Below are 514,512 nucleotides of genomic sequence, written 5' to 3' on the forward strand. Positions count from 1 at the left end.
CTGACCTGCACGTCTTTGGACTGTGGGAGGAAACCGGAGCACCTGGAGAAAACCCACACAGACACGGGGAGAATGTGCAAACTCCACACAGACAGTCACCTGAGGCTGGGATCGAACCTGGGACCCTGGTGCTGTGAGGCTGCAGTGCTAACCACTGAGCCACCGTGGTGAGAAATTTGTTAAGTGTGAACAAGAAAATTTTCTGATTTAATATGTGGATGTACCTACTAGAGAAAGTGGAATATCTGACCTACTCTTGGGAAATAAGGCAGGGCAGGTAACTGGGGTGTCAGTGGGGGAGCACTTTGGGGCCAGCTTTAAAATAGTGATGGAAAAGGATAGACCGAACCTAAAAGTTGGCGCTCTAAATTGGAGGAAGGCTAATTTTGATGGTATAAGGCAAGAACTTTCAAAAGCAGATGTTCACAGGTAAAGGGACCCCTGGAAAATGGGAAGCCTTCAGAAATGAGATAACAAGAGCCCAGAGACTGTATATTCCTGTTAGGGTGGAAGGAAAGGCTGGTAGGTGTAGGAAATGCTGGATGACTAGAGACATTGAGAGTTAGGTTAAGAAAAAGAAGGAAGCATATGTCAAGCATAGACAAGATAGATTGAATGAATCCTTAGAAGAGTATAAAGGCAGTAGGAGTATACTTAAGAGGGAAATCAGGAGGGCAAAAAGGGGACATGAGCTAGCTTTGGCAAATAGGGTGAAGGAGAATCCAAGGGTTTTTGCAAATACATTAAGAACAAAAGAGTAACTACGGGGGGAATAGGGCCCTTCAAAGATCATATACTGGATTAGTGGTGCTGGAAAAGCACAGCAGTTCAGGCAGCATCCAAGGAGCAGCGAAATCGACGTTTCGGGCAAAAGCCCTTCATCAGGAATGACCTGGGAGTTGCAGTGGGAGAGGGACTCCCTGAGATTCTTGTAGAGAGAGGAGGAAAACTTCTTCAAGGCAGGCATCCTTGCAAGAGGATTCGCAGTAGGGTTAAAATCAACGAGGTAAAAACAATAACTGCAGATACTGAAAACCAAATACTGGATTAGTGGTGCTGGAAGAGCACAGCAGTTCAGGCAGCATCCAAGGAGCAGCGAAATCGACGTTTCGGGCAAAAGCCCTTCATCAGGAATCCTGATGAAGGGCTTTGCCCGAAACATCGATTTCGCTGCTCCTTGGATGCTGTCTGAACTGCTGTGCTCTTCCAGCACCACTAATCCAGTATTTGGTTTTCAGTATCTGCAGTTATTGTTTTTACCCCTTCAAAGATCAGCAAGGAAGCCTTTGTGTGGAGCTGCAGAAGATGGGGGAGATGCTAAATGAGTATTTTGCATCAGTGTTTACTGTGGAAAAGGACATGGAAGATATAGAATGTAGGGAAGTAGATGGTGACATCTTCAAAAATGTCTATATTATAAAGGATGAAGTATTGGATGGCTTAAAATGCATAAAAGTGGATAAATCCCCAGGACCTGATCAGGTGTACCCTGGAACTCTGTGGGAAGCTAGAGAAGTGATTGTTGGGCCTCTTACTGAGGTAGGTAAAAACAATGACTGCAGATGCTGGAAACAAGATTCTGGATTAGTGGTGCTGAAAAAGCACAGCAGTTCAGGCAGCATCCGAGGAGCAGATGCTGCCTGAACTGCTGTGCTCTTACTGAGATATTTGTATCATCGATAGTCACAGGTGAGGTGCCAGAAGATTGGAGGTTGGCTAATGTAGTGCCACTATTTAGAAAGGTGGTAAGGAAAGCCAGGGAACTACAGACCGGTGAGCCTGACGTCAGTGGTGGGCAAGTTGTTGGAGGGAATCCTGAGAGACAGAAAAGGCAAGGCAAGGCAAGGACTGATTGGGGATAGTCAACATAGCTTTGTGCGTGGGAAATCATGTCTCACAAACTTGATTGAGTTTTTTGAAGATGTAACAAAGAGGATTGATTTGAGCAGAGCAGTAGACATGATCTATATGGACTTCAGCAAGACGTTCGACAAGATTCCCCATGGGAGGCTGGTTTGCAAGGTTAGATCCCATGGAATACAGGGAGAATTAGCCATTTGGATACAGAACTGGCTCAAAGGTAGAAGACAGAGAATGGGGGTGGAGGGTTGTTTTTCAGACTGGAGGCCTGTGACCAGTGGAGTGCCACAAGAATCAGTGCTGGGCCCTCTACTTTTCGTCATTTATATAAATGATTTGGATGTGAACATGAGAGGTATAGTTAGTAAGTTTGCAGGTGACACCAAAATTGGAGGTGTAGTGGACAGCGAAGAAGGTTACCTCAGATTACAAATGGATCTTGATCAGATGGGCCAATGGGCTGAGGAGTGGCAGATGGAGTTTAATTTAGATAAATGAGAGATGCTACATTTTGGGAAAGCAAATCTTCGCAGGACTTATACACTTAATGGTAAGGTCCGAGGGAGTGATGCTGAACAAAGAGACCTTGGAGTGCAGGTTCATAGCTCCTTGAAAGTAGAGTTGCAGGTAGATAGGATAGTGAAAAAGGCATTTGGTATACTTTCCTTTACTGGTCAGTGCATTGCTTACATGAGTTGGGAGGTCATGTTACAGGACATTGGTTAAACATTGGAATATTGCATGCAATTCTGGTCTCCTTCCTATCGGAAGGAAGTAGTTAAACTTGAAAAGGTTCAGAAAAGATTTATAAGGATGTTGCCAGGGTTGGAAGATTTGAGCTATCCTGTGAGGTTGAATAGTCTGGGGCTGTTTTCCTTGGAGTGTCGGAGGCTGAGGGGTGACCTTATGGAAGTTTCTAAAATCATGAGGTGCATGGATAGGATAAATAGACAAAGTCTCTACCCTGGGGTGGGGGAGTCCAGAACTAGAGGGCATAGGTTTAGGGTGAGAGGGGAAAGATATAAATGAGACCTTAGTGGCAACTTTTTCATGCAGAGGGTGGTACATGTATGGAATGAGCTGCCAGAGGAAGTGGTGGAGGCTGGTACAATTGCAACATTTGGGTGGGTATATGAATAGGAAGGGTTTGGAGGGATATGGGCTGGGTGCTGGCAGGTGGGACTAGATTTGTTTGGGTTATCTGGTCGGCATGGATGAGTTGGATTAAAGTGTCTGTTTCCGTGTTGTACTTCTCTATGATTCTATGACTCTATGTGAAGTTAATTCTGAAAAATAGCTGGATATTCAATATACTTATCCAAATTGGAGAAATTGGGCCTGACAGAAAATTGGCCAAACTAAATTAAACAGCAGCTATTGGCTTGAGAGAACAGTGCACACCAGGGCTGATCAAAGTGTCACAAAGTTTCAATGAGAAGTAGTTACAACCAGCCTGTGGGTTGTGTATTGAAGAAGTATCAATCAGATTTTCTGGCATCTTGGTTGCCTGAGTATGTGCACTTTACTCTTCTTGGCATGACAACACTGAAGGGTGTTGGCATGACCCCATTGGATGATTTGAACCCAGCTCATGACCCATTGGACAAAGACCAAAGGACATTCTGGAAGTGTGGGGCAAGGGGAGATAAGAACACAGCCCAAGATGCCACCCACCACACTTTCCCCCCCCTCCCCACCTGAATGGAGACTAAAAGGGAATGTGACAAAGACTTAACCTGGTCCAGCTGAGGAGTTCCAACCACCTGGAGAGAGAAAGAGAGAGAGAGAGAGAGAGACAGTGCTATGATCTTCCCTGTCATTTGAGACTGTGGAAGAGAGCCAACCCATATGTCAGAGAGTAGCCTATTCCAATGCCCCAGCTCAAACACATGGATCATTATGGTAAAGCCCTTTTCAGATGGATAGAGTGAGATAAAGAGTTAATATTGTAGGCATTTGGAATATTTTATCAATAAAATTGAGGTGAACTGCAAACTGAACTACGTTCCTTTGAACACCTCACCCACAAAATTGCTTGGGATAAAGTGATTTGAATACATAAATTGATTGAATTGTCCAAAATAAAAACACAAGTGTCTCTCTCAATACATACCACATGCAAATACTCCAGCCACCTGCTTTGTAAATTTGTTTGTGAACAAATGGAGGTTTTCTGTATTGAAGCAAATCAAACGTGTGTATTATCCACAGTGATGTTGCAGCACCTCTCATGATGAGTCATTAGCAAGCCTTTATCTTTAACATAACAAACTCTTTTGTTTGTAATGATTGCACCTTGCCTTCCCTGTCTATCCTCCATCAACACTTTCCAGCTGCCAAGTGAGTGTTCTGTAATTTCAAAGATCCTGCAAAGAACCTGTCTCTTTGATGAAGAATTCTAATATTTCCTTCTCTGTCTCAGTCTCAATTTTGCTTTTCTTTTGGGATGGTTTCCGATGTTTAAAAGCACTGTGTATAATTTGAACTTGTCCAGAATGGGAGGTATTAGATAACTTTTAATCTTATGTATTTACATTTTTGGAAAGTATCCACTTAGTTGTCCACAAACTCAAACATTTCTTTTAACTATAGGATTAGAATAGATATTCAGCATGCATGTGTAAACTGAGCACCTTCGCCATTAGACTAATGGGCGTCTGCTTGTGTTACAGAATAGCAAGTGCAGTGCACTTAAGCCTGTGATATGCAGTGTAATGGAAAAAATCATGCTATATCTCTCTATTGTTAACAAGAAAACAAACTACATAAACTTTCTTCCTTTGTAATAACAGGTGAAAAATACTTCAAACACGTGTTGATATCAGCATATCTAAATTAAGTACAACTAATTAAGTATTTGAAACGTCATTGTCACAATGCAAGAAACCTGATTGTTAGAGCAGAAGACATGACACATTATATATTGAACCCTTGAGGTGTTTAATAAAATATAAATTAACATTGTGTTGGTCATCAGTTGTTTCATTGATTTACGGCATTGACTCATCACTAGAAGGTGATGAGTCGTATTTTCTTTTATATAACCTATTTTTTCTAATCAATCTTCTCAGAGATGTTATTACACACCTCTGGAGAAGGTGGAACTTGAGCCCAGGCCTTCCAGTCCAGTCCAGGGTGGGGACACTACCACAGTTCCACATGAGGACCCCGTAAATAGTATTTAATGATATGATCAGTTGCAGAACCAGACAGCATGGGTTTCCTCCAGGTGCTCCGGTTTCCTCCCACAATCCAAAGATGTGCAGGTCATGTGAATTGGCCATGCTAAATTGCCCATAGTGTCAGATGTGTTTGTCAGGAATAAATATAGGGTATGGAAATGGGTCCGGGTGGGACTTGTTGGACCAAAGGGCCTGTTTCCATACTGTAGGGAATCTAATCTAATCTAACCTAATCTAATCAGACAGAATACTTTGGGACGTTTCCAACTGAGCCCCCAAGGATGCGTGTTTGGATTGCAATATATGATTAGCAGGTTAATGTAATGTAATTCAAGCAAACAGATATCCTTTATACCATTGGCATCAAGTTTTTTGAAGCATTCATGGAAAGGTTTAACTTGTGAACAAATCGACTGTGGACGTTCATGATGAACACTACAAGTGAACCAGGAGACTGGTGAGAACTTAACTTCTGACCTCTAATCAATTGGTTAGATAAGTTAGTGGAGCTCCAATTGTCAATCCTTCATGACATATGAAGCAGATTACTTTGTCTAGCATATACGAAAAGAGCATTCATCTTCTCATAGCTTCTCTGGCTCAGGGGTATTGACCCAAGATGCTCGCTAGCAGTTGTATGCAAGCCTCCAGTCCACGACCCAGGTCTTTGACCACAGTCGAAGAAGTCAGGCTACTCTATTCATGACCTTGATCACAACACTGGAACTTTCTGGTCCTGAGCTGCTGCTGCTGCTGCTGTTCTCTCTCCCTCTCTCCTTGTAGTTACAAATTTCCAGTTTCTTCAGCTGGTGCTTCAGCTTCCACTCCAGGATATGGTCCCAAGTGATCCCCTGCTGCATATTGCTTTCAAGTTTCAGCAATTACATTGAGACAGTGTTTACTAAGCAATTGCATAATTGATATATTTAACTGGGCTATGATCACTCTCCTGATGGAATACACTGTGATTGCTGCATTTACCTAGTCTATCACTGCTGTGGATAGATTGATGTTCAACAGTTACTCAAGATTACCTTCTTAGTTCATCATCTATATGGATGCTTTCAATGGGTCCCAGACTTTGTAATGGGTCAGGGTTTAGATCACAGTGGTGCTGGAAAAGATCAGCAGCTCAGGCAGCATCCGAGAAGCAGGAAAATCGACATTTCAGGCAAATGTCCTTCATCAGGAATAGAGGCAGGAAGTCTCCATGGCGGAGAGATAAATGTGGGGGGGGGGAGCTGGGGAGAAGGTGGCAAAGAGTACAATAGGTGAATGGGGGTGGGGATGGTGGTGATAGGTCAGAGGGGAGGGTAGAATGGATAGGTGGGAAGGGAGATTGGCAGGTAGGAAAGTGCCGAGCTGGAAGGTTGTAACTGGGGTAAGGTAGGAAGAGGGGAAATGAGGAAACTGGTGAAGTCCACATTAATGCCCTGGGGTTGAAGTGTTCCGAGGCTGGTTTCCAGTATCTGCAGTCTTCACTTTTGCCCCTTTGTAATGGGTCAGACATGTAGATCTCTAGTTCCTTTTCCTTCTTGCTCTGTTTAACTTCCCAAGGAATGTTTACCCATGCATGACATGAAAGCAACTGAAACACCCCAGAGAAAAGTGCACCCCCTATCTTTTTGTGACCACTCAGAAAATTTGAAAAGCAAAATACAGACATGGGACATCTGAAATAAAAAAAGATGGAAGTGACGAGCAGAGCAGGATGAATCTGAGGAGGGGAAACAGAGTTAACAGGCTCAACTTTTAGCCCCTGATGGCCTCAGAATAGGAGGCAATGGGGGTTAAATTGAGCCTCATGATCAGCATACCAATTCCCATTTTCATCCTGAACTCAGCTGTTTCTATGGAGATGGAATCCAGGACAGTTGAGCTACCCACCTGCATACACTGAATAGCAAATGGTCTTATTAAAGATCTGATTACACCTCCCCAAGGCAGAGGCTGATTTATCTATAATCACTCTTTTGTCTACAAGTTTAGTGGTGACATTAGTGTTGGAATTAAAAGTATAGGAAGTTGAAAGTAGACTGAGTGAGGGAAGTGGAGAAATTGAGATGGCTGGTGTGTTACAAACAGATCAAATTAAAAGGTTTAGATGAGGCAAGAGAGTTGGGTCCAGGTGGAGGGAGAATTTGACAGACCAGAGCAGGCATATCGAATCATAGAGATGGATATGAAGGGAAAGGTGATGATAGACATGCCTATTAAGCTGAGGGTACTGATTTGGTGCCTTTGCTGAGAACGTGCAGTCAGGGGAAGAGCAGAGGGATAACTGAGAACTCAGCGAGACTGGCATTGAATGAGATGTGTGGTCTTTTTTACCCAAGATTTGTTGATGTTGTTGTGGTTCTGTTCGCCGAGCTGGGAATTTGTGTTGCAGACATTTTGTCCCCTGTCTAGGTGACATCCTCAGTGCCTGGGAGCTTCCTGTGAAGCACTTCTGTGATCTTTCCTCTGGCATTTATAGTGGTTTGTCTCTGCTGCTTCCGGTTGTCAGTTCCAGCTGTCCGTTGCAGTGGCCGGTATATTGGGTCTAGGTCGATGTGTTTGTTGATAGAATCTGTGGATGAGTGCCATGCCTCTAGAAATTCCCTGACTGTTCTCTGTTTGGCTTGTCCTATAATAGTAGTGTTGTCCCAGTCGAATTCATGTTGCTTGTCATCTGCTTGTTTGGCTACTAAGGATAACTGGTCGTGTCGTTTCTTGGCTAGTTGGTGTTCATGGATGCGGATCGTTAGCTGTCTTCCTGTTTGTCCTATGTAGTGTTTTGTGCAGTCCTTACATGCGATTTTGTACACTACGTTGGTTTTGCTCATGCTGGTTATCGGGTCCTTTGTCCTGGTGAGTTGTTTTCTGAGAGTGGCTGTTGGTTTGTGTGCTGTTATGAGTCCTAATGGTTGGAGTAGTCTGGCTGTCAGTTCAGAAATGTTCTTGATGTATGGTAACGTGGCTAGTCCTTTGGGTTGTGGCACGTCCTCATTCCGTTGTCTTCCCCTTAGGCATCTGTTGATGAAATTGCAGGGGTATCCGTTTTTGGTGAATACATTGTAGAGGTGTTCTTCTTCCTCTTTTTGCAGTTCTGGTGAACTGCAGTGTGTTGTGGCCCTTTTGAACAGTGTCTTGATGCAACTTCTTTTGTGTGTGTTGGGGTGGTTGCTTTCATAGTTCAGGACTTGGTCTCTGTGTGTGGCTTTCCTGTATACCTTTGTGGTGAATTCTCCATTCTGTGTTCTCTGTACCATCACGTCTAGGAATGGGAGTTGGTTGTCCTCAGACCATCACTCTCAGACAACAACTCATCAGGACAAAGGACCCAATACCCAGCATGAGCAAAACCAATGTAGTGTACAAAATCCCATGCAAGGACTGCACAAAACACTACATAGGACAAACAAGAAGACAGCTAACGATTCGTATCCATGAACACCAACTGGCCACAAAATGACACGACCAGCTAGCCTTAGTAGCCACACAAGCGGATGACAAGCAACATGAGTTGACTGGGACAACACTACTATTATAGGGCAAGCCAAACAGAGAACAGCCAGGAATTCCTAGAGGCATGGCACTCATCCGCAGATTCTATCAACAAACACATCGACCTGGACCCAATATACCGGCCACTGCAGCGGACAGCTGGAACTGACAACCGGAAGTGGCAGAAACAAACCACTATAAATGCCAGAGGAAATATCATAGAAGCACTTCATAGGAGGCTCCCAAGCACTGAGGATGCCACCTAGACAGGGGACGAAACGTCTGCAACACAAATTCCCAGCTCGGCGACACAACCACGACAACAAGCACCCGAGCTACAAATCTTCTCACAAACTTTGAATTTGTTGATGTGTTAAAATGTCTTTTAATTAAAGGACCAGTGGGGGTGAGAGATGAAATGGAAATGTCGAACAGAATGTCTTTTGGATTACTGCTCAAAAGATAAGAGTGTGCAGGCAGCAATGCGAGTTAGCATTGATCTGGAATACATTGGGGACCAGTAACTGAAGGAACACTGATCTATAATCATGAATTGTTCCAAAAGAAAAAAATGTGTTTTTGCAGCATTTTTGTTTTACTCATTCCTGTGGATACATCTTTTAAAAAAAAATCAAGGCAGGAATGTTTTGGGAGATTAACCTCAAGAGTTGGGGTGCCTCATACCCTTGCTTCCAATTTTCCTCTTCAATTTCTCCACGTCCTCCTTCCCCTCTGAGGGAAGAGACAGGAAACAAAAGCAGCTGAATGTGAAAAATTCCTACAAGGAAAATCTTTAGTTCACCTCAATCATTGAATTGAGGTATAACCATCACAGAACAAACCACGTCTCACCATTGCAGAAATCAACACATCATGAAGAATCAAGGACCTTCCATCGCACAGTATGACATTCTGATCTTTGGCATTTTGCCCTGTCTATATTCTTTTCCACCCATAGTACATGTGTTAAACCTCTTATGTATTTGGTTGTCTCAATAATTATTCAGTGAGCGTTTGTAGGTTTTAAAAGGGTATAGTTTAAACTTCATTAATTTTGCATTCATTTTTAATGTTCTTAACTTTAAGTGACTTACAATAAACAGAATCATTTTTCCTGTTACGAACCGAGTGCGGTTAAATTTCACTTATAGTAGCAGTCAATCAGGCAAACTGAGTTTTGGTGGTTTAATTGGGATTTTTAAATTCATTTTGTGCTGACTAGTAGAACTGTAGACCATGATTATTGGTGTTTTTCCTCAATAGTAATTATAATATATGTAATTATACAATTAATTAGTTACATTGCAATGTAATTAACTCACATTAAGTCTGAAGGAAGCAAAAAGATTCTTAGTTTGAATAACATAGAACTTAGACACAGAAATGGACCATTCCTCCTAACTTGCCTATATCATGATTTATCTTCCACATTGATCTCCTTCAACTCTATTGCATTTCAGCCGATTAACATCATTTCTCTTCTTTCCTTCTTCATGTACTTAACTAGTTTTTGTTTCTTTGCTAGTCGTCTCAAGTACTGCATGTTTTAAAAAAAAGTTTCTCAATGCAACCACACTCTGGGTAAAACCACTTTGAGTGTTTTCCTTATCGGTAAGTACCCTTTTTTATACTGATGACTCCGAGGACTGGATTTTCAGAATATCTGGTGCCAGGATCAGCGGTGAGCAGGGTCAGATGTGAGCCAAGTTGCTTGTTCACCGATAGTATACTCCTTCCAGGACTCCTTGTTGGAGGTAGGATCAGGGCTCCTGCAACCTAGCCACATGCAACAGGTGGCCTATTATGCTTGTTAAAGGCCTAACATCAAGTGATTTTTTAAAAAATTACATTGAGGGTTTTCAGATGGATTCTCATGGAGGCCAAATGGGTTTCTTGACCTATCTCACCAAATGCACCTCATTGCCTACCTACCCTGCCCACATGATGCTCCTTACCTCTCATTCTATCCCTTCTTACTTCCCAGGACAACCCAGTGCTTTTGCCCGAAACGTCGACTCTCCTGCTCCTTGGATGCTCCCTGATGGGCCATGGTTTTCCAGCGCCATACTTTGTGATTCTGACTCTCCAGCATCTGCAGCCTTCACTTTCCCCTAGTCTCTGAAAGACCAGTGTTCTTTACATTCGCTCTTCTCGAGGCCACTGAACACTCAGAATCATAAAATCCCTACAGTGTGGAAAGAGCCTGCACTGCCCCTGCTCGCAACATTCCATCCAGACCCACCTTATCCTCATAACTCCACATTAACCCTCCACCTAACCTGCACATCCCTGGACATCATGAGGCATTTCAGCATGGCCAATCCATCTAACCTTCAGATCTTTGGACTGTGGAAGGAAACTGAAGCATGCTGAAGAAACCCACACAGACATGGGGACAATATGCAAACTCCACACAATCACCTGAGGCTGGAATCAAACCAGTGTCCCTGGCACAGTGAGGCAGCAGTGCTAACTACTGAACTGCTGTGCTGTCTCAGTATGATGGTTTGGAACTTGGTCTCTCTGCATGCTCATGTATTGCATTCCAAAGTGAGGGTTTTACTGGAGGTCATGCAGATTGAATGGTTTCCTGCTCAGCCTGTACAGAAGCTCCATCACAACAGAACGCTTCATGGGTATGAGGTAAGGTGTTACAGCAGGGAAGATGAAGGATTTGTGATAGATCCATTGGTATGGATCATAGCTTGCACATTGTTGTTTTGCAGCAGGCAATGGATATTGATGATTTTCTGCAAACAACCTTGTTTTAGGAGGATACTTCAACATCTTTCATGATGACAGAGTCAAACCTTTTTTGAGGTTGAAGAAGGCTGTGTAAGGAAGTTGCTGCTGCTGCTGCTGAGTGTACTTTTGCTGAACTTGTCTTGCTGAAATGTATGTGTCCACTGTGCCTCTTGAGGAAGGGAATGTACACTATGACTCAGATGGGAAATCCTCAGTCACTAGGTGGACATGATTGAGGAGGGTTTTTGCAATGACCTTCCCTGTGACTGTCTGCAGGGAGATACCTCTGTTCCTACTGCTATCTGTATTATCTCCTTACTTGAAGATTATTTGTTATGACATGGCCATGCCCTAGTCATCTCATGAGGAGGAGAAGGACTCTGTTAGTGTTCCCTTTCCCTGCACCTTCTTTGCCAATAACTCCTTTCCCAGTCTTGGTGTCCTTTCCAACTTCAGCAATGAAATCACGAGGGAAAATCGACCTGTCTTCCTTTGAGACAATGGACAGCAACTGACTAAGGATGGAATAGATGTCCTCTATGGCTTCATCCATTGCTTTTAAGGTTTGGGCATTTGTACTGATGACTGTGGTATGCTATGTCTGGATTAGGGAGAGCCGAAGGTTAGGACATGTTTGTTTATCCCATGGGGAAGCTTACTGACACAGTCAACACGGGGTGAAAGGTTATTGGCAGTAGCAGAGAATGTGGAGTTAAGGTTACAATCCAACCAACCATGGAGGGGTTGGCACGAGGGCCTGAGTCCCAATCCTATTCCGAACACCTATGTTCATGTGGATGTATCCTTGACGGATTAGAGTATTAATTAAAACATATTGTTTGGATTGGTGCTTTTCAAAACAGTATGTTGGAAAGGCATCACATTCATCAAATTAATACACTATTTTCAATCTGCTAGATTACACTGCCCGGTTAATTACGAGCACAAGAGATGTACAGAAATCAGCAATTGATTAATGACTTCACATGGACCCAAGATTTAATTCTACCCTACGATTAGGATCCTACAGGGACTGGCCAGGTCAAGGCTGCCTGTGTTGGTGATATATACATCAACTAATTGTAGCATAAACAAGTATGCTACCCATAGCCAGATGATAATGTTCAGAGCTCTAACGAATTAGTGTCTTATTGTTTTCACAGGAACTCTTTTTTTTTAATGTGTTAGCCAGAACCTCAACTGACAAGACAAATGAAAAGCAGTAACAGATTCATATTTATCAATGTGTTAAATGGCAAAAGAGATTGATGAATGAGCTGTGAAGGATGGATAACTAACTCTCTGCAGAGATTTATTGGTGCAGATAAAGGTCCAGAGACTATATTTCCTTGGAGTTTTAAATTGAACACGAGAGTCAGTAAAAATGGGATAATGCAGCTTTGAATTTCAGTCTATTGTTGAATTGAGTCTCACTCTCGTTTTAAAATATATTAATAATGACTAAAATAACAGAATGCAGGGGCAGGGACAAAACTTCTCTAGATTTCTTGTGTATTGAAGATGGAAACTAAAGTTGAATTATGAATTTATATTGAAACCCAAGGTTAGGAATGTGTATAATAGGCATGTCTAATTAGCAGTGCAATTGAATGTATTGGGATAGATCTTCACTTTGTGCAATAATGTGAAACATCTGTTAATAAGGCAGGAGTTCATTACATATCAATTTTTATATTTTGAAATTAAGTGGTTCACTTCGAGATTCAGGCTTTTATTTACAAAATGCAGCCAGCCGCAATGTAAGAAAGGTAAAGCTCCCTCTTAGCAGATTTAATTCCACTCAGCTGGGAGACAGGTCATTGCTGTTGGCTTTAGCTGGTGTTTTGATCTTTCATCACATGGCCACCTTCCTCTAACTATCCTTCCCTAAATTTCCTGTCATTACCTTCTAAACATGTTCATCTTTGCAAACATCTTCTTTTAACTCGGTTTTCCTAATGAACCTGTTCAGGAATGTTATTACACAGCCCTGGAGCAGGTGGGACTTGAGTCAAGATCAGAGTCGTGCTGGAAAAGCACAGCAGGTCAGGCAGCATCCGAGGAGTGGGATGCTGCTCCTCGGATGCTGCCTGACCTGCTGTGCTTTTCCAGCACCACTCTAATCTTGACTCTGATCTCCAGCATCTGCAGTCCTCACTTTCGCCCAGGTGGGACCTGAACCCAGCCCTCCTGATCCAGGGATAGGAACACTATTCTTGAACCACAAGAGGGCCCACACTTGCTTTTAACTTGGTAACTGATCAGACACATCCTAAACTGATCAGACACATACTTCCTAAACACATTTTAAAAAAAGCGGGCCATACCACCAGTACTTCACCAGAAGCTCACTGATGATGTTACCTAGTATGCTGATGAAAAGTCTGAAATTGAACCATCCAGCTCAGCGAGCAAACCTACATCCAGAACCTCAACCTGAGCTACAAATCTTCTCAAAACTCAGTAACTTAACTACTGTATGGGATTCGATAATCTTGATTATTCACAAGTCAACTATTTTCCTACCTCCAACAACTTTATATTTGTGTTCAAATAAAATGGGGGGGGGGGGGGTTAATGAAAAATGTAAAGTATTTTTTAATGTACCTACACATTTTCTCTGTGCAATGATCCACAAGTAACTAACCTTGAATTCTTGGAAACTCCAAGACTGTCCCAATCCTATTCAGGCTGACCTTTTAATTGTGATCAAACAACTATTTTTGCACATCACTCAGACAACCACTGTATTGTAATGCTATCTTTGGATGTTACAGACTCCAGTATTGCACTTGAATTGCAATACTTGTATTAGTGTGTTTCTCAGGGGAGTAATATGACTTAAGTCAGTGCTGAGCCAAAGAAGGAGACGTTAGAATAACTGATCAGAAGATTATTTAAAGAAGGATGCACAGCAGTTGTGTCCCTACCTCTGATCCAGGAGGCCAGTGTTCCAGTGTCATCTGCTCCAGAAGTGAGTCATAACTACTCTGAACTGGTTAATTCAAGATATCTAGAGAAGGATTGCAATAGAAATGGGGAGGGAGACAGAGTCTTTTCTGGAAGGAGCTCTTTAATGAAGAGTCTTAATGATGTAAGGAATGGTCACAGGAGGAGAGGGATGGGTGGTACACAAAATTATAGATTTCAAAAATGACAGAGTTCTTTAAACATTAGGAGGTTACAAAGAGGTTCCCGCCTCAGGTGACTAACTGTGTGGAGTTTGCACATTCTCCCCATGTCTGCGTGGGTTTCCTCCGGGTGCTCCGGTTTCCTCCCACAGTCCAAAGATGTGCAGGCCAGGTGAATTGGCCATGCTAAATTGCCCGTAGTGTTAGGTAAGGGGTAAATGTAGGGGTATGGGTGGGTTGCGCTTCGGCGGGGCAGTGTGGACTTGTTGGGCCGAAGGGCCTGTTTCCACACTGTAAGTAATCTAATCTAATCTAATCTAATATCAAGGGGCAAGGCCATGAAGATGACAATTTTAAAGTTGCGGCATTGGCAGATCAGTAACAGGAGTGCATGAAGTATGAACACTTAATGAGATTTAAAGTCAGGAATAAGAGTTTTCGATAAGTCCATGTAAATGCACAGACATAATTTCATGCCAGCCAGGAGAACATTGACCTTTTCAAATCTGGAGCTAACAAAAGCATAGATTAAAGTTCAGTAGCAGATAATTACAATAGCCAGGTGATATTGTAAAAGTCAAACTGGGTGATGTTAGGGATGAAAAGCTTTTGATAACAGAGCTCCTAGTCAAAGAAAAACACAAATTGACAATTTTACTGCATGAGGAACAACAGAATCTGATATTCTGTTTTGACTTCAATTTTTAAACAATTTCCAATTACATAGCAAACAGGAAGCGAAGACCAAATATAGTCTTCAAGTGAGCTGCATTTAGAAGGAGTTGGATAGTTGAACCAAAAAAATTTTATATAATGCTTTGCCCAGATTATAGACGAAGACTGTGGTGCTGGTAAAGCACAGCTGGTCAGGCAGCATCTGAGGAGCAGGAGAATCGACGTTTTGAGCATAAGCTCTTCATCAGGAATGTTCCTGCTCCTTGGATATGCCTGACTAGCTGTGCTTTTCCAGCTCTACACTCTTCGACTCTGATCTCCAGCGTCTGCAGTCCACATTTTCTCCTTTGACTAGCTTATGCTTTGCAGCTTAATGGCAAAAGGTACCGCAAGCTGGGAAATGAAGAGGTGGAAATGTTGGCAACAGAGGGATTTATCTGCAATGCTAGCTGAGGAAATGGAACTTATAAAATTCAAGTGCTATCCTGCCATAACTGGGAGGAGGTATCAGAACTGAATTTATTTTGGCAATTTACACAATAAATACAGTTTATAAGAATGTCTACTGGAAAAGTTGACTGAACATGCTTATACATGCAACATTTTTAACGTATCTTGTAGAGTTTGTTTAAGTTTTGGAAACTAATCATTTATAATACGAATGATGTTCAAGATTAAAGTGGGAGTTGACTAAACCAATCATACTTGCATTTCAAAACTCTTCTTACACACCAATACATTTTTAGCTGGTCGAAAAGATGTTGGACCTGAATCTTTAGAGAATCAGTCAATTAATACACTTTCATTCCCTGGAATAAATTAAGCACCTGGGAATCCCTTCTACAACAGTTCTAAAGGTTGTGATTACATCCTGGAACAGACTTAACTATACGTAATCAAATCAAAGAAAGAACAAAGAAGAAAGAAAATTTGCAGCCCAGGAACAGGCCTTTCAGCCCTCCAAGCCAGAGCCGATCCAAATGTACTGTCTAAACCTGCCAGTCAATTCCTAAGCATCTGTACCCCTCTACACCCCACCTACACATGCATTTATCCAGACGCGTCTTAAATGAATCTACCGTGCCTGCCTCTACCACCTCTGCTGGCAACGCATTCCAAATGCTCACCACCCTCTATGTGAAGGACTTGCTGCGTGTATCCCTCTTAAACTTTCCACCTCTCACCTTGAAAACGTGACCTCTCGTTGTTGAATCATTCACCCTGGGAAAAAGCTTATCTCTATCTACACTGTCTATACCCTTCACGATTTATAAACCTCAGTCAGGTCCCCCCTCAATCTCCTTTTTTCTAATGAAAATAAACCTAACCTACTCAACCTCTCTTCATAGCTAGCACCTTCCATACCAAGCAACATCCTCGTAAACCTTCCCTGCACCCTCTCCAAAGTGTCCACATCCTTTTGGTAATGTGACAACCAGAACTGTACACAGTATTCTAAATGCAGTCGAACCAATGTCTTGTACAATGATAACATGACTTGCCAGCTCTTATACTCAATACCCCGTCCGATGAAGGCAAGCATGCTATATGCCTTCTTGACCACTCTCTCCACCTGTGCAGCAACCTTCAGGGTACAATAGACATGCACTCCCAGATCTCTCTGCCCATCAACTTTTCCCAAGGCTCTTCCATTCATTGTATAATTCGCTTTAGAATTAGTCTTGCCTAAGTGCATCACCTAAATCATTTAGCTATTTTTCATTTTGTTTTCCATAAACATAATGATTCCTGATTGAGAGCCTGGGACATATTATTAAATGCGCCGTAATAAAACTGTTCCGAATCAGGGTCGATGCTGAGTGTGAAGATTGTGACTTGAAGCTATTGCAATTTTTCATCTATATCTTCCAATCCCAGTTCAAGCATTAAGGAGTCAATGTAGCCTCTCCACAAGAAGACTATTGGCCAGCAGAAACAGAAGCAGAAAGATGCAAAAGCGTTTTTACAAAAACAGCTACTGAATTCAGGCAGATTTTCAAGACCCATATCATTCAGTGAGTGAGTGATTGGGTGAGTAGGTGTGGCAGGTGCATTGGTGATAGGGAGGTGGATGTTGTGGAGATATCAGTGATGGGTGAGGCTGTGAAGTAGGTCAGGTGATTTTGAGTTGCAATGTCTAGGACAATAGTTGTATCTGGTTGAGGAATGATCTGGGGCGGTTGAATCAGATGGGAGTTCGGTCGATGATGTTGGAGAAGTTAGGTGCTCAGAATAAGGAAGTGTAAATAATAAGATGGCATGTAATAGAGTCAGAGGCTTGGGGAATAAGTATTATCAATATTAATGCATGTATGAAAATAAGACAGTTTATATGAACATTAGGAAGTAATAAAAGATCACACAATTAGAAGATTGTTTTTTTCTAGAAGCCTCAAGGCAGAGGTGAAGCCTCAATGGCTTCTTGATGATTGAATAGAAATTAATCCTTATCAGGAGCCTGAACCCAGTCAGAAGTGAAAAAACTCATATCTCGGTATTTGCAGAATTTACCAGCATGATAGGTTTCACACATTGGAGACGAAATGTACACCTGAAAGATGTTTAAAAATGTGAAAATAGAAAAGAAGGCACAGATAATTTGTAGACATTTTAACTGCTACTGATTACTTCAAACTGTGAACTAATAAAGCTCTTGAAAAAGCAAGATTTAGCAGAAATGTTCTGCATCCATTGGAATATGCGGATAAATTTGTGATTGACATCCACAAATCAGCAGAGAACTGTGAAGCAAGAGTTCCCAAGTGACAAGAATTGTTCTTGGAATAATTGTTGAGTTTTGTCAGTACGAATTACTCTTTTCCAGTGCCCCAGGCATAATGAGAGCAACCATGCAAAAGGTTTGCTAGCCATCTGCAGCTCCCCTTACACCCACCCCAGTCCCTGAAGAGGAGTTTCACCTCTCCACCTCATGACGCTGCCTGGCTTGTTGTGTTCTTCCAGCCCACTGTGGAATTAATATCAATGCGGTTTTAAGTAAAGGAAAGGGCCAACCATGACAAGCCTTCCTACCATGGACTTAATGTGGTGGGGTTGGGAGGAAGGCAGTTAAACACCTGACACCAAAGCTGCCTTGAGGGAAGGGCATTTAACCACCCTCCCCCAGGTCATCAACTTCGTCAATGCCCCCCCTAAAAAAGCACACATTTTAACCACATAGAACCCAAATAGAATCCCTTCTGCGCATCAAGTCAGGCAGCATCCGAGGACCAGGAAAATCAACATTCCGGGCTGGAGCCCTTCATCAACCTGCTGAGCTTTTCCAGCAAAACACTCTCAACTCTGACCTCCAGCATCTGTAGACCTCACTGTCTCTATTCAGCACATCCAGTCTACGCTAACCCTCTGACGAGTATCCCTCCCAGGCCCACCCTATCCCTGTCAACCTGCATTTCCCATGGCTAATCCACTTAGCTGGCACACTCTGGGCAACTTAGCATTGCCAATCCACCCTAACCTGGATATCTTTGGACTGTAGAAGGAAACCAGAGCACCTGCATGAAACCCATGCAGCCAGAGGGAAAACATGCAGACAACACTGGAACTGAGGCTGGATCCGAAGCTGTGAGGCAGCAGTGCTGACCACCGAGCCACCGTGCCGCCCACTAAAGACTTGTGTGCCTGAGTCTCTGGAGTGAGACTTCAATCCATAAACTTTGGTTTTGAAGCTTTGGAAGCTGCCAGAGGAAATTAGATTAGATTATTTACAGTGTGGAAACAGGCCCTTCGGCCCAACAAGTCCACACCGCCCCGCCGAAGCGCAACCCACCATACCCCTACATTTACCCCTTACCTAACACTACGGGCAATTTAGCATGGCCAATTCACCTGACCTGCACATCTTTGGACTGTGGGAGGAAACCGGAGCACCCGGAGGAAACCCACGCAGACACGGGGAGAACGTGCAAACTCCACACAGTTAGTCGCCTGAGGCGGGAATTGAACCCGGATCTCTGGCGCTGTGAGGCAACAGTGCTCTGTAACACAGCCACCTGAACAACCATCTTTGCAATTCATGGGTCAGGCTATTTCACTGAGAAGGGAGGCTGAACACTGGGGGATGACAAACACCATGATTTCTCGAATTATCGTGGCTTGATGGGGAGGGAGGAATTCACTTCTATCATTTCAATGTGATTTTTAGCCATGGTAAAGATTTAATTACCTTCTAAGAATGCAGCTATACCTTAGTCCAAGTAGAATGCGGTTAACTATTTCACCAGAAATGTTAAGATGTCAAGCACAAAGTTTTCTTGAGTGAAAGAACAAAGAATTTTATTACTTTCTAACTTTGATAAAAATAATAACGATGCTACATCAAATGTACACAACCTCAAGAACAAAGTTAAAATGTAACAGGAAAGATAAAGAAGTTTTATAATCCTCAGGATGTCCGATAGTTGTCAAGTACTAACTGAGCCCATGGTTAGTTAGGAGTGTCCTGGAACAGCAACAGCTGTAAAGCTTACAGATATTTTTGAGGTCTCATCGTTCACAAGTTAACTTAATTTGTGTTGCCAATGGTTGCTTTGTCCACCACAGCGAAAGCAAAGAAAAACTTCCTCAATTTCTGGCATTACAAATCTATCTTCACTGCTCTGACAAAGCAGTTGCTTGAAATACAGTCCATTTGTATATTTCCATCTTTCGAGTCATTGTTTTCAATTTGGATAATTGCAGGTGTATACTTCACCGCCAATGTGTGAAATCTATCATGCTGGTATATACTGCAAATAGAACATGGAACGTAGTACAGCACAGGAACAGGACCTTTGGCCCTCGATGTTGTGCCAAACATGATGCCAAATGAAACTTATCCCTTCTGCTTGCCTTTGGTCCATATCCCTCCATTCCTTGCATATTTATGTGCTTATCTAAAAGTCTCTTAAATGCCCCTAACATATCTATCATCACCATGACCCCTTGGGGGGAGCATGTTCCAGGCTCCTACCACTCTCTATGTAAAAATCTTGTACCTTAAATGCATGCCCACTAGATTAGATTCCCTATAGTATGGAAACAGGTCATTTGACCCAACAAGTCCACACCAACCCTCCGAAGAATGACCCACTCAGACCCATTCCTCTACCCCATATCTACCCCTGACTAATACACCTAATGCTATGGGCAATTTAGTATGGGCAATTCACTTGACTTGCATATCTTTGGATTGTGGGAGGAAACCAGAGCACCCGGAGGAAACCCACGCACACATGGGGAGATGTGTAAACTCCACACAGACAGTTACCCGAGGCGGGAATTGAACCCAGTCCCTGGCGCTGTGAGCTACCGTGCCACATTAGTATTTGACATTTCAATTCTGGGAAAAGGATTCTGACTGTCAATCCTATCTCTGCATCTCATAATTTTATAGACTTTATCAAGTTTCCCCTCAGCCTCCACCGCTCCAGAGGAAAAACCCAAGTTTTTCTAGCCTCTCCTTATAGCTCAAACCTTCTAATTCAGGCAGCATCCTGGTAAGCCTCTTCTGTACCCTCTCCAAAGCCTCCACATCCTTTTTGTAATGTGGCAACCAGAACTGAATGCAAGAAGATGTGAGTTTCTTCACTTCTGACTCATTCCTGGCTCTTGGCAAGCATTCATTTCCTTTCAAACAAATTCATTTTTTAAGATGTTCACTGAATTTCGGCATCGCTGACTTATCAACATTTGTTGTTCAGCCCTGAGAGACAACTATATTGTTGTAGCTCTGAGGTTGCACATGGGCCAGACCAGGTAAGGCTGGTGCATTTCCTTCCCTAAGGGACATCAGATGGGTTTTCCCGACAATCAGTTGATGTTATTTGGTCGTCATTAGGCTAAATTTTAATTTTCAATGTCTTTGTATTGAATTAATTTTTTTTTCACTATCTGCCAGGATTGAAAGGTGGATCCAAATTTATTTTCCAAAATGGTTCCGGTAGTTTTGGTCAGTCTGTGGTCAGGTGATCTTTTCAGACATTTTTAACTTTCTCCCAGAAGAAAAAGGGAGTTAAGCTGTGAAAGGCACATCGTGGTCCGACTACTCTCATATACTTCAAAATGGGGCTCCAATTTGACCAACATGTTCATTTCCAAGTATAACTTCCTGCTTTCACTATTTTGGTTTGTTCATTGAATTCCCACAGTGTGGAAGAAGGCTATTTAGCCCCACAAGTCCACACCAAATCACAAAGAGTATCCCAACCAGACTGACCCCTTTACCCTATCCCTGTAACCCTGCATTTCCCATGTCCAATCCACACATCTCTGGACACTATGGCCAATTCACCTAACCTGCACATCTTTGAACTGTTGGAGGAAACTGGAGCACCCAGAGGGAACCCACACAGACACAAGGAGAATGTACAAACTCCATGCAGACAGTTGCCTAAGACTGGAATCAAACTCAGGTCCCTAGCGATATGAGGCAGTAATGCTAACCACTGAGCCACCGCGCTGCTTTTGTGTCATTCCTTTTAAAAAAATTGTCCAGTCCATAAAAAAACCCAGTATTAAAATCAGGTGATAGAAGTCAAACCTTGGTAGCCCATATTTCATTACTATCCTGATACCTGCCCTTTTGTTTATGGTGAGCAAATCGTTACAAGGTCAGAGTGAAATATCAACACAAAAACTGGGATGACAACACATACATTCACTTTCTTCATCCTAACCGGGAGTCAAAACCTGCTTTCGGAAAGATGCCCAGCCGAGCAATTTTTAACACGTTGTCAAGTAGATGTCAGCATGTCCACCATCTACAAGGCACAAGTCAGGAGTGTGATGGAATACTTCCTACTTGCCTGGATGAGTGCAGCTCCAAAAATATTCAAGAAGTTTGACACCATCCAGGATAAGGCAGCCCGCTTGATTGGCACCACATCCATAAGCATCCAGTCCCTCCACCACAGTCACTCAGTAGCAGCAGTGTGTACTATCCACAAGATGCACTGCAGACATTCACAAAGATCCTCGGACAGCACTTTCCAAACTCATGACCACTTCCATCCAGAAGGACAAGATCAGCAGATACATGGGATCACCGCCACATGTAAGGTCTCCTCCAGGCCACTCACTGTCCAGACTTGGAAATATATCATTATTCCTTTACTGTGGCTGGGACAAAATCCTGGAATTCTCTTCCTTAATGATTTTGTGGGTCAACCCATAGCGCATGGAATATAGCAGCTCAGGAAGGTAGCTCATCACTACCTTCTAAAGGACAACTCGGGGCCAGGCAATAAATTCTGGCCCAGCCAGTGATGTCCATGTCCCAGATGAGAATCAAGAAAGATCTTTCTGCATTCAGAAATGGTCTAGTTCATTGGATTTAAATTTACAGCACTCCTGGAGTGGGCTACCTGACAGGGGCATAAAATCAGGTGTTGTGGTGGTGCTGGTGTCACGATTGCTTCCTACATGCCTCAGCTTTATCAGGATCAGAAACTGTCCACAGCGTGTGCTGAGGCTGCCAACTGCAATCTGACAGCTATATTGCTGGTTGAGGTGGGAAGGTCCGTCCAATCAACCTCTCCAACACCCTCACCTGTCCAAGCATCCAGCACAATCAGCCTCCAATTCTGTTTCCAACTACAGACTGCCAGACTGGGCCTGACACAAGTACCCAATTTAGTTTCAGAACAGATTCCACTGGTGCCTATCACCAAAGAGTGCCTGCATTGGCCATTGCTCCTCATGGCACGGAGACAGCTCCTGGCCATCTGTTTGGATGGCAGCTCCTGAAGACTGGATTTCCCATATCACCCCGAGCCCAGCCAAAGTTCATACTACACTCTTCAACCAATTAAAATTCTAGTCATTGGTGGAGAAACCAGGAATGGGCTGAAAGCTGTACAGTCATCGGATGAACATTCCCAGTTCTGACACGTTAATGGATGGAAGATCATTGCAGAAGCTGCTTGAACCTTGAACACTACAATGAAGAGGTCCTGCTCAAATAGTCACAGCCATCATTTTTCCATATGCCTGGTTTTGCTCTTGGCATACAATTTTACAATCCTCATTGCTTGCCTAGATTGATAACAGTGATCGACTGAAGGATATGTTGGCTCATGGAGTCACAGGTTTTCACTGACTACAGTTTTTACACATGATGCTCACATCCTACTGTGGTAGAAACAAAATATTGTGGATGCTGGAAATCTGAAATAAGAACAAAGCATTGGAAATACTCCATGGGTCAGGCAGCATCTGTGGAGAGAGATAAATAGAATTACCATTTTCAGTCAAATATGATTCTTCAGAATTTTTGGCTCTTACATCAGAAGATTTGCATCAGAAGGTGGCACAGTGGTTTAGTGGTCAGCACTGCAGTCTCACAGAACCAGGAACCTGGGTTTGATTCCAGCTTCGGGCGACTGTCTATGTGGAGTTTGCACATTCTCCCAGTGTCTGCATGGGTTTCCTCCGGGTGCTCTGGTTTCCTCCCACAATCCAAAGATGTGCAGGTCAGGTGAATTGGCCATGCTAAATTGCCCATAGTGTTAGGTGTATTAGCCAGAGGGGAATGGGTCTGGGTGGGTTACTCTACTTGTTGGGTCAAATGGCCTGTTTCCACACTATAGGGAATCTAAAAAAATTGCTACGTTATTTTCTAAGCCCAATGCCAAAAGTTTATTTTATCATGCATATCTAAATTTCTTCTGAATTATCCTACCTGGAGTTAGCTATTCAATTTCTCTCTTCGTTTTTTCTGAAGAAAGTGTTGCGTTTGTTGATCTACAGTGATGTGAGATTATTTGTATATCTGGGAGGGACTGAGGGACATGATCAATCCTTCTACTTCAACTGTTTAAGATCTGTGTCTTTTCTCATTCTTCAGAATTAGTTCTTTATTGCACGACTTAGCTTTCTTTTTACCCCAATATGATCAGTGGCATTACCATTTCCAACTTCTGTCCTGAGAATATGATTATAATGACCTTCATTTTGTTCCTTTTCATTATCTGTGGGTTTTTAATTTGATTCCATTTATTACAGGTACAGTGAGAAGTTTTGTTTGTCATGCAGTACAGGCAGATCATACCATACAAAGTGCATCAGGGTAGCAGTCAACAAGTGTGGCACTGGAAAATTACAGCTGGTCAGGCGATATCCGTAGAACAGGAGAGTCAACATTTTGAACATAAGCTCTTCATCTCTTCCTGATGGAGAGCCTATGCTCGAAATGTCAACTCTTCTGCTCCTCGGATGCTTCCTGACCTGCTGTGCTTTTCCAGTGCCACACCTTTGACTCTGATCTCCAGCATCTACAGTCCTCACTGTCTCCGTATTAGAGTTGCAGAACAGAGTGAAGGATACAATGTTACAGCTGCAGAGAAGGTACACAAAGAGTGAGATCAACATTAAATTTAAAATTTGAGAGGTCCATTCAGAATAACAGAGGGGAAAAAGCTGTCCATGAATCTGTTAGTAAGTGTGTTTAAGCTTTTGTTTCTTCTGCCGAATGGAAGACATTGAAAGAGAATATAACCGGCATGGGAAGGGTCTTTGATTATGTCGACTGCCTTCCAGAGGCAGAGAGAAGTGTAGGTGGAGTCAATGGTTGGAAGATTGGCTTGCATGATGGACTCGGCTATGTTCACAACTCTCTATAGTTTCTTATGGTACCAAGCGTGGTGCATCTGGATAGAATACTTTCTATTCTTGATTTTTTTTTTAATGCATGTGCTTTATTTTGCCCTATTGTATTATGTAGTATTCTTTTTAAAAATTAACATAATTTATTTGACAATTTGCTATCACTTATTACTTTAATAGACATCATAAGCTTGTAATTATTTGTTTTCAGCAGAGTTGATTTTTTTCAATGAGCAATGCACACTCATCTTCCAATTGCTGAAAAAGCTCAACAGCTCTGGCAGCATTAGATTAGATTACTTACAATGTGGAAACAGGCCCTTCGGCCCAACAAGTCCACACAGACCCGCCGAAGCGTATACCACCCAGACCCATACTCCTACATTTACCCCTTCACCAAACACTACGGACAATTTAGCATGGTCAATTCACCTAACCTGCACATTTTTGGATTGTGGGAGGAAACCGGAGCACCTGGAGGAAACCCACGCAGACACGGGGAGAATGTGCAAACTCCACACAGAGAGTCGCCTGAGGCAGGAATTGAACCTGGGTCTCTGGCGCTGTGAGGCAGCAGTGCTAACCACTGTGCCACCGTGCCGCCCACCAAGCCCATCTGTGGAGAGAAATCAGAGTTAATGTACCTGAAATGTTAACTCCGATTTCTCTCCACAGATATTGCCAGATGTGCTGAGCTTTTCCAGCGATTTCTATTTCTGTCCCTGATTTACAACATCTGCAGTTCTTTCCATTTTCATCTTGCGGTCCCTAGTTGTTGACCATCTGCAAGTTCATTTCCATAAACATGAATTGCTGGTAGTAGTGTTTCAGATGAAGCAATTGCAGGTTGTTTCTTGCTGAAGTACTGACTAAGTATAACAAGAAAATCTAGCAAAGGTGCAGATTATCTACAGTACACAACACACCTTATAACTGACTCTTGTGACAGTTTACAAAATCCTGCAGGGAAAGATTTAAAATTCTAAAGGACACTCTAGTAAGATAATTTAATGATGTTCCACCATAATATCATAGCTGGAAAAGTTTATTCATCAAATTAATTAATTTTAAGTACTTGTTCCTGATTCTCTTAATAATAATTTGTAATTGTACTACTGCAACAGATACTTCTCTAAATGATCCTTTACAAACATACTATTCTTTGTGTCGTGTAACACACTGAAATAAGAATTGATAAAACAAATGTTTTGGGAGCAAAATTCCTTTCTTTCATTTAAGAATAAGGAAGGAATTTGTTTCATACATTCTAATTACCAATTTTGATTTAGATCATCTTCAGCATATTAAACTGAGAAAAACACTAATGTCCAAACAATCAGTCATTCAAACAAATAACTCATGAAAGAAGTGTATTATACAAACATATACATCTATAGACCTGAATAGACAAAGGGCATTATATTCTAATTGATGTAGTTCTGTTTTTCTCATGACGAGATGGTCAAAGGTGGCTGCGACTAATGTTGTTTATACAAATAGCAAAGCTATGCCTGCAGCTATACACCTGCATTTGTGATGACATGTCCTAATCTCTGGCTAGCAATTACGCTTTTACCATCCGGCACAATCATTTAACTATTGCGCATTGTTGATTTTCTTTAACGAAGCATACCGATCGTATAACCGACTCAACAAAGATGAAATTTGCTCTTTATTTTTGTCAATGATTTGGATCTCCCTTGCCTTGTTTTATAAATGTCATTACATTTACCCCTTAAACATCCCAAAATTCCTCTCAGTCATTCACCCAACACAACCTGCTCTTTCATTTTACAAGCACTCCCAGCGATTGATGCAGTTGTTTACTAGAATGTAAGAGTCTAGACGATTCAGAAGCAACAGTCAAAGATTTGCTTTAAATGGGCTCATTGTGCATTCACCCAGTCAATTCAAAATCTTTACATCAGCTTAATTCTTATGAACATTTCTCCAGAGATTTACTGATTAAGCCCATAAATTTATATCATTCTGACCAACGTATTATTTTCACTAAGGTGAACTATTGGTCCTTATAGATGACTTCAAGCTGATAAGAGGCAGCAATAGACAAAATAAAAGATTTTACACTTCACATCATTAATGCCGAAAAATATCAGCACAAGGCAAGAACCATGGTCAAGAAAATCCAACAATTGACTTGACTTGCATTAAAATACTCACAATCCCAAGTTTTACTGGCCCAACATAAATTGGGAATTTGGTTGTGTTTTATGCTCTCACAATTGGTACGTTGAAAGATTTAGAGAACCAAGTCTATAAAGTCATGAGAGACATAGATAAGGTAGATAGCCAACAGCTTTTCCCCAGGGCAGGGGAGTTTAAAATGAGAGGGCAGAGATTTAAGGTGAGAGGGGAGACATACGAAAGAGTCAGGAGGGGCAACTTCTTCCACACACAGGTTGATGAGTGTTTGGAATGGACTGCCAGAAGTAGCTCATTCCTGATTAGATTAGATTAGATTACTTACAGTGTAGAAAGAGGCCCTTCAGCCCAACAAGTCCACACCAACCCTCCGAAGAGCAACCCACCCAGACCTTTTCCTCTACATTTACCCCTTCACCTAACACTACGGGCAATTTAGCATGGCCAATTCACCTAACCTACACATTTTTGGACTGTAGGAGGAAATCGGAGCACCCAGAGGAAACCCACGCAGACACAGGGAGAATGTGCAAACTCCACACAGACATTTGCCTGAGGTCGGAATCGAACCCGGGTCTCTGGCGCTGTGAGGCAGTAGTGATAATCACTGTGCCACTGTGCCGAGAAGGGCTCATGCTCCAAATGTTGACTCTCCTGCTCCTTGGATGCTGCCTGACCAGCTGTACTTTTCCAGCACCACAGTCTTTGACTTGTGCCAGAAGTAGTGGTGGAAGCAAGTACAATTTTGTTATGTAAGAAACATTTAGACTGGTACATAGGTGGAATAGGTATAAAGTGACATGGACTGAATGCCAGAAAATGGGACTAGATTAATTGTGAAAACTGGACGACATGGAAAAGTTGGGCTGTAGGGCCTGTGCCCATGCTGTAAACCTCTATGACTCCATAACTCTAAGAAGTCATCTTTTGTACTCAAAGACTGTAGAAAACAAGCTATTTAACAGTATTTTTATACTTAAAAGTAAAACCACATTTTCATATGTATGCCCTCAGTTAACAATCACTCGGGCGCCATTAATCATGCAGCCGCTGCAGCGCCCGCAGCAGCAACTGCCGCTGAATCTTCCATCGGCCACTGAAATCACTCAGGCACCATTAACCACGCGGCCGCTGCAGCGCCTGCGGCAGCAACTGCCACCGCAAACCATGACGCCACATCCACCCCCACCAACCTTGCAGCCTCCGCGATTGCCACGCAGACAACCGCCTCCATGATCGCCAGGAAGACCATCACCGACAGATTCGTGGCCTCCGCAGGGTCCATGGCTATCAGGAATAACACCGTTTCTGTCGTCGCCCCCTGGGTTGCCGTCGCCGCAGCCACTTCTGCCCCCAGTGACATCACTAACCTGCACAACGACCACGCCGCATGCGTCTCTGCCCCCACGCCGATCTCCGTCATCACGCCTAACCCCGCCCCCACGCCGATATCTGTCACCATGCCTAACCCCGCCCCCACACCGATCTCCGCCATCCTGCCTAACCCCGTCCCCACGCCGATCTCCGTCACCATACCTAACCCCGCCCCCACGCCGATCTCCATCCGCACGCCTAACCCCGCCCCCACGCCGATCTCCATTCGCATGCCTAACCCCGCCCCACGCTGATCTCCGTCCCGGCCCCAATTCCTGCCCCCATGCCTAAACCCGCCCTACTCCCAGCTCCAGCCCCACACCAGGTCCTAGCTCCCAGCCCTGCCATGTTTTCACCATCCCTCCAGAACTACCCCTCTCTGAGGATGAAAGATCAGTCCTCAGCAGAGGCCTCACCTTCATCCCCCTGCGCTCTCGGATTAACGAGTTCAACACGCAGCGACACATCGAACAATTCTTCCGCCACCTTCGCCTCCGCGCCTACTTCTTCAACCAGGATTCTCGCCCACCCTTTGATGACCCATTCTCCCCCCTCCAACACACCCCATCCACCTGGACACCCTGTGCTGGCCTCTTATCTGCCCTCGGTCTCTTCATAGCCAACTGCCGCTGCGACATTAACTGTCTCAACCTCTCCACCCCTCTCACCCACTCCAAACTCTCACCCTCGCAACGTGCAGCCCGCCATTCCCTCATTTCTAACCCAACCTCACTATCAAACCGGCAGACAAGGGAGGCGTGGTAGTAGTTTGGCGCACTGACCTTTACACCGCTGAGGCTAAACGCCAGCTCGTGGACACCTCCTCCTACTGCCCCCTTGACCGTGACCCCACCTCCCACCACCAAACCATCATCTCCCAGACCATCCATAACCTCATCACCTCAGGGGATCTCCCATCCACCGCCTCCAATCTCATAGTCCTACAACCCCGCACTGCCCGTTTCTACCTCCTGCCCAAAATCCACAAACCTGACTGCCCCGGCCGACCCATTGTCTCAGCCTGCTCCTGCCCCATCAAACTCATCTCTGCATACTTCGACACTGTCCTGTCCCCCTTTGTCCAAGAACTCCCCACCTACATTCGGGACACCACCCACGCTCTCCACCTCCTCCATGATTTTCGCTTCCCCGGTTCCCAACGCCTTATCTTCACCATGGACATCCATTCCCTATACACCTCCATTCTCCATCACGAAGGACTCAAAGCCCTCCGCTTCTTCCTTTCCCACCGACCCAACCAGTACCCTTCCACTGACACCCTCCCTCAACTGACTAAACTGGTCCTCATCCTGAACAACTTCTCTTTCCAATCCTCCCACTTCCTCCAAACCAAAGGAGTAGCCATGGGCACCTGCATGGGCCCCAGCTACGCCTGCCTCTTCGTAGGATATGTGGAACAGTCCATCTTCTGCAGCTACACTGGCACCACCCCCCACCTTTTCCTCCGTTACATCGATGACTGTATCGGCACTGCCTCATGCTCCCACAAGGAGGTTGAACAATTCATCCAGTTTACCAATACCTTCCATCCTGACCTCAAATTTACCTGGACCGTCTCAGACTCCTCCCTCCCCTTCTTAGACCTCTCCATTTCTATCTCAGGCGACCGAATCAACACGGAATTTACCATAAACCGACCGACTCCCAGAGCTACCTAGACTACACCTCCTCCCACCCTGCCCCCTGTAAAAACGCCATCCCATATTCCCAATTCCTTCGTCTCCACCGCATCTGCTCCCAGGAGGACCAGTTCCAATACCAAACAACCCAGATGGCCTCCTTCTTCAAAGACTGCAATTTACCCCCAGACGTGATCGACGATGCTCTCCACCGCATCTCCTCCACTTCCCGCTCCTCTGCCCTTGAGCCCCGCCCCTCCAATCGCCACCAGGACAGAACCTCACTAGTCCTCACCTACCACCCCACAAACCTCCATATACATCGTATCATCCATCGTCATTTCCGCCACCTCCAAACGGACCCCACCACCAGGGATATATTTCCCTCCCCTCCCCTATCAGCGTTCCAAAAAGACTACTCCCTCTGTGACTCCCTCGTCAGGTCCACACCCCCCACCAACCCAACCTCCACTCCCGGCACCTTCCCCTGCAACTGCAAGAAATGTAAAACTTGCGCCCACACCTCCCCCCTTACTTCCCTCCAAGGCCCCAAGGGATACTTCCATATCCGCCACAAATTCACCTGCACCTCCACACACATCATTTACTGCATCCGCTGCATCCGATGTGGCCTCCTCTATATTGGGGAGACAGGCCGCCTACTTGCGGAACGTTTCAGAGAATACCTCTGGGACACCCAGACCAACCAACCCAACCACCCCGTGGCTCAACACTTCAACTCCCCCTCCCACTCCACCAAGGACATGCAGGTCCTTGGACTCCTCCATCGCCAGACCATAGCAACACCACGGCTAGAGGAAGAGTGCCTCATCTTCCACCTTGGAACCCTCCAACCACAGGGGATGAACTCAGATTTCTCCAGTTTCCTCATTTCCCCTCCCCCCACCTTGTCTCAGTCCCAACCCTCGAACTCAGCACCACCTTCCTAACCTGCAATCTTCTTCCTGAGCTCTCCGCCCCCACGCCCACTCCGACCTATCATCCTCACCTTAACCTCCTTCCACCTATCGCATTTCCAACCCCCCTCCCTCAAGTCCCTCCTCCCTACCTTTTATCTTAGCCTGCTTGGCACACTTTCCTCATTCCTGAAGAAGGGCTCATGCCCGAAACGTCTCTTCTCCTGCTCCTTGGATGCTGCCTGACCTGCTGCGCTTTTCCAGCAACACATTTTCAGCTCAGTTAACAATAGAAGAGATTTTGTTACCCCAAATATGTTAAAGTGAGACAGCCTTTTTTGCATAATGAAATTTAAGTTCATTCATTTGATATGAGGGTTCTATGCAATTTTGACGCAGTAGTAATATTCTCTGGTTCTATTCATGTAATGTTTTTGTGAATATACACATAATATTTTTACATTATTCTTTATTTTCAGTTTGTGAGCTACAAACAGAATTTTTTTTGCTACTTTTGTTGGACATTAATTTGGACAGCAAAAATAAATCTAAACACTTATTGGAAAGCTGATTGCAAGTTATTGCAAATTCTAAATAGATCAAATTCTTCTACTCAAGCAATAGGATTTAATTTAAGAACGTTGAAGTCAGTGACATCTTCCAGGATGATAAAGTGCTGAGGTAGTAGTTCTTTTCTAATCAATCTCTTCAGTGATGGCATTACACACTCTGGAGCAGGTCAGACTTGAAATATTAAGCAGAATGGCAGTGACACCTGACATAATGGAAGATATCATCAATGTGAAGACCAGACTCCATCTCCACAAAGACTGTGCAATGTTGACTCTTACTGATACGATTGAACTCATACATTTGCAATAGGTAGTTTGATAAGGACAAGGTCAAATAAGTGCTTCTTCCTTGTTGGTTTTTTCAACACGTACTGCATGCCCAGTCTAGCAGCAATGTCCTTCCTTCCTTGTATGGGATATTGGCGAGGTCTCTTCTGGAGTACTGTGTCCAGCTCCGGTCGCCTTGTTGTAGGAAGGACATTCTTCAGCTGGAGAGGGTTCAGAAGAAATTTATCAGGATACTGCTGGGAATGGAAGCGCTGAGTTATAAGGAGATGCTGGATAGGCTGGGCCTTTTTTTCACCAGAGCGTAGGAAGTTGAGGGGTGACCTTCTAGAGATTTATAAAGCCATGAGAGGCATAGCAAAGATGAATAGCCACTGCTTTGTCCACAGGGTGGGAGTTTTCATGATTAGGGAGTATGTTTTTAAGGTGAGAAGAGAAAGGTTTAAAAAAAGGCACGAGGGGCTTTTTTTTACACAGAGAGTGGGTTATGTGTAGAATGAACTTGCAGAGGAAGTGGTGCATGAGGCTACAGTTGCAATGTTCAAAATCATTTGGATTACTACATGAATAAGAAATGTTTGGAGGGATATGGGCCAAGTGCAGGCAAGCGAGACTAGCTTAGTTTGAGATTACAGTTGGCATGGACTGGTTGGACCGAAGGGTCTGTTTCCGCGCTGCATGACTCAGCCAGTTGAGTCAATGGTGCTACAACTACTTTTGGAGCGTTTGACTTGACTATGATTTGAAAAGCTGCTGGATCAGTCCCATCCATGCCTGTAAATTTATATATTAATTGATGACAGAGCATGAATGGAAAAATCTTGAAACAGATACGAGGCTGAATTATGTTGGAGATGTTAGTTATATGGTAGATTATATTTTTCACGTGATACAAAATACTTCACCCTAAGTGAATCCACATAATGCAAAACACAGCATTATGAAATGAAAGTAGATAACACAGAGTCTAACTGCATCTGAGGGATAGATATTTGAAATGTTAATGTTTCATTAGATGTGAACTCCCCAGAGGCTTACTGTTTTGCTCTTTCAGATGTTAATTTGCCCGCTGTTTGCAGCATTTCCTGATTGAATTTCTGATTTCTACCATTTGTGCTTTGCTTTTCATTATAGCAGAAGATCAGGTATAGTTGATAACATACAGTATATTTAGAATTGAAATTTTTAGAGAAAAAAAGCTCTTCAAATAAACACAAAAGCAAAATCCTCGGGACAAAGAGTATGAGAAACATAAGTTCTGGAAAATCTTTGTGAGTCAGGCAGCATTTGTGGAGACAGAAACAAAGTAATGTTTTGAAGTGAATATACCTTATCCAGATCAAAACCTGAAGATCAGATTCCATCTACACAAAGACTGTGCAATGTTGACTCTTCCTGATAAACTGGGGTCTGTCCAATTAAAGGCACAGAGGAGGTACAAAATAAAATAGAAAGTGTAGGATAGGAGCAAATTACTGCAGATGCTGGAATCTGTACTGAAAACAACAACTGCTGAGACCACAGCAGGGCAGGCAACATCCATGGAGAGAGAGCCAGCTAACATTTCAAGTTGAGATGACTCTTCATCACAGCTGACTTGATGTGTGGAGAAGGCAGCATTTATGCTATAGTTGTGGGGTGGAGTTTGGAGTGCTTGGGGAGAAAGGATGTTGATAGTTCAGGTTAAGTGATAGGAATGTGAGAATGGTAGAACAATGGCGTGTTTAACTGCTAGAGCGTGGTGCTGAAACAGCACAGCAGGTCAGGCAGCATCTGAGGAGCAGGAGAATCAACATTTCATGCATAAGCCCTTCAAGAGGATGAAGTCAATTCTCCTGCTCCTCGGATGCTGCCTGACCCGCTGTGCTTTTCCAGCACCACACTCTCGATTCTGATCTCCAGCAGCTGCAGTCCTCACTTTCACCCTGTGTCTAACTGCCAGACTGGATAGAACAGATAGTCCCATTGGGATGGGGGAGAGGACATGATGACAGAGAATGTAACTAGTAAAGCTAAAAGAAGGGGAAGGAATGGGTTCAAAATCTGAAGGTGTTGAACTCAATATTGAGTGCAGAAAGGTGTAAAGTGCCCAGTTTGAGGAGGAGATGTGAATCACAGTGAAAACTGAAGGAGCAACACCTCATCTTCAATCTGGGCACTTTATAGCCTTCTGGGCTCAATATTGAGTTCAACACTTTCAGGTTGTGAACTTATTTCTTCTCTTTCCTTTAGATTTACTTGTTCCATTCTCTGTCACCACGTCCTCTCACCCCCACCCCCATCCCACTCCAGTGACGCTGTCTGTTCTTTCCTGTCTGGCAATTAGGCATATCCTTGTTCTGTCATTCTCACATTCTGATCACTTAATCTGAACTATCAAAATTTTTTTCTCTTCAAGCCCTCCAACCCCACTGCCCTGCCCAACTATTGCATAAATGCTGCCTCCTCCACACTTCACTTCAATTCTGACAAAGAGTCATCTCGACTCAAAACATTAGCTCACTCTTTCTCTGTGGATGCTGCCTGACCTGTTATGAGACTCCCCTTACAACCACCCCCAGTCCTGAAGGAGGGTTACACCTGAAACGATGACTTCTCCTGATGCAGCCTGGCTTGCTATGTTCTTCCAGCCTCCTGCGTATCTACCGTTATGCTCGCCAGCATTTTTTGGTATCAGTGGATGTAGGATAGGGTGGAAGGTGGTAAAGTTTAAATACAAATATCATGGAACCTTAGGGAATAATTTGTTTTTCCTTTTTCCATGTGATTTGGGCAATGCTGGCATCATTTGCACCTTCCACCAACCTTAACCACCCTTGAAACTGATTGGCTTGTTTGGTCAGTTCAGAGTTTAGATGCACCTAAGATGTTTCCCCTCATGGGGAGTCTAGAACCAAAGGGCACAAATTAAAAATGAGGGTGATGTCAATTATCTCTAGTATGAGGAGATTTTCAAAAATAAAATTACTCAAGTTTGTGAAATCTCTGTTAAAGAGGATAGTGGATGCTAAGTCTTTGAATGTATTTAAGGTAGAGATTAATATATTTTGGATTATCAGTGGTGTACAGGATTGTTGGGATTGGGTGATTAAAAAGCATAAATGGATTTGATCAGCCTGTGAATAGTGAGACAGGCTCAACAGCTTTAATAGTGTACTTTTGTTTCTATGTTCACCCACATTACTGGATGGCTGAAGGTCCGTGTAGGTCAGACTGGGTAAGGATGGCAGATTGCTTTTTCTAAAGGATCTAGTGGCTAGATGGGATGTTAATACAATCAACGAGAGTTCCATCACACCATTACTTCAGTTAATTTATATTGTACATTGATTAACTTAAATTCCAGCAGATACTATGTTCAGGTTTGAACCCATGCACCAGAGTATCAGTTTGGGGCTCAGTATTACAACCCAGTAACATTACTACTAGACCACTACCTCTACTTAGTAAATTATAATTGAATAATTTCTTTCCAAATTGTAGGCATGTGGCAACTGGGCAGAATCAAAATGAGGGAAATGGTTTATAGCCTGAACTTGTTAAATTCTCGTTCAGCACAACAAAGAGTAGCAGAACTGCTATTGCTGCAAAAATATATACTCACATTAGGATAACATGGCACCAGAAATAATCATACCTGAAGACATAATTTCAAACATAGGCAAAAGAAACCAGAATTGGACAGCTTGCAGAACACAATACTCAAGATACAGAATAGCTTCCGAATGAAATGCTAAAGCAGAAGCTGAACAAGTAACTGTACTTTTATATGCAATTGGGATATAGCTTAGGACCTTGTAGTTTGCCAATGGGGTAAAAGAAGTAAGCACTTTGAAGAGGTCCTGAAAGCCTTTGACAACTACTTAAATCTTTGAATAGGCAGCACGGTGGCTCAGTGGTTAGTACCTCTACCTCAGAGTACCAGGGTCCCAGGGTCAATTTCAGCCTTGGGCAACTGTCAGTGTGGAGTTTGCACATTCTCCCTGTGTCTGTGGGTTTCCTCCGGGTTTCCTCCCACAGTCCAAAGAGGTGCAGGTCAGGTGAATTGGCCATGCTAAATTGTCCATACTGCTAGGTGCACTATGGGTGGGTTACTCTTCAGAGGGTTGGTGTGGACTGGTTGGGCCAAAGGGCCTGTTTCCACACTATAGGGAATCTTTAATCTTAAAAGATAAAATCATTGAAAGGGTAATCACTAATAAGAGTTCAGCAGCCATATAAAACTACAGATGCTTTCATTTGTGATCTCAACACATTAATACAGACAAGTGGCTATCATAAGAGACAACATTATTGTAAGAATTGCTGATAAGCCCTTGTCACATTTACTACAATCCAAGAAAAGACCCAACTCTAGATAAAGCCAATAAGCTAGTGTGTGAAGCAGAAATCCAGAAAAAAAACACAATCAGTCCAAATGAGGAGACAATCAAATTTAGCATAGAAGATCAATGAGTCCAGTCAAACTTTAAGGGATGAAACCATAATAGGCACATGTAAGAAGAAAAAAACAATATAATGAGTAGAACAAAGATCTGACACTCAATGTCCTGTCCAGTGCTGGACAGCAAAGAAACCTCAAGCAGAGACAGTACCCAACTATTTAAAAATGTATGTTTTATCTGACACAAAGTGGGAGTAGGATCACTGAGTGAGGCATAGTTAAGAAAACACTGCCTACAGCTGGCAACAGTGCCTGGTCCAGCAAGTATAGCACTTAAGAGTAAAGGCATGACATAAGTAATTATCAAATTGTAGAATACCCACACATGCTCACACTATCAAGAATCCTTGCCTTTGAGCAGATCTTGACCTCAATGTTCTTCAAATGGCAGAAGGAATAAAATTAAGGAACAGCTGGCCAAGGAATAACCACAGGCCTCTGCTTGATAACTTTGCAGGGTTTTGCCTAAAAGTTATTGAATTCTAAATGCAAAACACAATTCATTGAGATTAATTATGTTGGCAGAAGAAATGTGTTTCATATAGTTAATGAGAATAGGAACATATGACCATATTGGATTGGCACAATTATTTTCCATTGCTGTCAAAACTGGTGAGCACTCAGGGTGTTAGATCCAGGAAGGCTTGCATGAAAATAAACAAGCAATGGGTAAGCTAATGTACAGTGTAAGCCACTTGAACCAATTGATGGATCTCTAATTGATGCAAAACAAAGTGTAAATCAATAACTCAGTAGATTCAAGTTTGACATTAGATACTTAGACAACTTAGAAGAGGCAAGTTCAAAGAGAACACTCAAATTCTTTATCTTCCCGGGAAGAATCCTCAGTAACTAAGAGTGATGCATTCAAGAAGGCATTGGATGAAATGGCGTGCAGGGATATGGGGAAAAGGCAGGAGGTTGAAACTAGGTGATAGAACCAGTGCAGGCACAAGTGGGTGCATGGTGGCTCAGTGGTTAGCCCTCCTGCCTCACAGTGCCAAGGATCCATGTTTGATTCCAACCTTGGGTGACTGTCTGTGGAGTTAGCACATTCTTCCCATGTCTACGTGGGTTCCTAGATTGGGACATTTTTCACTGGAGGGCAAGAGGTTCTATCACCTAATTCCAATCTCCTGCCTTTTCCCCATATCCCTGCACACCATTTCATCTGATGCCTTCTTGAATGCATCACTCTTAGTTCCTGAAGATTCTTCCTGGGAAGATAAAGAATTTGAGTATTCTCTTTGAACTTGCCTCTTCCAAGTCGTCTCAATATCTAACATCAGACTCGAATATAGAAGTATCTAAAATAAAACGGGGTATAGATAGAGTTAATGGTAGTTGTCTTTTATCTAGGATAGGGGATTTCAAGACTAGGGGGCACAATTTTTAGATGAGAGGAGAGAGGTTTACAAAAGACATGGGGGGGCAACTTTTTATTACACGGGGGTGTTTCATGTGAAGAATAAACCTCCAGAGGAAGTGGTGAATGTGGGCACAATTACAATATTTAAAAGACGTTTGGATAAGTACATAAATAGGAAACGTTTGGAGTCTTATAGGCCAGAAGCAGACAGGTGGGGCTAGTTTAGTTTGGGATAATGTTTGGCACAGACTGGTTGAACTGAAGGGTCTCTTTCCATGCTATGTGACTCGATAACTTTGTGCATGTAGGTGGATTAGCCATGGGAGAAAGTTAAAAATCACACAACACCAGGTTATAGTCCTGGGCGGCATGGTGGCACAGTGCCAGAGACCCGGGTTCAATTCCCGCTTCAGGCGACTCTCTGTGTGGAGTTTGCACATTCTCCCCGTGTCTGCGTGGGTTTCCTCCAGGTGCTCTGGTTTCCTCCCACAATCCAAAAATGTGCAGGTTAGGTGAATTGGCCATGTTAAATTGCCCGTTGTGTTAGGTGAAGGGGTAAATGCGGGGGAGTGGGTCTGGGTGAGTTGCGCTTCGGCGGGTCGGTGTGGACTTGTTGGGCCGATGGGCCTGTTTCCACACTGTAAGTAATCTAATCTATAACCTGGTGTTGTGTAATATTCAGCTTTGTCCACCCCTGTCTAACACCAGCACCGCTACACCATAGCAACAGGAGCTGCAGGGTTACAGGGATAGGTGGGACGCTCTGTGGACAGTTGGTGTGGACTCAATGGGTTGAATGCCTAGCTTCCAACACAGTTATGATTCTATGAATGCCCTCCTTTTGCACAGGAATGGTTTTGTGGAGTCAGACTTTATGTTAAGCAAGAAGCAATGCTCAAATAGCAGAACTGAGGAAGTGGATACAAAACCAGAAATTGCTGAAGAAAATCAACAAGTCTGGCAGCATCTGATGATAGAAGAACAGAGTTAATGTTTCAAATCCAGTGACCGTTCAGATTTCCAGCATCCATAGTTCTTTGTGTTTATTTCATTTCAGGCTATGGTTATTTCACCAATAATACAATTGTTGAAGGAGAATGAGAGATTACAGAGCAAACAACATGTTTAGGGTAAAACATTTAAATTCTTTAATACAAATCTGCTTGATCATCGGACTGAAAATAAATATCGACTGACATAGATCGAACACGTTGTTACATATGGATTGAAACAGAACAAAAAACTGTGGACGCTGAAAATCTGAAATAAAAATAACTTAAATCAGCGATAATTTTAGTGCCTGAACATTTACTTTAATGTTCTTTTACCCACCCTGCTGTGAAATTTGCTGCTTTCAGTCCAGCCAATCCATTTCCACCTACCCATGGTCCTTATCATCAACTCTTCTTCTTCCTTGGCTTACTGTCAACCATCTCTTTGTCTAAATTTCTCTCTTTCTCTCTCTCTCTCTCTCTCTGTGCTCCGTCTCCACTTATTTGTTCACTCCTTTTCCCATCACCCTCTGTCATTGGCAAACAAATTGTCCTTTCCTAACTACTATCAGCTCTGGAGGAGGGTCACTGGGCCTTTGAAATATTAATTCAGCTATTTCTCCACAGATGCTGCCAGACTCACTAAGTTTCTCCAGCAATTTGCTTTTGTAAAAGTTATTGCATGTCCGTCTATGTACATAGTCACAGTGTTTAAAAAAAAAGAGGCTGCTATGATCATTTATTGGACTTTAAACGAATAATTTATGGAATGTGGATATTCTAGGCTAGGCCAGTATTTATTGCCCAGGAGGGCAGTTAAGAGTCAACCACATTGCTGTGGGTCTAGAGTCACATTGAGGCCAGACTGAGTAAGGATGGCAGTTTCCTTCCCTAAAGGACATTAGACCATCAGATAGATTTGTTCTCAACAATGGATACATAGACATCCATAGACAGATTTTTATATTGGATCTAAACTCCACTATCACCACAGTGGGATTTGAACCAGGGCCCCAGAACACTACCTGGGTTTCTGGATTAACGGCCCAGCACTAATACCACTAGGGCATCACATTCCCTGTATTTATAACACCCTTTCACAAACTAACGTCAATTCAATATTAGCCGTACAAGCAACGCCATACACTTCGGCGGGGCGGTGTGGACTTGTTGGGCCGAAGGGCCTGTTTCCACACTGTAAGTAATCTAATCTAATCTAATCAACAGCTAATGCCAGCTGGTGAGGATGAAATACTAAATATTATGCTGTAAACTGTTATAGAGATTACTGTCATCAATAAAACCCTTTTGCACATTAGAATTGCAAGTTATATAAAGTTGACTTTTCACTTAAGTTCCAGAATGGACCATTAAAATTATCTGTCTGCAGTGTATGCCTTTGTCTCTAATAAACCATTCCCCTTCACATGGGGATTTGGTCACATGACTCCCACCCAATTGCCTTTTGAGTGATAGAGTTTTGAAACAGCAGCAAGCAGTTAAGGTGTTAGAGCTGTTTCATGACCACACCTGAGAAAACCAATACCCCCATTCTGGGTTGCATATATAAAAAAACAGCTACCAACCAATATTTGTGCACTCTGCTTTCAAAAAAAGTTCTTTCATCAAAACAGTGAAGTCACATTTAAGTAAAACTTTGTTAGAATGTCTTATTTCTCTAGTTTCTGATTTATTCCTATAATTTGTAATGCTGGACTTCTTAGTTCTTCATTTTCTGTTTAATTTTCCTAGGAACTTGATACCTTTGTACCTTAGATGGCATTGTAAGTGGCATCACGTACTCATCTGAGGACATGTGACAGTAAAGCTAATTTAATTCAATTCAATTGAATACTTTTGGAGGGTTCTATCTTGTTAACTACAAAAGACTCTTCCAATGAGACCAGGGGATGGATGGCTTACCCTCAACCACATTAGACCAAGCAAACCCTGGGTTTCCTACACTTGAAAAAAATGGTGGCAAGTACTGATACAACATAATGAACTGGCATGCCCATAAAACAAACAACAAACAACAATTTAAACCATGTGCCTATTCCTGAAAAAAAATAAAGTTCTCATTTATCAGAATTAGATGTGAAATAAAATAAAACTTACCAAGTAAACACATTCAGAAAGTTCATCCATATGAAAGAGCCAGTACGTTTTTAACAGGAGTATGGGCTGGCACTAAGTGATTAAATTAACATAGGTTTCTTTTATCTCTGTATGTGAGCATATTCTTTGAAAGCTTCCTCTTTTTCTGGCTTTAAGGCTCCACATAAAAATTAACTTCAGCTCTTCTCAAGAGGTTGCCAGGGTTGGAGGATTTGAGCTATTGGGAGAGGCTGAATAGGCTGAGGCTGTTTTCCTCAGAGGCTGAGGGGTGACCTTATAGAGGTTTATAAAAGCATGAAGGGCATGGATAGGGTAAATCAACAAAGTCTTTTCCTCAGGATGAGGGAGTGCAGAAATAGAGGGCAAAGGTTTAGGGTGAGAGGGGAAATGTTTAAAAGGGACCTTTTTCATGCAGATTGTGGTGCATGTATGGAATGAGCTGCCAGAGGAAGTGGTAGAGGATAGTACAATTACAACATTTAAAAGGCATCTGGATGGGTATATGAATATGAAGCGTTTAGAGGGATATGGGCCAAGTGCTGGCAAATGGGACTAGATTAGGTTAGGATATCTGGTTGGCTTAGATAGGTTAGACCGAAGGGTCTGTTTTCCTGCTGGACATCGCTATGACTCTAATAGTTTATTGTAACCTGAGAGAAAGTTGCAATGCAATGGAGTAGTGCTATTTTTCATCTAACTTATATATTCTTGACCGCCTGAGCTTTAAGCTTTGTCATGCATTTGATTGATTGGTAGATTATACATTTTTAAATGTCATGAAAACCTAGAAACTCTGGTGTCATGTAAATGGAAATTTTCCAATACAGCACTAAGAACAAGCTAGTACAGTTTCTATTTTCTGATTATATCTGAAATAGTTGACATTTTTCTTCAGTGGTAAATCTCTTCCATGACATTAACTATTCTAACTGAAACAAAAAGGAAAGACAAGAATTACTCTTCCCATCACCCTGAATGTTCAGAAACATTGCATGAGAATTTTCTTTTATTTTCTCCTGTGAAAAAAGTGTCGTGATCACTTGTTGGCTGTATTGTCTTGAAAGCAGCATTTGGCACAAATTCCTTTTTTCTAGTTGGGTGGTTTCCCAGTCCTGTACGGAAGTATCAAGTTAAAAAAATTCTATCGGGAATTTAATGAGAATTTCTAGGTATTTCAGTTGCTTGGCAAGTGAAGCTGTTCTATCATGAATAAGCAATAGGAGGAGACATTGACCCAATTAGATCTCCACATAATGTTGGCAGGTTATTTGATTTTCTAGGGCACCAGGGTTAAATCACACAGATTACTGGCTGGCATTGGATATAGTAACAGCATTGGGTATCAATGATTCAACAGGACTGAATTTGATATAAGCATGAATCAACCAATATTCAGACATGTAACATCAAAGGATTTTGTTTCCAATAGCGAGGTAAAAGCATAAACCAATCAGCAAAGAGACAGTAATCAAGTTAATTCTTTCTTGAATAATATTCTGTATGGACATGAAATGATGAGAAACCAATAAACAGTGTTGAAACTGTTGAATGACTCTGGATTCTGAATAAGACAAAAGCTGGATAAAGTGATAGTAAAGTGTGGTTATCGCAGAGTAGAAACTGGCAAAGCAGAGAGTTAAAGTACATTGCCATATCTATGGAGTATGAGCCTAATATTGCTGAAAAAAAATCAGCCAGGCCACATTTTGAATATTTGGCTCATTTCTGGTTACAGCCATAAAGAAACTAGGATGATGACGTCAGCATGTACGAGGGGCATAACTACAAACTGAGGGGTGATAGATTTAAGACAGATGTCAGAGGCAGATTCTTTACGCAGAGAGTGTTAAGGGCATGGAATGCCCCACCTGCTAATGTAGTCAACTCAGCCACATTAGGGAGATTTAAACAATCCTTAGAGAAGCACATGGATGATTTTGGGATAGTGTAGGGGGACGAGCTGAGAATAGTACACAGGTCGGTGCAACATCGAGGGCCGAAGGGCCTGTTCTGCGCTGTATCGTTCTATGTTCTATGTTGTAAATGAGCAGTTCAAAGCCATTCATAAAGAACCGAATTATGAAGGAAAATTTGAAACTGGAATATGACAGGAAACATAACAGAGAGTAATCTTGAGTTTTAATTCAAGTTAAACTGAGAATAAGGGGCATAAGCATGAAAGGTAAATTTAAGACGAAATGAACCAAATGGGTCAAATGCAGGCAGGGTGGGATTTGTTTAGCTTTGGAACATGGTTGGTGTGGATTAGTTGGACCGAAGGGTCTGCTTCCGTGCTGTATGACTCCATGACTCTATCTGATCAAGATGATTTATTTTATAACTTTATTAACATAAATCATAAACATTATACTGTGTGGATAAGTATATGGCTATACTAAAAAAACTATCATAATCTGTAATAGAAGTCAGTTTGATCTTATGTACAATTGTTCAAGAATATCTAAGAACATCTAGGAATAGCTAAGAAGAACATACCGAACAAGACCTAAGAATTGAATATCTGTCAACATTTAAAGTTGAGTTTACCCTTCCACCCCCAGGCGAGTAAGGAGCCTTCTTTTGGAATATCATCTGAGGGTTTTTCATATCTCTGAAATATCAGTGAAATAATCTTATTTTTATCTTATTCCTGTATTGCAATTGTTGTTCCATCCCTCTGTATAGACTCCTCTCACTTTCATATAATGCTGTACTGTTTCTTAATTCTTCAGTGAAGATTCCTTTATGAAAGCTGAGATTTTATCTGGTCAATTGTTTTCTTAAATGTCATAGAGTCATAGAGTCATTGAGATGTACAGCATGGAAACAGATCCTTCAGTCCAACCCGTCCATGCTGACCAGATATCCCAACCCAATCTAGTCCCACCTGCCAGCGCCCGGCCCATAACCCTCCAAACCCTTCCTATTCATATACCCATCCAAATGCTTCTTAAATGTTGCAATTGTACCAGCCTGCTCCATCTCCTCTGGCAGCTCATTCCATACACGTACCACCCTCTGCGTGAAAAAGTTGCCCCTTAGGTCTCTTTTATATCTTTGCCTTCTCACCCTAAACCTATGCCCTCTAGATCTGGACTCCCCAACCCAGGGAAAAGACTTTGTCTACTTACCCTATCCATGCCCCTCATAGTTTTGTAAACCTCTATAAGGTCATCCCTCAGCCTCCGACAGTCCAACGAAAACAGCCCCAGCCTGTTCAGCCTCTCCCTGTAGCTCAGATCCTCCAACCTTGGCAACACTCTTGTAATCTTTTCTGAACCCTTTCAAGTTTCACAACATCTTTCCGATAGGAAGGAGACCAGAATTGCACACAGTACTCCAAGAGTGGCCTAACCAATGTCCTGTACAACCGCAACATGACCTCCCAACTCCTGTACTTAATACGCTGACCAATAAAGGAAAGCATACCAAACGCCTTCAATCACAAAATCATACTTATTTATGAAGATAAATAGTTTCTTCATGAAGATGTTTCATTGCTGTCTCTTTGAGCGTTGTTTCATTTTGGTTTCATATGGTGTTCAGGCGATAATGCTCTTTCCTATTCTGGTGGTGGCTTAGTGGCTAACACTACTATCTCACAGCACCTGGGACCTGGATTCATTCCTAACCTCAGGCAACTGTCTGTGTGGAATTTGCACATTCTTCCCCCGTGTCTGTGGGTTTCATCTCACAGTCTAAAAAATGTGCAGGTGGATTGACCATGGGAAATGCAGGTTTTGAGGGATTGGATGGGAATGTCAGTCTGGGCTGAATGGCCTACTTCCATACTACGGGGATTCTATGATCGTTCTGGTTTCAGTAACTGACATTTTACTTTCACACCCAGATGGAATTTTGCCATTTGTCATTTCAGGCTTCCATTTTAATGTTGAAGTAGATTATCCTCTCTCATTGTTAATGCCGAACACTAATTTAGTTAATGGCATATATGTCTTTTTCTTGTCTCCTCTTTAGGTATATTCTTTTCCTCTTAGCTGCAATTGAATTTTTCATGGTTAACTCCTACATGAATCTTTATTTTCAAATACTTTGAATATCTATGTGTGTTTTACCTAATTGTTTACACTTATTTCTCAATCAAACCTCATATTTCTAACCAGGTACCTTACAATCAGAGTCATTCAAAGGAGACATCAGAGCAGAAGGAAGTTTGTAGATGCAGTACTGGAAGGTTCAGTGGTAGAAATGGACAGGAGGAGAGATTCCATGTTTCTGCAGAAAATCTGGAAGCATTTGAGAAAACCTTTCTGAAGGGTGTTGGCAGCTGGCCAGTGGGATTGATTTTAAGAGTCTGACCGAAGAACTCAGAATAGTAGGGCCATAAAGTTAATGCTTTAACACAGAAAGTCAAGGTCAAGGATTGCATGTTAATGTGAAATCTCCAGGAGCACAACATAACTTGTGCAGAAACGCTCACCAGAGAATCTAGTATTTTTGCGACAGCAGAAGGAATTCTGAATTACCCTATGTAGCTCCTATGGGTTTATTGATAGAAATATAAAGCAGTGTAGTAAATCACCAATATAGCTGCTTGACATAATGACAGCACCAGTTGAAAGAGTTCTACCACATATAGACAGGTCCATGTGAATGTAGCCCTTCATAACTGCTCTGCTGACTTATGATTATTTACTCATCCCATGGCCTGTAATAGCTCCTCGGTCAACTCATGCTGCCACCTTAACACTTATAGTTCTTCTTTCTCCATGCTAACTTACCAAATACTCACCAACATCAAACATCAGTCGGCATGCTGACACTGTGTTTGATGATGTGCCTATTCAAAAATATACTCTGATAACAAAAAAAATCAATACATTAGAATTCCTTCAACAGATCCTTAATGAAAACAAATATTTTGTTTAAGTGCTCAATCACTTGTACAAGCAACTATTTCTATTCAATGAACAGGTTGGAGCTGTCCATCAATGCTAACTTCAGCTGGCAGCCCATTGTGCAAGTGGTAGAGTTGGTTCGGATGTAATGTGATAGTTCTATTCTCGTGCAATTTAGCTTTATAAGGAAAGGGTGTAATAGCCACGCCATTTAGACCAATGGGACCGAAATGGCATTATAGCCATAAAGGTAAGGAAGGTTCGCATTCTATAAAAAACGGTTTAAATTTTTCAATCGTGTTAAAACCAAATTGCATTGAAGAAACCTCGTTATAGCAGAACTGACTGTAGTTTGGAAATCAGTCATTCATTATTAATCACATGATTGCTCATGTGAATAGGCACTCTGAAATGTCAAGCATTTTTTTTTGCACAGCTGGACAGCTTTGAACTCCCAATGAATTTATGTCGTTTTTTTTACAGGCCTTTTCACAACCCAAATGGGCCTTTAATCTCCAGTAAACTGTGCCCTAACTGTGCCCTAAAGAGAGCCACACTTCCACAAAGGATTCCCAGGATTACATCCGAATGTTACATTGCCCCTCAAAAAGGGAAGAAATATAAAATATTATTCCAGCTACAAATCTCATAACGGCTTCAGTCTCCATCACACTCTCAAACTCTGCATATCCTACCGTCACACTCTCACACTCAGTATGTCATAACGTCACATTCTCACACTCTGTATATCCTACCATCACACTCTCACATTCTGTATATCCTACTGTCATACTCTCGCACACTGTATATCATACAGTCACACTCTCATACTTTGCATATCCTACCGTCACACTGTCACACACTGTATATCGTATCCTCACACTCCCACACTCTGCAAATCCTACCGTCACACTCTCACACTCTGTATATCCCACCGGCACACACTCACACTCTGTATATCCTACCGTCATACTCTCACACTCTGTATATTCTACCGTCACACTCACACACTCTGTATATCCCAGCGTCATACTCTCACACTCTGATTATTCTACTGTCACACTCTCACACTCTGCATATCTTACCGTCACACACTCACACCCTGCACATTCTACCGTCAACACTCACACACTGTATATCCTACCATCACACTCAAACACTCTGTATATCCCACTGTCACACTCTCACACTCTGTTTCCTACCGTAAAACTCTCACACTCTGTATATCCTCCCGTCAAACACTCACTCTCTGCATATCTTACTGTCACACTCTCATACACTGCAGATCCTACTGTCACACTCTCACACTCTGTATATCCTACCATCACACTCTCACACTCTGTATATCCAACCGTCACATTCTCACACTCTGTTTATCTTACCATCATACTCTCACATTCTGTATATCCCACCATCACACTCACATGCTCTTTATCTCCCACCGTAACACTCTCACACTCTGTATATCCCACTGTCACATTCACACTCGGTATATCCTACCGTCACACTCTCACACTCTACATATCCCAGTGTCACACACTCACACTCTGCATATCCCACCATCATACTCTCACACTCTGTATATCCTACCGTCACACTCTCACACTCTACATATCCCAGTGTCACACTCTCACACTCTGCATATCCCACCATCACACTCTCACACTCTGTATATCCTACCATCACACTCTCACACTCTACATATCCCAGTGTCACACTCTCACACTCTGCATATCCTACCATCACACTCTCACACTCTGTATACCCCACCATCACACTCTCACACTCTGTATATCCCACTGTCACACTCTCACACTCTGCATATTCTTCCATCACACTCTCAAACTCCTCATATCCTACTGTCACACACTCACACTCAGTATATCATAACGTCACACTCTCACACTCTGTATATCCTACCATCAAACTCTCACACTCTGTATGTCCTATCGTCATACTCTCACACTCTGCATATCCTACCGTCACACTCTCACGCTCTGTATATCCGTCACATTCTCACACTCTGTTTATCCTACCATCACACTCTCACATTCTGTATATCCCACCATCACACTCACACACTCTGTATATCCTACCATCACACTCTCACACACTGTATATCCTATCGTCATACTCACACACTCTGTATATCCTACCGTAACACTCTCACACACTGTATACCCAACCATCACACTCTCACACACTATATATCCTATCGTCACACTCTCACACTCTGCATATCATTCCGTCACACTCTCACACTCTGCATATCCTACCATCAGTCTCTCATACTCTGCATATTCTACCGTCATACTCTCACACTCTGCATATCCTATCGTGATACTCTCACGCTCTGTATATCCAACCGTCACATTCTCACACTCTGTTTATCCTACCATCATACTCTCACATTCTGTATATCCCACCATCACACTCACACACTCTGTATATCCTACCGTAACACTCTCACACTCTGTACATCCTACCGTCATACTCTCACACTCTGTATATCCTATCGTCATACTCACACACTCTGTATTCCCTACCGTCACACTCTCACACTCTGCTTATCCTACCGTCATACATTCACACTATGTCTATCCCACCATCATACTTCCACACTCTATATATCCTACCATCGCACTATCACACTCTGCAAATCCTACCGTCACACTCTCACACTCTGTATATCCTAACATCACACTCTCACACTCTGCATACCATACCGTCTTAATCTCACACTCTGTACATCCTACTGTCACACTCTCGCACTCTGTATATCCTATCATCATACTCTCACAGTCTGTATATCCTATCGTCACACTCTCACACACTGCTTATCCTACCGTCATACTCTCACCCTCTATATATCCTTCTGTCACACTCTCACACTCTGTATATCCTACTGTCAAACTCAAACAGTCTGTATATCCTACCATCCCACTCTCACACTCTGCATATCCTACCATCAGTCTCTCACACTCTGCATATCCACCGTCACACTCTCACACTCTGTATATCCTACCATCACACTCTCACACACTGTATATCCAACCGTCACACTCTCACACTCTATATATCCTTCCATTCTAATCCATGGAACCTAACGCCATCTAATCATCTCCCTCATAGATCCTCATATTCTACAATATCATAAGAAATATGAATAACAGTAGGCCATTCAGCCCTTTAAGCCTGATCTGCCATTCAATAGCCTTGTGGTTGATCTGACGTTCCTCACTTCCACTTTCCTGCCATTTCCCCATAACCCTTGATTCTCCTATTGATCAAGAATCTATTTATCTCAGCCTTAAATATACACAAGGACTCTAACCCCACATCCTTTTGTGAAGGAGTCCAAAGATTCTCTGCCCTCTGCAAGAAGAAATTCCTCCTCATCTCAGTCTTAAATTGGTGCCCCTTTATTCTGAGACTATGCCCTCTGGTCGTAGCCTCTCCCATGAGGGGAAACATCCTCTCAGCGTTGACCCTGACATGCCATTTAGGAATCCTGTTTGCTCCAATGAGATCCCCTCTCAATTTTCTACATTCCACTGAACAGAGTCCTAACCCATTTAACAGTTGCTCATAAGACAGTTCCTCCACACTGGGGATCTTACAGAAACATATAAAATTATGAAACAAATGATAAGGTAGAAGTAGAGAGGATGTTTCCATTGATGGGTGGGCATAGCCTCAAAATTGAGCGGCGGGGGGGGTGGGGGGGGGGCAGATTTAGGACTAAATTAAGAAGGAAATTCTTCACCCAGAGAGTTGTGAATCCATGGAATTCCCTGCCCAGTGAAGTAGTTGATGCTGCTTTAGTAAACATTTTTAAATCTAAGACACATTATTTTCGAACAGTAAGGGAATTAACAGTTATGGTGAGAGGGTGGGGAATTGGAGCTGAGGCCATGAAAACATCAGCCAATGATCTTATTGAATGGCTCGAAGGGCCAGACGGCCTACTCCTGCTCCTAGTTCTTACATCATCCTAACGAACCTTCTCTGAACTGTCTCCAATGAAATAATATTCCCTTAAATAAGAGGACCGAAACTGCTTACAGTACTCCAGATATGGTTTCACCAGCACTGCACTTCCCTACTTTGTACTCCAATCTGCTTGAAATAAAGGCCAACATTCCATGAGCCTTCCTGATTACCTGCTGCATGTGTGTGCTAGCTTCCTGTGTTTCGTGAACAAGTACTCTGAAGTACCTTTGTGTTGCAGCATCCTGCCATTTTCCACCATTTAAACTATATTCTGTTATTTTGTTCTTCCTTTCTGAATGAAGAGCTTCACATTCTTCCAGATTATACATCATTTCTCAGCTTTTTGCCCACTTACTTAAACCATCGATATCTCTCTGTAAACTGCTTGTTACTCTTACACATCCTGCCTTTCCACCTGTACACAATCAGACAGTACAGAAAGAGGGCTTTTGGCCCATCAAACCCGCACCACCAAAAATATACCATTACCTACATGAGTCCCACTTTTCCACACTCAGTCTATAGTTTTGAATGCTACCATCCCAGACATTTTTAAAGGTTGTGTGGTGTCCTACCTCCCCGGCAGTGCATTCCAGACCCCCACCATCCTCCAGGTGAAAAAGATCTTCTCAAATTCCCTCTAAACCTTTTGCCTTTCACTTTATAACTATACCCCCATGTTATTGACCTTTCAACTGAAGAGAACAACTATTTTCTATTCGCGGTCTCCATGCTACTCCCAAACTTGTACATTTCCATTCGGCTTCCCCTCAAGCTTCTCTGCTCCATAGAAAAACAACCTGAACTTATCCAGCCTTTCTTCAAAGTTAAATTGTTCCATCCCAGGGAATATCCCGCTGAATTTCCTTTGCAGTCTCTCCAGTAAAACTGCATCCTTCCTATGGTGTAAGGACTAGAACCATCCACATCACTGTGGACCAACCAAAACTTTATGCAGTTCTCTGCTTTTATTATCTATGCTACAACTAATAAAGGCAAGCATCCCACATGCCTTCATAACTATATTAAACTGTTTTGCCACCTTCAGGGATCTGTGCACAAGCACCTAAGATCTCTCTCTCCCTATTTTTGTGCCCCCAGCAAATCTGGTTGCATATCCCCATTGTCGAAAAGTGTGGTGCTGCAAAAGCTACTTGGATGCTGCCTGAACTGCTGTGCTCTTCCAGCACCACTAATCCAGAATCTGGTTTCCAGCATCTGCAGTCATTGTTTTTACCTTGCTGCAAAGGCACAGCAGGTCAGGCAGCATCGAGGAGTAGGACAACTGATGTTTCGGGCATAAGCCCTTCATCAGGAACGTATAGCTCCAAGTAAACTAAGTGACTAATTGCACCCACCCCCTTTGTCCACCTCACCGATCAGGGCAACTCACTGAGTTTCATAAGCAACTACTCACACACAATGAGAAAAATGGCTCTTTACTTAAAGTTCTGTATTGCACACCACAACCCTTTGCAAAAAGCACTCTCTTTCAGTTAAAAAAATATACTTTGACAGTTCATGCAGAAATTGGAAAATGACATTATTTTACACACCATTTCACAGTTAACAATCCAAAGGGGCACCTGACCCACCCCCAAAGGATCCCTGACTCACACCACAATGGGCCCGGGTGTTATATCCGCAGGGGGTGCCTCAAGTCCCCAAAGTGTATCCTGGCTGTTCAAAACAAATACACTGAGAACCAACCTCCTGTTGGCTTCTTACCCTCCGCACTCAGGGTTTCAGACACTCCAAAATCTAATTTTAGTGGAGGCAACCAAACTCTTAAATTGCCAGCTACCTCCAGGACCTGGTCATTCATGTTCTGTGGACCAGACCCACAAAAGCGAGAGGAAAAAAGAAGGAGCAGTTCAACCACAGCGAGAACTATTCTGAGCAACTGACTTTAGAAAAGTCTTAAAGGCTTTGGTGAAGGCACACGAGAGATTTTCCAGAATAGTTTCAGGGAAAAGGAGAAGTGGAATGGCAGAGTAGGCTAAGCAGAGAATGATAGAAGTGTTTTACATCATGAGAAGTTGGGAGCGTAAGTAAATAAACAATGGTCAGATTTGGAGGAGCTTGCAGAGGATTAAAAGCAACTCAGAGCAACTTTTTTCATGCATAAAAATAGCACAAGTATGCAACACAGCTGAATAAAGTTTCTAAATATATTCTGGTTTGTTGAACTTTCTGATCAGGCTTCGCATTTCTGCACTGCTGAAGAGTCATCGAGACCCAAAGTGTTAGCTTGTTCTCTCTCCATAGATGCTGTCTGACCCTCTGTGATCGCCAGCATTTGTTGTCTTCAGTTCAAATTCCAGCATCTATGGTAATTTGTTCCTTCACATTTCTAATCTTATTGTAATATATTAGACTCTTGTAATGTATTATCCTTATTGTAATATATTAGACATTACAGTCCTTTTTTTAGAATGAGGCACAGAGAGTCATGCAAATCACTGACTGCAATAACTACAATGATTTATAGTATTTCCTTCTTTTGATGCCAGCTTTTGGTTGGGACTGGGAAACAAAGATCCAAATTTGGAATTGGGAATGCCAATTTTTACAGCATAAGAAGAGATTGATGAATGGACCAGGGATATTGACACAGTTGTATGAAATTCTCAAGTCACTAATTTAACAAACCCTAATGCATTCAACATAAATTATCATCCGTTAAACATTGCAGTTTGAAACCACTGGAGCATTTTTGTAATTACAAAGATAAAAGAATGAGAAATACACTTAGCTTTGATTCTTCCCTGTCAATTGAGTAACGGATATCAAGCGGTGAGGGGGAAAAGAGTCTTGCTCCGCCAAAACTAAATTTATTCAGCATTTCACATCTTCACAAAACTAATTATTCTCTTATTTTGCCCCCAGAGCTGGTTTGCTTCATGTTATGACATGGTTGCTGGACAGAGATGATGGGGGCAGTTTCTTGGATAAATTGCCAAGACCTCACCTGCAATGGAAGGGCCATTGTAACACTATTATATAATTCATGATTTTGACCTAGTGGGCTTCATAGAAACACAGAAAATGGTATCAGCAGTTGGCTATTCAGCCTTTGGAGACTGTTTCACCATTCATTATGATCTTAGCTGATCATCTATCTTAGAATGCTGCTTCCAACTTTTCCCCCTAACTTTTGATCCCTTTAGTCTGAAAAACTATACCTAACTCTTTCTTGAAAACCTTTGGCTTTAATTGCCATCTGTGGCAGAGAATTCCACAGGTTTCACTTCATATAGACTTGGGAAATACTTGCGTTACTTGGAAAACTAAGTGGTGAATAAACTTCAAACAGACATTAAATATACAACTGCATATGCAAGAACTGCATACAAATCTGTCAAACTGAATTTGATCTCCTGAAAACCTAGAATATAATAAACAATTTCATTTAGGATAAGATTAAAATTCCATCCATCTTTACAAGTTACAGTTTGTAAAGATGACATCCATGAACCATTAAAAAGGAGAGAAGGAAAGTGAAAGACTCACGTTTATTTGACACAGTTCATGACTTGTCGAAACACATTTCCCAGGATTCCCCAAAGCATTTCACTGACAATGAAGTCCACTTGTATTGGAGATAATGCTCTAATAAAATGTGTCAACCTATACGCATGTAGCAAGATCTCGCAAATAGCAAGGGGATAACTAACTATTCATTTGGGTTACGTTTTGTAGGAGGGATAACTTTTTTGTCATGAAAGGAGAACTTGCTTATTTTCTTTAAACTACAGTAGTGGGATCTTTTACATGCATCTAAGAAGACAGATTAAGCTTTGGTATGCTGTCTCATCCCATAGATAGTACTTCCAATAGATTTTTATTGCCATATTTTGGGTCAGATTTGAACATAAATCCGGGCAATGATGGGTCAACTTCTAACACATCAGAATTCTAAAACTCCAAAACTTTTTCTTTAACCATACATCTAACAACTGAAGCCCATGACTCTGACAACTTCTTTGGCATTTTAAAAGTTATAACTGCACCACGTAATAACTGATGTGTGCCAGTACTGAAAAAAAAGATGTGCAGCCATGAAAAAAAAATCTTCTATAAGAGCCCAGAAACTCAAAGATCTATCCATTTAATTTATTTGAACTGAAAATAAGAATACACTGAAATATATTCTTTTTATTGAAAATGTAATTCATCGGAGATATGACACTGATAGAAATTTTAGACCAGGATTTGATCAATCATATTACACTGGAAATTACAAAAGCAAAGTGTTACTAAAATAAGCAAAGACTCAATATCAGTTTATTGGACTGCATAAACCACATCACCCGGAGAAATGCAGCTTCCTGAAAGAGAGATCCAGTTTGAAATGAAAAAGCACCAAAAACAACATGCAAGAGAGGCAATTGTGCCCCAACATGTTACCATCAAACACAATTAGATTGTAAACATAATTTATGATACAACATAAATACTTTTAAACATTTGTAAAGTACACATTACATTTTATTCATGGTTCTTTTTTTGCACTGGAAGGGGTGAGGGGAGGAGGAGGATAATGCAGTCAGATCATTTTGGAGTGCAGTGTTCTTTCTGAAGGTCTGTACGATCAGCTGTTTAGATGCATCAACAACGACCTGCTTAATTGCCTTCTTAGGCATTAATCAGAGAATTAATATATTTGATTATTAACTATCTTTACCATAATACTACATTTTGAATTCTGTAAAAGTCATATGAACAGTAAAATCTACCGTCGTAAAGTAATGGACACTAGACAGAAAAAAAGACCTTCTATTTTGCTTCTAGGATAATTTTCCTTTGTCCCATCTCCAAATCACTTCAGGAGTTAGGCCAGATTTAATTCAGATTCCAATACTGCTTATGATCCTGCAGTTTACAAGTGAAGTGAAAACTAAAATACCCCTTTATCTTAGAAGAGAGCATTTTCGCCTCCACTTGGCATGTAGCTCAGGATTTCACCAACAGCAAGGCTACATTGAATAACTGGCAGTGACTAGAGACGTCAGCACAATAAGCCAAATGGGTTTCCAGTGGCCTGGATAGGATCAAGAACCACCTTAATTTCATGAACCTAATTGAAAAGATCCACAGATACAAATATTCGCGTCATGTTTTAACTGGCCTTGACACCTGTTGGAAGAAGACAAACTGAAGGGGGCAAACGTTGATATTCAAACTGGATGTTGTATCGTGCAGGAGCATTTTCAAAGTTATGAAGTATTTTTTTGAACAACTTTTAATGGTCTCTTTTTTTTAGGCTTTTTGGATAGGCTGTTAGGCATGAATATTATTATTCAAAGTTTTCAGAGACCAAGGGCCAACTAGAGTAAGAAAATAAAAGCAAAATACTCCCGGTGTTGGAAAACCAGAAAGTGCTGCAGAAATTCAGCAAGTCTGGCAGCATCTGTGGAGAGAGGAACAGAGTTAACATTTTGAGTCTGATGTAACTCTTCTTCAGAATTGCCACAAGACAGAGGAAGCAAATTTCAGAGTCCAGTTGATTATATGGACAAGAGCTCATTTCAATGTAGAACTTAGGGCAGCATTCAGTTCAAACAGATGACCTTATAGAGGTTTACAAAATCATGAGGGTCATGGATAAGATAAATAGACAAGTCTTTTTCCCAGGGTAGAGGAATCCAAAACTAGAGGCATAGGTTTAGGGTGAAAGGGGAAAGGTTTCAAAGGGACCTAAGAAGCAACGTTTTCATGCAGAGTGCGGTGCGTGTGTGGAATGAGCTGCCAGAGGAAGTGATGCAGGTTGATACAACATTTAAAAGGTGTCTGGATGGATATATGAATAGGAAGGGTTCAGAGGGATATGGACCAAATGCTGGCAAATGGGACGAGATCAGTTTAGGGTATTCGGTCAGTGTGAACGAGTTGGACTTAAGGGTCTGTTTCCGGGCTGTACATCTCAATGACTCTACATTCAAAGATGACTGATGATGTTCCCAACCAATTTAGCAGTGGTCCATGCCCAAGTGTAGACTGAACATGGGCTTCTGTCCTGCTAGATTGGTTATTGTTGTCTTCACTTTATATCTCTTACACAGGTGTCAAATATCAGGCCCAGAAAGTGAAAAATGCTCCAGCAGGCTGGATCCTTATGAGAAAAATATCTATATATGGAATGAACTCAGCATAATCTTCAAAATGACTATCATTCTATTTTAACTATTCAGTTTTATTTGGACTCATTTAGGTCAGCAGTGTCAGACATAATTTGGGAGGTACGGTTTTCCACAACATGATGTTTTATGGAAATGAAAGATAAACAAAATATGTGACGTTAGCACGAGATCAGTCAGCAAGCCCTTCTGAAGTTCCTGTGTCTGTGATTTAAGCACAGGAGTTAATCCTTTAACAACTCTGCTCATAAAGAGGATGCCATTTTCAGAAAACTTCCTGGCGTGGTCTTGTTCAAACAGAGCACAGAAAATCAGCAAAGGTACTGAGCAGCATGAATCCTGAGTGTTGGCCTCAGTGTCCGATTCTCCAGTCCATGTTGCTGTCAAGTGAGACTCCATGCTGGGAATTCAATCGTAATTCCTGAAAATTTACTCCACGGAGAGAGGGATCTGAGACAAATGCCATTGTACATTATTACCTCATTGTATAAGTGCTAAGCTTAATTTTTTTTTACTTTTGTCCCTCCAAAACGATGTCACAAAGCTTGCAAAATTTACATGTTCTCAGTCTGCTGTTACATGGGATTGGTGTGAGCTTCTGAACATGTGGCATAACTTATTTGCCCCATTGAAGCTTAAACAAGCTGATTTTCATGTTTCTTTTGTACTTCTCCTATTTCAGTTGTATGCAATGGAATTACAGGCCAATTCCTATATGAAATCCAGTGTAGGATTCAACATTTTTGAAAAAAACGTTTAAATGAATTGAAATAAGTGAATCAATAAGAATCAACTAGACAAAATCCAAGTCCTGGAAAAGCTTTTTCCAGCACCACACTCTTGACTCTAACCCTCAGCATCTGCAGTCCTCACTTTCACCTACAATCCAAGTCCTCCTCACTATTGGTATGAATACACTATACAGTAAACACGTCTTTTGTTCTATAATTCAATAAATAAAACATCCACATATAGGGAATGTAATAGACTTTAGCTTTCCAATTCTGAGTAATTCAGATTTTCATTCCTGGAAACTTTGCAAACTTTGAAACAAAATCAGATTTTCTAATCATCTTAAATAAGCAAACAGTACGTGCCAGTAAGTTTTACAGCATAGTACTGGTCATTTTGCTATTGCCTATTTGTCATTTGTAGGAATTCCAAACATCCAGGAATTAATGCGAGTCCTGAGTTCCCATCACTCAAGAATGTCTATAATACGTGTATGGCTGCTTGCAGACTCTAGGATTTTACATAGTAAGAGTACTTGCGGAGATATCAGATCTCAAGGAGGGACAGAATATTTTTTTCAGGATAGTGTTTTCACTTGTGAATATTCACTGCATGCACAGCTGTAACAGCTCACTGTTAAGTGAAATACAAATTACCATTCAAAAGTTGATTTCCATTCTCCACTGCTGGAACTGCAGATACCTCAGGAGGCAAAGTGGTCAAAGGGTTATTAGCGTTTCTATCCTGTGTCTCTGATACGTTTTCTGTTTCACAGTTCTCTTCTCTGTTAGACAGACCCAAACTCCTTTCACTATTTGTGCCTGTTAAAGACAAAAATAAATGAAAGGCAACTGACAACATATTTTTTATAAAAATCTCGATTTGCTAAGCACTTAAGAAAGACTGCAATGATTGAACTTTCAGCTTTATTTCTTTACTTTCTACTTAAAATTAAGAAGGTTTGCAATGTGTAACTTTTAACCTTATTTTGTTTGTTTTATGCTATACTATAATTACTGCATGTTTAACTTGTTCTTTCCTTCTACCCTGTTCTTATGTTTCTGTACCTAGGTACTCGATCATGAAGGTGGTGCCTTGTGTGGTGACATTATACACTTTTCTTACTGTACTCCAGTACCTGAGTACATGTGACAATAAAATTAAAAACAAAATTTAAATCAAAATCATTTCTTCCAAGTACTTTGCCTCTGAAAAGTCAGAAAATGCAAAACAAAATGCCAACTCATATGGGTACGGTGAATTGTAATGTGGTGCTCATTAATTGCAGAACAATTATATTTCTCCTGAGTGGAAAGTAATGTCATTGTGTTGTAGGAATAGCTGTGGAGAATTTACATTACAAACAAAAAGATAGGTGACTCATTTTTAGGTGCTAATCTTGGAGTAAATTTATGAATCATCTCTATTAAACAAAAACAAAACATAATGGTAATGTTCAAAACTTAAAGAATTTAGGGGTGACCTTATCGAGGTTTATAAAATCATGAGGGGCATGTATAGGTAAATAGACAAGGTCTTTTCCCGGTCATGGGGGAAGTCCAGAACTAGAGGTCATAGGTTTAGGGTGAGAGGGGACAGATTTAAAAGGAACCTAAGGGGCAACGTTTTTCATGCAAAGGGTGGTGCATGCATGGAATGAGCTGCAAGAAGAAGTGGTGAAGGTTGGTACAATTACAACAGTTAAAAGGCATCTGAATGGATACAGTATATGAATAAGAAGAGTTTAGAGGGATTTGGGCCAATTGCTGGCAAATGAGACTAGATTAGAATATCTGGTCAGTATGGACGAGTTAGACTAAAGAGTCTGTTTCCATGCTGTACATCTCTATGACTCTTAACTGCAAATTCTGTATATCAGAAACAAAAAGTAGAAATTGCTGGAAAAGCTCAGCAGGTCTGGCAGCATCTGAGGAGTGAAATCAGAGTTAATGCTTTGGGTCAAGTAACCCTTCCTCAGGACACAATGACAATGCTATTTAAAGAAAGATTTTATAATTGAGCAACATGATCTAACACTTTTACCTTTCATGGGAGAACTGACGTTTAGTTATCTTCAGTGTTTTTGGCAGAGGAAACAAAAATATTCAAGTAATTGCTGTAAATCAGGAACAGGCAGATCGAGGGAATCTCACTGACATGCTCAGGCTGTGGCTGGAGAGGAACACTCACTGTCAGCTTCCATTGTTCTGGAACTGAAGCTATGCAATGAGAAGAAAATGCTTGCTACCTCATTTCGGGAGGGCAGAGTAAGCAATTGGAGCTTTGAGAGAGAGGATTGTATCAAAAAAATCAAATATGGCTTTTAATAGAGAACAACATAGGCCATAGAAAGGTTGCACAAAGGCATGCAGGTTGCTCACCCCTTGGCCATTGTAAAAGCATTGACTCTGTCTGTCTGTAAGGGGCATTTCTTTGATACAGCCACTGCTGGACAAATCTCTCACAGTTACACTCAGGGAACCAAATGTTTGGGATGTTTAATGAGGCGGGCCAAAGGTCTCAACATGACCCAATGCCATCTATATGCCTTGCTCCCTCTGTTTGCGGATGGCTCAGTTGTCTGTCTGTGTAGGCTTCCATCATTGTGACCATGAACTGCAGTCAGCTGCTGTGGAAATGTGTTGAGCACCTCCACAGAGACTCAAAAGCAGATCCATGAAAGTTAAAGTCATCAGCATTTAAGTACACTGTCCGTGTTGCAAAACAGCCACCTTCACCCATGCCAGTGGGCTCAGTATGTTTGCTTCTTTCTCTCCGTCTCGCCATGTCTCAGTGCGCTTCCCGGTTATGTAGCTGAGGTGGAAGGAGCCAGCTCTGATATGGAGCCCATTGGCCCTAGAGATTTGGCGGGGCGATCCCAGGGTGCAAGTGTCTAGATGGGGTAGACATCCCCAGCTTGATCCTCCAAGGAGCAGGGGGTGGGAGGCACGGTGATCGTGGAGAGCTCTCAGTTAGACGGGAATGTGTTTTCTTCCTCCACTGGCATTGTACCTCCTGGCATCACCCTGTCTGCTTGTCAGGAGAGCACACCTGGACTAGGTTCACTGTTACCCATCCCCATGTTGATCTCATCTTGCGTCCATCCTGAGCAGTGTAACACAATTCCTAAAGAGCAGCTGAAATTTTCTCACAACTCTCCAACTGGTAGACCTGGGCAGTGGGTTAATGGTGCATTTTGAGAATTGTCATTCAGTAGGTGAACAGTGAACACTGTGGCACATAATTCTTCATTCCCCAAACAGCAAGCTGACAATTCCCAGTGTCCGAGGAACAGGCAGACTCATTTCTCTGCCCAGATCGATGGTCAAGCTAAGGCATTAAAATGGACTCTAAACATTTCTAACGTGATTTCAGCAATTCTATAGCTGAATTTCCAATTTTTTCTGTCAAAACTGTGTAATTGTTTTTGTGTGTGTTAGAAATTTCACTTTTTTTTTTACACAGTGACCCGAATGCAGATAACCAACTGCTTGAACCATCAAAAAGAAATTATTGAAGAAATGCGACCTGTTTTTTTGTGTGACACTTGGTGGTTCCAGATGGCCAGATTAAAATAAACAGCTGAGTAATAATCAAGTGTTCAATTGCTCTGGTGCAGAGTCTTGCTTGAGATGGTCAAACTGGAGAAAAATAACTGGTACAAATGTTGTCCTCTAAAACAAGACTGCTCACCACTGTGATGCTTTCTCCAATTTGTGCTTGTGACTTGAACGTATCAAACCAGAAAGGGATACAGTGTTGAAAGTTTAAATTCAATGCAAATAAATATAAAGTCATGCACTTTTAGTACAAAAAATAAGCAACATGCTACTCCTTGTATGGTGCTGAAATAGATAAAGCTAAGCAAGTCTCTAAACTTAGAAGCATGCACCTGCATCTCCTCAAGTTAGCATCACTGATACACCAAGGCAAGTTTAACACAGGAAGGTCATGAGGATTGGTACTCACATTGCCAGGAACAGAACTGCAACAAACCTTGTTTGAAGAGCAATGGCCCCTTTAAGTATTAATCTTTGCAAACCTCAAATGTAATCAAATTATTTGGTATGATTTGATTTATTATTGTTACATGTACCTAGGTAGAGTGAAAAGTTTTGTTCTGCATGCAGTTCATGAAGATCACTGAAGAAATAGAACAGAGTGAAGAATACAATGTTAGGGTTGCAGAGAAAGTGCAGAGATAGCAAGGTCAACATTAAATTTCCAATTGGAGAACTCTGTTCAGAAGTCTAATAACAGTGGGGAAGAAGCTGTTCTTGAATCTATTTGTATGTGTTTGCAAACTTTTACATCTTCTACCCGACAGAAAAGGGTGGGAATGTTAAATGAAGTGGAAGTGTGTGCTACTCGTGATTGGGCTGCTGGGGAGAATAAACCATTAATTTTAGCAATATTGCCTTGGAGCACCTGCCTGTAATGCTATTAGTGACAGCAACACTTTTCAGGCTTTCCAGCTTTATTATCCAGCATTTCCCAGTTTGACTAGGCAAAAGTAAGTATTGCAGATGCTGGAAATTAGAGCCAAGAGTGTGGTGCTGGAAAAGCACAGCTGGTCAGGCAGCATCTGAGGAGCAGGAAAATCGACGTTTCAGGCAAAAGCCCTCCATCAGGAAAGCCCTTCCACTCTGTTCTATTTGTAAGGTATGATCTTCCTGATGAAGGGCTTTTCCGGTAATGTCGATTTTCCTGCTGCTTGGTAAGATTAGGACTATCAATCCTAATCTTAATCCATTTTCTACAAGAGTGAGACTCAGATGTTCGGACCAGTTAGTTTAACTTGATAGTTTGACTCAAGGGGCAAGAAGTGCAGCAGATGTCTTTTTGAATATTATGAGAGTTGTCCTTTATTGCTAATTTTTGTCAACGTTGTGATATGATGTCTTTATTCCTTTGTTAAGGAAGCATATGTGTAGTCAATCACTAGCACCTCCTCAGACTGTGATGTGTTTGTTTCATAACTTGTCGGTAGTTTGTAAGCAGCTGCAGTAGGAGATACCAATACAATTGCCCTTTATATCGTGAATTGTCCTTCATTACTGTGCCTTTCATAACGCCAGGTCAGTTTAAAATACTTTAAAACCAATAAAACTTAGTCTCTGTTAGACTATAAGAAATAGAATTAGACCATTCAACCCATTGACACTACTCTGCCATTTGATCATGATGACCTTTTCTCCTCGCCACTCACCGGTTTAATTCCTCCCACTGACCAACCAATGGTGATCGACCTGTGTTCACCTAAACTCACCTGTGCTCCATCCCCAGTGCTGAAGAAGGATTACATATGAAACATTGATTTGGAGATGCCAGTGTTGGACTGGCATGTCCAAAGTTAAAAATCACACAACACCAGGTTATAGTCCAACAGGTTTAATTGGAAGCACACTAGCTTTTGGAGCGACTCTCCTTCATCAGGTGATATCAATGATATCAGGTGATATCACCCGATGAAGGAGCGTCGCTCTGAAAGCAAATGTGCTTCCAATTAAACCTGTTGGACTATAACCTGGTGTTGTGTGATTTTTCACTTTGTAAATCCGAAACACTGACTTCTTCACCTCCTGATGCTGCCTGGCTTGCTGTGTTCTTTCAGCCTCCTGCTTGTCTACCCTGACATTTGATCATGGCTTGATATGTCCTTTTTACCACATTCTCCTGCCTTCTTCCTTGATCCCTTTACCTATCTATGTCATAGATACACTCAGTGAAGGAGCCTCCACAGACCTCTGCAGCAATACGTTCCACAGATTAACCATCCTCTGGCTGAAGAAATTCCTCCTCATCTCAGTTCTAAAGTATTGTCACTTCACTCTGAGGCTGTGCCCTGGGGTCCTAGTTTCCCCCATTGGTGGAAACATCCTCTCCACATCCACTCTAACCAGGCCTCTCAGTATTCTGTAAGCTTCAATCAGATCCTCTCCTCATGCTCTCAAACTCCACTGAGTACAGACCCAGAGTCCTCAACAGCTCCTCATTTGACAATCCTTTCACCCTCAAGATCATTCTTGGAAACCTTCCCTGTTTTATAAAACATAGTTAAAAATCAGACAACACCATGTTATATCCAACTGGTTTATTTGGAAGCACAAGCTATCGGAGCTCCTTCATCAGGTAAACCAAATAAACCTGTTGGACTATAACCTGGTGTTGTGTGATTTTTAACTTTGTCCACCTCAGTCCAACACCAGCATCTCCACATCATACAAATATGGCAGCCTGTACAGGCATAACAAGGTCCCACAAGAAAATGATAAACTATTGACGTGATCATCTGAATTTGTTGCTGGTAAAAGGACAAATATTGCCTAGAACGTCCTGAAAAGCTCAACTACTCATCAACAGAATAGTTCCTGGCAACTTTTATATCCATCCATGGACTCAGATATCCATTTTATAAAAAAAAAGATTGCACAACTAAATATGCAGCACTCCCTCATCACTGTAGTGTTAACCTAGATCATGCTTTTAAAATCTCTGAATTGGCACTTAAATCTGCAATCTCCTAATTCAGAGATAAAAATGTTATCACCTTTGAGCCAAGGTTGCACCTATGGTTTGTACTGGGGCTGCTGAGACATCACTTTCTGGGCAATAAATTTAGCTTCCAGTTAGTATCATCAGCGTTTTTCAAAGTTTAGTTATAACTGCCAGCCCCTTTCAAATAAAACAGCCTAATGCAACAGAGACAAAGTATTTCAAGGTAATTGCTGTCTGTTTGTGTTAACCACCTCTCTCTGGAAAACAAGGTCTCGTGAAGTCCACCTGATGAAGGAGTGACGCTCCGAAAGCTAGTGTGCTTCCAATTAAACCTGTTGGACTATAACCTGGTGTTGTGTGATTTTTAACTTTGTACACCCCAGTCCAACACCGGCATCTCCAAATCGTGAAGTCTGTGCAAGTCAAGAACTGAAACTGCTGAATGTTGGAAATTGTCTGTCATAATGGAATGTATCCTTTATCAATACTGTTAATGGAGAACAATGCTAAGCCTTTCTTGATTCCCAACATTAGATGCCAAATATAAAGCATCATTTCAGTAACAAGTCTGGTTTGGGATGTTTCTATTTCTCACTAAAATCATGTATTTGGCCAATCTGAGAGAGATGTCAAATTTGTATCAAACAAAACATCGTTTAGGATTAAAGTCTGCACTTTGTTGATGAAAAGATGTCCATCCTCTTATAATAAGATAATTTAAACATAGGTCTCTCTTATTATACTGATATTTGTTATTGATTGTATTCTTCAATAATTTTATATGTTTGCAAAGTTAAAAAAAATTTTGCTAATAAATATATTTACAAAAAAAACATAGGTCTCTCTGATAAATGGGAATATATTAACTAATTATTGAGTGCAACTTAGCTCTTTTTGCTTACTCTTCAACCAAGCTAAAAATTTGAATGCATTCTAATTAATTAAGGTTAATTTCTGAAACAAATTAATATTTTTCTCAATTATTCCATGAAGCAGAAGCAAAACATGTGGAACAAACTTTTATTTCTATTTTGAGTTCTGACGAAGGGTCAGTCAACCTGAAACTTTGATTTCTCTTCACAGATGATGCCAGACTTGCAGAGTTTTTCCAGCAATTTCTGTTTTTATTTCTGATTTCAGTATCTGCAATCCTTTTGGTTTATATTTTTAAAATTTCTATTCTATTCCTAACAACCTGAAACATCATACTGTCGACACAGAGAAGAATTCACTAGCATTGGTATCTAACTGTGCAGTTCCAACATTAGCATTGAGTGTCACATTAAAAAAATAGTTACTGTGCAATTGAAATAGTTCTTGATGTGCCATCATTAGCTACTAAGGATTCTGCCATTGACAGTATATGAATTGAAATGAAATTTCACCAGTGATTGCCTGCTTTTCTGGATTATTAACCCAATGCCATTACCACAAAATTATCATCTAGTCATGCTGTAGGTTGAATTGAAATATTCTGACTGGCTGCTCAAAAATAACCATATATACACTATGCTACCATAAGAACATAAGAACTAGACAAGGAGGAGACAATTCAGCTTCTGGGGGCTGCTCCACAATTTGATATGATCATGACTGATCTCAACTCTACTTTCCAGACCACTCTCTATAACCCTTCAACACCTTACTAATTAAAATCTGTTTATCTCTTCCATGTCCCAGCATTCTGGGGTTGTAAATTCCATAAAATTAATGACACTTTGAGAGAAGTAATGTCTCCTGATCTCTATTTTAAGTTTGTCACTTCTTATCCTAAAACTATGACATCTCAGTCTAGATTGGCCCACATAAGGAAACATGCTTTTGAAAGTCTCTTTTGTCAAATCCTCTTTGGCATCTTATATCCCTCGATTAGATCTCCTCTTGTTCTTCTATACTCTGGAGAGTATAGCACTAAACCGCTCAATCTCCTTTCATAAGACAAGTCCCTCATCTCTGGAATCAATCTAGTGAACTTCTGCTGAATTGCCTCCAATGCAACTCCTTCCCTCCTCAAAATTGTATGTAATATTGCAGATGCAGGCTCATAAATGCAACACTTCCTTACTTTTATAGTTGATCCAAGCGGAAAAAACAATTCTAGGGAGTGATCATGGCTTTTAGAGTTAATACACTGCATTTGACACCAGACCTTCTAAATTAATGGGTGCCATTTTCTATTGAACTGCTCCCAGTGTAAGCTGGTGTGGCAAGAATTCTGTTTACAAGCGTAGAGTTTCCAACAAAGTAACTGTAATGGAGTGAAAGTGGCCCCAAGGAAATCTCCAGTTAATTTAAGAATTGGATATTTGTTCTTACCATCTCTTTTATGTGCACTGATAGCAATGGGACTTGTAGCTTGAGTGTGAAGTAAGGAACGATGTGGTAAGCTTCTGTATGGCTTATAAACATCAAGGGAAGCTAACAGTACTTTTCCCAGTTGCATTTCTCCCAGCAATTTTGAGCTTTTTCCTCTTCATTTTGCTTATCTCGTCTTTTAAAATTCATTTATTATTCCAACTGTAACCTCCTGTAAATCCACAGCAGTCACCACAAGACACTTGAGCACACCATCAACGCTGCCCGCGCAAGAAGCTGCGAATCCGCTGGGAAGACAGACACACCAACACCAGCGCCCCCGACCAGACCAACATCCCCAGCATCGAGGCACTGACCCCTGGGCTGGACACATCGTCCCCACGACCAACATGAGACTCCCTGAGCAGGTGTTCTACTCTTAACTCCGAAATAGCAGGCGAGCCCCAGGTAGACCGAGGAAGTGCTTCAGGGACACCCTCAAGGCCTCACTGGTGAAGTGCAGCCTTCCCACAGACACCTGGGAATCACTGGCCCAAGTGGAGGAGTATCCAGGAAGGTGTCGAGTACCTGGAGACCTGCCGTCAGGAAAATGTAGAATCCAAGCGAAAACAGGGAAAGGAGCGTGATGCCACACAAAACCCCATCCAGCCGTTCCCATCACCACCAGCAGCCTCAAGTGTAACAGAGCCTGTGGTAGCCATTTCAGTCTGTAGCAGTCACCTACAAACTCACTCTGAAAGGAGAGAGGGATCGGCGATGAATGGATGATTTACAAAATTGGATTGGAATCTCATTCCCCTTTAAGGAGAGAAAAAGGGAAGTGACTTGACCATACTTAAGGAACCAGCAACACACAATAGACACTCTTTTATCAATTATTTTTGTGGGGTCTAACTCTGTGTAGATTGGTGTAATCAATCAGAGAAGACAACTTTGAAAAGTCTTAAAGGTGGGATAAACTGTTTTATAAATGCAACTTCTCACTCCAACTGGTTATTTATTCAATTATTCATTAATTTATACATTTACATACTTTATATGCAAAATGGAAAAAATACTTCCAGCTTCCCTTGATGTTTAATAACCAAACAAATGCAATAAACAAATAAAAACCAAAAGAACTGTGGATGCTATAAATAGGAACCGAAAACAGAAATTACTGGAAAAGCTCAGAAGGTATGGCAGCATCTGTGGAGAGAAATCAGAGTTAATATTTCAGATCGTGTGACCCTTCCTCAAATGCTGTAACCATTGGCTTTTTCATGTTGATCAATGAATACATGAGTCCATTAAAGAAAGAAACGTTCCATTCATAATCTGGGGATATTGCAAAGTGGTTTACGGTCACTACTGTACTCTTGGAAAATTTGGCCAGTCACTCTCTCACAATGTGGTCCCATAAATCAGCAATGAGATAAATGAACAAAAAAATCTGTTTTACAAATGTTCTTTGAGGGATCAATATTGGTGAGGCTAGCAGAGAGAACATCCCTGCTTTTTTTTTTGTTGAATGATGCTTTGGGAATTTTTGCATCCACTTGAAAAATATTTCATCTGACATTTCTAGCCTTGGGTATTGTACCATGAAAACACCATTTCACAGATAACGCAGTGTAAAATCTCAGAATTATCGGTACAGATGTCAAAGTACTCACTTGCTTGCTCCCGTATCTTCATCCCTACTGCTGATTTTCGAAGAAGACTTCGACCTGAGCTGAAAAGACTGTTCAGCTCATCAAGTGGGCTGGTAATTGGCCTATTAATAGCGGAAGAGTATGGAAATAGTGACGCACCCCCTGCTGAGGAGGGTTGGCTCTTTCCAGGTTCTGTCCTGCAACTTTTTACTGGTGAGCAAGGCAATCTTGCAGAGATAGTAGAGGTCCCTCCTTGTAGGGGAGCAGGTTTCTGAGGTACTTTGGGAGCATCTGTGCTCATAACTAGTTTTCCTGCGTTGGCAAAACAAGAGGTGGGAGTGTCTGGTGGGAAAATAAAATGTGAACTTTGCCTGTAGGGTGGTGTAGGAATTGAAGGAAGAGGAGGTGATGCCGAGGGTGGAGTTATCTTTCCTGATATACTGAACACACCCAGTCCCGGAGATGGTGGTGTATCACTTTCTCCTTTTTGATGGCTTGTGTATGGTTGAGAGGCGGGTGATATGCCATCTGATTGCACAGGGTAATTCAAATTAGTTTCCAGAACTGGCAGCCTCTTCACCTCAAGGGGTGTAAGTGGTGATTCATCAGAAGCAGGCGAACATTGCACTGGTGTTGGAGGAAATACAAGCAGAGGGGGCCGATGGGGGAGGAGGTTTGGAAATGGTGGCGGAATGTCACATACTAATTCCTGACAGCTCGCCACGGGAGGGGTACTGGTTCTGAAATCCTCAGGCAACACAGGGGTTTGCATTTCTGTGCGAAGGGGAGGACAAGCTGTCTGCTTTGGAAAGAAGGAAGTGCCAGGGTTGCTGTCAAGCAAACAATATTTCATCTCTTCGTAAACAGATTCTCCTTGATCGGGACTCTCCACCTCTGCCAGAGAGTTTCCACTTGTTCCACCGGTCCCTCCCATTTCTATATAAACAGGCTCCACATCCTCATCTTGGGACAAGTGGAGAGTCAAAGTGCTATAGTGGGGCCCATCAACAGATGCAGCGCGTTGAATAGTCCCCGTGCTATGTGCTCCTTTAGTCATTGTGCTTGTGAATTTTGATACAGATGGTTTTCTTACGTAGATCTCTTCATATGAACCCGTCAGTCTGGTGTTGGGACTTCTTTTGGGCTTTGGTGGGGGAATCTTTTTCATTGTGCTGTAATCATCACTGTGAGGTCTTGGTTTAGTCAAAACTGTGGATTTAAGAAAAGAAGTTTAGGTCTGAGGAAAAATCAATTATTTAACTTCCTATGCTCCTGATTGACTTGAATGTTTGTCAGTACAATGCATTCCACAAATAAGTTTGATGTTTCTGGAATTTTTTGTGATGATTGGATATGCACCCCTCCATTCAGCCTCTTTTTCTTAGAATTGAATTAGAATCCCTACAATGTGGAAACAGGCCCTTTGGCCCAACATGTCCACACTGACCCTCCAAATAGTAACCCACCCAGACATTTACCCCTGACTAATAACTTACACTATGGGCAATTTAGCACGGCCAATTCACCCAAGGTGCACACCTTTTGAATTGTGGGAGGAAACCGGAACACCTGGAGGAAACCTACACTGACACATGTAGAATGTGCAAACTCCACACAGACAGTCACTGAGGCTGGAATCGAACCCGGGCCCCTGGTGCTGTGAGGCAGCAATGCTAACTACTGAACTACCATGCCATTGCTCAACTCCCTGTTGAAGTACAGGATTTCAGGGACTAGTCCATCATCAATACTGCACCTTCTCGCCATTATTTTGAAATGAGTATTAGGTAGTAATCTTCACATTCAACATCAGGACAGCAGATGATTGGGCATGGGCTTAGGGAATGAGATGGGTGTCATGGAGTGGTCTTTTATAACGATGTGTATTCCTAATTACGTCAAAGGTTCAAAGCCATGCTATATATAAGATGTAGAATTGCTGGCTGATCTTTCTTTGCCCTGGCTACGGTCATCAAATTTCTTGTGAACTGGAGTCACCAAAAATTACAGCGTAATCTCTTTTATTACAAGCACTACTAGCAAAGAGACAAGTTGGTGCATTTCAAAGCCTGAAAGTCTGGTTGGAAGGCATTGTGTTAGATTAAGAGCAGGAGATTTTGAGTGATTGACACGATACAGCAAAAGCATATGGAGGGAAGTCAAGATCAAGACTTTTGATCAGAAGATTTGGTAAAAGACAGAGCTTCATCCTGTCAGATGCAGGTGTTTTGTAAAAGAGTAAAAATAATGGCAGAAAATGTTAAGGTGAAGAGATGTTTAAAGGCAGATTTCAAAATAAAGCAACAAAAGCCTCATCCTGGCTATGGGTCCAGAATGGCCATTGACACTATAAATTGAACCTATTGCTTGTGCTGGGATTGATGTCTACATTAGTGTGTAGATACAGGGATGGGTTTTCGTGGAGTCTATATCCATTTAAAAATAGTGGCTGAGGCAATATTGCAAGATTTAATGTGGACCACACATAGGATAAAGGTTCACATAATGAGTCTACACAATGCATTCTTGACCTGACCAGCTCCCAGATGGAGATAGGAATCTCCTAGACCCATTTCCACAATTTTTGTGGAGTCCAGATTCTCCATGACTTGTGGTTCATGTCCCCTCAGAGAACGTCATGACCATTATCTGGAATGGACAACTGCCTGAGGTTAAATCAGTTTTTTTGTAACAAAAGATTCTGAGATGAGCTTCCAACCTCATATTCATGATGGCACAAAGATTGCCTACTTCCACCACGGTAACATCATCCAACTTTGCTCCATCTTATCTGCTGCTGAAAACCTCATCCTGCTTCCTCTTGGCTGGACTAACCTGGAACACTCCTGGTCTCCCACATTCTACCTTCCATAAATGTGACAACGTCTAAAATCCTACTGCTCTTATCTAACTCACATCCAGTCATATTCCCCAATCACCCCTCTGTTTGCAGACTTGCATTGCCTTCTAATCAGATATATCTTGATTTAAAGATTCTAATCCTTGCTTTTGAATCCCTCTATGGCCCTTCCCCTCCAAAACACCTCCAAAGATGTATAAATCTCCAAGTTGTGTATGCTCTTCTGATTTTGGCTTCTTGTGCATTCCTAATTATAAAAGTTGTAGAATTTCTCTACCTTACTTTCATCCTTTTAATTATTTAAGCTAATTTGAAGTTAGCAAATCTACTATTGTTCAAAGAAAGGAAGGAACAGAAAGCAGAAAACTGCAGGCCAATTAGTCCAATATCAGAAAATTGCTGGAATATATTATCATGAGGTTTTAATTTAGGATAGAGTGATTCAAATAAGTCAACATGATTGACATACTATTCTGACTTAGATTAGATTAGATTCCCTACAGTGTGGAAACAGGCCCTTCAGCCCAACAAGTCCACACTGACCCTTGAAGAATAACCCACCTAGACCCATTTCCCTCTGAATGATGCACCCAACACTATGGGCAATTTAGCATGGCCAATTCACTTAACCTGCACATCTTTGGACTGTGGGAGGAAACCAGAGCACCCAGAGGAAACCTACACAGACACAGGGAGAACGTGCAAACTCCACACAGAAAGTTGCCCGGGGCTGGAATCGAACCTGGGAAGCTGGTGCAGTGAGGCAGCAGTGCTAACAACTGAGCCACCATGCCACCCCACCATATAACTGTTAGTTCACTGTCACTGGGTCAAAATCCTGATCTCTGTTCCCCATATTGTGGATGTATGTACACTACACAGAGTATAGTGATTCAAGAAGACAATTATGAATGAGCAACAAATGCTGTATTTGCCAGTGAGATCCACACCCCTTGAAAAAATTATCAAAAGTGGTGAAATGCATATAGTGTCGAGTAATTGAAAGGAACAGAAAGCAAAGTCAACAAAGGCTTTTAACAGAATAAATAGGGAAAAAATGGTTTCTACCGGCAGAAGGATTAGCAACCAGAGAATACAGATGAATGATAATTGGCAAAAAAAAGAATACATTTGTTTTAGCACCAAAAATTATAATTTGGAATGCACTGGTTGAAAAATGGTGGAAGCAGCTTTAGTGCTAAATTTCCCAAGGAAATTGGTTGTAAATTTGGAAAGGAAAAATAAATGTAAGACGATAGGAAAATAGCAAGGAAATGGAAATATTTCAAAAGGAGACTACTTGCTCAATGGTCTCTTTCTATTCTGTATGATTCTACTATAATGTATGTGCATTGGGGGAAGAACACACCTTGTATCGTTACCCATGACCTTCACCCGACACAAAATCCATGAGCATTTATACCTTCATTCACTGCTCAAATTTACCATAACTACCTCTTCTAGCATGGTGAACCTTAGGTTGGATACCACCAGGTCATAGAATGGAATGTCACAGATCAGTTTCCCATTTGGCTCAACAGATTTTTGATCTGCACTTAAAGGCAAGAAAGATCCAAACCACCTCATTCACTTATGTTGCCTGACAGTCATGTGAGGGTCAGATCCAATTCATACACTCACAACAGGAACAAAAGGGGCAATAATAAACTCAGCAGACCATAAGCTATTGGGATACGATCATTGAAGCATAATCTCAGTTATCTGATTACACAGTTCCTTTTCAGTAAACCATTTAAGGTGGCCTGCAAGAAAGTATTTACAGAATGATAACAGTCCTTTATTACAATCATCCATTGCAATCTGCTTATAGTTTGTAGGACTAAATCCATTAAAGTCAGCAATCCATGTTATCAGATAGTATAAATCCAAATATTCTGAGGCCTGTTGGAAATACATTTGATTTAAATTGTCACATTTATGGATCAATTTAATAAAAATGATAAGATAATACATTTGCTATTTAGCCAATATTGTGAAAGGTCACTTTGTATTCTTAAGAGTAATCTCTTAATTAATTTTAGTGATGTCTAAAACTATTAGGAATTCTTACAGACTACTTTATTATTTAATTAATTTTGTCGGATAAAGCCTACAACTTTAATTAATTTTGACAATCTACAAGGCTACTCGCAATTAATTGACCCCAATGTTTTCACTTCATTCCGCAGATGCCTAAGGCTATTTTGAATTCTTCAAGTTCACTTACTTATTAAATTAATTTTGACAAGCTTCCCCCCTCCCCAACATAGACTATTGAAATGCCGTTTCTGACTTCAATTAATTTATTTGGTGGACTTCCTAAGAAGTCTCAGTAGAGCAACTTTAATCCCTCTACCTCCATTGAATTCTTTTCTCTGAAATTGATCTTTATTTAATGAATTTACTAATTGCTAACTGTGTCCTGTTTTGTTGAAAAGATTCATTCCATTCTTCATTCAGTGTAAAACTGTTCTACCTGCCCATTTTTTGTTGCATTTACTTAATTAAAATTTTTACACTTCCATCTCATTCTTTGCAAGTAATTTCTAAATCCTGAAGTCTAACTGCTCAATTAATTCATTACTTTTTGACCTCCACACCTCATTTTATTTAATTGAATGCACTTGAATTTTCATTAAAAAGCACTGTTAATTTAAAACCCTTGTGTGTTCATTTAAATAATTGATTCAGAAAATAAGACCACCACTCAAATACCACTTTCACAGAATAATGGAAAGACTTCCAAATTAAATTTCCGCATGGATAAGGGAAGTGGGCAACAAATTCCAGAGGTGATGAGATAAACAGAGTGTGAGAGATGAATAGAGGTGAGAAAATAATCCTGGAAGTTTTGCTGGAAGAATTTCCAGAGGTTTATTAGGATATCTCACAATAACAGTGACAGAAACTTTGGAGAAGGAAATTTTATGTGAATTTTGAAGATATTCAATGATGGATTGAATAATGATTTGTCTATTGTCTTTCACTATCAGTGCAAGAGAATAAGGATTATGTGGGGATGGTTTTCTCTTGGTTTTTAATGCTACTGGTGACAACAAGGAGCCCAGGTCAAAGACTCTGTGATATTCCCTTTTTAATGAAAGGGATGAGTTTGAATTCTTGATTGGAAATCCTAGACTGCAAACTTGTTCACTGTCAAACTCAAAATTTAATGTTTACCTTTATACATCATTACATCAGAAGCACAAAAACATGCAGTTGAAATTTTCTCCTTTAAGGCTTTGAATAAAATCTTCTATTGTGTGACCAGATTTAGGAAAATGTATCAGAATCTGATTTAATCATAAGATTTTCCACAACGAATCTGTCTCTATGCAGTCTTCCTATACTCAAAAGAGGAATACTGACTTCAATCTTTTTCAATTGTTGTAACGTATGAGGAAACTGAGATTAGTGATTTCAGCATGTCAAAAGTTAAAATTCAATAACTTTCACTTCATTGATTAAAACGTTGATGCTCCATTGAAATGCAAAATTTGAAGAGAGAGACAGCAAAAGGAATTAATCAAGTCAAAGAAAACCATGCATGACCCCTGGATATCCAGAGTTCTTAATAGTCAATGCAAGATTGGTGTAATGTAGGAAGCAGGAAAGAATATTTAACATAATTGTGCTCAAATTCAAAGTACTGTCGACAAATATCAAGGATGCCAGAGAAAACAAAAGTTTGTGTATTCCTTCAGCAGAGCGGTTGAACCTGGAAGTACAAGAATGTAAGAGAAAGAGAGAGAGACTGATATAAAAGTGGAAATTCAATGAGTAGTTAAGGATGATGCTGGTCCTTGTTAAATGTAAATTGAATGCACTAAATTGGTGACAACTCTTCAGAAGTTCTTCCTTGGCTGTACAGAACATCCTGAGGTCAGGAGAGGTGTTATTTAATTCTTATAAAATGTAATGTTAATGCTGCTGAGGACAGGAACACATACTCTTGTTTGATAAATTACTGTGTTGAACTATTCTTAGGTCTCAAACATTTCATTTGTTTTGTATTTAAAAATAAATTGAATGGAATTCTTTGTAAAACATTTGGTATTAAATTACTAAAATTGTTCTTAAGTACAGTTAAGGTCAATTAGAATGTGTGTATTATGTAAAGTATTTGAATTTAGCTGTCGCACATCACAGTGGACATTATAATATCCACCGAGTCAATTGTGTTGTCATTGGATTAAAGAAGTTTTATTAGCCAAATGTATGCCCGAAGTGGGAAACTGCACATAAATGAAACTCAGATAGGAGACACTGCTACAGCACAATAGCAGTCTCCTTCTAAGTAATGGTCCCTTTGTGTGTGGCTCCTTTCTGCAGCAATGCAATTAGCAAATACCTTTATGAGATTAATATGCATACATTGGAGTAAGATTACAAGGTGGTTGTCTAGTGCTAAGGTTCTGCTAATGTCAAAGACAGTAAAAAAAACAATATTCTGGTGATGTAGAAATGTGTTCCATTGTCCATGTTTAAATTATAGTATTTCCTTCTTTGGTGTCTGCATACACATGGATGTATGAAAATTGACAGCAAGTGAAACAGCCTCTCGCCCATCCTGTTTGTCCTGAAGAATTATGATAGTTTCAAGATTCACTGGAATGCACTGCCTAAAATGAAGTGGAGCAGATTCAGTACCAATTGCAGATACATTTGAAAAGAAAAGAAAATTGCTGGGTTGAGGCAAACAGTGGGGAATTGGGACTAATGGATGGATCTCAAAGGTTGGTATAGGCACAACCAGCTGAATCGCCTTCTCTTGTGCTGCTAGTTTCGATGACATGCATATATGTTTGTGCTGGAGGCATTTAACTCGATTTCCGGGTGGTGATGGCAGACTGGGTACAATATTCACAATGTTCCTAAAATGCTATTTATGTTTTGTGACATCACCATGGTACCATTATCACTTTAATTTTTCAGCTGCTGACTAGGATTCACTGCTTTCAGGAAATATCATACGAGTCTTAGTTACAGGACAAAAAGGCAATATCCTGAGAAGATACATATATCACAGACTGGCAGTTAAATCACCCATGACACTACTAAATGTCACATAAATGGACAGATTAATCATGAGGCAGATTTGTCCATTTTAGTCTAATTTTACACTATTTTCAATGTGAACAATCATTCTTCAAACCTTCGTTAGCTGCTTCTTTAGAAGCCGCCGATATACATGCAGTCACAGCCTCATATGAAGCACTCAGTCGCGTATTGGGGTCCCGCTTTGGCTTTGGAGGAGGTTGTTTCCGTGGTGACTGCAGGCCATTACTATCATCCATACTGAATACTGAGTGAAGGGAGGGTGATCTGATGGATGATCCAATCACAGAATGTGCCAACCCATCGACAAAGGTAGGTGCCGGCACTGAGCTCGAGAGAAAATGCCTCGCTGTTCGACAGCCCGAAAGACTGTCTTCGCTGACCTTTCCACTCCCGTTGCCAGATCTGAAATTAAAATGATGTCCAGATGCTGATTTAGAACAATGAACTTGTTCATGCAAACGTAACGCCAGCTTTTCACACAAGCAAGCATCCAACACCCCCACTGTGAAGTGAGGGTGGAAGCACTACTCCTGTCAAACACAAATCCACAGAATGCTGGATGTCTTCTGTCCATTTCTACTCTTTGCAAATTAAAAACATTTTGCTTCTGTTAATGCACACAAGATTTTAGGTTGTGAAACGTGTTTCTAAGCAATTTATTATTCGGCGTTGTGAAGGTGGGTGGGAGCTGAGATGCTCCCAGTGCCCATCTATTTTGTTGTTTGCAGTTAGGAAATAGAGACGAAGCAAGCACTCCCGCCAATAATGTGACTACTGCGGATGCGGATAGCTGCCCGAAACAGGCGAATGGGATGACACAAAATGGTTAACTCTTTCACTGGAGCAGACCATTATTTAAAAGCAACCCGGCATTTGAAAGCACTCGCGTGTTCAACAGAACTCGCTCACTGGATTTTTGGGAATGCATCAACATTCAGAACCATGTAAGCAACATTTGACAAATCAAATCATTCAGCCTAAAAAAAAACTTTCAGTACACACAGAATCCCAAATTCACTGCAGTATTTAATTAGTAAATTTCGTCTATTGAAATAGCTCTATTTGTAACACATGAAACCGTTTATTTGGCTCCTTAATATCATCTTAATTCACACATGTACTAAAGGTACTGACAAGTCCAGCAATCGTTCCTTACAATGAAGGCGATATCAGAAGTTCATGCTCACCGTTTTGCGGCCTGCTCGTCTCTGTGTCTTGCTTCCAACTTTTCCCTCACGTAAACTGCATTAAGTTCATTCCTGATCCTGTCATTTTCCCGTGCAATGTCGGAAGCGTTTTGAATGACCAAGGAATCATATGCTTTCAGTCCCATATCTTCCGCAGACTGCAAGAAGCTTTCAATGGAGCTGACCTCTTGCTGTTTGATGTTCATCCTTTGTAGCAGCCGCTGGCGGGCTAGAAATTCTCTGACAACTACCGTTATGGAACAGAATTATGGATCCACAGTTCACACAACAAAACATACGAGTTAATAATGCACAAGGAAACACAATGCTGCTAACTGGTGAACTGACAATAAAAGCTGTGGTCAATTAATCGCCCTGATAAAACTTAATAACATTTCGGCTCCTTATAGTGGTGGGTCATTTGGTTTGGTCTGTCCAGCAATTTCTGAACTGTTAACTAAAATTGCAATAATATGCATTCGTTTGTATATGCATAGAATTAAAATATTCTTTTATTCAGTTTGAATGTTGGAAATTAGAATACGTTATTGACAGAATATGAAGATAAGTAATTTGTACTGTGCCATTTTAATTTTATTTACCTTTCTGGCAGATGATAATTTTCTTTTGCAAATAAAGACATTGCTCATTGAGATAATCTGCTTGCCAATGCTTCATAAGCACTTCACTCTGGCTCATCTGAATAAAAACAATGGGAGTTTTATTAGTCAAAGTCTCCTGATTGTACAATGATAATTCATAATGTGCTGCTGTAATGTGTTCAAAGGGAGCTACAAACAATGTGTAAAAGTTTATGCAAACCCTATTGTCTGATATTAATTAGTTCCGCAAACCGTGCTGCTTTTACAGCAACCACACTAAGGTTTCTGGAGCTTTAGGCATCAAGGCCATTCAGGGTCACTCCACAAAAAAAACTTAACTTTCAGAGCAACAAGCTAGAACATTGCCCAGCTTCAGGGAAAATGTCTTAAATATGCTACTTTGATTATACATGACTGGTAGGTTTCTACTCAATATTAGCCATGAATAATCTGAATGCCTACAATATCAGTATAACTCGATCCCACTTACATGCATGTTTCACTTAACATGAGACAACAAGAAATGATCCACCATAAGATGCTCACTAAGTTATGATTCATCAGAGAAGTTACCTTTGTTGCAATCTTGCGATTTCAAATAAACCTGTTGGACTATAACCTGGCATCATGACACTTCTGACCTTGTCAACCCTAGTCCAAGACCAGCGAGGAAGGACAAAGAGACCTTGGGGTGCAAATTCATTGTTTCTTGAAAGCGGAGTTACAGGTATGATTTGGAGATGCCAGTGTTGGACTGGGGTGTACAAAGTTAAAAATCACAAAACACCAGGTTTAATTGGAAGTACACTAGCTTTTGGAGCGTCGCTCCCACAGTACCACCTGATGAAGGAGCAATGCTCCGAAAGCTAGTGTGCTGCCAATTAAACTGTTGGACTATAACCTGGTGTTGTGTGATTTTTAACGAGATACAGGTAGACAGGGTAGTGAAGAAGGCTTGGTTTGCTTGTCTTTATTGGTCAGTCCATTAAGTATAGGAGCAACCCCCAGGTATCTCTCCACTCTGCAGACACCCTACCTCTATTCCTGATGAAGGGTTTTTGCCTGAAACGACGATTTTCCTGCTCCTCGGATGCTGCCTGACCTGCTGTGCTTTTCCAGCACCAGTCTAATTTAGACTCTGGTTTCCAGCATCAGCAGTCATTGTTTTTACCTGTAGGAGTTAATAGTAAAGGTCTTTTTTCCCTGGACAGCGGAGTCCAAAACCAGAGGGCATAGGGTAAGGTGAGAGGGGAAAGATTTAAAATGGACCTAAGGGGCAAACCTTTTCATGCTCAGAGTGGTATGTATTTGGAATGAGCTGCCAGAAGAGGTGGAGGAGGCTGATACAATTACAGCATTTGGATCGATTTGGAAATAGCATCTGGATGGGTATATGAATAGGAAGGCTTGGAGGAATATGGGCCAAATGCTGGCAATTGAGACTAGATTAATGTAGATTATCTGTTCAGCATGGATGAGTTGGACCGAAGGGTCTGTTTCTGTGCTGTACATCTCTATTACCCAATGACAGTGTGAGGAACAAGAAGAATAAATCCAATTTATTGCACATCAGCATTGATCAATTACCATGGAAATGGATGTGCTTGTTATGTAATCTGCCAAAAACTGTCATCCCTTACTTGAGACATTCTCCAAGCTTGATGATGTGGACACACCATGGGAAATATGCCATCACTAAACTATAAATGCACATTTTCATGCACACAAAACCTTGCAACTTAAACTCGGTTCCTGGACACTGTATTTCCAGAAGTGGATAAGCATTGGTGATCTCAAATCCTCCTTACTTGTGTTGTAATCCAGCATTCTTGTAAGTGACCTATATTTAATCAGGATATTAACTATGCAGAGTACATAGCCTGGGCTGGTGGGATTTCGAACAGCAAGCAAAGTAGTCCAGGTTTCCTTGCATGCCTGAAATGGAGATTTAAATCCATGGCACGTAACTTTTGTCTGGTACTCACTTGCAGTCAGACAGGGAGAGCTCCAAAATAGATTGAAAGACCAGATATACTTGATCTCATCTACAATCCTTGAGTAAGGATGAAAGGTGCAGTTTCAGTGACCCGCAAATCTGGGGATGGGAGTGGGTGAGATCTGCAGCCATGAGTACAGAGTATCAGATCCGGTGGGAGGCTGGTGGGGAGACCCTAGATCCCTGATTGTGTTGCCTTTGAATTTTATAAAATAATGAAAGGTATAGATAGAGTGAATGGTAGTTATTTTTTTCCCTAGGATGGGGGATTTCAAAACTAGGGGACACGTTTTTAAGGTGCGAGGAGAGAGATTTAAAAAAGATATGAGGGGCAAATTTTTTGCACAGAGGGTGGTTCACGTGCGGAATGAAACTCCTGAGGAAGTGGTGGATATGTACAATTACAACTTTTAAAGACATTTGAAAAATTACATGAATAGGAAGGTTTGGAGGGATATGGGTCAGGAGGAAGCCGGTGGGACTAGTTTAGTTTGCGATTATATAAAAGATTAGAAGGGCCAATGAGCTAAGAAGTGGCAGCTGGAGTTTAATTTAGATAAATGCCAGGTGCTGCATTTTCGGAAAGCAAATCTTAGCAGGACTTATACACTTAATCGTAAGATTCTAGGGAGTGTTGCTGAACAAAGAGACCTTGGCGTGCAGGTTCATTGCGCCTTGAAGGTAGAATCACAGATAGATAGGTTAGTGAAGAAGGCATTTGGTATGCTTTCCTTTATTGGTCAGAGTATTGAGTACAGGAGTTGGGAGGTCATGTTGCGGCTGTACAGGACATTGGTTAGGCTACTTTTGGAATATTGCGTGCAATTCTGGTCTCCTTCCCATTGGAATGATGTTGTAAAACTTGAAAGGTTGCAGAAAAGATTTACAAGGATGTTGCCAGGGTTGAATGACTTGAGCTATAGGGAGAGGTTGAATAGGCTAGGGCTATTTTCCCTGGAGCATCGGAAACTTATGGAGGTTTATAAAATCATGAGGGGCATGGATAAGTAGACAAAATCTTTTCCCTGGGGTCAGGGAGTCCAGAACTAGAGGGTATAGGTTTAAGGTGAGAGGGGATAGATTTAAAAGAGACCTAAGGGGCAGCTGTTTCACACAGAGGTTGGTAAGTGTATGGAATGAGCTGCCAGAGGAAGTGGTGGAGGCGAGTACAATTGTAACATTTAAAAGATATCTGGATGGGTGTATGAATAGGAAGGGTTTGGAGGGATATGGGCCAGGTGCTAGTAGGTGGGACTAGATTGGATTGGGATATCTGGTTGGCATGGACAGGTTGGACCAAAGGGTCTGTTTCCATGCTGTTCATCTCTTTGACTCTATGTTGCAGCTGTACAAGGTGCTGGTGAGGCCACAACTGGAGTATTGCATGCAGTGTTGGTCTCCTTATTTGAGAAAGGATGTACTGGCACTGGAGGGGGGGCAGAGGAAGTTCACTAGGTTGATTCCAGAGTTGAGGCAGTTGGCTTATGAGGAGAGATTGAGGGGTGACCTTATTGAGGTTTCACAACATCTTTCCGATAGGAAGGAGACAAGAATTGCACGTAATATTCCAACAGTGGCCTAACCAATGTCCTGCACAGCCGCAACACGACCTCCCAACTCATGTACTCAATACTCTGACCAATAAAGGAAAGCATAACAAATGCCTTCTTCACTATCCTATTTACCTGTGACTCCACTTTCAAGGAACTATGAACCTGCACTCCAAAGTCTCTTTGTTCAGCAACACTCCCTAGGACCTTACCATTAAGTGTATAAGTCCTGCTAATATTTGCTTTCCCAAAATGCAGCACCTTTCATTTATCTGAATTAAACTCCATCTACCACTTCTCAGCTCATTGGCCCATCTGGTCCAGATCCTGTTGTAATCTGAGCTAACCCTCTTCGCTGTCCATTACGCCTCCAATTTTGGTGTCATCTGCAAACTTACTAACTGTACCTCTTATGCTCACATTCAAATCATTTATGTAAATGACAAAAAGTAGACGACCCAGCACCGATCCTTGTGGCACTCCACTGGTCACAGGTCTCCAGTCTGAAAAATAACCCTTCACCACCACCCTCTGTCTTCTACCTTTGAGCCAGTTCTGTATCCAAATGGCTAGTTCTCCCTGTATTCCATGAGATCTAACCTTGCTAATCAATCTCCCATGGGAAATCTTGTCGAACACCTTACTGAAGTCCATTTAGATCACATCTACTGCTCTGCCCTCATCAATCTTCTTTGTAACTTCTTCAAAAAACTCGAAGCTTCCTCAGTAATTGCTTTCAAAACCAAGATAGATAATTTTTTGAACAGTAACGGGATTAAGGTTATGGTGAGAGGGTGGGTAAGTAGAACTGAGGCCACAAAAAGATCAGCCATGATCTTATTGAATGGCGGAGTCGGCTCGAAGGGCCAGACGGCCTACTCCTGCTCCTAGTTCTTATGTTCTAATATTCTTGTTTGGCATGGGCTGGTTCGACCAAATTGTTTGTTTCTGTGCTGTATGACTCTGTGACTCTATGAATCCAAAGTCCATCCCAAGGACATCCCAGGGATGTCTTGTTTTCCCACACTAGATAAAAACACCTTATTGAAAGCAAACCCACTTCAGGGGCAGCTCGATGATCCTACAGGACAGCTTGATGTGTTTATATCACTCTTAAGGGTGTTAGTGAGGTTGGTCTGGGTGCGATGGTCTGAGTTTATGAGACCAAAACACCCCTGCTGCTGAATGGCTCTGAGGTTAAATTAAAGATACAGAGCCTCACTGAAACATTTAACTTTCCCACCCAGCCTTAGGAACTGGATTGACCACTCACCAGCTGCCCACCTCTGCTAATCCCAGAAGTGAGTAGGTTGGGGTCGAGTTAGAGGTGTTCAATCTCTAATTTGATCCCAGTCACCCCAATTTTGGATGACAGCTTTCATCTGGAACATTTTAGTTATTTAATGTTTATTTTTCACATTTGTATTTGGCATGATGCTGAAAGGTTACCTCACATTCAAGGTTTGGATTTACTGTTAGATAAAGCTTAGAAACAAATTAATTGCTAAATGGTTTTGAGGTTAAATACTTCAGGTCTGATATTCCACTCACGGTGCCAAAGTGCTTACCAACATCTCGTTGAGCCATGCTTCTGGGATTTCCTTTGTGTAGCTTCAGTATGTGTGTACACCAAATTCTTGGCCCAGGTTGACTGCTCTGGTCAGAGGGTGTTTGTTTTTGTGAAGGAAGTAGGAAGAAGGGGATGAGAAATAAAGTACAGCCAAAGCTTTTCACGTATGAGCTCCAGCTTAAACTTCTTGCAGAGCAGGAACTGGAAATGGCTGTGTGATAATGTAGACCAGTCATATTTTTAGCAACTGGTTGGATGGTATTTCTGTCAGAAAGGTTGGTCGTTTTTTTCACTGACCACAGGTCACCCTCGAAACATGTACGTAACACTTGACATGTCAGTGATAATGCTCCTCATCCAGAATCCCTTGGGTGCAGATGGTGGCTACGGTCATGTGATTAAGAAACAGCTGTTGACTCTTCTGGATCCCAAATGAACCCCTGAAGATGAGCACAGAAATTAAGGCCGAGCCTCCAATGCCTAAGAAAGTATTGCACCATTTGTGCCACCCTTTATTAAACGAGATGCTAAAATAAGGCCACATTTGCCTGACGTAGGGGTGTAAAGGCTCTGTTTTGAAAAAGAACAAGATGCATTGGCCAATAATTGTTCCTTCGTCAACATTACAAAAACAAATTGCAAAATAACTCCACAGAGGCCGGTATCCCATCACCAAGTCAACCTTTATTTACACGTGGAAAGTCCTTGGTGCTGGTTAGCTTTCTCAGAGCCAGCTGTCAGAGCATCAGAATATCTGACACTCCTCCTTTTACCTGTCAGCCAAGACTCTCTGTCTGGAGCGGATTAATGCCCCAATCAGGCACCTCATATTCTGAGAGGTCCACCTGGCTGACCTCATCACGATCACTACAGATTGTGTTTGGATTGAAATATAAGTATGTTTAAATGTTTGCCCTAGTCTGGCCTACTCTTGAGATGTCTATCATGAGGCAAACATTCTGTAGGTAGGCATCTTAAGCTTCACTTTAATAAGGTTCAGGTGTTGATTACGCTACTGTGTTGCACACTCAAACCAGCCTGGTCACTATCACATCACTGTTTGTGGGAATTTCATTATATACATTTTGTTTTCTAACAGTACAACAGCGATTCCACTTCAGAATTATTTTATTGGCTGTAAATCACCTTGGATGTGAAAAGCACAAATATAAATCCAAATTTCTTTACTGTAATAAAAAGCTCCAAAAGATGCTTTCTTGAACAAAACTGGGCACAAGACCACAAAATGAGATCATGTAGAAGAGCAAATGCTTTACCAAAGATGTGAATTTTTAAGGAGAAAAGTAGAAACACAAAGAGATTGAAAGGGGAGAGTTCCAAAGCACAGTGCTCTGGCAGTTGAGATATGGTCATCAATAAAGAAGTGAGCAAAACTGATGATGCTAAAAATGCCAGAACAGGAGGAACATAAGTATCTGAGAGGGCTGAAGGACAGCAGTTGCCAAAATCTTCACAATGGAAGCCTTCCACCCACATGACAAAACTCAGTCTTTGTACAGAATTCTCCTTTGTATGTGCAAGTTTTGGCATGATCTCTACTAAAGTTTCCTTTACCTGTATCTAAATCTTTTGCAGGCTTATTCCTGCTGAGGTCAGAGTCTTATCATTAGCCTGGGTCTCAGCATGGGCCTGATCCCCAGCAGTTCTCACTGTCATTGACCTTTACTGACACAGGCTCCTTCATCTGCTAGGACATATCTGTGAAGTGATTACCAGTTTATTCCGTTGGTTCTACGTACAAACCCTCCAAAACCCTTTGAGTATAACTGAACAGATAGAAAATGAGGGAGGGGCAAGTGAGGGTGTGCTCTTTGAATCTTCACCAGAGGTGGAGTCACATGTTTCTGTTTTGGTTTTCTTTCCTAAGGTGATGATTTGCAGTAAAGAAAAACAAGGAGGACATTAAACGAAAATTCAGTGCATCATTGAAGTTTCATGCTTTCTCTGGTGCCAAAGTTTCAACATCAGTGCACATTCATTATTACTATGTCTGCAGTGTAGTCCAGATCCACTATCTACAATGGATTGTTCCCTCACATGTCTTGCAGTTCCAAGACTTCCTCTTCATAAGGCTTTCATACTTTGAGATTGACTATTCCTACTCAGGGCTTGACCCTCACTGAAGGACACAGAAGCATGGAAATACACAGCCATATCAAGAAACATACAAATCCCATGTCCCATGATGCCTGTGCCACATTCAGTTCACACTTCGAACTTATACCGAAATAGGATGTAACACACAACTGGCATTCAGTCTAGTTTTCTTTGTCATGCATTGATGACTACATATTTCCCATGACCTATCGTTAGCCAGTAACAATCTCCATTAACAGCTAGTCGCTCTCCAAGCTGGATGGTTATCTACATCGTTGTCTGTCCAATTGTTCTTCTCTCTCTTTGGGCTTTATCTCCACCTATGATTTACTCCTTATCCCTTCCCCCACCCTATCTTCTGCATATAAACCAACATTTTCCTAGCTACCATCACTTCTGAGGAAGGGTCACCGGATCTAAAACGTTAACTCTGATTTCTCTTCACAGATGCTGCCAGACCTGCTGAACTTTTCCAGCAACTTTTGTTTTCATTATACATTTCCATCTTGGCTTCTTTCTCATCTTGATAAGTCCCTTGGCTTGATAGGAAGGCTGCTTGAAGCAAAATCAGAAACTACAGAAAGTTGTGAAAGCAGCACAGTCCATCACACAAGTCAACCTTCCATCTATTGACTCTATCTACACTTCTCACTGCCTTGGGAAGGCAGCCAACATCATCAAATACCCCTCCCACCCCGGTTATAGTCTCTTTCTACCTCTTCCGTCGGGCAGAAGATACAAAACATACTAACAGATTCTAGAACAGAATTCTAGATTAGTGGGCGGCATGGTGGTTAGCATTGCTGCCTCACAGCGCCAGTGACCCGGGTTCAATTCCAGCCTCGGGCAACTGTCTGTGTGGAGTTTGCACATTCTCCCCGTGGGTTTCCTCTGGGTGCTCTGGTTTCCTCCCACAGTCCAAAGATGTGCAGGTTAGGTGAATTGGCCATCCTAAATTGCCCATAGTGTTAGGTGAAGGGGTAAATGTAGGGGAATGGGTCAGGGTGGGTTGATCTTCGGAGGGTTGGTGTGGACTTGTTGGGCCGAAGGGCCTGTTTCCACACTGTAAGTATTCTAAATACATTTAGAACAGCTTCTTTCCCATGATAATCAGACTTCTGAACGGACCTCTCAAAATTTAAATTTAATTAGCGATGTTGCTCTTTGTGCACCTTCTCTGCAACTGCAACATTGTATTCCTCACTCTGTTCTATTACCCTAATGCACTTTGTATGGTGTGATCTGCCTGTCCTGCACGCAAAACAAAACTTTCCACTGTACCTAGGTACATGTCACACTAACTTGTACATGTATTTGGAAAGGCAAGGACTGATTAGGGAGAGTCAACATGGCTTTGTGCATGGGAAATCATGTCTCACAAACTTGATTGAGTTTTTTGAAGAAGTAACAAAGAGGATTGATGAGGGCAGAGCAGTAGATGTGATCTATATGGACTTCAGTAAGGCATTCGACAAGGTTCCCCATGGGAGACTGGTTAGCAAGGTTAAATCTCATGGAATACAGGAAGAACTAGCCATTTGGATACAGAACTGGCTCAAAGGTACAAGACAGAGAGTGGTGGTAGAAGGTTATTTTTCAGACTGGAGACCAGTGACCAGTGGAGTGCCACAAGGATCAGTGCTGGGTCCTCTACTTTTTGTTATTTACATAAATGATTTGAATGCAAACATAAGAGGTATAGTTAGTAAGTTTGCAGATGACACCAAAATTGGAGGTGTAGAGGACAGCGAAGAAAGTGGAGTCACAGGTAGATAAGATAGTGAAGAAGGTGTTTGGTATGTTTTCTTTTATTGGTCAGAGTATTGAGTACAGGAGTTGGGAGGTCATGTTGTGGCTGTACAGGACATTGGTTAGGCCACTGTTGGAATATTGTGTGCAATTCTGGTCTCCTTCCTATCGAAAAGATGTTGTGAAACTTGAAACGATTCAGAAAAGATTTACAAGGATGTTGCCAGTGTTGGAGGATTTGAGCTATAGGGAGAGGCTGAACAGGCTGGGGCTGTTTTCCCTGGAGTGTTGGAGGCTGAGGGGTGACCTTATAGAGGTTTACAAAATTATGAATGGCATGAATAGGGTAAATAGACAACGTCTTTTCCCTGGGGTCAGGGAGTCCAGAACTAGAGGGCATAGGTTTAAAGTGAGAGGGGAAAGATATAAAAGAGAGCTAAGGAGCAACTCTTTCACGCAGAGGGTGGTATGTGTATGGAATGAGCAGTCAGAGGAAGTGGTGGAGCCTGGTACAATTGCAACATTTAAGAGGCATTTGGATGGGTATATGAATAGGAAGGGTTTGGAGGGATATGGGCCGGGTGTTGGCAGGTGGGACTAGATTGGGTTGGGATATCTGGTTACATGGACGGGTTGGACCGAAGGGTCTGTTTCCATGCTGTATATCTCTATGACTATAAGACTCTATAATAAATCAAAACAAATCAAATCAAACTTATCCTGGTGACTGGAGGAGGTAATTGCTTCTGTTATAGCACTCCATCTGTGTCTGGACATTGTGGTTGTTCCCATCCTCTATAATCCCTATTAAGCCCAATTTGCTCAAGCAGGAAGATTTCCTACTGTTATTTCTGGGGCAACGGAACTCCCTGGATTCTTAAACAACCTGGGACAAAAGAAAACTCAATGACCCTGTAGATGGAGGAACTGTAATCAAACTTGGCACTATTTCTCCTTGGCTTCAGGAAATAGATGGTTATAGTGCTGGACTTTCATTGAACCCCTGACCTGAAAATGAGTCAACACATTTGCAGGGACAGAGTTCCACCATGCAATTCCTCTTAAGGCATGGACCTGTCACATGCACAGTCTGAATAATTTCTGTCAATAGCTTATACATGTTTGTTTAAGTTTTACTTCCAATAAAGTAGTTATTTGGTGAAGGAAGCCAGGCCAAGCTGTATCTAATGCTGAACGAGTTATATTCTGGGCCCAAGTAACTGGCCATGTCACCACACTGATTCAATTTCAAATTTGCTGTGAGCAGTGAAGCGAGGGAACTGGAAAGGATTAGTGCACCCCTTCAACTGTTTGTAACACAATATTAAAGTTACTCCATTGATTGATAAGCTTTTGAATTGAGAAATCTAACCAATGGACCAAAGGCTACAACAAATATGCAACCAGGGCTGCAAAGATTAGGTAAATCAAGAAACATGGTGGCTCACACAAAGATGACTTTTAAATGGAAAGTAAGCACTAGATCAATTGAGATTCAGGTAACAATTCAATTAGTGACTGTGCAGGGAAAAGGAACAACCTACTGCTTTCGAGTTAAAGGGGTGAAAAAGACAAGAATGTTTACAAAAGTAGAGTCAAGACCATTATTATAATAATGGGTATGTTCAAAGTGACAACAAAGAGAGCTAAACCACATAATGTTCACATCATTACAGAAAAGGCCTTTTAACATAGATTTCCATTTCAACAATTGTACCAGATAGGTTTGAGTGTATCCTCATGATCTGGAAATTTATGTATTATCTTGCATATTTAGAGTTAACAACTCTCACTTTGCAGTGGTATTATGTATCCACAATCTATGTCGGATCCCCATGAAACCTTCAATCAACTTCATTATGAAAAGCATTAACTCATGAATAATGTATTACAGGCTAAAATTACCAATCTACTTATTACATTTAAATAAAATATATAGAAGTCTAAATAAGTCAATTTGAGGCAATATTATAACTGATGCAAGTATCCTTTAAAAGGTCAGTCAGTTACTACCACTATTCTTTTCATCGAAAAAGCCTTCTGACATCTAGATGCATAAATAGCTGTATAACTGTAATGCCTTTAGGTTTTTGGAGTAAAATGAGAAAGCATATATTCATGACATGTATCATGATATAATTCTAACGAGAGCAGTCACTAGAGAGGTGAAATAAAAAAAATCATATTCTGTCCAATTGAATGTGAGTAAAGGAGTTTATAGAAATTCTAGGGAATTGGACAATTAGTTTGACTCTTACATAAGGTGGAGACAGAGGTGCATCACACTTGAAGCTGGTATAGTAAAGTGAAAAAGAGCAGCTTCTACAATGTTGATTTGAATTTCAAGAGATCAACCAGTGAGGACACAACAACTTTGGGTTGTATCTCTGCAAAGTAGATCAATCCACTTTGTCTGCTCAAAAAGCCAATTCTTCTATTTTGAAATGTATCACCTTCGATCAATATTTCCCTGTTACCCACTTGAAAATCAACTTGAAAGCTGCTTATGCAGATATACCATGGACCGCAAATGAGGAGCAAGATGAATAATCACAACAGTACCCACAGGTGGAGCAGCAATAGCCAACTCCTCAACCACTGATGTATTGGGGAGAGGGGATGAGAAAAAGCTCCAGTATAAGATAGGGGCTTGTATGGTGCCTCAGGAGACTCAAACCTTCTGTTAAATGTCACTGATATTTCCTACCTCTTTGAAGGAGATCTCTTGCTAAGTATACCAAAGTATCATGGGCATGCATGGCTATGGTGGTGAGAATCACCATTGCACTTAATTTCTTCAACTCCTTCCAGGCTCCTCCCAGGGGTCTGCAGGTGATATTTGTAAAATCTCACATCCAGCTGCCACAAGTGTGTCTTATTGGAGATTGTCAACATATTTGCCAAGGTCAGGATTTACCTTTGTTCTCAGATGTTGAGATCAGCCAGAGCAGATGGGCCCTTTGTTTTGCCAGTCTGACGGATTCCCACAGGTCCCAAGAGTTATTGATTTTACATTTTGACAGTCTAGGCTCCATTGGATTATCTTAGAGTTTTATTGAACTGAAAGGGACTCTACTCTGTTAAGTGTTCGCCTTGTCTGCAACCAGCAAAGTTTCACCATTCATGTCTATGTGATGTTCCTGGGGAGTTGCCATGGTGCCTACATGGCTGAAACCAGACTTAATAGATGGTTCCTTGGAGATAAGAGGTCACCTTTTAAAGAGGTGGTTGATGACATGTTGTGATGCCCAAGAAGGGTAGGGCAGAAGCCACATGAACACCAGAGTTGTAACAGAGTAAAAACTCACGATGCGATTCAGGAGCATGGACACATTAGGGTGAGACCTTCAGTGTGCACCAACAACAAGGACACCAATGGTATACTGTGCCTTACTCAATGCCATACAGCAGCAGGGACTGACATTCCAGGAGAAGGGAGGTACTGAGCTTTCTGCTTTGACAGAGGAAGGGAACAAGAACCCTGGTGTGGTATTCATACACATGACTGCCAGACGTGTCTCCAATGGCTTGTTTTACATATGCCAAATTTGAAATGAGGAAGAACCTCACAACTAGGGCAAGGTGGTGCCATTATGGTAATGTCATTAGACTGGCAATCCAGTACCTCTGGCTAATATGATGGGGATGTGGGTTCAGATCCCATAATAGGAGATGGTAAAATTTGAATTCAATTAAATTTTGGAAGAAAAGAACTATCTAATAGTGACCTTGTAAACACTGTGTATCATCATAAAATTCCATCTGATTCACCAATGTCCTTTAGGGAAGGAAATCTGCTCTCCTTACCTGGTCTGGCCTACATATGGCTCCAGACCCATAGCAATGTGGTCGACTCAAGTAAGGATAGGCAATAAATGCTAATATAGTCAGCGATGGCCGCATTCTATGAACACGCAAAATGCTCAATAAGCAAGTCCTCCTTTTCACATTGTCTTCAACTCTTGCCATAGCATTCTTCACAACGTAGGAGGCAATATCCCCTTCCCCACTCACCCATTGTACTCTATGCTACTTTCTCCCCACCCCCACCCTCCTCTAGCTTATCTCTCCACGCTTCAGGCTCACTGCCTTTATTCCTGATGAAGGGCTTTTGCCCGAAACGTCGATTTTGAAGCTACTTGGATGCTGCCTAAACTGCTGTGCTCTTCCAGCACCACTAATCCAGAATGTAGCAGATGGCAGGCAAAAGAAAATTAGGCAGGACATTAGATATCAAAATTAATGTTGTGATGTATGAACAGGAAACAGAAATGCAACACTATAACACAGGGTAAAATATGCAAGTCAATGAACTTGAGCAATTATCCATTTATTTAATCTTCCCTTTTCTACTATTCCTAAATGGAGCTACTCATTGACCCCAGCAGAGCCAGAGATAGGCCACAGGCTTGCTCTCATGCTGTCAGGTGGAGTATACTGGTAGAAAGGTTCTCTGGATTTGGAGGAAGGAGGGTCAGTGCAACAAAGACTGTCCTATGTGCAACTGCGCAGGGAAATCTTACCCTTCAGGACTTCAGGCAGCATGTGGAATTTGAATTGTGCTGAAGGGGAGTTTGGGGTAAGGTGTGAGAAGAGCTTAAGCAAGTTTCCATTTCCAATAGCCCGTACCTTTTTCTCTCTCACTGTACTTGCCTGCTAGACAAGAAGTGGAGAACACTTTTCTGATTTCAAGGAGCAGTTAAAATTGGCCAGAGTGAAGATAAGATTCTGTATGTGCAAACTATTACTGGGAACCAGCATGCGTTCTATACAGTACTGCATCTGATGTTCTATTCTTTACATCAACAGAGATCCCTAAATGAAGGCCTGAGATGTCACTCCTCTAATATCTCTCCCGTTGTGTATACAATACTTAGAAAGGCTGAAAGAATCTGATTCTGGATTAGTGGTGCTGGAAGAGCACAGCAGTTCAGGCAGCATCCAAGTAGCTTCTTGGAGCTACTTGGATGCTGCCTGAACTGCTGTGCTCTTCCAGCACCACTAATCCAGAATCTGGTTTCCAGCATCTGCAGTCATTGTTTTTACCTGGAAGAATCTGATACCTTTTGCTCTAGAATGGTGCAATGATTACTAAAGTTATAGCACATGGGATTCAGGGACAGCTTGCCAAATGGATATAAAATTGGCTTGATAGTAGGATGGTGGTGGTAGTTGTTTTTTCAGACTGGATTTGATTTGATTTGATTTGATTTGATTTATTACTGTCATGTGCACCGAGGTACAGTGAAAAATGTTGTTGAATGTGCCAGACAGGCAGATTGTACTATAGAAGTGCACCAGGGTATCAGAGTAGATTGCAGGATACAGCATTGCTGATGAGAAAGTGCAGAGAGAGATCAACATTAATATTAAACAAGTCCATTCAAAAGTCTGATAACAGTGGGAAGAAGCTATTTTTGAATCTGTTCATATGTGTTTGCAAATCTTAAATCATCTGCCCAATGGAAGAGGGAGGAAGAGAGTGTAATGGGGTTGGGGGGGGGGGGAGCTGGGGTGAAGGGATCCTTGATTAGTTTGGCTGCTTTCCTGAGGAAGGAAGAAGTATAGATGAAGTCAATAGATCGAAGGCTGGCTTGTGTGATGGACTGGGCTGTGTTCACAATTTTCTGCACTTTCTTTCAGTCTTGGGAAGAGCAGTTGCACTGTGATGAATCCAGATAGGATGCTTTCTTTGGTGCATCTATAAAAAAATTGCAAGAGCTTTATGGCCATGCTGAAGTTCCTTAGCATCCTGAGGAAACAGAGGCATTGTTGAGCATTCTTGATCATTATGTCGACATGTAAATTGTTGGCGAACGTCACTCCCAGGGACTTAAAGCTCTCAACAATCTCCACCTCCACACCATTGATACAGCCAAGGGCATGTCCTCAACTTCACTTCCTGAAGACAAAAGGATCTTAAACAGTTGGGTGAGGAGTGGCAGATGAAATTTTATTTAGATAAGATGAGGCATTGCATTTTAATAAATGAATAAGGGCAGGACTTATCCAGTTAATGGTAGCATCCTGGATAGTGTTGTAGAACAGAGAGACTGACAGGTTCAGGTACATGGTTCTTTGAAATTTGCATCACAGGTAGACAGAGTGGTCAAGAAGGCATTGAGCACGCTTGCCTTCATTGCTCAGACCACTGAATAAAGGAGTTGGGACATCATGTTGAGTTTGTACAGGACATTGGTGAGGCCACTTTTAGAGTACGTTGTACAATTTTGGTTGCCCTGCTATAGGAAGGACATAGGTGAAAGTGAGGACTGCAGATACTGGAGATTAGAGTTGAGGGTATGGTGCTGAAAAAGCACAGAAGGTCAGGCAGCATCCGAGGAGCAGGAGAATCGACGTTTCGGGCAAAAGTCCTTCATCATGAATACCTGATGAAGGGCTTTTGCCTGAAACATCGATTCTCCTGCTCCTCTGATGCTGCCTGACCTGCTGTGCTTTTCCAACACCAGACTCTCAACCATAGGAAGGTGGATAGGTTGGGACTTTATTCATTGGAATGTAGGAGGTTGGGGGATGAGGTTTATAGAGGTTTATAAAATCATCAGGGGCATATAGATAAGGTGAACAGACAAGACCTTTTACCCTAGGGTGAGGGAGTCCAAAACATGGGGGCATATACTTAAAGTGACAGAAGAGATAATTAAAAGGAACATGAGGGGCAACTTTTTCACATAGGAAGGGGTTTGTGTGTGGAAAAAACTGACAGAGGAAGTGATAAATGCACATGTAGTTACAACATTTAAAAGAAATTTGGTTCGGTATGTGAATGGGAAAGGTTTAGAGGGATATGGGCTAAATACCAGTAAGTGGTACTAGTTTATTTTGAGAAATTTGCTTGGGATGGACAAGTTGAATGGAAGGGTCTGTTTCCGTGCTGTATGATGTTATGAATCTAACTATCTACTTGCCTCTTGTCTCCCAAGGTCCAGCTAAGCAGATCTTGGAAGGTGCGGTACCCTCCACAAAGGACTGTCTGTAGCTGCACCTGTCTTTGCTCTCACTTTTAATATCTGAGAAACCACATGACAACCTCTTACTTACCTCTGCATTCTTGCACACACCTCGGTGTGTGTACCTGAGCTGGTGGACAGTGAGGATGGACCCTTTGACAAAGTGAGCTCTCTTTTCTGAGGTGTCCACATCCTCCTCTGCAACCATTTTCTGAGGGACATGAAAGGTCTATAGGAAATGACAGGCGTAATTCAAAGCTAAGAAGGTGCTAAATTATTGCAGTTTTTTTATTGTCATTTCATTTTGTCTGCTTGCATCAAGTCAACATGGACATCACAGCTGTGTGGTTTTCAGTTCTGTCAGCAGGAAAACCCTATTTCCATCACAATGGGCAGGCAATGTGAGAGCCAGCTTATTTCCAAAGCTTCCTCTTCTACAATTTGTCAAAGCAAAGATTATTAGAGGACATTATCCAATTCTCCGCCTCTCCCTGGTGCTCTACTTTCTTGCAAGGCGAGTAAGAAGAAACATATGATTAAGAAAAAGTTGGATGCTTTGAGAATCTACAAATCTAATATTTGTTGATGGTCATTGAGATATTGGTCCGACATTGTCTTAAGATGGAATGTGTGCCAATTTATAACAGGGATGTGAAGGAGCCTTGACAGAGAGGGCTGGGTGCATCTGCACGTTCAAATGGTTTATGGACTAATGTGCAGGGGAGTGCTTAAGAAAGTAGATTTGGCAAAAACTCCACAAGACAATACAGTTGAATGTGACATACCACTTAATATTTCCTGTCCTCGGAGTTTCATTCAACATTGTGTGGCACTGCATTGCCACACCTCATCACCATGCTTGTTTGTTCCAGTTGGTCATGAACCCAAGAAGCAATATGCAAACATGTGGCTATATTAACAAGCCGCTCACAAACATAGAATCCCTACAGTGTGGAAGCTGGCCATTTGGCCTACACTGACCCTCCAAAGAGCACTTCCCATGGCAGATCCACCTAACCTACACATCCCTGGACTCTTCAGCATGGCCAATCCACATAACCTGCACGTCTTTGGACTGTGGGATGAAATCAGAGGAAACCCATGTAGACATGGGGAGAACGTGCAAACTCTACACAGACTGAGACCCAAGGCAGGAATCAAACTTGGGTCCCTGGCACCGTGAGGCAGCAGTGCTAACCATTGTGCCACCGTGCCATCCTTATGGAAAACACATTGTTGAAATGCCAGTGCTCTGACACTGCTGGATTCCCTCACAACAAACGGAAAGCTAGAAAGCAGGGAGGTGCTGGTCTAGTGGTATTATTACTGGACTGTTAATTCAGAAACCTGGGTAATGTTCTGGGGACCCAGGTTCAAATCTCACTGCAGCAGAGGGTGGAGTTAGAATTTAATAAACATTTGGAATTCAATGTCTAATAATGACCATGAATTGATTGTTGGGAAAAGCAATCTGGCTCACTAATGTCCTTTAGGGAAGTAAACTACCATCCTTACCTGGTCTGGCCTACATGTGACTCCAGACCCACAGCAATGTGGGTGATGCCTAATTGCCCTCAAGGATGGGTAATAAATGCTGGCCTAGCTGGTGACACCCTCACCTTATGAAAGAATTTTTTAAAAAGTTAAAATCAAGCCAATCTTTCTGAAACATTTCATTAGGCCAAAAAAAAGTATTGAAATTGAAATCCACTTACTGTAGTAAGAAAACCTGCAGGCTTGAAATATTCCCACACACAATTAAAATTGTAAGAGATAGAAATGTCTGAAATCCATGTTGATATGAAAAGCATATTTGCATTTATGGAGTTCAATCCTTTATAAAGCTGGTCAAATGCTAACACTAACTGACAAAATGAACAAAAAGTAGAATAGCAATAGTAGGAGCTCTTTCAAAGGCAAAAATACTCAAGTTTACGCTCATCAAGGAGAAAGCTAATCTTTCTTTGAGGCTAAAATCTTTGAGGCTCAAGTCTCATTTGACAGAGCACAGGTTAGAAGATCAAGAGATAATGTCAATCCACCAAGCTGTGATATTCCCGATCTTCTGCTAATTCATTTTAATTATCCAGAATCAGGTGTTCTATGAGTACTGACCTTTGTGCCTGATACTCTGCACTATACTGTACTTGTAGAGAGTCATTGAGTCATAGAGATGGACAGCACGGAAACAGACCCTTCGGTCCAACCCATCCATGCCAACCAGATATCCCAACCCAATCTAGTCCCACTGTCAGCACCTGGCCCATATCCCTCCAAATCCTTCCTATTCATATACCCATCCAAATACCTCGTAAATGTTGTAATTGTACCAGCCTGCTCCACATCCTCTGGTAGCTCATTCCATACCCATACTACCCTCTGTGTGAAAAAGATGCCCCTTAGGTCTCTTTTATATCATTCCCCTCTCACCCTAAACCTATGCACTCTCGTTCTGGACTCCCCGATCCCAGGGAAAAGACTTTGCCTATTTACCCTCTCCATGCCCTTCATAATTTTGTAAACCTCTATAAGGTCACCTCTCAGCCTCCGATGCTCCAGGGAAAACAGCCCCAGCCTGTTCAGCCTCTCCTTATAGCTCAAATCCTCCAACCCTGGCAACATCCTTCTAAAACTTTTCTGAACCCTTTCAAATTTCACAACATCTTTCTGACAGGAAGGAGGCCAGAATTGCACGCAATATTCCAACAGTGGCCTAACCAATGTCCTGTACAGCTGCAACATGACCTCCAAATTCCTGTACTCAATACTCTGACCAACAAAAGAAAGCATACCAAATGCCTTCTTCACTATCCTATCTACCTGCAACTGCACTTTCAAGGAGTTTTGAACCTGCACTCCAAGGTCTCTTTGTTCAGCAATACTCCCTGGGACTTTACCAATAAGTGTATAAGTCCTGCTAAGATTTGCTTTCCCAAAATGCAGCACCTCACATTTATCTGAATTAAACTCCATCTCCCACTTCTCAGCCCATTGGCCCATCCGGTCAAGATCATGTTGCAATCTGACGTAACCCTCTTCGCTGTCCAGTACACCTCCAATTTTGGTGTCATCTGCAAACTTACTAACTGTACCTCTAATGCTCGCATTCAAATCATTTATGTAAATGACAAAAAGTAGAGGACCTAGCACCGATCCTTGTGGCACTCCACTGGTCACAGGCCTCCAGTCTGAAAAACAACCCTCTACCACCACCCTCTGATTTCTACCTTTGAGCCAGTTCTGTATCCAAATAGCTAATTCTCCCTGTATTCCATGAGATCTAACCTTTCCAATCAGTCTCCCATGGGGAACCTTGTTGAACGCCTTACTGAAGTCCATATAGATCACATCTACTGCTCTGCCCTCATCAATCTTCATTGTTACTTCTCCAAAAAACTCAATCAAGTTTGTGAGATGTGATTTCTCATGCACAAAGCCATGTTGACTATCCCTAATGAGTGCTTGCCTTTCCAAGTACATGTACATCCTGTCCCTCAGGATTCCCTCCAACAACTTGCCCACCACCGAGGTCAGACTCACTGGTCTGTAGTTCCCTGGCTTGTCCTTACCACCCTTCTTAAACAGTGGCACCATGTTTGCCAACATCCAGTCTTCCGGCACCTCACCTGTGACTATCGATGATACAAATAACTCAGCAAGAGGCCCAGCAATCACTTCTCCAGCTTCCCACAGGGTTCTCAGATACACCTGATCAGGTCCTGGGGATTTATCCACCTTTACCTGTTTCAAGACATCCAGCACTTTCTCCTCTGTAAAAGATGTTACCATCTATTTCCTTACATTCTATATCTTCCATATCCTTTTCCACAGTAAATACTGATGCAAAATACTCATTCAGTATCTCCCTCATTTTCTGCGGTTCCACACAAAGGCCGCCTTGCTGAACTTTGAGGGGCTTTATTTGCCTTTTGTCCTTAATGTATTTATAATAACCCTTTGGATTTTCCTTAATTCTATTTGCCAAAGCTATCTCATGTCCCCGTTCTGCCCTCCTGATTTCCCTCTTAAGTATACTCCTATTGCCTTTATACTCTTCTAAGGTTTCACTTGATCTATCCTGTCTATACCTTACATATATTTTCTTCTTTTTCTTAACCAAACCCTCAGTTTCTTTAGTCATCCAGCATTCCCCATATCTACCAGCCTTTCCTTCACCCTGACAGGAATATATACTTTCTCTGGATTCTCGTTATCTCATTTCTGAAGGCTTCCCATTTTCCAGCTGTCCCTTTACCTGCAAACATCTGCCTCCAATCAGCTTCCGAAAGTTCTTGTCTAATACCATCAAAATTGGCCTTTCTCCAACTTAGAACTTCAACTTTTAGATCTGGTCTATCCTTTTCCAATCACTATTTTAAATCTAATAGAATTATGGTCGCTGGCCCCAAAGTGCTCCCCCACTGACACCTCAGTCACCGGCCCTGCCTTATTTCCTCAGAGTAGGTTCAGTTTTGCATCTTCTCTCGTGGGTACATCCACATACTGAATCAGAAAATTGTCTTGTACACTCTTGACAAATTCCTCTTCATCTAAACCTTTAACACTATGGCAGTCCCAGTCGATGTTTGGAAAGTTAAAATCCCCTGCCATAACCGCCTTATTTTTCTTACAGATTGCTGAGATCTCCTTACAAGTTTGATTCTCAATTTCCCTCTGACTATTAGGGGGTCTATAATACAATCCCAATAAGGTGATCATCCCTTTCTTATTCCACCCAATAACTTCCCTGGATGTATTTCTGGGAATATCCTCCCTCAGCACAGCTGTAATGCTATCCCTTATCAAAAATGCCAATCTCCCTCCTCGCTTGCCTCCCTTTCTATCCTTCCTGTAGCATTTGTATCCTGGAACATTAAGCTGCCAGTCCTGCCCATCCCTGAGCCATGTTTCTGTAATTGCTATGATATCCCAGTCCCATATTCCTAACCAGAGTTTTGTACAGCTGTAGCATAACCTCATGGTTCTGGAACTCAATCCCTCTATTAATAAAGGCCAAAACACTGTATGCCTTCTTAACAATCCTGTCAATCTGGGTGGCAACTTTCAGGGATCTGTGTACATGGACACCGAGATCTCTCTGCTCATCTGCACTCCCAAGAATCCTACCATTAGCCCAGTACTTTGCATTCCAATTACTCCAGCCAAAGTGTATCACCTCACTTGTCCACATTAAACTCCATTTGCCACCTCTCAGCCCAGCTCTGCATCCTATCTATGTCTCTCTGCAACCTACTACATCCTTCGTCACTATCCACAACTCCACCAACCTTTGTGTCGTCCGCAAATTTACTAACCCACCCTTCTAAGCTCTCATCCAGGTCATTTATAAAAAATGATGAACAGCAGTGGACCCAACACCGACCCTTGCAGTACGCCGATAGTAACTGGACATCAAGATGAACATGTTCCATCAACTACAACCCTCTGTTTTCTTTCAGCAAGCCAATTACTGATCCAAACTGCTTTGTCTCCCACAATCCCATTCCTCCACATTTTGTATAATAGCCTACTGTGGGGAAACTTATCGAGCGCCTTGCTGAAATTCATATACACCACATCTACGGCCTACCCTTCACAAAACCATGCTGACTGTCCCTGATCAGATTATTTTTTTCTAGATGGTTATAAATCCTATCTCTTATAACCTTTTCCAACAACTGAAGTGAGACTCACTGGTCTGTAATTACCAGGGTTGTCTCGACTACCCTTTTTGAACAAGGGAACCACATTTGCTAACCTCCAGTCCTCAGGCACTATTCCTGTAGACAATAATGATTTAAAGATCAATGCCAAAGGCTTGGCAATATCTTCCCTTGCTTCCCAAAGGATCCTAGGATAAATCCCATCCAGCCCAGAGGACTTGTCTATTTTCACACTCTGCAGTATTTCTAATACCTCTTCCTTGTGAACCTCAATCTCTTCTCGTCTAGATGCAAGTCTCTCTGTATCTTCCTTGCCAACATTTTTATTTTCTATAGTGAATACTGTCGAAAAATATTTATTTAGTGCTTCCCCCATCTCCTCTGACTCCGCACACAACTTCCCACTATTATCCTTGATTGGCCCTAATTTAACTCTCGTCATTCTTTTATTCCTGACATACCTGATCCTATCCGCCAACAATTTCTCATGTCCCCTCCTGGCTCTTCTGAGCTCTCTTCTTAGGTCTTTCCTGACTTGCCTGTAACCCTCAAGCACCCTAACTGAGTTTTCACATTTTGTCCTAACATAAGCCTTCTTCTTCTTCTTGACCAGGGATTCCACTTCCTTAGTAAACCACGTGTTCTATATCTTCCTCCCTGCCTGACAGATACATACTTATCTAGGACACACAGGAGCTTTTCCTTGAATAAGCTCCACATTTTTAATGTGTTCATCCCCTGCAGTTTCCTTCCCCATTCTACGCTTCCTAAATGTTTCCTAATTGCATCGTAATTTCCCTTCCCCCAGCTGTAACTCTTGCTCGGTGGAGTACATCTATCCCTTTCCATCACTAAAGTAAACCTGACAGAATTGTGATCGCTGTCACCTAAGTGCTCACCTACTTCCAAATCTAACACCTGGCCAGGCTCTTTACCCAGTACCAAATCTAATGTGGCTTCGCCCCTTATAGGCCTGTCTACATACTGTGTCAGGAAGCCCTCCTGCACACACTGGACAAAAACTGACCCATCTATAGTACGCATACTGTAGTGATCCCAGTCAATATTTGGATTGTTGAAATCCCCCATGACAGCTACCCTGCCTCTCTCACTCCTATCGAGAATCATCTTTGCTCTCCTTTCTTCTACATCTCTGGGACTATTCGGAGGCCTATAGAAAACTCCCAGCATGGGGACTTCTCCTTTCCTGTTTCTAACCTCAGCCCATACTACCTCAGTTAACGAGTCCCCAAACATCCTTTCTACAACTGTAATATTGTCCTTGATCAACAATGCCACACCTCCCTCTCTTTTACCATCTTCTCTGTTCTTACTGAAACATCTGAATCCCGGAACCTGCAACAGCCATTCCTGTCCCTGCTTTATCCATGTCTCTGTAATGGCCACAACATCGAAGTCCCAGGTACCAACCCATGCTGCCAGTTCACCCACTTTATTTCAGATGTCCTCGCGTTGAAGTACACACACTTCAAACCAGGTTCTCGCTTGCCAGTGTCAGATACTTGATTTGGGAACTCCCTACTCTCATCCTCTTCTGTACCTGTCCTACAATTTTGGCTCCCATCCCCCTGCTGTATTAGTTTAAATCCACCTTAATAGCATTAGTGAATTTCCCACTCAGGATATTGGTACCCCTCTGGTTTAGATGAAGGCCATCCTGCTTGTAGAGGTCCCGCCTACCCCAGAAAGAGCTCCAATTATCCAAAAAACCGAAACCCTCCCTCCTGCACCATCCCTGAAGCCACGTGTTCAACTCCTTTCTCTCCCTATTCCTCATTTCACTAGCACGTGGCATGGGCAGCAAACCAGAGAAAACATCTCTGTTTGTCCTAGCTCTAAGCTTCCATTCTAGCTCCCTGAATTTCTGCCTCAAGTCCCCATCTCTCTTCCGACCTATGTCATTGGTGCCAATGTGGACCACAACTTGGGGCTGCTCTCCCTCCCCCGAAGGATCCAAAAAACATACTGTTGCTTTTGCAAATTCCTCATTGCTTCTAACTGTCTCTTCAACCGATCCATTCGATCTGATAAGATTCGCGTCCAACAGCATTTATGGCAGATATAACCCGCAGTAACCCTTAAACTCCCACATCTGACAAGAAGTACATATCAATGTACTAAGGGCCATTTTTGCTCCTTTACAATCTACAGACGCAGAAAATAACACCGTCTTATTCCTCTACAAAACATTGCCCTAAGTTAATCTAATAGTTATGGCTTATATTTTAAGTTTAATCAAGAGACATATCTGCAAAAACATATAATCAAGAAAGAAACTATTCTACTCACTACTGCAGCCTTTCTATTGGACACACTTAAAATGATTAACGTATCTGATTCTGTGCTGTGAACTTCGCCCAAACAGGTTCCTCCAAGATTAGTTGTGAATTTCACTGTTTGTCATTTTTCCCAGACGCACTCCGATATCCAGCGATACATGAATTCAAAACAGCAAAGGCAGTAACTGTGCAGGTTCTCTCTCTCTCTCTCTCTCTCTCTCTCTCTCTCCTGCACTGACCTCACCATGTGCTTCCTTTGTCTGTTCTTCTCCCTTTTAAAACTGCTGTTGTTTTGACTTTTTTTTCCAAAGTTCCACAACAATGCAACAGCATTTAAAACAGTAATTGCTGCTCCTGGAATTCAAGAAAATCACCTCCAACACTTTAAATATTTCAAAAAAAGGAGCAGCTGTTACAGCCAGAAATTTTTCCCGTCCTCCCCTGTCAAGTGAAACTCTGTGCTGCAAGCAGAGACTTGCAAAATCTAACCTTAGATTTTCATTGAAAACAAGAATAATGGTCAACTAACTCTTCAGAGGCCAGCATTGCATCTCCAGATACCCTTTATGTAACAAATGCATCATCATTGACAATAGCACTGTCTCTCACTAAGTCAGGCATCCCCTGATTCAATATCCCTGACATTCAATTTTTTATGTCAAACAGTTCTCCCTCATTGGATCAGATTAATAGCCCTCGTCAAGGAGTTCATATTCAAGAGACCCAACTAGCTAACCTGGTACAATCACTACAAATAGTTGAATCAAAATTGCTTAGTTAATTAAAGAAAACCATTAATGGAGCATTAAAGATTAAAAATTTATTCAGTGGAAGATGCAGATTCCATGTAGCAAAATATTTTTCTCATTATTTTCTGCATACTGCACATTCTGGTAAGCTTCTCTGTTTGAACATTAACTGAAAGAGAATAATACCACTGCATAATGTTAAAACAACATTGAAAAATACAGGAGAAACACTCTGCTGGCCTGGCAGTAGTTGTATTGAGAAATGTCAAGGTCATTGACCTGAAACATTAACCACGCTAATTTCTCCGTAGATGCTATTGGGCCAGCAGATTGACTCTGGGCAGCATCAGGAGGTGGAGAAGTCAATGTTTTGGGTGTGACCCTTCTTCAGGACCAGGGGGTGTAAGGTGTAGGGGGAACTCCCCTGTGCTGAGAGGAGCAGCACAGGGGAGTTCCCCCTACACCCTACACCCCCAGTCCTGAAGAAGGGTCACACCCAAAACATTGACTTCTCCCCCTCCTGATGCTGCCTGGCTTGCTGTGTTCTTCCAGCCTCCTGCCTGTCTACCATGGATTCCAGCATCTACTATTTTTTGTTTAATCTGTACCAGAGTGATTCTTGCAGTTTGTTTTTTCTGTACCAGATTTCCAGAACCTGATGTTTTTGTTCTTTTGCTGTTAGCATTATGGCAGGATTCTAAACTGGATGGTTGCATGTATGTTTTAATAATTGTCCATTTATTTATACCTGATTGCACAAATTTGTATTGACTGCTTCATTATAAAGGCTGATTGCCGGAGCAGCTGCTTCCTGTGAGAACTGGTGATAGCTTTTCTGGTGTTGGGATGTGACCAATTTCATCAAGGTAGCAATTACTATCAATTCCAGACTGTCTTGACACTATTAAGAGTAAACCACAGAGCGTAGGACTAATGTAATATTGTTGTTAAGATCATGTGACAGTGGCAGCACTCGTCCCTCATGTATAATAAAGTATCAGTTTAATTTTTTGTACCAATCTGGTCACTTTCATGGTCAATGTTTGTTGCCAGACCACAAATTAATTGTTTTATTGATCTCATAACTTGTGGTCATTGGACGTGAATTCAGAATTACTGCTTCGCTGGTGGACCTGTGATTTTGTGAGCAGTTCTCCCTGTCAGCACTGTTTTTAGAAGACCTCAATTTCTGGTCAAGCCCTTTATGTTTGTGTTGATCAGCAGCAGCATCAATAGAAGCTAAATGCTGGATGCATGTCTTCAAGGTGGCAATGTTTCTATTATGATTTATATAATGGCATACACATGCCAGTCTAGTTGTAATGCAGTGACCACACAAAATAAAACTCACACTTTAACAGTTACGTACCTGCCAGCCTTGTAACTTACACCGTTGCAGAATGAGGCAACACTTCTCTTCTGCAGAAAGTTTTTTCCTGTCTCCCAGTATTATGTCAGCCAGAATCCTGTACCTGCATGGAAAGTCATAGAGACATAGAGTCACAGAGATGTACAGCATGGAAACAGACCCTACGGTCCAACCCGTCCATGCCGACCAGATATGCCAACCCAATCTAGTCCCACCTGCCAGCACCAGGCCCATATCCCTCCAAACCCTTCCTATTCATATACCCATCCAAATGCCACTTAAATGTTGTAATTGTACCAGCCTCCACTACTTCCTCTGGCAGCTCATTTCATACACACACTACCCTCTGTGTGAAAAAATTGCCCCTTAGGTCTCTTTTATGTATTTCCATTCTCACCCTAAACCTATGCCCTCTAGTTCTGGACTCCCGCACCCCAGGGAAAAGACTTTGCCTATTTACCCTATCCACGCCCCTCATAATTTTGTAAACCTCTATAAGGTCACCCCTCAGCCTCCGACCAGAATTGCACATAATATTCCAACAATGGCCAAACCAATGTCCTGTACAGCCGCAACATGACCCCCCAACTCCTGTAAAGTGGAGTACAAAAACAGAAATTTTCATGATTTGCCCTCCCTTTATTTTGGATGACACTGCCGTGAAGTGATGTTCTGAATCCTTCTCTATTTGGCTGTCTTGAGTATCATACAAGACACTTGCTTTCAGGTTAGCTAATTAATGTATTTAATTAAAAATTACACAACACCAGATTATAGTCCAACAGGTTTATTTGGAAGCACAAGCACTAGCTTTCGGAGCATTGTTCCTTCATTAGGGAGCAGCGTTCCCAGAGCTAGTGCTTCCAATTAAACCTGTTAAACCATAACCTGGTGTGTGATTTTTAACTTTGTCCACCCCAGTCTAACACTGGCACCTCCAAACCACAATTAATATCTTGTGAGGAGACAGAAGGCAATCCAAACTTTTGGAAGTAGTAATTGGATATCACGGATATTCTAGTTTTTGACCCTTGGCAATCCCACATTGTGATTTGCTGGCTGTGAATGCATGGCTTGCATATTTGATTTGATTTATTTCATTTGATGTGATTTGATTTATTGCTGTCACGTGTACCTAAGTACAGTGAAAGGTTCTGTTTTGCTAGCAGTACAGGCAGATCTTAATGTACAAGGACAGACAAATCATAGGGTGCTTAGACAAAGCCAGGTATACAAGGTTATGACTACACAGGAGTAAAAGCAAGGTCAACAATAGACCTGTCTATTATGTATGGACATCCAACAAAATTCCTCTTTTTCTAATGTAGAATTCATTTCAGCTTTTGCATGGTTTTAGAGAAGGCAATTGCAACTGATTCCTAGAAATTCCAGCATAACATATCCTTGGTAAACAGAATAAGGACAATAAATGAATTACAGTGACAAATGTTGGACAAATAGAAATCTGTACCGTTACATAGGTACGAAAATACCATTAGAGCTCATTAAACCTTATCTTTACATGTTTACTCTTACTGGTAAATATTATTCATGTAAGAAATGTGATCACAGTATATAAATTCTTCAGTACTCCTATCCTTTCAATGTATGTTTTTGTTTGGAGCATGTCCACAAAAATAATGAGCTTGATTTTTTTCCATTTGGCAGATTTGCAAAGAAGCAAAGTGTGTACTAATTGGAGAAAGACAGCGTTGTATTCGAGTCTATTCTTCTGCTAAAGCAAATAAGTATATAACCTTTTTCACTTACAATTGTATGTGGAAGTTTATAGTTTTATATTATTTATATAACCAATTGGCAGCCAATTTTTGCATCATGCTTGAGAAACAGGATAGGCTTCATGCAGCATCTCTTAATCTGGTACCCACAACTACCAGCTCAGGTGTTGGCACTGACATTCCTGATGAAGGGCTTATGGCTGAATTGGCGACTCTCCTTCTCCTCGGATGCTGCCTGACCTGCTGTGCTTTTCCAGCACCACACTTTTCAACTTTGACTCTCCAGCATCTACAGGCCTCACATTCGCTTTGTTGGCACTGCATGTACCTTAGGGGCTGGTGGAGAGTTGGGATCTCATACCTTGAGTTATTGGATACCACTGAGCTACAACCAGATCATTGAAAAGATGGGTCATTTGCCAACTCGCTAGAGGGCAAGGTTTCAGATGAGTCATGCTTCAGAAGATCTTGAAGGTTGGCATACAGGCAGGTGCTGATGGGCATGTATAATGCAATGTTGGGTGTATTACTTGGTCTACCAAATACCAGTCAAAGAGTTTGCAGGATCTCAACACCAATTTGACAGAGGATATCACTCGGAGTTTTCCCTGTTGGCAATCTGTTTCCTGCTGTACAGGAAACACAGAAGTGTTTCAACAGCAACACACATACCAGCTGAAGCCTTGGGAGTGGATAGATAGATATATGGCAGTTTGCATTTTTAGCTTGGTGAGAGAACTCACACAAAGAAGAAACCTACCCCGCTTTGCCTGCACCAATCTACCTACCAAGCATATGTCTGTCCATGACAGTGGAGTAGGAGTCCCTTTTCACACTGAGGACTTGCTCCATCATGTTCTATGGTTCTGCCACCATGTTAAATGGGATCGATTCAGAACTGGTAAGCCATGAGGGGGCTATCAGCAGCATTATGCATTTATTGCACCACAATCCGTTATCATCACGGACTGGCTTATCCCTCACACTACCATTACTATCAAACCAAGGGATCAACCCACTACCCAGATTGTAGTCAGGTGTAATGAGTGAAGGTGACATATCAAAAGAAGCATCACACATGCCTAAAAATGAGGTATAAATATGGTAATGCTACAACACAAAATTACAAACATGCAAAGCAGCGGTAGAAACATGCTATGAGCAAATGCAACCAGAGCATGAAGGCTTTCAGTACTGCTGTTTTGGCAGGCTATTTTGTACAGACACACAGATAGGTTGCTTGTCAGTAGGCATATGTCTGGGTGTGTAGGTGGGACACCTTCCTAAACGGTTCACCAAAACATCAGCCTAACACCCACAGCATGCCCAACTGCCTACTGAGCAAACCCCAATGCAAGTTCATTCGACCAAATGGCCTTGGCTATAAGTGGGTGGAGTCAAAGAAAGGCTGCCAGCATTCTTAAAGATCCATCCCAACCTGACAATGTTTTTCTACAACCTCTACCATCGGGCGGTTGGTACAGAAGCCTGAACATACGCACCAGCCGGTTTCACAACTGTTTCTACCCTACTGTTGTTAGAATACTGAATGGACTCACAAACTCTTAACATTTGCCTGTACCTCTGTTTTTATTTTTGCCGCTGATTACCTATTATTTACTAGCTATGCCACTTAACAATGTGATCTTATTGCTCGCAAGACAAAGCTTTTCACTGTGCCTCGGTACAGTCTGCACTCAGCTCAAGGGTTTCGTCATGTTCAGTTGTCTGCTTAAGTCAATCCTGGTTAGGGGATCTGTCTGTCTGCAGTCCAGGGGTGGGAAGTGGACAGGACTGTAGGGCTGTCACAAGCAATCAGAAAAATTGGGATCATCAGTTGAGAAGATGTGAGCACAGAGGGCTGATCAATCACAGAGGGCTAGGACCCACTCACAGAAATTAGTCGGAGTCTAATTTGGGGTGGCACAGTGGCTCAGTGGTTAGCATTCTGCCTCTGGATCCAAGTTCAATTCCAGCCTCGGGCGACTGTCTGTGTGGAGTTTGCATATTCTGGTACAAACTGCAAGAATCACTCTGGTACAGATCAAACAAAAAATAGCAGATGCTGGAATCCATGGTAGACAGGCAGGAGGCTGGAAGAACACAGCAAGCCAGGCAGCACCAGGAGGTGGAGAAGTCAATGTTTTGGGTGTGACCCTTCTTCAGGACTGGGGGTGTAGGGTGTAGGGGGAACTCCCCTGTGTTGAGAGGAGCAGCACAGGGGAGATCCCCCTACACCTTACACCCCCTGGTCCTGAAGAAGGGTCACACCCAAAACATTGCATATTCTCCCCGTGTCTGCATGGGTTTCCTCCAGTTTCCTCCCATACTCCAAAGATGTACAGGTCAGGTGAACTGGCCATGCCAAATTGCCTGTACTGTTAGGTGCATTAGTCAGAGGGAAACGGGTCTGGGTGGGTTACTCTTCGGAGGGTCGGTGTGGACCTGTTGGGCTGAAGGGCCTGTTTCCACACTGTAGGGAATCTAATCTTAAAAAAAACTCATCTGTGGTGAATACAGTTCTGGATTCTATGTATTGATTATTGAGGATGATGAAAAGTGGTGGTGTAGAGATTTAGCCCATAGGTACTAAAATACATTATTGTGCTCTTACAAAGATCACAAATTGAATCTTGAACAGGATCAAGCATCAGACTTTCACATCTACCAGCTTTTTATTTAACCCCAGGTGATTTTTTTAATGGACTAAGTTTTTAGGTGGGCAAAGTTATAAGTCATACAGCATCACATTACAATCCACCAGGTTTATTTGGAAGTGCAATCTTTCAGAGTGCTGCTCCTCTATCAGATAGCTAGTGTGGCAGGATCTGTGTCCTATAATGCTGCCCTACTTGCTTCCTGATGAAGGAGCAGTGCTTCAAAAGCTTGTACTTCCTAATAAACCTTTGGACTATAACCTGGTGTTGTGTGATTTTTTTTAAGTTTGCCCATCCCAGTCCAACACCAGCACCTCCATGTCATATTTTAGGTGTAGGGGAGAACATTATATTTCTTACACAAGTACTAAACTGCAGAAGACAGATCTGTTAACTAAGACTTTATAATCTGGTAGAAATGAGACAATAAATTTGTTATGGTTATACTCACATCAGATATTATTTGAAAACTTTTCCCATACAATTTAGAGAATGCCGAGTTAATCGAGGTTAAACATTAGTTATGCCACATTTTGAGTACAGAGGTTACTGTCTGTCCATGTTTGCGACTGTTGCAGCAGTAACACACAATTTCAGTGCAGTCTCTTCATTCACACGATTACTGCATTTGTCTGAGTGGGACCAGTGCTGTTGCTACCTCAGCACAACATGGGCATGGGATTAGGCACTGAAAGATTATGGCACAGACCATCTGCTTCTCTAACAGGCTGCACTCCGTGGAACTGTTTGGACTGACATTAGGTGCGTGTGGAGACTAGACAAGTGAAACACAAAGGCTCAGAAGTCCTCAGCAGTGGTGCTAGAGACCAGAGGATGGTGGAAGTGAAGAGGGAGAAGGAAGTCATCGTTCAACTGGGGACAGAGAGACCTTGAGAATTGCCTTCCAAAGGAAATGGAAGTAGGTGCTGTGTGAGGTCAATGCAAAGCATCTAGGTCTGAGGTCCTGGTGCAGTGTTAAAACCAGTTTAATGTTCTTAACCAGATGGTCAAGGTCAGTGAAAGGATCACCACATGATATCTTGTACATACCACTCCATCAACTTCCCATTTTAATACACAAGCTCCTGTCGTTACCAATTAAGGCTCAAACCTAATATCCAGACACTGCACCTCACCCTCACAGACATTACAATGATGCAAGTCTCACGGCTTGCTCCTGCTCCTTGTTATCTAACTCCAGCTATTTAGCTATAGTGGGGACATCATCTGAACACAGGTCAACACAGTGACTGACGGCTTACCTTTCTTTTGCAGGACAGAAGGCAAACCAAAAGCTTTTGAATATAATTTGATATTAATTCATTAAGGAGTTGACAGTTATGCACCCACTTGAACAGACTAGTTCTTCCTGTATGTGTTTTTTAAAAGTAATTTTCATATTTAAAATTGGATCAGCCATAGGTCATGTAATAAATACAAAAAAAAGTTTTTTTTTGATAAACCTATGTGATTGTAACAAGGTCAGCCAAGTGGACCTAATAGGATATGAGTTCCCTGATTGGTGCTGGTAACCTGGTACAATCAGGAATCCCTGGCTGACAGATATAAACAGGAGTGTCAGAGGTTCTGTTTACTCTGAGAGCTGGCTCTGAGGGAGCTGGATCAGTATCAAGGAGTCTCCACATGTAAGTAAAGGGTGGCTTGGTGACAGGATACCGGCCTCTGTGGAATTATTTCAAAGATCAGATTTCAGCTGATTAAGCATAATGAGCTAGATTAACACCCTTAAGTACATCAATGAATATTATTTTAAGCAAAGATTCTTGGAAACATATTTCTTCTAAACTACTACTTTTGGTGGCTTATCTATGAGTTTGAGCAGAAGCTTGAGAAGAAAGGCTTGAACTTGTTAAAATGGAAGTTTGACCACAGTTTGTAGTCAGAACTTAAACTTTACAATTCAGGCTGAGCCCATGAATAACTAGCCAGCACCCACTCTGCATCTGAAGGAGCTCAGCACCCTCTGCAATGACATTGCTAACAATCCCAGATGTGATTCATTTGAGCAACTGCAGAAATACAGCTGGAACGTCATCAAAAAGAACATCAGGTGGCTAACCTAAGATATTCCCTGACAGCAACCTACAATGCCACAATGATGAGGTGCAGGCGTTGGACTGGGATGGACAAAGTTAAAAATCACACAACACCAGGTTATATTCCAACAGGTTTATTTGGAAGCACTAGCTTTCAGAGCACTGCTCCTTCATCACCTTAGCAATGTTCTGAAAGCTAGTGCTTCCAAATAACCTGGTGTTGTGTGATTTTTTTTACAATGCCACAAATCTCCAAATATCACCTTTGGCAAAGTTGTCCTGCAGAAGGGGAAAACTAGGTTCCTTATGCCTAACAGTGTCCTATGACCTCTGTGTAATATTTTACTCTAATATATTCAAAGCTTTACATCTGTACTCATTGTTTATTTTCTTTCATAGGATGTGAGCATCAAAGTCAGCATTTGTCATTTTATCTTTTCCCGATTCTCTTGTCGATCTCTGTATCCAAGGAGAGATCGTCAGTGATGGTAGAGCCAAGGTACGTAAACTGATGGATGACATTGAGTTCATAGTCATCGATGGTGTGCCCTGTGCCCAGGACACTCATCTTCTTCAGACTGAGAGTCAGCCAGAAATCGTTGCAAGCGTGAGAGAGGCAGTTATCAGTAACTGGGGTTCCTGCTGGGTGTGTGTTGCAACTGCAGCATCATTGGCAAACAGCATGTCTCTGATGAGTGCAGCATGTAGTTTTGTCTTGGCTTGGAGGCGGGCCAGGTTGAAGAGCCTGCTGTCTGATCTTGTGCGAAGGTCAATATTGGATCTGCTTACTTCCAGGCACGTGGGGAGTATTTCACCACACTCTGGACATGTGCCTTGTAGATAATGGACAGGATTTGGGGAATCAGAAAGGCATGTTTCAGGATCACAGCAAAGAAGAGTCCCAACGAGTGTGGGAGTGAGACACAGCCTTGTTTGGTGCCGCTGCGGATGTTGAAGGACTCAGAAGAGCTGCCATTGAACTGCACTGTCCCCTTCATGTTACAGGATTCTATCATACTCTGCAGTTTCAGTGGGCAGCCGATCTTCAGGAGAACCTTGAAAACACCATTTCTGCTGACCAGGTCTAACGTCTTGGTGAGGTCAATGAAGGTGACATACAGGGACATTTTCAATTCTCTGCAGTTCTCCTGAAGTTGGCAAAGGGAGAGGATCATGTTTACTGTTGACTTTTTAGCACGGAAGCCGCACTGTGACTCTGGGTATACATGTTCTGCCATTTTCTGCAGTCAAAATGACCCGAGCGAAGGCCCTGTCGACAGTGTTGAGGAGAGAGATAACTCTGTAGTTGTTGCAGTTGCTTCTCTTGCCCTTGTTCTTGTAAAGGGCAATGATCTTGGCATCTTTCATGGCCGACGGTACAGCTCCTTCTTGCCAGCACTGTCAAGACATGCAATGGGAGCAGGAAGGTAGTCTTGCAGCACTTGATCAGATCAGGTGGAATCCCGTCGCTACCCGGGGCCTTACCTGAGGTCAGGCTGTCAAAGGCCTTGCTGAACTCTTCTACTGATGGCTCTGCGTCTAGCTCGTCCATGGTCAGCAATCACATGATACCATCAAGTGCTGGAGTGGTCATGGTATACTCTTTGGAATAGAAATCAGAGTAGTGTCCTACCCAGCTCTCCACATGCTGGCCTTTGTCTGTGATTACCTCCCAGTAGAGGATTTGAGGGTAACTGCCTTGCTCTGAGCTGGTCCTAATCCCTTCTTGATGCCTTTGTACATTCCCCTAATGTTCCCCATTTTAGCGGCTGTCTGAATGTCCTCACTTAGCTGTGTCCTGTACTGGTTAGTGCAATACCTGGCAGTCTGCATTGTTCCTGACAGCCCTGAGAATCTGCATTTTCTTCCAGCTAGTTGACCACTTGTACTCAGCTGGCATGCTTTGGTGGGGTGGGTGGGGGGGGGGGGGGGGAGGTGACAAGACATGGAAGTGAAAAGCATCATAGCCTATAGGAACCACCTTGAAGGAGTGATCCTTGCAGATGTTGCTTTCGTAATGGTCTTGCACAAGAGAAAATCCCCACATTAGAGCATGAAACCGAATGGGTAAATGCATAAACTCTACAACGCTACCATTTTTAGAACCAGCCAATAAGCAGCTGGATAAAGAGAGGCCTCAAGTAAGTGCCAGGATGTAAGAATCTGAGGCATCTTCTCTCAGCAGTGGGATAATGAGGGGCTGTGGCTGAGATACAAGAAGGGAGATGTGGCAGTTGCTGGAGATCCATATTCCGTGACATACGTGCTTTGAGAAAGATCTTTTAAATTCACTTGTGAGATGTGGATTTTACTGGCTAGGCCAGCATTTGTTGCATGTCCCTGGGCTGCTCTTGAGAAGTTGGTGGTGAGCTGCGGTCCATCTGCTGTGTGTTAACCCACAATGGCATTAGAGAGGGAATTCCAGGATCTTGATCCAGTGATACTGAAGGAAAGGTGATATGTTTCCAAGTCAGGATGGTTAGTGGCCTAGAGGGAATTTGCAGGTGATGGTGTTCCCATGTAATTGCTGCCTTTGTCCTTTTGGTTGGAAGTGGTCATGGATTTGGAAGGTGCTACCCAAGGATTTTCAGTGAATTTCTGCAGTCTATGTTGTAGATTGTACACACTGCTGTTACTGCGCATTGGTAGTGGATGTTTGTGGATGTGGTGCCAATCTAGGTTGCTTTGTCCTAGATGGAGTCAAGCTCCATGAGTGATATTGGATCTGCTTACTTCCAGGCACGTGGGGAGTATTTCACCACACTCTGGACATGTGCCTTGTAGATAATGGACAGGATTTGGGGAGTCAGAAAGTGAGGTTACTTACTGCAGTATTCCTAGCTTCTGATGTGGCCTTGTAGCCACAATGTTAAAGTGGAGAATTAAGATGAGTTTCTGGTCAATGGCAGCCACAAGGATGTTTATAGTGAGGGATTCAGTGATGGCAACACCATTGAATATCGAGGGATAGTGGTTAGATTGTCTCTTATTGGAGATGGTCATTGCCTGGCATTTGTATGGTATAAATGTATCTTGCCATATGTCAGCCCAAGTCTGGATATTGTCCAGATCTTATTGCATTTTAACATGGATTGTTTCGGTACCTGAGGAGCTATAAATGGTATTGAACATTGTGCAATTTTCAGCAAACCTCTTCATTTTTGACCTTATAATGGAGGCACGATGAAGCAGCTGAAGATAATTGGGCCTAGGACACTACCCTGAGGAATTCCTGCACAGATGCCCTTGAACTGAGATGACTGACCTCCAACAATCACAACCACCTTCCTATGTGCCAGGTATGATCCCAACCAAAAAGAGTTCATCCCCAAGGCCCATTGATTCCTGTTTTGCTGGGGCTTCTTGATGCCACACTTGGTTGAATGCAGCCTTGATGTCAAGGGCTGTCACTCACACCTCACCTCTGGAAAACAGCTCTTTTGTCCTTGCTTGAACCAAGGCTGTAAAGAGGTCAGGAGCTGAGTGGCCCTGGCAGAACCCAAACTGAGTGTCACTGAGCAGGTTATTGCTGAGCAGGTGCTGCTTGATAGCACTGCTGGTGACATCTTCCATTACTTTACCGATGATTGGGAGTAGACTGATGGGGCCGTAATTGGCTGGATTGGATTTGTCCTGCTTTTTGCATACAGGATATACCTGGACAATTTTCCCATCGGTGGGTAAATGCCAGTGTTGTAGTTGTACTGGAACAGTTTGGCTTGGGAAGCGGCAAGCTCTGAAGCACAATTCTTCATTGTTATTGCTGGAATATTGTAAGGGCTCATAGTCCAGGATCTCCAAATGTTTCTTGCTATCACAGGGAGTGAATCAAACCGGCTGTCGACTGGTATCAGTGATGCAGCGGACCATTGGAAGAGGCCGAGATGGATCGTCCATTTGGAACTTCTGCCTGAAGATTGCTGCAAATGTTTCAGCCTTATCTGTTGCACTGATGTGTTAGGCTCTTCCATCATTGAGGATGGGGATATTTGTAGAGACTCCTCCTCCAGTGAGTTGTTTAGTTGTCCACCATCAGTCATGACTGGATGTGGCAGGACTGCAGAGCTTAGATCTCATCAGATGAGAGTGAGCTCACTTAGTCTATCACTTGCTACTTATGCTTAGGCATACAAGTATTCTTGTTTGTTAGCTTCACAAGGTTAACACCTAAAAGAATCATAGAATCCCTACAGTGTGGAAACGGGCCATTTGGCCCAACAAGTCCACACCGACCCTCCAATGAGTACCCCACCCAGACCCATTCCCCTACCCTTTTACTCTATATTTCCTCTGACTAATGCTCTTAATCAACACATCCCTGAGCACTACGGGCAATTTAGCATGGCCAATTCACCTAATCTGCACATCTTTGCACTGTGGGAGGAAACCGGAGCACCTGGAGGAAACCCACCCAGACACAGGGAGAATATGCAAACTCCACACAGACAGTCACTCAAGGCTGGAATCTCTGGTGCTGTGAGACAGCCAGGCTAACCATTAAACCACAGTGCTGCCCATTGATATTGAAAATATTCAAAACCAGCAATGCCTCCCAATTATATTTACAAGTAACATTACAGTGCAGCTACAAAGAAATATAATATGAAACCAAGAATTACAGAGTTGAGGTCTGAAACAAAAACAGAAATTGCTGGAGAAACTCAGCAAGTCTGGTAGCATGCATGGAATGAAAGCAAAGTTAACATTTCAAGTCTGGTGACTCTCCATCAAAACTGTAAGCAGCAGGGAAAAAAAAACACTTGTAATTATGCTGAAGTCGAATTTGGAAGGTGTGTGTGCGTGCATGTACTTTCGAATGCCCAGATCGGTGGACATGGAATCCAGAGAGAGAAATGGAAAGAAGTCAGGACAGAAAATAAAACTGAACAAGAGAAAGAAGAAACAGGAGTGAGAAAGTAGGCCAGTTGTGCTGAATGCAGCCCATATGTCATAATGGGCATAGGAGTATGTGGGAATGGGTGACTGTGCTAAAAGCAACCAATATCACAACAAGAAGAGATGTGAGGTGGGTGAAGAAAATATGGAAGAATGGAATCAAGCTGTCACTCAATGTTGGATCCAAGAGGCTGCAGGGTCCCCAAGCGGAAAATTCTTCGAGCTTGTGCCAAGGCTGCAAGCAGGCTTGCCTCAGAAATGTTAGCCAGCATATTTTGAAGTGGAAGCTCAGGGTCATTTTTGCAGGCAGTGTATAAGTGGTCTACAAAGTGATCACCCAGTCTGTATTTCACCTCCCCAACATGTAGGAAACCACAATGTGGAAGGAGGTGGTATGTCTGGTCATGGCATCCATCAAAGACGAAGGAAATGGCAGCTTACAATCTTTTGGATGTGGAGGTTGGTGGGGTAGTAAATGAGGGCCAGAGAAACCCTATCATTGTTGTGAGAGGAAAGGGAGGGAGTGAGGGTGGAAGTGCAGGAGATGGGTCAAACACAATAGCAGAGAATCCTCAGTTGATGAAAAATGGTGGCTATTTCAGGCCTCCCTGCAGAAGGTGGCATCACCAAAACAGAAGCGACAGAGAAGGAGAAATTGAGATTAGGTTAGATTACTTACAGTGTGGAAACAGGCCCTTCGGCCTAACAAGTCCACAACGACCTTCTGAAGAGCAACCCACCCTGACCCATTCCCCTATATTCACCCCTTCACCTAATACTATGGGCAATTTAGCCTGGCCAATTTACCTAACCTGCACATTTTTTGGACTGTGGGAGGAAACTGGAGCACCCGGGGGAAACCCACAAGACACGGGTCGAATGTGCAAACTCCACACAGACAGTTGCCTGAGGTGGGAAGTGAACCCGGGTCTCTGGCGCTGCAGGACAGCAGTGCTAGCCACTGTGCCACCCCTTATTGGAATTATAAAAAATGGGAAACAAATAGCCTTTTGCAATTTCAACAAGGATATAATGGTTCGCACAATGTTGCGTCCCACAGAATTTCTGGTTGATAATTCCAGATTAGACAGAAGATTCTTCTGTGTTGCTTTCAGTGAGTTAATCATTTCAAAACTGAAATAGTCAGTTAAATATCCAAAGTAGCTATTGATATCCTATACAGCAAAAACCTGAATTGTTTAGAATCTATATGCTGCTTTTCATTGGTTATGCTGTTTAAAAGTTCTCTTTTCCAATACGCCTCTTCATCTAATTTTACGAGGAGAGTTAAACCACAACATGTCATGATTGTAAAAAGCACATGATAGAGATGTGATCCAATAACCAATGGCTTGGATCTAAGCTGTACAGTCCTATCATATCCAGCCATGAATGGTGGTGGACAATTCAACAATTTACTGAAGGCAACTCCACAAATATCTCTGAATTACGGGAGGTGCCAGTAAATCAGTGCAAAAGACAACACAGAAATATTTACAACCATCTTCAGCCAGACATGAGAGTGGATGATCTACCTCAGCCTCACCCCAAGTCTCTAGCTCATCAGATGCCAGCCGACAGCCAAGGGAATTCACTTCCATGCTTTCAGGAAATTGGAGAGACAAAGTTGGTGCAGAAAGGATATATCCCCTGGCTGTGGGAGTGAATACCAGAGGGTAGTATCAGAATAAAAGGCAACCTATTTAAGACTAAGATGAGGGGAAACTTTGGAATTCTCTACCTCTGGAGGACTGTGTAAGTTCAGCCATTATGTAAATCGAAAACAGTGACTGAGATTTCTAGTCACAAATGCCATCAAAGGATCTGGGGATAGCATGAGAATATGGAGTTGAGAGAGATGACGAGCCATGCTGGATAGTGTACTTCTGCTTTTAGATGGCTAAAGGCATTGGATACTGCAAACATTCTGGGGCTCAAACAACATTCAAGCAACAGTATTGAGGACATGCTCCAAAACTACTCACACCTATAGGCCAGTTGTTCAGGTGCATTTATAACATGAGCATCAATCCAGCCATATGAAACATTGCCGAGATGTGCTGTCCACAAACAGGGAGAAATTGATTGTCAAACATCAGCAAAGTGATGAATGTGCATTCGACGTGCTAACAAGTGATTCTTACTAAGCAATAACCTGCTTGTTAATGCCAGTGCGTGTTCTGCCAGGCCGAATCAACTTTGGACCTCATTACAGCCTTTGCACAAATTTGATCATGAAAAGTGAACTTCAGACTGGAAGTGAGGGTGACTGCCCTAAACAATAAGGCAGTTTATGATATGAGTGAGAAATCAAGGATCATGAGCCAAACTATAGTCAATGGGAGTCAGGGGAACTTTCTGTACTGGATGGAATCATACCTGGCATAAAAGGAAGAAATGATGCTTGTTTGAGGTCAATCATCTCAGCCAAAGGATATCACAATGGGAAGTTCCTCAAGGTAGTCCTGGACCCAACCATCTTCAGCTGCTTCATCAACAAATGTCCCTTCATCTTAAAGGTCAGAGGTGAAGATGTTTGCTGATGATTGTGCAGTGTTCAGCACCATTTTCAACTCCTCAAATACTGAAGCCATCCACATCCAGATATAGCAAGGTGTGGACAACATTGATTTGGGCTGATTAGTGGCAAGTATATTTGTCTAATCATTGCTATTTCACATTCAATAGCATAACCGGAACTGATTCTGCCACTGTCACCACTCTGGGATTACTACTGACTAGGAATTGAACTGCACCAACTGTATAAATACTGTGGTTACAAAAGCAGGTCACAGGCTAGGAATTCTGTGGTAAGTAAGTCACCTCCGGATTCCCCAAAGCCTGTCCGCCAATTATAAGGCATCAAGTGTTTGATAGAATACTCTTTATTTGACTGGACGAGTGCAGCTGAATACCATTCAAGACAAAGCAGGCCCCCTTCTTTGCATCCCAATGAACATTTTAACATTCCCTCCCTCCAACATTGACACAGTGGCAATAGCTCATCCCAGCTTCAAGATGCACTGCAACATCACACCAAGGTTCAGCTCTAACAGCAGCTTTTTAATCTACAGAGAAGGAAGAGGATAGCAGATACATGGGAGCACCAGCAGGTAAACCTTTCCATCCAAGCTACATGTCATTTTGACTTCAACTGTACTCGCCGTTTCTTCACTGTTACTCATCAGAAACCTGGACCTCCCTTCCCATTGACAGTGTGGGCACCTAAGCCACAGTCAACAACAATTCAAGAATGCAGCCCACTACCACCTTTGAAGCTGATTAGAAATGGTTAGCAAATGCTGAAACAGACTGTGAAGCCCATATCACATGAATGAATTTTTAAGAATATAAATTTCAATTCCAGCTCTGAATTTAGAAAAGCAAAGTTACAGAAGCTACCATGTCAGTTAACCATCACTTGTCAATTTTGTTTTATATGGTAGAAATCCATATTACTATATTTTAGCTTCTTATTCCCAACCAGACTACAGCAGCCATAGAATCATAGCATTGTACAGCACGGAAACAGACGCGTTGGTCCAACTCATCCATGCTGACCAAATTTCCCACCTGCCTGCATTTGGCCTATATCCCTCTAAACCTTTCCTATTCATGTAACTGTCCAAATGTCTTTTACATGTTGTAACTATACCTGCATTTACTACTTCCTCTGGCAATTCATTCTATATGCAAACCACACACTATTTGAAAAATATGCCCCTCAGGTCCCATTTAAATCTTTCTCCTCTCACCTTAAAAATATGCCCCCTTGTTTTGAACTCTCCCATCTCAGGGAAAGACCTTTGCTATTCACCTTGTCTCTGCCCCTCATGATTTTAAAAACCTCGATAAAAGATCACTTTTCAATCTCCTTTGCTCCAGGAAAAAATGTTTCAGCCTATCCAGCCTCTCCCTAAAATTGAAACCCTCCAGTCACAGCAACATCTTGTAAACCTTTTCTGAATGCTTTCCAGTTTAATAATGTCCTTCCTATTGCAGGACAATCAGAACTGGACACAATACTTCAGAGGAGGTCTTACCAACATCCTGCACAAACTCAACATGACATCACAACTCCTTTTCTCATTGGTCAAGTAATGAAGGCAAGTGAGCTAAATGTCTTCTTAAAATCCTGTCTACCTGTGATGCAACTTTCAAAGAACGATGTACCTGATCCCCTAGGTAACTCTGTTCGACAACATTATCCAGGGCCCTACTACTAACTGTACAAGTTCTGCCCTTTTTTCGTTTTACCAAAATGCAATACCTTGCATTTATGCATGCTGAAGATAATTACTTGGGATTTCTCTGTGACTCTGATGAACGCATGCAGAATTGTAGGTTACACCCCACAACTTTCTCTTCCAAGAAACACAGTCTTTTAAAATTCTGATAAGCAGATCACGCCTTGTGATGCAAGTTAACCCTTTCAGGTATTGACTGCATTTTAGGATAAATAGACAGTCTTTTCCCTGGGGTTGGGGAGTCCAGAATTAGAGGGCATTCGTTTAGGGTGAGAGGGGAAAGATATAAAAGAGACCTAAGGGGCAACTTTTTCATGCAGAGGGTGGTGCATGTGTAGAATGAGCTGCCAGAGGAAGTGGTGGAGGCTGGTACAATTGCAACATTTAAGAGGCATTTGGATGGGTACATGAATAGGAAGGGTTTGGAGGGATATGGGCCAAGTGCTGGCAGGTGGGACTAGATTGGATTGGGATATCTTGCCGGCGTGGACGGGTTGGACCGAAGGATCTGTTTCCATGCTGTACATCTCTATGACTTTATAATGGCCTTGAGGTTACAGATTGTGCTGGAGTACAATTCTGCTGCTGTTGATGCCCCACAGTGCCTCTTGGATCCCAGTATGAGTGGCTAGATCTGTTCAAAGTCTGTCCCATTTATCGCGGTGATAGTGCCACACTACACGATAGAGGGTATCATCAATGTGAAGGTGTGACTTCAGCTCCACAAAGACTGTGCAGCGGTCACACTTACCAATAATGTCATGGACAGATGCATCTGGCACTAGCAGATTGATAAGGATGAGGTCAAGTATGTTTTTCCATCTTGACGGTTCTATTACTACCTGCTCCAGACCCCAGCCTAGTAGCTATGTCCTTTCGTACCCACCCAGCTCAATCAGTAATGCCATTCTTGGAGGTGGACACTGAAATCTCCCATCCAGAATACATTTTGCACCCTTGCCACCCTCAGTGTTTCCTCCAAGTGCTATTCAATGTTCATGATGGTACATGGTAATCAGCAGGAATTTTCCTTGTCTACGTTTAATTTGAATCCATTAGACTTTGTGGGTTCTGTAGTTACTGTGAGGATACCCAGGGCATCTTTTTATGGGTTTGTGATAGGAGCTTGAGGGAAGTGGTTCAGAAAGAACACTGAGTTAATGAAAGACCTCGGGATTGTGAAATTTAAATCGTTAGCACAGAATATCACAAACCCAACTTTATCTTTGACCCTTGAACTTTTACGGATTTTTATGGACTCTTAATATCTCCTATCGACGTATTTTTAAAATAGTTTAAATAGTTTTGTTTTAATTAGTTTTAAATCTTAAGGTATTTTAATAAGATTTTTAGGTATTTTAATAATTTTAATATTGTTTTAAATGGTTTTAAAACTGTACTGTATACCATGGTGCCCTCACCACTGCTGGGTTTGTCCTGCCAGTGGGCCATGATCTATAGAGGAAAGGTGATGGTGGTGTCTGGGACATAGTCATACTCACGGAATCATACCTTAAAGACAATGACAGGCTGTTGCTTGACTAGTTTGTAAGGCAGCTGTCCCAATTTTGGTACTGGCCCCCAGATGTTCGTAAGGAGGACTTTGCAGTCCGTTACTGCTGTTTTCTTTTCTGGTATCTCGATCGATGTCAGATGGTCTGTCTGATTTCCTTTCTTTGTTGTGACTTTGTTGTGAATGATATAAGTTTGATACAATAAATGATACCATTCCAGAGGGCAGTTAAGAGTCAACCACATTGCTGCAGGTGTGGAGTCACATGTAGTTCAGATGAGGTAATGATAGCAGACTTCCTTTCTTGAAGGAATAATTGGGCCAGATGGGATTTTCCTGATATTTGACAATGGTCTCATAATCATCAATAGATACCTAATTTCATTTTCTTTATTCAATTCAAAATCCACCATCTGCATTGGCAGGACTAGAACCCAGGTCCCTAGAACATCAGTTGAAATTCAGGATTAAGAGCCTAGCAATAATACCACTAGGCCATTGCCTCCCTTTTGCCAAGTTGTTACGGTACTGCTCAATCTTTACCTACAGTGTTGAGAGCTACTCAATGTCATTTCCTCTTCAACAGGTTAAATACTTATTACAGTAGCCACAAATCCCAAGGGACCTCTGATGAACTTAAGGGGACCTCAAAGAGTGCACCATCCCAATCTTTCTTACACATTGGTGTGTATGTGTATGTTGGTCAATATTGTAATGTGAACTGGCTCAAGCACCACACGAAAAGCCGAGAATCTGTTGAAGGCTCTGACAATCCAAGAGTATAGGAGAGCAGGAATATGATGTGTCCCAAGCAGATGATGTTCCTTTGGAGTCACCTGTGATGTGACCAAAGTTGGATAACCAAATGGAGTTGGCAGAAGATTTAGCAGAGCTGGGAATGCCAATCCAGACAATGATAGTAGAGCAGTCAACTGGAGTCATTTAAATCTCCCTCTTGTCCTCATTGTGAGATTGGACAGCAAGATGCAGAAACACTTGCAGGGTTTACTGGATGTACGGACAGATCTGCAAGTCATCACATTGACAATAGGTTCAAGAAATGATGCCAGTGCGATACACCCTCATCATGTTGAGGTTGACACAGCATTAGATGTATGCCATGGTTCTCCAGGTCAATTGGGCATTAAGCCAATAACCTACTAGTGGAGCTGACAGCAAAGGGAGGATCTTTTGCCACAGCATGACTAAAGAGATAATTAAATTAATAATACACACAGGTCAACATGTGTGGACCTTTAATGTGTTCAGCTGAGTTTTATGTTCTGATCTACTTTGTGATCTTTTATGATGATATTATCTTTGTGATTGCCACAGCTATATGATACTGAGAGGCCAACTAGTACAATCTTACTTTTAATGAACCTCAGAGTCTCCCTCAAGGAGAATCCTGTTGATGTTGCAGCTTTGGGATGTTGTCAATGTATTATCAATCAGGCTTGATGCACATAAGGTGGAGTTTTATTAACCTAGTTGCGGATTAGCCTCTAATTTATTCTATGAATTACCTTAGTATTTGGGACTCACACATACCTTATCTGTCTGTTGATCCATATTTGGACTACATTGACCTTTATTACTGGAGATATGTTGGACTTTGTATCTGAAAAGTCTTGCCAGTCTACAATGTTATCACCTGCCAGCTTGCCCACACTATGGAGTGCCAAGTTATATAGTCCACACAAAACAAAACAACAATCAGGGAGACATGAACTGGTCCGCACTGTTGCCCTGGAATCTCATTTCCCTTGAAGACTAATAGTTTTTTTCAACAGTCGCCCTGTGCAGTTTCTGTGCTTCAGCATACAAACATCTAATCTGCAGCATCAGCCAGTTTTTTTAATGGACAGCTTCAAATAGCCAATTCACCAGTTCCACTGGTGCTGCAGAGTTGTGGCACCAGAGAGGACCTGAGGACTGAAGTCTCATGGCTACTCCTTGGGTACACTTGCGTGGTCTACAGACAATGATCACAAACAAGCTACATAGCAGAGAAATGAAATCCTTCAGTTCACAAACACGGCAGGTTGGCCTATAGGCTGCCTTGGCAGTCACATGTCTATAATTGATTGCCTCTTGCACTTTATGGAATCCAAAAATAGCCTCACATCTCTTTGGTCTCATGGGTTTGGCTGTTGTCAGTATTTTGGAGACCTTGTTGTAGTTGTCCTCTCTTCTGAACATTGCATCCAATAACGAGCCTGGTGCATTGAGGAGCTGATGGCTACAATATACCACAGGAGCTGACAGCTGATGCCTGGAATGATTCTGAACCTTAGGAATTCAATGCAACCATGACCTTCAGTGCCACAGGCATTGGATCCCACACAACTTGAACCATGCAAACATTTCACAAATAAGTGGGACTGCCTCTTTCGAGAGTCGCAGCCACCAAAGACAGAGGGCCCTGAATATCGGGAAGTAATGCAAACTGTGCCGGTGCACTTTCTTCAGGTAAGCTGTTTTCTTTGGGCAGCACAAAATTGCATGGGAAGCAAAATTCTGAACCAGTTGGTGATTTGGTTGCCTCAAGTGTCTTTTACTTAGTCTTTATCAGAAGGCAAGTTGGCTTTCCAAAATTGCGCGCATCTTGCTTTCTGTATTGTTAGTCAGGTGATATGATGCCAGGATCGAACTTGTTTGAACCCAAATCCTGAAGCGCAGAAATGGTACAGGGTGGCAAGTGAGAGAGAGAACGGCTGGTCTTCCAAAAATAACCAGTATTACTGAGAAATAGGCAACTCTCCCAACAATAAGCATAAAATGCTTTGTGTATGCCTGCTTGTTAATTCTATTGAAATTAATGATTAAGAAAGAAAACAAAATGGTTAAGTTTCAACAATCTTATAATTATCCAAGCATATTCACCTCAGTCCTTATAATTTTCAGAAGGCATGCCCTTTAAAACTAAAACAGCGGTTTAAAAAATGTTTTGGTGTAGAAAGGCAGGCATCATAATTAATGGGGAAACTTTTGTTAGGATGCTTAGGAAAGGATATGAGAGAAAAGGTTGGTATGAAAGGGGAATCAAATCTGCAGTGATATTGCCCATATGGACTGCTCATTGCTGGAGTTAAAACATGAAGAAAGTTAAACATCAATAAAATAACACAAGATGAGTGATGCAGGTGGAAATGTAGCCTGGAGAGGAGTAGAGTAAGAAAATGGACCAAAAATTGCTTCCACGAATGCTGAAGCCAGCCTTTTGTCTCAAATCCTTGATGCATTAGTCTATTAGACTAAAACTGGAGAGGAAAACAAAGGCATCCTGTCCTGATAACCATTAGAAACATGAGGTGAAATGTCACAGTGAAAGGACAGGTTACACTGTGACCATCTGTTCATGCTGGTGTTTCATTCCACAAGAAAAAGCTTTAACTGTAAGTCAATGAAATGAAGACAGATTGAGAGATCAGTCTGGATCTGCTCTTTTGGGTTATGGTTATCAACTAATTGAGCTGTTCATAAGGAATGTAACATTACACTCTACTTAAGAGAAATATACTTTTCACAATGTAGGTTAAATTGTTTATACATTGGAAAATTGTCACACTGAGCAGGCAAATTTATACTTCTTTAATGAAAAACTTGTGTTAAAAATTGTCACAAAAGCCAAATACAGCAATTTTTAATATGATCTAATAATGAACATTGGCAATAGCCAGTAAGCAATCTGCTTTGCATTTCTCCCAACTTATTATAAGTAGATTAGATTAGATTACTTACAGTGTGGAAATAGGCCCTTCGGCCCAACAAGTCCACACCGCCCCGCCGAAGCGCAACCCACCCATACCCCTACATCTACCCCTTACCTAACACTACGGGCAATTTAGCATGGCCAATTCACCTGGCCTGCACATCTTTGGACTGTGGGAGGAAACCGGAGCACCCGGAGGAAACCCACGCAGACACGGGGAGAACATGCAAACTCTACACAGTCAGTCGCCTGAGGCGGGAATTGAACCCGTGTCTCTGGCGCTGTGAGGCAGCAGTGCTAACCACTGTGCCACCGTGCCACCCACAAAGTACTGACCTCAAAAAAGACTTGCATTTATATAGCACCTTTCATATATTATCAGACATCCCAATCATCTCTGCCAAAATGCATCACCTCTCTCTTCTCTGCATTAAATTCTATCTGCCACTTGTCTGTCCGTTCTGCTGACCTATCCATGTGCTATTGCAGTAGATTAGTATCATCAGTGGTTGACATCTTTTCTTTAGATTAGGGTAAACATCATAGCTTGGGAAAAAGAGCTTTCTTTTGTTTCAGTTTGGGTAGTTCTCCAGACTTTTTAGCTGAACCTGAATGTGTAAAGCAGTTGCTTCTGAAAAATTGAAAAGTTGATTTAGATTTGTTTAAAATAGGTTATCTCAGTGTAAGGAATTTAGTGTAAAAGTTCCAAACCAAAAGTGCGTTGCTTAAAATCCTGAAGAGGTTATTTAAAGTTGAGAAAGTAAACTCTGTAGTGTGAAGATGTCCAGGAAGAGGGTGTCATGTTCTCAGGAGTTAAAGTTATTGTAAAATTAAGCTGTATATAGGTGATAGAGAAGGAAATTCTCTCTGGTGTAAAGAGCTGCTTTTAGGATTAATGAGACTATATTTTCAGCTTGTATTTTGAAGTCTTTAAACATGCATTATATTCAAATAACTTGTAATCATTCTACAATGGGTTGGGGACGGGGGGGTGGTGTTGCACGGGGTTGGGGGCGGGGTTGGGGCAGGGGCAGTGTTGGGGTTGGGGGTTGGTGTTGCACGGTGTTGGGGCGGAGGGCCGATGTTGCATGAATCTGGGGGTGAAGGGCGGTGTTGGGGGCGGGGGGCAGTTTTAGGGGTGGGGTTGGTGTTGGGGGCAGGGGGCAGTGTTGTGGGTGGAGTGGCAGTGTTGCACGGTGTTGGGGTGGGGGCGCGGTGTTGCACAGTGTTGGGGAGGGAGCCGATGTTTCACAGTGTTGGGGGCAAGGGGCGGTGTTGGGGGCGGGGAGGCAGTGTCAGGGTGGGGGGGCAGTGTTGCATGGTGTTGGGGTGGGGGCGCAGTGTTGCACGGGACTGGGGAGAGGGTGCGATGTTGCATGGGGTTGGGGCGGGGGTGGTATTGGTGGCAGGGTGCAGTGTTGGGGGTGGGGGGGGTGGTGTTGCACAGTGTTGGGACGGGGTCAGTGTTGGGGTTGGGGGTCAGTGTTGGGGTGGGGGGTGGTGTTGCACAGTGTTGGGGGCGGGGGGCGGTATATTGGGGGCAGGGGGGCAGTGCACTGTGTTGGGGTGAGGAGGGTCGGTATTGCACGGGGTTGGGACGGAGGGGCGATGTTGCACGGTGTTGGGGGTGGGGGGCGATGTTGCATGGGGTTGGAGCGGGGGGGAGTGATGTTGGGGGCGAGGGCAGGGTCTCACGCTGTGTGCTGCCGCAGTCTCCTGAAGGAGGAGCAGACTTTAAAAACTCTGAGCGTCAGAAGAAGGGCATTTAATCGATTAACCGAATAATTGATTATCCGAATGAAATAGTGCCCGCCCATCACCTTCAGATAATCAAGGTTACCCTGTAATGACATTAGCTAGTGACATTGCAGCAATCAGGCAAAGTCAAAATGACAAGGAAATCATATTTGACCAAACTATTGCAGCTCAATGAGGAGATAACACTTATGCTGAATAATGCGGAACATGAGTGTATATATACTTAGATTTCAGAAAACATCTGATAAAGTACCACATCAAAGGTTATTGTAGAAAATAAAAGTTCATGGCCTATATATTGGCATGGAAATGATATTGGCTGGTTAACAGTAACTAAAGAGTACACAAAAACTAATTTTTTTTAAGGTTGCCTAGGTGCAATGAGTAATGAGATCCAGGAATTGGTGCTGGGTCCTAAACTGTTTACAATTTTTATCAATAACATAGATGAAGTGACAGGAGGTGTGGTTGTCAAACTTACTATGCCAATGACACAAAGAGAGGGAGGAAGGTAAGTTTGAAGTGGATGCAAAGAAGTTACAAAAACAAAGATATGTTAAGTGAATGACAAATGGACAAATGTGTGAAATATGAAATTATCTATTTTGAAAAGAAGAGTTAAAAATCAACAACTTAGCCTGATTGATAACCTCACTGTTGCATGTTGTAAAACTTGCTTAAATGTCATCTCCTTGGAATCAGTGGGGTAGAAATTAGGCTTGTTTGATAAAGCTGATGCATCTCCCCAGCAGTGATAGCATCCAGGAAGACAAGTTGAAAATGACCCTATTGTATCAGAGTTGTGAGAGAAAATGTTTATTATCCTAATCTGGAGGATATCAACCGATATTCCTCTCTGTTTGACAAAGAATCATTTGAAGTGGAATCTGATGTTCCAGATATTATATTTGGTTTGAAAGAGTTAATATTGGGCATTGTTATAAGTACCACCCACTATGATGATATACAGAATTGAGGCTACAACAACATATAGTGTCAAAGGGATGAGATCTAACATCTTCAATGTTCTGTAACAATGTAACCTGTAAGTAGTTGTTCACATTCAATAATCTATGTCTTGTTAACCATACAAAACTCTTCTAGTTGAACCAGAGAATACTCTACTACATTAGACCAAGTAGGTACACTTCGAGAGAAATATTGGAATATCATGTACACTTCTGGTCCCCCTCCTATCGGACAGATATTGTGAAACTTATGGTTTAGAAAAGATTTTCAAGGATGTTGCCAGGGTTGGAGGGTTTGAGTTATAGGGAGAGGCTACATAGGCTGGAGCTGTTTTCCCTTGAGTGTGGGAGGCTGAGGCATGATCTTATAGAGGTTTATAAAATGATGAGGGGCATGGATATGGTGCTGTTTTCCCTAGGGTATGGAGTTCAAAACTAGAGGATATAGGTTTAGGGTGAGAGGGGAAAAATTTAAAAGGGACTTAAGGGGCAATCTTTTCACACAGAGGGTAATGTGTGTATGGAATGAACTGTCAGAGGAAGTAGTGGAGGCTGGTACAATTGCAACATTTAAAAGGCATCTTGATGGGTATATGAATGGGAAGTGTTTAGAGGGATATGGGCCAAATGTTGGCAAATAGGACTAGGTTAGTTTAGAATACCTGGTTGGCATGAACAAGCTGGACCGAAGGGTCTGTTTCCATTCCGTACATCTCTATGACTCTGTGGCAGTGGTAGCAACTTTCATCAAGAACAGTAATGCATACAGTGTAGTAGGGTGGCATGTCTGAAAATCAGCTGAAAATCTATGTAGTATTCTTTACAGGCACAAACTATGGACTGCTGTGTGTTCTGATGTTAAACTGCACCCAGATCATTCACTGGAGCCGAGTACGAACCCAGAAAAATCTCCTTAATATGGGCTCAATTAGAGAACTGACCTGATGAAGCTTTTGCCAAAGAGTTATTTTGTCCAAATTCTATTCTCATGTACCTCAGTGGTTCATTTCATTCCTATTCAGGAGGTAAAAACAATGACTGCAGATGCTGGAAACCAGATTCTGGATTAGTGGTGCTGGAAGAGCACAGCAGTTCAGGCAGCATCCAAGGAGCTTCTCCTTGGATGCTGCCTGAACTGCTGTGCTCTTCCAGCACCACTAATCCAGAATCTATTCCTATTCATTCAATGCTCCAAATAGAACTTTTCATTAGACATTGCCTCACTTTCCAAAATGAGACTGTGATAGTAACTGGTTTTCAGTTATATTTATATAATCAACAGTAGTCCTTTGGACTAGAATCAATTGCAAATTGTTTAATTGTAAAAATGCCTTTTCATTTTGTTCATTTTAATAATCTGTTGAGATAGCAGCTCCTTTATTTAATGCAATGGTGGCCTAGGATTTGAGTTGCCTCACAGCAAAGGAAGCATGTTCCTGAACAAATTTGCTTGATTGGGGCCAATAATAAGATTCATTTGTATGTAAATGTGTATCAGAATGATATTCTGAAAAAAAAGAGCAACTCCAAGTTTCCCTGCTAGCAAAAATTCGGAGGCTCTTAGAGGCCTAAGAGGTACAAACGCAACTATTTTTTTGCATTTAAAGAACTATTATTAATCGATCTGTCTGGCTGGAAAATTTTAAGGATCTTTCCAAGGAATTTCAATGCTGGCATGAGATCCATTAAGAACACAAACACAAATCTAGGTGTCAGCCTGGATTTAATAGTAATACATTAACCTCTCAACGAGGATTAACTCAGTTCACTGTACTCTAGTGACTTACATGCATAGCCCAGGCTGAATCTTCTATATTGTACAGTGTCCACTTGCCAACCAATCAGCACTTTCTTCTTATATAAGATAAAAAGATTAATATTTCTTCAAATTGTCCTGATAAACACAAGATGAAAAACTTTGACAAAGCACACCTTTACTGATTGATACTTTACAAACTGTTTTAACATGTAACAGTTGATATTTCAAATTCAACCACAGAATGGCTGTGAATTTGATTGTTAGAAAAACGCAAATTATAATCCCTGGTTTTAAATTTCCAGTTGGATGTCAGACTTGTTCAATGCAGGTCGCGTTAGGAATCTTCCTTGTTTGAGCTGCCCCAGTAAATTCTCTGGGTACAGTACTAAGGTTCTGTCTTTTGGTTGAAACATCAAATTGAGGCTGTATCTGCGCTCTCAAGTCGACATAAAATAGTTTTCAGCACATTTTGAAGAGTGGAGGTGTTCCCATGGTGTCCTGCCTAATGTCACTCTCTCAAACACAGTTATTAAAATTGACTTTTTGGTCATCACCTTGCTGGAGCTTTGAATTGCACAACTGAATAACAGTGTTCTCTACAACGAAACTACTCTGTAAAAGGTATATCAGCAATTGCAAGTTCTGTGACATTTTGAGTTTATGGAAGATTCTATAAATGAAAGTCCTGTGCTTTTGCTTTTCAGCAAAGGAAGAAGTAGAAGTTCCTACTCACATGCCCAATTGGTTTAGGTGGTGTGCTTCAGTGTGTAGAAGACTTGACTCTAAAATCACTCTGAGTATCCTTCAGAGAATTTACAGGGCAGCTCAAACAAGGAAGATTCCCGACACGACCTGCATTGAACAAGTCTGACATCCAATTGGAATTGTAAAACCAGGGATTATAATTTGCGTTTTTCTAACAATCAAATTCACAGCCATTCTGTGGTTGAATTTGAAACATCAACTGTTAACGTCTTGAAAGAGTTTGTAAAGTATCAATCAGTAGATTAGATTCGATTCCCTACAGTGAGGAAGCAGGCCCTTCGGCCCAACAAGTCCACACCGACCCTCCAAAGAGTAACCCACCCAGACCCATTCCTTCTGACTCATGCACCTAACACTATGGGCAATTTAGCACGGCCAATTCACCTGAACTGCACATTTTTGGACTGTGGGAGGAAACCGAAGCACCAGGAGAAAACCCACGTAGACCCACGGTGAGAATGTGCAAACTCCACAACAGACAGTCACCCGAGGCTGGAATCGAACCCAGGTCCCTGGCGCTGTGAGGCAGCAGTGCTAACCACTGAGCCACCGTGCCACCTCTAAAGGTGTGCTTTGTCAAAGTTTTTCATCTTGTGTTTGTCAGAACAATTTAAAGAAATATTAATCTCTTGATCTTATATGAGAAGAAAATGCCGATTGGTTGGGAAGTGGATTCTGATTGGTAGTGGTGTTGGAATGGAGAATCTGTTATCTGATGATGATTGGCAGTTAACTGCCAAACTTTGTTTGCATTTAAACGAGCCATGTTAACTCTGATTAGTTAAAGCATTATACCGAAGAGAAATGAACTGGAGAGAGGCTGTTCCCTGTTTTGTTGTGTCAAAGCAGGCACAATATGGGTGCATGTTCTTTCTGTCTACAAAGAACAGGACCCAGTGCACTCATTTATGCAACTTCCAATACATACAAGAACACTATACTGTGAGTGGAATTGACATTCTTAAATTTGTTGCTAGTGCAATTTCTTTGCACACTTAGGATAATTTAGCACATGCTGTCCAATTGCAGAATCTTTCTGTCAAGCCAGAAAGACATTTTGAATATCACATAAACGAGTACCTACTATGAATTTCAGAGTCAATAGATACATAAGTTGTATGTTCCAAAGACTGACAGATTGTTTCAAAAGTATATCCCTTTGATTGCTCATAACAACTGAGGTCCGATTGTAGGTTCGACTGTAGGTCCGATTGCAGTCCTCAATGTCCAACAATAAATGTGTTTCCAAAACTAATTTCCCAAAAAAAGATTCTTGGCATTTGGCTTGATGAGTGAAAGATTAAAAGCTTTCAAAAAATTTATCTTTATCCAGCAATATCCGAACTCTTTATCTTACCAGCCACCAATTTGATAAGTGATGTTTTGATTGTGCTTGTGTCACCTATACTGTAAAGGAGGCCATGCCACTTTTACTCGGGGGGGGGGGGTGGAGGGAGAAGGTTGAATCATTTCTGTCAACATTTTGTTGTGATAATCAACAACACTATAGTCACAACAAACAATGCAGGCCTGTGCAAAACAAGCCAAAGTCAATGATTATTGCGTTGATGTATAAAACAAACTTCATCTGTTTCTACCTCGGGTAACACGACCCTTGTTCGTTCCGACAGACAGGATCACTCTCAGTGTTTTTAAAAAAAGCTGCAAAAGGCCTCTATGCGCTCGCTGTGAACAAAAAGCACACAGCTACAAATGAAACTCATCCAAGTTTCACTTTAGCTAATTGATATGGAAAAGTCAGAGGTCAGATTGAAACCAACATGACTCGGCTCTTAGAATCCCTGAGAGAGCTTTTGTCTTTGTGGTTCGACATCAGCATGACGCTGTAACTGTGTATCACACCAGGGTTCAGTCACAAACATCAGCTTCTGTTACTCAGCTCCCAGTGAAACCTGACAAGAGAGCTGGCAGTTGATGAACAGCAGAACATATTGTTGCTGTGTTTTTTAGGCTAGAAAAAAAACCATGAGATGATATGGCAAGGGAAGGTGGGAGCTGGCTTTGATCCAGAGATCAGATTACAATAAGTTTCTATCTCACTGCTTCAGCTTCAATGAAACTAATATTGTCTTCTTATCTTACAATGTTCACTGTGCAGGCAACACACAGGATATTTACTGTAAAATGAAACCAAACAAAACATGCAAACAGTTTGAATGACCTCAAGGGAACAAATGTCCAAAATCTAGGTTTGAACATCTTAAAATTGTTCCCTCGTTTCTTTCTGTCTGATAGTATCCGTTGTAACATTTGAAAAGACACTGGCCTCAGTTTGGAAGATGGGTCTCTCGATTCGAAATATTAACTATTTTCTCTCCACAGATGTGGCCCTGCTGTGTTCTCCACCAATTTCAGTTTCTTGTTATTACTAGGTGAATGAAAATCATTCAAGATCCTTACAGACACCTTGAGATCTTAAGGAGCTGACCTAATTTTACAGTGTGCATACAATGGCTCCTCAAGTGACTACTTTAGATCTTTAGGTGGTTGCATGAATGGAGCAGGTGAGATAAGCAGGCGCTCTGTTCAGCCTGATAGATTGGCGTAGGATTGAGGGAATGCTGCTGTCAAAGACATTTTTCAGGTAAAAAGTTAAACTGCTTAATTGGGTGTAAATTGTCCCACTTCATTTCTCAAAGAGTTCCATTAGTACCTGGACCAATGGTTCTCCCACCAAAAATTAATCAACTGAATGTTTTGCTATTATGAGGATTTTTGCATGTCAATATAGTCAGAGGTGACATTTCAAAAGTAAAATATTCATTGTGAATATATTATGAGGTAATTATATTCATTTTAATGCATCCTATTGCAATGACAGGATGCTATGTCAATGTATGTTTGCTCTTTTACAAAGCTCAGTAGAAGCTCAAAGATCGCAAGCTTATTTCCTGATGCAGCTCTTCATCACTTTCCAAAATCAAGATCGAGTTCAACCACTCCACATCATTATCATAGCTCCCAAGTTCTGGATAGTAAATGCTGGAAATGACTCTCAGGTTGCATCTACATTTCTGACAGACATGTCTTTTGGTAGTTTACTCATCCCATTAGAATCATAGAGTCATAGAGAAGAACAGCACAAATACTCACCCTTTGGTCCAACTCGTCCATGTTGACCAGATATCCTAAACTAATTAGATTAGATTAGATTACTTACAGTGTGGAAACAGGCCCTTCGGCCCAACAAGTCCACACCGCCCCGCCGAAGCGTAACCCACCCATACCCCTACATCTACCCCTTACCTAACACTATGGGCAATTTAGCATGGCCAATTCACCTGGCCTGCACATCTTTGGACTGTGGGAGGAAACCGGAGTACCCGGAGGAAACCCACGCAGACACGGGGAGAACGTGCAAACTCCACACAGTCAGTCGTCTGAGGCAGGAATTGAACCCGGGTCTCAGGCGCTGTGAGGCAGCAGTGCTAACCACTGTGCCACCGTGCCGCCCATTTTCCAGCACTTGGCCCATATCTCTCTAAACCCTTTCTGTTCATATCCCATCCAGCTGTCTTTTTAAATATTATAATTGTCCCAGCCTCTACCACTTCCTCTGGCAGCTCATTCTATACATGCATCACCCTCTGGGTGAAAAAGTTGCTGTCTAGGTCCCTTCTAAATTTTTCCCTTTCACCCCAAACCTATGCTTTCTAGTTCTGGACTTGCCCATCCCAGGGAAAAGACCTTGTCAATTTATCCTACCCATGCCCTCATGATTTTATAAACCTCTATGAGGTCACCCCTCAGCCTCTGACACTCCAGGGAAAACATCCCAGCCTGTTCAGCCTTTCCAGATAGCTCAAACCCTCCAAGCCTGGCAATGTCCTTGTAAATCTTTTCGGACCCCTTTCAGGTTTCACAGGATCCTCTTGATACCATCTTCTTTTTCCTTGCACTTTCAATGTCTTTGACATTCAAACTCTCATGTCTTCCACTCTCTTGTAGACATTCACTTTTGTTCATTCACAGAATTGTTAAGAGTGAAGGAGAGGGCTATTCAGTTCATCAGCCTTTCACTGTCTTTCTGAACAGTGAAACGAGTACCACTCTCTTGCCTTTTTCTCACAACTCTGCACATTGTTTTCTGCTTCCCAGGCAGTGCATTCCCAATCTTACTTACCCCTCTGTGTGGAAATGTTATTTCTCCAATTCTGATGAGGGGCCACTGGATCCAAAATGTTAATTCTGCTTTCTCTCAACAGATGCTGCCAGAACTGCTGAGTTTTTCCAGTAATTTGTGTTTTTATTTCTATTATGAATGGGAACATTCTCTCAATCTTTGTCTAAACCTCTCATGATTTTCAAATATTCTATCAAGTCTCTTCTTAGCTTTTTTTTTCTCTCTCCAATGAGAACAGATCTTATGTCTTCATCCATCTTCATAACTGAGGTTTGTCATCCCTGAGGTTTCTTATCCCTGGTGCTATTTGGATATACTTCTGTTCTCTGTCTGATACATTCACATCAGACTATAATATGATGCATGGAACTGCGCAAAATACTTCAGCTGAAGTCTAGCTAATGTCATGCCCAAGTTCAACATCTCTTTGCTCTTGCAGTCTGTGTCCTATTAATTAAGCCCAGAATATTGCAGACGTTGCTAAATCAACTTGTTCAGGCACTCAGTTAAAAGCAAAATACTATAGACGATGGAAATCAGAAATGAAAACAGATATTACTGGAGAACCTCAGCAGGTTTGGCAGCATCTGTGGAGAGAGATGAGAGTTAACCTTTTAAGCCCAATATGACTCATCTGCATAATATAACATACCTCTAGAGAGGGCCCGCTCTTTCTATCCCAGTAGTATGGACACCATCACACATGTTTCAAGTCCATAATACTATCTGTTTTATTAGATACAGCAAATGTTTTATTATCCAGCACCAATGGGACCAGGATGCACCGGTTGATCAATTATTCCAGTTGATCAAGAGGCCAATATAATCAAGTAAAAAAACGCACACTAAGTAATAGAAAGATAATGCAGGGGGTATACACATCACTGTTATCATCTCCCAAACCATTGACAAGCTCATCGCCTCAGGGGATCTCCCATCCAGTCTCCAACCTTACAGTCCAAAACCCCTCACTGCCCGAGTCTACCTTCTCCCCAAGATTCACAAACCTGACTTCCCGGGTTGACCCATTGTCTCAGCCTGCTCCTGTCTCACTGAACTCATCTCTGCATACCTGGACACCATCCTGTCTCCCTTAGTTCAGGAACTCCCCATGTATGTTTAGGAGACCACCCATGTCCTTCACCCCCTCCAACACTTCTGTTTCCCTGGCCCCCAATGCCTCATCTTCACCATGGATATCCAGTCCGTGTACACATCGATCTGCCAGAACAAAGGCCTCCAAGCCCTCCTTTTATTCCTGTCACGCTGTCCCAACCAATTCCCTTCTACCAACACCCTTATCTGCCTGCATGAATTGGTCCTCACCCTCAACAACTTCTCCTCCCAATCCTCCCACTTCCTCCAAACCAAAGAGACCATTTACTCTGCGACTCCCTTGTCAGATCCATGCCCCAGAGGAAGTGCAAAGCCTGTTCCCACACACCCTTTCTCACCTCCGTCCAAGGATCTTTCCACATCCGTCAGAAATTTACCTGTACTTCCACGCATGCTATCTACTGTACCTGTTGCACCCGATGTGGTCTTCTCTGCATTGGGGAGACAGGATGCCAACTTGTGGAATGTTTCAGAGAATATCTCTGGGACACCGCACCAACCAAACCCGCTGCCCCGTGGCCAAACATTTTAACTCCATTTCCCACTCTGTCAAAGAAATGCAGGTCCTGGGCCTCCTCCATCTCCACTTCCTAACCACCGCACGCCTGGAGGAAGAACGCCTCATTTTTTCCACCTTTTCACCCTCCAACACACGGGATCAATGTGGATTTCACTAGTTTCCTCATTTGCCCTCTTCAGTCCCAAGCCTCCAACTCAGCACCACCCCCTTGACCTGTCCTACCCATCCCTCTTCCTTTCCACCTATCTGCTACACACTCTCCTCTGAACTATCGCCATCACCTTCCCCCCACCTTCATCTGCCTATCACATTCTCAGCTACCTTCCCCCCAGCCCCATCCCCCAATCCATTTATCTCTCAGTCCCCTTGGCCCACAAGCCTCATTCCTGATGAAGGGCTTATGCCCGAAATGTTGACTCTCCTGCTCCTTAGATGCTGCCTGACCTGCTATGCTTTTCCAGCACCACACTCACGAAATCACTGGTATACTTCATTTACAGTATTAAGAGACCGTCCAACCAAACTTTGTGAAAGCTGTGTGACCACTTTCTTCAGCAATTACATTTTTGGTCAGAAGGCATGTTGGTCAATATTGAGGAGTCTAGTCCTGAGGGCCTCGATGCAGCGTATTAGCATTTATGTAACCTCTTACCCAAACATAGGATATCCCGAAGCGAAGGAACTACTTCTGAGGTTAAGTCACTGCCATAATGGAGGAACAGTATGTCAACGTGACAAGATGTTGTTATGATTTTTGTTTCAGTGATAAATATTGAACAGGCCAAAAGAGCTCCCCACTCTTCTCCAAAATGCAATGGGATTGAGTTTGCACTGGGCAGAGAATGTCACAGCAGTAAGACCTTAACTGGTTGGTAGGGAGATAATTCACAGTTGGGATTACATGAATCAGGGACAATGATATACCAATCCAGGTTATACCAGTCAGGAGTAATGCCACAATAATTCGGGTTACACTGGTCAATGGGAGTTTTACACCAGTTGAGGTGACAGTGGTTGAAAATAATGTTACACCACTGGCTGTACAAGCCTTCAGGAAGCTGCATTCCAAAAGCTAGTTCTTCTAAATAAACCTGTTGGACTATAACCTGGTGGTCTGTGATTTTTAACCAAAAAAAGTGTGAGAACTAATTAATTGCAACACATTCTCAAGAACAGCAATGACCAGATAAGCTGTTTATTTAGTGATGCTGATAGATAAATATTGACCAAGACATTGGGTTTAACTGCCTTCCATGTGATCTACATCTCCTCTGAAGTGACAGACAGGATCTTGGTTTATTGCCTCAGCTGAAAGACAGTACCTTCAATAATCCAGCACTCCCCTCATCGGCTGGATCCTCGTGCTCAAAATCTTGTGTGCAATTTGAACCCAAATTAGGATTCAGCGGCAAAAGTGCTACTACGTGATTCACACTTATTTCATTGGCAAGTTCCATATAAACCAGAAGACCTTGGATCCAAAATTGAAGGAGAAATCTTGCATTAATTTTGCACTAATTGAGCGAATGACATGAACCAAATGACAATCTGTGTCTCCCAGCGCATAATGCAGTGAAGTGAAATGCAGAAGTTGATGAATTGGAACAGATTTGGTAGAGGAATTGAAGTTTTGTCTGATTTGCCCCACTTCCACCTGCACTCTGCTCCACATATGCTTCTAGCTTATGATGCCTTTGAGATTTCCATTGAAAATCAAAACCTTTAAAGAAAAGTGCTGACTAATGCTGTCAAGGTGTTCTTTGCTGGTATCACAAATAGAAGAGCAAATGATTAAAATAAAATTGCTGTAAACTGAGTCTCTGGTCAGACCACATTTGGAGTATTGTGCGCAGTTTTGGGCCCCATATCTCATGAAAGAGGTACTGGCCCTGGAGCATATTCAGAGGACATTCATGAGAATGGTCCCAGGAATGAAAAGCTTAACATATGAGGAACGTTTGAGGACTCTGGGTCTGTACTCAATGGAGTTTAGAAGGATGGGGGTGGGGGGGGGGGGGTTGGGGGGGGGGGGGGGGTGCGGGTGGTGTTCTAATTGAAACATACAGAGTAGATACTTGGAAGATGGTTCCATTGGTAGGAAAGACCACAAGCCAAGGGCAGAGACTTAGAGTAAAATAGAGTTAGAACGGAGATAAGGAGAAACATTTTCGGCCAGAGAGCGCTGAATCTATGGAATTCATTGCCACAGAAGGCTGTGGAGGTCAGGTCCTTGAGCATATTCAAGAGATAGATAGGTTCTTGAGTATCAAGTGGATCAAGGGTTATGGGGAGAAAGTGGGAGAATGGGGTTGAGAAACTTATCAGCTATGATTGAATGGTTGGGCAAGGTCAATGGGCTGAGTGGCCTAATTTCTGCTCCTGTGCCTTGTGGTCCTATGGCCTTATATGAGTGACGAGTCAGAAGTTTCCAGACCTCAACAAGCCATGTTTTAGGGGAAATCCCTTTCTTCAAGTGCTCACTGCAAGCTCCTCACACTTATAAATTCAAAAAGATGGAAGCTTTTGTAGAGTGTAAAAACCACTCTAAACACCTCCACTTCAATCTGTTTTCTGACAGATGCAATAGGTTGGAATTTCACCCTTCATATCCACTTCAAATATCTCTCTGCATTCTGACATAATGTTAGATTTTAAAGTCAGGACTCAAATAGTTTTCTGGAACTGACCGAATGCATGCATACGTCTCAGTGCATTTTAGATCAGAAGGGCATACGATATAAGAGTAGAATTAGGCCCACTGAGCCTGATCCACCATTTGATCATGGTTGATATGTTTCTCAATGCCATTCTCCTGCCTTCTCCCTGTAATTCTTGACCCTTTCACTAATCCAGAACCGACCTATATATTTAACGACTTGGTCTCCACAGCCTTCTGCAGCAATGGATCTCACAGCTTAATCACCCTCTGGCTGAAGAAATTCATCCAAATCTCAGTTCTCAAGGGTCATCCCTTCACTCTGAGGCTGCGCCCTCAGGTCCTAGCTTCACCTATTTATGGAAACATCTACACGTCCACTCTATCCAGGCTTTTCGGTATTCTCTAAGTTTCAATCAGATCCTCCTTCATCTTTCTAAATTGAACACAAACCCTGGAGTCCTCAGCTGCTCCTCACATGACACCCCTTTTTTCCCCAGGATCATTCCAGTAAACCTCCTTTGAAAGCCCTTCAATTCCAGCACATCCTTCCTCAGATACTAGGCCCAAAATTGGTCACAATATTCCAAATGTGGTCTGGCCAAGCCTTATACAGCCTTAGCAGTACATTTCTGCTCAAACCATCTTGATATGAATACTTATATTGCATTTGCCTTCCTAAATGCCAACTGAACCTGCATGGTAACTTTAAGACAATCCTGAACCAGGATTCCCAAATCCCTCCGTGCTTCAGATTTCTGAAGCCTTTCCATATTTAGAAAATAGGTGCAAGTGAGGACTGCAGATGCTGGAGATCAAAGACAAGATTAGAGTGGGGCTGGAAGAGCACAGCAGGTCAGGCAGCATCCGAGGAGCAGGAAAATCAACATTTCAGGCAGGACTCCTTCATCAGGAATGACTTGATGAAGGGCTCCTGCCAACATTTAGAAAATAGTCTACTTCTCTATTCTTGCCACCAAATTGCATAACATCACACTGTCCCACATTGTATTCCATCAGCCACTTCTTTGTCCACTCTCTGAGCATGTCCATATCCTTCTGTAATCTTCCTGCTTCCAGAATATGACCTGTACCTCCACCTATCTCTGTGCATTTTGTTTCCAAGTTCATCATTGCCAACCACTTTGTTGAGGAAATCTCTCAGACCCCAAAAGCCAGAGCATCTCTATACCTGGGTAAAGGTAGACGCACCAGAAATTAAATGGAGCACATTTACTACAATATTATGTTGTTCTGGAATATATTATTCCATCAAAACACGATCAGAAATGGTGGGGAGGTCCCTCCAATCAGGAACAGTGAACTGGATAGCCCTTAAAATGTGTTTTATGATGAGACATTAAGTTGCACCCACTGAGTATTTTACACTGGAGAGAGGGTTCTCACCTCTGAGGTTATGTCAGTGTCTAGCCTTAGATACATAGAATCCCAACATTGTGGAAGCAGGCCATTTGATCTATCAAGTCCACACGAACCCTCTGAAGAGCATCCTAGCCAGACCCACTCTCCTATCCTATCCCTCTAACCCTGTATTTCCCATGGCTAATCCACTTAGCCTGCACATCCCTGGATACTACAGGCAAATTAGCATGGCCAATACAACTAACCTGCGCAGATTTGGACTCCCTCAGTTTGGCCACCTCACCTGCAGTCAGAAGGGTTGTGAGCACTCTGAACTTTCAGGGATGGTTCAATATGATCAAGCTGGACTTGGAGGTAAATCTGGGGTCTTGATGGGACTAGGCTGCCAAGACTTGGGAAGGGTGGGGGGAGGGTGGGGTGGGTAAGGCATCAGGCAAAGGGAAGGTGGTGATGAATGGGGGAGGGGGAGGGCAAAGCCAGGTCCTCTTCCTTGAGCCTGGCCCATTAAACGGAGAGAGCTGAGGAATCGGTTCAATATTGCCCCAGAGCAGAAAATATCACAGTCAGGGCAGGAGGGGACCCGTAAATAGCTATTAATTGTCTAGCACAAGGCCCTAATTGGCCATGGATGGGCAGGTAAATTGACTCCTTCCCCAGCGGCAAAGCACTAGAAGTAGCAGGGGAAGAAGTTTGGGTATGGGGTAAAGTGGTGCCGAATGTTACAATCCCCACCTCTGCCTGCTTTCCCATCCTATCATCCTGCATAACAGACATGGCTTCACCCCACACTGTAACACTTAATTCAAGCTTCTTACTCACACATCACACAGAACTGTACACAAGCAGGATTAAAGTAAATGCAAACTTTTTTCCTTCGAGTATAAACAACAAAGGCATTTTCCCATCACAAATAATCAGTGTAAACTAAACCTAGACAGTACTGCAGGTATCATATAGAAGCTTGCTGCTTCAAAACATGACTCTTGGTTATTTTACAAAGCACCTACCTCGTGAGGAAGTCACTGAAAGATAGCCGCAATGGGTATCCATGGCGAATCACCTTCACCATCTCCAGGACACCAATGTACTGCAACTGGGCTGATACATAGAAGTTGTCAAACATGTCGGCCTGTCTGGATGTGTTGGGTTTGATGCAATGGACAAAGTGAGGAGTTGAATTCTGGAGTTTTCCCATTATATCTCGAATCGAACTCTACAGGGAAGAGGAAACCAAGAGAAAGATTTAATACTTCTTCTCCATTTGGATTTCTACAAAAGATTACTTCTGGCAAAGTTATCATTGAGGCTGTACATTCATTCACTAAGCTGGTGTAGACGGTTTATTACCTTGCTGTGTGACATCGTCAGTGTGTCTTTGAGAAAGTGTTTATCCTGCCTGGTATTTATACGCCTCTGATATTTGGTACTCCAACTGGAATCCAAACAATAAACACATTGAAATGGACCCCATATACAGACCACTCAGATACAGAAATGGAAGTAGCAACAAACAGAGGCACATAAATACCAGGTGGGATAGAACACCAACAATTTATAGAAGTGTTAGGCACCAGGCCAGACCCCTCAAAACATTTCAAGGAGGGAGCTCAGACCCTAACTTTGCTAGTTGTTTTAAGCAGGTGTAATGCAGATATTCCAGGAGGGGTGCAGCTGGGCAAACCACTTAGTTTTAAACAAAACAGAATTTATTTACAAGATTATTAAATGAAACACAAACAAAGGGAACAGAATACAAAGTAACTTCTCCTATCCAAAAACCCAACAGATCATCCCAACTTAATGATGCTGTTCCAGTTACTTGCAACGATCCCCATAAGTACCCCTTAGCATGAAAGGTAAAATCAGGGAGAGAGTGTACCACCCTGGATCTGCTTCTTTGGGTCCAGCAGCTTTTTCCACACTACTGCTAAAACTCAAAACAAGCCAGAGTAAAACTGAGCTGGGAGAACTGACCACATTGTACAAGTTCTGGATTAGTGGTGCTGGAAGAACACAGCAGTTCAGTCAGCATCCAAGTAGCTTTGAAATCGACGTTTCGGGCAAAAGCCCTTCATAAGGAATAAAGGCAGTGAGCCTGAAGCGTGGAGAGATAAGCTAGAGGAGGGTGGGGGTAGGGAGAGAGTAGCATAGAGTACAATGGGTGAGTGGGGGAGGGGATGAAGGTGATAGGTCAAGGAGGAGAGGGTGGAGTGGATAGGTGGAAAAGAAGATAGGCAGGTAGGATAAATCCAGAAAAGTCATGGGGACAGTTACTGAGCTGGAAGTTTAGAACTAGGGTGAGGTGAGGGAAGGGGAAATGAGGAAACTGTTGAAGTCCACATTGATGCCCTGGGGTTGAAGTGTTCCGAGGCGGAAGATGAGGCGTTCTTCCTCCAGGCGTCTGGTGGTGAGGGAGCGGCGGTGAAGGAGGCCCAGGACCTCCATGTCCTCAGCAGAATGGGAGGGGGAGTTGAAATGTTGGGCCACGGGGTGGTGTGGTTGATTGGTGCGGGTGTCCCAGAGATGTTCCCTAAAGCGCTCTACTAGGAGGTGCCCAGTCTCCCCAATGTAGAGGAGACCGCATCAGGAGCAACGGATACAATAAATGATATTAGTGAATGTGCAAGTAAAACTTTGATGGATGTGGAAGGCTCCTTTAGGGCCTTGGATAGAGGTGAGGGAGGAGGTGTGGGCGCAGGTTTTACAGTTCCTGCGGTGGCAGGGGAAAGTGCCAGGATGGGAGGGTGGGTTGTTTGGGGGCGTGGACATGACCAGGTAGTCGCGGAGGGAACGGTCTTTGCGGAAGGCGGAAAGGGGTGGGGAGGGAAATATATCCCTGGTAATGGGGTCTGTTTGGAGGTGGCGGAAACGTCGGCGGATGATTTGGTTTATGTGAAGATTGGTAGGGTGGAAGGTGAGCACCAGGGGCGTTCTGTCCTTGTTACGGTTGGAGGGGTGGGGTCTGAGGGCGGAGGTGCGGGATGTAGACGAGATGCGTTGGAGGGCATCTTTAACCACGTGGGAGGGAAATTGCGGTCTCTAAAGAAGGAGGCCATCTGGTGTGTTCTGTGGTGGAACTGGTCCTCCTGGGGGCAGATCCGGCAGAGGAGAAGGAATTGGGAATATGGGATGGCATTTTTGCAGGAGGTAGGGTGGGAAGAGGTGTAATCCAGGTAGCTGTGGGAATCGGTGGGTTCGTAAAAAATGTCAGTGTCAAGTCGGTCGTCATTAATGGAGATGGAGAGGTCCAGGAAGGGGAGGGAGGTGTCAGAGATGGTCCAGGTAAATTTAAGGTCAGGGTGGAATGTGTTGGTGAAGTTGATGAATTGCTCAACCTCCTCGTGGGAGCACGAGGTGGCGCCAATGCAGTCATCAATGTAGCGGAGGAAAAGGTGGGGAGTGGTGCCGGTGTAATTACGGAAGATCAACTGCTCTACGTAGCCAACAAAGAGACAGGCATAGCTGGGGCCCATACGTGTGCCCATGGCTACCCCTTTGGTCTGGAGGAAGTGGGATGATTCAAAGGAGAAATTGTTAAGAGTGAGGACCAGTTCAGCCCCGTGGCCCAACATTTCAACTCCCCCTCCCACTCTGCCGAGGACATGGAGGTCCTGGGCCTCCTTCACCGCAGCTCCCTCACTACCAGACGCCTGGAGGAAGAACGCCTCACCTTCCGCCTCGGAACACTTCAACCCCAGGGCATCAATGTGGACTTCAACAGTTTCCTCATTTCCCCTTCCCCCACCTTACCCTAGTTCTAAACTATGATCTCAGTAACTGTCCCCATGACTTGTCCGGAATTATCCTACCTGCCTATCTTCTTTTCCACCTATTCACTCCACCCTCTCCTCCTTGACCTATCACCTTCATCCCCTCCCCCACTCACCCATTGTACTCTATGCTACTTTCTCCCCATGCCCACCCTCCTCTAGCTTATCTCTCCACGCTTCAGGCTCACTGCCTTTATTCCTTATGAAGGGCTTTTGCCTGAAACGTCGATTTCGAAGTTACTTGGATGCTGCCTGAACTGCTGTGCTCTTCCAGCACCATTAATCCAGAATCTGGTTTCCAGCATCTGCAGTCATTGTTTTTACCACATTGTACAAGGGTTTTTTTTTTAAACTTGAAAGCCTTCTGGCTGAGGCAGTGTCTGTTAACTATAATCAAATTGGCCCTAAAACCCTTTAACCCCAGACTTTTTGGAGTCGGTGTCATTTATGACCTCTCTGAAAAAAAAGCCAAGGACAGCATTACCTTGTTAAAGGAGCAGCTTTGACACAGAAGACACACTGACAATGTCACCTAGCGAAGCTCGATGAATGAATCTACAATCTCATCCAGAAGCCAAGCTACAATCTTTTCAAAAACTCTAAACCTTATTATTCATCGTGATGTAAAGCAATCAGAAAATCCATTTTCATTACATAACTTTAGCAAGAAAGCTGCTTTAAAACCATGCTATGTTCTCAAATGTGAAATGGTGTTGCTTAATACACATAATGAACATAAAATTATTGTATTCATTCCAGATTACTGGCTGCTCTAAAATACATACCCTCAGCTGAGAAGCCAGTGTTGTGGGCCCACCCCGCTCTAGACGTTGGAGAAATGTTGCTGCTGTCTTCTTTTTCAGGAACTTAGAGAAAGGAAAGACAATACAATTTAAAAATAGATGAATTGGTTCGTCAGATAGGTGATTCAGCTCCAAATATATTTTTCACAAGCAAAATTCTGTGGATGCTGAGGATTCAAAATGAAATTTAAAAGCATAGTCTAGGCCAGAAATACTCAGCAGATTGTTCAGCATCTACGCAGAGAGAAGCAGAGTTACAGGCTGGGATCTTATGAGACCATCAGACAAGTGGTTAAAGTTGGAGCTGGGAAGGAAATTAGAATGGCCTGTTCTATCTCTTTCCTAATGACAGCTACCTAATTGGAGCAGCAGGGTATCAATGAGCAGAGATTGGGGAAATTAGGAAGACTCCACTAGAATGTCCATGGAATTGAATTGCTGTCTACTGATTGCTGAGCCTGGGAAGACACAGATTGGGTGGCCGTCAGAGTAGAAGGCACCATTTCCTAATGGATTAGAGAATCCCTACAGAATCCCCACAGTGTGGAAACAGGCCCTTCAGCCCAATAAGTTCACACTGGCCCTCTGAAGAGTATCCCACCCAAACTATTCCCCTACCTTATTACTCTACATTTACCCCTGACTAATGTACCTAACCTACACATCTCTGAACATTGTGGACAATTTAGCATGGCCAAATCATCCATCCCACACATCTTTGGACTGTGGCAGGAAACGAGATAGAGCCATGGACAGGAATGGCTCAATCTGCAGCTTGAATAACTCTACTGGAGAGGTTTCCATTTGCTCCTTGGTGCCTGTTAGCTTTGGCCATTATCCTTAGTAAGTTTGACAAATGCTTGCAAGAGACCTTCATGCTGAGGTGTCTTTGAGTTCTCCTTGATGCCTGAACAGTACTCAGGTCTCCTGGCCTTCCACACTTACAGCCCCAGCAACCTACCACCTGCCACCCTTCAGTGGAAAGGGACTCACAAAGACAGCCAGTTAAAAGATTTCCGCTCATACTGTCACACAGGTGGACAAGTCTTCTCGCCCTCACCACTGGGTGTAAGTACCCACATTTGTTGTCTGCAGAAGAATATTTTCAAAGATGCTAAAGTTCTGCCCAAGGTTTCAGATTAATGGCTTTGTGTCAGAAGTGGATCTCAGGCTGTTGAACTCGTGGTGAGTCCAAAGTGTTGTAAAACACCTAACTGAGAGTTTGAGTGTTATTCCTCTGCTTTGCATTACCTTTATTTTATTTTTTAGCTATATGAGCCAATGTTCAGTGAAAAAACCATAGCTCTCAGATCTTACCACTTTCAGATACAAACTGCCATGGGTTTTCGGAGTTAGGATCACAAGAGTACAATGCTGTCAGAGAAATCAAGGGTGTAAGGTTCTCAAATGTTTTTAATATAATCATTTTACCTCCCTGTTATATTTTGTATCCTAGTTTTAAAGTCACCAGCATGGGGAAACCCTGTCATGTCCTGTAAGAATTCTGTAAATTTCAATGAGATAATCTCAAAATAAGTCTGAAAGTTAGCTCGCTGGGCTTGAAGGATTGTTTTCAGATGTTTCATCACTGTACTAGATAACATCATCAGTGAGAGTCTCTGGTGAAGCACTAGTATATTACCTCGTACGGTGACGAAATCTCAGCGAGCTAACTTACAGACTTAGCACCAACCTGAGCTAAAAGTCTTCTCAAAAATCGATAATCTCAAAATGTTCTGCAAAACCCCAGGAATACAGACTAGGATTCCTCAATCCCTTGACAATTCCACCATCTCAAGGATTACTCTGCTGTACTCTCACTATGGGTAGTATATTACTCCTGAGAGAAGGGGAACAAAACTGCACTTGACATACCAGGTAAAATCTAACCAAACCTCTATACAACTGTAGCAAGACATCTTTACTTCTATGCTCAAATCCTCTTGAACTGAGTCCCAACACAATGTTTGCTTTTCACATTTCTTGTTGTTCCTGCATGCTTGCTTTTAACGACTCATGGAGAATGGCAGCGAGATCCTTTCAGACACCCACACTTCCCAACCTCTCACCATAGGGAAACATGTTCTGCCTTTCTGCTTTGCTTACCAAAATTACAGATGGTTTGCTAATCTGTTCTTTAAACTCCTTATTTTAATTTTTTTTGCTCCCTTGTTACCATCATACTAACCAAGAGAAGCAATCTGTCAACAGTCGCTCTGTCTTGGTTTGGTAACCTTGAATATCCCTAGCACTCATTCACTTACCACCTCAACTTTGGTATATAAATACTTGATTTGTGAAATCTCTATCCATAATTGTAACACTTCATCTCAAGAACATCCACAGGAAAAATGTTATCAATTTCCTCGGATTTTTACATCAATGCTCTAAACCATGTGAAATCTTTCTATTTCATACTCTCACAATAGTAAGTTACAAAATACTTTGCCAAACACATTGTCTTATTAGAGGGTTTGAGCGATAGGGAGAGGCCGAAAAGACTGGAGCTATTTTCCCTGGAGCATCAGAAGCTGAGGGGTGACCTTATAGAGGTTTTATAAATTCATGTGGGGTATAGATAGGGTGAAGAGCCAAGGTCTCTTTCCCAGGGTATGGGAGTCCAAAACTAAAGGGTATTTGTTTAAGGTGAGTAGGGAAATATTTGAAAAGGACCTCAGGAGCAACTTTTTCACGAGGAGGGTGGTGCCTGTATGGAATGAGCTGTTGAGGAGATGGCAGAGGCTGGTACAATTACAACACATAGGAGGCATCAGGATGAGTATATGAACGGAAAGGGTTTAGAAGGATATGGGCCAAATATTGGCAAATTGGACTAGGTCAGATTGGGATGTCTGGTCGGCACGGACAAGTTGGATCGAAGGGTCAGATTCCATGCTGTATGACTATGACTCTAAGCTAACCTTTTAAATGTTGTAATTGTACTTGCTTCCACCATTTCCTCTGGAAGCCTATTCCAGACTCACACTACTCCCTGAATGTAAAAGTTACCCCTCCAGTCTTTTAAAGCCATTTCTCCCCCTCACATCCTTGTGAACATAATGCTGCATTTTTCAAATAAATGGATTAACCCGCTCTCAGGCCATCATTATCAATTATACTCATAAATGAAAAATGCTAAAAAAAATCTAATGCCAATTAGACTTAATGGGGCTATTTTCTGTGTTCACACTGACAGTGGCACCTCCCATCAAATGTGGGATACTTGATGATCTGCTGTTGAATTTCTGTTCAATAAATTGTAGCCAGGTACTCTGCAACTAAACCAATCAACTGTAAATGTAAAAACTGCCCAGAGATTGGCAGTGTTGTATTTTACTTTCCCTGTAAATTTAACATTCATCAGAGCAGCAGTCAGTTTATAATAAGGCTGAGAGGCAGATTTCTGTAAGAAGTGTTCAGACAATTGCAGAAGAAAGATGAATGTTTACAACTGTCTTTACTGCCCATCACCTGGGCCTAGTACCTTGCTGTTTAGGTCCAGAAACTTCTTTGGTCCTTTGCTTCGTGAAGTTGAACATCGATTCTGTGACAACATCAATGCTTTGGACCCTCGAAGGCTCAGATGATGATGTAAGGGAATAAGAGAACCAGTTTGGGTCAATTTGGACTGGAAGAACTGGTGAATAACAACATTTTCACTGGCTGCAAATTCAAGAAGAAAATGTTATTAATAACCTGCTTCTAAAACTAACGTTATGTGTACGCCATGTTTCTATCTCACTGATTACTTTGATTTCTCTCAGAAATTTGTTCTGACTTCCATGAATATATTGATTAAAGTGAAATAATGTTAAATGCTTCCATAAGAAAAAAAGTCTCCCTCGTACTTCCCTGTTCTCTTTTTGCCAATCATCTTAAATCTGGGTTGTCAAGTTAACAACACGTCTCCATGTTGTTCCCCAGTTATTTATTTGATGGAAATCCTTGGTGGATTTGAACACCATCATCAAATTCCTCCCCGATGTTCCTACTCCAAAAAGAAAAAAACTGAGCATCTTACTCCTTCTACATCAATATAATCTCAAAAACTCTTTCAGTAAATCAAAACTATACCCTTACAAAGTCCAGAATCAGGTGGGTCACAACCATTGTCGTTGAAAGATAAAGTATAACTTCCTTTTTAATGTACTATTTTTCTCTGTTTACATGACCGAAGTTCTCATATGCTTTACTAATTGCTGATGTTTTCACTACATTATCAAGTAATGCATTCCAAATTCTAACCACTTGTTGTAATAATTTAACTTCTTTTTACATTTACTTCAAACCTGTGTTGACCAGAGCTCCAGTCTTTGGAAACAGTGTGATTTTTATGTATTGTATTTACATCATTCATGATTTTAAATACTTTCCTCCTCTTCTCTGATCTAAGTAGAGTAACACAAGTTTCTTCACTCCATTCAGGTAACTGCAATCTCTTATCCATGGAACCATTCCAGTAAATCTCTGCTGCACTCCTGACAGTCTTTACACCTTTCTAGAAGGGTGGTGCCCAGAACTGACACAGTAGTCCACCTGGGGCTGAACTAATGTACTTCGAGACATGGAGTCATACAGCACAGAAACAGACCCTTCAGTCCACACAGTCCATGCTGAACATAATCCCACATTAAACTAGTCCCCATCTGCCTGCTCCTGGCCCATACCCCTCCAAAACTTTCCAACTTCCAACATAACTCCCTTGCTATTGTACACTCTGCCTCTATTTCTAAAACTAAGAATTCTCTATGAATTATCAACTTCTCCTTCCGATATTTTTCCATAGAATTCTCTGTCGTGTTTTCGAGTAAAATCATTCACCTTAGTTTTCCCGATTCTTATGATCAGAGAATCACTTCATATAAAGAAAAAATGATTTGGTAGAACAGTAGTTATTTCAGGCACTACTAAATAAACTGGCTAAATCCTAAAGGACAAAGCTACAAGACAGGGTGCAAGATAGAGGGTGAAGGAACCAATAAGAGGGAAATACCTACTTGCCATGTCCTCATAAATCTATTTGTCACAAGTGCATCTGCCCATGATAGGGTTGCTAGGAATGACTACTACAGAGACTTTGGAGAAATGAAGTATTGGTCTTCACATTGAGGATATATATTGTGTTATCTGGCACTCCCATAATGCTTATTGGGATAGATTTTGAACAGATTTATCAACTTAAAACTGGGTGCCCATTCTATTGTTGTGGGCCATCAGCAACAGCAGAATTGTATTCAATGACAATCTGTAACCTCTTTGCCTGGCTTATTTCCTACTCTACCATTGTCACCAAGCCAAGGAATGAACCAATATTCAATAAGAATGTAGGAAAACATGCCCTGAACATCATCAGCAAATTTGAATATGAGAATTTACCCTGGTGATGCTACCACAAAAGATCACTTGCATGTCTAACATTGGAAGCAGTACATGATTAGCAGAACAAAGTGATCCTACAATAACTCATCAGATCGAAGGTCAATAATCCTGTCACACCCTTTCATGGATGGTGGATGACAATTAAACGATAAACAGGAGAAAGAGGCATCACAAATATTCCTATCCTCAATGGTGGGGGATTTGCATCAGTGCAAAAGAGAAAATATGAAGCTCCTGACATCATTAGAGCCTTGATAAGAATACAGAGAAAAACTCTAAACTTCAGAGGTGAGGGGAGAGTGACTGCCCATGACAGCAAGTTTGGCATTACAGAACCCTAGAAAAACTGGGCGGCATGTTGTGGGCGGCACGGTGGCACAGTGGTTAGCACTGCTGCCTCACAGCGCCAGAGACTCGGGTTCAATTCCCGCCTCAGGCGACTGGAGTTTGCACGTTCTCCCCGTGTCTGCGTGGGTTTCCTCCGGGTGCTCCGGTTTCCTCCCACACTCCAAAGATGTGCAGGTCAGGTGAATTGGCCATGCTAAATTGCCCGTAGTGTTAGGTAAGGGGTAAATGTAGGGGTATGGGTGGGTTGCGCTTCGGCGGGGCGGTGTGAACTTGTTGGGCTGAAGGGCCTGTTTCCACACTGTAAATAATCTAATCTAATCTAAAACTGGGGTCAATAAGAATTGAAGTAAGATTCTACTAGTTGGTGTGACAACAAATACAAAAAAAAGATGATTGTGGTTGTTGAAGGTCAACTATCTCAGGCCTGGGACATCATTTCAGGATTACCACAGGGTCATGCCTTAGATCTGACCATGGAGCCAGATGCACTACAAAAAGGCCACTTACAAATTCCCTTGTAAAGCATATCACCCAGCCATGGAAATAAGCCATTGTTACTTTACTGTTGCAGGGTCAAGATCAAGGGACTCTGTTCCTGATAGCACTGAAGGTGTCCATACACCCTAAGGATTGCAACAGTTCGAGAAAATAGCTCACCACCTTCTTCTAAAGTGTAATTAGTGATCTGCTGGTCCAACTAGTGAATAAACAAAAGGGACTCTTGCATCTGAGGCATTTAAATTCAATTAATTAAACAAAACTGCTGTTGGAACTATGGGATAGTCTTAAGAGCCTATTTGGTTTAACAATGGACTTGACTGAAACAAATTTTATGAGTGTGGCGCTGGAAAAACGCAGCAGGTCAGTCAGCATCCAAGGAGTAAGAGAATCAACATTTCCAGCACAAGCTCTTCATCAGAAATGGCTTATGCCTGAAACATCGACTCTCCCACTCCTCGGATGTTGCCTGACCTGCTGTGCTTTTCCAACGCCACACTCTCGATTCTGATCTACAGTCATCATTTTCTCCTGAAATAAATTATGCACCAGGTTTAACCAATCTGGCCTATGGATGACTCCACACCTATAGTAGATAATTAATTGCACTCTGAAATAGCTAATCAGAGCTAAGAATAATGGTACCACAATGATCACGGAAACACTTGGAATTAAAATGTTCTCTCTTTCCTTAAGCACCCACCCTTCAAGAAAATTGGTTCCAAATCACTCTGGGTGAAATCTATTGTATTCAAAGCACTTCCCTTGCCCTTAAAGTCATCTCAATGTCTGAGGAATCTTCATTTCCATGCTGCCTCTCAAGTTCTCTCCTTCCTCTCAGCTCAGCACTTGAAATAACTCTTGGAGGATTTGACATTCAATTTAGTTCCAATTTGTGTAGCTTGTCTGAGATCTCCTCCATCTTGTCCTTACTTACATCACTGATCTATGATGTTGGATGCTTCTCTTTTACACTTCAGTTTTTCTATCTGACCTAGTGACTAGAGAACAAATTCTTATGAGTACCTTCCCACAGTTCAGGATTGGAGTATAACCATAAGTACAAAGTGAGGTTTGTACAGACTGCCTGTCACCTTTTTCCATATTATTCAAAACTCTTTCTTGTGTTTAAAATGAGAAAACGTCTAAAACTATTTGTACTTGAGATATGGGTGTAATTGGCTAAGCCAGCAGTTGTTCAAACCTACTTGCCCTGGAGAAAATAGTGGTGAAAAGTGCCTTGGAGAAAATAGCTCTCTCAAACTGTGCAGCACTTTCAGTGTAAGAACAGCCATAGTGCTGGTAAGGAAGGAAGCTCCAGCATTAGTGAAGCACTGTCAACGTGGTGCAAAATCAGGATCGGCTTGGAGCACATTTTCACGGTGATGAAGCTCCTAAGTGCCTGCTGCCCTTACACTTCTCGGTGGTAGAGGTTGTGGGTTTAGAAGGTTCTGTCAAAGGACCCTTGGTGAGTTTCTGCAGTGCAACTTGTACATGATATACATTGCTATCCTTGTGCAATAGTGGTGAGGGCAAATAATGCTGGTGGAGAGGGTGCCAGTGAAGCGCGTTGCTTTATCCTGGATGTGGTTATGCTCTTGGAGTCTTGTTGGAACCACACTTTTCCAGAAAGGTGAAGAGTATTCCATCAAACTCCCCACTGATAGCTTGTAGATACTGAATAAACATTCTAAGAGAAAGGAAGAGACCCAAATGCTGTAGAATTCCTAGTCTCTGATCTTGTTTATATAGCCACAATATTTATATGGCTAGTCCAGTTCAGTTTCTGTTGAATGCTGGTTATTAGAATTTCACCAATGATATCAACATTGAATCTTAAAGCGTGATGGTTAGATTGATTCTTTTTCTTTGGAGATAGCCATTGCCTGGCACTTCTCAGCCCAGGCCTGGATGATATCCAAGTTTTTCTGTATCTGAGGTAATCACATCTCTGAGATGGTGTTCTGATTCTGCTACTCTCCATCTCGGGTAATTGCTGAGTGAATCCAACATTGACTGGTACTATCATTGTCCTTGTGGCTCTACAAATCTAACACAGAAGGCAGTAGAGTTACATTGATGTCAGCAAACACAGGAAAAGCAGCAAGCTCCAGCAGCTGGCACATACCCTCCGGGGGAGAAGCTGCAGCAGAAACTCCCTTCAGCATGTCGAGGAGATTGAAGACAGCCAACATTTACTGTTCTCATCATCCTTTCCTCAGATGACTGATGCACAGCGCAGACACAGACTCAGGATTCCAGGAACACTGTGACAAAACCACGCCTCTGGACTCTGAAGGAGTGGGCAGCCGTTAAGTTAACAGCCGTGCCTAACTTTTACGCAACTAGATCATTCTGAGGAGCCACTGGGGATCTGTGTGGAATCTCCCAAAGCTCAATTCACAAAGGTATTTAAGAAATTACAAATGCAGTCAGTGCAAGATCAGATCTCTTCGTTTCTTTTCCCCACGATGAGGTCATTGTGACAGCCTGGGCGATGGGATTTTCCAATATCACTAGCTCCCAAAGATACAGGACACTGGAGAATGTACACACCAAGAGTGCTGCATTATGATGGAACTAAATTCATCAACAGGATTAACGTACAACTCACTTGTATCCTGCAAGGTTCCATAGTGCCTATATTCTTGACAACTTGCAAGCATTTGCCTCATTCCAAGGGCTGAATGCCATCATGAATGGCCACTGAGAGAGAAGGGTGACCTTCTCCAAACACGGTCAATGATTCCATTGAAGAATCCAGTTACTGAGTCAGAACATGGCCACACTACAGCACACTCTTCCACCTGTGCCATTGTGAAATAGAGAATGGGTCACCTCAAGATGAGATTCCAATGTTTGGATCACACTGGAGATTCCTTATAGTTCATTCTAGATAGAGTGTGCTCCATACCCCTGGTACAATGTATTCTGCAAAACTGAAACAGGCAAAAGGGATGTTGTGAATGCTGATGAGATAATAAAGTGGCAGCAGTATTCCAAGGAGGAAGATGTCAACATTGACTGGAAGGAACACTACTTTCAACATGATAAGAGTGTTGTTGCATTGGGCAGACCAATCCAGACTGAACTTAATTGATAGCTGCTTCCAAGGGAAAGGAGATAGAACATAGAACATAGAACCAACAGCATATAAACAGATTCATCAGCCTAAACTAATCCCATCTGCTTGCACATGGTCCATATCACTCCATTGCCTTCTTGTTTATGTGTCTGTCTAAATGCCTCTTAACTATTGCTATCGTATCTGTTTCTACCAACTCATCTTGCAAACCCATGTCCACTTCCATCTAGAAGGACAAGGGCAGCAGATACATGGAAGTACCACTCAAGTTCCCCTCCAAATCACTCACCATTCTGACTCAGAAATATGTCACCATTCCTTCACTGTCACTGGGTCAAAATCCTGCAATTCCCTCCCCAATGCCATTGTGGGTCAACCCACAGCAAGTGGACTAAAGTGGTTCAAGAAAGCAGCTCACCATCATCTTCTCAAGGGCAACTAGGGACAGGCAATAAATGCTGACCCAGTCAGTGATTCCTACTTCCCAGAAATTAATAAAAGAAGGTCCCATACCTGTGTAAAAAAGAATTTACCTTATATATCTCCTTTAAACTTTCCCCTGTCACCTTACACCTATGCCCCTAGGTGAAGACACCTTTCAGTGAATGTAATATTTGTTTCAAAGGCAGGCAGCCCTTAGTGACAAAAAGAAATATAGCTTCTTTGGTGTTTCTTTGCCTTTCTGTTGTGCAATGCAAGTTATTAACAACTGGTTGAATGCTTCAGAACATCTGTTGTTCCCATATTCAAGAATGAGAACATTGTATGTTCTGAATGAGAGCTTGGCAAAGACAGGGGTTATAACATTGTACAACACCAAGGACAATTAGCTTCTGAGGCTTCCTTAATGATCACATAACGGACAGCTGAAGAGTGAGTTGTCTAATGATCGTTATCAGTTTGAGAAGCATTCTGATGTAGACCCTTGTGACTCTCTTCATCGCTCATGTGTGCAATTTCACATACACTATTAAATGAGCATGTGATGCTCAAGTGCACTTCACTCCAATGGCAAAGTGACAAAAGGTACACTTGCAGAACAATGCACTGAAACAGACTTTCATTGATACTGGAGCCATGGACATTACCCATCCTTGAATGAGCGTGCACTCCATCATAAGACACATAAGTCAAATTAATCTTTGCAACCGAGAAATGTCCCCTTGTGAATTAGTACATAATCACACGCATAAACTGACCATAAGGGCAGAACGTGAGTGGAGAGAAGGAACTGTTCACATTAACTCGAGTCTGAGTGATCAGCACACTAGACTGAAAGTGAAAGGTACCATAGTCCCAGGGGACTACGGATTTCTCTCTCTCTTGAGAAAGATGAATAGTTAAGCCTGTGTTCATGAATATAAGGGATGAAGGATGTTTAAAATCTGCTGCTATCCATGATGCATCTCACAGATGAGCAATGCCTCATCACCATAACTTCTAACCTCCTTGGGATGTCTGGAGAGACTGTCTAACCAAGACATTGCAGTGTATTAATGTAACTAGGTCCCACAAGTAAAATGACAGTCAATTGAATGCGTGATGAATTACCATGCATATATCTTTACAAATGTACTTACAGTTCAGTGCCACCCTTGCCATTTAAGTGCCCTCCAATAATTTTTTTCCCCTTGCCACGACATCCCCTATGACCACAGTCGTCTCCAGCTGGAGTGGAGGGAACTTGCTGTGTAGTGGAGCCTGCTGGTCTGGACCGTTTGAGCAGACAACCCTGCAGGGCATTTATGATTTGATGGCCCATAAATGATGAGTGTGTCCTGGCTAGATACAAGCTCTCCCTCTCTCCCTACTTGGCTGAAACTTCAGTACAGCTGGGGATTACAGGCAGGGTAAATGTAGAGGGGCCTGGAATGTTAACCCTTATTTCACGGAGCTTGGAGCAGAGAAGTAGGGAACTTGTGCTGCAACTTAACAAGGTGCTGGTGAGACCATGCCGGGAGTACTGAACGCTTTGATCCCCTTATTTCGGGGAATCATGGAACTCCCACAGTGCGGCAGCAGGACATTCAGCCCACCAAGTCCACACCAACCCTCCAAAGAACATGCCACCCAGACCCACCCACCTGCACTCTCCCCATAAACCTAGAATTCCTATGGCTAATCCGCCTACCCTGCACATCTCTGGATACTACGGGGCAATTTAGCATGGCTAATCCACCTTAACCTGCACATGGTCGGAAGATATAATTTCAGAGGAGGTAATTCAGAGAAGGTTCATTCGGATGAATGCTGGAGTAGAGTGACTGTCTTATGAGCAAAGGCTAAACTGGTTGGGGCTATACTCACTGGTGTTTAGTAGAATGAAACATTGAAACATATTAGATATTTAAGGGGCTCAATAGGGTAAATGCTGAGGGGTTGTTTCCCTACAAGGGGGAGTCTAAGACCAGAGGGCATGGTCTCAGAATAAAGGGGCACCAAATTAAGGCTGAGATGAGGAGGAACGTCTTCTCTCAGAGGATAGAGAGTCTTTGGAATTCCTTGCCGCAGAAAGATGTAGGGGTAAAGTGCTTGTGTATATTTAAGGCTGAAATTGATAGAATCCAGATTTGTAGCATTATGGGAAAATCGGAAAAAACTGCACACGAGCAATGTTGGGTCTCCAAGTGACTGAACAGCCTACACTTGTTCTGAGAGGAAGTCAATCTGTGAAGCCTCCTCTGCTTGAGTGCCTGGAGTAGTCAAGGTCCCTTGCTCCCCTTATACTTTAGATTAGATTCCCTATGGAAACAGGCCCTTCGGCCCAACCAGTCCACACCAACCCTCTGAAGAGTAACCCACCCAGAGCCAGTTCCCTCTTTGGGCAATTTAGCATAGCCAATTCACCTTTCCTGCACATCTTTTGGACTATGGGAGGAAACGCGAGCAACTGGACAAAACCCACGCAGACCCCACACAGACAGTCGCCCGAGGCTGGAATCGAACCTGGGACCGGGGTGCTGTAAGGCAGCAGTACTAACTACTGAGCCATAGTGCTGCCCTCTTATAAATTCCACCATTTCCAGAGTGGGATTTGAACTCATGTCACTAAACTATTACATTAGGTACAGAACGGAAACAGGCCCTTCGGCCCAACAAGTCCACACCAACCATCCGAAGAGCAATCCACTCAGTCCCATTCCCCTACCCTATATTTACCCCTAACTAATGCACTTAACACTATGGGCAATTTAGCATGGCCAACTCACCTGACCGGCACATCTTTGGATTGTGGGATGAAACCGGAGCACCCGGAGGAAACCCATACAGATACGGTGAGAACGTGCAGACTCCACACAGAGAGTCGCCTGAGGTGGGAATCGAACCCAGGTCCCTGGTACTGTGAGGCAGCAGTACTAACCACTGAACCACCATGCTCAGTGCAGTTAAGTCTGAGCACCAATGGCTGAATGCAGGTCAGGGTGAAAATCTGGCAATAACAAATAACAAATTCTACTTTTGGAATACTGCATTCACTTCTGGTCTCCCTCCTGTAGGAAAGGTGTTGTGAAACTTGAAAGGATTCGGAAAAGACTTCCAAGGGTGTTGCCAGGGTTGGAAGATTTGAGCTATAGGGAGACGTTGAATAGGATGGGGCTGTTTTCTCTTGAGCACCACAGGCTGAATCAAGAGGGGCATGGACAGGATGAATAACCAAGGTCTTTTCCTCAGAGTAGGGGAGTCCAAAACTAGAGGGCATAGGTTTAGGATCAGAGGGGAAAAATTTAAATGGGGTGTAAAGGGCAACATTTTCTTGCAGAGGGTGGTGCGTGTATAGAATGAGCTGCCAGAGGAAGTGGTGGAGGCTGGTACAATTACAGCATTTAAAAGGCATCTGGATGGGTATGTGAATAGGAAGGGTTTAAAGGAAAATGGGCCAAATGCAGGCAAATGGGACTAGATATCTGGTTGGCAGAGAAAAGTTGGAACAACAGGCATGTTTCCATGTTGTACATCTCTATGACTTTAAGACTCTATAATGAGTGGTAGATCGTCAGCCTTGGTGAGAGGTATGTGCAATGGTACATTTGGAGCAATCGTAGAGCAATTATAAAGCTCTGGTTAGGCCCCATTTGGAGTACTGTGTCCAGTTTTGGTCCCCACACCTCAGGAAGGACATACTGGCACTGGAACGTGTCCAGCGGAGATTCACACGGATGATCCCTGGAATGACAGGTCTAGCATATGAGGAACGGCTGAGGATACTGGGATTGTATTCGTTGGAGTTTAGAAGATTAAGGGGAGATCTAATAGAGACGTACAAAATAATACATGGCTTTGAAAAGGTGGATGCTAGGAAATTGTTTCTGTTAGGCGAGGAGACTAGGACCCGTGGACACAGCCTTAGAATTAGAGGGGGTCATTTCTGAACAGAAATGCGGAGACATTTCTTCAGCCAGAGAGTGGTGGGCCTGTGGAATTCATTGCCACGGAGTGCAGTGGAAGCCGGGACGCTAAATGTCTTCAAGGCCGAGATTGATAGGTTCTTGTTGTCTAGAGGAATTAAGGGCTACGGGGAGAATGCTGGTCAGTGGAGCTGAAATGCACATCAGCCATGATTGAATGGCGGAGTGGACTCGATGGGCCGAATGGCCTTACTTCCACTCCTATGTCTTATGGTCTTATGGTAGGGTAGCACATGGTGATGTTTACCCTGATAGAACACAAAAGGGCATTAACCCTTCTTCCAATATTGCTGGGCATTTCATTTCACCCTGGAGACAGTGCTTTTCCAGGTGTCTCTATCCATCCAGGCTGGCTCTATCTACTGGCATTGCCTTCTGAGTGGTCCAGAGAAAAGCAAACTCCCCTTCTGTCAATCACTTTGATTGACAGAAGATCACCTGGTCTCTGCTGCAGAATTAGGATACCTTTCCTTCCCTCTCTGGTTCATGGGCCGGGTGCTGGCAGGTGGGACTAGATTGGGTTGGGATATCTGGTCGGCATGGACGGGTTGGACCGAAGGGTCTGTTTCCATGCTGTACATCTCTATGACTCTATGTGAAGGTCAGCTGCTGGCTTGCAGCATTTGAAGTGGAGTTTAACTATGATGCTCATGATTGCTGGAATGTGACAGCACTTTGATCTCTGCTCCTGCATGACTGACTGAGAAGAGTGTTGTGGAGGGTTGATGCACAATTAGTGAAGTGAGCAGTAGATGAGTGCAGGAGATAGGTCACCATGACAGGAACTCCCAAAAATAACAACAAACCAGAAAATGGGAAAATTCAGTCCATTGCTTCTGCAGTCAATTATTCTTTTTTATTCGCCCATTGGATGTGGGCATCTCTGGCTGGGCCAACATTTATTGCTTGTCCCTTGTTGCCCTTAAGAAGGTCATGGTGAGTTGCCTTCTTGAACTACTGCAGTCCACCGGCTGTGGGTTGACCCACAGTGTCGTTAGAGAGGGAATTCCAGGATTTTGAACCAGTGATAATGAAGGAATGTCAATATATTTCCAAGTCAGCATGATGAGTGGTTTGGAGGGGAACTTGCAGTTGGAGATACTCCCATGTATCTGCTGACCTTGTCCTTCTAGGTGGAAGTCATCATGGGTTTGGAAGGTGCTGCCTGAGGATATTTGGTGAATTTCTGCTATGTGTCTTGTAGATCGTATACACTGCTGCTCCTGAGCATCGGGGGTGAAGGGAGTGGGTGATTATGGACGTGGTGTCAATCAAGCAGGCCACTTTGGCCTGATAGTGTTGATTGTTGTTAGGTGTTTGTTTTGTGGAAGCAATTTCCAGCAATGTTTCTACAATTTAAAAATTAGAAGTAACCAATAAAGCATTGTTTGACCTTGGAATGCTCCCATTCAATAAATGTTTATATATTTGTATATGTCATGACAAGTGAAAGAATATTTCCTGTTAAGGCTTTGAATATGGCAACCTATTTCAATCTATTATGGAAAAGATTTGCTTTCACAGCCTGCTGAGACAAGTAGTAACACCAGCTCAACGAAAACATGGCAAAGAATGACATAATTACATAGTGGAAACTACATTTATTTTTAAATGACATTTCATTCATGACATTGAAAACGTTTGAGACATAACAACAATCTAACTTCGTTAATTAACACAAATAAAGTGGCATAAATATAGTGCTTGCAATGTGTTTTGATTTATAAAAAAACAACAAACACTTACTTTTCATAACAAAGAAGAGGCTTTGGGAAAGTGAATCTTTGTTCTTTTCAATCGCTCCTGTTAAATCGTAGGTTACCTGTTGCGAAACAGAACATCACACACTGTTTCAGCACTTTACTTCAACCAGTACGTTTATGCCTTCAATCTGTTTATTTTCACTGTTCTGTTGCTCATATGAAGATAACTCTAATTTCCCACAGCAGGCGTAAATGTAAAGACTGTTGAAAGTGATGAATCACATGGATCAAGATCAGTAGTCAAACCTAATAACCTTTCCGTCTAAGTGGCACCTATGTTTCCAAAGTAAATACTACTTCAATGGAATAATAAAACTAATCATTACTACCATCAAAGATAATAAGCACCATAACTTTAAAGGACACCTGTAGGCAATGTATATGTGCTGAGACATGCTTGCTTGTGATCAAGGGTAAAGAAACAAAATACGTAAGTAATCAATTTTGCTCCGAATGCAGAGTTTGATACTCATTAAATTGAAAGGCAAGTAATACTACACTCTCCAGGTTGCATTATAACTGCCAGCATTCCCTATTCATGTTTAGCTTCTAAAGCCATTTGTAGATGAGAATGAATTTATCAGGGGCTGGTGTTCTCAGATAGGGAAGAAATGAATGATTTAAATCTAATAGGTGTTGAAAAGATTGATGAAATGTTTTTGGTTCCTGTTTTTTACAAAATGATCATCATTCTTAAACATTATTACTGAATCGTAAATGTTCAAAAGCTCAGATATGTCTACACTCACCCGGACTGAACAAACAAAGTAGGAGCAATGATGGGTGGACCGCCACTGTGCTTGAATATCCTCTCAACCTGCTGCTTATTTTTTTCCAATGTTTTACAATCCCACTGTCAAAGGAATGGACAATGCTACATCCCCTGTGGGACCTTGTCAGTGTGGAGTTAGGTCAGGGGAAGGAGAGTACATGGCTGCTTTTTACAGCTTCAGCTGTTGTATGGTAAATTTAAGGGTTTAATCATAGAACCCCTACGGTGGGGAAAGAGGCCATTTGGCCCATCAGGTATGCACTGACCCTCTCACCCTGCATTAACCATGAATGTGTAAGTTAGGTTGATGGCTAGGTGGGTGACGTCTGTATATAGTAGCGGACTGGACTGGGTACATCGTTATAATGAGAAAGTGGGTGAGGTGGTGGAATGAGTGAGGAGGGCAGGTTGGTAGGGTATGTAGGCGAGGGATCTGATAGGTGAGTGGGTACGTGATTACAGTAGATAGGTGGGTGAAATAATGACTGCAGTCAGGTTTGAGAGTAGTTGAGTCAGAGGGGGGAGGGGGTTAGTAGTCAGGAGACAGCAGGGAGGCTCTGAGTGGTGGGTCAGACGGGTGACTATAGGTAGTCAGATTCAGTCGAGAATGTAGCTCAGAAACAAAAAAACAGAAATAGTGGAAAAACTCAGTGGGTCTGGCAACACCTGTGGGAAGAAAGCAGAGTTAGCGTTTATAGTCTGGTGACTCTGCATCAGAACTCCTGATGGACAATTCCCACATAAATTCACACATCAGGGCTAACACAGGGACTCAGTGTGCATGTCCAAATGTACATTCATTCTCTGACAATCTGGAGACCAAGCCATTCAATCTATTATTTTGAAGTCTGTGGGGCTCCTTTACCACAAAGTTCTTTTGGAACAGCTGCCAATCAAAATGATGAAATGTACCACCAAAAGGCTCTCAGATGAAGAAATTATCAACCTAAAGTTATTTTCTACCTTGCACTTGAACACAAAGCTGAGTCAATGCACATTGAATTAGCTAATTAATTAGCAGACTCATCAAATAATAAAAGTGTGCTTCAACTTAAATAGTCTTATACAATCCCAAACTTATACGTCACTCCCGAGGTACACAGTTCCATAGTATGCTTTGCTTTATTCCGGAAGGTTAGGTTTTATTCAATAACTGCTTTCACTTCCAAGATTCATGAGTCTATGATCATCATCAGCAAGGCACACTTCTGCAAAACCTTGGTGAGCTTTGGTCTCATTCCTAGACTGAAGCAAGTTACTTTACAAAGGATGACAATGCATGTACTAACATTGCCAACAGCAATGTTAGGAGATGAAAATCAAGAGAAAAAAAAGTCTCTTCCCTGTCTTATATATGCAACCCCTTCTTCTGTCCTCTGATCACAGACTCTCCACACCCCCCATCAAGGGGAAACAGCCCTTCTACATTTACCCTGTCAAGTCCCCCACATTTCTTGTATGTTTCAATAAAGTTACCACTTATTCTTGTTTATTCTGAATACAGATCCAATCTACCTAACCTCTCATAAGACAGTCCTTATAACCAATGGATTTTCTCTGGACTGCCTCCATGCCAGTATATCCTTTCTTATTTAAGGAGATCAAAACTATTCACAATGTTCTAGCAGTGGTCTGACTAGTGCCTTATAGAGTTTTAGCAAAATCTTCCTATTTTTATTTTCCATTCCCTTTTAAATAAATAGGAAACACCAATAAAATGGGACTATTCAAAGTGCCTTAGCCATCAATCTAAACTGTAAGCTCCCTATAGAATCCCATCGTATCACAATATCTACATGTGAAGGATTTTTGCCTCCGTTATTATATATGCAAGTCCATTTTGTAAGATGTTCACAAGAGACAAGAAGCAGGATTTTATGGATGGTGGGATTTTCCTTCTCACCTGATTCTCCTGCTCAACATAATCAGAAGTTCTTGCCGGTAACTGAAATCTTCCAGAATGGATTGGTATCACTATAGCCTGCACTTTTCCCAAAAGGCCATTGAGTCCTCGGATGAGCACTGACACTTCAAAGCTGTCCTACACATTTTGTCACCTTTTCCATAAACATGGTAAACAAGGGGAAGTTTTCCAGAATGAGGTGAGGTTGTCAGCAGCGTTAACAGCAAGGAGGACCTTGACGTCACTCTATCTGGCCCTTCATCACAAAGAGACAGGGCAGTGCCAATGGGAACCCAGGCCAAGGAGGAATCACACACAGGCCTCTCTGAAGTTTCCTCTCAAGACACTCCAAAGGTGGCCGAACCTCCCATGTCTATCCTGCTTGACACCCTCAGTCCAGTGGAGTTCACCCCAGGGCACAGTATTAGAGTGAAAAAGTGTCTTTCAAATGGATTGGAGAGGTGGTGTCAGGACAGGAAAGACTCCCTGTGCTGGTCTGTTGCAGACAGTCCTTGAAGAGAGACTGTGATGTTTATCTTTCTAATATTGCTTCTTGTTTTTCTGACCTATGGTCGTGCTGTGCACAGCTGTAAGGTAACTTTTTTTTCTTTTTTTAATCTATTCTGCGACTAAGGCACTGAGGTAGTCTGTACCTAAACTGTGTGTCGGTAACATTATTACACTGTAATTAATCTCATAACTGAAGAAGTCAGAGTCAAAAGGTGTGGCAATGGAAAAACCCAGCCTGTCAGGCAGCAACCGAGGAGCAGGAGGGTTGACGATTCAAGCATAATCTCTTCATCAGGGCTTATGCTCAAAACACCGACTCACCTACTCCTCGGATGCTGCCTGACTGGCTGTGCTTTTCCAGCGCCACACGCTTTGACTCTGATCTCCAGCATCCGTAGTCCTCACTTTTTTCTTATAACTGAAGTAGCTGTACCTAACTACCTTTGTACCTAATGTGGCGTTGTAGCTGTTTACTTATAAATTTTTCACTGTGTTCATTTGAGCATGTAACAATCAAGCTAACTCAATTCAATTCAATTTGATGCAATTCAGTTCAATTCGATTGGCAGGTGTCGATTGCCAGTATCCGTGGACGTGTGCTGTGTGTGAGGTGGTGCCCTGAGATACAGCTGGCATGTGACCAAGATGGCTTTGCTGAGGAGCAAGTGGTGAGCTGGTGTCACCAGGTACCTGATCAGACCTTTCCATGCCAGGAACTGTCACCATTTATTTTCCTCATTGGGGGCGGGTAGGGGGGGCTGATGGGTAGGATAGGACACTGCATATTAAAGGGCTGCGATTCAGTGCTATTGAGGCTGTTAACAAGCAATAATCTCAAGTAATAGCTGCCTCACTGGAACCTCACCTCAATGCCTGGAAAATATAACTAGTAGCTCCTGATATCAAACTAGGCCTCACTGGACCTTTTACACATTCTCCCAGATTTCTCACTGGAGCCCACTTCATTCGGGCCCTTATGAGATCCCACCTGATGTCTTTCATCCCTCCATTTTATTCGATATGAAAGTGATCAAGAAACCTCTTCCAAGCTCTGCTGACAGCAAGCCCAGGTGGAATACATATTTAAGATTAAAAAGTGAATCTGGAATGTTTTACTGGGAAGACGATATAAAGTGTTCATACGTACAGACAATGACCAGTCTATCAACATCTTTTCTGATGGTAGATAAATGTTTAGTTTCTTGGGAAGATGTCAGGAATGTAAAGTTTTGTAAATAGTTATGCTTTGAACTATCTACATAGTTTTGAGATAAAATTATGTTTTCTTTAAAATTCATTTTACCGGTTTTGTGAGCTAGTGTTGAGAGTGTGGTGCTGGAAAAGCACAGCAGGTCAGGCGCCATCCGAGGAACAGGAGAACCGACATTTCGGGCATAAGCCCTTCATGCAGTCCTCACTTTCTCCTATTGTGGGTGAGGTCAGCATTTATTGGCTCCCTGTAATTGGCCACAGGGCAGTTAGGAGTCAATCATATTACTGTGGGTCCGGAATCACAAGTAGGCCAGACCAGGTTAAGACAGTAGATTTCCTTTCCTGAAGACCAAGAGTGAACCAAATGGGTTTTTCCTGACAATTGTCAATGGTTTCATGATCATCATGAGGTTCTTAATTCCAGATTTTTAATTAATTCAAATCCTAACATCTGCCATGGTGGGATTTGAACTCACGTTCCCAGAGCATTAGCTGGGTCTCTGGATCCATAGTCTAATGATAATACAACGAGGTGATCAATCTCCCCTAAAGCAGGTGGGATTCCAAAGGATAGGTATTTACCTGGATACAAGGCAACCATGATTCACCAAGCCCTGACTATGGTTTTTGAGAAGGGCACGATTCATGTGTAGCTAATATAGGACTAGATTCTAGGCTTTTCTAAAAATATCACTGAACTTCCCAGGCAGATTCCGTTTATAAGGATCTGCAGGAGAGAGAACGACAGAAACAACAAATCTCTATGGTTACCATGCAAGTATGTGGAGGGAGTCACTCTTGGATTGAAGAAACAAGGGCTGTAAGTATTTCAACAAAACAGAAAGATTCACCTAGCTTGGCTATAGGGAGGGATCACCAGGGAACCTCATATTCTGAAACTCTGTTCGAAGATTAAATGTTATTCTGCTCTCAAAGGATTAAAGAGCTAAGAATTAATTTGGAATTTATTTCTGGAGAATGAATGCTTTGGTCTGTTACCTAAGGACAGGGTAAAGCATAAACATAGAAGGTTTTGTTGACCATTTTAAATATTAAAATGGGGATATTTTCTGTAATTAGAAACATGAGCTGCAGACTGAAGTATTGTTTAGCGAACGTTGCTTCAGTGCATGCCATCCAGTAAAAGGCAGTTTAAGTAAAACTTAACATCTTGTTTTGAAATTCCTTTGTGTTGGCTACTGGGAATTTAAATTTATTTCAATAGACATTATTGGTCATAGAAGCAATTGTGGGATATGTCATGGCTATAAGGAAGTAAGCCAGGTCGACATCATAGGATATGAGATCCCTGATTAGGACTGTTATTCTGGTCTAATCAGAGACCCTTTGCGGACAGATATAAACAAGAGTGTTTCCCAGTTGAGGGCTCTCTGCGTGGGAGTCCTCCCCCTTTCTCTCAGGGATCTGGGGTGGAGGGTGCTGCACGCAGCAGTCCCCTGCAACCGCAGATTGTGGTGGTTCACGGACTCCCAGCCCAACTGCTTGTTCTGTGGCGCTGTGGAGTCCGTGGACCACATATATATTGGGTGTGGGTGTTTGCACTCCCTTTTTGATTTTCTCAAAAACCTCCTCCTCTGATTTTGGCTGCACTTCAGTCCCACGCTCCTGATCTTCGGGCACCCGGTACGGAGGAGGGAGGGCAGGTCCGAAGACCTCCTCGTGGGTCTGCTCCTGGGCCTGGCCAAACTGGCCATCAACAGGTCCAGGCAGCGGGCCGTGGACGGGGTCGTTAGGGCCGACTGCCTGCCCCTCTTCCGGGGTTACGTTAGAGCCCGGGTGTCCTTGGAGAAGGAGCACGCGGTGTCCACCAACACCCTGGAGTCGTTCAGGGAGAGGTGGGCGCCACAGGGAGTGGAGTGCATTATTTCCCCGTCCAATTGTATTTTGATTTAATCCCTGCTCTCCCCTTCAACTGTTTTGATCACACAGCACTGCCCTTTGATGTGAAGGGCAGTGCTTGTCACTGGCCACTCGGGTGTTTTTCCTATCTTCCTGGTGGAGGAAATTGAATAAAGATTCATACACCTTGTGTCTCTCACTGTGTCTCAAACCTGCACACACAAAACATGGGGGCTGGGGATAGAAATAATAAACACTACCGCAGTTAGACGGCAGTGTGGGGGAAAATAAATTTTAAAAAATTAAACAAAAATAAAAAATTAAAAAAATAGGAGTGTCCAAGGTCCCTGAGGGAGCTAGATCAGTGAGAGTGAAAGGCTCTCCACTTTTCTGTATTAAGGAGGAGAGGAGACTGACTGACTTCTGAACAAGGTAAAAACAATGACTGCAGATGCTGAAAACCAAATACTGGATTAGTGGTGCTGGAAGAGCACAGCAGTTCAGGCAGCATCCAACGAGCAGCGAAATCAACGTTTCGGGCAAAAGCCCTTCATCAGGAATAAAAGGATGAAGGGCTTTTGCCCGAAACGTTGATTTGACTTCTGAACAGCCTGGAACCACATCGTCAGTGTGTCTTATTTACTGCTGTTGGTGTCTTCATACTGAAAAAGAGTTTATTTTGAAGTTTTGTTTTCTTTATTGTTTATTGTGAATTTTTTTATCTTTCTGCTAATTTCTAAAAGAGAAAAAGAAGGAAATAAAGAGTGTCCGAGGTTCTGCTCACTCTGAAAGCTGGCTCTGAGAGAGCTGGATCAGTGTCAAGGACTCTCCAAAAGTAAATTAAGGGGGACTTGGTGACGGGATTCTGGCCTCTGGGGTGGGGGAGGGGGGGTTATATCAGGATAGTGAAGAACAATCCCCGAATATCAATCCTGAGTTTAATGTTTGCTAGATTGAAGCTGCACTCAGTCGTACTGTACTTAAGGTTGGGTCAAAGTAATTTTCACATACCATTTATTTTTCAATCACTTTTTAGTTGATGCCTTTCAAAGCTGATTTTGTGCTGTCCTCGACTCTCCTCATTTCACACTCTAAGGCCAAAGTCAAGCCGCTTGGCCCTTCAGTTCAGAACTTGACTCTTTCTTTGTCGGTCAGAGCACATAATAAATCATAAGCCTTAAATTATAATGTTATCAGAGTAATGTGCTATTTGAATATGACCAACTCCAATTTGCTATCTTATCGATGTTGGATCAGTCCTGTGAGAATAAGATAAGACTTGACTGCAAATTCACCAAATAGAATTGCCTGTCCAACACTTTCTAGTCACACGAAGGAGGGACCCCTGAACAAATTCCAGTTTGCTTTCGTGCAGGAATTAACATTTCAAACAAAAACGAAGAAAATCTCTAAAACATATTTCTGCAGAACATTTGGACATCGAGACTCATCTCATAGAAGAATGAGATCAGCATGGTTCATAGGAAGTGAGTGGAAGAAGATTCATAATGACACTGAAAGATTACATCCTGCAGGAACCATAAAGGCATAGCACCAATTGCAACTTTTGGATGAAATGTTCAGATGAGGTTCTGGCTGCCTGTACAGGTGGATAAAAGTGCCTCTTGGTTCCATTTATACAAGACATTTTCTCCCTGTTGCATAACTGAATATTTCACCCCAATTAATAACAGCAAAAAGAAAGCAGATTAGCAGTTTATTCATCCTATTTTTTTCTTATCAACCTATTCAGAGATATTAATATACAGGGGGTTTTTGAACCTGAGCCTCCCAGGGCAGGCAGAAGGACACTACACCACAAGAAGCCCCCTATGGGTCATTATCTTAACTTGCTGATTGTGAGACCTTGCTCTGTGCAAATTGCTTCTTGCATTTACCTATATTAGAATAGCTACATTTCAAAAATAATCAATTCATTGAAAGTATTGTGATACCTGGATGGTGTGGTTGACATACTATGAATGTAATTTCTAGTTTACTCCGCCCTTTTAATTACTTAAAATAAAAAGTTTTTTAATCGACCTGCTCTGACAGATTATAAAACAACACTGGAGAACATGGGGTTTGAACCCAGGCCTTCCAACCTAGAGGCACAGGCAATACCACTGTACCATAAGCACCCATGTCAATTGTCCCTTTACATCAATTAATATGACAGCAACCAGATGTCTTTCCATCAACTTAAGCAATGTACATCATTTCAAGGAAGTGCTGTAAAACTAGCAATCTCTCAACCCTGTCCATCTGCTGTCCAGGGATTTAATAAACCTGTATTGGTTACAAGGAAACTAATTCAGACTTACAGAACGTCAATGAAATCACTGGAGTACAAAGGTGTTGGAACCTTACATAAATTACGCCACTTAACAGTGCTTTATTCTCTTCCCTCTCTTGATTTGGCATTGAGGTAATGAGAGTGTTTTAAGCAGGGTCATGCAAGAATATTAAGGAGCTTGATTCTCCACTTGCATGTCAAGCAACCTTTTGAAGTTCGACAGATTCATCACTGAGCCTGCACCAGACGATGCTGATTGTTATGTCTGGAAAATCACTCTAGAGAGAGAGAGAAAAATTGAAAGCTTCCTCATTGATTAATCCATCTTCTTTGTGTTCAGCTGGAATGAAAGTTTCAGTTTCAGAGAGTACTTTGGCCTGCAGCAGTTTCCCAGATGCATTCCCAGGGCAGAGGTTAGATGACAGTTGAGAAGGCTATTTTTGACACATGCACTGATGAGAAGATGAAAACAAATTGATCAGCACTAAAAGGCCATTATGCAAACGGATATTAAGAGCCAGGAGACTAATCTAGTATCCTGATTTCCCCATTGTGTGATTATAGTTTAAAATGGCTAGCACCAGTGATATCAGTCTGCATCAAACAAATTTATAGTCCTGACTTGAGGCTATATATAACAAACATACCCTTTAGACTCCCACTTGTGTGCATTACATGTTACTTAGATACCATTTTCCAGCAATGGACATCATTCTTTTACACTTGGACATTTAGTGATATATGAGAAGGGATATGTGGTCATTTTTCTTTCAAAATGACACTTGGTATTTTCAATCTGGTCTAAGTGGCTGTTCACAGTTCTAATTCTTGGTCAGTCTTTCACAAAGGAGGGTCATTTATATCATTATCATCACTTGTGTGTCAGTTTCCAACAAACGTCTACCAGGGTAGAGTGGTGCAGGTGGTCAGGCCACAGGTCTTAACTGGGATTAGAGAAAGAATATTGGTATTTTAAATAAAACGTACAAACAAATAAGCACAAAATATACTTAAGAATGTACCCTCAACCTAACTGCCAGATCATGTACAGCACAGAAACAGACCTTTTGGTCCAACTTGTCCATGCCGACCAGATATCCGAACCTAATCTAGTCCCATTTGCCAGCACTTGGTCCATATCCCTCCAAACCCTTCCCATTCATTTAGCCATCCAGATGCATTTTAAATGCTGTAATTGTAACAGCCTCCATCACTTCCTCAGGTAGCTTGTTCCATACATGCATCCCCCTCTGTGTGAGAAAGCTGCCCCTTGAAAAGGTGCCGGTGGGAATATGAAATGGTGGAGATCAAAACGAGTCCATTGAGTACCATACCCAAACCTCAGTTCCCACTTCTGTTCCTGTCACAGCGTTACCAGTAGCAGGGTGATGGGTGCTAGTGTTGGATTGCTTGCCCATCTGCCAGCTGATTGAGGACATTAACTGGATAGCTAACCTGCGATTGCCGAGTTTCAACTAGTGGCAGGAGAGGCTCATGCAAAGAGCCCAGCCCAGCAGCTTCACGTGGACATCGAGCAGCCCTTATTATGGCTCCCCTTTGGAACCCATCAGAGGGTCTGCCTAAGGTTTAAACTCTTCCGTACCTCCCCTTAATGTTCCCTTCCCCCTCAGCAGTATTCTCTCCAAGCTGAACGGAACAGCCCATCAAGAGCTGCACACTGAATTATTACAGTTGCACACCTCGCAGTGGTTAAATGGAGTTTACTGTCACTACTACCCAAAGCATTTTCCCACTGTGACCCTATCTTAAGGCTTGAAAATTGTCATTTGTGATAAATCTGAGTGTGTGGAGCCTGTGAGAGTGGGACCCTGTTATAACAGGACAACTTTATTCAACTCAATCAGTGCTCCACTGCTACTGCAGGGTTTGTGGCTCCAAAATTTCAGCTTGCATCCTCCTAACTCAGGGTCCCACATCTCATATTGGGATGCCACACTCTCATCCATAGGTGAAGGAATGATAGACTTCCCCACCATAGAAAACTAAAGGATGAAAGCCAAACCTGGCAAGATTAATCAAGTGGAATTTTTTTTAAAAATTGATTTGTGCGATGTGGGTGTCATTGGCTGGCCAGCATTTTATTGCCCAATCCCTAGTTGCCCTTTGAGAAGGTGTGGGTGAGCTGCCTTCTTGAACCGCTCCAGTCCACCCACAGTGCTGTTAGAGAGGGAATGCCAGGATGTTGACCCAGTGACAGTGAAGGAACGTTGATATGTTTCCAAGTTAGGATGCCGAGTGGCTTGGAGGGGAACTTGCAGGTAGTAATGTTTCTATATATCTGCTGCCTTTGTCCTTCTAGGTGGAAGTTTTCATGGGTTTGGAAGATGCAGTCTGAGAATCACTGGTGAATTTCTGCAGCCAATGTGCACTTTCACCGATTCCTGGATTCTGAAACTCTGTTTTACACAGTTGTTCACCAGCTCTTTGCTCACAATGTCCCTCCCATTCATTGCTTCCTGCCCTACCCTCCCACTCATCACCATCCTCCCACTCCCCAGTCCCATCCTGGTTTCTCTTTCCCTCTTGCCAAACTCACTTCCTCCCTTCTGTCATCTTTCTCCAAAGAGAAGTGGTGACTGGAAGGCAGTGACGAATCAGAGGATCAATGAGGGAAGCAACAAGTTGGATTGGGATTGGGAATGTCAAGAAGGAAGCACCAAGTTGGATAGTTGGATAGGGGGAAACGGCAGGTGGGGGAGAGAGGGAGGGAAACAGCGGATGGTGGAATTTGAGTGAAGGATGTGGGAAGGTTATGGAATGAATTGGTAAGCAGGATGATTGAGGAGGAGAACAGTGAATGGAGGGATGGGGGGGGTGAAGAGTGGAGGAGTCAGGCAGGGGAGGCTGGGGTTGTGGGGGGAGGGTGGAGAACTGCAAGAGGGAGAGTCTGGGTAGTGAGTGGTACATTGTGGGGAGTGAGGGTGAGTGGGGGAAGGGAGCAGGACGAGTGGAACAGCAAGTGCTGGAGTCAAGGAAGGAAACTACAAGTGTAAAAAGATTACCCTCCAAGAGTGAACTGTACAATTAGTGTTCCTCCCAGGATTCCAATAGCACTCTGGCATTTTTCAGGAAGACTGGGTGCATGTGATGAATTTGCCCGGGGAGATTTTTGTCACCAAGGATCCTCTGTGATACTGTCCAACACTGATCACAGGATTAGATTTACCTGAATATTTATCCAGGAAGTGTTACGCTGGTTAATACCTAGTCTAGCTCAGAAGTGAGCCAGTGACTCTCAAATCCCCCTCCCCCAAACCAACTGATACAATCTGACCACCCCAGCACCCCACCAACCTGATCATTTCCTCCCTGTAATGTCCTGACCAGATAAATGATCACTCCAACCTGACCACCCCCAACAGGAACTCCCATCCAATCATACTATGCTGTACTGACTAGTCTCCAATCTGGCATAACCCAACTCCCCACCCAGACTGAACTACCCACCATCAAATACTCCAACCTGACCTGAAATCCTTTGATTGACCACCCCCTCACTCCAACTGGCCCCCAAATCCTCCTACTCCACCTCAATCTGACTGTGCTTGGCTTGACTCCCTCCCCCATCCCCAGTCTGACTGGCTCTTTGCCTTGACTATCCCCACTCAATCTGACCAACCCATCCTCTGTACCCTCCTCCCCCATTCCCCACCCCCGAGCTGATCATCTCCTCATCTGAATTATTCGGCTCCTACTCAACAACGGCCAACCCAATGAACCTTGATCCGACCTGATTATCCCTGATCCAACAACCTCCCCCAACTACCACCACGCCACCCCCTTACCCCAAATACTCTTCAACCCAATGACACCCCTCTCAAACGGACTGGGACATCATTGCTTCCCAGATATAGATTTCTGGCTTCAGCTGGGAAGGCAGGATAATCTGAACTGAGGCTCTCATTAGCTCTCTCTGCTCTTCAGTAATTTAAGTCAAACTGCAGGATGCTGCTGATGGTTACTTCCTCCTTCAGAAGGACAGATACAGCTTAATGAATAAAGACTTCATGAGAATTGGTGAAGTGTGTTGAAGATCAATTATATCGAAGTTAGAATCAGACTCAAAAGCTGCTATGTTCGGACACATCTGCAGCTGAAGTTATTGGGTTACCCCCTTGATGTCTACCCTATTCGACTAATGCACATGCATTCACTAAAAAACTTGAGACTTTTAGACCTTGGTATGTCATAAAAAGGAGACACATCTTCTCTTCTAGGAGAAAGTGAGGACTGCAGATGTTGGAGATCAGAGTCATTCCTGATGAAGAGCTTATGCTTGAAACGTTGATTCTCCTGCTCCTCGGATGCTGCCTGACCTACTGTGCTTGCCCAGTGCCACACTTCTGACAGCTTCTCTTCTATGGTTGTTTATTTTGCTTGCTGCATTAATAGGCTATACTGACATATTTCTGTATAAATATCAAAAGCATGTTCTGGAAACCTTTGACGGATGAGAACCAGGGGATACCATACCAGTGAAAACTAACCAACATTTATTAACTACTTGCACTAGATACAAAGACATGGTTGAACAAGATTTCAATAGAACCTTCTCTACTCAGGTTCCAGTACCAAGGGACCTGAGATTGTTAATATACCCAGTTGCTAACATATCACTATCAACCCCCAAATACCATCAATAGCAGTATTGGCCATTATTGGAAGCCCAAGCTGAAAATAGGCGGGATCATTGTGGTGCTGAAAACTTTGTAGACATTGCTGTTAATTGGAAGAGTTGGTATTGTGTCTCTCAGACTTTCACCTTCTGGTTCACAAGAGCCAACCTATCTCTAAACCTCCTTTATCTGTTGCTTTGTGAAAGTGACTGAGCTATTTCCATCGCTATTCACAATCAGCTGAAATTTTCTTTTTTACATTTTTTTATCAGTTCAAAAGACTAGACTCCTCAGCTCTGTCTGTTTTCATCTCATCAAATTGAAGCTAAAAAATCCTTATGTTGTCATTTCTCCCAATTCAACTTTTCTTCTGTAAACAAGGAGCTCCAGTCTAAACCTAACAAATGCCTCTTTAACATGAGGGTTTCAGCCATAGGGAGAGGCTAAATAAGCTGGAGCTATTTTCCCTGGAATATCGGATACTAAGAGGTGAGCTGATAGAAGGTTATACAACCATGTCGAGCGTAGGTGGGGTCAATAGTCAATGTGGATAGGGGAGACCAAAACTAGACTGCACAAGCTTAAGGTGAGGGGAAAGATTTAAAAGGCACTTAAGGGACAACTTTTTCACGCAGGGGGTGTTGCGTGTATGGAATGAGCTGCCAGAGGACGTGGTGGATGCTGGTACAATTACAGCATTTAAAAGGCATCTGGATCAGTACTTGATTAGCAAGGGTTTAGAGAGTTTGGCAAATGGGACGAGATTAATTTAGGATATCTGGTCAGCATGGACAAGTTGGACTGAAGGGTCTGCTTCCATGCTGTACATCTCTATGACTCTCTGACTGTATGTGGCAGTGTAATGATTAGGGTACACAATATACAGCTAGAGATTTCAAATGGTGGAAGGATTTTTAATGTTTTAATTCTTTGTATTTAAGCTTGCGACACAATGCTGGATCTCTGAGTCAGGTTTTCTCTTTAGCTGAGCTCGGTACCCTACAGCACCCCCATTTTTTCTGGGTCACCTACCTTGACCTCTATCCAGCTCAACTTCCTGACTGAAACTCCAACACTCTGGCATCCAATGCTTACAGTCAGATTTGTACAGCTGAGAATGTTCCCATCAACGTGCATCCTGCCTGGGATGCACAAAGAAATTCTCAAAGAGCAAATGCAGTTACTAAGTCTACTCTGAGCATTCCAGTTTTCACACTCCAAGCTTATCAAAGTTCCACTTCACTGGAGACAGTGACCTAATGGAGCATCTATCTTTGTGAACTGTGCGGACACAAATCCCACTTGACCACATTCCTGCTCCCACAAAAAACAGGCTTAAGGGTGGAACTGCAAATTTCTGGACTCAACCTCCATTTTCGCAAAGGCAGTGGTCACTCACACAAATGCGTAAAAACAAGGACTGCAGATGCTGGAAACCAGAGTCTAGATCAGAGTGGTGCTGGCAAAGCACAGCAGGTCAGGCAGCATCCGAGGAGCAGAAAAATCGACGTTTTGGGCAACCCGAAATGTCGATTTTCCTGCTCCTCAGATGCTGCCTGACCTGCTGTGCTTTGCCAGCACCACTCTGATCTAGACTCACACAAATGCAGCCTTTCACAAATACAGAGCATCTCCCTCAACCAGAATTAAGGGAAAAATATACAGCTCGATCTTCAAAAACTGTGTCAGTCACTTGAAGCTCATTTTGTTTTCTAGATTTACTCACAGTCTACCATTACAAGCAACTCAGTTAGTGGGTGATTTTTGTATAACTTAATTATTTGCATCATAGAAACTGTCAGCAAGAAGATCGCCCGCCAATCAAAGCTGAACATTTAGCATCCTTGACGCTATTTGAAGACAACCAACATTTTTACTAAATTAACCAATAGTACTTTTCTAATCAACCTGTTCAGATAACTTATTGCACACCTCTGGAACAAATGGGATTGAACTGGGACCTCCCTGATTCAGAGCAGAGACACTACCACTGCACCACAAGAGGACCCAGCCAACATTGATTCAAAGGAAACGTGGTATGTTTTACATGCAGGTGACAAGGGCACAATTCTGAGTGAAAACATTGCTGAAGAAACTATAGAGAGGGCACCAAGATGCTTTGATCCTACCTTGGAAGACCTGGTTCAGGAATCAAGATAAAGAACTAAATGCTGTTGTCTCCAACAGATAGGAAATCCACTAGACATCTATTCCACAATTCATCAGAAAGAATTTGTCATGCATTTGATTGGCAGGAGCTTGTAGTGTGCAGAGAGAACAGAGTCAGTGAAGTGGACCATGGAATCACGTGAATTTGCTGTGCAAAATATTTCGAGAGATCAAGGGGCCAAAGAGGAGTGGTTTTGAATAAACCCTGTATGGCCTCTCCCCCAGCTTTGCTCATTTCCACAGCTGGTTAACAAGTATGAGAAAACAGGTGTATGTTACATTAAATATAGGGAAATGCTGGACGAAATTCAATGATATAGCTAGGGTTAAGCGAAGAGCATTTTTGATGCTCTTGGTACACTTCCTATGTTTTCATCAGTTATCACATGAATTTTATTCACATGGTTCCTTTTTTAACTATTTTAATTTTCTTATATTTAATGTCACATATTTCTTTACATCTGTTCTCTCTAACCAGGTTTCACTTCCCCACAACCCTCATGTTGCACACAGACTATAATGAGAGGCACGCTCTCTAAGTACCTCACACAATTCTCAAAACAGTAGAAAGATGTGCATATCTCCAGATAACAGCATGATATTACGCATCAAAGAAACTGACTGTAATATCTTCCTGCTCAAACAATGCATGCTGGCCATCATAAGGAGGGGAAGTTTGAGGCTACCGAGGCCAGGGGACAGACTTTAGAGGGTTTGTTCAGAACCATTCCTCTTTGCCCCCCCGATCTCTCTTGAAACATTTTGCACAGTAAACTCAGGTGACTTCATGATCCACTTCCTCTGTCTTCCCTTCATGCTATAGGTTTCAGCTTCCAAATATGGGGAAATTCCTGTGCTGGTCAACAAAGAGAACAAAAGTCTTTCAGAAAACTCACTGTTTCTCACAACACTGGCATTCAAACGTGCCTGCTTAGATGGAGACCTTTGTGGAAGTGATTACATGAGATGACTCAATGGGCACAAATCTGCAGAATGTAGGACTTGGGGATAAGTTGCCACATGTACCAGATTGCAGAAGGCAGATTTCCATACTGCAGCAGACTTATGCTACATTGCAAGCTTGAGATGACTGAAGAAAACTCATGGATATTTGCTGGAGAATTTTAGGTGCAGTGACATACTGGCAGAGAATCTTAATTAACATCCAGTTGGAGCCCCATCTCACAAAATACAGAGGGCATTCTATCCAATATGGATACAGCAGTCTCCTCCAATAACAATGCAGTAATACCCATGCCGATGGACCCTCTGTTATCAGTTTCCATGCTGTATAACTCCATGGTTGGCATTGGCTGGGAGGAACCTTATTGAGTAGGGCCTCCGAAACATCTCAGTCACCTAGTTGTGTTGAAACAACTTTTGAGAATGGCCTGTTGTCCTCTCTCAGCATCCTACCATTGCCAACTCCTTCCCAATCTATTCCTGCGAAGGTGATGAACCGTCATCTGATATTCCAATAATTTTACAGGTGGTTAAAGACAGGATAGTGAGCTGGTGAAGGAGGAAATCATCAGGATTGCTGCCAGGACAACAGGCACCAATGTGCATACTCATGTTGCCTCTACTTACAAAATTACCATACATTGAGAGGAAGCTATGCATTTTGGCTGAGGAGGCCACAGGAAGAATGCTTCCAAAGCATAGAATATGAAAAGAAACACGCTCCACAATAACCATTGAGGATGACTGTATATGTGAACTATCTTAAAGGAGCACAATTGGATTGGATGGTAAATGTGTTTTGGTTCTGGCTTCTGTGTTAGAGTTTATTTTTGTCGTGACATGAGGATAAAATTTTTGAATTAAACTAGAGGAAATTGGGTCCAGGCGTGCAGGGTGCTGTGGCCTCTGCCTCTCTTTTCCTTCTCCTCTCTCTCATCCTACATCTCACGCTGGCCTGGCTATCCAGGTGATGCTAAGGACTGGTCTATTGTGATGGTGACGAGGCAAACACAAAACATGGATATCAGCTTGGTACTCAACTGGAAATTCCCTCTTGAACAGACTAGATGGTGGAATATTTTTATGAGCAGGTAGTTGTTTGCTTGATAATATTCACCACAATTCTCATTGGAGATCTGTCCTGCTCCTGCTCATGTTCCTGGTCATGGTCGTGAGCCAAGATAATAGGCCTTGTCACCTAATAGTCAGTTTGTAAAAAAATGGCCTGATTGGAATGAGGATAGCATTGGGGGTGAAGCAGGATGTATGTCATGACTACTGCTGGGATAGTAGACAGAGAGCTGTATCATGCTTATGTTGACAGAATGGAATCCCGTTCATTTGAGATTGTTAGGATGATGATAGGGAGCACTCAAAGAAATGTTCCAATGCTCTCCTGCCCTCTTGCTCTGTCAATTTGGGAGGAAAAAAAATCACTTTGTGCTGTTCTTTGTGGTAAAACTATGGGATATGCTAGTGCCACCTTCTGCAGTCATAGAGGAGACATGACTATAAAGTTAAAGCTGACCGTATCTTTGACATCTTGGAGAAAGTGAGGACTGCAGTCGGAATCAAAACGTGTGGCACTGGAAAGGCACAGCAGGTCAGGCAGCATCTGAGGGGCAGGAGAATCAATACTTTGGGCATAAGCCCTTCTGAAGGAGAAATGTTGACTCTCCTGCCCCTTGGATGCTGACTGACCTACTGTGCTTTTCCAGCGCCTTGCCTTTTGACAGGAACCTTGACATCTACAAGCAGCACTGTCCAAGACACAGGCGTGAGTTGTGAGTGCTGCAGGTGAGATAATTGGTGACGGGTTTTGTGAAGAGGCGAGTGTAGCTGAGGCATTGCTGCTGCATAAGGTTTGTATCGAAGTGCTAACTGAACACTTCAGCAGGTAACAGCCCTTTGCTCAGTGTCCTCTTGCCCTCCACCAGTTGTCATTGTTACTGCTCTTTCTCATCCTACATATCATAATGAGTTAATCTGTCCTGGTAATGGCTGAGGGCAGAGTGTTTCCCAGAGTACTGGGGGATCTTTGTACTTTGAATAACACTGGGGTGGGAGGGTCTTTTCCCTTTGAACAGAGAAACAAATTACAATTTTATTGAACAACGGGCAGCATTTTCCCATTAGTGCACTGAAACATTAAACTAGGAGTCTCGTCATTAATACATTTTAGATTTCTAATAAACTGAACAGCATAAAATTTTACAGCCTACATCATATGAATCTCCACTTGTGAAATATACAGCCAACCAAACAATACTTGTGAATAACAATACATCCACGATATTATTTAAAGGTGTTGCATAGACAATGTTCATATTTCACCGATAGTTCAGGCGACAGTCAGCGAGTGAATCTGTGGTTTTCTCGTGTGGTATACACTATTCATCACACGTAAAATACTCTCATTTGCTTTAACCAGGCTAGATGATGTTGCATAAAATGTTTTTGAGACTGCTTTGTGGAGCAGGAGAATCTAGTAATTATTCTTGAATTTCATCAATAGAACTAATGGCTTCTTCAAATTTAAATGTTGCCCTTAATTAACCATACGTGACTAATCACGCATTCCTGTAAACTCACCCTTCCTGCGTAATGCATGATCGTGAAGGCTGAGCCTGGGTCCTTTGATGGAATGTTCCCATTTCCATCCTTTGTCGACATGTAAACAGCATTTGTATGAGCTGTTTCCAAATGGGACTGCAGCCGTTTGCTGAGGCTTTGTTCCATTGATCGAAGAGTCTGGCTTTCTTCATCTAGCAATGATAAAAAGCCAGTAGGTTTCTGAAATGACAAAGGAATAGATTGGATAAATTAGCAATGTAGCCTGAATGACTTCTTAATTGGGTGAGATCCATTTGGTTGAGTTACGCAAAACTTCATTTTAAACCTACCAAAATGGTTCCTTTAAAAAGCTGCTGTAAAATTATGCCTGCAAATGATCATTCATTTTATCTTTAAAACCGGGGACACATTAAATCTTTAGAAGCAGACATAAGGGTCCAATGTTTAATCTACAAACAACATCCAGGCCTATAAGAAACTTAACTTCAATTGCATTTAAAAAAAATGTTTCATGAAGGATCTTCAAAGATGGCTATAATTGAATTGATTGACTTTATTTTATACTGAGCAATAATGTTAACAAGCATAAATAAGGCATTTATTTGCCTTATATATTTATCCTGATATTTAAGGTGAATTTTAAGTGAGCTTATATTATTTCATTAAATAGATGTTGCATGTATATTGTTTGAAATGCTCTACTTTTCATATTCCCAACCTGTACAGAATAAACAGGTGTGTAAGAGCTTAAAAAAGAAGCATGTGGTTCTGATGGAGGTGAGGTGGGAGAAGTTATGAGGGGAAAGAACAAAGCAGCCTTTTCCTGTTTCCAAACAGTTTTTCCAAATTCAATGAATAAACCCTGAACAGGGCCATTGTAGCAATGAGTCTCTTTCCCCTGCTGCTTTCATTCTGGGCAGGAGTACGACAGCTGAAGTGCATAGCACCTGTCTAGGCCTAGGAACATGTATTCCAGGGGATGAATAAATCCTGGAGGCTTTCCCATCTAAGGTCTGTACAACTGCCCGAGCCTTATGACAGTAAACTTTAGTTGCAGATCTGCACGACTGAAAGAACAATTATTTTGCTGGCACCAGTGTCACCTAGGCTGCTACACTCTGGGGTACAGCTGGATCCTGAGGCTGAATGATTATTCAGGGAGATAAAGGCAAGTTATTCATCCTTGTGTTTTTAGATTGTCATGGGACTCTACTCCCTTTCCCTCTGTTCTGCTCCACAGAGTTATTGATGCTGGCTCCACAAGTATTATTTCTACAAACAACGCTGAATATTGGTGCTTATGGAATGAAAGAAAAGGAAAAGGTGGTGGTGGTGGTGGGGAGTTGGTTGGGGTGGGGGGGTGGGGTGCATGAGAAACATTTCTTTCCATTTTCTCTTCTCCCGTTACCTGAGGTGCCTGTATTGTGGCCACGCCAGGGTGGTTGAGATGTCAGGTGGGTGGGTCAGGAAGGCGCCACAGTACCAGGTAACTGAATTAATGACTACAGTTTGTTGAGCATCTGAGGAGAGGTTGTTGTGGGGTCTCCCACATTAGCGGGGTTTTCCAGCAGGTCCAGGGAAGGGTCACCCTAAGGTGGATGGGAGAGAGAAGCATGTCTGTTTGCCCAAATGTTTGGAAGGGGAGGGGTGATGATGATAATGGTGTCAGTTCTGAAAGGTGAGAGGGGTTGTTGGATCTGGCCAGTGTGGGGATCCAGCAGACGGAGGGTGGTTTTTGCTCCAGGGCTCGGGCCAGAGGTAGGGGTCGAGGGTAGCACTGCTCTCATGTCAGCGGTAGTCGTTGTGGGCTATGTGGAAGGGTATGGAATCTGGTTGGGGCCTTTGGATGGGGAATGTTTCTCAGGAATCCAGACAGGACACACAGAAGATTTACCAGGATGTTGTCAGAACTATTAGGCCTGAATTATAGGGAGAGGTTGGCCAGGATTGGAACGTGGGAGAATGAGGGGTGACTTTATTGAGTTGTATAAAATCATGTGGGACATAGATAGGATGAATGCATATACTCTTTTTCACAGGGAAGAGGATTTTAAAGTTAGAGGGCATGGGTTTAAGGTGAGAGGGGAAAGATTTAAGGACTTGAGAGGCAACTTCTTCATGCAGAGAGTGGTGCATGTATGAAATGGTCTGCCAGAGAAAGTGGTTGAAGCAAATACAACAGCAACACATAAAAAATATTTGGATAGGTACATGGACGGGAAAGTTTCAGAGGGATATGGACCAAATACGGGCAATTGGAACTAGCTGAGAGGGCATCATGGTCAGTATGGACCAGTTTGGGCCAAAGGGCCTGTTTCCATATTGTATTACTCTGTGACTTGACGTGGCCGGGGGAGAGAACTTGTAGTTGTGGGGCTGGCGCAGTTTCAGTTCAGTAATTACCCAGGAGTTAGAGTAGACATTGGCATTCTAACCTTTCCTGAATAACTATTAAACCTTACTGAATTACGAACCTCTAAACGTTCCCACTTTAAAAGACTTTCATGGACAGTTCGAGACACAAGCCTATTGGAAGTTCCAATTTCCTGGGAACGTCTCCCAAAGTCTGCTTTGATGGAGGTTTTGCATGACAGTGATACACAACTGCAGTCCTCTTTGGCTCTTGGAATACCTGGACCACTTAGAGGTGAGCCACAACGAGAGCTCATCTGAATCTTTTCAGCAATCACCACCTGGTGGCAAGGATAGGTTACAGCAAGTTGCAATGTGGAATGCGAGTATTTTAAATCAACATAATGAAAATAATAGGAACACATGGAGAGATCTTTCAAAACAAATGCTTGGCAATAGGTAGTGGGAGCAGAATGACTGTCCAAAGTACTTGGTCAGATTTCCCTGACACCAGACAGTTCATTCATTCCTGTTTAAAACCCAAGTGAAGTTTTAAAATAAGTGATTATTTGAGCCAGAATCCATAAAAGGATGTGGACAACACTATTTAAAAAGAAAACTGAAGAAGGATATTGGAAAATGGCCAAGAAGTATATTATGCTGAAGAATGAGGACTAATACAGCCATCTCCCCTGTGATTGAGTTCCAGGGGTGTGAAATAATCTTGCACACTGCTGCTTGTACATGGGAAAAGTTGGAAGAAGAGGGCACAGGTATCAGCATACACTAGAAAACCTTAAGTGGAAGATATCCTGACATCAGACAGCATGACTAACTGACATGAAATTCATAATCAAGATTAGTAAAATGAATATGCATTTAGCCATCTCGGTGTTCACTATTCAACCTAAAAGCATGAAATACCAACTGAACCAAATGCTAGTGCTCCATAAGGATCTGTAAAGACACCTGAAATATAACTTTGGCAAAATTTTGGAACTTTATCTATTGCAACGGTGTGTTTTTCAGGATCTTTTGGTCAGTTAATGAATTGACAAGAGAGTAATGCCACAGGTTCACAGGGTAGCCCAAAGGAATACAGTATGTAGCTCATGTAAATATCCAAATTTGAAGGGTAAGATTTATGGGGTTGCCTTTTACATGGATAAGGGTTTTGAGGGATTCATGTATGTACTCAATAAAAGGCTGCCATAGTGAAATAAAGTAAAAACGATCAACATTACAAAATCCATATCCATTCTCTATTATTTATTCCGTATGTCTTTAATCCATTTCTTTCATCTACCCTGCCTTTCCCATGGACATCAACCAACATCACTTTTCTGAAATTCCTCTCTGGGCAGAGTTGAGGACTTGAATATCATCAATGGCTTTGTGCAATCTACCACAGAAGATGGAGGCGCGAAGGACCATGCCTTCCTTGGGTTAGTTGTTTCTACAAGGAGCATTATTTTTCATTCATGTAGGTAAACATTTATTTGCAAATCCCTTGAGACTGAGGATGACTTTCTTCCACCTGAAGTTGTTGGTCTTGAGGTGGCAACAAGATCAATGTTGGATGTGTACAACCCAACATAAGTCGGGTATATGGGATTAGAAGAGGCAGGTGATCTGTTGTGTGGATCATTGACAGTATTGTCGCTGCAGTCAATATATATGCCTCTTTACTATGCTGAAAATGGAGTGATTCATGGTCAGAAGTCCAGTTGGCAACCCCCTTCTTCAGTCAAAACAACTATCAGAAAGTTGCAATGTGGTCCCTAGTGAATGCCACAGTTGCTGCCAAATATGAAGATAAAATAAATAGATGGTATAGGTGAAATAAAACAGTGAAATAGAAAGTTCAAGCCTGAGGCATAAGCATAACCTCCTCTCCAAGTAAAACCCTTGTCTCTTAGAACTAGCTCCCTTGTGACAACATACTCTGAAGTGACGAGGCTTATAACCACCCCACCTTATGTAAGTATGGATGAAATGGGCAGCCTAATTACCGTTTAAGTATTTTTAGTACTGTACCAAATGTACTATAATCACGATTCCATATTCATCTTTGTTACACATTGAAATTGTCAGCTAAGAAGTTTAATAAGTATATCATTAACAAGAAATACACATGACCTTTAACATAATTCCACAATTATGTTCTTTACACTTATTTGCAGAAATAATGCACAGCGTATGAATTATTAATCTTCCGACAAAAACATAAAAATGACGTTAGTTAATGCATTACTCTTTCACAGCTGGGCTTTGCATGGAAATTAATTCAGTGCTGAAAATGTGAATTGTCTCTTCGCTTTCAGTGGGCTGTGGATGATTAGTGTCCAGTACACTTCTTCATCAAAAATTGACAATTTCTGGGCTTAAGAGGTATATTATTTTCTCTGTCTTAATATTTTTAGGAAAACCCTCTGTACAAAAATGAGGCAGCTTCACCAGGCTGAGCTAAACGTATCCGGGCTGGTTGATCCTCACACTGTCAAAAGCAGAAAATTGTTTCACTGTTAAGCACCAGCCATCTTTCATCTTGATTGGTGTAACAGCCCAATAAATCATCAACCTCCACCAAAATACACAGCTATCTATTTAATTGGGCAATGTAGTATTTCTGTTTCTGCTTTCCCTCACTTCTGAAAAATACTCTTGACATTTTCAGTCGATGGATAAGTGCCTTTTTTTTAACCATTTGTCTTTGGGATTGCAAACATTGTTGGCAAGATAAGCATTTCTCACCCATTTCCTGGCCTATTACAACTGCTTTGATGGAGGTGCCCTCTTGACATTGTTTTGTAGGGAGTGCCAGGATTTTGATCCGCCAAAAAAACCAAATGGAAGCATATATCAAAGTCACAATGGCGTTTGACAAAGGGAAACTTGAAGGTGATGGTATTCCTATGTATTTGCTATGTATGTCCTTCTTGGTGTTAGAGGAATGAATCAGGCTGAAATCATAGTAATATATTGCAGTGCCCTGCACATGTGAGCTGCTAATCAAGCAATGGCAAGACAAATGGCAGTTCTTCCCATAGAATCCAGGCCCCAGTGGTGGAGGTCCCAGCTATCATGATAACCAGAGGCCTTCAACTCTTATGTCCACCACTGGGAATACCTGCCAAAAGACTACCACCAAAGTCCTAGAATCATGGATGACCCAGGCTACAGGGAAGTAATGTTGCGGGTGTGGGTGGGAGCTGGTTGAGGTTAGCAGGGTTGAGGTGGTAGAGGAGGGATCAGAAGCAATGTCAGGGAGATGGCTCTCAGCACCCTGTCCCTTTCCGAATTTCACTGATTGACACTGGTCAAAGAACTGTCCCTGCACCCCTTTCTCCTGAGGTAATGAACAGACACACCTTTTGACTTGTGCATGGTTTGCTCTCAGATGGATTTATCAAAACACTGTGAAAAGATTTGTAGCTCGGGTGCTCGTTGTTGTGGTTCTGTTCGCCGAGCTGGGAATTTGTGTTGCAGACATTTCGTCCCCTGTCTAGGTGACATCCTCAGTGCTTGGGAGCCTCCTGTGAAGCGCTTCTGTGATCTTTCCTCTGGCATTTGTAGTGGTTTGAATCTGCCGCTTCCGGTTCTCTGGAACTGACAACCGGAAGCGGCAGATTCAAACCACTACAAATGCCGGAGGAAACATCACAGAAGCGCTTCACAGGAGGCTCCCAAGCACTGAGGATGTCACCTAGACAGGGGACGAAATGTCTGCAACACAAATTCCCAGCTCGGCGAACAAAACCACAACATCAAAACACTGCTAGGATAAGGCCCTTAAAGGATAATCAAATTATTCTATAAATGTAAAGTCAGTCGTAGGGAGGATTACCAGGTACAATGCCAGTCTGTGCAATTAAATGTCTCTCCTGCTTCCAAGAACATCAGCAGCAAGAGCAGAAGATGCCATTTATTACCTCTGTTCCCCTCCAGAGATGCTGCCAGATCTGTTAAGTTTTTCCAACTTTTTTTATTTTGTTATTGTTTCAGATTTCCAGCATCCACCCTATTTTACTTTAGCGAGATCCTGCTGATCATGACAGATAGTTGCCTGTTGCTTTCAACCAGTATGGAGGAGTCTGGCACCATGTTGGCAAAGTGGATTGAGATGAGCTTTCTTTCCCCCTGCTGTGTCATGGAATCATACAGCACATAAACAGACTCTTTGGTCCAACTAGTCCACGTCAATCATAATCTCAACTAATCTATCCCCATCTTGCCACTTCCTTCCAAACCTTCCTTATTCATGTACTGGTCTAAATGTCGTTTAAACATTGCAACTGTACCCGCATCCACCACTTCCTCTGGAAGTTTATTCCACACACAAACCTCTCTCTGTGTAATAAAGTTGCGCCTCATGTATTTTTTAATTTTTCTCCTCTCACCTTAAAAATATGCCCCTGGTCTTGAAATCCCCCAGGCTAGGGAAAAGACACCTGCTATCCACCTTATCTGTAACCCTTACGATTTTGTATTCTCTGTCAGGTCACCCCTCAACTTCCCAAGCTCCGGTGGAATAAGTCCCAGTCTATTTAACCTCTCCTTATAACTCAAACCCTTCAGTGCTAGCAACATCCTGGTAAATCCTTCTGGAAGCTTCTCTAGATTAAAAATATCCTTCCCGCTGCAGACTCAGACAACATTACATTTTGTTATTCGATGAAACAAATCAATCCTGTGACAAGGATCTTTAAAACAATAACTGGGTGTTTTTTTTTGAACATGAGAACTTATACAGGCAATGTTAACTGTAACAGACAGCTTACCTGGATGGCTGCTACTACATACTGAGCTCAGAGGCATGGGACTACAATATCCCACCCTGACTCCGGGTGAGTAATGAGTGATATTAGTTTAAGAAACACTTACTTAAAAAGTACATTTGCATCATATCACAACATTCCCCTTTTTTCTATGCCAGAGGTTTACCCTTAAAAGAATCAGACTTATGATGAGACAGCAATCGGAAATAAAATTGCGCTGAATGCTGCATATGTTTAATTTAGTGAGAGTCACATTGAGTTTTTTGAAGATATTATTGCCACAAGGATTCTATCGTATCTTAATAAACATGACTCATTAACAACCTATCCCACTCCTATGGAATCCCTCAGGCCTGATTCGATCTTCTTCACTCCCAGAACAACTCGTCACCCAGCAGATACCCGCTGAAAGATGGGCATCCCTTGTGCCAACTGTGCACCCTGACTAGGTTTGGTAATCTGGCGGTGTCACTCACTGGCAACATAATGCCATAGTAGTCACAAAGCCATGATGCCCTAGCACAAAGCTAAAATGGCTGACACTCCTTCACACGTACAAGCTCATTCGTTCACCCTCGTTATCATTTAACCACCAGGCTACACACTTTTTCTGTTTTTCGACACAAGACCATCTGAAGATCTGCTGAGTCCCCACGATCTTGCCCCAGTGCCCAATAATCACATGCATCAGGTCATTGTCCAGTAGGGGAAAACCCAGGCAAACAATCGGACAAGTCCAAACATGAGATTTTATGGAAAGTCAACAAGAGGAAACACAAAGGACACTAATATAGTCCACAGTCTGCAAGTATAATGCAAATCAAATGCTGGCATTGTGGCCTCGGCTGTCCATGATGCTCTCCTGCACCCAATTAGCATCTACTGGAACTGGTAGATGGATTGAAGGGCCCAATGTCCCAGAGCAATATCATCTACAAGGAGAGATTTCTCCAGCTCAATATCCTCATCTTGGATTATTCCTCTGGCTCCTCAGGATCTATCACATCCCTTCGTCACCTGCCCATACCTAATGCACAACTTCAACAGCCCATATCCATATATCCACTTTCCATGTGGAGTCCCACCACATTGAACTTTGCCTCCAGGTGTTCTCCCTGCTCCCTGAACCACAAGATTACACCTTAATGATGTCTACCCTGCTCCTCTACACTCTCCCTGTTGACATCACGGTGGTGGTCACTGCCCATAACACTCCAACCAGTCCATAGCCCTCTGATGATATTCACATGTACCCCATGCATCTTACATTGCTGTCCATCACCACCCTTGTTCTCTTCTCCACAAATGTCTCTGCTTTCCACTCCTAGCCTTGACTCCACCTCCCCTTCTGGCAATGGAGAAGCTGCCCCTACAGGCTCCCCCTTGTAATCTCCTTCACAATTGTTAGACAAATACCCAACACTGCATTCATCCCAGGGTTCTGACTGACGATGACGTGCAGTCCGAGATGTGATGGACCAGACAGCGTCTTTGACTGATGACAGGCGGTTCCTCAGACTGCTGGTGCTGGCCCACAGAGGATGGATGGTTGTCTGCTCTCCGGACTACAGTCAGATAGATCCACTGACAGTGGATATCCCCAACTGATGACTGACCATAGTCAAGCCCCTGAACAGTATGCGGACAGTTCATTAAACTGACAATACTGTGACCTTTTGACTGACAGTGGTCCACCCTTGACTAGACTGAGAAGTAGCCACTACTTATTTTCCAACTAGGCCAGTTGATTGAAAGTATATACAGTGCATTTGCCATGCAGGCAGCTGGCACATGCTGTGTTCATCTGATGCCAATGTGGGCCATACAGCCAGGTCTTCCTCCTGCCCTGGATAGATTCCTACCAACAGGCCGCACATCTGTGTGCCTGCATAAAAGAGCTTGTCATCCTGGCAGTACAGTTAGGCCTTGGTTTTTGGCAATGCCAATGCAGTAACTGGCATGGTATGGTAGACAAGGAAAGGCATGAATGCTGCAATCTTGCAGACAGGTGCTAAGTGAGTAGTACTCAGAGACCAAACAGTGGCCTAGTCCAATCTGTGACCTTGGTGGATGTGCAGGTAAAACTCTGATGTATGTGGAAGGCTCCTTTAGGGCCTTGGATGGAGATGAGGAAGGAGGTGTGGGTGCAGGTTTTGAAATTCCTGCAGTGTCAGGGGAAGGTACCAGGATGGGAGGGTGGGTTGTTGGGGGGAGCTGACCAGGTTGTCACGGTGGGCACGGTCTTTGCGGAAGGCGGAAAGGGGTGGGGAGGGAAATATATTCCTGGTAGAGGGGTCTGTTTGGAGGTGGTGGAAATGTTGGTGGATGATTTGGTTTATGCAAAGGTTGGTAGGGTGGAAGGTGAGCACTGGGGGGTTCTGTCCTTGTTACAGTTGAGGGGTGGGGTTTGAGGGCAGAGGTACTGGATGCGGACGAGATGTGTTGGAGGGCATCTTTAACCATGTGGGAAGGGAAATTGCGGTCTCTAAAGAAGGAGGCCATCTGGTGTGTTCTGTGGTGGAACTGGTCCTCCTGGAAGCAGATACAGCAGAGGCGGAGGAATTGGGAATACGGGATGGCATTTTTGCAGGAGGTAGGTTGGGAAGAGGTGTAATCCAGGTAGCTGTGGGAGTCGGTGGGTTTGTAAAAAAAGGTCAGTATCAAGTCGGTCGTCATTAATGGAGATGGAGAGGTCCAGGAAGGGGAGGGAGGTGTCAGAGATGGTCCAGGTAAATTTAAGGTTAGGGTGGAATGTGTTGGTGAAGTTGATGAATTGCTCAACCTCCTCACGGGAGCACGAGGTGGCGCCAATGCAGTCATCAATGTAGCGGAGGAAGAGGTGGGGAGTGGTGCCGGTGTAACCATGGAAGATGGACTGTTCTACATAGCCAACAAAGAGACAGGCATAGCTGGGGCCCATAAGGGTGCCCATGGCTACCTCTTTGGTCTGGAGGAAGTGGGAGGATTCAATGGAGAAATTGTTAAGGGTGAGGACCAGTTCGGCCAAACGAATGAGAGTGTCGGTGGAAGGGTACTGTTGGGGACGTCGGGAGAGGAAGAAATGGAGGGCTTGGAGGCACAGGTCATGGCGGATGGAGTTGTAGAGGGATTAGATATCCATGGTGAAGATGAGGTGTTGGGGGCCGGGGAAACGGAACTCTTGGAGGAGGTGGAGGGCATGGGTGGTTTCTCGAACATATGTGGGGAGTTCCTGGACTAGGTGGGATAGGACAGTGTCGAGGTAGGTGGAGATGAGTTCAGTGGGGCAGGAGCATGCTGAGACAATGGGTCAGCCAGGGTGGTCAGGCTTGTGGATCTTGGGAAGGAGGTAGAACTGGGCAGTGCGGGAACCTCATAGTCCAGGAACCCCGCACTGCCCGGTTCTACCTCCTTCCCAAGGGAACATCTCTGGGACACCCGCACCAATCAACCACACCGCCCTGTGGCTCAACATTTAAACTCCCCCTCCCACTCTGCCGAGGACATGGAGGTCCTGGGCCTCCTTCACCGCCGCTCCCTCACCACCCAACACCTGGAGGAAGAATGCCTCATCTTCCGCTTCGGAACACTTCAACCCCAGGGCATCAATGTGGACTTCACCAGTTTCCTCATTTTTCCTTCCCCCACCTCACACCAGTTCCAAACTTCCAGCTCAGCACTGTCCCCATGACCTGTATTACCTGCCTATCATCATTTCCACCTATCCACTCCACCCTCCTCTCTGACCTATCACCTTCATCCCACCCCCATCCACCCATTGTACTCTTTGCTAACTTCCCCCACCCTCCTCCCTGACCTATCACCTTCATCCCCAACCCCACTCACCTATTGTACTCTGTGCCACTTTCTCCCCACCCCCACCCTCCTCTCATTTATCTCTCTACTCTTCAGGCACTCTGTCTGTATTCCTGATGAAGGGCTTTTGCCCGAAACGTCAATTTTCCTGCTCCTCGGATGCTGCCTGAACTGCTGTGCTTTTCCAACACCATTCTACTCCAGAATCTGGTTTCCAGCATCTGCAGTCATTGTTTTTAGCCAATCTGTGACCTGCATCCTTGTTTATCCTTACATGTAGTGTGCCCTTACTGCAGCCTTTCAACACAGCAGGTGGAATTATTTTAGTGGAGTTCTCCCAAGTCAAGACAATTTCACCAGGACCTGGTACCCCTGGAATGAGCATGGTGTCATGTCTCAGATTGAAACTATAGAGCTACAGAGCTGCAGAATTATTAAGGCACAGTGAGTTAGTGCCCAACAGTTTTTTTTTAAACTTCACACTATTGTTCGATTGCAGCTGAAGGGGTTGAGGTTTGTGAACTTCCCTGTCAAATCTTCACAAACCATACTCACACCATGTTGCATTTTTCCAATTAAGATAAGTGCACCAATCAGATATCTGGGAATGGTAAAACATTCCTCCCATCCCAGTTGTAATCTCTTCCAAAATCTTCCATTGCGCAGAATTACAGAACTACATACCAACTGACTGAAGAACAGCTTCTTCTTAGACTTCTGAATGGACCTCTGAAATTGTACATTGAATGCTGATCTTGCTCTTTGTGCACCTTCTCTGCAACTGTAACATTGTATTCCTCACTCTGTTCTATTACCCTAATGCACCCTAATACCCTAATGTACTGCATGCAAAGCAAAACTTTTCACTTTATCTAGCTACATGTGACAATAATAAATCAAATCAAGTCAAAATCAAACATTAGGTTTTTCTTTATCTGTATTTGTGTTTTCTTCAAATAATATTAACTTGGAACCTAAGTGTGTATATGTCACTTCTACAAGCTCCTCCTTTCAACAGAGTTCAGAGTCTTGAGAAGGCTATGTCGCATTCTGCATCAGAGTGAGTAACTCTTGACTGGTTTCCAATACACTTGCTTAAAGATACATGCATATCATATAACAACAGTGGATTGCGACCCTTTGAGACCAGATCATTAAAACTCTTATCTCCCTACAAGGAAGTAGCAACTATCCAAGCAAGTTCAGAAACTCACTGAAAACAGCTCTAGAAGTACTCAGAGAGATGTTGCAGCAACAAAAATTAATCTAAATGATCTTGCAGACATTTTCAATGCATGGCCCTTTAAGCAGAGGTTTGGGTCCCTCCTGAAGTTGAACACATGTTCTTTGGTGATTTAAAACCAAATGTATTGAACAAATATGCATCATCCAGCTCAATGACTAAGATGAGAGAAAACAATGTGCTATCACTAAGTTTGCAGATGACATGAAATGGTTGGGAAGGTCAGTGGGGAGGCTTGTGACATAGAATCTGCAGAGGGATATTGAAAGGTTATGTGAGTGGGCAAGGGAAACTCGGCAGGTGGAATATAGTGTTGGAAAATATGAGATTATGCTATTTGGCAGGACAAGTGGAGGAGCTGAATATTATCTCAATGAAGATCAATTGCAGAAAGCTGCAGCACAGCAGGATCGGAGGGTCCTTGTGTATAAATCACAAAAAACTCGCATAAAAGTTCTGGAGGTAATGGCAAATGACCTTTCTTCAAAGAGAATGGAATATAAAAACAAAAAAGTCTTATGAAAACTCTAAAGACACTAGATACATCACACCCAGAATACTGTGATGATCCCTTTATCTTGATAAATATATAATGGCATTGGCAAAGGTTCATTAGATTGATCCAGAATGCGGACTAATTTTCTCATGGGATGAGATTCAGTAGTTTAGGAGAACGAAAGCTGACCTTGTTGAAATATAAACGATGCTTCAGGAGGTTGACAGATTAGATGCAGAAGGGTTATTTCCCCTTAGGTAAGAGTCTAGATCCAGAGGGTAGACCTCAGAGTAAATTGTCACATATATAAAACAGATATGTCTATCTTTCAGGAATTTTCACTCAGTAGATAGGGAATGTATGGAATTCTTTACCACAAAAGGCTGTAGAGGCCAGGTCTTTATAAGAAGATTCAAGGCTGAGATGGACAAATGCTTTATCTGTAAGGAATCAGGGATTTTGGGGAAAAGGCAGGAGAGTGCAGCACGGGATTATCAGAGTAGCCTTTATCTCATTGAATAGTGGAACAGACTTCAAATGGTCTACTTCTGGACCTACATCATATGGTTGGTAGGACATCAAGTCAGCTGGTGTCACTTGTAAGGTTTCTGATGTATTAGTATTATGCCCATGTGAGTGCCCACACTCAACGCTGGGCATCCTATGGGAGCTGCCAGAAGAAGCTGGGGAGATACTATGCTTTGGCAGCACCATCTCCAGTGGTGCCACAGGTCGGGATTTTACACTCAAGATTAATTTCAAATGATAATTCAATCAATTGCGTGAAGCTTCATTATTTTAGCACTGTCAATCTGCATCTCAAGGTGATAGTTACCTATCGTGGCTATCATCATCATTCCTCAGACACACACTGGGTCCCTTATGTAACAAAAGGATTACCGTGCACCTGCTCAACTGGTTGTGCCTGAATTCTATGGGGATATTGATGTCACTGTGTGAGATCAATCCTAATGGGAGATGTTCTCATCATTTACTGTAACGTAACATGCTTCCTCCAACAAAAATTTTAACTCGATCAAATCTGAAAGAATCCAAATTGAACAGGACTCAATCAGGAGCCAGAGTTTAAGGAAATCGGGTAGGCCATTTGGAACTGAGATGAAGAGAAGTTTTTCACCCAGAGGGATGAACCGCTGGAATTCTCTGCCGCAGAAAGCTGTTGAGGCCAAAACATTGAATGCTTTCAAGAAGTTAGCTGTAGTTCCTATGGTTAAAGGGATCAAAAAGCAACATGGTGGCTCAGTGGATAGCACTGCTACCTCACAGCAACACCTTCGGAGACTGTCTGTATGAAATTTGCACATTCTCCCCATGTCATGTGTGGGTTTCCTCCCACAACCTAATGATGTGCAGGTTTGGTGGCTTGGACATGCTAAATTGCCCATAGTGTTCAGGAATGTGTAGGCTGGGTGCATTAGTCAGGGGTAAATATCGGGTAGGGGAACGTGTTTGAGTGGGTTACTATGTGGAGGGTCGATGTGGACTTTATGGGCCAAAGGGTCTGTTTCCACACTGTAGGTATTCTATTCTATTCTGTTCTATTAAAAAGGCATGGGGAGGAAGTGGGAAGTTCCATGACAAAGATGAAGGGAAATGCTTTTGTAATTGGAGGCTACTTGTGGGAGCTTGTACATTACTTGGAAATGTTGACTCGCTACTCATCACTTCCTACCAAACATGGGTTCCTTGTACGTTTGCAAAATTTGTTATTTATTAAACAAAAAAAAGTCTATCAAATGTCAGAACATGGTGTGACAACAGTGGGGTACAACTACTTTGCAACAGCTTAATTCAAAATTTTCCTGTAATAATTACACCAGGTCCGTAGGCATTTAACTTCTGTCAACTTTAATGACAACTCCAATAATTTTGAAATACACTTGTGCAACTCACTGTTAAAAATCATTGCAACTATTTAATGGAAATCTATACTGAAACCTACAGGTTTAAGGCCATGCCAAGACTGCACACATAAAATGGTTGCCTGAGCATCTAAATATGGTGGATGTTTGTTGTAATTTTAAAGGATGAAGAATATGCATTTATGCCTGCATGTGAAGTAGAAGATACACTCTTTACACGTACAAATTGGAAACCCTTGCATCAGTTTTGAGACACGTTCCTGAAATTGAGCTGCCTTGGACTCAAGCAAATGGGTGGATATTGTGATCGGAGTGGTGATCCTCAAAAGGACATTTGGGGGCCATCTCCAAAACGCAAATGTCTAGACATATTTTCCTAAAATGTGTAACAAGTAAAATTACTGTTAACGGTTCCCAAAGCAGCCCAAAGACTGTTGTCACTTCCCCAACCCCTCCCCCCCAAAAAAAAACTTGAACTCTGATGATAAATGATCTAGATTCGAAATGTTAGCTTGCTTTCTCTCCTTGGATGCTGCCTGTCCCACTGTGATTTCCCGCATTTGGTGTTTTCAGTACAAATTCCAGCATCTACAGTAATTCGCTCCACTCACTTCTGGTTGATTGACTTTTTGGTCATTGGTATTTATGGGGTTTACGGGAATACCTTGGGTAAAAGGCATTGAAGTGTTTGATTAGCCATGATCATATTAAATAGCAGAACAGGCTCAATGGGCTGAATGGCCTACGTTCCTATTTCTTTAGAGGACAATCCATCTTTAATTCACATCTACTTTCACTGGAGCTTTCAGGGATGCACAGTTAGCTCACCGGCTTAACATAAGCAAAGTTGGGATGGTCACCGCATTCATATTTTGGTTATATCAGCTCTGATACAGGATTCCCAATGTAGACTAACACTAGACAATTTGATCTTCATGTCATTTTCCCATCTTAAAAGCCGACGCATTTTAAATTACGTTGCACAACTGCCACATGCTGATTAGTGAGGCACATGTACACTTCAAGATTAAACTAATTTACACAGCTGCTGTTGTGATAAATTAAAAGAGACGAACTATCTTTATCTCTCCCTTGTGAGATAAAGTTGCACCTGCAACTACTTCTCCCTTCTCAGGGTTTGCTGCCATTTATTTGCTTTGTTCAGGAATATTGCACAGTACAACTTTCTTGTGTGTTGCATGGAACCAAACCAGCAGCTTTTAACAGTGACGAAAACCAAATATCTACATTGTAACCAGCAAGTGTAGTGGATGCAATTCATTTGATAAAGAGAACTGTAGCGCCCTCTGTACGTCAAGTACAGGTTAAAAATATGGCATGAACTATCAGCAAGACTGTACGGGAATTCCCTCCCAACATCTACAAATCAACACAGCAGATCGTGTAGATTCAAAAGTAAATTACTCTACCGGAAAATGTAATTTCCATGATACTAGTTGAACAAACATCAGACTGAAAACTGGCATGCCCCAAGATCCAAAGAGATAATACAGCATTAATTGGAAAAGCCTCTCAATTATAATCTGTGTTTTTGATGCAAGAACAGTAGTACACACCTTTGAAAAATATTTATGTTATTTAAAATTATCTAATAAAACTGACTGTAGTAGTCATTTCCATTATTTGAAATTTGGTTTCTGACATGTGATTCAGATTAAACACATTAAATTTTCATGAAAACACAGTTACAGGCTGCATTAATAACCGGCATGAGGTTATCACTAAATCGAAGAATATCTTGAAAGTTTAAAAATAGCTGTTTTCAAATGTATCACAGTTGTATACAAACATGCCCCAAAGTGGTCCGTGAGTTGAATCTTTGAGAGTGTATGTGCGTTTGTGTGTGATGTATGTCTCTGTCTGTGAGTGTGTGTGTGTGTCTTTCTGTAGTGAGCCTATGTGTAGTGTGAATGTGCAGTGTGTGTCTTTGAGTATGTATGTCTGTGTCAGTGTGTGTGTCTGCATAGTGTGTGTCTCTGTGAGAATGCTTCTGTGTGTAGTGTGTGTCTGAGTGTGTGTGTCTTTGTCAGTGTGTATTTTTGTGCGTAATGTATGTCTGAGTTTGTGCATCTCTGTCAGTGTGTGTCTCAGTCAGAACGCGATCTGTCAGTGTGCGTCTCTGTCAGTGTGCGTCTCAGTCAGTGTGCTTCGCTGTCAGTGTGTGCCTCTGTGTATATGTAAATGTAGCTACCTTTTAATTTGCAAGCAATACTACTTAAAAATAGCCCACAGCAAAGCTGTAGAATAACAATGTAAAGGTTAATTTCTTACAAAGCACTGGTGTAAGTTCCTTTTGTGAAGGTACTGGTGAAAGCAATGAGATGTATCCCAGGCTGTTGAGGGAGGCAAGTCAGAAGATATCAAGGAACCTGGGAGTAATGTTGAAATTATCTCTAGCCACTGGGAGGTGTTAACGGATTGCTAATGGTGTCCTATCTTTTAAAGAATAAAGAGATGAAGGGATAGACTAAGAAATTACAAGCCATTCTGTATGGCTTTGGTGACAAAGTGATTACATAGATTTCTGAGAAAGCTCCCTGGCATTATTCAGTTGGATTTCTGAACAGGAAGGGATTACATTCCCTCAATGTCTAGCTATTTGTGACACCACAGGCAACAATTCCTGCTGGTATACACCTGCTGTGCAGGGACCTTTCACCAGTTTACATTCCCCAAACTCCCAGGTGCAGTGAATGTTCACTTCCCACGTCATCGCAAGCTCTGAGAAAGTATCACCAGAAGGTATGGCGAATGACCCCAGTCTGAAATCCCTCAGGCTGTTGCAGAAAATCAATACAATGTTGCCCGTGCATCCACTAGGACCATCAATGAACTGACAATCAGTCTGCCAAGATGTACTTCCATTTCCTGGACCAGTCAGGACTCTGCTACTCAACAGACAGTGTCTCTGGCAGAACAGTTATTTGTTGTGCTCTGAACCCGACATAACCCATTAACAGGGTGATAACCTTACGGACGGAGATGACAGACCAGCCTCATTTCTCCTCAATCGTGGAATCTGACTGAAAAACTGAGGGAGAGAGAGCCAGTGATCATGCTGCTGAAGAAGCCAGAGCAGTGGGAAGACATGACAGACAGGCCTGAAGAGCCTAACAGCAAGGTGGAGGCAACTGGCTGCCTGGGAAGATGTAAGGTGGTGAGCTCGGGCACCTCTGGAATATACCAAAGTGACATTCCCTGAATGGCTAGTGGTTGCTCCTCCTCTATGTCAGTGTGCTGTGGTGTCTCCCTCCCTCCTTGAGAAGATGGACCGTACAGTTGATGGTCAAGTCCATTGACCATCTCTTGCCTGACCAATGAATTAATGCAGTTGTAACTCGAGCAAAGGAATGAAGGCCCTACACATCCCACAACAGAATGTTCTGCTCATCCTGGCCCTCATGGTAGCTAGCACCCATCCCACGGAGGCAGTCATGAATTGGAGACCCAACATCACATAGAACGTTGGGAAATACCTCAGCCCTTTGATGCAACCTATGCATGACCATGCCAGCTGTCCCCTTGCATGACTGTATCTCTATCAGTTCATTAATAGCCGAGTCCAGAGGTTCATCATCAGTAACTGACTCAGCAGCTGCCTGGTCTTTCACACGATTCACAGTGTCAGAGAGAGCTGCGATAAATTCCTAAGTGCTGGACTGTGTCATGGAGTGCTCAGTAGAATGTGAACTCAAGGCTACTCAAGATAGAATATCCACCACAGTGAGTCTCTCTGGGCTGGTGCAGGGTGGAGAGGAATGCTTTGCTGGTGCCTTCAAACAGGGCTCCAATTCTTCCTCCTCAGACGTGCTGTCAAAGATGGGTCTAGGGGATAATTTTGTCAGAAGAAAAATGCTCATATTTTTGCTTTGGTTCGGGTGTGAGACCATTAGGCTACGTAAAATAATATAAATATTTGTTTATGTTGTGAGCCACCACACAGATGTCTAAACATATGCATTAGGAGTAGCAGACTGGAGGCTATCTCACTAGATTGGCATACATGACCAATAGGAGAAAGTGAGGACTGCAGATGCTGGAGTACCAGAGTTGAAAAATGTGGTGCTGAAAAAACACAGCAGGCCAGGCAGCACCCGAGGAGCAGGAGAATCAACGTTTTGGACATAAGCCCTTCTTCAGGAATGAGGCTGGTGTGCCAAGCGGGTTGAGATAAAAGGTAGGGGGGAGGGAATTTGGGGGAGGGGCGCTGGGAATACGATAGGTGGAAGGAGGTGAGGGTGAGGGTGATAGACCGGAGAGGTCGGGAAGAAGATTGCAGGTCAAGATGCTGAATCTGGGGGTTGGGACTGAGATAAGGTGGGGGAGGGGAAATGAGGAAGCTGGAGAAATCTACATTCATCCCGCGTGGTTGGAGGGTTCCTAGGCAAAAGATAAGGCGCTCTTCCTCCAGGCGTTCTGTGGCCAGGGTCTAGCGATGGAGGAGGCCAAGGACCTGCATGTCATTGGCGGAGTGGGAGGGGGAGTTGAAGTGTTCAGCCACTTGGGGCGGTTGGGTTGGTCGGTGTGGGTGTCCCAGAGGTGTTCCCTGAAATGTTCCGCAATGTAGAGGAGACCACATCGGGTACAGCGGATGCAGTAAATGATGTGTGTGGAGGTGCAGGTGAATTTGCGATGGATATGGAAGGATCCATTGGGGCCTTGGAGGGAGGTGAGGGGGAGGTGTGGGCACAAGTTTTGCACTTCTTGCGGTTGCAGGGGTTGGGTTGGTGGAGGGTGTGGACCTGATGAGGGAGTCGCGGAGGGAGTGGTCTCTCCTGAATGCTGATAGGGGTGGAGAGGGAAATATATCCCTGTTGGTGGGGTCTGTCTGGAGGTGGCGGAAATGACGGAGGATGATACGATGTATCCGGAGGTTGGTGGGGTGGAAGGTGAGGACCAGTGGGGTTCTGTCCTGGTGGCGATTGGAGGGGCGGGGTTCAAGGGCAGAGGAGCGGGAAGTGGAGGAGATGAGGTGGAGAGCATCGTCAACCATGTCTGGGGGGAAATTGCGGTCTTTGAAGAAGGAGGCCAGTTGGGTTGTTCGGTCGTGGAATTGGTCCTCCTGGGAGCAGATGCAGCGGAGGCGAAGAATTGGGAATATGGGATGGCGTTTTTACAGGGGGCAGGGTGGGAGGAGGTGTAATCTAGGTAGCTGTGGGAGTCGGTCGCCCGAGATAGAAATGGAGAGGTCTAGGAAGGGGAGGGAGGAGTCTGAGGCGGTCCAGGTAAATTTGAGGTCAGGGTGGAAGGTGTTAGTAAAGTGGATGAACTGTTCAACCTCCTTGTGGGAGCACGAGGTAGCGCCAATACAATCATCGATGTAGTGGAGGAAAAGGTGGGGGGTGTGCCAGTGTAGCTGCGGAAGATGGACTGTTCCACATATCCGACGAAGAGGCAGGCACAGCTGGGGCCCATGCAGGTGCCCATGGCTACTCCTTTGGTTTGGAGGAAGTGGGAGGATTGGAAAGAGAAGTTGTTAATAGTGAGGACCAATTCAGTCAGTCAAAGGAGGGGGTCAGTGGAAGGGTACTGGTTGGGTCGGCGGGAGAGGAAGAAGCGGAGGGTTTGGTGGCCTTTGTGATGGTAGATGGAAGTATATAGGGACTGGATGTTCATCGTGAAGATAATGCGTTGGGGACCGGGGAAGCGAAAATCATGGAGGAGGTGGAGGGCGTGGGTGGTGTCCCGAACATAGGTGGGGAGTTCTTGGACTAAGGGGGACAGGACCGTGTCGAGGTATGCAGAGATGTGTTCAGTGGGGCAGGAGCAGGCTGAGACAATGGGTCAGCCGGAGCAGTCAGGTTTGTGGATTTGGGTTAGGAGGTAGAAACAGGCGGTGCGTGGCTGTGGGACTATAGGGTTGGAGGCAGTGGATGGGAGATCTCCTGAGGTGATGAGGTTATGGATGGTCTGGAAGATGATGGTTTGGTGGTGGGAGGTGGGGTCATGGTCAAGGGGACAGTAGGAGGAGGTGTCCGCGAGTTGGCATCTAGCTTCAGCGGTGTAAAGATCGGTGCACCAAACTACTACCATGCCTCCCTTGTCTGCCGATTTGATAGTGAGGTTGGGGTTGGAGTGGAGGGAGTGGAGGGCTGCACGTTCCGAGGGTAAGAGGTTGGAGTGGGTGAGAGGAGTGGAGAGGTTGAGGCGGTTAATGTTGTGGCGGCAGTTGGATATGAAGAGATCAAGGGCGAGTAAGAGGCCAGCACGGGGGGTGTCCAGGTGGATGGGGTGTGTTGGAGGCGGGAGAAGGGGTTGTCAGAGGGTGGGCGAGAATCCTGGTTGAAGAAGTAGGCGCGGAGGCGAAGGCGGCGGAAGAATTCTTCGATGTCTCGCCGCGTGTCAAACTCATTGATCTGGGAGCATAGGGGGATGAAGTTGAGGCCTCTGCTGAGGACTGATTGTTCATCCTCAGAGAGGGGGAGGTCTGGAGGGATAGTGAAAATACAGCACGGCTGGGAGCTAGGACCTGGTGTGGGGCTGGAGCTGGGAGAGGGGGCGGAGTCGGTCGTGGGGGCGTTCAATATCCCACTTCATACAGGTATGGTCTCCATGACCTCCTGCCAGCTCCACCAGCTCATCAAAATAGGTCAAGAATCTAATGTTGGCGTTATGCCCTGGTTCCATTCCTGCTTATTGTAATACGGTCTGCCTGCAGGGGAAGATGAAAAGACATTAATATGGGTACATGAACACTTCCCCTGCATTCAGAGATACATATTGAGATACACATATACAGGAATGAGAGCAGAAATTAGGCAATTTATGTACAAAGAAACATGAAAGAAATTGTGCTTATTCTCCTTAAAGCCCAGAAGATTAAGAGGTAACCTTATTTAAATGTTCAAATTATGAACAATTTTGACAGGATAAAGAAGGAGTTTCAACTAGTTGGTATGTCAGTAATTAGGGATCACAATTTCAAGATTGTCAGCAAGAGAGCTTGGAGGGAAATCAGGAGAAACCTCTTTCCTCTGTTGTTTGCTGAGTCTGGTTTGTCTTCCGACTGCCTTAGCTTCTTCAGCAGCATGATCATCAGTTGTAGAGATTTGGAATGCACTACCTGGGAGAGAGGTAGAGGCAGATTACATTTATATTCTGGACACATTCCGTGGGGAATGCTTCGGGTAAGTCTTTGCCCAGTCAGCCCTGGGCAGCTAGTGGTGCCTTTACTTGTTCCTGGCCACATGATGGTGCCTGGTGGTGTCTTCCTTGCTAGCTACTGCCAGGGTCTGTGTGGGCTATTGCCTAGTGGGGCTGTTCCAATTGACTTGCTGTATTGCCATTGGCTGTGGCCCAATGAGAAAAAGGAGGGGGATGGGAAGGAGGTGGAGAAAAGCATGGGGACAGCCTGTCAGAACTGGCTGGCACCTTTTGAGCCAGAAGGAACAGCTCTGATATGTCCTGCTAAACTATGGGGGTTAAGAGATGCTATTGGGTGTTGGTTTGCCATGTCTAGTGCCTGGTGAGTGAGGGTTTCCTGGTGAAGATCTCAGGAGGGTACAGCACAGGGAGTGGGTCCAAATCGGAAGGTTGGGAGCAGCTTTGAGCATTTGGGGGTTGCATATTAGCATGGATAGAGAATTGGGTAACTAATAGAAGAAAGAGTGTTGGGATAACAGGCCCATTATCTAGATGGGGTGACCTGTAAGTAATAGTGTTGCACAGGAATTGGTGCTAGGGCCACAGTTAATTGCGATGTATATTAATGACTTGGATGAGGAAAGTGAATGTGCTATCAGCAAGTTTGCAGATAATACAAAAGTGGGCTAGAAGGTAAGTAGTGATGATGACTCAAAGAGTCTGCAAAGGGATATAGATATGTTACATGAGTGGTAGAAAACTGGCAGATGGAATATAATGTAAGAAAATATGAGGTTAACCATTTTGGCAGGAACAATAGAAGAGCATTATTTAAATGGAGAATGACTGTGGAAGGCTACAGAACAGAAGATTTTAAAATTCCTCATCCATGAATCACAAAAAAAAACTCGCATCTAAGTTCAGCAGGTAATAGAGAAGTCAAATGGTATATTGCCTCTTGGTTTCAAAGGGTATAAAAGTTGACAGGTTATGCTAAAATGATACAAGGCAATAATCAGACCACAACTGGAATACTATGAACAGTTTGGGGCTCCTTATCTAAGGCAAGACATACTGGCACAGAAAGCAGTCCAGAGATAATTCACTAGGCTGATACCAGGGATGTCTTATGAGGAGAAGCTGAGTAGATTGGGCCAGTATCCATTGGAATATAGACGAATGAGACAGGGTCAGTGCAGAATGGTTGTATACCATTGTAGGACAGTCTAGGACCAGAGGGTGTAATCTCAGAGTAAGTGCCATTACATTTAAGACAAAAATGAGAAGGAATTCCTTCTCTCAGAGTAGTGAATCTGTGGGGTTCTTTACCACAGAGGCCTGTTGAAGCTGGGTCATTAAGTATAATCAAGGCTGAGATTTTTAATCAACAAGGGAATCAAGGATTATAGAGCAAAGGCAGGAAAGTGGAATTGAGGATAATCAGCTCAGTCATGAGCTCATTGAATGGCAGAGCAAACGTGATGGGCCGAATGGCCTACTTTGGCTCCTATATTTTTTGGTGAGAAACGGTGCCTGTCATTAAAGGTACATTACTGAAGTAAACAATATTAAGACAAATCTTATGATGCTCAGTCAGATTTCTGGTCTTAATCTTTTAATGATGTTAAAGCAAAATGACGCTAAAAGGAGTAATTAGATGCAGGCTTCCTGTATTGGTAAGAAGAATGTAATTCAGTGCATCCAAAGATTTAAAGAATTCTGAATGAACAGCATTTCTGTTTCATCCAAGTATTAGAGTGTAATAGACAGTAAAACCTTTGATGTTGTGTGTGGTTGAGATATTTCTGAGGTGTTTGTGCTGAAGCCACTTTTTGTTGTGTCCTTATCTGATCCATAAGAACATAAAGAACAGGATCAGGAGTAGGCCAGCTGGCCTGTCGATCCTGCTCCATCATTCAATATGATCATGGCTGAACTTTTCGTAGACTCAGCTCCACTTATCCGCCCATTTACCGAAACCCTTAATTCCTTTACCGTTCAAAAATCCATCTATCTTTACCTTAAAAACATTCAATGAAGTAACCTCATCTACTTCATTGGGCAGGGAATTCCACAGATTCATGAAATTTTGGGAGTAAAAGTTTCCTCAACTCAGTCGTAAATCTGCTCCCCTTTATTTTGAAAACATGCCCTGAGTTCTAGTTTCAGCTGCCAGTGGAAACAACCTCCCTACTTCTATCTTATCTATTCCTTTATATATGTATATAAGCTAGCTTGCTGAGCTGGAAGGTTTGTTTTCTGATGCTTCGTCACCATGAGTAGGTAACATCATCAGTGAGAGTCTCCGGTGGAGTGATGTTACCTAGTCATGTTGACGAAATGTCTGAAAACAAACCTTCCAGCTCAGTGAGCTAACTTACATACTTATCATCAACCTGAGCTACAAATCTTCTCTTTTTACCTTATTACAATTGCATGCATGAATCGAACATCACTCTTGGTGCTCCTAATTGAGCTAGGTTCTCCTAATTGAGATGGAAGGTCAGAGTGACCTGATGCTGGCAGGGCTCCTGAGTGTTGTTGCTTCTTTTCTGTTCTAACTGCAAACCTTGGCAGATGAGTTAAAACCAATTGTACTATAAGTCATTACTGCAACATTAATAGTGCTTGTTGTATTCAATGCACATGAGGCATCTGACGGAGATGCTGAGCATCCAATTTGTATGTGAGAATCCTCTGTACTGGCAACATTATAAGATTAATTCACATCTCAAGCTAACTCACATTAGGTGGAGAAAGTTAAAAATCACACAACACCAGGTTATAGTCCAACAGGTTTAATTGGAAGCACACTAGCTTTCAGAGTGACGCTCCTTCATCGGGTGGTAATGGAGGGCTCAATCCTAATACACAGAATTTGCCAGTTCAACACCGGCATCTCCAAATCATTAGGTGGAGAGTGCCACTTATGAAGGTGGAGTGCAGTAGATCGATCTTCCATTTGTAGTCTTACACTCAGAGTCTCTTGAGTCACCCATGAGCACTGAACTCTACTGTCACCTCTGTCCAGGCTGCCTTTATCAGTCAGGATGGCAGCCTGTCACCATTTTTCAGAAACAGTACATCCCTTCTCTCTCAGACAGCCTGCAGAAGAACATGCGAGGAGTTGTCACTGAAGCCTGGAGCCATTTTGTGTCTGGTCATCAACATCCCTAGCAATAATTGGGATTGATGAGCAAAGCTTGAGTGATGCTCCTATATTGCAGAGAGTGAAGTGCTGTCCAGGTGACTTCTAAAAGTGGTACTTGGATGTTGAAGCCCAGCAGCACTCAGTACATCTTGCCCATAAGATTTAATGCTCTATTCACACATGCATTTGTAACGAGGTAAGAAAACTAATTTTCAAGAAACAAAACAACCTGTCCCTGAGTAAAAGTAACATCTGATATTTTGAGACTAGTAGTCTAAAAAAACACAATTCTGATGATACTTTTCTTTAAAATGTTAGTTATTGGCACACACTAGAATTAAGAGAGGATTAGATGTCAATCCAGACAAGAAAATTAAAGGCTGCAATCTTCATTTATATGCAAGCTTGAAGATCCAAGCCCCCGAATGTGGCTTCAGTTTAATTGTGACAGTTTCAGGCAATTACACTTGGGAAACATTTTCAAGAAGGGAAAAAAAGCTTTGCTCGATTCAACAGGAAATGGTACATGACTCAAATGTTTACCAAAGGCAGCTTTGACACAGAATAGAGTGAACGTTGTTTCATTTATTAATTTAGTAAATCTAATTAGCGTGAGTGAGGATCAGTTACAAAGAGCAAGTTCACCACCTGTAAATATCGGAAAGTGTACCTGAAAAAAGAAGTCCAGAACAGAGTTGTGGTTGTCAGGAGAGTTCACTGTTTCCATGGTGACACCTCCTTTCATATATTCCACTTGCTGCTGTTGAAAGAGTGTCTCGTGTATATACTGATGGATCTTCTCATTTGTCATGTTGATACAAAGCTGAGGGACAAAAGCACTCATTTCAATTTTTGTTCTATCGCAGATTGATGTTTGTATCAATAGTAGTAAATTAATGCTGATATTTACTGATCACTATTCCCAAATAGGAACTATTTCTCTAGCTTTTTAAAATGTGTACATTTCTAATTTTCATGCTTTGACTTTCTCTTCCTGGTATAGAGAGCTTGCTGAGAGTGAGAATATCATGGAATTGGCTATAACCTAACCTGATTTCTTCAATACTTCGTCCTCTTTTGATACTAGCCTGGGACAATCTAGGTAAAGAACTGTTTTGTCTCAAGGTACAGTTTAAACTGGATTTATTAATTGAACCAATTATACAATGTTGCAGTTTTCTCTTATGTTATCAGTTTTACTGGTGTCTAAAAATCTCCATTGAAAGGTGTAGCAGTTGGTTATAATTTAATGTTACTGATCTAAGACCCTAATTGTGGTGCCACGGCTTGCTGATTAAAGTTAGCACACATCAATGCTCAAAATACTTTTAAATTTTTGATAAACTTCAATGAATAATAGGAGAGACAATTTCTTAAGCAAACTTCTGGTGGCAAATGTTGAATGAACTCGGAGATGGTTAATGCCATTGCCAAAAATAGCTATGTCTTTCTAGAGTAAAAATACAACGAATTGATTAAAAACATTGACACAATTAAATCAATAGGAGGTGGAAATCTCATGGTCTGTGATCCAAGAAGGATTGGAGAACAATTTCATCACTGATAGAAGGATATAAGTTATTCAATAGAAATTACAGTAAAACATTATAACTTCCTGAAAAATTGAATTCCAAAGTATATGAGGATTTACCATAAGTAGGGAAATGACTTTAATATATTTTCCTGTAATCAATGGCAACAGCATATTTCATGTCATTCGTTCTAATAGCCCAAATGAAATCTTGCTCACTGTAACTCACTGGGACTGTGGTCAGTTTGAGTGATGAAAATTTGAATTGGAAATTTCATGCCTGACCAGAAGCATCTCTGTCAGTGAAGCTGCAATCCAGTGGAAACCAGCTTCCTGATGAAAGGCTGTCCTGGAAGTGCTGTTCCTTATTGGCAGCACCAGCTTTGGAAATGACCTTGATCGTGCTTTCAGTGTATCAACTATTGCAAGTTGAATCATTGAGGAGGAACCAAGTCTGGTTACTCTCCATCACTAGTCCAGAACTGAATGTTAACCTTGCTCCAGATTCTAGACTGACATAGGTACAAAGGGCGAAAGTGAGGACTGCAGATGCTGGAGGTTAGAACCAAGAATGAGGTGCTAGAAAAGCACAGCAGGTCAGGCAGCATCCGAGGAGCAGGAGAATCGATGTTTTGGCCATAAGCCCTTCATCAGGAAGGCCTTCTGTAATGTAGATTTTCCTGCTCTTCGGATGCTGCTTGACCTGCTGTGCTTTTCCAGCACCACACTCTTGACATAGTTACAGATGGAGTCAAAGTCAGTGAAGCCACAACATCAAACATTTTGGTTACATTTGAAAAGTTCATCAGTTTCCCTGGTTGTCAAATCCTCCTGTTGCCCAAAGAGAATCAGACTATTGAAACTCTTCTCAAACAGCATCCATCTCTTTCAACTCTCCTTTTGCATCTCACTGCCATCAGCAAAGCTAAGCAGCTTATGAGTTCCTTTGTGCCTCAGATTGAGGTAACCCATTCAATGGCCTCAATAATTTTCTTCACCTCAGTTCCTGCCCCCTTCCAATAGCAGGCTGTAGTCCGGTGCCCCTATTTGCTCATTCAACTGTGTTCTGACACAAATGTTGGCCATTCAACTCTCTTTCCAAAACCCATTCTGTACTTAATTTCAGAAATCTCCCATTCCAATTTTTGAAGTGGACTGGAGTAACTCTGTGTCCTTAGAAATGGGAGAGGGGAAGCAAACCCAACCATTGTGCGGGTGGTTTTACCATGGTATGTCCTGGCCTAGAGCCCAAACATATTCAATCCTTTGAGTAAATTGTCTCGTTGTCAGAATCAGTGAATCACAAACCCATTTGGAGAGAACTGATTTCCCACACGTTGAAGCTGCCTCATGCTATTCATGTCCAGATCCGATCGCTTTGTGAGCACTCAGGAGAAGGAGGGGGTGGTGTGGCAGGTTGTTGAGGGGTGGGAGATTTGGTGAGAACAAAGGTGGGAGAAAGAGTGCGAGTCAAGGAATGAGTGAGACTGCAAGCCCATAGGACATTGTCTCAGAATAAAGCACCACTAATTTATGGCTGAAATGAGGAGGACTTTTGTCTATGAGGATTGTGAGTCTTTGGAACTCCTTGCCATAGAGAGCTGTGGAGCAGAGTCCTTGCCTCTATTTAAGGCTGAGGTAGATTCTCAATCAATAGGGGAATCAAGGGTTAGGGGCAAAGAGGAAGAAAGTGATGTGAATGGTGGACCAGGTTCTGGGGCTGAAAAGCCTATTCCTGTTCCTAATTCTTACGGTCTTACTTCAAAACAGTAGGAAATGATGTTAAAATTAATTTTGCGTAGTTAGACAAAAATACAGGAAGGGTTTGGAGGGATATGGGCTGGGTGCTCGCAAGTGGGACTAGATCGGGTTGGAATATCTGGTCAGCATGGACGGGTTGGACTGAAGGGTCTGTTTCTGTGCTGTACATCTCTATGAGTCTATGAAATGGTACAATTTTAAATGGGTACTTACACTTCTCTAGGTTCTGTCTCACCAATGTACTGTATTGCTGTAGCTAGGCTCTTATAACGCATCCCCATTGCAAATTCCAGTTGCCTTCCCAGATTACTTGTCAAGATTAAAGTAGTGCTGGAAAAGCACAGCAGGTCAGGCAGCATCCGAGGAGCAGGAAAATTGACATTTCGGGCAAAAGCCCTTCATTCCGAAACGTCGATTTTCCTGCTCCTCGGATACTGCCTGACCTGTTGTGCTTTTCCAGCACCACTCTAATCTTGACTCTAATCTCCAGCATCTGCAGTCCTCACTTTCGCCTTCCTAGATTACTTGCTCTTCCTTTGATAGTCTTTTGTGATTCATGTACTCGATGCAGATTCCTTAGTCCTGCAACATCCTACGGCTTCTTTCCATTTAAATCATGTTCCTGCTTTTGTATTCTTCCTGCTAAAGTGGACCAGCTCACATTTTCCTCTGTTATTTGCCACCTATCATATTCTTGTGCACTCACTTAATCTATCTATGCTCCTTTGCAGACTTGTGGTCGTCTTCTTACAACTTGCTTTCCTATCTATGTATCATCAGCAAATTTGGCTACAATGCAGTCTTTCTACCTCATTATCTGAACCTTCTGAATTGGCCTAGCAAGACTCTGTTCAAGGACTATTAGGGATAGACAACAAATGATAAACTTTCCACAGATACCCATATCCCATGAAAGAATAAAGGAACATGTACCTGTTCCCATTTATCCACATTATTTGCTACATCCTCAAAGTACTTCAGTAGGTTAGTCAATTATGATTTATTTTTCATAAAATCACTGACTCCACCTGATTGTACTATAACTTTCTAAACGTCCTGCTGCTACTTCCTCAATAATGTATTCGAGATTTTCACTGTGATAGATGGCCTGTATTTTCCTGCTTTTTGCCTCTATCCTTTTTTGAACAGTGGGTTATATTTGCAGTTTTCCACACTGCTGAAACTCTTGCAGAACCTAGAGGGTTTTGGAAGATTACAATGTAATCACTTCCTTTAAGATTCTATTTTGCAGGCCATCAAATTAAGGAGATTTATCAGACTTTGGCCCAATCAAATTTCCTAGTATCTTTTGTTCTAATGGTTATGACTATTTTAAGTTTCTCCCTTCCTTTTTTTTCTCTTGAATTTCCATTATTCTTGGATGCCAAATGTGTCTTCTATGAGTATGTTCAAAACATGTTCAACACATCATTGATTGAACTATCACAATAAAAGATAAGAGTTAAAGATTAGCAAATCTTTTGCTCAGATATAGGATTCCTATCACTGGGGTTGTGATGAATCCTGTTCATGCTAACTAAAGAACTTGAATTCAATTAATTTTGAATAAACTTTACTTGTCATAAAAAGATCTCCCAGTTCTCTAGTTCTCTTTAGAGAATGAAATCTGCCAAACTTACCTGACCTGGTCTGAAAATGATTCCAGACCACAGCAATACACATGACTTTTACTTGACCTCTGAAATAGCTTAGCAAAGAACTTAGCAATAAGAAATGTATACAAAAGAAAACCACAATGATAGCCCAACATTGAACAAGGCACTGGACACAGCAATGACACAACCAATCCATTATTGTCACAAAACCTTTCTCGTGAATGTCTCGTGACATGTACGATAATTAAGACAGCTGTCTCTCGAAGAGTGCCTGGCATCGCCGTAAATACAGAATCAAATCTCATGTGTGTATATCCTCTAAGGACACCACAGGGTCCAAAAAGTAACAGCCAGTGGCGCAGTCTGCCCAAGTAAAACTACTGAGGCCTTTGTAGTGCTGCTAGATGTCATATTACTCATATGAATTGTGCATCCACTCTGTTTAAATCTAAATTTATTTTCTTTTTCCTGGATATTTACTTTAATTAACTATGTCAATATGTAACCTAATATATTATTCAAACCCAAATTCGAATACTATGTCCACTCCATTATCATTACTTTTATTGGATCATCAATTCCTTACTCACAATCAATGTGGAAAAGTACTGCACTCAGAAAAGGTCACTGGACCCAAAATATTAACTCTAGTTTCTCTCCACAGATGCTGCCAGACTTGCTGAGCTTTTCCAGCAAGTTCCATTTTTGTTCCTCCTCCAAATGCAATGCGTTCAACATCCTTTATCCTTCACAAAATCATACTCATCCTAAACTTCTCAGTCCTCACTTTATCCTACAGTAATACTGCTCACATGTTAACCTTGTGTGCAATCAGTTTCTTTCCCCACAGTATCGATCTTTGTCTGCTATTCTTTCTGTAGACTTGACCTGTCCAACCCTTACCTTGCAACTTTCCCCTTCTCTTTGTTCTGTCTCAGAACCGCACTGCAGTTTAACGCAAAACATTTGTCATATTCATATTCATAGAGATGTACAGCATGGAAACAGACCCTTCGGTCCAACTTGACAACACTGATCAGATATCCCAACATAATCTAGTCATTTGCCAGCACTTGGCCCAGAGCCCTCTAAACTATTCCTATTCATATACCCATTCAGATGCCTTTTAAATGTTGTAACTGTACTAGCCTCCATTACTTCCTCTGGCAGCTCATTCCATACGCAGACCACCATCTGCATGAAAAAATTGCCTCTTAGATCCCTTTTAAATATTTCCTCTCTCACCCTAAACCTATGATCTCCAGTTTTGGACTACCCCACCTTGTGTCGATTATATCTTTACATGAAGCAAAATGCAATGTTTTCAATAAAATTTAACTGACAATCTTCCAATCATGAAAATGGAATTAATGTAGTTTTCACAAAGCAGCTGTTTGATTGACAATTAGGAATGACATTAGGAATTACACATATTCCTAGCCATCTAAATGTTAATTGAAGTAATTAGCCCCTTAACCACATACAATAATGAACTTTATAGCCACATTGTGTATTTGCAACCATTCTAGATTGCACTCTAGATGATTGCTATTTTGCTTGTTGGCTGGGATCAATCAGGTTTGAAGCTTTGTTTTCATATTAAATCAGAAGTCACATGACACCAGGTTATATTCCAACAGGTTTATTTAAAATCACAGGCTTTTGGAGCGTTGCTCATTTGTTAAGTGAAATGACTTCACCTGATGAAGGAGCATCGCTCCAAAAGCCTGTGATTTTAAATAAACCTGCTGCACTATAACCTGGCATCATGTGGCTTGTGCACCCCCGTCCAACAATGGCATCTCCACATAATTTTTTTTTGTATAGTAATAGAACTGGGGATGTCCAGCAGATGCAATGCTGTGTTCATTTAACAGCAATACCACTGGGAGCTGTGTGCATACTATAATCACTATACACATAAGAGGTCCTACCTGTTCAAAGGCATTTTTCTGAAATTCTTCAAAGCCGAAGATGTCCAATATCCCAATTTCAAATACTGAGCTGCTGCAAACAGAAGACAGCAAAAGTGATACACAAGACCACGATCTGTTTATTGCAAATTAAATGGTGCCCATGTTGACAGGATTGTAATCTCATGAATTTGGCTGTGGTGATACTTTCAGCATAAATATATGTAAGTATAGGCTATAAGTATAGGCTTCTGCCATGTTGGTACTGAAAATTCTGAGCCTTGTTTATACAGCTTAAAATAAAATGTGTTGAAATAATCTTGCTGCGATAACTAAAACCCATTACAGTTCCAGCCCCAGGGTGTTTTCACTGTAACAACGTAACATATTATTTTATGTGCCAGCACCCCATAAAAGAGACATATTTTCCCCTGCCCATTTAACAGTGGGTTAAGAGTCCTCCTTGGGTTTTGAGGAGAGCCTAATTCTAATTGAATGGCTGCTTCAAGCAGCAATTAGCACAGACAGCTCGCCTGTGGGATTCAATTCAATCAAGCTTAAGGAGTTGTTTAAAGCCAGAATGGCCAAGTTTTAATGCCAAGGATTTGCTTGTTGTCTTTGATGTCAAAACAAACTCCTCAGAGTGATCTAAAGTAGATTTTTTTTTTGTTCTCGCCTTTTTTTTGTGTCATTCCGCATCATCTTTGCCCCATGTGACAGCCGGTGGCTGACTGACTAACTCACTCTTTTATTTGATCCACATTTCTTTGTGGCTAAAGGCTAAATGATGTTCATTGCAAGGCAATTAACGTCTGCCCATTGTTAACCACGTGGGCTTTAATCAACAATGAACTGATGCAACCTTGGGTAGCATTGTGAATGCTGTGGGATTGTGAGCACAAGTCTTGTTTATCACAACTCTGAACATTGGAGTACAATATCAGCAGTTGTTCAAAATGGACTCAGGGTTCTTGAATGATCATTAGGGTCCTCAGTACCAACATCTTGAAGATTCAGAGAGGACTACATTGTGATACCAGCTTTAATCTGTCCAAGTGTCTGCAAAGCTGCAGCAATGTGTCTCCAGAAAATGCAGTACCAATCTTGGTGGCTGATTCATTTTAGTGTCCTTTTGATTAGCTGCTGTTCCTGCCTGTCACAACGATACCAAGAACCCAAGCAGAAAGACATCAGACTTTGCCTTCTTTCCAATCTGTTTCCCCTTTCAAAAAAGCAGACACAGTGGGCTCTTTTGAATTGGTGAAACTGTGCCTGCTGCCTGGGAATTGTGTGCAAAACCATATGAACCTGTGCTGCGGGCTAATGTTAAACCAAATGAATTAAAAACCCTGGAGATTCACGTAGACCACAGTCATGAAGAAGCTGCCAAACCAAAAGGAAACCCCAATATGTAAAAATCATAGTATCTTCTTTTTCTTTCCTTGGTTTTCTGTTGGGAAAGTGATGAAGGTTTGGATGGATTGTTCTGTGATACCTGTGTATTGACTAAAATTAGCAATGTCTCCTGCGGATGTTTGGAATGAGTTAAAGTCACTCAATTCCTACAATCAGTATGATGCCACTGGCAGAGACAGTTCACAGGTCAGGTTACAGTAGAATGTGCAGAGTTGATTTTCCTGTGGACATGATGTAGAGGAAGAGGAGCAAAGACCTTGCAATGCAGATCTCTGTCCTGTTGCATTATCCAAAAGTCATAGGTTTTTTTTCATAAGTGTATCAAGAGAGCTTGTGTGGCTTTAGTTACTCAAATATTGAGCAAATAAGACACCATGAATGACATTCATAAGAGAGCTCTTTAGAAGGTCATGCTACACACAAATCAACTGGGTCCATACAAATGACAAAGGGTGAAATGCGGAATTTATTGACTGGTTTCCAGCACAGCCTTGCACTCTTATCACTCTGACCAAACTAACCAGCCAGAAAGCTCCATGTGGACATGGAAAGTTAAAGTGACATGCACTGTTTAACATTCTGATGACTCTGAAAAAATTCCTCATGAAAAGCAGCCAGTGAGAGTTGTAAGGGGAAGTTGAGATGTGAGCAGGGAACAACTGGAAAAAGCAACTGATGGGAGGGGACGAATTGAAAGTTAGGGAATTTCCAAGTGGAGTATTTCAAAGATGAGTGCCCTTCTGGTCCAAGTGGACATTAAGATCTGGGTTCACATGCCAGGTGAAAATGGATCAAAATTTCCCAGCTTCCTAAATGGGATTAAGGCCCAAAGTCAAGTTGGCTTTGGGCCTTAATCATTAACATATACAAACAGACAAACCAGTGCCAGATGAAATTCATCAGAGTAACTTGACAAGTGCAGTAAAGCAGTACAAAAATGCTGTGTCATTATTTTGTCGGCTGGGTGGAAAGAGTTAAAAATGATGCACAAAGGAATTTGGGTAGTATGATAACAGGTCTCTAACTGAGATGGAAATTGCTGGAGAAACTCAGCAAGACTTCTGTGGAGAGAAAGGAGAGTTAATATTTTTAGGTCAGTGACTCTTCTTCATCAGTGGACTTGAAACATTGACTCTGCTTTCTTTCCACAGATGCTGCCAGACCTGCTGAATTTCTCCAGAAATTCCTGTTTTTGATTCACATTTCCAGCATCTGCAGTTGTTTGATTTATTTCAGTTCGAATACTGTTAGGACTTGCATATAATTATTGAAGTGAACACTTTGCACTTTTAGTTTGAAAACCTTTCTGAATCTCTGGGAGGTGAGGGGGGTGGGGGGGAGGGGAGGTGGTGGGCTCAAAGAGGTTTTTTGACAATTACAATGCAGACATCTCAGCTTGTACTACTTCTCCATAGCTGGGTCCCTCCAGCAATATTGTAATTTATCAGGTACATGCGGTGCGATTTACAAAAGCTGCAAATACTACCCAGGTAGTACTGCAGTAGAACACTGCTGTAATAGCTGCCATGTTAATCAGCACAATGTTATCCTCTGCCCTTCATCATGTCATGAAAATGTTAATGGTCTCTTAATTAATTGCTTGTTGGAGATTACTTATTTCCATGGGTTAGTTTATTTTCAACCAGTAAACCACACAAGTTATAAGGCAGGCATTTGATGATCCAACTGGTTTCTGTAGGTGCAGCTCACAAACCCAAAGCAGGATAATGGTAGGAAGAGTTGCAACATTGTATTTACATTGTTCTTACAGGCAAATTCTCCAACAACACCTGAAGAGATGCTTTGAATAGTTAAAGAGGTGGAGTTCCTATAGATCAGGGAAGCAGTTGTCATATAATCAGAGAAAACAATTACAGCCTTTGAAGCAAAATAGGTAAAGGTCAAGTTAGAGGAAATATTCTTCTATCTTGATTAAAGTAATAGAGATAACATTGACAAATAGTGAAAAACTTGCCATAACTATCCCCCAACTTCATTTGAAACTTGTAGGTGGAAAAGAGGGATCAGTGGGCACTGGGTGGCAAACACAGGTTATAGTGGTAAGCAGTGTAGGTCTTTGTCACTGAAAATGTTCACTTGGGGAATTGTTCCTAATGACAGTCCTTATCAGACTGTTTATTTCCGAAGTTGAAAAGTGTGGTGCTGGAAAAACACAGCAGGCCAGGCAGCATCCGAGGAGCAGGAGAATCAATGTTTCGGGCATAAGCCCTTCTTCAGGAATTATGCCCTGAAGAAGGGCTTATGCCAGAAACATTGATTCTCCTGCTCCTCGGATGCTGCCTGGCCTGCTGTGTTTTTCCAGCACCACACTTTTCAACTTTGATCTCCAGCATCTGCAAGTCCTCAATTTCTCCCTGTTTATTTCAGAACTCCATATTGATTTTACCTTTGTAATTTGTTTCCAAATGTAAACTAATAAGTTAGTGAGTTATTGATCTTCCTGACAGAGGCGTCATGGAGAAATGTGCAACATGTTTAAGATGCCTACATCAACATGGCAGAACTTGCTTCATGGACATCTAGCAAATCTGACAACTGGGCAGGGAAGTCATCTGGCCAGAAGTAACAGCTGTCCAAATCTGTCATTGTTTGGAATACCAAGGGGAAGTCAGTTTTCTGCAAAACAAAGGAGTATTTGAACCATAATCCAGCCTTCATCGTTTTCCAGGAAAGGTAGAAAAGCAGATTATTTATTAAATGGTGATGCTTCAACTTGAGTGTCCTCATACAAGAAACATAAGAAGGCAGCACACTGGCAATCTGTCAAAGGGCAGGCCGTCTATTTGTATCTCCTCATTTTATGTTCTTGTAATTCTCTCATCAGTTGCTCTAAAAGTCTCCCGTTTTCAATTTCAATGAGCAACTATGATAAGAGAAAAGAATACTTGAGGTGATACCCTGTCACCGTCCCCATGAGTGCTTTGAAGAAACACAAGTTGTCTTACGGAAGGATCTTCCTTCCGTAAGCAGCTGCTGACCCTCAAAGACTCCAACTCATCCATCAACAGCATTGAGCAGAAGTTGGCTTTGCCACTATTCTGGCATAACCAGCAAAAGGGCTAGGAAAACCACTCCTGAGGTCTCAAATGACCTCTTCACTCCAACATGCAGGGACGTAAAGCAACAGGGAAGATTAATGGGAAGTAGGGTTTCATTGCAAGGAGATTGAAGTACAAGAGTAAGGAAGTCTTACTACAATTCTACACAGTTTGGATACAAGTACACCTGGAATAGAATGGACAGTTTTGGCATCCTTATTTCAGGAAGGATATATTGTATTGGTGGTAGTACAGCACAGGGTCATAGACTGATTTCCAGGATGACAATGCTGTCTGACAATAATTTTGGAAAACTGTAAATACAGCCCATTCATTCAAGAAAGGAGGGGGACAGAAAACTATAAGCTAGATAGCCTAACATCTGTCATACGGAAAATAGTTGAATTAGATTATGAGTTTTGAAAATAATATTTATTCAATCAGACTGGGCAAAAATATTATATAAAAACATAAAGTACTAGAGAAATTTAGCAGGTCTGCAAACACCTGTAAAGAGAAACAGATTTAACGCTTTGAGTCTGATATGAACCTTGTTCAAAGGAAGTGAACATGTGGAAACAGCAAGGGATTGGGATGTCAAATGGAATATTGTCCTTTGTTGCAAGGTGAATGAAGTGTATAAGTATGAAAGGGTTGCTACAGACGTTCAGATCATTAAGCGAGAAATATTATTTCCAGTTTTGGCCTCTTTATATAATGCTTCAAAATTACTTCAGAGAAGACTCACTTGGTCGATTTCATGGATGTAGTGGCAGGTTTGAGTAGGTTAAGCTTAAATTCACAGGAAGAATGAGAGGTCATCTTATTGAAACATGAGAGATTCTTTTGGAACTTGACAGGGTGGATGATTTCCCCTTATGGAGAACTGAAGACAAAAGTTTGACAATAAGAGATCTCCTATTTAAGATGGAGGAGGAATTCCTTCTCCAAAAGGGTCATTAGAATTTGGAATTCACTTCCCCAAAAACTAACGGAAGGAGAACATGCTCAAGGCTGAATCACACAGATGTTTGATTGACAAGGGAGTTAAGTGGAGTTAAGACTACAATCAGATCAGCCATCATCTTATTGAGTGGTTAATCAGGCTTGATAAGTGAAATGGCCTACTCCTGTACCTATTCTGTGCAAAATTATGATCGTGTAAGGAGTTGAACAGCTTGGAACTCTCCTCTCTAGAATGTAGGAGAATGAGGGGTGATACCATTGAAGCATGAATGATTTGGTTAGCCTTGAAAGGCTAGGTGCTGAGAGATTTTATCTTTTGCTAGAGCATCTAGAACAATGGAGCACAGTTTCAGAATAAGGAACCAACCATTTAAGAATGTTAAAAGGAGATTTCTTCACTCAGAGGATTGTAAATCTCTGCTATTTCCTATCCCAGAGAGCTGTAGAAACTCACTCATTGAATACTCTTGAGGCAGAGATAGAGGTGATCTTCGGGTGCCTGGCTATATATCTATATATCTATATGGCAAGGTGGTCACTGTGTTGGTATTCAAGGAGTATTCTTCATTACCCAGCTGCCAGTTTCTAGCTCTTCTTGAAGGTATAAGGAAGGGGACACTGGGAGACTGGCTCAGAGTGAAGGCATTGCAACTATCAGCAAGGAACCGATGGGAAGTAGTTTTTAAAGAAAGCTTTAATTAATATTTGAAGATATTTGACCGAACTGTAACGAGTATGTACATTTCATGAATCAGCAAGTTTAAACTGTCCTGAAGCTCAGACAGAAATGAAGCCTAATTGAACCAAACAAAGAATTTGCAAACATGGCCTCTGATCTATATGGCAAACTTCCCTGTGCATACTAGAAATGTTCCTTCATTGTCTCCACAAAAAGACTCAATTATCAACTACCTGCCTCAGGCACAATACATTTTAAAAAGATCAAGGTCAAATTCTAATCAAAGCTTCAGTATTTTTTTTTAAATTGCATTATAGGGCAAAATTAATTTGTGCCACACAATATGAGCAGTGTTGCCAAATCAGATGAAATCCTTTGTCCAGTATGTTCACAATATTGGTAGAGAAATTCATTTTAGAATGTTGCACAGAGCTGGCAATCTCCATTTGTTACCCATCTCATACATCACCCAAATTTGCTTTCTATGGTTTCAATGGGTGAAATTTAAAATAGGCTGCATTTTACCCAATTTGATCTTGTTCAAGTAACAATGTCAAGAGTGACACTCAAATACATTTACACGTTAATGTGCCAATATCAATGGTACGATTTCATCTCAATCATTTGCGTAAAGTAATGAGACTGAAAATGCTCTCAAAATAACAAAGTATTCAGATTATTCATAGATGTCATATTGCATTGTCAAAAATATCTTGAGCATATATTTTGTCTGTCTCACTTAGAGTCATAGAGATAGAGTCATAGAGATATTCAGCATGGAAACAGACCCTTTGGTCCAACCTGTCCATGCCGACCAGATATCCCAACCCAATCTAGTCCCACCTGCCAGCACCCGGCCCATATCCCTCCAAACCCTTCCTATTCATATACCCATCCAAATGCCTCTTAAATATTGCAATTGTACCAGCTTCCACTGCATCCTCTGGCAGCTCATTCCATACACGTACCACCCTCTGCGTGAAAAGGTTGCCCCTTAGGTCTCTTTTATATCTTTCCCCTCTCACCCTAAACCTATGCCCTCTAGGTCTGGACTCCCTGACCCTAGGGAAAAGACTTTGTCTATTTATCCTATCCATGCCCCTCATAATTTTGTAAACCTCTATAAGGTCACTCTTCAGCCTCCAACGCTCCAGGGAAATCAGCCCCAGCCTGTTCAGCCTCTTCCCGTAGCTCAGATTCTCCAACCCTGGCAACATCCTTGTAAATCTTTTCTGAACCCTTTCAAGTTTCACAACATCTTTCCAATAGGAAGGAGACCAGAATTGCACGCAATAGTCCAACAGTGGCCTAACCAATGTCCTGTACAGCTGCAACATGACCTCCCAACTCCTGTACTCAATACTGTGACCAATAAAGGAAAGCATATCAAACGCCTTCTTCACTATCCTATCTACCTGCCACTCCACTTTCAAGGAGCTATGAACCTGCACTCCAAGGTCTCTTTGTTCAGCAACACTCCCTCGGACCTTACCATTAAGTGTATAAGTCCTGCTAAGATTTGTTTTCCCAAATTGCAACACCTCGCATTTATCTGAATTAAACTCCATCTGCCACTTCTCAGCCCATTGGCCCATCTGGTCCAGATCCTGTTGTAATCTGAGGTAACCCTCTTCGCTGTCCACTACACCTCCAATTTTGGTGTCATCTGCAAACTTACTAACTGTACCTCATATGCTCGCATCCAAATCATTTATGTAAATGACAAAAATGACACTTAACTTGATACATCTTTAAATAAACAAATGTTACGCAGACTAATTGGCTCAAATTGTATATGCATTGGGAGTGGCCCAGCGGCTCAGTGGTTTGCACTGCTGCCTCACAGCACCAGGGTCCCAGGTTTGATTCCAGTCTCGGGTGACTGTCTGTATGGGGTTTGCACATTCTCCTCGTGTCTGTGTGGGTTTTCTCTGGGTGCTCTGGTTTCCTCCCACAGTCCAAAGATGTGCAGGTCAGGTGAATTGGCCATGCCAAATTGCCTGTAGTGTTAGGTACATTAGTCAGAGGGAAATGAGTCTGGGTAGGTTGCTCTTCAGAGGGTCGTTGTGGACTGGATGGGCCAAAGGGCCTGTTTCTACACTGTAGGGAATCTAATCTAATTATTCATAGCTAACATACTGCATTATCAAAAATATCTTGAGCATATATTTTGTCTGTCTCACTTAAAGTGATACATCGTTAAATATCCAAATGTTACACAGACTAATTGGCTAAAATTATATATTCATAAAACAGAAACTGATGACAACTAAGGAGAGTTTTCTACAAATCAAAATAAAGCAATAGGGTTGATAAAAAGTACAATGAGGAGCTGGAAAGATATGACTTTCTTTGGTAACACCAGACTTTCCTCCTCTTCCCCAGAAAGCTTCATTTTGCTCATTCACCCCCTCCTCCCAACATCCCCACCACATCCAAGGTATCTAGTGAAGAAGAAAACAAATTAGCAAATTTAAACGCTTCAATTGTACATATATTAATCTTCCTGAAGAAGGGCTTATGCCCGAAACGTCAATTCTCCTGTTCCTTGGATGCTGCCTGACCTGCTGTGCTTTTCCAGCAACACATTTTCAGCTATATATTAATCTTAACTATAAAAACATGTACTAAAATTTGGAAAAAACGTATTCATTGTTTTTGTAGCTTTTGTAGGTAAGGATTTCAAAAATAAGTCATTGTTGTTATTGTTTTTATTCAAGAATTCATATTCAATAAATCTAACCAAAAAGGTAATATATAGAAGGAATTAAAAGGCCATACATTGGTAAAATTGTGATTAACAAAATAAGTAGCTTTGATATGATTGCTGTGCCTTAATTCACAAATTGTAAATTAGAGATTATTATAGCCTAATCATTATGACAGATGACAAATTTATTTTAAAAAAAATTGGCACTTCTTAAATGACAGTATAAATTGATTGTTGTAACATTTAATGGTTTGGTTTAAATCTGTGTTTATTTTGCTAGCTTGGTGTCTGCCCCTTTTTACATAGCTTGTTCCTTTAACTTGTGGGTGGAGTGATAGTGCCTTGTATCTAACTCCACAAACATACATACACAGACACACACACAGACACACACACAGACAGAGAGACACACACACATGCGCGCAGACACAAGAGCGCACACAAACAAACACCTGCACACAGATTCTATACACACACACAGATGTGCGCACACACAAATAGACATAAGCACATACAAACACAACCGTGCAAACACACATAAAGACACAAGCACACACAGACATGCACACAGACACACACATGCATGCAGACACACACAAACACACACACATGCACACACAGACAATCACGCACATACACAGACACACACGCATACATAGACGCACACACAGATACTACACACATACAGACACCCACAAGCACACAGACATAAGCACACACACAGATGTGCACACATACAGATGCATGCACACACAGACATACACACACACAGACAGACACACAGACACGCACCCACAAACATACACACACATGCATGCATGCATACTGACATGCACACACACAGACAAAAACACACAAACACAGACACAAACACACAAACACAGACACACACAGGCAGATACATGCACACACGCAAACACATACAAACTGAACCCACACACACACTGAACCCACACATGCACAGACCCCAGACACACACACACCCACACAGACACATGCACACACAGACACACACACACAGACATACGCGCACATACACACACACCGAATCCAAATGTACACAGACCCCAGACACACACACACAGATTCATGCACACACACACAGACACATGTACACACATACACATCGAACCCACACACACTGAACTTAGACAGACACACACATAGACGTACACACACACACACACACACATACACACACAGGCACAGACACACAAAGACACACACAGATACAGCACACACAGATACAAACACACACACACATAAACACAGACGCACAAACACACAGACACACAAACACACAGACAAAGACGTACACACACACTCACAGAAATGCACACAGATACAGCACATACACAAAGATACAAACACACACATATGCAAACACAGAGACACACACATAGATGCACACACAGACACAGAAACACACACACAGACGCACACACACACACAGAAACACACACTCACGCAGATACAGCACACACACAGAGACAAACGCAAACAGACACGCGCATACAGACACACAGACGTACACACACAAACACACACAATCAATATTCTGAAAGATCTAAGAACAAGCAAAGATACATGCATGTGAAACTTCAATAATGCTCTAAGTTATCTAAATAAATGTTTGGATTTAAAACTGGAGTAATCTATCCAATGCTCTGAGATAAACTGGGCATACAGAATCCCAAGCCGAATATAATGTATGCAACTAAATACAACAGAGGCGACCAAGGAGATACCACTCTTGAATACTTCTGAAGCGTTATAACTACTGGCAATAATTCATTAATGTCCTACAGGGAAGATCAGCTATCCCTACTCACTCTGGTCTATGTGTGACTTTATTCCCTTAACATATGGTACTAAAGCAGCTCCAATTCCCTTGGCCCCAAGGATTGAGACAAAACATGGCCATGTCAGCCATGCCAGATAATTATCAAGAAAGATAAAAGTAAATGTTTATGTTATAGATAAGTAACGTTACTGACAATTTACTACTGTAGAAGTAATGATGGCCTCTAGGACTGAAGGAGCATTTTACATATTTTCAAATCAACCTGTTCGGAGTTGTTATTATGCATCTTTGGAGTAAGTGAGACTTGAACTGAGGCCTTGTGGCCCAGAGGTAGGGGACATGATCACAGTACCACAGTATCCCTGAAGTAGCATTTCAACAGTACCTAACTGAATCCTAAATCTAGTTGTGTTTGAGAGATAAGGATTACGACAGTATGGCCTCAATTTCACTGTAAATGAAGCCATAAGAGATCAGTTTCTTTTCTTAAATATTTTGTTAATTGAGATGGAAAACAAAAAGACTTGTGATATTGGTTTCAAAGGGTTGAGCAATGAACTTGGATATATGAAACAGAAGCAATGGTACTTACCCTTCCCCATCTTCCTGACTCTGGAGGTAATTATTTATACTGTTCACCAAGAAGCTGAAAAGACGACTATAAAGTGACATTGCCAGAAGGTCCCGGTAAAAATTTGCAACATCCACCGTGTGTTTCTTCAAAATCATATCCCCTATAGTAGAAAGTGAAGAAATAATAAGCTGGACTTTTAATATTTTAAATTCATAAAATGTAAGAAAGACATGAGAAAAACGTCCTCCCTGATATGAAACCTACCTTTAAAATACTGAACATCAGACGTTAAGGCTGAACTGAGGTCATCAGGTGAGACTTGAAGAATGCCAGCCACTGAAAGATAACATACTTTAACTGAAGTTTAACTGAACTCAAAATCTCATGCATTTTCCATTGAAGGTACGACACAGTAATGCAGGTTGCTGGGATGCAATGCACCACACAAGCTTGGAGTAGTGTAACCAATTAGAGCTGTGCCCGTGATCCCTTAGGATAGGATTCTGGAATTCTCTCTCTCAGAAGACCTGTGCAAAGTGAATGTTTGAAATGTATGGTGCATTGATTGTTGCCTAACAGAATGGAGAGATATGAATTACAGACAATTAAATGCGATCATAGTAGAGATCAGCTACAGTCTCAGGGAATGACAGGACAGGCTTCAGGGATAAACATCCGAGCTGAGAGTGTGTTGCTGGAAAAGCACAGCAGGTCAGGCAGCATCCGAAAAGCAGGAGAATTGTAGACCTCACTGTTCCCTGGATAAATGTCCTACTCTGGTACCTATGTTCATTGCAGCCAGCTTCAAATTCAACAGAGTGGTAAAATGAAGGTCTCTTCCTCTCAATGGTGAGGAAGACACTTTCCCGAATTTAATTTAAATGCTTCTAACCCAATCTCTCATGAGGTTGAGTCAATTCTAATTCTCTTGAATGTGTTAAGAATTGGATTTAGTCATTAGTTTAGGGGAAAAGAATGAGCCAGTTGGAGTTTGGCTGTGATTTGTTAAATAACATTGATGAGGCTGGTGAGGAAGATCCTTAAACTGCATTTGACTGTGGAATTCCTCATCTTGTAGCGCCTTTTTGCCACAAAAGTTGAAGCATTCTGCTTGTTAAAACCGATGCCTCATTAAATACCCTGTGCTAATTTATACCGGCCGCTATATTTGTCCTCCAACCCCAACCACTTCCCCTGACTAAATTCTCAGGAACGAGGAACATGTCTAGGAGAGGGGAACCCATCCAGGGAATCTTGCACTTTTCTGGATCAGAAAGCCCTACCTCAATGAGCTGCCAGTGGGCAGAGGTCTATAGCATTAGGTCAGTGATCACTGAGTACCAAATTGGCAAGGGGCAGGAGGGAGGGATGTGTCAGGCCCCAGGGCTACTTGGCCTGGATCTTTCCTGCCTTGAAACCTCCAACTTTGCATGGTACCATTACATTCCACCAGCCAGAATTATAGTTTCATAGCTCCAACTGCAGTGGGATGAGGCCAATTAAGAACCTAAAGTCATTCCCAACGCTTTGGGGTCAGGCGGGTACACGGTGGAGAAAACTGACCACTGCCTTTCATGGTTTCCCCATTCCACCACTTTTAAGTCTGTGGATGGGAAAGTGTAAAATCCAGACCTTGTGGTGCTGAATACATCATATAGCATTGTATAATCTGGCAGAAACCCCTAGGTCATAACTTGCAGAACGTAAAATTCAAATTTCTGTAATCTGATAACTAACTGCCTTCTCCAACTTAACAAGTGTCACCAACTTCATAAAAATACCCAGAAAATTGTGTCTTTTTTTAAATTCATAGTAAGGACATAGGTCGTGCTTCTCTACTACAACAAAGGAAAGGTGCTGCAACTTTATGATTCTCTATATTCTATCATGATTTCTCTTTGGAGCTTCGTGATATGGTTAGGGTTAGGTTTGAAAATTATGATTCTAGATCTAAAGCTTTGATCAGCAGGAGCACTAGCAGGAATCCAAGCTGCTGGGCTTGTGCGTCTCAATTGCTCATTTATACTCTGAGTTGAATAACAACATTTAGCACTAACAGCATCCTCAAGGTCTTCGAACAACTCAGAATTAAAATATCAGAGGCAAATCAGCTGGTTTCCATGTGGCAAAAACAGAAATGACTTGGAAAAGCTTAGTAAGTCTGGCAGCGTCTGTGGAAAGAAACCAGAGTTAATGTCTTGTGCCGAGTGCTCTGAGGAATCTTATTCTGAGGAAGGGTCCCTTGACTTGAAATGTTAACTCTGATTTCTCTCCACAGATGCTGCTAGAGCTGAACTTTTCCAGCGATTTCGGTTTTTGTTTCTGATTTACAGCATCCGCAGTTCTTTTGGTTTCCAAGGGGCTTCCCAACAGTGAGCACTGTGATATTGATGAAGCAAGTCCTGCTTTACATTACTCACAGGTACCAATGTAATTATGCAATCTATTGCCATAAAAGTTTGCAATTCACTTATGTACAGGTGATAATTACACCAATAACTGGCAAAGGTTACGACAGAACCAGCCAACATTCAGACGGAATGGAAAATCCAAGGTTTCTACTCCAGCAGAAAACTGAGACAACGTCATGGTGCCGAGTTAAGTGCTGTGCTAGCTCCATCTGCTGATGAATTTCTGCATTTCATTCATTCAGGCACATTCACAGACTGTGGTCATAGGCACCAAGTTGTTCTCAAGCACACTGACCTTGTTCCACCAATTGCACATCTGACACGTAAGCTATCTCAGTGTCTGTCACAGTCAGAAACTGGATATCTCCAAGAAGCAAAATTGCAGACAAAATCAGAAACAGGTTGTCAACTTCCTGAAACAGAGAAGAAAAAAGCAAGGGGCTGTTTCAATTATCTGTGAACCTATTTTCCTGGTAAATTGTAACATAACCTTTTATGATCAGTTTTAAACATTATATTGTCAATCAGGAAATATTTTAAACACAGTGCTATTATTTACTGCGTAACCTGTTGTTTTAATAATGGATTTTATTATTACTGGTAACATTTCTCAATCTTAATGACAAATTTCAAAACTTATCAACAGAAAAGTGTTGCCTTGACTTGCAGCAACCACTTTGAAAGGAAGTCAGAAAAAATAAATATCCACTAAGGCATTATTATGAAGTTTGTTCTATATGAAGGATATGATCTAAACCGTAAATTTAGAAAGATGGTAAAACTCCAAATCCATACACATGAACTGTAAAGAATGAATAATCGATCTCATCACATCATACAGAGGTGACCTACATGGTATGAAGGGGTCAATTGTAATCTTTAAGGATAAGCTAGCCAAATCTTTGGGCCTATAGGAGACTAGAAGCAACCTTATCACAAACAATGATGCAACGTAACTCCAATTGCCTAATGAGACTTGAAGTGACATAAAATACACCACAGTACAGAATAACTACCATTATGTAACTCAGTAACAAAGTTGACAATGCTATTAGCATAAGCAAATAATACAGAGCAATGGATCTTTAGGCAGTCAGTCCATGTGACATTTTATAAATTCCTGCTTTGGAAACAGAACCAATCTGACTCAAGGTTTTTATGAAACCTTAAGTTATCTTAGGAATGTGGCGTGAAAGAAGTTTTGGGATTTACATATTAATGAATCAAAACCTGCAACCCATTCTAAGTGATTAAAGACTTAACAGCAATCTACGTTTGTTCAACACATCACATCAGTTGTCTGACATTTTGATCTTTTACTATAAATTCTGTGCCCTATGATCCTGTCCCACTAGCTACCTGATGAAGGAGCAGCGCTCCGAAACTTTGCACTTCCAAATAAACCTGTTGGTCTATAACTTGGTGTGATTTTTAACTTTGTCCACCTCAGTCCAACACCTGCACCTCCACCTCCAGGGTAAGGAGCTGAGCCCTAAGACTCACTGTGTGAAGATAAACTGTCATTTCCTTCCATCATGACAATGCCATTGAATGTCAGGGCAAATGGTTAGATTCTCTCTTGTTGGAGATAGTCATTACCTAGCATCCTTGTGGCATGAATGTTAGACAAGTGCCAGATATGTCCAGTGCTCATTTCAGTGACCACATCATTTTATTTTGTTTTTGATTGTGGTTTAAATTAGGAAAGGGGTTATTTCACAACAAAGGACTGGGGAAATAATTGTGGTACTTTTAAAAAGCAAGTTATTGAAGCTTATTTTATGATTTGGAGGTGCCAGTGTTGGACTGGAGTAGTCAAAATTAAAAATCACACAACACCAGGTTACGGTCAAACAGGTTTATTTGGAAGCACTAGCTTTAGGAGCGCTGCTCCTTCACCAAGTGGTTGTGACAATGAAGGAGCAGCGTTCCAAAAGCTTGTGCTTTCAAACAAACCTGTTGGACTGTAACCTGGTGTGGTGTGAGTTTTTAAGCTTATTTTTAGTCATGTTTACACTATCGTTTTGCAAATAATGTGGGGAAAGGTCTAAAGGATGGTTTCAGGCTTTGTGCACAAAGTAAGATTTGATCAATGACAAGTTGGTTTGAGCAACTGTGACCAGTCATGGATGCCAAAGGTTGTTAGCCAACAACAACTCTCTGATTGGTTCCTGGGAACCAGAACAATGCAAGAAGAACCACACACATCTCTCTCTTTCCCCAATAAATCAGTCAAAGTAAAGAAAGCCTGTTTTTTTTTCACCAATTGCTACACAATCTTATTCTTAACTAGGAGGTCTAGTGATATGTCTTGTTATTTCAGAAGTTTGAAATAATTGCAATTGTAGACACAAAATTCTGGGGCTTTTTCTGAAAATGCATTTCACAGGTCTCAGCACAGGCTGTGAAATGATACATTCTTGTTTGGTACTTGACTGTAGTGCAATAGTGAATCCTATTGCTTTCTGGATGCAGTCAGATACATAGAATTCATCAATAATGTTGGAACCACATCACAAGTATCATCCGAAAAGATGAATTGTATCTTCAAGTCTGTAGAACAGAGCTGATTTTCAGACTCTGCTCCAATTATAGTTCCAGAGCTATAGAAAATTACACCCATACTTAGTTACAAGCAGAAAAGATAAAAATTGGTTTGAATTAAAATGGAAATGGGCAAATAAAACTCTAATTTCCAGTAATTTAACCCAATTTCTGGCATTTAGATATACCCAGCTGCACCTCATTGTTTTGAATTGACAAAGGAAAGAAGTTGGATTGAAAGAAGGGCAATGAGTTTCAAATAGCCTGCACTAATACATCAGAAAGCACGTAGTTCATATTGAGCTTTCAAAATTCTGGAAGTATGTAAAATGAAAGTTCAGATGATGCAAGTTGATGACAATGAAAGTTGATGCATCTTACCAGGTTGTTGAAACCCAAGTTTCTTAGAGCTTGCTTTACAGCAAGAAATTTGTCCCTGTTTTGAACTGTTTCAGCTGCTGTCACCTCCTCTTGTGAACTCTGATTCATATACCTGGTGCAGAGTAGGACAGTTAATTCAGTTACTTAATAAGAACAACTGATGCTTTACTGCCTCTGACCATCTGATGCTCACTCTGCATGTAACATATGAGAATATTATTCTTCAGGGAAAACTACTCCCCAACTGGACAGTTCAAATTTACATCAGTAACAGAAACATCAAAAAGGAGTTTTTGACCTTGAATTTGATATGTTTTTCAGCTTCCATGCTGCATTGGTTTGTAGAATGGAACACAATTGCACTGAAGGATGTGTAAAGAAGAAGACTGCATGCAGTATTGTAGACTCCCTACAGTGTGCAAGCAGTTCTTTTAGCCCATTGAGTCCACACTGACCCTCCAAAGACCATCCCAACCAGATCTAACCCTATCTCTGTAACCCTGCATTTCCCATGGCTAACCCACCTAGCCTACAATCTATGGACACTATGCAATTTAGCATGGCTAATCCACCTCACCTGCACATCTGTGGACTGTAGGAAGAAACTGGAGCACTGGATGGAAACCCGTGCAGTCACGGAGCGAATGCGCAAACTCCACATGCAGTCGCCCAAGGCTGGAATCGAACCTGGGTCCCTGGTGCCATGAGGCAGCATTGCTAACCATGAACCACCATGCCACACAACACCCAATTTATTAAACAGATGCTTCAAGTTTAATCTGAATCCTTAATCTGGAATACTGATCAGCCAGAACCTGGGATTGAAGAGTAAACTCCTGAAGCAGAGTGAATCAGAAGATTTCTTTCCCTTCTGGGTATATACATACAACTCACTTCTTGCTGTTATACTTTCCATTATCAGATAACACATTTATTGGAATAAACTGAGCATCCATTGACTCACCATAAGCAAATCTCTGGGATCTGCTAGATAATATGGAATGGGATCTAAGGCTATTCAGGAAGAATCTAGCACGTACCTGTGGACAAAAGGATTGCTGAGGTACAAAGCACACCTCTCTTCAGTTGACAGACCATCAATCATCAGGTAGAAAATATTAAAATTGCACTGGTTCAGTGGACGAGAGATAAGGCGAGACTTCTCTAAACAGAAGGTATAAACTCTGGCTGCAAGAAAAATCATCTGTTAACTTATCAGAACAGTGTCACATCTTTCAATAAGGCTTTATCAACTATTGATTCCCATTGTTAGTGTAAACCTGCAGTAAGTTACAAGTGTGCCATGCAATAACAATGTACTTATTTTAAAACTTATTTTGCTTTAATAGGTGTTGCCCAAAGTTAGCCATGTCGATTATATTCTAAGTTAAAAATCACACAATACCAGGTTATAGTAAACCTGTTGGACTATTACCTGGTGTTGTGTGATTTTTAACTTTGTCCACCCCAGTCCAACACCAGCACCTCCACACCTTGATTATATTCTAGTTATAAAAGAAAGGTGCATTCCATGTTCCCAATGACATTCCAAAATAAAAATGCATTCTCAATCAATCACTTAATGGATGAAAAATCACCGATGACATCTAAGTCTTATCATAAGACGTCTACTGCTCTCTGCTTGGAAAATGGAATCAACTCTGTATTGACAGGAGCATTGTTAATGAAATGCTGTTATCTTTCTGATGTTGCCCAGAGATTATCTGCTGACACATCTCCCGTGGACATTACTGTGGGCAGATCCCTTGTGACTTTGCCTCAAGTGTGAAGCCAATGTTACAGGTAAGAGCAACTACAACACCATCAGTAAACCCAGCAAGAATCGTAATCACCAGCAGCTTCTGCACTGCCTTCAGAGGGACAAGCTGCAAGTAAACATTGCCCAAGAATGCAGAGGAGAACGAGCAGACTTCAGATTTACAAACTTAGTAATCCTTTTCTACAGCTCTCTGAAAGATCATGCAGGTGCCAATCAAAGACTGCCTTGGGTCTTCATCTCTGAACTGTGTCATCTGATGAAGGTGGACAGAAGGAATGGGTGGCCCTCCCATAACAATGGTCTTCAGGGTTACAGCCACCATGGATATTTTTACTCCAGCAGCTCATTTCAAGGAATAACTGTGGAGCTGTGAAGCAAATCCCAATTTCCGACCCGTAACTGCATCTGGAAGGTCACCGATGACATCTTCTCCAGAACATAGCTGGCTTTTTCTCTCCCTACCATGACGAGGAGAGTCAAACTGCTCATGCAGTGGGATTATCCACCATTGCTAGCTTCCCCCCAAATGCAGGGTTCCATAAACCGCAATAACTTCCTTTCAGAGCATCCTATCACTCACTGTAGAGTTCATCAACAGAAAAGGCTTTTGTTCCATCAATGTTTAATCTATCGGTAACCATTGATGCCAGATTTTGGAGTTCAATGATCAATATCTTGGAAACTGATGAAAGGCATACATAGAATGGATAGCCAGAGGCTTTTTCCCAGGGTGGAAATGGCTATCATTAGGGGGCATAATTTTAAGGTGATTGGAGGAAGGTTTAGGGGAGATGTCAGAGGTCGGGTTCTTTACACAGAGAGTAGTGGGCACATGGAATGCACTGCCAGCAGTGGTAGTAGAGTCAGAGACATTAGGATAGGCACATGGATCATAGTAAAATGAAGGATATGTAGGTTAGTCTGATGATTAGATTGCCTACAGCATGGAAACAGACCCTTTGGCCCAACAAATCCACACCGACCCACTGAAGAGTAACCCACCCAGACCCATTCCCCTATCCTATATTTACCCTTGACTAATGCACCTAACACCATAGGCAATTTACCATGGCCAATTCACCTGACCTGAACATCTTCAGACTGTGGGAGGAAACCAGAGCTCCCAGAGAAAACCCATGCAGACACAGAGAGAACGTGTAAACTCCTCACAGACAGTCGCCCAAGGTGGGAATGAAACCCAGGTTCCTGGTGCTGTGAGGCAGCAGTTCTAACCACTGGACCACCATGCCACCTGATCTTAGAGTAGGATAGAAGTTCGGCACAACATTGAGGGCTAAAGGGCTTACATTGTGCTGTACTGTTCTATGTGCTATGTTTTAAAACCCATGTCACTTTTGTATTCTCAGCATGTCTTATGCTAATGGTTTTTGTGTCAATATCATAACTTTTTGGAATTAAATTTTAAACCCGGCATGTTAACTTTGATTAGTCGAGACATTGCCTTGAGAAGTGAGCCAGCTCGTATCTGTTGCCTATTTTGCTGAGTTGAAACAGGCTCAGAGTTTGTACATGTGTTTTGTTTTATGATGCAAAGAACAGGATACTGTGAATTAATGCATGCAATTTTCCACAAAAAATTTATAAGCTGTTCTGATGAGTGCAAGACAAAAAGCTTTGACAAACGTTTCTTTTTTTTCAGCAGTACTCAGCATGTTCTGTACTACCAAATGACTCTTTCAAAGCCTGCCCATATCTGCTGGACTGTCAGCTGATGGTGGATTACATCACTGAAGAGTTACTCCCACCACTGGATTGCTCTCATTCCCATACACGATTCAGGCACTTTAAATTTTGGTTGTAATCCCATGTGGAATTGGAAAATGCATGACATTGCATAATGTTAAAAAAAAACAGAGTCGAAGCTTTTCATCTTCCACTCGTCAGGTCTGGAATACAAGAAAACAAACTTTGGAAAGGAACAAACAATTCACGCAGCACACGAAGTGGGTGCTGAGGTTGTCACAGAGATGCAGTATGAACATTGCCATAGGATGCAACTGGGATTAGCTGTTTCCATAACACTTTCCTCAGTGAGAAAAGGTGAAATAAATTGACATATTCTGACATATTCCCAAGGGGAAATACCTATCCTGTGTTACCACAGTTTATAAATTTCCCAGAGATCACCTCTCACTCAGTTTGCCCAAGACATAGTGTGATGTGGTTTACTGTTGACCTGCAATGGTCATGCTGTGATACTTATATTAGTTCTTGTAACACAAGGGCAAGATGTGGGTCACTTAGTAGTGAAGTTTCCATGAACCTTTATGAATCTGGCTAGAAACTTCCATGAATCTGGTATATATACATACATTACAATCACAGACTGGGCTCAAGCTGAGCAATTTAATTGTACTGCAACATGATTCCCTCAGCATATCATGCTGCAAGAGACCAGAACTTGATAAGATGGAAACTATCACTAGTTTCCATACATATAGACAAAGAAGGACACCACTTTGACTAGGAAAACACACACATTCTACGACAGGTGAAACAAAGACATGCATGAGACCAAAACTCCATCAATAAACACACTGATTTAGATTCTATATACCTTCCCTTGAAAAAAAAACAAAAATGATATCACCCAAGTTAAGAAACCAAGACCTATAAATAGCGAGGCAGGACATACCACCAGCGCTTCACCGGAGACTCTCACTGATGATGTTACCTAGTCAAGGTGACGAAACATCTGAAAACAAACCTTCCAGCTCAGCAAGCTAATGTACATACTTATCATTAACCTGAGCTAAAAATCTTCTCAAAAATTGTTAACTGAAAGCTTTATACCATAAGATTACATATCATCATATGACGATAAAAATATGATTGTGTTCCTTAAATTGTATTTCTGTTATAATACTTTGCACATCATTCCTTTAACTGATGAAGAACTGGACCCTGTCTGTGAATAACTGTAGTTTCTAGCCAGCACAAATAAATAACACGAACGTGATAATCTTAAATTGGCTTCTGATGTAATATTTAGGACAGTCAGGTTTATTAGTTAAATGTTGTCCAACAGCAGAACCGCATCTAATATTGGACAAAGTGCTTTGAGTTTTGAAAGCACAGGCTCATTAAGCTCAGATGATGTGTTACCACTGTCAATAGTCAAAAGGATAAGTTAGTTTGATGCAGTCGCTAGTCATTAGGATGCATTATCAACATAGCTGGCATTGCGCCAACACTGAAACCCGGGTATCGCATTACCCAACCGTAATGTGGCATGCTGTTTGTTTCTTGCCTAGTGGCAGCATCTTATTGGCAGAGAATATGACTCATGTGTTATCTGAAAAGGAGTTGTTCATCCGTTTCTCCAACTTTTAAGATAGCTTTTCCTTGCAGTGTAATCGATAGGGTAAACTGGGCACCTTTCAGGGCCAGACGTGATAATCTTGAACCTTTCCATCAGTTCACGCGAGTGATGAGTTAAGGCCACCTGAGCTTGGTATTAGACTTATGCAGTGAGCAGAAGGCACTGGTCATATTTATAAGATTACCAAGAAATGAGAGCTTGCATTGGATGTCAGTGAAGGAATCTAACGCCTATGTCAATCGCTGAATGGAGGCTTGTGGTGGGTACTGGTTAAAAAAAAAGTCTATCAGCAGATTGAACAGCCGACAGGAGGAGAGGGAGCTGGCTTGACTGCTCTATTCAAAGGTAAACTTAAGCCCAGGATGGAGTCTATAAAGGCAAGGAAGGAAATTCTTACATGCACCTGCAAATTCAAATATAGTAAATGAGATATCACATATCAAACACTTCAAAGTGGTTAACTGTTACTTTATCGAAGACATGGTTTTCATGAAAATGCAATAAAGTGGAATGACACCCACTTCCTGTTCTGCCATCCTGAACCATCCAATAATTAAAATCAATTATGGCCCCTGGTTCTAAACTCCACCATCTGGGAAAATATCTACCCTATGTTTCCACTTTTATAAATTTCATTGCGATCACCTCACACAATTCAAAACTCTAGAGAATACAGATCCAGTTTACCCAACCTTTTTTCATAGGATAGTCCCACTATGTCAGGAGCAAGTCTCCCTCTATGGCAATGATATTTCTGCTGAGATAAGGAGACCAAACTTGCCCACAATACTCCAGATGCAGTCTAAGCAAGCTCCAGTTTAATTTGCAAGACTTCACTACTCTGGTTTTCAAATCCTCTTGCAATAAAGGCTAACATTCTATTGGCCTTCTTATTAGCTTGCTGCGTAACAGATCCTTACTGACAAGAAATATTGACCAGACCCCTGACCATTGAGTTTGTAGCTCCTAGACTTATGGTATGCAAATTCTCCTGACTGCCTCCACCAATTGACCACTTCCCACTGCCCAGACTGTAGTCAGGCACATTCCCTGACCATGATAAGCCCAAACAGATGACTGACTATGAAAAGTCCCCGAACTGTGTGTGAACTGTGTCCATGACTGACAGTACAAGGATCTCCTGACCAACCGTGGCTCCCCCTTGTCTGGGCTGAGGACCAGCCCTCGCCAGTTTTGAAGATAATCTTTTCATGGAATGACCATGCAGTGTGCTGCACAAGCAGCTGGAAGTGTTAGATTCATGTCTTGATGTGCCAATCACCAAGACTCTCCTTCCACAACAAGCAATCTGTCCTTATGTCTGCATAAAACAGTATCTCATAAAAGCAGCTTTGGGAACCTTAGCTCTGGCTGAAGTGGCAAAGCACTAACAGGTTGGGGGTGTCAAGGCAATTTTAGGCATGAATACTGTGAGAATGCAGGTAGATACGAACTGTGTGAGCAAGCCAGCAATCAGCCAAGTCCAATTAGCGAGCTTTCTGCCTGTCCTTGCACGCAATGTATCCCTTTAGCTGCCTTTCAATGCTCCTTACAACACAACACTGTTCCAAAATAAAGCAGAGGTCTGAAGCAACAGAAAAATTGCTGGCAAAACTCAACCAGTTTGGCAGCATCTGTGGGAAGAAAGTAGAGTTAACGTTCCAAGTCACTGACTCTACATTGGAACTGCAAGACTGTTCTTTATGCACCATGACCTGCCAGTGTACCGGAGAGGTGCCATGATGGACATAGGGGTTGGCAGATGCCAGGTGCCAATGTCCAAGAACAAGGGGTGCACACAACTCGTGCCCATGGACACTCCCTGAGATTTATATTGGCAGTGGACAACATGAAGGTCAGTTGGAGCAAATAACAAACAGAATCCATCAGTAACCCATTCTGGTATCCATGTCTTCTTGACGTCTAGCTTGTTCATTAAGGTAGGAACCTGAATATTATTTAGGTGGGTTGTACTATCAACATGACATTAAATATTCATTTGCAACTTGCCACCTCGCCATGACATTGATGAAAAGCATAAATGATGGAGTGAGCTGCTCTTACCATGGAGATGGGCTTCTCCTCCAATTTGACTACAAATCTCAAGATAGCCCATGTTACTCAAACTCCTCTAAGATTCCACCCACAGTTTCTAAAGTTCCCAGATGTTCTATCAAGGTCATCACACTTCTTTGGCTGGTTGAAAGGATCATCAAGGCAGAAAAGTCTTATAGCAACTCTACAGGAAGCAGAGCTGTAACCAACAGCTGGTGTTTTAGTTAGATAAAAGTAGCCGCAAACACAGACTTCCCAGCTGTTACAACCAATAACCTGGCAAAGGAACATTGAGTGCCCAATGGCTTTGAAGTGAATTTGGTGTCTACTGTTAAGGGCACAGTGTAAGGGGGAGGTGGGAGAGGATGGAGAACATGGAGGGAAGAGAATGTGAATAGATTTTGGAGGAGAGGAGAGAGAGGAATAAAAGAAGGGGAGGGGAAGATGTAATAGCAGTAGTTTCCTGTTATAGGTGCTTTCATGAACAGGGCTGGACCAGCAGAACCAAAACTAGGCCATGAAAAGTTTTTAACAGTCACTAATAATCTCATTCTCTGGCAACATTTGTGTCATTATGGAATTGGGAATCAGCACTGTATAATAGGTTCACACATCTGTGAATTAATTCAAATCCCCAAACCAACATGATTTCAAATGGTCAGTGCAAGCTGGTGTTAATCTGAACCAGGGTTCAAGAACCATGCCAACCTATAAGTTATGAATACTCTGGAATTAGTGAGTTACACATCTCACCCTTTCTAGTTTGCATTTTGATAAGCTCTGCTCCAAGAGTACAATTTTGTGAAATCCTGAAAGTTAAATGCTTCCACAAAAAAAAAGCCTTACCTCCAATTAAAGTCCTGTTGTTTTCACCGAACTGCAATCCTAGGTATTTTATATACCGACTGGAGTTCTCATTCAGTGTTGTGTTTGCATGGCCGAACGATTCTAACACACAGCTAACCTGAAAGAAAATATTCATCACCAGTACTGGCATGTACAGCTTTACATTCCTTTCTGTTGCACAAGTTACATGGAGACTAAAAGCAGTATGCATGAATAAAGTTATTCTTACTTAATTATGTAAGTTAAAAATCACACAACGACCAGGTTATAGTCCAACAGATTTAATTGGAAGCACACTAGCTTTCGGAGCACCACTCCTTCATCAGGTGCTACCTGACGAAGGAGCAGCGCTTGGAAAGCTAGTACTTCCAAATAAACCTGTTGGACTATAACCTGATGTGTGATTTTGAAGAATTTTAGATTATTTTTATATTTTCAGTAAAATTTATATATTACTAAACTGGTTGTCGAAACTGAGAGATTCATTTTTCCACAGTGTCCTTTGTTTTAGGAAAAGAATGAAGCTTTAAATGATTATTTTTTTATTTCTGGTTGACAGTAGGTATTTTAATTGGGAGGGAGCAAAATTTGGTCCTTGCGTCTTTTGAATAAGGTGCACCACACCAGAATATCGGTGGTGGCTGTCACCAACGAATGTCAGTGTAACATTCATGAAAATGATAGATTTCTGGTTCATAGCTGAATGCGTTACCTGCCTGATTAGAATTTGATTGACACCCTTACTCCCACTAGCTCTTCTAACCTGAAATGGAACATCAATATTGTCTTCTGCCTTAGAAGGAATTCACTTTCTCTGTCATATTATAATCACAATTTCCCCTCAAGACCATAAATTTTTCACAATTGAAATACAGCCAACACTCAAACACAGCTCAAATAAAATGAAGGACTATGGATGCTGTAAATCTAAAACAAAATTGCTGGAGAAACTCAACAGGCTTGGAAGCATCTGTGGAGTGAGAAAGAGGGTTTATGTTTTGAGGAGTGACCCTTCTTCAGAACGCCATGAGTTCACAATGACAGTTCTGAGGAAAGATCGCTGGACCTGCAATATTGACTCTGCTTTCTGTCCACAGATGCTGCTAGGTCTTTTCATTTTCACTGCAACACTGCTCCCTAATCTGAGAAGACTCCCGCATTCTACATTCTGCATTAAAGGTCAGAAAATAAATACCTCACTTGCTGAAATTTTTCAACTCTTCAAATGATTTCACTTTTAGATCTCAACACTGTAGTTTAATCTTGTTACATTTGTTCATTTTTTTTAGATTTGTGGTTTGGCTCTTCACCTTTATATCTCAGTTTAAAAGGAATCATCCTAAAAATGCGATCTTAATCCATATTCACAGTATTGTTTCCTATTTGTAAGTTATTCTCAAAGCAGAATATTCCACAACTGATTTGAGGGGACTACAGTAATCATTGTGTTTCAGTCACATTATTAATTCTCCAGCTGTTCCCTCCTTTGCTCCTAAAGATTGTTTTTATTTGAGAGTGACGTGCATTGTAGCAGCTCCTTGTGCCTGAGAACAGCCTCTGAGACCAGATCACTCCATGCTCCAAACAAGTTACTAATTCTGGTATCATCCCTCAGAAGAGGTGTATCTTGTGGGATTTTCTATCATTTCTAGAGTGTCATATGCAGTCAATGTCAATCAGAATTTCACATGATTGTCTGCGCATTTATCTAGGTGAACTGAAAATCCTGGGCTTGTAATATGCAATGTAAGCAAAAAACTCAAAGAACTGTGGATGCTGGAAATGAGAAATAGAAACAAAATTTCTTGGAAAAGCAGGTCTGGCAGCTTCTGTGGAGAGAAAGAAAGGTTAAAATTTTGGGTTCAGTGACCCTTCTTCAGAACTGACTCAATCTACACTGGCTGCACTTTTAGTTCCTTTGGCAGTCTGTGATTCTAACCCACTCAACCAATAGCTGACTCACGAGAAAGGTGCATGATTAGAGTCCAACTTGGAGAAAGGCAGGTATTCTGCTACTGTGCGGGCTAACACTCCAACCCTCAAACAACCTCAGCATGATAGATTACCTGGTCATTTAACCCATGTCAATTATTGTCACCACTGATAGAGTGAGCATTAAGTGATCTTCTAAATACTAATTAATCGTGTGATGTGCTTTGACATGATAAAATGCTGAATGTTGGTAAGGTCCACACATCGGCATTCCCATGATGCTTAATACTTAGCAACAGCAATGTAACAAGAAGAGCAGCTTAACCACAAAGAGGACCATGTGGCTCAGTGTTTAGCGCTGCTGCCTCACAGCACCAAGGACCCAGGTTTGATTCCAGCTTCCGGCAACATGTTGTCCCTGTGTCTGCATTGGTTTCCTTTGGGTGCTCTAGCCCAAAGATGTGCAGGCTAGGTGGATTAGCCATGCTAAACTGTCCCATGGCATCAAGGAATGTGCAAGCTAGGTGGATCAGTTATGGGAAACGCAGGGATACAGGGTGCGTCTGGCTGGGTTGCTCTTAGAAGAGTTGGTGTAGACTCAATTTACTGAATGTCCTGCTTCCACACTGTGGGGATTCTATGATTCCCCATCCCTTCGGGCCACCTTGAGCCTCCACAGCCCCAGCATTACCCAACCATTTCTGAAAAGGAAACTCTGACCTGCTCCACCTCCAGAATGTGAGGGCATTCTGATCACTGACTCAACAGTTTGTATTGAATTTAGTTTTCAACAGAGATTTTGTAAGTTATTTACAGCTAGGAAAAGGGATTCTAGTTAGACAGTGTTTCAACTGGAAAGGAGAAGTATTTTCTAACTCATGAAATACCATGTATTGCAAATATAGCAAGTAGTGAAGTATTGGAGTGTCTTGAAAAATGGAAACTGAAGTCCAGTTAATTGGATGAGGTCATACTTTGAAAGATGCAACTTCTCAAGTTGCTAAAGTGAATGGAAAGAATAAAAAGAGGAATCTTAGATACTTCAGAATACAAAATGCTCCACTAACTGATCTCGTTGGTTTCAACATGTATGATGTGCTGAATTCTCCAAGATTTGGTATCATAAGTGACAAGAGTGTTTGTATAATTATCTGTCACATTTTTCAAGTTCTCATTGTTGGTGATAATAGTTATCAAGGTTTGTTCAATTGAAATCAAAGCCTATAAGCACCTTTAAACTTCAATAACCAGGATGCAGAGACTGAAACAAGGACCAGGAAAGAATGTAAAATTTGTGGTGTGTGAGATCATAATGGGTGAATAAGTACAATTTCTAGAAGGTAGCTGGAAAAGTTTAAGGGTTATCCACGTCAAAATAATGGAAAAGCAGCCTGCCAGTGAAAACACCCCACAAAGTTCCAGAAAGATGATGGAGATATAGTTTGGCATCAGCTGTGTCAATGACAACGAGGTCTTGAAGAGGAACATTGCTGAGGATCGAGAAGCAACCAAGGATGAATATTATTTGAAAAGAGTGAATATAAAATATTCCTAAAAGATAAAATGAAAATTTACTTAAATGCAAACTGTTACATTACACATTAAACATGCAGTGTAATGCAGCTGATGTTCCAGATGATGGCACTAGTAACTAATGGAAATGGCATGGGAAATATAAATTGCTTAAAAAGAAATAAAACAACGTACAGTCATGAAATGTGGTCATGGTTGATCTAATAATTGTCAACTCTGCTCCCCAGCCTTTCTCTGAAAAACCCTTGATTACTTCGCTGATTAAAAATCTATGTCAGCCTTTAATGTATTTAATGACCTAACCTTTACAGCAGTTTGCAGTAAAACTTCCACAGATTCGAGAACAAATTCCTCCTCTGCTTTAAATGGGACCCCAACCTACTCAATCTCTCCTCATGATAGAACCTTTCTATTCTCAGGGTCAATCTAGTGAATCTTCTCTTGACTATCTCCTATACGTATACATCCTTCCTTTGATTATGTGACCTAAACCGTTCACAGTAAATCAAGTGCAGTCTAACTAATGCTTATAGAGTTTCAATAAGGTTTCCTTACTTAGAGTCACAAAGTCATAGAAACCTATATCATGGAAAAAGGCCCTTTGGCCTATTGCCAGTGAACTACACAAATCCAAATTTCCAAAACTTAACCCATTGTATTGTATGCCTTGACATCACAAGTGTACATCTATTTTTATATTGCATTTCCTTTGAAATAAAGGTCAATCTTTCACTTACTTTCCCTATTATTTGCTGAACCTATATGCCAGCTTTTATTATAACTCATTGTATAAGGACGGACTCCCAAATCTCTCCATGCTGTAGCTTTCTGCAGTCTTTCTCAATTAAAAAAAACTATGCAGCTTCTCAATTTTTCCTGCAAAGGTGCATAGTCTCACATTTTTCACACTATATTACATCTGCCAGTTTTTTGACCACTTGTTTAATCTCTATTCCTCAGTAGACTCTTTGTGTCATCTTCACTAGTTACGTTCCCACTATTTTTGTGTCATCTGCAAACTTGGCTACAGTACATTTACTTTCCCCATCCAAGTCATTAACACAAACTGTAAATAATTGTGGCCACAGTACTGTTCCCTACGGCACACCATTAGTTACACATTGCTATCCTGAAAAATGCCCCAATTATTCCAAATCTTTCTCTTCTATTAGGTAAGCCAATTTTCTATTGATGCTAATAGACTGTTTCCTACACCATGAATTTTTATCTTAAATAGATTAACATGTGATACCTTACCAATACAAATATATTATATCCACTGCTACCCTTTCATCCATCCTGTTGTAACCTCTTCAAAGAAATCTAGTAAATTTGTCAGGCATGATTTTCCCTTTGTGAAGTCATGCTGATATTGCTTGATCATTTTATGTATTTTTTGAATGCGCTGCCATTACATCCTTTATAATAGACAGTATTTTCTCAATAACAGATGTTATTGGCCTGTAGTAAGTTGTTTTTCTACCTCCTTCCTTTTTTAAATACAATGTTACATTGGCAGTTTTCCAATTGTCTAGAACCTTTCAGAATCGAAGCAGCCTTGGAAAATTATGATCCATGGACCCGTTATCTCTGTAGCTATTTCTTTTATAATCCAATTATTCATCCTATCAGTTCCAACGGATATATCAGTCTTTAGCTCCAGTGATTATTTAGTGTTTTTGGAAAGTTGTTCACATCTTCTATTGTGATGCAAAGTTTTCAGAACATTCTTCTGCCGTTTCCTCATTCCCCATTACTATTTCACTAGCCTCATTCTTTCAGGGGTATTTGTTTCCTTTGGTCTCTCTCTCTCCTGTTTTATAGTTTGAAAGAAAGTCTTGCTGTTCAGCTTGACATCACTTCCATTTACTCACAGGCCATTCAGCCCAATGGGTCCATGCCAAGTTTTTCAATCCACTCATTTTCTTCGTCCAAATCTAGCATTGTTAACATCTCCTCCCCTCTCCCTCAATTGCTTTACTAGTTTCTCCTGAAATGCATCTTTGCTTTTCACTTGAACCACTCCCAATGATAGCAAGTCTCACATTTTCTCTAATCTTTGTAAGGTTTTGGTCTCCTTACTTGAGATAGGATGGACTGGCACTGGAGGGGGTGTAGAGGCGGTTCACTAGGTTGATTCCGCAGTTGAAGGGGTTGACTTATGAGGAGAGGCTGAGTAGACTGGGATTATATTCATTAGAATTTAGAAGAACTAGGGGGTATATTGTACAAACATAAAATTATGAAGGAAATAGAGAGGATAAAAGTAGAGAGAATGTTTCCACTGGCGGGTGAAACTAGGACAGGAGGGTATAGCCTCAAAATTAGGGGGAAGCAGATTCGGAACTGAATTGAGAAGGAACTTCTTCACCCAGAAGGTTGTGAATCAGTGGAATTCCCAGCCCAGTGAAGTAGTTGAAGCTTCCTCATTGAATGTTTTTAAAGCAAAGATAGATAATTGTTTGAATGGTAAAGGAATTATGGGCTACGGTGAGAGGGTGGAGATGTGGAGCTGAGGCCATGGAAAGATCAGCCATGATCTTATTGAATGGCGGAGCTGACTTGATGGGCCAGATGGCGTACCCCTGCTCCTAGTTCTTATGTTCTTATATAAAATATGTCTCTTTAGGTTTCTCTGTTGGATTTCTTGCTGAATATTTTTAATTGACAGCCTTATGCCCGAAATGTCGATTCTCCTGCGCCTTGGATGCTGCCTGACCTGCTGCACTTTTCCAGCAACACATTTTTCAGCCTCCTTCATCACAAGAAGAAACATTTCCTCTACATCCCACTTCTATCAAAACCTACCACAATTTTAAAGACCTCTATTAGGTCAGATCTCAAGAGTTTTTTCAAAAAAAGACTCAGCCTTTCAATTCTTTCTTAGTATGTATATAGTATGTAGAGATACACATTGGCATTCTGACCACATCGGCCTGTGGCTGAATATGACAAAATGGCTATTAGGGGTTTCCTTTATAACTGACACTTTCAAAGGAAGTTTTAGCTGATGCAACATTTCATATAGCTCAAATCATGGCCTTCACAGACAGACAAGAAAATGCCTCTAAGTCTTAGTAAGATGGGACGAGAATTCAAATAGAAAGACTTTAATAAGGCAGCTCAGATGAAAACCATTGGATTTGAGATTTCTACTTTTTATATGAAATAGAAAGGAAAAGCTTGACCTAACTGAGATGGGGATTTTCAAAACAATTACAATTATATACTAGATTAGACACAAAGTCATACAATAATAGCAGTTTAGATTTATTAGGCCTTGAGGAATTAAGTTTCTGAAAGCAGTTAACCTGGATGCAGAGACACCCTTTAAGAAACATTTTTCTCCATCAGCAAAAAGATTACAACAACAAAATGCGATCAACAAGATAACCTCACAAGAATACCAAGATGTAAATAACGTAGCAAGGTGGGGGGGGGGGGGGGGAAGGGGGAGCAGAATTAATTTTGAAACAGGGTCACCATGACCTCGAGAGAATAAACAACAAGATCTGACTTGGCAAGTCAGATACTTACAAAGTTATGCACAGTTAAACCTAACACTATGATTCTGCGACAAAGCAAATAATTTTGGGAGCAAATCAGATAAAAGAGAATCCACTCCTGAAATTGTTCACTTTGCCATAGAATCCTAGTATGAGGTTTAACAATGCATATTTTTATAAGTCACTGTATATTAGAGCTGATATTACAAATATTATAACAATTGGTAGAAATTAACACCTTTTTAATCTTCAGTACTAAGATCAGCAAGGGATATGAATTGCATGATGGAATTTAAAAAATCATTAGTAATAAGCAAACATTCAATTCCACTGGCAAGTGTCTAGGAAGGGACTTAACAATCAGTGTGGGATTGTGGTCAGTAACGTAAGAGTCCAAGGATAGGTGATAAGGGTCTGGCAAACATCACGAGATGAAGTTGCCTCTCATTGATCATGTATTCACAGGACTGGATTCTGGATCAGAGGGGATGTGACAAGCACTGGTATCAATGTTGCATATAACCATTGTAAGGCGATATGTATAAATATCCGGACTTTATTGGAAAAACTAGAGTATCACCAACCTCCGATCTGAGTTGTATTTAAGCGGGCAGAAGGGTCCCATGTGAAAGCCAGATTCAAAGCGGTCTCTGGTCTCTCCCACACGTGTGGTAAAGGAGCTCCAAATCAAGATTGGCTTGTGCTACTGCACATTGGACTCAGACTCCTCTTTAAAATTCCTCTCCAACAAACAGCCAGGAGTCATCAGTACAATAATGATGCTCTCATTGGCACCGGGGCAATTGGACAGCTTGTGCATGAACTGCACAGGGGTCCAGATGCAAGAGACAGCAGTTCTCTGCAGCGAACTAACCAAAAAGTGAAAGGTAGCTCATCTCTCCTCCCATTTGCTAAAAGCTATTGTCCCTAAACAGTGACAGAAAGACCCAAAAACAAATGAGTTGAATGCCCTGTGTCTTCAGCGAAGCACTGAAAGGATCTGGAAAGAAAGGTCAGAGATCAGAAGGATTTGGAAGAAGCAAAAGAGAGATCTCATCAAATCATGTGGACTTGTGTGCTACTGGACTACATTTCTCCAGTATCTTTACCTTCATCCATAACATTGGTATTTGTTTGCCTATGTCTGGCTGTATGTCTGTTCGGATTTAGGAAAAGGATAGGGCTAACAGAGTTATAAGTCAAGAACTCCAAATTTGTTTTCCTGTTGTTAGATATGACTTTTTTTGTAATAAATCATCCTTCTATATCATTTTATCAATGTAATATAACAAGTTGGTTTGCATGCAATAATCTGAGCGTGATCTAACCAAGGCTGTGATGTAAGTTGAACATAACTTCGCTACTTTTCAATACTATCCCATTGGTATAAAGGACAGAAAATTAAAAGATTAAAGATCAGTAATAGAGCCCCAGCTTCTGGAGCACAAGACAGGTGTAAGTTGCTACCTTTATCTTATGGGAAATACAATCAACAATTTATAAAATGCACTTTGTGCAGATTACATATAAAAGCTGGATAATGAAAGCTGAACACAGTTCATATATTAAAGCCTGCAATGTTTAGTCTTGGTGTCCCATCAAAAGATGCACCATGCTGGGGGCAGAATTACAATGTTCAAAAACCAGACGAGTCTGAATATTTTGCTTTCAGTTTCAATAAGAAGTGAGCAACAATGTCATATTATCTTAATCCGAATATTGCATGGATTACAAGAGGTTTTTTTTTGCCACACGATTATTTATTCTTTGCTACTTACATGGTTCATCTTTGTTTCAAGCGCACACTCAGTAGTCATTGATCTACACGCCAGGTGCTTCACAATGTGTTTGCACGCTTCTGTTTTGCCTGATCCAGTTTCACCACTGCAAGAGAGAAGACACTAGAGTCTGATCCTTTTTTTCAGAACACATCAAATGCATCAGATGGAAGGAAACAGATTGAACAGAGCATGAAGCTTTAACAAAGCACAGCTAAATATTAGTAACTCTCACCTTGGGGGGAGGGGGTGGTGGGGGTGGAGAGAGAGAGAGAGAGAGAGATGGTGAATTTAACCTGAGGGCGTGTAGGCTTTTCAATTTAATCCCATATTAAAGCTGGAAGTGTGCCCTGGAGTTTGACTCCTTCAGTGGCAAAGATACCATCTTCAGTATCACAACCACATTGTTACAAACTGACCCAAATTACATACACCAATGCTCACATTTCACTGTTCAACTTTATTTATTTTAGAATTCACTAGTAGCAAAATTAATGAATCTCATTTAAGGTGATGAAGTTTAGTCAAAGCAATTGCTTCTTTAATGTTTATCTCTTTCTCTCCAAAGGACACTAATGCTTACTGAATGGGAACTAAGAGTGGAGTTGACAAGGATTGAATACAACAAGGAATAGGTGCTCATGTGGGAATTTAGAGCATGTTGGACAATTCTGGTACATTTTCCTCAAGCTAACATTTAGGTTAACAGTCAGGCTCTACAAACTAGATAACAATTTGAGTTTAACAGAAGCTGCCCGGCAAAATGGCATGGAACAAATAGGATCTTGGGAATTCGGTGTAAGAGCAGACTTATTGCAGACAGAGATGGAGTTGCAGCAGACTTATTGCAGACAGAGATGGAGTTGCTGCTTTTTACATCGCTTCCTCAGCCTCAAATAACTGGTGATTGCTCATAGACATTAATTAGATGAGCAGGTAAGTGATCGGTTAGTGATTTAAAAAATGTTAATCCATCAGAACATATGTAGTTTAAATTGGCACTGGGGAGATACAAGGAATGCTTTAAATTTATAGTAAAACTGGTTGAACAACTCAATAGAATACCTGCAGAATTCTGAGGCACAGAGGGATTTAGTGTTCTTGTGCAAGATTTACAATACATACAGGTACAGCAAATATTTAAACATTAATGGGATACTATCCTATATTACTTGAGGAATTAGCAGGTTTTAAAGTAGATAAACCCCCAGGCTCAAATGAGATATATCCTAGGCTACGGTGGAAGACAAGAGAGGAGTTTTGCAGGAGTTACGCCATTAATTTTCAAATCTTCTCAACATCCTCTGTTAGGACTCACCACATGTTGAGAGAAATTAGTTCCTGTAGTGAGAGCTTAATGACCAAAGTTCATCGATTTAAAACAGCAGCTTAAAAAACACTGTAAGGGGAAATTAGAAAACATTTCTTTACACGGTAATTTCGTATCATAGTCAGAATAAAGGCCATAATTGACCAGTCCATGCTTGCAAACCCTCAAACCAAAAATTCTCTTATTGGCTGTCATTTTGTGATTGGACTTGCTGAAAAATGCTCATTGTGCTTATAGCTACACTAACAGCAAATATAAAAAAATCGGTTAAATTGGTAATGTGCCTTAACGATGCTTGTTAAAAGCGACACAGGGACCTTAGGGGTGCTTCTACATCTCTATTGCTTCCCCACAACAATGTCTTGGTGAATCAGAGTTGATTTGCCACACAATCAGCTCGCTTGTAGTTTAAGTCTTTGTGATAATTTGACATTTGGCATTCTTTCATTTGTCTCAATTAATGCAATTTGAAAAACTCCAGCTGCATGTCTCTCTTTTAAGCAATATTTAAGTTCCATACTATGAAGCACATATCTAAGAACTCACCTCTTATATCAAATCCAGGCCTAGACAAAATTTCTGTTAGCTAACATAACCTTGCTTTTGCTAAGATTCACTGCCTCCACAATTTAAACTATTAAACTTCCATGCTTTGAGATCATTCCAACCATCTCCAGGATTATTTTATATCGTACCACAGCAATTTTGTCTCATTCTTTATCCCAGATTATGTTCAAAACTCTTCCAATAGAATTACAACTGATCCCCAATCCCTATTCTACAGACCAGATGCCACAGTGAATACAATTACAACATTAAAAAGAACATGGAACATAGAACATCACAGCGCAGTACAGGCCCTTCAGCCCTCGATGTTTTGCCAACCTGTGAAACCAATCTGAAGCCCATCTAACCTACACTATTCCATTCTCGTCCATATGTCTATCCAATGACCATTTGAACGCCCTTAAAGTTGGTGAGTCTACTACTGTTGCAGGCAGTGCGTTCCACGCCCCCAAGACATTTGGACAGGAGAATCAGAAGAATTTAGAGGGATATGGGCCAAATGCAGGCAAGTGAGCTAATTCAGTTCAGGAAACCTGGTCAACATGTATGAGTTGGGCCCAAGGGTCTGTTTCTGTGCTGTATGACTCTATACTCAAAGGGCTATTAATCATAACTTAAGAAGTGCTAACTGTACCTCAGGATGAAGCACTGTGACCTTTGCTCCTGTATCATCATATGATAAGCTCTTTCAGTGCAGGAAAATATGTGTGGTGGGAGTGAGGAACTCAGCCTCACCATATTATTCAGATAAAGCTGGGTGATCTACAAAAAAAGTACAGATTATTGCAAAGTCAGCATTTGTGCTTCTATCTTGGACAATCATAAAACAGTCTTTTGTTGGAAATGAATGAAACAATAATTACAACCTGCATATACTCTCTCTACATCACAGAGAAATAGTAGCCTTTTCACTAGTATTTTCCTAGTGATGCAATGTTAGATAATTTTCCAGTGAAAAGTACTCCAGAAAATATTTTCCTCTTGGAACTAAATTTCAAAGTTAATCATGTTAATAATTGTCTGGTGTGAATCTTGTAGGTAAAAACGTGGACTGCAGATGCTGTAAACCCAAGTCTGGATTAGAGTGGTGCTGGAAAAGCACAGCAGGTCAGGCAGCATCCAAGGAGCAGGAAAATAGACGTTTTGGGCAGAATCCCTTCATCAGGTGTGAATCTTGTGCCAGGTTAAGATTTTATTGATTGATTTTTATTCCCACTAAAACTCCTTTGTTTCCGGTAATTAAGGTTAGAGATTGGAGTGAATTTTCACCAAACTTTGAAATGGAGGCATTTGTCATCAACCTCTGAGTCTGCTCGGTGTGTTCAGTTGACTCAAGAACCCATTGGAAAAGGGCAGGAGCGCCAATATTTAGGTAAATTGAAGTGGCATCACATTGATAAGATCTTTTCTTTGTAACTGAACTAAAATCTATCTGGACTTTGGACTGGGTAAAAGTAGAAAATTATTATTGTCTGCCCCACTGGATCAAACCCAGAACTATTCTCTCAACCTTTTCCCTGTAACCCTACATTTCCCAGGGCTAATCAACCTAGTCTGCAAATCCCTGGACACCATGGGTAATTTAGCATGGCCAATCCACCTAACCTGCATATCTTTGGACTGTGGGAGAAAACCAGAGCACCTGGAGGAGACCCACTGAGACACGGGGAGAATGTGCAAACTTCACACGGACTGTCACCCAACGGTAGAATCAAATCCTGGTCCTTGGCGCTGTGAGGCAGCAGTGCTAACCACTGAGCCACTGTGCTACCCATTGTATTATATATAAATGAGTATTCCAGGAACTTGACCAGAGTAAATGCGATGGGCCAGATCGCTTTCTTCTGTGTCATAACATTTCTGTGATTCCGTCATAAATTAGTGTTAAACTGATCACTGTCCAAGCCAATGGGACTAATTGTATAATTTACTGAGCAACCAATGAAACCTACAGAAAGCCGAGTTAACTCAATACCATGAAGAGAGGAAAATAGATCAGTACTCATTGGGATCAAAATTGAGACTCTAAATTCCAATGCAGACTCTTTCTGGATGAGAGTTCCAATTCACATTCTCAGTTGGAGTCTCACATACAGCAGGAACACCTGTAAATTACAGTGCATCTGATGTTAGTTTGTGGTAGCTGAATCAAGAGTGCATTGCACTGCTTTGCTGATGTCAGTACAAAATGGTCTGAGCTACGTCAAATCCAGTGGGATGCTGTGCACTAAAGGAAAGTCAGAATTGGTTTTTATTTATTCATTCACAGGATGCAGTGTCACTGACTAGGTCACCATTTATTCTGGATTAGTGGTGCTGGAAGAGCACAGCAGTTCAGGCAGCATCCAACGGCAGCGAAATCGACGTTTTGGGCAAAAGCCCTTCATCAGGAATAAAGGCAGTGAGCCTGAAGCGTGGAGAGATAAGCTAGAGGAGGGTGGGGGTGGGGAGAGAGTAGCTTAAAGTACAATGAGTGAGTGGGGGAGGAGATGAAGGTGATAGGTCAGGGAGGGGAGGGTGGAGTGGATAGGTGGAAAAGGAGATAGGCAGGTTCGACAAGTCCGGACAAGTCAAGGGGACAGTGCTGAACTGGAAGTTTGAAACTAGGATGAGGTGGGGGAAGGGGAAATGAGGAAGCTGTTGAAGTCTACATTGATGCCCTGGGGTTGAAGTGTTCCGAGGCGGAAGATGAGGCGTTCTTCCTCCAGGCGTCTGGTGGTGAGGGAGCGGTGGTGAAGGAGGCCCAGGACCTTCATGTCCTCGGCAGAGTGGGAGGGGGAGTTGAAATGTTGGGCCACGGGGCGGTTTGGTTGATTGGTGCGGGTGTCTCGGAGATGTTCCCTAAAGCGCTCTGCTAGGAGGTGCCCAGTCTCCCCAATGTAGAGGAGACCACATCGGGAGCAACGGATACAATAAATGATATTAGTGGATGTGCAGGTAAAACTTTGATGGATGTGGAAGGCTCCTTTAGGGCCTTGGATGGAGATGAGGGAGGAGGTGTGGGTGCAGGTTTTACAGTTCCTGCGGTGGCAGGGGAAAGTGCCAGAATGGGAGTGTGGGTCGTAGGGGGGTGTGGACCTGACCAGGTAGTCACGGAGGGAACGGTCTTTGCGGAAGGTGGAAAGGGGTGGGAAGGGAAATATATCCCTGGTGGTGGGGTCTTTTTGGAGGTGGCGGAAATGTCGGCGGATGATTTGGTTTATGCGAAGGTTTGTAGGGTGGAAGGTGAGCACCAGGGGCGTTCTGTCCTTGTGACGGTTGGAGTGGTGGGGTCTGAGAGCGGAGGTGCGGTATGTGGACAAGATGCGTTGGAGGGCATCTTTAACCACGTGGGAAGGGAAATTGCGGTCTCTAAAGAAGGAGGCCATCTAGTGTGTTCTATGGTGGAACTGGTCCTCCTGGGAGCAGATACGGCGGAGGTGGAGAAATTGGGAATATGGGATGGCATTTTTGCAAGAGACATGGTGGGAAGAGGTGTAATCTAGGTAGCTGTGGGAGTCGGTGGGTTTGTAAAAAATGTCAGTGTCAAGTCGGTCGTCACTAATGGAGATGGAGAGGTCCAGGAAGGGGAGGGAGGTGTCAGAGATGGTCCAGGTAAATTTAAGGTCAGGGTGGAATGTGTTGGTGAAGTTGATGAATTGCTCAACCTCCTCGCGGGAGCACGAGGTGGCGCCAATGCAGTCATCAATGTAGCGGAGGAAAAGGTGGGGAGTGGTGCCGGTGTAATTATGGAAGATCAACTGTTCTACGTAGCCAACAAAGAGACAGGCATAGCTGGGGCCCATACGTGTGCCCATGGCTACCCCTTTGGTCTGGAGGAAGTGGGAGGATTCAAAGGAGCAATTGTTAAGGGTGAGGACCAGTTCAGCCAAACGAATGAGAGTGTCAGTGGAAGGGTACTGTTGGGGATGTCTGGAGAGGAAAAAACGGAGGGCTTGGAGGCCCTGGTCATGCCGGATGGAGGTGTAGAGGGATTGGATATCCATGGTGAAGATGAGGCGTTGGGGGCCGGGGAAACGGAAGTCTTGGAGGAGGTGGAGGGCGTGGGTGGTGTCTCGAATGTATGTGGGGAGTTTCTGGACTATGGTCGATTGGACAGTGTCGAGGTAGGTAGAGAGGAGTTCAGTGGGGCAGCAGCATGCTGAGACAATGGGTCGGCCAGAGTGGTCAGGCTTGTGGATCTTGGGAAGGAGGTATAACCAGGCAGTGCGGGGTTCCCGGACTATGAGGTTGGAAGCTTTGGTGGGAGATCTCCTGAGGTGATGAGGTTCTGCATGGTCTGGGAGATGATGGTTTGGTGATGGGGGTTCAGGTCATGGTCGAGGGGGCAGTAGGAAGAGGTGTCCTTGAGTTGACGTTTGGCTTCAGCGGTGTAGAGGTCAGTGCGTCAGACTACCACTGCGCCCCCTTTATCCGCTGGCTTAATGGTGAGGTTGGGATTGGAGCAGAGGGATTGGAGGGCTGCGCGTTGTGAGGGTGAGAGGTTGGAGTGGGGGAGGGAGGTAGACAGGTTGAGGCAGTTAATGTCCCGGCGGCAGTTGGAAATGAAGAGGTCGAGGGCAGGTAATAGGCCAGCGCGGGGTGTCCAGGTGGATGCAGTGTGTTGGAGGTGGGCAAAGGGGTCCTCGGAAGGTGGGCGGGAGTCCTGATTGTGAAAGTAAGCTCGGAGGCGGAGGCGAGGGAAGAAGTGTTCGATTTCACGGCATGTATTAAATTCATTGATGCGTGGACGGAGGGGGATGAAGGTGAGTCCTTTGCTGAGGACTGATCATTCGTCCTCAGTGAGTGGGAGGTCTGGAGGGATGGTGAAAACTCGGCAGGACCGGGAGCTGGGATCTGGTGTGGGTGTGGAGCTGCGAGTGGGGTCGGAGCCAGTACCTGGTGTGGGTGTGCTGGTGGGGGGAATGGGGGTGGAGGCATGAGCAGGGGTAGTGTTCCCCTCGGGGTTCTGGGGGGTGGGGATAGTGACAGTGGGGTCTGTTGGGGAGCGTGTCAGCAGAATGCAGGTGAGTGGCGCTGGTGGGGGCGGAAGTGGTGGTGATCATGGCAGTAGGGGTGGCGGAAGTCACTGAGCGTGTGGCATCAGTGATGATGTGAGGGGCGGAAGTGGCTGTGGGAGTGGCCATGATGGGGCGGAAGTGACATCAGCACTCAGCGTGGGGGTGGTAGCTGCATCAGCCACATGGCTAATGGCGTTTCTGAGGCCAGGGGAATCTTCTGGAATGTTTGAGCAGCACTGGTTATGGCGGTGGGTGGATAAAAGTTTGTTGTACTTACAGTTTTTGATGTTTGAGATGGAATTGAAATACTGTTTGTTGAGAGTATGAATTCTCCATTTATTGCCCATCCCTAATTGCCCACAACCACATTTCTGCAGGGCAGACCAGGTAAGAATGGCAGATTTACTTCCCTAAAGGACATTGGAGAGCCAGACGGGCTTTTCCTTGACAACTGATACTGGTTTCATGGTTATCATTAAACTCTTAATTCCAGATTTTTAATTGAATCCAAATTCCACTCAATGCCATGGCAGGGCAAGGTACCTTCCTCTGCAACTGGAAAAGAGGCAAAACCTGCCAGTACACCAACCCCTCACCTCCATCCAGGGCCCCAGACAATCCTTCCAAGTGAGACAGAGGTTCACCTGCTTCTCATCCAACCTAGTTTACTGTATCAGGTGCTCCTGATGTGGTCTTCTCTACATCAGGGAGACGAAACATAAACTGAGGGAACAGTTCACCAAGCATCTCAGCCAGGCCCACAGGGGCTGACTGGACCTCCCAGTCACTGCCTATTTTAATTCCCCTTCCCATTCCCTTTCCTACATGACCTTCCTTTCCCTCCTCCATTACTACAATGAATCAAACCACAAATTGGAGGCACAACACATCATCTTCCTCTTGGGCAGCCTACAACATGGAGGACTCAACATTGAGTTCCCCAATTTCAAATAACCTCCTTTCCCATCACCCAATTCCCTTCACAGCATCTCCCTCTCCTTTCCATTCCTCTGACTGACCCTTCTTCTCGCCACCAATCGGATTCTTTCCTCCCATCAACCAACTAGGTTGTACCCTCTACCTGTGTTCACCTATCCCCACCTCACCATCTTGCCCCACCCCTACCCCACCCCTTTATCTGCAGCTTCCCCCACACCCACCCCCAGTTCTGAAGAAGGGTCACACCCGAAACATTGACTTCTCCACCTTCTGATGCTGACTGACTTGTTGTGTTCTTCCAGCCTCCTGCCTGTCTAACAGGGCAGGGATTGAGCCTGCAAGCCCAGATCATGACTGGTGTCACTGGATTAATAGTCTAGCAATAATATACTAAACCATTATGTGACATATTATACATAATTGCACTAAAGATAAATTGTGCTCACCGTGGTGGAATATATCGCAAGTTCTTTATATGGATTTACCATCAGCAGAATATGTCCGATATAAGTCTGAAAAAAAAGTCAGTCATTCAACATTTAATATGAGTCATTTTGTGAAGGATAAAATCAGATTAAATATAATATTTAATAAGGTTAATTGCAAAAATACACAATAAGTATCTTCGGCATCTGTTTGTCAATCCAACTTGTATTAGAAGGTTATTCACTGAGCAGTCTAGTAAGTTCTCTCCCATATCTTCCCAAATTTGCTGTGTTAACCGCCTACCAAACTACATCACATGATTCTAGCCACACTCTTTTCCCGGAACAACTTGCTGTTCAGCAGATATTAGCCAAAAGAATGGCATCTCTTGCACCTGCACCATCATTGAAAGGCCACTGTGCACCTGGACAAATACAGCATTACCCCTCACTTACAGCAGCAAGAAAGTGTTCACAAAACTGTGGCTTGTACAAATGAATGTGATTCTCTAGGAAGTAATGGGGCAAACAAACCTTTGCATGATAAGTATATGATTTTTTCACACAACTGGGTTTAGCAAATTTAGTTCCAGGTAATGGTCGTAGCGATAGCTAGGTTTGGTAATACAGAAAATAAAAACTTTTTCCATTTTTGAAGTAGCAGGTTAGGAAAGATTTGATATTGGGCCAAAGCTGAATCAACCACAGAAGATTTAAATAATTTCAATTATTGAAATTCTTCTTTGATATATTTTTGTAGAATCAGAGCAAGAATCTCCAAGAATGTCTTTTAATTCATGCATTGGAAAAGTAAATATTAAGGTGCAACAATAAACTTTATATCCTTGCCTCCATTAACGTGCATTGATTTCAAGATATGAATTCAAACAGATCTCAAAGTTGAAATGTTGAATTACAATTAGGCCAATGTGCACATAAAAGCAGTCTTTGCCATACCAAACAGACTCACAAACTATGAAATATTATGGGAAAAGTGCATACATCTAGAAATAAAATAGGTAGATTTCTTTCAGAAAATGCATCCTCTGAGATGTGACATTCTTAGATGTAGCACACTTGAAAGTAACAGGTAACTTTGGATGTCTGTGCACAGCTGGAAGTTTCCTTGCTTCTGATTTCCAGCTGTTATTGATGAACTGATAGATATTAATTGCTTTAATTAGCTAACAACTCATTATTGCAGAGTAGATTACTAGCAAGGTAGTGAAACACCAGCTAGATAGACTGATGTTGTTTATTTTCTAACTTCTTCTCAGTTTCTATAAGACACAAAGAGTAGGTTTCTATGGGTTGGGGGCCTTTTGTTACCTAAAGACAGGTGGTGGAACTTGCTTGATCTAGATTTTCAATGCAGAGATTATAATTAACTGTATAATGTAGTCTGGTTCACACCTTAACCTTCTTTAGATGTTCCCCCCTTTTTTAATGTTCTAACTTTCACCATCATCAACATACATTGGCAACATTCGAATAAATAATTAATCCTCCTTTAAATGGGACATATGACAACGTTACTGAATGGCCAAGAAATGAAGTGAACAAATAGACTCCTGTGTTCTTTCTTGGAGAATGCCAACAGTTTGAAATTAATTCCCAAAATGTTTTACTTTATGTTGTTTTATTTCTTTGAGTGTCAGCTGTGGCTCAATGGCTTGGACTTTTCTGAGTCAGAGATGGACTTTCAAGATCTGTTCCAGAAACCAGCGGTGAACTAGGGGAATGCTAAGTTTCTGGAAATGCCAACGTTTGGATGAGAGGTGGAAGTAGGACCCAGTTTGTTTCCTCAGGCACACTTAAAGGATCCCAGAGCAAAATTTCAATCAGTGTAAGGGAGTTATCCCTGGTGTTCTGACAGGAAAAAGATTATTCAACATCACTAAAAGACCTTATATGTCATTGTCATATTGGGAGCTTGTCCTAATGCAAACTTGCTTGGCTGCCGTATTTCTTATGCAGAATTTTAAAAATACACAAATTTCCCTAAAAATTTAGACATCCTAGATTTGTGAAATGAATGCTTTAATTGCAAGATTTTCATATCTGCTGCAAATCCAGTTAGTAGAATACATGTCTATGTGTGTACACTTACATATATTTGATCATTGCTGAATCGCTTCTGAATTTCGTACAGAAGGCTTCTATCTGTCAGTTCACTCAAGGTAGAAAGGTCATCATTTGGAGCAGGAGGAATCAGTTTCACCTGAAGTTTGTAACAAAGACAGGAGTGGGTGGGAGGAGGAAATCATAACTTACTCAGAGTAAGTTTCAATAATGAACTAATTCCACAATCACGTACTTTCAAAGAGAGATGGACCCTTCATGGAATCAGATTTATAACCCTTGCTTATCCATTGATTTCTTTAAATTAGGCCAATGGATAAATTATGAACTGAAAACAACACGAGGACACCGCAGCCAGACCATTCTAACACATTCAGCCACCCCACCCACCCCACCAGCCACCGCGTAAACCCCATCCATCCTACCCACACCACCATACCCCACCCAGCCACCCCATTCAACCCACACAGCCACCCCACCAACTACCCACCCCATTCACCCCACCCAACCACCCACCACCCAGCCACCCCACCACACTCTGCCCAGTTACCCCACCCACCACACCCTACCCAACTACTCCATCCCACTCAGCCACCCAACACACTCCACCCTGGAGAGAAAGAGCAGCAAAAGTAATATCAGTTCTGTTTCCACTGTGAGAAGGGTCACTCAGCACAGTAGAAAGTAGGTCAACTATTCTCTGTGCTCTTCAGGGTCACCTGGCATCATCATTTCTGTGCAAACTCACACTCTCAAGGCCATTACTCAATTTAAAACTGTTGTTATACACATATCTCAACAAGGCTGGGGGTTATAGTGATCATAAGGCTGGGGGGTTATAATGTTGACAGGCTGGGGGGTTATAATGTTCACAAGGCTGGGGGGTTATAATGTTCACAAGACTGGGGATTATAATGTTCACAAGACTGGGGGTTATAATGTTCACAAGGCTGGGGGGTTATAATGTTCACAAGGCTGGGGGGTTATAATGTTCACAAGACAGGGGGGTAATAATGTTGACACGCTGGGATGTCATAATGTTCACAAGGCTGGGGGGTTATAATGTTCACAAGGCTGGGGGGTTATAATATTCACAAGGCTGGGGGGTTATAATGTTCACAAGGCTGGGGGATTATAATGTTCACAAGGCTGGGGGATTATAATGTTCACAAGGCTGGGGGGTTATAATGTTCACAAGGCTGGGGAGTTATAATGTTGACAAGGCTGGGGGGTTATAATGTTCACAAGGCTGGGGGGTTATAATGTTCACAAGGCTGGGGGGTTATAATGTTCACAAGGCTAGGGGGTTATAATGTTCACAAGGCTGGGGGATTATAATGTTCACAAGGCTGGGGGGTTATAATGTTCACAAGACAGGGGGGTAATAATGTTGACAAGCTGGGATGTCATAATGTTCACAAGGCTGGGGGGTTATAATGTTCACAAGGCTGGGGGCTTATAATGTTCACAAGGCTGGGGGCTTATAATGTTCACAAGGCTGGGGGGTTATAATATTCACAAGGCTGGGGGGTTATAATGTTCACAAGGCTGGGGGGTTATAATGTTCACAAGGCTGGGGGATTATAATGTTCACAAGGCTGGGGGATTATAATGTTCACAAGGCTGGGGAGTTATAATGTTGACAAGGCTGGGGGGTTATAATGTTCACAAGGCTGGGGGGTTATAATGTTCACAAGGCTGGGGGATTATAATGTTCACAAGGCTGGGGGGTTATAATGTTCACAAGGCTGGGGGGTTATAATGTTCACAAGGCTGGGGGATTATAATGTTCACAAGGCTGGGGGGTTATAATGTTCACAAGACTGGGGGGTTATAATGTTCACAAGACTGGGGGGTTATAATGTTCACAAAGCTGAGTGGTTATAATGATCACAAGGCTCCGTGGTTATAATGATATAAAAAATGTGTTGCTGGAAAAGCGCAGCAAGTCAGGCAGCATCCAAGGAGCAGGAGATTCGACGTTTTGGGCATAAGCCCTTCTTCAGGAATGAGGAAGGTGTGCCAAGCAGGCTAAGATAAAAGGTAGGGAGGAGGGACTTGGGGGAGGGGTGGTGGAAATGCGATAGGTGGAAGGAGGTTAAGGTCAGGGTGATAGGCCGAAGAGGCGGTGGGGGTGGCGAGGTCAGGAAGAAGATTGCAGGTCAAGAAGGCGGTGCTGAGTCCGAGGGTTGGGATTGAGATAAGGTGGGGGGAGGGGAAATGAGGAAGCTAGAGAAATCTGAATTCATCCCTGTGGTTGGAGGGTTCCTAGTCGGAAGATAAGGCGCACTTCCTCCAGGCGTTGTGTTGCTGTGGTCTGGCGATGGAGGAGGAGGCCAAGGACCTGCATGTCCTTGGTGGAGTGGGAGGGGGAGTTAGTGTTCAGCCACGGTGCGGTTGGGTTGGTTGGTGTGGGTGTCCCAGAGGTATTCTCTGAAACGTTCTGCAAGTAGGCGGCCTGTCACCCCCAACGTAGTGGAGGCTACATCGGGTGCAGCGGATACAGTAAATGATGTGTGTGGAGGTGCAGGTGAATTTGTGACTGATATGGAAGGGAAGTGAGGCCTTGGAGGGAAGTAAGGGGGGAGGTGTGGGCGCAAGCTTTGCATTTCTTGCAGTTGCAGGGCAAGGTGCCAGAAGTGGAGGTGGGTTGGTGGAGGGTGTGGACCTGACGAGGGAGTCACGGAGGGAGTGGTCTTTCCAGAACGCTGATAGGGGAGGGGAGGGAAATATAGTGCTGTGAAGAAGGCATATGGCGTACTGGGCTTTATTGGTAGAGGAATTGAATTCCAGAGTCCTGAGGTCATGTTGCAGTTGTATAAGACTCTGGTGCGGCCTTATCTGGAGTATTGTGTACAGTTTTGGTCACCATACTATAGGAAGGATGTGGAGGCACTGGAACGGGTGCAGAGGAGGTTTACCAGGATGTTGCCTGGCATGGTAGGAAGATCGTATGAGGAAAGGCTGAGGCACTTGGGGCTGTTCTCATTGGAGAAAAGAAGGTTTAGGGGAGATTTGATAGAGGTGTACAAGATGATTAGGGGTTTAGATAGGGTTGACAGTGAGAACCTTTTTCCGCGTATGGAGTCAGCTGTTACTAGGGGTCACAGCTTTAAATTAAGGGGTGGTAGGTATAGGACAGATGTTAGGGGTAGATTCTTTACTCAGCGGGTTGTGAGTTCATGGAATGCCCTGCCAGTATCAGTGGTGGACTCTCCCTCTTTATGGTCATTCAAGCGGGCTTTGGATAAGCATATGGAGGTTATTGGGCTAGTGTAGGTTAGGTAGGCTTCGGTCGGCGCAACATCGAGGGCCGAAGGGCCTGTACTGCGCTGTATTTTTCTAAGTTCTATGTTCTATGTTCTATATCCTTGGTGGTGGGGTCTGTTTGGAGGTGGCGGAAATGACGAAGGATGATACAATGTATCTGGAGGTTGGTGGGGTGGTAGGTGAGGACCAGTGGGGTTCTGTTCTGGTGGCGATTGGAGGGGTGGGGCTCAAGGGCGGAGGTACGGGAAGTGGAGGAGATGCGGTGGAGAGCATCATCAACCACGTCTGAGAGGAAATTGCGGTCTTTGAAGAAGGAGGCCATCTGGGTCGATCGGTATTGGAATTGGTCCTCCTGGGAGCAGATGCGGTGGAGGCGAAGGAACTGGGAATATGGGATGGCATTTTTATAGAGGGCAGGGTTGGAGGAGGTGTAGTCTAGGTAGCTGTGGGAGTCGGTTGGTTTATAGCAAATGTCTGTGTTGAGTAGTTCAACCGAGATAGAAATGGAGAGGTCTAGGAAGGGGAGGGAGGAGTCTGAGACGGTCCAGGTAAATTTGAGGTCGGGGTGGAAGGTGTTAGTAAAGTGGATGAATTGTTCAACCTCCTCGTGGGAGCACGAGATAGCGCCGATACAGTCATCAACATAGCAGAGGAAAAGGTGGGGGGTGGTGCCAGTGTAGCTGCGGAAGATGGACTGTTCCACATATCCGACGAAGAGGCAGGCATAGCTGGGGCCCATGTGGGTGTCCATGGCTACTCCTTTGGTTTGGAGGAAATGGGAGGATTGGAAAGAGAAGTTGTTCAGAGTGAGGACCAGTTCAGTCAGTCGAAGGAGGGTGTCAGTGGAAGGATACTGGTTGGGTCGGCGGGAAAGAAAGAAGCTGTGAGCTTTGAGGCCTTCGTGTTGGGGGATGGAGGTGTACAGGGACTGGATGTGCATGGTGAAGATAAGGCATTGGGGGCCGGGGAAGCTAAAATCATGGAGGAGGTGGAGGGTGTGGGTGGTGTCCCGAACGTAGGTGGGGAGTTCTTGGACTCAGGGGGACAGGACCATGTTAAGGTATGCAGAGATGAGTTCAGTGGGGCAGGAGCAGGCTGAGACAATGGGTCGGCCGGGGCAGTCAGGTTTGTGGATTTTGGGCAGGAGATAGAAACTGGTGGTGCGGGGTTGTGGGACGATGAGGTTGGAGGTGGTGGATGGGAGATCCCCTGAGGTGATGAGGTTATGGATGGTCTGGGAGATGATGGTTTGGTGGTGTGAGGTGGTGTCATGGTCAAGGGGGCAGTAGGAGGAGGTGTCCGCAAGCTGGCATTTAGCCTCAGTGGTGTAAAGATCGGTGTGCCAAACTACTACCGCGCCTCCCTTGTCTGCCAGTTTGATAGTGAGGTTGGTGTTGGAAATGAGGGAATGGAGGGCTGCATGTTGTGAGGGTGAGAGGTTGGAGTGGGTGAGAGGGGTGGACAGGTTGAGGCAGTTAATGTCGCGGCGGCAGTTGACTATAAAGAGATCGAGGGCAGGTAAGAGGCCAGCACAGGGTGTCCAGGTGGATGGGGTGTGTTGGAGGCGGGAGAAGGGGTCATCAGAGGGTGGGTGAGAATCCTGGTTGAAGAAGTAGGCATGGAGGCGAAGGCGGTGGAAGATTATAATTATCACAAGGCTGAGGGGTTATAATAATCACAAAGCTGAGGGGTTAGAATGTTCACAAGAATGAGGGGTTATAATGTTCACAAGGTTGCGGGGTTTTTAATGTTTAGCATCATATGTATCATGTCCAATCAAGGGCTCAGGCCCACTCCATCCTCCACAGTTAATAATCAGCTCATTCCTTCTGGGTTTTTTTCAGTCAGGTACTACCATCAGTTGCGGAACCTCCACGTGGAAGACATCTCCACCACAAAGAGGAAGCTTGTGAAGCATATAAGCCCATTAAGGTGTTCACCTGGAACCTCTGCCAACACAGAGACTTCCATCTACCTACCGATCTACATTAAATTTAGAGTATACTCTGATGAGATTAGCATTAGAATGCTTCTGGAGAAACACCCAAGATGTCTGGCATTCAGAGGCTTGCTGGGGACCTGGCACCTGTTCAGCCTCAGGGAAAAGACATGGCCTTGGTCTCAGCCATTACTGATACACTCATTCTGCTGAGGCAGGCAGAGCAACATCAGGCAGGTGTGCTGGAGGCACTTGGTAGGCTGGAACAAAAGATGAGATCCTTCAAAGTTACCACCAGCGTGGTGTCTCTGGCAAGTGAGCAGCTGAGATGTCTCCGAGGCACTGCCTTGATATTCAGCTCGAGCAGTGTAAGCTGCTGGATATGTGGTCATACCTGCACTCAGTCTCTTTAACCAGGAGTGCACCTTATCTGTGTGAGGATATGGCAGCTATATGTAATCTTCCAGTACTTGCTATAGATAGTCATGGCCAATTGACAGCATGAGATTCAGCTTTTAAGTTCCTTTATACAAATGAGATTTGTCGTACCACGAGGTTAAAAATTACACAACACCATGTTAGAGACCAATATATGTCCACCTCAGTCCAACCCCGGACCTCTTCATCATGGATATCACAAGGACACAGTAACCATAATTCCATGCTAACAATGCAGTGTCAAATTGCACAAATGCAAGGTCCAATAAGTATATGCCCACTGACAATGGAAGCATCATGTACACAAGATGCAGTTCAATACAAACCAATACTAGATAGCTGACACATGATGGCTGCAATGGGTGTTTTTGAGACAAGTTGCTAGGTACTCATTCAGTTTTACTGGCTGAGTTTTCATGCTGTTAACCTTTTTTTATTTTGGAGAGGAAAATTGGACATACAATGTTAATGCAGTAAATTGAGGTATTAATGAGAAACAAATGGATGGGATTAAGCTTCTCACCATTCAACAGCAAAATTCTGCACTTGCTTTCAAAGGCATGAGTACATATGTAGGATTGTTTCTCTTAATGTCAAGAATTTTCTCAATGTCTGATTTTTGGACACTTGACCAATTATGTCATCTCAGTCATCATTATTTTTTATTTAGATTTTATTGTCACATGTATTTTACAGTACAAATTCAATAAAATACAGTGAAACACTTTAATTTCCCACCTCAGAGAGAAATATTCCCCTCTTAAAGATTCTGCTGGAGCAGGGAAACTCTGACACTAATGGGGAACGACTATTCATTTTATATTTTATTACAGGTGAACACCAAAAAGTCTCACCCTTCTCCTTATACCCTATCCTAAAATAATTTTAAATAGAGAACAACTTCTGTCTCTGTGTCTGCATGAGCAATTTTCCATCTGCAGATCTGTTCTATTCCATGTACACTTAATGGTAAGATCCTAGGGAGTGTTGCTGAACAAAGAGACCTCAGAGTGCAGGTTCATAGCTCCTTGAAAGTGGAGTCGCAGGTAGATAGGATAGTGAAGAAGGCATTTGATATGCTTTCCTTTATTGGTACAGGAGTTAGGACGTCATGCTGCAGCTGTACAGGACATTGGTTAGGCCACTGTTGGAATATTGCGTGCAATTCTGGTCTCCTTCCTATCGGAAGGAAGTTGTTAAACTTAAAAGGCTTCAGAAAAGATTTACAAGGATGTTTCCGGGGTTGGAGGATTTGAGCTACAGGGAGAGGCTGAACAGGCTGGGGCTGTTTTCTTTGGAACGTCAGAGGCTGAGGGGTGACTTTAAAGAAGTTTACAAAATTGAGGGGCATGAATAGGATAAATAGATAAAGTCTTTTCCTTGGGATGGGAGAGTCCAGAACTAGAGGGCATAGATTTAGGGTGAGAGGGGAAAGATATAAAAGGGACCCAAGGGGCAACTTTTTCACACAGAGGGTGGTATGTGTATGGAATTAGCTGCCAGAGGAAGTGGTGGAGGCTGGTACAATTGCAACATTTAAAAGGCATCTGGATGGGTATATGAATAAAAAGGGTTTGGAGGGATATGGGCCGGGTGCTGGCAGGTGGGACTAGATTGGGTTGGGATATCTGGTCGGCATGGACGGGTTGGACCGAAGGGTCTGTTTCCATGCTGTACATCTCTATGACTCTCTGACTCTATGAACTAATGCAACAAGTTCAAAGCCATAAAGTTATATTTTGTGCACAAATCCATTGAATAAGCCTCAGTTCACATCTCAGTTATCACCCAAATCAAAGCTACTGTATTTTGACTCAAACATAATTAGGTATGAAGAGCTGAATACATATTCTGAAGACAGTTTTGTTTCTCTGATTCTTCCCTTGACTCAAAGAAGAAAGACTTATTTTAAAGCTGTTATGCATTCAAGGTCTATTTCAAATGTATAATGTATTACCCTTAATAAAATTTCATAAATGAAGTTATAATTTTAAACATAAAATTTATGAGAAAGGAATGTGTAAATATATTGGCGTCTCTGGCAAATATCTTTGCTTGAAATCCTCTTTGACCCTGAGGTGAGCATTTGATCACACATTTTCTTCATGGTCTATTTCCACCCAGTTGATTTTGCCTGTCTCTGCCCTTGCTTCAGATCATCTGCTGCTAAAGTCCTCAGCCGTGCCTTTTTTTTTTGCCTTGACTCTAGTGAATCCAGATTGTGATGACTCTGACTCAGCATTGAACTTTGCAAATTTCTGGCAAGGACTGTGGTCAAGATGACATAGTTCTAACAAATAAAAATAGAAGAGAATGGAATCTCTTCAGTGTGGAAGCAGGCCATTTGGCCCAACAGGTCCACACCAACTCTCCGAAGAGTATCCCACCCAGATCCATTCCCCTAACCTCTTAGTCTACATTGCCCCTGCCTAATGCACCTAGCCTACACATCCCTGAACATTATGGACAATTCAGCATGGCCAATTCACCTCATTTCATAAAAAGAGTTGATTGTAAAAATTCTTTTTAATTTAAATTCATTAAGTAATAGCCAATTAGGGATGGGCAATAAATGCTGGCCTAGCCAGCGATACTCACATCCTGGGAATGAATAAAGAAAAAAATGCACCTTTTATCCACACAATATCCCATATTTACAACAAACATATTTGCATGCAACTAAGTTATTCAAATTCAGCTGACAAAGGAAAAGAAATGCATTTTGGATAGAATCAGGGAATTAATAACATTTGGAAAATTCTTCTTTGGATTTCACCTAAACATTTCTCTTATCTTTGCTCAGATTAACTTTGTTAAGTACTGGGGGCATTTTATATCATTAAACATGCTACGTGATTAAAACTGCTATTGTTGCATTTGAATTGTGCTGCTGTAGTTAATTATGGTACAATACTTAACAATCAGACTCTAGGGAAATCAGTGATTAAAGTGACTGAGGTTATGACCTTTGTGAGTCTTACTTTCATCACTACTACTGTGTAGGTCGAAATGATACTTTCCCTTAAACAATATGCTTTTCTCATGCTTAAACACAATTACATAGAAATAACCACAGCAACTCTCAATCCACAGGCCATATAGTCCAAGTTATTAACAAGGTACTAAAATTATCTTATGGGAAAGCCTCATCTTCCTCTTCTATTGCTCTTCCTACAGCAAAATGCATTGGAGTCTGTAGATGTGTCCTTAATTCCCCACTATGTGGAATGACAATCTGCCTTTCTGGTTTTTTGACTAAATTCATATATTTCTGTTCTAATATGTATGTAGAAATTATTCTCAGTCATGACACATACAGATGTCTCTCTCACTCTTGCTTGTCTTTCAACAGAAGCACAACCTGCATAAGAATGAGGGTGATAGCCCTTGACATCAAGCATCACTAACAAAACCAGGAACAATTGGTATCAAGTGGAAAACTCTCTGCTGGTTGGAGTCATTCTGGGCACATAGAAAGATGGGTGTGGTTGTTGGAGGTTTATCATCTCAGCTCAGACATCTCTACAGGTGTTCCTCAGGGTAGTATCCCAACCATCTTCAGCTGCTTCAACAATGATACTCCCTCCACCATAAGGTCAGAAGTGGGGAGGTTTGCTGATGATTGCACAATGTTCTGCATTATTTGTGACCCCTCGGATACTGAAGCAGTCCATGCTCAAATTTCACAAGATCTGGACACTATCCAGGCATAGGCTGACAATTAGCAAGTAACATTCACACCACACTGTGTCAGGCAAATGATCATCTCTCATTAGAACCAATCTAATCACTATTCCTTGACATTCAATGGTGTTACCACTACTGAATTCCCCACTACAAACACACTTAGGTTACCATTGACCAGAAGCTCAAGTGGACTCATCACATTAACACAGTGGCTACTAGAGTAGGTCAGAGGCTACAAATACTGTAATGAATAACTCATCTCTTGACTCTCTAAAGCCTGTCCACCAACTACAAGGCATGAGACAGGAGTGTGATGGAATGGTCCTCACTTGCCTGGATATGTGCAAATCTAACAACAATCAAGAAACTCGACTTAATCCAAAACAAATCCACTCACTTGATTGGCATTGCATTCATGAGCAACCACTTCCTCCACCACCGATGCACAGTAACAGCAGTGTATACTATTTACAAGATACTCTGCAAAGTTTACCAAAGATCTTTAGACAGCACCTTCCAAACCCACAACCATTTCTATCTTGAAAAACTAGCGCAGCAGATACTTGGGAACACCACCATTTGCAAGTTCCCCTCCAAGTCACTCACTATCCTGACGTGGAAATTATTCACTAGTCCTTCACTGTCTCTGGACCAAAATCCTGGAATTTCCTCCCTAAGGGTATTATGGCCTATCTACAGCATGTGGACTGCTGTGGTTTCAAGAAGGCAGCTCCCCACCACTACCAAGCCAACGATGCCCACATCCCACGTGTGAATAAAAAATAGTAAGTTATTGGCTTTGATAATATAATAGAGAGATACCAGAAAAATTACTTTAGCATGAAACACATATGATAGTATTACTACAAATTGCTTCCGTTGCAGGATTCTGCATCCTTTGAATGATGATATTGAAATATTACTTCATTTCATAATTCTCATTTAAACTGAGGCAAGTTAAATAATTGGCTGTAATATGAATTTATTTTACAGATGTCATTATAGTCTTGACTGTCTTGATATGAATAATTTTCTAAGCAGATTGTAAATACATCCAGCAATACATGTTCCTTCAGGGCATTTATTTGGTTATAAATCCTTGTAACTAAAATTAAATCATTTAAAAAACCAAATTCTTTTTGTTACTTTAGTTAATGCTTTATGAGTTTTTTTGATAAACATACATAATTGTTTACTGCATGCCATTAGTAGTCACCAAATTATTAGTTTCCTTTGTAAACACCACCAACCCTCCTGCAATTGCAGTGAAAAGGCAACAGTTTAATCACATACTCTGTAATTGTTCAGGATAAAAATCAACTACAACTAGACTGAGTCACCTCTAATGAAAGGTTGTCATTGTCCAATATGTCAAGGCAACATATTCAAAAAGTTCCAGCAACTGCTGAGTTTATTCTGAGAGTGAGTCATAAACATTTATTCTTTATTCTGACAATAGCTGGAGACATAAAAATAATATTCAGATTGCTAGATCTTACAGACTCCCACTCCATTCTTTTATTAGTGGTTTATGTGCCACCTGACTTATTGTGTAAGAGATAGCCTAAATTCTTAAGAATAACAATTATTGCTAAATGCTTTATTTTTTTAAAGAGAGTGGCAAATCCAAGAAAAGTAATGGTAAATAATATGAGCCTTTGATCCCGAATTTGTTCTCACTTGATCGGTGATTCAACTGGAGTTTAATTACCAGAAAATTGGGAGTACCTCAAATTGGGCAAACTGATTGCTATGTCCTATCTTCAAATTTGTACATGTGCTAAGCATTAACCTGAAAGAGCAGCCAAGTCACAGAAAATAACATCTCCTGGTTTTAAAAGACATTCGATCCTGTGTTTCTTCAAAAGCATCTTTGGCTCAAAAAACCTCCACTCAACTTACTGATAATGCTTGGCGTGTTATTTTTATTTCTGAAGGAAGAAGTAGTATTTGTGGGTATGGTTGGGGAAGGTTTAAAGTAAAATGGCAAGGGGATGGGAATCTATGCAAGGTGATAGACAAACTGGGAAGAAGCACAAAACAAAAGACAGAATGGAAAATAAGAAAAACTATAGGCAGAGAATTCAAGAGGAAGAATCAAACAGGCAAAATAATACAAGCAGGACTCAGAATGTTAAAAAAAAAAGCCTTAAGGACTTGTCATATCGGGTGGAACATGAATAACAAAAGGGAAAAATTAGTTCAACAAATAGATATAAATAGTTATGACATAATTGGGATTATGGAAATGAGTCTGTAGTGTGATCAGGGATGGGAAATGAATATCCAGGGATATTCAGTTTTTAGGAAGGACAGATGAAAAAGAAAAGGAGGTGGGGTGGAAGGTGGGAGGGGGCTTTGCTGGTTCAAGAGGAAATTAACACACTTGTGAGGAAAGATATTAGCTCAGGTGAAATGGAATCTATATGAACAACAAGGGGCAGAAAATGACAGGTGGTATTGCATATAGACTCCCAACCTATAGTGAAAATGCTGGGGAGAAAAGATTAAACAGGATATTACAGAAGCAAGCAATAAAGGTACAGCAGCACTTGTGAGTGACTTTAATCGGCAAACAGATTAGGCAAATCACATCAGTAACACCACAGAAGAGAAATTCCTGGAATTGGTAGAGAGTGGTTTTTTGGATCAATATGTTGAGGTACCAACTAGAGAATTGGCCATCCTAGACTGGGTGTTATGCAGTCAGAAAGGAATAATTGGAAACCCATTCCAAAGGAATAATTGGCAACCCATTGTACCTATGGTCTAATCAACCATAGGGCAGATTAGACTCTATCTACCATTCCTTGAAAAAATAGAGCCGGAAATGACATCACACACCTTTAAGAAGCCTAGACCTATAAACAAAGAGGCGGGACATACCGCCAGCACTTCACTGGAGACTCTCACTGATGATGTCACCTAGTCATAATGATGAAACTTCTGAAAGCAAACCTTCCAGCTCAGCGAGCTAACTTACAGACTGATTTGCCAGCTGTTTAGTCTCCAATATAACTCTCCCGTTTCTGATTGTAAGAAGCTCACATTTGATTTTACCAACCTTTGTCTCTCCCTTTATCTAAATAAGCTTTTACAATTCACTTCTACGTTCCCCACAATATTACGCGCAAACTCTATATTTCCCATCTTCTTCAGTCCCTTTATGCCTATTTGCTGAAATCTAAACTGGTCCCAATTCTCAGGTTGCTGCTATGTTTTGGCCATTATGTATGCTCCTCCTTGGATCCAATAGTATCCCTTATATTGTTATGGGCCAGACCAGACCCCCTCAAAACATTTCAAGAAAGTGGCTCAGCCCCTAACATTGCTAGTTGTTTTAAGCAGGTGCAGAATGGATATTCCAGGAGAGATGCAGCTTAGCTTTAAACAAAATAGTATTATTCACAAGATTGCTAAAAGAAGCACAAACAAAAGAGAACAGAATATTGAATAACCTAAACTATCTGAAAACCCAACAGATAATCCCAATATATTGATGCTGTTCCAAATACTTGCAACAATCCCCTTAGGCAATCCTTGGGACAAAAGGTAAAATCAAACACAGGGTCTTACAGGAGAGATGTCAGAGAAATGGCAGCATGGAACACTCTCTTCCATGTAGCTGTTTCTTGGACCAGCAGCCTCAAACACTACTGCTTGCTAACCAGCTGTGCTTTTCCAGCCCCACACCTTTTGACTCTGATCTCCAGCATTTGCAGTGCTCACTTTCTCCAAACAGAGAAAAGCTAAGCTAGGAGAACTGGGTTGGTAGATTTGTGGGCTACCCTGATGCCAAGCGGTCTGAGTAGTCTGGAAGTCATTTCTGATGACAAATCAATTAAACATATATTGTGGTTCTGACTTCACAGAAGACAACAAGAATAACAGCCCAAAATGTTTGGGGAAAGCAGAGGGGGGGACTGAAGGAAATCAGTATCAGTAGGGAAATGGTTGTTGGGGAAACTGATGGGATTAAAGGCTGATAAATCTCTAGAGTCTAATCACCGACATCTCAGACTACAACATGATGCTCGGATGTGTTGTTGCCTTTGTATGATTTTTCCAGAGGTGGTTTCTCAAGTTGAATGGATAGCCTCCATGTAGTAGTGTACAGACAATTATGCTTATTGTGTTCTTTTCAAAATAAGGTCTTACTAGCAGTTTCCTGATCACATCTACCATCTGTTATTAAAAAGCTCCAGGGAGGCAAACCACTAATTGATTGCCTCCCACAAAAGTCTGATGTTTGGGACATTCTAGCCCCCAGTAGAGTTAGGAATGGGGTTCTGACAATCAAGGGTAAACATCCAGCCCATCTATTTCATGGATGATTGTTTGATATTGGGTCCAGAATTAATTTAAGACAACATGGATTAAACCTCCTCAAGCTTTGTTTTCAATTTAAATTCTTGATTTATAACAGACTTGACTTGGCACTGCAACAACTAACAATTCAAACTCATTAAGTCCGACAAAATCATTCAGCCTAAAATAAATCAAGCAGGAATCTTCTAAATTCATATACAAATTTAAAGTACGCTGTGTGAAATGTAATAGAATAGAACATATTGAAAACCATGATTATATTAGATAATTATACAGCAACATTTCCTTCAAGAAGAAACATTCAATGGACACTTGTAGAAGTTCCAATTGGATGCACAGGATTGTAAAATGATGCAGCATCGGCTATTCTATCCATTGTATCTTTGCCAGCTCTTGTTCTAATCTTGTTAGCTCTCATCATAAAATTATACGATGATCCCACTCTGCTTCATCTTAGTTCCTAATTTAATCACTAAACCCTTAAAGTGCGTCCCTGCTTATACAAAACTACTTTGCACAATGGGTAGCAGCAACTTAAATTATTTTAAGCTGAAGTTTTACAGTTTACCAAATGCTCCTGTATGGTGATGCTAAGATGAAAATCTTCTTGGGCAAAGTATGTAGCACTGTATCAGTATAGCTGCTGCAATAGTTTCTACTCAGTATTCAGCTAGTTTCGTTACTGCTCAAGGCAACTTCTATCTCAATTTATTTCAAACCTTACTCAGTGTATTTTCTTGTGTTGAGGCACATGAGGCTAAAATAAAGTGATGTTGTTCCCCTCTATGTAAATGGAGCACTGAGTGGCTGGGTATTACTCAGGCAAATTATTCAGATTTATTCAGTTGATAATTAGGTCATTAAATTGATTTGCTTCCTTACAAAATGTAGGGTATACAATGAACAGATGAGTGTTGAAGTTAATGCTCTCTTCAGAAATATTCCTATAATTGATACACATTGTGTTTTGTCTGTTTTTTTTAAGAGTTATTACTAGCTCTAAGGGACTCATTAAAGATTTGAATAATGGATAGGATATTAATGACCAAAATGATCTCTGTATCAATGCCTTGAAGACTTTAGCAACATTTGTACATCAGATTGAAAACGTTAAGTCATGAGGATCTGACATAATGAACATGCATTAAGCAAGTAGCGTTGTTCTTTTCTCCCGCATGCAAGTAATAAACCAATCCTACTCCTCACAAAGGAAGGAAAAACATATATTCATGGATTTGTTTAATGAGCAAAGGGTTTTCAAAATACTTCAAAACTGGTTCTCATTGGTGAATGACTCTCCCCCTTAGTTCATCGCAAGAAGGTTAATTTCAGAAGGATCCCATCACTCAAAGATGCCTTTCTTCCAGTCCAAAATGAACATGTGTTTTATAAAGAGCCAACTTCACCAGGATTTCATGAATTTACAGCACACAAACACACACACACACACACACACACACACACACACTGATAAAAGGTTTACAAATAAGAATCTGAATTATACATGAATGGTATAGCTGAATACCATAGCCATTACAGTGGTTGTCACCAGTATTGTTGATATTGGTAGTTAACAGGCAATGTCAAGATCAAGTTAAAAATCACACAACACCAGGTTATAGTCCAACAGGTTTATTTGGAAATACTAGCTTGTGGGGCGCTGCTTCTTCTTTAGGTATCAATGGAGAAGGATCGTAAGACACAGAATTTATAGCAAAAGATTACAGTGTCATGCAGCTGAAATGTTATTTTGAACAAATCTAGATTGCTGTTTAGTCTTGCATCTTTTTGAACGGGTTGCAGGTTTTGGTTCATTAATATGTAAATGTCAGAACTTCTTTTAAGAGACATTCTCGAGATAACTTAAGGTTTTATTAAAAACAAAGGTGGCATTTCAGCTCAGATAATGCACTGACGGTGAGAGGTCTGTATCCCAATCTTGAGTCAGACTGGTTCTATTTCCAAAGAGGAATTTATAAAACATTACATGGATTGACTGCCTGCAGATTGTGTGTTTTTTGAGCAAAATAGAATGCATCCTCTGACTGAATAAAAGATGTATATCGATACAGGACACAATGGCCTAGTGATAATGCGACTGGACAACCAATCCAGAAATCCAAGCTAATGTCTGGGGACATCAATTTGAATCCCAAAATGGCAGGTGGTAAAATTTGAATTCAGTAAGATTCTGGAATTTTAAAAACCTAGCCTAACAGTGACTGCTGCTGATTGTCATAAAAACCCATTTGGTTCGTTAATGTCTTTGACAAAATAAAACCTGACATAATTTCCAGGTCTGAAGCACAAGTGAGTTCGGATCCACAGCAATGTGACTGATTCTGGGCAATTAGAGATTGACAATAAATGCTAGTCCATCCAGTAACATTTATGTCCCTGGATGATTAACCAAAAATAAGGCTGTTGTTAGAGCTATGACCTTCACAGCACTTAAGTCCATGCATTTGGATATTAACAGTTAGACTGAGCGAGTTTTAACTTCTGTCCTTTTATATTTTTTAAAAGGGGAGGGGGGCATATATGAGGGAGGGTGCGGGGGGGTGTTGGTGGGGGTGGTGGTGGCTGGTGAGTGCAAACATGTTGCATGCCAAGACTGCTATCTTTTTTTAAGCATTCAGTTGATAGTGTATTTTCGACCTTTGAAACTTTCTGACACCTCAGGTGTGGCATTTTGGAGTCTCTCACACTCCAGTCAACCACTGAACTTACACCTGCAATCTACTTTTGGCTCTTTGTCTTTTTCTTCAAACAAAAAAACCACAGATTGTAATTAACATTTGGTCTACAAGGAGATCCAGGATTATGTTTCATGTTCATGCCACTAATGCATTTTTGACTCAAAAGACTACAGGGCATTGAGGAATCAGTCAGCATATGATGGCAACACAATGCTAACCATCTTATATGTGCATATGCACTCTCTGAAGAAAAATTCACATTTCTGTAATATTTTCACACTGGATAATATGTTTCAACCTCTGATTGCACATGATAAGCATACACATGCAATGGTGTTCCCTGCAATTCTGTGTTGTATTCATTTTCACACTTGTCCTCCCTGGACCCCAGCTTATTGGCCCTCCTTAACATACAAAACTCCTTTCTTGTTATGCAAGATAATTTTATAGAAATTCTCATGTATACTGCTGGTGTGTCATATTGCAAGGACTTATGTGAATAATTTACAAGCTTTTTGTTAAAAGATCTGAAAGGGATCAAATCACGCCATGTTTAGAATCAGTATCATATGTCTCACACAAATCAGCCTCCCATTCATTTTTGGGTATAACCAATTGGAAAAATGATAGCGTTACTTCTCGCTTACTTGTGGAATAAGACAGTAGTGTATATGCTTAGTGGAGAACTCACTTTTTCATTCACTGCAATTCCAATGTATTTTATTTTTGAGAGATCCACTTTCCTCATGATTACTAAAGACTTTATCTTATAGCATATCCTAAACCTGCCTCACAACATCTCAGTCAATCCTACAGATTCTCCTCCATATGTGGAAGTTCGTTCATAAATACAACATCGAGTCTAAATCCAATTTCATTGACTTATCTAGGCCTAATAAAACCTCGAACATCAAGAGTTGAGGATCTTTATGGAAATAATTGCAGAGATTTGTAAAATGGTTTGAACTTTTCAAAAAACTTCTTCAACAGCTCAAAATGATTGAATTAAAATTTTGAAAGTTTCAGCTCACTGGCATGTTTCTGAAGCCAGATGATTGTAGCAGCCGAGGTGGAATAAATTCATCCAAAGTCAGACCAGTTGAAGTGCTGGACTCTAGGACCCTGCAGCAGCTCATTCTCTACTGTAATGTCTCAAAAAGGGAAGATGGCACCAGGCTTTCTTGATAAAGACATGGAAGTCATCGTAGAAAGGGTGGTTGAGAGAAGGACAACCCTCTAGCTGATAGACCACCAGGGGAAGGAGGGTAAGGCATCAAAGATAATCAACTCGCCTGAGTCAGTGCTGCTCATAGGATCAGATGGGATATAGAAGTGCAGGAGAAAGGTCAGTGATCCTCTGCACTCGGTAATGTTAAGTGCCATCACCTTCTATCTCATATGCACTCTAGGTCTGTCTCTGCACACAAGCCTCACAAATGAGGCTTACAAATTGATGGACTACAAGCTTCACTTTTGGATACAACATCTGCACTCTACAGCTCTCAACCACCACATCCTTTACAATTCTTAACAGAGCTTTTCAGCCACAGGGCAGGAAAGCTATGTCATTCACGGAGGTTGGCACTATCCAAGGAAGTGCAAAGTGAATGCGTGTTAAGGAATGAGACTAACAGCTAAACGATGTATCCTGTGTAGGTGCACTGATGGCTGTGTATCATTGTATACAATGTCCTGGAAGGAGCAGATGAAGGATGGACAAGAATACTTCCCAATGAAACATTCAAGGACATGCTGGTGGATGAATATTAAACGTGCATCCCCATTCTAAGTGATTAAAGATTTAACAGCAATCTACGTTTGTTCAATATCATCAGTTGTATGACTTTTTGATCTTTTACTATAAATTCTAAGCCCTATGATCCTGCCCTACTAGCTACCTGACAAAGGAGCAGTGCTCAGAAAGTTAGTACTTCCAAATAAACCTGTTGGACTAAAACCTGGTGTTGAGTGATTTTTAACTTTGTCCACCCCAGTCCAACACCAGCACCTCCACATCATGGTTATTCAAATAAAAGCCTAGAGAAGCCAGGGAATCACTTTGACTTTCATTTCATGAATTATCACCATCTAAGATCTTGAGGGGGGGTGGGGGGTGGGGGGGGGGGGAGTGGGCGTGGGGTGGGGGTGGTGGGAATTGCATGCTGAATATAAATGTATCAATGATATGCCATTAGATGGACGTAAGGCAATTCCCACAAATCAGTGAGATTCTGATCTTATCATCGAAATGGTAAGGAGAAAGTCAGAATCATTTTTCTTGATATTGAAAATATCTCATCCTCACCCTCAGCATATTTTCCCACTTTAAATGCCATTGTCCACATTCCTTCAGCTTGGGAAAATTCTGCCTGCAGTTATCATTTCAATGTATTAAACATGGCACACAATTCCCTCAACTGGGATAATGGCCAGCTAATCCATTTTAATGCTGTTGATTGAGGGATAGTAATGCCCAGGCCAATGGGGAAGACTTCCTCATCTTTGAAATAATCTTCTTCAATCTATCTGAGAAAGTAGATGTATCTTGCTGCAACATCTCATTCAAAAGGCAACGCCTCTAACATTACAGCACTACTTCAGTGTTGGTCTAAACTTTTGTGCTCAAATTACTGAAACAGGAAGAAGAACACACAACATTCTGATTCAGAGTCAACAGCGAAACCACTAAAATACAGCAAATGTGAACATTTTCAGTATCGAAGGTGAACATATATTCGCCCCAAATAGTCGTGCCATGTTATAGAAGTTGATTTCATTTACATTCTTTTTAAATTGTTTGTTTGTCATTGTTGGTTGTTTATCAGCTTTGGGAATTTGATGCTGCTGTTGTATTTACTACAGTTTTGTTTTATTGTCTCTGATATGACTTGTTAAGTAATATGACTTGTCAAAATGATTTCTTTCATTATTTCTATTTTATCTCTTTGGTATCCAATTACTCATGTAATTGTTTAAAACAATGGGAGACTGTAATATTTTGCTTTAGTTTCCAGCTGTATTATTTATGCTGAAAACTTTCAGGTAACACAGAAATGAGATTTTCAACTGAGCAACTTTGGCTGGACTCAAATACTTCACAGGAAATTCTTTCGAAATTCTCCTTGTTGGTTGTTGTAACTTTGACCGGAATCTCTGTTGATGTGGTTCACTGAGGACTTCTCCAAAATTGCAGTGACCAATCAGGAGAAAATAATGGCCAGATTCTGGGCACATCTCTCAGGAAAAGATAATGCACTAACCTGCTGTATCATTACATCATTAATGATTGTTTAGAAATGTTTACAATACAAGTTAATTCAAAGATGCACCTGGAACCTTGTGAATCACTAAATGAACAGATGACGATTTTCATTGGGTAGCACTGGATTAAATAGCTAAATGGAGGGAACACTTCTCAAGATGCTCAGTTCAGTTTTATTAGGTCTGGCTTTTTCTATTAGCTAGTGTTCATCATTATTACTTTTGAATATAATGACTAATGGCAACTGAGCAAAGATTTCTGAAGCACTATATTCATTCCATTCAGTTTAAAGAAATACATATTAAAAGACGGGAAGACATGTCTTAAATTGCTCCGAGTACATATCATTTAAAAAGAAATTAGTAACTTGCATTGTCATACAATACCAAAGGCAATCAGAGCCATTTTGCAAGGTTAAGCCAAGGTCAGGTTAATAACTGAAACAAATCAAATAGATGGAAGTTTTTTAGGCAGAAAATAAGAAAAAATGCTCAGGTGTTATATTGCAATATTAGTGGTAAGAAAGCAATGTGTCATCCTGTGACTCTACTGTGGTTTCATTGTAATCTCTGGTTTAGCAACCACTGATTAAATCTGGTATTCTAGGATTTATAGGTACCTGTTCAAGTTTGGTTGTGCTGTTCATTGTTGGGTTGTCGCTGTTGCTGTCTTGTGAATTTTGTTTGCACAAGCTCCCAGAGGAGTCCTTAAACATTATGTCTTTTTCCAACATGCTATCCTGTTTGGCAATGGACAGGACCAATGGGTTCCTAAAGGGTAAAGATACATATACAAGTTATACCATTCCCTACGATTGTTATCAGTCAGGAAAAAAATCAAATAAAATCAAGGCATCTCCTTTGGTTCAGGCTCTATGAACAGCCACTATGATCAAAGGTTGAGAGAATAACATTCATCATTTTCTTTTTTTTAAACATATTTGTATCTAAACAGGATAATGGTTAGCATTTTTTAAAGATCATTTTGATGTTGTATTATATCAAATCCAGGTGGAAATCAAATAATTGAAAGAGAATGTCAACAGGTTTCTGATTCACCAGACTGAGCTAAAGTCATGAATGTGTTAAGAAACTTCAGTCAACATATTTTCTGGAGGTGGAGGGAACAGATTAGTAAAAAACTGAATGTCAATGAAACATGTTGAAACACTTGTGTGTGAACTGTGGATACAAACAGCTGAAACCTTCACTGTATTCAACTGAAATACTGATTTAATAACAGATGGTTATAGAACTAAACCCATCATTACAAAGATTTTTGATGTTGGTATAAAGAATTTATCCTCGGCCATATGCTGTTATGTCTTGAAGATAACAGTTTCTCCTTGATCAAGGTCCATATTGCATCCTGAATAATGGGACAAAGTTTAATATATTTTTAAATAGCAGCTACATAGTTTCTTGGGTACATATCAGGAGCTGAAGCACATTTGAATCACAAGCAGTGAAATCTATACCTGGTAATCTCATGTGAATTATTTAATAGCTGAAGACTATATCTTAATCTCAGACTAGTGACTGAAAAAGTGATTGAAGGAGTCATAAAAACGTTAGGCAGTAACATAATTTATTGATTTGACATTAGAACAGATGTATAATTGTAACAGGTTTGTCTCTTAATGATTGATATACTGCAACCACTGACAATGTATTCAGTATTTCCCTTTTATTTAAAATACAACTGATTCTCAAGTTGTACTGTCATAGACAGATTAAAAAAAACTCTTTTCCTGATGTATCATAGGGATGATAGATAGCTCAGTTAAAGTTTAAAGATTCTATTTTCCAACTCAAAGAAATATTCTAATAAATAATGATCTGGAGGAGGGGACTGGAGTGAACACAGAGGTAAGGGAAAGATGTATGTCTGGGATAGAGAGGTGCAGGTAGTGTTGTAGAACAGAGAGACCTAGGGGTTCAGGTATATAATTCTTTGAAATCTGCATCTCAGGTGGACAAGATGGTTAAGACGGTATTTAGCATGCTTGCCTTCGGATTTTTGAGCATAGGATTAGATTACTTACAGTGTGGAAACAGGCCCTTTGGCCCGACAAGTCCACACCAACCCTCAGAAGAGCAACTCTTCCCAGACCCATTCCCTACATTTACCCCTTCACCTAACACTATGGGTAATTTAGCATGGCCAATTCACCTAACCTGCACATTTGTTTTTGGACTGTGGGAGGAAACCCATGCAGACACAGGGATAATGTGTAAACTCCACACAGAACGTTGCCTGAGGCTGGAATTGAACCCAGGTCACTGGCGCTGTGAGGCAGCAGTGCTAACCACTGTGCCACTGTGCCGCCCATTAAGTGGGAACATACAGGAAATTGAGATTGTATTGAATGTTGGTGAGGCCTTTTCTGGAGTACTATGTACAGTTCTAGTCGCCCTGCTATAGGAAGGATACTATTAAATTGGAGAGGGTTCAGAAAAGATTTACCAGGATGTTGCCAAAAATGGAGAGTTTGAGTAATAAAAATAGACTGGAAAGGCTGAGACATATTTCCCTAGAGCATAGGAGGCTGAGGGGTGACCTTGAAGAGGTTTATAATGTCATGAGAAGCATAGGTAAGCTGAATAGAAAGTCTTTTCCTCGCGTGGGGGAGTTCAAAATCAGGGGGTATATTTTTAAGGTGAGAGGAGAAAGTTTTAAAAAGGTCATGGAAGCAACATTTTTTCGCAGATAGTGATTCATGTGTGGAATGAATTGTTAGAGAAAGTGGTGAGTGCGGGTACAGTTACAAAAATTGAAAAGACATTTGGATAAGTACATGAATAGGAAAGGTTTGGAGAGATATGGGGCACAAGCAAGTGGGACTTGTTTAGTTTGGGAACATGGTCGGAGTGGACTAATTGGATCGAAGGGTCTGTTTCCCTGCTGTTTGACTCTATGACTCTAAGAACAATTCTTAACTTCAACAGAAAATAAAAAATGTATCATTATTGATGTCTAGTCTGCAGTCTCTGTCTTATATTCCTACACAGCATTGTGGAGTGCAGGCTGCAATTCAGTTCATTTCACCTTGTACGTCCAAGGCTTTTTTTTCCAAAAGTTCACTCTCATTCTACAGGCGATCTCTATCATTAACAAGGATTAACTTGAACAAAGTTTCTTGTTTTTAATCTCACGATTTTCTTTTTTGAACATAAGATCATCACTCATTAGTTGGAGAAGATCTTTTCCTCAACTAATAAGTCACAGTGATCTGGAGCTTTCAATATTTCTGTGAAGTCAATTTATCTCTTTGTTGTGTCAACTGTTGTGAGAAAACTGGCTGTTTCTGCACAGGAAGATTAGAAACTTTCTTTAATGTTTTATTTTGAGCCTCCAAGGCATGACAGCATTGTATGACTGCTCACAGCTGGACTATTAGGTCCATGTCTCTCTGAGGTAGTTAGACTGCTCCAATTCGTGCAGAACTTCAATCTTTTTGGGCCCCATTTGGTACTCAACTTTAAGTTTAATGTGACAATAGTGAGAGGGACTAGTCTTAAAACTCATAACCTGTAACTGGTAGCTCCAAAAAGACACCAAAAATTTGACCAAAGGAAATAAAATGTGACAAAGGTCCAAATAAACAAACCAAAATAAATTGATTAGAAGCTAAATGGGAAAAATTGCACAGCCAAAACACTTTGTAAAATAAAATAAGTGACTGTAACAAAACTTTCCTATTCTAATATTAGGAACTGGCATATTTTGTTGGAAAGGCAAACCAGGATAACTTAGGGACTGAAACATTAGCTGGAAGTTAAATAAGAATGAAATCCTGAGCACCCAGGAAACAGGACTCATTCCTGATGAAGGGCTTTTGCCTGAAACGTCAATTCTCTTGCTCCTTGGATGCTGCCTGACTTGCTGTGCTTTTCCAGCACCACTCCTATCTTGACCCAGGCCACAGACCAGTTCCGGAGCAGCTAGATGGAGAATTAACTCCTAAAGCTGACCTGCCTCACATTAGCAACATAATGTGGAGGTGCCAGTATTGGACTGGGTTGGACAAGGTCAAAAATCACATGACAGCCGGTTATAGTCCAATGGGTTTATTTGAAAACACTAGCTTTTGGAGCACTTGATGACGGAGCAGCACTCCAAAAGCTAGGGTTTTCAAACAAAACCATTGGACTTTAGCTTTGTGTTGTGTGATTTTTGACATTAATAGTATAGAAACAGCAAGACTCAGAAGGCAGCCAGAGTGTGGGAAAGAGAAAGACAGAGAGAAGAAAGAACCACAGAGAGTTTGAAAGGGCTTTCCCACTCCAAACATTGGAAACAGGCTCAGAGAGAAGCTAAACAAATAGAATTTGCGAGAGAAAGCTCCCCTCAACCTCATCATCCTTCCAATCTTCACAGACCACAACAAAGCTTTGAAGACCTGACTACACAGAGTCTGTTCTGAAATGTGAAGATGGTGATTGGAGCCCTTCTTCATAACTTTCAAAAACGTATGAGGCAGTTACAGTGGTCATAAGAAATGTAGACTCTGAAGAAACAAAGACAGCTGACAAGGAGAGCTCAAAATGTCTATTCCAAGCCTCAGAGATATCTGCTAGTAATGAGCAAACATCACTGTATCTGAATTAATACTGAAGGCATGTCAACAGCTATTCTGGAGTCTTTGTAAGAACCACATGCAGAGCTACTCAAGTTCAAAAGATGAAAACAAATTGCTTTCATTAAGTGGGTCTGCTTTGTAAAATACAGCACACCTATGACGCATGACATGAGCTAATAGGACCGAAACAATCAAAAAATTGCCTGCATGTTAAACTGAGGATGTACTGAGAGGAGCAGAGTGTCCTCATAGCGAGAGGAAAACACACGTGCTGCTGACTTCACCCATAAATCTAACAGCTCAGGCCATCTCTGTCAAAACCAGTGGGATGATCAGAGCAGTCAGCTGGAGGGAAAAAAAGGGGACATATCTGAGAAGAGTACAAATGAGGATGTGAATAGTCCATCCTAATCCCAAACTCAAAAGAAAATCCCTCCAGAGGCCTGTGTGTTCCATTTGCGCCAAAGTGGGACATTTGCAGCTGGAAATGCTGAAGATTAAAAGGGCAACTAGTTGTGGCTTTTCTGACTGTGAGACTCTCTACGTACATTTTCAGAAATAATGTATGCACTGATCGTAAGATTGCTTAGATTCCGGAATAGTCCCAGAGGATTGGAAACCTGTCAATGTAGCATATTTATTTAAAACAAAAGTAACTATAGGCCACTTAGCTTAACAGCAGTCCTTGGGAAAATGTTAGTGCTAATTATACAGGAAATAATAGCAGAATATTTTGAAATATATGTTCAAGCAGAATCAGCATGGCTTCATTGAGGGAAAATCACGCTTGATAAATTAACTAGAATTCTTTGAGGAGGCAACTGTATAGATATCGTGGAAGCACTGGTTGATATTTGAATTGTTAGAAACTTTTTCATTCGGGACCACATGTTGGGCTACTTACATTGGACACAGAACATTAACAGTGCAGAGGAACAGGCCCTTCGGCCTATCATGTCTGTGCTGACCATGATGCCCTAAACTAATCATACCTGCCTGAACATGGTCCCTATCCCTCCATTCCCTGCTTGTTCATGTCTCTACCCGAATGCCTCTTAAATTGTATAAGCTATTATATCTGCTTCTACTACCTCTCCTGGCAATGTCATTCCAGCCACCTAACAAACTCTCTGTTTAAAACACATCCTATGTGAAGGTAGTACCAATATGGAGCACAGCCTCTCTCCACTCAGAGACATTCTTGGCGCTGGCACCAGAGAGGCAACACATCAACCTGGAGTCTCGCTCGAGGCCACAGAAATGTTGAATATAGCTAGCCTGAACTTTGACCCTTTCTGTCCTCCAACAGAACCAATCGTGGTGCCACTGATCTGGCTGTCATTGTTGTTCTCACCTGAGAGACCATTCCCCCAGAAGTATCCAAAATGCTGTACCTGTCTGAGAGGGGTTTGCCACTGGGGACTCCTGCTCACCATGCTTGTCCCTCCTGGTGGTCACCCCATCTATCTGGCTGAATCTCTGGTGTGAACACACCCCTCAAACTCCTATAGAACATAGAACATAGAACATAGAAACATAGAAAAATACAGTGCAGTACAGGCCCTTTGGCCCTCCATGTTGCGCCAATCCAAGCCCACCTAACCTACACTAACCCACTATCCTCCATATGCCTATCCAATGCCCATTTAAATGCTCATAAAGAGGGAGAGTCGACCACTGCTACTGGCAGGGCATTCCATGAACTCACGACTCGCTGAGTAAAGAATCTACCTCTAACATCTGTCCTATACCTACCATCCCTTAATTTAAAGCTATGCCCCCTCATAATAGTGACTCCATATGTGGAAAAAGGTTCTCATGGTCAACCTTATCTAAACCCCTAATCATCTTGTACACCTCTATCAAGTCACCCCTAAACCTTCTTTTCTCCAATAAAAACAGCCCCAAGTGCCTCAGCCTTTCCTCATACGATCTTCCTACCATACCAGGCAACATCCTGGTAAACCTCCTCTGTACCCGTTCCAGTGCCTCCACATCCTTCCTATGGTATGGTGACCAAAACTGCACACAATACTCCAGATGCGGCTGCACCAGAGTCTTATACAACTGCAACATGACCTCAGGACTCCGGAACTCAATTCCTCTACCAATAAAAGCCAGTACGCCATATGCCTTCTTCACAGCACTATTTACCTGGGTGGCAAAACATTCTGTAAAACATTCTGCCTCCTATATGCTCCTTTAACCGATCCATGCAGTCTGAGAGGACTATGCCTGAAACTCCAATTGTTCTGCTCCTCGGATGCTGCCTGACCTGCTCTGCTTTTCCAGCACCACACTCTCGAATCTGATGCTCAACAAAGCCTGTTCTTTGACCCCAACAGCAGCACGTCAACCTCACTGCTGAAGTTCAGCTATTTCTAAACCACAACCAAATTTTCCAAGAATCTGCCTTTCTCCCTCTCTTGCTCCTTTTTTTATTTCAAAAATATAGGTTATTCATAACAATATCTTTTTATGCATACATAATCATTAAAGCAGCAGCATTCAAAAAACTATCACTGGAGTTTGACTCTATCCAACAACCAAACCAAAGGCATTTCTTATTTTTATAAGACTTTATTTATACATTTTTGAGGCATCTGGATGGTCCAATAATTGCACTTTGCAATTAACTTTGGCGGGAAGGCCTCAGACAGTGGTCTTTCTCCAATGCGCCTTGGCTGCACCTGCCCGAAGTTTTAGGGCGTCCCTCAGCACATAGTCGTGGACTGTGGAATGTGTCAGTCTGCAACACTTAGTCAGGGTCAACTGCTTGCTCTGGAAGATACACAACTTTCGGTCAGACCAAAGAGCTTCTTTCACCGAGTTAATGGTCCTCCAGGTGCAGTCAATGTTTATCTCAGTGTGCGACCTGGGGAACAGACTGTAGAGCAGAGTTCTGTGTCCCGCAGCTGCTTGGGATGATCCTCAACAAAGAACATGCATTCTCTGCAGACTTCCTTTGCAAAGGCACATTCCTGCAGGAGATGTGTGACAGTCTCTTCCCTTTACAGCCACTTCGAGTTCAGCGTGCGGTGGAACAGACAGACCAGGATCATGTGGAGGATCGTACCGATAGTACCCTTCTAGCCACCAGACATGTGATGTCTTGGTACTTATTGGAAAGTTCTGGTGATGAAGCATTCTGCCAAATGACTTTGACAGTCTGCTCGGGGAATCACGTGACAGAAACCAGCCTCTCCTTTTCCCACAGGGTCTTCATGATGCTACGTGCTGACCACTTCCTGATGGATTTGTGGTCAAACGTGTTTTCTCTTGAAAGGTTTTCCTTGAAGGACAGCTAATGCAGAACAGTCCAACTACTCAGAGCGTTCTGCAGCAATGAGGCCTATCCCATTCTTTGCAACACCAGGGACAGGTAGAACCTCAGTACGTAGTGAGGCTTGGTATTTGCTTACTGAAGGTCTGTGCACAACTTGATGCAGCTGCACACAAAGGGTGGCCATCAGACTCTTTCCTCCATGATCCCTGAGCAGACTTCTTCCATAATCCTCCTCAGTCACTTCCCATCATCGCCCTCTGTGGTTTGCTCTTCTTTCTATTGAGCATCGGATCCTGTGCAATCCTATTCTTAGTTCCAGCGACAAAGCCAACTTCTCACAAAATCCTCCTTAACTGCTTCTCACCACTGCCATCTTATAAAAGTAAGAGCGCATAGTGCTGGACATAGTATATTAAAATGGATCGAGGACTCGCTAGCCAATATAAATCAGAGAGTTGGGATAAGGGGGACAAGATGACAACATCTAGCTGGTGGAGAAGCTGGAGTCAGTGTCTGTACATCAGCAAGGTTTGTGGGTGACAGGATATAGATGAGAAAGCAAATGGTGAGGAAGACACAAAGTCTGCAGGAGGATACAAACAGGTTCAGGCAAGTGGACAAAACTTGGCAGATGGAATATAATAGGAGGAAACGTGAAGTTATGCACTTTGGCAGAAAGAATTAAGGTGCTGAATATTATTTAAGATCTGGCAACATCTGTGGGAAGAAGGCAGAGTTAATATTTCAAATTCAATGACCCTTCATCAAACCCAAATGTTAACTGCTTTCTTCCCACAGATGATGCCAGACCCATTGAGTTCTCGAGCATTTTGTGTTTTTGATTCAGATTTCCAGCCTCTGCAGTGTTTTGCTTCACTCCCAGAATGGAGTGATTGTCATAGAAGGAGAGGTTGGGTATACTGGGCCTATACTTGTTAGAACAGAAGAAAATAAGAAGCAATCTTACTGAAACATACACAATTCTCAGGGGACCAAAAGGTAAGGTACAGAAAAGTGGTTTCCCCTTGAGTAGGAGAGTCTAAGTCCAGAGGGCATAATCTCAGAGTGGCAGGTCAACCATTTCAAAGGCAGAGATGAGGAAAAATCTCTTCTCTGAGAAGGGTTGTGAATCTGTGGAATTCTTCATTGCAGAGGGCTATTGAGGTTGTGCCATTAAGTATAGTTAAGGCTGAGGTAGATTTTTAATCAGTAAGAGAATCAAGTTTTCTGGGAAGAAGGCAGGAAAGTAGAGGTGAAGATGAGATCAGCCATGATCGCACTGGATGGCAAAGCAAGCTCACTATGCTGAATGGTTTATTTCTGTTCGCATGTCTTGTGGAGACCTGGTAGGAGTGGTTTATACTGACTGTGCCAGACATAGTCCAACAGGTTTAATTGGAAGCACACTAGCTTTCGGAGTGATGCTCCTTCATCAGGTGAAGAGGCCTCGCTCCAAAAGCTAGTGTGCTTCCAATTAAACCTGTTGGACTATAACCTGGTGTTGTGTGGTTTTTAACTTTGTATACCCAAATTATGCCAATCATGAGAGTGATACCTCAGTGAGTAGATTCACACAAGAAAGTCTGGCCGCATGCGCAAAGTGTGTGTGTGTGTGTGTCAGTCACAATCTCAAATGATAGGAATGATTTGATCATATCCTGCATACACTCCTGACTGTGATTCTGCTCCAAACACCGAGCCCATTGGTGGGAGTGGATGAGGACTTTCTGTCTATTCTCCCTCACTGAGTTCAACTGCAGCATATTCAGCGTCTCATCCCATAACTAGGAAATTATTTCAAATCTCCTGGTAGCAGGGATCAGCACTTAGTTGGGAAAAGATCCAGTTAATAATGAAGTTGCAGTACATCCAGAAGTCTTAGTTCAGCCATGGACCACAAGTTAAACACAAGGCTGGACAAAGTCAGAGGTCACATGGCACCAGGTTTGTGTCCAACAGGATTATTTGAAATCACAAGCTTTTGGAGCACTGTTCCTTCGTCAGGTGAAGTGATGTCTGTGTCGACATACACGATCTTCTTGGAGGTCCTCTCCACTTGACCCCGTAGTCATGATGTCAATGGTGGCAATGATGCATGACTTCAACTGATGAAGGAGCACTGCCTGAAAGTTTGTGATTTCAAACAAACCTGTAGGACTGCTACCTGGTGTCGTGTTATTTCTGACTTTGCCCACCCTAGTCCAACACTGGCATCACCCCATCAGGACAAAGAGATGAGTTAACCACACAAGCACCTGGCCCTGTTGAAAAGCCACAGTTAGATACAGCAGGGGTTGGAGAGCCACCTGAAAGGTGAAGTGTTTCAGTAAATAAACTGGTCGGTTTCGAACTGGCGTTCCTCAAATGCACAGGACATTGTAAGGATTTTATACCAATGTAACTCTGAACTCTCCTGCCTGGCCTCACCAGGTGACTGGCTGAGACCCAAGGTGAAGCAGATATAGTAGAATGGCCTTGTAATGGCCAGCCATCTCACCTCCAAGTGGACATTCCACACATTTCTAGGGGCGAAGATGAGACACTTGATACAACTATCAAATCAACTATGTCTTCCTCCTCAGTCTGCTCTGTGTCTTGTTTTTCAGCATCTGGCATCTCTGGACAGTAAGACAGAAATTCTTGTGCATCTGAAAGCATGAGTGCACAACGGGAGGTTTTCAGATAAAAGAAAGCATGACTAGAAAGGGGCTTATACAACATTACAGATTATGGAATGAGGCTGAACTGGGATTTGACAAGCTTCATTATGCAGGATCATCCATGATAGTTCCAGCATAGCCACTGCCTCATTGACAGCATTGTCACCTACGGTCTTTATCTGCCTATTGCTAGCTTGTTCCCAATAGTGTCTATTATGGCCCAATTAGTCCGTCAAAAGAGAGGCACAAGTGACAATAAGTGTGCTGCAATTTACTGGGGGGAGGAGCCTGCTGTTATGTATGAGGTAAAAAATGTAATAACACACCCACACTAAGTTTGTGAAGTTAGAACATATCAAAATGTGGATTGAGTGCGGGTTGAAATGAATTGTTGATAACCAAGTTAAGACTGTGGTGAGTACAGCAGTGGATGAGATCTGTCGTGCTGTTGGATTTGGTGTGCAAGGGTGTACTTACTGACATTGATCACTTGTGTAAGGTTGTTAAACTTCTGCACTGTTGCATTCAGGTCTTCAATGCCAGGTTGCTGACCTCACTGCCACAGCCATATACTTCCACTGGCTTCTGGTCTTTGTCTGGAAGGCCTTCATGATGTTAAAAGAAGACAATCTTCCTCTGTTGCTCCAGCAGCTGTACTTGCACCAAGAGCAGTGCATCTAGACTATGGAGAGATGTTCTCCTGTTTGGTCTTGTCATTTTAGGACACTCCAGAATTTCGTCAAATATGCTCCAAGCAATTTCAGCCATTGCTGCAACAAGAATGCATCTTTGAGAGCTCTAATCTTGCTTTCAGTTGTCCAACCTTACTCTTGGTGGTTGCGAACCTTGCATGAACTTGGGATCTTTGCCAAGGTATGCGGCTACTCAGCAGCTTATTCAGTACTGGTTTGCAAGACACATATGCTGAAAATAACCTGTCAGTAACACTAACCCCAACTTTCCATGTTGTTTGCATCACTTCAGTTGGAGATGTGGGTAATCATACAGTCTGATCCCTGGGCTCGATATCAGGAATGATCTAATTTAGCCCACTGCAAACTATATGTCAACTTAGCCAATGTTTCGCTATGTTAACACAAACCATTTGTCATAGAGTGATCAATTATACAATGTTATTTTTAAATGAAGCTGTAATACTTCTAGACTTATAATATTCAGCAAATTAATTTCAATTAAATTGGAGGAAAATAAGGGGAGAGGAAATATTGAGCAGTGTGATGAAACCTGGACATTTAGCAAAAAAACCTTGCTAGGCCTAAGTATCATTTATTTCTTTCAACACCAGCTAAAACAATGCACTCTTTCACAGAAAATCTATCAGCAGTGACCTTGGACAGTCTTCTGTTAGTTTCTTCTTACAGTATCAATAAACCACTGGAAATATCAAACCGCAACGAAGGTTTAAAAATGCAAAGACAAATTTTTACATTCATCATATTTTACCAAACAAAAAAACAGAAAATAAATAAATTGATCCATTACCTGCTACCCTGAATAACACTAGTTTAAAAATAAATGAGTATTAAATGGAGGATAGTTGTATGAAACAGTTTGAAGTGCATAAATGTTGAAGGATGATGTGGGTGATAGGTATATAACAAGATCATCAATTTTTAACTTATATTCTAACTGGAGCAACTCTTGGCATGACACTACCATACCAGAGCTATGTAATTTTTAACTCAACTCCTGCAATCATCTGCTCATAATCACTGAGTTTGAGAGTTCGGACCCATCAATTATGTTAGGACCCATCAATTATATTAGAATGACCATGGATGAAACTTCTCAGCAGTTTTATTCTTCTTTGCTATGAATAAATCATTAAATATGAACCAAATGTCTAAAGAAAATGGAGTAGCATGTTCTAGCATAGCAAAATATGCAAATATGGAAAATAATGAAGAAACCTTTCAGTGAAATCCGCACTGGAATTCCTTCTGAAGAAAATAAATTCCCTATTTCCTTTTCTCCACCTCCTCCATGCGTCACTGTCTTTCTATCAATATGTAAATTCTCTTCCTTTAATTCAAAGCCCTCTCCAAGCCTCATCTCACATGAATTGATCTCCTGTAACACACATTCCTGCATATTTATAAACCCCTTTAATCCAATGTTTCTCCTCCTCCAGCATCATTGCTGGATCTCATTCATCTTTCTGGAACCCACTGCATTTTCTCTGCCTTTCCGTCTTTATCATTGCTTTCAAAATGTTTTTGTCAACTGTATCTTTAAATTGCTATCCCCTCTGTTAATCCATTCTCTTGCTCCTTATTGCACCACACAGTGATAATTTTCTCTGAGTGAGAAACACAATATAATCACTGGATGAAGTCTGTGCAATTAATCATTATTTCTGGTGTGATAGGAGCAAAACCCTATTTTTAATAAGTTAAAAATCACAACACACCAAGTTATAGTCCAATAGGTTTATTTGGAAGAACTAGGTTTCGGAGCAACGCTCCTTCATCAGGTGGTTGTGGAATATGAGATCGTAAGACACGGAATTTATAGCAAAAGTTTACAGTGTGATGTAACTAAAATTATGTATTGAAAAGGACCTGGATAGTTTGTTAAGTCTCTCATCTTTTGGAATGAACATGTTGGTTTCAGTTCTTTCATATGTGAATCCCAGAAATTTTTAAAGTTACATTTTCAAGTAAACTATAACAATAGGTGCTATGTCAGCCCAGAAGGTGTAAGGTGTCCTCAATACATTATCTGGGCCGATATGGCACCTATTGTGAAAGTTCACTTGAGAATGTAACGTTAAAAAAGTGTTGGGACTTATGTATGAAAGAACGGAAACCAACATGTTCATTCTAAAAGATGAGAAACTTAACCAACTATCCAGGTCCTTTTCAATATATAATTTTAGTTACATCACGCTGTAAACTTTTGCTATAAATTCTGTGTCTTACGATCTTATACTCCACAACCACCTGATGAAGGAACAGCACTCCAAAAACTGGTGCTTCCAAATAAACCTGTTGGACTATAATCTGATGTGTGATTTATAACTTTGTACACCCCAGTCAACACCGGCACCTACAAATCATATTTGTGATAAGATTTAAATTAGATAGTTTTGTTTTAATTCATAAGTGGAATGTGGCTAGGCCATCCTAACGTGGGCTTGAGTTAGTAATGGTGAACCACCAGGGTGAATGTACTTACTTGTGGGTTCCAGGTAGTATAAAATGAACAATTATGAATTTAGAATTCATTTCTTCACAGAGAGTGGAGTAGGAATTTGAAACTATCGGACTCCTGAGTCGAGGGCAAAGGTAGAGTCATTGACTCATAGAGATGTACAGCATGGAAACAGACCCTTCAGTCCAACTCATCCATGTCAACCAGATATATGAAATTAATCTAGACCCATTTGAATGTTGCAAGACATCATTGCAATGCTTGGCTGAAGGTGCCATTAAGGAACTCAGGCAAAATCACAGACAATAGGAATCAGGGGAAATTTTCCACTGGTCGAAGTCACACATAACACAAAAGACTATGATGGATTACTGTCTACTCACTTGGATGGATGTGGCTTCAGTGACACTCAAGTATCTCAACATCACAGCCATGATAGTTCAGTGGTTAGGTAAAAACAATGACTGCAGATGCTGAAAATCAAATACTGGATTAGTGGTGCTGGAAGAGCACAGCAGTTCAGGCTGCTCGTTGGATGCTGCCTGAACTGCTGTGCTCTTCCAGCACCACTAATCCAGTTTAGTGGTTAGCACTGCTGCCTCACAGCATTAGGGACCTGGGTTCGATTCCACCCTCAGGCGATTGTCTGCCTGGAGTTTGCATATTCTCTCTGTGGGTTTCCTCCGGGTTCTCAAGTTTCCTCCCATAGTCTAAAAATGTGCTGGCTAGGTGGTTTAGCCATGGGAAATGCAGGGTTACAGGGGTAGGGAAGGAGTTTGGTCTGGGTGGGATGCTCTTTGGAAGGTTGATCTGGACTTGATGGGCTGAATAATCTGCTCCCATATTATCGACACTCTGTGACTCTACCACTAAGAACAAAGCATCCCACTTGATTGGCATCCCATCTAACATGTTCAATATTCACCCTTTCTACCATCAATGCAAAGTGGTAGCATTACATACCATCAGAAAAATGCAAGGGTCCTTAGGCAGCACCTTCCAAACCCATAAACCTTTATTATATAGAAAGACAAAGGTATCAGATACATGGAAACACCACCAGCAGCAAGTTTCCCTCCAAACCACTCATCATTCTGACTTGGACCTAAATTGCTATTCCTTTATTATCACGGGTATTACTGGACCTCCCTCCCTCATCACATCAAGTATGTACCTTAATCAAGTAGAATGCAATGGTTCAAGAAGGGAGCTCTTCAACACTTCTTAAGGGCAAGTCAGGATGGGCAATAAAAGCCATACCCACATCCTATAAATGAATCAAAGAAAGCAGGTATCTAGAGTCTGAACCAAATTAGACAGAATTTTATTTTTCACGATTATTTTAAAATTTGCAAGTTCCTTTGCCGCGGCTCGTCACCGCAAGAAATAACGCAAATTGGGATTCGTTGTGATTCGACATCTTTCTCGCTGCCTTTAAGCCAACTGTGCAGCAAAGGAAATCAAGTTTCCGACTACAATCATTTTCCTGTTTAATTGTGCCACTGTACAAGTCAAAAGCTTTCGGGGTACTGTAAAGATTTCTGCTCTGATGGTTAGCAACGAAAATGCCAGGAATGCTGTGGATATTCAACATATTGTGAATAAAATGGACATAAAAATTAAAATACAGGCTTTGATCAATCCTGAGAATGGTGTTGAAATTCTGGCAGCAACACTCAGACCTAAATGAACATGTAAATTCAAAGCAGGATCTACCCTGTTTGTCATTCAATGAGCTCATGGTTATCTGGATTCAATTGTAACATTCACACCCAATTACATTATAACCTTTCAGTCTCTTGTTTATCAGGCACTTATCCACCTTAAAAATATTTAAAGGTGCTGCTTTTATTGCCTTTTGAGAAAAGGGTGTTCCCACAGACTCTCAGTGCTCAGAGAAAATAATTTGCCTCATCTCTGTCTTAAATGGGTGGCTCTTTATTTTTAAACACAGTGACCCCAAGTTCTAGAATCTACCAAAAATGGAGCTGTCCTCTCCATATTCACTCTGTCAAGACTCTTCCGGATCTTGTATACTTCAATAAAATAAAATATGCACTCATTGCTCAACTGCATTGTGAATCCATCCCAGGAAAGAGGTTGTGGAAATAAAAGTGATGAATATACAAAGCAATGGCGAGAGACAGCTGACCTGTAAGCTTTCTTGACATACATCTACCAAACTTCTACCTCCTCATCACGAATTGAGTCGCTCCTCCAATTTTGCTGTTTTCAACGAATAAACTCTGTACATATTCAATGGGAAATGTTCCCCACCCACAGATTCGCCTCCCTGCTGTCTACAAGTCCATTACAGGAGCAGTCTTGGGAAAGAACAGCAGAGTTCCATGTGATGTTGGGAAAGTTGATTCAGATTGTAGATAGGTGTACGGGATGTGCAGTTCATCCATGTGGTTCTCCTGGTAAAGCAGCCAATTGCTTAATCATGAAAAAAATTTACATAAGTTAAAGACCAGACAGTTTTTAAAAAATGACTGGGTAAACTGTGTTACTGCTAAATCCAACAAATTTGCCTTTCATCTCTCCTTTAATCAGAGGAAGAGGCTTCCTTTATCCCAATGGAGAAAGATAGAAATAATTGAAGTGCCGACAGCACATAAAATCAATTACATTTTACACATGCCTTGCAAATTCCTTTTGATACATATTAAAACAAAATTCAAATTCTCTTTAATATGCTTCTGGGGAAAATTAATTAGAATTTTAAAAAATGACAAAATGGTCAAGGTCACTCGGACTTACAGATGCTGGAAATCTGAAATAATAGGAATGTTAGAAGTGCTCAGCGCCACTGTACCGCAAGAAATCAGGTGAGCCACTGGAATTTTCTACAACTCCTGATCCACAAACCCACAGGTGAGTTGGCGGGCTAGGGGTGTAAATTTGGATGACTTGGCAATGCTGTCATCTGCTCACCACTGCTGAGGTCTTATCCATTGCTGAGGTGCCATGGGCTGGCATTTCAAGTATGCACCAAATGAATTAGATATTAACAATTATGGTGTTGTCAATTGGATTTTAACACAACAGCATTATATATTTCCTTCTCCTTTATCTACAGAAAGAACATGTAAAAAGAATCCATTAAAGGCAAAAACATAGGCTTTGAATTCGCCAGAGCTATAAATGAACTTGACTGCAATTTTTCATCTTGTGAAAGGTTTGCTTTCCCAAGAGGCCAATATCAAAAAACAACTGATGAAGGAAGAAGAAGGATTACCAGACCCTTCCAAGCATACAAATCAACTAACAAATAAAACTTACATTTTTTGGATATTTCTTCAGATATACTTTATAATGTTAAGCCTTGCTTATACTTTTGAATGACATCCTCTTCAGGCTGGCAATGGAGGATATATCCTTGCTTTTAAGCTTTAAAATGTTTTATGTCTTTAGCATGCTAATTTACAATAGGAAATCTTACAGTTTTTTTACTGGTACAGAAGCATCATGAATGATTTCTTCATATGTTTCCTCTTGCATTTCTGGATCGCCGCAAAAAGTTGCAGATTGTTTCCATGTCTCCTTCCAATCTTCCTCCGCTTTCAGCAATATATCTTCAATACTTTCAGATGCTGCTACATCTAACAATGACAGACACACCAGTCATTCCAGGTGATTTCGTTCATCATATGAGCTCTCCACACATTACATTCCAATCAGCCCTATTAACAGAATTATTGAATCATTGCTGTATGATGGGAGTCGAGAGTGTGTTCCTGGGAAAGCACAGCATCCGAGGAGCAGGAGAATCAATGTTTCAGGCAAACGTTGATTCTCCTGCTCCTTGGATGGTGCCTGACCTGCTGTGCTTTCCCAGCAACACACTCTTGACTCTGATCCCCAGCATCTGCCGTCCTCACTTTCTCCTGTATGATGGGAGGCCTTTCAGCCTGTGCTGGATCTACAAACAAGAAATTCGCACAATGGCCCTTCTTCTAAAGGTGATTAACATCATTGCTTTTCAGATAATAATCAAATTTGCTCTAGAATGTCTCAGTTGACTACCACCTACTCTTGCTCAGCTTGTGCAGATAGATGTTAACCACTCACTGCATGAAAAGGATCTTTTTGCCTCATGTCATCATTGCTTCTTTTGATGATCTTCAGGAATGGAGAGTTGGTGGTCTAGCCACCAGTGATATTATCACTGGACAATTTTTCTAGAGACCCAGATAATGTTCTGGGGACTCAGGTTTGAATCTCTTCAGGGCAGATGTGGCATTTGAATTCAATCAAAACAAAACTGTGAAATTAAGTGTCTAATGGTGACCACGAATCCATTATTCTTTGTTGGAAAACCCATCTGATTCACTTAAGTCCTTAAGAGAATGAAACTGCCACTTTTACCTGGTCTGGTCTACATGTGACTTCAGACCTACATCCATGTGGTTGACTCTTAACTGCCCACTGAGCATTTAAAGGTGGGCAATAAATGCTGACCTAGCCAGTGACGCCCACATCCCATGAATAAATTTTAAACATGTCTCTGCATTCTTATTCTCAATCCTCCCAAGTCAGCATAGTGAGTGGCCAGATGGAAGTGGTTGTGTGTTTGGAAGGTGCTACTACAAAGTCTTTGGCAAGTTCCAGCAGTGCTTCTTGCAGATAGCACCATGAGCATCATGGTGGAGTAAATAAATGTTTGTAGATGTGGTGCCAATCAAGTGAGCTGATTTATCCTGGATGGTGTCAAGCATCTTGAGGGATGTTGCAAGTGTGCAGCATTCCATCACACTCCTGACTTGTGCCTTATAGATTCTGGGGAGCTAGGAGGTGAGTTACTTACTGCAGTATTCCTAACTTCTGAACTGCATTTGCAGCCATTGTATATACAGATTGAGTCCAGTTCATTTTTAGATTAGTGGTAACCCTAGGATGTTCTCAGTGGGAGATTCAGTAATGGTAACACTGTTGAATGTCAAGAGGCATTTGTTTATTTCTTACAGGAGATGCTCATTGCTTGGCATTTGTGTGGCATGGATGCTAAATGCCACTTTTCAGTCCAAGTGCCACAGAGCATTCATACCACACAAATGCTAGGCAATGAGCATCTCCAGTAAGAGGCAATCCAACTACTGCCTTTGCCATTCATTGCTGCTTTTACAGAAAATGAAGCGACATTGGAGAAACAGACAAGCAAAGCTTTACAGGAGATAAAGGATGAGTTCTGTTGTCACAATAACTGATAGAAAACCGTATTTGAATGGACTAGGAGCTCCTATGCTTGTGGGACCTACAGTTCTGCTTTACAGATCCAGGAGACAAAGTCAGGATGACAGCACAGAATCTGCGGGACTCGGTCCTGTTCTCAGCAGACATTTCTGGGAAACTGGTACAGTTTCTGTCTCCATGGTAAAATGTGAAAAGCTAGACTGTGACCATGTTCCAGAGACACAGGTCCAAATTGGTTGGAATCAGAACTGGACATCTATCATCAATCTATGGCTGTTGTTTATTCAGCTTCTCTCATAAGAAAACGTGAATGTGAGAAATCATCAAATTTTTCTTTTCTTTTGCTTCCAGACCATTAGCCCAAAGGGATTGAGTTTTACCCTTTTTCTGAACAAAGCTCATCTCTGCAGAGACTTGTCTTTTTGGGTTATAAGAGTGCTTCTGTGTGGTTTAAGGGGATATATCTTATCAAATCCGATCAAACATTAGGTGTTAACCACAGTTGCACATGTGGAGCAGCAGCCAGCACTGTCCTCTCTGAGAGTTCAGCGTTATTTTTTTTTGGGGGGGGAGTGGGTTGGTGTTACACTCAAGTCCAAATGCATGGTGTCAGGTCCAGCACAAGCCAAAGGAGGTGGTGGTCTGGATTGGTAACAGCAGCAATGCCAGTTGTGCTCACGCCTGGCTGGACTAATGAGGAGAGCAAAGCTGAATCCCATGGATGAACTCTGAGGCCCTTTCCAATTCTGGGTGAAGGGGTTTGTTGGGAGGGGGCATGGGTGGAGATGGTGGGTGAGGGTCCAGCAGGCCTGCAGGGAAGTGAGGATGAGGTCCATTGTACTGGAGTGGTGTGGGAGGTCAACTGTTTTTGAGGGAGTGAGGGGGTTAGGAGGAAACAGTCAGTCCTTAGATGAAGGTTTGGGCTGAGAGCTCTACCAGTGTTGACATTATCTGCATGTTGGACTTAGGCAACACCTTTCACCACCCTTGCAGTTATGTCAGCACAGCCAGACCCCACCACACCCACTCTCCAGAAACTCACCCAGCCTCTCCAGTCTCAGTGGATCCACTATGTCCCAACTCCTATAGTCTCTTCAGCAATCCTCCTTTTCCCCCAGTTCCCTCCATCTCACATCACCCCTGGACTCCTCAAGCCAAGTGTCCCTTATTCTTTGCCCACAGAGACAGACAACCTGGTGGTGGGCTTGGTTTCTGAAGTAGTGAAAGGACCATATTTGCTCTTCCTTAGCCCCTGACAAAGGAATAAGTCAGGTCCATTGCATCTGTTTTCACAAGATAGAATATCTAATTAAGAAGATGTAGAGTGAAGCATTGGGAGGAAAAGGGAAATAATAATGTATTGATATCCTCAAAATCATTAGGTCCAAAGGAATTATATACCAGGCTACTAAGGAATGCAAGAGAAGAAATAATGGATGCTCTGGCTATCACTTTCCAAACCTCTCTGGTTACAGACATGGTACTGGAGTTTTGGTAGAGTACTAAAGTTGGTTCATTAGTTTGCAAGTTTCAGCCAATCCTGCTGCTAACAAGTTATTGGAATGAATGCTGAGAGGTAGCGTAGATTGTCATTTACAGATTCACAAATTAATCAAGGACCATCAGCATGCATTTGTTAAAGGAAGCACTTGTCAAAAATTACCTGATTAAGTTTTTTGAGGTTGTGTAAAGGAGGTTTAGTGAGATAGCACATTTGATGTCGGTATCACAGATTTTAGATTAGAGTAGATCCCCTACAGTGTGGAAACAGGCCCTTCAGCCCAACCAGTTCACACCGACCCTCCGAAGAGTAACCCACCCAGACCCATTTCCCTCTGACCTAACACTATGGGCAATTTAGCATGGCCAATTCGCCTGACCTGCACAGCTTTGGACTGTGGGAGGAAACCTGAGAGCCCAGGCGAAACCCACGCAGACACGGGGAGAATTGGCAAACTCCACACAGACAGTCAGACACAGACAAAAAAGGCAAGGGAATAAACAACAAATGAGAGGATTTTGAGATATCTAGAGGAACATAAGGATTATGGGGAATATATATACATATCTCTGAAGGTAGCAGGATGAATGGATAATGCCATCAGGCAAGCGTAGTAACTTTGCTTTGTTGCCCGAGGTCTCGAGTAGAAGGAAGGGGGGGGTAGTCCATTAGTCCACCAGTTAGACCATGGCTAGAGCTCTGTATATTTCTGGCTAGGTCATTACAGGAAGGGTGTGATCACACTACAGTGGGCACACAAGTGCTTTGTGTGAATGTCGCCAGGAACACAGAACTTTAGCTGAATAAATGTTGAATAGGCTGGCATTGATTCCTTCAGAAGGGAAGAAATGGAAGGGAGATTTAATTGAAGTCCATAAAATTATGAAGTTAGAATGCCTACAAAGACCTATTTCAGTTATCAGAGAGGTCAATAAAGAGGGACATAGAGTTAAGGCACTAGGTAGAAGGTTTAAAGGGGTGTTGCACTTATTTTCACTCATCCAGAGAATAATGAGGATTTGGAAGTCACTGCCTGAATGGTGATAGAAGCACAAACATTTATTGTATTTTAAAAGAATCTAGGATATAATCTTCTGGTGCCAAAACTTTCATGGTTAAGAACCAATGGCTTGGAAAGTGGGATGATGTTGAACAGCTGTTATGAACACACTGGGACAAATCATCTGGGAGAAAGTGAGGACTGCAGATGCTGGAGATCAGAGTTGAAGAGTGTGGTGCTGATAAAAATACAGCTGGTCAGGCAGCATCCGAGGAACAGGAGAGACGGCATTTCGGGCCTCAGCTCTTCATCTGGAATGAGGCTTGTGGGCCAAAGGGGCTGAGAGATAAATGGGAGGGGGGGGCGGTGGGGTTAGAGGAAGGTAGCTGGGAATGCAATAGGTAGATGAAGGTGGGGATGAAAGTGATAGGTCGGAACGGAGGGTGCTGTTCAAGAGGGTGACGCCAAGTTGGAAGGTTGGGGCAAGGCTAAGGTGGGGGGAGGGGACATGGGGAAACTGGTAAAATCCACATTAATCCTGTGTGGTTGCAGGGTCCCAAGGTGGAAGATGGGTTATTCTTTCTCCAGGTATCAGGTGCTTAGGGTTTGGTGTTGCATGTCCTTGGGAGGGGGAGTTAAAGCATTCAGCCACAGGGTGGTAGAGGTTAGTTAGTATGGGTGTCCCAGAGATGTTGTCTGGAACGATCTGCAAATTGGCATCCTGTTTCCCTGATGAAGAGGGGGCCACATCGGGTGCAACGGATACAATACATGACATGTGTGGAAGTGAAGGTAAATTTCTATCAGATGTGGAAGGATCCTTTGGGGCCTTCGATGGAGGTGGGGGGAAGCAGGCTTTGCACTACTTGTGGTGGCAGGGAGGGGAAGATGGGTTGGTGGGGTGCATGGCCTGACAAAGGAGTTGTGATGGGAAGAGTCTCTCTGAAACGCCAATAGGGGTGGGGAGGAAAGTATATCCCTGGTGGTGGGGTCTGTTTGTCAGTGGCAGAAATGGCAGAGGATGATTTGATGAATGTGGAGGTTGGTGAGATGGAGGGTGAGGACCGGAAGGTTCTGTCCTTGTTGCATTGGGAGGTGTGGGATTTGAGGATGGAGGTGCGGGAACGAGAAAAGATGTGCTGGACAGCATTGTCAACCACGTGGAAGGGGAAATTGTGGTCCTTGAAGAAGGAGGTCATCTGGGATATTCCTTGGTGGAATTGGTCCTCATGGGAGTGGATGCGGTGGAGGCAGAGTACAGGGGAACCTCGATTATCTGAACGAGATGGGCGGGCACTACTTCGTTCAGATAATTGATTACTCGGTTAATCGATTAAATGCCTTTCCTCTGGGGCTCAGAGTTTTTAAAGTTTGCTCCCCGTTCAGGAGACTGCAGCAGCACACAGCACGTGAGGCCCCGCTCCCAACCCTGTCCCCCACCCCCCCAACACCGCCCAGCCCTTCCCCCCGTTTCCCCCAAAACTGCCCCCTGTTCCCCAACACCATCTAACCCTGTCTCTGCACCCCAACATCACCCCCGTCCTCCCCCCACCTTTCCGGCAGCAGTCGGACTGGACATCAACAATAAGACTACTGCTGCCTTTGTGGGTTAAGTCTCCAAATAGCGCGTGCGCGCGCGCACACACGCACACACACACACACACACCTTTTTACTGCAACATTTTGACAGGTTTCACCTCTGCTCTGTACAGGATAATGTTGGTCAGATTATCTGGGGAAAGGTGGGGGGGTGTCTATGCAACACCCCTCTGTAGAACTCCAGGGAAAGTGTGGGGAGAGAGAGAGTGGGAGGTCAGTCATTTGGAGATGGTGCCTGTTTAATCACTGTGAACAAAAGATGCGATCATTATTGGAAACAAGTCTTTGATGTAATGTTTCTATCAGGACCTCGAGATATTTATTGGTTAATCCAATTTTCGGATAATTGGTACTTGGTTAATCGAGGTTCCACTGTAATTGGGAATAAGGGATAGCGTGTTTACAGGAGGCAGTGTGGGAAGAGGTGTAATCCAGGTAGCTGTGGGAGTCAGTGGGTTTGTAGTAGATGTCCATGTCAATTGGGAAATGCCAACTTTCTGTGCCATACACCTTTCTCTGTTTGTAAATACAACCACTGTGTATGCACAATGTAACAACTGACAAAATATGCCTACAAATTGTACACAAAAAGTCTCAGCATGGAGCATCTGTAAAATCTTCCCTGTTTTGCAAACACCTTTTTGTAAAGTTTGTTGGGCTTTTTGCCCAGACGCCATGCATTCTAATCTGGGCTCAATGCTGACTTACTACATCGAGCAATTACATTAACTGCAATTAAACCAATAATAATGGGACTAGCTACTGAAGGTGAGGTGGATACATTTCATAGTGGAACATCACTTCGGGGAAGAAAGTGAGGGCCTGCAGATGCTGGAGACCAATGTCGATTCTTCTGCTCCACGGATGCTGCCTGACCTGATGTGCTTTTTCAGCACCACACTCTCGACAACAAACATCACTACCTGACTGGTTTGGAATCTTTGCAATAATACCACACCTACTTGTGCGAACATTTGGTCATCTGTCCCAATACCATCTTACACAGCTTGGTGCCTTTTTGTTTCTGGAAACTTAGGCTCCTGTAAAGTTAGTTGGGGTGTTTTATTACATTAATGCTGCTACACAAACATAAGTACTTGCTGTTATGTGCGGCAAGTGTGCTTTTGCCTGGGGTGTAGGTGTGTGTACATGCATGAGACATATTTGCATGTGAGGGATTTGAGGAACAAAGCAATGATAAATAAAGCAGTCTACATTTTATTGGGAGGTGAAATAATGATCCGAGCTCAGTTATCACCTTCACCGATTTGACTTTACATACCTGAAGGTTTCTCCTCATTACAGTTAAGGAGATTAGGGTTTGCATGATGCTTCAGAAGCAGTTTCACAATGGCAAACTGTGGAGAAATCAAAAACATTTCCTCAGCTTAATATTCATTCTCACATATTTATATTACTCATTATATTTATCAAATCTTAATATGGGAATAAAACACTAGTTGATCATTTTTATTTCAAAAAAGTACAGAATAGACAATTCAGTTCCTCAAGTCTGTTCAACTGGATCATGTCCCAACTCAATTCATTCACCCCTATTTCTAATCCTCCAAATCCTGAGTGAACAAAAATCGACGATGTGGAGTTGCCAGCAGACAAAGTCAGAAATCACATGACACCAGGTTGCAGACTAACAGGTTTATTTGAAACCCCAAGCTTTAGGATTGTTGCTCTTTCATCCAGTGATGAAGGAACAGCACTCCAAAAGCTTGAGATTTCAAATAAACCTGTTGGTCTATTACCTGGTGTCGTGTGACTTCTAACATAAACCTAGCAATTTCAATCCTATATACTTGTCATCCACAGCTCGTGGAGATTCCATGGTACTTTCCATGAGTAATTCCGTGATTATTCCTCTGAATACTATTGATCTAACTTGCAGAGGAAACAACTCTTTGTATCTATCTTGTTGAGTGTCATGATCATTTAAAATATTTTGGTTAGTTTACCCTTCAATCTTCGAAAGTGAAAACAAAACTAAACCATGCTTATTCAACCAGTCCCTACTCTTGAACCCATAAATCCCTGGTATCAATCCATGGTGCAATTAATGCATGGTGTCCCCTTCAGTGTTAGGTTATTGGTGTTGCTGAACTCAAGTAGACCTCAAGCATGAAGAATGCAAATGAACAAATGCCACCCCCATGAAATGCTTAAATATTTATGACGTGTCATGAATATCTCAGTTCACGAGTTATCTCACTATAGATAAACATAAATAAAATCAACTCGAAAATTCACATTCACATTATCTTTGACCAGTTGACTGCAGCTTCCTGATGTTTCGGTTTAAATGCATACATAGTTGCTAGGGGTCACTACTCTATTTACTTTTCCACTGCAACAAACCTCAGCACTTTTTATTATTGCAAACGCCAGGTTATTGCATCTCAGGAGAATTTAAAGTAGATTTTAATCTTATCAGGAAGTTCAGATATGTCTTCCTGGCTGAAATGCTGTCCTCCAGGGACAACAGAGATTAAAACACATCTCTGAATACAAATTTTAAAATATCTTTAGTCGGGTAAAATAGAATGTATAAAAAAGAATGCACTTATATAACACTTTTCAACATCCTCAGAATGTTCCGAAGTGTTTTACACACTGTGAACTACTTTTCAAATGCAATCACTGCTATTTTGGAGGCAAACATGCCAGCCAATTTCAATACAGCAAGATCCAACAATTACAACAGATCTGTGTGATTGGCTGAGGACCAAGACATTTAGAGTTTGTGGTCTTTTCTGAAGGTTCCATTGTATTGTAATACAGGCATAACTAAAGGTGGTTTAGCATTTCATCCAAAAGACAGTATTACCATCAATGCAATCAGAATTGCATTTACGAAACCACAAAAATCACTCTATCGTGACCATGTTTCACTGGATCACACAATTACCATTTTATGATCTGGATCAATAAACAATGTTTTGAGAGCACAGTTTGATGTATAAGTCTAACATGCCCTTTTGAATAATCAACGGAAAATCATCAATCAATTTAACACATCATTAGTTCTTCATTGCAGTCCTTATCAGGAATCAATGACCAAGAAATGTTAGCTAATGATAGTCCTATGTGCTGCAAATGGAACCACTACTGTTTAATGATTGGGGTAGAATGTTGCCCCAATTCTCACTTCTGGTTATTTTTAACCAACTTGTTTGCACATGTAATGGCACACAGGACTTGAACCTGGATTTTTGGCTCGGAGGCAAACGCAATCCTGTGAAACTGCTCCTGATGGGGGCATTAGAAAAAAAATACAAATTATCAATCATCAGAAATTTAGACAAAGAAACAGGAGCTTATTAAATTGAAATGACATTGTCTGTGGTGTGAGAAACAGTCCTCATTTCTAGACTAAATCAAAAGGTTTGGCAGCATCCGAGGCGCAGGAGAATCGACGTTTCAGGCATAAGGCCTTCCTCAGATGCTGCCTGACCTGCTGTGTTTTTCCAGCACCACACTCTCAACTCTGATCTACAGCATCTGCAGTCCTCACTTTCTCCTAAATCAAAAGGTTTATTTGATTAAGGCTGTTAGAGGATGAACAGTATTTTTACCTTTTGCTATAACATACAAGTTACATTAGTAAATAGTTTAGCCTAGATATTCCTGTCAGAGTCAGAAACCCACACTCACGTCGCATCCACTTTATGTCAGAGATTCTTGGAGATGGACCTGCTGTTTCAAACCTGCTCAAGAATCCAGGAGCAAACAAAACCATGTCCCATGATGCAGCAGATAGCACACCATGATCTGAGATCTAAATGTCCAGCAGCACAGTCAGACATTTTAACGGCTCCTTTTAAGAGCAGAATTAGCATGCCAGGTGGGTGGTGTGCCAGGTGGGTGGTGTGTCTGGTAGGTGGTGTGCCAGATGCATGGCATGCCCATTAGGTGGGTGCCAGATGGGTGGTGTGCCTGGTAGGTGGTATGCCAGGTGGGTGCTGTGCCAGGTGGGTGGTGTGCCTGGTCAGTGGTGTGCTGGTCAGTGTATGTACCAGGTGGGTGCTGTGCCTGGTCAGTGGTATACCAGGTGGGTGGTGTGTCTGGTGGGTAGGCAAGATGCCAAGTTGCCATGTACTTGAATGAGGGTTTAGGGTAGGTTTACTGTCAAAGATTTGCAGCTCTGTCTGGGTGTGTTGACGAGTTGAGGGGAGTGAAATCAGGTCTGAAAGATGGGAGGGATATGTTGGGTCAGGAGTGGAGGAGAGGACACAGAATCAGGCTGGCAAGGGGTGAGGTAGTCAGGCTTGGGGCAGTGACAAGGTACCAATTGGGGAATGTTGTTCTTTTGGGGTTAGTGATTTTCAGATCAGCCAAGTGGTTGGAGCTAGGTCAAGAGTTAGCATGCTGGTGAGATACAACAATGGATCATGGCCCTGGATGGAATTGTCTGCTCTCAAGGCGAGAGGTGGTGTATCAAGTTTGACAGGTGGGTGGGGTGTGGCTTCCCATGCAATGGTGAAGCAACAATTTATCTACACTTCACTCAATCTACTCCACTGTATTTGCTTCTGACAATGTTGTCTCTATACTGGGGAAACAAACTGGGCTATCACTGTGCAGAACTCCTACGTTCTGTCTGCAAATGTGACCCTGAGTTTCCAGTTGCCTGCCATTTCAATACACCACCCTGTTTCCTGGCCAAGTTTTCTGTCTCAAGCTTGCTGCAGTGCTCCTGCAAAGCTCAGAACAAGCTGGGAAGAACAGCACCTCACCTTCCACATGGGAACTCTGCATACCTCTGGACTCAATATCAAGTTCAACAGTTTTAGGGGTTGTGCACCTGACTTCCATATCCTTATCCCAACCCCCACACACCATGCCTTTTCATCACATAGACGACTACTACAAATTACCTATTGACAGCCATAAATGGCCCTCATTAGCAGCTATTGATTCTCCCACTCTGATCTTTACCCATTCCTTTGTCTGACTAACTGTTTTTCTCCCTCTCTGGGCTCCAGGTCTACCTATCTTTACTCTCTCACCCTCACCCCTTCTCTTGCATATATCCCAATCTTTTCTTAGTTCTATCAGTTCTGAAGAAGAGTCACTGGGTCCAAACTATTAAGTCTGCTTTGTCTCCACAAATATTGTCAGATCTGTTGAGTTCTTCCACAATTTCAGATTTTGTTGGCTGGTCATGTGGGTGAAGAGGTGGTGTCAGGGAAAGGGAACAGTTGAGTCAGTGGCTGTCAGATTCAGTGTAAGGATTGGGGTGTTGATTTGGGGTCTGGGCAGGGAATGTCAGGTGTAGAAGGTAAAGGGAGCAGTTTACATCTAGGGAGGGTAGTAGCGTATTGCGTTAATTTGAGTTGTGAACTTGTCTGCTCTAGGATGAGGTTTGTGGTGTCCGACAGGGATAATTAAGACTTCTTAATTGGGTTCCACATGTCCACTTTAGGTCCTCATCCTGCTGCAGCCAGGATTTAATCAGAGTAGGGTACAGTCTACTCAACTAGGCCAGGAGGCTGTTGTACTAGCTGGCAGTAAGTGGGTGAAATGGGGCATCTGTAAAGGAGGCACATTGGATGATCCTCCAAGATGTTATCTCCTCCAGGTTGCTTTTCCCTCATTGCTTCTCAAACTCAATCCCACAAACCCCTCACCAGGTTCTGTGATCTCAAAAGCCGGCAAGACTCTCAAACACATGCACAAACTCTGATCCAATGCTGCATGTCTCTGTTCCAAAACACACGGGCAATGCCAGCCTTTGATTGGGCACCAGCTCCGTATAGTGGAACTTCCTGTACCTGCCAGAGTGGAAATCCCACCTTCAGGCAACTGTCACTTAAACAGCCAGTGTTCACCTCAGTGAGCTCTCTACCCCCTGGAACTTTTAGCAGAGGGAATGCAGTCCCAGGAAGCCAGTGCACCATTTCAATTCAGTGAATAGAAAGATGTATCCCAAATAATGGAACATTGGCTATTTCTTTTAATGATCTATAGAATGGCACAACCATAAGAAAGTAAACTGACCCAAAAATGGAATAACACCAATCCATTAATTGGCACACAAAATGTGCTGATAATATGAATGCATTAAAGAGACTTCAATGGTTCAATTCTATTCAGGAGTAAGTGACATCTACAAAACACGAGAAAGATATTTCATGATATTTTCTTATTCTCTTCAATTGTCATTGGAATTAATCCAAATATAAATCACTTGTTAAAAACCAGAAGGGAATGCTGAAAGTCTGAAACAAAAACAGAAATTGCTGGAAAAGTTCAGCATCTGTGCAAAGCCATCAGAGTTAACATTTTGGGTCCAGTGACTCTTCCTCAGAACTGGACTTGAAATATAAATACCATTTTATTCTCTATTCTTTATTGTCTTCCTGTGCCTCTCGTCTAAGGGGTTCCTGTGGTGCAGTGGTAATGCTTGTACCTCTAGACCAGAGTTCAAGTTCTACCTGCTCCAGAGGCGTGTAATAACATCTTTGAAAACATTGATTAGAAAAGATCTGTTCCTCTTTTAAAAAAAAACTTTTCAAAGTAATGATTTTAGTCAGTACTCCAAATTTCTCATTTTCTGTCATAGCATGGGTTTTGAATCCGTTCATCCTTGAAGCACCTTGAGAGATTTTACACTAACTGAACAATTTCAATGTATATTACCTCCCTGTTCATTCGACTGAAATATCATGGACAGTGTTTAATATAAACAGAACAGGATTTATACATTTTTTTTGAAATGCACCAATATAGAACTTTGAAATAACTACAAATTATTTGCTTTATTTTATATTATTGCGTATAATACATGGAGCTTTTGACAAGTTTTTGATTACGCTAATAACTGTAATACAGAATAGCTCCTTCTCTTTATGCCCCTCTTATACTGACACTGTGCACAATAATCTACAAAAGTAGGAAAAAAGAGTAGAATTCTGGGGCAAGGTGAGAACGATTAAGTTTGAAATTGAAGCAGCGTACATACTAGTATAGATCTTTCGCCAAAATCAGTTCAAAAAGGGTCAGCGATTTGAGTCAAACCATAGAGTCATAGAGATGTACAGCACAGAAACAGACCTTTGGGTCCAACCCGTCCATGCTGACCAGATATCCGAACCTAATCTAGTCCCATTTGTCAGCATTTGGCATAAACCCTTCCCATTCATATACCATCTAGATGTGTTTTAAATTTTATAGTTGCACCAGCCTCCACCACTTCCTCTGGCAGATCATTCCATTCATGCACCAAACCTCTGTGTGAAAAGGTCACCGCTTAGGTCCCTTTGAAAACTTTCCCCTCTCACCTTAAACCTATGCCCTCTAGTTTTGGACTACCCCACCCCAGGGCAAATCCATACCCCTCATGATTTTATAAGGTCACCCCTCAGCCTTTTGACACTCCAAAGAAGATAGCCCCTGCCTATTCAGTTTCTCCCCATAGCTCAAACCTTCCAACCCTGGCAACATCTTTGTAAATCCTTTTTGAACCCTTTCAAGTTTCACAACATCTTTCCTAAAGCAGGGAGACCAGAACTGAATTCATTATTCCAAAACTGGCCTAATCAATGTCCTGTATAGCCCCAAATTGACATCCCAACTCCTATACTCAATGCACTGACCAATGATAGCAAGTATACCAAACGCCTTCTTCACTAACCTATCTACATGGGACTCCACTTTCAAGGAAGTATGACTCTGCACGCCAAGGTTCAGTAATACTCCCAAGGACCTTATCATTAAGTGTATAATTCCTGCCCTGATTTGCCTTTCCAAATTGTAGCACCTCATATTTATCTAAATTAAAATTCATCTGCCATTCCTCAATAAACACAAAGGAAGGTGCTGATAGCCATTGGCAGTCAATTATTTCAGTATTTAGACTTTACAGCAGAGGTAATGATTTATAAATTTACTACCTAAAAGGTTGTTGCAGGCAGATTCAGTTCTGAACATCTCCCCTCTATTTCTGCTCTATTACATCTATGGTGACTTTTCTACTCTCAGATTTGACACTTTCAAAGTTCTTCTCTCTGGTGTTCCCAATATTCTGCCCATATTCTGACTCAAACTAATTCTTCACCCATCAATGACTTGATTTTAAATTTTCACTCTAATTTTCAAATTCTTCATGGTCTCATGTCTCCCTACGTCCACAGCCTCCTCCATCCCTGCAATCATTGAAAAGCTCAGTGCTCCTCCAAGTCTGACCTCTTCTATTTCCCCACATCTTCAGACCATCATTAATTGCCAAGTCAAATTTCCTTCATAAAGCTTTATCTCTTTGTACTTTTCTCCCCCCCCCCCCCCCCCCCCATTTAATATGCTGCTTCAAATCTGGCTGGTTGACCACGCATTTGATTTATCTGTTCAAATATCTTCCATTTTTAATTCTAGTTTCATTGTTGTAAGTGTGTTAGAGAATTTTACTCTATTAAAGATGTTAGTTGTATAAGGATCAACAACTTGGAGAAAGTGAGGACTGCAGATGCTGGAGAGAGAGTGTCGATAAAGTGTGGTGCTGAATAAAGCACATCAGGTCAGACAGCATCTGAGGAGCAGAAGAGTCAGGACCTGAAGAAGAGCTTACACCCAAAACATCAACTCTTTTGCTCCTCGGATGCTGCCTGACTTGGTGTGCTTTATCTAGCGCCATACTTTATCACCTAAGTATCCAAAACTTTCCAAAGGAAGTTGCATACATACTTAAATAGGAAATAGTTGTGTGCCGATATGTAAACAGCAGGGGAGTTTGATTAATTATATTGAATCATGTTTAAATGTTGTAGATTTTGCATCCAACTGTGTTGTTCTTTGTAACAATAGAAAGTAGCAAGGATTTTGAGTTTATGAAGTACTTTTCAGATATTTATTACCACCCACTGATATTTACCAACATTACATTCACAGATAAATCAGTATCTCTGAACACATTAACCATTGGGTTACAAACCTCTATTAGCATTTTCCAAACTAAGATGGAGAATCAGATTTTTACACTGTTAGGCCTCGCGTTATGACAATGGTGTCAAGTGCACATTCCTTACAGGCATACTGCCATAGTGTGTCTTTAAAATATGCAGTACTGATATACTGACAATGGTGCACAGCACAACACATAAATGATTGCTACTATGTAATAAACATACTTATTATGACTATTCCCTCAAAAGCCTTGCTTTGCAGGAACAAAATGTGAATCTTTTTACTGATGATCAGGAGACAGAGAAAGTTTACTTGGTTTTCCTGATCAGCAATAATGTTTCCCAGACTTTTTTTCCTATTTCTGCAGGAAATACAATCATAAATGTTCATTAAAAAGGCTTTAATCTGTCTTGTGAGAGGCCCAAGTAGGCAGAGTTAAAACCTTTATTTACCTGTCCATATTTTGCAGCTAGGTGAAGTGGTGTCCAGTAGCAGTTATCAGTGACATCAGTGTCAGCTTTATTCTCAAGTAGTAAGGTGGAGACATCTTTGTAGCCACTAGCACATGCTATATGTAACTGTAATAAAATTAATACATTAATAAGCAATGTATGAAAACCAAACAGATAACTATGAAATCTTACATAAACATAGCAGATCAGTACATAATTAATGTTAGGAGATTGCCAAGGTGTGGATTATAAAGGAAATTAAGTGGTTATTACCAGATGCTCCTTGGAGAACATGCCCTTTTACTCACAATTAGCTAAAGCTTAGATTATCTTCTGCACACAAGTACAAGATGAGAAACAACATCATAGCTGCAGGCACTGCCAGCAGACTATTTTAGATATTTAGATGATTTCAAAGCTACTACCAAAATAAGCTGCAAGATCAGCGATCCCTAAATATGAATTAGTTCAGAAAACATGTTCCAGCAGAATAAATGATACTTAATTTCCTTTCAGTTAAGCCATCTCAGAGCATACATTAAAAGTTATGTAACTGGTGGGTGGTACTTTGGGTTTCACATTTTATTACACTAACTTAGTTATAAAATATAGCAATAAATTTAATCCTAACTGAATTTAAAATTAAAAAAGACACGGGTGCTAAGACACTTAAACTTGAAACAATGTAGTCAGGTCATCACGAAGCTCACCTGTATCCACTTCCTCAACATTGCTCATTGCTGCTCTTGTCTCAGCCATCCTGTCAGAGACCTCTTTCTTACCTTTGTTAATTCTAGACTTGACTATTCAAGTGCCAACCCTGCTAGGCTCCCATTTTATGCCTTTGATAAATTTGCAATCATCAACACCTCTGGTGCCAGTGTAATAATCCACACCATACTTATTTATCCTACACCAACGTGCTCATTTACCTTACTTGACTCCCAGCTAAGCAATGCCTTGACTTTAAATTCTCATCAACGTTTTCAAATCCCTCCAGATCTCACTGCTCACTATCTTTCTAATCTTCTCCAGATCTACAAATGGCTGAAGTCTTTGAGCTATTCTATTTTTGGGTGCTAAATTTTTTGCAGTTTGTTGCAGGCTCCTAAAATATCGAATACTTCTTTCCAACAAACTCCTTCACTTTACAAGCATGTTGTCATTCACTTATTTTTAAAAAACTGCATGATACAATCCAAAATCTACATTAACAATATAAATTGTGAGCAGCAGTAATCTTAGGGAGAAGGATCAATAGACTGTAAACATCATTGAATAGTTTATAAAGTGTATATCCTTGCTTATTCTTAATAAGTTTGAATGTCTTGTTGGCTGCATAACTGATATAAATGTCAATGGAAAAAATCAGAATGATTTTATTCTCCATTTGAAAAGTATCCCAGGAATTTATTTTTCAAACATTTCAAATAGAACATTGGTCGATTTATGTTGTCCAGTCTCATCAAATCAATTTGAAGGATGACCCTAAAGTTAAAGAAACCCAGATGTTGTGAAATTTGAAAGGGTTCAGAAAAGATTTACAAGGATGTTGCCAGGGTTGGAGGATTTGAGCTATGGGGAGAGGCTGAAAAGGCTGGGGCTGTTTTCCCTGGAGCGTTGAAGGCTGAGGGGTGACCTTATAGAGGTTTACAAAATTATGAGGGGCATGAACAGGATAAATAGACAAAATCTTTTCCCTGGGGTGGGTGAGTCCAGAACTAGAGCGCATTGGTTTAGGGTGAGAGGGGAAAGATTTAAAAGCGACCTAAGGGGCAACATTTTCACACAGAGGGTGGTACATGTATGGAATGGGCTGCCAGAGGAAGTGGTAGAGGCTAGTACAATTGCAACATTTAAAAGGCATTTGGATGGGTACATGAATAGGAAGGGTTTGGAGGGATATGGGCTGGGTGCTGGCAGGTAGGACTAGATTGGATTGGTATATCTGGACAGCATGGATGGGTTGGACAGAAGGGTCTGTTTCCATGCTGTACATCTCTATGACTCTATAAATTGGAAATATTTCAATGCTGATTTCTTCATACTCACACACACAAATTTCTTTGAGTGAATTTAATTTGAAAAATTTACTCTGCAGCATGACACCCCCACCCCAAACAGCAGACCAGTGAAATGGTGGAATATTTGACATTTTGGACATACATAGTGCCATTGACAAAAATCCCAAAAATGATTGGACTAACTAGGAAGTGCCCAGAAACTTCCTAGTTAGCCCCAGAGTGCTGCAGAGATTAGTAGGGAATCTAGAAGCTTATGTGGACAACTCAGTATCTATCAGGCATGGGTGCACCAACAGTTTATATTTTGATAATGCATGTAATAAACTATTGCTTTGTCAATGATGTAGCAGCAAATGAAAAGGTAAAATGATTAGTCAAGAATGGTGCATTGAGCTAGGTTGAAGCAGTAAAATCTTTACCAGTGTGACTCCTTCATCATTCATTTGATTGACATTCCCACCAGCTGCCAAAAGATTCCTAACATCTGCCAACATTTTGGAAGGACGTTGCATCTTCATCTGTCGCAAAGAATTTGCATCAACTCCTGTGTACAGTAACATTTGAATTAAACATGAATAACTGGCAACACAATGAGAACACAACTGAGAAATGTTGCTTATGATCTTCCTGCAAGAAAAGGTAAGCTTCAAAAGGTTTACTAAAAAAAATTACTATTTCATTAAAGAAATTATAACCCAAGTTTCTCCCAGAATTTTTTATATGCAAAATTTGAAAGCAAATCTTGAAGGGATATGGCAGGTGGCACTAGTTTGATTTAGGATTATGGTCGGCATGGACTGGTTGGAATGAAGAGGCTATTTCTGTGCTGTATGACTCTATGATTCTATGACTCTAAGAAGATGATATGATAGAACAGATAGGCTTGATGACAGATATAGGTTTTGAGGAGCAGCTTACTGAACGGTACAGTTCGAATGGCTTAAATCACAGCAGCTGAGGGCATGGCCAAGAATGATGAAGTGAAAAAAATTGGGAATGTACAGCTGAAACAAGTAGAGGGATGCAGAAGTCATTGGAATACCAGAAGTAGAAATGGGAGAAGGCTATTTATCGCTTTGTTCCACCACTTGACGGCACAGTGGCTCAGTGGTTGGCACTGTTGCCTCACAGCACCAGGATCCCAGGTTTGATCCCAGCCTTGGGTGACTGTCTGTGTGGACTTTGCACATTCTCCCCTTTTCTGCACGGGTTTGCTCTGGTTTCCTCCCACAGTCCAAAGATATGCAGGTCAGGTGAATTGGCCATGCTAAATTGCCCAGAGTGTTAGGTGCATTAGTCAGAGGTAAAGGGTGTTGGGGGGGGGGGTGGGCCGGTGTGGACTTGTTGAGCCAAAGGGCTTGTTTCCACACTGTAGGGAATCTAATCTAATCATTCAATCAGATCATGGCTGATCTTCCATCTCTGTGTTTGGAATATATAGAAATATAACATTCACCACTTTCAGGTTTGTCGGGCTGAAAGATATTACAGGAATAGGGAGATGTGATGATATGTAAAAATTTTGAAAACAAGAATGAATTGTTCAAATTAAGGCATTGTTAGACTGGTAACCAATGCATGGACATTAAACACAGTAATAATGGACAAATGGGATTTGATTCAACTTAAAATGAGAATTTTATTAACAGATGAGCTGAGGCAAAGGTGGTGTGCAGTGATTTTCAGAGATGGAAGTTAATGATATTAATGATGGGACATGTATAAAATAGTCACGAGTAAATGCAACAGGAAATTCAGAAGAAACATCTTTACCCAATGATAAGAATGTTATCAAAACAAGTTGTCGAAGTATATAACACTAAAAAAACGTTGAGATAAGCATGGAAGGGGAAAAAGAAACAGAAGGATACAGAGGTACCTCAATTATCCAGCATTCGATTAATTGAATTTCGGATTATCCGAACAAGATTGCAATGTCCCGATGTTTGGCTAACAATGTTATCCGGCATTTGATTATCCGACATTCTGTGGGCGGCACGGTGGCACAGTGGTTAGCACTGCTGCCTCACAGCACCAGAGATCCGGGTTGAATTCCCACCTTGGGCGACTGTCTGTGTGGAGTTTGCACATTCTCCCAGTGTCTGCGTGGGTTTCCTCCGGGTGCTCCGGTTTCCTCCCACAGTCCAAAAGATGTGCAGGTTGGGTGAATTGGCCATGCTAAATTGCCCCTAGTGTTAGGTGTAGGGGAATGGGTCTGGGTGGGTTGCTCTTCAGAGGGTCGGTGTGGACTTGTTGGGCCGCAGGGCCTGTTTCCACACTGTAAGTAATCTAATCTAATCTAACCAAACAAAATGCTCCCTACCTGTGTCCTTCAGATAATTGAGGTTCCTCTGTATACAGGTAGGGTTAGATGAAAAGGGATGATGGAATGCTTATGGAAAGCATAAAAGCAAGCTTTAAATTCAGAATCTTGTTTTTGCACTTCAGACGCTATGTAACTTTATGTGAAAATCAAGTATTGTCCAACATGAAGATCGTTTGACTGGCAAATCAGAATAATCCAAACAGGTGACAAAAGGAATTGCTTGTCACTTCATGTAGGTTAGCTGTGCAACATATAATGGTTGTGTGTGCAACCAATGGGTAGGCTGTAGTAACAGATTATGTGGCAAAAACTGCGAGAATACATCCAACCTGAGTTGACAATTTAATCAGGGTGTCAAAGCTCTCTTCTATTCATATTTTTATAAGTAATAAAACAGAAAACCTTTCACCACCAGCTTCCAACACTTTGCACATCATTTCTGTCCACTGACATTTTATTGGCAGCATTTCAAACATTTCTTGAATTATTCAATCTCTGCTGCAGGATTTTAAAATTGCAAACTGTTTTGCAGACTGACTTTACTTCTCAGAAAAAGAACTAAAGCAGATATTTTTGATAGCACCTGTAACCATTTGGTATTTAAATCGCTACATTAATTTAACTGGCTGCTCTCACTGAATGAATTCCTGGGTTTGAGTTTTAGTTGCTTATGTACTCACACCAGAAGCTAAATTTAATGTAAATCATATCAAAATGGACTGCAAAACCTGCATGAAAGTGATACTAATAAAAATGTTCAAAGACTAAGTGATATGTTAGAAAGAAATTCGCTCCAGATAAACACTAATAACCTGAAATTTTTATTAAAACTGGAAATTAACAAATTAATTGCTAAGCTACCATGTCAAGACCTTGGAGAAGCTATGCAGTAGATTTAACAAAATGATAGATTGGCCATTAGTTAGATGCAGAGATGAGTGAATTGCTGTCTGAGATTTCTCCTTAACCCTTTCTGCTCTAATAGAAATGTTCAAAATTTTGAGGGATGAATTGGATGAGGAGCATTGGGTTTCACTTGAAAGAGGACTATTAATTACAAAATGCAAAGTTAAGATTGGGTAAAGAACTGAGAGTGAGGATTGGTGAAGAGGCAAGAAAAATATTCTTAAGCAGCCATGTGATCAATGAATATTTCCTAGCAGCCCGGAGCCACCATTTGTTTTGCTGTGGCGTCTCCCTTGTGGATGGAACTGTGGACTATTTGAGAATGAAGGTATCATTATCTGCTCGGATACCAGGCATTGAATTGCATGACTTATTTCATATGGCCCCATGTTATCTAGGTAGTTTAAACAATGGAATCCTTTTCATTTGCAATAAATCTCAGAATGACCTCCTTGCTTTTTTTAAATTGTGGCAAAGATGAACATGTTCATCATTTGGAGTCATTGGTTCTGCTCTGATGGGTTATAAATGGCTATGAAGACCAATCTGTGTCTATTGTCTAGTGGAACATACCACAGATGATGAATTTTTGGTATTGGTTTAACATTCCCTCCAATTGCAGTTTCTTTCCACTTCTGGCAGGTGTTTCATTCAACAAGGAGCTACACTGCTTTTCTATTTCATTACACCATGGTCAGTGATCCTGGGAAGCTCTGCCTGGGCTCAAACACAATAGATATCAAAAAGGCTTGAGTGAAGCTTTTAGAGTGGCTTTGTAGCACTTCAGTTTCAGCACCTGAGAGCACTCATCAAGCCCAATCTCCATGAAAGACTTGTTTTGTAAGTGAGTAACAGCATGAGGGTAAAATGGTGAGAGAGCTTGAAAACAGCATGAAGAGGGAATGATCTGAACACTCGAACAAAGCACAGATAGGGAGGCTTCAACAGTAACTGATGATGTAATTGGTTGTTAATCTAGCTAGGGGAAACAACTAATTGGTGAATCCTCATAATTTTCTGATATTCTCTGATATGTTTTAAATAGATTTTAAGAATACAGGTCAGCTTGGTCAATTGGAGTGTACATGCTATGATAGAGGTGAGGATGTGGACAAACCATGTATACTACCTCCAGGATGTGCCATCTGCTCCACAAATCTAGAATCACTGTTCTGCATTGGCGAAGCAGAGGACAACATATTATGTATATATCATGTCTGGGGAGGTGGTCATACTACAGATTAGAAGGGAATATAGAGTGAGAATGGGTAACCATCAGGCATGCAAGAATATTCTGAGCCTATCTTGCTTAATAATTGATATTCCATTCAGCTACTGGTGAAGGCAATAATTCCTTGGGAGAGTTGAGTTAAAGTCAAGTCCAGCACCATAGACAGCTCAGCTAGGGAAGGGGGTTGGGGAAAGAAGGAATAGAAAAACGACAGTGATAAGGGATTCCATAGTCAAGATCAAAAAGGCTTCTCTGAGGCCATCAGTTTGACTCCTGAAGGGTCTGTTGCCTTCTTGATGCCAAGAAACAGGAGCACCAGCAGGACATTCTTTTGGGGAAGATGATAAGCTAGAGGCTATGGTCAACTTTGGTACCAATTACTTAGGTAGGATTGGGGATATCCTGAAAGCAGATTTTCTGGGAGCTAGTTAGGATATTGAAAGGCAGGATCTCTAAAGCAGCAATCTCAGTTTGACTCCTTGTACCTGCTCATGTGCATAGGAATAAGAGAATTCAGTGATTGAACATGCAGCTGTAAAGCTGATGTAGGAGAGTGAGCATCAGATTTCTGGGGCATTCATACTGGTTCTGCAAAAGATAGAACAAATGAGATCATTGCTTCATGGAAACTTAGCTTAAAAAATGACGAGAATGACAGCTTAATATCCCTGCAAGTTGATTTAAAATCACAAGCTTTCACCTGATGAAGGATCAGTGCTCTGAAAGCTTAATAAACCTGTTGGACTATAACCTGGTGTTGTATGACTCCTGGCTTTGTCCATGTCAATCCAATACCAACATTTCTACATCATCAATATTCCTGGATAAGGAGTTTTCAGTCAGGATAGAGAAGGAAATAAGAAATGTGAGTGTGTAGCATTATTGGCTTAAAGGATTAATCACAGCCATGAGGAGGAATGATGTAGTAAATGATTAATCAAATGAGGTAATATGGGTTGCACTCAGAAACAAAAAAGGGAACAGGCACACTATTAGAATTGGGAATTGGGGAGTGCAGTTGGGTGGATGCCTGGCTTTGTAATGCAGAATGATGTCAACTTAGTGTGGGTCTAATTCCTAAACCAATTGAGGTTACCTGAAGGACTCTCCTTTTCAACCTCCCCTTTCTTCTGAGGTGTGGGATCCTCAGGATAAACTACCACCAGTCATCTCTTTCTAATTAGACCTTATCCTATGGTCTGATAAGGCAATGACAACTTCACTTTTACTTTTAGTTATGTGCTATCAACCATCAAATAGTGGGAGAGAGTGAGAGCAGAATATATACAGGCAAATATTTGAATACAAATCAACAGGGAAAAACTAAATATCAACTGGGATACAGACAGAGTGAAAGTCATAGACAGTGCAAATTCTTGATCTGCATTCAAGAGGGTTTTGTTTAGTCAGCACATAAGGTGAACAACAGAGGTTGTCATTCTAGATTTGTTGAAAAATGTGTTGCTCCATTCTAGATTTGTTCTTTAGGAATGAACTTGGGTGAAGTGGCTGAAGAAGAGGTAGGTGTTAATTTTTGGAGGTAGTGATTCTAATACAGTAAGAATTAGCATTATGGAAAGGAACAATAATGGTACAGGAGCAAATTGAGGAAAAGCAAATTTTCCAAAGCTAAGAAATGATTTGGCAAGAAGTGGACTCTGAAGCAAATTCAGAGGCAAGTCAGTGGGAAGAATTCAAAATCAAGGTTCTACAGATAAAGTGTAGACATGTCCCCACAGAAACAGGGCGTTAATGCCAAATCTAGAGTCCTCTGGTTATTGAGAAGTTCATAGGGTAAGGATAAAAAACATTCAAATAACATTCCAGGTTCTGCAGATTCTACTGTATCTATGCACAGTCTTTTTGTTCCTATTAAGGACCAGAACACAAGGCTTTAAATCTAGATAGTAATGTTTTAAATCATGGTGTCTGTTTTTCATGGGAATTTCAATTGCATAGTATCAACTAAAAGATATAGATATAGTGCTGAGGTGAGAACTAGTCTTTCTTCAGTGGCTGAAATTCAATGGTAATCAATTAAGTTAATAGTTGTAAATACACAGGATTGATTTTGCAACACACTACAGCATCAAATCAAATAATCACCTTTTCAACCAATTTGATAGAACAGCTGTTCCTTTCATGGTATAAGTTATGCTGTCTACATGATTATGTATGGATTTGAACAACAGAATTCTAACAAATACTAATTCAAGTGTAAATAATAACTTGCTATAAATATGTAACATAAAGAACCATGTAAGCATCACTGAGTGCAATTGTAGTGATACATCTTTAAGTAGATTGGTCATTATTCTATGCACATCAACAGACAGCAAATAATATAGACAATAATAGACAATAGACTATAGGTGCAGGAGTAGGCCATTGGCCCTTCGAGCCAGCACCACCATTCATTATGATCATGGCTGATCATCCACAATCAATATCCTTTTCCTGCCTTAGCCCCATAACCCTTAATTCCACTACCTTTAAGAGCCCTCTCCATCTCTTTCTTGAAAGTATCCAATGACTTGGCCTCCACTGCCTTCTGGGGCTGAGCATTCCATACACCCACCATTCTCTGGGTGAAGAAGTTACTCCTCAACTCTGTTCTAAATGGCCTGCTCCTGTTCTTAAACGGTGTCCTCTGGTTTTGGACTCACCCATCAGTGGGTGGGTGAGACTCACCCGATGTAGTGCAATACATGATAATTGGTCTTGAGTGAATCTGAAATGACTGTGCAGACATTCAAGTAAGAAACATCATCAAGAACTCTCCAAAACTGCAGATATGCTTCTTCATCTTCAGAATAAAGAATCATATGTGAGTTTACCAATCCCATGAGTGATTGGTGCATTTGCACTCAGGAGTTAAAAATAAAAAAGACACAACAAGGAGACCACAAATGAACACAAGCACAAATTTCACAGATTACATCCTCAGCAATATTGTTAATATGAAAGAAAGCCATAAAGGGTTCTGGTGGTGCAGTGGTGCTCTATATCTGAGCTAGAAGACCTGGATACAAGTCCCATTTGTTCGAGGTGAACAGGTTGATTAGAAAATATCTTGTAAGCAAGTCTATTTATATTCATGAACCAACAATGATTTACGTTTTCCATTTATAAAATGTGGAGCTATAAATGGAAGAAATGTTGTCAGAGCATCAGCAGGGCTGATAGAGATCACAATAGATATTTATTGTTGGATGTAGAAGGTATAATTAAAGTACAAATAAGGAGTTCAAATTGGCATTTATCAAGGAAAAGGATTTTACCAAGGCCAAGGTAATTGAAAAGGTTGTTGGAGGGCATGCTGCATGATTAAAAATTGTGGAGCTGTAGAACGGCTGGAAGTTTTTAAAATGGATAAGTCACCAAGGCAAAACGGAGGTGCTATAAGGTTACTGAGAGAAGCAGAGGTAGAAATTGTGAAAGATCTGGCTGCTGTCTTTTAAGCCATGATTCACATACATCTGCTGTCAAAGGACTGGATAATTTCAACTGTTATAACCATATTCAAAAATGGAGAAAGATAAACCTAATTACTGATCAAAGTAGTATCAATTCTTAGCAATAGTGCACCAGCACGCTGACATTTGGATGAACAGTGGGTTCCAAGCTTGCAAATACTGCCATTGGAGCAGAAATGTTCCCATTGGGTGCCTCTAATTGGCTAATTAAAGATAGATGCAGTGTCCTCCTCGTGTCCAGAGGGTCGGCAGCTCTGAGGAACCATCAGGGGAGGTAGCTGTGGTTGAGATAATCAGAAGACCTCAAGGAGTTCTGTCTTGTTAAGACTGAAAGAAATATAAAAAAAAAGTGGGGCAAAAACATGGAGATCAGTGGGGCCATACATTCTGCATGTATGGCCTCATATTTAGGTCATGGACCCTCACTCAGTGGAGAAAGTGAGGACTGCAGATGCTGGACATCAGAGCTGAAAATGTGTTGCTAGAAAAGCACAGCAGGTCAGGCAGCATCCAAGGAACAGGAGAATCGACGTTTCGGGCATAAGCCCTTCTTCAGGAATGAGGAAAGTGTGTCCAGCAGGCTAAGATAAAAGGTAGGGAGGAGGGACTTGGGGGAGGGGCGTTGGAAATGCGATAGGTGGAAGGAGGTCAAGGTGAGGGTGATAGGCAGGAGAGGGAGTGGGGGCGGAGAGGTTGGGAAGAAGATTGCTCCAGCCTATCACCCCCACCCCACTCCAGCCTATCATGAACTCAGATTTCTCCAGTTTCCTCATTTCCCCTCCCCCACCTTGTCTCAGTCAAATCCCTCGAACTCAGCACCACCTTCCTAACCTGCAATCTTCTTTCTGACCTCCCCGCCCCTACCCCACTCTGGCCTATCACCCTCACCTTGACCTCCTTCCACCTATCGCATTTCCAACGCCCCTCCCCCAAGTCCCTCCTCCCTACCTTTTATCTTAGCCTGCTGGACACACTTTCCTCATTCCTGAAGAAGGGCTTATGTCTGAAACGTCGATTCTCCTGTTCCTTGGATGCTGCCTGACCTGCTGCACTTTTCCAGCAACACATTTTCAGCCCTCACTCAGTGACCTATCTCTGCCCTAAGGTGCCTCAAGAATCCCATTCACTTGGAAGATTGACTCAATTGACCATTTAATTATCCTCCATCACCGCTCCCTCACCACCCAATGACTTGTTGGGGCCAAAGGGCCTGTTTCCATACTGTAGGGAATCTAATGTAATCTAAAATCACGAATCCTGATAACAGCTTATTCCATCTGAAAGAGTACCATTGAAAGAGATAGAACAATGGACCAACACAAATGCTCCCACTTCAATGGGTAAACAGTTTGTTGGGCATCAACTCTCACCAAGCACTGCTTGGATGGCTCCAGGTTTCAGCATCAGTGTCCATTATTGAAAAGGAAAATGTTAAGGTCCAGCAGCAATTTAGTGACATATTGGTAGATGTACCGCCCACATCATCCATAATAGCAGAGGATGGAGCCCGGCTCCTGTAGTTGTGGATTGACATCACAAATAATTGAGAGAATGTCTGCCTGTACGCAGTCTGTAGTGTGGCTCTCAAATAAGACAGTGTAGCCATGACAATGGACATTGTTGACAGGTCTGTTCCCCGAAAGCATTTGATAAATAACGTGTCTGTGACCAATGCAAAATAGTCATTGAAGTACACCAAACTTCTCACGTGAAGAGACATGAGAGTGATGTGGTTGTAGATGACAAAACTGAGAGGAGACCATAAATTGGGAGCTTCTCTAAAAGTGCTCTCACTTCTTATCCATAGCTCAACATTTCCATCCAATCTCAGTCAGTGCCCAACCTATTGAATCATCTCCCAGTAGACCATCAATTGGTTAGCATCAGTTTTCTATCTTGTCCATTCTACGGACCTGAACGTTAATTTTCCTGCTGATTGCTCCATGATGAATCTTGATTCATGATGTGTAGTGAGATGCATGCATATTTTAAAGATTATTTTGTGACTTTTCCTCCAGCATAAGATCAAAAGCAGGAATGCACACTGACGACGACACAATGTCTATGATTTGACCACCCCTTGTGATGCCATCAACAATGAAGCACTCCATTCAGGACTGGACAACATTCAGGCTAGAGATGGGTAAGTAGCATTGACTGCTATTCAATCTGCCATGGTCAAGAGATATTCTAACTAATTCACTTTGATGTTTAATGATATGACAGTCACTGAACCCCTGACAAACAATATCCTGGGGGTTACCACTGATCAAAACACTAATTAAAACAGTCTTAAACATCTGATGAAAAGAGAAGGTCAGAATCTGGGAATACTATGGTTCTTGTGTATATCTGGCTGTGCTCCAAGAATAATTATGCCACTTCAATCTCAGTAAGCAACATTTATAAGGTTGCAGAGAGGGAAAACTTTATATGACTGACATTTCTATTACCTTGTAAAAACATAGTTTCTTTGACGGGTTCTTTCCCCACTGTCAGTTTTTGTTTTCACACAGATTTAGGTGTCTAATAGATCAAAGCTTTTGACATTCATATTATGAATGCCTCTGATTGATTGACAACATTATGAGAAGGTAAGAAAGCCAATGGATTTCAATGCTGAATGGCTGGTATATTTTGACTGGGATTTTAAGAGTTGGCACTCAGGATTCTTGGGGGACTAGATACTCACTCCCACTATTAATTCACCACCCTTTTGACAGGTTTCAAACAATATCTCCTCAAAGGAGGGACATGGTTCCACCAAAATTATTGGGAGCTTGATCTGCTCACTCCTACAATTGAGCCCGTAAGGATAGTAGTGACATATATGGACTGGCTACCTGTATCCTTGTACCTCACTAGCCAAAATTGATGGAGAAAGGAGGTACTGAAACAGCTTGGAACTGGGCCACACAAGTATTTTTCAATGGCTCCTGAGTTAGCCTAAGCTGCCTCAAGCTTAAAAGAAGCAAGATGTTCACAGAGTTTGGATAGAAGTACTTAGACGTTGCCAAACTTCTGGAATATAATTGAGAAAGGCTGCAAAGGTGTCGAGTTGTCAAACTCAAAAGAAGTTGGTGAAGAGCTTATGCTCGAAATGTCATCTCTCCTGCTCCTTGGATGCTGCCTGACCGGCTGTACTTTTCCCGCACCACACTGTTTGACTCAAATTCAAGAGAAACTTGGACACATACCAGATAGAAAAATAAATAATTAGCTGACATTTTAAAATTATCACACAGCCCAGATGGATTACAATGACAAAGAACAAAACAGAAATGTCTAACCTTATGTTGTATATCATACAGATTTTGAGAAAATTAAAAATCATTCTATTTGAATCATTAAATCAGTTGGATTCTGGGCTTTTCTCTATGTTCTGCACAAGTTCATTTTGCATCCACTCAGCTGCACTAGCTTCCAATGAAGGAACAGGGAAGCCCTTTAGTGATTACTAAATCCTTCCAGTGTGTGTAATTTAATTGCTAATGACCAACATAATTGAGAGATTAGGAATCTCTACCAACAATTAATGTGAAGTTCAATTATGCAGCTTCTATTACATTAAATCCATCAAGGAGAATCAACATCTTGAAATTAAGTGTGATCAAGAGAAAATTAAACCAGACTGCTGGACAGAGATTTTGAAAACAGCCTTGTGCAAATACTTAGATTTGTGTTTAGACAAGATTTTTAGATATTTTTAATGAACCTGTTCAAGCATGTTATGAGAACTCTCTGGAGCTTGTGATATTGTTATCTGTAGGAGCTTGCTAAACAGAAATTGGATGATATGTTTCCTATATTCCAAAAACAGCACGCACTTCAGAAACAACATGTTTTATTAAATTGATTTTTTTAAAGAACATCCTGAGCTCATGAATGTCATTACATAAATGGAATTTTTCCTTTTGTTGCACTTCTGAATATTTGACTCTGGGCTGGTGAAGTTTAGAATAAGATTTAAAGATGGCTGGTAAGTCCAGAGCGGGACTCTGGAATTAATCTTGAGGAAATATCTGATGGAGGGAGCGAGCATGGGGACCCGTATAGGTTATTACATCGGCGGAGGCTGGCGGCAACTTTGGCCTTGAGATGGGCTCAGCCCGGCATCCAGTAGGTCGGGATTCCTTTGGGCTGCTTTTGCAAGGTGTACCTTCCTGGGATTAGATTAGATTAGATTAGATTACTTACAGTGTGGAAACAGGCCCTTCGGCCCAACAAGTCCACACCGCCCCGCCGAAGCGTAACCCACCCATACCCCTACATCTACATCTACATCTACATCTACCCCTTACCTAACACTACGGGCAATTTAGCATGGCCAATTCACCTGACCTGCACATCTTTAGACTGTGGGAGGAAACCGGAGCACCCAGAAGAAACCCACGCAGACACGGGGAGAACGTGCAAACTCCACACAGTCAATCGCCTGAGGCGGGAATTGAACCCAGGTCTCTGGCGCTGTGAGGCAGCAGTGACGAGATTGGTGGCTGCGGCAGAGTCTCCCAGCCTGGTATTCCAGCAGACCTGCATGGTGGCCTTGCAGCGGTACTGTTATTTCTAATGCCAGGAACCAGGAATTAAATGAAAATGGACATTGTCTTAAATTGGCTTAAATATGTTGCTGGACCAAGAAACCCAGGTTTAAGTCCCACCTGCTCCAGGGATGTGTAATAACATCTCTGAACAGGTTGCTGGAAAGTACCTACAGCATCTGGGCTGGTGTGACAGCGCTTATGGGCTTGAGTCCCACCTGTCCAGGACATATGTCATCACATGCCTTAACAAGTTCATGGGAAGTGTTTTGAGTCTTACTCTGTCATCATCATTAGGCACCTTCACTACAAAATCCACATAAAATTCAATTCCTGACTGACACAGATTAATACTAAAAAGCTTTGCCAAACTGAGCACTAATTATCCACCTCCATTCTTTTCAAATAATGGTAGCCATGTCTTCAGGCATCTCAGTCCCATACTCTAAAATTGCTTTCCCAAATCTCTTCAATCTCTCTCATCCTTCTAAAGGAAATAGTGTAGTCAGTTATTGTGGTGTTTTGAGGTTTGGAGTGGAGTGGATTGATTTTGCATCTTCCTGTATTAGATCCAGTTGGTGGTACTCTATGACAGAATTAAAGAGGAATAGACTTCTGTTGGTTAGTTTTGCTTGAAGAGCATGAAAAACCCAAAGTGGAAGATTATCGTGCTGAAAATGTTTTTTTAAAAATGCACTTGCATTAATAAGATGGTAACCAAACTAAATCAGAATTAAAAAGATGAAAGAACAGTCCTGATCCTCACTTTAGCCTGTTTATTGTCAAAAGACACAATTCAACAAAGCCCTGTACATATTAATTGTTTTTGATTGACAAAGGATGGGAACTTATGTTCCTTCATCCTCTTTATATTCACACCTATCATTCTTCTTACACATCCAACCACAAATAATACTAACTTGAATATTGCTGGGAAATGGCGTTGTTTTTGTTGAATCAGGACAATTTGCAAGAAATACCATATTAAATGACATTGAGAGGAGAGTGTTGATTGGTTTGTAAGTGGACTCTGATTAGTAGAATTTTTACCATGCAGAATTGATGAGTATAAGATCAAAAGCTTTGTCAGAATCTGTTTTTTTCCAGCAGTACTCAGATTCTATATAACCAAATAACTGTATAATATTAAGTTGCCTGTTATTGTAGCAGAGAAATACATGTAGAATGTAAACCCAAGTAATGTGTACCCATGCAATAGGGTGAGAAATTTAAATATCAACATGAGTTCTGGTGACTGATTGTCAGAACAATCTGCGAGGAACTGGGAAAAAGTCATGATGCGCCTAACTAGCCAATTTTGGTCAATTAGGGGCTGCTTGTTTTTGGCAATTGCACATCATCCTGACTGGTTTCTTTATATCTAGGTTTTAATTTTCCATAAGCAAAATAAATTGAAACATTTTCCATCACTCAAATGACAAAAACACTCCAAGCAGAAGATTGATTTGAGGATTTAACAGCAGCTCAATACTGTTTATGAAGTAATATATCAAGTATGTACCATTATCTTCTAAATGTCGCAGAAGAATGGAGCTTGATTCTGTGCCTTCCATTGTGTAATCCAGTGCAATATTCCCATTGATATCTTGTAATAATACATTGGCTCCAGCCTGAGAAAACAATGTGGCAATTTATTGACATATATCTCTGTATGACAATATGTCACATTTGGACAATTAATACAGCTTTTATTATTTATATCAGTTAATATAATACTCTTGAAGAAGTTTTATGTAGCTTATTTCAGAAACAAATTATTTCCTTTGTGCATAACTCATTTTTCCACCAAATAATGGTAGCCATGTCTTCAGACATCTCAGTCCCATACTCTAAAATTGCTTTCCTAAATCTCTCCAATCTCTCTCATCATTCAAGATTCTCTGTCAAGTTAGCCACTTTAAGCATCCCTCCTAGTACCAACTTTGATAAGGATGTGCCGATGTTGGACTGGGGTGGACAAAGTCAGAAGTCACATGACACCAAGTTATAGTCCAACAGGTTTATTTGAAATCACAAGGTTACAGAGCGCTGCCCTTTTGCTAGGTGAAGTCCTGACAATGGAACAACACTCCAAAAGCTTATGACTTCAAATAAACTTGTTTGATTATAACCTGGTGTCTTCTGACTTTTGACAGTATCTACCTTAAATTGGTGTTTTTGTTTCCATCTTATCAAGTTATTATTACGTAAAATATTTTGGGATGTTTATCTACATTAAAAGTGAGATATAAAAGCAAGTTGTAGTTGGTTGCCAGTTTTCTGCCAAATGACTTCCAAAATCTGTTCTTGTGATGTGGTAAAAATAACCACACTGTCCTGTGCTGGTGGTTGTAGGTTTTATCTTGAGTCACAATAGACCACGGAGGGATGGAGTTCCCACCATTGTGATATTCCCACCAGCATTTTAACCCCATAACAATAAAGGAAAAGCTATAAAAGTCCAAGTCAGAATAATTTAGCTTTGAAATGATTGTGTTCCCACAGCATTGCAATCAAGTATGTATATGCTGCAATGCTGGAACACTGAAAGTTCAGTCGGGAACCAAGGTTTGTGAAAGCTCAGAAACAGGGCTGCAACATGGTCGCAACATTTTGATTAGAGCTCTGTACCAGAAATGCCGGATAAGGAAGAAATCGATTGAGACTAGGCTATATGTTATGTCATCTGCTCTTTCATTCTATAAGGTCAGCTTTTCCATATTATTCTCACATCCCGTAATTCGTTTTGGTGTCCAGAAATCTATCAATTCCAGACGTGAATGCACTTATCAACTTCTCACCTATATTTGTAACGAGTAAGAAATTCCAAAAGTTCACAATCCCTTGAGCTGTGAGTTTTCTCCTTACCCCATGGGCAGCATGGTGGCTCAGTGGTAGGCACTGCTGCCTTACTGTGCCGGGGTCCTAGGTTTGATTCCAGCCTTGGGCAACTGTCTGTGTGGAATTTGCACATTCTCCCCGTGTCTGCGTGGGTTTCCTCTGGGTGCTCTAGTTTCCTTCCACCTTCCAAAGATGTGCAGGTCAGGTGAATTGGCCAAGCTAAATTGTCCATAGTGTTAGGTGCATTAGTCAGAGGGGGGTGGGTTACTCTTAAGAGGGTCGGTGTGGACTTGTTGGGCTGAAGGGCCTATTTCCACACTGTAGGGAATCTAATCTCAATCCAAAGTGACTGACCATTTACCCTGAGACTAGCACCTACTTGCTAAAGTGATGCACAGCAAGGAAATAGACCCTTCACTCCAATTCGTCCATGCCAACCAGACATCCTGGATTAATCTCATCCCATTTGCCAGCATTTGGCCCTCTAAACCTATCCTATTCTCAACTCTCCAGCCAGCGAAAGTTTTTCAACATCTACTCTGTCAAGCCCCATGAGAGTTGTATATATTTTACTAAGTTCTCTACTTATTTGCTGAGCCTGAGAGAGTATGGGTTCATTTTATTCAATCTGTCCTCTGAGGGAAGCCCTTTCATTTCAGGAATCAATCTCCTGATTCTCCATGGTACTCTCACTATGGCAACCCACTGTTAGCTAAGGAGACTAACACTCCACCTATGGATTCACCAAAGCCTCATATTTGCCTGTATATTTCCTGACTCTTACAGTCCAATCCCTTTGCAATAGGAGTTAGTGTGAATTATAAAAGCAAAGGTTCAAAATATGATATACCTAAGAAACAATTCCTCTGACTCATAGGAAATTTGTGCTCAGCAAAAGAGATAAAATAAGTTTGTAAGAATTATAAAAAGAGTAGATTAAAAATAAGTTTGCAAGAGATATCAAAATAACACCCTCTTTTCAATTCTATTATATTAAGAAAAAGCAGAATATAGGAGCAATATCAGCTCCTTTGCGATGTAATATGGAAGTAAGGAAATATTAATATTTCTGATTAATTTCTTTGCATCAATATTTATAATAGATAAAGAAGATAGTACAGAAGATATCACAAAATAACCTAATGTTGAATTAGAGACAGAGACTCATTAAAATTAAGGAAAACAACAGAAATTTAGAAAACAGTGCTGGTAAAGCATAAAACATTCCCAGAAGCTGGGATTTAAAGGAAGGGAAAACATTACTGATGCCCGAACTATAATTGTACATCACTCTGCTATTTAAGAAATAGAAGTAAGGGAGGGAATCCGTGGAAATGTAGAGCAGTGGTTCCTAACCTTTTCAGTAACAAGGAACACTTCAATGAAACAAAACATTCCACAGCACACCCACTTCTTTTACACTGCATGTGTGGGATCATATGTCTACGCATGATTGGTGCTGTAGTGTTGCGTGTGTGCAGTCAATAGCGGTGCCTGGTGTCAACAGATACTGCCTTCAATGATTGATATCAAAGCTCTGGGAAAGATTGAAAGCATGCGCAAGGCCTTGATGCTCCAAGAGCTGCAATTATACAGGGCATTGGTGAGGCCTCACCTGAAGTACTGACTGCAGTTTTGATCTCATTCTCTGAGAAAGGGTGTCCTTGATACTGCGATGGTTGACCAGACAGATTGCTGGGATGGCAGGACTAATGGAAAGATTAAGTCGGTTAAAATTGTATTCACTGGATTTATATAAGAACGGGAGCGGACCTCATAGGAACCTATAAAGTTCTAACTGGAAAAGGCAGGTTAGATGTGGGAAGGGTGTTCCTGATGGTGGGGAAGTCTAGAACCAGGGGTTATAGCTTAACAATAAGGAGTAAGGACTGCAATGAGGAGATGTTTATTCACCCAGAGAGTGATGAGTCTGTGAAATTCACTGCCACTGGATGTGGTTGAGGCCAAAACCAATGTGCTTTCAAGAAAGAGGTAGATATAGCTCCTGTGGTAAAAGGATCAAGGGATACAGGGGGAAGAGGGCAGGATTAGGGCATTAAACTCAATGAGCAGCCATGATCACATTGAATGACAGAGCAGGCTTGAATGGTCGAATGGGTAAAAACAATGACTGCAGATGCTGGAAACCAGATTCTAGATTAGTGGTGCTGGAAGAGCACAGCAGTTCAGGCAGCATCCAAGTAGCTTTGAAATCGACGTTTCGGGCAAAAACCCTTCATCAGGGTTCCTGATGAAGGGCTTTTGCCCAAAACGTCGATTTTACTGTTCCTCGGATGCTGCCTGAACTGCTGTGCTCTTCAAGCACCACTAATCCAGAATCGAACGGTTGACTGGCCTACCGCTGCTCCGACCTTCAATGTTTCCCGAAAAGTTTGAAGCCCAGTTCGTACCCTGCTGCGGCACAATACCAGATGGAAACCATTAGTCTTGCTCCTTTCTCAGATATTAATATAGCCTATCATCAAAGATAAAGTCCTGGCTAAAAGGCTGCTAGGTAAAGTTGAGACTCATGGAATTGAAGGTAAATTATTCACCTGCTTTAGAAAATAGGTGAGTGATAGGATGTGAAAAATAGCATATGCTAGGTTTTATGCTGTGGCTTTAAATATTCACTTAATGGGCAAGACAATGGAATAGAAAGTCATATGTCCAGATTCATTGAAGACAGAGATAATTAGTCTTGTGTGTAATGTAGATAAGATATTGCAAAGTGGTATTTATGGATTTAGTGAACGGGCAAATGGATTTCTGCATAAGCAAAAGAAATTGCCAGTGGCAGTGAATTTCACTTGTACCTAAAAAGAGCACTTCTTTCATTGGATATTAGCTGTTATAGATACTTGATCAATAAAATATTCAGCACGATTCAGAAAATAATGCAAAAGGCTCATGGAATGCTGGTCTTGAACCTTACAGGAGTTGAATACATTTGAACAAATGTACACTCAGCATACAAAGCCCTAGTCAAACTGTGCCGAGGATATTTATAAACCATTTTGAGCACTGAGCATTTGGAAGGATGTATCGGCCTTCTGAGGGAGTAAAATGGAAATTTACTGGAATACCTGGCTTTTAAGAGTTACATTTCAAGCCACAATTAAACAAACCAGGGTTTTTTTTTGCCATTTATAAGTTTCCAGGATAATTTGATTGATGCTTTTAAAATAATGCTCAGTGATTAGCACAGTACCAGGGACCCAGGTTTGATTCCAACCTCAGGTTTCTCTCTGTGTGGAGTTGCACATTCTCCCTGTGTCTGCCTGGGTTTCCTCCAGGTGCTCTGGCTTCCTCTCACAGTCCAAAGGTATACAGGTTAGGTGGGTTGGCCAAGCAAAATTGCCCATAGTGTTCAGGGATGTGCAGGCTATGTGCATTAACTGTGGGGAATGCAAGGCAATTAGAATAGGGTAGATGTGTGGCTTTAGGTAGGATGCTCAATGGGCTGAATGGCCTGCTTCCACATGGTAGGGATACCATTCTTCTCTATAATGATTCTAAATAATTCAGTTCATTTGTTTTGCTTAGGAACATGAATTCAGGTGGCTGGGAGTTCAGGTTGCTTCTTTAAATGTTAATAGACCCTTGTAAACATCTTGATAATTAAACTACTTCAAATTAGATATTAATCTGACTCCTCTGCATCCTTTCCAAAACTGCACTAACATCCACTATACACAGCAATTATAATTCTCGAATTAACTTAATCACGTTCTTGTACTTATTTATTTATGAAGACCTGAGGGCCATCTTGAGTAAGTGAATGGCTCAATAACTCAAGTTTCTTCTTCCTTCCTTGTTTTTTTTAAAGATACCTTAAAGTCAAACAACATGTGACGTTTCTGAGGTAGAACATATATTTAACATAACATTCATTTTTATTAAATGATTTGAAATGGATCTTAGTCCAGCAAAAACTGCTTACATGCAAGTAGTACTTTAACATAACAAAATGCTCCACAGTGCTTCAATAACCTCTATTAAACAGAATGCTTTAGATCTTCCTCTGAGTCATGACACTTAACAGGAGCAAGTGTCTAAAAGGGTACCACGAATTCTATCTGAAGATCTGATGGCTAATGTGATGATGAACCACATAAGGAAATGCACTGTATTAGGTCACATTCCCATAAGCATAATCAAAGTGCTAAGCTTTAAGAACCTTCTTAAGGAGGAAAATATTTAGGGAGTGGATTTCAGAGCGTAAGGCTTATGCTTCAGTGGGAATTGCTGGAATCCATTATTAACAAAGTTGCAAGAAGATATTTAGACAATTATAACACATTCAGCCAGAACCATTATGGTTTTACAGAAAAGAAATCATGTTTGACAAATTTATCAGCATTCTATGAGAATACAATAAGCAAGGCAGATAAAGGTGAACCAGTAAACATAACGTTTCTGGATTTACAAAAGGCAGTTGACAAGGTGCCAAATCAAAGGCAACTAGACGAGGTGAATGCTCTTGCTCTCAAGCCTACAAGGGCTGTGCTGTTGTTTACAGATTGAGTTTTAAATCTATCATTTTCTCCTACCTCCCCATGAAAAATGATCCCATTAATGATTTGCCCTGACCACATTACCCTCCAGCCAAATTCTACCTTATAGCGTCCTCCCAACTCTAAAACATCCCATTTCTATCTCTATCCCAAACAGGACAATCCTGGTAAAGTCATTGTTTTAGCTGTTCCCATCCCACTGAACTTACTTCTTCCTATTTTATTTATCTTTATAACTCTTGTCCAGTCTCTCACCATGTACAGCCACGATTGGTTGCATGCCTTACATTATTTCAATGATTTCTAGTTCTCTGGTCCTAACCACTTCCTCTTCTTCATGGATGCTTCATCGCTATTCCCCCACTAGAATGGGCTGAGGGAACTCCACTACTTCCTTGAACTGGGCCACAATCTGCCAACACCATCCTCCGTCTGACTGAACTTGTTCTCACATTAATCAATCTATCCTTTTACTTGAATAAAAGGTGCATTTAAGAGTATCCACATAGTTGCAAGCTATGGATGCCTTTTTGTAGGGACCTCTTTCTCAACTTCTTTTTCCAATAAATTGAGCACTGGATCAGTGCTGTTGCCTGACTTCACTGAGAACTCAGAATCGTCATCAGCCTTGCTTACAATTTCCACCCCTCTCTTGGCTTTATGTGGTTCATTGCCGATTCTTCCCTCCATTTCTACATTTCTAGTTCTGGGGATTTACTGTCAACTGGATTATAATCCCTCTGACTCCCCCTGCTCCCTCTTCTACATTTCATCACACCTTGCCTCCTATATCTCTTGTGTTGACACAATCTTCCACAATAAAACTTCTGATAGGTCTTCCTTTCTCCTGAATTGGGGATTCCTCCTTCACCTTGGTTTATGGGGCCATCAATCATACCTGACCCATATCCTAGGGGAGAAAGTGAGGACTGCAGATGCTGGAGATCTGAGGTGAAAATGTGTTGCTGGAAAAGTACAGCAGGTCAGGCAGCATCCAAGGAGCAGGAGGATCGACGTTTCAGGCATAAGCCCTTCTTCATGCCCCGAAACGTTGATTCTCCTGTTCCTTGGATGCTGCCTGGCCTACTGCGCTTTTCCAGTGACCCATATCCTACACTCACACAGTCACGATTTCTCCCTATCTCCCAGAATCATGGGTTTCCCTTGTCCTCATTTGTCACCCTACCTACCTGAGCACACAATGGATTATCTTCTGCCAGCAAGACTCCACAATGAAACACATTTATCCCTCCTGTCCCCAGTCAACATTCCCTCCCCAATATCTTGGTTCACTCTTCAATCACTCTACACACTTCATCTGTCTTTCTCTTTCCTGGTACTTTCTCAGAAGTAGTAGATGATGTAACACCTGCCCTTTTGGCTCCTCTCTCCTGCAGCATCCTGGGTCCCCCCCCAAAAAAAACTCTTTCCAGGTGAAGAAGTGTTTCTTATGATTTAATGTATCATGCTTTTGTGTTCACAATGTGCTTACCTCTGCATTACAGTGACCAAATTCAGATCTATATCACCTCCATTCAGTCCACAAGCTTGATGCCATGTTTGTGATAGTTTGTCATTTTAATTCTCCACATTACTGTGTAAGAACTGATATCTCCATCCCCAGCTTGCATCACTCTCCCATTGAAACTCATGGTACAAAACCTTACCTTTCAATTAACTCTATTACAGCTTTCTGGACTCAACATTGTGTTTGATAATTTAATGTTGCAAACTCTGTATTCCCCCTTTATCTTGTTTCTTTTCTTTTTTTTCTGGATGGAGCTGTTCATTAGTCTGCCATTCATAAAATCCCTACAGTGTAGAGGCAAGCCATTCAGCCCGTTGAGTTCACACCACCCCTCCGAAGAGCCTCCCACCCATACCCACACACCACCCTATCCCTGTATTTCCCATAGCCAATCCAGCTGACCTGTAGACCTTTGCATTGTGGGAGCAACCAGAGCACTCGAAGGAAAGATATGGGCAGAACATGCAAACTCCACACAGAAAGTTGCCCGAGGGTGTGGCAGCAGTGCTAACCACTGAGCCACCATGCCACCCCATTCAAATGCACATTGAGCAAAGTTTCTCCTGTCATTATTACAATCATTGCCATTTTCTTTGCTTTTTGTATTATGACATTTTTCATGTTTTCCAACTTATCACAGATTTTCCATTTTGTTCTTTCCCCACACCCAGATTCAAAACAATTACACTTCCATCTGCCTCCAGTTCTGAAGGAAAGACTTTGATCTGAAAGTTTAACTCTATCACCTCCTCCACAATTTTCCCTCACATTTTATTGTTATTTTAGGAAGAAAGCAGTGTGTGAGGAGAGCCGGCAAAGAGATATAAGTTGAGTGAGTGGTCCAAATGTTTGGCGGATGCAACGTAATGTGGGGAAAAAAGTGTGTTTGCTCACTCTGTGAAGAACAGAGAAACATGGTATTTAAATAGAGAGGGAAAATCAGATCAGGTGTGAAAGACAGAGCAGAGCCAAGGACCAAAGTGGTGTACTCTGGCTTCTATTATCTTACGTTATGTCCTTGTGGTCTTAATCATGGTGTGAATAAAGTAGAAGTGATAGAGATGTGACACAACAGTTATCAACAGATCACCTGAATGTCAGACTTCACCAAAGAGAAGGATGCTGTGGAATTACAGGAACTGAGTTTGGAATAGGGACCAAAAATATAACCTTCAGTTTCCCAATTTTTAATTGGAGGCTATTTCTGCTTAACCTGCACTGGATGGTGGAGTTGTCGAGAGAAATGATGGTGGAGTAGAGCTCGGTGTCATCGGTGTACATGTTTAAAGTAATGCTGTGCTTTTTGATGGTGTCACCAAGGAGCAGTTTGAAAAATAGAAGTGAATCCAGGATAAATGCTTATGCGACCATGAAAGTAACAAGATGAGTACTGAAGGATGTGTCACACAACCTCTGTCTTGAGTGGTTGGATACCCAAGAAGGGAACCACTCAATAGTGGGCTCCTCAAATCTGGACGAGAATGGAGAGGTACTAGAGGAAAATAATGTTGTCAAAGATGAGGCAGGATGAAGAGTATAAATATACACTTGCCATAGTCAGATAGAACATTACATGTGGCTTTATAAGAGCAAGACAGCAACCTGATTCAGACATTGATTTCCATAAAAGGTGGGAATGATTTGAGAGGAGACAACATTTTTAAAAAATTCATTCATGGAACATGAGTTTTGCTGGTTTGACTGGCATTTATTGCGCATACATAGTTGGAAGTTGAGAAGGTGGTGATGAGGTAACTCCTTGAACTGCAGTCATCCATTTGCTATAGATAGACCCACAATGCAACTGGGGAAAGAGTTCAATGACTCTTTGAAAGAAAAACAAACTTGGAAATGGGACTGAAATTTGCAATAAAGGCGGGCCAAGGCCCATTGTCCTAAGGAGTAATGTGGTAGATTTAGGAAGAGAGGAACAACACCCAAGAAGAGAGAATCTTTAATATGAAGAACATGAGGGACAATTAGTTGTTAATATGGTCAATGGAACAGGAGCTTAGCGATGGCATGAGGAGAGATAGAAGAGAGAGACTAGAGAATGATGAGAGTACATGGGGTAGAACATGGGGAGCTTCAGAGGAAGATTCATCAGGGAGGTAGTAATAAAAAAAAGTCCATGTGCTCTTTTGCACTTAGCATTGGAGGAGAAGGTGGAGGACATGGGGAAAGGGGTTCAAAAAGATAGCTTGCAATAAGGGAACCTGGGGCTATATTTGTATTTCTGGAAGATTCTAGAAGAGTGAGTTATTTTGGCAGAAGAGAGCTGAATGTGTTGTTGTTTCATGTGGCCCAGACATATCTGGATGGTTAAGGCTGCAGTCTGTTGTATTCTTACGAGCCTGCACCAGTCAGGCTTAAGGGCGCACAGATGAAGGCCATACTGGGAGAATAACTGCAGTGACAGAAAGTCAACTTACTGAAGAACTAAAAGTTACAATAGAGATGACAGCATGATTAAACAAATGGTTGACTGCACAAATGTCACTGACAATGAGCTAAAGACACAATTGTCAGGATATCGAAAGTGGAACAATAAGCAATTGTCCAGCATGCAGACAATAAATAGAGTGTGACCTGGCAGCTCATTTTACACTGAGGTGAGCGGTTTTGTGAACAAAAATAAATTCACAAAATTCCATAGTGAACAGACAAAGTTATTTTAGCAACAGTGAACCCTTTTATACAGAAGACATCATGATATTTTGAAGTGCAATCAAGGCAAGTGGAAACATTCTCAAGGATGCAAAAGTTAGGTTTAGCAAGGAGTCTTAAGACAACTCCCATTCCTAGATGTGCTGGTACAGAGAACACCAAACGGAGATTTTACCACAAAGGTTTACAGGAAAGCCACACACACAGACCAAGTCCTAAACTATGAAAGCAACCACCCCAACACACACAAACGAAGTTGCATCAGGACACTATTCAAAAGGGCCACAACACACTGCAGCACACCAGAACTACAAAAAGAGGAAGAGGAACACCTAAACAAAGTATTCGCCAAAAACGGATACCCTCACAATTTCATCAACAGATGCCTAAGGGAGAGACAACGGAACGAGGACATGCCACAACCCAAAGGACTAGCCACACTACCATACATCAGGAGCATTTCTGAACTGACAGCCAGACTACTGCAACCACTAGGACTCATAACTGCACACAAACCAACAGCCACTCTCAGACAACAACTCACCAGAACGAAGGACCCAATACCCAACATGAGCAAAACCAATGTAGTGTACAAAATCCCATGCAAGGACTGCACAAAACACTACATAGGACAAACAGGAAGACAATTAACGATCCGTATACGCGAACACCAACTAGCCACGAAATGACACGACCAGCTATCCTTAGTAGCCACACACACAGACGACAAGCAACATGAATTCGACTGGGACAACACTACCATTATAGGGCAAGCCAAACAGAGAATAGCCAGGGAATTCCTAGAGGCATGGCACCCATCCACAGACTCTATCAACAAACACATCACCCTGGACCCAATATACCGGCCACTACAGCGGACAGCTCGAACTGACAACTGGAAGCGGCAGAGAGAGGCCACTATAAATACCGGAGAAAACAGCACAGAAGTGCTTCACAGGAGGCTCCCAAGCACTGAGGATGTCACCTAGACAGGGGACGAAACGTTTGCAACACAAATTCCCAGCTCGGCGAACAGAGCCACAACAACGAGTACCCGAGCTACAAATCTTCTACCAAACTTTGAGTCTTAAGACAAAAATGACAAATATTTAGTTGAGTAAAAGAACCTAAAAACATATCCTTTTTGCAACCTATTTTCTAACTTTTTGAGATGAATTGATTGTTTAGACTAGTTGTATTCATAGTACTGTTGATACACCTGTGGAAAGAAAGACATCGTCAGAAAACAAATAAAAATGTCATATTGTCTAAGATTCCAATTTGTGTGAACACTCCTGAAACTGAATCAGAAAACTTTTAATGAAGTGTGTCACTCTATAATGTTATGTGACTGGAATGATGAAGGGTATAGACAGGGTGGATAGAGACAAGCTTTTTCCCAGTGTGAAGGATTCCATAATGAGAGGTCACACTTTCAAGCTGAGAGGTGGAAATGTAAAGGGGGATGCACGTGGCAAGTACTTCACACAGAGGGTGGTGGCATCTGGAACATGTTGCCAGCAGAGGTGGTAAAGGCAGACACGGTAGATTCTTTAAGCTGCGTCTGGACAGATGCATGAGTAGGTGGGGAGCAGAGGGATACAGATGCTTAGGAATTGACCGATAGGTTTAGACAGTACATTTGGATCGGCACAGGCTTGGAGGGCCGAAGGGCCTGTTCCTGTGCTGTAAATTTTCTTTGTTCTTTGAATATTTCTACAGAATTGTTCATAAATTGAAGTAACAACTAATCTAAACAAAAGGCCTCTACTTCTACACAGCTATTAAGGCTGTGCAGTAGACAAACTATTGTTCAATTTCTGAACTTTTAAAGGAGCCAAAGATTAAGAGCCAGTTGTTAAATATGGGTCAGATCTGTCACAACCTGAGGAAGCATCAGTAAGATGTATCACTCAGTACTGACCATCAAAGTACATAACTACTGAATTCATTTGAATGAATGTTAAAGTTACCTACAACACTGGAATGAGTCCTTACAAGAATCAGCAAATGATTTGCTTTATTTCAGTAGGAAAATGAAAATCTGCCTGTGAGTTATTTTCAGCATTGAGAGCTTAAGTCTTTGGTAGTAAACTGATTCTAAAAGCTGAAGTCTGATCTGAGAAAAAAAGTATAATTTATCAAATATGAACTTAGAGAAATTATTACTCATGAGGGGAATCAGGCTAGGCACACGTCAAATTGCATTTTAAGGAACCTTGCCACTTTTAACTATTAGATGTCCAGCCGATTCAGGGGAATGTCTGTCTCCATGGTCCAGCTGATTTTGTTTATCTTTGAGAATGGTTAGCGTAGACATTAATGTTGCTGGTGCAGAGTGGTTCCCAAGGGGAGTACACTTCAGGAATTCACTGACCTTCAGACCTGAATTTCTAGTACACTCAGCACTGTGAGCACTTAATTTATAGAATCTGCTTCCTGTTGAAATGCTGAAATAGTCAGCAATATAGAATTGCAGTCCCCTCAATGTTCACAATGGCCTTTCTTTTACCAAATATCAATTCTAAGCTGCAGAATCGCTATTCATGATTCAGCAAGTTACTGTCCAAAGCTAATTAACGCCAGAATGTTGTGAATTCAGTAGAATTAGTTTTAAACATTTTTAGTTTTAATAGATTTTTAGCATGTTCATTATCAATGCATTAAATGAACATCAAAGTATTGCATCTGTCAAGGTGGATGATCATATAACAGTAGATCAGGAATACGGAAACTGATGTTAGCAGTTCACACAGGAGTCACCACATAATTTTTAAATTATTTCTCATTATACTGGCACTGTTGGCGATACTAGTGTTTATCCATTCTTAGATGACCTCTTTATCATAGAATCCCTACAGTGTGGAAGCAGGCCATTCAGCCCATTGAGTACACATTGAGCAATCTACCCAGATTCATGCCCTCTAACTTATCCCTGTAACCCTGCAATTCCCATGGATAATCCACCTAACCTGCACTTCCCTGGACACAATCCGCAACTTAGCATGGCCAATCCACCTAACCTGTAAATCTTTGGACTGGTGATGGCGGTCCTTCTTTATGAACTGCTCAGACTGTTTATACAACTGAATGGCCAGTTTGAGGTGCGTGTAAGAATTAGCTGTTTCCCAGTGGGCCTTGAGTTATATGTGGCCTCCCCAAAAGATACTGTCCAAACAGCTGGGGTTTAAAACAGTCTCGTGACTGCATTGTCTCTTTTGTGGACTTCATCTTTATGTGTTTAGGTTTAAGATCTCTGATTTGAGCTCAATCATTGCTGAATATGACTAATTCTCAAAATGGTGGCCAGGTCTGATTGTGGGATTTCTGGAAACTTTCAGCAGTGTGAGATAAGGGAGCTGACAGTGTACCTCCTCCCACTCAGTAGTCTTGTCCTTGCATGTCCACTGCCATCGCTGAATTTATCTCTCCAGTCCCTCTTGCCCTCGCTCCAGTCCCTGCAGTTTTTATGAAGTGATTCTGTAAATATAAATAGATAGGATTCACTGCCTGTCTGAAGAGGCATGAACCACTGAGCAGCCAGCTGTCTTCCTCAGGCTCCTATTACTGCTGTCACATTCACAACACAACTTCCTGGAGTGAATTCTGTGTGACAGGGAGCCAGAGATTATATTGAATGGGTGTTAATGGATAAATTTTACAATCAGCCCTCCAAACACAGGGCTTGAACTGAGAGGAGAACACACCCAAAAGTCACTTGCGGAACCCAGTGTGCCCTGATTCATAGTGTGCACGATCTTCCTTGCATTCATTGTTAAATACAGACAATTTTGGGTCTGAAGGAAGCATAATTGTTTTCACAATTAATCCAACCTTCAATATTCTACTAACATAATCTAACTGAGAAAGACACGAACCAAGTTACATGAACCATTTAAGTAATACAAAGAACTGTAGACGCTGGAAATCTGAAACAAAACTGGAAAGCACTGAAGAAATTGAGCGAGTCTGAGAGTATCTGTGGACAGGAAGACAGAGTAAATATCTCGAGCCCAATGACCCTTTGTCAGAATTGAAAGCAGCTGAAAAACAAAGGTGTTTATGCTGATTGGTTGGGGAAGAGGTGGGAGTGAATAGAATACATGGAAATGGTGCCAAGAGAGTGACAGAGAAAAAGGAGGGGCAAACAAAGAGATTGCTGATGGTAAGCCGAAAGGGAGGTAAGTGCTGTGTAGGGTGCTAATGAAGGAATGTTAATGGTTAAAAATGGGTTAGTGCTGCTGGAAGGAAGCCACACAAAACAGGATCTAGGGAAGAGTGGAAGAGGGTATTCACATTCTGAAATAGTTAAACTCAACATTGAGTTCAAAAGGTGCCGAGGCAGAAGACATGGTATAGTTCCTCCAGCTTGTGTTGAGTTTTGCCAAAGCACTGCAGCCAGCTTGGGACAGGAATGACTATGTGGGGATGTTAAGGCCTGGATTTATCTGCACTACATTCAGTCCAGTCTACTGCATTTGTTACTTAAAATGCAATCTCCTTTACACTGGGGAGGTGAAATGCAGACAGGGTTACCATTTTGCCAAACACCAGCACGCTGACCCATTAAAATGATCCGCAGCTTCCTATCGCTGACAATTCAACACACAATCAGAACAGCAGGTTCTGACAATACTGCCTCACCTAGCCACCGATGTGAGAGACTTTAACAGCCACCACACTGACTGGGGCTTACTCAATACAGACAGTGAAGATCAAAAGCTCCCAGTGTGGGCCTCCATGGATAACCTCATACTGATACCTGACTCCAAGCAATGGGGAATGTTCCATTCAGTCAGTTGGGGTCAGAAATATTCTCCTATTGTATCAATTCCCTTGAAGGTCAGGAACAAATTATGGCTGATGCTGGAATCCAGACTGAAAAAAAAAATGATGCTGGAAATCACAGTGGGTCAGGCAGCTCTGATGAAGAGTCATCTCGACGCGAAATGTCAGCTTGCAGTCTCTCCACGGATATTGCCTGACCCGCTGTGATCTCCAACATTTTCTGTCCTTTGAAGGTCCCCCTCCATCAACATAGCCCTTTATGACTTCCCATGTAGTCAACTGCTCATTCCCATTATTGATGATTGGGACCAGTGCCAGGATGATGTAATGAGAGTTCTGTGATACAGATTGACCAAAATGCAGTGAGACCTTGGAAAGTATCATTGTAATTATATCTAAGCATTATGCGTCTGAGGAAGAATTAAATATGTGTTTCTGTGGTGCCTTCCACAGAGCTGTTTACGTCATCCCTCCCAATGGCAATTGACCCATTTCCATCCTGTTCCTCAACAGTGAGAACGCAGCACTCCCAAAGGCAAGTGAATTGACTGGTGGCCCTATGATAGTAGACAACCACAGCATGTTACATGGAGGAGAGGAGAAAGAAGTAGGGCTCGATTTTACTCATTCCAGTCAGATTCACTGCCTCGGAGTAGTCCAACAATCACCTATATTTAATTCCACATTATTCACCTCTAACTAAGCATCTGCTCCATGTAACAAGGACATAGAGTCTTAGAGTTATTGAGGATTACAACACAGAAACAGACCCTTCAGTCCAACCAGTCCATGCTGAACATAATCACAAACTAAATTAATCCCAACAGCCTGCTCCTGGCCCATGTCCCTCCAAACTTTTCCTATTCATGTACTTATCTGTGTATCTTTTAAACATTGTAACTGTGCCCGCATTCGTCTGTAACAAACTGAAAGAAACAACACATTGAGCAACATGCAGAACATGATAATTCTGGTCCCTGCAAGCTCACAGAAGTGCAGAAAGCACGAAGGGGCCCTGAAATATGGCAAATCAGCAGGATATGACAACGTTGCACCGGAAACCCTGAAAAATCTACGCCAACACGTTCGTACCTGGGCGACTCAGTTTCACACACAATCATCAGCTCAAATTCACTCGCAGCAGTGTGAAATATGGCAAAATCATTTTCTAATAGAAAATCCCGAAAAAAAATCTCAGCCAGTTATCAGCCAATGTCAATACTTTTCCCTGTGTTTTGATGTCTTTGTATTTCCTATCGTGCAACACCTATCGCCAGCAGTATATGTCATCCTTAATATTGACCTAAACTGGGGAAAAAGGGGGAACAGCAGGTGTGATAAGTTCTGGCACTTATCATCAATATCAAAAATGATTTTTTAAAAAAGCCCTGAAGTTAGGCAATGATACAACCGGACCGCACAGCTGCCTCAGAAACACTGGCCTGTTCCTAAAGCTGTCCAACCTGGAACCGGACAGTTGTTGACTCACTCTTCACATTAGGGTGATTGACAGTTCAGACTGGGTAACCGCTTTGCACAACACCCATATTTTGTCCACAAAAAATGATTCCAAGCTTTCAGTCACCTGCCACTCCAAAAACACCGCCCTGTTCCCTGGCCAACATCTCTGTCTCGGGCTTGTTGCGGTGCTCCAGTGAAGCTCGGCACAAGCTGGAAGGACAGCACCTCATTTCCCACTTGGGGACCCTGCAGTCTGTGGGACATAGTATTTGAGTTCAATAATTTTAGATCTTGAGCACCTTCTCTCATGTCCTTACCCAAACCCCCACAACTAGGCCTCGTCAACACATTACCTGCTATTACAAAACAATCCATTGTCAGTGACATATGGTCCCCAGTAGCAGCTATTCATTTTCCCAGTCTGACCTTTACCCTTTCATTTGTCTACTGACCTGTTTCTCTCTCTGGGCTCCATCTCCACCTATCATTTACTCTTCCCCTCTTTCCCCACTCTATATTCAGCATATACCAATCTTTTCCTAGCTACAATCAGTTTTGAAGAAGGGTCACTGGACCAGAAATGTTAACCCTGTTTCTCGCTCCACAGGTGCTATCCAACCTGCTGAGTTTTTCCAGCAATTTCTGTTTATGTTTCTGATCTACAGCATCCACGTTTCTGTGTTTTTCTTTGAATTGACAGTCCCCCTTAGATAGGTTTATGGAAAGGCCTGACCAATGAACTGTCATTAGACTCACTGCATGCTGGTCTTAATGCTGTTCAACAAGTCAACAAATAATCTGCCAATGACAGCTCACAGGTTTATCAGTGTTGATGGAATCTATTTTACCACCCAGGCTCCACCCTTCAATACCCAAGATCCGTAACAAAGACATTACAAGGTTGATAGATGACTGTAGCACATAATGTCTCACAGTGATTCTCTCTAAAACCATTTCCAGTATAGTCCACCTCCACAATGACAGAGCCTAAAACGAACTGTGTATCCACACTGCTGGTCTGAGACGAGAGCATGATCCGAACCCAATGCATGTGGGAGTGCCACTAAGTAGACCTTGGCCCTTCCTGGAAGCAAACAGCAGCAAGGGTCAAACCCAGAAACAACTGTCCATCAAATTTTCTACATCTACTTGGGGAACTGCTGCCACAACACTCTGGACCTCAACACCTACCCCATCAAACCCCACTACAGAGGACTGCACATCTGTCAAGTAGAGGTGATCACATTCAGTCAACTGAATACAACAATGTGCACCATGACTGGAACCTCCCAGTTGTTTAACACTACACTCTTCGATACCACACTTCCTGTCCTCACAAACATCACTTCCCTACACATCCAGTGACTGGTGAAAGTTTCACCTTTGTTGAAACTCTTCATGTTGCACATGATTTACCATTCCATAATGACCTATTTAATCCACCTGCCTTTTATCTCAGTGCACCGAATGAAGCATCCTTCCTGAGGCAAGTTCCACCAGACCTCCTTTGGATCAAGAAAAGGGAAACAAATGAAGTCACTGACATATTTCTTGTGACAAAACTGTTGATTCCAGGTGCTAAAACACCACAGTGACAAGGGTCCTTGCTAAACAGACCAGGGTCCTGGAGTACTCAACCTCCACCTCAGGGGGCCTCAAGACAAACCCAGCATGCACTTGTGAAGAGACACAGCCAATGTTTCACATTGCCTGAGAGATATTCTTTATAGACTGCATGGTGAGTAATCTCCTTAAACTCAGCAAACGAGCAGATTATTGCTTGGTTCTCAAGATCTGTATAAGCTAGATAAGTAAACTAATTTATTTTGTTTAAAATAACCAGCTCATCTTCATTTTGGGAATGATTCTGTGTACCAAAGTTAAGATTGTTCCCCTTCCTGATAAATCTATTGACAACAATAAATGTATTTCTTGCCTCTGCTCATGTTACAGTTTTCACAATCTAAAGGTTGAATTTTATGTCATCTGTTAGAATGGGAAGTGTATGTCACCTGGTTACAGAAGTTTGGTTTCCTGATGGAAGATTGAGATGTGGAGATAAATTCAGTGTGTATTTCTAGCATGGCCTCACATTGTCCAATGACAAACTTCACCCAGAAACCCTGAGATGCTACACTTTACTTCTCTCCCTCCTTATTTCAACGTTCTCATCCTTATAACCTTAACACCTCACAAGTCAAATGGATAATATTCCAAAATTGAATGTTGGAACAATACTGCACTTAACTAGACTGTAAAATCTGAATTCAGACATGTGCTTCCCATTGTTCATTGTGCACTATCCCCAATACTCTTCTCTGAAGGGAAAAGTTCAACTTTTTTGAGTCCACTTTTACTATTTTCTTTATAAGAATTTTCATTGTCAGCTTCCCTTATTTTGGACTTTAAACATGTCTGAAAGCTTACAGTGTGCCAGCCAAACTAATTAACAAGGGCAAATAATTTGTTGGATATAAAAAAAACCTCGCAAACATCGTGTTGATCCACACATTAGGCACTTCCCATAGCCCCGGTAATCTGATTTAAATGGCTGCATTTGCATTAGCAATTCAGTTCACAGTGAGTTTCATGAGAAGACACACTCTAGCTGTGAATTCCTTCCATCTGATAGAGAATTCTGGCAGACAGCCACAACAGCTCATGTGTTCTTGGCACCAGCTTGTAAAGCTGGTACTGACAGCCTTAGACTATTCACTGGGTAGTTTTTTTTAACATTGAGGGTGGGGACACAGGAGTCACACTTACATTTTTATTGCGTCAGTGGCCCCTGAGACTCTGCACTGTCATTGCTGCACCTGAAAGTCTAATGCCCTCACTCTCTTCAATTTCACACACACACACACACACACACACACACACACACAGCTACCAGAATGCAGCAGCAGGAGGAGAAGGAGGAGATGGCATTTTCTTCAAAGGTCAGCTAATGTCAAGCAGGTATTGATTTCAATGCCATCACTAGGAGTGACCTGTCATCTCCTACTACTTTGCAACAACCTCAATTTACAAGCATGCAGAAATTACCAGCTGTCCCAATAAGGAGAAAGTAAGGACTGCAGATGCTGGATATCAGAATCAAAAAAATATGGAGCTGGAAAAGCACAGCCAGTCAGGCAGCATCCGAGAAACAGGAGGATCAAAGTTTCGAGCATAAGCCCTTTGTCAGGAATTCCTGAGGAAGAGCTTGTGCTCGAAACTTTGACTCTCCTGCTCCTCAGATGCTGCCTGACCAGCAGCGCTTTTCCAGCACCAGACGTTTTGACAGCTGCCTCAATAAGTCTGTCTCATTTTCCTGATGCTAGGAGCATCAGAGATGGACACTTCCTGTGCACACCACACTTGCCCCCTTTATAGCCAAATGATAGGGGACCAGAAAATATGGAAAAATGGGAAATATATGAATAAATAATTTCTATCCATCTCCATTGGGCAATCAAATCTCATCCAGGAGTTTGCATTGACCACTGTTTTACTAGTGCATGAACAGTTAATACCCCAATAATCATTTTAATATTGCTTCAGTCTCAGCTGAGAAGCAGTCGAACTCCTCCTGAAGGTATGCACAGAATACCCAATGCTGTAGCCAGCAGTCCATTTCAGAAGCTCACATGTCTCTGTTTTCCCACTGCTACCTTTGTATCGTTTAAATGGATATTTTTAATACAAAGGAGGATATTTGGATTGTTGTTATTTCTTGTGGTGTCATAATTACCTTTAAGCACAAGAGACGTACATTTCAACTTGCAATTGATGCTTTATTAAACAGGAAAGACTGTTCTTTTAAGTGACTAGCAAGGAGAATATTGTGGTTTTCTTGTGTCGCCAAACTTCTACATTGTAAAGAACACTGGCAGTCATTGCTATTATACACATGAATGATGAAGCTCCAGGTTACATACTGTAGGCGGTTCTTTAATCTCTGTTTCACAGCTGAGAGACTGAGGGGTTTTGTGGTCAGCATGTTTTTAAGAGGCAGTTACCTTGAAAATTAACAATGTGAAGACAGAAAAGAAAAAGGCTGGCCTGCCAGACAGTTAGACTGTGGTTTTCAAAGCACTACATTTACAATAGCTGACGATATTGGAGACTGACGAGGCCTTACAACATCATGACAACATCATGTTTGCACTAGAACTAGGTGTTCCTCTATGCAAGCTGCTCCAGTACAACAACCACACTGGTATCTGACCAACAATGTGGGTAATTGCTCAGGTATGTGCTGTGGCTAAATCCAAACCTGTCAATTTCCATCCGATTGGTCGACGTTCGATCATCGAGCGATTGAAAGAATTGTCAACAGAGCTATCAAGTGACACTTGCAAAGGTATAACTTGGCGACTCTGTTTGGCTTCTATCAGGCCCACTTAGCTCCTAAATTCCTCACAGCCTTGGTTCAAACATGATCAAAAAGAACTGAAGTTAAGAGGTGAAGAGGGAGTGATTGCTATGGACAACAGTGCAGCATTCAACCAATGTGGCATCAAGGAGTTCTAGTCAAAACTGAAATCAGTCGAAATCAGGGGAAAATTCTCTGTTGTCTAGTAAAAAGATAGATAGATTTGGTTGCTGAATGTCAATAGTGAACCTGATCATTGTGAGTTACTTTATAATTGCAGCACATTCAGTACTATTCATAACTGCTCAGGTTTAGTGTCAGAGAGCTGCACAGCACTGAAACTGACCCTTTGGTCCAACTCGACCATGCCAATCAGATATCCTAACCTAATCTAGCCCCATTTGTCAGCACTTGGCCCACATCCCTCTAAACTCTTCTTATTCATACACCCATCTGGATGCCTTTTAAATGGTGTAATTGTGCCACCCTGCACCTTTTCCTCTGGCAGTTCAATCCATGCACACACCACCCCCTGCATGAAAACATTGCCCCTTAGGTCCCTTTTAAATCTTGGCCCCTCTCCCCTTAAACCTAGGCCTTCTAGTTCTGGACTCCCCTGCCAGAGGGAAAAGATCTTATCTATTCACCCTATCCATGCCCCTCATGAACTTTATAAACCCCAAAACATCATCCCGCAGACTCCCAAACTCCAGGGAAAATTGTTCCAACCTATTCAGCCTCTCTCTACAGCTCAAATCCTCCAACCCTGGCAACATCCTTTTAAATCTTTTCTGAACCATTTTAAGTTTAACAACATTGACCCAGTCTGTGCAGATATGTAACAAGACCAGAACAACATCCAAACTTAGGTAGGTTAATGTTAGGTAATATGCCATGGAGGTGCCAGACAATAATCATCTCGAACATGAGAGGATTTAACCATCGAGCCTTGACATTCAATGGTATTATCTGGCTGGAATGCTTATTTTCATTGTCCTGGGGGACATTATTGACAAAAAACTCAACTGAATCAGCAACGTAAGTGTCCCTACAAAAAACAGGAAGGACGCTAGGATTTCTAAAGCAGATTCACCTCCTGTTTCCCCAAAGCCTATCCACCATCTACGAGGCACAAGTCAGGCCTGTGATGGAACACTGTCCACTTGCCTGGGTGAGTGAAATTCCAGCAACTCTTGGAGTAATTAAATGTGCACTAAATGCTGGCATATTCCACAAATGAATAAAAATGAACAAATGAATACAAAGTTTACATTTTATTAAACTGCAGAGCTAAACGAGTTCTGCTTTTGTTGCAAAAAATTCACACAAATAATTTGATGTCGTTGAAAGATGTTGAACACTCAGCATTAAAGCAATGTAAAATGTCTTAGTTTAAATGCCTATAGTGCTGTCATTTTCAGTCTTTAATGCAGGTAAAAATTTATAATCAATTCCCCGTGTTTTACAGTTTTATCCTTATTCATGGTCCATGAATTGCAGTTCCACCTTCCTATGCATTGTAAAATATATATGATTGCATTATAATAGCATCAAAAACATTAACTCGTTTCAAGAATACTCAGCTGAGAGCTCCTACAAGCACCTTGTACTGTGTGTAGAATGATAATATATTTTTTTGCATATATGTAATGACGAATGAAAGTCATCGCTGAAGCAAAAAAGAAGACTTGGTGCGAGTCTGCTGCATATGGAAGTGCTGACATCAGAAAACTAACTCCACTAACAGCCAGAGTCACGATCAATGTTTTATTAATGCATGAGCAGATGAATAGAGATTATGAAAATGAGACGATCAGAAGAAATTAATCATCAGTAAACACTGCTGACGGGGATATTTGAGATTACTTTGTTTTGAGGAAACTGGTCAAAAAAAAATTCAAGTTATTTAACAGATCTTATTGGTATATACATAAATAGGTAAAATATTTCAGAGAGCTTGCTGATTCCTTCCATAAAGTTGCTCTAAAGGTTATTTCACCCTCAATTTAGAGATGTCATTATTGATAGACATAGTGCCCTGGACTTATGCTGAGTCTCAGAGTTTCCCCAGTCCTTTAAAATGTGGAGGTAGGACCTATACCCAAAAGTACCCGCTTTGACAAAGGGTCAGTTGGATTCAAAACGTCAGCTCTTTTGTCTCCTTTCAGATGCTGCCAGACCTGCTGAGATTTTCCAGCATTTTGTTTTTTGGTTCCAAAAGTACTGCCTTTATATCCAACATCATATTTTTACCAACAGTGGAAAAGGGCTAAGTAGGATTCATACTGGAAAGAAACCCAAATTCAGTAGGTGCCATTTGAACTCAGTGCTTTGTTTAAACAAACAAACGTTGGTTACCTCTACCTCTTCATGGTCCCCCTCCACCTTGCTCTTCCCCTTCTCCACCTCCTGCTTTTGAGCTGTTCACCACATTGCTGGTGGCAAGGTCAGGTTATGAACATTACAACACAGCATACTGGGACATGGTTCACCAAACATAGCAGGCTGGGGTCCTCAAGAATGGTCCAGACAGTGGATCTATTTCTTCAGCACTTGGGAAGGTCAACTCGGTGATGTTTGACATGGCAGCATCTTGTTACATATAACCAAAGATCTTCATTCGTAAACAATTCTTGTAAATATTTTCTGCATCCTCTGATTCCTTCACATCTTTCGAAAATTAAAATCCACAATGGAACATGATATCTCAGTTCAGGTTAAAACAGTGTTTACACAAGTTCATTATAACCTGCCTTTTTTTTCACTCTTTGATCCTATTTATAAAGCCCAGGATTTCCTGTCATTTTAGCTTTTTTTCTTAAATAGAAACAGAAAGTGCTGGAAAAACTCAGTAAGTCTGGAACCATCTGTGGAGAGAGAAACAGAGTTAACACTTCAAGTTCAATATGATTCCTCTTTGTAACTACTTTCTCAACCTATCAACCTTCAATGATCTGGGTCTCTGCTCTTGCATCCTACTTAAGAATTACCCACTTTTGTATACATTGCCTCTCCTCATTTTCCTTACTAATATTTCTGTGTACTAAACTCCATCTTGTATTTGGGTCAAGAGTGTAGTGCTGGAAAAGCACAGCAGGTCAGGCAGCATCCAAAGAGCAGGAAAATCAACATTTTGGGCAAAAGCCCTTCATCCTTGTATGCTGCCTGACCTACTGTGCTTTTCCAACACTACACTCTCGACTCTGATCTCCAGCATCTGCAATCCTCACTTTCTCCATCTGGTATTTGTCCACACATTCCACCAAACTGTCTACACCTTCAATGTTTTTTGTGCTACAATCCTTACAGTTCACAATGCCTCCATGTTTTGTGCCATCTACAAAAGCTGGAGTCATGCCTTACAGACTCAGTTAGGTTATATCACATTAACTGACCCATTATAACATGGGCTTCACCTTTTCTACCAAGCTTATTATGTAGCACTTCATTCAAATCCCTTGTATGCAACATCAACCACCATCCCTTCATCAGCACCTTCTGCTACCCTTTCAAAAAGGAGAAGAGCAGGTGAAGTGAGGGTCTCAGTACAGGAAGTCAGCATTCCTACGTGCGGTAGATGAGTTGACAATCCTGAGGCATTCAATTAGAAACAGATCTATATTAAGTGCAACTGATTAGAATTGATTCTTCCTCTCCTAAAGAGAAAGGAGCCAGCCATTTGGTGTGTTTCTGTTAAGTAGGTCAGGCATTTCCTATTCTTAAATTTTAACAGCATGCAAATTGGTGACAAAACTAATAAAATATACAAAAGACAACAGAAGAAAACGAATAATGCAGTTAAAGGATTAGAACTCATTAGAACAGTGATGAATCAAGTCTGTAATGTGGAAGTTCCTCAATACCATTTTTATCCAGGGCAGAAACTTCTCCATGGTTTGAATTTGAGCAGCTTCATCTTTGAGCTTATGAGCTGTAGGTTGGGCTACAGACACTGCAATGCATCAGGGGCTCGGGGAAAGAGGGATGGTAGGGAAAGCTACCTAGTCTCTTGTACCAGGAGGCAGTCATACCACTCAGGAGATTTGGTCAGGGACAGGTAGATATATCTGAGAGTTACTCATGCCCGAAACGTCGATTCTCCTGCTCCTTGGATGCTGCCTGACCTGCTGTGCATTTCCAGCAACACATTTTCAGCTCAATATCTGAGAGTTAGGCAGGTAAGTGACCCAGAGCATAGAATTGGAAGAGTGTTGGTTTCTGCAATTATTCAATCGTAGTAGGGTTCTCTTAACCTCGATGGATGAGAGTGCGGGGCTGCACAGTTGATGTACAAACTAATCATGTCACCATAGTACATTCAAGTGGAGAGAGCAATGAGGTTCTTTCCATTCATGGTAATAGCAGTGTTAGATAAACTCACTTTATTCCCACATAAATTGACAAATAGTAAGGTCTTCATTTTCAGAAAGAGGCAGAAATACAGCAGCAGGACTCCACAGCAAACCATAGCATCGACATGTGGTTCTGCTACACCCTGAGATATTCAGCTATTTAGCTACATCCTTGAAACTTGATCCCCCTTTGGCTACATGGGAAAGGGAGGTTGTTGCATGAAATACAATTATTTTATCACAGCTTGAGTATAGAAAAAGGCGGGATAGTGTTGGAGACAAGCATGAAACAGCTCAAGTGGAAGTCTTAGAGCCAGGCTTTGACATCTTCTGCAAATGAGTCACGAAATGCATTCCTTCGAGATATTAGTAGATTTTTCAAAGTCTGTGTTATGTACTCACCAACATGAGAAGCAGAACAATGTCAGGATTGTCACAAGCACATGCTACATGTAATGCGGTCCATAAATCCTCATCCTGTCGATTGACATTCACACCCCTTTCAATTAGAATCTCAGCAGCAAAGATGTTGTCATATCGCGCACACTGTTTGAAAGGAGAATGCACCTTGTTAGCAATCTTAATACCGATCAGCTTTACAATTCTTTTTGCTTTGTTGCCAGTCAAACATATTTAAAGGAAAAATAAGCGTATTCACTCATGGTGTTGCTGCTTTTAAAAAAACTTTCATGTGACGTGGGAATTGCCAAGGCATTTGTTCCTCAACTTTGAATTGTCATTGAGAAAGTAGTAGAGGGTTTCCTTGAAATGCAGCATTATGTCTAGTATAGATATAACTGTAATGTTGTTTGGAAAGGAGGTGAGATGAAGCCGTGGTTTAGGTCAAGGGAGTAAGTCAGGGCTCAATAACCAGATCTCCAGAGCTGTAGGGGACACCGCTGTGCTCAGGTCATGGGCAAACCAAGAACAATATTGCATCCTGTAATTGCTGTCAATGGTCCAGGGTGAAGGAACCATTTTGAACCAAATAGAAGTACTATTGTGCAAGGTGGGTATTTTGTGACAACATAAAGGAATGCAGAAAATGTAAGCATGAGTGATTTAGGCATAACTGTGAAACATTTTAAATTCTACAATGCATTGCAACAATTCAGCTGATTTTGCTGAAGTTATGCTGATGTTTTCTAAAGGAATCAAATGGGAGTTTGACCCTCAAAATCACTTTCATTTTAAATTTTGTACATTTCTTAGTTTGCACAGATATAACAGTCAAAATAAGGTGGGAGAACTTGTACCAAAACTGCCCCGTAAGGGCAATTTTGGACAAAAGTTCAAGGATATCGAACATAAATCACATGCATCTATGTTCATTGGTATGCTGTGGTTTTATCAATTTCCTTGCCCAATCTGCAAAATCTCTTAGGTGCATAAAATGTATTATTATAGTTCTGACCTTTATAGCAATTGCTTTTAAATCAAGAAAATATATATCCTCCCTAAAACCTACAATATATTTCCTGTATCTTATGTTGTGATCCAAGCTTTTTAAAAACTGGCTAGGCCATCATTAATTGACCATCTTTAGTTACCTTTTGCAAGGTGGTGGTAGGCTGTCTTCTTGAATTACTGCAGTCCATGTGCTGTGGGAAGGCCCACAATGCCATTAGGAAGGTAGTTCCAGTATTTTTACCCAGTGACAGTGAAGGAATGGCGATATATTTCAAAGCCATTGTAAGTGTCTCAGAGGAGCATTTGCAGATGGTGGTGTTCCCATGTATCTGCTGCCCTTGTCTTTATAGCTGCTGGTTTTTGTGTGTCTGAAAACTTTTGTCTAAGGAACCTTGGTGAATTTTACATACTGCTGCTACTGAGCATTGATAGTGCAGGGAATGATTGTTTGTGTTAATGATATTTCTGGACAAGTCAAATCCCAGATTGAGATCTTGCTTGACAGGACATATTTAATAAGTCCTGGTTTTAATAAGATGGTCTTTCATTGAAACAATAGGCAATACTGCAGATTCTAGTTTTACAAAATAAACTTTAGTTTTATTGTTAAAGAAATGAAGATAGAATAAACAAAATCATTTACATTAAAGTGACAAATATAAAGATTTGGAAGCACACAATGAAATACAATCCCATAATTAGAATGATACTTCTTGAGAGTACTCACACTGGATAGATCTACCCTTTCTTTCACACCTGAAGGGCTTAATTTAACTTGGCTTCAAGTCCACATTGAGAATCCGATGGTCTCTTCCTGGAGCATTTATAAAACCGAGGTTAGACTTTCTCAGCTTCAAATAACCTTTCAAGGTTTCAACTATACACTTTTGGGCTGAAACTTTTAACCTAAGTTCCCTACACTGAGGTAACTTCTTCCTTAAAAATCCTAAAACCATTTCCCTTACCTAAAAACAACTATTTTATGCATCCAACTTTATCCAAGACTTCTGAAAACTGCCTCAAACTGAAACGAAAATGCTTTAAGTTCCCCAAACTGGAAAATAAATTCCAGAATGTTGAATCTGAAAGCTTAATGAATGCTCAAAATTCAAACATCCAAAGGAAACTATATGAATATATATGAATCATCTACCTATCCTCACACTTTGTACGAATCTTTATTTAACCAGAATCATATGTACTAATGATGGAACCGACACTGCACATTTCCTAAAATGTTCACAGACAATGATTAAACAGCTTCAAACTCTCAAATTTAGAACACAAGAATATATGGTGTAAATTTCGCTATTTATGCAAGGTATGAACTTTTGTATTGATTTCTAATTGTTTTTCCTGCTCCTTTACATTTAGAGTAAGTTTTTGCTTAACTTGTCAATCGTCATTTCGAAAAATTTGAGCCTAAATTTCTTATTATTGGGAGATGTATTTCTCCAGGCTTGCTAAGTTATTTTTTGTGGAAGGTTAATCAAAGTTTCAGTCAGTCAGGAATGCAAATAAAATGCTACATGTTTGAATGTAATCTGCCGTTGCTTATCTGTAGTTCTTGTGTAATTACACTACTATACAAGAACTGGAGTAAGTTACTTATCCAAAACTCACTCTGCCACACCATTAATCCTCAGAGTCAAAGCTCATCTGTACTTCTATTTCTCTTGATACACACATCAAACAAAACCTACCAATCTCAAGGACAGACAATTTCACATTACTATGAACTCTTTCTAAAAATAAAACTTCCTCATTTCTCTTGAAAGTGGCCAAGCTGAAATTCTAACTGTATATCCTATTGTTCTGTACTCTCCCACACAGAGAAAATAACTTCTCTGGGATAAATATTCAGTCTGGGGTTGGAACCCCAACAGTATTTCCAGGTCTCAACCTTCACTACATCAGTGGTAATGACGCAACATAATCTTCAAAGCTGCAGCCACTATTTGGCTTGGAGGTGAGTTTGCTGATCAATTTCAGGTGAGGTGCACTGGCAGGAGGCAAAAAAGTAGTAACGATTGGATTTGGTTGTGTTTCATTGTTGGTTGGTTGATCATGTGCATATGTAGACTACATTTGGTGCTGTGAGAATGAGTCATGACTGTGTGTATAATTAAGTATAAAGGAAACAAAGTTCAGGCTACAGTTCCATTTAAGCCTTTGTCATAAATATCCCGATGTGTCACCTTTGCATATCTCAGAAGCATAAAACACAACAGGCTCGCCTGTGCAAAAGGATAGAGCAGGGAGTAGGGAATTTCAGAGGTTGAGTCGATTGCCAACATGAACTGGACTCACAGTTCTCTGATGCTCACCCTGAGACCCAGAACAAGGCTGTGATAGACAGCAGAGTTGTACTCTTACCCCCATCTGGAAGGAGACTTCCTCTAAGCCAGTTAAGCACTCATGCCTAGAGGTATCGTGGAAAATGAAGTCTCACATTCCTTTCAAATGTTCAAAGAACTCTCTCTCTGAGCAAAACTGACTTTCTCTGTTCCAACAATATGCATTTGCATGAACAACTGAGTTTCACTAATAATTTTTATGCATTATTTCCACACAGTCATGAGCACTAACATATCCCCACTGTGTCTGTGATGATGAAGCTTTAATTTATGACAGCCTCTTCATCTTTCCCACACTGGCCATTTGAAAATTAGTATCCTTTGCTACTTATTCACCTATAGGGCTCTACAATAAACTTAAGAAGTAGTTGGCCTGAGTTATATGGATTTCCCGTTCCTTATGCTGCCTTTTCTTTGAAAATCTAAACAGGTCACTGAGGCCTTACGAGCTGATGATGCCTTCCGAAAACACAAATTTCTGGGTCCACCCCCACCTGAACAAGTTCCTTCAGAGGATTGAAAGTTTTTTCAATGTGGTTAACTGTTTGAATACTCAACAAAGGTTTATACTCAGGGGAACATAAGAGAGGTATATGCAACCACTCATAATTTAAATGGCACTGCATTTAATCAAGGTCAAAGTAGCTTTCCCAATGTCTAGTGCCCAAAACTAAATGCATTTCTCCTGAAATGTTCTAATTAAGGTTCTGCTCAAATAAAATGGAAGCTCCTTCGTTTTCCCATCCCTTAGAGTTAAAAGCCAACATTTAATTAGTCTTTTTGATTTTCATTTGTCCCTCTCCATTAAATTTTTTAACAATTTGCTGGTCTCGTCTCTTTTGAACTCTTATTATGAACTCAGATTATGTCTCTTTCTCATTGGCATGTACTTTTGCATAATATTCATTCCAGTAGGCGTATTTGCATTTTGTACATGTCTGTTAATTTACAGTGGCTTACATGCATGACACAAGTTCATGTGCAGAATGTTTTAGAGTTGCTTGGCAGTAGAGATATTGTTAGCAGTTTACCCTGAACATTATGGGCCTCTTGTGAAAATGTGAATTCTCACTTTTCATTACCTTAATACTTTAGGTTGTTTGTGGGATCAATAGGTGATAAGATAAATGATTATCTGTTTTCCAACATAGATCCTTTGTGAAACAGGTTAGTTAAAGAAAAAATTAGCCACCCATGTCTTACGGATCTGGGGCAAGTTTCTTTGGTCATTGTCCCTTTAAATAAAGCAATTAAGTGGAACACAATCATGGCAATGGAATGATTTGGATGCCTTGAAAGGATTTAAGTGTATGGCCCAGATATCCCGATTATAGATGGAACATATTCAATTAGTGGAAATTCCCTTTAAAATTACCCACTTACCTCTCAGCAAATACCAAGAATCAGAGTCTGACCCGTCTGAAAGGTATCCATTGGTGGAAACCAGGGAGAAATCAGCTCAGTGCAAGAGAAGTATTGCAGATTGAGACACAACTTTTCTTTTTGCAATGACATTTGCTGTTATGTTTCAGCAGTCAAAGGTCCCAAAGACATTTTGACAGTGACTGAGGAAAAGTAATCATGTGAAGAAAGTGAGGGGGTAGAGTGCTGGCTGGGTGAAGTGGGTGGTTTGCCAGCTAGGTAGAGTGTCAGGCAGATGTTTAGAGTAAATTTATTGGTTAGGTTGTGTCAGATGGTGGGGGCAGAGGAAGGCGTGGCTGATCAGATCAGGTTGAGTCAGACTGGCCCAGGGAGGGTGGAGAGCTGTGGGATATAGCAGGGTTGGGCTGGGTCAGTGTTGCATAGAGTCTGAGGGTGTTTAGTCCTGTCGGGTTGGGTCTGGTCTGGTCAGGCCAGGCCAGGCCAGGCCAGAGGAGTTAGCTCCAGCATGGTTGAGTTGAATCCAGCAGAAATCAGATCTGGCAGAAAGTAGGCATCAGATTGGGCAGTTTTGGGCCCAATAGCTAAGGAATGATGTGTTGGCATTGGAAGAAGTCCAAAAGAAGTTTATAAGACTGATCCCCGGAGTGAAGGGCTTGACATATGAGGAGTGGCTGAGGACACTGGATCTGCAATGGGGTTTAATGAATAAGGGGGAATCTGATTGAAACTTACAGAATTCTGAGAGGCCTGGACAGATTGGATGTGGAGAAGATATTTCCCCTTGAGCAGGAGGGACGAGGACCCAAAGGCACAGCCTGAGAGTGAAGGGACAACCCTTTGGAACAGAGATGAGGATGAATTTCTTCAGCAAGAGGACAGTGAATCTGTGAACTCATTGTTGCAAAAGGCTGTGATGGCCAAGTCATTGAGTTTATTTAAGACAGAGATAGATAGGTTCTTGATTAGTAATGCAATCAAGGAAGAAGGCAGAAGAATGGGGTTGAGAAACACATCAGCCATGAATGAATGGTGGAGCAGACTCGATTGGTTGAATGTCCTAATTCTGTACCTATGTCTTATTGGCTTATGGGTGAAAGTGATTGGGGGGGGGAAGAAAGTTTGGACCTGGATGGCAGATATGGTTCAAATCAGCTGGGCAATTGGTGAGTGGGGTAGGGGTGATACTTGTGTCCCCCAGAGCTGAGTTGGTGTAGTTTGGGGTGAGGGATTTGGTACAACATGATTGAGTGAGGGGATCGGATGTCTCTTCAGGGTATGAAGGGTGTAGTGTGCGTTTTTTTTTTGAGGGGGGTTGGCAACAGGACAAGTCAGTGGTGACTTGAGGGCTCACTCAATAGTTACCCAACATATATAGTTGGTTTTTACTCCCCTAATGTTTCTCGGACAATTATGAAGCTGAAATGAGTTAGAATCCTCCAAATTTAAGGAACTTTTCCAGAGGGCTCCAGATGTAGAGGAATTACCTGTCAGAAATTTCAATTCCTGGGCAATTCCCTCAGAATGTCATACATCGAGAATTCTGCATGATCCAAAAACTCACTGGATAATGGAATATTTGGGCGCAAAACCTTATCGTTTCATATATATTTGAATGCATGTCTTTTGACATATTGCAGTCAGTATCAACATGCATGGATTATTGGGGTCAAAAATAGAATTGGTGTGATGTTTTGATTAAAACCAGTGTTTGCTATATTCATGTGGGAGTCATGAAATGAGGTGGGATGTCGTGTTGAGGTTGTACAGGACATTGGTGAGGCCTCTTCTGGAGTACTGTGTGCATTTCTGGTTGCCCTGCCGTAGGAAGGACATTATTAAGTTGGAGAGCATTCAGAAAAGACTTGCAGGATGCTGCTGGGAATGGATAATTTGAGTTATAAAAATAGGCTGGGACTATTTTCACTGGAGCATAGGAGGTTCAGTGGGTGACCTTGTAGAGGTTTATAAAATCATGAGGGGCATAGAGAAAAAGAAGAGGGTGGGGGAATTCAGGTGACATGTTTTTAAGGTGAGCAGCGAAAGGTTTGACAAAGGACTTGGACAGGTACATGGATGGAATAGTATGGTGTTGGAAAAGCACAGGAGGTCAGGCAGCATCTGATGAGCAGGGGAGTCGAAGTTTCGGGCATAAGCTCTTCATCAGGAATGAATTGCTTATGCTCGAAACGTCAAGTCTCCTGTTCCTTGGATGCTGCCTGACCAGCTGTGCTTTTCCAGGACCACGATTTTTGACTCTGATCTCCAAGCATCTGCAGTCCTCACATCCTCCCATGGATGGAATGGATATGGCGAGATATGGACCAAACACAGTTAAATGGGACTAGATTAATTGTGAAAACTGGGCGGCATGGGCAGGTTGGGCCGAAGGGCCTGTTTCCATGGTGTAAATCTCTGACTGTATGACATAAAAGGCAACCTATTTTTTAACACACAGACTGTTTCGTGTGTGAAATGAACTGCCAGAAGAAGTGATGGACGCAGGCAAAGTTGCAACATTTAAAAGACATTTGGATAGATACATAAATAGGAAAGGTTTAGTGCGATATGGGCTAAATACAGGCAATTGGGACTAGTGTAGTTTGGGAATATGGTTGGCTTGGACTGAAAGGTCTGTGTCACGCTGCATGACGCTATGACTCATTGTACCAGAGTACTTATTACAAATTGTAAGCCCAATAGTAAATTATCATATAATCACAAATTAGAATCATTTGGCACAATTTGCTTGAGTACATACTTTACATGACCTCCGGAAAGAAAGTGATCTATTTATGCTGTTATTGCAACTGATATTGATGTGTTTGGATGTTTCAAATAACAGAAATGAATAGAACGGAATAGAATGAAGACAGTCAGCAACTTACTCAAATCAAGATGGACAGATAAACTTGGATTAGCCTAGAATTTGTATCTTCAATAACATTGTGACAGAAAATGTATCAGTGTTAAGGAGATGCAAGTTATTAAAGGGACTGATCAGAAACTAGCACGAAATGACAGGAGGACGGGGCACGAGTTTGATACAAAAGTAGTAACAATAAGAGGAATATGCCTGTGGTGAAATGTAAAGGAAAAGGTCAGGAAGAGTGTAAGTGGCAAGCTGAAATAAGTGTATCAACCACATACAGACAGAAATTAGTATGAAATGGCAACATCTAGAAAAGAAAAGACAAGGGTCTAATAATAAAAAGGTCCAGGATCTTGGGATTAGTGTTTGAAATGATATTTCCATACCTCTTTCATAATTGCAGTGTCATTTTAAATTAATAGTATTTGGAAGCCTAGGGAGTTTTTCATGTTCCATCTGTTTCTAATGTCAACCTGACAGCTGTTACTGTTGGCAAGAAAATATTCCCGGCAGTGTTACGAAAAAAAATCTTCTGAAAATAAACCATTCATTTAATCTCCAATTGTGCGATAGGGGCGTGATATAAGATTGGTGCAAAAATGTTCCATCTCATGAAGCTAAACATTAGTGATAGATGAGACATTTTATCTTTCAGTTTCTTACGAGGAATGCATAAAGTCAAAATCAATTATCCATTAGAACAAGCATCTCATGATCTGTCTCGTGGTATTTCCTTGTGGATTGAACCCCATTTCTTTCTCAGTTGAAATATTAGCTCTGGATCTTTATCCTAAGTTCTATAATATGAGCTTGCTGCATCTACCTTGGTGGTGGGGTGCACTCTCCAAAATGGCAGGATATTTGTTCTGTGAGAGAAGCAGATACCGTGTGGAGTCGCGTCCACAGCCCACAGATCAGAGGCACACATAAGGGTTGCAAGTGGCAAGAAGGCTACTTAAAGAGGCCAGTATCAGTTTCTGGGAAGGTACATGATATTTTATTATTTAGAAACCTGAAATCTAAGATGAACAGAACCAATAGTAGTTTTAGTTTTGAATTATATTTCTGTATTTTGTTAAAATGGAGAACCAGCATTTAGTTTCATGTTTGAGTTTGATGAGTTATACAGTATATAGTCTGATAATTTGTTAACATGCATTTAAATGAGGCTTTAAAAAAAAAGTCTCTTGAAGTGAATAGTTCAGTGCTTGAGAAAACATGGACGGAAACAGAAAAAAAAATGGGCTTCTACCTAGCAACAAGGTGTCCTATAACACAGCAAGGTAGAGACAGAAACAGGTCCAGTAGGCTGATGGTAGAGTGTTGGAACTCTCTTTCACAGACAGCAGTGGCTGCTTGATCAGGTGTTAATTTTAAATCTGAGATGGATAAATCTTTGTGATGCAAAGGTATTAAGGGATATGGGGTAAAGGTACATGATCTCATTGAATGGCGGAATAGGCTTGAATGGGTGAATGGCCTGCTCCCGTTCCTATGAGTGTGCAGGTTTCTTTCAGAAAGAAGTAGGTCACTCCAAGACAAAAGGTTTACATCAGCTGCAGTAGTTTAGCAATATCCAAAAGTGTTCAGGCAGCAGCCTTCAAGGCTTAAAAATTACAAGCGAAAATCTCCTAGAACAGAAGATGTCAGAGAGGAAGACCTCTACAAGGTTGTTGAATGCAGGAGTTCAAGATACGTGTGTTAAGGAGTAAGTTAGCCATGTTACTAGTTCATATAGGGGTCTCAGAAAGCGACGTTAAATAAAAAGATAGCACCGAGTGAATGCAGACGTTTGTGGCAAAGGAACCACCATAGTATGCTCATTGAACAAAAAAACCTGAAAGTAGAAACAAAATACCATTTACTAAATATCCATCAGCTTAATGTTGAGAGTAAAATGATTGAATCTTTATTTCTGATTCTTGAAATAAAACAATTCTAACTAATCCTTGTACAGTGTAATATAGTTAGTGTTGTTTTCCCTTTTTGTATAATAAACTGATGTTCTTCTGTTTAAGATATATTGGCACCTTCTTGTTCTGATTATGTGACTGACAGCCACCACAAACAAATTGCAAAAATAAAATATACAATTTATCAAGTCAGGTTTTGTCCTGAAATCTGACTTATCCAGAATTAGCGTCAGCTGGAACAATAAAAATTGTTCTTTCTGAATGTGTAAAAAGCTTCCCACTCCACTTGTTTGGCTGAATTATGAACACGTTCTCCTTGGCTATGAAGTCCTCAAGGCTTGAACCCAGAGGCACTGAATGGAGAATTCACCACAAAGGTTTACAGGAAAGCCACACACACAGAACCAAGTCCTGAACTACGAAAGCAACCACCCCAACACACACAAAAGAAGTTGCATCAAGACACTGTTCAAAAGGGCCACAACACACTGCAGTTCACCAGAACTGCAAAAAGAGGAAGAAGAATACCTCTACAATGTATTCGCCAGAAATGGATACCCCCGCAATTTCATCAACAGATGCCTAAGGGAAAGACAACAGAATGAGGACATACCACAACCCAAAGGACTAGCCACATTACATTTCATCAAGAACTTTTCTGAACTGACAGCCAGACTACTACGACCACTAGGACTCATAACAGCACACAAACCAACAGCCACTCTCAGACAATAACTCACCAGAACAAAGGACCCAATAACCAGCATGCGCAAAACCAATGTAGCGTACAAAATCCCATGCAAGGACTGCACAAAACACTACATAGGACAAACAGGAAGACAGCTAACAATCCGTATCTATGAACACCAACTAGCCATGAAACGACACAACCAGCTATCCTTAGTCGCCACACACGCAGATGACAAGCGACATGAGTTCGACTGGGACAACACTACAATTATAGGACAAGCCAAACAGAGAACAGCCAGGGAATTCCTAGAGGCATGGCACTCAACCACAGATTCTATCAACAAACACATCGACCTGGACCCAATATACCAACCACTGCAGCGGACAGCTGGAACTGACAACCAGAAGCGGTAGAAACAAACCACTATAAATGCTGGAGGAACGAACACAGAAGTGCTTCACAGGAGGCTCCCAAGCACTGAGGATGTCACCTAGACAGGGGATGAAACGTCTGCAACACAAATTCCCAGCTCGGCGAACAGAACCACAACAACGGGCACCCGAGTTACAAATCTTCTCCCAAACTTTGACTACCTTGAATTCCAGCATCTGCAGCTTTTTTTTTGCCTCCAGACAAATGTAAAGAGGCAGAGAAATTCAGTGAAGGAATTCCAGAGCTTAGAGCATAGATAGCCGAAGGAATGGTATAGGGATGAAAATTAGGGATACGCAAGATTGAGGAAATGCAGAGATTTTGCAAGTTTGTGACAAATGAGAAGAATGCAGAAATGAGAAGAGACAAGGCTATGAAGATATTTGAAAACAAGGCTTCAAAACATTAACATTTCTTAAAAGAACAGCATGTTGCAAGATTTTATGCCATTTATAGTCGCCTAATCTGTTCCATTATCCAATCTACTCACTGGGTTGACTGCCAAAATTCTCTCCATCCTGCAGGCTCCCTGCCTTCAGTCCTGATGAAGGGCTTTTGCCCAAAATGTCAATTTTTCTACTCCTCGGATGATGCCTGATCTGCTGTGCTTTTCCAGCACCGCTCTAATCTAGACTCTGATTTCCAGCATCTGCAGTCCTCACTTCTGCCAAAGTTATCTATTTTAACATAGTTAACTTATATAGCAAGTGGACTACATTATCCATTACCTATTTGATACACAGCTCTAAAAGTAGATTAATCTTTTCATACAGGTTTTAAATTCATAGAGTCCTGCAGTCCTTCGGCCCAAACTGGTCCATGCCGACCAATATGTCCATCCACTCTAACCCCATATCCTTCCAATCCTTTCCTATCCCTGTATTTGCCCAAATGTCTTTTAAATGTCGATAATGTACCCAAGTGAACCACTTCCACTGGCAGCTCATTCCATATGCGTGCCACCTTTCTGTAAAAAAAGTTGCCCCTCAAATTCCCTTTTATTCTTTTCCTCTAACCTTAAACTAATTTCATCCTATCCATGCCTCTCATGATCTTATACACCTAAAAGCAATTCCCGCTCCCCCCTCCCCTGCCCCCCACTCTCCTATACTCTGAAGAAAAAAGTCCTAGTTTGTCCAACCTCTCACTGTAACTCAGACCATTGAGTCCTGGCAACATCCTTGTAAATTTCTTCTGCACTCTTTCCAGTTTAATAAGATCCTTCCAATAACAAGGTGACCAAAACTGAATGTTATACTCTAAATGCGGTCTCAGCTACATCATGCATAACTGCAGCATAACTTCCCAACTTCTATACTCAATGCCCTGACTGATGAAGGCCAGTGTGCCAAAGTCATTTTCACTGCCTTGCTGACCTGCGACTCCACTTTCAGAGAACTGTGAACCTGAACTCCAAGATCCATCTGTTCCATGACACTCCTGAAGGCCCTACCGTTCACCATGAAACTATTACCTTGATTTGACTTTCCAAAATGCAAGACCTCACACTTATCTATATTAAATTCCATTTGCCATTTCTCAGCCCACTTCCCCAGCTGATCAAGGTCCTGTGTAATTTCTGATAACCTCACTGTCCATGATACGTCCTATTTTATAGTCATCAGTAAACTTACTAATCATGACTTAAATATTCTCTTTCAAATCATTGATATAGATAGCAAATACTAATGGTCCCAGACGCGAGCCCTGAGGCACACCACTAGTCACAGGCCTCCAGTCCGACAAGCATCCTTCCACTGTTACCCTCTGCTTCCTACCATCAAGCCAGTTGCGTATCCAATTTTCCATTCCCCCTGGATTCCATGTGATCTAACCTCCCAGAGCAGCCTACCATGTGGAACCTTATCAAAGGCCTTACTGATGTCCATATAGACTACATCTACTGCCCTGCCCTTGTCAATCTTCTTGGTCACTTCATAAAAGAACTTTAACTAATTTGTGAGGGTTGATTTCCTACTCAAAGCCTTGCTGACTACTCGTAATCAAACCCTGACTTTCCAAATGCATGTATATCTTATCTCAGAATCTTCTCAAGTAGCTTACCTACCACAGACGTTAAGCTCACTGGTCTATAGTTCCCAGGCTTTTCTTTGCAGTCCTTCTTGAATAAGGGCACAACATTCACTACCCTCCAGTCTTCTGGGACCTCACCCATGGCTAACGATGATGCAAAAATATCAGCCAGGGTCCCTGCAATTTCTTCTCTAGCCTCTTGCGGTGTTCTTGGATAAGTCTAGTCAGGACCAGGAGATTTATCCACCTCCACACATTTGAATACATCCAACACCTCCTCTACTGTGATATGGACAGTCCCCAAGATATCACCACTAACTTCCCCAAGTTCCCAAATCTCCATGTCTTTCTCCATGGTAAACATAGAACAAATAGTCATTGAGAACCTTGCCCATCTTCTGTGGTTCTACTCATGCATGTCCACTTTGGTCTTTGAGGGACCCTCTTTTCTCTCTAGTTATTCTTCTTCTGTTAATATAAAGTCCGTCTTTGGATTCACCCTAACTCTCTCAGACAAGGCTTTCTTGTGCCCCCTTTTCACTCTACCTTTTTCAGTATACTCCTGTATTCCCTGTATACCTCCCGGGATTCCCTTGATCCCAGCTGCTTGTACCTGAGTTACGCGTCGTTCTTTAGGGTCAAAGCCTCAATATCGCTTGTCGTCCACGGTTCTCTATTCCTGCCAACCTCGCCATTCACCCTCACAGGAACATATAGACCTTGAACTCTAGCTATCTCACTTTTAAAGGCCTCCCACTTGCCGGAGGTCCCTTTACCTGCAAACAAACTACTCCAGTCAACCCCTGCAAGCTCCTCTCTAATTCCATCAAAATTTGCCTTGCCCCAGTTCAGAACTCAAACTTGTGGGCCAGTTTTGTCCTTCTCCGTAACTATTTTAAAATAATAGAACAATCGTTCCCTGGTTTTTCTTTCCTGTACAAGATTGTGTGCAATTAAATATTTAATTTAGATTCTAAAAAGGTGAAGCTAGATTAAGTAAGGAAGGAAAATTAATCCTATAGGCCTGGTCAACACTATTAACACAATAAATTTCTCCAATCCAGAGTTTCACTCACAGGATGTTTAAGGGGGAGATTTATTTGTTCCTTTTAAACAGAAAATCCCGTGGGAGCTGTTGACTGTAATACGCTAAACGTCAAGCTGTGAGTCTGAAGTCATAAAATTTATCTTAATTCTTCTGTTTGTAAGTATGTTTGTTCAGTTGTTATGCATCATAATAAAAAGTCTTAGAATTCAAATTTGGTCATGGCATGTTGTAAAAGTGATTTCCATAAATCTAAGATTTTTTTTGAGCTCTAACAGGTGTAAAAAGAAAGGATGATGTAAATATTATGATAATGTTCCACTCATTCACTCATTTCCTTTGAGTAAATCTTCTAAACCTGCCTGGTCTGGTCTAGTATTGCTTCATAGTATGTGGCTACCCTATAATACCCTCACGACAGGGCAACTAGTATGGGCAATAAATTCTACCAGTGTCATCCTTTCCAAGGAACAACAAAACTCAAAAATAAATTTCAATTAAAAGTACCATATTCGTGATACATGCCTGTTTTAGTTTAGATTACTTACAGTGTGGAAACAGGCCCTTCGGCCCAACAAGTCCACACCAACCTGCCGAAGCGTAACCCAACCAGACCCATTCCCCTATATTTACTCCTTCATCTAACACTACGGGCAATTTAGCATGGCCAATTCACCTAACCTGCACATTTTTGGACTGTGGGAGGAAACCAACGCAGACACGGGGAGAATGTGCAAACTCCACACAGCGCTGTGAGGCAGCAGTGCTAACCACTGTGCCACCGTGTTTTGAAAGCGGTCATTAACAACTTTGGATTTTAAACTGGAGACTGATATAATTTTTGCATTGACCTATTTGTATCCCTCATTTCAGAAAGAATAATCTATTAGACAACTGTACAAGGCATGATTATTAAATTTTCAAATGACACTAAAGTATGGTATTATGGACAGTGAGGAAGGTTATCAGAAATTGCAGCAGGACCTTGATCAGCTGGGGAAGTGGGCCGAGAAATGGCAAATGGAGTTTAATATAGATAAGTGTAAGGGCTTGCAGTTTGGAAAGTCAAATCAAAGTAGGAGTTTCATGGTGAATGGCAGGGCCTTAAGGAGTGTCGTGGAACAGATGACCTTTGGAGTTCATGTGCACAGTTCTCTGAAAATGGAGTCACAAGTAGACCGGGCAGTGAAGAAGGCTGTTGGAATACTGGCCTTCACCAGTCTAGAAGTATAGAAGTTGGGAAGTAATGCTGCAGTTATACAGGATGTTGGTGAGACTGCACTTTGAGTCTTATGTTTAGTTTTGGTTACATTGTTATCGGAAACATGTTATTGAGCTGGAAAGAGCGCAGAAAAAATTTACAAAGGTGTTTCCAGAACTCAAGGGTCTAGGCAAGAGGTTTGACAAGGTAGGACTTTTTTCTTTGGAGCATAGGGGACCTAGGAAGTATTTTATAGAAGTGTGTAAGGTCATGAGAGGCATGGATGGGTTGAATGCACTCAGTGTTTTTCCCAGGATTGGAAATTCAAGGACTAGAGTGCATCAGTTTAAAGTTAGAGGGAAAGAATAAAAGGGGACCTGAGGGGCAACTTTTTTCAGAGGTTCGTATGCATGTGGAATAAGCTGCCAGCAGAAGTGGTTGAGGTGGGTACACATTATCAACATTTAAAAAGTATTTGAGCAAATACATGGATGAGAAATGTTTAGAAAGACATGAGCCAAGTGCAGGGAAAGGGGTTAGCATGGATGGACATTTTGGTCAGCCCGCACCAGTTTGGACCAAAGGGCCTATCTCTCTGCTGTAGGACTCTGTATGACTCTATGTTCTTCTGAAATAAAAATGTTATTGAAAATTCAACCCTCAGAATTATTATTGTCACTTTGTAAAGTTAAATTAGTATTTTATTTAGCAAAACATTTTACAATTAAAATTTTTTGAGTAGATTTGACAATAGTTTAATGGATAATTTCCCTGGACACCACTAAAAGTCAAAGCTTTTGATCTTGCGTTCATCAGGAACTAGAAACTAGAAACTAGAAACTAGACTTGCAAAGAAACACCAATTTTGCAGTGAGAGAAGAGGCTGCTGATTAACACAGAGATGAACCAAGAGCAGTTGAATGTCAATCTTAATTCTGAGACCAGAAAAGTAGTCTGGTTAGTCAGAATGTTGCCCTGGGAATGCAAGAGATATTGGGAGTTTCCATGACACCTCTCCCAATGAAAAGGGTGCAATGTATATTGGAATTCCTTTTGCCTACATGGGTCCTATTTGTTAACATGTGTAGCTTCTAGCATGTGCAATTGTAATCTTGCAGTTCATTGAACAGTAGGTGTTGCCATGTACTTTATTCCCAGCTCAGGAACATCTTCACTAGTTGCTGTGACAAGTGCTTTTTAGATGGAATGATGACTACCTTGGACACTTGCATATTTTTGATAAGTAGACATACTTGCGATGTTCAAGTCTGCAGCTCCAAAAAAATGTTTTCCAGAACTTAATTTCTATCCTGCACTCAAATTTACCATCAAAATGAAGCAGATCAATAAGCTTCTTGTCCTCAAATTGTTGCAAAATCTGCAGAAAGCCTACATTACAATATGCACGTTGCATACATGATCAATATATATTGGGATTTCTACAATTCTGCACAACAAGATCAATCCTATTGGCAAAATTTGTGAATAAAGCCCATGACATCTGCTCACCCTGTAAGCTCGATGTGAAGATAGGGCATATCAAAACTACCTTGCAAGCTAATGGCTACTTGGATCTCATCATCACTTGTTGCGTATTGTGCAAACACATGGAAAGGTCTATGATCCAGTCTCCTTCAGATTTACAGTCATGCAACACAGAAACAGACCCTTTGGTCTAAATCATCCATGCCGACCGGTTTCCCAAACTAAACTAGTCCCATTCCCCTGCATTTGACCCATCTCCCTTTAAATCTTGCTGATTCATGTATCTGTCCAAATGTCTTTTAAATGTTAGGACTGTACCTGCATCCATCACTTCCTCTGACAGTTCATTCCACATGCGAACCAGCCTGTATGAAAAAGCTGTTCCTCAGGTCCCATTTAAAACTTTCTCTACTAACCTTAAAATTATGCTCTTTAGTTTTGAACTCCCCTACCATTGACCATTCACTGGGATAACATATCAGTTGTTTTTAAACCAGTTTATGCTTACAAGTCGCAGACTACTACATCCAAAATTGGACATGGTTCTGCGATTGGATGAACTTTGTTAAATAATCTAGAAAATGCAGAGAATTACATCAAAAAACAATTAAAATTATCAGTTAGGCTCATTGTGTGGAGCATCTCTACAAGCTAAAAGCTGTGATTGTGAACACGGGAACTCCTACATGCATTACTGTTTTTTTTCATTGGACAAGGGGTCACTGAGATTGTTGTATTCCCACGGTGTCATCTTAACTAAAAGGTCTTCCTATGTGGTTTGAGAGCTATGATTGATAGATCCTGCTGCATCACTAGACCAATGACAAAGCAATGAATCAGCATCTTCTTCTTATGTTGCATAGATTGGTGTTCCCTTTCCAAATCTGACTTCCTACATCCTAGCCTTGACAAGCACAAGACAAAAATCATTGACTTTGTTTCTCCTTCCAGTGATGTTATGTTCTGAACTACCAATATATTATTTGCTTGTTGCTTGTTCACTTAAAAGCACCACATCAAAAACTCAGGAATGCTTCCAAAGGCATGCAAGATCTTCCATGAGAATTCCACGGCAGGACAGAAACCACAAAAAGAAGTAGTGTTTTCTCATCATGCTCAGCACAACAGCATAGGGTCGAAAGTGTGGTGCTGGAAAAGCACAGCAGGTCAGGCAGCATCCGAGGACCAGGAGATTCAATGTTTTGGGCAAAAGCCCTTCATCAGGAAAGGGCTTTTGCCTGAAATGTCAATTCTCTTGTTCCACGGTTGCTGCCTGGCCTGCTGTGCTTTTCTAGCACCACACTCTCGACTCTAATCTCCAGCATCTGCAGTCCTGACTTTTGCAACAGTATGGGGATGACCCTTTGGGAAATTGAACTTAGGTGTTCAGGTCCTTGTAGTGTTCAGTTGTTCAGGTGTTCCACATTAGAATTTGGGGATGTGTCTGCTACTGATGCTCCTTGCGCTGGATTCATTAAGCTTTGAAATGGACTCAGAAAAGTAAACAAAACTATAGAAAGAGCTGAATGCTGGAGCTGAAGCATGGAGTAGGCATTTTAAAGTATTTTAAATAAAATTCTTACATATAATCTGGTGTATTATTTCTGCATAGATGAAATATATAAAACATATAGGAGTCATGTCTCCTGTTCGGATGAGCATTTGTATTGTGATTTAATTGATCAATCTCTACCAAAGTTTACAACTGCTTCCATCAATCACTTTGTTAAGGAAGCTTTTCCCTGAAAGTTTATCCACTTACTCATTTATACAAATACTCTTCTGATTTCCTGGTTATCCTCACCTTTATATATGATAATGAGAGGCATGGATAGAGTCAGTAGCCAGAGACTTTTCCCCAGGGCAGGATTGACTGGGGTGAGGGGTCATAGTTTTAAGATATTAGAAGGAAGGTATAGAGGAAATGTCAGAGGTAGGCTCTTTACGCAGAGAGTTGTAAATGCATGAAATGTGTTGCTACTGGTGGTGGTGGAAGCAGAGTCATTGGGGACATTTAAGCAGCTGCTGGACGTGCACATGGACAGCAGTGAATTGAGGAGTGCGTAGGTAAAGTTATTTTATTTTACATTAGGATTAATCCTCGGCAAAACATCGTGGGCCGAAGTGCCTGTTCTGTGCTCTACTTTCCTATGTTCTATGTTCGATGTTCTCACGTTCTGTAACTTCTAGAAGTTGAATATTATCGAAAACTTTTCCACCTATAACCTATAAAGAGCAGCTTCTGTTCAGCAAACACTGTACTTAATATTTTGGGCAACTGGAGGACAACATAAAATTCCAAGCTGTAGATTTAAGGTGGTCCAGGAGTGTTGGAAAAAATCAAAATCCATGTCAAGCACTAAAATCTAAAAAAAGTGATATTGACAGCCATATAAATCTAAAAAGTGAAAGATAAATAATTCTAACCCTCAAAATCCAACAAGTATTTTCCAATCAATTATTTTTAATTATTTACCTTATGCTAAGGAGTTAAGATATTTTGTTCCCCACCTTCTTAAGGTCTGCTATCAAAAAATCTGTCACCTTGTAATCGTCCTCATTTTTTAACAACATAGCAGTTAATGAGTAATGGAACACTGTCATAGCTCTTACCAGATGCAGCAGTGAGCCTCCTGAGGAGATCAATGGATTAGGGTCAGCACCTTCCTTCAGCACCTTCAACACTGTATTGACAACAGAAGTAACAAAACGTTAGCACAGGAAAAGCATCTCTCACCACCTTAAATGCAAACAGTGATCTAATTAATATTCAAAATCACATGAAACCAGGTTATAGTCCAACAGGTTTATTTGGAAGTACAAACTTTTGGATATAACCTGGTACTGTATGATTTTTAACTTTGTCCACCCCAGTCCAACACCGGCACCTCTACATCATGGCTAATTAATACTGACATGCTAAACAAGTTTAGAATTCGTTTATTTGAATGGTATAAGTCTTACTGATATATTCAATGATTCTTACTTCAAGTATAAAAATAATAATTAAATGTCAAATGGTTGGAAATGATAATGACTTCCCAGTCTAACGGTCAGTTAGAGTAATGTGGATTAATCAAGAAAAGCCAACACAATTAAATGATCTTTAATTAACTTGATGGAATTTTTTGCTGAGGTACCAGAGAGGTTTGATGAGGCTGCTATGGACAATACATTGCTCATAGACTTCCCAAAGGCTATTTGACAGAGGGCCATGTGTCAACAAAATTAAAGCCCATGGTTGAGTAATAGGAATAGAGAAGTAGAGAATAGTGAACAGTTATTTATCAAAATTGGATTTCTACAGATCAGTACCAGGGTACAAATAAAATTCCAGAAATAATTGTGAATCGTATTGTGAATAAGGAAAGAGATTAATGAGAGAAAACACTGAAAACCATTAGAATGAAAGGCTGCCAAGTTCCCAACTCCTGGTGGACTGCATCCGAGGGTCTCAAAGTAAGTGCCTGCTGAGATAGATGTATTGGTTTAAATTTCCCAAATTCCCTAGATTCTAACATTTCCCATCAGATTACAATATAGTGAATGTGAATTCAAGATAGCAGAGAAGCATCTGTCAAAGGGAAAATGCTGGAATCTTTTATTAAAGGAGGATATGGTGGAAATGTATAAAATTGCAATACACTCAGACAGAATTAACAGTTTTGTGAAAGTGAAATAATTTCAAAGGAAATATCAAGCAATGCAGATAAATTGGAATCTGTATATAATTTAAGATGTACTGAGATTCCAGAGGGCAATTGACAAGGTGCCACATCAAAAGGTTACTACACAAACTAAGAGCTCATAGTGTAGGAGGTAATCTTAGAGTATGGATTTGTGAGCTAACGGAAGACAGAAGGCATAAATGGAGTCATTTCAGGTTGGCAAGATACGATCAATGGAGTGCACCAGGAAGCAGTGTTGCAGCCTCAACTATTTACAATTTACATCAGTGACTTGGATGATGACCAAATGTATGTTTGCTAAATTTTAGATTAGATTACTTACAGTTTGGAAACAGGCCCTTCGGCCCAACAAGTCCACACCAACCCTCTGAAAGGTAACCCACCCAGACCCATTCCCCTACATTTACCCCTTCACCTAACACAACTGGCAATTTGGCATGGCCAATTCACCTAACTTGCACATTTTTTGGACTGTGGGAGGAAACCGGAGCACCCGGAGGAAACCCACACAGACACGGGGAGAATGTGCAAACTCCACACAGACAGTTGCCTGAGGCAGGAATTGAACCCAGGTCTCTGGCGCTGTGAGGCCGCAGTGCTAACCACTGTGCCACCGTGCCACCCATTCTGATGATAAATATAGTTGGAAAATAATTTGTGAAAAGGAAACATGGATTCTGAAAGAAGATATAACAGGTTGAGTGAATAGGGTAAAAAATAAATTGACAGATGGAGTATAATGTAGGTAAATGTGAACTCATCCAGGTTAGTAATAAGAAAAGTCAAAAACTTCTTAAATGAAGAGAGATTACATAAAGTTGAGGTTCAGAGGCCTTTGAAAAGTGAATTGGATGGTTATTCTGAAGAAAGAGATTGGGTGTCCTGATACATGAGTCAAATATAATTAGTAAAGAAGTACAGCAAATGATAAGGGAGGTAAGCTAGATGTTATGTTTATTACAAAAGGAATGGAATATACAAGTAGAGAAGTTTTACTATAGTTTTATGGAATATTGGTAAAATCACATCTGGAGTGTTATGTACAATTTTGGTCTCCTCATTTAAAAAAGGATTTAAATACTTTAAAAGAAGCTCTGAGAAAGCTGAAATATGAGATGGGATTGGGAATACTATCTTAGGAGGGAATGTTGGACAAACTTGATTTATATCACTGAAGAGTGGGTTAGTGTGTGATGAAGAGTGATTCCAACAGCATTGGGTTAATTGCTTCACTCATTGAGGTTACCATGAAGGACTTTTCTTTTCAACCTCTCCCCCTCACCTGAGGCATGGTGACCCTAAGGTTAAACCAGCACCAGCCATCTCTCTCTCATGAGAAAGCAGCCCTATAATCTTCATGGACTAAAGCAACTTTATCTATACCTTAAATCATTTGGAGTTAAGAATAACAACTAGAGGAAACATCCTAAAAATAAGTTTTGGAAACGAAGAGAACTTTTTTCTTTGAGGTTTGACAGCCTTTAAAATGTTCTTCCCTAGTCAGCAGTGGAAGGAGATTTAGAGAATATTTTTTCAGTCAGATGTAAACAGATTTTTGACCAACAAGTGAGCCAAGGGTTATGGGGGTATGTTCTAGTACAAAATAGAGGTCTCAAACAGATCAGCCATGATTGTATTGAATTGGGAGCAGATTCAATGGTCGACTCCTGCACCTTATTACTGCAGTCATATATTTTCATATGACCACTTAATGTCCACGAATTTGGAGTTAAAGGGTCAATTTCAAAATTTGTACAGAAGGTAAAACATGGATATATTGTGCATTATGAGAACAGTCCCAGCTTTCATGAGGGCATAGGTAGATTAGCAGGATGGGTGGACATGTGACAAATGAAATTTAATGCAAGGAAATATGAAGTAATGTATTTTAGTGGGGTGAACCTGGAAAAGTAGTATCAAAGAAAACATGCAACTTTAAAGTAGGTGCAGTGAGTGTACCTGGTATGTATGTGTGCATTTGGTTAACGGAGGTAGGGAAGGTTGATAGAGTGGTTCTGTTTTCCAAACAGGGGTATTACTTACAAAAACAGAGAGATTATGGTGAACCAGCGTGCACTAATATGGGAAGAATGTAAAGGCATTAGTGAGGGTGGAGAGAAGAGTTACAAAAATGGCTCCAGAAATGATGGACTACAATTCCATAAACAGGTTGAAGAAGCCGGGATTGTTCACCTTTAGAGAACAGAATGTTGGGATTTGATAGAAGTGTTTAAGTGAGGCTTTTGGACAAAGTTGACAGGAAAGAACTATTTCCATTAGTAAAAGAGTTAAGAACTAAAGGACATTGTCTTAAGGTGAACGATGATAATAAAAAGGAAGCACTTTTTATGCAGTGCTTGGTTCAGACCTGCAGTTTAATATACAAGATTGTGGTAGAGGCAGATGTCAATCATAGTTTTCCAAAGGGAACTGGATAAGTCTCAGAGAAGAAAACATTTATAAGACTACGATAAAGGGCAATGGAATGAGATTAGCCCAGTTGCTCTAGCAGAGAAGAGGCAGAGAGACAAATCGCCAAATGGCCTTTTTAAATGGTATACACTTAATGGCAAGGTCCTAGGGAGTGTTGCTGAACAAAGATACCTCAGAGTGCAGGTTCATAGCTCCTTGAAAGTGGAGTCACAGGTAGATAGGATAGTGAAGGCGGCATTTGGTATGCTTTCCTTTATTGGTCAGAGTAGGAAGATCCAGGAGTTGGAAGATCATGTTGCAGCTGTACAGGACATTGTTTAGGCCACTGTTGGAATATTGCGTGCAGTTCTGGTCTCCTTCCTATCGGAAAGATGTTGTGAAACTTGAAAGGGTTCAGAAAAGATTTACAAGGATGTTGCCAGGGTTGGAGGATTTGAGCTATAGGGAGAGGCTGAACAGGCTGGGTCTGTTTTCCCTGGAGCGTTGGAGGCTAAGGGGTGACCTTATAGATGTTTACAAAATTATGAGGGGCATGGATAGGATAAATAGACAAAGTCTTTTCCCTGGGGTCGGGGAGTCCAGAACTAGAGGGCATAGGTTTAAGGTAAGAGGGGAAAGATATAAAAGACATCTAAGGGGCAACTTTTTCACACAGAAGGTGGTATGTGTGTGGAATGAGCAGCCAGAGGATGTGGTGGAGGCTGGTACAATTGCAACATTTAAGAGGCATTTGGATGGGTATATGAATAGGAAGGGTTTGGAGGGATATGGGCCAGGTGTTGGCAGGTGGGACTAGATTGGGTTAGGACATCTGGTCGGCATGGACGGGTTGGACCGAAGGGCCTGTTTCCGTACTGTACATCTCTATGAATTATTTTCTGACCCTAAAAGCTCATGATTATAAGGCAACATCTCAAAACCGATAACTTATGAACTGAGTCTTGCCAGTTTCTGTGAAAAAAATATCCAAACTTTTATTAATAGAAGGCAGATGAAATCAAATGAATAAGTTTCTTATTAGTATTTGGTAATGATGTTTGCATCCCCACTATCCACTGGAGTAGTGCCAGATGATTGGAGGGTGACAAATGTTATTTCTCTGTTTAAGAAAGGGAATAGGGATAACCCTGTGAATTATAGACCGGTCAGTTTTATGTCGGTGGTGAGCAAATTAGAGGAGAGGATTCTGAGACACAGAAGTTATGAATATTTCAAAAAGCATAGCTTGAGTAGAGATTATCAGCATGGTTTTGTGAGGGGCAGGTCATGCCTCACAAACATTATTGAATTCTTTGAGGATGTGACAAAACACATTGATGAATGTAGAGCAGTGGATGTAGTGCATATGGATTTTAGCAGGGCGTTTGATAAGGTTCCCCATGGTAGGCTCATTCCGAATGTAAGAAGGCAAGGGTTACAGGGAAATTTGGCTGTCTGGATACAGAATTGACTGGCCCATAGAAGACTGAGGGTGGTGGTAGATGGAAAGTATCAGCCCTGGGCTTGGTGACCATTGGTGTTCCACAGGGATCTGTTCTGAGACTTCTGACTTTTGTGATTTTTTATAAATGACTTGGATGAGGAAGTGAAAGGGTGAGTTAGTACGTTTGCCGATGACACACAGTTGGTGGAGTGGTGGATAGTGTGCAGGGCAGTTATAGATTGTAACAAGACATTGACAGGATTTAGAACTGGGCTGAGAAGTGGCAGATGGAGTTCAACCCAGAAAAGTGTGAAGTGACTTATTTTGGAAAGTCAAATTTGAATGCAGATTGCAGGGTCAAAGGCAGGATTCTTGGCAGTGTGGGATCCACATCCATAGATCCCTCAAAGTTGCCACCTATGGTGATAGGATTGTTAAGAAGGTATATGGTGTGTTGGCTTTCATTAGCAGGGTGATTGAGTTTAAGAGCCATGAGGTTATGCTGCAGCTCTATAGAGCCAGGTTAGATCACACTTGGAATATTGCGTTCAGTTCTGGTCACCTCATTATAGGAAGGCTGTGGAAGCTTTAGACAGGGTGCAGAGGAGATTTATTAGGATGCTTGGACTGCAGGGCATGGTTTATGAAGAAAGGTTGAGGGAGCTAGGTTTTTCCTCATTGGAGCGAAGAAGAATGAGAGGTGACTTGATAAAGGCGTACAAGATGATGAGACACTTAGAATCGATAGCTAGAGACTTTTTCCCAGGGCAGAAATGACTATCATGAGGGGGCATAACTTTAAGGTGATTGGAGGAAGTATTGGGGGAGATATCAGAGATAGGTGCTTTACACATAGGTGGGTGCATGGAATGCCAGCAGTGGTAGTACAGTCAGATACGTTAGGGATATTTAAGCAACTCTTGAATAAGCACGTGGATGACAGTAAATCGAAGGGCATGCAGGTTAGTTTGACCTTAGATTAGGATAAAACAACGGCACGACATCGAGGACCAAAGGGCCTGTACTGTTCTATGTTCGAGGAGAAAGTGAGGACTGCAGATGCTGGAGGTCAGAGCTGAAAATGTGTTGCTGGAAAAGCGCAGCAGGTCAGGCAGCATCCAAGGAGCAGGAGAATCGACGTTTCAGGCATGAGCCTGAAGAAGGGCTGATGCCCGAAACATCGATTCTCCTGTTCCTTGGATGCTGCCTGACCTGCTGCGCTTTTCCAGCAACACATTTTCAGCTCTGTTCTATGTTCTAGTCAACTTTTTGAGAGATATTATTGCACATTTCTAAAACAGGTGGCTTTTTGGTCCAGATGTAGGGACATTACTACACTACTCCCATGCAAGCAGTCTAACGTTTATTAGAGACAGGGAAAGAATTGTCTCTTATTTTTCCCTGGCCGACAGAAACACCAGCCCGTGCCCCCAAACAAAATGGAGAGCAGGGAGAGATATCTTTTCCCTGATACTGAATGAATGTCATTCCACTTGCATTTGCAAACATCAGGCCTTTTGTCTGCTGCAGGCTGCACTGCTGGGTTTCTGAAGCAGTCTGGATGGCGATGCTGAGGCTGCCTTAGATTGAGGGTGTGAGTCCGAAACCATCAGACTGCTAGGAGAGGAAGGTGGTGTTCTTTTCTCTGCAATAAAAACTCAAGGCTGAAGAACGCCAATTTAGTTCCCCTCATCAGCTGCTATCAGCTATAGCTTTTATGTAGTAGTCAGAAACTTTATAATTGTGAACCGGTCCCACTACTCTTCCTGAAAGCAAGAGAAAGTACCTGAAGAAGGACAATTGAGAAACAGCTACTGGAAAGCCAGAGGATCATTCAGTGAACTTTGAGCAAAGGGATCATTAAACTATCCATCCCCCCACCCATAACATTTGTTTTGTCAGTGTCGATATGCATGTGTGTATAGGGGTAGTTTCATAAGGGGGATAGAATTTTAAATAATGGAGAGTTCTATGTCAGTGATTCACAATCATTTACCAATTTCACAGTGTTGCTAGGGCTTTAAGGGGAAGAGTAGGCAAGTTGGATGGCTCTTTCAATGAGGCAGCATAAGCATATTAGATATAATGGTCGCCTGCATACAATGGACCTCTGATTCACATCAGGAATCCAAATTACTCACATCTGAATTAGCTGTGTTTGTCTTGTAAAAACATATTGGAGATAGTACATTTAATTTTTTCCACCACTTAGTGGTTTTCTAAATCAATACTATCTGAGCTTTTCCTTCCTTCCTTAAGGTTGCTTTGAATTCCTCCCCTTTCCATCATCTTTTAGCTAGCTCTGTAAGAAATCCTGTTTGCTCTGTCCCGAGTGCTTATCTGTCTCTTTCGATTTACCTCTTTTGCTATCTGACATTGCCGGGGCTAAACAATGATTTTGTGGCACTTTTCAAAAGGAAAGCAAAGAGAAGTTGATAGAGAAAAACATGTTATACCCATTTGCAGAACATGGGGAGAGATTTACATTACCTACAATGCGAGAAAGATCCCATTCATATCCACAACAGCACAAGACATCCACCACCAATGGAATCAAAACTAAAATACCAATTGATGTTGAAAATCCAAAAGAAAATCTCTTCTTCTGAAGAGTGAGACCAGACACACCTGAAAGAAACACATCAGCTTCTCTCAGAAGCCTTTTTGTACTTACTGTGCTGTAATTTTCAGAAATTCAAAGGAGTTTAAATTTCTGACAATTTAAATTTAAATCATAGGCATCTGGGACCCTCTGAAAAATCCTCAACTTTGAGTTACAGTCAGAAATCACAAAGGGTTCTGAGTTATTTAACTAGCTAGGTACTAACCTGCTGTAACCCCTGACTAATGATAAACCTGATGCCATAATCATTCACACTGAACCACCTCTGCCAAGCATCACATTGATAGTGTGATGCTATGATGGCTTTAAGAAGTGTATTGTGTCCTATTTTGTTTTATGAAGAGAGGTTGAGACAGACATAATACATGGCCTGTTTAACTAATACAATAAACAGCTTTTGAGACCTTGGGGTTTTTTAAAAGTTAGAACAATAGAAGCAGAATGAAGGGGTGGGGCCAAGCTCCCAAAGAACCAGGATTTTAGTTTAACTTCCTGTAGCTGTTGGGGTTTGGAAGCTGCAATACATAACTCCCTCCTACATAAAATTGCTCACGTTTTCTCTCTCCCTCTCTCTGAGTTTTCTCTTGATATTCTTTCCTCCTTGACTGGACAATTGCATGTGAGACAATGTGTTTTAGTGAACATGCCTTTGTCAAGGATGTGTTCATGGGATGTTACTATGTTGGAACAGTTCCTGTTTAGTCATTAAATAATCTATTATTTTGTTAACTTTTCCAATAAAGTTATTCTTGTTCTTCTTTCTTTTATATGTATCTTAACAATAGATTAAGAACAAAGTGTGTTTTGCTTCAAGCCTGGAAGTTTGACCAATCAAATTGCACCTGGAGTGCAATTTCTTACACTTGCCTTTGAAAATAAAAAAAATGTTGGGGCCTAGGCTGACTTTTCAATATATTTTGAAGGGGTTTGGTCTGGTCCATAACAATATCACCCATCCCTAGCCCCCATCGTCAACCCACACTCCTCCCACAGGCATTCAACTGAACCACTAGCCACATACACAGACAACGAAGACCCCATAATCGGTAACGGAAACATTCCTTACCCCATTGATGCTCTTACCCACTTCTCCTAAACAGCTGAACCACCGTACTCCCGGACAACTCCATCACCTGTTCGTTATACCATTATTCACACGATGCCAACACTCATATTAATTAGTGAATGCAAAGCAACTGAACTAGTTACCTTCACATGTTTCAAAATAAATGAGAAAATGGGTAACATGGAGCTATAACATTAAAATAGAAAAGAAAATTCTCCTCCTAAGCATAGTTTTAACTTCCAGGGCTGGAACTCAGGCTGTATTTTGAAAATTGCCAGGCATTTCTTCAAAAAGAATTTCATGCAATTGCCAATTAATGATTGAATATCTGATTATTTGACAGTGTACGAAATTTCAGATACAAACAAGCTAACCAAACTTGTATTAAATTATTGAAGGGCCATGCTGAAAATAATAGCCTTTTCCTTACCAGAAACGTTCCTTCCTTCTAATATCTACAAGGTTTAAAGTCCGATGCTTGCTCTCCTCTCACAAAACAATGACTGATGTAATACATCTTTTCTCCTCTCCTTTTGAATTGCACCACCCTCCATCCCCATAGCTTTCTCTTCACCTGGGATTTATTACACAATGACAGAATTCTGGCTCCCCCATCACTGATAATTATTCACTGCCTTACACATCTTTTGTGAAGCAGACTGATGCACGAAGACACTTCTAAAATATACACCGAAAGTGAATGGAAGTGCTTATGTACTTAGCAGTTTCTAATGTCTGCACTTATACCACACACGCAAGGCTCTAATGAAAAAAAATAAGCTGTCACTTGGCAAAGGTCCAAATGAACAGCTTGAATGCAACTGATCCAGTTGAGCTAACAGTTTTGCTGATTTCAATGTAGGGAAGTGCCAAAGTTTTCTCTATGTACGTTGGGAGTGTAGGTAGAATGAAGAGAGAGAAGACGCTGGAAATGTTAATTTGTTTTAAATCTTTAAAAGAATAATCTTGAATGACTACTAATGTCAATTAATATTCTTACATAATAAACTTAATGGTGAGAAGCAAAGTGACACATTTGGTTTTAACCCCAGTGCAGTCTCGGCAGGAAAACAGACCAGTCAGTTTCTCCCCGTGACAGAATGAGGCCACGGTGAATTTAGCTGCAGGTTCTGTTCATCTGCAGATGCAAGCTTGGGGAAACTTAAGCAGTCAATTGGTGGTTAGTGGTCTCTCTGGGGAGTCTGGTTCTATGGGTTCCTCAAATGTCTTGCTCTCGTTCCCACTGGCCCCACAAAGAAAAATACAAAATATGTCTCGACTGGCAGCTTCTGCTCAAACTCTGATCTACCAGCCTTCAGCTGTCCAGAGAAGCAAAATGGTTTTCAGCTGAAGGTAAAACTGCCCCTAAGTATTGACATTTTTAAAAGAAGGCTTCTTTGTGGGAAGCATCATCTCATCTTCAAAGGAGCCAATAAAAACCACCAATGGTGTGATCCAGGCAGGATGAGAGATAATGTCAACTGGTAGATGGTAGTCACTAGCTTACTGTTTTCTGACAATTCTGCAGGGAAAATTCAAAGAATGTCTGACAATAAATAAGGAGAAAGTGAGGACTGCAGATGCTGGAGATCAGAGTCAAGGATATGGTGCTGGAAAAGCACAACAAATCAGGCAGCATCCAAGGAGCAGGAGAAGATCGACATTTCAGGCATAAGCCCTTCATCAGGACTCATTCCTGATGAAGGGCTTATGCCAGAAACGTTGATTCTCCTGCTCCTCGGATGTTGCCTGACCTGCTGTGACAATAAATAAGCTCATTCCAGCATACATTGGCAACATTCAGGCTTGGACCAACACATCAAAACACAAGTACCCAGCGATGATCATCTTCAACATGAAAAGGGCCAACTACCTCCTTTTGATGTTAATCAGCATTACCATTACCAAGTACCCTTTTATCAATATTCTGGGGACACCACTATTCTGGCTAGGAGTTTAACTGGACTAACCACATCAATACTTTGTAAGGTCAGAGCAGAAATGATGTTTAACTGTTACTGGTTCACCTCCTGGACTACTCAAGCCCCTTTACCATTGACAAGTGTCCCAGATTTTCATTCCTGGGGTTGTGTGAACAGAGCTGGGAAAAATCACAGCTCTGTCAAGTCAATCGTGAGAAATGGCCACCTGCACTCCCTATTTCCAGTCCAGGGTTTGGCTGGAGTGGGAACTGGACCAGGTGACTCAGGAAGAGCTGTAGAGACTGGGCTGGACAGAAAGCTCCAACACTGTAACCAAAAATTATAATTAACAAGAAATTAAACATAAAACATTCCTGCAGCCCTCACTCTCAACAAATATCTCAATGCCCCATGCCACTAAATACATTTCACACAGTCACCATGGCTCCTCACTTTGGCACTCTTCACTGATCTACTCATTCCCCATAGCCACTCATACCCCTATGCTAACCTAATGCCTGATTACACCTACCATCCTTTTCTCTTTCACCTATCATGCCAAATCACCTCCATTATACCAATACAAAATCACACAGGTAAACAAATACAAATTCTGTAAATTAAAGTTTTACATCAAAGTATACACTTTGAGGAAAAGGACTCATTCAACAAAAAAATACACTCCTTGATACTTCTTAACAAATTGGACAATTCCAAAGGATTTATGCACAAGCTTATCCACAGTTAACTATTTAAAAAGGGCATCAGAACCTCCCAACTGTAATAAGATCCCTTACTTCAACTCAAAGTTCCCTGGGACTGTGTCCTGAGCAGGACCTCACCTCTTCAGTGGGGTAGCTTGTCGATCCAAAAGATCACTGAAAACATCCTATCTCTTATCTGGTGTAATGCCCATACTCTGGATTACTAATTAAAGCTGCATTGTGTCTATGCTGGTCCCCTGCTACTTTTAAAAGTTTAAGCTATTTAAAGTTATCTTGCCGTCTTTCTATACTTATCATGTGTTATGGAGATAAGAACCAGTTACATTTATTAAAGGGACAGCTGAATAAAATTATTTTTTAGTCAAGCAAAGACCTGAAATTTAAAATGTTAGTCTGGTTGATTGTATAAGTTCTTGATTAAAATACTTGCTATTTATGATAGTTGTTAGAGATTTATCATTTGAGCTTTGCATATTTAATACATAGCAAATCATAATGTGGTTATTTGTTCCTGGATTACTTGCAAAGCCACAATGAGAATTAGGAGCAGGAGTAGCCCAAGCTTGCTCTGCAATTCAATATGATCATGGCTGATCCCATCTCAGCCTCAACTCCAGTTTCCTCCTCAGTCTCCAAAACCCTTTAACCAATTACTAACTAAAAATTTGAATGTCTCCTTCTTAAATTTATTCATTATCCTGAAGTCTACTGAAGACTGGGGTAGTGAATTCCATAGATTAGAGTAGATTCCCTACAGTGTGGAAACAGGGCCTTTTGCCCAACATGTCTACACTGACCCTCCGAAGAGTAACCTACCCAGACTATGGGTAATTTAGCATGGCCAATTCACCTAACCTGCATGTCTTTGGATTTTGAGAGGAAACCACAGCACCCATGCAGACTTGGTGAAAATGTGCAAACTCCACACAGACAGTTTCCCAAGGCTGGGATCGAACTCAGGTCCCTGGTGCTGTGAGACAGCAGTGCTAATCACTGAGCCACTGTGCCACCCCTAAATTGATGATCCTTTGAGAGAAGTAATTCCTCATCTGCTTTAAATTTGCTATCCCTTAACCTCAAACCATGATCTCTTGTTCTAGACTGCCCCATGAGAAAAAACATCTCCATGTCTACTTTGTCAATCCCCTTGAGCATCTTAGGTACCGTAATTAGATTTCCTCCCATCTGTCTGAACTCAAATAAGTATTTGCCTTGAGAAATTAGTAATGAGCTCTTTACTGAGCCTCGATCTTATTTGTCATTCAATGTAAGTTAAAGGATTCCAGTGTATTGATTCTGGAATTCCAAAACCTAATTTAACTTCAGGTAGCTGATTGTGGATTTGCATTTAATTAATCTAGTACAGCCTGCCCTCAATACCAACCCAGTGAAAATGAGAAAGGTCAGGTTTGAGGGCAAGACTTTCGATTTTGGACAACTTCTCTAATGTCTGAAATGGTAGAGTGGCTCTCTGTGGTCGTGGGAATTTAGTCTAACATTTAAGTGCTGGAACATTTAAGAATCATCCGAGTGTGTGTCGCCACAACAATATCAGGAAATCCAGTATTAGCTACTAAAAGCATTCCATTCAATTGATGTGTGTGTGTCACTGCAGGATACCACCAAAGTTACCACAAAGCACTCTCAATTCTGAAACCTTTACAACTGAAAATGCAAGAGCAGCAAGATGTCAGGAACACCTGATTTCCAAGCCTCAATTCATCCTTCTTAAACATGAAGAGCTGTTTCCTCAAATGATGCTTGCTCAAAATTCTTCAATTTCCTACTTAACACCAAATGATAAGGATTACAGAGGCTGAAAAAAAAAGCGCACCACCACTTTTAAGGAAAATTAGGATGAACAATACATGCAGTTTTGCTAGCCGAGAGTAAATTGAACATATTGTGATTGGCTATGTTAAACAATAAAGTGTTCAAGTTATAAACCTTTAACAATAAAAAAGTGAAACTTTTAATTGTTCTGGGACTTCCTTTACTAGCTTTTAAAAATTAAGATCTTTATTTGACAGAAAAATAATTTTATTCTGTTGCCACTTCAAAAAAATGTAAATGACTCATCTCCATCACTGATGGCAAGTAAACAAAGAGAGCAAGATAAACTGATGCTTTTAATTTTTTTAAAAACAGTAGTTTTTAAATCCAATTTTTATTGGCAGTAAAGACTCAAGTCAAACTTAGTTAAAAAAAAGGGGAGAAGTACAAAAGCAGATGTTGAGATTTATTGTAACAGATCAACATTACTATTATTCATTAAAATGACTGATAAATGTTTAATGACTAACTTCCTAAATATTGCTCTCACAGAGTTGGAAGGTTATGACTTCAAATTTCACTCCAGTGCTTCAGCCTCTAATGAAAACCAACACTGCCATGCAGTATTAGATATGTGTTGCACTACCCTAGGCATTGCCCTTCAGATGTCATACTAACTTGACTGCTCGCTCAAGTAGATACTGAAAAACACTTGAGACCAGTTGAAGGGCACAGAATTCTCCAGGTGTCCAGCTCAACAATGCTGAGTCACTCACCAACATTAACATTATTCAATTAATCAATCCATCTCATTACTGCTTTATTGGTGTTTGCTGTAAAGAGAACACCTGCTGATTTTATCTGTGTAACAACAGGTCATGCAATTCAGATGTTACACGTGCTAGAATGATAAGATGATATACGGCCTCTATTACTATAATAGTAGTGCATGTGTGCTAAGAGGAAACAAGTCAGATCAGCACAGAAGGCTGCAGTTGGCCTGCAGCAGTGATAGAGAGACCAGGAAGGTGATATCCCAACATCTGAGATCTGTAGCAAGAACAGGATTAGAAGTAAGAGCCGGGCACAAACGGTGGAGGGAGACCAAATAAAAAAAAAGGTCAACAATGATATAACACAGCACAGCAGAGCTGATATACAATGCATTCAGACCAGGAAAGCAGAAACGTTGAAGAGAATCATAGAATCGTACCATGTGGAAACAGGCTATTTAGCTCATCAAGTCTGAGCCTCCGAAGAGCATCCCACCCAGACCCCATCCCTATCCTGTACCTGTAATCCTGCTTATCCCATGGCTAATCCACCTACCGTGCACAACTTGGGAATGTGGGAGAAAACTGAACCACCCAGATGAAACCCAAGCAGAGAATGTGCAAACTCCACACAGACTGGAATCCAGCACAGGGCCTTTTTGTAGGGCATGTTGACGGGTTCTTGTGAACAGCTACACTGCTGATAATAAGAATGACCAGGATTTTCTGATGGTCAGGTAGATAATTATTTCTGTAGCATGCCTGGCAGTTGCACAATGGGACTATGATATCACAGACTCAAAGTAAAGTGCCTAGGAAATTGAAGATTCCATCAGAAAATTCCTCTTTATTTGGAAGCATCCATCTGGAAGTTTCCACTGAAATTCAGGGAGTTTGGGAGGTTCTACAGCAATTAATAGCTAACCAGGAAAAGTTAGATTATTAAAAAGCTAGAGTGATGAAAAACGTATACTCAAAATATCAACTCTCCTGCTGCCTGACTGGCTGTGCTTTTCCAGCATCACACGTTTTGACTCTGATCTCCAGCATCTGCAGTCCTCACTTTCTCCTTATTATGAAGTTAGTCGAGGAGGTGGGTGGCTACTAAATCAACCTCCCCCACAACTTATCATACACATGCCATCTACATCTTCCCAGATCTAATCAGAATGTGCTGACAAAAATACAAGTTATTTCGTAATGTTAAAAACAAAGAACAGGGTAGTCGGCTGCTTGAGAATGTTCAGAAAACCGAGTTTAATGTCCCACCTGTCGCTAGCCGTGGTGCTGAAATCAGGGGCACTGACCCAGACTATATACAGTATTTCTGACGAGTGCATGAGAAAAGAGCAATTGTAAAGAAGTGTAACTGGAAGGTTCCTGCCAAATCCCATCACAAACGAGCAGGAGATATCTGAAAAATTTGAGATTTTTTGACCTAGAAATCATGGGTCTATTTGTACACTTGTATATGAAAACTAAATGTTTGGGCTCAATGCACAATGTCATAGGAGACCCAGGAATAACATAACGGCTTTAATGCACCATCTCATACGGCCAAACATCCACAGCTGCCCAGCAGATTCTTTCTTAACTCCAGGGTGAGCTGTACCACTAGCGTCAACTTTGAGCAAGATCTAAGCTAAGTTCCAGGTTGGCAATTAAATTCCCAATTGGCCCTTTGAAAGCAAACCCTTTCACCTTCCTTACATGACTATCAAGGCAAAGTTTTGCAGAATATCTAAGCTCAGGCCTTTGACATCCTAACTTCAGCCATATCCTGGCAAAGGTTTGACCTTTAATTCCCCACAAAGATTTTACCAGCAGTGTGATGGTTAGTAGCTTTCAAGAGACGGTCACAATGCAGGTACAGTCAGGTAGCGTGACTCAGGAGCCTTTAAACTAGTATGGAGGGAGAGGCCTTAGGGGGTTCCAAGCAGTAGTGAGAATAGGGAGAAAGCTGAGGATGGTTTGGAAGTTTAAAAAAAAATGAAGTTAATTAGACAAAGTAGCAGGTAAGTGCACATCAGAAAATGAGATAACGTTGAAGAATTAAACTGCATTTATTTCAATACAGCAGTTCTGACAGGTAAGACAGATGAACTCAGGTCATGGTTTGTGAACATGGGAATATCATAACTATCACAAAAATATAACTGAGGGAAAGACAGGACTGGCAGCCCAATGTTCCAGGTTTATGTGCTTTAGGAAGGATAGAAAGAGAAGCAAGAGAAGAGGGGAATGGTGTTTTTGATTAGAGAAAACATTACTGCTGTATATAGACAGGCTATTTGTGAGGGATTTTTCAGTGAATCTATATGAGTGGAATTTAGAAATAAGAATTACCATGATGGAATCATACCATAGTCCTGCCCAATAGTCAGTCAAAACCAACGAGCAAATACGTAAGGAGATCTCTGACATCTATAAGAGTAATAGAGTTGTAATAGCTGGGGATTTTAATGTGACTGGGACTGCCATAGTGTTAAAGGCATGGATGGTGAGAAAATGTGTTAAACAAAATGTTCTTTATCAATATGTAAATATATCTACTAGAGAAACAGTTCACATTACAGAAGTAGTAATGCTAGATGTCTTAGAAAATATAAAAGGTGGATAAATCTCTGGAATGAACTTCCAGAGGAAGTGATGGATGCAGGTACAGTTACAACATACAGTTAAAACATATTTAGAGATATACATGAATAAGAAGGGTTTGGAGGGATATGGGCCAATTGCAGGCAGATGTGGTGAGGTTAGTTTGGGAGTATGGACTGGTTGGACTGAAGGATCTGTCTCCATGCTGTATGACTCTTCAACTCTATGACCAATCAGGTGTATCTCAGGATGTTGTGGTAAGTTAAGGAAGAAATTGCAGGGCCCTTAGCAGAGATAGTTTCATCATCTATAGCCACAGGTGAGGTGCCAGCAGACTGGAAGGTGTCTAATGTGCCTTTATTTATGAAAGTCTGAAAGGAGAATCCTGGGGACTATAGACCAGCATAATTAGTGGTATAGTAGACAATGGCAGAAAGAGTTTAATTTAAATAAATGCAAACTTTTGCATTTTGGTAAGACCAACAAGGGCAGGACTTACACAGTTAATGATAGGGCCCTGAGGAGTCCTGTTGAATAGAGAGACCTAGGGATTCAGATATATAGTTCCTTGAAAATTGTGTCACAGGTGGATAGAGTGGTAAAGAAAGCATTGGACATGCTTTCCTTCATTGCTCAGACCTTTGAGTATAGGAGTTGTGAAGTCATGTTGCAGTTTTGCAGGACATCGGTGAGACCACTTTTGGAGTATTATGCACCATTCTGGTTGCTCTGCCATGGGAAGGCTGTTTGTAAATTGGAGAGGGTGCAGAAAAGATTTACAATGATGTTGCCAGGAATGGAGGGTTGAGTTATGAGGAGAGGCTGAATAAGCTGAGACTTTTCTCACTGGGGTGTAGAAGGTTGAGGGGTGACCTTATAGAGGTTCGTAAATCATGAGGGGCATAGATAAGGTGAACAGTAAAGGTCTTTTCCCTTGGATAGGGGAGTTCAAAACTAGACAGCATAGGTTTAAGCTGAGAGGAGAAAGATTTAAATGGAACCTGAGGGGCAACTGTTTCCACACAGAGGATTATTCATGTATGGAGTGCACTGCCAGAGGAAGTGGTGGATGTGGGTACAGTTACAACATTTAAAAGACATTTGGACAGGCACATGAACAGGAAAGATTTAGAAGGTTATGGACTAAACACAAGCAAATGGGACCAGTTTAGTTTTGGAAAACAGATTGGCACTGGCGAGTTGGACCAAAGGGTCTATTTCTGTGCTGTATGACAACGAATCTATAACTTTGGGAACCACTTGAGTATCAAGCCTGAGATCAAGGTCAGAATGCAGAAAATATCAGATGTCTCTTCCTCTTCTTTGATGGGGAGGTGGGAAGAGGCGTCTCTACTCTAACCATCAAACTCTGACAGAACATTTTGGTCTTGTTGTCTAAACATAAAAGAGGTCCCCTCCAACCCACTATACACCTTTAGTTTTTGACTTTCCTCTTGACTCTGTAAAACGTTAGCAGCAGGAGGTTGAGAGTTGATGAATGCCAGCTCTTGTGAAAAGGAACATTGCTATCTGCAGATAAACAAGTTCTTTATGCCTGAATTAGTCCTTAGTAAAAAAATGGAGCCATCTTTTGACCAAATCTAAATTAAACGCAAGGAGAATCTCATTATTGTGCCTTTTTCTGAGAACAGTGCATAAGGTATATTTACATTAGTAATTTTTCATTGAGAGTAAAAAGAGAAATCCAGTATTCAAACCCTGTTGTTTAGATATAAATGTTAGCTTTAAGGGGTACAGGAGCTGCAGATGTTGAAGTCAGATCTTATTATTCTTCCACTATGATGTTAAATCAATAGCAGTATTCAAAATTACTTGAAATGCTTTAAAAACGAAAGGGGACTGCAGATGCACTTATTGTAACTGGCTCCTTCCCTTAAAAATTGGCAATCAGACTGCATAGGGCCTACTTACAGAGTTCCCTCCTTGAAACATCTTTCAAGTGTTAACAACTGCTTTAACCTTACCTCTCCCAATCTCTCCTTTGGCTTAGAATCCAAATTCTCCTGATATTTTTTATAAAGCACCTCAAGAACAAAAAATAGCAGATCATGCATAAAAGATGAGGGATTGGGAGGAGCTAATCTGCAGGGAGCATTTATTGATAGTATTAAGCAAAGTGTAAGTTTCCTATTGCTGCCACACAATGGGAAGAATGGTAGTTTAGTAGTTAGCACTGTTGCCTCACAGCGCCAGGAATCTTGGTTTGATTCCAGCCCTGGATGACTGTCTGTGTGGAGTTGGCACATTCTCCCTGTGCTGGCATGGGTTTCTACTGGGGTCCATTTCTTCTGGTGTTCTGATTTCCTCCCACAGTCCAAAGATATGCAGGTGGATTGGCCATTCTAAATTGCCCACAGTGTCCAGGGATATTCTGGCTGGGTGGATTAGCCATGATAAAATGCGACATTATGGAAACAGAGTGTTGGGCTGGGTTTGGGTTGGATGCTCTTTGGAGTTACAGACCTCATGGGTCTAATGGCCTCTTTCCATACCTTTGTCATATACTAAATGTATAGTGATTGGAGCAAGGTTGCCAGGTGGATCTCATTGAGTGTGATCCTGATTGGCCAATGTTAACAATCCCATTCAGGGAGTCCTTGCTAACAGATATAAACAGGAGTCTCAGAGATTCTCCTCACTCTGAACTGGCTGGCAGAGCCCAAGTATTGTGTACATGTATATAAAGGGTGACTAGTGATGGGATACTGGTCTCCATGGAGTTATTTCAGTATGGTTTGCCAATAATGGTGTATATTCCAGTTACACACACTGCTTTCCCAACATTATTTATATTTCAAGATATTCCTTTAACTTTACCAGAACACCTCGATTATCATATTGAAGAGTATGTTATGGTCACCATTGTCACTACATCATAGTATATGATTTTGCAGGTAAATGGTCCAAATGTTCCTTACATTTTTACCTAAGGCCTATGGCATGAATTAAAAGAAGAGCTAAAAGTAGATCAATGCAAACTGTTCAGTCTTGATTTCTCTCATTCTATTCAAAATTAAGGGAACCTATATATATCACAAGCCCTCTAGCTTTCCATAGCTTTCAAGCAGTCTGAATGCAGTAACATGAGAGAACATTTTTGTGCTAACACATTGCACATTCTGGGCAGAATTTAAATGGTCCTCCAGAAGCAGACTGGAAGTCCAGATCATTAGATGAAAGTACTCAGGGTCAAGAACCCATCAACGTTCTGACTTCCCCTTCCCAATTATATCGAAGACAAAAAAGCTTCTGCCATTGACATAACTCACGATTGGGGCTCACTAAAAATGGAGCTTACAGATCTCGATGTAATGGCATGGACACCAATTCTCCAATTACAGAATGAACATTAAATTCTCCCTCTGCTGTACGTCAGAAATTTGGGCACTGGCCACATTTATCATCCAATCTGAATGGACAGAAAATTATGAACCGGACTGATTCAAATATAAATTCCCAGCATGTGAAGATCTAAAGGGACAGATGCATCTATAAGCCATTGTCATGAGCAGAAGGGAAAGATATGAGTTGCTGGCAAAAGAAAATGAATAACCTCAAAATAGTATCACTCTTGACTGCATCATTACTTCACATTGATTCAAAATATCTTGCAGCATTTTAGGAAGTGATTTGTCCTATTCTCCCTGTGCTGACTTCTTGCTGAAAGTGGTATTGAAATGGACTCATACTAATATTCTCTCCTCACTGAACTGAGAATGTTTTCTTTTCGAAATAGATCAAATTCCTCCTTTGAAAAGTGGAACTGAATCGGCTTTGGCCACCTTTCAAGAAAAGCAAATGAATTCACAGAGTTCAAATGTATTTTTCATCTTGCCATTTATCTGAAATTGGTTTTCCCCCTGACTGACATTTCTTATTTACTCTATCAAAACCTTTCACAAAGTATTGAGTTTTTTTATTCTGACGTAAGATATAGGCAAGAACCAACATTTTGTCACTGATCACACATTGCTCTTGAATTGAGTGGCTTGCTAGGCTATTTCTGAAGGAAGTTAAGAGTCCATCACATTGCTGAGAGTCAGGAATTACAGACCTGATAAGGAGAGCAGAATTCCTCCCCCCCCCCCTCTCACCCCACCCCAGGATATTTATGAACCAGATGGGTTGCAGATATTACAAAAGACTTTATCACACATGGATTCAAATATGATAAAGAACTGGCCAAAAAATATATGAACACACTTGGTTCAGGACCCAAAAGGGCTACAATCACTCAGATCTTAAGGAGGCAGAGGGAGGACATCAAAGAGGAAGTTGACCCACTAACTAAGCTATTTTCAACCTATAGTCTTTAACAGATTTTCACACAGCTCTACTTGAGACAACTTTATCAAATCACTTTTATATGAATCAACAAATTGGTGATCCTGAAGAATTTAGTAGTGTGCCTCTAAATAATTTCTGTTTATTGTAATAGTTGATTGACAAGGAGAATCCATCATATACTTCACTGAAATTTAGATAATGGCAAAGATTTCCAAGAGGAGAGGTTTAAAGACCATTGAGAACGAATATTAAAATATATTCAGCCAGTTCTAAATGATTGAAATTACTGGCAATTGCAAGTGTCACTGGCGCAATATTTATCCTTCTCGTCTTCTCATTGTAATGAGAAAGTCTGGTGGAATCGATGGTGTAAACAGATGGTGGAGGATGGCAGCAATCCAGACCGCAGGCTGTTTAAGTGAGACAGCTGGTTGGATCATCACTGGCAATTGTAACTGGGAACTAAAAAGCCATAGGGATTTTCTTTTACACTTTCATTCCATGATTTGATAAAGGATGTGATATGCTGCCAATTATAATATCAACAATTCCTAAACCACACTTTAAAGTTTTAAAGCCTTAAGAGATAAATTAGTCATGGTCTGCTTTAGAGCATAATTGATGGCATTATTTGTGGTATGCATGTGTAACTAGAGGCCCACAGCTCAAGAGAAATTGGACCTCAGATCATAACCAACATGATCATGGTTGATAAATCGCCAATTGCTGCAGTTCTGCTTTCCATTTGTATGCTTGGTATGAATTTCATTAACTGTCAGAACTTTATTTTTAAAAGAACGTCTTGTGGGATTTGGGCATCGCTGGCTGGCCAGTATTTGCTACCCATCCCTGGATGTCCTTGAGAAGGTGATGGTAAGCTGCCTTCCTGAACTACTTTTCCAATGGCGATCACAATTCAGACAGTGCTCAGACTCACCAAGAGTTCAATTTCCAGAAATTTATCCAGCCTTCAGTTTGTGACCGAGCTGGTGGTACTCTCTCCTCAGATTCCGAATTAGTGACACTTGCAATTGCCAGTAATTTCAATCATTAGAACTGGCTGAGGACCTGAGTACAGCAATCTAGGTCAGTGCTATTCCTTCACGGTCACTGGGTCAGAATCCTGCAACTGCCTCCACAGCAGCACTGTGCATGTACCTATGCCAAAAGCCAACAGTGGTTTTGGAAGGTAACTCATGTGCACTTTAGCAACGGTAATTAGTAATAGGCAGCAAATGCTGGTCAAGCCAATAATGCCCGTAGCCCATGAATCAAATTAAGAAAAACAAGGGGTGATACTCTATTAGAGGGGTCACATTTTGTATAGGACATTGGAAAAGAACCACATCTGCCCTTTCAAGTGGGCATAAAAGATTCTATATCACTATTTATATTCCTGTTTAAAGGCAAAACAGGGGAGCTATTCTGGCATTCTTACCAATGTTAATCCTTCAAGACTCTGAACTAATCTGCACCACAAGCAAAATGAGCTAACTCTGAGTGGGGGAACTAATCCAAGGATGAAGCCCTCCAATGGATCCTGGGATGCACAGGGACCATTTGCAGACATTGTTTGGCCAGTTTGGGGGGGGGGGGGGGAGGGGGGGGTGGTGTTGCATGTAAGTATAGGTTTTACATTCCATAAAAGGATAAAGACAAAATCTTCTGGGTGCGGGCTGGGGGCATGTTCCTGATGCCCAGTAGGCACCACATTGTCATCCCCTATCCTGTACTTGGAAATGAAGAAGGGCTGCAAGTGTATGGCAATGTCTCACTGCTCTATGGGCAGATTCAGATTTAAGACCCAATGTAACGTTTTTAAAATAAGCTAAAGTATTGACATTTTTTACGGTCAGCATTCTAGTGGTGCCATTCTTGCGATATTTTCCCAACTTTCTCACCATTGCTCATACTACACCAGGAAGTGTCACTTACCACTGTCTGTATAAATCCATTTCTCGGGGACCTCATGGTCAGGCCAAGTGGCATTAGTTGATGAAACATGGAGAGTCATCCCTTTGCTAATATCAGCAGATTTTTTTGGCTGTTGGAGTTTAAAGAACTTTGTTGTATATTTTGCTCACGCTGTACATGCATCACAGGATCACAGAATGATGATGCAGAAGGAGACCCTTTGGCCCCTCATAGCTACACCAGCTTTGCTCCTTTTAACTTAGTGACAATCTTTTGATTTATTTTTTAGCCCCCCACATTTTTTTCAATTTAAAGGATCATCTAATGCCCTCTTGAATGTTTCAAATCGATCCTGTCTCCACTACATTTCAAGGCAGTGCATTCCAGATTCTAACAACTCAATGTGAGGAGGTTTTTCTCATCACACTTTGTACTTCTTTCTGCAAAACACTTTAAATTTGTGCCCTCTGGTTCTTGATACTTTTATATAGGAATTGGTTTCCCACCATATAAAGTGGCCAGACTCCTCATGATCTTGAAAACAGTGGTCACATTTCTTCTCAGCCTTGTTTCTTCCAAGAAAGACAGTCCCAAACTCTCCAGCCTTTTCTTATAATTAAAGGAGTTTTTCCTGTACAGCCATTCTTATAAAAGCCTTCTGCACTATCTCCAATGAATTCACATATTCCTTATAATGTGGTATCCAGAACTGTACACAATATTTTACCTGAGGTTTAACTTCTTATAGAAGTTCATCACAACTTCTTTGCTCTTGTATTCTATGTTCCTACTGATGGAGCCTAAAACACTGTATGATTTATTAACAGCTCTCCTTACATGTCCTGTCACCTTCAGTGGCTTACATACAGAACACCTGGATGGTATCAAGCTTCTGGAGTGTTGCTGCATCTGCATCCATCACATTCATGACTTGTTCCTTGTCAATGACGGACAAGCTTTGGGGGAGGCAGAAGGAGAGTTATTCACAGCAGTATTCCTCGCCTCTGACTTGCACTTGGAACCACTGAGTTTATGTGGCAAGTCCAGTTGCGTTTCTGGCCATGTGTTTGATTTGATTTGATTGATTGTCATGTGTAACTAAATACAGTGTAAAGCTTTGTTTGCAAGCAGTACAGGCAGATCATATTCAGCAGGGACATAAAGATCATATGATGTTTAGACAGAGTGAAGCATACAGGATACACTGTACAGGAGGTGCATGAAGCAAGATGAACAGTAACAAGATTAATATTAATTGAAGTTAGAAAGTCCATTCAGTCAGACAACAGCAGGGAAGAAGTTGTTCTTAAACCTGTTTGTGCGTGTGTCCAAACATCAGTATCTTCTGCCTGACAAAAGAGGTTGCAAGAGAGCATTACTGGGGTGGGTAGAGTCTTTCATGATGTTGGCAATCTTTCTGATGGCAACAAGAAGTGTAAATGGAGTCCATGGATGTAAGGCTGGTTTCCATGATGGTCTGGGCTGTACACAAATCTTTCTGTAGTTTCTTACAGTACTGGGCAGACCAGTTGCCATACCAGACCATTATGTATCCAGGTAGTATGCTCTCTGTGATGCATCTGTAGACATCAGTGAGGGTCTTTATGGACATGCCAAATTTCCTGAGGAAGAAGAATGTTGTTCTGCTTTCTTGACCATCGCATCTACGTGGGAAGTCTGGGACAGGTTGTCAGTTATCGTCACTCCTCGGAACTTGATGCTCTCCACCCTCTCAATCTCCACTCTATTGGCGTAGATAGGGACATGCTCTTCTAGGATGTTGATAGTGGGGGATTCAAGTCTTGTCCTTTGAACAAAACACTTCACAAATGTTTCCAGTTTTCTCAGAAAGGAAGAACAATAAGTAGTTGTAATTATCTTAACTACTAAAAGGGAGGATGTTCCTAAAGTCAGCTCTGATCCCTTGGAGAGACTTTTTAAAATGGAGTTGTGGGGTGACTCTAAGAGCCTTACGAACAATTGGGTGGGGCCTGAATATGGAAATTCTTCCCCTATTTTCAATGGATCTTATTGTCACCTTGGTGGGGTATTTGATACTCTTATTATTTATTTTAATTTGATACTGTCCCTCACTTCCTTATTTAGCTATGGGTATCACATCTTTCTCAGGAGGATAAATCTTTCCTGAAAGTCATTAAAGATCTCCTTAAAAGTCAACCATTACATCACTACTGTCCCAAATTTTAATCCAGTTTTCCAGTTCATCTGAGTCAATTTTGTCTTCATGCACCTACAATTACATTTATTTAGGATTAGAACATTAATTTTTGACTAACATTTATCACCTTCAAAGTGAAAGTGCAAATCGATTATGCCATTCTCTGTCACCTAGTCACTTTGCTCACTGATTGCATGCTGGAGCCAATGCCCCAGATTGGGCCAAATACACAGAGTGGATCTTTCCATTGACAGCAAGGGTCTCAAGTGCCAGCTGGAGAGCCAGTAAGAGATCTTTGCTCCAAGTAAAACCCATTGGTGCTTCTGCTAATCAAGTAATTTCTGGGATACCAACGACCGGAATAGAGAGCCTGACTCCAGAGGTACTGCTCCAGAAGACCTACAGGTCAATCAGAGGCAGGTAGGAAGCCCAGGATGAAGTTGGAAGAGCACGCCCGAAGTTATCAGATCAAAAAGCCAGGCAAGGGACTTTGTGATTTTTCTGGGGGATGGAAATACAGGAGTTTTCAAGGGATGGAGACCAAGTGAAAAGGTGGTGAAGAAGGGATTTGGAAACAATAAGGTGGCTCTCAATAGACACGACTGGCCCTAGTCCATGCCCTTAATCAACCATTGATTGTCTTTGATGGAGGGCCCAACCACTACCTTTTACTTTTGGGAAGGCATGTTTACAGGCCAATTAATAGCTGGACCGATGTTGGCAGACTAAGACCCTTAACTGACCACTTAAGGACATCAGATGGTGGCAGGGCAAGACAGTCAACTGTGGACCTTCCCATGCCAAACTTAATTCCAGTGGTACCAGGACAGCGGGGATAAGGTACATCATTATTCTGCTCACCTAAATGCACTTCCCACCTCCTGCCCCAACCTCTCCAGGATCAGAAGGTTCTGTCCCCAATGAACTCATTTCACAGGCTACCTTTTCCAATCTGATTTATTAGATCACATTTATCCATCATTAATCCAGCAACTTTCTTAAAAGGTTTTATTAATTTCTTCCAGCATCATCGATATTATAGTTAATGGTTGGTAAGGAGGTTACATTATACGTAATGGCCTGTTATGGGTTTGAGGATGGTTGGTATGAAGGCTTTAAGAAGCCATGGGATGTGGGTGGTGGATAGAGGTGATAAGTTGGCATGTATGAGCGTTGAGTGGAAGTAGAGGTGAGGACTAGAATGCCTAAAAAGGGAGAGAACAAAGTGACTGAGAACTGAGATTAGCTTTGTCACCAGCCTATCTTGGCACACTGCAGTTCCAATAGCCACCGCTGGTCTGCACTCGGGACAAAAGGGTACAACTTAAAACCTCCTCCCATACTTCAAAAAGAAGGTTCCACCATACAATGCACTTTTTCCCTCCCAGGACATGTGTGGCAAGCTGGGAGATTTATGACAGAGTCTGTACTTCCAATTGGTATCTGCTGAAGTGATGTTCGGAAACAACAGAACATTAAATAAATAAGTAACTATTCTAATGTGAAGTTTAAACAAGGTTATCAAAAAAATTGAGGTTTAGTACATCAGCAAAGAAGTTCAGGAATAACATTAAACTTGTTAAGTGTTGTCAATTTGAAACATTTACCAATTATATTGCCAATCCACTTCTCAATTGGTTAAACTGATAAACACCAATCTTTCCAACAAAAGAAAAGGAACTGTAAATTTGGAACAATTAAACTGTTCCAGAAATGTAATTATTAGGTAACTAGGGGTCATTAGGTGGAGGCAAATGTAATTATATGTGAACAGTCAAAATCACTATTAAAATAACAATTATCCAGAATAACAGTTCTGCAGTGGAAAAATGCATAAGCTATCAGCTCTGAACATAACTGCTATTTTTTTAATCATTGACTTCATCTGCCAATATCTCTGTACCAGCAGATATATGAATGTAGGGATGTATGAATTAAGAGCAGGAGTGGACCATTCCGTCTTTTGAATCTGTACAGCTATTCCATAATGTCAGGGTTGATCTGATTATGGCCTCAACTCCACCTTCCTGCCTATTCTCAATAACCTCTGCAGCAATTGGAACCAGGTGGATCTGCAGTCTTCACTTTCTCCTACCAGGTTGATCTCATTGACTACAGATCAGTGGTCCAAGTTAATAACCCCAATCAGGAAGCCCTAGCTGGCCAACATAAATAGGGGATTGTGCACTGCAGGGGAATGGAGTGCCCTGGATGCAAGAGGCAGGCTCTGGTCCAGTCCACACCACCCATGTCAGAGTCTAAATCAGAGGAACTGGACCTGGAACAAAAACATTGCAGGAAAAGCTACAAGACAAAGACCAGGCCTACATCCCTGGACTTGGGGGGTTGGGGGGGCAGTGGATAGTGGGAGGGAATGCAATGATTCAAAACAAATGGATCTTGTCGACTACGAGATACTTGATTTGGGTTTTTAACCTGGGTCAATCGAGAAGCCCTGGCTGACCAATATATATCAGGGGACTCAATGTCCTCAGTTCACGGACTGACTCTGATCTGGCTGGTCACAGCCAGTGTACTGTGCACAAGTAAATAAAAGGGTGACTTGATGATGAGATACCAGCCTCTGTGCAATTACTTAACTTGGAAACCTTATGTTAATCAAGAATTATTGATAGCCGATTTAAGAATCTATCAACGCAGATTAGCGTATTGTCTATCCTGGTGCTATTGGCAAATTTGTTTCTTCAGTCCCGTGATCAAAGTCATTTGCAAACACAGAAAATAGTTGAGAGCACAGTATAGGCCCTCATAGGATAGGACTTGTCATATCCTCCTGTTTGAAGTTCCTACTCTCTTCCTCCTTCTTCACAGACATTTTCATAACCAAATCAATAATTTTCCTTCAGTTCTATAAACTTCTTCACTACTTGTCTCTGATGAACGACTGTATACAATGCCTTCTGGAAGTCCATATAAGTAACATCCATGGATATTCATTTATCCAGTATTTTAGTTGCTAATTCAAAACAAAAATTAAATAGTTTGTCAAGCATAAACTATACTTATCAAATTTATGACAGTTCTCCCTTATCAGCTGAAAGTTTCAGAAGTGCAATCGTCCTATCCTAATTAGAGCTTTTAGTGATTTCCTGACAACAGATGTTAGTCTAATTCCCTGGTTTCCCGCTTTCACTGTTCTTAAACAGTGAATGGTTTACACTGAAGGTTGTTTCAGAAAAACAAACTCGTGAGGTTAAATTTAAAATTAAGTCACAGAGGTACATGTGCAATCAGCTTAACAGAATCCTTACTGTGACAGGGCGACCAGAACTGCATGCAGTATTCCAGAAGTGGCCTTGTCAACGTTCTGTAAGACCTCAACATGATCGCTAGCTTTCTATTATTTTTTCTAAATTGATTTATTCAAAATGAGAACACATGAATGGCAAGAAGCCTACCAGAGCATCCAATTTACTTCCTCCTCAAGCTTTATCCAAGCCTGATAACTTGGACTCCATCCTGGCTGTTTACTTACGGAGGAGAAATTCAGGAAAAGGATGGTAACAGTGTCAGCTTTGGTGTTTTTGTTAGCACAATCACATTCAGATCAGGAATTTATAGGATGAAGATCTATGGAGAGGAGCTGAGCAAATAATCCAGGCCAATAATTCAGTAAAGTACAGAGGAAGTGCTGTGCATTAGAGGAGGTAAAAGAAACATGGCACAATTCAAAACTGAGCAATAGCGTTCTTTGTAGCTTCTGGTCAAATACTCAAACCCGAAAATCCCGAGAAAAAAATGATTGGAGACACTGGATAGAAGTATTCTGGTATGCAATACAGGCTTGACAAAAATAGTGAGGCATATCAGAAAAGACTCCCAGTACAGTCAGTTTGTCGATAATGTGATGATTGTGTTCTTATGCAACCCTGCATTATAGAAAAAAATTGCACTTTAGAAACCGCACTTAAAATGTTGCTGCTGTAATTGTGTTACAGCCAACACAGGTTTTAAGAGATCATGGAATCAGTGTCCCCAGTTTGTCAATCACAATACAGCAAGTTTGCATTGATGAAACGCACGTTATAGCAGAACGACCCACATGCTCTCCACAAGCTGCCTGAGGAAGGAGTAGGGGCTCCGAAGCTTGCAGTTTCAAATAAACCTGTTGGACTATAACCCGGTGTCGTGTGATTTTTGACTTTGTTCTCCACAAGGGGGAAACTTTCCCAGGGCAGGCTGTGAATCGGTTTGAAATCAATTGTATTTGTACAGATCTGAATCAGATGTGAATGTGCAGCCTTTCCAATATTTTAATACCTATGGAGCGACCCACTGTCTTGTGTGAGGGCCGCTAGATCAATGCGACTGCCGCTCTCCGGTAGGCTGGAGAGCCACCAGAGTTGGAGGTCCAAACCTTCAGAGGAGTTTTCCATCCCTTCAAAAGGGGCAACCAGCACTGACCCTCATGATATTTCTCTTCAATCCAAATCTCTAACAGTGCTTCCATGTTGAATTGTCCCATGATTTCAAACCCAATTCAGCAGCTCCCACCTACCTTAGTGGAGCTGCCATTGCTGCAGAGCTGCTGGCCTTCGGATTGAGCTGACATCCTCAGAAGCCCATTGTTATGGACCAGGCCAGACCCCCTCAAAACATTTCAAAACAGTAGCCCAGACCCCACCTTTGCTCGTTGTTTTAAGCAACTGTATGGCGGATATTCCAACAATGATGCAGCTGGTCAAATCACTTAGTTTTAAACAAAACAGAATTTATTTGCAAGATTACTGAATGAACCACAAACAAAAGAGAATGGGATACTGAATAACTTGACCTATCTAAGAATCCAACAGATTATCCCAACTTAATGACGCTTTTCCAAATGCTTGCAACATTCCCCATAAACATCCCTTGGCACAAAAAAAGTAACATCAAACACAGGGTCTTATAGGAGAGATGTCGGAGAGATGGCAGTATGGAACACTCTCTTACATGCCACTGTTTCTTGGACCAGTAACCTCAAACACCACCTGACTGCTTTCAGTGACTATCAAAACCAAACCAAACCAAACCAGTGTGAAACTAAGTTGGGAGAACTGGCCACTCCCCTCTTGTTGTCCAAGAGTGTTTCCTTTTAAAACAGTGAAAGTCTTTTTCCGAGGGCAGTATCTGTTAGCTACTATCAAATTGGCCCTAAAGCCCATCCAAGCCCAGACTTTTCAGAGTCTGTGTTTTTCCGATCTCCTGAAAAAAAACCAAGGACAACCTAAGCTTGCCAAAGGAGCTGCATCTTTACACCACCATCTGCCTATAAGAATGACAAGCACAGTGGCAGCCACGTTAGAGGGCTATTCTCTGGAAAACTGCATCCCCAGTCTCATTGCCCAGGATTGTGGGTTGGAACCACATTTGGTCCTGACCCAATGCCCCCAGAAGAATTCATCTTATTATTTATTCCTGTTTGTGTGCAGTAGTTGTGTGTAATTATGCAAATATATGTGAAAAAAAAAGAGGAGGCCACTCAGACCTCCAACACAGCTTTGCCATTAAATAAGATCTGATTTTAACCTCAACTCCTGCATATCCTCAATAATCTTTCATTCCCTTGGTCATCAAGAATCTAGTGATCTCTTTCTTAAGAACAGAGTCATAGTGTCATAGATGCACAGCATGGAAGCAGACCTTTCAGTCCAACTCATCCATGCTGACCAATTATCCTCACCTAATCTAGTCCCATTTGCCAGCACTTGGCCCATATCCCTCTAAACCCTTCCTATTCAAATAACCATCCAGATGCCTTTTAAATGTTGTAATTGTACCAGCCTCCACCACTTCCTCTGGCAGCTCATTCCATACATGCACCACCCTCTGGGTGAAAACGTTGCCCCTCTCATTGTAAACCTATACCCTCCAGTTCTGCACTCCCCCACTCCATGGTAAAAAAAACCTTGTCTATTTACCCTATCCATGCCCCACATGATTTGATAGATCTCTATAACGTTACCCCCTCAGTCTCCGACGCTCCAGGGAAAACAGTCCCAGCCTATTCAGCCTCTCCCTGTAGCTCAAATCCTCCAACCCTGCCAATATCCTTGTAAATCTTTTCTGAACTCTTTCAAGTTTCACAACATCTTTCCGATAGGAAGGAGACCAGAATTGCACATAATATTCAGAAAGTGGCCTAACCAATGTCCTGTACAGCCACAATATTACCTCCCAACTGCTGTACTCAATGCTCTGTCCAATAAAGGAAAGCATACAAAATGCCTTCTTCACTATCCTATCTATCTGCGACTCTTACTTTCAAGGAATTATGAACATGCACTCCAAAGTCTCTTTGTTCAGCAACACTCCCCAGGACCTTACCATTCAATGTATAAGTCCGGCCCAGATTTGCCTTTTCAAAATGCAGCACTTTACATTTATCTAAATTCAACTCCATCTGCCACTCCTCAGACCATGGGTCCATCTGTTCAAGATCCCATTTATTCTGAGGTAACCTTCTTTGCTGTCCACTACACATCCAATTTTGGTGTCATCTGCAAACTTATCAAGTAAACCTATTTAAAGTTTCTTCATTGACTACCTTTTTAGGAAGGAGAAAGTGAGGACTGCAGATGCTGGAGATCAGAGCCTCATCGCAGACCATGGCAACACGACATCTGGAGGAAGAGCGCCTCATCTTCCGCCTAGAAACCCTCCAACTACAAGGTATAAAAGATTCTCCTGCTCCTTTGATGCTGCCTGTCCTACTGCACTTTTCCGGCAACACATTTTTAAGCTACCTTTTCAGGAAGGAAATTCCAAAAACTCTCAACCATCGGGGAAACGTTTCCTCATTGCTGTTTTAAAAAGACTCCTGCTTATTTTTAAACAATAATAGCAGTTCTAGATTTCCCCTAACAAGACGAAACATCCTTTCAACATCCACTGTCCAATTCAACACCAACATCCAGTATCCTGAAGGGGTTTAAATATGTTTTAGTTAAGTCACCTCCCAACTTTAAATTCCAGACGGTACATGCCGAGCCTATCTAACCTTTCCTCATAAGGCAACTGCTCCATTCAGGTGTTATGTATGTGCAGAGAGTTTCAACATTATGACAATTATGACAATCATTACATTTCCAAAGTATTTCACTGGCTTTAACTTACTTTGAGTTGTCCTGAAGTAGAAAAATGCACTGTATTAATGTAAATTCTTCTTTTGTTTTCACTTTGTAAATATTTTGGGATATTTTAAAAGGATATAATAAGAATGTGCAAACGAAATAAAACAGTTCCCATTCTGCACTGTTCCTCCTTAGCTTGCTGTCTGACATGGACAAATCTTTTTGATCAAAGCACTCCAATTTTCTCCATGATATACAATTGGGGTCCCTCTTTAAATCAATATCATTCAGTTCATCTTATTATCGCTTACAAGAAAAAGTGAGTGAATTCTCAAAACAGTGTTATGGTGAGTTTTCTTTTTCTTATCGTAATGGAGTTCAACATAAACATATATAATGTAATCCTGACGGCTCTCTGTGTTCAGGCTGATTTCTTACATTACAGATAAAGAAAGACTTGCATTTATAGGGCACAAGTTGAAAGGAGACAACATAATTATTAGACATTTCAGCAACCGTGTCACCAAGGACACAGCATCATGGGAGCTAGGAATGTATCCGAGACAAGTTCATTGGAATCAAGAAAGAAATAAATTTAACTTTTGTGTACTTCAAAGGAGTTAGAAGGAATATATTGTCTGAATAGTTGTAATTCAGCAGTCCTGTTGACATTATAAAGGGCAAAAATAAAATTGAGAGAAAAAGAAAGAGACACAGACCAAAAGTGTGAATGAGAGAAAGCAGCAAGGTCCCTTGGAAGATACTTGTTTTGCCAATTGACTTTAATGCTTTTTAACTGTCAATTTGACACTTAAATGTCTTTGCAATTTCAGAACTTTGAGCTTTACATTCTTGAAACACCCCTCGAGTCAAACTATTGCAGCTGATTCAGAGATGAGTACAGGTTTATAAACAAGGTATGGCTGACAGTGAATGGTATTAGTTTTGTAGACGTAAGAGGACCACGCCTGTTCTACTGCCTGTCAGAAATGTTCCAATTAAATTTGGAGAGGCCTCCAGGGGTCCATTCAAGGGGAAGGGATTCAATTGGTTTGGCAGCTCACCACCTGTACAAATATTGGATGACCCCAATTTCATTAGTAAGCAGCAACTTACATGAAAATCACATCTGGGATCATTGTGCATTTAAGGTGGGATCATGGTGCATTCAAAGTGGGATCAAAGCACACCCTCTGTACTCAAAATTGACTCCACCTGCCCATCACATATTTTTTAGTTGAAAATTGAGTAGAGCAATTAAAGATCATCACTACCATGTCCTCCCCAAAGCTTAAAAAAACAACTTATTTTAGTAAGAAGCACAGAAATACTTGATGGTCAGTGACTACCTTCAACTGTACTCATAATGGTGCAATTTTGTATAAAATGTTCTGCAAAGTGTTTGAGGTGACAAATCTGAGCTATATATCAACATGGAATTAGAAGCTGGAGTAGGCCATTTCGCTTGCTCTGCCATTTGATAAGATCATGGCTGACCTGATTGTGGCCTCAATTCCACTTTTCCCCCTTACCCCAACACCCTCATTCCTGACTGATAGGAAGAATCTTTCCACCTCTCCCATTAAAATATTCAAATGACCCTACCACCATACTGTTTGTGACGAAGTGTGTCACAGCCACATAAACCTCAGAGAGAAATAAAACTTTCCTCACCTCCGTCTTAAATGCAAGATCCCCTATTTCTGAAATGTGTCCTAACTTCTATTTTCTCCCAGAAAGGGAAACCTTACCATTTCAGCATTCATTGTATCAAATATCTTCAGTATTGGTAAATTCACCTCTCATTTTGAGAAACTCTAAAGGATACCAACCCAAACTTTCCTCATAAGATAGTTCACCCCGCACCCCCCACTCATCCCAGGAATCGGTCAAATGACCTTTTTTTGGAATTGTGTCCAAAACAACCAATGTCCTTTTTAAATGAGAAGATTGATGTTTCTTTCCATGTTCATCTTTAAATGAACCCCAAAATGCTACATCAGGAATGGATCTTGTTCATTTTATATTCCGTGGAATTATATAACTACAGCATGGGTTATATTAAAATGTTTCTGCCACTATTTTACCTTCCTTATCATCATGCCGTATAATAGCTTCCTGGATGATGTCTGAAGTGATGAAGTGGACTTTGTTTTTCTTCCCATGTTTGTGTTTGTATTTGAATCCTTCCTGTTTCTGAAGAAGTTTCTCACGCTCATAGTAGGCCTTTATTTGGTCACAACGCATCCGCTTCACAAGACGTTGCCGCTGTCCTAAAGGCAGTGACTCCAGTAAGCACTGGTCGATTTCCATGTCGTGTGTTCGGAAAACATTACAGAGCTGGTAGCAACCTGAAGAAAGCAAAGTGTTGTCACAATTGTAAAATCACCACAGCTAAAGGTATTCTTGGTTTGGTATTAAAGGATTAAATACATTAAAATACTATCAAATTGTGAATATTTTAATTAAATCAACTAATATATACAGTAAGATGCATTTTACAGAAATAGCGTGATGTTCTATGAAATACACTTTGCACGACTCTGCTAAAGTGAAGTTGATTCCTGTAATGCTGCCAATTTCGGATTGTTGCAGATCCAGGTTTGAGAAGGTTGATTTTTAATTATTGTTTGGTCAGGGATCATTGAAAATTGAAATATAGCTTATTTGTTGCCGACTACAATTCAGAAATGTTCAGCATTTCCAGATTATTTTGTGTCTGAAATAACGTTTGATTTCTGGAGTATGCCAGTTATGGGGTGGACTTCCACCCAGACCAGAATCCAGACAATAAGCAGTAGGCATCTTGCCTTAACTGAAGCCCTCCTCTCCTTTACATTGAATTGACAGTCTGCAGACTGAGCAGCACAGGCCACCAACCTGCCTGCTTGTTCAGAGACCGTGGGATGGAAAACAAATGGTTGTGAATATTTCCATTTCTTGAACCCAATCTCAACAGGAAAAATAAAAATTGTGAAACTTGAAAGAGTTCAGAAAAGATTTACAAGGATGTTGCCAGGGTTGGAGGATTTGAGCTTTAGGGAGAGGCTGAATAGGCTGGTGTTGTTTTCCCTGGAGCATTGGAGGCTGAGGGGTGACTTATAGAGGCTTATAAAATCAGAGTAATGTGGATAGGATAAGTAGACAAGGTCTTTTCCCTGGGGTGGGGGAGTCCAGAACTAGAGGTCATAGGCTTAGGGTGAGAGGAGAAAGACATAGAAGGGAACTAAGGGGCAACTCTACCATGCAAAGGGTGGTGTGTGTATGGAATGAGCTGCCAGAGGAAGTGGAGGAGGCTGGTACAATTACAACATTTAAAAGGCATCTGGATGGGTATATGAATAGGAAGCGTTTAGAGGAATATGGGCCAAATGCTAGAAAATGAGACTAGGTTAGGTTAGGATATCTGGTTGGCATGGACGAGTTGGACTGAAGGGTCTACATCTGTGCTGTACATCTCTATGACTATGAATGTTCAAGTGGTCGCTCCTTATTTGAAAGCTGTTTTTTGATTTGATTTATTATTGTCATATGTACCTCGGTACAGTGAAAAGTTTTATGTGCAGTACAGGAAGATTGTACCACAAAGTGCATTAAGGAACTAGAACAGAATGAGGAATACAAAAGTTCCAGCTGCAGAGAAAGTGCGCAAAGAACAAGATTAACATTAATTTTAAGATTTGAGAGGTTCTTCAGACGTCGAATGTCAACAGGGAAGAAGCTGTCTTAAACCTGTTGGTTCCTCTGCTTAAGCTTTTGTATCTTCTGCCTGACAGAAGAGGTTGGGAGAGTATAATCAGGGTGGAAGGGGTCTTTGATGATGTTGGTTGCCTTCCCAAGGCAGCAGAAAGTATGGATGGAGTCAATTGATGGAAGGTTGGCTTGTGGGATGGATTGATCTGTGTACACACTCCCTATCCAACTTCTCCAACTAACTAAGGATTATGGACAGGTTCTTGAAGTTGAGAGGTCACAAGAACTGCTTAACAAAAGTAGTAATGTTAAATGGAAGGTAACAAAGAGACATGGCACGTTGACATGGAAGGGCCACCTTTCTAACTTCTTTTGCAGCTTTAATTAAGCAACCAATTAAGCAGCCAGATCACCATCATAATTGCATTACGGCTTCTTATTAAGGTGAAGGATATGGAATGGGAGTAGTTTGAATGGCCTGAGGCTTTTTGCATCCAGGAATTTATGCAGAGCCTTCAGGATTCTCTGGAATGCTGAATCTCTCTCTCTCTCTCACACACACACACCCCATCTGCCAAATGCTTGCCACCAAACATCAAAACCGGCCCCCAGTGTTGAGAGGCCTTAATGCCGACTACAAAATCTCTCTCAGCCTGTTTCAATTGGTCTGAATTAAGCCTCTTATGGAATCTAATCCAATACCCATCATATGATCATGGATAGCCCTGGAATCCTCATCGTGCGACCTACAAAGTGGCTCCCCCAAAGGATACAGCTGATAAAGCCGATGGTGGAGCAGGCCCAGTCACAGCCTCAGTGTGGTTGAAAGACTTCTGCACCTGTAGTGACTGTAACAAGGTTAGCTGCGTGGATCTCAGAAAAAGATCCCTGAATCAGACTGGTCCAATCAGGGAGCCCTGGTTCACAGGTAAGAACCACAGTGTCAGAGTTTCTGTTCATTTGGAGAGCTGGCTGTGAGGAAGCGGAGGAGATAGTGGGCACAGCAGATGCTGGAAAGTCAGAATAGATAGAGTGTTGTGCTGGAAAAAGCACAGCAGGTCAGGCAACATCTGAGGAGCAGGAGAATTGACGTTTCAGGCAGGGCCCTTCTGAGGGAACTGGACCAGTGTCAAATATCAAATGCTGTGCATGTGTGAAAAATGAGTGATTTGGTGAAGGGATACCAGCTTCTCTGAAGTTATTCAAAGATCCTAACTAATAATTAAAGTGAGTCCCCCATCTAACTCAAGACTGCTCCAGATTATGTCATCACACAACCACAGGATAATATTTCTTGTTTTTTTGCCCTGGCCTTGAGTTTTATCTTTCACAGAAGCACACGTTATAAAAAACGGCTCCTGCAGCCCATAATTTTGCTTCCAATTTGTGACCAGGCCGTTTATCATGTGCATCTACTTAGCTTGCACTTAACTGTGTATTTCCTGCTATGCTGATCACAGACCTAACCAGGGAAAAGCTATAACACTTTAAAATCTGCAATATCCTGCCTGCTTCAGAGAACAGTCTCAGACTTCCCATTTTACTTGTGACTCTCGTGAAATCAATCAGACAATAATCTTCTTTCACTCGCCAGCTTCGTAGCAGAACACAAATCGAGAACATTGGAGTGGTGTCAGATATTAAGCTTGACAGGTTAAGTAGACACTTGGTTTATCCAGTTAACCAGAGAAACCATACAAATTATATCACTCCAATCAGAAAAAAAGACATTGAATATAAAATGGTAATAATCGTATCATTATTTACCAAATTGTAACTTTGGTTTTCTGTTTAAAAATAAACAATGTTGGGAATCTTCCTGAATATTAATCTGCTTCCTTGATTGATCCTCCTTGATTCATATCGCTGAGCAGCATGTCAGTTATAACAGTTACAAATTAAATTAAGGTTGTAACAGTACAGTAACGTCATTTTCACGAATGAATTCTGTTATGCTACAAAATCTGCGATAAATTTTATCATTAAACTAAAATAACACATGTTACCTTATGAACATGACCAATATTTCATTACAATAATAGTCAATTCAAATGACAGTTTTGCACCTACATCATGTTATGAAGAAAAATGTGGATAAGCCTCAGCTATTTTTTTAAAACTTGTAATTGCCTCTCAGAAATTGCAGAATGTGACTTTAAGCCACACAGTAAATATACAGACTTGGGATGCCTTTATGATGCTGCAACATCTCCAACTGTGGGCAGAATATCTGTCAGCTGTAAAACTGAAATCATTCTGTGCTTTCATAGTTTAAGCAAAAATGAGAAGGTTCAGTTGTGAGGATAAAAATTGAAGAAATTGGTGCTGTTCTCCTTAGAGAAGGTGGCCAAGGAGAGACTTGTTCGAGGTCTTCAAAACCAGGAGTGGGGCTGGACAGAGTAGTTGCAGAGAAGCTGTTCCCATTCATAGTAAGAAACAAGAAAGCAAGAGCATAGATTTAAAGTGATGGGTAAACAAAGCAAGAGGAATAGCAGGAAAAAAAATTCACATAACAAGTGAATAGGCCGGAATGCATTGCCTGGAAATGAGGTGGAGGCAGGTTCAATTATAGCATTCAAAAGGGCATTGGATAATTATTTTGATAGAAATGACATAGAAGTATATGGAGAAACAGCAGGATATTAGCAGTATTAGAACTTGTGTGTATACAATGGCCAAATGGCCTCCTTCTGTACTGGAACAATTCTGTGATTGTATTTAGATGGAATTTGTTGATTTATAAAATTCTACACATGTACGGGACATTTCTTGTGAAATTAATTGTGGGGATAAAAAGATTTGCTTTCAAACATAAAAATGCTCCCCATGTGCAAAAATGCTTTTTCATAATAGCAGTAGTTGACTTTTCTTTTGGTTGTTCCAAGTTAATTGATTTTAGTTGACATAGCAATTGAGATGCTAAAAAGAGCCTTGGCTTCCATTGACCACATGCAGGAAGAAAAAAAGCTAGTCCACAGGAGCTCCAGCATCCAATATTTTCAGCCTGAAAACACTTAGATCTGGCCATTAAATTTGAGGACATGACACTGACGGGGTAATTGCATTAAATTGCTTACTATTAGGGCTCACGTATAAAGAATGGCCACGAGGAAGGAGGATACAGAGAAATGGTGAAGGTTCCCAATCCAACAATTATCAGTCAACTTGCCATCTGAGCAACTCATTAGCATCCACTAAAATGTATTTTCACCAAGGATTTGTTTAATCTATTATACTGTTGAATGCTTTCTATTTCAATGTGTTTGATCATCAGATGATAATCATTTTATGACTGTGGGAAGGAATATATGAAATCACTATTTGAGGGGATGTTGCAAAGATAATATTGGCAGACGTTATAATAATATGGCATAGGAAATTATGACATTACTTACTCAAAATATACTTAATAGAAGCACTTTGAGAAAGGAAAATGAATATGCTTTTCAATGCATTGCAAAACGGACTCTTCTCTGTTGTGATGAAACATTTAATTGTATATAGATTTTAAAATATTATAATATTTAAAAAGTCGAGGTCAGGGAGTCATTCTGGAACGGTGACATGACAGGATATTTGTCAGAGACATGGCAGCTACCACCCTTCACTTGAATGGAAAGATATTTATATTGTTGGGTTAATGACAGGCAGAGTAAGCATATAATATCATTAGCTTTGTTTTCCATTCAGAAAGAAATACTCTATCTTCAATTACTGAATACTGTCTTCTCCTCAACTCCAAATACCTCAATACTGTTTTCATTGATTCATACTTAGCAGAGCTAACCCATTTTCTAATGATTTTAATACATAGTTTTGATTTATATGCTCCCCCTCCTATATTTAGCACTCTCTTTGTCTTTTGGTTTGGTTACCCTCACCATCTGTTCCACTTGCTTCTCTTCCTATGTCAACAGTTTTAGTCTACATGCTTTTCCAGCTGCAAATCTGAAGGAGAGAGTTATATCAGACTTAAAACATTTACTCAGTTTGTCTCTCTACAGATACTGCCAGACCTGCTGAGCTTCTGCAGAACATTAAAGAGAGAATAGGGCCCCTCAAAGATTAGCAAGGCAGCCTGTGTGGAACTGCAGGAGATGGGGAAGATACCAAGTATTTTGCATCAGTGTTTACTGTGCAGAAGGACAGGAAAGATAAAGAATGTAGGGAAATAGATGGTGAAAAATGGGCATATTACAGAGGAAGCGGAGCTGAATGTCTTAAAATACATAAAGGTGGACAAATACCCAGGACCTGGTGTATCCTAGAACCTAGTGGGAGTCTAGGGAAGTGATTGCTGGGCTCCTCGCTGAGATATTTGTATCATCGATAGTCACAGGTGAAGTGCCGGAAGACTGGAGGTTGGCTAATGTGGTGCCACTATTTAAGAAAGGTGATAAGGAAAAGCCAGGGAACTATAGGCCGGTGAGCCTGACATTGGTGGTGGGCAGTTTTTATAGGGAATCCTGAGGGACAGAATTCCATTTATTTGGAAAGGCAAGGATTGATTAAGGATAGTCAATAAGGCTTTGTGCATGGGAAATCATGTCTTACAAACATGGAGGTTTTTTGAAGAAGTAACACAGAGGATTGATGAGGGCAGAGGGGTGGACATCATCTATATGGATATCAGTAAGATGTTCGACAAGCTTCCTCATGGGAGTTTGGTTAGCAAAGTTAGATCTCATGGAGTACAGAGAGAAGTAGCCATTTGTATATAGAACTGGCTTGAATGCAGAAAACAGAGGGTGGTGGTGGAGGGTTGTCTTTCAGATTGGAGGCCTGTGACCAATGGAGTGCCACAAGGATCGATGCTGGGTCCACTACTTTTCATCATTTATATAAATTATTTGGATGTGAACATAGGATGTATAGTTAGTAAGTTTGCAGATGACACCAAAATTGGAGGTATCGTGGACAATGAAGAAGGTTACCTCAGATCACAACAGGATCTTAATCAGATGGGCCAATGGGCTGAGGAGTGGCAGATGGAGTTTAATTTAGATAAATGGGAGGTGCTACTTTTTGGAAAGGCAAATCAGAACAGGATTTATACACTTCATGGGAAGGTTCTAGGGAGTGTTGCTGAACAAAAAGACCTTGGAGTACAGGTTCATAGTTCCTTGAGTTGCAGGTAGATAGGATAGTGAAGAAGGCATTTGATATGCATTCCTTTATTAGTCAGAGCATTGACTATGGGAGTTGGGAGGTCATCTTGTGACTGTACAGGACATTGGTTAGGCTATTTTTGGAATATTGTGTGGAATTCCGATCTCCATCCTATTGGAAGGATGTTGTGAAACTTGAAGTGGTTCAGAAAAGATTTACAAGGATGTTGCCAGGGTTGGAAGATTTGAGTTATAGGGAGAGGCTGAATAGGCTGAGGCTGTTTTCCCTGGAGTGTTGGAGGCTGAGTGGTGACCTTATAGAGGTTTATAAAATCATGAGGGGCATAGATAGGGTAAAATAGACAAGATTTGTTTTCCCCCTGGGGTGGGGGAGTTCAGAACTAGAGGGCCTTAGGGGCAGCAGTTTCATGCAGAGGTTGGTGAGTGTATGGAATGAGCTGCCAGAGGCTGTAGTGGAGACTGTTATAATTATAACATTTGAAAAGGTGTCTGGATGGGTATATGAATAGGAAGGGTTTGGAGGGATATGGGCCGGGTGCTGGCAGGTGGGACTAGATTGGGTTGGGATATCTGGTCGACATGGATGGGTTGGACCGAAGGGTCTGTTTCCATGCTGTACATCTCTATAACTCTATGAACAAGAGAGAGCAGCCCTGTGGTTCTCTGGGACTGTCGCAACTTTATCTCTGCGGGCCAGCTATCTTAGTTGGTTGGATGACTCATTTACAATGTTGAGTAACACCATCAGCCCAGGTTCAATTCCTGCTACTGGCTGAGGTTACAATGACAATCCTGTATTCTCAAACTCTGCCCTCCCATGAGGTGTGCTGACCCTCAGGATAAACCACCACCAGATATCTCTCTGTCTCATGAGTGAGAAGCCCTGTAGTCTGGTACGGCTATGGCAACCTTCGTCCATCCTAGCTGAATAGCCTGCTGATGCACACAGATGAGGGGTTCTTGTATATTCCTGCAAGGACAAAGTACAAACCTGCCTTTCGAATCATTTAAACACACACACACACACAGTCTGAAAGAAAACTCAAAAGGAGATGGTTTCCTGTTGAGAGAAGGCAATTAGATTGCCTTGCACCTTTTTGCCTTTTGAAGTCTCTCTTTGAAGCTTTCTTAACATTCTAGAAAGTGCAGCATTTCAGTGGTTCCCACAGGGAATCTTTCAGCAGTGAATTTCACTTTTAGATGTTACATGAGCAGACAACATTGCCTTGCAGTGGCTAAAATAAAAACACAAGTTGTATCCAAACATTCAACATGTCTGAGTAATTTGGGCTTCTGATCCATTGGTATGACATCATCACAATCACATTTCGTGGAGTATTCCAGACCTCATTGTCTACTGCACATACATCTAATAAAACTAGTCTATTCCTGAATCATCATGTAATGAAAAGATAAGCCCCTTGCGTCTTTTCACTACTGTAGATCTCCACAACCTCCTCCGGTCATGTGATGTCAACATACATGATGTCCTCAAGCTTTGAGTGAGTCTTGAAGCTGCAATCTTCGAATCCTGTCTTCACCAACGAGTGGGAGGAGCTTACAACTGTCTTTATGACCGCGATTCAATCAGTCAGTCAATCATGTCTCTGTTATGTACCTCCCTTCCACTAATTCACTTGGGGGACAAACAACACTTCATGGTGCCCCATACACTGAGGAGAGAAGATACAGACTAGTGAAATGGGCAGACCTCTGGCAGATGACACTTAATCCAGAGAAATGCGAAGTGATCTATTTTGGCAGGAAAATGTAGAAACACAACACAAACTACATGGTATATTATTAAAAAAGGGGTGCAGGAACAGAAACATCAAACATCCATGTATAAACAATCTTTGCAGATAGTGGAACAATTTAAGAACATTTTTGAAAGGCTTATGGAATCATTGACTTTATATATAGAAACAGCATACAAATATAAGGAAACTTTGAGCAATTATGAAGAAAAAGGCAAAGCTTCTGTTAGAGGATCATTTCCACCTCAGGGCACCACACTTATGCTAAATACTTATGAATGAGATGGTTAGGCCTCAGCTAGAATACCATTTCCATCTCTGGGGATTATAATTTAGGAAGGCCTTACAGAGGGTGCAGAGGAGATTTGCTGCAATGTTTCCAGGGGTTAAAAGTTCCAATTGTGTGAGGCCACTCGAGAAATTGGGGTTGTTCAAGGGGCACTTCAGAAACAATATAAAGTTTTGATGAATTAATTACCAGAAGAGTTGATAACCAAAGAACAGAAAATTTAGACAATAGCAAAAATAATCAGAGGCAACATGAGGGATTTTTTTTTCATGCAGCAGTTCATTGTTGATCTGAAAGTCACTATTTGGATTGCTGGTGGGAGAAGACTGACTAGATGATGTTGAATGACTATTTGAAGGGGAAACACTAGTAGGCTACAACATGGAAGTAAAAGAGTGGAACTAACTTTCCAGGACTTTCAAAGAAATAGTTCGGTCATAAAATACTACATGCTGCAATTCTGCTGGTTACCATCCCAGAATTCCAGTGTGCAGAATGTTGTCACTGTTAGTGATAAGTAGTTCATATTCATTCAGTTTTGGCTCAGTGTTAGTTCTCCTATGTGTCAGAAAGATTGCAGCTTCAAGACTCACTCTAAAAGCTTGAGGACATCATGTATGTTGACATCACATGGCCTGAGGAAGCTGTGGAGATTCCATCTTTCAGCCAAGTTATTTACTACAGCGCTGATCCATATTTTCACTGTTTGAAAAATAAATAAGAGTTTTCTCAATACAGTAGCCAACACATATCCTGGAATGATCATTGAAACAGACTTTGGACATTTATCACGTTGTTATATGTGGGATCTTGCTCTGCCTAAAATAAACTGTCACTTTTGCTTTCATCACAACAGTGACCGAGCTCCGGAATCAGAATCATCTGTAGAATATTTTACAAAACAAGAGAATATACAAGCTCTGGGTAAATGCAGGATTGTTGTACTTTTTTCTTTCTCTACAGATCTCCATTTGAATTTGAACCAGGTTATTTCTGAAGAAAATATTAAATTTAGAATAATTACAGTCTGGACGCAGGCCATTTGACCCATCAAGTCCACCAATCTTCTGAAGAGCATCCCACCCAGACTGACCCCATCCCTGTAACACTGCACTTCCCATGACTAACCCACCTGGCCTGCACATCCCTGGAGACTATAGGCAATTAGGCATGGTCATTCTATCTAACCTGTACATCTTTGGACTGTGGGAGGAAACTGGAGAACCTGGAAGAAACCCACGCAGACACAAAGAAAACATGTAAATTCCACACAGATAGACAGTCACCTGAGGCTGGAACCAAAACCAGGTCCCTGGAGCTGTGAGGCAGTAGCATTAACCACTGAGCAACCATGCTACCCACAGTCACTAGTAAAAATTGAAGAACAAAAGGATTATAGATAGAAGTTAATAATACATTAACCATTTATGAAGTAGTTTGAATTGAATTCCTGTTATGTCAAATAGAAACTCCATCAGGAAACATTAATTTTGATTTTTCTACAGATGCTGCCAGACCTGCTGAGCGGTTCCAGCAATTTCTGTTTTTGCATTGAAGCTTAGTCTATCTGGTAATATGGCATTCCAGTGACAAGAAGATCCGGCATATAAACTTCACCGATTGAATATTAAGACAAATTTTCATCTTGCTCTTTTGATTTTAAGGAAAATTAATCAGATATTAAGAACACATTTGTTTAAACAGGAAGGAAATGTTAATAATAATAAGCCGCTTACTAAAATCATCATCATCTAATCTGCCTGTCATCAGTAGTGAACTTTCAAATTAGAGAGGCATGTTTTTTAGTTTTACTCTCTTGACTTGGTCACCTTGCCAATCCCAAGAGATGATTTTCTATGTACCCAAATTCTCCTCATCAATAAACTAAAGTTCTGCTTAAATTCTGCAGTTAAATTCTTGCGTACCTATAGAAGTTGGCAAGGGTATTTGCCATCATGCCAAACCTTCTCAGCTGCCAGTATTGCTCTCGAGGCAAAGCTTTTCACTGTGCCTCGGTACATGTGACAATAGACTCAATTCAATTCAATTGAGTCAAGCATCACTCATCATTTTGTTGGTTGTTGAGGATGCTGTAGTGGAATATCTTATGAATTGGGTTTTAAAGTTAGACTTGCTCTGCAACTCAATAACATGTGTACTCACTAAGTTGATGAATGTGCAAACTGATATTGATATGAGTACTGATAGTGAGTACACATGTTATTGAGTTGCAGAGCAAGTCTAACTTTAAAACCCAATTCATAAGATATTTCACACGGATGATCCCTGGAATGACAGGTCTAGCATATGAGGAACGGCTGAGGATACTGGGATTGTATTCGTTGGAGTTTAGAAGATTAAGGGGAGATCTAATAGAGACGTACAAAATAATACATGGCTTTGAAAAGGTGGATGCTAGAAAATTGTTTCTGTTAGGCGAGGAGACTAGGACCCGTGGACACAGCCTTAGAATTAGAGGGGGTCATTTCAGAACGGAAATGCGGAGACATTTCTTCAGCCAGAGAGTGGTGGGCCAGTGGAATTCATTGCCACGGAGTGCAGTGGAAGCCGGGACGCTAAATGTCTTCAAGGCCGAGATTGATAGGTTCTTGTTGTCTAGAGGAATTAAGGGCTACGGGGAGAACGCTGGCAAGTGGAGCTGAAATGCGCATCAGCCATGATTGAATGGCGGAGTGGACTCGATGGGCCGAATGGCCTTACTTCCACTCCTATGTCTTATGATATAGGAAAGGAGGGCATCAGGATCCAGAATGAACAGGACAACCAACAAAGGTATTGTCTTAAAATATTATGGTGTGGGGACAGAGAAAGACTGGGCTGAGCTGGGGAACAGGTAATTGAGAAGCAGTAGTGCACATTTAAGGGATATTTTTGATTACTCCGAATTTGCTTTACATTGGAATGTATTTACTCTAAGGGGAGGTTCCAACATCCATGATGGTTAACAAAATAAATTAAGGAATGAATCAAACTGAACATAAAAGAAACATACAATTGATAGGGTTCAATGTCAGATCAGATGATTAGATGCAATATGAGGAACAGAAAAGAATGGCCAAATGATTAGTCAGGACAAATAAATTAATATCTGAGCGGAAGCTAGCTAAAAATATAAAAATGGATAACAAGAGTTTCTCCAAGTATTTAAAATGGAAATGAGGAACTAAAAAGTGAGCATTGCTCTTCCACAGAGAGAAAATAGGGACTTCTTAATAAATAATAAGGAAGTCATAGATGAAGTAAACAATTTTTTCTGTCTTCACAATAAAACACTTTACTGTAATACTTAAAAATTAGGAGGAGAAGAAGGGGAGAATTTGCTTAAATAATAATAATCACCAGAAAAGCAGTCACAAACAAACAGATGGAACAGAGGCTTGACAAATCATAGAACCCCTACAGAGTGGAAGCAAGCCATTTAGCCCTTTGAGTTCACACCAGCTCTCCGAAGCATCCCACACAGATCCACCCTCTACCTATCCCCTTAATATATTTACCACAGCTAATCCACCTAGCCTGAATATCCTCGGACACTGGGCAGTTTAGCCCAGCCAATCCACCTTGGGTCGAGATTGACTTCACCCTCGGATCTTAAATCAGGTGGCTAAGGAGGTATTAGAGATGTCAGTATAAGTGTTCCAAAACTCTCTAGACTCTGAAAAGTTTCCATCGGATTCAAAAATAGCCAATATAACTCTTTCATTCAAGGAGAGAGGAAGGCATAAAGCAGGAAACTATAGTGCAGTTAGCATGACAGCTATATGGGGAAAATATCAGAATCCGTAAAAGAGGTCAGAGCTGGGCATTTGGAAAACACAATCATTAGAAGGATTCAGCATTTTTTTTTACAAATTCTATCATGATTAACCAATTTATTGACCCTATTTGTTAAAGCAACATTAGGGCTCTTGTGGTGTAGTGGTAGTATCAATACCTTTGAGGCAGGAGACCTTGATTCAAGTCCTACTTCTTCCAGAGATGTGTAATAGCACTTCTGAACAGGTTAGTTAGGAAAATATATGTAAGTAACATGCACCCTGGATAAAATGGAGCTGGGAGATATACTTACTTTGGATTACCAGAATACATTTGACAAGGCTCTACATAAGAAAGCTTTTGAACAGAAATAGGAGTTCGTGTTATAGGTGTAACATATTAGCAAGGGTAGAAGATTGTCTGGATGGCAGTAAACTGAGAGTATGCATGAATGGGTATTTTTCTGATTGGCAGGATGTGACAAGTGGAATCTTGCAGAAGTCTGTGCTGGGTACTCAACAACTTATACCATTGTTTTAGATGAGGGGAACAAAAGTAGTCAAATTTGCAGATCACATAGACATAGGTAAGTAAGTATATTGTAAAGAGCACACAGGAGATGGCAGATGGCAAATGTGGGAATTGGGGTAGTGGCTGGTTCTAGTTGGGATGCTCTAAGGGTTGGTGTAGACTTGATGGGCTGAATGGCCTCTTTCCACTGACTGCCTTTAACTTCTGCATTTAAGAGCAGATATTATGTTGCAAACATATGACCTGATGAACTCCTGAGTATGTGTTTATTTGCATAAATGGTGAGTTGAGATTCTATGCCAAAAATAAGTGTCCTTTTGAAATTGTTGCCAAGCCAGTTTGGAGATTGACCAGCTTCTGTGTTGGATGTACCAAATCACAACAGCATTATAGAAGATTCACCTACAGCTTTGCATTACACAACAGTTTAAAACAAAGAGTCACTTAGGTTTAAATATTGATGTTTAGTTCTAGATGCTCTACAAGAGGAAACATCCCTTCCACATTTACTCTGTCATGGCCCCTCAGGATCTTGTATGTTAAAAATTAAAGTTACCTTGTGTCAGTATCAAGCACTCTCAGGATATTTCATTGGCAGGAGAGTTTTTGATTTGAAGTGTCACCTCCCAAGCTCTACAAGTGCACTCTAATTTTCATAAAGACACCTTCTGTCTTTCAACATGTGACTACTTCCCCACCTAACCATCTTATCTGGGGACAAGTGAGAAAAATTCTCGGTAATGTGGAAATCTCACAGTCGGTAGTTGAGAAAAATCTTCATCACATTATCTATATTGATTGCAAATCCTGGTCTCATAGATGTGTGGTCACCTTTTTTTATGCCATCTAGCATGGTAGGCCAAGCTAAAAGGCAAAGAGATGCAGGATATAAAGACCATATCTTCTCGTTATTTTTCTGTATTTTGGATTATGGACTGAACTGGAAAAGATGTGTTAAAACTAAAGATTATTGAAGGAATGGGTGCATTTTTATAAAACAACTTACCGTGATTGACAATGAGTTTTAGTAACATTGCTGCTTTGTTCAGGAAGTGGTGGAGGCTGTTTACAGATGGCCTGGCACTGGGTCAGGGGGCAGGGAGGATAATGGTGGTAGGGAACAAAATGGGATTGAGCTTGCGACAGGCTTGTGATTGGGTTATGTATTAGAGTGGTGACTAGTTGTGGATGCCAAAGACCATTAGTCTGATAACAACTAATTGATTGGCTTTTATGAACAGCTTGTGTGTTAGTTCAATTTGATTTTGATTTCATTGTCACATGTACTCAAGTACAAAAAGTACAGGAGTACAGTGAAAAAAAGTGTGCAATGTTGCTGCACAAAAGTGCCATCTTAAGTATAATCCTAAGAGAAAGGCAGAAAAAGTGTTATAGAAAAGAGTTAGAATTTTAACCAGTATAGTTGTATGTCAAAAGTTTTAATTGACTAGTTATGGTTAGAGTATCTATTTGTAATAAAAGACTAAATTATCATTATGTACAGAAATCAGCTCAATGTTTTCTATTAGTCACAGTCAATCCAACAGGTAAATAGGAGACTGTGATAGAATTCCTTACTTTTGTGACAGTTAGGAATAGGCAGCCTTGATTTCTAACACATTGAAGCATGACAGGGGGATAAAAATAAAAACAAAAATAGAGAAGGATACTTAAACTTTATACAAAACAAATCACTTGTATTATTGCGTAGATGTCAAAATGCACTATCCCTTTAAGACAGATAGCTGACACCATGTTCTGTGATGGTCTGAACCAAAAACACTAAATCTTAGTCTTTGTACAATGGAGTCAATATGTCAGTCAACTATGTCAGTCAACTATATGTTGGCAACAGTAACATAACAAGCGTAAAGCCCATAAGACCAGGTTATCATACTTCCTGTTAATTAGTTATGAATCAACTTCCAGATATTCTGGCTTCATGACAACCTGAGTCCATGTGGTCCATTTTATGAGTTAACATTCAGAAAACCATAGCAAATTATTATTTGTACTTTTTCTGAATTTAGGACACCCAAAAAGCTTCAACCTAAATTACATTTCAGGTGTTCATACTTTGTAATGTTACTAAATCAACCAGCCATTTCATGAACATTTCATGACATCCCTAAATCATAATGAGCCAACCAGATAGTCAGTTCCTAGATGGTATTAGTTGAGAATTGAAATATTACAAGACACCAAAGGAATTCTCCTGCTCCTCTTTGGAAAGAAAATTGTATTGGGGCCTTGCATATTTATTCAAAGCCTCAGTTTAACTTCTGAGAGAGAAAGTGAGTGAGAGAGAGAGAGAGAGAGGGAGGGAGGGAGAGAAAGATGAATGTCATAACAGCAGTCTCTTCATACTTCAACGGAGTAATAACTTGATAATATCCTCATGTCCTTTTAAAGTCATTGTGTCATAAAGCCACAAAGATTACAACTATTGAGAAAAGGCTGACATTTAATGGTAAAACAAGGAGTTTGAAACAGAATGAATGATCACTGAACTAAATTAATAACATATTCATTTTCCAACAAATTATCTACTGTCAGAACAAAGCACTGAGCATTGAAAATTCCAAAATGATTCTTATAATGGACTTAACTTCTCTTTAAATTAAGAAAATAAAAGTTAAATGCATTAGCCATTTACTCAGTAAACATGACTAACGTTTAGTGGTGCTCCTAGTCTTACGATTATAATTTGGGCATTGCTAATAACATTGTTATACAAAAAACTCAATCTTTGCATTATTATGTAATACACATCACAATTAGAATAGGGCAAATCAGATTAGAGAGATGAATGTGTGGCTTAAAGACAGGTATGGGAGAAATAGGTCCTGGTTCATTGGGTACTGGCACTAATGCTGGGGAAATCAGAATTTGTACCAATAGAATGGTCCAAATCATCTGAACTGTTCTGGTGTTGGTTCTTGCCAACGACATAAATAGAGTACTTTTATATACACTTGAGGCAAAGAAACATCTGCTAAACCAAAGAATAGAGTCAAGGCCAAAGAGAAAGATATTAATGCACTTACAGGAAGAGATACAGTATTCAAGTTGAAGAGTTAATCAACAAGTAAGACTAGAAATTACAAGAGGAGTAAAAGGAATAAAAATAAAGATTTTGAATTTGAATGCACATGACTTTTCAAATAAAATAAATGAACAGACAGTGCAAGCAGAAGTGAATAAGTAACGTCTCACAGACACTACAGATTCATTTGGCTGAATGGCCTGCATTTCCTCTTATGTGTTATGATATTTTGGTCTAACTAAATGTTAGAAGTGGCGATAATTCAGGAAATGGATGAGCAGGAAGTAGTCTATAAAATGTAGGCGCTTTGAATGCCTTAGCCTAAAATCATACTGTGAGGTTAGCACAAGGGATGGCCAATAGGATCTTAATAGGTAGCTTGGAATTCTGTGGTACTGCAGTTGTCTTTGCATCCACATTTGAAGTGGAGATGCAGCTTTTATAAAGTGCACATAGCTTTTGTACTGAAGGGAGAAAGTAGTTTGTGTAAAGATAAAATCAAAATACAGTTCCTTCAAAGCAGCTAACAAGCAGAGTCCAATTTATAAATGCATGATTCCAACATAGTTCATTGATAAGTATTGGATACACTGGAGTGCCTTCATGCTATTTTATTTTGGAGTGGTAAGGAATAAGTACATTATGACAAAAAACAGAAGCAAATTACAATCAGTGAGATAAACCTGCACAATGTTCATTTTTGGCAATTTGACCAAGCTGATCTTCGAACTGGAGTAATTGTGAATTTCATATCCATTCATTTGCAGGTAAAATACCTATGGAGAAGCAATAGTTTTAAAAGGCAAGTTAAACAAAAGGTCTGTTAGTTGAATCTTGTTGAATATCATAAAAAGCAGGTAAGGATATCAACAGGCAAACCTGGTGTTGCAGTTGGAGATACCTATATTGGGAATGAACCACCTCAAAAGATGTGGTTTAAAACTAAAAAGGACCACTGAAGCAGCAACAAGTTAGAAAAGGGTTCATTTTGTTGTGCTTCAGTCTCCGCCCAGAGTTAAGTTCATACGAGAGACAGTGTTGGTTGATATTTCACAGTTAAAATAAAATGTGTGCTGATAGTCCTCATAATTACTGAGGAATAAAATAACAGCAACTTCTGGTATCTACAGGTGATCAAAAATGAGGAATATTCAATCGGAGGAGCCCTGTGCCCACTGTGCTATCCTTGTAACTTGCTGAATGACTTGCCATGGACATGCATAGAACATTGTAAAGCTGGCCTGGTTAAATGTCAAAAAAGACTTGGCCTCGCTCAGTGTAAGTAGATTTTGAACAGTGTGGTAAACCTTAAATTGCTGCCAATCAATTTATCTGACATAAAATATTTAAAAATCTGGAGTCTTATTCCTGCTGAACTAAATTATTATTGGAAATTTTAAGGACTTTTTTCCTGTTTCTTTAATAGTTCTCTCGTAATCACAATTTTTTGCTACTTATGTAACTATCTGGACATAATTTTAGGGAATGGTTAGCTCAGTTGGGTAGATGGCTGGTTATGCAGAGTGACACCAACAGCAAGGGTACAATTACTGCACTAACGGAGATTACCTTAAGAAGTATTCTCTTTCTTAACCTGCCCCTTTGCCTTAGGCCTGGTGGCCCTCAGGAGATCACCAGTCATCTCTCCCTAATGGTCTGGTAAGACTATGGTGACTTTAGCATACATAATTTTACATTTTTAAAAAATAATGCATATTTCCTGGTTTAGGTTCTGTGTTCCTCACTTTCATTGATGAAACAGGCCATTACCTGCCCTGCACACCATGGATCTAAGAGTTTCAGTGCAAGGTTCTCCATGATTTCAGCTCTCTAGTTACTGAAAATGCAGTGTAAAAACTTACAGAACATAGAGAGGAAAGTGTAAGTCCAATCGGCAGCAAATGTCATTTTTTTCAAACACAAACTACAAACTCCTGACAGACATATAATCCCACCACTTGTGATAATCAATATATTTTGAGGTTAATAACAAGCCTGAGGTAATCAGGGGTTTATAAACTTTTCTTAAGGAGTTAGTCTTAGATAAGCATTGTCTTTGAATGGGTTTTGTATTTTGGAGGGGAAAAAAAAAGATCCTTTATAAAGTAATTTCAAATACAATTGGTAATGCTTGGGGTATAATAAGGATATTTTATATTGTCACAAAGCTGGTCCTTTTACAAGGTTACGTTGTCCTTGATGATTTTCAGAGAGAGGTTCTAACTGACCCAGGTTCCATCATGTCTGAAGTTTAAATGGTTCATTGGGTCCCTTTTGTTTATACCTAACAGGTAATGTCTCAGGCAGAAAACTTTCAAGTCTTTGAAAAAAACTGGCATAATCAAGGGGCATGGCCAGCTCTCTAGCTGCGCAGGTCAGTTCAGTGCGGGGGTTAGTTGAGTCAGGGTCACACTTGAAAGTGGACGATCTCCCTCTCCTTCTGACTTGGTAACCTGTAAGCTTTTCATGTCATTTTTACTCTTTGTGCTAAGGGATCTGTTTATTGGGTCTGTCACAAGGATTTTGGAACAGCATCATTAAGTCAAGACAGCCTATCGGGTTTTGATAGGATAAGTTATTCGGGTATTCTATTTTCGGGTTGTTGTGTTTCAGTTCGTAATTTCATACATAAATACTCGGCAGTCTGACCAGCTAATTCACTCTGGGAATATCCACTATACACTTACCTGAAACAAATAACAAAGTTATGGTCTGGGCTACCTGCTTAAAAATGCTTTGAGGGGTCAGGCCTGGCCCATAACAATATTTATATTGGGCTTCTGATGATCACCAGATATCTCAATCTGCTTCACCACCTGTGAGAGTTCTATAATATGTTTGATACATAATCTCTGCTATATCATTGGAAACATGTCCATCAAAATGCACTTCGCAAACTCTCACTAAAATTATAATAACAAGATAATGTATTTTGAAAGTTTATTTGAGAAATAAATAATGGCCAGAGCACCAGAGATATCTTCATATTTGCCCTTGTCACACAACATTTTCACATCCACTCGAGTAAGTAGACAGGGCCTCAGTTTAACGTCTTGTCCAAAAGGCACCACCTCTGACAATACACAGTGCTCCCTTAGCACTGCATTGGAATGTCAATCTGATTTTTGTACTGGATTAGTGGTGCTGGAAGAGCACAGCAGTTCAGGCAGCATCCAACGAGCTGCTCGTTGGATGCTGCCTGAACTGCTGTGCTCTTCCAGCACCACTAATCCAGTATTTGATTTTCAGCATCTGCAGTCATTGTTTTTACCAATCTGATTTTTGTGCTCAGTTCTTGGAGTAGCGCTTCATGCTGGAACCTTGGTGATTTAAAAATGTGAGAGTGTGCTACCAACTGAGCCACAGCTGACACAATTCTTTTATGTATAAATTCATGGTTACGCTGAAATTTTATCTTGGAAAATTAGTTAAATAAGCAGGAAATTAATTCCTGTGCAGATAAAAATGCATCTCCCTATATCGAAGGATACTATTTACCTGTGTTTTTGTTCTCAGATTTCAGTGGAAATGAAAACTGAACGACTTCTACAATGAGCAGATCATGGGTTCCAACAGTTTACTGCCAAAGAAGTGGAGGTGAAAAGCAACCTTAAGTCTTCTGCCCTCTCTCACCTAGTGTATGAGAAATCACGCAATCAAGCAAAGACAGAAAATAATTCTGCAAATAAATTAATTAAGTGAAACAACACATTAGTTATGTTCTTCCAACAACCACCACCACCCCCACCCCCACCTCCCGGGCACTTCACAGAAGCATTACAAAGCAACTGAACCACACAAAGTGTTCTTAGGCCAAATGATCAGAAGGTTGATCCATGAGGTTCTGAGAAGAGGGTAAAAGTGAATGAGAAAATGGGCGACTGACTCATTTGTACAACAATGTGATTTTCAAGCTGTCCTGTTTGTTGAGGCCTCCACATGTTTGACAAGCTGCCTCTCAAGAGAAAAAAAAAAGATGATGGCTGTTTGCTCTGTAGAACAGGCAAATATGATTGTTAAGAGAACAGTGTTGAGAATGTGGTGCTGGAAATGCACAGCCGGTCAGGCAGCATCCGAGGAGCAGGAGAATCGGTATTTCCAGCATAAATCCAGGATGCTGCCTAACTTACTGTGCACTTCCAGCACCACACTCTCAACTCTGATCTCCAGTCCTCCCTTTCTCCTTGTTAACAGAACAACTGAAGAACAATTAATAAGGTATTAAGATTTTACTGAATGTCTTGGGTTCAAGTGTCACCTGTGTTATCATATGTCTGGACAGATTGATTAAAATAGCAAAATAAAATTCCCCAAAAGTGCTCCTTCCCTTCCGCAGAAAGTGCCCATCTTATCTTCATAAAGGAAGCCTTTAATTCACTTTATACTTCTTAATTTTATCCAAATACATATACAAACAATGAAAGAAACATTGCAAAGATCAGGTTATTCAAAATTAATAAATGGCATCAATCATATAAAAGCTAAGCTAAGCTTTGTCCCTGTAGTCATGATTTGGAGATGCTAGTGTTGGACAGGGATGTACAAAGTTAAAAATCACACACCAGATTATAGTCCAACAGGTTTAATTGGAAGCACACTAGCTTTCGGAGTGCAGCTCCTTCATCAGGTGGTTGTGAACCACCTGATGAAGGACCGTCGCTCCGAAAGCTAGTGTGCTTCCAATTAAACCTGTTGGACTATAATCTTGTGTTGTGTGATTTTTTAACACTCTCCCTGTGATTGAATAAACAGCCCACTGCTGAACTAATGGACTCTGCTCATTAGGGTTTTGCTTACATGGATTGCACAGGATTGCGATCTTGATCATTTTTTTACTTTGTAAAATCTTGATCTTTCCTTTGAAGGATATTTCAATACATGTGTTTATTTGGACAAGATTTAGAGGTATAAATTGGGCTGAAGGTTTCCTCAACACAACCTTATGAACTGTACTTGATGGACAGCTTTACAAGTTCAACTGGTTATCAAAGAGAATGTTGAATACTTAATTAATTATTTTTGTTTCTAATTCAAAACTAAGCTTACTCTACAATTCACAACTCCTTGGAGGGACCATAAGCCAATTCTCTGAACAAAACAAGCTACATTCCATCAAAAAAAATAGAAAAGAAATGTGGATGCTGGAAACCTGAAACAAAAACAGAAATTGCTGGAAAATCTCAGCAAAGACTTGGCAGGATCGGTGGAGAGGAATCAGAGTTAATGTTTCAGGGTGCAGAGACCTGTCTTCAGAGCGGATAGTAGCTAGGAAGAGCTTGGTAGTTATGCTGAAGATAGGGTGGACATGGGGGTTGAGGTGGGAGGAGTAAATGATAGGTGGAGATAGAGCCTAAAGAGAGTAAAATGGTTGGACAGACAAAGCAGTGGATAACGGTCAGCCAAGGAAAATGAATGGCTGTTAATAGGTTATATGTGATAGCACCCTATGTGAGGACAAGGCCAGGTGTATGGGGGTGGTGGAAAGAGTTGGGGGAAGGTGCTCAAGCCTGAAAATTGTTCAATGCAATACTGAATCCAGGAAACTGCAGAGTTCCCAAGTCAAAAATGAGAGGCTGTTCTTCTAGCTTGCGCTAAGCTTTGCTGGAGCACGGCAACAAATCTGGGACAAAGGTATTAGCCAGGGAACATGTGAGGTTCATCTGGCAAACAATTGGAATCTCAGGGTCTTTCTCGTGAACAGAATGTAGGTGTCCTATGAAGCGATCACCTAGTCTGCACTTCAATTCCCCAAAAATGTAGAGATGATCATATTGTGAGCATTGAATACAGTAGATAAGATTGAGTCTAGTGCAGGTAAAGTGCTGCTTCACCTGGAAGGTGTGTCCAGGGCCTTCGAGACAGAGGAGGAGGAGGAGGAGGTGGTAATAGGCAGGTGCTACACCTTATGCGATTCCATCAAAATTGTGAGGATCTTGAAATGTTGATGCAGTCAAAGGTTTTACGCAAGCTTACTAGTCATGCTCTTCAGCTGCATTTGCAAAACTGACTGGAAAGAGGAATGGGAATTAATTCCAAAAAGATCAGGCCCTGTCCACCATTTTTATTGACCTCCCAACTCAGTAAAATCATGGTCATCACTTCTGAAACTGAGCATCAGTTTCTCGAAGGTGCAGAAGCTGTAAGAGAGATCATCAGCTCCAATAACAGTCAGATGGTGGACTTTGCTGGTTTATATTTTCATAAAGCATGGGCATGACTGGCTGGCCCAGCATTTCTTTGCCCATCCAAAGCTGCCCTTGGAAAGATGGCAGTGAACTGGTTTCTTGATCTGCTGTAGTTTGGCTTGACACACAGTGCTGTAAGGGAAGGTGTTCCAAGATTTCTAACCAGCATGAGAGAAGCAATATACTTCCAAGTCGGGATAGTGTGATGTTTGGAAGCAAGCTTATGGTGATGGTCCCACACAAGTGCTACTCTAGGTTGGTCATACCATAGCTTTGGAAGAAGCTGTTGTAGGAACTTTGGTGCATGTTGTCACAGGTACACACTGCTGTCACTAAGTCCACGAGTAAATGAAGATTTAATATGGTGGCTGAGGTGCCAAAACATTGAGTATTTTTTTTTGTCTGGTTAGGTAAAGCTTCAAATATTGTTAGAGTTCCAGGCTAGTGGAGAGAATTCCAGCACATCCCTGACTTGTGCCTTGGACATGATGGACAGCTTTGGGGAAACTAATGGTGAGCTACTTGCTACCAAATTCCTAGTTTCAGACCTGCTCTTATAGCCTCTGTATTTATAAGGCTGATTCACTTCAATTTCCGATCAATGTGAACTTCCCAGGTTATTGATAGTTGTGATTCAGTATTAGTAATCCCATTGAATGTTGGGGGAGATGATTAGGCTCTCTCTTGTTGGAAATAGTCATTTTCTGGAGCTAATATAACCTGCCACATATCCAGATCCAAGTTTTGCTTTAAATGGATATTAGCTGCTTCAGTTCTGAGGAGTCATGAATGTTGCTGCACAATCATCAATGTACATCCCTGCTTCTGATGTTATGGAGGGACAGTCATTGATGAAGCAGCTGAAGATGGTTGGGCTGTGGACACTAATCTGAGGAACTCCTGCAGAGATATCCTGGAGATGAGATGATTTACTTCCAACAATTACAACTATCTTTCTTTACACTAAAGATAAGCATCTGATCTGATGGCTTAGACTCCAATCAAGTGATGGTGCTCCTTCCTCAGAATCTCATCCTCAGGTGTCACTGATCAGGCAGAAGCTCTTGGTCCTGTACATGCAGAAATACACAGAGGTGTAGTTTGGTGAGGAAAGGTGAAATGTATGGGAGGCGAGAAGTGTGTGGATTTCTACCATCTTATACATCCTACTGTCTTACAGAATGAGGATGGTGGGGTGTGAGAAAGTATGTGGATAGGAAGAGAACAACATCCTGGATGGTTGACTGTTGCTCGCTGTCAGAGCCTTGTTGACTCTCTGGCTAAAGGCTGAACAAGGAATGGAGGACATACAGCAGTGCTTGACCCTCCCAAATGTAATTGTTTCCCAATTTGTGCTACTTTGTCCTTCAAGAGAGAGAAGAATGTCAGTGAGTGCATTGTACTCACCAATAGTAACAACAGCAGCCACCTGTATTCGTATTAGCATTTTAACTATTCGACATGGAGCCACAGGGCAGATGACCAAAAGCTCAAAGTTCAAAAGGTATGATGCAAGTTTGGTCTTAAATTTGAAAGCGAGATATCAAGATGCAGAAATTTTAAAGGAAGGAATCAAAGGCTCAGAGCCCTGACAACTGAAGATACAATCATCAACAGTGCAGCAATTAAAACTAGGGATGCTTATGAGGCTAGAATTGGAGGAACACAAATACAAGGAAGGTTGAGAAGCTGTCATAGGGGAAATAAATGAAAGATCTAAGAAGCAAGTCGGAAGCTTGCACATGTGGTGAATGTATGAGGCTGAAGTGGACTAAACGAATGTTCAGGTGAAAGTGAGGACTGTAGATGTTGGAAATTAGAGTCAAGAGTGTGGTGCTGGAAAAGCACAGCAGGTCAGGCAGCATCCAGGGAGCAGGAGAATCGACTAATGAAGGTCTTTTGCCCAAAATGTCAATTTTCCTGCTCCTCAGATGCTGCATGACCTGCTGTGCTTTTCCACCACCACATTCTTGACTCATAATGAATATTCAATATGGATCCTGATTGTTGGGAAACTAAATGACAAACAGCGTTTTGAGCTGTGTGTGAAATTAGTGGTGCACTTGGTAGCAGATGGTGTGAGGTCTTTGAACATTTTTTGGCACCATATCCAGTTCCTCAGGGACTGATTGCTGGCATTGACCTCAATGGTTATCTGTACAATTCCTTTTTCAACCCTTGTCTGGAGAACATCCTTGCTCTCTGTGGAAAAATGAGCTCTCTCCTTCTTTCAGTCTTGTTCATTAAGGCTTCAAGCACTGAAAGCCAAAACCTAGAATTTTTTTGTTCAGTCTGCTGTTCCATTGTTCTGGCTTCTTCCTACTCAGAGACTTATTCCCAGCCACTTCCAGCTGTTCCAATTGTACTCTTTTTTACTGCAGAAGGATTTCTAGCTCAGTGTTTGAACTAGTTACAACACCCAATGCAGCTAGAATACTTCACCCTTTAAGAGATGCTGACTACATGTAAGGAGGTGCAGCTACCTTTAATTCGTTTTGGCCTTGGACAACCTTGAGCCCTACTATGAGAAGCCATTCAAGAAAGCATTTGGCATTTGGCTGTGCACCTCAAAACATGCCTACAATGCTTCCATTGGCTGTACGATAATCAGAAAACCCAATCCCCAAACCACCATGGGCCTTCCTGAACTTTCAACTCTTTCAAAATTAAAATCTGAACAGGTTCTGAAACAATCAGGGATAACTACAATGATTCACATACATTTGGTCATTAAGAAACAGCTATTCAGTGTTATTTTCTTCCTGACAGTTTAACTGTTAATTTACTACACTGCCCATGAGCAAAGCAGTGTGACAAGAATGGTATTTGATACAATTACATTATTACATACTGACAATAATACTGAAACATCTGTTCGTTCATCTATCGTGTAAATTACTATCCATATACACAGATGTCTGAATGCATCTCAAACTGAAGAGGAAGGTGGATTCTAAACAAAGAATTTGGCATTTACCAGGGTGTGCTCTGTTTAGTTTACAACATAAATGTCTTCAATTTGATTCTGTTATACAGTGTTTCATTGTGTATTTCACTTTTATTTATTCAGGGCTCATCTACCATCAGATGATATAGCAATGGTTAGATTTAAATGCTTACTTCAACCTGACCATATAAATTTATAAATTGTTCATGTGACTTTAAAACTGATCCATAGACACTCAACTCTAGATTGGTAAAAACTGCTGTAGGTTTTATTTCTATTGACTGAACTTACATTTTTTTTTCAATAGTACTATTCTTATGCCTATTAAGTTCTAAGGCAGAGATTTATCCTGCAGTGTTGCAGTTTACCTTCATTGAACAAGCAAACCTCCTACTGCTTTAGCATTCCTGGAAGCAACTTCCTCTGCTTTACCTAACAGAAATTCTGGACATGTTCCACACAACATCTTTCATAAAAATCTACTTTTAGATGTTGCACCCTCCCCCAAAAGCCCTTCAATGTGACTAGATTAATAAACAGTAATTGTCATCAACTCCCATCCATTTTGAAGAAAATACCTACTTATTAGAAGCTGCAGTGTGCATTGCTCTGGTAACACCCCTTTATATTTCTATTCATCCGTAGAGCAGCACACAATTTCTCAGTCTGACCTAACAGGGTACAATTTCCAGCCAAGTTTGCAACATGCCTTCTGTACAACAGCATGAGCTTCTCCATTATTGTGTTAGCGTCAAAGTGTTCTTTAAGTAAACAGTTTCCTTTCAAAAATAATTGCTGGTTGCACATTTCTACTCTTTTCTTTCAATAAACCTATCCTTTCTCTAAATGGCTTTTCAAACTTTGCTGTACTAACAGGTTAGTTTGAAGGGTCAGTGGGAGTGCAGCATATTTTTATTTTATGAATTGAAATCACATTATTCTGACATTTGTGTAGGCACCCACAACTAAAATACCAGTCAACAGATAGCACAAAAGCAGAACAAATATGCATCACAGAGAGAAATTTGGATTAATAAAAGATAAATATTCCCATTTCAAGTTAGGATATGGTGTGATCAGCAATGCAGCAGATCAGAAACTTAGACAGCCTTATGTTTCACTGCAGTTAAACAGATTCCACAGCTACAATCTTTTGGTTAAACCAAGAAACAAAGACGTTAAACATTTGTTTGAAATAACTCACTTTAATTTCCACAAGACAATGTCCAAATGGTCAACTTGTAATATTGAATACATACACATATATTCTTTTTAATATGAAGCTCCATTTCAGAGTCTTTTTCTGCAATTGACTAGAATGCCTGGAAATATATTGAAGATTTCTTAAAACTGCAGCAGGATCATTTCATCATATTTTTAGTTGGCTCAAATAGTAAAAGCTACCTCTGCCAACAAATGGCATTGCAAGTAAAAAATCATCTCAGACATTAAAAATTGAATACAGCATGCTGAGTAGTTTTGCTGCTTAACCATTAACCATTTTGTATTAAATTCTTTCAGCTACTGAACTATTAAATGAGCTGTTTTCATACACATTGATTAAAACACAAGACAGATATTCAAAATAGTTATCTTTGGTACTTACAGCATTTAATAAAATGGTAATGGGACATTTTATCCCATTCAAAATATTGTCATCTTACAGGTTCTTGTATTCTCCCTTGATGAAGCATCCATGACCAAAAAATGCACCAGTGTCCCAACACGGTACTTTGTTTACCTCAATATACATTATTCAAAAGAAATTGCATATGAGGACCTTGCAAGAGCAAGCAGCCCTCTGCAACGCTCGATAAGCTTGAGTCAGGATAAACCTCTTGATCCGTAACTACAGCACGTGCTATTATAGCACAATTGATTGACTATACTCCTAATTCCACATCCCTGGAAAAGGGAAGATTTAATTGGTACACAGCTGAACTCCTCCAGGATTGAAGTGTTTAAAGCAGCATTGTGACTCTTATAACCAGTAAAGGAAACCACTTTTAAATGAGTTTAGAATTATTACTAATGAGCACTATTGAGCAGGTTTAATTTAAATACTGGGAAATTGCATTTGGAATGAGTCAGATTTTTATTTTGCATATACTTCCTCTGAGCAGTTTAATGTTAAAGCATTTTCATGCAAATATTGTGAAAACCAAAACTGATTACTCTTCTCTGAGAAATTCCTGTCTTCATTTTAAATCAACCTTACAGCTCAAATCACTGTATTAAAATGTTAAACAGCTGATGCCATAATAAATTACAATCAAAATTCTCAAAGCCAAAACAAATTTTAAGCAAACACATCCTATTGCTACTTTAATCAGGGTATAGCATTTTAATGTTAAATTAATTAAACAGTAAAATAAAAGCTAATCCTCACATTTGTTGTAATATGTATTACATGTTACATCAACAACAGAAGAGCCTTAATGCATGCTGAGTGAATTTGAACATGGTGGCTCAGTGGTTAGCATTGCTGCCTCACAATGCCAGGGACCCAGGTTCAATTCCAAACCCAGGTAACTGGCTGTGTGGAGTTTCCATATTCTTCTTATGCCTGTACAGGCTTCCTCCCACAGTCCAAGGATGTGTGGATTGGCTATGCTAAATTGCCTGATGTGTGGATTAGCTATGGGAAATGCAGGGTTTCTGGCCACATAGACTGTCCCCATACTGTGGGGATTCTATGATGCGACTTGAAACTTTTCACATATTTTCGAGTCCAGCTTAACCACATTAAGCAATGGGAGAGCTCATCTCTTCATTGGCCCTCATTTCCCCAGCACAGGCTGATCATTTCGGGAGGGGGTTATGTCTGTCAATATACAACATTATTTTATTAATCTAGATTTCTGTCATTCTGGAATACTTACATCAAATTATCTCAATTCTTAGTCACTACTGAATGTTAACCAGGATTGGATGTTGGGATGTTTTTATTTCTCCATTTGGTGCAATGAGTATCCCTCAGACCTTAAGCTTGTTCTGAGGTAAGTTTCGTTATCCCAAGTTTTTAACGAGATGAGAGAAACTAACAAAAGTATTTGAGCTTTTGTTAAATGAGAGCTTCCTCTAGAGCACCCCAGTCTTTCAAGAATGGATTTTATTTTCAATTATAGGATACAATGTTGCTGTTAGGACCAGCATTTATTGACCATCTCTAATTGTCATCTTGCGACTCAGTGGGAACCTATCCCTGCCTCTGAGCCAGAAATTCATTCCATTCTAAGGTAACCTGGCTAAGGAAGGTTTGGTTCTAACATGACCAGACAGATTAAGTATCAAACTGTAAATCCCTCCAACACACACCAATAGTGGGTGGTAAACGTTGGAGAGATCTCTGATCAATCATATGATCGAAAGATTGGAGCCTCTCCCACCATTATCCTGAGCTCCAGACTACAACATGAAGGGAGAGAAGGATTTGCCATGGAGATTAAATTGGGAGGCAGCCTTCTTGATGTTTGATGAAGGTTGACCCTCAGCACTGTTAGGTGTGTAACAGGTGATTCAAATACATGCATTGCAAGAAGATTATTAAAGATGAATTCTTTTTCTCACTAACATTTCTGAAGATCTGTGACTAATGGGAAGGAATAAGTTAGAAGAATTAACTATTTATAATTGATATTCACTTGATATTGCAGATCCATCTGCATGCAGAGCTCATCTCTCGATCTCTCATCATCTGAGTGATGAATTCACTTGCAGGAAATCTACTGTGACCACATAACTCTAATTAACTCATTACCCAGATATAAACAGGATTTTGCTCTTCTCATGCTCTCTTGTACTCAGGGATTTTGCTTACCTTAGTCTCCTGCAGCTGTTGGTTCACTATATTATCACTGCCTAGTTTTCTAACCACTGTCAATGGCTATAATCTACTTTATTCATGATTCTGCTTCTCTAATACTGATGAACCAGTTTGGGACTTTGTTCCAACACCCTACTGCCAACTTCTCTTTCTCTTTCTCTTTCTCTCTGTTGGTTGGTCTTTCTCAATAGCAGTTGCATGCGTGTTCCAGTTCCCCTTTGTGGTTCTCTAGCCACCATTAGAAGCTTCCTACTTACAAATACCATCAGTCTTCACAGTGGAAGACACGAGGGATGTCCCAAAAATACAAGAAAGTGAGGGGGCAGAACTGAATATAGTGGCCATCACCAAGGACAAGGAGCTAGAAAAACTGAATGGCCTGAAGGTGGATAAATCTCCTGGATCAGCTGGACTACATCCCAGAGTTCTCAGAGAGATAACTGAAGAGATAGTGGAGGCATTAGTGGTGATCTTTCAGGAATCTCTAGAATCAGGAGGGGACCCAGAAGATTGGAAAATCACTAACGTGCTACCCTGTTTAAAACGAGAGTAAGACAAAAGATGGAAAATTACAGACTGAATAGCCTAACCTCAGTCGTGGGTACGATCCTGGAGTCCAGTATGAAGGATGAGATTTCTGAACACTTGGAAGTGTATGGTAAAATAGGGTAAAGTCAGCATGGTTTCATCAAGGGGAGGTCATGCCTGACAAATCTGCTAGAATTATTTTAGGGAATAATAAGCAGATTATACCAAGGAGAACCAATGGATATTATCTACCTGGACTTCAAGAAGGCCTTTGACAAGGTGCTGCACAGGAGGCTACTGAGTAAGATAAGGGCCCATGGTGTCAGAGACAATGTGCTAGCATGGATAGAAATGCGGCTATCTGGCAGAATGCAAAGAATTGGGATTAAATTATAATCATCTAGAAAAGAATAATTCGATTAGGGATAGTCAGCACAGTTTTGTGAAGGGTAGGTCGTGCCTCACAAACCTTATTAAGTTCTTTGAGAAGGTGACCACACAGGTAGATGAGAGTAAACCAGTTGATGTGGTGTATCTGGATTTCAGCAAGGCGTTCGATAAGGTTCCCACAGTAGGCTATTGTACAAAATGTGGAAGAATGGAATTGTGGGAGATATAGCAGTTTGGATCAGTTAATGGCTTGCTGAAAGAAGACAGAGGGTGGTGGTTGATGGGAAATGTTCATCCTGGAGTCCAGTTACTAGTGGTGTACCGCAAGGGTTGGTGTTGGGTCCACTGCTGTTCGCAATTTTTATAAACGACCTAGATGAGGGAGTAGAAGAGTGGGTTAGTAAATTTGTGGAGTTGTGGATAGTGACGAAGGATGTTGTAGGTTACAGAGAGACATAGATAAGCTGCAGAGCTGGGCTGAGAGGTGGCAAATGGAGTTTAATGTGGACAAGTGTGAGGTGATTCACTTTGGTCGGAGTAACCGGAATGCAAAGTACTGGGCTAATGGTAAGATTCTTGGTAGTGTAGATGAGCAGAGAGATCTCGGTGCCCATGTACACAGATCCTTGAAAGTTGCCACTCAGGTTGTTAAGAAGGCATACAGTGTTTTAGCTTTTATTAATAGAGGGATCGAGTTCCAGAACCATGAGGTTATGTTACAGCTGTACAAAACTCTGTTGCAGCCGCACTTGGAGTATTGTGTACAGTTCTGGTCACCGCATTATAAGAAGGATGTGGAAGCTTTGAAAAGTGTGCAGAGGAGATTTACTAGGATGTTGCCTGGTATGCAGGGAAGGTCTTACAAGGAAAGGCTGAGGGACTTGAGGCTGTTTTCATTAGAGAGAAGAAGGTTGAGAGGTGAGACATATAAGATAATCAGAGGGTTAGATAGGGTGGACAGGGAGAGCCTTTTTCTTCAGATGGTGATGGTGAGCATGAGGGGGCATAGCTTTATATTGAGGGGTGATAGATATAGGACAGATGTCAGAGGTAGTTTCTTTATTCAGAGATTAGTAAGGGTATGGAATGCTTTGCCTGCAATGGTAGTAGATTCGCCAACTTTAAGTACATTTAAGTTGTCATTGGACAAACATATGGACATACATGGAATAATGTAGGTTAGATGGGCTTCAGATTAGTATGATAGGTCGGCGCAACATTGAGGGCCGAAGGGCCTGTACTGCGCTATAATGTTCTATGTCTATGCAAAAGGTCCTTTTCAGGATGGCAGTCAGTGACAAGTGGTGTTTTGTAAGGCTCAGTATTGGGATCACAACTTTTCACTTTATACATTAATGATCTAGATGAAGAAACTGAGGTCATTCTGCCTACATTTGCAGACTATACAAAGGTAGATGAGGGACAGGTGGCATTGAGGAAGTGGGGAGGCTGCAGAAGGATTTGGACAGTTTAGGAGAGTGGGCAAAAAGTGGCAAATGGTGTACACCATGGGAAAATGCGTGGTCATGCACTTTGGTAGGAAGAATAAAGGCATGAGGTAAAAACAATGACTGCAGATGCTGGAAAGCAAATACTGGATTAGTAGTGCTGGACGAGCACAGCAGTTCAGGCAGCATCCAACGAGCAGCTGATGTGCTCTTCCAGCACCACTAATCCAGAATAAAGGCATGGTCTATTTTCTAAATGGGGAGAAAATTCAGAAATCTGAAGTGTAAAGAGACTTGGGATTCTCTCAAGGTAAACTTACAGTTGAATCAGTAGTTAGGAAGGCAAATGCAATAATGGCATTTATTTTGAGGGAACTTGAATATAAAAGCAGGGATGTACCTCTGAGGCTCTATAAGGCTCTGGTCAGACCATATTTGGAGTATTGTGTGCAGTTTTGAGCCCCAAATCTTGGGCCCTGATAGATTATTGTGCCAGCAGCAGGAAGTGTGGGAGCATCGAACAGGAGGTTGTCGGGGAGGTCACAAGGTTACACATTTGGGTGATTGCTTTACCCGAAACACTACTCGGGTAGTGTCTCCCGCCCATCCTCCTCCTCTAACCAAACAAAAGAAATTCTGTGCATTGGTTGGTAAGGTGATAAGTGTTTTCTTTCATGTCCCTGCTAACTTCATTTGTGGGAAGTGCACCCAACTCGAGGTCCTTGAGAACCATGTTAGGGAGCTGGAGCTGGATGAACTTTGGATCATTCGGGAGATGGAGGGGATTATTGAGAGGAGTTACAGGGAGGTAGTTACTCCACAGCCACGTAACGAAGGTCGATGGATTACTGTCAGAAGTAGGAAGGGGAACCGGCAGGCAGTGGAGGGATCTCCTGTAATAGTTCCCCTCAACAACAAGTATACCATTTTGGATACTGTTGAGTGGGATGACTTAGCAGGGTAAAACAATGGGGCACAGGTCTCTGGTGCAGAGTCTGCCCCTGTTGCTCAAAGGGGAAGGGGGAAGAGGAGCAGAGCTTTAGTCATAGTTAGGGGGACCGATAAGAGGTTTTGTGGGAATGAGAGAGACTCATGATTGGTGTGTTGCCTCCCAGGTGCCAGGGTTTGTGATGCCTCTGATTGTGTTTTCAGGATCCTTGAGGGGGAGAGTGGAGCCGCCCCAAGTCGTGGTCCACATAGGTACCAACGACATAGGTAGGAAGAAAGATAGGCATCCAAGACAGAAATTCGGGTGGAAGCTTAGGGCTAGAACAAACAGGTTGTTATCTCTGGTTTGTTGCCCTTGCTACGTGCTAGTGAAGAAAGGAACAGGGAGAGAGCAGAGCTGAACACATGGCTGCTGGGATGGTGCAGGAGGGAGGGTTTTGGATTCTTGGATAATTGGTGCTCTTTCTGGGGAAGGTGGGACCTCTACAAACAGGATGGTCTTCACTTGAACCAGAGGGGTACCAATATCCTTGGGGGGAGGGGTGGGGTGGATTTTACTAATGTTCTTCGGGGGTGGGGGTTTAAACTAATGCAGCAGGGTGATGGGAACCTGAATTATAGTTCCAGTGTACATGATGTTGAGGGTAGTGAGGTCAGGGATAAATTTACAAGGTCACAAGAGGTCACTGGCAACCAGGATGTTGGTTTGAAATGTGTGTACTGAAATGCCAAAAGCATCCAGAATAAGGTGGGTGAACTTGCAGCATGGGTTGGTACCTGAGATTTCGATGTTGTGGCCATTTCAGAAACATGGCTAGAGGAGGGACAGGATTGGTTGTTGCAGATTCTGCAATTTAGATTTTCAGCAAGAACAGAGAAGATGGTAAAAAGGGTGGGGGCGGGTGGCGTTGTTAATCAAGGGTAGCATTACAACAGTTGAGAGAATGCTTGAAGACTCATCCATTGAGGTAGTTTCGGCTGAGGTTAGAAACAGAAGAGGAGAGGTCACCCTAATGGGAGTTTTCTATAGGCCTCCGAATTGTTCCAGGGATGTAGAGGTAAGGATAGCAAAGATGATTCTTGATAGGAGCGAGGGTAACAGGGTAATTGTTACAGGGGACTTTAACTTCCATAATATTGACTGGGAATACTATAATTCATTAGTTTAGATGGGTCACTTTTTGTTCAATGTGTGCAGAAGGGTTTTCTGACACAGAATGTAGACAAGCCAACAAGGGAAGATGCCAAATTGGATTTAGTACTGGAGAATACTGGCCAGGTGTTAGATTTGGAGGCAGGTGAGCACTTTGGTGATAGTGACCATAATTTGGTTATGTTTGCAATAGCAATGGCAGGGATAGGTATATGCTGCAGGGAAAGAGGTATAACTGGGGGAAAGACAATTATGATGCAATTAGGCAAGATTTAGCGTGCATACGATGAGGAAAGAAACTGCAAGGAATGAGAACATTTGAAATGTGGAGCTTATTCAAGGAATAGCTACTGTAGGTCCTTGATAAGTATATACCTATCAGGCAGGGATGTAGTTGTCGAGAGAGAGCCATAGTTTATGAAAGAGGTTGAAGCTCTTGTCATGAGGAAGGAGGAGGCTTAAGTGAGGATGAAGCATGAAGGCTCAGATAGAGGGCTTGAGAGTTACAAGTTAGCCAGAAAAGATCTAGACAGAGTGCTAAGAAGAGCCAGAGGGGACATGAGAAGTTGTTGGCAGATAGGATCAAGGAAACCCTGAAGGCCTTCTATAGGTATATCAGGAATAAAAGAATGACTAGTGTAAGATTAGGGCTAATCAAAGATAATGGTGGAAAGTTGTATGTGGAATCTGAGGACATAGGGGAAGCACTTAATGAATACTTTTCGTCAATATTCACATTGATTCTCTGGGAAGCCAGGGAGGAGATTGATGAGCCTTTGGTTTCAATCTCTATGTTGTCATTGGCAACAGGGGTAGTGCCTGAAGACTGGAGGATAGCAAATGTTGTGCCCTTGTTTAAGCAGGGGAGTTGGGACAACCCTGATAATTATAGGCCAGTGAGCCTTACTTTGGTTGTGGGTAAGGTATTGGAGGAAGTTATAAGAGATAGGATTTATAATCATCTGGAAAGGAATAATTTGATTGGGGATAGTCAACACAGTTTTGTGAAGGGTAGGTCATGCCTCACTAACCTTATTGAGTTCTTCAAGAAGGTGACAAAACAGGTGGATTATGGTAAAGGGGTTGATGTGGTGTATATGGACTTCAGTAAGATGTTTGATAAGGTTCCACATGGTAGGCTATTGCACAAAATACAGAGTTTTGAGATTGAAGGTGATGCAGCGATTTGGATCAGAAGTTGGCGATCTGAAAGAAGACAGAGGGTGGTGATTGATGGGAAATATTCATCCTGGAGTTCAGTTACCAGTGGTGTGCCGCAAGGAACTGTTTTAGGGCCACTGCTGTTTCTTATTTTTAGTAATGACATGGCTGTGGGTGTAGAAGGATGGGTTAGTAAATTTGCAGATGACTCTAAGGTAGGCAGCATTGTGGATAGTGCTGAAGGCTGTTGTGGGTTATAGAGGGACATAGATAAGATGAAGAGCTGAGCTGAGAAGTGGCAAATGGAGTTTAATGCAGAAATGTGTGAGGTAGTTCACTTTGGAAGAAGTAACAGGAATGCAGTGTAATGGGCTAATGCTAAAATTCTTGGCAGTGTAAATGAACAGAGAGATCTCGGTAATCAGGTGCATTAATCCCTAGAAGTTGGCACCCAGGTTGGTAGGGTTGTTAAGGACGCATATGGTGTGTTGGCATTTATTGGTAGGGGGAGCCACGAGGTCATGCTTCAGCTGCACAAGACACTGGTAAGGCTGCACTTGGAGTATTGCATGCAGTTCTGGTCACTGCATTATAGGAAGGATGTAGAACTTTGGAAAGAGTTCAGAGGAGATTTACTGGGATGTTGCCTGGCATGGACGGATGGTCTTACAACGAAAGGCTAAGGGAACTGAGGCTGTTTTCGTTGGAGAGAAGAAGGTTGAGAGGTGATTTAATTGAGACGTGTAAGATAGTCAGAAGGTTAGATAGGTTGGACAGTGAGAGCCTTTTCCCTCAGATGGTGAAGGCTAACATGAGGGGACATAGCTCCTTACATTGAGGGATGATAGGTTTATGACAGATATTAAAGGTAGTTTCTTCACGCAGAGTGGTATGGGCGTGGAACGGCCTGCCTGCAACAATAGTAGACTCGCCAATGTTCAGGGCATTTAAACGGGCATTGGACATACATTATTCTATTCGTTTTAAAATAGTGATGGAAAAGGATAGACCAGATCTAAAAGTTGAAGTTCTAAATTGGAGAAAGGCCAATTTTGACAGTATTAGGCAAGTTGATTGGAGGCAGATGTTCACAGGTAAAATGACGGCTGGAAAATGGGAAGCCTTCAGAAATGAGATAACAAGAATCCAGAGAAAGTATATTCCTGTCAGGGTGAAAGGGAAGGCTGGTAAAAATAGGGAATGCTGGATGACTAAAGAAATTGAGGGTTTGGTTAAGAAAAAGAAGGAAACATATGTTAGGTATAGACAGGATAGGTCGAGTGAATCCTGAGAAGAGTATAAAGAAAGTAGGAGTACACTTAAGAGAGAAATTAAGAGGACAAAAAGGAGACATGATATAGCTTTGGCAAATAGAATTAAGGAGAATCCAAAGAGTTTTTACAAATATATTAAGGAGAAAAGGGGAACTAGGGAGAGAATAGAGCCCCTCAAAGATCAGCAAAGCAGTCTTTGTGTGGAGCCACAGAAAATGGGGGAGATACTAATGAATATTTTGCATCACTATTTACTGTGGAAAAGGATATGGAAGATATAGACTGTTGGGAAATAGTTGGTGACATCTTGCAGTATGTCCAGATTACAGAGGAGAAAATGCTGGATGTCTTGAAATGGTTAAAGGTGGATAAATCCCCAGGATTAGGGTGTACCTGAGAACTCTGTGGGAAGCTAGGGAAGTGATTGCTAGACCTCTTGCTGAGATATTTGTATCATCGATAGTCACAGGTGAGGTGCCGGAAAACTGGAAGTTGGCAAATGTGGTGCCACTGTTTAAGAAGGGTGGTAAGGACAAGCCAGGGAACTATAGACCGGAGAGCCTGACCTCAGAGGTGAGCAAGTTGTTGGAGGGAATCCTGAGGGACAGGACGTACATGTATTTGGAAAGGCAAGGACTCATTAGGGATAGTCAACATGGCTTTGTGCATGGCAAATCATGTCTCACAAACTTGATTGAGTTTTTTGAAGAAGTAACAAAGAGGATTGATGAGGGCAGAGCAGTAGATGTGGTCTATATGGGCTTCAGTAAGGTGTTCAACAAGGCTCCCCATGGGAGACTGATTAGCAAGGTTAGATCTCATGGAATACAGGGAGAACTAACCATTTGGATACAGAACTGGCTCAAAGGTAGAAGACAGAGGATGGTGGTGGAGGATTGTTTTTCAGACTGGAGGTCTGTGACCAGTGGAGTGCCACAAGGATTCGTGCTGGGTCCTCTACGTTTTGTCATTTACATGAATTATTTGGATGCAAGCATAAGAGGTACAGTTAGTAAGTTTGCAGATGACACCAAAATTGGAGATTACCTCAGATTACACCAGGATCTTGACCAGATGGGCCAATGGGCTGAGAAGTGGTAGATGGAGTTTAATTCAGATAAATGCGAGGTGCTGCATTTTTGGAAAGCAAATCTTAGCAGGACTTATACACTTCATGGTCAGGTCCTAGGGAGTGTTGCTGAACAAAGAGACCTTGGAGTGCAGGTTCATAGCTCCTTGAAAGTGGAGTCGCAGGTAGATAGGATAGTGAAGAAGGTATTTGCTATACTTTCCTTTATTGGTCAGGAGTTTCAAGGTCATGTTGTGGCTGTACAGGACATTGGTTAGGCCACTGTTGGAATATTGCGTGCAATTCTGGTCTCCTTCCTATCGGAAAGATGTTGTGAAACTTGAAAGGGTTCAGAAAAGATTTACAAGAATGTTGCCAGGGTTGGAGGATTTGAGCTATAGGGAAGAGGCTGAACAGGCTGGGGCTGTTTTGCCTGGAGCGACGGAGGCTGAGGGGTGACCCTATAGAGGTTTACAAAATTATGAGGCACATGGATAAGCATAAATAGACAAAGTCTTTTCTCTGGGGTCAGGGAGTCCAGAACTAGAGGGCATGGGTTTAGGGTGAGAGGGAGGGTGGTACATGTATGGAATGAGATGCCAGAGGAAGTGGTGGAGGCTGGTACAATTGCAACATTTAAGAGGTATTTGGATGGGTATATGAATAGGAAGGGTTTAGAGGGATATGGGCCGGGTGCTGGCAGGTGGGACTAGATTGGGTTGGGATATCTGGTTGGCATGGACAGGTTGGACCGAAGGGTCAGTTTCCATGTTGTACATCTCTATGATTCTATGTGGATAATAATGGAATGGTGTAGGTTAGGTAGGCATCAGATTATTTTCCCAGCTCGGTGCAACATCGAGGGCCGAAGGGCCTGTACTGTGCTGTAGCATTCTATGTTCTTTGTTCTATGTCTATATCTCAGGAAGCATGTCCTAATCTTGGAGCACCTTCAGAGGTGGTTCACGAGAATGATCCCAGGAATGAAAAGCTTAATGTACGAGGAATTTTTGAGGACCCTGGGTTTATACTCAATGGAGTTTAGAAGGATGTTGGGGGGGGTGGGGGGGTTCTAACTGAACCATACAGAATACTGAATGACCTGGACGGAGTTGATGTTGTGAAGATGTTTCCATTGGTAGGAGAAACTAGGACCCAAGGCACAGCCTTAGAGTAAGGGGAAGACCTTTTAGAACAGAGGTAAGGAGACACTTCTTCAGTCAGAGAGTGGTGAATCTATGGAATTCATTGCCACAGAAGGCTGTGGAGGCCAGGTCAGTGAGTATACTTAAGACAGAGATGGACAGGTTCTGGAGCATCGAGGAGATTGAGGATTATGCGTAGAAAACACGAGAATGAGGTTGAGAAACCTATCAGCCATGATTTTATGGCAGAGCAGACTTGATGGGCTGAATGGCCTAATGTCTGCACCTATGTTTCATGGTCTTATTGTCTAAATATTGACCCTCTTCTCCTTCTTTCTTTACCTCTTGTCAAAGACTCCATCTCTGCCTTTCCCCAACTTGCCAAAAACATTGCTCCATGCAGGAAGGAGCCCAGACAGAAAGATGTGCTTTCTCCCACCATCTGTTGGATGCAACAACAAAGTAGGGCCTCCCAGGAATTTGACCAAGCCAAAAAAGAGATCTTACAAGCCGTTTCTATGTCACAATGATGTGTGACTTGGTGAGGAAGTTGCTGGTATTCCCAGATGACATCTGTGCTCATTCTTCTTGCTGGTAGAGGCCTATGTTACAGACATTTTCACAAAGAATTGAAATGTACCTTGTGCCCACCAGCCTCCATACCATTTTCCCTGATCATCTCCATGTTAAGGTAAACTCCCCTACCCCGACACTCTGGACACTCCTTTGAAAACACTGGACTCATGCATCTTGTCATCCAAATGTCTGCACTCCACCCTCATGCCCTAAACCTACACCAACCATAATGGCCATGCTCACACTAAACCTTAACCCTTTTATCATCAAAGCCCTCTGCTCATTAGAATCCCCATCTTCCTCATGACACCATCAATTTCCTTCTTAGGGCCTTAAGAATATTCCTACTTGACTATATCCCACCCTCACCACTCATAGCCATTACACCAGCTTCTTTTCAGTTGCTTCAAGTCTGTCACCAGAGCCCTGCCAGTGACAGCCCTGGCTTTGCCCTTCAGGCATAACACTTGAGCACTTGTCCTGATGATAAAATCCCTATCACCTGCAGAGCAGCACCACTCCTCATGTGCAAACAACCTTTGAGTCTTTCATATCTCCAGAACTCACCCCGTCACCCCCCCACCCCACCCCATCATCCCCCTCCTCAGACAGATTTCCACCCTTGGCCATCCAGCATCCTTATCCCACGCTGCTTACACTCCAGTCTCTCTCTGCCTATCAACCTCTGAGTCATCTGCAATTAAAACATTCGCCATCAGATCACAATCCTTGGATGACATAGATAAAGGTTCCTCAGAGTGATTCACTCCAAATTCCTCGAAGATGATGACGTGGCCTGTTGCACTTGTCTGCAATGCAGTCCTGAATCTGAAGGCACTGCCTGTTGCTTTGCTCAGAATTTAATTGTGGCAAGTTGGCCTTTTAATGAAGACATATGGAATCCAATTTCAAGCAAAAGTATTTTATAATGCTTGCTGGTGACTCACCTTTAACATGCCGAGAACTTAATTGAAAAGCTCATCCCACCATTCTGAATGTTGAACTTCCACCCAATTTACTTCCTCTGTCCCCTTTTCTCACTGCTCCAGACAGGCTCAGAAGAATCCCCCCTCTCCAATGACATGCGTCTTCATTCTTGACACCCTTGGATGGTCAATTAATGTGCAGGATTTATTGCTTTCAACAATCTCTTCCTCTCTCAGTCTTGAGGAAAGTGATCCTTGTTGAGTCATAAAAGTGGACATATCCTTTTTTTAAAAATGTTGAATTGAAGCAGAATCATTTGTACTAATTCAGAATCTGTTGCTAACGTAAACTGTTTTTGGTGTTGGGATGTTACTTGTCAACTTTAGCTTAGTTTATGCATTCCTTCAATTGCAACTACTCAATACACATCGTCCTCATTCTGAAAAAAGAAAAAAACTAATGTTTATTTTAGCAAATTAGATTTGTCTCCTTTCTCTGTGTAATCTCTGAGAAGTAAGAATGATAACTGCAATGTAGATTTGCAGCCAATGTTTGCACCTGATTTATGATATACAACTACAAATCAAATTCTTGGCACCAGAACAGAGATCTGTACATTTCTGTTTGTACAGATTTCCACCACCAATCAGTAAGTGTTATAGTGTTTACTTCCAGGGCAAGAAAATTCAATTTTGGTAATAATTAATACACAACCTTCAAAAGTAGTCTTCCCCTGTGTTTTCTCACGCATTTCAGAATCAAATCCAGAGGTGTTTCTGGATTTTTCATTTTTCATTCGCACCAATAGCTGTATCATTATCCAAGAGCTTCTGTATTTTAAAAATGTGTTGCTGGAAAAGCGCAGCAGGTCAGGCAGCATCAAAGAAGAAGGAGAATTGATGTTGTGGGCATATCCTTCTGTCAATTTTCCTTCTCCTTTGATGCTGCCTGACATGCTGAGCTTTTCCAGCAACATATTTTTAAGTTCTGATCTCCAGCATCTGCAGTCCTCACTTTCTCCTAGCTTCTGTATTTTGTCAAGTTATAACTCTTGTTTACCATCTGAATAGTGGAATAGCCTGAAATACACCATTTGTGATATTTAAGGATGAAAACTTCATTTATTCCCTTGGTATTCCTCTGTCTAATACCATAGAAAAGGTGAAACTGTATTCATTTTCCAAAACAAATCTAATAACTATGTTTTTTCATGTTTAAGTTTTATTTCTCATTGTCTCTTTTCCCTGTTTTCACTATATGTAAGGACAAAATGCAAATATAAGATTGAGAAATGATTAGAAAGCTTATCTGAAGAATACAATTACAGACTTGACAGATTGAACTGCCTCCTTTTATGCTGGAATATCCTCTGATTCCTCCTTCCCTTTCCTGAGGGTTTGGACTCTTATTGGCATCAGTTGACAGTTAATAACTAGGACAGTCTTCGTATCCAAACTCAGTCAGTGATGCCATAAATATGCCAATCTATTTGGCACGTATTACAGACAAGCATGCTATGTTAAGTCAGATATCTTGAAGATTAGATTACTTATTGTGGAAACAGGCCTTTCCGCCCAACAAGTCCACACTGACTCTCCGAAGAGCAACCCACCCAGACCCACTCCCCTATATTTACCCCTTCACCTAACACTACAGGCAATTTATCATGGCCAATTCACCTAACCTGCACATCTTTGGACTGTGGGAGGAAACCGGAGCACCCGGAGGAAACCCACGCAGACACGGGGAGAATGTGCAAACTCCACACAGACAGTTACCTGAGGCAGGAATTGAACCCAGGTCTCTGGCACTGTGAGGCAGCAGTGCTAACCACTGTGCCACTGTGCCACCCACCATAAGTTTATTTACAACACTAACTAATGTATATGGCTATAATGTCACACACTTACACATACAGTCTACATTCAGTGCTTTCTGAGGTTATTGTACACCACACACTTACAGGAAGGATGGCTGAGGATGATGTGGGTTCCTTTATGCCAGAATGTCACATGTCATACTATCACGTAGCTGCCTTACAGTTACAAACCCGTTCGGGCTATAATCTACGCCACAATACAACAAGGGGAAAGTGAAGACTGCACATGCTGGAGATCAGAGTCGAGAGTGTGGTGCTGGAAAAGCACAGCAGGTCAGGTAACATCTGAGGAGCAGGAGAATCAACGTTTTGGGCATAAGCCCTTCATCAGGAATTCCTCCTGAAGGGCTTATGCCTGAAACATCAATTCTCCTGCTCCTCGGATGCTGGCTGACCAGCACCACACTCTAGGGCACAATACAACGACCCACTTTATACTTTAAAGAATGGGAAACATTTTTCTAAATTACATCAATGAATGTGCAACATAATCAGATCTAGGCCTTATAGAATCATCATGATGTGGTTGTGTTATCTTCACTCAGCAATGTGTAATCTGTCATTGTGGTTTGATGTGGTTTGATTTGTGGTGAATGCATAGATGTTGTTATTGAGTTTTTTTTAACAGCACAGAAAGATGTAATTCAGCCCATTCTGTCATCATGTCATTAAACATCCATTTATTCTCATCCTATTTACCAGCATTTGGCACATTGCCCTAGAGACAAAAAAAAACAAAAATAGGAGCAAGATAGGCAATTTAACTCTTTGAGCCTGCTCTGCCATTCACTCTGATCATGGCAGATCATTGAGTTCAATGCCCTAATCCTACATACCTCCTACTTCCCTCGATTGCTTTAACCATAACAGCTATATCTACCTCTGAAATAACGACACAGATGCAGGCATCCCATCACCAAATCAACATTTAGTTATGTGTGAACCTGTCAGCTTAGAGCCAATCCCTAGAATAAGGAAACTCTCGGAATTATATTTGTCAGCCAGGACTCTCTGATTGGCCCAGGTTAATAACCCCAATCAAGGATCTCATAGGCAATGAATTACACAGTCTCAACACTCTGGGTGAATACCTCATTTCTAAAAGGTTTACCATTTATCTTTAAACTATGACAGGTCTTCCCCATCCCCCACACAATCAGGAACATATTCTTCCTGCATCTAACCTGTTTAATCCTGTTAGAATTTAACAGGTTTCTTTGATTGTATGCTACGGCATTTCAAGTACATGTATAATTGGTTCTAGAATATCTTGACAGTTTCTGCCTTGAGAGATAGGGTTCTGATTTTCAGTGAGTTCTGAATATCCACCACCTTTGGCTGGAAAAGATTTTCCTCAAATCCTCACTAACATATTGAACATATTGACCCTGGTTCTTGAACCCTCACCTTTATTCATCTCAATCAGATCCCAAGTCCCAATGCCTACCCCACCCCATCCCACCCCCACATCAGCCCTCTTTGCTCTAAAGAAGACAGCCCCAACCTATGCAGTGTTTCTTCATAATTGAATCACTGCAGCCCAGCCTCGGTTAATATCTTCTGCACCCTCTCTGGTACAATCACATCCTTCCTTCAGTGTAGCAACCATAACTGTAAACAGTACATCAGCTGTGGCCAAATGTCATGTGCAGCTCCATCAAAAAATCGTTGTTATTGAATTCAATGCCTTCAATAATAAAGGCAAGGATACAAGATGCCTTTTTAACCAAGTTGTCCATCCGGCCCGCTTCCTTCAAGGTTCCATGGACATGTAATCCAAGGTCCCTCTGTACTTCGTAGGGTCCTAGCATTAAATATTTAACAAGGCTACCTTATCTTGTTAATTCTCCTGAAATGCATTAACTCACTTTGCAGAGTTAAATTCCATTTGCTACTGTTTAGAACATCCTGCTAGCCTTTCCAAATTTTTCAGTAGTCTAAAATGTCCCTCCTTGCTATTTAAGCTGTGACCTTACTGACTATACTTCCGACCATCATGTTCAGATCATTAGTTTGCATTGTAAACAACTAAGGACCCAACACCAAACCCTGTGGTATTCCACTGGGCATTGGTTTCTTGTCACAGAAACATCCCTCAACCATCGACCTCTGCTTGCTGCCACACAGCCAATTCTGGATCCAATTTGACAAATTATGGCTTTCTTATTGAGTTCACTCAATATCAAGTTTGTTTAGTGAGTTTGGGAAGGTGGAAAGCTGAAAAGATCTGAGCTGAAAATGTGTTGCTGGAAAAGCGCGGCAGGTCAGGCAGCATCCAAGGAACAGGAGAATCGACGTTTCGGGCATCAGCCCTTCTCCAGCATCTGCAGTCCTCACTTTCTCCCTGAAAAGATCTGAGGCAAGGATCCCATAGGCTCAGAGCTTCTTAACAAGTCTGCCATGTGAGAGCTTGACTGAAATCCTTGTGGACTGACCAACTGCAGTACCCTCATCTGCACACCTGGTTACCTTCTCTAAAAAATCAAACACATTTTTTCAACATGATCCCCCCCTTAAAATGCCAGGTTGGCCATTCTTCATTAATGCTCACTGATACCCAGTTTGGGTTCCAGCAGCTCCTGACCTCATTACAGATTTAGTTCAAACATGGACGAAAGCCTGAATTCAAGAGGTGAACTGAGGTGAGAATGACAGCTCTTGACATCAAGGTCACATTTGACAGCATATGGCCTCAAGGACCCTTGCAAAACTGCAATTAAAGAAAATTAGGGGAAAACGCTCTACTGGTCAGAGTCATACCTGGCACAAAGAAATATGGTTGTTGTTGTTGTTGTTGGAGGTCAGTCATCTCAGCTCCAGGACAACTCTGCAGGAGTTTCTCGATGTAGTGTCCTAGATCCAACTATCTTCAGCTGCTTCATCAATGATCTTCACCCCATCACATGGTTAGAAGTGGGGATGTTCATCAATGATTGCACAAAGTTCAGCACTATTCACAACTCCTCAGATACAGAAGCAGTCAAGGTTCAAACGCAACAAGATCCAGAGACAATATCCAGGCTTAAATCAGCAAGTGGCAAGTAACACTTGCACCACACAAGTGCCAGGCAACGACCATCTCCAACAACAGACAATCTAACCACCATCCTTGGTATTCAATGGTGTTACCATTCCTGAACCCCCACCACCAACATCCTGGGGGTTACCATTGAGTAGAAACTCAACTAGACCTGCCATATAAAGACAGTGACTACAAGAGTAGATCAGATGTTAGGAGTATTACAACAAGTAACTCACCTCGTGACTCCCCAAAGCCTGTCCACCATCTGCAGGATGCAAGGGAAGAGTATGATGGAATGCTCCTCACTTACCTGGTCCAGCTCCAACAAGAAGCTTGACACCATTCAGGACAAAGCAGCCTACTTGATTGGTACCACATCCAACATATCCACTCCCTCTACCATTGGCACTCGATAATAGCAGTGTCTACTATCTGCAAGATGGACATCTGAAATTCATCAAAAATCCTTAGACAGCACCTTCCAAGCCCACGGCCACTTTAACCGAGAAGAACGAGGGCAGTAGATACATGCAAGTTCTTCTCCAAGCCACTCACTATCCAGACTTGGAAATATACCAATATTCATTCAGTGTCACTGGGTCAAAATCCTGGAATTTTATCCCTAATGGAATTGTGGGTTAACCTACAGCACAGGTACTGCAGAAGTTCAAGAAGGGGCTGTTCAATTGCCCGTCTCGTCTCAGGGGCAATTAGGGATGGGAATTAAATGCTGACCAACCATTGATGCCTTTGTTGCATGAGTGATTAGCTTGAACTATGGTTTATGACATGGTACTCTAAATCCTGCATCCTTTAGAAATGTGTCTATAATCAAGCAATAGAAAAGACATTGTCCATTGAGGGTGAACTCCTGAAGGTGTTTTCCTGCTCATTTGACATATCATTGACATAACAGCTGCACAAATCATGGAAAAACACCTATGGGAACCATTAGAAAAATTCTGTTCATTTAACAAATATAAGTTTGAAAAAAAATTTCAACATGAAAATCATAAATAATTTCTTGCGCAACTAAAAATGAAAGTGAATTTGCTAATTCCTTTTGATAAAGATACAGCTGATATTTCCAAAATAACCTAGTCAGAGGGATGGAAACATACATCTCTGCAGCATGTAGGACTTGAACCTGGGCAACCTGGCTCAGAGGTTAGGTCATTACCACTCCATATAAAGGGATAGATGCACTATATTCATTGTTCGTAACTGCTGAGGGCTTGTGAAAAGCAGCAACGTTGGCTCTTTCCACAGTTATGCATTACCTAACCTGGAAAATGCCTTCCAGTCGAAAACTTCCATTACCATCTCATCAAAGGAAATGAGCAGTTTTGTCTCCTGACATTGCCTGTCTTCTCTCCCCAGAGCTGATTGCATAAGAGTATATTTTGAATTGTGCATATAGGCTGAAGTACTGTTTTACAGCCTTATGCATAGTTTATTGAAAAGCACTTTGCCCCCAGGATGTTTTCCAGTGACAAACTATAAATGTCAGATGTTAATATAAATATTTCTATCAAGATTTATCACTTTCTAACTACATTTCTTCAGGTATTTTCTTTTAAACTTGACTACTTTTCAATTACCTTTATCAATTCTTCTTCTATTGCAACTATTGCAGATTTATTCATACCAAGTTGCTTTGTTCCCTCAAATTTCTTTTCTTTCACATCAAAGACCATAACGACTTACAACAACTTTCCATCATGCAATTAGTCATAGAGTCATAGAGATGTACAGTATGGAAACAGACCCTTCGGTCCAACCTGCCCATGCCGACCAGATATCCCAACCCAATCTGGTCCCACCTGCCAGCACCCGGCCCATATCCCTCCAAACCCTTCCTATTCATGTACCCATCCAAATGCCTCTTAAATGTTGCAATTGTACCAGCCTCCACCACATCCTCTGGCAGCTCATTCCACACACGTACCACCCTCTGCATGAAACAGTTGCCCCTTAATTCTCTTTTATATCTTTCTCCTCTCACCCTAAACCTATGCCCTCTAGTTCTGGACTCCCCGATCCCAGGGTAAAGACTTTGTCTATTTATCCCATCCATGCCGCTCATGATTTTGTAAACCTCTATAAGGTCACCCCTCAGCCTCCGACGCTCCAGGGAAAACAGCCGCAGCCTGTTCAGCCTCTCCCTATAGCTCAAATCCTCCAACCCTGGCAACATTCTTGTAAATCTTTTCTGAACCCTTTCAAGTTTCACAACATCTTTCCGATAGGGAGGAGACCAGAATTGCACGCAATATTCCAACAGTGGCCTAACCAATGTCCTGTACAGCTGCAACATGACCTCCCAACGCCTCTACTCAATATTCTGACCAATAAAGGAAAAATTACCAAACACCTTCTTCACTATCCTATCTAACTGCGACTCCACTTTCAAGGAGCTATGAACCTGCACCCCAAGGTCTCTTTGTTCAGCAACGCTCCCTAGGACCTTACCATTAAGTGTATAAGTCCTTGTCACTGTTTATTTTAGCACAACCTTTTGAGTAAGATAACTATGCTTCTGGATATTTCTCCACCTTCTCTATATTTATCAACACCATACCCCAAGTCCTAATCCCTACCCCACCCCACATCAGACTTCTTTGCTCTGAGTTTCCTCACAGCTGAATTGCTGCAGCCCAGCCTAGGTGAAACTGTTCTTCCCATTGGTTGCTAGTTATTATTCAGTTTACTATTGGGTTGTTATTGGGTGTAACAGCTTAGTTATTATTGGGTTGCTTGTCTACTCTGTAAAGAATAGATCCCCTTGCTCTTACAACATCCAGTAGATTTTCAGTGGTAAATGAGGTGACACAGTAGCTCAGTGGTTAGCACTGCTGCTTACAGCACTAGGGACCCAGCCTCAGGCGACTGTCTGCATGGAGTTTGCATGTTCTCCCCGTGTCTGAGCGAGTTTCCTCTGGATACTCCAGTTTCCTCCCACAATCCAAAGATGTACAGGTTAGGTGGATTAACCATACTAAATTGTCCATAGTATCCAGGGATGTGCTATCAGGGTGGATTAGCCATGGGGAATGCAGGGCAACAGGATGGTCTGGGTGGAATGCTCTTTGGAGAGTCAGTATGGACTTGATGGGCTGAATAGCCTGCTTCTACACTATAGGGATTCTATGAAATCAAATGGATGCATCCCACCAAAACTCAGCAAGGTGTTGATTTTTTGGGGAGTTCCATGGATAATTTCTCTCTATGAGCTCCAGCAATCTATCGCATGCAGTTCTCCATTGCTCATCGATGTACTCACCATATTCTACATAACACTGTGTTCACACTAACCTGCACGTAACAGAGATTTTCACCACTGCTGGGATTTCCATTGCCAATTCCCTATTCAAAGCTCAACTGTGCACCAAATAAATTACTGTCAGCTACAATTAGCCTTTAACAGTGTGTGTAATGGGGGAGGAACAGAAAAAAAGCTTCTGCAGGTGGCACAAGTGACACTTTATTTGAAATGGAATCTCACATTCGGAAATGTATTGTTATTTTACATCATCCTCTACCTGATTTACTCTCATTGTAAGTGCAGCTACAAGAAGCAAGGCAAGGCAGCGATACTGTGATTATCCCAAGTGGGCTCACAACAGCGCTAGAATGAAAGCGTCAGTGTGCTCCAAAGTGTAGGACTGTATTCTAAATGAGTCAGAGAAGTTGTCTCCCATGTAAGAACATTAGCTTTCCTTCTCTAAAGAACATTAGTGAAACAGGTTGGTTTCGCACCAATGGCTAGCCTACAGTTCCAGATTTTATTAAATTTAAACTCCACCATCTGCAACAGTAAAATTCAAACCCACAATCCAGGATTTTGGCCTCTGGTTCCAGATTGCTAGACTAGAGTCATTGCCATTACAATGACACCACCAGGTCCTTTGTCTACAGAGACCAAAATAAGATGGTAAGAAAAGAATGAGATTAAGAGCGATGTGACAGTTAATGTACATACATCCCTCAAGATCTCATCTTCTCCTCAGATCTTCATGCTTTCTTTAAGGAAAAAAGCATAGAGCTTTGACTTTGAGAAGTAGTATGTGTGTTGGGAATGGGATAAGTGCATTTGTGGATGGTGTCTGTGAGGAATGGTTAAGAGATGGCACTCGGCTGAAGATCATTGTGATAGTCAGCTGTCTGTACAGTGTTATGATGAGGTACCTGGAGAGAACATGGAGTGTCAAGGTCTGTTGGTCTGAGGAATCTTGTCCAAGAGAAGTTGGCATTTGAAATGTTAAGTCACTCAGCTTTCCTGATTCTTAAACTTTTTGTGGCTTTGTATTCAACTATAAGGGACCACACTCCTGTTGCTCACTACCTCAGTAACCATCTGCTCAGTCTGATCTCTTCCTCCTGTCCATGAGCAACAATGTTTCCTCACTGCTTTCAACATTACTTCTGGGGAAGAGTCAGAGAACAGGGCAATAGTAAACCTATGTCTTCCTACTACTATTCTTCTTTCTTCTGCCTTCATAAGAAATATTGTACACTGCCATTCGAAACCCTTTTAACACAAAGCTGTCGATTAATAATGACTGACAACAAGGCACACCTGAGTCATTGAGGCAGGAAGCTCTGAAGTAGGATACCAATATCATGATCAAACTAGCCAGCCTTGTCAGAACCCATTCCTGAAAATAAAAGATATCAAACCTCCTGTTGCCTTTTCTCCAGTTGCAAGCTATCCAACAATAAAATTCAATCCCATGGTTTAAACTCTTTGTTTGTGAAAGTAAAGAGCCATTGAAAATGATTGGATCATAAATAGGGTGCCATCAGGGTGGTCATTTGTCTTAACTTTTTGTGGTGAGTTTAATAGGTGGTTGATTTGCAAAGTCAGCATGTTCTCAAAAATTCTGGATTAGTGGTGCTGGAAGAGCACAGCAGTTCAGGCAGCATCCAAGTAGCTTTGAAATCGACGTTTCGGGCAAAAGCCCTTTGCCCAAAATGTCAATTTTAATATTGACAGCGAATATTAAACTATCCATAATTTTAAAATCATGATTAACAGGCACAAGATGTGACTGCATGTGTAAGTGAAGATGTAGGGTCACTGATAATGTTTCATCTTCAGCTGGGCAATGCTTAGGTAAGATAAGATTGTTAGCTTTTTGCAAAATTTGCCTGTGTATCCTTTAACTGTGGAAAATTTGATGGGTCCCAGAACTGGGATCATTGACTCAAACAAATTATTCCCTGAATGTATAACCTCAGACCTATACCCAAACTTATTTCCCTTCACCCTTTACAACTTAGTTTCAACAAGGAAACGCTGTCATTTCATAAGCTTGAGACAGTTTTAAATATGCAAAACTTGCTTCAAATAAAGTGAATACAATATCTCAAAAAATTAAACAATACCCTCTAGTGGTGTAGCTGTAAATACAAGCTTTCTCAGATATTGTTTATTGCCCTGATTTTCATCTTAGGTTAGAACTTGTTTATGAAACAATAGTGGGGTGATGTCCCTCATCATTATTTGTGTCTAAGTCATACAATCTGTGTCCAGTGATGTGTCAGAAGTAGAGGTGCTGGATCCACTGCTTTTTGTCATTTGTATAAATGATTTGGATGTGAACGTAGGAGGTATAGTTAGTAAAGTTTGCAGATGACACCAAAATTGGTGATATAATAGACATTGAAGAACATGATCTCAGAGTACAACAAGACTTTAATCAGATGGGCCAATAGGCTGCGGAGTGGAAGATAGAGTTTATTTTAGATAAATGCAAGGTGCTGCATTTTGGTAAGGTAAACCAAGGCAGGACTTATACAGTTAATGGTAGGGCTGAACAAAGAGACTTTGCTGTGCAGGTGCATTGTTCCTTGAAAGTAGAGTCACACGTAGACAGGGTGATGGAGAAGGTGTTTGGCATGCTTGACTTCATTGGTCAGTGCATTGAAGATAGGAGTTGGGAGGTCACATTGTCACTGTACAGGACATTGGTCAGGCCACTTTTAGAATTCTGCATTCAGTACTGGTCTCCTTGCTATAGGAAAGATGCTGTTAAACTTGAAAACATTCAGAAAAGATTTACATGGATGTTGCTGTGATTGGAGGCTTGAGCTATTGGGAGAGGCTGAATAGGCTGGGGCTATTTTCCCTTGAGTGCCTGAGGCTGAGGGATGACCTTATAGAGGTTTATAAAATTAAGGGGTTCATAGATAGGGTGAATAGTTAAGGTCTTTTCCCTCAGGCAGGGCAATCGAAAACTAGAGGGCATAGGCTTAAGATGAAAGGGGAGGTATTTAAAATGGACCTGAGGGGCAACTTTTACATGCAGAAGGTGGTGTGTATGGAATGAGCTGCTAGAGAAAATGGTGGAGGCTAGTACAATTGCAGCATTTAAAATGCATCTGAATATTTATATGTATAGGAAGAGTTTAGAGGGATATGGGGCAAATGGTGGTAAAAGGGACTAAATCATTCGGATATCTGGTCGGCGTGGATGAGTTGGACCGAAGAGCTGTTTCTCTGTGTAACTCGATGACGCTATAACACCTTCAAGCAAGAAGTGGAGTTAAATATGAATATCGAAATGCTTCTAAGAATTTCATTCTGTTGTTACTTTCTTGAAAGCACTATCTCCTGCTGAGCTTCCCCTTTTTCATGAACTTGCTATGTATACTTAATAAATGCTTCATAGAAAGTTAAAGCTAGTCATTACAAATGCAGGTACCTTTTTGATGAAGTGATAATAGTTAATAACTCCAAATGACTTGTTATGAAGATGTGGGTGTACTTTAAGAGAGTTAAAAGCAGCGGAACTACCAGACACAGCACCAAGTGTTCTCAACAAGTCAACAATTTATGTAACATTATCTGTATGTTAGGGTAATGTGTTTAAAAAGTTGAGAAAAAATGAAACCATCTTTTCATTATGATAGTTCATTTTTTCCTTAAGGTGCTGTTATGAAGATGTGGGTGAACTTCAAGACAGTTAAAAGCAGCAGAACTAGAGAGAAAAACAAACTTGAAATCGGCCAATCAGTTAAATTATACCCCGAAAAATATCAAACTCCAATCCCGTTTGAATTAGTATATTGATAATCTTAATAGTCTCTGACACAATCTGATGCTTTGGGGGTATAAGACTGGGGAAAACTGAAGAGTTGAGAGGAAACCTAGCAAGCCCAGCATGTAAACAAACTACCCAAAAAATAGTTCTCTTAAAAGAACCTTTTAGATCAGTAACCTGTGATGCAGAAATTCCTAAGGACAACTAAAGAAGACACAGGAAGGTCTGAATAGAAGAACCTAAACTGCCTGGTTTTGAGATAAGAATGGTAGTTTTTGTAAATCATGACTTGGGAGTTTTATCGGACTAGTATTATAGAAGTTAAAAGATAGGTTAGAGGAAGAAATGGTAAATAGTTGTTAGTTAATTATTATCTGTTATACTATAATAAATAAAGTTGTTAATGTTTACTTTAAACAGTCCTTGACCACTCAAATTTTTACAGGTTACTGCATGGAATAAATCCTTGCTGTGTTGCTGGTTTGAAATTAAGCAGGAAGGTTTACCCCGTGTTGTAACAGGCTGAACTGAAAATTAAATCAGATGACTACGGCGAGAAGTGTCGAAGAATTGGCTGGGAAGTATGGCCAGACCCATCTCAACATTGACACCAATCTCTGCTATCTTTTATGCTTTTCACAAGCAGGGTAGCGAGATTCTTGCTCAGCGCAATGGTTTGTCAATTGATGGTCATTATTGATTGTTAAAAACCTTGTTAACAGCACAACTCACCACAATAATCAGCCTTGTATCTTCCCAAACTTGCCAAGCAAACCAGAGGTTGGGAAAACACAGCAAGGAAACTAGAATGTGTATTTTGCAGATTAAGCTTGCTGTTCACTCTGAGCGACTACCATGTTGAACACAGGACCACAATGCCTCAGGGCAGAATCCCCAGGCACCAACTCCATGCACCCATCATCCATGCACATTGACATTGCCATCCACCATCTCATCATGACCTTTCCAATACACCAGCAGGCCACTTTGAAAGCACAGATTTACACTTCAGGCCACACCAACACTTGGCATTGAAAGGACTGCAACGGGGACCCTTTGTGAACGCAGCTAGACACTCAATTCATGGAATGGACCAAGCTGCAACACAGGACTGCTCACTTGCTCCCTTAGTGCTCATTCATTTAATACCTTCCTGCATGCTTGCATTCTGCATGCCTGATCTTACTATGTCATGTCTCTTACCATATGGGCACATCAGCCAGAACAAAAGGATTTCACTACTGCTGCTGTGAGATGCTGCTTAACACAGATACACAAACAGCTGGCTTGCCATTGGGGAACTGTCCAGGGTCAGGGAACATCCTGGTGAACATCACAATGAGATGTCAATCTTTTACCTACATCAACGTGCCAGCTGCCTGCGTGGCAAACCCACTGCAAGATCAAAGAGTCAAGGCTGGCAGACAAAACAGAAGCACGTGTAGATATGGATATAAAGGCTATGATGGGTTGAGTAGGGAGCTCAAGATGAATGAGAGGAATGCAGGACCATGATAAGCTGCAGGAGGGAGTGCTATTGACTGGGATCACCACTATAACCTCCAAAGGGCATGTGTAAAGGAGCAGGGTGGATGTCAGCAATGTGTAATGCTTGGGTTCAGGAGGCAAAGAGCACAAGTGAATAGGATCTTCAGTGTGGTGAGTCCCCACTTTGTGGGGAATGGGTGGAATTGGGTTGTTGGCATGGTGAGAACCAACAGAGGTCACGGAGGCTCTGATGGATAGGCAGTGACCGAGCTGGGCTTGGTGCTGTTGGTGACCACCACCAGTTGCGTTCCCATCCAACAATTTCCCTTCTGTAGATGCACAATTAGTAGCAATGATGAGATAAAAGGCCACTGCTGGCTCCTCTATTGCAGATGTGTTGCAAAGGTCTGTGCTGGGAAACTTTCTGTTTGATGTGTTTATGGGATAGGGAGGTTGTGAGAGTGGTGAAGGTACAGTAAGCTTTTTATTAACCGGCACCTATGGGACTGGGAGCGTGCTGGTAGATCAGACATTCTGGATTATCGAGAGGTATGCGTAAGTACAGTAAAAAGTCAATCACATTACTATGGATCTGGAGTCACATGTAGGCCAGACCAGGTACGGAAGGCAGTTTGCTGCACTTCCTGAGTCTGAATGTGGCTGAATGATGCAGAGTTGTCCACCATTATCCAAGTGCAGCACATATCTCCAATGACAGAAGCCTAAGGAACTCTTTCCCTCCTTCTGCACTCAATTTAAGTCCTTTCCTTCAAGAGTCCTGCACCCTACCACTGGTGGTATACTGTTTGCTGGGTATGATGCAGGAGAACCACAATCAAAAGGAAGCCCAGGAGCATCTGCAGCTCCAAGTAGAGGGTGTAGATCATCCAGTCGAGAGTGTAGTGCTCAAAAAGCACAGCTGGTCAGGCAGTATCTGAGGAGCAGGAGAATCGATATTTTTAGCAAAAGTTCTTCATCAGGAAACCTGATGAAGTGCTTATGCCTGAAACATCGATTGTCCTGCTCCTCAGATGCTGCCTGACCTGCTGTGCTTTTCCAGCACCATACGCTCGACTCTGATCTCCAGCATCTGCAGTCCTGACTTTCTCCTCCATGTTGACCATCTAGTTCAGGAACAGCTTGCAGCTGCACACCCCCTCAGGATGGCCATGATTCCACCACCCAGGGACAATTGAGGTAGAGGGCTGACACACTGGGTCCTGGGACACAGTGACAGAACAATGCTAGAGGTTGGAACAGGAACATAGGGCAGCAGAAGGGTGAGGCCAACCCCTCCTATAAAGGTCAATGGTGCTCTGAACTTTGATGGGACTGGCTCCTTCCAGGAAGTGATGAGAGACCTGCATGAGATGTTTCAGTTGTGCACTCAGAAAAGCAGGAGAGTGACTGATGCCATCAGGACAATGATGCATCACATCATTGAATAACTCCCAAGAGGGGATCAGTGCCATATGGTAAGATTCCACAACACAGCTGGGTTCTCCAATGTGCAGGGTGTCATTGACTGTGCACACATGGCACTGAAGGGGCCTTATCACAACTTATGTTCCTTCAAATCCTGTTTTATCTGTGTGGACCTCTAAGCTTTCAGCACGGCAACCAATTTCCATCACCAGAAATCAATGCTGGGAATGGCATCAACATGCTGACCTTCAGAGTAGAGCCACAGCCGGGCACCTTAGGGGAATGTTGTCCACAAATCTTGGGAATTCATCAAAAGGAAGGACAAGACTTCATTGGGAAAACATAGACCAAAACTGAAGTGCACAAACTTCTAAAAAAAATCGATGTGCCTGACCTTCCAAGTACTATCTGCCTTATATATTGCCCTGTGTGAAGTAACCTGTTTGCCTTTGTCTAAACCTTTTTTCACCCTATGATCTGTACATCCTTGCTGACTATGATCTGCCTGTACTGCTCTGAAACAACTTTTCACTGTACTTCGGTTCACACATAAATACATAAATCAAATTCATCTGAGTCTGCAGATTGTGCACTAGACTTATCAGCAATCTCAGAACCCATCCAATCAGAAAGACGGCAATCCTCAATTCCAAAGGACTGCCCATGAAGACAAATTGCAAGACCATTATTCATTGAAGGTTTCCTCAGTATTTGGATTTCAAAATTGCTAAAGACATTAGGAAGCTTCAGGAGGTTTGGAAAGTAACTTGGACTGTTGAGGGAATGAGGAGTCCCCTATGATTTGCTGATGCAGCCCTGGTTAGATTAGAGAAAACCAGAATTGAAAACGCAATGAGTTTTCTCAACTGATTTCTGTACAATACAGTCATTACAGTAAATGCATTTGACCAAAAGCGTTAAATGACTTTGTACCATGTGGTAGGCTCTCCCATTTAATGGGTGTAATACCTGTCGGGATTGTTTTGAAGTGTGCACCTCAATATCATCAACTGCTGAGGGCCAGTTGTGGTACATGAGAATGTTCAGGTTCGCTCTTGTCAGAAATGAAACACTTGTTGCAAAATATTTGCGATGAAGCACATTAATTTTAAAACATGTTCCCAGGATGAGGAGGATGCTGAGTTTTTGCTCAATCCTAATCAAGCTGCAAAGATAATGCTTCTGGAAGCAGAGATTCTGTTGATTGTACTCCCAGCTACAGAATGCTGGGATATTGAACTCATTGACAAAGAAGAAAGAGTAAGGATTTTGTGTGAATAGAAAAGGAATAATAAATGCAAGGAACATAGAACATAGAACATAGAAAAGTACAGCACAGAACAGGGCCTTTGGCCCACAATGTTGTGCTGAGGTTTAATCCTAATGTAAAATATAATAACTTAACCTACACACCCCTCAACTCACTGCTATCCATGTGCATGTCCAGCAGTCGCTTAAATGTCCCCAATGACTCTGCTTCCACCACCACAGCTGGCAACACATTCCATGCATTCACAACTCTCTGCGTAAAGAACCTACCCCTGACATCTCCTTTATACCTTCCTACTAAAATCTTCAAACGATGACTCCTCGTACCAGTCCATCCTGCCCTGAGAAAAAGTCTCTGGCTATTGACTCTACCTATTCCACTCATTATTTTGTACACCTCAATCAGGTCTCCTCTCTTCCTCTTTCTCTCCAGAGAGAAAAGTCCGTGCTTATTCAAACTTTCTTCATAAGGCAAGCCCTTCAGTCCAGGCAGCATCCTGGTAAACCTTCTTTGCACCCTCTCCAAAGCCTCTGCATCTTTCCGAGAAGTAGGGTGACCAGAACTGGACACAATATTCCAAGTGTGGTCTCACCAGGGACTTGTAGAGCTGCAGCAAAACCTTGTGGCTCTTAAACTCGATCCCCGGTTAATGAAAGCCAAAACACCATATACTTTCTTAACAACCCTGTCCACTTGGGTGGCAACTTTGAGGGATCTATGTACTTGCACACCCAGATCCCTCTGTTCCTCCACACTACCAAGAATCCTGTCTTTAATCCTATATTCAGCATTCGAGTTCGACCTTCCAAAATGCATCACTTCGTATTTATCCAGCTTGAACTCCATTTGCCATTTCTCAGCCCAGCTCTGCATCCTGTCTATGTCGCGCTGCAGCCTGCAGTAGCCCTCTATGCTATCGACGACACCTCCAACCTTTGTGTTATCTGCAAATTTACTAACCCTCCTCATCCAAGTCATTTATAAAAACTACGAAGAACAGAGGCCCAAGAACAGAGCCCTGCGGGACCCCACTCAACACTGATCTCCAGGCAGAATACTTTCCATCTACAACCACTCTCTGCCTTCTGTCAGCCAGCCAAATCTGAATCCAGATAGCCAAATCTCCCTGTATCCCATACTTCCTGATTTTATGAATGAGCCTACCATGAGGAACCTTAACAAATGCCTTGCTGAAGTCCATATACACCACATCCACTACTCGATCATTGTCAATCTGTCTTGACACCTCCTCAAAGAACTCAATAAGATTTGTGAGGAAATTGTAACGCTTCTATATTTAAAGTCTAACATGTATTTAAATTAAAATGGCTGTTGAAATATTAGTCTAGTTTGTGTCCATGAGTTCTAGAATGAGACATGGCCCCTAACTGAGATGCTGGAGGTTAGTAAATGAATCAGGCATTACTGTTAAGCAAGGAACGCATCCAAAGTCAACATATTGAGTTTCCTGATTTTGTTTTGTTCCTTCCAATGATTATATTAAAATAAGTTCTAAATTTTCAATCATGTACCTTTTGTTCTGTGTTCAAATTGCCTCCAGATTTGGTGTTACTATTTAATTTAAGTAAATTTTCACTCAAATTAATAAAATATCCTTGCGCTTCCCCAGCATGTTGTCAATACTTGCACTGCATGCAACATCAGTTTATTTGGAAGATTGAACAGTTGTCTCATTTACTTGTTATAACAAGATTTTAAATTGTGACACAGGATGTAAATTAAAGCTCCTTTTTATTTTGCTTCAATGACTGAGGATTTTTTATTAAGTATATCTACCCATTAGACTCCACCTCAGCACAGCATGTGCTGCCCACATCGTATTAGAAATTTAAAAATGCAGCACCGATTATGAGAGTTAAGTTCTGTTGATAATTAATCTTTCAATGCATTAGAATTTCCCCATAATCAGTTCCCATCACCCACAAAGCTGCAAAATTGATCATGCCTTGATTTCATTAGCCGAAAATCAATTGATTTGCAAAGTTGTTGCAGAGATTTGAGATAGTTACGACTGGAATGAAGCAAAATGAGAATTTTGCATTCTTTGTAATCTGACAATCTCAGCAGAAATGCTGTTCATTCTGAAAGCACTGCATAAAATTATGGATTGTGGAATCATTGATATCATCCCATCTTGGATTCAGATGATGAATGACATTGCAGATGTGGAAGCAGAAGATGAACCTTTATAAAGACATACAAGATGATCAGAGGATTAGATTGGGTAGACAGTGAAAGTCTTTTCCCTAAGATGATGACGTCAGCCTGTATGAGAGGGCATAGCTACAAATTGAGGTGTGATAGATTTAAGACAGATGTCAGAGGCAGGTTCTATACTTAGAGAGTGGTAAGGGCGTGGAATGCCCTTCCTGCCAATGTAGTTAACTCAGCCACATTGGGGGCATTTAAATAATCCTTGGATAAGCACATTGATGATGATGGGATAGTGTTGGGGATTGGGCTTAGATTAGTTCACAGGTCAGTGCAACATCGAGGGCCTAAGGGCCTGTTCTGTGCTGCATTGTTCTATGTTCTATGTTCAGGAAGTTTCTCAAACACAGAGGACCCTCCTTAGTCTGAACTTTAGGAGCACCAGGAACAGCAGCAGGTTATTCAGCCCATTGTATCCACACTGCAATCAATTCAATAACAGTTAATCCATACATTAGAACTGTTACCCAGATTGACTCCATAATCTTTGCACAGAAAAGTTATCTCAGACTTGAAAGCTTTCATTGTTATGACATTGAGTCTTTTATGGGACAGAATTTATATCTTTTGTACATGAAATACAAAACAGTGCTTCCCTTTCCTCATGAATTCCAAGGTACTGGGCTAAATTTTACCAAAATTTAAATGTGTCTATCTCAGAGAGACTTTTTTACTCTTCATTTAAGGAGGTTGGCTGGGCCAACACATATTACCCTTCATTACATTATCCTTTAATTGGTAAAGAGCTGCCTTCTTGAACTGCCACAATGTATTTGGTGTGCGTACACCCAGGATGCTATCAGGGAGGGAGAGTTAAAGGATTATGACCCAGCAATGCTGAAGGAACAAAGATAAATTTCTCAATCAGGATGGTGAGTGGATGGCGAGGAACTTGCAGGCTATACCAGTAGATGACAGTTTTACAAGGAAGTCGTGGGACATCATCAATAACCTTTGTCATTACACTTTTCTGAAGGAGATTACTTTCAAGACCTCTTGTATTTCATCTGCTATTGCTTCTTCATGTGGAAGCTGCTGCTGATATGTCCTCAATTTCCCTGCACCTTTGTTGTACAGTGGCCACAACAACTATAACCCCATTGGATCCATTGGTAATGCTCCAAGCATCCTTTGTGGGGAATATCAGAAACAGATCAGGCTGCTTGTCATAGCACACACAACTGTGGGTTAACCATTGTCCTCGATATAGGGGGACTCAGAGCTCTCTGTTAAGGAGGGCCATGGACTGCCTATACAGGGACCTTTGACATACTCTGATGTATGTCGCACAAGATACATCACACAAATGGAGCAGGAGATTGTAAGTGCAGTGGCATTATTGAAACCTACAGCACTCCTACCCACAGTTCTGCACATCAGCCAAGAAAGGCAGTAGTCCAAATAAGAACAAGTTGTCAAATGCGAACAGATCAACATGAGAGGAAAACAACTCCCTGATCTTATGCAGTCTGTCAGACCTTGCAATTTGCTTGGGAATTGTAGACAGCAGATGAGACTTTGACGGTCGTCTGTGATTACTTCTGCTTCACAGGGATGACAAGAATCAACTTGTAATGACCAATGACATGATCCAGATTGCTTGTGGGCAGGAAACATGATTGGTCAACTGCATGAGGTTCACACGCAGAATTCTGCAATTACAAATTTTTTTTTATAATGTCCCTGGTTAATGCAATTGCTCTTTGAATGGTTCACATTGCTCACAAGATTTGCTTCACTAATATTTGGAATGAGTTGAAAACTGCAGCATTGGAAAAGCACAGCAGGTCAGGCAGCATCCGAGGAGCGGGAAAATCGATCTTTCGAGCAAAAGTCATTCATCAGGAATGAAGGGAAAGTATTCCTGATGAAGGGCATATGCCCAAAACGTCGACTCTCCTGCTCTTCAAATGCAGCCTGACCTGCTGTGCTTTTCTAGCACTGCACTTTTCGACCCTGACTCTCCAGCAAATGCAGTCCTCACGTTCTCCTAATACATGGAATGAGCAGATTGCCTACTGAGGAAAGGCTAGATAGGCTAGGTTTGTGTCTTCTAAAGTTTAGAAGAGTTGGCGGAGTCTTCATTGAAATGTGTAAGATCCTGAGGGGATGTGATGAGGTAGATATGGGAGAATATAGAGTTAGGACTCATGGTTTAAAAATAGGGATTCACCCATTTCAGACAGAGAAGACAAATACTATTCTTCTCTTAGAGGGTATGGTTCTTTGGAATTCCCTTCATCAAAAGGCAATGGATACACAACCTATAAATATTTAAGGCTGAGGTAAATAAAGTCTTGATTACAAAGAGGATGAAAAATTATGAGGGAATGTGTAGGAAAGGAAAGTTGGGTTAAATCAAGACCCCATTGAATGGTGGACCAGGCTCAAAGGGCCAAGTGACCAAATCTTGTTCCTAGTTTGCAACTTCATGCATTGCTTTGTCTGTACAAGTGTAGTCTACTCCCTTAAAAAAACACATACTTTATGCCTACTTTGCATTTTCAATTCGAATGAGGATGGAAAGTAAAACAGGTCTTGCTTCACAGAATGAAATTCAGCTTTAGCTTGTCAATCTAGGTTAGCTCGCCAGAATTCATGTTCCTTACTGACTCTCCCTCCCTGTCAACTCCATCAGGTTTGAAGCTTCCGATATTCCGACCCAACTTCACTTCTAAGTTTGTTGATGACACCACCGTTGGGGGCCGGTTCTCGAACAATGATGAGACATAATACAGGAAAGTGATTGAGTGCTTGGCGGCGTGGTGTAAAGATAGCAATCTGTCCGTTAATGTCAGCAAAATGAAGGAGCTGGTCATGGAGTGGAGGGCACAACCCTGTCTACATCAATGGTGCTGAGGTGGAGGTGGTTGAGAGCATCAAGCTCCTGGGAGTGATGATCACCAGCAATCTGTCCTGGCCCACCCATGTCAATGAAATGGTCAAGAAAACACAACAATGCCTTTACTTCCTCAGGAGGCTAAGGAAAATTGGCTTGTCCATAAGGGGTCTTACCAATTTTTATAGATACATAACAGACAACATCCTATGTGGATGCATCACAGCTTGGTATGGCAAATGCTCTTCCCATGACATCAAGAAACTACACAGTGTCGTGAACACAGCCCAGTCCATCATGCAAACCAACCTTCCATCCATCGACTCCATCTATACTTCCCACTGACTAAAGAAAACAACCAACATAATCAAAAACCCCTCCCACCCCTGTTATACTCTGTCCCAACCTCTTCTGTTGGGCAGTAGATATAAAAGCTTGAACACACTTACAAACAGATTCAAGAATAGCTTCTTCCCCGCTCTTATCAAACCTTTAAACAGGTCTCTCAAATGTTAATTCTGATCCATCTCTCTGCACCTTCTCTGTGGCTGTAACACTGTATTCTAACTCTGTTCTACTACCCTGATGCACTTTGTATGATATGATTTGCCTGCAGAGCATGAGAAACACCACTTTTCATAGAAACTCAGTGCATGTGATGACAATAAATCAAACTAAAATGCAAACTTAAACATATTCCCTCCCAACCTTTATACTTAAATCTTCATCACACCATGTTGTTTGTGCTAACGTGGTTATTCCAAATATTGTAATACACTGTCCTACACTGAAGCCAGTTGTGCGGTGACTCTCCATGACCACCCCTCCCATTATACTCCATACCCTTCTATCATCTCCCCTCCCCTCCTGTCAGGAGTTGCCCCGTCACAATTATTGCCCGTCTGCATCCCAGCATGCTGCCTCCAATCCTCGCCATTGACTTACCCATCTTTCTTACAACATCCATGACCCTTGATAACCCCCCCTTTGACTTTCACTAAATAGACCCCACTAAACAGAGGGCAGAGCATAGCCCACCCTTCTGACTGATGTGGAACATCAGCCCTGACTGATGACTGACCCGACCCCTGATTGGCATCTGTGCAGCTCTCTGCCTCACTTATCACTGGTCCCCAAGCTGGCTGTATCAATACAGCCCAATCCCTGAATGTCTTGATGTGTAACCCCTGACCTTGATTTGCCCTGAACGCTGACTGACCTTGTCTACACAGCAGGACTGAGATGGAACAATCCCTTTCACTTACTGTGGTGGGAGATCAGATTGATGACCGTTCTCTCCTCTTAACTAAGGAGTTCTCTGCTTAGACATTGAGACACGGCCATTTCATTGAAGCACATCCAGTATATTTGCCAAAGGCGGCTGCTGGCACATGTCATGGTGTGACGTTGATATTGCATGATGCCATACTGAAGAGTGCCACACCCTTCACTATCATTGCTGACAAACATGCATGACTTTGTCTCTGCACCAAAAGAGAAGACAAGACAGAAGTACTTTAAACATTTAAGTTCTGAATAAGGCAGCAATGCACAAAAAGGCAAGGTAAAGGAGAGATGCTGTGAGTATCCAAGTAGATCCAAAGTGAGTGAGCAGTTAAGACAGCATTAAGGAGCCCTGAGTCGCACCTGTTCTGATGCAGGAGTTGGGGTGGGTCCCTGTGCACAAAGCAGCCCAACAGCAGCATTGCAGTGTAAAAGTCAGTGAATTCCAAAGAGTATTGAAATGTAGAACACAAATCAGTCGACCATGTATTGTGATAATGTGGTGAGCTTGGTGCTTTGTCGATGCCCACTTCCATGGAGCGAGGGTACAGGCAGGCAATGTCCATGAAACTGGTGCTGAAATATTGTGGAATAGTCACCAAGATGGATGCCCAGAGAAGACACCAATGATTCACTGCCACCAGATACCTGCTCTGGTTTTCATGCCTGGAATTGACACCATCTAGTTTCTCACCACTGCGTGGGAAAGCAGCAGCCTGCATATGAATGAGGCTAGATTAGATGTTAATGCATGCACTAACGTTAGATGTTAATGCATACAAAAAAGAGCAAGATGCTCATGTTTCTCCCAGTCTAACACTGGCACCTACACATCATAAAATTTTAATGTACAACATTCTGCTTCTATAATTTCTTTTCCGGATATAGCTCTTATACGTCAGTAAATGAGAATGAATGCTTAAATCTGTTGTCAATGTGACAGTGAAGTTAACAGCACTCATCAAATTTACAACAATGTTATCATCACCTCAGGAAAAGTCAAATTTAAGAACTTAAGAATTGCAGTATTAACTCCACAGTTATCGCAACAAAAATAGCAATACATTGTCTGAGTCACCATTGAAATACATTGAATAATATAAAGTTGTTGTACTTGAATGGTAGATACAAGCTAAGCTAACACAGGAAGTTAAACCTAACGTATCTCAGTCTAATAATAATATGGTTGATAATAAAATTAATAATAATTTGCAGTGTCAGTAACACATTGACAAGACTGGATGTTAGAGAGATTCCACAATTGACAGAGTGTGTAAGCATAAAGGGCATAAATCTGCATACCGTGATGGCTAACTGAAAATACTTGAGGGATTGCAAATCCAGATGGCAAATTTGGAACTGGAGTGAATTTGTACCAACTGCCCATTACTTACAGATTAATTGAACATTAAAATTTTAGACGTGCATTTCTCAGGGTAAGGGCTTCCTCTCAATTTGAGAATGCTTATTGAGGATGCCATTCTTGAAAGAATCTCGTTAAAGTTAAAGTGGATCAATTTTTTAAAGTGAATATTTTTAAAAAGTCCACTAAACATTATTGAAAGGACTTTTCTTTAATTTACGACATGATTTACCATCACTTCTTTAAATGATTTTAGGATCTAAATGATTAAACATGTTAAAAACTAATTAACTCTTTAATTTTGATCTTTTAAAAATTTTATTCAAATTAATTGTTTTACCTTTACTTTCAGTCTCTTCATCCAATCTTTCTTGCCCCCTCTTGATTTCTCTTTCTGTACATGATTTGAAAATTAATTCACACTTCCTGATTTAAACTTCCCTACCTTTGTGCTGTTAAGCTCACAATCCTTCAAAATGTGTGGGCAAGACAATACACAGTTGCTTACCCTTTTCTCTCAGGTTCCACATGTTTGAATTCCATCGCTGCATTGTTATCAGCTTGCACTTTTCGCAACTTGAAACACAAATATTTAAAAACCTAAACTTGCAAGAGCAGTCTAATTTTTCACGCACTTAGATACCTGCTACTGAAGATTATGCTGCAGTAAATGCCTCCAGTTTTGTTACTAATACAATTGGATGAATTCAAAGGTTTGCTCTTGAAAACATTGGCACGTAAAACCTATAAGCACTCTGAGGTACAAGATGCTCTCAATTCTCCATCGTGTACTTGTTTGCACCTGTCTTAGACAAGTGACAAAAGAAACATTCTAAACACCAGGTTCCCCAAACTAGGACAGAGTGGACAATTCATGGCCAACAGCCAAAGCTGCACAACTCAGTAATATATTACCGCAAAACTACAGAGTAAGCATTCAAACATTCTCTCCATCTGTTCATTAGATGATGCACAGAAGGACAAACATAGCACCATCTGCCAAAAAAATGGACAGCACAGCAGTGCTTCAAATTAAACATACAGTTCATGTGCCTTCTTACGTTAATAAAAGCAAACATTGAACATCACAAAGATCACTAGCAGTAATTTTGAATGGAAAGTTTGTGACAACAAATGACAGTTAATAATTTGAGAAAAATTATTATATTATACTGAACAAATCTACAATTTCAATGGAAATATGTATCTGGAATTCATGTTCATTTTTTTCTGTTCACAGAAACAGTCATGTTTACAAAAAAGCAAACACAGTGCAGGAACTCATCCAAGTAATATTGTATTGTTGGTGCACCTGGAACTCCAATAGGTTAAAAGTTGAGTAAACTTGTATCGAGTTGCACAAGATGCGCTGTGATCTTTGAAGATCCATGTTAAACCTTTTCCGTAAATATCAGAAAGACACATCCAGCCCATTGATTGCAAACTCCACACTAACACCTGCAGCCTTGCCAGAATGAGGACAACGGTGTCATAGATTAATCAGATAGCAGTCTGACAAGATCACCCTCACTACAGTTAACAATATCCCAGACTCTACCACTGCCATCCCTGGTTACACCCTGTCCCTGACAGCAGAGGGAATACAAGAGTCAGCTCCTGTACAGTCAAGGGGGTTGTGCCCTGCCTTATTAGTATTGGAATGAATATTAAAGTCTGTGTATTTGAAAGCAGGAGGGCAGAAAACAGAAAGTGATCTGTCAGCCACTCTTCTTCTCGCAACCTACCTACAATCCAGTACAATCCACACATGCCCACCCAAAATCCCCAAATGTACCTGAAATCTAGTATCCACCTTCCCTTTCTTATTGTCCTAGCAATGGATGATGCTCTCTTCTCACACTGGAGGGGCAGTGGTGGACCACAGACTTGTCAACCAATTATATTGATGGTGTGGCAACAGTTTTAAATTAAGCTGTGCCTCATTCCCTCTCACCCTCACACCCCCCTCCGCCAACCCCCCCCCCCCCCCCACCCCCCAACCACCTACCCATGTGTTATTGCTGAAGGAAGCCAAATTTCATGTTGGCAAGATGCCAGCCAACTTTTAGTTCAGGAGATTAGTGGCTAGATAAACTATCCAACATAAAATTCACACTTTGAATCCAGACATGGCAATGTCTCATGGCATGGAGTCAAACATGGGCATCCAAATCTCCAGCCTTCCTTCCTCCGACTATCTGACACAAAGTAATTGCTGCAGATGATGTGATCATGGATCTTTCCACCTCAAACCTCCTTCTATATTATTCATTTTATTTATTCATGGCTTACCAAATTGTTATCCATTCCCAAACCCTTGAGAAAGTCAGTTTCTTGAACTGCTCCAGTGTATGTGGTGCCGCTAGAGAGTATAGAAACAGCCTCAGGTCTTTGGGCCCACAGTCTGCAAGCTAGCCTATCTATCTATTCATTGGATGAGCATTGCTGGCAAAGCTTGCATTTATTGTCCATCCCGAATAACCCTTTAGGCAGTGGTGATAAACTATATTCTTAAACCACTGAAGTCCATGTGGTAGATATACACCTGTAGTGATAATTGGAACAAAGTTCCAGGATTTTGACCCAGTTACAGAGAAAGAATGATAATATCATTTCCATACAGGATGGTATGTGACATGGAAAGGAAATTTCATGTAGTGATGTTTCCATGCATCTGTTATACCTCTCATCTGAGCGGTTCTAGGCTATGGGCTTGGAAGATGCTGTCAAAGAAGGCTTGGTGAACTGCTGTAGTGTATCCTATAGATGGTACAAACTGTTCTCACTGTTTTACTGATTAATAGACTGAACGTTTAGGCTGATCGATGAGACTGCTTAGCCCTGGATGGTTTGGAATTTCTTGAGTGCTTTTGGAGGATGGTCATCCAGGCAAGTGAATCCACTTCTGACTTATGCCTAATGAATAGTGGACAGACTTTAGAAACTTAAGAGGTGAGTTTCCGTCGCATTAATTCCCAGCTTCTGACTTGATCTTATCGCTACGCCAATGGTCCAGTTATGTTTTTGGTCATTGGTAGCCCCAAGGATGTTGATGGTGGTGGAGATCAACAATGGCAATGCCATTGACTTGCAAGGGGAGATGTCTCCCACAGTGTTAGCAAAATGAGAAGCTGATCATTGGCCTCAGGCAGCGGAGTGGAGGACACGCCCCTTTCTGTATCAATGGGGATGATGTAGAGGTGGTCAGAGCTTCTAATTTCGAGGAGAAAATATCATCAACAATTTGTCCTGGTCCATCTACATTGTCATTACAGTCAAGAAATCACACCCATTTCTCTGCTTCCTCAGGAGGCCAAGGCAATTCAGCATGTCCACAAGGACTATTACCAATTTTTGTAGATGCACCATTGAGGGCATCCCATCTGGATGCATCACAGCTCAGTATGGCAACTGCTCTGCCAAGACTGCAAGAAACCTACAGAGAGTTGTGAATACAGCCCAGGTAAGCCAGCCTTCCATTGATTGATTCCATCTACACTTCCTGCTGCCTCAGGAAAGCAGCCAACATCAACAAAGACCCCTCCGACCCCAGTTATACTGTAATCGGGTGGTAGATGTAAAAGTTTGAAAATACATATTAACAGATTTAAGAACTGCCTCTTCCCTGCTATAAACAGACTTATAAACTGACCTCTTATTGATGAAAGTTGATCTTTCTCTGCACCTTTTCTCTAGCTGTAACACTACAGAGGAACCTTGATTATTCGGAGGACACGGGTGGGCAGTATTTTGTTTGTTTGATCGAATGTCGGATAATGAAATGTAGGATACTGTAGTTTAGCCAAGCTTCAGGACCTTGTGACCTTGTTCGGATAATCCAAAATTTGGATAATCGAATGCCAGATAATCAAGGTTCCTCTGCATATTCTGCATTCTGTTCTATTACTCTGATGTACTTATGTAAGTTATTATTTAGCTGGCTAGCATGCAGTACAATACTTTTCATGTATCTTGGTGCATGTGACAATAGTAAATCAAATCCAATCAATCAAAGATTTTTAAAAAAGTCAGATCCTCTGTTGGAGATGGCCTGAAACTTGTTTGGAAGCATTTACCTGCCACTGCTAATCCTCAGCTTTTGTGTTTGTCCAATCATACTCCATGGAGAGCTTTGTTATCCAAGGAATCTCAAACTGTACAATCATTAATGATTAGAGAAGCCCTGGAACCACTTCTCCGGCCATTTGTTCAGTTTGTACTTCACCCTTAAAAAAATGGATTTTAAAAACACATTTTTTCAATGTAATGCAGTCAGAATGCATTCTTAAATCTTTTGAAGAGGTGGGGGCCAGTTATCAAATATGTTCACCATACAAGCACTTTGGTTCATGCTGATTGATGAGGTTAAGTAAACAGTCTGTTTCGCATTGCCTTGTCGTTGCAGTCCTATGTATGAAGCTTGTGGGTTGCTCTTTGATCACACATTGTCAGCAAGTCAAAAATTTGTACATTTTCAACTGATGTTTTAATAAGTCATATCAAACACAAACACAAATGATATGTCTTTCCTTGGTGATTTTTCCTAACAACATATCATCAACTTAGGATTCATGTTTCTGTTAGAAACATTATTTTATCTTATCATGTTTATCAAATAAACAAGGAGGAACTTGGAGATAAGTAGAGATTTGAACAGATGGCCTACTCCTATTTCATTGATGTCTTTAGTCACTTGAGATATTATATTTTTCCAATAGTCTTATTAAGGAGATATTTATCAAAATTGTGAAAATTTGTGTTCATGTACTGATCATAATTCATAATTATTCAATGAGATTTATTAAGTCATCACCATTAACTAGATAGCAGTGATAAATGTGTTTAAATCAGAATGGTTTTGAATGTTGTCGAACAGGAAGAGGTGATATGTAATTACTTAAACATTCCTATTGCTTTACCCTTCCTGCCCGAGTTAAAACAATTCGGCAGTCATGTCAGAGTTTATGAGATAAATTCCTTTCTGTCTCGTTGATTTATCTGAAAACTAACAATGAATTGCCATGACGGGTAGCACTATCTTTAGAAGAAAATAGCCTCCTATAAAAAGAAGTTTTCCATTGAAATACTTTAGGAAGTGCAATTTATCATATCCAGAATGTTTTAGCAAGCTGTTCAATGCTCAATGTGTACAATGATATAGATCCAGGAAAGTGTACTAATGAGTGACATTTGCCTTGAGAGATATGTTTTATGTTGCCAATAGTGAATTTTATCAAAAGTAATTATTAAAGGCCTTTTGTAAGTGTGTTATTTGTGATTTTCTTCTCTCAATATTTATGAACACTGTAAAAGATCACCGCTGTTTAGGGATATAATGGGAACAGCCTTTGGTAACCTGACGGACATTGAAACCTGGAAGGTGCAAGTGTCTCAAAGGACTCACAATAATAGCCTCACCTTCCTTATTCTTAAAGCGGCAAAATTAGTCGAGGACTTTTGTTTATTTGTTCACACTTGCACTGATATTTAGTTAGTACTTGTATTACAGGATTAAAGAACAGAAACCAAGGAAGGCTTCATTGCTGTAAACTGTTTTAATTAATAATAATTGTTTCCCTCCTCCCTATCATCTTCACTTCTGCTCTCTCTCCTACCTCCGCTTCTCGCTTACTCCCACGCTACCCCTCCCAAATGCATCCCCCCTCCAGCCCCCCACATCCTACCTTTCCTTAGTCCCGTCTGTCAGGCCAACAGTGCTGTCTCCAATATCAACTTTAAGCAACACTGAAACGTGAATGGCAACAAATTGCAAATGAGTCTTTTCTATATAAACTGAACAGTTTGGACCCCAAACTGTGTACCAGCACTCTGGCTGAAGAGTAACTGCAAATATACCATGATCACATTAAAAGAAGCTGGTCATTTTCCAGAGATGTGAAATACCTTCCCATCGGTCTCATTCTGCAAACCCTGCTTACAGAAACTCAGCAAAGCATAATTAATGGGATGAGATTGAAGAAAATTCTGCTATTTCTTTCCTTGTGTTAAATAATATATTTATTGCCCACTCTCAAGACTCATTTATTTATAAGAAATACTACCCTACTTGCATTATTCAGTGGTATTTTACAATTCATTGTTAAAGCAGCAATATTTTACATTTTATCATTACATTCTTTGAGGAATTCCAAATAGTTACTCATAACTTGAAGTCTGCAAAATTGAAAAGAGTTTTGGTTCATGTTTAAATCACAATCAAAGGGCTGAATCTTAGGTTTTGATGGCTGTGTGTCAGTCACATAGGGTTTCTGAAGGTAGGGTGATTTTGTTGCAAGATATGGTGAGATCTATTGCCATGTCTGATCAAATGCATTTCACTAATTACTAATCTTCCCTTATGGCATCAATTCTAGCTCGATTTTACCATGTCCCATTCCTGGAATAATCCACCACTCATTGGCTGTCTGCTAAATGAACGACAATTTTCTTTTAATCCATTCACCAGATAAGGGTGTTGCTAGCTAGACCAGCGTTTATTGCTCATCCCTAATTGCCCAGAGGGCAGTGAAGTGTTAATCACTTTGCTGTGGACCTGGAGTCACACATGGGCCAGACCAGCTATGGATGGCAGTTTCCCTCCTGAAAGGACATTAAGTGAATCAGATTAATTTTTCTAACAATTGACAATGGATTCATAGTCATCATTAGATTCTTAATTCTAGATTTTTATTGAATTCAAATTCCACCATCTGTTGTGGCAGAATTCAAATGTGGGTCCCCAGAACATTGCCTTGGTCTCTGGATTAACAGTGCAGCGATAATATCACTCAGCCATTGTCTTCCTTGGTATGCATGCCACCTCAACAAACCATAGTGCACCTGGTCCAGCATTGCCCCTAACCATCACGGAATGGCACAAATCACAGCAAATAGTTGGCATGGCCAGCTACACAGCATGCCTTATACAGCCACTTCAGTGATTTCACCCTAATCACTGGTTAGCCACCAGGCACACGGGTAACTTGTCCGTAGCTACGTTCCACCTGGACACCCTCTCTAAATCATCGCTACTCTGTCCCCAATGCCCACCGGAGACCCACAACTTTTCATTGTCTACTGGGGGAGCATCACATGTGGGCAAGGTGTTAGACAACTCCAAACATGAGCTCTTACTTTTGTTGCAGCCAGTGAAAGAAAATACACACAAAACCAACAGAGGTTGCAGCACACTGTGACAATGGGTACCAAATGCTGGAGTATGACCAGTGACTTGATAGTCCCCAATAACCTGCTGCACCCAGCTCTCATTTCTGGAGCTGAGTGTCAGGCTTGTAGCCTCTGAATGGTGGGGGGTGGGGTGGGTCTGCCATGGGCAAGGAGAGCTTCCCCTCCCCAGTGTCCTTGTTTTGCTCCTCAGTAACCTGCTCCCATTCTCCCTGTTCCTCAATTTCCTGCAAATCACCTTATTGCCCACTGCAATTGTTCAGAGATCAGTATGTCAGGATGGTGCAGCAGACTCTGTCCAGACCACACTGAGGGATTACCACTCCCCTGGCCATTCCAACCAGTAGAAACATACTTTTCAGGAGTCCTGTGGTCAGCTTCACGAAGGCCCTGGTTACAAACTTGGTGAAGGTGCTCATCCAGTTGAGGGAAAAACACATTAAAAAGAGAGACCTATATCAAACATTTAGCTTATCATGAACTTCATGAACCTATCATCATACTTACATGACATATAATGCAACAATGTTCCTCTCCTCCAACAGGTTCCTGAGAGTCTTACAAGTAATGGGATGCTCTTGGAAAGCATTCGCCTCTTTTCATATCATTGCTAACTTCTACATCACTGACAGTCCAGTGTTGGAACTGCAAGTTCTCGTGGCACAGTACATTTTGCCTTTAGCCACCATTTGAACCTTGCAGAATGTTCGGTTTGCATGCATTGCAAATCAGTAATGAAATGATTGCAAATGAAATGTCGCTGGAGTTTCACATATTTTCCTTGTCCTAGCATCCAGTAGACATGGATCCCTCACATCTGCTCACCAAAGTAACACTAACTCCACCCATCCTGGCAATTGTTCCAGTTCCAGTTAGCATCTAGAAAATGACAAATGAAGACAGGGAACACAGCTTACAGTGGAAACCATCAGCACTGGTCACCAGGAATACCACCAGATCCTGTGTACTCCCTTTTACCTTGCACAATCCCAGCACTATCCCTTAGGTAAAGGGGCAGTACAGAGAGATCTGGGTGTTCTTGTACACCAGTCAATGAAGGTAAGCATGCAGGTACAGCAGGTAGTGAAGAAGGCTAATAGCATGCTGGCCTTCATAACAAAGGGATTGAGTATAGAATCAAAGAGGTTCTTCTGCAGCTGTACAGGACCCTGGTGAGACCACACCTGGAGTACTGTGTGCAATTCTGGTCTCAAACTTTGAGGAAAGACATTCTGGCTATTGAGGGAGTGCAGCGTAGGTTCACGAGGTCAATTCCTGGAATGGCGGGATTACCTTACACTGAAAGACTGGAGTGACTGGGCTTGTATACCCTTGAGTTTAGAAGACTGAGAGGGGATCTGATTGAGACGTATATGATTATTAAAGGATTGGACACTCTGGAGGCAGAAACATGTTTCCGCTGATGGGTGAGTGCCAAACCAGAGGACACAGCTTAAAAATACGGGGTAAACCATTTAGGACAGAGATGAGGAGAAACATCTTCACCCAGAGAGTGGTGGCTGTGTGGAATGCTCTGCCCCAGAGGGCAGTGGAGGCCCAGTCTCTGGATTCATTTAAGAAAGAGTTGGATAGAGCTCTCAAGGATAGTGGAATCAAGGGTTATGGAGATAAAGCAGGAACAGGATACTGATTAAGGATGATCAGCCATGATCATATTGAATGGTGGTGCAGGCTCGAAGGGCAGAATGGCCTACTCCTGCACCTATTGTCTATTGTCTATTGTCAGTGCAGTTCCACCACCCCCCACCCATTCTCCCCCATGTGGAGACCCACATAAACACGGTCTTGACAAAGACAAATTCAGCTAAGCAGGTTTCCATCACTTGTTATCTTCCCCTAGTCCAGGACAAGGAACATCGACAAGATGAATCGAGCATCAGAGAGAGAGTTTCAACTCCAAAGCCCCAATCAATAACTGAAAGCTGAACTAAAACCCTGGGTCTGGGTGAACCTGACTCCACCCAGTCATGCATCTTACGTCTAATCTAAAAAGAACCCAAGGCTATTTACTCGGCTTTCCACTGAGCAGGCATCTTATCATCAGGTTGACAACATCCATCTTCAGGAGAAACAGGACACAGCAAAACCTTTCTAAAGGCACATATCAGCACAATTCAATGAAACATGAGAGGAATACTATGTAAAAGTACTTATAAACAAGACAATGCAGACATGTTAGGCTCTGTCTGATGTGCCAATGTCGTGATAAGCATAACATGGCAGGCAAGGCATGGATGCTGTGAGATTGCAGATAATTGAGTGAGTGGTAAGGGAACAAGGGAGCAGCCCTGAGGTGCAACCTAGCCCAGTCTGTGAGCTGGGAGCCTGTCCCTGCACACAAGGTGTCCTTGCAGCAGTGTTTCAATGCTTGTTGCTGATTCACCCTAAAATGCAAGTCTGTATATCCTAAGCATCCTGCAAATGGATCGGAGAGGTGTATTGAGGATTGTGAGGGGTTGGTAGATCTCAGATGCCCATGCCCACGATCAGGGTGTGTGTATAATTGGTGCCCATGCTCTGAAATACTGTTGCCTGATCAGTAACATGGAGGCTCTTCACAGCCAGTAGTGAGCTGAAGTCACCAAGTACCTGCTCTGACTTACATGTTGACAATTCTCAGTATGTAGTTTATCCAGCATGTTTGATAAGATAGGGACCTTCATATTACTGAAGTGAGATCTGCAGTTAATAAGATGTTAAACAAGCAATAATTCCTCTTCATCAGCAACATTGCCTAGCGAGAAGCATCCAACAGATGCATAAATGATGCAGAGGCTTGCTCCCTAGGTCAAGATAAATTCCAATGGACCTTTCTACCACAGACCTTGCCATAACTCAAGTTGTTCAAGCCCCTATGGGATTTCATCTAATACTTCTTCATTTGTTTGGATCTAACAGCTAGCAACTTCTAATGCAATACAGATATAACTTAATAATACACTACATTTGTTCTATTACATCATCTCAAAATCAGTTTGGAAACATAAGTATTTCCCACCAAGTATTTTCTCCTGCGTACAGCTGCAATTATATTGTTTGGTACTGCTGAAATTGTTGTACTTCTGCATCTCATTGTCTCCTTCATGAAGTTACTTCAATGGTTTGGAATCTCTACAGTAGGAGAAAGTGAGGACTGCAGATGCTGGAGATCAGAGCTTAAAAATGTGTTGCTGGAAAAGCACAGCAGGTCAGGCAGCATCCAAGGAGAGGGAGAATCGACGTTTCGGGCATAAGCCCTTCTTCAGGAATGAGGAGGGTGTGCCAAGCAGGCTAAGTTAAAAGGTAGGGAGGAGGGACTTGGGGGAGGGGCGTTGGGAATGCGATAGGTGGAAGGAGGTTAAGGTGAGGATGATAGGCCAGAGTGGGGGTGGGGGCGGAGAGGTCGGGAAGAAGATTGCAGGTTAGGAAGGCAGTGCTGAGTCTGAGGGTTAGGACTGAGAAAAGGTGGGTGGAGGGGAAATGAGGAAGCTGGAGAAATCCGCATTCACCCCCTGTGGCTGGAGGGTTCCTAGGCGGAAGATGAGTTGCTCTTCCTCCAGGCATCATGTTGCCATAGTCTGGCGATGGAAGAGGCCAAGGACCTGCATGTCCTTTGCGGATTGGGAGGGGGAGTTAAAGTGTTCAGCCACGGGGCAGTTGGGTTAGTTGATGCGGGTGTCCCTGAGGTGTTCTCTGAAATGTTCCACAAGTAGGCGGCCTGTCTCCGCAATGTAGAGGAGGCCGCATCAGGTGCAGCGGATGCAGTAAATGATGTGTGTGGAGGTGCAGGTGAATTTCTGATGGATATTGAAGGATCCCTTGGTGCCTTGGAGGGAAGTGAGGGGGGAGGTGTGGGCTCAAGTTTTGCATTTTTTACGGTTGCAGGGGAAGGTGCCGGGAATGGAGGTTGGGTTGGTGGGGGGTGTGGATCCGACAAGGGATTCGCGGAGGGAGTGGTCTTTCCGGAACGCTGATAGGGGTGGGGGGGGAAATATATCCTTGGTGGTGGGGTCCGTTTGGAGGTGACGGAAATGACGAAGGATGATCCGATGTATCTGGAGGTTGGTGGGGTGGTAGGTGAGGACTAGTGGGGTTCTGTCCTGGTGGCGATTGGAGGGGCGGGGTTCAAGGGCGGAGGAGGGGGAAGTGGAGGAGATGCAGTGGAGAGCATCGTCAACCACGTCTGAGGGGAAATTGCGGTCTTTGAAGAAGGTGTAATCTCTTCCCACCCTGCCCCCTGTAAAAACGCCATCCTATATTCCCAATTCCTTCGTCTTCGCCGCATCTGCTCCCAGGAGGATCAAGTCCAATACTGAACAACCCAGATGGCCTCATTCTTCAAAGACTGCAATTTCCCCTCAGACTTGGTTGATGATGCTCTCCACCGCATCTCCTCCACTTCCCGCTCCTCCGCCCTTGAACCCCGCCCCTCCAATCACCACCAGGACAGAACCCCACTGGTCCTCACCTACCACCCCACCAACCTCCAGATACATCGGATCATCCTTCGTCATTTCCGTCACCTCCAAACGGACCCCACCACCAAGGATATATTTCCCCCCCCCACCCCTATCAGCGTTCCGGAAAGACCACTCCCTCCGCGACTCCCTTGTCAGATGCACACCCCCCCACCAACCCAACCTCCACTCCCGGCACCTTCCCCTGCAACCGCAAAAATTGCAAAACTTGGACCCACACCTCCCCCCTCACTTCCTTCCAAGGCCCCAAGGGATCCTTCAATATCCATCAGAAATTCACCTGCACCTCCACACACATCATTTACTGCATCCGCTGCACCCGATGTAGCCTCCTATACATTGGGGAGACAGGCCATCTACTTGCGGAACGTTTCAGAGAACACCTCTGGGACACCCACACCAACCAACCCAACGGCCCCGTGGCGGAACACTTTAACTCCCCCTCCCACTCCACCAAGGACATGCAGGTCCTTGGCCTCCTCCATCGCCAGACCATGGCAACACGACGCCTGGAGGAAGAGCAACTCATCTTCCACCTAGGAACCTTCCAGCCACAGGGGATGAATGTGGATTTTTCCAGCTCCCTCATTTCCCCTCCCCCCCACCTTTTCTCAGTCCCAACCCAGCATGCCTTCTTGACCTGCAATCTTCTTCCCAACCTCTCCACCCCCACCCCCTCTCCAGCCTATCACCCTCACCTTAATCTCTACAGTAACATAATAACAAAGGATCACGTCAGCAAGGCTGAACTGTTTGTCTTTTGAGATAATGCAAACAGCGGACTTTTGAAATAAAAGATTGAGATGTTGACTGATGTGTATTTTGTGTTAGGTACTTTGCTTACGCCAAAAACAGATTTTGTGAAATAACATTGTGTAATTCTACACTCGAGTACAATTCTTCAGATACTATTAGTCACAGCAAAATGTGATATGTCTTTTATTGTACAAGAAAAGTAACAAGAAAGTGTACTTGTCAAAGGCTGCTATTGGGATCAGTTACTGTGATTCCCTTTAAATTTGGATTAATTTTCTTAATTACATATGTATCTCTCAAGAACAGCTTAATTCCCCAACTCCTTTGCAAAACATATCACTTAACATGATATCAAATATATCACATGGCAGTGTGTGCGATTCTAACAAATAGGTTGATACCAGGAGCCTAAATTAAAATCTATTGAACCTTTCAGTACTACATTACCCATATCTGAGCAATTGAATCGCAGCATACAGATCATTTAGCACTGCTATCTCTTGACTGAGTGCATAACTGGGCTTTAAAGATGGCCATGGTGTCAGCAATCCCGGGAGGTCCCAGCACTGGTCAGTAATTCCACTTGCAACAAGGAGGTGAACCAAAATCCTAGGGAATTGGCGCATCGGTTAGAAAAATAGCAGAAGAAAACTCACAAGGGCTCGCAAAGAGAAACTTCCCTTGAAACTCGACAAAGCTGAAACTTTGTCAATTTCTGGCAAGATTCAGTCCATAGATGAGATTCTCTTTTCTAAGATGCAGCTGTACTCAATATACAAATTATTTTCAAACCATGAATCTACAAGTTAAATAATTGTAAGGGTCACAGTGATCGATGAAGATAAATTATAATTCAGTGAAATTCTCTCTGTGTTCCATCTTATCTCCAATCTCCTTCCTGAACAGAGTATCATTGTACATATGTACCAGGTTCTTTGTGTCTTGTAACACTTCAGCTACTTGTGTTTTTACTGTGTTTTCTTACAGTCTGGTGTTTTTGCATCTGAACTCTTTCTGAAGGACAAATGACTGTTTGGATGTAAGGTCAGTGTGCACTGAGGGCTTGATTGTCATTCATATGAAATAGAAAATGCTTTGTTCACGACAAAATGCAAGCAAATTTATGCTCTATTCAGTATTAACAAACTGTCAAACTTCCCATCAGAGCATAGAGTCATACAGCATGGAAGCAGACCCTTTGGTCCCACCAGTCCATGCTGAACATAATCCCAAATTAATGCAGTCCAAACTGCCGATACTTGCCCATATCCCTCCCAATATTTCTTCTTCATGTACTCATTTAAATGTCTCTTCAATATTGTAATTGCATCCACCACCTCCTCTGAAAAGCCATTCCACACACAAAACATTGTGTATAAAATTGCTTTTCATGTCTTTCTTAAAAACTTCTTTCCGTCACCTTAAAAATATGCCCCTTAGTCTTGAAATCCCCCACCCTAGGGAAAAGACACCTGCCATTCATGTTATCTATACCCCTCATTATTTTATAAAATTCTATGAGAACACCTCTCAACCTCCTATGCTCCAATGAAAATAATCCCAGCCAATCCTACCTTTCCTTATAATTCAAACCCTTCATTCCCAGCAACATCCTGCTAAATCTCTTCTGAACTCACTGCAACTTAATAATAATGTTCCTGAACTGGACACAGTACTCCAGAAGAGGCTTCACCAATGTCCTGTATAACTTCAACACAACAGCTTGGTGTCAAGATGTTATCATGGCATTTTAATGTGAGCTATTATGATAAAATTATTGCCCTTGGTACACGTGACAATAAATTCAATTCAATTCAATTCCACTCATTCAATAATTGTTCCTAAAATGCAAGAAATTAATTAGATTTGTTTTTATAGCTGCTGATTTTATCACTCTATTTCATATATTGTAAGATGCATTGCAGATCAATCATCTGTAACAGGTGCGTCTCTGACATACAACTCATAAATTTGTGCTTGCAAATCTCTTGGTCTTTTGTACAAAGTAATAAAATAATTTTAACAAAGCATTAGTTCATAGATTAGCTATAGACCTGAAAATATTTTCTACACGTACTTTTCATATTTTAGTTACCTGCTCAAAACAACAATAGCAAAGGAAGTACACGCCACAAAAAGACTTTCACGTGTAAAGGAAACCAAGATCCATTAAAGACAAGAGGTGATACAGCATGATCTCTGGCGTGAGGTTGGGCTCCATTTTACAATAATAACCAATTGTGCAATGCATCACTGTAGAAACATTAGATGAACAACCTCCATTGTAATGTACAGACATAAGACCTCAGTTGAGTTGCTGCCCAACTATATAATCATGATGGAAGTACAGTGTCCTACTTCAGAACAACAGATGGTCAGATTCTCTTGCTCCTAGCAAGTAATCAGAATGAATAAAAAAAGCTGTCTCTCTTACTCAAATTTATTGAAATAAGTTTGTTAAATTTTCCCAACAAAAGACAAGGGAATAAAAAAAAATTGTTATCATCTAAGAAAAAAAGTAACTTCTTTGTTTACATTTAGCTAACACAACTTTACATCAATCCATATTTGATGATTTCTCTGCAAAATTGAACATAATAATTAATTAATTCAATATTGATTGAGGAACAGAATTGACAAAATGACAACATTGACAAAATGTTACAGTAGCTGACAAATATACAGCCTGGTTATTTTCTGCAATGTCACATTTCAGATAAAATATTCTTCCTTATTTAAGTGCTGTCTAACTATTTGAATTATACCTTATTTCTAAATTATGTATTGCACTTTTTCAAAGTGGACTAAAGTGTGAATGATGGAATCCATTGGCGTTCAATAATCTTAATCCTTGTCCCAATGTTGAAAAAAGTAAATATACATAGTTTGATAAAATATTTAATGTTATCATTCACAATCCCTTGTTCATATTATTTTTTCATATAAGTATAGTCCAATCACAAAACATTTTTTCAGTGCTGATCTTAATCAGTAACTAAAACTGTAATTCTTTCCTCGGCCATAGGATATAGAATATTGAACACTACGGCATAGGAAGAGTCTACAATGTCTATGCTGATCTACTGTAAACAAATTCCATTTACCTGCAAATGATCTGCATCCCTCTATTCTCTGCCTGTTCATGTGTCTGTCTAAATGCCTCTTAAACATTGCTGTTTTATCTGTTTCTGCCACCTCCTCTGGCAGCATGTTCCAGGCACTTATCACCCTCTGTGTAAAAAAACCCGCCTTGCATATCTCCTTCAAAGTTCCCCTTTTAAATCTTTTCACTTTAAACCTATGCCTCCTAGTACTTATGAGTTATTCAAAAGTTTCCTGTGCATTTCAGGAACTGTACTAAGCAAGACAGTACTTTGAAGAATTTTTATTTTTAATATCAATGAAGCCACAGTTTACTTTAATTTTTCAAAGGCATGCAACATCTCAAATAATTCATCAAGCATTTCTCATTTCCTACATGCTCGTTAAGCTGGGGCCTTCTGCGTTTACTCACCAGTTTACTTAGAACGCCTGGGTACACGGTGAGCATCCTTCAGCGCAGAGAGAGATCTGGACCTCAGGAACCGATCACACATTTGTTCACATTCATGTGCACATCTCCTATTAAGCCAGCTGACCAAGCTGCCAAGTGTAGCTTATAATACGAGTGCAACTCAGAGATTAATATCCATGCTCCAGCACAGCAAGTAAAGATGAAACATCATAAATTTGCTCATGGTCTATAATCCTTAACACGTTCAAGCATTTGGTTGAGCAGCACTCCTCCTTCTACATTCCTTCCTTTGGTTTGTCGAAAAGTTCGGACAGTATTTGACTGGTTCTAATCAGCATGACAAAGGCAAGCAATTGATCCAACAGAGCTAATGCTACACCTAGAGAAAAAAAAACTACAAAACAAAGAAGTAGCACAAAGCATTCCTGAATTGTTGCACATAAAATACAAAGCAGGTCTTTTTCCTAAAGAAAATCTGTGTTTCATTCATTTTCCAAGTTTCTGTATGAATGCTACTTTCCAAATCACATTATAAACTAGTAAATTAATTTGACATGCTATTCATTTTCTGAAGGGAAATCTCCATTGCCCGGAATGTGCTCCCCCATTTGCTCTACATGAACTTGAAAAATTGCCCTCAAAGCATAAATATATGTCCAAAATTAGATGCTATCGTTCAATTTGAAGTCTTGAATGATACAGTACAAAGAAAGGTCATTCAGGTCACTGTGGCAATTTCCATGGTGGCATCAAATCCAATTAATTCTATTCTGGTTGTATGTTTGCTCACTGAGCTGGAAGGTTTGTTCTTAGACGTTTCATCACCACGCTAGGTAACACCATCAGTGAGCCTCCGATGAAGCACTGATGTTCTGACCCACTTGCTACATGTGTGGTGGGTGATATCACTTCTGATTCTTTTTCTGAGAGGTTGGTAAATGGGGTCCAAATCAATGTGTTTGTTAATGGAGTTCCAGTTTGAATGCCAGGCCTCTACAAATTCCCATGTGTGTCTTTGTTTAACCTGTCCCAGCGTGGATATATTGCCCCAGTCAAACTGGTGTCCCTCGTTGTCTCTGTGTAAGGATACTAGTGATAGTTGGTTGTGTCTTTTGGTGGCTAGTTGGTGCTCGTGTATTCTGGTGGCTAGTTTCCTGCCAGAGTGTCCAATGTAATGTTTGTTCCAGTCTTTGCAAGATATTTTGTATATGATGTTCGTTCTGCTAGTTGATGGTTCAGGGTCCTTTAGATTCATCAATACCCTGTACCATCAACCAGCAGAAAGAATGTCAGATATAAAATACCCTGCAAGGACTGCAACAAACATTACATTGGACAGACTAACAGGAAACAAGCCAGCAGGATACACAAGCACTAACTAGCCCCAAAAGGACATGATCAATTATCAATAGTATGCATACACACAGACAACAGGGGACACCAGTTCAGTTGGGACAACACATCGATCTTGGGACAGGCTAAACAAAGACACGCATGGGAATTCCTAGAGGCCTGGCATTTAAACCAGAACTCCATCAACAAACACATCAACTTGGACTCCATTTACCAACCTCTCAGAGAAAGAACTGGAAACGATATCGCCCACAACAACAGACCAAGACACATAACTAGAAAGCGGGACAACACACCAGCACTTCAACAGAGGCTCACCGATGATGTTACCTTGCATGGTGACGAAACATCTGAGAACAAACCCTCCACCTCAGCGAGCAAACATACAACCTGAACCTCAACCTGAGTTAGGAATTTTCACAAAAATCATAATTCTATTCTTGCATTCTATCTCAAATGCCAGAAAATATTTTCCTTTCAACTGTTTATCTAATTTTCTTTGCAAGTATGATTGAATTTGCTACAGCCATCTTTTTGAAGGTGGTGGACTCAAGGTCATTTGCGATATAAATGAAAATGTATTTTTGCGTCACCTCTGGTTGTTTTGTCCGTCACTGACCAATCATCCTCCTCCTCCTTCCACCCTGCTGCCCCATCCCACAACCATTGAAAAAGTTCATCCTTTCTTACTCTGACAAAACTATTTGATATGAAAACCTCTAGCAAATCACTTGTCCTCTAGGAAGAACAAACCCAGTCATTACATTCCCTCCATATAACTGGACTCTCTTGTCTCTGATACCATTATATTTTGTTTCTTCAGCCCTCTCTCCTTCTGAAAAGTATATCCTTTAGAATTGAAGAGAATACTGCAGTTCCAACCTGTTATCTGAAGATTTACCATGACTTTCTCCAGTTTGTCTTCTATTCCTCAAATAAAGTCTAGGATCCAATGTGCCATTTTTACAGGAGGGGGAGGGGAGGCAAGCCCTAGCTTCTTTGGGTAAATGTCAGGAGTGAGCTCACCCCCAGCGCCAGCTTGTCCTGCAGCTACTTGACAGCAGTTGAGACGTTAATGAATGTCATGACTGCTATTAAATAGCTCAAAGCAAAACCTTAATCTCCACCTCAGACTTAGTGCACAACAAGCTAACACAAACTCATGATTTAATTAGTTAATATATTAAGCTCAGGACCCCTTTGATACAATGAAAACTTTGTACATTGCCATAGTTACCTCCTACTTGTTGGCGGAAGCTGATGTCATTGATGATGTGATTAATTCATGGTGATTTGCTTCTCATGGTACACAGCCAGTGAGAGTAGAGGAGAACAAATACAGATTCTGAATAAACATATCCCAACCCCTTCATTGTCAATGTTCCTCAGCATAAAAAAGTCCATGTCAAAGAGCAGAACTGGTCAGGAAAAATGCCAAAGAGCAAAACTTTCTCAAACAAATGAGAAGCCATTCACAAACTGGGTAGAGTATTCTCCTTTGTTCTTTCACTGTCACACTTTGTTTTTAAAGTGGTACTTTCTTTCCAATTTTTAAGTGCTCTGTGAAATTATTTTACCCAAATCTTTCCCAACAAACTGTACTCAGCATAAATCCTCATGTAACTGACTCTCCACAGGCTTGTCACAAGCAGAAAACTTTCTGAATGTTGCCAAACAAGGCAACCAACCATCCCATATTTTACAGGATGGTCCCATATTTTTCACATCTGTCACATGTCCCAGTAGATGGACTTCCCGGTCACTATTCATCCCTCCAAATAAAGTTGCTACACGTCACCCCACATCAGCGCCCCCCACCTTTCTCCTGTCTCACCAGAAACACCCCTGAGCCCACTGAATTCCCTGTTAGATTAGATTACATTATAGTGTGGAAACAGGCCCTTCAGCCCAACAAGTCCACACTGACCCGCCGAAGCACAACCCACCCATACCCCTACATTTACCCCTTATCTAACACTACGGGAAATTTAGCATGGCCAATCCACCTGACCTGCACATCTTTGAGACTGTGGGAGGAAACCGGAGCACCCGGAGGAAACCCACGCAGACACGGGGAGAACGTGCAAACTCCACACAGTCAGTCGCCTGAGGCGGGAAATGAACCCGAGTCTCTGGCGCTGTGAGGCAGCAGTGCTAACCACTGTGCTACCGTGCCGCCCGTTATTTACTTCCTCTGTGTCAGCCACCCTACAGCCGGCCTATGACAGAAAATATAGTTTCCGTGAGCCGGTAAATATTCTAGAAAATGCTTGTGCAAATCTTTGACAAAAGGTCATTCCATAAACCGAGGCTGCCTAAGGAGTCCTGAATGGTTGGAGAAGATGGGTGTGAAAGAAAGATCTGTTGAAGATGCTGCTAGAAAAGCTCTTCTAATGGGATTTGTAATGCCCCCAGCTACTTTGGAAATGGTCTTAGTGGCAACCCACACTGAGAAGCACGCTGACATGAACCTGCCCTGTATACACCATCTCCACCCAGGGCTGTTGTGATGCCAAACTGTTGGATTCTTTTCACACTGCTGACAAACTTGGTCTTCACAGATCTAGTTAACATATTCATTTGTCATTCAGCAAGCAACACATTACAACAAGGTGAGGAGGGGTGAATCAGCTCCCCTTTTTTCAATCTCCTTGGTTGGCTACTCTGCAATCTAATAAGAATGCTACCAAATGCCTAATAGTTTCAGTAAGGAGCCATTACAAGGGATTTTCTTGAGAAAAAGAAAGAGTACCTTTATTATCTGCCAACCCCTTAAAAAGTAATAAAGACACATTATGGAACATACATGCACATCAGTATAAGACGAAAGAGGAATCTTGTAGAATACAAACGATAAAGGGAATACACAGTTTAAAATTCTTAGGTATCCTTGAGATGAAAAAGGATTTAACCTGAGACCATGGTTGTTTAACATTGTCTTGCAGCAATATATATTTCTGTTGTTCTGAGTTTTCAGTGTTCTGCTGATAAATTTTAATTATCTCTATCATCAGGTATCTTTCAATCTTCACACTCTACAGGGTAGATCATTTTTGATAAAACATGTTAATTTCAATTTAGACAATTTTGTTGATGTCTCATTTGTTTTGCAGAGTTTGTGTAATCTATGTGACAGGTAACTGCTGTGGTATTTTCATGATGTGGATGTGCTGCTGTTGGACTGGGGTAGATCAATCAGATTCTGGATTAGTGGTGCTGGAAGAGCACAGCAATTTAGTCCAACAGGTTTATTTGAAATCACAAGTTTTCAGAGCACTGCTCCATCTTCAGGTGATGTTCTCCAGATGAAGGGGCAGTGGTCCAAAAGCTTGTGACTTCAAATAAACCTGTTGGACATAACCTGGTGTCATGTGACTTCTGATGTAGTATTTTTAAGTCAATGCTTTTCCTTCTTAAAACTGTTCTAATCCAAGAAACTCCCAGGTTTTAAAATCAGATGATGAAATTAAAAAATCAATGGGCCATGTTTTATCACGATCGTAGCAATTGGGGGAATCATCCGGTACTGGGGTTATTTGAAGAGCCATATAAATATCACTGCCACAAGCCAGCTCAGGGTGGCAATTTTGCAGAATGTAACTTATCTCAAAAATCTAAGCACTCCAAAATCTACCAGTCATCTACAAAGAAAAGATCAGGGATGTGATGAAGTACACATGGTGTACATGGATGAGTGTAGATCCAACACACAAAAATATTTAACGCAATCCAGCACAAAGCACCCTGTTTAACCTACATCCTCTCCACCACAAAAAATACATTCACTTCAAGCATCATTGGTACAGAGTGACAGAAGTGTATATCATCTACAAAGTTTATTGCTATCACTTACCAATGCTGCTTAGACAGGTCGCCAACGCTATGTTCCTAAGGAGGGGAATAAGTCAAGGCACTCCAGGAGCATCTTGCAGTCTTTATCAACTGCATAAGTGTCTTTCGTTATTTTGTAATTCCCTTAAATCATTGTTCTCTTTGGCTTCTCTCCTCTGCTATTGCGAGTAGTTTCTGCCTTTTCACTTTGTTGAAATCTCTCATGCTTATGAAAATGTCTATCAAAGTTCCGACGAACCTTCTCTACTCAAAGGGAAACAGCCCAATCTCTCCAATCTATCAATGCAGTTGAAGTCCCTTATCCTTGAAACCATTCTTGCAAAACTTTTCTCACCTTTTTTCATGCAATAAGCCAGTTGAGGCTAAGTCAATTCTTTATAAAGATTCACTTATTCCCCATTGAATTCTATGACTCTATTTATATAGCTCAAGATCCCAGATGTCTTATTAATCATTTTCTCAATTTCCACTACCATTCACAAAAATGCACGTACATATGCCCTACCTTTGCTCCTCTGCAAACTTTAGAATGGTATTCTTCATTTTATAGAGTCATGGAAACAGATCCTTTGGTTCAACTTGTCCATAGTGATCAGATATTCCAATCTGACTTAGTCCCATTTTCCAGCATTTAGCCCTCATCCCTGTAAACCATTGCTATTCACGGACATGTCTTTTAAATGTTGAAATTGTACCAGCCTCCACCACTTCTTCTGGCAGCTCATTCCATATACACAATATCCTCTGTGTGAAAACATTACCTCAAAGGCCCTTTAAAAAACTTTCCCTCTCACCTTAAACCTATCCCCTCTAGTTTTGGTCTTCCCACCCAAGGAAAAAGATGTTAACTATTCACCCTATCCATGTTCCTCATAACTTTACAAACCTTTATAATGTCAAACCTCAACCACTGATGCTCCATGGAAAAAAGCTCTGGCCTCTTCAGCCTCACTTATAACTGAAACCCTCCAAATCTGGTAACATCCTTGTAAAACTTTTCTTCACCCTTTCAGGTTTAACAATTTTTTTTCTATAGAAAGGCGACCAGAAGTGTATACAGTATTCTAAAAGTAGCCTCACCAATGTCCTGTACAGTCACAACATGACATCCCAACTCCTTCACGTGATGTTCTGACCAATGAAGGCAAGTGTGCCAAATGCCTTCTTTACCACCCTGTCTACCACCTGGTGACTCCACTTTCAAGGAACTATGCACCTGCACCCCTAGGTCTCTTTGTTTGGCAACACTTCCCACGGCCCTACTATTAACTGTTTAAGTCCTGCATTGGCTTTCTTTACCAAAATGCAACACCTCACATTTAACTAAATTAACCTCTGTATGTCACTCCTCACCCCATTGGCGCATCTGAGCAAGTTCCCATTGTACCCTGAGATACCTTTCTTCATTGTCCACTATACCAACTATTTTGGTGTAATCTGCAAATTTACTAACCTTCCCTCCTCTATTCACATCAAAATTATTTATATAAATGATAAAAAGCAGTGGCCCCTACACCAATCCTTGCAGCACACTCACTACTGGTCACAGGCCTCCAATCTGAAAAGTAACCCTCGATCACCACCTTCTGTCTCCTACTTTCAAGCCAATTTGGTAACCAATTGGCTAGCTCCCGCTGGATCCCATGTGATCTAACCTTACAAACCAGTCCACTATACCTCTCTTCCCAACATCTATCACTTTACACTTTGCTGCATTTATTATATGTCCCATATTTATGCCTTTTGGCCAGATTGTTTAAATCTTCACAGCTTTCATTAAAATTCCCTCTCCTACTGCTAATGCAATTAACAGGAAAAATTTAGTTCTTTGCATCAATTAAGTATTTTGAAAATCCTGCAACTATTCTGCAAAAACCTTGCAGAATTTTTTTAACCAGGGGTTATTGCTTAAAAATATGGGCTGGAAATTAAACCATAAAACCTGTTTGATATGCAACACTTTTAAAGTGTAGCACAAGATGAAAGAATGCAAAATAGATGAATAAATGATTGGTGAGTTAGGTCAAATTGAAAATGTGCTACAACTGTTCAAAGCAGCTGCATTCATCTTCTGCAGGAATGTACATTTCCACTGACAGCTAATGTACAATCCATGCTCAGTCATTGCACTTGTTTTACGAGTAAGATGATTGTTAATTCCATTTAGAAAGTGTTCAGCATTGGCAGGTATTTATGTCCCTCTCTGAATATTATACATCATACACATCCCACTCAAAAATATTTACCATCATTAAAAACATTTGACAATTTGCTGAGTTCCACTGACCATTTCATCTTCTGTTTAATATTTGTGGAACTTTTGCTGTGAATGTGAAATAATTAACATGATGTATTAACTTTCATCTTTGCCTTTTGCAATTCACATTGAAAGAACAATATCAACTAATGTACCTGATACCTTAAACCAGTTAGCATCTGTGATTAATGATATAAGTCTCAGTAAGTGTTCAATTATTGAACAGTTTTTAATTACAATTCACAAAGTATTTCTTGATGTGCAATCTTTGTTCTAATTCTGGTAGAAGTATGAAGAATTTGGAGGCATTGAAGTTTGATGATTTTTACAGTATTAATGTTGGGCTTACTTTAGTTATTAGGGGGTTGAACTAGATGTAGGGGATTTATCAGAGCATCCCATTTTTCTTTAATTTAAACAAATAGAATCAGCTTCAAATTTATTTTAGTAGCAGGAAGACACATGGTTTGTATTACCTGCTAGGGTAAGTGGCATATTTGTCTCTCTGTTCTAACACCCACTTTCCACCAAGGCTAATGCTCTGCCACTCTAACAATACTTTAATGTCTTCCCTCACTTGGTCTCAAATCCCCAATCTCCCATGGTACTAATCCTACCTGGCTCCTGCACTGCCTACTTGCTCACCTTTGCCTCACCGACACTAGCGTTGACAACAATACCACCCACGTGCAGCCACAAGAGAGAATCCCAGTCCTTGCAGGAAAAGACTAGGTTGCTCCTGTGGGAATGATGAGACCTCTATGTTTCACAACTAAGGAAGTACCATTCTTCATTCCACTGCTTAACATTATCCCTGCTTTCACTGTCATTGATTAGGGTGGCATCAGGGCACTACGGTGGCTCAGTGGTTAACACTGCTGCCTCACCACACCAGCAACCTGGGTTCGATTCCAACTCTGTGTGGACTTTGCACATTTTCCCCGTGTCTGTGTGACTTTCCTCCAGATGCTCCGGCTTCCTCTTACAATCCAAAGATGTACAGGTCAGGTGGATTGGCCATGTTATTCCCCTGTTCGGGGATGTGCTGGCTAGTTGGATTAGACATGGGAAATCTGGGATTACAAAGATAGGGTTGGGTCTGGTTGGGATGCTCTTCGGAGGGTTGGTGTGAACTCGATGGGCCTGAAAGGCCTGCTTCCACACTGTAGGGATTCTACAATTCTGCACCACATCTGATTATTGGCCACTATGCCTTCTCTCTCTTTTGTCTTGCAGGTACCGGAGGGATGGCCACTAACTCTGCAGAGGAATGGCCAGATTCACCAGAAGCTATTTCTTTGAACTGTGGGGACGAGAGTACTGAGGCCTCAGAGGAAGCAGGAGCAAGACTGTCTCCTACATCGCTCATCACCTCAGATTCTGATACGTTGGTAGGAATGTCAGCCTTCGAAACACATGCTGGGTGGTATCTTACTGTGACAGCCCAGACCACTGGTTGTCGGAGGATTGCCCAAGACCAGGCACCTGCTCAGCTCCAGGCAGGAGAGAACACCATGGTGTCGGCAACCAGATACTTTATCCTTGAATAAAGCAGAAGCTGCAGAGATGGAATACAATTACCCTCACTACCCAGAGGCTTCAGCATTGCAGCTACGCTATAAGGATCCAGCTGCCTCAAGTATATGACTGTCTGATCACTTCTAGGCAGAGCTAGATCCAGCTCTTTCAGGGTCTGTTGGACAGCAGCAGACACTTTTACTCAATCGACCCAGCCTATAGTCCTCAGGATTAAAGACAAAGAGTACAGGGAGCCTGCCTGCCAACAAGTGCCCTACTTCACAAGGAGACAGGCCAGTCCCAGTAAGCTACCAAGTGGAGGAGGAATCACACAGAGACTCCCCAAGTCTTCTGTTAGAATACTCCAGAGGTGGCCAAGCCCTCCACCCCACTCTGCCTACACTCCGTCTAACCCTTAGAAGTTGAAGCTGAGGATGACTCACTTGCCTCAGGCAAGAAGCCCCTCAGCGTTTCTGGGCCATCAAGACACAAATGCTTTATATTGGCTTCTAAGCTTTGATTCCAATTTATCCCCTCGGGCAGACCTATTCTCATTGCATTGATGTTGCCATTTTATCAATTAATTTTTATTCTGCATTGTTCCTTTTACTTTTCCAAACTTATTGTATTATGTTCACTGCTCTTTAAATTCTCCCTCCTAACCCTTGAACCACTTAAGCCAAGTAATTCCACAGAATGAGATTCAGTAATACTTCCTTTCTCATTGAGTTAGAAGTATACTGTGTAAGAATATATCTTCAACAAACTTCAGGAACTCTTCAGGCTTTTAAAACTATTACTATCCCAGTCTCTATGAAGACAACAAAAAATACACACTGTTCTTTTTTTTATAGATGTTACATACTCTCTTTAATTTATATATGCTATCTGTAATTCTGCTGCAAATCTGATTCTCTATACCTTTTGCATTAATGGCACCCAACACAGTCTAATGGCACGTCTACTGTTTCACGACTCCAAAATCTGACATTTTCAAACATTGTCCCTCCTTCTACAACACTGTAATATTTTACTTAACATGACACCTTGCCTCCCTCTTTTCATTGCCTATCTCTCTTGATCAATCCACATCCAAGAATGCTTTGGGCTCAGTCATGTTTTTATTTATTTGACAGGGGTCTCCATTATCACCACTACTCTATACTTCCACGTTGTGATCTGTGTAGGTAGCTTAGCAACATTGTTTACAATCATCTTTGACTTTAGAAGCACAGTCATAGAGTCATACAGCTCAGAAAGAGACCCTTCGGTCCAACCAGTCCATGCCAACTATAATCCCAAAATCGTACCGCCTGTGCTTGGCCCATATCCCTCCAAACATTTCCTATTGATTAACTTACCAAAATGATTTTTTTTTTAAATATTGTAACTATAACCACATTCATCACTTCCTCTGGAAGGTCAATTCACACACAAACCATTTTCTGTGTAAAGAAATTGCCCCCACGTCATTTTTAAATCTTTCTCCTCTCACCTTAAAAAGTATGTCCCTTAGTCTTGAAATCCCCTACCCTAGGAAAAAGACTCCTGCCATTTTCCTTATTTATACCCATCATGATTTTATTAACTGCTGTAAGGTCACTTTCAAACTCCTGTGTAAAAGGTCCCAGCCTATCCAGCCTCTCCCTATAACTCAAACCCTCCATTCCCAGCAACATCCTGGTAAATCTCTTCTGAACCCTCTCCAACATAATAATATCCTTCCTATAACAGGGCGACCAGAACGGGATGTAATACTCCTGAAGATGCCTCACCAAGGTCCTGTACAACCTTAACATAACATCCCAAATCCTATACTCAAAGGTCTGGGCAATGAAGGTAAGTGTGAGAAAAGAACTAAAAATGAATCAAAATAAAAATGTTATACTACTGCAATGTAATAACTGCAAGAATTCTAGAAATAAGCCTGAATCTCAAGAGCAGCTGCAAGATTCATGCTACTCTCAGTCCATGATTTTAAAATCAGTTTGTTACAATTTCCAAAGATATTGATAACTTTTTAAAGTTATGCATTTTCCATTTCAGCACATGGAAGCCTTATGTTTCGATACTTCTCCTGACAAAACAACCTAAAGCCAACATCCACTAAATATTATTCATCAGTAATTAATACACCACAGAAAAGCTATCTCTATTGTTATGCATCACTGGGATAGTGAATTTATTTTGCTCAAAAAGCACAGAACCTGCAGGCAGTCAATGCAGGCAATCAATCCATGTGACATTTTATAAACTCCTACTTTGGAAATAGAACCAGTCTGACTCAAGGTTGGAATACAGGCAGACTTTAACCTCACTCCTTTCATGCATTGCCCGAGCTGAGATGTCACCGTTTTTTCACAAAACCTTAAGTTACCTCAGGACTGTGACTTGAAAGTAGTTCTGGGATTTACATATTAATGAACTGAAACCTGCAACCCATTCTAAAAGATGAAAGACTTAACAGCAATCTAGGTTTGTTCAATATATCACATCAGTTACATGACACTATGATCTTCTGCTATAAATTCTGTGTCTTATGATCCTGATAAAGGAGCAGTGCTCTGAAAGTTTGTACTTCCAAATAAACCTGTTGGACTGTAACCTGGCATTGTGTGATTTTGTGTAGGAAGATGTATGAAAAGTCTGTGGCTCATTCGATAAAAGTCACAGCTCACAGCAACTGCTGAAGGAAAATAGTTTTCTTCATTGTTAAAGTGGCTTTTACTGCAGAGAACAGGCAAAGTTGCTGAGCTGGTGGAGGTCTGACAGCTTCACACCATCCTGTTCACAATCCCCAAGTTGTTCAGCCACCTGAGAACAAATCACATGGTTGTTGGAAGGCAGAAAGCCTTTGTCATTGATAACTTGTCACTAGTCTACTGACCAATCAGCTGTACGTTGCCAGCTGAATTGCCATTTGAACACAACTCCCAGCTCCAACTCTCTCCAAGCTACACTTCAATTATAGCTTGTACAGGCAGCTATATAAATTACGCTTAAGATGAATGTTAGGTTACTAGTTTTAAAAGCTGCAGTAATGCTTCAGCATCCTTGATTACGGAAGAAATTCTTTTCCCATTTTCCCACAATTGAAAGTACAGAAAAATAAAAAGAAAAGACATGTTCATAAACTATTAACTTTTTAACTTAAATCAAAATATCCACACCACATTTATCAATGATACCGGACTCTCAGGTAAAATATGAGCTTGTACTGAAACTCTCAAGCTTCACCTAGCTTGAACAGGATCACTTCCAATCCTGTCAGGGTGAATCTTCCAATGTCCTTTTAAAAGAAAGTTCTTAACGCAGTATCCTGAGCATGATTAAATGGACATGCATTAGTAAAGTGTGCTCTGACAATTTCTTCATCATTCACCCTCCACAAGCTTTGTTCCTTTGAAAAGGGATATACCTCATCAACATTCTGCTTGGTGGCTAAAGTTGCTTACAGCTATGGATGATCTTTTGCCTCACATCACTCTGTGTGTGTGTCTCTCTCTCTCTCTATCTCTCTGACTGACTGAGTCTATATACAGCAAGACTGATTTCTCTACCTTGTGTCCGTGTTTAAACTTAGACAATCAATATGTATTGGTCTTTGGCTGTCTACCTTTCTTTTGCAGTTATGTTCCTGTCTGGGTGTCGTTAGGGAGGGAACATGCAGAGAACGTCTACATTAACTTGGTTGGACTTCCGTGATGGTTTGGCAGTTACCCATTCTCATTCTTTCTACGCATCCTTAATTTGTGATACAGCCACCTAGGTAAAAACAAGGACTGCAGATTCTGGAAACCAGATTCTAGATTAGAGTGGTGCTGGAAAAGCACAGCAGTTCAGGCAGCATGCGAAGAGCAGGAAATCGACGTTTCGGGCATTCCTGATGAAGGGCTTTTGCCTGAAATGTCGATTTTCCTGCTCCTTGGATGCTGCCGGAACTGCTGTGCTTTTCCAGCACCACTCTAATCCTGATACAGCCATTTCTAGAACTATGCTATCCCTGTGGTTCTCAGCCTTGCCAATGCACCACAGTAATATCAGTTGTTGCTCAAGGTCAAAACCTGGAGCTCAAGATCTGGCAGCTGTTGACATTCCTGCACATGTGGTTACCCAAGCCAGAGGAAGCATCCCTGGAGTTTTCACACAAATGAAAATGCACATTCCATGTAACTGAGATACTCCAACATTCTTCTATTTAAAAAGAACTACCAACTAAATTAATGCAAACAATCTTAAGATTCAAAAACAACAAATAAAAAAAAAACACTCACTGCTCCTCATTTTAAATTCCTTCCATTCTCCTTATTATTACAACCAGTGTGTATCATAGAATCCCTATAGTATGGAAATAGGCTATTCAACCCATTGAGTCCACACCCAACACCCTGGAGACCATCCTACCAAGACCCACCCCCACTACCCTATACTTGCAAATCTGCATTTCCATGGCTAACCCATCTAGCCTACAAATCTTTGGACTGTGGAAGGAAACTAAAGCACCTGGAGGAAACCCATGCAGACACAGGGAGAATGTGCAAACTCCACACAGACAGTCACCTGAGGGTGGAATTGAACCTGTGTCCATGGTGCTGTGAGGCAGCAGTGCTAACCACTGAGCTACTGTATTGCCCTAAAGTATAAGGGAGATAGGTTCCTCTCTTTATAAACCCCTGTTAGACAGTCATATTAAACTTGATTTAGCACAGTTCAGTTCAAATGTAATTAACTAGATCAGAACGAAGGAGTCAATTTCAAGGCTTGAGCAAGGAATTTTGTCACCTATTAACCCGAAAATAATAGTAAAAACCTGACATTCGTTGCACACACAAACACAGGTAATAAGCGTAAAAAGGGGAAAGGAGAGTGTTCCTATAGACAAGAAGGTAAAGGCACTTATAGTATAATGTTATTTAAGTCCCTGAACGGCAGGAGTGAAGCCTGAAACCCATTGGTTCAGCTATGGTCTTGCTTCTTCTGGATTGGTGCAGGGTATTGAAGTCCCTTGAAAACTGGATTTCCCTAATGCTTACTGTGTAGCACGTTATTTCATTTAAATGCTATTTCAGCAGTAATTAGCTTCCCAAAATTCTAGCATGGGGAAACAAAAGGGAGAATTACAGGAAACATAGAGATCATAATGTGTACTGAACCAGAATCAACAACTTATCTGGTGTGAAATCGACTCTACTACCAGTCTGTTCCTTTCAAAAATAAGGAGGTTTTTCTCAGAAGGAATGAAAACTAACCTTCAAATGGTGCAGCAGATATTATAACAATAATTGTTACTTTACCAGGCGTAAAGGGAAAAAAACATAACATTTGAAGTATATTTCTCTTTAAAATTGAATTGAGATGACAAGCCAATAAAATGGGAATGTAAATGACTGGAAAAATTATTTTGGTTCATCTCACTTCCTTCCAGCTTAGTCAGAGATAACATTTCACAGTAATGTTGGAAGTTGTAGAAAGCATATTCAGTATACAAGGTAAGATGTTGTACTGAAGGTTCGAAGTAAGGACAAAGCACGCTAACCATTCAATAGGTGACAGTTGAGTCAATCTGTTTCCCTGAAACCGGAGATCAAGATCGGCAAGGGACAACAGTCACCAAATGTCATGAGAGGTTGTCCCATTGCCATTGTCCAAAAAGGTTCAGACAATTGATTAACACAGAGAAATGAACCTGTCCCAAGGAATATGACATCACCAGGACAGAAGGGAATTATTTTTGGGCAGATTTCATCAAGCAGACCTTGCAGGCAGCAGTTCTCATCTTTTCATCTCAAGGGAACAGTCTTCATCAAGCAGTCCTCTTTAGGCAGATGGAAAATGAACCAGAAGGAGAGGGGAAAGGTCCAGGGAAGAGCTCCCTAACATCTCAGCTCCAGGTTGCCCACCCAAATTCAAGGAGACCAAAGCGTCCCATGCTGAAGCCTATTTGTCTGCTGGCATCAGTTTTCATGATTGTATATTTCTTTATCTAATTAACAAATATATCACATCTAAAGTGCTGCTTCTTAATAAACTATCAGAAAATTATTTACAAATTGTTGACTACTCTATTAGGGAACTGTGATAGCGAACCCCATAAAATCAACACTGAATCTTGAAGATGGTCTTGTTTTCTGGGTGAATGGTGGTTTTCCCAAGCTGCTGTTTTTCTGCTGCTTTCTTCTAAGATTGTGAGAGACAGCAGAGACAATCCCAACCAGTTTATATTTTAAACCCATTTTCTCATGTCCATATCCTGCTGTTCAGAAGCAGCAGTTGATAAAGGATGGTTTGTATTGTCCTGAGCTTGCTCATTATTTTTCTGAGTGACGTACTCTGCAAACAACTTTTTGTCTCAATGCATAATTCCCAGAAAAGTGTTAGTCATCTGGCAGACACAGATAGATGCAACTAGGAGCTGCAGTTTCCATGTCCTTTTGTAACAATGTTAGTTTCAGCTCAGACTAATCCATGTTTATTGATGATTTCATGAGCTTGGTTCAAACTGGTCAAATGATCATAGCAACTATTTTAGCATTTGTCCCTTTAAAATAATTTCTCGTCCAGGAAAGGCCTCAGGTATGAAAATCAGACGATGCAAGTTAAACATTAATAGTTACTTTTACTACGTTTGTATGAAGAGTGACAGCACTTATCTCACTCTCTGACATTTGCTCTCCTTATTGCGAGATGTTCTGAATCAATTTAGCTTATTATTGGTGGAAGGTTACCTTGTCTGTTTCCATGCAAACTGGACCTTGTCATCCTTTCTAGTCTTATGATGTCAATTTGAGACTTTGCCATTCACTACTGGTAAAACTCCTGTTTTGGTTTCTAACTCTGCTCATATCTCTCTCTCTCTCCTGCAGACAAGTCTCTCAGGCCTTTCTTTTCCTCCGACAGTCCTCTGAATCTCCTGAGCTGACTTCCTATGCCCAGTATCTTGATTCTGACTTTATCCTGGATCATCCATCTCAAAGTTCTAAGGTTAACTTTCCAGGTCTACGTCACTCCTCTCTTTCTGCCACAGGCCTGGTTTTATCTTGGGTCATTTCCCACTCCCCCCTAACCCCCATTCCCCCCCACCCCACCCCACCCCACCAACACCCCAAACCCCTCTTTGTCTTCTGCAGATTGAGTCTTGGGTCTAGTTTTATTCTTTGTTGCACTGCGTGCACTCAGAAAAAAAGTAGTTATGTTTTAAAGGCAATCATCAGCCAGGTCACAATCTGAGATTTCCTGAAGGCATAGTATGGTGCTATTTCATTGTAAGTGCTTTTCCTCAATCTTCCATCCTCTGAACATAAAACAAAATTCTACATTAAATTACATTAAATATCAGGCTTTTTGTTTTTACAAGATCCTTGGGATGATTCACTATTTCTTGTCCAATTCTAACATACCAGCAAATCTTGGTAATTCAACAAATTCCAAATCCAAATCTCAGAAAATTAATTAATGTCAAATTTTATAATACAGGGCAAATGGAGTTAAATGTTTGATGGAATTACGTGAAACCATAAGCTATCAAAAGATCATTTAACTGCACTTACTGGTTGTGCGTAGTAATGTCGTCAAGTATGGAAAATATTCAGGCGATAAGCCGCATCTTCAATCATTTTTATGAGAATTTATAATAAGTCCTGTCTTTAACAAAGTTATTAAAGAACTTAAAGATATGAAAAAAAATCATATTAATGATCTTCTTATGTTGTTGTCAGGACATGAGCCACATGGACAAGTCATTGCTCTGTTAAGACACTTTGATCAGCAGAAGTCTGGAAGGAGATAGTCATTCACAGTAAACTGAGAGGGAATTTCAAGACATTATTGCTGGCTTTGAAAGGATTTTAACTGTCAATCTGCATGATTGCCTTCATGTTGACAATCATGGATGAGAAACAAAAGCAGAAATTGCTTGAAAATTTCAGCAGGTCTGGCAGCCTATGTGGAGAGAAATCAGAGTTAACATTTTGGTCCCAATAACCCTTCTTCAGAATCATGAACGAGGCAACTGAATGGAGTCTTGAGATATATATATATGCAAAGGGTAAAGGAATATAGAGTGAAGGGGCTAAGGTAGAAAGAGGTAATTTAAATTGTTGGAAGCTCATATAGAGTATAAATGTTGGTATTGAACAGTTATCCCAAACTATCTGCTTCCCATGCTGTAAAATCTATGTACAGAATATCGGTACAATATATCTCTTGATTAGATAGAACAATATGTGAATCAAAAATAGGAGAATTAGTGCACAATGTCACAAAGAGATAGGACATCATAAGTTAGCAAATATATCTGTTTAATTTGAGAGATGTTTTCTGTTTAAATTTGGAAGAAAGCCATTCTGCAAAGATTCAGAAGTTCAAGGAATTTCACACCAATAGGCAACACGACAGGTAAAGGAAAAACAAAAATGCTAACAAGTTCCCATTATCTGATTTGAGGGTTGGGTTTTGGCTGCAGTTGGTGACATACTTCATTGATATGCTTTCAGGTGCTGTGAAGGTGCTTCAGACTTGTTTCTCTGATGATACATTTGAAAAGTCATCCTTGCACAGTTGCCTCCTGTGTAGTGCCTTCCTCCTCCCTTTTCATTGGAGACTTCTGCTCTTTCCTGTCCTCTTGCCAGATGTCGCTCATTATGCACAGATAACAGAAATAAAATGATTTTGAAGGCCAGTATAAGGACTGCAGCATCAGTGAAATATTTGTGATTAGAAGTTGCATTTCAGCTCTGGAACGCAGAAATTCAACAGATAATATCACCAAGGTTAACCCACACCAAGGTTAACCCACACCGAAAAGGACAAATTGACAACAAACCTTTATGAATATCACTGCCATTTTTTTGTTGTTTTCTAAAACCATGATGATCCAAATGCATTTATTGTGTGGGAAGTCAAGCAACATGCTGACCAGTTTCCAAACAGGATCCTGCAGTGCATCATAGAGAACATTAATATTTTTAAAGGGCTAAATATATTTGGGTCAGTAGTGCATGGAAGAGGTGAATCAAATAAGACTCTCTTGTAATAAGAAACAGTTGAAGAACACTTGAGAGTTGTCTAAGTGGGTTGTTGCATTGCACTCATCTGGAACCGACAAATATTATTGGATAAACTATTAGACTCAGTGCTGAAGGAGCTATTTTGGAGGTGGCAGTTATAATCGCTAAATTGAAAAAACATCTTTCATGCATAGACGATTAAAAGCCATGAGGGTAGCAAATGAGGGTAGTAAAAGACATATTTGTCAGCTCTCTTATGCAGAAATATATATATTACTAACTGCAAATTGTTTTTGAAGGTCACAGAATCTGTTAAAGATTGGCGCATATATTTCATATTACTCAAAAAAAATGAATACTCGAAAAATGAAGAGATTTCTTCTCGTAATGAATGAGCTGCTAATACAATAATGAACAATATGGCTTTGAAACAGCCAATTTCAGTCATGGGAATGACAAAGATGTTGACACTGCATCACTAACCTTTCAAAACTTCAGAAACAGCAACTAAATAATTAACTGATGCAAATGTTAAAAAGACTTCTGAAGCAATTGCTTTGCATAATATTTTTCAGGAAATTTTTCATTATATGTCTTGCATACTTTTTTTTAAAGTATTTTCAAAATATGAGCACAGGCTTGGTGAGAGGAGAGCAGAAAATTGTAGAACCTGAAATCACACCGTGGGCTACTGGTTCACATGTACTCAAATAAATCAGCAGAAATTTACTTTAGACCATAAGCTGTACGAGACAGCGAGATCTGCAGATGCTGGAGATCAGAGTCGGGAGTGTGTTGCTGGAAAAGCACAGCAGGTCAGGCAGCATCCGAGGAGCAGGAGAATCAATGTTCCGTGCCAGAGCCCTTAATCAGGAATGAGGCTGGGACTCTCGCTCTTCACCCTCCAAGGCTCCCAGCCTCATTCCTGATGAAGGGCTCCGGCCCAAAACGTCGTTTTTCCTGCTCCTCGGATGCTGCCTGACCTGCTGTGCTTTTCCAGCAACACACTCTCAATCATAAGCTTATAGGAGCCATTCAGTCCATCGGGTTTGCTCCACCATTCACAGTCATAGAGTCATAGAGATGTACGGCACAGAAACTGACCGTTCGGTCCAGTCCATGTTCAGAGTGCAATGAGCTGTCAGAGGAGGTGAGTACAACTACAATATTTAAAAGGCATCTGGATGGGTATATGAATAGGAAGGGCTTAGAGGAATATGGGCCAAATTCTCGCAAATGGGATTAGTTTAATTTAGGCGATCTGGTTGGCATGGATGAGTTGGGCGGAGAGTCTGTTTCTGTGCTGCACATCTCAATCATGGCTGTACTGCTTTAGCAGTTATTTAACCTATTTTAACCTTAAACATCAGGAAGAAATTGTCTCACAGAGTCATACAGCATGGAAACAGATCCGTCTAACCAGTCCGTGCCAAATAGTAATCCCAAACTAAACTAGTCCCATCTGCCTGCTCCTGGACTATATCCTCTAAACCTTTTCTATTCATGTACTGAGCTTAATTTTTTAAAATGTTGTAACTGTGCCTGCATCCACCGCTTCCTCAGGAAGTTCATTCCATATGCAACCCCTTGTAAAAAAATGGCCCTTCATGTCTTTTTTGAATCTCTCTCCTCTCACCTGAAAAATATAGTCTTGAAATCCGCCAATCTAGGGAAAATTAACCTATCATTAACACTATTTACAATCCTCATGATTCTGTACTCATGAGTGCAGAGATAAGGTTGCAAAGCCACCACTTATGGCACTATCTTAAGTACAAGGGTACCTAGGATGTTAGGAATAAATTAGAAAAGTCAAGAAATAAAAAGTTCAGTATTATATTACTTCAAGCAGACCACCTCGGCTCTCGCCTCCAGACCACATCAGGCCACGCCTCCAGACTGCACCAGGCCTCACCCCCAATTCATACCAGAACCTATTTCCAGACCGTACCAGGCCTCACTTCCAGACTACACCAGGCTTCGTTCCCTGACCTCACCAGGGCCTTGCCTCCAGACCACGCTGGGCCTCGCCTCCACTCCAGGTGGGCCTTGCCTCCAGACCATGCTGGACATTGCCACCAGACCACACTAGGCCTCATCTACTGACCATGGTGGGCCTCACCTCCAGACCACACTGGGCTTCACTTACTGACCACACTGGGCCTTGCCTCCAGATCATGCTTGGCCTTGCCTACAGACCATGCTGGGCCTCACCTACAGCTCACACTGGGCCTCACTTACTGACCACACTGGGTCTTGCCTTCAGATCGCACTGGGCCTTGCTTTAGAGACCACGCTCGGCCTTGCCTATAGACTATGCTCAGTCTCACCTACAGACCACACTGGGCCTCGTCTCCAGACAACCCTGGGCCTTGCCTCCAGACCATACCAGAACTTATTTCCAGACCATACCAGGCCTCACTTCCCTGACCTAACCAGGGCCTTTTAGATTAGATTACTTACAGTGTGGAAACAGGCCCTTCGGCCCAACAAGTCCACACCGCCCCGCCGAAGCGTAATCCACCCATACCCCTACATCTACATCTACCCCTTACCTAACACTACGGGCAATTTAGCATGGCCAATTCACCTGACCTGCACATCTTTGGACTGCGGGAGGAAACCCATGCAGACACGGGGAGAACGTGCAAACTCCACACAGTCAGTCGCCTGAGGCGGGAATTGAACCTGGGTCTCTGGCGCTGTGAGGCAGCAGTGCTAACCACTGTGCCACCGTGCCGCCGACCTTTCCTCCAGACCACGCTGGGCCTCACTTACAGATCACATTGGGTGGCACAGTGGTTAGCACTGCTGCCTCACAGCGCCAGAGACTGGGGTTCAATTCCCACCTCAGGCGACTCTGTGTGGAGTTTGCACATTCTCCCGTGTCTGCGTGGGTTTCCTCCGGGTGCTCCGGTTTCCTCCCACAATCCAAAAATGTGCAGGTTAGGTGAATTGGCCATGCTAAATTGCCTGTAGTGTTAGGTGAAGGGGTAAATGTAGGAGAATGGGTCTGGGTGGGTTACGCTTTGGCAGGTCGGTGTAGACTTGTTGGGCCGAAGGGCCTGTTTCCACACTGTAAGTGATCTAATCTAAACCACCCTGGGCTTGTCTCCAGACCATATTGGGCCTCTCCTATAGACCACACAAGGCCTTAATCCCAGATTGCACCAGCCCTCACCTCCAGACTGCACCAGGCCTTGCCCTCAGATCACACCAGGACTCGCCTCCAGACCATAGCAGGCCTTATCCCGAAACCACACAAGATCTCACCTCCAGACTGCACCAGGCCTTACCCACAGACAGCACCAGGCCTCACCTCCAGACTGAACCAGGCCTTACCCCGAAACCACACAAGGCCTCACCTCCAGTCCGCAGCAGGCCTCACCTCCAGACTGCACCAGGCCTTACCCCCAGACAGCACCAGGCCTCACCTCCAGACTGCACCAGGCCTTACCCCCAGACAGCACCAGGCCTCACCTCCAGACTGCACCAGGCCTTACCCCCAGACCACACCAGGCCTTGCCTCCAGACTACACTCGACCTTGCCTCCAGAGTGCACCAGGCTTCGCTTCCAGACTTTGTCAGGCCTCATCTCCAGAATGTGCAGGAGTTAAATGGGCTAATCATCTTTATACGTTGTGAGGAATGAGGAGAAAAATGTAGGGTCACATCACACTTCACCCCAAGGAAGCTATGCAGCAGCAGAGGATAGAGACCATCCATAGACTTGAAACAACTAGCATTTATAGCATGCTGGTCATAAAGGTTTGTATAGTCCCAGCCAAGGTAGTTTGTGATGAGGCCGTTTAAATAGCGGAAGACTTCTGCTTTACTCTTTCATTTCTTCAGTCGGGCAGTGTTCAGTCAGGCAATGTTGCAAGAATGTTCGAGAAAAATGATTCAGGGAAAGAAATTGATGGAGCAGGTGTAAAGATTTACCAGAGTGGTGCCAGGAATGAGATTATCCAGTTATGAGACGTGACGAAAGGTGATTAAATTGTTTACCTAGGAGCAAAGAATGTCATGGGGTAATTTAGTCAGGGTGTTCAAAATGATGAGGAGAGCTAAGGCAGAACTGTTCCCAGTGGCAGAACACACAAATTTCATTTACTGACTGTGAAGGTCAGAGGATGGATCAGGATAGAGAACTTCTACACGGGCTGATTTCAGTTAGGAATGTATTGCACTGAAATGGTAGCATAGGCAGATTCAATAGTGCTTTTCAAAAGGGACTTGGATAAATTCACAAAAGTGTAAAATTATTAACATTTCTGCTTCAAATAGCCTGCTGGCCCTGGAGATAATTCCAAATATGAATAATAGAATAGTTTTTACAGGAGCATATATGTGGACATTATCAGGAATATTTTGAAATGTTTTGCTTCTGTGGCCTAACATATTTCAGTTCGATACAATTGTGCGTGATGTTAAATAGGAGAAAGTGAGGACTGCAGATGCTGGAGATCAGAGCTGAAAATGTGTTACTGGAAAAGCGCAGCAGGTCAGGCAGCATCCAAGAAGGGCTCATGCCCGAAATGTCGATTCTCCTGCTCCTTGGATGCTGCCTGACCTGCTGCGCTTTTCCAGCAACACATTTTCAGCTGTGATGTTAAATGGGCAACTAGTCGCTGCGCATTGATCAGCAATTAAAACGCACCAATTAAATTGTCTGTAGCACAATGCCCAACAAATTCAAAATGAAAAGGAAAAGACATTTTCAGTCAGCATTCTGTCTCCATTTCTAAATTGCTTCACTAGTTCCCTGAACTGAAATCACTGAAGATGCAAGAACTGACACAATTGCTAAGGCAATACATCTCAAGGCAATATGCAAAATATCATAATTCCAATTAATCCTTACACGTGTTTGTTACTTTTGCATTATATTAACATGTAATTAATTAAAAATGGGTAAATTAATCATTGTCAGATTGCAGACAGTACACAACAATGACAATTGACAAAGAAAAATTGACTGTCAGCTTTCTTTAAAAGTTGTTTTACACATAAACAAAATGAGCAGCTTATGTCAAAGTTAATAATGTGTTTATTTCCAATTTGAATACATGGTGACAATAAAAAAAATATATTTACACATGAAAATGATTGTTACTACAACTGTTAACTCCTAGTTGCAACAAACATAATTATTTGTACCACTTTTAATTCCCATGCTGTAGTTATATGTATAAAATATCCAGTAAATAAATAATAATACCTCTGAAATTATTCCCTGTGACACTAACCTGTGAACTCCAAATGTTGCAGCTGAATTCCATTCTCTGTTGTCTTAATGAAGGTAATAATCTATTTATTTTCAACAACATTAAAGTATTCATTAAAATAAAAGCTGGATTTCAGAAAAATATGTTTTGTTTATATGTTAGTACCAGATATCAATGAATGTTAAGATACCAAAACATTTTAACATCTGAGTGGCTGCAGTCCAAATCTTAAGCACCAGCCTTTGTGCAAATGATGAAGGTATACCTCCCAAACTCCCGCCAGGAATACCACTTTCAAAAACACTCCCAAATAGTGCCTGATACTTTGCGAAACCGGTTCAAAAAAATTACTTTTCCTGACAATTGGGTGCTTGTTTCTGTTTAAATAATGCTTGTGTAAAGTCAGGAGTCACATGACACCAGATTATATTCCAATACGTTTATTTGAAATCACAAGCTTTTTATTTGAAATTACGAGCTTCACCTTCACCTTTGTCAGGTGAAGGAGCAACGCTCTGAAAGCTTGCGATTTCAAATAAACCTGTGGGACTATAACCTGGTGCCGTGTGATTCCTGACTTTGTCCACCCCAGTCCAACACTGGCACCTCCACATCAATGCTTGTGTTGATCTTGAAGCTTCACACTTGGAGCACAATTTCCAAGGCTCGCAAAATGACTTAAACTCCCACAGGATATTTTACCTGTTTAAGTCAACTCTGTGACACAAGAAACTGGACTAGTTATTATCCTTTTGAAGAAACCAAGAGACATGCATTGTAGATAACTATTATATGCAAATGCTAGATTACAACAAAACAGTTGTAAATCAGACACTTCTAGTAGTGTGCCATGCTCCAAGAGATTCCAGTGCAAGATGGAGTATGAGAGCTTCACACCCGAAGGTCATATTATGTCCATATTACAGAGGAGGAAGTGCTGAACGTCTTGAAACGGGTAAAGGTGGATAAATCCCAGGACCTGATCAGGTGTACCCTAGAACTCTGTGGGAAGCTAGAGAAGTGATTGCTGGGCCTCATGCTGACATATTTGAGTCATCAATAGTCACAGATGAGCTGCCAGAAGACTGGAGGTTGGCAAACATGGTGTCACTCTTTAAGAAGGATAGTGAGGACAAGCCAGGAAACTATAGACCAGTGAGCCTGACATCGGTGGTGGGCAAGTTGTTGGAGGGAATCCTGACGGACAGGATGTACATGTATTTGGAAAGGCAAGGACTGATTAGGGATAGTCAACATGGCTTTGTGCGTGGGAAATCATGTCTCACAAACTTGATTGAGTTTTTGAAGAATTAACAAAGAGGATTGATGAGGGCAGAGTGGTAGATGTGATCTATATGGACTTCAGTAAGGCGTTCGACAAGGTTCCCCATGGGAGACTGGTTAGCAAGGTTAGATCTCATGGAATACAGGGAGAACTAGCCATTTGGATACAGAACTGCCTCAAAGGTAGAAGACAGAGGGTGGTGGTGGAGGATTGTTTTTCAGACTGGAGGCCTGTGACCAGTGGAGTGCCACAAGGATCGGTGCTGGGTCCTCTAGTTTTTGTCATTTACATAAATTATTTGGATGCAAGCATAAGAGGTACAGTTAGTAAGTTTGTGGATGACACCAAAATTGGAGGTGTAGTGGACAGTGAAGAGGGTTACCTCAGATTACAACAGGATCTTGACCAGATAGGCCAATGGGCTGAGAAATGGCAGATGGAGTTTAATTCAGATAAATGCGAGGTGCTGCATTTTGGGAAAGCAAATCTTAGCAGGACTTATACACTTAATGGTAAGGTCCTAGGGAGTGTTACTGAACAAAGAGACCTTGGAGTGCAGGTTCATAGCTCTTTGAAAGTGGAGTCTCAGGTAGATAGGATATTGAAAAAGGCGTTTGATATGCTTTCTTTTATTGGTCAGAGTATTGAGTATAGGAGTTGGAATGTCCTGTTACGGCTGTACAGGACATTGGTTAGGCCACTGTTGGAATATTGTGTGCAATTCTGGTCTCCTTCCTATCAGAAAGATGTTGTGAAACTTGAAAGAGTTCAGAAAAGATTTACAAGGATGTTGCCAGGGTTGGAGGATTTGAGCTATGAGGAGAGGCTGAACAGGCTGGGGCTGTTTTCTCTGGAGCATCGGAGGCTGAGGGGTGGCCTTATAGAGGTTTACAAAATTATGAGGGGCATAGATAGGGTAAATAGGCAAAGTCTTTTCCCTGGGGTGGGGGAGTCCAGATCTCGAGGGCATAGGTTTAGGGTGAGAGGGCAAAGATATAAAAGGAGCTGCCAGAGGAAGTTGTGGATGCTGGTGCAATTGCAAAAGGCATTTGGATGGGTATATGAGTAGGAAGGGTTGGGAGGGATATGTGCCGGGTGCTGGAGGGTGGGACTAGATTTGGTTGGGATATCTGGTCACCGTGGACGGGTTGGACCGAAGGGTCTGTTTCCGTGCTGTACATCTCTATGACTCTTTGACTCTATGTGTTAAAACACAGTGATCAAATGATGTATATGTCCCTTAACAGTGCTGTCACACTGAGTATGTGACATAACACGATATGTGCCTTCTTCCAAAAATAACAGTTGTTCCAAACAGATATGCATGGCTGTACTTGTATAAATATTACCAAACTGGTAATTATTCAAACAGGCAAAATAAGGTTTCCAAGACTACCATTTGGAACGTCAGTGTGAACACAATGGGTGTTTGACAACATTTTCTGGTCTGGTGAGTGTGTATCCAATGTGGAGATGTAAGCATTGTGCTTTGTGCATTTGTTTGACACCTTGTTTACCCTCCTGATGCATGCTGTCACTCAAAATCACCGTACAATCATCATTGTCAGGCTGTTCTTCCTCACTCTTTTTATGCATGACTGAGGTGTCAAACATTGGTCTGAGCTGGCTTCTACGCCTTCACAATATTTAGATTAGATTAGATTCCCTACAGTGTGGAAACAGGCCCTTCGGCTCAACCAGTCCACACTAACCTATTTCCTGCTGACTAATGCATCTAACACTACAGGCAATTTAGCATGGCCAGTTCACCTAACCTGCACATCATTGGATTGCGGGAGGAAACCGGAGCACCCAGAGGAAACCCACGCAGACACGGGGAGAACATGCAAACTCTGCACAGACAGAAGTGTTGTGCAGCTGGGTTTTAAATATGGGGTCAAGCAAGTGTACACGGGAAGGTCCCAGCAAACATAAAGGATGCTGTGCTGTGTGGTTTGCATAACTAAGGTGACGAGATAAAGATTGTGTGTGAGAGGTCACTGTGAGCCACAGTAGACCAGGCACTACTTGACAAAACAATAACTCAAAATGAACAAGAATTCAGCATGTTTTTCCCTCATCCTGATAACCTTAACAATTATAGTTGAGCACCATCTACTGGTGGTGCACAGACCTTCTGACTTCAACATTATCTCACATCAATAGATATTTTTAATTAACCTGTTCAAAGATATTACCACACATCTTTGGAGCAGGTGGGGCTTGAGCCTTCTGGCTAAGAGGTGGGAACACTACCATTGCACCAGAAGATACCCATCTTATGGTGATAAACACAATGGCTTTGACAATTGCACCGGAGTCCCCTTGAACTCTGATACAAATATTCACAATCAACAGATGCTCACAAATAGCTGGCTTCTAATACTTACTTACACACCTTCAGATTTTTCTTCTTCTCAGACAGTCCCTCAGGAATGGAGGCTACTTTCACTCTGGAGCTGTGGGTTATGAGCTGTTTGAATAGTCAAATACAGGATCCACAAACCCAGCTCCCCGAAGAGGCAGTGCTGCTGCCCTGAGGCAGGTGCGTGGGCTGCCCAGGTTATCTTACATTTCTAAAGCTGTTTGCACTTGGTCTACACAATGGTGGGACCTACGCAGTAGCCTCTACTGTGATGATAGTAGCCGATTCAGTAGTTGATCTATTTATTTAAAATAGATTAATTCCTCTATTAACATAATGAACAAAGGAATGTGACAAGTGGCATGTTCAAATGCTAAGGAAAGCAAACAGCTGTTTCCATACTACATGAAGAAACCGTCCACGTTTGCACTGCCGACACTAACCTTTACCCATGTACACAGCATAAGCACATGATGGTCAGGGCAGAACCACTTGCAATGCTACTGTCTACATTTTCCATCAATTCATTTGCACACTTTATTGTGGTCAGTATGAGCTGCTCATCTATGATGAGTCATTTTAGAATAAGTGCAGCCCAGAATATCTAGTTTATGCTAACTACAGTGGGTTTTGACATTGTGAGAGCATAAAGCTGGAAGTCTTACGGTGCTGTGGGTAGCATTCCCTACCTCTGAAGCAGAATTTCCAGATTCCATTCCCGATCCTGCACTTGATGCCAATGGGATGTGGGTTTGAATCATGGCCAGGACGGTTGGTTATAAATCTTTCCAATATACTTAGGGTTAGTTCTAAGAGCTGGAGATAGTCCCATGATAGGGCTCAACATACCTTGTCCCACTGAGTCACATTTCAGGAATTTGGGTTCCCACTGATAGCAGTTGAATACCCAATCGTGATAGCAACAGGCAAATCAATAACATTAGGATTACAGGTAGGCAAAACCAACTCTAGAGAAATGTCAAACAACTTTCAATTCATTTAGTGCTTCTGCAGAACTCACAGAAATAAGCTTTGAATAAGAACTAAACCACAACAGAAACACTGGGTGTTTTCTCCTATTCATGTTAAACTATGACCTTTTTATAAAGGGAAGTAAAGGTACTTGTTGTGAAATTACTGTCCATTGCAATTTGTCAGCTTGATGCATGAGATCAGAGAATTCACGGTTCCTCATTTCCAAAGACCCAATCTGATCTGACGGATCTGATTTATTTTTCCACAATACCTTGCTGCATTTAAAGGAAACAATCTACCATGGTTCAGTTACTGTGCTTTAAGACTGAGACTTGCAGCTATTAATTTATTTCACTCTTCAAATAATGCATCCTGATGCAACAAAATTCATAAATGGTGCTGATTTTGTATCAGGTCCTGCTGCAGCAGGTGGCATTGGTGTTGGAGAGCATTGAGTATGGGACCCGTGCAGTTCTCTGGGATGTCTGCCTGCAGGTCTGACAGTGATGAACAATGGTCAAACAGACGTCGGCTGAAAGGAAAGGGTGTCTTAGTGGAGAGAGAACTGATGGGAATGGGAGCAGACAGGCAAGGGAACTCCTCAACCTATGTACGTCCCCATACTGTCATTCCATGTTCGAATTCTAGGAGGGGCTTGGAGGGATATGGACCAAATGCTGGCAATTAGGACTAGATTAATGGCGAATATGTGATCAACATTGTAAAGTTGTACTGAAGAATTTGTTTCTGTGTTGTACATCTCTATGATCTATGACTTACTGATCTGGAGTTGGCCAATAAAATAATAAAAACATAGCTTAGTAATGACGCAGAAAGGTCACTGTGGAGAATTTCCTCAAATTGGTTGAGGCGGGTTTGGACTGAGAGGGTGGAAATATTGTGAAAATTGGCATTGTTCAAGTATCGTTAATCTCAACCTAAACTAGTCCTACCTGCCTGCTCCTTTGCCCATATCCCTCCAAAGCTTTCCTATTCATGTACTTACCTGAATATTTTTTAAATGTTGCAACTGTGACCACATCCACCACTTCCTCAGGAAGTTAATTCCACACGCAGACCACTCTCGGTGTAAAGAATTTGTCCGTCTCTCCGTAAATATGTGTCCGAGACTTGAAGTCTCCCATCCTAGGGAAACGACACCCACCGTTAACCCTATCCAGACCCCTTACGATTTTATAAACCTCTCTAAGGTCAGCTCTCAAACACTTATGTTCCAGTGGAAAAGGTCCCAGCCTATCCAGCCTTTCTTTACAACTCCAACCTTCCACAACCGGCAACATCCTAATAAATCTCTTCTGAACCCTCTCTACCTTAATAATATCCTTCCTCTAAAAGGGTGACCAGAACTGGACACATGGCACACTGTTTGAAAACTCCTATGACAGAAAGTTTACGTGAGTGTACATAGCCAATCAAAGCATTGTTAGATGTCTATTACAGACTTATACTGCTCTGTGTCTTCAGTGTTAAATTGATAAGATACTTGCTACTTTTCTCCAATCATTCAAGTTTTAGAATAATTGACTTTTATCATAACAGGAGTAGAATAAAATGAAGAAATTACACTACAGTCATAGAAAGCTCTTGTCAGACTACCATAAGAACACATTGGGATGCAGCCAAAATCTAACTGATTGGTGGAGAATTGAATGTCCTATTCCTGTTCCTTGATTACTATGCCATTAAAAAGTGGCAACAATCTTAACTCTGAAGCAGAAGGTTGTGGGTTTCAGTTGGGCATACTATACATTATTGACCTTAATAGGCATTAATCACTTTAATGTCTCTCATATTTCTGTTAGAAGTCAATGCAGCCAGATATGATATGGATCAATGAGTGGAGCAGGTGGGAGGAACATGGATGTAGAGGACATCAGCAAAAAGCAAGTCAAATTCTGAACAAAGACATTGTTCCTGAACTCTTTTATAAAATAGAATTTTAACCCAACAAGGACATACACAGACATGCTGTTTCAGTGGTGACCCAGACTGATTGCAACACATGACACTCTGTTTACAACAACTCATAAACAATGGTCTCTCAGGATTTCATCCTGCCTTACCAAGGTACAGGTATAACATTTATTGCCAGTGTTACCTGGAAACATTCCATGCTGAAAGCACAATATGATTGCAGATAACTATAAAAACAAAGTATGTCAGATGCTGGAAATCTTAAACAAAAACATAAATTGCCGGAGAAACTCAACAGGTTCTGGAAGCATTTGTGGAGAGAAAGCATAATTAGCATTTTGGGTCTAGTGATCTTTCTTCAGTCCACTTGGTCGAAAGTAAAAGAGGAAAGCTACTTCCAAAAGTTCCAAAACAATGCAACAGCATATAAAACAGTAAATACTGCTCCTGGAATTCGAGGAAGTCAACTCCAACACCTAAAATAGCTCAAAAGATAAGCAGCTGTTACAGCCAGAAATGTTCCCATCCTCCATTTTTGATTACCCAGGGCTGTTTTCTCTGTAGCGCCGGAGGCTGAGGAGACATAGAGTCATAGAGATGTACAGCATGGAACAGACTCTTCAGTGCAACCCATCCATGCTGACCAGATATCCCAACCCATCTAGTCCCACCTGCCAGCACCTAGCCCATATCCCTCTAAACCTTTCCTATTTATATACCCATCCAAATGCCTCTTAAATGTTGCAATTGTACCAGCCTCCACCACATCCTCTGGCAGCTCATTCCATACACGTACCACCCTCTGTGTGAAAAGGTTGCCCCTTAGGTCTCTTTTATATCTTTCCCCTCTCACCCTAAACCTATGCCCTCTAGTTCTGGACTTTGCCTATTTATCCTATCCATGCACCTTATAATTTTGTAAACCTCTATAAGGTCACCCCTCAGTCTCCAACGCTCCAGGGCAAACAGCCCCAGCCTGTTCGGCCCCACCCTATAGCTCAAATCCTTTAACCCTGGCAACATTCTTGTAAATCTTTTCTGACCCCTTTAAAGTTTCACAACATCTTTCTGATAGGAAGGAGACCAAAATTGCATGCAATATTCCAACAGTGGCCTAACCAATGTCCTGTACAGCCGCAACATGACCTCCCAATTACTGCACTCAATACTCTGACCAATAAAAGAAAGGATACCAAATGCCTTCTTCACTATCCTATCTACCTGTGACTCCACTTTCAAGGAGCTATGAACCTGCACTCCAGGCTCTCTTTGTTCAGCAACATTCCCTAGGATCTTACCATTAAGTGTATAGGAACTGCTAAGATTTGCTTTCCCAAAATACAGCACCTCGCATTTATCTGAATTAAACTCCATCTGCCACATCTCAGCCCATTGGCCCATCTGGTCCAGATCCTGTTGTAATCTGAGGTAACCCTCCTCACTGTCCACTACACCTCCGATTTTGGTGTCATCTACAAACTTACTAACTGTACCTCTTATGCTCACATCCAAATCATTTATGTAAATGACAAAAACTAGAGGATCCAGCACTGATCCTTGTGGCACTCCACTGGTCACAGGCCTCCAGCCTGAAAAACAACCCTCCACCACCAGCACCCTCTGTCTTCTACCTTTGAGCCAGTTCTGTATCTAAATGGCTAGTTCTCTCTGTATTCCGTGAGATTTAACCTTGCTAATCAGTCTCCCATGGGGAACCTTGTCGAACACCTTACTGAAGTCCATATAGATCACATCTACTGCTCTGCCCTCATCAATCCTCTTTGTTACTTCCTCACAAAACTCAATCAAGTTTGAGAGACATGATTTCCCATGCACAAAGTCATGTTGACTATCCCTAATCAGTCTTTGCCTTTCCCAATACATGTACATCCTGTCCCTCAGGATTCCCTCCAACAGCTGACGTTAGGCTCACTGGTCTCTAGTTCCCTGGCTTGTCCTTACCACCCTTCTTAAACAGTGGCACCACGTTAGCCAACCTCCAGTCTTCCGGCACCTCACCTGTAACTATCGATGAAACAAATATCTCAGCAAGAGGCCCAGCAATCACTCCTCCAACTTCCGACAGAGTTCTCAGGCACACCTGATCAGGTCCTGGGGATTTATCCACCTTTACCCATTTCAAGACATCCAGCACTTCCTCCTCTGTAATATGGACATTTTGCAAGATGTCACCATCTATTTCCCTTCAGTCTATATCTTCAATATCCTTTTCCACAGTAAATACTGATGCAAAATACTTGTTTAGCATCCCCGCCCCCCCATTTTCTGCAGCTCTGCACAAAGGCCGCCTTGCTGATCTTTGAGGGGTCCTATTCTCTCCCTAGTTATCCTTTTGTCCTTAATGTATTTGTAAAAGCTCTTTGGATTCTTTTTAATTGTATTTGCCAAAGCTATCTCATGTCCCCTTTTTGCGCTCCTGATTTCCCTCTTAAGTATACTCCTACTTCCTTTATACTCTTCTAAGGATTCACTCGATCTATCCTATCTATACCTTACACATGCTTCCTTCTTTTTCTTAACCAAACCCTCAATTTCTTTAGTCATCCAGCATTCCCTATACCTACCAGCCTTCCCTTTCACCCTGACAGGAATATACTTTCTCTGGATTCTTGTTATCTCATTTCTTGTTATCTCATTTCCCATTTTCTAGCCGTCCCTTTACCTGCGAACATCTGCCCCCAATCAGCTTTTGAAAGTTCTTGCCTAATACCGTCAAAATTGGCCTTTCTCCAATTTAGAACTTCAACTTTTAGATCTGGTCTATCCTTTTCCATCACTATTTTAAATCTAATAGAATTATGGTCACTGGCCCCAAAGTGCTCCCCCACTGACACCTCAGTCACCGGCCCTACCTTATTATCCAAGAGTAGGTCAAGTTTTGCACCTTCTCTAGTAGGGACATCCACATACTGAATCAGAAAATTGTCTTGTACACACTTAACAAATTCCTCTCCATCTGAACCCTTAACACTATGGCAGTCCCAGTCTATGTTTGGAAAGTTAAAATCCCCTACCATAACCACCCTATTATTCTTACAGATAGCTGAGATCCCTGTACAAGTTTGTTTCTCAAATTCCCTCTGACTATTAGGGGGTCTATAAATCAATCCCAATAAGGTTATCATCCCTTTCTTATCTCTCAGTTCCACCCAAATAACTTACCTGGATGTAATTCCAGGAATATCCTCCCTCAGCACAGCTGTAATGCTATCCCTTATCAAAAATGCCACCCACCACCCCCCCAAACCTCTCTTGCCTCCCTTTCCATCCTTCCTGTAGCATTTGTATCCTGGAACATTAAGCTGACCTTATAGAGGTTTATAAAATCATGAGGGGCATGGATAGGGTAAATAGACAAGGTCTTTTCCCTGGGGTTGGGGGAGTCCAGAGCTAGAGGGCATAGGTTAAGGGTGAGAGGGGTCTGATATATGAGACGCGTAAGGGGCAACTTTTTCATGCAGAGGCTGGTACGTGTATGCAATGAGCTGCTAGAGGAAGTGGTGGAGGCTAGTACAACTACAACATTTAAAAGGCATTTGGGTGGGTATATGAATAGGAAAGATTGAGACGGATATGGGCCAGGTGCTGGCAGGTGGGACTAGATTGGGTTGGGATATCTGGTCGGCATGGACAAGTTGGACTGAAGGTCTCTGTGCTGTACATCTCTATGACTACTTCATGGTCTAACTGGAAGAGTATCCTGCAGTGAACAAGATATTGTTTATTGCATGTTAATAAGAGATGTTGGAGAGGGATGGATGTTAGATCTGACTTCTTCGAGATCCTCTGCTGTACTGTCCTCATGCCATCATCAGAAAGGGTGGGACATACAGTATTCCTCAGTACTAATCTTTTCAGATCAATCTGCAACATTTATCCTCCAAACTTTTATTTCATTATTAATACTGTACATTTGTGAATAATTAAACTTCCTGCTGATATATCTCCCACAAAGTCTCTGACTTCACAAATTTAGATGATCTGAATTCTCCCAGAATGCTTTCCTCAGACCTGGTTTGCCAGGCGGAATACTGTAGTCTTTGATTCCCTTCCTGATTAGTTTAAAGAGTCCTTCAGACCTTAAACTGAGCACATGGAACTGACTGAATTTCCTTCTTGGAGAACATTATCCCAGCGGAAATAGGCAATTTCTTCTTTTCAGTATCCTGAATCTCTGAAATCGGTAATCATTTCATTGCAGTATCATGAATTGTTGAATATCCCTTCCATAGAGGTTGCATGTATCACCATCTTGAATCCATGTCAGCAGATTTTTATTCTCAATCTGCCCGTGAATCTGTGCTAAAGTGTAACAGTATCTTACTTCTACTTCTTGATGGGAATGGACTATTCATAATGAGTTTCTACATTTTAAAAAACTTGCACACAGCCCCACAACATTTCAGGCTACTATACGTCTTACTTTGGTGTTTAGGAAATGCAGAAATCAAGTTACACACAGCAATCATTCACAAGTAGCAATATGACCATTGTAATGTTCAATGTTGTAAGTTTGATTGTGTGTACTTGTTGATTGATCGGCTCCCTGTGCTTGGTTGGCTAAACATAGTGTGACAATACTGAAATGCAAACACATTGTCGTGTTGCGGTAATTGCTTCAATAAAATATTAGACCATATACCAGGTATATTTCCTGCTTCTACACTGAATAACACCCTGACATCATGTAATAGTAAATTGAAGAGACAACCATTCATCATTGAACAGATGCACTAACACTTCTAACAATGCAGCATTTATTTAGTATTGCACTAAAGTCTAAGATTAGGGTGGTATGGTGGCTCAAGGGTTAGCACTGCTACCTCACAGTGACAGGTACCCAGGCTCGATTTCACCCGTGGGCGCCTGTCTGTGTGGAGTTTGCACATTCTCCCCATGTCTGTGTGGGTTTCCACCAAGTGCTCTGGTTTCCTCCCATAGTCCAAAGATGTGCAGGTTAGGTAGGTTGGCAATGCTGCATAGCCTGCACATCCCTGGACACTGGGCAAAGTGAGAAATACAGGGATAGGGTGGGAGTGTGGGCCTGAATGGGATGTGCTTCAGTGGGTTGGTGCAAACATGTTGGACCGAATGGCCTGCTTCCACACTTCTAGGAGTTCCTAGATCAGAGAATGTGCTTAGGCTCAGGATGAACAAACAACTTTCTGCCTTGAAGGAGAAGATGCAACACAGCCCAATTGGCTAATAGTCATCCACTGTATAAAGTTATACTTCACATATACTTCCTTCATATCCTCTGTCACTTTATGGGAACAGTTTTATTTCGAATGTTCATTGTGGACTGAAGAATGGAAATATCTCAGGCTTGTACAACACTAAAAAGTTCACTCCCATTCAAAGTTGCTGATTGATTGGCACCTCATTCACCTCCAGGAGAATAGTGTGTATTGCATATGAAATGGACTGCAACACCTTACCAAGGCTCCTTTGATAACCTCAGTTTCCTGAAGTACAGACAGCAGGTGAATGGGAACCTGCAAGTTCCCTCCTAGTCACACATCAACATGACATGGTATGATGGCCGAAATCATCTTCTGAGGAGACGATCTCTGCAGATTACCGCCTCTTTCCTACTTTCTTATGTTAGGACTGATCTCCACATTTCTCACTTGCATTTCCAATCCTGGCCCATTCAGAAATATGGAGTGTACCTGAAATCTAACTGCTTCCTTGCATGTCGGATAATCAGAGGAAGTCAAACCAAGCCCCCCACCCCACTTTTCTTTTGTGGAGATATACAAGTAGTCTTTTAAGTTTAAGTGCCTTAAGTTTGCAAGTCTTCATATAATTATGAATAATTAGTAATTATGCAGTGGTTGGCAATCCTTTGTTTCATGTGAAGATGCAACTCCCTGCCCTGACAATGATAGCTAACCCACACCTGTCAATAGTGATTAACTTCTCCTCCCTGACAGTGGTCAGCACCACAGTGATCAAATCCTCATTGATGAGTGATAACCGCCTTGCTCAACCTCCCCAATAGTGTTCTCCTTCCTCCATCACAGTCACCACTCTCCTCCCCATCTGCACTTCCACAGCAAGGCAGATTACCTCAAACGTTGCCTGGACACGAGCCAGGTTTCTGCGAGGTGAGTCAGGAGGATTGACATGGTTCAAGGGGTGCTGAAGGTGAGAACAGTTTGTGGTATTGGAGGGGGGTGAACACCATCCAGTGGGGGACAATCTCGTGAATATTACTAGGTGC

At 41.6% G+C, this 514,512-nt stretch overlaps 1 protein-coding gene across 6 annotated transcripts; it reads right to left on the reverse strand.

Annotated features, from left to right (window-relative positions):
- Positions 1-53,565: 53,565 nt before the first annotated feature.
- On the reverse strand, positions 53,566-444,002 carry myo16 (myosin XVI). 6 transcript variants are annotated; one of them, XM_072578150.1, is made up of 35 exons: positions 425,873-426,080; positions 418,633-418,767; positions 399,000-399,263; positions 365,027-365,097; positions 345,996-346,139; positions 320,605-320,713; positions 307,022-307,146; positions 304,579-304,704; positions 296,499-296,574; positions 289,366-289,525; positions 272,838-272,988; positions 252,623-252,733; positions 250,534-250,599; positions 244,783-244,910; positions 242,252-242,357; positions 233,503-233,620; positions 226,519-226,666; positions 225,479-225,590; positions 222,849-222,966; positions 220,407-220,478; positions 220,161-220,302; positions 208,956-209,028; positions 202,784-202,936; positions 177,330-177,530; positions 158,399-158,474; positions 146,421-146,599; positions 142,919-142,999; positions 139,371-139,576; positions 102,471-102,573; positions 76,436-76,532; positions 75,834-76,080; positions 74,741-75,048; positions 66,747-67,934; positions 56,934-57,098; positions 53,566-55,995 (listed from the first exon to the last, which is right to left on the reverse strand). In XM_072578150.1, exons 3-35 carry the CDS (start codon positions 399,223-399,225, stop codon positions 55,898-55,900), a joined length of 5,484 nt encoding a protein of 1,827 aa, XP_072434251.1. In that variant the 5' UTR covers positions 399,226-399,263; positions 418,633-418,767; positions 425,873-426,080; the 3' UTR covers positions 53,566-55,897. The 6 variants fall into 6 exon arrangements, with proteins under 6 accessions (XP_072434251.1, XP_072434254.1, XP_072434250.1 ...); XM_072578153.1 differs by lacking the exons at positions 418,633-418,767; positions 425,873-426,080 and adding an exon at positions 443,923-444,002; XM_072578149.1 differs by lacking the exon at positions 418,633-418,767 and having other exon boundaries at positions 208,956-209,025.
- Between the last annotated feature and the right edge of the window lie 70,510 nt (positions 444,003-514,512).

Source organism: Chiloscyllium punctatum, chromosome 9 (assembly GCF_047496795.1).
Source record: "Chiloscyllium punctatum isolate Juve2018m chromosome 9, sChiPun1.3, whole genome shotgun sequence".
Taxonomy (NCBI): Eukaryota; Metazoa; Chordata; class Chondrichthyes; order Orectolobiformes; family Hemiscylliidae; genus Chiloscyllium; species Chiloscyllium punctatum.

Bases quoted from the DNA above. Each gene is read 5' to 3' on its own strand.
- myo16 (XM_072578148.1), bottom strand. From the start codon at position 425,900: ATGTCCCATTACCATTTTATTAAATGCT. The intron at 272,989-289,365 runs GTAAGATTTCCT...TTTACCCTTTAG, and splicing joins TCTGTACCAGTAAAAAAACT to GAACCCATTGGTCCTGTCCA. The intron at 250,600-252,622 runs GTAAGTGTACAC...CTTTTTTTTCAG, and splicing joins TCAGCAATGATCAAATATAT to ACTTATATCGGACATATTCT.